Source organism: Pseudorca crassidens, chromosome 2 (genome assembly GCF_039906515.1).
Source record: "Pseudorca crassidens isolate mPseCra1 chromosome 2, mPseCra1.hap1, whole genome shotgun sequence".
NCBI classification, from domain to species: Eukaryota; Metazoa; Chordata; class Mammalia; order Artiodactyla; family Delphinidae; genus Pseudorca; species Pseudorca crassidens.
The window spans coordinates 111884521-112458810 of NC_090297.1; the positions used below are offsets into that span (position 1 = coordinate 111884521).

General features: G+C 43.2%; 19 protein-coding genes, 2 long non-coding RNA genes, 3 other non-coding genes and 2 pseudogenes across 84 annotated transcripts; 11 read left to right on the forward strand and 15 right to left on the reverse strand.

Annotated features, from left to right (window-relative positions):
* Window positions 1-346: 346 nt before the first annotated feature.
* THBS3 (thrombospondin 3) lies at window positions 347-11217 on the reverse strand. Of its 3 annotated transcripts, XM_067728058.1 has the most exons (23): window positions 10342-10502; window positions 9150-9356; window positions 8315-8571; window positions 8108-8210; window positions 7271-7297; window positions 6989-7071; window positions 6848-6899; window positions 6569-6717; window positions 6056-6196; window positions 5737-5814; window positions 5210-5362; window positions 4908-5018; window positions 4706-4813; window positions 4248-4407; window positions 3796-3914; window positions 3606-3658; window positions 3130-3323; window positions 2762-2940; window positions 2604-2652; window positions 2234-2430; window positions 1817-1989; window positions 741-880; window positions 347-654 (listed from the first exon to the last, which is right to left on the reverse strand). In XM_067728058.1, the coding sequence occupies exons 1-23, from the start codon at window positions 10418-10420 to the stop codon at window positions 596-598; spliced, it is 2871 nt and encodes a 956-aa protein (XP_067584159.1). In that variant the 5' UTR covers window positions 10421-10502; the 3' UTR covers window positions 347-595. The 3 variants fall into 3 exon arrangements, with proteins under 3 accessions (XP_067584159.1, XP_067584161.1, XP_067584160.1); XM_067728060.1 differs by lacking the exon at window positions 9150-9356 and having other exon boundaries at window positions 10342-11217; XM_067728059.1 differs by lacking the exon at window positions 741-880.
* Window positions 11218-11708: 491 nt separating this feature from the next.
* MTX1 (metaxin 1) lies at window positions 11709-16320 on the forward strand. The gene is made up of 8 exons (XM_067728067.1): window positions 11709-11865; window positions 12845-12914; window positions 13043-13122; window positions 14649-14741; window positions 14923-15105; window positions 15232-15308; window positions 15727-15881; window positions 15982-16320. The coding sequence occupies exons 1-8, from the start codon at window positions 11785-11787 to the stop codon at window positions 16194-16196; spliced, it is 954 nt and encodes a 317-aa protein (XP_067584168.1). The 5' UTR covers window positions 11709-11784; the 3' UTR covers window positions 16197-16320.
* GBA1 (glucosylceramidase beta 1) lies at window positions 13170-35018 on the reverse strand. 5 transcript variants are annotated; one of them, XM_067728064.1, is made up of 12 exons: window positions 21205-21399; window positions 20732-20819; window positions 20293-20484; window positions 20028-20174; window positions 19591-19724; window positions 19193-19365; window positions 18721-18958; window positions 18151-18375; window positions 17623-17786; window positions 17075-17191; window positions 16857-16982; window positions 13170-13351 (listed from the first exon to the last, which is right to left on the reverse strand). In XM_067728064.1, the coding sequence occupies exons 1-11, from the start codon at window positions 21229-21231 to the stop codon at window positions 16877-16879; spliced, it is 1611 nt and encodes a 536-aa protein (XP_067584165.1). In that variant the 5' UTR covers window positions 21232-21399; the 3' UTR covers window positions 13170-13351; window positions 16857-16876. The 5 variants fall into 5 exon arrangements, with proteins under 5 accessions (XP_067584165.1, XP_067584163.1, XP_067584164.1 ...); XM_067728062.1 differs by having other exon boundaries at window positions 13170-13354; XM_067728063.1 differs by having other exon boundaries at window positions 13170-13381.
* A 2227-nt stretch (window positions 35019-37245) lies between these two features.
* On the reverse strand, window positions 37246-43170 carry ENTREP3 (endosomal transmembrane epsin interactor 3). 3 transcript variants are annotated; one of them, XM_067728069.1, is made up of 12 exons: window positions 42360-43170; window positions 42106-42162; window positions 41797-41907; window positions 41570-41689; window positions 41298-41405; window positions 40573-40745; window positions 40343-40442; window positions 39938-40007; window positions 39128-39673; window positions 38462-38530; window positions 38098-38351; window positions 37246-38007 (listed from the first exon to the last, which is right to left on the reverse strand). In XM_067728069.1, the coding sequence occupies exons 1-12, from the start codon at window positions 42582-42584 to the stop codon at window positions 37834-37836; spliced, it is 2007 nt and encodes a 668-aa protein (XP_067584170.1). In that variant the 5' UTR covers window positions 42585-43170; the 3' UTR covers window positions 37246-37833. The 3 variants fall into 3 exon arrangements, with proteins under 3 accessions (XP_067584170.1, XP_067584169.1, XP_067584171.1); XM_067728068.1 differs by having other exon boundaries at window positions 40573-40748; XM_067728070.1 differs by lacking the exon at window positions 42106-42162 and having other exon boundaries at window positions 40573-40748.
* A 542-nt stretch (window positions 43171-43712) lies between these two features.
* On the reverse strand, window positions 43713-60528 carry SCAMP3 (secretory carrier membrane protein 3). The gene is made up of 10 exons (XM_067728077.1): window positions 60509-60528; window positions 47887-48042; window positions 47475-47552; window positions 46696-46818; window positions 46489-46609; window positions 45914-46042; window positions 45309-45468; window positions 45098-45199; window positions 44457-44574; window positions 43713-44178 (listed from the first exon to the last, which is right to left on the reverse strand). Exons 2-10 carry the CDS (start codon window positions 47950-47952, stop codon window positions 44032-44034), a joined length of 1044 nt encoding a protein of 347 aa, XP_067584178.1. The 5' UTR covers window positions 47953-48042; window positions 60509-60528; the 3' UTR covers window positions 43713-44031.
* CLK2 (CDC like kinase 2) lies at window positions 48608-57917 on the reverse strand. 4 transcript variants are annotated; one of them, XM_067728076.1, is made up of 13 exons: window positions 57664-57917; window positions 55886-56055; window positions 54926-55151; window positions 54149-54233; window positions 53729-53795; window positions 53437-53553; window positions 52462-52628; window positions 51145-51239; window positions 50373-50502; window positions 50186-50268; window positions 49949-50028; window positions 49676-49766; window positions 48608-49140 (listed from the first exon to the last, which is right to left on the reverse strand). In XM_067728076.1, exons 2-13 carry the CDS (start codon window positions 56053-56055, stop codon window positions 48955-48957), a joined length of 1497 nt encoding a protein of 498 aa, XP_067584177.1. In that variant the 5' UTR covers window positions 57664-57917; the 3' UTR covers window positions 48608-48954. The 4 variants fall into 4 exon arrangements, with proteins under 4 accessions (XP_067584177.1, XP_067584176.1, XP_067584175.1 ...); XM_067728075.1 differs by having other exon boundaries at window positions 54149-54236; XM_067728074.1 differs by having other exon boundaries at window positions 54926-55154; window positions 57664-57913.
* HCN3 (hyperpolarization activated cyclic nucleotide gated potassium channel 3) lies at window positions 60461-70514 on the forward strand. Of its 2 annotated transcripts, none has more exons than XM_067728071.1 (8): window positions 60461-61061; window positions 64078-64507; window positions 65455-65616; window positions 66032-66250; window positions 66635-66781; window positions 67203-67443; window positions 68326-68490; window positions 68975-70514. In XM_067728071.1, the coding sequence occupies exons 1-8, from the start codon at window positions 60505-60507 to the stop codon at window positions 69679-69681; spliced, it is 2628 nt and encodes an 875-aa protein (XP_067584172.1). In that variant the 5' UTR covers window positions 60461-60504; the 3' UTR covers window positions 69682-70514. The 2 variants fall into 2 exon arrangements, with proteins under 2 accessions (XP_067584172.1, XP_067584173.1); XM_067728072.1 differs by lacking the exon at window positions 60461-61061 and adding an exon at window positions 61082-61331.
* A 629-nt stretch (window positions 70515-71143) lies between these two features.
* On the reverse strand, window positions 71144-77968 carry PKLR (pyruvate kinase L/R). The gene is made up of 10 exons (XM_067728078.1): window positions 77791-77968; window positions 75523-75614; window positions 75294-75425; window positions 74958-75144; window positions 74339-74609; window positions 74066-74216; window positions 73607-73759; window positions 73346-73512; window positions 72478-72659; window positions 71144-71845 (listed from the first exon to the last, which is right to left on the reverse strand). The coding sequence occupies exons 1-10, from the start codon at window positions 77879-77881 to the stop codon at window positions 71739-71741; spliced, it is 1533 nt and encodes a 510-aa protein (XP_067584179.1). The 5' UTR covers window positions 77882-77968; the 3' UTR covers window positions 71144-71738.
* A 14577-nt stretch (window positions 77969-92545) lies between these two features.
* FDPS (farnesyl diphosphate synthase) lies at window positions 92546-102863 on the forward strand. 4 transcript variants are annotated; one of them, XM_067728119.1, is made up of 11 exons: window positions 92634-92686; window positions 93535-93751; window positions 93828-93990; window positions 95845-95985; window positions 100118-100198; window positions 100346-100468; window positions 100835-100923; window positions 101017-101089; window positions 101791-101868; window positions 101971-102175; window positions 102606-102863. In XM_067728119.1, exons 2-11 carry the CDS (start codon window positions 93570-93572, stop codon window positions 102731-102733), a joined length of 1263 nt encoding a protein of 420 aa, XP_067584220.1. In that variant the 5' UTR covers window positions 92634-92686; window positions 93535-93569; the 3' UTR covers window positions 102734-102863. The 4 variants fall into 4 exon arrangements, with proteins under 4 accessions (XP_067584221.1, XP_067584223.1, XP_067584220.1 ...); XM_067728118.1 differs by having other exon boundaries at window positions 92642-92686; window positions 101971-102105; XM_067728120.1 differs by lacking the exon at window positions 93535-93751 and having other exon boundaries at window positions 92546-92686; window positions 101971-102105.
* Window positions 94913-101650, reverse strand: LOC137219477 (uncharacterized). The gene is made up of 2 exons (XR_010941140.1): window positions 101575-101650; window positions 94913-96859 (listed from the first exon to the last, which is right to left on the reverse strand). It is a non-coding gene; the product is annotated as an uncharacterized lncRNA (long non-coding RNA).
* Window positions 102864-103015: 152 nt separating the features above from the next.
* Window positions 103016-112455, forward strand: RUSC1 (RUN and SH3 domain containing 1). 12 transcript variants are annotated; one of them, XM_067728101.1, is made up of 11 exons: window positions 103016-103214; window positions 103917-105365; window positions 105643-106053; window positions 107058-107156; window positions 107327-107409; window positions 107528-107702; window positions 107791-107896; window positions 108089-108135; window positions 108821-109370; window positions 110089-110217; window positions 111723-112455. In XM_067728101.1, the coding sequence occupies exons 2-11, from the start codon at window positions 104000-104002 to the stop codon at window positions 111889-111891; spliced, it is 3135 nt and encodes a 1044-aa protein (XP_067584202.1). In that variant the 5' UTR covers window positions 103016-103214; window positions 103917-103999; the 3' UTR covers window positions 111892-112455. The 12 variants fall into 12 exon arrangements, with proteins under 12 accessions (XP_067584202.1, XP_067584205.1, XP_067584203.1 ...); XM_067728104.1 differs by having other exon boundaries at window positions 109139-109370; XM_067728102.1 differs by having other exon boundaries at window positions 107327-107403.
* On the reverse strand, window positions 103028-104147 carry LOC137219476 (putative uncharacterized protein RUSC1-AS1; annotated as a pseudogene).
* A 2328-nt stretch (window positions 112456-114783) lies between the features above and the next one.
* Window positions 114784-320068, reverse strand: ASH1L (ASH1 like histone lysine methyltransferase). Of its 9 annotated transcripts, none has more exons than XM_067728081.1 (29): window positions 319728-319794; window positions 319126-319265; window positions 292761-293281; window positions 253795-258358; window positions 239378-239479; window positions 229643-230384; window positions 218057-218236; window positions 183002-183096; window positions 161394-161467; window positions 159842-159887; window positions 159620-159728; window positions 151882-152088; window positions 151610-151756; window positions 135879-135987; window positions 135285-135449; window positions 135028-135122; window positions 132663-132820; window positions 129049-129201; window positions 127003-127057; window positions 126788-126920; window positions 125488-125736; window positions 124209-124295; window positions 122548-122638; window positions 121927-122065; window positions 121635-121807; window positions 120401-120567; window positions 119144-119184; window positions 117871-118172; window positions 114784-117240 (listed from the first exon to the last, which is right to left on the reverse strand). In XM_067728081.1, the coding sequence occupies exons 3-29, from the start codon at window positions 293178-293180 to the stop codon at window positions 117149-117151; spliced, it is 8895 nt and encodes a 2964-aa protein (XP_067584182.1). In that variant the 5' UTR covers window positions 293181-293281; window positions 319126-319265; window positions 319728-319794; the 3' UTR covers window positions 114784-117148. The 9 variants fall into 9 exon arrangements, with proteins under 9 accessions (XP_067584182.1, XP_067584184.1, XP_067584183.1 ...); XM_067728083.1 differs by lacking the exon at window positions 319126-319265 and adding an exon at window positions 306291-306444 and having other exon boundaries at window positions 319728-319785; XM_067728082.1 differs by lacking the exon at window positions 319728-319794 and adding an exon at window positions 319644-319715.
* LOC137220399 (U5 spliceosomal RNA) lies at window positions 209517-209627 on the forward strand. The gene has a single exon (XR_010941688.1). It is a non-coding gene; the product is annotated as a U5 spliceosomal RNA (small nuclear RNA).
* Window positions 319884-349331, forward strand: DAP3 (death associated protein 3). Of its 4 annotated transcripts, none has more exons than XM_067728123.1 (13): window positions 319887-320338; window positions 331368-331419; window positions 336447-336569; window positions 338003-338104; window positions 340490-340598; window positions 341954-342046; window positions 342687-342817; window positions 343508-343588; window positions 343677-343835; window positions 344530-344589; window positions 345078-345167; window positions 347931-348048; window positions 348965-349331. In XM_067728123.1, exons 1-13 carry the CDS (start codon window positions 320334-320336, stop codon window positions 349048-349050), a joined length of 1209 nt encoding a protein of 402 aa, XP_067584224.1. In that variant the 5' UTR covers window positions 319887-320333; the 3' UTR covers window positions 349051-349331. The 4 variants fall into 4 exon arrangements, with proteins under 4 accessions (XP_067584227.1, XP_067584226.1, XP_067584224.1 ...); XM_067728124.1 differs by having other exon boundaries at window positions 319890-320269; XM_067728126.1 differs by lacking the exon at window positions 345078-345167 and having other exon boundaries at window positions 319884-320338.
* On the forward strand, window positions 320351-331361 carry LOC137219475 (small ribosomal subunit protein uS2 pseudogene; annotated as a pseudogene).
* Window positions 349332-354488: 5157 nt separating the features above from the next.
* Window positions 354489-358938, forward strand: MSTO1 (misato mitochondrial distribution and morphology regulator 1). Of its 4 annotated transcripts, none has more exons than XM_067728117.1 (14): window positions 354489-354648; window positions 354759-354894; window positions 355395-355464; window positions 355560-355635; window positions 355898-355952; window positions 356039-356177; window positions 356344-356461; window positions 356539-356673; window positions 356781-356933; window positions 357236-357367; window positions 357441-357625; window positions 358067-358171; window positions 358261-358373; window positions 358646-358938. In XM_067728117.1, the coding sequence occupies exons 1-14, from the start codon at window positions 354565-354567 to the stop codon at window positions 358810-358812; spliced, it is 1668 nt and encodes a 555-aa protein (XP_067584218.1). In that variant the 5' UTR covers window positions 354489-354564; the 3' UTR covers window positions 358813-358938. The 4 variants fall into 4 exon arrangements, with proteins under 4 accessions (XP_067584218.1, XP_067584215.1, XP_067584216.1 ...); XM_067728114.1 differs by having other exon boundaries at window positions 358671-358938; XM_067728115.1 differs by having other exon boundaries at window positions 358674-358938.
* GON4L (gon-4 like) lies at window positions 358537-445902 on the reverse strand. 10 transcript variants are annotated; one of them, XM_067728097.1, is made up of 33 exons: window positions 445825-445902; window positions 443484-444014; window positions 437998-438189; window positions 421652-421845; window positions 420866-420940; window positions 420638-420688; window positions 417414-417464; window positions 417004-417099; window positions 416012-416131; window positions 415262-415432; window positions 411626-411818; window positions 405159-405260; window positions 390533-390573; window positions 389830-389933; window positions 387342-387540; window positions 386732-386818; window positions 385428-385599; window positions 383806-383950; window positions 382540-382690; window positions 376609-376725; window positions 374665-374721; window positions 373018-374157; window positions 372157-372412; window positions 371368-371552; window positions 370278-370475; window positions 368907-369050; window positions 364026-364169; window positions 363804-363923; window positions 362515-362628; window positions 361744-361954; window positions 360065-360692; window positions 359790-359972; window positions 358537-359463 (listed from the first exon to the last, which is right to left on the reverse strand). In XM_067728097.1, the coding sequence occupies exons 2-33, from the start codon at window positions 443986-443988 to the stop codon at window positions 359298-359300; spliced, it is 6312 nt and encodes a 2103-aa protein (XP_067584198.1). In that variant the 5' UTR covers window positions 443989-444014; window positions 445825-445902; the 3' UTR covers window positions 358537-359297. The 10 variants fall into 10 exon arrangements, with proteins under 10 accessions (XP_067584198.1, XP_067584193.1, XP_067584190.1 ...); XM_067728092.1 differs by having other exon boundaries at window positions 359870-359972; window positions 373018-374721; XM_067728089.1 differs by having other exon boundaries at window positions 373018-374721.
* A 1614-nt stretch (window positions 445903-447516) lies between these two features.
* SYT11 (synaptotagmin 11) lies at window positions 447517-468121 on the forward strand. 3 transcript variants are annotated; one of them, XM_067728132.1, is made up of 4 exons: window positions 447517-447820; window positions 453958-454775; window positions 463272-463392; window positions 464913-468121. In XM_067728132.1, exons 1-4 carry the CDS (start codon window positions 447787-447789, stop codon window positions 465221-465223), a joined length of 1284 nt encoding a protein of 427 aa, XP_067584233.1. In that variant the 5' UTR covers window positions 447517-447786; the 3' UTR covers window positions 465224-468121. The 3 variants fall into 3 exon arrangements, with proteins under 3 accessions (XP_067584233.1, XP_067584232.1, XP_067584231.1); XM_067728131.1 differs by having other exon boundaries at window positions 463275-463395; XM_067728130.1 differs by having other exon boundaries at window positions 447519-447820; window positions 463272-463395.
* A 6566-nt stretch (window positions 468122-474687) lies between these two features.
* On the reverse strand, window positions 474688-483581 carry RIT1 (Ras like without CAAX 1). Of its 2 annotated transcripts, none has more exons than XM_067728133.1 (6): window positions 482594-483581; window positions 481934-482078; window positions 481706-481762; window positions 478939-479012; window positions 478525-478716; window positions 474688-477386 (listed from the first exon to the last, which is right to left on the reverse strand). In XM_067728133.1, the coding sequence occupies exons 1-6, from the start codon at window positions 482744-482746 to the stop codon at window positions 477156-477158; spliced, it is 852 nt and encodes a 283-aa protein (XP_067584234.1). In that variant the 5' UTR covers window positions 482747-483581; the 3' UTR covers window positions 474688-477155. The 2 variants fall into 2 exon arrangements, with proteins under 2 accessions (XP_067584234.1, XP_067584235.1); XM_067728134.1 differs by having other exon boundaries at window positions 482553-482701.
* Window positions 483582-483717: 136 nt separating this feature from the next.
* On the reverse strand, window positions 483718-500030 carry KHDC4 (KH domain containing 4, pre-mRNA splicing factor). Of its 3 annotated transcripts, none has more exons than XM_067728128.1 (14): window positions 499889-500029; window positions 499191-499407; window positions 496247-496375; window positions 495813-495892; window positions 494230-494282; window positions 493815-493978; window positions 492834-493045; window positions 492205-492265; window positions 490664-490721; window positions 490169-490422; window positions 488263-488424; window positions 487237-487349; window positions 485901-485992; window positions 483718-484973 (listed from the first exon to the last, which is right to left on the reverse strand). In XM_067728128.1, the coding sequence occupies exons 1-14, from the start codon at window positions 499924-499926 to the stop codon at window positions 484774-484776; spliced, it is 1833 nt and encodes a 610-aa protein (XP_067584229.1). In that variant the 5' UTR covers window positions 499927-500029; the 3' UTR covers window positions 483718-484773. The 3 variants fall into 3 exon arrangements, 2 of the variants coding, with proteins under 2 accessions (XP_067584229.1, XP_067584230.1); XR_010941141.1 differs by having other exon boundaries at window positions 484916-484973; window positions 487237-487321; window positions 499889-500030; XM_067728129.1 differs by having other exon boundaries at window positions 484831-485992; window positions 487237-487321; window positions 499889-500030.
* LOC137220348 (small nucleolar RNA SNORA42/SNORA80 family) lies at window positions 489304-489437 on the reverse strand. Its single transcript, XR_010941650.1, has one exon. It is a non-coding gene; the product is annotated as a small nucleolar RNA SNORA42/SNORA80 family (small nucleolar RNA).
* Window positions 493402-493531, reverse strand: LOC137220353 (small Cajal body-specific RNA 4). The gene has a single exon (XR_010941654.1). It is a non-coding gene; the product is annotated as a small Cajal body-specific RNA 4 (non-coding RNA).
* A 17492-nt stretch (window positions 500031-517522) lies between the features above and the next one.
* RXFP4 (relaxin family peptide/INSL5 receptor 4) lies at window positions 517523-518711 on the forward strand. Its single transcript, XM_067728143.1, is given in 2 exon segments — window positions 517523-517810; window positions 517813-518711. Coding segments are annotated over 2 exon segments (1104 nt in total). The 5' UTR covers window positions 517523-517605.
* A 2986-nt stretch (window positions 518712-521697) lies between these two features.
* ARHGEF2 (Rho/Rac guanine nucleotide exchange factor 2) lies at window positions 521698-563431 on the reverse strand. Of its 7 annotated transcripts, XM_067728135.1 has the most exons (26): window positions 563151-563431; window positions 561616-561733; window positions 553008-553125; window positions 552376-552415; window positions 551065-551158; window positions 537576-537720; window positions 535314-535381; window positions 534909-534972; window positions 533764-533893; window positions 533437-533546; window positions 533141-533287; window positions 532394-532644; window positions 532056-532181; window positions 531623-531740; window positions 531174-531422; window positions 529495-529571; window positions 528896-529065; window positions 527185-527252; window positions 526000-526200; window positions 525502-525621; window positions 525305-525372; window positions 525126-525161; window positions 524870-524920; window positions 524221-524664; window positions 523787-523970; window positions 521698-523171 (listed from the first exon to the last, which is right to left on the reverse strand). In XM_067728135.1, exons 1-26 carry the CDS (start codon window positions 563408-563410, stop codon window positions 523098-523100), a joined length of 3531 nt encoding a protein of 1176 aa, XP_067584236.1. In that variant the 5' UTR covers window positions 563411-563431; the 3' UTR covers window positions 521698-523097. The 7 variants fall into 7 exon arrangements, with proteins under 7 accessions (XP_067584236.1, XP_067584239.1, XP_067584240.1 ...); XM_067728138.1 differs by lacking the exons at window positions 552376-552415; window positions 553008-553125; window positions 561616-561733; window positions 563151-563431 and adding an exon at window positions 551453-551613; XM_067728139.1 differs by lacking the exons at window positions 552376-552415; window positions 553008-553125; window positions 561616-561733; window positions 563151-563431 and adding an exon at window positions 551349-551610.
* Window positions 549753-556871, forward strand: LOC137219485 (uncharacterized). The gene is made up of 3 exons (XR_010941142.1): window positions 549753-551229; window positions 552668-552736; window positions 554140-556871. It is a non-coding gene; the product is annotated as an uncharacterized lncRNA (long non-coding RNA).
* Window positions 563432-574290: the final 10859 nt, after the last annotated feature.

A 574290-nucleotide genomic window follows, 5' to 3' on the forward strand; every position in this document is an offset into this window, starting at 1 on the left:
CCTCCGGCCCCCTCGGCCCCCCGGCCTCCCCCTCACCCCGAGCGGGGCAGCCCCAGCCCTCCTGGCTCTCGAACCCGGCTGCTCTTAGACTGGAGTGTCGCCGCTGCCACCGTGAGTAAGTGGGGCTGGGAGGACTTTAGCCATCCTCCGACCACCACCCCATCCTTCACCTAACCTCCGTCCTTCACCTAACCCCCGTCCAGCACCTTCCTCACCGTGCCCCAAACTCAGACAAACCTCCTCTAGATCTCTAACTTCCATTCTACTAGTCCTCTCCCCGCCTCAGGTTTTTTCCTGCTCCCCACACTATCCCGGCAAAATCCCTAAAATAAGTAATTGCACTGGCTTAGAAAACAATTGGAACTTTATGGCAACGTGCTGTTGTCTTTCCTGGCGTTAATGCCTGAGAAATACCCCTCAAAAACTTCTCATGTCCTGAACAGTGGGGTCACCACACCTCTGGGGCTGAACTGATGGGTGCCAGAGGAGGTTCTGTGTTTGGCTGAGGGGCTGTAAATTAGACCCCAGGGTCTCCAGGATGGACCCCAAGGCCTGAGGATCTAAAATCAGGATTCTGAAGCCGGTGGCCACCTCTTCACACTCTTTCCTGGAGCAGCTGCCTCCGGAATGGCTCAAAGTCCTCGGGCACTGTGTCTGAGAAAGGAGATATGATTAAGGTCAGAAGAAGTGACTCCCATGAGGGCAGGAGAGGTCAGGCTGATCTCCGTCTGGAGCCTCACCATTGCATCGATACTGGAGATTGGACCAAATGATGTTTTCTTGGGAGAAGCAGAATACACCAAGACGCCCCCCTCGCATGGATGTGTCAATGATCACCCCAGAATCGGCCATTAGCTGGGAACCCTCATAAAGCTTCACCCTGTCCAGGATAGGGGTGTCCATTGGTGCTAGGGTGCCAGTGGACACTGTGCCACCATGACCTGGCCCTGTTCATCCCCAACCCCCCTTGGGCTCACCAGGCCTGAGAGAAGGGAGGTGGGGAAAAGGGAGGAAGGAAAGGGGAGGGAAGGGGGGTGCTTTTCTCAGGCCTGGGGCCCCTGGCTCTTTGTCCAGCCCCCTTTGCATCTCAAAGCACCAGCCGCATTCCAAGCGAGGATTGGGTTGCCATGACGATGAGTACAATGGGCTGGGGGGTGAAGTCACCAGCTTCCCAGGCTCTAGTCCACCCCCCCATCCCCTGTCCTGGTGCCCCGCAGCCCCAGGCACCTTAAAGGGGAACCAACCCAAGTCCCTGCACTCTGGGCTCTTGGCCATTGCCCCTCCCTTCCCTGCCATCCCCACCAAATAGGAAATGCAAAGTTGTGGACAGAGTGCTGAACTGAGAAGCCTCAGCCTCGCTGCTAAGAGGTGTGGAGTCTGGGTTTCCGTAAGCTCTTCTGTAAATGATGATCCCTTCCAGGTCAGAAACTTTGATGAGGCAGGTTCTGGGCTGTCCCAGTGATGGGGCTGGATGTGATGTGCCTCTCCACAGACTGGCCTGGGGTTTGGAGGCTCCCAGACGCACCCTCATTTTACAGAGGGGAAAATGGGGCACAGAAAAAGAAGGACTTGCCCAACATTGCTTATAGGTCCTCGGCAGCACCAGCACCAGAGCCCAAGCTGCCTGGTGTTAGGAAGAAAGCAGGGCCAGGACAGCAAGTCTGTGGTGAGAGGGGAGGTAGAGAGAAGCGGTCCCAGTCCAGGCCCAATGGCATCAAGGCACTGAGTAGAGGGGAGGTCACTGGGGAGTCCCAGCTAGAGGTGAAGGGAAGGCTGGGCCTGGGGTCCCTTGGGAGGGCTCAGCCCCTCCCCTCACCGAATGTAGCCAACTTGAGGCCGGTGCAGCAGCTGCCAGCGGTAGGAAGTCTTGTCACGCCAGCCTACATTTCGTGGGTCAGTCCACAGCAGCCGTACCTGATCAGGAGTGTGACCTGTATGCCACAGGGCATTCCTGAGGTGCTCACCTGGGCCAGACACTGATGTCACTGCCTAGGGGGCATCGGCAAACACAGTGGGTCAACCCCAGGACCCGACCGAGGGAAGACAGCAGGTTGGTAAGTGCAGGTGGAAAAGGGAGTCAGGAGAATATTCTGGAGCCCCAGGGAGCCAACCTCCAGGCCAGATGTCTGGGTAAGAGGGTTCCCCCTACTCAGGCAGTGGGGGAGGCCCCAGGGTTGGTGGGGGAGGCTTTGGGAAAGGGCCCTGGATTGGGGAATCTGGGCAGCTGCGGGACCTTGAGCTGTAGCCCGGGCTGGGCAACAGCCCGGAAAGGTGTGGCCTGCCAGTAGGTCTGCTCCGTTTGCTTCCACATGACCACGTAGAAGCGGCCGCTGTCCTGATAGCTGAAGAGAAAGCCTGCGTAGTCATCATCAGTCACTGTGTTCACATGGAAGGTGCCTTCAAAGTCCACACCATTGAAAGCTGTATATCCTGGGGGCAGGTGGGTGGATGGGATCAGAGTCAGGGGCAGCAAAGCTACTGATGCCCATTGTGGGGTGGGGATGGGAAGGGGCGCCTGCTAAATGTGTGGCTGCATCCTCTGCCTGTAGGACCCCTCCATGGGGAAGTCATTGAAATTGTTGAATTGGGTGTCCCTTACATACCAACTGCCAGGCCGGGGTCACTGTTCATGGTCTGAACGATTTCCATGCCCTGGTGGTATGCAGTAAAGACAAAAGCCCTGGTCCAGGTGTGCTGCCCTCCTTAGGCCCTGCTCGCTAGTCTGGCCTGACAGCACCCGCCCAGCCCACTGCCCTAGTACCTGGTTGAGCACGACCCAGTTTGGGTCAATCTGAGCATCACCCTCAGGATCCAGGACGACGGTCTGATAGGCCCGAAAATCCGTGAGGGTTACCTCTGCACTTTCAGGGCACACGTCCAGGGGGTCAACCACTGCATCATTGTCAAAATCATCCTCACACACATCACCAACGCCATTGCCTGGGCAGGATGAAGCCAGGTCCTCAGGAAGGCCCTGGCCACTGCCAGTAGCCAACACTTCCACCTCTCGGGCCTTGAGATGTTGACCTCTCTCCACCACCCTGCCTTCCCTCACTCCCCAGCAAGGCCTGCCACTTCTCCCTGAGCAAAGCCCATGCCAGCCCAATCCTCTGAGGACTCCAGCCTTACCATCTGAGTCCTTCTGATTGGGATTAGGTACCAGGCGACAGTTATCAGGACCAGGAGGCATGTAATCTGGGACACCATCATTGTCATCATCCCCATCACACTCATCTCCAAGTCCATCATTGTCTGAGTCCAGCTGGGAGCTGTTGGGCAGCTGTGGGCAATTGTCCTTAGTGTCCTGATGTCCATCGCCATCACTGTCCAGAAAAAGGCACCTAATAAAGGCTTTTAAAGGTACCACATCCTTCCCCACTCTTCTGCTTAGGAGTCTCTCTGGGGTTTACCCTGCATTCAGCCAGACCCCTTGCAGTCAGCCAAATGAGGTGAAGGTCCAGCAGTAAGAATGGAAGGTAGACTATGGGAATGACCTGCTACTCGATAGTAGTGGAGAGTTAAAGTTAGATCCTAGAGGGAATTGAGAACATACTAGAGGAAAGTAAAGTATCCCCTAACTTGCCATCTCTTGGCCAAAACCCTACCTGTCTTCATTGGTGTCACAGACATCCCCCACCAGGTCGCTGTCTGCATCTGTCTGAGAGAGAGGGACCCGTTCTCACCATCTCCTCTTGATAACTCTAAAGAGGGTGACCTGACCACTTCCCATCCAAAGGGCTGGGCTTCATCCACCAGTCACCCCACCCCTTCCCTGCCCTCTCCATTCCCCTGTACCTGGGTGGGATTGCTCATTTCAGGGCAGCTGTCGCAAGCATCTCCCACCCCGTCCTCATCCCTGTCTGTCTGCAGGGGGTTGGGGACTTTAGGGCAATTGTCCAATCCATTGGGGATGCCTAGAAGATATGCAGGTAACACAAGGTTATCACTAGAACGAATCACTCTGTCTTCTAGGTTGGTGAAAGCCCTGAGCTCTATCTCCCATCCAGAGGACAGCTGGTCAGGAAATCTGCCTGTAGCTTGTCTTATCCTCTTGCTCACTCCCTGCCTAACCCCACACCCTCCCTCACGTTCCCACTGACATCTGCCACAGGTAATCTCTCACCCAGGCTGACTTCCCCCAAGCATTGCCCTTCCTGAATTCTCAGCCTCCCCGCTTCACTCCCACCATCTCCAAATTCTTAGAGGTTTCCCAGCACGCGCCCCCCACCCCAGCCCCAGGCCTGCACCATCCCCATCCACGTCGTTGTCACAGGCATCCCCTTCCCCATTGCCATCTGTGTCTTTCTGGTCATTGTTGGGAACGTTGGGGCAGTTGTCACAGGCATCACCAAATGAATCTGTATCTGAGTTTTGCTGGTCCTTGTTGGGAAACAGCCGGCAGTTGTCCTGAGGTGGGAGGGAAAGAGTCAGGCCTCCCTTGAACCACTGGCCACCTCGCATCTTCCTCATCCCTGTACCCTTGTCTACAATCACCACTCCTGTGATGACCCACCTGCTTGGCTCCGTCCCACCCACCCAAATTCCCTGTAGTCCACCTCATCGTGGGCACCAGGTTTATGGCTCCCTAACGTGGAGTATTAGGGCCCCTCCTCAGGAGCTGCCAGTGGCCAATGGAGGACAGGGTTATGGGACAAGGCAACAGCGTCACAGAGAAGCTGGAAAGGTCAGGACATCTGGGAGCCACCTCAACATTCTTGATCCCGTCCCCGTCAGCATCATCATCACACTGGTCCCCCACACCATCGTTATCAGCATCTTCCTGCCCAGAGTTGGGTGTCAGAAGGCAGTTGTCCTAAAGGTCAAGGGGAGGAAATGGATGGATGAGTTCTGTCCTATCCCAGCCTGGGGTGCCCTATCCTGCTCACTTGCCCGCCTGCCCCCAGCACCTGCTTGCAGTGTTTGTTGTTGTCCATGCAGGGCAGCGCCTGGTCCGGGTAGCCATCAATGTCTGTGTCGGGTCCACACACATTCCCGTTCCCAGCCCAGCCCACGTTACACTGGGGCAACACAAAGGGTGGGAGTTAGTGGTCTGGGCTGGCTCCCCACACCCCCCCCTCTTCAGGCTCTATTTTCACCAACCAGTTTCTGGGCCTGGGCCCACCTCCCTTTCCCATGCAAGCCCCCATACCAGTCCCTAAACATGGTCACACACACACCCCTTTTCTTCCAAGCCCCAGGCCTAGCTCACCGAGCAGGACACTGCACCATTGCGTTCAAAGAGACAGTGCGCGTGGACATGGCAGGGGCTGTGGGTCGGGCTGTGGCAGGTCCGGGCTGGGAAGCAGCCCTGGCTCTGGTTGCCCAAGAAGCCCAAGCGACAGGGACCACACTTGAAAGAACCCTAAGAGTAGGGAGGCAGTGTCTCAGGAAGGAGGGTCAGCCCACCACAACCAGCAACATCCCCATCCCCTGAGGGGTGTAGGAGGGACCCTCACAGCTAATAGGACAGGTCCATTACTTATCTCCTTTAGGTTCTCCTCACAACTTTTTAAGGAGGGTAATAGCCCCATTTCTCAAGCGAGGATGCTGAGGCTCAGAAAAGGTAAATAACTTGCTAAAGGCCATGGCTAGTAAGAGGCAGAATCAGAATTCCAAACCGGGTCCGTGTTGAACACCTACCACATGTAATGTCCTAGGGAAGGAGGAGGGGAAGCAGGAAATCTGAAGAGGGGGTTGCACATTCCCACCACCCAGACACTCAGGTGTTCAGCTCACCACAGTATTGGTGCAGATGGAGTTTGGGTCGCAGCCACCATTGTTACCATCATTGCATTCATCAATATCGTTGCAGACCTGAAGGGGCAGACTTTGGGTAGAACCAGACCTACGGTGGGTCTCCTCAGATACAGGAGAGAGCACTGGTGTGGCTTTATCTTTGAACATAGACAAGAAGCCCAGACCGAAAACCAATGCGAAGCTGGCAGATGAGCCAGGAGCCTCATCCCATTTATCACAAGGGCTCCACATCCAACCCAGAAGCCCCCCGCCCCTGCAAAGCCAAGATCTTTTGTCCACGGACTCTACCCAACCTGACCTGTTTGCTAGCCCGGGCGTAGTCGATGCCCACACCAGACACCCGTGTGCCTTTGTAGCCTCGGGGACAGGCTTCACAGTGGAAGCCAGGCATGGTGTTGACGCAGCTGGAGCCCGGGAAACAAGGGTCCGCGTGAGCACACTGGGGACCAAACGAGAAGAGGTCAGGCCCCTGCCTGTGATCCCAGGACCACTGTTCCTGGTCTCCCTGTTTGCAGGCCTCCCCTCCCCAACCTCATCTATGCTCTGATCCCACTCCCAGCCTCCTGTGGGTTCCCTCCTAGCCAGCCCTCTCAAAATGCCCCTGCCACTCTCCCAGCTCCTTCCCTGCGTGGCCCTGCAGTCTTCATCCCAGACTTGTCTCCCTCCCTTCTCATATGTATTTTCTGGTCTCCAGCCTCTCCTAAACCCAGGGTTCCTCTGCTTCTGACCAACATTCACCCCACCTTCTTGGGCCTCTCCTAACTCCCTCACCCCAGCTTTCTGTGCCCTTCCAGAAAGGGTCCTCACCCACCTCATTGATGTCTGTGCAGTGGGTGCCGTTGCCCTGTAGGCCAGGGGGGCAGGGCCCACATCGGTAGCCGGGGTACTCATACACTTCCATGCAGTCCACGCCTCGGAAGCAGGGGTTGGGGCTGCAGTGGGAACGCTGTTCATGGAAGCCTGGGTGGGGGGTGGGCACAGTCAGAGTCACCTAGAAGTCACCATTTAATTCACCAGAAGTGGAGGCCAAAGCCCTGGGGTGGGGAGCACACTGATGCCACCTGGAGCCCTCCCCTACTCTCCTACTCACCGCACACCTGACACTCCATGATGGTGTTTCGGATCAGGGACATTTCTTTCACCTGGTAGACAGAAGGATGGGGCGGAGTCAGCTCTTGGCATCTGCCACCCCACCCCAGAATCAGCGCCACCCTTCACCGGCCCACTAAACCTGGTCTCGGATGTCATCCCGCAGCTCTACCAGGATCTGGTTGAAGAGGGTGAGTTGGGTGACCAGCGCCTTGGTCTGCTCCCCTGTCAGGGTCCAGGGTGCAGAGAGGCTCAGAACTGGGGCACCAGCCCCGGGCCCTCTCTGGGTAATAAGCCAGGTGCTGCCACTGCTGCCCACCCATCTTTAAACCCCACCCCATTCCCGGCGGAAAAGGACTTAGTTTCAGGCAGCTGCTCCTCCCCCGCATCCTCATGCCCCTTCACCTCAGCGAGGCCTACTCACCTAGGATGGAGTGCAGTGCGTTGGCCACTAGACAGGACAAGAAAACACAGAGGGTGGACATGTGAGGAGGGGCCTGGCTGGTAAGGAGGAGGGAGGGAACAGGAACAAAGGGCTGGAGTCTTGGAATAAAGATGTGGTGTCGAATGGTAGGAGGGCAGTGGTGATGCGCAAGCAGCACCTGCCCCCTCCACTGGATGAGGGTCCCTCTAAGGGAGCCGCCTCACAGATAGTCGAAACCCAAATCCTCCTGTTCCTAGGCATGGTAGTGGCAGAAGGGATCCAAGTGAGAGGTGACCCGAAGCAGGGCCAGGGCCCCAGTACATTCCATTTCCTCCCTCCCAAGCTTCCACCACAAGAGCTCTTTGAAATATCTGGGAGAAGTGGACATTTTATTTAGGTAAGAGCCTCTGAGCATCCCTGTTAGAGAGACCAGGCAGATGGGCAGTGCTTAGGGAAATGGCTGGTAGGTGACAGATGCCAGTGGGAGCTAAAAAAGACTCAAGACCCTTAGCTCAGTCAACCAAGAAAGACCAAGCAGCTAACTTCCTCACCCCCACGCAGAGTTCTTCAGAGTTATACTCTTTTTTTGGATCATTTTATTTTTCTGGCCACCCTGGTAGGTGGGATGACCTTAAAGGAGATTTTTTTGACCCACACCTCCTGCTGGGATGGTATTATTTGGAGATCATAGAGTCGGAGGTGAAGGAGATTTGGGGTCACAGAGTCAGAATCCCCAGGAATAGGTGAGCCGAAAGAACTGCTGTTAAGGGGGAGGGAGGTCAAGAGGATGGGAGGGACCCGGGGTCCAGGATGTCAGCTAACAGAAGTCTGTGTTACCTGCACTGTGGATAGACTCATCCCCCTGGAACGGACACTCACTCAGGGCTCCGACCCGGGCCATGGACCCGCCCAGAATCATTTTCATAGATTCCACGAAGCCCTGGGGGGACAGAAACAGAGTAGGGTGGGAGGACCTACCAATTCTTCCTCCCACCGGTGCAAACTGTTTCACAGACACTCAGGGGGTCCTCCTTTCCTGCTCACCTGCATCCTCAAATAAGCCTTCTGTCCCGTCCTAATCTCCAGCCCACTGACTTCCGCTGGAGGAATGGGGGCCAGGGCCGGAAGGCCAGCATGCTGGTCACCCAGTTTGCAGTCCACATAGAGATGCAGGGCAGGGCTGGGTCTGGACGGACCTCGGAGTCGCAGGAGAGCCGTGTGTGTGCGCCCGTCAGCCAGGCCTGCTTGCTGTAGGTTCACTGCATGGACTTTGCCATCTTCCCGCTGGTACCGCACCAGCACTGCCCAGAAGGGGAGGTCAGTATGCGCACCGTCCCCCATCCCATCTCCCAGCTGAGAGACGGGATGGATCAATTCTTCTGAATACCACATCTCTAGGACTATCATTCCTTATCCAGCTATGTATCTCTCAACACCTTGTACATAATAGGTACACGAAAAATGTTTTCCAAATTGATTCAAAGACTAGGACTTTCTTAGTCTTCAGTGTCATCAAATCACTCTCTCCCGTTAGGGTGGCAGCTGGTTCCGTACCCACTGAACCGTCCCAGTGATCTGAGACAGCTCAGATCCCTGGGACACAGTGATACCACTTCTGGGGCACAGAGACATGCCTCCCCTCCCCCCAGGCATTCCCACATACAACTCCCATTCCTACAGATGCCTCACCCTATTGTTTGGGTGCCTGGCCTCCTGAGGCACCTCCTAAGCACCAGGTGCCCCTGGTGCCTGGACACAGCCTGATGGGTCCACGGTCCCCACGGGAGCCCAAGGAGAATTAAGAGGGATCTGAGAGTGGGGATGAGGAAGAGTGCTCAAAGGGGTCACCACGGCAGGAAAGGAGATGCCCACCAGTCACCTTTGTTGATCTTGCCCACAACAGAGGCCTCCAGCCATCGTGTGTTGTCTTGGCGAGAGTAGAGGCCGAAGAGGACACCACCCTGCTTGGGGGGCAGGCGGAAGGTGGACAAGAGATAGATGTCCCCAGCAGTGAGCAGGGCTGTCCGTATCTTCTCCACCACAGCTACCATCTGCCGGGACTCGCCCACAGTCAGCAGGTCAATCACTGGTCACGCAGGGATGATCAAGGTCAGACCCCTGTCAAATGCTAAGGCCTGCTCTCTCCTCTGAGCCTTCGGGGGTGGGGCATCCTTCATCACCACCCGACAGTGTTAGTCACCTCCTGGAAATTCAGCCCTTGTCGCCATCAGAGGACAAGGCATTGTGCCTTCCTTACTGCCACTCTGGGAACCAGCAGGCCTGAGGCTCACTTGGAAATACAGAAACAGCACCCCGCAAACTTGAGATGCTCCCACCAGGTGGCGCAAAGGAGTCACTGTGCTGATCCCAGGCAGGAGTAGCACCTGGTGCCCACAGCGCAGAAATAGGAAGGCAGTTTCTCTTTACACGGCTGGGTTTGGCTCATTCCACACCCTAGTGCCCCTCCTCCCATCCTGGGGGTTCAGCATGCTCGCTCTGGATGAGAACAGCTGCTCACTGAAGGCTCCGACCCTCCTACTGTCTGGCTCTCTCCTACAGGAACGTACGACCCAGCTCCTCTGCCTCCTGCGTCCTGGCCAATCTGTGGTTTCCCTTCCAGCCAGCAAAGAATCTGTGCCTGTGTCATCTGCTCCAGCTACCTCTCCCACAGCCACAGGCCCATCCTACCACCAGACCTCCAGGAGGGCCCAGACCTCTCGGTCCCCACCCCCCCATCCCGTTCTTAGGTAGCCAGGAGCCCAGGGGTGAAAGAAGCCACCTTTGAGCTGCTCTCCCAAACCCTGGGGTGCCTGGGGTTGCTCAGACACCAACCCAGCCAGGCAGCCCTAGCTAGCATCCAGCTCCTGAGTCCTCTGCCCTGGCCAGCTCCCACTCATCCACCACCTTCTGGTGTCAACTCCTCCCCAAAGGGCCATAATTTCATCAACTCTTCTCTCTGATTCAGTGTCAGGACTCTCCCCTCTCCTTTTGCCCACATGCTCCCTGCTATTAGGCTGGGGGCAAAAGGGGAGGAGGCAGAGAGGGGGCTAAGAAGATTGGTACAGGCTTACCCTGCAGGTCCTGACTGGCAGATGTGAAAGTGCAAAGGAGGAGAAGAGCCAGGGCCCCCCGAAGTTCCTGCGTCTCCATGCCGCTCAGCCGGCTCACTACCCCTGGCAGGCAGGCGGCTGGGAGGGGAAAAGGCTAGGCGGAGAGCAGGAGCGGGGGGGCGGAGGGACTGGAAGGGGGAGTTGAAGGGGGGGCCGGCAGGCGGTGAGGGGGGGGGCTGAAACAAAGAGCTGCCAATCACCCTGGAGGCATACCCAGCTCCGGGAACCAGGGGCACTGGGGAAGAGTCCTGGAGGCCTCCTTGCCTCCTGCCTCTTCCTAATGGTGCTCTCCCCCAGGTGCCTCCCTCTCTCCCGGCATCTCGCTGTTGGGGGCTGCTACCGAATGCTACTGTTTTCTGGAAGCCACAGTTGGGGAAGGCAGGAACCCTTGGCGGGGCAGTGCCAGACAGTGGGCATTATTCCACAGCTGGCATGAGAGAATTCCAAGGGAGTGGCCGAAACTAGCTCCCTGTAGTGCCCAGGGGATGGCCGCATGGCATGAAGTTTGCTGCTCGGATAGAGCAAGTGCTCTTTATTGGGGGAGGGGGGGCATGACTTGTGCTTGCGCCTCCGTTTTTCCCTCATTCCTAGGAAAACTTCGAGTCTGGAAGCGTCCGCTGGGAACTGGAGGGAGAGTCTAAAACAGTGGTCAGTGAGGTTGAAGAAATCAGGAAAGAGGAAAGGGACACCAAGGACAGGAGTAGACCAAAGGACAGGCCAGGAGCCGGGGGCCAGACTGGGAACACTGGGGGTACCGGCGGACAGGCCGTGACCCGGATGAAGCAGAGGGGCGCCTCTGTTCCCGTTACCAAGGCAACAGCCCGCGAGCCCCACCTCCCCTTCCCCCACTCAGGCCCAGCCCGGCCTCGCTCCGGCCGCCGCCACCGCCCCTGTTTTGTTTCCATGGCAACAGGAGGCGCGGGGCCGGTTCCAAACATAACGCGCTGTGGAAAACATGCAGCTCGGGGGACCCCCCCCACCCCCGCAGCCCCCGCTCGGGGCCGAGCCCTGCGGGGCCCCCAGAGCAGCCCAGACCTCGTGCAGATTTGCGAGGGCCCCCAGAGCCCGTCCAAGAGCACAAAACCCCCCTCTCCTAGGCCCGCCGCGCCTTCGGGGGTTCAGGGCTCCCCTCGGCCGAGGTACCCTGACTCTCCAAGGCGCGCCGCGCTGAGAGCCCTTCCCCCCTTCGCGAGCCACCTCTGGATCAGGCGGCGTCCGCCCTCCCCCGAAGCCCTCGGCCCCGCCCCACGCCGTCAGGCAGCCTCTCTGGCCGGGATAAGCCGCGCCCTCCTGAGGGCCTCCCCCGGCTCTCCACTGCGATCCGCCTGAGGGGCTGGGGGCGGATCCGCACAGTGGAGGGCGGAAGCGCAGGGGGAGGTGCTTCCGGGACAGAGGGCGGGCAAGATGGCGGCGCCCATGGAGCTGTTCTGCTGGTCAGGGGGCTGGGGCCTGCCCTCAGTGGACCTGGACAGCCTGGCCGTGCTGGTGAGGAGCGGCGCCGGCGCCCTCTGCTGCGCCCTGGAGGACTGGGGAGGGGGCCCGGACTAGCCGGTCATCCGAATTTTGCCAGGGCGCCTCAGCACGCGTGCAATGGGGGAAACTGAGGCCATCAAAGAGCGTGACTGGCCGGTATAGACTCAGTGTCCTGTGTCGTAGCAGCCTAGGTTTTGTTTAGCGATGGAAAGAGGCCTGATCAGGGGTTCAGAAGATGAGTTTTAGTTCTTGAACATCCATTTACTGGCTCTGTGACCTTGGGACGATCCCTTCTTTCTGGGCGCTGTTTCTTCATCCAGAGGTTTACTAAGGCTGGACGATCTCAGGGTTCTCCGGCTCGGCATTGCTGCTTTCTCCTCAGCCTCCCTTTCCTCCTCCTCAATCAACAGCATTTACTGAGTTTATTCTGTATTTAACCAAAGGGCCCACAGCCAGGCTCTGTAGAAAATGCTTTGGAGCCAGGCAGACTAGTTCACTTCACACATTCACTCACTCATTTAATAAGCATGTATTAGGCCTCTTCCAAATACTAAACATTGGCATGCAAAGATGAATAGCATTTGGTCCCTCCCCTGAAGTTGTTCACAGAAAGATAGACGTGTCAGCAAATAAGTGTAATAAAATGTTCAGGTGCTAAGTTATAAGTAGGAACAGGCCATAGAGACTGCCCAGGAAGGAATGGTTAGTGCTTCCAAATGAGGCTAGGTGTTAACCAGGTAGATGGCAGGAGAGGAGAGAGAGGGAAGGATTTTCTTGGCTGACTTGTAATCATGGACATGTCCATAATCTCTGTGAGCCTTGTGTTGCCCATTGTAAAATGGGAACAGTAATGTCTACCTCTTTTTTTGTGAGGCAATTCCTAAGCATAGGGCATAGCACAAAAGGTATTCAATAAATGTTATTTCTTTTCTTGATTCCCCTGTGGGGGCCATGTCCCTGGCCTCTCTGCCTTCTGCTTCCTTCCCTGCAGACCTATGCCAGATTTACTGGTGCCCCACTCAAGGTGCACAAGATCACCAACCCCTGGCGGAGCCCTTCAGGTACCCAGTGTCCCTGGGGGGTGAGGAAGGGAGTGTACAAGGGGAAGAGCAGGAGACAGACAGGGATGTGGTGCAGTTATGTATGGATAGGCAGCTCTCTGGTGGACATACTTCTTTCTCAACGTCAGGAACTCTGCCTGCCCTTCAGACCAGTCATGGAGAGGTCATCTCAGTACCACACAAGATCATCACCCACCTTCGAAAAGAGGTAGGTGGCTTGGGTAGGGGGGCTGCCAGTGAGAGACGTTCAGTCAATTCAGTGCAACACACATTTATTGAGTACCAAATATATGCCAAACCAGACACAGGGGACCGAGCTTCAAGGAACATATAGTCTGGTTGAGGAGACACAGACATGTTGCTGTGATGTAGTAAGTAGTAGGGTAGAGATTCAGCTAGGCCACTGTCAAGGCATCTGGAGGCACAATGACTTCTGCCTGCTGGGTGAGGAGGGAGAGATGAACAGGCTGATGACACATGGAAGGGAAAGGAGAGTAGGAGAGAACAGTTGGCTCAGATGAGGTCCTCAAAGATGAGACCAGAAAAAAAAAGATGGCACCAGACAGGGATTGCTAAGGGTCATTGCCCTTTTTTCAGGGACCAGGTTGGGCTTTATAATATGGGGCTCAGGATGGACGAGGCTCAGAGCCAGGGTGGGGAAGTTGAGAGAGCATTACGAGAGGATTGGGGAGGCCTAGGCTGTGCTTTTCACTGTCATTGGCTGTGTGACCTTGAGCAAATTGCTTAACCTCTCAGAGCCGTAAGCTTCTTATTTGTAAAACTATGGGGCTTAGCCAGGATGCTTTCCAAGGGCTCTTCTAGTTTCATGGTCTAGTTCCAAAAGTGAACATATTGTCAGAAATGGGGCCCTTATTCATTTCTACTTTCCCAAAGGTGGAGGAACCAGGGAATTAATGGAGGCTTGAGAGGGGATCCAGGTAAAAGCCAGAGTTCCTGGCGGGACTGGGCTATTGTTGCCTTATGTATGAACACAGCTTTCCCAGTTTCCAAAGAGTTTTCTCCTCCTAAAGAAAGATTATTATCCCTATTCCATGAGGGAGAATGAGGCTCAGAGAGATTTAAGGATCACACTCAAGAGGTTATTTGGGGACAGCGTTTACTCAGGATATGGAGGAGGGTGCTGAGGAGCAGATACTGGAGCCTACAAGGTGTGGCAGGCTGAGACCTGGGGGTATGGTTGGAATGTGTGTGGTGGTGGCGCCTGGGCCATGGAATGACATAGAAGAAACACCCAAGAGCTGGGCACTGGGGCCCTAGACGTGGGTTCACTGGGTCTTGGGAGCATGCGGATGGCGTCCCTTAGTACCCGAGGCACTGACTGAGGCCCAACCTGCATCTGAGCTCCGCTCTGCTAGTTTTGTGGTGTCTGGATCGGAGAAGTTACTGTTAGAAAGTTGCCGTCAGCAGGCATCCTGCCAGCTTTCTGTGGAAACTCTGGGAGCTGCTCCTGGTTTGTGGCTGGGCCTTCCTTCCAACTCCCAATGGGCGCGGGACCTTGACGGCCAGCAGGCTCCAAGGTCCAGGCTTCCCGCCAACAGCAACAGGCTACTGACTGGGCCCAGGCAAGGGGGCCTCAGCGAGCAAAGCCCCACACTCTACCTCTGCTACACTCAGAGGTCAGTGTGGGTGGTGCCAGACAGGATGCCTCCCTCCTTGAGAAAGTGTCCCTGGAGTCCTCCAGCATCCACCTCACAGTGGATGTTTCCTCCACAGAAGTACAATGCTGATTATGATCTGTCAGCCCGGCAAGGAGCAGACACCTTGGCCTTTATGTCTCTGCTGGAGGAGAAGCTGCTCCCGGTGCTGGTGAGTGTGCCCAGACCTCCCAGCATGGGTGGTCAGTGGGGGAGGGGGTCGGGCATACACACAGACACCCCCACACACCCCCCCCACAGGCTTGGAGCAGCGTGGGGACCAGAAGCCCACCCTGGGTCAGGCAGGTGCACTGGCTCAGACCTGCTTCTTCCTTCCTATACACCCAATCCAGATACATACTTTCTGGGTAGACGCCAAGAACTATGTGGAAGTAACCCGGAAGTGGTACGCAGAGGCTATGCCCTTTCCCCTCAACTTCTTCCTGCCTGGCCGCATGCAGCGGCAGTACGTGGAGCGGCTGCAGCTGCTGTGTGGGGAGCACAGGCCAGAGGAGGAGGAAGAGCTGGAGAAGGAGGTACCTCTGGGACAGGGGGCTGTTGTATGAGAGGAGCCCCCAGGGCGATGGCCAGGAGTGGGAGTGCCTGGCAGGGGAGGTGGCACTGTTCCCGCAGCCGCAAGCTGACCTGGTGTCCCCCTATAGCTGTACCAGGAAGCTCGGGAATGCCTGACCCTTCTCTCTCAGCGCCTGGGCTCTCAGAAATTCTTCTTTGGAGATGCGTGAGTCTGACTCCCGGGGAATCATAGGTGGCTTGGAAGAAGGTACAGGTTCAGACAGCCACAGAGGCTAGGGTGGGCTCAGGCTCTGGAAAAGAGGTCCTCGGGACAGACATTGGATCTGGTGACAGTGGGGCTGTGTGTGGGCCCGGAGCCGCCTCAGTGGTACAGGAGGGTGGGAGGGCCGCCAGGCCCAGGAGGGGCCTGCTGGGCTGTGGGGCACTCAATGTGCCCTTTATGCAGCCCTGGGATAGAGTCCCATTCAAGGCAGGCTGGCGCCACCTGGGGCGCCTTCCCCACACCAGGACCAGAACTGTGTGTCCTCTCCTCCCCTGCTGCCCAGAGCCTACCTTTCCAGGGCCGACTCTTCCTCCGACTCCATCTCTCCCCTTCTCCATCTCACCCTTTCTCTCTGCTGCAGCCCCGCCTCCCTGGATGCCTTTGTCTTCAGCTACTTGGCCCTGCTGCAGCAGGCGAAGCTGCCCAGTGGGAAACTGCAGGCCCACCTGCGGGGGCTGCACAACCTCTGTGCCTACTGCACCCATATCCTCAGCCTGTACTTCCCCTGGGAGGGAGGTAAGAGGCAGATGGGTGGGGGGTGGGCGCTAGCTCTGAGGAGAGTGGGCAGGGATCCAGAAACCAGCCCCCCGACCCACCTTCCTTCCTTGCCCCTCAGCTGAGGTGCCACCTCCACGCCAGACACCAGCAAACCCAGAGACTGAGGAGGAGCCATATCGGCGCCGGAACCAGATCCTATCCGTGTTGGCGGGGCTGGCAGCCATGGCGGGTTATGCCTTGCTCAGTGGCATTGTCTCCATCCAGCGGGCACCACCTGCCCGGGCCCCACGCACACGGGCCCTGGGCATGGCTGAGGAGGTTGAAGAGGAATGATTTATCCTCATGCTCCCAGGACTGATTTTTCTACTGTCATGCATTCCAGAGGCTCCTGTGTTTCCCCATTGTTGGTATGGCTGGAAATGGGGTCCCACCCCCTGAATAAAACTGCTCACACTGACTGGGATCAGACATTCTCTCCTTTAAGAGGCTGCCATTTTTCCTCGCTGGACCAAGGGGGCTATCTGGGTGCTTGAGTCTACCCACTGGTGCTTTACTTCTTTCACTGCCTGTGCCCTGGTGCTGACATCTGCATGGACCTGGTTCTGCATCTCCAAGAAAGACAAGCACTTCCCAGTTTTGGGTTCAGCTTTCCTAGTCTCTTCCTTTCCTTCATCTCTCTTGCCATCCACCCCCCCCACCCCTGTGTTTGTACAGACAGTGAGCTCACCCTGGGCCTGGGCCCAGTTTCCACAGGCAACCAGCACACAGCACACGCTCACACAAGCATGGGGGTGGAGGACCACTGGGGCCTCCCGGTCCTTTCCCTAGGGGCCTCCAGCCCCTGGCACCAACTAGAGGGGAGAGTGAGTCACCCAAACCACTGCCTCTGGGCTTACGTCACGTAAGCTCCCCCCCAGTCCTGCTGTACCCTCTGTAGCCACAGACAGCATGTGAGCTGACTATCCCTTCAATGTCCATGCTGAGCCTAGGCACCTGCTTGGGTATCTGTTCCATCACTGGCGACGCCACAGGTAGGTGTGAATGGAGTAGCCAGGTGAGATAGCTTCCACGAAGCCCACGGCAGGATCCTTGATGGTAAGAGGCACATCCTTAGAGGAGCTGGGGCAGATGGGGAGGAGAAGCTGAGAGTGTGATCCTGCCAAGCCCACCGTCTTGTCCTCAGCCCAGTTCCCAGGCCCCACTGCTCTCACCGGTTTAGCACGACCACAACTGCAGAGCCATCGGGATGTATCAGTGCCACTGTGTCCAAGTCATTCTTCTCACTGGCAACCAGCCCCACTCTCTGAGATCCTTCAGGAATGAACTTGCTGAAGTGGGAACAGGCATCGTCAGGGACCCCAGCCCAGCTCCCCTGGCCCTGAGGGCAGCTCCCATCAGTCTCTCACTTAAGAAGTCATCTTCCCTACCACCTACCCCCTCCCCCTAGAACCCTTCCAAAGCTCTGCCCTAACTCTCCAGGCCTCAAGCTGTGCGGCTGGGCGTGCCCTGCCCTCCCGCCTCCCAGCCTCCCAGTCCCAGCATTGGGCATTCAGGGATTGTCTGTGTCTCGAATGCCAGCTAGTCACTGCCTGCCTAGATGGTGCAAGGGGAACATGCGTGCTGCTCCCAAAGTTCCCACCCTCAGCACCTTCCTGCCTCCTCACTGGGGCGGGGGGAGGGGGGAGGGGGGCGGGGATACAATCCCAGTGCAGGAGATGCCAGGACTGGTGTGGAGTGGGGGTGCCTGCCCTCCACTCACCTGAAGTGGCCAAGGTGGTAAAACATGGGCTGTTTGTAAAATGTGTCCTTGGCGATGTCCACAATGATGGGGCTGTCGACAAAGTTGCGCACCCAATTGGGTCCCCCCTCAGGGTTTAGGGCGAGGTTCCAGTCAGTCCAGCCGACCACATGGTAGAGGAGGTTCTAGGGTAGGAACAGGGCAGAGACAAAGGCCCCCAGTGAATACAGTTAAGTGTCACATGAGGGAGACGGGCTATGGTGCCTCAGCCTTTGTGAGGGGAGTAATATCTAAGGAGCAAGGGTTTGTGAGGACAGAGGCATCGCCAGAGAAGCTGAGGAATCTGAGGCAGATGTAACCGCTCAAGCATTTGGAACAAGGGTGATGGTGTGCAGATCTGTGAAGGGAAGGCAACAGAGGGGATCATGATATCCCAAAATTTGCTCCAAAGAGTAAGCCAGCTGGGGAAAAGCTGGAGAGGAGCCTTTGGTGAGACTAGCAAGGGGTCTGAGGTGGTCTGCTTTGCGGAAAGGGAGACAGGTGGTTCACCGTGATGATGCTGTGGCTGTACTGCATCCCTCGATCCCAGGAGCCCAGCCGCACGCTCTGCTCCCAGAACTTGGAGCCCACACAGGCCTCTGAGGCAAAGAGCATGGTGTCGGGGAACAGGCGATGTGTCTCCCCCAGGGTGGCTTTTGCTGGAGCCAGAAAGTCCAGGTACCAATGTACAGCGATGCCATGAACATACTTAGCTGCTTCTGGGTCTGCCAGCACCTGTACAGGGAAAGGGAAGGACTACTGGGGAAAGAGAGCCACTGAGCCTGGGTCCTGCACAAAGGGTTCTGGAAGAGGCACTAGGACCTGAGAAGTGGGCAGTGGGATGAACACAACTTAGAGGGGGTTAAAGTGACAACCGTGGAGATTCATGGGGCCCTGGAGATGCAGAGGGGGATCACCACCACCACCAGCACCCCAGGGGTGCCACCTGGGCACCTGGTCCCAGCCAGGGTGCTCTAGGAATCAAGAGTTGGGGCAGGGAAGGCACTCTGTTCGGGAGCCAGCCATTCGGATGCTGGGCTTGGGGGTCACTAGGGCACCCATGGAGCTCCTGGTCCTTACCACCTGGGCCCAGTGGGGCAGCAGCAGGCGTTGGTCATCTAGCATGAGCAGTCGGACGTTGCGGTGTGTACTGTTGGCCAGGGTGGGGCCCAGGTCACGGGCGATGAAGTCTCGCTGGTGTTCAGGGGTGAAGCCCAGGCACTGGAAGGGGTACCCGCTAAATAGCCCTGCAGAAGGCTCGTTCTCAGCTGTCACTGCCCAGAACTGTAACTTGTGCTCAGCATAGGCATCCAGGAACCTGGCGAGGGAAAGGGTGTGAGTGATCATGGCCAAGACAGGGAACCAAGACCCTGGGGAATAGGAGGCCTGACTGGGTGGGGGAAAACTGAGGGGCCTGAGTCTGAAAGACCCAGAAGGTAGAAAGGTGAGCTGAGGAGATCTGGAGGCGGAACCAGATCAAGGGCTGGGACATAGACCAGGGTGTCCAAGATGGGAGGCTGGTCCGGACCCCATGGCCCTGCTGTTCCCTTACTTGACAAAGTATCTGGCCCAGGTCTGGTGGTAGAGATCCCCTGGATGACCCTTGAGTGTCCCCTTCCCATTCACTGCCCCATTGGTCTTGAGCCAAGTGGGTGATGTCCAGGGACTGGCAAAGAGTGAGACAGGGCGCTGGGCCAACTCCAGGGCTTGGTGAATCAGGGGTATCTAGAAACAAAGGTGGTGAGGAGAGAGACATCCAGAGTTGGAACATAAACAGACTAGCCCACCCAGTGTATCAGGCCTAGCTATCAGCCTCCTCCCTCCCACCCCAGGACAGAACACAGAGAGCAGAGGGCACGTTCTATGTCTCTCTGCAGACTGCTCTAGCCCGAGGCCTCTCAACCACCAGGCATCAATGCCACCGGGGCCTGAGGCAGCCAGAGTGGCCACCTTGAGCTTGACATCTTCCTCTGGGAGGCTGAAGTTGAGCAACTGGAAGTCATCAGGGGTGTCAGCATAGGTGTAGGTGCGGATGGAGAAGTCACAGCTGGCCATGGGGACCCGCAAGATGTTGTATTCGATTCCTGCAGAAAAAGAAGACCAAGATATGTGTGTCTGAGTCAGTAGGAGAATGTGGGGCACTGTCTACCACTTGCCAGTCCTAAATTACGTCTGAGTTGAGGGCTAAGGGGAACTTGGGCTCTGGGTGAAGCGCAGACCTTCTGAGCCTGAGAGGCCCCAGGCACTCAGCAGAAGATGGGTAGGACAATCTTTTTTTTCACTGGGCATTAAGAGAGACCCATATGTCAGGGATGGGTGGATGTCAGGGTCAAAGGAAAGGTCAAAGTGTCAATTGCACTATGTCATCTTGTCCCCTTCCTCCTTACCTTCTTTAGAGAAGTATGATTTGAGTAGTAAATCCCGTGCAGGAGGTGACAGGGCAAGGATGTTGAGAGCAGCAGCATCTGTCACGGCCCCTCCAAAACCCTTCACTTTCTGGAACTTCTGATCTGGCTGCAGGGTCAACAGCAGCCCTGAGGACATCCGCAGGGAATAAAGGGTGTCAGTGCACAGGGGAGAAACTCCATGGTGATTGCTGGCATGATTTAGCTCCAGGAGGACCCCAGCCTGGGTGAGGGGTGTAGTGGTTACCTGTGCCTGTGCGGTTGGCCTGGATGGTCCCCAGACTCAGCTCCATTCGGCGCCCACTGCGTGTGCTCTCAAAGCGGCTGAAGGTGCCAGGGTCAGGCAGGGTCAGGGGGTCAAGAGAGTCACAGTACGTAGCATTGCAGACACAGACCACTGAGCTGTAGCCAAAGCTTTTAGGGCTGCAGGGGCGGGCACCTGGGAGGGAGAGAGCACAAGAGAGGCAAGGGCTGAAGGAGGAAGATGGGGAGAAGGGACACACTAGTTGGAAGGGAAGACTGAATACTGATTTCAAAGATTCTCTTGATGTACCCCACAGTTGATCTCAGTCACTCAAAAGGGTTTAGTGAGCATCTAATGAAGGCCACCACCGTATGTCAGAGACTACCAAAGGACCATAAGGCAGAAGGGGGCCTCGGGGCTCCCTCCCTCCTCCTTGACTCACCTGATGCCCACGACACGGCCTGAAGTAGAAGCAATCCCATGAGGCTGGGAGCCATGATGCTTACTCTGTCCTGGGGCTTGGGACACTCCTGAGAACAGAATGAGGAGAGGCTAGAGGGCAAGCCCCTCTCCACCTCTCATCTACTCTCCCAGGCAGGGCTCGGCTGCCTGTGGGCACCCAGCCTAGTCTCCCACCTTTAATAGAATGGCACAAAGCCCACAGACACCTGGGTCCAGACACCCTCCAAGCCCTCTGCTAATAATAGCTCTCTGCCCACCCCGACCAGGACCCTCCTCCACCCCTCGTCCTAACCATTTCTCCCTCAACCTCACCTTCCCTCCATCTGTCCCTCCATCAAAGGGCCGTGATGGCCTGGTTTTGAGGAGAGTGTGTCGTTCACTGAATTCCAGAGCCTGGAGCGCCAGGATTCCAGAAAGAGCGACAAGACCATTTGGGAGCCCTGGCCCACTCACCTCTCTGGAAGGACTTGAAAACACCATCACCAGATGAGAAGACTGCGGGGTTCCCAAACCTCGGAGGGATAGAGTATCAGCTAAATAAAAACAGGGGTGCAGGAGCCTGAGGTAGCTATACGTACCAGGTGAGCCCTGCGAGTTAATTCCGGCAAAATGGAGTGGATGTGTCACGTGATAATTATGGGAGCGTCACATGACACGAGAAGTGAGGCAATCGCAACCATGCTTGTAAAGGGCAACTGACTGTCTTCTTCTGGGCTGTTGGTGATTATACACCCTATGAAATTCTGGAAGGCATGTATGGATGACAACTTTAGGAAGAATCTAGATGAAAGATCTGAATGAAGGATTGGGTAGAGGCTCCCGAATCCCAAAGGATGGGAACCACAGCAGGCACATTGCTTTCTTGAGAAAAAATTTTAGTCATGCTAATAAAGGTGATACTAATAAAAGAGGTTCACTGTGCAAAATACTGAGGCCAAAATACTGAGAGATGATTAAGAAGTCTTTGCCCTATCGAGGTTCAGAAGGCTCATAAGAGTCAGACTCTTACACGGATGGTAACAGATAAAGACAAAATTGGTAACAGGTGTGCACAGAGAGGCCCTTCATGCTGGGGTTATCCTGGAAGGTTTCATGGAGGAGAAGAGGTGAGGTTTAGGGAATATTAACCAGAGAAGTGCAGGGACGATGGGCCCTGGGCAGAGGGACAGTGCTTCTCCAGTCCTCACTTGTTTCATCATCAGATGCAGATGAGAAGGAAATCACAGGACAGGGGGGTTGTGTAAAGTAGTTCAGAAACTGGAAAGTGTGGTACGAAGCTGCATCCTCAGTGGATGTGACAAGGGGGTTGTCCATGGTGTTGCCTCATGGGCCACATCATATTGATTCAGTGGGAATGACACAGAATTATGACCTGACTGACTACAGCTCTCTGAGCCTACTTCATCACCTGTAAAACGGAGGGAATACCACCACCTCACCAGGTCACTACTGAAATCAGGGAGATAAGCACAGTGCCTGGTACAGAGTAGACACTTGGGAACCACTTGTTTGCTGTGCCTTTTTGTTTTTTTAAATTATCTCAGTGAAGTCTTTCCAGACACACTCCAGGCAAAATTGACCATTTCTTCTTCTAGGTTCCTGTAGCCCTATAGGAGCTATAGTCTCACTGAGACTATACTGAATATAGACTATACTGAATACAGTCTCAGTGAGACGAGCTTGGTTTGAATCCTGGCTCTACCACTTACTGGCTGTTTGACCTTCAATAAATTACTTAATCACTCTAAGCCTCTGTTTCCCATCTATAAAAGGGGAGAGATAACTCCTATCTCACAAAATTGTTGTGAGGTGGAAGTATGATAATGTGTGTCTAGCACACTGCTTGGCACCAAATACTGCAACAAGTTAGGGCTGTGTTTATGGAAGGAGCTTGGAGCTCCCCAAAGGAATGGCTTACTCGTTCTAAGTAGAAGACCTGGCACAGGGTGGGTAGGTGCCAGCTTGTTGCATTGAATTGAACCATCATCACTATGTCAAATCGGCCCCATCTAGCTTCCTGTTTTTCCAGGAAATGCTGCACAGGGCTTGTTCTTGGGAAGAGGGCAGGTGATCTTACTTCCCTCTAGTTCACTCACTCCACAAATATTTATGGATATTAAGTACATACTACATTTGCCCCTACCTCCTCTGTTGGCTTTGTTTATTTTTTAACATCTTTATTGGAGTATAATTGCTTTACAATGGTGTGTTAGTTTCTGCTGTATAACAAAGAGTATCAGCTATACATATACACATATCCCCATATCCCCTCCCCCTTGCATCTCCCTCCCACCCTCCCTATCCCACCGCTCTAGGTGGTCACGAAGCACCGAGCTGATCTCCCTGTGCTATGTGCTCTGTTGGCCTTAGAGCCCCACTCCCCTCCCTGTTTCCCTCTGCAGGCACAGAGTTTGTGAGTGTCCTGTTTCTTCTCTCACAATGTGATTTGCCCTTGAGGCTTTTATATTTTATTTTCTAAATAAAGTTGGTTATAATAAGGGCTAATAATATTTATTGAGTACTTATTCTGTGCTACTTTATGCTCATAGTCTCATTTTATTCTCATGTGGCAGATACGATTATTTTCCCCATTTTAGAGATGAGGAACCTAAGACTCTGAAAGGTCATGAAGTTGCCCTAAGTCGCTTGACTACTCAGCTGTGGAACCTGGATTTGTAATGAGGCGGGGCGGGCACATGGCCCCTCAGCTCGCGGCTGTTAGCCCGAGACCCTGAGCGCCACGGTTAAAGGTCCTGCTCCACCAACAGTCAGCCTGGTAGTGGTCCTCTCAGCAGAGAGTGGGTTAGGCCGAGGCAGATCTCGGCCTTCTTGCCGGGACCCTCCAGGCCCTCCAGCCACGGGGCCAGCGGGTGAGCTGGGGTGCCCCGGGGACAAGATGAGGGCTGTGTCCCGCAGAGCTACAAGCCCTCACCACAGCCACCCACTGGCCAGGTCCAGGCCTCAAAGCAGCAGCAAACCTCTGCCCCATCCCCCCCTGTGCAGCCTAATGGCAGCGGCGGTCTCCATGGGTCCCAGGCCATGGAGGCCTCAGCAACTGCAGTATATGGACACTGCCATTAAGGTAACAGCTTCAGGGACTTCCCTGGTAGCATCATGGTTAAGAATCCGCCTGCCAATGCAGGGGACATGGGTTCGATCCCTGCTCTGGGAAGATCCCACATGCCACGGAGCAACTAAGCCCATGCACCACAACTACTGAGCCTACGCTCTAGAGCCCGCGAGCCACAACTACTGAGCCTGCGTGCTGCAACTACTGAAGCCCGCACGCCTAGAGCCCGTGCTCCACAACAAGAGAAGCCACTGCAATGAGAAGCCTGTGCACCGCAACGAAGAGCCCCGCTCTCCGCAGTTACAGAAAGCCTGCGTGCAGCAACGAACACCCAATGCGGCCAAAAATTTAAATTAATTAATTAATTAAAATAAATTTTTAAAAAAAGCTAACAGCTTCAACCAGCTTCAGTTTCTCCCTTCACATATCTAAGACTGGTACAGCTTAGATCAGTTGTCTCCCGCTAGGAGGTGGCCAGAGGTCAGGGTTAAGCTGCAAGGACACTGCACATCATTATTTGAGGTCCACCTCTGTGGCTGGGGCTATTCTCAAAGAAGGGCAATCGTTGTGAGCTGGGAATTCACCTGACTGGTATTTGCTACAACATGTATTCCTAACAATTCTATACAAATCATTCTCTCCAGTGTAAATGAAAAGCCTGAGGGCCGGCTGGGTCCCTAGGTGCCTGGCTCCCTCAGTGATGATGGCTGGGCAGGGTCTGGTGACCTGGCCCTGAGGGTGCCGCCAGCTGAGATCTGCCTCTTCAGCAGGGCCTGGGCACTGGCAGTAAGACCCATACTGGGTGCTGCACCAACGCTCCCGGCAGGGTAACTGGCCCTCACAAGGACCCCCTCCTTTAGCCAGGGCCTGGACCTCAGAGAGTAAAGGTTGAGCCTTTGGGACCTTGCCCTTTCTCGTCAGAATAGAGAATAACATTTGTTTCGGTGGAGGTTCACAGGAATGCTGTGACCTGACCGTGACCTGACCTCAAGAACAAAGGATCTGACACCAAAGAAGTCTGCAACAACTAACCACAGCCCTCCCTCACCTTTCCTATAAATGAGCTTTGCTGAAAGCTTTCTTTCCGGGAGTTCGGGTTTTTAAGGCATAAGCCACCCGTTTCCTTGCACGGCCCTGCAATAAATCTTTTTCTCTCCAAACTCCGACGTTGTGGTATTGTTTGGCCTCACTATGCGTTGGGCACACGGACTTGCGTCCGATAAGATTTGTATCCAGGGTCCTATGACACAAATGACACATTTGATGAGTGCCTCCAGTGTGCCAAATGCTACATTAGCTGCCGGTTATTTTCAAAAGCTGCTGTGCTGGTCTGCAGCGTCTGTTTTGTATTGTTTTAAAATCGTCCCATGTTTTCTACACGTGTTTTACCTGCTCAAAATGAAGCCCGGGCTTCCCTGGTGGCCCAGTGGTTGAGAGTCCGCCTGCCGATGCAGGGGACGCGGGTTCGTGACCCGGTCCGGGAGGATCCCAGATGCCGCGGAGCAGCTGGGCCCGTGAGCCATGACCGCTGAGCCTGCGCGTCCGGAGCCTGTGCTCCGCAATGGGAGAGGCCAAAACGGTGAGAGGCCCGCGTTCCGCAAAAAAAAAAAAAAAAAAAAAAAAAAATGAAGCCCAAGTTGGCTTCTGAAGTGCTGGCTACGTGGCAACATTTCTGGATCTGTGTTCTTCAAAGGCATTGGTCAGGGGATAACTTGTCAATAATGAAACAGAATCCAGGGCTCCTAGCTTGGGCAAGATGGATTGATTTTCAGCTGGGGAGAGGTAGGTCTGCCTCTCTTCCCAAGCTTCACTCTCCCTGTCCTGGGAGATCTCAGCCCAACAGCCTGAGCACCCCTTTTCATAAAAAGTATTTCCTCACATACTCTCTACTATCCTGAAATGAACCTATAGATAATATGACTTACCTACACACATAATTTAAGAGAATCAATATAGTTGCCTTAATTGGCATATAAAGGAAAGATAATGGGACTATTTTTTATAGCAAAATATGTTTTCAATAAGTAAATGCTTAGGCATGATTACCTACAAGACATTATAAAATAGTCAGATATGTACTAACCTAAATGGAATAAATTAGGATTTAACAGAAGCAAAAACAGCCCATGAATTAATAATTTCAATATGTAAGTTTCATCATATGTCATTTTTACAATACGTAATTATTATTGTGCTGCAAAAACATAAAGTATATGATAAATCAAAATGCTTAAAAGTCAATCTTTATGAATAAGATTCAGTGCATTCCACATGTCTTCACAAATTCACTATTTGATTGTAGGCCTTAGCAATTCAGTAAGGAAAAGGACAGTCTTTTCAACAAACGGCGCTGAGATGACTGGATATCATGCAAAAAGACAAACGTAGGGACTTTCCTGGTGGCGCAGTGGTTAAGAATTGCCTGCCAATGCAGGGGATACAGGTTCGAGCCCTGGTCCGGGAAGATCCCACATGCCGCGGAGCAACTAAGCCTGTGTGCCACAACTACTGAGCCTGCACTCTAGAGCCCACAAGCCACAACTACTGAGCCCACATGCCACAACTACTGAAGCCCGTGCGCCTAGAGCCTGTGCTCCGCAACAAGAGAAAACCCCACTCACCGCAACTAGAGAAGGCCTGTGCGCAGCAATGAAGACCCAAAGCAGCCAAAAATTTTAAAATATATATATAAATAAATAAATTTATTTTTTTTAAAAAGATAAACTTAGACCCTTACCTCACTCCATAATCAAAAATCAAAGCAAAATGGATCGTAGACTTAAATGTAAGAGCTAAAATGCTTAATTTTCTGGAAGAAGGAAGGCTAGGAGTAAATCTTTGTGACCTTGGATTAGCCAGTGGTTTCTTTATCTTTTGTTTTAGGCAACAACAAACACTTGTTATCTCACATAGTTTCTGTGGGTAAGGAATTCAGGAGTGGCTCATCTGGATGGTTCAGACTTGAGGCTTCTCAAAAGACTGTAGCCAAGATGTTGGTCAGGGCTGCTATCATCTGTAGTAGGCTTGACTGGGCTGAGGCTCTGCTTCCAAGTTAAGCCACTAACATAGGTGGTGAACTGGGGCTGGCTGTTGGCAGAAGGCCTCAGTTCCCTACCATGTGGAATAATTCATAGGGCTGCTTGAGTGTCCTCACAACATGGCAGCTGGATTCCTCTCCAGTGAGTGATCTAAGAGATTGTAAGGCGGACGCCACAAGGTCCTAGCCTCAGGAGTCACACATTATCATTTTCACAATACCCTGTTGGTTACACAGGTCTTCTATACAGATGTGTGGGGGGCAGAGGGGCTAAATAAAGGTGTAAACACCAGGAGGTGGGGATCATTTGGGGGCCATCTAGGAGGCAATCTGCCATAGTCCGTCCCCTGGCTTCCCATAAGTCATGTCCCTCGCACATGTAAATACTATTACTTCCTCCCAAGGTTCCCAGAAGTCTCATCTTCTTATAGCTTAAGTCCAGAATCTCTTTAGACAATGGTTTCTTATTTATGATTCCAAAACACAAATGACAGAAGAAAAAAAAGATAAATTGGACTTCATCAAAATGAAAAGTGTAAAAAAAAAAAAAAGTGTTCGTGTTTCAAAGGATGTCATCAAGAAAGTGAAAAGACATCCCACAAAATGGGATAAAATACTTTCAAATCATATCTCTGATAGAGGCCTAGTATCCAAAATATATAAAGGACTCTTATAACTCAGTAATTAGAAGATAACCCAATTAAAAAAATGGGCAAAGGACTTGAATAGATATTTCTCCAAAGATAATATAAAAATGGGCACCAAGTGCATGAAAAGATGCTTGACAACATTAGTCATTAAGGAAACGCAAATCAAAACCACTATGATGGGCTTCCCTGGTGGCGCAGTGGTTGTGAGTCCGCCTCCCGATGCAGGGGACGCGGGTTCGTGACCTGGTCTGGGAGGATCCCACATGCCGCGGAGCGGCTGGGCCCGTGAGCCATGGCCGCTGAGCCTGCGCGTCCGGAGCCTGTGCTCCGCAACGGGAGAGGCCACAGCAGTGAGAGGCCCGCGTACCGCAAAAAAACCCCAACACTATGAGATACCACCTCATAGGCACTAGGATGGCTATGATCAAAAAGACAGACAATAACAAGTGTTAGCAAGGATGTGCAGAAATTAGAACGCTCATATGTTACCGTGGGAATGTAAAGTGGTGCAGCCACTTTGGAAAACAGTTTGGCAGTTTCTCAAAATGTTAAACATAGAGTTACCATGTGACCCAGCAACTCCATTTCTAGGTATCTCCTTAAAAGAAATGAAAACATTTGTCCACCCGAAGACTCGCACATGAATATTTACAGCAGCGTTATTTATGGAAACAAACTAAATGTCCATCAGCTGGTGAATAAATACACAAATAGTGGTATTTCATTAAATGGAATACTATTCAGCAATAAAAAGGAACAAAATGCTGATACATGCTACGATACGAATGTACCTCAGAAACATCATGTTAAGTGAAAGAAGCCAGACAAAAAGACCACACATTGTGTGATTCTATTTATATGAAATTCCAGAGTAAGCAAATCTGTAGAGACAGAAAATAGATTAGTGCTTGTCTGGGGCTGGAGTGGGAATGGAGATTAACTGTTGCAAAACTCTGTAAATTTACTCAAAATCATTGAACTGTACACTTAAAAGGAGAAACTTTTATAGTATGTAAATTACACCTCAATGAAGCTAGTAAAAAACTTCACTTTTATTACATATTTGCAGTTGGTTCATTGCTTTTGCAGGTACGCTACTGCATTGAAACTCTTTTAAACGAAGTATATTGCATAGCTGGAAGTGCTCTAATACACTGAGTAGACAGATGCAATAATGTCAAGACAATGTATTTTATTTAAGCTTCCTTCTCCATAATGATCTCCTCCTAAATTATTGGGCTGTTCCAAAAAACAAAAAAACACCTTGTAAAACATTTCTGCATTATTATATAATGAAGTCCTGCTGATTTATATTTGATTTTATATTTGCATACATTGTTGTTGTTGTTTTAATAAATTTATTTATTTATTTGCCTGCATTGGGTCTTTGTTGCTGTGCATGGGCTGTCTCTAGTTGCGGTGAGTGGGGTTTTCTCTTGTTGCAGAGCACGGGCTCTAGGCGTGCGGGCTTCAGTAGTTGTGGCACGTGGGCTCAGTAGCTGTGGTTCGCAGGCTCTAGAGCGCAGGCTCAGTAGTTGTGGCACACGGGCTTAGTTGCTCTGTGGCATGTGGGATCTTCCCGGACCAGGGCACGAACCTGTGTCCCCTGCATTGGCAGGAGGATTCTTAACCACTGAGCCCCCAGGGAAGCCCTTTGCATATATTGTTGAGCAGAACATCCCAAAATCAAGTAGAATGAGAGACAATTCTTCTTTGTGCAGGACTGTCCTCCATGTTATAGATGGTCTACTTTTCCTGTCCTTCCACTAAATCCTCAAAGTGCCTCCTAATCCTGGTCTCCACTAAAGAGACGTTTCCAAAATGCCCGCTAGGGGGTGACTGAGAACCACTGCCCTTAGGGGAGTCACCTCAAACGCCCAGGTTGCAGTAGCCACTAGGGACGTACTAGGTGGCCACAAATGCGTTCCTCGGTCCCCTTTGCACAGCACTTTTATTTTATTTTGTATTTTTTTTGGCCGTGCCGCAAGGCATATTCCCCGACCAGGGATCGAACCTGTGTCCCTGCAGTGAAAGTGCGGAGCCTTAACCACTGCTCCGCCAGGGAAGTCCCTGCACAGCACTTTTTTTTTTTTTGCGGTACGCGGGCCTCTCACTGCTGTGGCCTCTCCCGTTGCGGAGCACAGGCTCCGGACGCGCAGGCTCAGCAGCCATGGCCCACGGGCGCAGCCGCTCCGCCGCATGTGGGATCCTCCCAGACGGGGGAACGAACCCGTGTCCCCTGCATCGGCAGGCAGACTCTCAACCACTGCGCCACCAGGGAAGCCCTTGCACAGCACTTTTAAAAGACTTAGCTAAACACCAAGGGAGGACAACTGGGAAATAAATATAAGCGAAAAGCAGAAATACAAAAATAGTTTGGCTGACCCAGCACAAGAGTTCTGATCCCACTTCAGCCAGCCCTGTGACAAGCTGTAGGCTTGGCTCAGATAGCAAACTCCAGCCCTGGAGCCTGGCAAGTACCATGTCACAGGCTCCTTGCTCTTTGGGTCTCAGATCAACTCCCCAAGGAGGGTGCCTCCTTCCCAGTCCCACTGTCACCTCCATGGTCAAGTCAAAGAGAGACACTCTTATGCCATGCATAGCAGAGTAGGTGCTCAAAAAATACTCAAGAGATGAATGAATGGATAAACCTTACCAGTCAACCTGGAACCTGTCCTTTCAGCTCTGGTTTCTGATCTGAAGATACACCATTCCTCCTGATTACTGACATCAAATGACTTGTTTCTCGGGCAATTGATTTATTGATTACGGCAATAAAGTTAGTTTGATTAACCAACTCTTTTAAAAAAATATTTATTTATTTGGCTGTGCTGGGTCTTAGTTGCAGCACGTGGGATCTTCGTTGCGGCATGCGGAAACTTAGTTGCAGGATATGGGATCTAGTTCCCTGACCAGGAATTGAACCTGGGCCCTCTGCATTGGGAGCACGGAGCCTTAGCCACTGGACCACCAGGGAAGTCTCTGATTAACCAACTCTTAAACAATAACCATAGCATACTTGTAAAGCCCAGTGCAAATGGAAAGTATTTGTACCTCACATGCTCCCATATAATTTTTCTCAAGATACCAACAGCCAATCTTTCATGAGTGCTTATTACATGCATTAGCCTGACAACCCCATGTTACAGACGAGAAAACTGACTTAGGTCAAGTGAGTGGCAGAGTCAAGCCTAAATTCAGGTCTGTCCTACCCTGAAGCCCAAGCAGCTCTTAGCCATCATGTCATACAGCCTCCCAGATATTTCAGTTGCATATTTTTAGTCTTCTGTAAGTTTATAAATGGTCACAGGGCAAATCTCATGGTTAATATTTCTCTGAAACTTTAAAACTCTTCACTTAGAGACAAGCACAGAATCGGGGCTCAAGTTTACTGAATGAATGAATGGGTTAAGGTACCAACCGCACCTTCTCGCTGTTTAAGGTCCTGCTTGTCAGTGTTTCAGAGACTGTCCTTGGTGTGGTTTGAAGCAAAGGAGTGGTGAACTTCAGGAAGAATGAAGTTAACTCTGAACAAGACTATTACAGTGAGAGTGAGACCTAACTAAGGCGATTTGGTGGAGGCAACAGGAAGTATGATTCAAATACTGAACAACTGTGAGCCTGCTCGCACATTCCTTATTGTTCTGAGCTTCCCATGCAGGGTTGTAATGAGGCTCATTGAAGATAACAGTATCTGAGAAGGGACTTCCCCGGTGGTGCAGTGGTTAAGAATCCACCTACCAATGCAGGGGACAGGGGTTCGAGCCCTGGTCCGGGAAGATCCCACATGCTGTGGAGTAACTAAGTCCATGAGCCACAACTACTGAGCCTGCGCGCTAGAGCCCGCGAGCCACAACTACTAAGCCCACACGCCTAGAGCCTGTGCTCTGTAACAAGAGAAGCCACTGCAATGACAAGGCCCTGTACCACAAGGAAGAGTAGCCCCCACTCACCACAACTAGAGAAAGCCTGCGCGCAGCAACAAAGACCCAACGCAGCCACACACACAAAAAAAATCTGAGATGTTCCTTGTGAACTGTAAAATTCCATATAGATGGCTGGAATTATTACTGTTATTGTTATCCAGGCTTCGTTTCTTCCCTCCAGGTACAGTAGAAGGAGTCTTCTGTGCGAGGCCTCTACCTCCACCCTTGCTCCCTCCAGCCGCCACCATTTCTCTCCTGTTCCCCTCAAGAAGAGGCAATAAGGAAGGGTGTTTCAGCATGAACACCCGAGTGATTATACAGGATTGAAATCCTTGCTTCATTTCTCACTAGAACTGAGATATTGGGAAGTTTCTTGACTTCTCAGAGCTTCAGTTTTCTCATCTCCAAAACTCTTGCCTCATGGGTTGTTATGATGATTTCATGCAACAATGCATGTAATATTACTCAGAGCCAAACCTCTGGAATGAGTTGCTACACCTCTCTCCACTTCCTACACTCCACGGGCTGATACTGGACCCTCCTGGCTCCAAAACTGCTCTTGCCAAGGTCACTAATGATCCCTCTGTTGCTAAGTCCAATGAATAGTGCTCAGCCTTTTTTTTTTTAATATAAATTTATTTATTTATTTATTTCGGTCTGCGTTGGGTCTTTGTTGCTGCGTGCAGTCTTCCTCTAGTTGCGTCGAGTGTGGGCTGCTCTTCATTGCGGTGCATGGGCTTTTCATTGCGGTGGCTTCTCTTATTGCGGAGCATAGGCTCTAGGCACAGGGGCTTCAGTAGTTGTGGCTCGCAGGCTCAGTAGTTGTGGCGCACAGGCTCAGTAGTTGTGGCACTCTGTGGCATGTGTGATCTTCCCGGACCAGGGCTCAAACCCGCATCCCCTGCATTGGCAGGTGGATTCCTAACCACTGCGCCACCAGGAAAGTCCCTGCTCAGCCCTTATTCGACTGGACTTTTTACCTCCTAGAAGCACTCTCTTTTGTTTTCATGACTCCACACTGTGCTGCTTTGGATGTCCTCCCACTTCTTTGGCTGTTCCTTCTCTTTTGCAGGCTTCGCGTCCTCTTTCTGTCTGTTCCTTAGGGTTTTGTCCTAGGCCTTCTCTTCTCATACGTCATGCTCTCTCCACAGAGATAATCCATGTCTTTGACTAACCTTCTAGTTGTTTTCTGGTTCCACAATCTCCACTTCCAATCCCAATCCTTCTCCTGGGATGGACTCTGTGATGTGACTCTGCCCTCCAGACCTTTCCTCTGGGTGTCTCACAGACACTTCAGCAGGACCATCATGAGAGCATCATCTCCTCCAGCCAAACCCACTCTTCCTCCTGTGTTTTTTTTCCCCATGAATAGAACCTCTTCCTCACAGAACCTGGGGCTCATCCTTGACTCTGTCCTTTCCCTGTACCCTTCTCCCTGTCTATTCTCTTCTAAGCTACTGAAACATCTCTTGCTTGGCCTCCTACACTCTACTTTTCTCCTCCAATCCATTCACCAAGAACTGCATGGTCTAACTAAAATACAAATTCTGAAGCTACCACTCTTCCTCCTAAAATCCTTCAACGGCTCCACACTGCCTTTTAAGAGGGCTACCGGGACCTGGCATCTTTGTTCCAGTCTCATTTCTCACCTCTCCACTTGGACCATATGCTCCAATCACATTTCGTCTAATAGGCCACATTCCATCTTGCCTCTCTGCTCTATTTTCTTCTCCTCTCTTGAAAAAAAATGAATAACTAAATATAAATAACTAAATAACTAAAAAAAAAAGAATAACTAAAATCATTAACTCCTCAGCCTTAATGTCCCTACCATCAGTACCATTTTCCTGACACCCCTGAATGAGCTGGGCACCCCTGCTATGTGCTCCCCAAGACACATATTTGACAAATCATAATTGGGCATCTACTATGTGCCAGGCACTATTCTAGACCCTGGTGATACAGTAATGAATAAGATTATAAAGTCCCTGGCCCTATGGAGCTTATGTTCTAGTGGTGGTAGAAGACAAAAAACGTAATTTCAGGTGGCCGTGAGAACTATGAAACAAAATAAAGGGGAAGGGGGACTTCCCCGGCGGTCCATTGGTTAAGACTTAGCCTTCCAGGGATTTCCCTGGTGGCTCAGTGGCTAAGAATCTGCCTGCCAATGCAGGGGACACGGGTTTGAGCCGTGGTCTGGGAAGATCCCACATGCTGTGGAGCAACTAAGCCCGTGTACCACAGCTACTGAGCCTGTGCTCTAGAGCCCGCAAGCCACAACTACTGAGCCCACATGCCACAACTACTAAGCCCACGTGCCTAGAGCCTGTGCTCTGCAACAAGAGAAGCCTGCGCACCGCAACAAAGACCCAACACAGCCAAAAATAAAAAAAAATTAAAAATAAAAAAAAAGACTTAGCCTTCCAATGAAGGGGGTGCCGGTTCAATCCCTGGTGCGGGAGCTAAGATTCCCACATGTCTTGAGGCCAAAAAAACAAAACATAAAACGGAAGCAACATTGTAACAAATCCAGTAAAGACTTTAAAAATGGTCCACATCAAAACAAAAAAATCTTAAAAAAAAAAGGGGAGTAAGGAAGCTGGACAGAAGGAGTGAGTGGGACAGTGATAAGCAGTGAGTTTGGAGTAAAAGGTTGGGGGTCAAGTTCTTCTGCAGGGCCTTGGTAGCCACAGTGAGGAGTCTGAATTTTGCTCCAAAATGGAAATTCACTGGACATTTTGGGGCAGGGAAGTGACAACATCAGATTTATATTTTTAAAAGATCACATTGGCTGCTGTGTAGGAATCAGACTGTAAGGGGCACGACGGAGACCAGCCTCTAATTACAGCCTGCCACAGACTGGCCCCCTTGTTCTACATCCTTTCTGCCTCAGAATCCTCCCAAAGGCTCTTTAGTATGCATCACTCTTCACCTCCATTTAGCCTAGGTAGTGCCTATTCATCTTTCTTTCAGAACTCAGCTCATATGTCATTTTCTCCAAGAAATTCTCTCCTTTCACACACACTCCTCCTGTGTGTGAGGAGCCCTTACATCACCTTTGTAGCTCTTATTACATTTGCAATTAACTGTACAAATGGTTTAATGTCAGTTATAGCACCCAGTGGCCTGCTAACTCCTTTGTCTGCTGATCTGTCCGTGAGAAAGCCCAGTAGGGCGGGGATCAGTCTGTATCCCCAGTACGTAGCACAGCACCCGGTGCTCGTCCCGTGCTCATTGAACATCTGTCGGATGATTGAAGAATGGATAAATTACATAGACTTTCTTTCCACTCCACCCCTCAAAAAAGCAAGTGGGTAGAAGAGGATTTGAAGATTTCCCCCTCTTCTTCATTAGTAAAATACAACCATCCCTACAATTAATAATAACAATGATGATAAAAAGGTGAAGTGCAGACGCAGGGAAAGGAGAGTTAAGATCCCCAAAGTGCGAAATCCATTACGCCTACCGTCGGCGAAGCGAAACAGCAGCCCCAAACGGAGGCGAAGGGAAATCCCAGAGCAGCCTGCAAAGCGGGGTGGGCGGGGCGGTAGAAGGGGGCTCAGCAGAGCTAGGCTGCACTGCACCACGCGCAGCCGCGAGCCCCGCAGGGCCGGCGGGGCGGGGCCGGGGCCTAGCTCAAGAAGGGAGACCCCCGAATCATCAGGAGGCGGGACGCAGGCCCTTTCCTCACGTCCTATTGGTTGTGCTGGGGACGGACTGTTTTCGCTGACCAGCCGTAGCCCTAATAGGGCGCAAGCGTATCTGGGGGTCTATTCGGAAAGAGGGCGCGGGAAGGGAGAAGCGCGCATGCGCCTCGTTTTACACTCGCCAGCACACTCTAAGGGTTGGGGGAGATTGAAGATGGATTCTTGAACTTCCTCCTTTGGGAGCCTCAGGATAGGGAACATTCAGTGCCCAGAAATTGCCCCGTTGGGAATCCCAATCTCCAATCCCTGCTACCTCATTTTGTCGTTCTGGCTGCGCCCTAACTCTCCCTCCCTGAAGCTGGGTTGTTATGATGGTGAATTATTCAAGAAGCCTTGCAGCCAGACGCCATCTATGGGCAGTGCCTCTCCCTACCCGCTTCCTCTCCTGTAGGGCCCCACGGCTATCCCCAAAGTCATAGGGTCTCCAAGCTGTTTACAAGGCCCCACTCTGCCTTTTAATAACTTAATGAGTTTATTGAGGACCTACTAAGTGTTAGATCCAGTGCAATGAGCAAGCCCCTGCTCTCAGGAGCTTGCATTCTGTGGGACGACACAGAAAACAAAAACAAGGTAATTTTGGTTAGTGACGGGTGTTCAAAACAAGGCGGTATGATAGAATGGGGAGTGCTCAACAAAAACGTGAGAATGGAACTAAGACCCGAATTAGGTGAAAGCAACAGATATAGGGCATCGAGTTTCGTGTTGGTGAAGAGCTAGCTCGTGCAAAGGCCCTTGTGCAACGCAGTTTGGCTGAAGCAGAGTGGACCAGGTTGTACCTGACCATAGTTTCATAAGGAGTTTGGAGATTATTCTAAATACAGTGGAAAGCCAGTACATTTAGGCAGAACTTAAATATGACACGATTTCTTATCACTTTGCTGAGTGGAGAATGGATTGTAGGAAGAATGGAAGTAGATCAAGAGGTTGGGAGAGAGGGTGATGACTAGGGCTAGGTAGCTGGTGAGACATGGATGAATTCAGGGTAGGATCAGATGTGTTAGATGAGGGGAAAGAAGAAATGAGGGTGATTCCCAAGCTTATGGAAGGTGCAGCTAGGTGAGTGATGGTGCCACTTATTGAGATGGGGGTGTTGGAAGAGGAACAGGTGCTGGGGTGGGAATCAAGAGTTCCATTGTGGCCATCTTGAGTCTGAGAGGCCCATTAAATATCCAAGCAAAGATGTCAAATTGGAGGTTGGAGCTCACGGAGAGGTAAAGGAGAGAGTTATCCATGAACACATAGATGGCCTTTAAAGCCATGGATCTTGACAGGGCCACTTACAGACTGGAGGTAGACAAAAGAAGAGGGCCAAGGGAAGCGCCCTGGAGCCCTCCAGTGTTAAGCGGTTGGGCAGAGGTGTGAACTCTGACAAGATACCAAGACAGTAAAGTAGGAGAAAAATTAGGAGAGTATGATGTTTTCAAAGACAAGAAAGGGAAAAATTCAAGAGGAAAGATGCTGATTATCTGGGTTAAATGCTTCTTAGAGTTCAAGTGAAATGCAGGCAGAGAATTGGCCAGTGGGTCTAACTTTTTTGCTAATGAAAAATTTGTCAAGAGCAGTGCCTGGGGGCTTTCCTGGTGGTGCAGTGGATAAGAATCTGCCTGCCAACGCAGGGGACACAGGTTCGATCCCTGGTCCAGGAAGATCCCACATGCTGCGAAGCAACTTAGCCCGTGCGCCACAATTACTGAGCCTGCGCTCTAGAGCCCGCGAGCCACAACTATTGAAGCCCGCGTGCCTAGAGCCCGTTCTCTGCAATAAGAGAAGTCACTGCAATGAGAAGCCTGGGCACCGCAACAAAGAGTAGCCCCCGCTCGCTGCAACTAGAGAAAGCCCACGTGCAGCAGCGAAGACCCAACACAGCCAAAAATAAATAATTAAAAAGAAAAAGAGCAGTGCCTGGGGAGAGGTAGGGGAAGGAGCCTGATGGGAATGGGCGAGGAGAGAATGCATGTTCAAGAGTGGAAGGAAGGAAGAGAAAAAACGTTTGGCTATGAAAAGGGGCAGAGATATTGTGTGGTAGCTGGAAATAGATATCAGCGTCTTGAGAGTTTTCATAACTATGAGAGATGCTAGAATAAATTTCAATGGTGACAAAGAATGAACCAGAAGAGAAGGGAAAATTGAAATTTATTGAAGCCTTACTTAGTGTGTTAAGAGCTTTACAAACTTTCGTCCTCACAATGTTTTATGGATCAGGCAATTGAGGTTAAATAACTTGCCCAAGATCATGCAGCTAAAGGTGGCAGAGCTGAGAGGCCACCCAGATTTTTCTGACCCTTCATGCCTCATCACCCCATTGCACAGGCATACAGCCCCTTGTGCTTGAACAATCGGGACATGCCTTTGCCCTGGCCACAGGGCCCATGGTGAATCAGAGAGAGTTACTCTCATGCTGGAGGAACAGGACTTTATTTTCCTCCTCCAACGCTCTAAGCAGGGGCATCTCTCAGCACAGCCTGAACACCCATGCAGCGCAGGACAGAAGGTCTCCCCAGGCTGGAGGGGCAGAGGCAAGCAGCAGGAGCCCCTAGAGGTAGGAGGGAAAGGGATACTTCTGGGGGTGTTCAGCAGGTTTCTTTTTGTGTCAGCCAGTGCAAGGGGGTGCTGGAGGCTGCTGGTCCCAACCAGCTGGTGCCTGTGGCCCCAGCATTCATCTGGATCTGTTCAGTGTGGGAAGATGCCCAGGTCAGAGCCCAGTCTCCTGGCTGCCTCCATTGAGGCTGAGGCTGTGGGGGCGGGTGCCGCGCTCCAGCCTGCGGCCAGACAGGAGGCGTCTCAGGGAGGACCCGGAGCTGAGGTCGCCGCAGCTGCGAAGGTGGAGGCTTTCTCGGCCTGGCCGGCCCCATGGGCTCCGGGGCACCTAGATGGGGCCACAGGAAAGAGCATCAGTGTGGTCCCACCTGAAACACCAGGCTTTCCTGGGTGTCTTCCCTGGATCCCCTCACTCTACCTGCTTATGTCCATGGGCTCCATTCCCACTGGGGTCTGGGGCCTTCCTAGACATCTGGAGGAAACGAGTGACCAAGCCGCGGCCTGGCCAGCTGCCCTTCAGGTCCCCCAGGGAGTGGGCAGGTGCAGGGCCTGAGGGCAGGGGGACCTTCTGGAAGGTGGGCACAGGGTGCCGTTTCTCAGCTGAGCGGGCACGTAGCAACTTGGGGGAAGGGCAACGGGCTAGACGGAAGAGGCAGGCTTCAGAGCAGAGCCCTGGAGAGACAGAGAGAGGGAGAGGGAGAGTGGGTGGAATGGGAGGTGCAGAAAAGGCCAGGCATTACTCCCCTACCCACTGCCCCCTGGGCACCAACCATATGCCTCACCTGTATCTGCAGAGGAAATGGAAGCAGCTTCTTCCTCAAGCACTTTGGTATAAAGGTCCCTGAATTCAGCTGAGAAGGAAGAGAGAGACAGGGACTGAGTGGGAGTGCTCAGTAGATGCGCCCTCCAATCTCACGGCCCTCCTGAGAACTCAAGCCCAGCTTCCACACCCCATTCCCAACCAAGGGGGCATCATCTCTGCTCAGGTCCACCAGCAACTAGATGGTACGATCCACCAAATCAGGGACTAAGGCACTATCGTGCCCTGCTGCAGCCTCTCCAGTACCTGGCACATAATGGTAATGACAAACACTTTCTGTGCCAGGGCTAAGCACTTGACCTGCATCTCGCCTCGGTAACTCCACAGTACCTATGGTGAGGTACTGTTATTATACCTGTGTTACAGGTGAAAAACTGAAGCTTGGAGAGGGTAGGTAACTAGCCCAAGCTGGGAACTGTGAGACTGCGTTCCAAATACCAAATCCTCTTCTTTTAGCCACTAAGCTATTGATGTATTTCTAGGAGGTGACATAAGAAGTGTCTACTGCAGGAGTGAATTCACCCATTTTTCCTCCCCAGGGACCTCAACAATGTCCCAAATCCTGGTGGGTATCACTGGCCCTCTAACTCCCAGTGCCTGCCCTTTCCTGAACCTTGTGGCGGCTCACCAGTGTCGCTGGAGGTGGTGATGCCCGGGTCACTGTGGGACCGTGGCAGCAGCAGCGGTGGTCGGGGAGCCGGCTGAGGACGCCGGTGCCCCGGTGGGGTGAGGGAACCTGAGCTATCGCTGAAGCGGCGAGCCGGGGCTCGGGGGGGAGGGGCTGCAGCTGGCCGGCTGCCTCCCCGGGGGACCCGCCGCCTCAGCTCGGGGAAGCAGGGTCCCACCCAAGGCGGCCAGCCCTCCAGCCGGTGGCAGCTTCGGGCAGCTGTGGGGGCACCCAGCGGGGGTGGGGCCTCGGGGGCAGAGCAGGAATAGGAGCGGGCAGCTCTCGGGGGCCGCCGGGGCAGGGGGCTGTCCTCAAAGGGGCCCCGCAGGCCGCAGTCCAGGCTGAGGCAGTAGCCGGCGCGGCTGCGCTGAATAGAGCGGAAGAGCACGTAGTCAACGGAGCGCACGGAGCCCTGCAGCTCCAGCAGGCACGAGTCCTCCGACGGGCTGGAGCCCCCGGGGAGGTCACCGATGGCTGACAGCACCAGAGACCCGCTGTCCATGGACACTGTGGGTGGTAGGGGCTGCCGGGTAGCACCAGCCTGGCCGGGCCCAGGCGGTTCCTCTTTTCTCAGGCCCAGCCTCTTGCGGGCCATCCTGCCTCCAGTTTTATCTCAGAGGAGACAACTAAGCCCAGGTTTGCAAGAAGCCCCAGCCCTCATTTGTCCCTCAACCACCAACTTGGTCTCATCTCTCCCCCTCTGCCCCCCACACCCAGCTCTGCTATCCCAGGCATCCCAGACCTTGTCCACCCTCCCCACTTTCTGCTCACCATCTACAATGGAGGCCGCTCGCTCACAGATGCAGGAGCCATCATGAAGCTGAGGATCAAACAGAGTGGCCTGCAGAAGACACAAGGGTCAAGGGTCGAGCCCTACACACTGATTAGGCCATCCCACAGGCTGGACAGAGCTCTGGAGACCTAGATTCCAGTCCAGCTTTGTCACTTTGTTCAAGTCACTTATGTGGGCCTCAGTTTCCACATCTGTAAAATGGAAATCATAGTTCTTACCCCACCCACCTCTCCAAGCTCTCAGGCAGATCAAAGATGACAGCGAATGTGCTAGTGCTATAAAGATCATGAGAACTAGTATTATCTTTATCCAGTGACAGCTGCTCACCCAGCTTTTCAGGCTCTATTTCTGACTCCCCAGCCCACACCAAACCCTGCTCTCACCTGGCTGTCTCCTCGTAGCCCCATGACGGCCTCATAAGAAGGGGGGCAATCAGTAGGATACAGGGGCACTGGGCTGTCCATGGAGCCATTGTAGGTGATGCTGGCAGGATGAGGGAGAGGGTCAAAGCCTGGGAAAGAACTCCTATTCCAAAAAGATCCCTCCCCACCAATCCCCGGCCTCAGCCCCAGTCGCCTTCCTTAGTTTCCCCACAGATTCCACCTGGCCTCACCTCTGTGCATCTGTTTCTGAGCTGCAGGTGTACTCTGGGGGATAGTAGGGCGGCGGGGGCACAGGCGGTACAAATTCCTCCAAGTCCAGCATGGTGTGTAGGAGAGGGGCTGGGGGCGAGGATGTACAGCCCAGAGGCCCCAGAGGGCCTGAGACTGAGTGCTCAGGGGCCAACTGCTGGGGAGCAAGCAAGTCAGCAAACTTGGTTTCTGGGAATACAGCTCCTTGGCTCCCAAACTCCTCTCTCATCTACATTTTCTGGCCCCACCCCCTCCAAGAAGCTCAGTTCTGGCCCCTTTGCCAAACCAGTTCCTCCTCTAACTCTGTCCCAGCCGAGGACCTTCAGCTCTTGCCCTGCCCATCTAGAAAGTTCTCCTCTACATGGACCTTTCTGCACCCAGAATCACTATCTGTTCTCTGTCCCCACCAGAACATCAACCCATTATCCCCACCCCCATCTAAGACCTTCCTGACTCCGCCCAACTTTTAGTCCCACTCTTCAATGCCCCCAGACTGGCATCACATACTTCTCTTACTCCCTGTCATTTCCCTCCTCACCCTCCTTTGGACCCCCTAAATATCCCTGCAACAGACATGCCTAACAGGTGACCCACAGCCCCTGCTGCTCAAAAGCCAGCACTGTAACCATCACCCCTCAAGCCCAATCCCAGCACACACCCTGCTCGCATCCTACCTTCTCAGTCTTGACCCCGGCTCCCCACTCACCGTGTGCACAAGGTCCAGGGAGAAGATTTGGATGCAGCAAACAATAGCAGAGAGAGTACAGATTATGGCGGCACAAACCGTGAGCCCACAGACGCTAAAGAGCAAGTTCTGGGGAAGGCAAGAGAGAGAGGGATGTGAGAGGAGCCTGGGGTGGAGTAAATCCCACATACTCGGGGCCTGTGAGGACTCCAGGAGGAGGCAGAAGGGTGAGAACCAGGAAGATGGCGGGAGAGGAAGGAATGGCGGAGGTGGGGGGGCGGGTGCCTGCTCACCTTGAGGGCCCCTCGGGCTTCATCACAGGTGGAGTTAGGGGCAACTTTCAGTTCCTGCCCTGACTCTGGACAGGGCCGCAGTAGAGGAACAGGAGGGCAGCACACACAGACCTTTCCGTCCTGAGTGGGAGTGGAGAGGGTGAGGCAGCCTGAATCAGGACAAGCCCAGGTTGTCCTGCGCACCTCCCCCAACCAGCACTCTCAGGCTCTCTTTCCTCAAATCTCACCAAGATGCATTCTTGGAAGTCTCGGGCCAGCTGAGCGTTTTTACAGGAGAGAACAGAGCCAGCCATGCTGAGCATGACACAGAGCACCGAAAGCAAGGAGAAGAAGGAAATCTGGGGGAAACAGGGCACAGACTCAGGGCTGGGACCCCAAAAGTACCCTCTACCGCAGATGGAGCCACCCTCCCTCACAGACATTTGTGCCTGGACAGCGTGAATGGGAGAGTCAGTTCCCTTTTCGAGGGCATAAATAGGCATCCCCTCAGGTGCTAGGCACCTGCCTCCCCGTGGGCATCAGACCCTGGCACCTACCACTAGAGTGAACGGCCGCTTCCAAGACACAATGCCAACCACCCCGGAAAACGCCAGCTGGGGATAGAGTGGGCACAGGCTCAGCCTGACAGGGGAGGCACCTGAGTGAGCCCCTCACCACAGGGTGCACCCAGCTCTGTAAGGAGGAGGAGGACCAGGAGAGGGAGGAGAGGCCAGGATTTGGACTGGCAGCTGGTGTGGAGGGGTGGGGCCCGAGGAGCCTCCCCCACCCAACAGCTGTGCACCCAACTCACCGAGAATCCAGCCCAAGACGGGCAGGATCTCTTGACGCTCTCGGTGGTGGTGACAGATGAGGCCACCATGCTGAAGGTGACCACCAGGATGCCCAGGAGCACCTGAGCCAGCCCCAGCGTGAGCAGAGCCTGCAGCCAGGGTCGGTGGAGGCGGAGGTGGGTAAGGCCCCGGGTGCTGGGCCGGCTAGTCAGCGAGCGGCTGGAATCACTAGGCGAGGGCATCATGCCTGCCGCCCGGTTGCCTGAGCCTCGCTCGGCACCCCCTGACGCTTGGGAGCATCTCAGAGGCGCCCGAGGCCCCGTCCTTCCTCCTCTCCACCCGCCTCGCTCTAGACCCCACCCCCTGGCTGGGTCCCCTGGGGCATGGCCCAGGGACTCCAGCTGAGGAGGGGGTCAAGGGAGGGGCGTCACGGAGGGGCCCCGGAGTGCTCCCTCCCCACCACGGGCACTGGACGGGCACCGTGCCCGGGACGGCGATGAGGACGCGGGGGCACCGGCTCATCGCATCTCCCTAGAGAAGAGAGGCGCCGAGAAGGGCCGGTCCGGGAGTGAAGAGAGGGCGGCGGTCCGGAACCCAGGGAAGGGTGGGAAGGGTGAAGGCGAGAAGGATGGGAAAGAAGTCTAGAGAAGAGGGGAGAGGCGGCGTGACTCTAGAGGCGCGGTCGGTGTGCCCTCAGTGTCCAGTGGGATCCGAGGCTGCCTGGTGGGGAGAGGCTGCGGCGGCCCCGCCGCCTCCTGGGTCGCCAGCCCCGCTCCCCTCCCCACCACACCCCTGCTCCCCCAGCTCAGCTGCAGCAGGTCCGGGACTGGAGGCGGGGGATGGGGATGGGGATGGGATGGTGCGGGAGGAGGGGCATGGTGCGAGGGCCAGCGCGGCGCACCCCGGGAGTTGTAGTCCCCACCAGAGACCCTGTGGGAGGGGGAGAGGGAAGGAGGGAGGGAGGGAGAGGGAGAAGGGGAGAGGGAGGGAGGGAGCAGGAGGCAGGGTTGCAGGGCGAGCTGGCCGCCAGAGCTAACAACGCTTTCGGCTCCCACTTGAGCTCCACCCAGCCTCTCAGGCCCCTCGGCCTCCTGTGTTCCCAGGAGAAGTTGCAGCTTCTTCCCTGTCATTAATGAAGAAGGGTAGGGAGCTAGGCTTCCTGGCAGCTCCGCGATTCCACCCCAACCGTGGACTTCCCTCCCTCTTCCTGTGCCTGCCATCGGGCGCTGCTGTCCCATCCCCGAGAGCTCTCCATCTACAGTAAGGCCAGGTCAGACCTTCCCTCTGGAGTCCACATTCTGCTTCCATTCTAGTCTCCTCCACTTTCTCTTCCATAAGGCCTAGTTCCCATTAAAATTCCGGAAACGGTGTGATTTGTGTTCCAGTTCCACTTTCTTTTTATTTAAATAACCGAAGCAACAGCCTTGGCACAGCAGAAGGAATCTGGGTTGGGGTGTGTAGAGGTGGCAGCAGTGTGGCCTGATTGGGGGAAGGGGAGTGGGAGGGAAGCAGTGACTGGGTCACACTGGGCTCCCCACACCCTTAAGTCAGGTTCAGCAGTCATGGCTGTGGGACTGGGGGCACTATAGTGAAGACATCAAGTAGTGACGTCTCATCAAGTCCCAGAGACCTCAGGGATGGGGGCTAGGTCACCTCCCCTAAGTGGCAGGGCCAGGGCATCCCAGTTAGGGGTCACGGTGCCCGGAAGGCATTTTCGGCAGCCCCAGCGGCTGCATTGGCGGCTGCGGTTCGCACCGCAGGGTTGGAGAAGACACCAGCTGCAAATTCTTGCTGGGCTTTCTGAAAGCTGGCACCTGTGCGGCGGTACAAGGAGTGGATCTGCAAGTAGAGGCACAGACTTTACAGCATGTTCTGGCCACTGTTACCCCACTCCAATCTAACGCCATCACCACCACTCACCAGCCTGCAGCTCTAGCTTTTCCCTCGTGGCTCCCTACCAACCCACACCCACACATAGCCCACAACACCCGCCTCCCAGGTCCATTAGCTGAGAACCCATCCATCAGCCTGGCCCTCCTCAGTTGCTCCTGAATGTTCCACCCATGCCCCTAGGGACACATGATCTCACTCTCCTGGCCCCATCTACAGCCCCTCACCCGCTTTAGCATCACAATTCCCAGCACGGCAATGCCAGTGAAGAACAGGGCAACCAGCAGCATGAGCACAGCTACAGCTGTGTTGGCCTTCAGCACCACCAGAGCAGAGATCCAGCCACTGTAAGGAGGGGAAAGTATGTGGAAGTGAAGAGGGGCTGCTCACAGCTGGGTCTCTGTCCCCCCAGCTTCTCTGCTGGTTATGTCTTCCCACCAGGGGCCGTTTTCCTGTCAGTCTGGCAGCTTGCCATGCACTGCAATCCCAAACTACACCTACTCTCTTCACAGTTTAATCCCAGCTTCTGAACGATCAGCTCCCAGCTCTCCAAGATCTTCCAGACATCCTCACTCCAAACAGACCTTTCTGTTGAGGATTCTTCCTCTTCTCCAACCATGGTTACACATGTCTCCTCCAGGAAGCCTCTTCAGATTGACCACAGCCATCTTTCCCTTAATCTATGTCTGTTGAGAGTTGTGTCTGGGCTCTCTATCATGGAGGACATCTTGTCTCTCTGGTTAAATTAGCACCTCCCAAGGATAAAAACCATTTCCTTTTTCTGAACAACTCCTATGCCAGTACCCAAGGCTGACTTGGTCTACAGGAGTGGGAGGAAGGGGTGAACGTAGATGGCAGCCTCACAGACCTGAACCCCCAACCTGGGATGCCAATGGCCTGGAGGACAAACAGAACATCCTGGACGAAGAAAATGAAGAAGAAAACGAAGAAATTGAATGAACTGTCACTCCTGCAAAGAGAAAGAAAGGGAAGTGTAGGCAAAGAATTAGGGTTGGAGAAGCAGAATGGGACCCATCCAAGTCCCCTCCCTTTCCACCATCCCCACTCCCCCTTCTTACCGGAAAGCCTTATACATGGGGCGGTACCAACAGACGAAGGAGCAGGGGGTGAAAAGGAGGATCCAGAGGATAGAGAGCCCAAAGCCTGAGCCATTGCTGGTCTCCACACAGAAGCTGGCCAGGCAGGCAAGAAAATTCAGGAGAAGAGCCAGAGTGCTGCCTAAGGGTTAGAGGAACAGGATGATGGGTCAGTGAAAGCTCCTTTCCCTAGAAGCCCACCCCACAGCCCTCACCAAATGTGGCAGACTAAGGAGAGGAAGGCGGCTTCTGCCTTCACTGGATCCTCAGTAGGGGAGACAGAACTAGCAAATCTCAATCATGTGTGATCCCCTTGGCAAAGACATTTAAAGGATTCAGAATACATTTATGCATAAGGACAGGGGGAAGGGGGAGAGGGCAAGAACATACGTTTGCTAGAAGGCTGGAGAATAACTTCTAAATACTATAAAAGGAGTAATCCAGGAAGATTCCTGGAGAAATGAGCCTTAAACTCAAATGCTGAGGATAGGTGAAGTGTCTAGTTCTGGGTGAGTGGGCTCCAGGAAAAGAAAGATGTACAAGTTACTACCTGTACTTTTCCTTCAAAAAGGCTTCTCACTACTCACACATCCAGAGGTAGTACATGGTGGATACTGTCTTCTGAAATTCTTGGGGGATCTCCATGGAGATATCCTGGAAAAAGCAGGGCTGAACTGGGCAAAAAGAAGGTAGAGGGGGCCAATTGTTCTGTCGAGCTGTAAGGCACAAAAAGAGCAGGAGGATCTCACAAGTGAGACAGAAACCAACAAATCACTCCCCCTTCCTTTCACCTCCGGGTCCTCTCTTCTGTTTCCAATTTGAGGGTTCAAAGAAACAAGGGCAAGTAGCAAAAGTTATATTAGTACTGAGTGTTTATTATGACTTACAACTTCTAAGCACTGTGCCCAGCATTTTGTATAGATGACTTTGTTTAACCCTCATAAAAATCCTGTCAAACAGGTACAAACATTATTCTCATTTTACAAGTGAGGAAACTGAGGCACTCAAGATTAAATAACTTGCCTAAGAGCTCACCCTTAACAAGACATAGCACCCAAATTCAAACTCAGCAGTCTGGCTGCAGTGCCCATGCTCTGAGGTCCTTTTTTGAGACTTCGAACCTGTCAGATGCCCTCCCCAACCCTATCAAGGATCCACTTACTAGCTGTGCCCCCGAGGGCAGCATGCTGGAGTTCTCGCTCCCTCCGGTCCAACTCCTCTGCCTTCCGGTTGAGCTCCTCCTGCTTCTTTAGCAGCTCAGCTGTGGCTGCTGCAGCTGAAGCCTGACCAGTATGAGCAGAGGGCAATGTGAGTCCTGAACCCCAGGGCTGGCCCCTTTCCTCAACCCCTACCCATACACTCCCTTTACCTGGGTGCTGTAGGAGCCATAGTTCTTGGGTTCTGTGGGGCTGAGCTTTCTTGAAGACTGCAAAGGGGGAGCTGAGGGTGGAGCTATCGGAACAGGGGCAGGAGGCTCATAGCTTGGTGGTGGCTGTTGAGTTTGGAAAAAACCTTAGGGATCATCTAGTCCTTCATAACACAGGAATCTAGAGTCTACCTGAATACCTTTAGACCTAGAACTCATTACCTAAGGTGGCAGCCCCTCCCCCTGTTGTTAGAAAGCTAGTTCTTGCGTTTGTATCAGAAAACTCTTTTACAACCTGCAGCAGCCCTCATAACCCCTCACATCGAGTTCCTTACCCAGGACTCAAAGCACTAATCTACCGTTATCAACCTCCTTACACTTTTAAAAACTCTTACCTTTTTCTATTGCAGTGAGACAAACAGGTCTAGTCTTCTTCAACCCTTGTTTTCTAACTGTATACCTAAACATAGTGTGTTTTCTCCGCAACTCCAACCGGCCCCATCCCTTTTCTTCTTCAAAAAAGGCTCCCCAGACAGGGCCTTCATCAGGCCCTGCCAGACTCTAGGTCCTCCCAAGACTGACATTTAGAGCTCAAACCGATGGATCCTTGGCCTTAGTGCCTTTAGAAGGATTAGGCATCCCATGGCAGACTGGCCTCTCTCAGGGAGCTAAGATCACGGTGTTTCTTCCTTCGCGTGCAAAAACGTCCCCTATACCCCAACAAAGTGGGCCTGTTAGCATACCCTACCCTTCCTCACCCAGCCGCGCTCCCGGAATCTCACCTCCCGAGTTTCAAAAGGGTTGTAGACGTCAAGCGTGGCATGGTGCGTGCTGGGTCGGTGCTGGATCACAGCTGGGTCCTGTGGGCAAAGATTTGGGGCTCAGCCGGCACCTGGTACCTCTGGGGTAACTCACAGGGGCCTCTTCTCAATTGCTGTGGCTCCAAGGACTGCAGCTTGGGGGCCACGCTGTTGTCCCCATATTTGCCCCCAATCCTTCACGCCACACTGCTAGTACCAGCTCCTTAAGGGGCAGGGCCCGCCCCCCCAGGATGCTCACTGGTTTGGAGTAGTCGTCACTCCCACGTGGCGGCCCTTCCTCGGATCAAATGTCACGAACGGGAATACAAGTTAGCCCGACCCTCTAGACTCGAGAAATCACCCCAGCTGCCCCAAAGAGGCCGGCGCAAGTCACCTGAAAGGGGTTGTCAAGCTCGCCGGGCTCGGCGAAGGGGTTTCCACCGTCTCTGCTTTGAGCCATGTTTGCAACTTCGGCTTGGGCCGCCCCCTGCCCTCCACGCCCCTGCCGCGGCAGTGGCGGCGGCAGTGGCTCTCAGAGCTCCCTCCGCTCCTCTGTGCACGGATTGGCTTTACACACCGGAAGGGTCACAAGGATCCCCGCAGCACCAGGAGGGCTGCGCCTGCGTCTCGGTCAAAGGCAAAGAAGGAAGTGCCCCACGTGACACCTCTAACTCAGTCTCGGTCGCCAAGTACCGCCCCTTCCCCACGTGACTTCCCTCTATTAACGAACTACACCTCCCAGCAGGCCTCGCGTCAGAATCCCGGTCCCTCCTAGTCTTCCGAGACATACGACCGGGGTCTTCCGACCGGTGGTGGTAGTCTCCCAGGAACCCAGTTGAGCAAATTTTTTTATCTGGATTTCTGGCTCTATCCTGGGGCCCAGCCTAAGAGCTACAGTAATCGAACCTCCTTCCCAAACCATATCATTCCAGATAACCCTTCTCACCGTCAAGAAATGTTACCCACCCATCATTCTCCTCCTGAGACAAACTGGACAGGTAAACTGGTAACCTGACTACAGTTAACTTTAGAGGATAAGATGGGGCTCCCTTCGTTGCCAATCTTCTCATCCCTCCACCCCAGCACCCCCAAACCTCAAATTCCAGGGATGGGGGTCAGATGAAGCACGTCATTTTATTTCACAAAGACTGTACAAAATTCCTTATAAAACATGGGATAGATGCCATCTGGTTACCTCATTCTGCCCCCATCCAACTCATCTGTGAAGGGGCAAGTGAGGGTGGGAAGAGTGTGAGATGGAATAGCATTATGTACAAGGCAGGGGTTGAAGCGATAGGTCCAAGTTCTTTCATATTTACACTATTTCACATATTCACAGGTACATAGGGAGCCAGTAGGAAGAAGTGGGCTCCGGCTCTGTTCTCTTGTATAAAAAAGCACCAGTGTCCTGGACTGGACACCCACTGCTGTTAGAGTGGCAGAGGGGCCCAGGGCCTGATCGTCACCGACTGATATCCCGACTGGAGTCCCACAACTTGGCGTTAGGTGGCTCAGCCCGAAGGCGGGCGAAGAAAGGGTGTTGAAGGGCTTCGCCCAAGGTCAGCCGCTTAGCAGGTTCATACTCTAGCATGCTTTCAATCAGATCGAAGAGCTGGTGGTGTTCCTCTGCCTCTGAGGTCAGATACCGCTGGTGGTGGAGGGCAGGAAAAAGGTGAGGCACGATGCCTTACAAACCCTGCGTTCTTCAAGGCCCTAGATTTCAATCCTGAAGGACCACAGCTCTGCTTGCTACCATTATGAATGACCACACCGTGACCATTTCTGATGTCACAGCTCACCCTACCTTCCCACTAGCACAATTATTCCTTCATACTCTTTGAAAGTTCTACTTGTATATCCTTGTCAACTTCATGAATCTTCTTTAGCTCGTCAATAAAACGTAACCTCTTCAAAGGTAGTTTATTCTTTTTTGCCTGACCTAAAGAATCCAGGACATTGCTTTCATCTCTGGTTGGCTCAAGAAAAACATGGCTGTCTAACCTCATTCCCTCCATAAAACCACTCCCTCTTATCTCTCTTCTATCAACAAAAGATGTCTTCTTTCAGTTTTCCTCCCCTTCTTTCCTAACCCTCTGCTTGTGAAATGCATTCCAGGGGCAAAACACCTTAAGAAGGAAGTGACCTCTGGGTGGTGGGCACAATTTATTCCCAGCCCGGCTCACCCGAAGTGGTTTGCAGTTTTCTCGAACGTAGCGCCCAGCTGATGTGTTCTCATCCCAATCCAGGCGACCCCGATAAAAATATTTCTGCTTCCTAGAGGGGAAGGGGGAAGTTGAGGAATCAGGAGGTTCCTCTTGTTGTGGGACGATTCCCTTATTCCCTCAAGAGTAGCTGAGGGGAGGGCAGGTGTCAAAGAAAAAAGAAAATGATGTGATAGAGACCAATTTTGTGGAGAGAAAAGGAAAAGGGTTAAGTTCCTCCCACTCGAGTTTCACCTTGTCTTTCGGATCATCCGGGAAGGGATAGGACCCAAGATCCTTTCCATCATGGCTAGATGTTCTCTGTTGTCATGGGTCTGGGAAACAAAGACAGAACTGAGCATGGGACCGAGAGGCGATGCTGAGGTCTAGCCGCCAAGAAGATAAGCAATGTGGAGTGAGCAGGCAGCTCCTCAGCAGACAAGGAAATTAGGTAGAATACCTAGTGGTCATATAAAACACCCCACCACTTACTTGGAAGAGGGTGAAGCCAACATAGTATTCGAAGATGATGCAGCCTATACTCCACACATCACAAGGCTGAGACCAGCCCAACTCTGGGTAGGAATGGGAAGGAAAAGGTACTATGAGGCTCAGGGGGCCCTATCCTCACCACCACACCCCCTCACATACTTGGACAACCTTGTCCTTCCCCCCTTACCGAGAATGACCTCCGGTGCTCGGTAATGGCGGGTGGAGACAATGGTACTATGGTGTTCATGGTCAAAGGTGGCACTGCCAAAGTCTACCACCCGCACAGCTGTGCTCTTCACACTGCGCTCATCTCGCTTCTAGGAGCAAAGCAGGAAGAACATGAACCTCTGCACCGAGACTGAGAATGAACAGACCGAGCTTCTACCACTATTCTCTAAAGTACTTCTGAGCCTTAAAAAAACAACTTTGACCTCCTGCCTGCTCCCACACATGCCTTCTGCTTTACAGCCGCCCCCACAGCCAGCAGACTACTTTAGGAGTGGGGGAGGAAGAAGATTTTGGAATAACTGGAATAGCATGCAAATCTCTATGCATCCGAAGAGTATACCCAAGTGACTAGTGTACAGTTATTTCTCAAAATATATAGCAGGTAGCAAAGTGAGGAATAGCATCCTTAGCTGAGATCTCCATGATCTCCAGTTAGTCAGTGGAGATGAGCTTTCCTTACAGAAAGAAAAGGAAGCCCAAACCAAGAACCTTGAAAGCATTTTCACTCTACTGGGAAGTTAACTGAGGTTCTTTCTCCAAATTCTCTTCCAGTTTAAGTCTTGTATCTCTCCCCTTCCATCTATTCTGGTACTACAGTTTTACTCAGTCAGAGCCAGAGCAGAAAATGTGGGAGAAAGAAGTAAAAGGGAGGACAGAAAGGGCTAAGAGAAAGGCAAAGTGGCATGGCCACCTGTGCCCACTCGCCAAGGGGTGGACCCTGTCCATCTTACCTTCTCTAGGTTGTAGGTGAGTTCGTAGTCTGAATTCACAAACAGAATATTTTCAGGCTTGAGGTCCGTATGTGTCAGCTTGTTATCATGGAGGACTGCAGGGGAGAAGGCCAGGTCAGGGTTGGTCCAGGTGGCCAGAGCTAACTGGTACCAGCTGACCCCAGGCTTGGTCACCTAGCTCAAAGCTGGTGAGAAGGCAGGTCCAGAAGCACTAAGCTGCTCTCTGCTCTACATCCAAATGAAATGCCTAGTCTAAGAAGCCCTGTACTTATTTAATTTTTGAATTTTATTTATTTTTTATACAGCAGGTTCTTATTAGTAATCTGTTTTATACACATTAGTGTATATATGTCAATCCTAATCTCCCAATTCATCCCACCACCACCACCCCTGCCACTTTCCCCCCTTGGTGTCCATACGTTTGTTCTCTATAACTGTGTCTCCATTTCTGCCCTGCAAACTGGTTCATCTGTACCATTTTCTAGATTCCACATATATGCATTAATATACAATATTTGTTTTTCTCCTTCTGACTTACTTCACTCTGTATGACAGTTTCTAGGTCCATCCACGTCAGAAGCCCTACACTTATTAACATCAGATATACATGTACTTCTCAACCAATGTATAAAGATGGCTTGCTACGGGTTGGTTTTTTTTTTTTTTTTGCCACACCAAGTGACATGCGGGATCTTAGTTCCCCAACCAGGGATCGAACCCGCACCCCCTGCAGTGGAAGAATGGAGTCTTAACCACTGGACTGCCACGGAAGTCCCTATGGGTTGCATTTTTGCACTGACTTTGACATGTGTCTATCTGACTCCTGTGAATTCAACTCTGTGAAACTGTACTGTTATGAAGACTCAAGACGAAGTATGTACTAGTCCCTACCTGGCCCCTTGGGTGCACTACTCCCTGCTCCCGCCTGGTTTGCTGGGAACAGAGAGCATTCTCAGCTCAGACAAATGTAAACCTCTAGCTCGAGGAATCTTTTTGTCTCTTTGAGCTTGCTGCCTGACTTCAACTTTCCCAAGGAAGGGGAATAAAGGAAAAAAGAGGTAATTAGGTGCTTTGACTTCAAACACTTTCTCTTCCAGCTCCTGCTAGGTTGAATGTGGAGTAAGAGTAATCAGTGATGGTAAGGACATCAGTGAAGGAGTTAAGTCAGAAGAGAAAGATGTCAACATGATAGTGAATAAAAGAACTGCAGATAATTGAGTTGACTGTTTAGGGGCTTCAGCAGTGCACAACTGAGACAGAAGAGGTCCAATGGAGGGAGGGGCTGCCCCAGAGTCCACCTCGGCCCGCCCCACTCACACTTGACGGCCTGGCACAGCTGGAAGGCCATGTGGCGCACTTGGTGGATGGGGTAGGGCAGGTAGTTGTTGTCTTTGAGGAAATCGAAGGTGCTAAGGCCCAGAAGCTCAAAGGAGATACACATGTGGCCATGGTAGTCAAACCAGTCAAACATCTGGACACAGAGGCTGGGAAGAGAGATGGGGGAAGGGGGATGTCTGATGAGCTCCCATCTGCCCACCACCCCTCCAACAAAGAGGGACTGCATAGCTGTTGATTCCACATACTTGTATAAAAACATGCCAGCTATTACCACCAAGAAAATTCAGTTCAGCTACGCAATGGCCTTTCTTGCAGACCCAAGGAGAGAAGTACTACCTGCGAAACTTCAAACCATTTTCCTGCAACGTTTTAAATAGTTAAAAAAAGTTCTACTTGCTGAGGAGCTGCCAAGCGCCAGGCTTCAGTGTGGACCGTAAATTGTCAAACTGCCACTTCTGCATTCTGACCCCAACTCCCGCTCCTGAAATTCACTCACCATCAGCCATCATTGGGCCCATGTTTATACCTACTTATGTCTTTGCTTAATACTCTTATTCTACATTTGGATTATGGAATGTGTGTGATCAGAAAAATTACACATAAATGTCTGTGGCTTCATTAGCATAGTTCTAGGTATTAAAAGCACAACTAATTTTTTGATGAAAATGTTCTCAGTCTCAGGGCCATTTCCAGGGCATATCCCTACTGAGGCCATCTTGGGTCGGAGCCAAACTTCAGAGCAATCTAACTGCCCTGAAAACAACGGGAAAGGATTAGAGAATGTCACAGACCCTCCCTTCCTGCCCTAATGTTCTACTACTCTAAGATGATGAACAAAAGATGGATGGATGAGAAGGTCTACAACTCCCCTGCCTGTCTAGTCCAGGTCGGGAAGGTTTTCCTGTGTAGGGGTGGAGACTCTCAGACTCCCCACATACTCCTTCACTCACTTACTTCTTGTTGTCAGGGTCCTTCTCATTGATTTTCTCCAGCACATTGATTTCAAGTCGAGCTGCTTCCTTGTACTTTTCCACATTTTTAATGATCTTCAGGGCAACTCGAGCTCCGCCCCTATAGGATGGCAGGAGAGGCTTTTGCTGGAATCTCAAGAACATCTCAGATTGAACAGGGCTGCCTGGGGATTAAGATATCCTACCTATGGTTCATTAGCAAAAAAGCCCCAGATAACCCTCGCTATCTCTTTATGGCTACCAGGTGTGGAGTACAGAGGGGGGCTGACAGTTACCTGCGATGGTCAACACATTGTACAACTCGGCCGAAGGTCCCCTCTCCCAAGGTGCTTACAATTTCATCTGAAATGAAAAAGAGCAGGGTCGGGGAGAGGGAGGGAGAGAAGGTGGGGAATGAGCTGAGTTCGAAGAAAAAAGGGTACAGCAACCTGGGGTGAGGAGATGAAGGAAGGGGGAACAGATACAGATGGTCACAGGGGAAGAAAACCCCTGCATGATTCCCACCACCTTTAACCCAGGGGCCATGAGAGCTGGGAGTGGACAGCAGAGGTCAATTCTCAACAGCAACTCAAACCACCCAGATAAACAACACCACTGAGAAAAGGCAAAAGAGGCTGTGACTTGGGTTGGCTTGGGACGTTAGGATGGCTATGGGACCATTACAGGCTATAGGATTGTTACGATTTGGCTTGTACATCGCTCTTGTAGCCAGTCCCCGACGTGGTAGATGAGGTGGCCCTCAGCGTCGTCCTCTACACTCTTGGCTCTCCGGCTGCTGTGCTGCTGTCGGGGGGCGGGGGGGGTCGGAGCAAGCCAGGTGTCGGAGCGGGGGCCGGAGGGAGGCGGGGTGGGTGGTGGAGGGGTCACCGGTCACAGGCGCCCAGCCAGGGGGGACAGACGATGATGGGGGACAGTGGAAGGGAACACGTCAGATGCAGTAAGGCGGATCGGGGTGAGAAGAGAGAGCGGCGCATAATCCCAAGTCCCCAAACCCATAATGGGAACGGGGAGAGGCACGGGCAGAGCAGAGAAGTGGTGTCGTTGCCAATGTCACCCACAACCCCATGCTCTACACGATGCCCTTCCAGGCGGACACAGGTCTCCCCTTGCCCCCACCCAAGCCCACCTGCTGACGGGGCCATGGAGTCCATGGGGGAGAAAGGCAGTTCACAAGCAAGGTCCCCATTAGAAAGTGGAGGCCTTGTGGGGTGGAGGAGCTGCTCCCAACACAATAAGCCCAGCATGCCAGGGAGGGCACTGGGGTTCACAAATGCTCTGTGCCCATCAATCTCCAAAGCAGATTCCAGGGCCCTCCAAGAGTCGGAGAGCTTCCAAGAGAGTAGACAGACTCAGCGCCCACCTTAGTGTTCATGCCCCAAATGCTCAGATGAGAACAAGGATACTTCTCACTTACCAGGGTCCCAGAGGGCTGAAGAAGAGTGGGGAGGGGAAGGGCCTGGGCTGACACTCACCGAAGATGAGCGGCTGAATGTCCGGCTGCGCCGCCTCCGCCGTCTGTGCTTCCTACGGCTGCTGCGCTGGCTGCGGTAACTGCTGTTCTCCCGATGATATTCGTAGGAATGCCGGTAGTCTGTGTCATAGTAGGCTTCTCCCCGATCCCGGCTGTAGTCGTTGCGCCTGTAGCTGCCACAGTATCGCCGGTCATACGCCCTCCGGTCGGATGAACGATCATCATAGCTGCTGTTGGACAACAAACACCCATTAAGTGCATCTGTTTAGGCCACATTCCTTGTCATACCATGTAACAAAGTCCTCCCTCACCGAGGACAAGGAGTATCGCTAGAAAAGTTGCTCTCACACACTCAAGTCTCTCTGTGAGGACCAAGGCCCAGGGCAGTGAAGTAACTAAGCACAGAGGAGGATGCCCACACCTGCAAATCACCAAAACCTCTGAAAACACCAGCAGAACAACTCCCTCTGAGGGCCTCCTCTTCCCCTCCAGTGATGTAATCAAGAGTCATTTCTTTTTTGAGCTATTCCTGACGGATATCCAGCTTTGCTCCAAACTATCCCTAACCCATCCCTCCCACTGAACATGCTGCTAAGTTATTAAAACCATGGAGACCTAACTTTGTCTTGTCTATTAGCTCATTAGTTACCTCTAGCCCCTAGTCCTTTGCACTTGCTTTCCCTTTGTCTGGGACACTTCTCTTGTCTTTCAGACAAGCTTAGATGTCACATTTCCTTGAACTACACATCCTGCCGACCAAACCTGTTGGATTCTTCCTCAGCCCCTTACTATATACTTCCTCTGTGATAAGACTCTTAACACCACAGTGTAAATAGGTTATTTTGTTATCCGTTTTGAGCATCACCTTCCACCAGCTACTTAGCTTGAAACCAATAAATCTTTGTTGAATAAACGAATAAGTGAGTGGGCCAAGTGTGAGTTTCTCTTCCTGAAGGCTCACCTCCGGGAACGGACATGGTAGCTGTCTTCTCGTCGGCGCCGCCGTGTCCGGTCACTGCTGCTTGACCAGGAGCGGCTTCTTCGTCTCTTATGCTTTCGGCTCCGATAGTGTTCGTGGTAACTCCCCCGGCTGCCTCTCTCTGAAGAGTGGTACCTTCGAGGATGAGGCATCTGGAAGGGAAGGAAAAGTAGCAATAGTGGGGCGAGCTCTGAGTTTTCAGAAGTCCCCTCTGAGGACTGGCTGCTCCTGAGATGCTAAGCTGCTTTCTGCTCTTCAATTTCTACTTTTTTTTTTAACCATTCACAACTTCCTCAGTCTTCCTCTGTGCTTACAATTCCTCCTTAATGGAGTATATATATTCACCTACTAACTCTAGCTAAAAACTTTAGGACTCTTCCCCCCCCCCTCAGCTCATTGTTCTCTTCTGATTTTCCTCAAACATGCCTTCATGAAGACATTCAGGTCTGGGCCACAGCTCATTACAGTTGAGACTGTAACTGAAGAAGACTGCAACAGTTCATCATTGGCCGGTATCTAGGATAGATCTGTGCCATGCTAAGTTCCTCATAACTCAACAAAATAATGCTGTACTACAGACTATTACCACAAATGTTTTACAATCATTAAAAGTGTATCTTATCTCCCCAAATAGGCCATCCATGTCCTGAAGGCAGGAATCCAGTTTCCCAGGTTTCTACATATAGTTGTATAAACCAAATATAAGCAAGTTACAGGGATCTGGGTCTGGCCCCTTGAACTATCTTAATCATTTCTCACATCACTGGCCAAATCCCCCTTGAGTGGTTTTAAATACATGTGGCTCCAAGCTGCAGTCAGCTTCCCATCCAGCCCCTCCCCTTTTGTGCTTACTAAGTACAGAATAACTGGTTTTTAATTAATATCAGCACCAGTTGGCTAAAAGCTGGCCACCTTCTCGTTATTGGAATTGGAATGGCATGGTGCACAATCCTTTTTTTCCTTCAAGGAAAGAATCAGAGGGTCATCACTGTCACAATCCAGGAAGATGAGAAGAGGAGGGCAGAAAGCAATTAAATAGGCCCGGGGACAGAAGTCTTGTTAGGTGGGGTAGGATTAGGTGTGGAAAAGGCATGACTCCAACATCTGGCTCCTATTCTGAGCTACTTCTCAAATTGAGGAGGGTGGCATTTGATTCATTCCTGGCCTAACAGGGCTTGTAGGAAACCAAGAAGATGCAAGCACAAGACTCTCCCAGGTAATCCAATCTTGCTTAGCACAGCCCCACAAATGTCATCTCACCATATACATACTGCCACCAAAGTCCCTCACTGGCTGTCCTTCTCCACATTCCCCCAAGGATCTCCAGCCTGCAACCTTTCTCAACTTGTGCATCTTTTTTTTTCTCTTTCTCACTCAGAAAATCCAGAAATAACTCCTAGGGTAAAACTCTTTCCATATCCTCCAAGTGACACGGTGGTGTCTTTCCCCTCTCCGGCTTTGGTCCAACTTTGATATTCTGCTCTTTCTCATCTCTGGAACCACTCCTCTCCGTACTTCATCACTCCTTCTCCTACTTTGATCCCTCCCAACTTCCCCACCTGTCTTCCAGAATACATCTAAGGCAGGTCGACCTTCCATCTCATCTTCCTACTCCTCACCTCTGCCACTTTCCAGTTCTCAGCCCTCCCCCTCTCCTAATTTCGCCCAGACCCCTTGCCCCCAATCCAATCTTCTTCCCGCCCGCCCTGCGGTCGCCATCTTTCCGCGCGGCCCCGCGGCCCGCCAGCCCGCGCGCTCACCGTTCTGGCGGCGAGGCCCGTGCGCTTGTCCCACAGGAAGTCCGTGATGGCGGCGGCACTGAGGCCGGAGTCCCGGCACCCCCGCGGCGACGAAGTGCGGCTCCACCCCCCTAACCCGAGACCCTGGGACCTCCCGCCTAGTTCCCGGCCTCCGCTCCAGTCCCGCCCGCCCCGGCTCCGTCCCCGCCCCCAGGATCCGCTTGGCGCCGCTCGCACCGCCCCCGCCCGGGGCCCGATCCCAGCTCGGTCTCCGGCTCTGGCCTCTCCGATCCGCCGCCGCCACCGCGAGCGAGCACGTACGCACGCACGCACGTCCTGCGTCGCTTCCCAGCTACCCCTGGGCTCCGCCCCCAGGACCGCGAACGCCAGCGCGTCCTCGCGTAGCTCGCGGCAGTCAGCCCGTGAGAGCGGAGGAGGTGCTAGGGCGGAAGTTCGTGGGGGCGGGGAGAGAGTTGTCGGGGATTACCAGGCCCGCGCCCCCCCCCCAGCCCCTCATGTCTTTCCGTATCCTTCCCCGATCTTTTACCTATTCAATGAGACTTCTGTGGTTTGTTTTGTTAGGTTTGGAGGTTGAAAAGAAGGGGTTGTTGTTTACGGAATGTCGCCGCTCCGCAAACCTTTTGAGACTTGGTGGTGAGGTGTGATTCTCAAGCATAGCCTGTGAAAGTTCATTTCTTAAAACAGTTCGGCAACCTAACCACAGCAAAGAATGGCTCCCACCTTTCCTCCTGAGCAAAAGCTACGCACGTTTCGGGGTGGGTGGGGGAGCGGGGTATGGCCTTGGAGGAAAGGTTTGAGAAATGGAGGGGTGGAGAATCAGGTGCCAAAGAAAGGGAAATTTTTTGAGAACTTTATGTTACGTACTTACACATGATGTATGAGAAGTGTAAATTTACTGAATTAAAAAAGAGGAAAGTGAAGGAGACCTTGAGACAAACTGGGCAGAGTTAGAGACGCTACAAAAGGAATTGAGAAATAATAAGGGAAATGAAAAAAATAACTTGAGGATAACTATATTCAAGTAAAATATTTGAGGGAAGCCAGGATGGTAGATAATCAGATGGAGCTTACATCAGTTGGCCAGAAATGGTTTAGGAAGTTTCCTAAAATAGTAGAGGAAGAATAATTAAGGGGTGAAGAGGGCAGTGTAGTTCACTTGCTCTTCCATGAACACTTCCCTTATTCATTCAACAAACATTTACTAAGTGTTCACTATGTGTCCAGCATTGTGGCAGGCGTAAGGCTTTTGTTCTTCACAGCTTCACAGTCTAACGCAGGGGTCCCCAACCCTCGGGGCCATGGACCTGTCCTGTCAGTGGCCTGTTAGAAACCAGGCCACACGGCAGGAGGTGAGCGGCAGGCGGGGAGCAAGCAAAGCTTCATCTGCCACTCCCCATCGCTCCCCGTCGCTCTACTGCCTAAACCATCCCCCCATCGCTCGCATTACCACCTGAACCATCCCCCACCCCACCCCCCATCCGTGGAAAAATTGTCTTCCAAGAAACCAGTTCCTGGTGCCATAAAGGTTGGGGACCGATGGTCTAATGGAAGAGAAAGACCTGTAAACAAATATTGGCAGCTGTGTGACAAGAGCTGTTATAAACAGCGGTGCCCTGGTCACTAAGCTGTAGACTAGACCCTAGCTTGGGAAAGTAGAGTTATAAATTTGTTTCTATTTATGTTTCCTAGAGGAGAAGACATCTGAACCAACTGTTGGAAAGTTAATTGGAGGAGAAGGATAGCAGGCAGAGAATATATTTGCAAAGGTCTGGAGACAAAGCAGAACAAAACATTTAAACAGAATTGGACTCCTGGCTTTCAAGAGAGGGACTATCACAATAAAGGTTGTTGAAACTAGGTCCAGATTTTGCAGGGCCTTGTATGTCATTCTAAGGAATTTAACTGTAATCCTATAGAAGGGGAAGTTTGAAGGATATTAAGCAAGTGATATAGCTACATTTGGATTTAGGAAGGTAACTCTGGCAGACTGTGGAAAAATAATTGGCCTGAGAGAGTTCAGAGACCCGTTTAGAGGCGTCTGAAATAATCTAGGTGAAAAAATTCTGAGGGCTTTAAATAAGGCAGTGACAATAAGAAGTGGAAAAGAGGGGAAGAATTTGAGATATTTAAGAACTTTCAGGGAATTCCCTGGTGATCCAGTGGTTAGGACTCTACACTTTCACTGCCGAGGGCCCAGGTTTCAATTCAATCCCTGGTCGGGGACCTAAAATCCCGCAAGCCGCGCAGCACAGCCAAAAAACCCCCAAAAATAGCCCTTTACATCACATAGCACTGTAATTTACCTGTCTCATCTGCGGGCATAGAGGAGCACTGGCTTTATGGATAGGACTTTGTGTTCATTCTTGTATCCTCAGCGTCCACTCAGTAACTGGCAGAATTGCTTTTGGTGAGGGCTGGCAGATGAGTTCGGAAATGAAATACGAGGGGGAGCAGTATGGAGGAGATCAGAAGAAAGGAGTATGCCTAGGAGAGTGCTGAGAGAAAAAAAGTGAAACGCAGGAAGTCCATAAACGAGAGTGGGTAAGAAAAATCTTAAAAGCTATTCCCCATCTCTTCCACTGGTTCCCAATTCTTCGCCCTCCCGAGCCTCACGAGCTACAACCAGCATCCGGTTTACCCGCCACTCGCAGGCGGCTCCGCCTCCCTGGCACTCAGGGGATAAAAGCCCTTCAACTCTAGACCATTCCCTCTCCGTGGCACTGGCTTCGTTTCCCCTCCTTCTCTTCCTATACTTGGAGGACCGCCCCCATTGGCTAAGCCACGCCCGCCTGGGGGGGTCCCTCGGGTTACAGGTTACATTGGTCCCGCCCCCTCCCCGGGATGGCTCTCGGTCCGCCCCGCCTCCGCCCGCCCGCCCTGCCCAGCCTTCGCTCGGCTTTCGCCAGGGGGCGCATCGCAACCCGCCCGCCGCCCGCGGGAGAGTCTGTCGCACACACCCCCTCCTCTCCGCGCGCCGGCGGTTCCCAGCCGACTACGCCTCCGCTCCGAGTCAGCCGGGCTGCGCCCGCTCCGACTCCGGGAGGGGTCGGGGGTCCCGAATGGCCGCGGCAGGGTCTAGGAGGCCAAACGTGTGAGCTAACGGGCGTCATGGAGGCGGAGCAGAGGCCGACGACTAGGGCCAGCGATGGGGCGACCCCTGGGCTGGAGAGGGCGCCTCCTTCTGCCCCGGCGTCTACAACCACGGCCTCGGATCCGATCCCTGGGTCCAGGCCCGGGACCGGGCCCGAGCCCAAGAGGAGGCAGCTCGGGACGCTGCTCCAGCCCACGGTCAACAAGTTCTCCCTTCGCGTGTTCGGCAGCCACAAAGCAGTGGAAATCGAGCAGGAGCGGGTCAAGTCAGCGGGGGCCTGGATCATCCACCCCTACAGCGACTTCCGGTACTGGGGGTCCGGCAGGGAGGGCGGGGGACACAGATCCCACCCTCACGGGCCGCGACAGGGGGGCCGGGCCTGCCCCACCCTCCACGGACACTTCATTTCCGGCCCAGGGGTCCCCTGTTGGGCCGACAGAGTCACTTCCCCCAACCTAGCCCGAAAATTCTTGGGTGAAGGATCACCAGCCGGAGGTCCTTGGTGACTTTTCATGCTGGGGGCGCCGGAAGGGACAAGCGGACAACAGAGACCTGGATTTCCCATTTCAGGAACCCGGTACCCGACCTGCACCACAGGGAATACTGGAATTAGGGACTGCTCTCTCCTCCTGTCCTGCTTGCTGGGGATCTGGGGAATTTTGTCATGTTCCGAGGCTCTGGGTCAGCCTGAGGGAGAAACCAAGCCCCGCTATTTCCCACTGTCCCCATTCCCACCCCCAGCACCCGCCTAGTTCAGCAGGGCAGGCGACCAGAAAAAATAGGGACGCTGCGGAAGGGGAGGAGGGAGTGTCCAGACAGTAGTTCTGATCGCTGTCCCTGGTGCTGAAGGCGGCATTCGGCAGGGTAGGGCCTGGACGCAGAGCGATTTGAGACAGCAACACAGGGGCAAGGCCACCCCCCATATGACCACCGCCCAGGTGACTACCAGACCGAAGGAACGAAGAGTGGGGGTGGGGCCATTCCATAGTCCCCATCAGGCTGTACCTCTACATCAAGGTCGCTAGGGGAGGAGAGCAACCCTGTCCTTGGGGGAAATGAAGGACAGCTTCTGGATGTGGCAAGGATGCATGCAAAGCACCTAACCTGGGGAGCTAAATGAGCAGAAAGGATGAGGTGTGAATCAGGGGCCTGGAAACACAATTGGAGACGTAGACATCATCTTAATCCACAGACATACACACTCCCTAAATGTTCCTCTTTCTCTCATTTTTCCTTTCATTCCCCTCCTTTTTACTGCCTCATTCTCACCCTACCAGTGCACCTTTTCTAGTCTCCTGTGGATCTCCCTCCCCTCCCCCATTTCACCCTCAGATGTATCCCCAGAAGCCATGTATCCCCCTTATTATTGTGCTTCTTTTCTGTCCTCTCTCCTGCATCACACGCCAGGCTTGTGACTGCCTGTGAGTCAGGCTGTGAAGATGCTCTATGGCTAGGCAAACCCTCTTTCCCTCTCCTCTCCCAGCTTACAGTACAGGATTTCTCCAGTGGCCAGGAAAGAGAAGAAGAGGGGATCCAGGATTTGTTGTTGATTGAAATCACACAGTCTGAAGGGCTTCCTGGAGGCCTGGACTTGGGGACCACCAAACTTCTTTCTGGGCCTGAAAGGGCTGATTTTTGCAGTCAGAGTCAGAAGGGACTGGGTCCTGGGTTGATACTGCATCTAGGTGTGTCCTGGAATTGAAACCACCATAGCTACTTGGGACCCTGAGATTGTCCAATGAACTTCTTTGAATGAAGGCTTCACCTCACTCCCTCCTGACCTCTTCTTTTCACAGCTTCCACCACAGCAGTATGGCTCTCCCCTGCCCATACCCTTGCCTGGGCTCAGCCAGAGTCCCATTGGGCACAGGGAGGTTAGGGGAGGAAAGGAGTGCAGAGCTTCAAGCCTTGCTGTCTCAGGATCTGCTATAGAGCTTCTCTGTATGTGCAGCAGCACTGTCTGAGGTGCTGTGGAGGAGGGAGGGGCATACCTGAAAAGGTATTTCAGTTGGGAGGCAGGACAGATCATCCCCACCCTGGGACACAGATGAGCAGATCCCAGCAGAGAAACAGAAACTATGGGCCCAACTGTGTTGGGGAGGAGAGATGGGGTGGGGAAAGCTGGGGAGGGCTAGGGAAGGCATGAAGTCCTAGACTAGGAATGGACAGAGAGCTAGAGATGGGAAAAGCAGCAACCTCTTCAGAAATCTGGGGATAAAGAGTGGGTGAGTCATAATCCAAATAGTGCTTGTACAGCACAGTCACATCCGTTGTCTCAGTGCATATTTTTTCAACAACGCTATGAGATCAGCACAGGGTATTTACCTTTTGTTAACTTAAAAAATATTTAATAATAAGAATATTTAATAATAGTGACATAGATCATATACATATAGTAAGGATATTACATATATATTACTATATAAAGAATATATATATGCACATTAGGGATATATTTAGTAGGGATATATATATAGTAGAGATATATATAGTGAATATATAAGGTAGATATATATAGTATAGTACATAGCAGGATATATGTATATACACATACACACACACACACACACACACACACACACACACATATGAAAGAATAATTGTAAAGCAAACTCACATGTAACAACTATCTAGGTCAAGAGAGACTACATTGCTGATACCCCAGAAGGCTCCCTGCTGCTCTCACATTCCTTTCCCAAACCCACTATTCTAACTTTTGGTACTCATTTTCTTACTTTTCTTCATAGTTTTACCACTTTTCTGTGAATCCCTAAATGACGCAGTTTAGTTTGGCCTATTTTTGAATTTTGTATGTGTGAAATCATACAGTGTGTATCCTTTCGTTTCTCAACATTTAATTTGTGAGATTCCTTCGTACTGCGGAATGTAACTGCAGTTGGGTGATTTCACAGTTGTATAATATTCCAGGGTAGGAGTGTATCATAGTGTATTTATCTATTTATCTATTGTGTTTATCTTATTTGTCTACATTTTTCTACTGATGGACATTTGGATTATTTCCAGATTTAATGCTGTTATCCCTGTATATATCTCCTGGAGCACATTTTTCCCTTGAATGTGTGTATACCTAGGAATAGAATTGCTGGGTTGCAGGGGATGCAAATGTTTAACTTTACTAGATAATTCCAAACTATTTTTCCAAATGGTGGTCCCAATGTACACTCCCACTAGCTGTGAATGGTCATTCTGTTGTTCTGTATCCTTGCCCACTTTTGTCTGAGAGACTATCTACTTAGTCTGGTGGCTGACCATCATTGTGAAATATCACTGTGGTCTTACTTCCCATCCCATCCCTACCTTAGGTTTTACTGGGACCTGATCATGCTCCTGCTGATGGTGGGGAACCTCATTGTGCTACCTGTGGGCATCACCTTCTTCAAGGAGGAGAACTCCCCACCTTGGATCGTCTTCAACGTCCTCTCTGACACTTTCTTCCTGGTGGATCTGGTGCTCAACTTCCGCACAGGCATCGTGGTAGAGGAGGGTGCTGAGATCCTGCTGGCACCGCGGGCCATCCGCACACGCTACCTGCGCACCTGGTTCCTGGTTGATCTTATCTCCTCTATTCCTGTGGATTACATTTTCCTGGTGGTGGAGCTGGAGCCCCGACTGGACACCGAGGTCTACAAAACAGCTCGGGCCCTGCGCATCGTGCGTTTCACCAAGATCCTCAGCCTGCTGCGGCTGCTCCGCCTTTCCCGCCTCATCCGCTACATACACCAGTGGGAGGAGGTGGGGTGGGGAGGTGGGCAGGGGGCTTGCAGACTACTCCAGACAGCGATATGGGTGGGGCTCCTGGCGACTTTATGGGGTGGGGCAGATGGGTGGGGCTTCCAAGGGAGGGCTGTCTCCAAAGTTGATAGAGGAGAAGCAGGGACAGAATGAGTGTTCAGGGGATGGGTCCTCAAGGTGAGAAGGTGGTGGTGCAGGAGGGTGGAGCACAACTGCTGGACAAAGACTTGAGGGTTAGTTGGACTCTGGGAGGAAGGTGTAGGAGAGGAGTTAAGAATTGCAGAGTGTGGGAGAGGCTTGAGTTTCAGCTTCAGGACAGCAGCAGATTTTAGTGGTTCAGAGTGTGGGCTCTGCAATCTCATTGCTTGTGGTCAGATCCCAGTTTTACTGTTTACTGTATGAGACTTGGTTTCCCCTTCTATAAAATGAAAATGTTAAATATACTTACATATGATAAGGTTGTAAGGATTAAAGAAGTTAATACCTGTAAAGCACCTAGAACAGTGCCTGGCACATAGTAAGTTCTCAGTAAATTACCTATTATTATTTTTGTTATTGGAGGGGAAGAGGACTTCTGGCATTAATCGTTATATATGCCCTGGGGACATTACACTGTGAAATGCCCTCTCTCCTCTTTCCCAGGCTACACTTGGGCAACTTGTGCAGCAGACCTTTTTGAGTCTCTGCTGTGACACTTGCTGTGTGACTTGGGGCACATGATTGGCATCGATTTTCCTTTTTCTAAGATGAGAGTAGTAATACAACCTCCTTTGTATTAGTTATATATGCTGTAAAGCTCTATACGAGTGAATAATAGCCACAGTTTTGACATTCATGAGGGCCGGGGCTAGAGAGAAATTCAAAGAGAGTATTTGCAAGGCCAGGAATGGAGAAGTACTGGCAGAGAGGGGTTCCTGTCCACAGCAGCCCCTCCTCGGACTCCTCAGATCTTTCACATGACCTATGACCTGGCCAGTGCTGTGGTTCGCATCTTCAACCTCATCGGAATGATGCTGCTGCTATGTCACTGGGATGGCTGTCTGCAGTTCCTGGTCCCCATGCTGCAGGACTTCCCTCCCGACTGCTGGGTCTCCATCAACCATATGGTGGTGAGAACTCCCCACAGTTCAGCCCCTCCTGGGCCTTCCAAGGGCTCTTCTCCCTGAGCAGGAGGGATGAACAAAGGGGGCAGGAGGTGGGAGATGATGGAGAGATGGCCAAAAGAGAAGACAGGAGAGAGGAGGTGGGGAGGTGAGAGGAGAGTGGAAAGAGGCCCGGAAGAAGTGTCTGTGTGTTGGAGGGAGCAGGCAGGGAAGGAAACCTAGGCAGCAACTGCAGCCCCCATGCTGTAAAAGAGGCCCCTTCTGTCTCAGGCCCCCCAGAACCAAACCTAAGTTCCTCCCCTGGCAGGCAGGTCTAAAGTAGAAGGGGGCAGACAGAAGAACTGAAAGAGAAGAGGGGGCAGGAGGAGAATGAGGCTCTGAGGGGTCTGTGCCCAGCTCTGCAATACGCTCTGCCCCCCAGAACTACTCGTGGGGCCGCCAGTATTCCCACGCCCTGTTCAAGGCCATGAGCCACATGCTCTGCATTGGCTACGGGCAGCAGGCACCTGTGGGCATGCCCGACGTCTGGCTCACCATGCTCAGCATGATCGTGGGTGCCACGTGCTACGCCATGTTCATCGGCCACGCCACTGCCCTCATCCAGTCCCTGGACTCTTCTCGGCGTCAGTACCAGGAGAAGGTCAGCAGGGGCAGGAGAAGGCAGGGGAGGGGTGCTGGAGGCTGGGTAGCTCAACTTGGAGCCCATTCTGACGCATGCCCTTGTTGGATCTCTGTGTCCTGCCTTGCCCCATGTCCATTTGTGCCATGTGTGTACTTTTTCCTTGTTTGGACCAATGCACCTGTCCTTGGACCCCCCCCCCCCATGTCTGACTTTTCTTGTGATTGTGCTCTGTGTCCTCCCTGTATCCACCATTATCTATATACCCTTCTGCCTCCATGTTTCAACCCTCTGGGTTTGGCCCACGTCTGTGACCTTCCTTCACACACCGCTCCCCACACACTGTTCTGGCTCCACATCTGTCTCTGTGTTTTCTTGCCTGCTGGCCATCGGCTGGCTCTCCAGTACAAGCAGGTGGAGCAGTATATGTCCTTCCACAAGCTGCCAGCTGACACACGGCAGCGCATCCATGAGTACTATGAGCACCGCTACCAGGGCAAGATGTTTGACGAGGAAAGCATCCTAGGAGAGCTGAGCGAACCACTTCGGGAGGTGGGACTGGGCGGGGCCCTGGAGGGAGGCTCTTCAAGGACCTGGGCTTCTGGGATGCCATCTGGGGTGGGGGCTATTGGTCAGCACGTGCACCTACAGGGAGTGGGGCCTACAGAGGGCCCCATGGGAGGTCAGGCCTTTGGAGGACTTTTAGGGGCTAGGGTCTTTCTTGAAGCTCTTATAGGGGTGAAATATACTGGGGAGGGCTGCAGGGGTCTCTCTTTGTGGGGGATGGTCCTGTGAAGGCTCATGGGAGAGCTCTGAAGGCAGGAGCTTAGAGATGGTCCCAGGCCCACTGAAGCATACCCGTCCTTTGGCAGATCATGGCCCCAGGGGTGGGGCTTCTGGAGACAGATGAGCTCGATGGGGGCACCTCGGGGCAGGGGGCACAGCCTGCCTGACAGGCCCCTCCCCTGCCCAGGAGATCATTAACTTCACCTGCCGGGGCCTCGTGGCCCACATGCCACTGTTCGCCCACGCCGACCCCAGCTTCGTCACGGCCGTGCTCACCAAGCTACGCTTTGAGGTCTTCCAGCCGGGGGACCTCGTGGTGCGTGAGGGCTCCGTGGGCAGGAAGATGTACTTCATCCAGCATGGGCTGCTCAGTGTGCTGGCACGTGGCGCCCGGGACACCCGCCTCACTGATGGATCATACTTTGGGGGTCAGCAGGCCTCAGGGAGGGTCGGGGGGTCTGGAGCAGAGGGCAACTGCTCCCCTGGATCAGGGTCTTCACCTGGCTATGCTGCAGGATCAGAGAGTTGCAGCTCCTCCCCAGGCCTATTCAATCAGAATCTCTGGGTCTGGGGTCTGGAGTTCTGTATTTTTAAAAGCTTCTTAAGAGATTCCAATGTATAGCCAGGTTGAAAATTACGGGGCCAGTGGGCCTTTTAGAACCCTTAAGCAGTGAAATCCAAGGATCTCATGAGATTTCCATGAGAGAAAGATAGGAATAAAGCAGTGCTTTCCCAGGGGCTTGACCTCTGTGGCTCCCTTGTGGAATGCCTTGGTGGTATGAATCAGGGACCCAGCCTGTGGCAGTGGGGGCAGTTCTGCCAGCTGCTACCCAAAGTGATTTGAGGCTCATATATTCTCGCAGTCCCCAAATCACCCACCACCTTCCAACCTCCCCATTGTGTTACCCTTTGCCCTTTGGCACTGCTTTTCTCCTTCTGGGTTGCCCTTGGTGTTCCTTCAAAGGGGTGGGAGGGGAGGGCACACAGAGGGCACTGCCCCAGGCCTACCCCTTGGGCTAAAGCAGTGGAGGTGGGTTGGGAATTTAAGTGGAGTGGAGTAACTAGGAGTCTGGGGGCCAGCAAGAGCTGCCTGGTCATCAGCTTTAATTTGGACAGAGTGAGAAGGACAGTAATTATGCAGGTCTGGAGAGCGACCATGCTTGGAGCATTTAGGGACCCTGGGTGGGTGGGTAATCGTCAGTTTCTCCCATCTGGGGAGGAGCCTGAGGAATATGGGTCAGCTGCTGCAGGCCCAGTGAGAGGGAGCTCTGTGGACAGTGATTTTGAAGGCCTCCTCCCAACTTCACCAGAAATCTGTCTGCTGACTCGGGGCCGACGCACAGCCAGTGTGCGTGCTGACACCTACTGCCGCCTCTACTCGCTCAGCGTGGACCATTTCAACGCCGTGCTCGAGGAGTTCCCCATGATGCGCCGGGCCTTCGAGACAGTGGCCATGGATCGGCTGCGCCGCATTGGTGAGGCCTTTCCACCCTGTCTGCTCTGGGTCCAGGCTGTGCCCTCACCCCGTGTCCATAGCAAGGAGTCCCCAGCGGTCCAGGGCCCAGGCTCCAGCGCCTCAGCATCACACCCCAGCCCAACCTAGTCCCAGCAAATGCCCCAATAGGGCTTTCAACACTGGCTCACTGTCCTTACCATTCAGCATCTCCTACCCTTGGAGATATCACCCCAAGTTCCCATGCCTTGAATCCTCCTTCCCTGAGTACCAGTCCCTGACCCTCACCATCTGTGATACATCCTCATCCCCTGACCCTCTTCCTCCAACCCCCATCTCCCAATCTCCATCCCCCAACTCCATCTCCATCCTCTTGACCCCTATCCCCTACCTTCACCCCACCACCATCCCTTGACTCCATCTTGTTACCCCCATACTTTTGATATCCAACCTTCATCTTGGATTCCTTTCCTATCCTTAACTCCTGCCCCCGGGACAATTTCTAGGCAAGAAGAATTCCATACTGCAGCGGAAGCGCTCTGAGCCAAGTCCAGGCAGCAGTGGGGGCATCATGGAGCAGCACTTGGTGCAACACGACAGGGATATGGCTCGGGGTGTTCGGGGCCTGGCCCCAGGCACAGGAGCTCGGCTCAGCGGAAAGCCGGTGCTGTGGGAGCCACTAGTGCACGCACCCCTGCAAGCAGCCGCCGTGACCTCCAATGTGGCCATTGCCCTGACGCACCAGCGGGGCCCTCTCCCCCTCTCCCCTGACTCTCCAGTCACCCTCCTTGCTCGCTCTGCTCGAAGATCAGCAGGAGCAGGCTCCCCAGCCTCCCCACTTGTCCCTGTCCGAGCCGGCCCTCTGCTGGCCCGGGGACCCTGGGCATCCACTTCCCGCCTGCCGGCCCCACCTGCCCGAACCCTCCATGCCAGCCTATCCCGGGCTGGGCGCTCCCAGGTGTCACTGCTGGGGCCTCCCCCAGGAGGAGGTGGACGGCGACTAGGACCTCGGGGCCGCCCACTCTCAGCCTCCCAGCCCTCTCTGCCTCAGCGGGCAGCAGGTGATGGCTCTCCTGGGTGTAAGGGCTCAGGAGGTGAACGCCTGCCCCCCTCAGGGCTCCTGGCTAAGCCTCCAGGGACAGCCCAGCCCCCCAGGCCATCAGTGCCTGAGCCAGCCACTCCCCGGGGCCCCCAACTCTCTTCCAACATGTGAAACCTTTGGGTAAGCTCTTGGGTGCCGTAGCATGTGCCAGAGGGCAGACGCCTCTTGGGGACACCAAGGGGACCTGAAACACTGCTCTATGGGAGTATCTCCCCTTAGTACCAAGAAGATGGTCTCTGTTCTCAGCTCAGGCGCCTTGCAACCTGACATCCTCCTAATCCATTCACCCATTCATCAAAGATACTTAGCGCCTACCATGTTCAAGGCACTGTACCAGACGCTGTATGTCTCCACTGCCAAGTAGAAGTGACTCCAAGCCCTCTGATGAGGGTATTCCCCTAGCCATGGTCCTGCCAGGTGCAGGCCTGGGCCCATGATCCCATCTTACTAAGCACAAGTACTTGCCACCACCATCACTGCCAAGTAACTAGATGTCTGTTTTCCTGCCCATGACCTTGCAGGTTCTGCCTGGCATGGTTATCTTCCTGTCCGCTAGCATAGCTGGGCACTGCCAATTACCTGTCCCCCCGCTGCTGTCAACAAATGTCTTGGGTCCCTGGTGTGGGCATCCAGCTTTACTGCCATGCGTGGACCCTCCCTGTCTATACCCCCTGAGTGGGAACACACATCTCCTGACAAGTTCCTTGCACTCTCTGTCTCTGTGATAGAACTGCCTTTTTGTAAACTGAGAGCCACCTCCTCCCTATGCCCCTGTCCCAGTGACAACCCCCTTGAAGCTAAGGGATTGTTGACACCCCCTTATTTAGTGTGCCAGCGTAGATTCCCCCCAGGTTGGGGGCAAGTGAATCCTTAGATGGAATTTTTTCTTTCCTTGCTCCCTTCCTTATTTATTCAATCATTTAATAATTGTATTTATTCACTCATTTGCTAATTTTATTTATTATCAATTCATTTTATTTATCCATTCATTTATCCATCTCTCCCATCCCCTCCTGGTAGGGAGACAGGAATGGGCAGAGCCCCTCCATGCCAGCTCTTGTGGTCCTTGCCCAACTCCCATCAGTGGCAATACTTGAGACCTCTCCCTAACTAGGTAGGAGCAGGAAGGCCACCTGAGAGGGAGAGGAGGACTGGTCTTATTTTTAGGCTTTTTTTCCCTTTCTACTGAGTTTGCTGCTGGTGCAGGAGTAAGGGGAGGGCCCGAGGTAACCAAGCCTGGGGAAGGGCAGGCTAGCCAGTACCTCTGCCTTCTCAGGGACAAGAGAAGCCCCCTATCCCACCCCTCTGTCCCCACACCTACTCTACAGCATCAAAGATTGAGGGGCCAGGACCCTAAATCTCCTTTTCTCCTGGGTGGGCAGTTCTGGGGTTCTGGGTGTGTGGGAGAGGTTTTATATTGCTTCCAAACAGCTGGGTTTAAAAAGAAAATAGAGACACTTGTTTTGGCTCCTGGCTTGTGTGTGGGAACAAAGTGGGCATTCTGGGGTACAGGAGGAGGTAGCAGGACACCTGACCCAGCAAGGCATGAGGTGGGTATGAGAGCAGCTAGGGAGCGGCCTGCAAGCCTAGAGGTGGTAGAGACAGTGACGGGATGAGCCTGCCTGGCTCTCGGGGCTCCCCGCCTTCCATCTACCCTAGCTTCCCCAAAAGGGTGGTGCTTTGATATCACTGACAGTGACAATGAAGAAAGAGGTGGCACTCTCCTCGGGGGACGCCCAGATTATCATGAGGGCCACATAAGAGAATGTAAAACTGCATGGATGTGAAATATTTTTTAAATAGAGATTTTGTGCAGACTGTGGACATGATTGTCCTGTTCCCCTCACCTCTGCCCCCAGGTACGGGAAGACTAGGGGAATAGAATTAATCAGTTAAACTGGATTAAAGGCTCAGAGTATTTTAGGGACCAGTTAAGAGTATCAGATGCAGGGAATGTACCATTGGTGCTGTTGGATGGCCAGGGCTTAATTGGATACAGACTTTCAAGGCCTGTGCGAAATGGAGAGGGGGAGGGGGCACCCTGGATGGCAGATGTGGCCTAGGGTAGGGAGGATTGGGAGTAGAGAAGACTTAGAGGTGGGGCAGTAGGAGGGAGCAGAAAGGAGGGACGGGTCCAGAGCTGGCTCGGTCAGAGGAGGAGGGGCACCTCAGGTTACACTCAGCACCCGCATAATGTTGGTATAGCCGGAGCCCGGTCGCCAGCCTGTCACCACAATCACCAGGTCCCCAAAACGGAGGAAGCCACGGAGCTTTCCTGGGAGGAGGAAGGGGAGAAGATGCTAATTAGCCATTGAGGAACCCAGGCCAGCCCTGTAATGAGAACGAGCTACCATCATTCGCCTCTTCAAGCCCACTAGGTAGGTAATGAGGGGCCTGAGGCAAACTGTACAGTGTGTCCCACAGGTGGCACCGCAGGAATGTGACCACTGTAGTATATCAGAGCTGCACATATGCCCGTGGGGTGGCATGTTGCTAAGTAGCAAGTCTGTCTACCTGTATTGCTATGCTGATAGGAAGAGGTGGGGTATGAGCATAGCCAATTGTCAATTAGATTTTAGTTGCAGCTGCAGGGGACTGGGTTCCCCTTTCTCTTTTCACCTCTTGCTCCTTGGGTCAGGCCTGGCTCTAGCCATCTGGTGCAGGCAGCAGCTGAGCCGACTTCTTAGGGATGGCCCTGACCCCTGACCTCTCTCCCTCTGCCCTCCTCCCTCAGCACGTTCCCCCCACCCCTGGAAGCCCAAATATCTCAGTCTTAGTGAATCTCACAGAGAAAATCTGGGACCAGAGGAGACAGGCGAGGCCCTTTTGGGTGGGTGTGGGGCGTGGGTTTGGAGGACTCATGATACAAATCCAGGGGTGGATGGGGAAGGAGTTTAGGTGGCTCACCACTTTCAATGCCAAATTGGACTCGGCGATCCACATCGTCTGCCCAGATGGCCTCTGGAGGTTCACGGTAGAGCACAGGGAAGACTCCTCGGCACAGGTGGGCCTGGCGGGCAGCCTGGGCAGAGCGGGTGACAGCAATGACTGCTGCCCGAGGTCGGTACCGAGACAGAAGCTGGGCTGAGCTGAAGGAGGCAGACAAGGTCAGCCCAGAAGAGTGAAAGAGTGTTGGGTTCTGGTTCCAGGTGCCAGCAATAAGCAGTGTGACCCTAGGTAAGTCATCATATTTTGCTGGGCCTTAGTTTTCTCACCTGTAAAGTGGGTATAAGAATACCCGCCTTTCTTACCACACAAGGAGGATATGAGATGATTTTAAAAAATATCAAATGAGATAAGGAGAAACTGCTTTGAAAAACAGAAAACCCTTCTGGGAATGCACCTTTATATAGTACTTAACTTACAAATGTCTCTTGTTAATCCTCACAACCCCATGAAAAAATGGAGGAGGCTCACAGAGCCTGGGTGACTTACCCAAGGTATCACAGGCAAAGACTTGAACTCAGACCTTCTGGGCCCTTCTGCAACACCCCAGCATTGTAAGGCTTTGTGGGCTGAATGCAGAGGACCTGCCTCTGAGCCCTAGGAGCCTAAATGGCCTGCAAGCCAACGCATCCAGTGATGCCACCTTACCCTTCCAAACCCCTGGGGTTCGCAGGTACAATTCCTGGTGTGCTTCAAGATCTGCCTCTCTAGGCCTCCAGCTCCCATAGCTGCCTCTCCTCTGATGATGAGACAAAACCCAAGCCTGGGGCCCATCCCAGCCTGCCCTTGGCCCAAAGCCCTGTCTTGGCGTTCCCAGTGTCCCCCTCACCGGCCAGTTGTGGTCAGCACGATGATGGCAGCAGCACAGCACTTGAAGGCAGCCTCCACAGCGCCAATAGCGGTGACCTCGGTGGGATCCCGGCTCAGTGGTGCCGCCCGGCGCAGCTCCTCAAAGAGCTGCCGGTGGTACACAGCAGCCTCTGCCTCCCGGGCAATCTGTGGGCACCAGGGGGTAAGGCTGGGCAAGGCTATTGGGACCTGGAAGGGATGTGGTTTTCCAGCCCGTTTGCCTTGCATTCTGAGCTCCTACCGCATGCTGCATCTTTACAGCCTCCACAGGAAAGTTGCCTTTGGCAGTCTCCCCCGACAGCATGATGCAGTCTGCCCCATCCAGCACGGCGTTGGCCACGTCACTCGTCTCTGCCCGGGTTGGCCGGGGCTTAGTGATCATGCTTTCCAGCATCTGGGGGACATCTGGATGTCAGAGCTGTACTTGTCATACTCTGACTGGGGACCCTGCCCTGAAGTACTTCTCGGACTCCCACACTCTCTGAGGGCCCCTAAAGCCAGTGTCACACTCACAGACTATGTGATCCTGGCTATTCTGTTTCCTCATCTGAAAATGGGGGTCCCAGTATCTCTTCCTAGCTTCGTTGTTTGAGGGTCAAACACTGGACAGCAAAACGTGCTAAAGAGCTAAGGTGTGGGTATTCACCTTCAGGTGTCCCCAGACCCACAGAGGGCCCTGCCCCCAGGGCTCATTCCAGACCTGTGTAGCACAGACAACGGGCTTTCCCGCCAAGTTGCAACGGCCAATCATCATCTTCTGAGCCAGGAAAACCTTCTCGGCTGGGATCTCAATGCCCAGGTCACCCCGTGCCACCATAATGCCGTCGCTCACCTCCAGGATTTCATCAAACCTGGGCGGTTGGGGGAGTCAGGGCTGGGGAAGAGCCAGGAGATGCCAGGGACAGGCAGGCAGGAGAAGGGGAGGGGCAATGGGGATGGGTAGGGCCTGATGGGAACAAAGACCAAGGCTCACTTCTTCACGCCTTCGTGGTTCTCGATTTTGCTAATGATCTTGATGCCCTGTCCTTCCGGCCCCAGAGCAGCCCGGACGGCAGCAACGTCGCTGGCTCTCCGCACAAAGGAGGCAAAGACGATGTCCACGCCATGCTCCACCCCGAAGCGCAGGTCCTGGACATCTTGCTCGGACAGTCCGGGCAGGTCCACCTGGACCCCCGGCAAGTTCACGCCCTTCCGGCTGCCCAGGACACCGCCGTTCTCCACGTGGGTCTCCAGCCCCTCTGGACCTACAGGCATGGAAAGAGTCAGCTAAGGTCAGGGGTGAGGCCGGGGGCTTAGTCAGGGCAGCGGGAACACGAGGATTGGACCCCCAAGAGAGCGGAACCATGTCGTATTCATCTCTTGGTCCTCGGCCTGGGCTCTGCACCGAATAGGCACAGGGCGGACTTCTGTGGAAGAAACTACTAACCCGCCAGTCCAGCCCCAACCCAGGGTGAGCCCAGGAGTCTGGATGCCGAGGGCTCGCAGGACGGGTGGCCAGGGGGAGGTGTAGTGGGTGTGAAGGGCGAATGCGGGAGCCAAAAGGAAGAGAGTGCGCGCATTGCGTAGGGCCAGGGCGGGAGGCGCGTCCGCACCGATTTTCGTGACCTCTAGGGAGATGAGCCCGTCGTCAATGTAGATGCGGCCCCCCACCGGCACGACCTGGACAATATTGGCGTAGTCCACCCACACGGTGTTCGCGTCGCCCCGCGTCCGGAACGCAGGGTCCACAGTCACTAGCACCTGGGAGCCCTTCACTAGCTCCACTTCCGACTCAGGGCCCTAGGGGCGAGGCCAGAGGAGGACTGAGTTCTGCCTGCCTCGGTGGGGGCCGGCCCCTCCCCATGCTCCGCCCTACGGGCAACTGCCTCCGCAGCGCACGGCCCCCTTCCCGGTCCCCAAGACAGGGCTGGTCGCAGGTCGCCTCTCACCCCCTGCAGGATCCCAGTGCGTATCTCCGGTCCCTTGGTGTCCAGAGCGATGGCCACGGGTCGGTAGCTGAGCGGGGAAGTCGCAATGCTCTCCACCGCCTCCCGGACGTTGGCGATGGATTCAGCATGGTACTGGGGATGGGAACAGAGGGAGGATTTCAGGGGAAGGTGGCCGGGACCCTGGGGCATCCTCTAGCCCCGCCCGCCTCCCCGCGGCCCCGCCCTGAACCTCATGGGAGCCGTGGGAGAAGTTGAGTCTCGCAATGTTCATCCCGGCCCTGATCATCTCCTTGAGGCGCTCCACGGAGCGAGATGCCGGCCCTGGAACCAGAGATTCCACTCAGACAACTTTCTCCCCAAACCTGAGAGACAGGTGAACCCATCACCACCCTCAGAGCTGCCCCAGGCCACAGAAGTACTGTTACCTGACCTTTGTTCCCTGACGCCGCCCCTGCTCGCAGGTCAGAAACTCCCTTCCCCTCTCCAGCTAACACAAGCCTCCTTGCACTGTGAGGCCCTAGAAAGGTGGGCTCAGCCAGGCCTGAGGTAACTGTGTTGGCAGTGATGTTAAGTGTTGCGGTGTGGGGGTAACCCCAGTGTAGGAGAAGGGGGTGGGTGCCAGGTGAGGGTATTTGGGGTACCAGGCTTTAGAGCTGAGAGGCCTCATATTGGACTGAGGAGAGTCGAGTTCTATCCCATCCCTGCTCTGCTGATAGGACGGCTGTGTAACTGAGACCCAGTTGACCAACCTCTCCAGTCCCTCCCTAAAGCCAGTTCTTCCACTTGTGCACTGGGTCTCCTTCTCACCTGCTCAAAAACGGATTCAGCCATTCCCCAATCCTCTGTGTCATCAGTTTCCCTTTTTTGTTAGGTCATTCCCATCAACATGTAAACTTGCTGTTATTTTTCATCCAAAAAAAAAAAAAAAAAACTCCTAACCCCCGTTCCCCCTCTAGCTACAGCCCTATTCCTTTGCTCACCTTCGCAGCAAAATTCACCGCAAGAGTTATCTCTGTACTTGCTGCCTCCAATTCCCCTCCCCCTGTTCTCCTTATGCCCACTGTCCACTACATCTCTTCTTGTTAAGGTCACCAAAAACCTCTGTGTTGCTACTAAATCTAATGGTCAGTTCTCAGTCCTCATCTTAGCTGGTCCATCAGCAGCATTTGACACACATCCTTGATGTCCCTTCTTCTCTTGGCCTCCAGGACACCACCCTCTCTTGGTTTACTCCTACCTCACTGGCTGCTCCTTCTCAGCCTCTCTTGCTCTTTACCCCCCTTAACATTAGATGCTCCTTTTACCTTCACTTCCTTGGTGGTCTCAACTAGTCTCATGGCTTTAAATACCATCAATATGCCGACAGCTCCCAAATTTATGTCTCCAGTTCAGACTCCTTTCCCAAACCCAGAGTTGTGTATCTGATTGCCTACTCTGTACCACACTTGCATGTCTAATATGCTTCTCAAACTGAACTGATCTCCTCCCCCCTAAACCTTTCCACCACAGCCTTTCCTGCTCAGTTGATAATGCAGTCTTCTAGTCCCTCACGTCAAAAACCTGGGAGTAATCTTTGACTCCTTTCTCACCCTCACCCCCACCCCATATCCAATCCATCATATTCTGTTGGCTCTACCTTCAAAATACATTCAGAATCTGATCACTTCTCACCAGCTCCTCTGCCACCACCTGTTCTAAACCAGAAATACTGTAGCAGCAGCTTCTGCCCTCGCCCCCACCCCCAATCTATTTTCAAATATTGCAGCCAGGGTGGTTCTGTTAAGACATAAGTAAGGGCATGTCATTCCCCTGCTCAAAACTCTGCAGTAGTTTCCCATCATACTTGGAGGAAAACTCAACTTAGATTCTGAAAATGGCCTGAAAAGCCCTACATGACCTTCCCTTTCCCCCAACCTCTTCATTTCTGTTACTCTTCCCCTTGACCGTTTCCAGCCTCCTTGACTTAGGGCCTTGGCGTTGACTCTTCCCTTTGCTTAGAAATCTCTTCCCCCAGACATCTGCATGGCTCATTTTCTCATCTCCCTCAAGTCTTTGCTCAGGTCTAATTTTCTCAACAATGGCTACCCTGACTCTCTATTAGGACTGCAACCTCCCTCCTGCCCTTGCATCCTGATGCCCCTTACCATCCTTGATTTTTCTTTTCTTTTTTTTTTTGTTTTCCATAGTACTTATCAGTTTCTAACATACTAAAGAATTCCCTTATTTTTAAAAATAATTTATTATGTTTATTAATTATTGTCCCACCCAGCTAGATTGTCAGCTCCGCAAGGGTAGGGATCTTTGTCTGTTTATTTCGTTTCACTGATCTACTCCCAGGACCCAGAAGCTTGTCTACCAAGCGCTCAACAAATATTTGTTGAATGAATGACCTCAGTCAAACAGGGAGAAGTCTCAGAGGACACAAAAGATGAGGAAGCACCTTGAGAAACACCCAAGAGGCCCTGGGATGCTGCAGGAGCAGATAGAGGGCGCTTACCAATGGTGGCAATGATGCTGGTACTACGAGCGGCCACAGGCTCGGAGTCGATGTCCAGCAAGCAGAGGTGTTCCAGGAAGGTGTCTGCCATGGCAGCTGGCAGCTGCTGCTGCTGGAAGAAGGAAGTGCCCAGCTCCTGGGTCAGCTGGGCCACGCTAGCCCGCCGCAGGTACCCCGCTGGTCCTGCAGTAGAAGGGGGGCTACGTGGGCACCTGCTTCTCCTCCCCATCCTTTCATCTCAGCACAGTCTCTATTCCTGCCCTCAGTTCTCCAGTTTTTGTTGAGTCTTCTTATGAGCTGGGCATTATGCATACATTATCTTGTTTAGTCTCAAGGGTGCTAGGAAGCAGGTACTGTTAAATGCTCTGTAATTATCCCCATTTTATAGGTAAGGAAACAGAGGCCGAGAAAGGTTAAATAAATTGCCCAAGGTCGTACAGTTCTAACTAACAGAGATGGGATTCGCATCCAGGTCTGACTAACTCCAGGCTCAAGTTCTTGATCACCCAGCTATTTGATCCCTCACAACCCCCAACTTCTTGCCCTTTAGCTGCTGACTTCTCTCAGCCTCAGCAACCCCTTGATATCTAGTTCACAGTGGCCCCTCATTTCCAGGCCGAGAATCACCCAGTTCCCTCTCCTAAGGTCCCTGCATTCTTCCTTACAACGCTGGGCAAGTGGCTGGCCTCCCACCCCCTCCTCTGAGTTTCCTCAGCCCCTTCAGTGCTACTCCAGGTCCTGAGGTCCCAGTAGCTTGACCCAGCCCAGCCCAGAGGAAGAGGAGCCCCACTGCCAGCCGCACCCTCCATGCCACTGCACGCCTGTCTATCTCTGGGGGTCTGATCCACGCTGTCAGGCTGTCAGAGGCTTGAGGCCCAGCTGGGCTGGGAATCAGTTCTGCATTCTGGTTAAAGTGTCACCAGTGTCTCCCTTGTCACTGGAAGCCCTGTGCACCAGGGGTCAGAGTCCAGGAACCACGAGAATACCCCGTGGCTCCCGTGCTGCGAGAAGCTGGGAGAAGAAGCCCAGACCAGGGTCCATAAATTAACACAGGGGAGACTCCGATGAACACAGATCCTCCCCAAATACCTTGTAGCCAGCAGCAGATATGGATCATTTGTACATCCCCACCCCACTCCTGATTTCTACCCCCGTTTTCCCCTTCTCTTCAATGGCATCTGCGGCCCCTTCTTACCTCCTGGAGCCCCAACCAGGATGGACTTTGCTAAATCCCTTTGGGACTTAGAGATCCATGACCAAAGCCACATGGGTCGCATGTTGTCCTGCACTGACATGCTTCCAAAGTGTGGAGGTGGGGCTGCCCGGACTGTGGAGAGAGAGGGGGAGAGGATAACAAAACTGCTGGTCTTATCAAAGGGCACCAGAGAAAAGAAAAGGGGCACACCCAATAGGCCACCCCTGTCCCCACACAGAGTCCCTCCCCCAGACCTGCTGGCTGTCTGCCCCCGTATTCTGGCATCCCCCTTCTCTCATCCATTTTTCCTGATAAATTTTCAATCCATTCACACTGTCCGGTCATCAACCTGAAGAGAGATTTTTTTTTTTTGCCAGGGATATGGTCCCTTTTTTTGTACTTTACTGAAGTCAGTCCGAGATGAATCTAGGAAGCAGGGGATCTAGGGTAGGGGCTGGAGGCTGAAGAAAGGGGATGGGGAGCATTTTGATCATGGAGTGGGATTCTCTGGAAGGGCTCTGATAGCATCACTGTCATTATCACGTTGGCTACCATTTGCTCATTGACCATCTGCAATATTTATTGAGCACCTACTCTGTGCCAGGTCCTGAAGCTACAGTGGTGAGCAAAACAGACAGAGCCTGTACCCTTCTATGGAATTTATAGTTTGGTGGGGAGACAGACTATAAACAAGTGTCAAACAAATAAATATATAACTACATGCTTTGTAAGTTCTATGAAGGAATGAATCAGGGTGCTGGGACAAAGAAGCCAATGAGGAGAAGGGGGGGGATGTATTTTTTTAAAACTATTTATTTATTTGCCTGCGCAGGGTCTTAGTTGGCGCACGCAGGATCTTTGTTGCAGGGTGAGGGACCTTTGTTGTGGCATGCGGGATCTAGTTCCCTGACCAGGGATCAAACCCGGGCCCCCTGCATTGGGAGCACAGAGTCTTAACCACTGGACCACCGGCGAAGTCCCGACAGGGGGATGTATTCTATTTTATTTATTTATTTTTGGCTGCATTGGGTCTTCGTTGCTGTGTGTGGGCTTTCTCTAGTTGCAGTGAGCGGGGGCTACTCTTTGTTGCGGTACGTGGGCTTCTCATTGCGGTGGCTTCTCTTTGTTGCAGAGCACAGGCTCTAGGCGCGCGGGCTTCAGTAGCTGTGGCTCGCGGGTCCTAGAGCGCAGGTTCAGTAGTTGTGATGCACGGGCTTAGTTGCTCCGCAGCATGTGGTATCTTCCTGGACCAGGGCTCGAACCCGTGTACCCTGCATTGGCAGGCGGATTCTTAACCACTGCGCCACCAGGGAAGTCCCGGGGGATGTATTTTAGATGAGGTGGTTGGGGAAGGCCTCTTTGAAGTGATCGTATTTAAGCTGAGATTTGAAGGAGGAGAAGGAACCAGTGGGGACAATTTGGAGCAAAGAGTTTTCTGAGGGGTTGGAAATAATATATGCCAAGGCTCCAAGGAAGGAAAAAGCCTGGTGCTAAAAAGAGGGCAAGCTGCAGTGAAGCCATGAGCCTGGGGTAGAGGGGTGTGGTCCCTGGTGAAACGGGGGACCGAAGCAGGGCCTTGGAGGGCAGTGAGCTCACCCAGGGAAGTGACACCCAAGTGATGCTTTAGAGCCCTTTAGCTGGGTGGGGGAGACCAGACAGTAGGTGTAGCGAGACCAGTGAGGGCTTTTAGTAGTAATCTAGGTGGGAGGACTAGCATCGTGGCAGTAGAAATGGAGAGAGGGAGACAGATTTGAGATGTATTTTGGAGAAAAGCAGACAGGATGGAATGATGGAGAGATGTGGAGAGAGGGAGCAGGAGGCTTTCATCCCTAAAGGATGGCACTGCGGTGTCTGGCTTGAGCAGTTGCGCAGATAGTCGTGCCACTCACTAAGACTAGGGAAGAAAGAGGTTGGCAGGGGAAAACATTCAAAGTTCCTGTTTTAGACAGGTTTAAGTTTGACATGTCAGTTCATCATTAGAATCAACACGCAGACAGTTGGATATGTTCACTGAGCACTCAGCATACGCTGGAACAGCATTCAAGGCCTCATACACATCCTCTCCTTTTATCATCGTGACGATCCAGAAGGAAGGTTGGACTCATAGCCTGTTTCTTTTATTTTTTTTAATTAAAAATTTTTTTTTGGCCACGCTGCGCAGCTTGTGGGATCTTAGTTCCCCGGCCAGGGCTTGAACCCCGGGCCCTCGGCAGTGAGAGCGCAGAGTCCTAACCACTGGACTGCCAGGGAAGTCCCCTGCATTGGGAGCACAGAGTCTTAACCACTGGACCACCAGCGAAGCCTGTTTTACAGATGAGGGAACAGAAGCTAGTAGGGTGCATTGAGCATCTTCTGTTGCCACTCCAGATCCTTTCTCTACCCTTTCCACTCTGCTCTGTGGCCAGGAGGCTGAAGGCCTTGCCCCATGGCTTCTGTAGGGCTTGGCTGTGGAGAGTGGCACGAATAGGAGATGAGATGGAGGAGAGTAAGGCTGGGCGTTTACCTGCCCCTCCCCTCTGTGAGGTTGCTGTAGGGCCTGCTGGGGGGCCCTCTCTCTCCGGATTCTAGGAAACATGCTCCCTCCAGCTCCTGGGCCCCTGAGGGTGGTAACTAAGCCACTGCTACTAGCTCTGGGGTAATGCACTGTCCCTTGTGTGGTTTACCAACACCCTGCCCATACCTTTGTATATAATCCTCTTATGAAACTATCAAATTATCTAATTTGAGAAAGACTTTGGTCTGATACACCTGTCTGGAGCTAAAGATCTTGGCAGTGGTGGAGCTGGGATTCAGGCCCAGACAGTGTGGTTCTAGAGTCTGAGTTGTAACCACTGAGCTCCATTCCTTCCCTCTCAGGACTGTTTCAGTGGAAGAAAAGGGGAGAAGCCTCAAACCCTGGTTGGAAAAGAAAGAAAATAGATAGTAGGAAGGACTTCCCGGGGGGGAAGGAGCTTGGGGTCCTAGGCTCTATGTATAGAAGACAGAACAAATAAAGATGGACAAAAGTTGTTACCAGAGTGAACATAATAGACTTCAGGGGCTGGAGACTCAGGCTTTGTGCTTGGGGGTTGGAGAGGGACATTTAAGGTTGGCCTGACAATTTAGAACTGACTCCAGGACCAGTTGAAAGAACAAAATTCCGAGAGATCCAAGTCCCAAGCAGCCAGTAGGAGGCGGGGCTGGTGCCCCAAAGCAGCCCCTGGCCTCTCCAGCCGAGGGACAGCGGCTTCAACCTAAAATCAGGCCGCAGAGGAAAAACAGTCTGGCTGACCCTGGGCCCACAAGTAACCACGTGAGAGATGGCCTGCACTCTGTCACAGGGTCAGGCAGCCCTGAGCAGGAGGTCTGTGGGTGAGAAATCTGGGAGAAGGACTCTAGGCCCCCAGGATCCAAACAGAATGGGCATACTCAGCTCTGTCAGATTCGACCCCTCCCCATCCCCGCAAACACACGCACCCTGACACCTTCAGACACAAGCATGTGACATCAGACACACACACAAGCATGGATGGCGCCCCTACCATGTGCCGTGACTGGGGAGGGGCAGGAATGCTAGCAGCAAGGTTTAATAAAGTGTGTCAGGCGGGGTGATGGGGTTGTACACAGAACACAGAGAGCACCAGGAGAGACTGAGCCATGCTGGTGAGGGAGGTCAGGGTGGCTTCACGGAGGTGATACCAGAGCTGTACAGGGTCAAGGACAGAGACTGACCAATGCCGGGACACATGCACATGCGCGTATGCGCACACATGTGCACACAAACACCCGCATTCCACCGATGCACACCCCACCCAACCCTAACACACACGGAGTCTACACTCACACCATCAGCACACACTCATACAACAGACTCACACAGTTAGACACAGACACACAGGAACCTCACACACTTTTCCTTACACACACTCACACACATCCACTTATGCCACTTGAGCTCTCACACACGCACACAAAATCCAGGCTTTGTCCCCAGCCTAAGGTGGCTTTATTCTGCAAACCAGAGAACACCCGCCCTCCTCATCCGGGAAAAGGCTGCCGGCAGGCCTGCGAGGGGCGCCCGAGAGCCGCCAGCTGGCACAAAGGCGAGGGCGGGGACGCTGGGCCGAGGAGGCCCCGGGCCCGCGCCCCCGCCCCCAACCGTGAGCCAGGGTGAGGCGGAGAGACGCTCTGAGCGTCGGTTTCGTCATCTGCAAACCGAGATAATAAACCTTCCGGAGCGCTCAGCGCGATAATGTACGTGGTACGTGGACGTGTTGTGAGCACGGCCCGAACAGAGAGCTCGGAATTATTGCTCTTGTTCTCCTGAAAATACGGTGACTCCTCTCCCACTGCAGTCATCAGAATATCGGGGGTGGGGCCCTGCCTTTGTATTTCCAAAAGTGCAATAGAATTTGTCCAAAATGTACTTACATTTATTTGAATAGATATTTGCACAATCTACAAAATTCAGAGGTACAAGGTATAGGTCAAGAGTTTCTTCCTTCCCAACTTCATTCCCCTGCCCAGCCACTCGGTTCCACCCTGCACGTTACCAGATTTATGAATTTTCTATGTATTCTCCAAGAAATAGATAATGCAGGTACAAACAATATATAATTGTTCCCTTTTTTATTCACGTGGCAGCATGGTACCATCCATACTATTCTGAACTTTTCTTTTTTTCCCGCTTAAAGGAGATCTTGAACGCCTTGCATCTGAAGAGAGGCCTCAATTTTGCTCACAACTTTTGTAATAAGCTTCCTGAAGTCCATCCATGGAACCCCTCGTTTGCATGGGAGGATACTAGCCAGAGAAGAGCTGGAGACAGAGGCCAGTCTAGGCCCATATCTCCTTTCTCTTTTGAAAAAAACTGTGGTAAAATATACATTAGATAAAATTTACCATTTTAGCCATTTTTAGGTGTACAATTCAGTGGCCTTAAGTACATTCACAATGGTGGGTAACCACTACTGTTTATTCCCAAAACTTTTTCATCCACTCAAACACACACTATACCAATTAAACAGTAACTCCCCATTCTACCCTCTCCCCAGTTCCTGGCAACATCTATTCTACTTTCTGTCTCTGTGAATTTGACTACTCTAGGTACCTCATGTAAGTGGAATCATACAGTATTTTTTCTTTTGTGCCTGACTTATTTTACTTAGCACAGTGCCTTCAAGGTTCATCCATGTGGTTTCATGTGTCAGAATTTCCTTCGTTTTCAAGGTTGAATAATATTCCATCATCTATATATGCCACACAGTGTTTATCCATTCCTCTGTTGATGGACACTTGGGTTGTTGCTGCCTTTTGACTCTTGTGAGTAATGCTTCTATGAATATGGGTGTATGGGCCCAGGTCTTTGCCTCCTCCTGGAGCTTTTTGTGAAGGCCTGTCCCATTTGGCCCAGCTCCCATGTTGCATGTGGGGCAGGGCAGAGGGCTCCACTCTGGGGAAAGGAGGGGTGAGTGGAAGAGCCATACACTGAGGTTTGGGGAGGAGGAGGTAGAGGGTGAGAACAGAACACACTGCTTAACACCCACCAATGTGCCCCATCACACTCGGAGTAAAAGCCAAAGTCGTTACAAGACCCTGCTACCTCTCAGTCCTCCTCCTCTTGTCCCTTTAATCAGGTCATACTGACCTCCTTGCTGTTTCTCAAACGAGGAAGGTCAACTCCTGCCTCAGAGAGGGCCGCTGCATTTGCAGGTCCCCCTCTATCTGAAAAGAACGCCCGTCCCCTAAGTAAGGAAGCAATACCTTGCCTATTCTTTCTGATTCCTTTTCCTGTATCACCTTACCAGTGAGGCCTTCTCTGATCACTCCGTTTAACATCGCAATCTTCCCTTCCCTGCGTTGCTCTCCTTCCCGGCTAGACTTTTATACATTTCACTTGTGAAAAGTGTTCCCACCTCACCTAGAGAGTCAGTTTCAGGAGGACAGGGACTTTGTCTGTTTTGTCCACTGCTACATTTCTAGTGCCACGTAGGTGCTCAATAACTGTGAGTGATGAATGAGGGGGCCCAGCTCTCAGTGGGACTCAACAGGGCCCAGCCCGCCCCAGCCTCTCTCCTGGGCTGCAGACCCTCATCTCCAACAGGCCCCCTCTCACCACTGTGGTGGGACCACATCCCACCGGTCAGCCCCCCTGCACCCCGCACCTTCTACTACAGCCAAGTCAACTTCTTTTCTATTCCTTACCCACACCCCATCCTGCACCGCTTCCTCAACTCTCTCTCTGCATCTTAGTGAAACTGGGAGACTCTCACCGGCCACATCTAACATCGGCCAACAAAACCCGTCAATTCCAAACATTTTCCAAATGCACCCTCTCTCCGTCCTCACTGCCAGGGACGGCGGGCTGCCTCCGCTCATCTAGTGCCCAGACTTTTCCTGCCTGGGGTCTCCATCGCTGGTAGGTCCCCACCAGTGCAGCCAGAGTTGTCTGTCTAAAAATCAGTCTGATCAGCCTGCTCTGTTCAAGGACATTACTGACTCATCAGGGCATGTAAAAACCCTTTACTGTCTGGACCCAGATCACTTCTAGCCACATCGCCTCCCTTTCTCCACGCCTCAGCCCACTCCAGAATCCTTACACTCTCTCTCTCTCTCAGCGTCTTGCCTTTGCACACACAGTTCCCTACACCTTGCCTATTTTCTCTGCTAAACAAAATTCCTATTCAACCACCTAGATTTCACCTCCTCTCTGTCATCGCTAGATGGACTTTCTTGTCTCCTTCTTCCATTCAGCTAAATTTCAAACGCACATCAAGAGCTCCTAAAACCATCAGGTTGGGCGCCACTAAAAGTGGGGTCACCAGGCCTGTGTGTCTCCTGAGAGAATGCAACAGGAGTGAGTACATGCCTCAGAAGAATTCTGATTCTAATGAAGCCTCCAACCTAACTACTAGTTTACAGGGAAGTAGAGGAGAGAGTTAAAACAAAGACTTGAGGATGCAATCAGCCAAATCCAGAATATAGGCAATTCTTCCAACAAATGACCCAGTTTCCTCAACAATTAAATAGCGTGAAAAAGGGGGGAAGGAAGAAGTGTTTATTGAAAAATGACGTAAGACACATACCAACCAAATGCAATGTGTAGGCCTGATTTGAATTCTGATTTGAACAAACCAATTGCAGAAGTTGTTTTTGAGACAATCCAGGAAATCTGAACATGGAACATGGACTGAACAGGAAATCTGAACATTGGGCCTTAGGTAACATTAAAGAATTACCATTAATTTTGTTTGTTGTGTTAAAAAATTCCTTATGTATTAGAGATACATCTTGAAGTGTTTATGGGCATAATAATATTGATTTTGGGGGTTCGATTTAAAATATTCCAGCAAAGAAAAGTGTAGTGGTTGGTACAGGAGAAGAAAAGGGAAGTAGTTGAATAAAATCAGATGGACAAAATGTTGGCAATTGTGAAATCTGGGTGACAATTGCATGGAGGCCTATTAGAATATTTCTCTACTTTTTGGTGTATGTTATAAAAAACATCAAAATTAATTCCATACAAATTTATTGTTGGGGCAGACCCTGTGCTATGCTCTGAGACACAACGACAAAGATGTGTCCCTGTCCTGGAGAAGTTCCAAGCAGTGGAGAAGACAGACAAGAATTCAGGTGCTGACTGTATTTAGTGATCAGAGTTATGGTTGGGGTAAGCTCTGGGGCCACGAAAAGACAGAGAGGGATACCTAACCCATTGAGGGAAAGTCTCCTGGAGGACTCAGGTTGGCTTTTGTAACAAGAGACCACAAACTAGGGGACTTCCCTGGTGGCGCAGTGGTTAAGACTCTGTGCTCCCAATGCAGGGGGCCCAGGTTCAATCCTTGTTCAGGGGACTGGATCCCACATGCATGCGGCAACTGAGTTTGAATGCCACAACTAAAGGAGCCCATGTGCCTCAACTAAGGAGCTGCCGAGCTGCAACCCGGTGAAACTAAGTAAATAAATAAAAACAAAACAAAACAGAGACCACAAACTACAATAGCTAAACTGGACACTGCCCTAATGGTCTGGGATGCAGCTGAAAGCTGGAGCATTTGCTCTCAACCACGTGAGGAAGAGGACCTGCCACAAACCTGTGAGATACATATTATCTCCATTTGAAGGAGGAGAAAAATGACATTCACAGAGGTTAGGTAATTAATTCCAAATCATACAACCAACAAGGACTGAAAGCAGGGTTTGAACCCAGGGCTGGTTGACTGCAAAGCTGTGTTCTTTCTGTTAGTACTTGAGGCTTCCTGGTGACTGGGGGAGGGGTGGCTCTGACACCTTCTCTCTTCCCAGCGTCCTAGTGTGTTTAGGAGACCTTGGTCTTTGCCCTGCTGAGTGTTTCCCAGTGGGGGTTAGGCTGGGACTAGGAGACCCCAGGGGCTTTTGTCCTAGCCACCTAGCCAGACTGAAATCGCACTGTCCCTGACTTCCCCTGAGTTCTGTTAGGAAGGTCACTTCTGGGAAGTCCCAGACTGGAACGGGGAAATGAGAGGCTTTAGTTCTGGGAGACATAGCCTCCCCCTCTATCAATCTTCTCTCCTTCAACCCCAGGTCTCATCCCCCATTTCCTGAACTTGGGGTTTGCAATGAGAGTGGATCAATAATTCCTTGGATTGGGACTTCCCTGGTGGCGCAGTGGTTAAGAATCCGCCTGCCAATGCAGGGAACACGGGTTCGAGCCCTGGTCCGGGAAGATCCCACATGCCGTGGAGCAACTAAGGCCGTGTGCCATAACTACTGAGCCTGCGCTCTAGATCCCGTGAGCCACAGCTACTGAGCCCACGTGCTGCAATTACTGAAGCCTGCACGCCTAGAGCTCGTGCTCTGCAACAAGAGAAGCCACCGCAATGAGAAGCCTGCGCACCACAACGAACAGTAGCCCCTGATCACCGCAACTAGAGAAAGCCCACGCGCAGCAACGAAGACCCAATGCAGCCAAAAAAAAAATTCCTTGGATTTGAACGGACTTGAATACTTATAAAGACCTTTTCCTTAGTTTCCACTCTTGCTTCTCAACTCTGCTCTGTGAGCTAATTAGATAGGGGGCACACATTTATCCTGTGATCCATTAAAAACACACAGGTCACCTAAATCACGCTGGTATGCTCAATTTGCAATTTGGAGCCCACTCAGAGAGGTCACGTGGCTTGTTGAAGTTCATCCAGCTGGTCATGGTGGAGTCAAGACTTGCACCCAGGCAGCACTTTGGCAGGCCCAGGGAGTTTCATGTTAGCTGGGCAACAACAAGGAAGGCTGGAGCCTGAATTGGCTTCCCTTCCTGGCCTGTTTCAATTGCTCTTCTCTCTCGGGGTGAGCTAGCTGGCAGCTGATACCTGACTCCCATCAGACCACAGAAGCAAACCAGGTGGGTATTAAATGGGCCTTTCTCCAGGAGCTCTCACTCCTCCTTTGGCCCATTGCCTAGCAGGTCGTGCCCCTTCTCGAAGTGTCTTTGCCCCAGCCTCCACAGGGCCCAGTGAGCCTCCTCCTTCTTCCTGGAAGCATCCCTTCCTTTCTGGATTGCTCTGGGCTTTCTGGTGCTCCTCTGCCTGTCTCTTATCTGTATACTTTGTTAATTGTCCTCCCTCCCCACCCCACAAGGCATGAGCTGAGCAGGAGAGCGGTGACCCAGGGCCTTGACGGGTAGGTGGTGAGGGAAGGAAGACATGGCTCTGGGAAGGATCCACAGGTGCCTCGGAGGCGTCTCTGTAGAGGTGTGCAGACTTAAAGGCAGACGAAACAGATTCTGGGTGTGGCTCTGCCACTCTTGAGCTGGAAAGCTTTGACCAAGGTCCTCACACCAAAGGGGAAATATTACAGGTGAGAATTCAATGAGATAAAATATATGTGAAAGTGCAGATTTCAAATGGCAGTGACTTACTAGCTATGCCATAAATAGGGTGTTTGTAGAAAGAATAAAAAAAAGGAAGAATGCTTTGCATGTCTCAAATAACCAGGCTGCCCACTGGGGGCTGTCTCACCCTGGGTCTCTACTTTGTGGGGTATTTTTTTAGGTTTTTGTTTGTTTTTGGTTTTTTGGCCACGCTGTGAGGCATGTGGGATCTTAGTCCCCAATCAGAGATTGAACCTGCGCCCCCTGCAGTGGAAGCGGGGAGTCTTAACCACTGGACTGCCGGGTAAGTCCCTGTTTTATTTTGTTTTGTTTTGGGTCTCCACTTAAAAAAAAAAAAATTTATTATTTATTTTTGGCTGTGTTGGGTCTTTATTGCTGTGCGCAGGCTTTCTTTAGTTGCATCAAGCGGGGACTACTCTTCGTTGTGGTGCATGGGCTTCTCACTGCGGTGGCTTCTCTTGTTGCAGAGCACAGGCTCAGTAGTTGTGGCGCACGGGCTTAGTTGCTCCGCGGCATGTGGGATCTTCCCGGAGCAGGGGTCCAACCCGTGTCCCCTGCACTGGCAGGCAGATTCTTTTTTTGTTGTTTGTTTTTGCGGTACGCGGGCCTCTCACTGTTGTGGCCTCTCCCGTTGCGGAGCACAGGCTCCGGACGCGCAGGCTCAGGGGCCATGGCTCACGGGCCCAGCCGCTCTGCGGCATGTGGGATCCTCCCAGACCAGGGCACGAACCCGCATCCCCTGCATCGGCAGGCGGACTCTCAACTACTGTGCCACCAGGGAGGTCCACATTCTTTTTTTTAAAACCCCACATTTGTTTGTTTATTTATTTTTTGGCTGTGTTGGGTCTTCGTTTCTGTGCGAGAGCTTTCTCTAGTTGCAGCAAGCGGGGGCCACTCTTCATCGCGGTGCGCGGGCCTCTCACTATTGCGGCCTCTCTTGTTGCGGAGCACAGGCTCCAGACGTGCAGGCTCAGTAGTTGTGACTCACGGGCCCAGTTGCTCCACGGCATGTGGGATCTTCCCACGCCAGGGCTCGAACCCGTGTCCCCTGCATTAGCAGGCAGATTCTCAACCACTGTGCCACCAGGGAAGCCCCAGTCCACATTCTTTTGAAAATATTCTTTTCCATTATGGTTCATCATAGGATACTGAATTTAGTTCTCTGTGCTATATTTAAGACCTTGTTGTTTATGCATTCTATATATAATTGTTTACATCTGCTAACCCCCACTCTTCTTCCCAACCCCCTCCCCCTTGGCATTGGTCTCCACTTTCTATCCATCCTTTCTGGGGGGGGGGGCGGGGGGGGCGGGTCCCTTCTAGGAGCTCCACCTGCTACAAAGTACAGCTCTGGGGAATTTTCCCTTAATGGCCTTATTTCACGGTGGAGTTGCAACAATCATATGGGTGTGCCTGGCCAGCTGCGTGGGGCTGAGAGGGGAAGGGTGGGATGATTTGGGGGTGGGGGGCATCATGGTATAGGTTGGGGAAACTGGAGTGAGACTTTCGTTTTTTTCAGGCTTGTGTCTTTCCTTGAGGAGTTTCCTAGCACCCAAGGTTCTATTGACCTGATCTCTAATTTCCTTTGAGGTTCCTATTTTTGCCTTATGAACTCCTGTCCAAAGGTGGAGGCGGACCATCCTAGCAACCCAGCCTTGCCAAATATTAACAATGTCACACCCTCCTCACCCGGGTTGTAATTTACCATGTAATGATGTTTTCCTGGACCTCTCTCTAGTTCTACTCTAGGTAGGTGTAATAATTTTTTTATTGTCGTAAAATATACTTAACATAAAAATGACCATTTTAGGGCTTCCCGGTGGCGCAGTGGTTGAGAGTCCGCCTGCTGATGCAGGGGACACGGGTTCGTGCCCCAGTCCGGGAAGATCCCACATGCCGTGGAGCGGCTGGGCCCGTGAGCCATGGCCGCTGAGCCTGCGCGTCCGGAGCCTGTGCTTCGCAACGGGAGAGGCCACAACACTGAGAGGCCCGCGTACCGCAAAAAAAAAAAAAAAAAAAAAGACTATTTAAACCATTTTTTTAGTGTACAGCTAAGTGGCGTTAAGTGTATTCACACTGTTGTGCAACCATCACCACTACCCATTTCTAGAACTTTTAAAATCTTCTCAGAATGAAACGCTATACCCGTTAAACAATAGTTTCCTATCCTTCCCTCTCCCCAGTTCCTGACAACCACTATTTTACTCTCTGTCTCTGCTCTAGGTACCTCATGTAAGTGGAATCATAGAGTATTTTTTCATTTGTATCTGGTGTATTTCACTTAACACAGTGCCTTTAAGATTCATCCATGTGGTATCATGTGTCAGAATTTCCTTCCTTTTTAAGGCTGAATCATATTTCATTTTATGTATATACCACATGTTGTTTATCCATTCATCTGTTGATGGACACTTGGGTTGTTTCCACCTTTTGGCTGTTGTGAATAATGCTGCAATGAACATTGCTGTACAAGTTTGTTTGCCTCTCTGTTTTCTCTTGGGTATATATCTAGGAGGGGAATTGCTGGGTCATATAATAATTCTATGTTTAACATTTTGAGGAACCGTCAAATTGCTTTCCCCAGCGACTGCACCATTTTACATTCTCACTAGCAATGTATGGGGATTCCAACTTCTCTGTATCCTCATCAGTGTTTGTTATTTTCAGGTTTTTTATTTTTTTGTTTTTACGATAGCCATATTACTAAATGTAAAGTGGTATCTCATTATGGTTTTGATTTGCATTTCCCTAATGACTAATGGTATTGAGAATCTTTTCATGTGCTTATTGGCCATTTGTGTATTTTTTTTGGAGAAGTGTCTACTCAAGTCCTTTGTCCATTTTCTAATTGGGTTGTTTGTATTTTTGTTGTGGAGTTCTTTATATATGCTGGATATTAAACTCTTATCAGATGTATGATTTGCAAATATTTTCTCCCATTCTGTAGGGTTTTTTTTCACTCCTATGATAGTGTTCTTTGATATACAAAAGATCTTAATTTTGATGAAGTCCAATTTATCTATTTGTTGTTGTTGCTTATGCTTTTGGTGTCACATCTAAGAATCTATTGCCAAATCCAAGGTATGAAGGCTTACCCTTATGTTTTCTTCTAAGCCTTTCATAGTTTTAGCTTTTATATTTACCCATGATGGGTGGGTAAGCAGTGTTTTGTGTGTGTGTGTGTGTGTGTGTGTGTGTGTGTAAGCGTAAAGTTTCTAGTTTCTGCTGAGTCTTATCTTGCTTGAGCACTTAAAACACTTTATATACTTTATATCACAGTGTTATCCTCATGTAACACGTGAGGGGAGATAGTCTCAAGGAAGTCAACTGAGGCTCAGATAAGTTAAATGATTTGCCTCAGTTAGACAACCTGTTAAGTGACCAAGCTGGTCCAGCTGGCTTTTTAGTAATGTGCCACTCAACTGCACAGGAAGATAATGAAAATTTAAGTGCGTAGTAAAGGTAACAGCTCGGAGCTAGGGTGCAGGGAATTCCCAAACTGTTACGCTTTCACCTCGGCTGCATCCATCCTCACCCCACCCTCCGCCCACTGCAGCTCCTCCTAGCTTCCGGCCCTGAGCGCAGCCCTTCCATTGGCTGTTGGTTACAGGGCCTCATGCTCATACGAGGGGAAGCAGCCAATCAGTGTGGCTCGTCTCCGCCCAGCCAGCCAGCACTAGATCGCGTGGTCCTTGTCCCTCCTATGGCATGTCGGGAACTGTAGTCTAATGAAGCATTTCTACCTAGAGTGAAAGGAGATCGAGAACTACTGGTCCCAGGGAGCTGAGCGCCGAGCGGTCCGGCTTTTAGGAGTACCCAGCCAACAATCTGGAGCAGCAACTGGCGTCCAGGAACAGGTGAGAGAGGTCGAGGGCTGGCAGGGGTTAGAAACTCGGCCTTACCTCTGTAGCGATACTTTAAGGCACAGGAGGTCCAGTCTGTTGTGTTAGAGTTCCCCCGTTTTGGGGGTTGGTGGACCGACTGACACTGTGGATGTGCAGAAACTCCTGAACTCTGCCATGTGCTTTCCTGAAACCCCACAGGATAACTGCACCCTGCTTTGCTCTTCTGCTGCGAACCCTCCCCACCCACCCAGTGTTGCTCCGAGGCTGTCTGCGCAGTCCCAGTTCTGTGAGGCTCAGGACGCCCAGTCCCAGAGCCCCAGGCTACATGTCCATAGCACCCAGGGGTTCCGCCTTCACTTCTCTTCTTGAGGCATCTCAGAGCCTGCGCTCCCCTCTCCCCGCCTACCAGGGGAGACCTGTGTTCTAGATTTGGCGCTGACACTCCCCAGGTATCTTCCTATCTCCTAGAGCCTCAGTTTGACCTCCATAAAATAGAGTGATTTAAGGGTCCTCCCAGCCCCCAGTCCTGAGGTCCTTTACTCTGGACTCTTTTATCATGTGCTCCAGAACTTGGGGGAAGAAGTCAAGAGTGTAGCAATTCCAGAGGCTCCCTGGAAGAGGCGTTGACGGTTTCTCAACCGGATAAAGTTAGGTGGCATTAAGTTCTAGCCGTCTTATTTTAAGTGTGATCAGTTGAGTCTTGGTCACGCAGCCATACTTTTTGTTCCCTGCGTTTCTTTCTGTAAACGCCCTCAAGCTCAGCCCAGAAGAGTGGGGCATTCTGGGTATGGAGGTGAAAGTTTGGAGGGTGACCCGGGGAGCTGACAACGTGCATCTGCCTTTGGTGCTTGCTCCTGCAGGGAGTTCTTGATGCCCCCTCCCTAGGCCACCCCCCATGCTGCCCCTGTCCCGCTGGCTGAGATCTGTGGGGTTCTTCTTGCTGCCAGCCCCCTGCTGGGTACCCCGGGAGAGGTGGCTGGGTTCCCTACGGCAGCCCTCCCTGGTGCATGGGTGCCCAGTCCTGGGGGCCTGGCACAGTGCCCGCTGCTGGTGCCAAGCATGGACAGAGGAGCCTCGGTGAGTTTGGCGGGGTGAGGGGCCTTGGGGAGGGGAGCAGCTGATTAGGTTTCTGACTTGTCCTCCCTCTTGTCAGAGCATTTTACTCCTCCCTCAGAATGAATGGAGACCAGAAATTGGATGTTTATGCCCAAGAAAGGCAGGATTTCATCCAGCACTTCTCCCAGATTGTCAAGGTGCTGACTGAGGAGGACATTGGACACCCAGAGACAGGAGATGCTATTGCCCGACTCAAGGAGGTGAGGGGTTTACAACTTGAGAGAGTGAACCTTTGCACTCTCTGTGCATGTGTGGGATCCAGCTCTGGCTTTTGACAGGTATGGGAGCAGGCTTTTATCTGAGTGACTCTGGGTCCACTCTGGAGGGGCTGGGGCCTGGGCAGATATATTTAGTCAGCCGATCAATCCTGCCTTGTGGTTCTGCTGAGCCAGCCAGACTGCTTTGTATGGGGGTGGAGGGCCTTGAACCTGGTAAGTCTTTAGTTTTGTTGAGAAAGGGAATTAGGTGTCCAGAAATCATTAAGGTGCTACCTTGTCAGGGACCTGGGAGGAAGCAGTCTGAAGTGGGCCTGAGTGAAGCTAGTGTATCATCAGAAACCCCTGCTCTAGAACAGGAGCTATTGCTGGGATACTTAAGTTGCCTAATTCTTTTTTTCTTTTGGAGTATCTAGTAATTCTTTTTGTAAATGCTGTCTCATTTGTCTGAGGGGAACTAAGGAAAAGGATGTCTGTCTACACTGGGATGGAGATTAAAAGGGAAGTCTTCCCAGTGAATTAGATCTGGTTGACAGCAGGGCAGCAGAAGGCACAATGAGAAGCCCCAGCAGGAGGGGATGCCATTGGAGGAGTGGGGGGTGGGTTCCCCAACCTCGGTCCCCTCCAAGTTGTCCTCTGGCCAACTCTGTGGGTAGGGGGCTTGCCTTTAATAAAGTGAAAGAGGCTTTTCATTTGCAGATAGGTTGAACTGTGGGTTGGAGGAGGTGGCTGAGAAAGGAGGAATGGGCTGTGAAGGGGAAGTTAGGAGAATTGGGGACGGGGTGAAGGAGAGACGTGAGCACGCCAGCCATTCCCATAGTGAAGCCACTAGGTGGTGTTTCTGGGGGCTCTGAGGAGCTCCAGTTCTTTATGTCTCAGCGCAGAAAGAATTCAGCAAGAGGCAAAGTGATAGAAAAGAAGTGATTTATTAGCATAGAATGCTTGTGAGGCTTACAAGCCGGTGGGTGAGAGGGTGCCACACCCCAAGAACTTTGTGGGCTACAGTTTTATAATCAAAGGAAAAGTGGGGAGGAGGACAAAACCACCTTCTTCCTCATTCTTGAGTAGATGTCATGCTTTCATCATCACCTCCTCCTCCGGGTTGGGCAGGGGAGTTTTCTTGTCCCTACATGTTTAAGCCAGGACTGTCGTGTCGCTATGGAACAATTATTTCAGGTCTTAGTACAATGAGGGTCTTTCACACTGAAATGTCGCCTTTCCATAAATTTTTTTGTGTGTGTGCAGAGAGCATGTTCTCGGGGTCATTAACTTACTGAACTCACTGGGCAGGATGTGAGTCTCATGCCACCATTATTTTATTGTTTTGGGGCATATCTTGTGCTCTGTTGCATGGTTTTGTTGCTAAGCAGGCCTGCTTGGTTTTGTGGTTAAGCGAACCTGCTTTCTTCAGTGATCATTAACTTACAGGGGTCTCCCATACTTTTTTTCTTTACTTACAGTCCCCTAGTGGGATTAACTATTTAATCACCTACGTTGTCCTTTTACTCTGTCCCTATCAGTAGCACGTACAGAGTTTTCGCCCAGTTCAAGCCCTGTCCTGGGGGTTTGGGAGCAGATTTTAATCTCCCGTATGGAGCCTTTAAGTGTACTGAAGAAGGCAATGCAGAGAGAGCCTGGGGACTGGAGAACTTCTAGCTGTGCTCCAGGATTTGGGAAGAAGCCAAGAGAATAGCAATTCCAGAGGCTGCCTGAAGGAGGGGTTGGGGTTGAGGAGGATAAAGTTAGGTCTCGTGGTTGGAAGTGGGAAAGGGCAAGGAGAACTCTCAGAATAGCTGCTCCGTAGACCCTGATGCCTTGTCGCTCTGCCCTTGCCCCTAGGTCCTGGAGTACAATGCCATCGGAGGCAAGTACCATCGGGGTTTGACAGTGCTGGTAGCGTTCCGGGAGCTGGTGGAGCCCAGGAAGCAGGATGCTGAAAGTCTCCGGCGGGCCCTGACCGTGGGCTGGTGTGTGGAACTGGTAAGAGGGACGGGGAGGGGCAGGAGAAGACGAGGTTTACTAGAGTGGGGGTACTCTGGGTAGGATGGGGTGGGGCAAGGAGGGATGGGCCTGAGACTTGGTTTCTTGGTTGTTTGTGTTTCTGTGCCTCTCGTGTGCTGCAGCCAGACTTAGTGAATTACTCCAAGGGTTAACAAATGTGGGGAAACTCTTTTGCCAGTGGGTACACATTTCACCTGTAGACCTGCTGTGGGCCAGGGCCTTGGAACTGGCCATAAAGTTGTCAACTCTTTCCTCTGAGCAGGGGACAGCCGCAGAAGTAAGGTAGTTCTTCTAGAACGTTGTTCTGTGGCAAAGATTGAAAACTGGAAGCCCATTGGTAGTTTTCGAAAATATTTTAAAATTAAGTTCCCTAAATCTAACAAAGAAGAGATTTCACATAAACACCAGATTTCTAGCATTACTTGGAAAATTGCTAGATCTGGGTCCAGAGTCCCATGTAGCAACAGTTGGCTGAAGTTGAATTGAGGCCACTTTCCCAAGACAGGACATGTGTGGGTCTGTCTTTATCTTGCTCCAATCCCCACATCTTCCTGTCTCCAAGCTCACTTGGCCCTTGAAGGTGTATGGTTTGCTGGCCTGGCCTAAAGTCTTCATTAGCGACAGGGGGACCAGGTTCTGGGGGCGGCGGTGCCAGGCCCTGAGGAGGGGGCCAGTGAGCCCAGGAGGGAAGACGCTCAGGGCTTGGCGAATGACGGGTGATTCTGGCCTGCGGAGAGGAGCAGCTGGCCCGAGGGAGGACGCGACGAGCTGAGTCGGCCACACCGCATTCTCTGTATGAGCAGGTCAAGTGGAGCTGTCTGTCCTGCAGGTGTTGGAAATTCCAATCTGGAGCCTGTAAGAGAGATGGGGCTGGAGAATAGGGATTTGCCTCCAAGGAGGTAGAAGGACGATGGCCTCACTGTGGACGGGGCCCCTGGTGAAGGGCCCCTGGTGCCCTTCTAGGGATCTGGAGGGGCCGAGGAGCCCATAAACACAGAGGGCGGGCAAGGAGGGAAGGGCAGGAGGAGAGGGGCAGAGCTGTGGGGCGGAGGGAGGCGAGAGTACGAAGGGCCAACAGCTCACCTGGTAGAATCGGTTGCTGTTAACCTCAGCTGCACTGGGTGCATCTGGGGGTGTTTTTTTCTTTTGGCCGTGCCACGCGGCTTGCGTGATCTTAGTTCCTGACCACGGATTGACCCCTGGGCCCTGGCAGTGAAAGCCCTGAGTCCTAACCACTGGATGACCAGGAAACTCCCATGTTTTCTTTTTTTAAAAAATTAATTAATGAATTAATTTTTGGCCGCTTTGGGTCTTCCTTGCTGCGCGCGGGCTTTCTCTAGTTGCAGCGAGCGGGGGCTGCTCTTCGTTGTGGTGCGGGGGCTTCTCATTGCGGTGGCTTCTCTTGTTGCAGAGCACGGGCTCTAGGCGCACGGGCTTCAGTAGTTGTGGCACGTGGGCTCATGGGCTCACGTAGTTGTGGCTCACAGGCTCTAGAGCACAGGCTCAGTAGTTGTGGCGCACGGGCTTAGTTCCTCCGCAGCATGTGGGATCTTCCTGGACCAGGGCTCGAACCTGCGTGCCCTGCATTGGCAGGCGGATTCTTAACCACTGCGCCACCAGGGAAGTCCCCCCCACCCCGCCCCATGTTTTCTTAAACGCAGCTGTACTTCTGTCACTTCCCCAAGATTCCATTTGAGCTGTCCACCATTGTTTTGGATGATTTTTGTTATAATTTCTGCTTCTATCTTCCTTTCACTTCTGCCTCATCTCCTTCAATCTCTTATTTTTCTATTTCAGCATTTACTTCCTAAAAATGAGGACATTTGCCTATGTAACCACAATACTGTTATCACATCTTTGTCTGGGCTGCTACAACAAAATATCACAGGCTGGGTAACTTATAAACAACAGAAGTTTATATCTCACAGCTCTGAAGGCTGGGAGGTCCAAGATCAAGGCACCAGCACGGTCGGCTGAGGGCTTTCTTCCTGGTTCATAGCCAGCATCTCCTTGCTATGTCCTCAGGTGGAAGGGGCAAGGGAGCTCTGTAGGGTCTCTTTCATAACGGCACTAATCCCTTTCACGAGGCTTCCATTCTCATAACCTAAGCACCTCTCAAAGGGTCCACCTTCTAGTACCATCATCTTTGAAGGTTAGGGTTTCAACATACGAATTTTGGTGGAGGGCACATCCAGATCATAGCAACATCCAAGATATTTAACATTGGTACTAAAATATTATCTAATGTATATTCCATATTTAAATACTTGTAAATCCCCCCCAATTGTCCACTATAGGTTTTTTTTTTTTTAAACATCCAGGATCCAAGCAGGAGTAATGTATCGCATTTGGTAGTTTTTCTCCAGTCTTTAGAATACTTCCTCTATCACAGTTGACTTTTTAAAGTCCAGGCCAGTTATTTGGTAGAGTATCTCACAATCCAGTCTGATTAATATCATGAGGAAATAATCAGGGTAAACATTTTGGTAAGGATGCTACATAGGTAATGTGGTATATTTCCCGTTACTTCCCACTATAGTACATACCTGGGAAGATGACTAAAAAAACGCAACCCAGTACTGTGGTACCATCCCTATAGATTTAAAGTTCTCCTAACAAATAGAAAGTGCAGTTGGGGGGCAGAGAAGATTGAGGGAGGCCACAGAATGAACGCCCTTTGGAGACAATCTTGGTTGAGTGGTGCTGGTTGAAACCAGATGGCCCTTGTAATCACTCAGGGGAGGCAGTGGACCTGTGGCTTCAGGGGAACAATGTCACTCCAAATAAACACATCATAAATAAAACGTGTGCCCCCGGTGTGGAAAACCCAGGTCCCACCCCAGGGCGAAGTCAGAGGTCAAGGTGCACAGGGACCTCGCCTGAAACAAGAGCAGCGATCGCCATAACCCTTTCTCTGCCCACACGTGAGCTGGTGGGTGGTGTTGGGCACTTCCTCTGAGCGATGCAGATCCACTAGAGCACATACAGGGATCAGGGTGGGGTGAAGATTTCAAAACTATATCTTCGGGGAATTCCTGGTGGTCCAGTGGTTAGGACTCGGCGCTTTCACTGCTGAGGGCCCAGGTTCAGTCCCTGGTCAGGGAACTAAGATCCCGCAAGCCGTGTGGTGCAGCCAAAAAAACCCAGAAAAAACAAAAACCATGTCTTCAAAAGCTGTTTGAAGGAGCCGGAATGTGTAGCCTGACTGCAAGAATTATCCTGGGGGACGTTACAGTGCTTCATTCTCTCATTTATTTCTTAGACAAACACTTATGACACACCCACTCTGGGACCATGCTGTGCTGGGCTCTGGGAGTGCCAGGGGGACAAACACATTGCCCTGCCTCCAAGGAGTTCACAGTCCTGTGGGGAACCAGCACGTTTGGGTACCTTCAAGTAGGCTGGCACTCAGAAGAGGAAGCCCTTTGATGATGTTTAAGACCCATGGGTGAAAGTTACCGGAAGTCAGACTTGAGTTCCATCCTATTAGACCTGCGCTCCCTAACGAGCTCCCTGAGGTGGGGTTTTGTTCCTGGTCACTGGAGTAGGTAAGCAGAGTGCCGGGGAGGACACAGGAACAGGCTTTTTTGTTCCACAAGTCATGTAAAGTCAAATTGCATGAAGAAATCTTACTTGAAGCATTCACTGAAGTTTTTCGCAAGAGAGTCCAGTATATGAAGATGTTTCATCATCTCCCTGATAACCAGGGATTGTCTAGGGCTGCTTGTCTGGAGATGTCAGAGATCTGTTGTGTCTCTTACTTTGAAAACAAGGGAGTTTTTGTCCCTTTTTATAGGTGGGAAGCCTGAGCCAGAGAAGTCATGTAACTTTCCAAAGTCCCACAGCACAGACGAAAAGTCCTTGGTGGACTTCCCTGGTGGTTCAGTGGTTAAGACTCCGCGCTCCCAGTGCAGGGGCACGGGTTCAGTCCCTGGTTGGCAAACTAAGATACCACATGCCACATAGTGTGGCAAAAAAAAAAAAAAGTCCTCGGCCTCCTCATCCTGACCTTCCTTACCAGCTCAGTGATTCTCAAAAGCAGCAGCTCTGTTGCTGGCAGAAGGAACAGTAATAAGGAGCCCTGGGGCTCTTATTCCACTTTTCGTTCTAGCTCCAAGCCTTCTTCGTGGTGTCAGACGACATCATGGATTCATCCCTCACCCGACGGGGCCAGATCTGCTGGTATCAGAAGGTAAAGTGGGCGGGAAGGTAGCGGTGGGCATGGGAACAGGCCACGGGGAGATGGTCACGTGGAGCCTGTGGAGGTGTTCAGAGTTACAGGTTCTTGGTATGAGTCTAGGCCAAAGACTGATTGCTTGTTTTTCTGTGTCTTTGACAGCCAGGCATAGGTTTGGATGCAATCAATGACGCTTTCCTTCTGGAAGCATGTGTCTACCGCCTGCTGAAGTTCTACTGCCGGGAGCAGCCCTATTATATGAACCTGATTGAGCTCTTCCTGCAGGTGTGCTGCAGACCAGGGCTCAGTGCCCAGAGGCTGCCCACAGTAGCCTTGGCCTCTGTAGGACATTCTCGTCTAGCTTGTTTCGGGACACAGGAGATACCTCGGTTTGCCTGGATGGGGAAGTAATTGAGGAAGGGAATTGGGGAGGGTGGTGGTGGCGAGAGGGGCTTCTGTGTCTCTGTGACTGAGGAGTCGTAAGGGATGGTGTGTGTGACTGGATGGGCCTTGAGTCTTGGGCCCCTCTCTCCCTCCTGCTGTCTTTCTGACTGCCCAGGTGTCAACTGGTATGGGATGTAGGGCCCAAGATTTCAGGGTTCTCCAGCCCTGGAGAAAGCCCAGGTCATGGGCCATTTTCCTCTTCCTTAGAGTTCTTATCAGACTGAGATCGGACAGACCCTGGACCTCATCACGGCCCCCCAGGGCAATGTAGATCTTGGCAGATTCACTGAAAAGAGGTGAGGGACAATGGGAACCATATCTGGACAGTGAGGGAGGGCTGGGGCGGGGGCATTATCCTTCTGAGGAGTTTATCTTCTCCCTGTGCTCAGGTACAAATCTATTGTCAAGTACAAGACAGCTTTCTACTCCTTTTACCTTCCTGTAGCTGCTGCTATGTATATGGTGAGTGAGCCTCCCCACCCTCGCTGCCTTGCCCATGTGGGCTTTTGGATAGGAGGCCACAGGGCAGACAACTTTGGACAGTCTGGTGCCCCCACTGAATGGCTGTGTGATCCTGAGCAAGTTACTTAATCTCTCTGAGTCTGTTTCCTCAGCTGTAAGATGAGGATAAAAATCCCCACCCATGGAACTATTGTGAAAATTAACTGAGTGGTTAATATGAATGTGGATGGCCCATCAAGGGGGAACAATAAATCCTCCATCTGAGTACGGATAGGAGTGGGGAGGATATAATTCAGGCTGAGAGGGAGGAGACTGGATTCGGAGGTGGTCAGTGGGATTAACTGTCTGTGCTGACCTTCTCCAAGTTTCCTTTTTATCCTGAAAGAATTTGGAAATGGCGAAAAGATTAGGAAGAAGGATCAGTGACTCAGGGACTGAGCCTTGTGAGAGAAGAGATAGTCTGAGGGCCTCCAGAATGGACTCACCTCTGCCATGACTCACAGGAAGACCCAGCTAAAATAAGTGGGATGGGGGCTGGGCCATCAGTCAGGATTTCCTAGATCAGGGAAGCCAGGGATGTCTGAAAGGAGAGGACAGAAGATTTGGGGGCTGCACTGGGGCAAGACCTCGTGGAATGAAGCGGCCACAGGAAGATGAAGGTATCTCTGGTGTATGGCTTGTTAATCCCCTTTTCACTGTAGGCGGGCATTGATGGGGAGAAGGAGCATGCCAATGCCAAGAAGATTCTGCTGGAGATGGGAGAGTTCTTTCAGATTCAGGTAGGAAGGCATGAGGCACTGGCAGAGAAAAGGCTCCAACTTTCCTCTTTCCCTGCCTTGGAGCCTCTTCATTCCTCCTTTTCTGCACCTGCCCCCACCCAGGATGATTACCTTGATCTCTTTGGGGATCCCAGTGTGACGGGCAAGATCGGCACTGACATCCAGGACAACAAGTGCAGCTGGCTGGTGGTTCAGTGTCTGCAACGGGCCTCTCCGGAACAGCGCCAGATCCTGCAGGTGCCTGAGAGAGGGCTGTGGATCCCTGAGCTGCTGAAAAAGGGGATAGAGCAGTGGTTCTTCAGTGAGGGTGATTTTGACCCCCCAGAGGACGTTTGGCAGTGTCAGGAGACATTTTTTTTTGTCATAACTTGGTGTGTGTGCATGTGTCACAGGTACTTCTAGTGGGTAGAGGCCAGAGATGCTGCCCAACATCTTACAATGCATACAGTAGCTTTCCACACAAAGTATTATCCAGCCCAAAATTTCAAATGTGCCAAGGGTTGGGAAACCCTGGACTAGAGGAAACTGAGGCCTGAGCCACTATCTGAGCATTTGGGATGGGGATGGGGAGGGGGAGGTTCAAGATCTTAGATACTAAGAGACACTTGAAACTGGAGGCAGGGATGGAGTGAATGGCATTGGAGATGTTCTGGAATATCTGGATGGGGGAAGGAGAGGGGACCTGGAGGTGCTGGGGGGAGATTAATAAGCCCATTTTCCTGCCTCCAATCCTTCAGGAGAACTATGGGCAGAAGGAGGCCGAGAAGGTGGCCCGGGTAAAGGCGCTATACGAGGAGATGAATCTTCGGGCTGTGTTCACGCAGTACGAGGAACACAGTTACAGCCACATTATGGGTCTCATTGAGCAGTATGCTGCGCCCCTGCCCCCAGCCATCTTCTTGGGGCTAGCAAACAAGATCTACAAGCGGAAAAAGTGACTTAGAGACTGTGAAGGTGGAGGGGGAGGCTCTCAATAAATTGTTGTCTAACCTGTGGTTCTTCTGTTCCTGCTTGTGCCAGCCAGGGGCGCAGCTCTGTCTAGAATGGGCAGGGTGGGGGGCAGTTGCATGGAAGCGAGGACCTCGGGCCTTGGCTTCAGGACCCTCTTGGGACTGAAAGCTTAGGCTGCATCAAAAGCCATTGAGCCGGGCCTGGTTGGGTGACACAGGCGAGACGTCAAGCGCTGGGGGCTGGGTCTGAGCCACGCCACGCCCATGCGTGAAGGGGCGCGGCTGCGCAGCGCTGGCGCCGGTTGTCCCAGCTCCCCTCCCCTCCAGTCTGTGCAGGCCGGGCGGGGACCCGAGCTGCGAAGGAGCAGACGCTGGAGCGGTTGCAGGAGGACCCTGGTGAGGATGGCTCGTCCTGTGGGTGTGGATGGACGGGTTGGGGCATGCGGGGTGGGGCAAGAGAGGTTAGCGGTAAAAAATGAATAGAGAAGGGGTGGGGTGGTAGCTGGATGATAGAGACAAATGGGGAGAGAATGGATAGATAGACGCGCTGGTTTTCGGAGCAGGGTGAACGTGCACCGTGGCTGGAGGCCGGAGCTCGGGGTCTGTGCCGGCTGGCCTAACTGCCAGGCGGAGTTGACATGATGACGGCTGCTCCGTCCTTTCCCCCACGCCCGCCCCTTTCCTGCATCAACCAGCCAAACGAGCCTCCCCACCACCCAATTTCAGAGCATCTGGGCGGGGCGTCCCTTGACCCCTTCCCCTGGGAGTGAGGGGCAGGCTGGGGAGCAGAGCCAGATTGCAGCAGAGAGGACCCGGAGTCCATTCTGGGCCCCATTCTTTTCCAAGCCCCTGCACCTCCAAGGAGATCGAGAGCGCAGCCGCATTCTCTGACCCTCCCCGCCCCATTCCTGGGGGGTTACATTCGACTCCACCTGCAAACACTGCAGCGGAAACTAATGGCCAGTCGATGTCTATTTGCATCTCATTTAAATATTGTCCAAGGCGCCTTTCCAGGCCTGCCCCAGCCGTCAGTCACCTCCGTGTCCTTCCCGCGGCCCGCTCCCTCACTGGCTGGGTTTCACCATCCCTGTCTTCTAGGGCTGCATCTGCGGTTGCCAGGTAGGTGGATGTGAGAGGCCTGCTCCTCATTCTCTAGAGGCCATCCCGTCGCCGCTGGCACCATGCTGTCCCCTCAGAGGGCTTTACTCTGCAACCTCAACCACATCCACCTCCAGCATGTCTCTCTGGGCCTGCACTTGTCCCGCCGTCCGGAGCTTCGGGAGGGGCCCTTGAGCACATCCCCTCCCCCAGGTGACACTGGGGGCAAGGAGAGCCGGGGCCCCTGCAGCGGGACCTTGGTGGACGCCAATTCCAACAGCCCAGCCGTTCCCTGCCGATGTTGCCAGGAGCATGGGCCAGGCCTAGAAAACCGGCAGGACCCAGCACAGGACGAAGAGGGGGCTGCCTCTCCCTCAGACCCGGGTTGCTCCTCCTCTCTCAGCTCCTGCTCAGATCTTAGCCCTGATGAGTCCCCCATCTCGGTCTACTCCAGGGACCTCCCTGGCAATGAGGATGTCCACCCTCAGCCCAGCATCATTCCTCTGGAGCAAGGCTCCTCACTGGCTTCTGCAGGTCCAGGCGCCTGCTCCCCAGACAGCTTTTGTTGCTCTCCTGATTCCTGCTCTGAAGCTTCCTCTCCACCTGGCTCTGGCCTGGACTCCAACTGCAATGCCCTGACCACCTGCCAGGACCTGCCTTCCCCAGGACTAGAGGAAGAGGATGAGGCTGAGGAGCAGGACCTCCCTACCTCTGACCTCCTAGAGGCTGATGATGGGAAAATCGATGCTGGGAAAACCGAACCCAGTTGGAAAATCAACCCCATTTGGAAAATTGACAAAGAGAAAACTGAAGCTGGCTGGAAAATCACTGAGAACAATAACTCTGATTGGAAAGTCAATGGGAATATTAACTCTAGCTGGAAAACTGAACCTGGAAAATTCGACTCCGGTTGGAAGACCAATACAGGAATAACTGATACGGGCTCCAAAACAGATGCAGGGAAAACTGATGGGGAATGGAGAAGTGACGTCAGCAAGGAGCCGGTGCCCCACCGGACAATCACGTCCTTCCACGAGCTGGCCCAGAAGCGCAAGCGGGGCCCAGGGCTGCCCCTCGTGCCGCAGGCCAAGAAAGACCGCAGTGACTGGCTCATCGTCTTCTCGCCAGACACCGAGCTGCCCCCCACGGGGTCGCTCGGTGGCTCCCCGGCGCCTCCCCGGGAAGTCACCACCTTCAAGGAACTCAGGTCCCGAAGCCGGGCCCCGCCCCCGCCAGTCCCGCCCCGAGACCCCCCAGCTGGCTGGTCCTTGGTCCCGCCCCGGCCCCCACCTCCACCCGTCCCTCCACGGAGGAAGAAGAACCGACCTGGGCTGCAGCCCATAGCAGAGGGGCAGCCCGAAGAGGGCAGGGCGGGGAGCCCAGCTGCTGGTGAGGAGGCCCCAGCCGCAAAGGAGCCGGAGGAACCAGGCCCGCAGGCCGGCGTTGAGGGTAAGAGGCCACAGGAGGTAGCGAGAGGAGGGCTGGGCTTTGGCCTCGCCCACACCTCCAAAGCTTCCAACCCGACCCCCTGTCTCCCCTCCATTCTGTGTCACCCATCCTTCCCGTCCCCTTCTACCAGGGAGCGCTCCGGGAAAGGGAAACGGGGTGGGTCCTTGGGTTACGGGACTAACTCTTTGCTCCCTCTTTCTCCCGCCCCTCCTTGCCTGGCTGCCCATCCCGCTGGCCTCCTTCCCCTCCGCACCTGCCCCGCCAATCCTGCCTGCAGCCAGTCCCCTCCCGCTCCCTCGGCCTCTGGTTTTCCGGTTCTCGGCTGACGGGCGCCCCCTGTTGGAGGGTGGGGGCGCGGCCGCAGCTGGGTCTCTGCTCCTGGCGCCTCTGGCCGGCTGGCCCGGCGCTGGGCTGCGGCTACTGGGGGCGCCGAGTCCCCCAGAGGAGCAGCTGCTGCCTGTCCGCCTGTCCCCGGTGGGGGCCTATTCGCCTCCGGCTAGGGGGGACCTGCCTTGCCTGGCCAGCCCTGAGCTGGCACTGCTGCTGTCCCCGCTCTTTCCCAGAAGTAGCACCTTCCCCGCCGCGGCTTCCCCACTCCGCCAGGTACCCGCCCCCCCGCTGCCACGGCCACCTCGTCCGCCGAAGGCCCCTCGCTGGACCAGGAGCCCACCGCCTCCTCCCAGGCTACGTAAGAAGGACCCGGGCCAGCCCCGCGGGCCACGCCTCAGGCGGGGCTGCCCCGCCCACTCCAAAGCCCCACCCATCCTCGCCCAGACCTATTCTGGGTCCTGCCCTTCAACCTGGGCAGATTCTAAGTTCATTGGTACTGGGGAGTCTGGCCCTGCTGGCTCCCTGTACTGGGCAAAGGTTGCTGCTTTTTCCGCTTCGTGGCCCGGCCACTCTCCCTCGAGGCCCGGGCATAGTGGATACGGGCTTAGCAGGCTTTCATGCGTTTAAGGGAGTCCCAGCAAGTCCATTGGTAAGGACCTTGGGTCACACCCTCTGTGGAATTCTCTGGCCAGTGCAGTTCGAGCCTGATCCCCACCTTGCTCGGGAAGGGTAAAGGGTGAAGTTCGCTGAGCTCATTGGCTGAGGGGGTTCTGGTCACTCCTTCTCCATGGGGCCAGCCCCACGTGGGCTGCAGCGGGCACCCTCCTCCGAGATGCTGGCGCAGGACCCCGGTTTCCCCTTTCCGGCGCCTTCCAGCCTCCCAATCCTTGGGTCTCCTCTCCCCCTGTCTCTCCTCCCTTTCCCGTCTGTCTGTCTTTCCATTGGTCCAGGCTCCCCACGTGCTCCTTGGGTCCCTGCAGACCTGACAAGGGCCCCAGGCGGCGGGCACAATGCTGCCCCTCCCTTCCCTCGCCCTGTCATCTCCCGCCTTACAGGCCTCTGCCTGGCAGGCGGGAGGTGAGCGCGGCTGCCCCACCTCGGGACTTCCGGGATCGAGGAGCTGGGCGGTGAGGAAGGGAAATAGGAACCGGGAAGTGGGGAGCAGGATGGCAGTGCTGAGATATGTGCAGGATTTCACTCTGGGAGCCCGGGTCGAGCTGCCGTATGCTCCACCCAGCTCTGTGCTCCCTTTCCCAAGACTTCAAGGGCAGGGATGCTGCAGACCCGCGGGAGATGACCCGTGTGGAAGCCTGGAGTCCTTGAGGTAACCCCTGGTGTCACTGCGTTCTTCCCTTACCCCAGTCCGTAGTTCCTGGTCGTTCACCGGCGTCCCCGGGGACCAGCGACTGTGGATGGCAGAAGCCCAGAGTGGGACTGGCCAGCTGCAGGAGCAGAAAAAAGGTAGGACACCCTGACTTCCGACCCTTGGTTTGGGAATCAACTTCCCCTCGCTTTAGGCCCTCCTCTCTCAGGGTCAAATTGTGTAAACCGGGCTCTCCAAGTCCCTTGGGGTTTGCCTAGGGAGAGACAGGGGGCTTTGACGCTTCTTCCCTTCCCTGGCCCCCACCCAGGTCTCCTGATAGCTGTCAGCGCTTCAGTGGATAAAATCATCTCGCACTTTGGGGCCGCCCGGAACTTAGTGCAGAAGGTGAAGGTGCCTGTGGGAAGGGCGTTGGGGTTGAGGAGGTGAATGTAGCTCTGAGGTGCAGGAGCAATCGGCGGGGAGAAGGCTGGAGGTATCTCTGGACCCATGCCCATTGCACTGCCTCCAGGCCCAGTTGGGGGATAGCCGTCTGAGCCCAGATGTGGGGCACCTTGTGCTGACCACCCTTTGTCCGGCCCTCCATGCCCTGGTGGCCGACGGGCTGAAGCCTTTCCGGAAAGACCTCATCACTGGGCAGCGCCGGAGCAGCCCCTGGAGCGTGGTGGAGGCGTCTGTGAAGCCAGGTGAAGGGGGAGGAGTGTGGGGCTGGGCGGGCGGGGGCAGGGACTGGGGCAGGGACTGGGCCTAGCTGACTGCGCCCTGTGTCCTCAGGCTCCAGCGCCCGTTCCCTCGGAACCCTGTATGGCCAGGTCAGCCGTCTGGCCCTGCTAAGAAGCAGCCGTAGCCGCTTCCATGCCTTCATCCTGGGCCTCCTCAAGTGAGTGGCCTTCTTTCTGGCATCCCTCCCATGGCCTGGAGATGGCAGGAGTGTCATGGGTGGGACACATGGTGGGTGCCCCATGTCCCCAGAGAAGGCCTTCCCTCTTCCAGTCTCATCTCCCATCCTCCACCCACAGGGGGCTGGAGTCCTCCACCTCCTTGAACTTCTGTTCCCTCCTCTCTCCCCCAGCACTAAGCAGTTGGAGCTGTGGTTTTCCAGTCTCCAGGAAGATGCAGGTCAGAGGCTCAGATGGGAGAGGATGGGGGTGCTAGGCTGGGGCCGGTGGGGGAAGGGATCTCTTCTGTTGGTTCCCCCTGGTGCCAGATCTTACTACTCTCTTGCTTAAAACTCTTTCAAGGAGTCTTATTGTCCATAGGAGGAACGACCCAAATCCTCACCGTAACCTCCAAAGTCTTGGTTATCTGGCCTCTGCCTTCTTCTGCTCGCTGCCTTCAGGTCTGGGGCTTTCCCTGGTCCTGTGACAGTCTTCCTTTCCTGTTCTTCCTGCCCCAGGGCCCTATTTTTACTATCCCTCCACCTAGAATAGGGCTTCCTGCCCCTCCTGCCTCCTCATTAACTTTCATTCATCCTTCGGGTCCTTCTTCAGCGAGGCTCTACCCCCAACCTCAAACTAGGCTAACTCGCCCCCATTCCACACCCCGCTCGCCCATTTTGCTCCCATGGCCCTCAAGTCCTCCTTTTCGTTATAGATTTGTCACCACACGTTCTACGTGTGTCTCCCTCTCTAGGCCGTGGTTCCACACAGGCGGGGATGTGGCAGCTCTGCACCCCTCCGTGTCCCCCTCTCTCTGCCCCAGTGCCCAGCATAGTAAGAGGCCTGGGAGGATGTTCGCCGATTGGTGGGCTGATGCTCTGGACTAGGCCCAGAGCAGGGGCTGATGTTAGCCTGCTCTTTCCCAGGCCTGCTGTCCCTTCTGTACCTGCCCACCGGCTTCTTCTCCCTGGCCCAGGGCGGCTGCCCCTCCTTGTCCACGGAGCTGCTGCTCCTGCTGCAGCCGTTGTCGGTGCTCACCTTCCACCTGGACCTGCTTTTTGAGCACCACCACCACCTGCCCCTGGGCCTGCCTCAGGCCCCTGACCCCCCAGGCTCGCCTCCAGCCCTGCAGCAGACTGTGCAAGCCATGCTGCACTGGGGGGGTCGGCTGGCCCAGAGCCTCCGGGGGGCTTCTGGGGAGACCCCTCCAGGCCCTTCGGCCCCCTCAAGCCCGCCTACCCCAGGCAGCTGGTGGGAGCAGCTGACCCAGGCTTCCCGGGTCTACGCCTCTGGCGGCACCGAGGGCTTCCCTCTTCCCCGATGGGGATCGAGGCATCACAGGACTGCAACTGAGGTCGCACAGGAGAGGTCCCTGCCCACAGAGGAAGCTGCACCAGGCAGAGGCGTATGGCTGGGGAGACTGTTTGGAGTGCCTGGGGGCCTCACAGAAACTGAGAGTGGAGCCCCAAAGTCCAGGTAATGGGGTTCCTGGTCCTCTCCATGACTTCTGATCTCCTCTCAGAGCCCTCAGTCACCCCAATTTGTTTTTTTTTTTTGGCCGTGCCACACAGGTTGTGGGATCTTAGTTCTTGGACCAGGGATTGAGAACCTGGGACCCAGCAGTGAAAGCGCCGAGTCCTAACCACTGGACCAGGGAATTCCCTCAGTCACCCCAATTTGAAACTCAGTAGGGATCCTTTAGGTCAGAGGTTAACAGTCTGGCTTTTCTACAGCCCTGAAGTAAAAATGGTTATATTCTTAAGTCGTTAAGTTTTAACAGTTATGTAAATACCTGCGTAATATTGTCCATTTTGCCTCTTGGCCCTCAAAGCCAAGAATACTTTCTGGCCCTTTAGAAAAAAAGAAAAAGTTCGCCAACTCCTGCTCTAGGTTTTGACCATTGGTAGCTCTTTAATGGCTTCAGGTACTCTCTAGTGACCCTCTGGATCTAAGCCTGCTGGTTCCATAGGTCCCTTTGTAGTTTTTGGTGTTGTAGACGTTCGTTGTCACCTCCCTAGTCACCCTAAAGGTAACTGTCCCACAACTGCCACTCTGCCGTCAGCAGTGACCAATCCTGACCTCTTTTGAACCACAGTTGCGTCCCTCAGCCTCTTCCTCCCTCCAAAGTCCTGGGTACTTGGGTTCTTTTTATGGAGGTGGGTTGACCTCTGTGACCCTGCATCCTTTCCTCCAGGAGACCATCCAGCTGGCTGCCCCCGACAGTGAGTGTGTTGGCTCTGGTGAAGCGGGGGGCACCTCCCGAGACTCCCTCTTCTCCTAAGGAACTTGAGGTCTCGGCACCCAGCACAGCGCAGACCCACAGGTAAGGAGGGTCGGGGAGAAAGTGGTGTGCGTGTTATACCTATGTGTTTTTCTGTCTTCACAGAGTGGATGGGAGGCGGTGTAAACGGCCTTGGGCTGTAAAGTCAGTGCTTGGTTTGCGTTGCATCTTTGCTATTTATTATTGGTGTGACACTAATTTCTCTGAACCTTAGTTTCTTTCTCTGTAAAAAGAGGATAATTTATACTTTTGTTATGGTTGTCATGAAGACTAAACGTGCTTTTATTCAATATAAAAGCATTTGGCACACAGAAGGTGCCCGGTTAGTGGTAACTTTTATTATGTTATGTGTATACGAATGCACACGTGTGTCCACTGGGGCACTGTTCTTCTCTTTAGAGGGGTCTTCTAATTTGGTATGAGGGGCTGCGTTGACTTTAGGGTCTGGCTTCGGTTCTCTCAATCCATTGAATTAGGCTTCTTGATTTTCCATTCGATTACTTTTCAGGTACTTACTATGTACTTAGCATTATGCTGGGGGAGGGAATGCAAAGGAAAACCTGTTGGAGTCCCTGCCCACAAGGAGCTTGTATTCCAGTGGGGATACCAGTGAATAAACGAGCATTTACAATTCTGTGTGGGAAAGACTCTAGGAAAGGAAGACTGAGTCCTTTGGAGCCATAGAGACAGGGCTTCTTCCCCAGGTCTGGGGACTCAGAGAAGGCCTAGTGATGGTGTGGGTGTGCATCTGAAGGAACAGGATGCAAAGGTGGAGAAGCCCAGGTGTGGTAAGTGAGGAACTATGAGTACATGATTAGTTGTGGCTGGAGTGGAGGATGCTGGCAGTGGTGTTAGGGAGGTTGATGGCTTCAGTAGGCCAGCTAAGAAATCTGGACATCACTCCAAGGCAGTGGGAGCCATTGAAGGGTCTGAAGTCTGGTGACAACAGGCTTGCTAGTTTTAAGTTTTAGACTTAAACAGCTCTGACTGCTGTTTGGAGAATGGAGCTGGACAGGGCTGTCAAGGTTCAGGCACACCAGTTAGATCATATACCAATGGTCCAGAGAAAGAGTAGAGAGGCCTAAATGAGGACAATGGCAGTGGGGTTGAAGAGAAAGATATATAAAGTGGTGGGAGATACAAACATCAAACAGGTTTTGGTGATCGACTGGATATAAAGACTGAGACAGCCTGGTTTTTGCCAGGAGCAACTGGGTGGAAGGTGATGCCATTTACCACTATAGGGGACACAAGGGGACTGGTTTGGAGGGTTAAGATGAGTCATTTTGTTTGCATATGTTGAATTTGAAGCACCAGAGAAGTGCAAATTGCATCAAATAAGCAGCTGAAGAGTGGGTTTGGAGCTCAGGAGAGGGCTGGGGGCCCAAATAGAATCAACATGTGGTCCCCATGTCTCTTCCAGAGCCCAACTGATGTTTACTGAGCTGAACCAACGGGGACATACCATACAGTGGGAAGGTGAGGCTAGGGACAGCTGGGCACCCCTGCCTCACTTCATCCCAGCATCTCCCTCTGGCTCCTTATAGGGCAGTCCGAGCTCTCTGTGACCACAATGCTGCAGGACCTGACCAGCTGAGCTTCCGGCATGGGGAAGTGCTGCATGTCATCGCGACTGTGGATGAGGACTGGCTCCACTGTGGGAAGGATGGAGTGGAGGGGCTGGTGCCTGTGGGGTACACCTCTCTTGTTCTCTAGGCCTAGGACCTTTTCCTTTCCTGCACCTCTCTCCCTCCTGTCACCTGGGAATGGAATGGCCTGTGAGCTCTCCCCCCATGTAAACTGATCATCCCCGAAGTACTTTCCCTGTCTACAAAATGACACTTTCCTCCCACATCCATTTCTGCTAACATGTAAAATAAACTTTCCTCCTTCCCTCCCATACCCATCTATAAGGTGAAATCTGCTCTTCTTCCAGATGTATAAAAAGGCATTTCCCTCCATGCAATCTCTTTCCTCTTTCCAACCCGCAGTAGGGAATAGCTCCCTATCTGCAAAATGCAAATCTCGCCCCCCTCTATCTTTTTCATCTGTAAGTAGACTGTGGCAGTGCAGTGTATGCCTCAGTTTCCAAGACTAGAAGGGCCTCTAGGCTTCTTCCTGTGTATGGAAACTTTACCCACTTCACCCATCCCATGTTGCCTGTATTTATGATATACTCATGCTGTACTAGGTGCTGAAGTCTGGACACCCCTGGCGGGTGGGCCTGTGGTGTCGGTCTGCCTTCTTCTTCCTTTGTCCCAATAAAGAGTGGGAGTTGAACGTGTCTGTCACTGTCGGTTTCAGGACATAGGCTAGGGGGGAGGGGAGGGAGGCCATATTATGGGGCGCCCAAGGGAGATGCTTCCTTCCTAGCCCAGGTCTAGTTCTTTCTGTTCCCTTAGGAATGATGAAGTAGTCCCCAATTGGTGCCTGACTTGCAGGAAGTGCCTCTCTAGCCTGAGACTTGATATCTTTGCTTGGTGAGACTGATATGGTAGGAGCCTGAGGAGATATGGGAGAGATGGGAAGACTTAGTCCATGAAATTGTACTTATCAGACTATCTGAGGTGATGGGAAGGATTAAAAGGTTTTAAGAAGGGACACATTTTTTTCTATTTAATATCACCATTCTGTGGTGCTATAATTTTAGGAAGCATAATAACTTAACATCTATTACTTTGTTAGGAGTTAATGAGTTTCAGGCCTTTGAAATGAGAATAGCTAAATGCTCTAGAGCTTGGAGGATGGGGCTGGAAATCACTATAAATGATTGCCTAGAGGAGAATCACTAAAAGGTTAGAAGAATAGAAAGCTATAATTATAACCAGGCAACAGGAAAGTTAGGGAGAAGCTGAGAACTATGAGGTGAAACAGGAAAGAAATTTTAAGTTTTCCTTCATCTTTGGGAACTTGGTTAAGAGCACAATGGGCTGGTGTTAGGAGAAAGGACTTGAGGAAATAAAAATCTTAGATCTGAAGCTTTGGAAATACTCAGGGGCAGGGTTGGTTAGAATCAGATGTCTCATACTTTTGCCATTTTCTAAGATTTAATGCTCCCCATTCCTGGCCAATTTATGTTATTCATCTGCTCCTTGCTTTAATTTTGCTTTTTGTGTTTGGCAGCCCTCTCAGTTTTGGACCTTAGTTTGCGTTTCAGGTGTTTTCTAGGGTGATGTTTTTCAAACTGGATTCTGAGAGCCTCTGGGAATTCATAGTTATATTCTTAAGAGCGGGAGTACTCAAGTTTATGATGCGTCTTCAATTGCAAATTACTCCTGCAAAAAGAAGTTCTGTTTTTATAAAGTTTTAATTTATAAAAGAGTAGATATAAAAGATGACTTTGGGACCAATATTTCTTAAAGTGAGATCTACAGAGTAATCTTTGTGGGGGGGCATGATTCTAAAGTTTTAGAAATCCTTTACTGATATAGAGCTTTAATTTCCTGTGATTCAACCTGCCCTCTCCTTTTCCTGACTCCTATCCCTATGTGCCTGGTTTTATAGTGGGTAATCCTCAAAAGTGGGAGGAGTCATAGAACAATACTGTCAGAGCATCAGTGAGATATGGTGATATTGGCAGTTGGAGCCTAATGGTTCTCAGGTAACAGAACAGGGGACCTCCTTGCAGGACATCTTGAGATAGGACAAACATTGATATGAAATTAGTTTTGTACTATTATCATTACATATTATCTAGAATAGAACAGCTGTAAGTAGGTATTAAAGGGATATTAAAGGTTAAAAAATTAAAGATTAAAAAAACTACTAATGTATTGTTTTTGCAGCCATGAATAGACTGTTGTGTGATAGTGGGACGAACCCCAAGTTCTTGTAGGAGTGGAGATTGAGCTCTTGCAGTCAACTGTCTTGATGCTTCCGAGCAACTATAGTCTAGCTGACTCAAACCCTAAATGTCTGACTCCTGTCTGGGGCAAGATTTTGTTAGGTCTTTCGGTTGTTGGCAGGAACGGATTTATCTTCCTTAGTAGGATCATGCTTTGGCTATTTCTGACACTTTCCTATTTGCAGATGAACATAAAGATTTTGGAGTTCTGGCTCCAACACTAGTTACTAGGTGATCTTTGGCAAGTTATACTTAACCTTCCAGAGCTTCAGTTTTTGCTTCTACAAAAATGGGTATAGTAACTACAGAGGGCTATTATGAGGATTAACTAGCTACAAGATCTTGGGTGAGTTACTTAACCTCTCTGTTGCTTCAGTTTCCTCATCTATAAAATTTGGTTTTGGTACCAACCAAAAAGGCTGTTGTGAAGACTAAATAAATGAATACGTGTAAATTGCTTACAGTGGAAATGGTCTAACATAGTGGCCTAGAAAATGTAGCATAAACTTATGATGTCTATGTGTTACAAGCGGTAGAGGTGTAGAAGATTATTATGTTGATTGGCTAGGCTGGTCCCAGACCAAAAAGATTGTAATATTGAGGAAATGGCTTTATCTGATAGTCAACAGCAGTTAGCGTGCCCACGTGGGGCCCAGGATGCTGATGATGTGGTTTTAAACAGATCTCTTTGGAAACACGATGGAGAAGATCCTGAAAGACAACTGGAGGATAGGAAGAGGAAAAAAATAGCAAGCTCATCACTCTGTAGTTAGGAAAAGTTTTTTCCATTTAATACTAGACTTTCAAGGATTGAGATGCAAGCTTTTTATGCAATTACATCCAATGTTAAAATTGGTAATACATAATTTACAAAGATTAACATCAAAACAATCATCTATTTAGATATGCTTTTGTAAAAAGGAAATATATTAGCAGCATTTATATTTTCCGCAATCACACAGCCTACAGACATGCAGACTAACTCTGTATCTATTTGCAGTGATGTAGTGCTTTGCCCCGCATTTCAAACACCAAAACCCGCCTGGCAGCTAGGGGGTTCTTTTTATTCGTTATTATAAAACAACCGAAAAATAAAAAAAGGCATTAATTTCTACACCAGTAAGAAAAAACAAGTTTTTGCACTTACCTAACATTTGATTGTCTAAAAAACATTTCAGTTTTTAGTCTTTCAACAAAAGAAAGATAAAATGACAGAGCGTAGTGTCTTTTGCTTCTGTTCTCGCATTTTACAAAGTTTTTTTTTCTTTTTTCGTCTTTTTTAAAATTTTAGTGTTTAACACTATTAAAGGAAATATTGAATTTTAATCTCTTTCTTGTCATTTTCCTGCTTTGACTAAAAGGAGACCCCCAAAGTGCCCCTATTCCCACCTCCCTCCCACCCGGCTCCCTGCAATGAAAACCAAAAGAAACCACTCAAACGGGCTTGGACATGCGATTTTCCCAGCTCCACACGTGAGTATCTTATACCCAGGTCTCTTAGTAATGTACAGTGCTTCTCTACAGTAAGAAAATACTCCAAACTATTTTCTTAATTCTCTTTTTTCTTTAATAAAATATTTATTCTGCTTTTTCTCTGCTCAAGGGGATCTTTGGCATCCCCTGTCTCTTTTGTTTTTTTTTGTTTTTTCCTCAAGATTGACACAGAAAGGAGAAAAAGAAAGATTCAATGGAATGGAAGGTGGTCAATGTTTCTACCTAAACAAGTCAGAGCGTCGTCATCATAAGAGGAAATGTACAATTAGGAGAGCATTGGTCCAATATTAGAAAAAAGTAATGGGAAAATGTTTAACTATTGTATTGCTTACTAATCACGCAGCAGATATATATATATATATATATACATACATATATATATACACACACAACTTGGCACATTTAAAAACCATCTTTTCTCTTATAAGAACACCTAAAACGTATATGCATATGTCTGTCTGAAAAGACAACAAAGCAAAGCTTTTTAAATTTTATTTTTAAAGAGACAGTATTATCTGGTAACTTCTGGTCAAGAGAATGGGAAGGAAGGTGACACCCTGGATATCCCTCCTGAAGATGAAGTCATCAGGAAGGTGGAGGAAAGATGGAACTAGGGGTGGGGAGAATACACTGTCTCTTTAAGAGATGGACATTGAAAACTGTACAAGTAAAACAAGAAGTAGTGTTTTCAATTGATAATCTACACTCACAACAAATACTCTGATAGGTGAATACTGCTCAACAGTTTATGTAGTGACTTTTGTTGGGGGGTGGTTAGAGTTCATTTTTATGTAGGTTTTAAAATGATTTTTCTTTGAAATGAATCTCCATTCGCACAGCACAGCAGACACACAAGAACCATAGCGCATAAACAGCACGTGTGCTGGCGGGGGCCTGGGCTTCTCATTAGAAAAAAATATGTTCGGCAGGTTATGAAGGTTAAAACAAAAATAGTTACAATAAGTACTGTGCCCTTCTGACCCCATGGGGGCCTTCCCTATTCCATGATTCCATTTGGGGGAGTAGAGGTAGGGAGGGGGCAGCAGTTACAAGTGCTTTGAGTTGTCAACTCACATTTTACTTTGACCTGGTTGGGCAAAAGAGGAGAGAGAAACTTTTCCTAGTCAGGGATTTGGAACAAGGCCCAGCTACTGTTTCTGTTTTACGTCTCGGGTAGCTCTCGGAGCCTATAGAGAACAGACAGGGTAGGGGTGGGGATCCTGGCCCTATCCCTTTGGAGTTTGAGTTATACCTGGGTATAGGAAGCAGCTTCTTAGCAATGCCTACAGGATCAGAGGATGACACAGAAAAACCCAAGCTGTGGGGAGGGTCAAGTGCTGTAAAGTACCAAAAGATTCTGGTCATCCCCAATGTGCTCTGCCCTCCACCCTACATTATTAACCCTCAGGGTGAAGCAATGGAGAGGAAAACAAGTTAAACTGAACTGTTTAGACAGATCCCCTTCCTCTTCCTCTCCACTAGCTCCAAGGTTTACTAAGTACCTAATGTCAATGACATGGCCCCATTCCCCTTGCTGGACGGACCCTTCCCACCCCTGTCTACACTCAGAGAACAGGAGGCAGGACTGTTAGCTCCACTGGATCCCAGATGCTTGAGGTTCTCATTCTTTGAGGTTCACTTCCGAAAGCCGTTTTCTGGGATAAACAAAGTACGCCTTCGAAGTTTCCTGCCTGATCCTTCCTCCAGCAAGTAGGTCACATCGATGGCTGAAAACAGAACCAAGGAGGCTCATCAAATACTACCCTCCCAACTCCTTATTCCAGATTTGAGCTCTCAGGAGATCACAGGAATTCAATGGTTCCATTTCTGACCTATAAGCAATTTAGGCCTTCTCCAGCCCCAAATGAAATAAGCTGTTCTCCAGGGAGGAGATCCTCTCACCTCCCAGTTTCATTCCCAAGATATAACTAAACACGGGTCCATGAAAGAACTGTATCATTTTTTTGGCCATGCTGTGCACCATGTGGGATTTTAGTTCCCCGACCAGGGATCGAACCCATGCCCCCTGCAGTGGAAGCGCTGAGCCCTAACCACTGGACTGCCAGGGAATTCCCAATAACTGTTCCTTTTTTTTAAAGTTTATTTATTTTGGCTGTGCCGGGTCTTAGTTGCGGCATCCACGTGGGATCTAGTTCCCTGACCAGGGACTGAACCGACGCCCCCTGTATTAGGAGCACGGAGGCTTACCCACTGGACCAACAGGGAAGTCCCAGAACTACCATTTTTAAAGAATATTTTCCAATCTAAGCAAGCAATTAGAAGTTGCTCTTTTTCATTCCCTCTCTGCTGATTTCCCATTTATCTTAAACCCTAGAGATGAGCCTGTTTCTCCTTACCATTTTTCCCAGGGATTTTTTCAAGGAGATTGAGCAAGATCTGGTTGAGTCGTTCCCGTTGACTATGCCGTCGTTCCTCAGGGGTACAAGCTACTTGGGGTTCTTGCCTACTTTCCTCTGTTTTTTTTTCACCCTCACTGACTTCAGCAGTGGCCCCCTCCCGTTCTGGCTCCTCCAGGCTGGGCATCTCATTGGCTGCTTGCTCCTGACTGGCCAGAACCTCTTCAATCAAGGGCAGAGCATCATCCTCTTGGCCCAGGTCTTTTAGGGGTGGCTTTGAGCGCTCAGACTTCCAGGATGATCTGCCAGAAAGATATGTGAATTTAGAGAGGAAGGCTAAGGAGGGCACTTGGGGATGGAAGGGGAATGATGGGAAAAGATCTCGAGATGGCTTGAGATCCTGCAGTCTAGCTGTTAGAGCCTTGGCTCAAGAGGTAAGAAACTTGGCTATGGTCTTCACTTTATTATTTTTTGAAAAAAACCACTACCTTTCTCTGAAATTTAATTTCTATTTACAAAATTCAATTTTTCTTCTTTCCTTCAGGAATCCACAAAATAGACCAGAGCTGGTAAAACGCATAGCTAGTTCTGATTGCTTCATGAGTACACAGAAGTATGGCATAACCTTGTGATACCAATAGTCCAGCTAAAATGAGCATTTAAATCGAGTTTTTACTTTTCCTAAATTTCTTCTCACACCTATTATTTGGTATTTTCTTTTTCTAATATTGAAATATAGTTGATTTCCTATGGTAAGCTATTGATGTAGGTAAAGTGATTGTTACGCTACCATTCAACAGAAAAGGAAATTGAAGAAAAGCCTTCGGTACTTTCTCTAAGAATACACCTCTGTGTACAAAATAGCACAAATAAAAACTACGAGCCCAAACTGCTCAGTTAAAACCATGCACTTCTAGCTACTTCTGTTCCTTGACAGAAGTCCTAAGAGCTGATACACCTTGGGGTAATAGGGAAAGCTTGCAGAAACCTAAAAAAGATTTGTCCAAATCTGTCTGGAGTTCTGTTCCAAATCCTTCCCCTTCTCTATCTCTAATCTTACAAATCTCCTTCCCTGCCCCAACTAAGGCTCCATAACGAGACCACACCTGCTGAAGTCTAGTTCTTCTATATTACTGTTGGCACTATATTGGGCTACTCTGTCAGAGACTCCCCAATCCCAGGTGTGGGGCTGAGTGGGTAGGTGGTCATTCTCTTGCTCCATTCAAGTTATTGGTTAATCCCTTAGGCTCCTTACATCCCCCATGGGACTCACCGCCCTCCGTTCCTCTTGTAGTTGTCTGGGACATAATGAGGCTGCAGAGAAGAAATGGAAGTGGTAAGTGTACTGCTGAAGCTGGCAAAGCTGACACAGATGATCTGGGGCAAACTCAGGATAAGGGAGGTGGGGAGGTGGGGAGGTGGGGAGGTGGGGAGGTAAGGAGATAAAGAAAGAAAATAACTGGGCTATTGGGCTAAAACCTTTATTAAGTTGGGTGACTGTGTTAAGGTCAGAAGTTTAGTCCTAATAATCTGTAGGCCACAGTGGTTTTTAGCATTTTGTAAGCCTAGAATGATAGTAGAAGGGATAGGCTCAAAATTCTTTTTGTCCCATCCCAGCTTTTAAGAAGTTAAGGTTGGGGTTTCAAAGCTGATCAGTGAGCTGCTGACTAAGCAAGCAAAGTCAAAGAATTTTAGATGAGAGGCAGTGCTTGTTGGTGGGCAGAAAGAATATAAAATAAATATGATTTAGGGAAATCCAAAAATAATACTAGGAAAAATAGGAACATAAAGGTTTGCTTTCTGGTTAGTCTATTTCTAAGCATTCCAGGATGACAGCTCTGAATTCCGACAGGTCCACTGAAAAAAGACTCATGGATGAGGAATTTAGTCCAGGGTTTCATTATAGCAAATACATGGATAACCAAAACCTTTATGAAATGATGACAAATGGCACAATATAACTGAAGGAATATGTTCACAATTTGAAAGAAAAAATAACACATAGGAAAAGGGCTGAAAATGAAAATGTTAACAGTAGTTATTTTCTGTGTAGTAAGATAATAAACAATTTTTTCTTCTTAATGCTTCTGTACTTTTCAAATTTTATATAATGATAATGTCTTATATTTTAAATCCAGATATAAAAAAGAAAAAGCACTGAATTATTTTCACCAAAGGTTTCTCAATGTTACTGATATTCTTTTTGTTTCTCAATATTATGGGTGTGAAAAACATAACGAAAAACTATGCTATGGGGCTCAAGGGCAAAGACTGTAAACAGGTGAGAGAGAAAAAAGAGGGAAACCTAACTGAAGTATAACAACAATTCCCTGAGGCACAGCCCATGCCAGGAAATGCAGAATAAATGCATTTTTGCTGCTCAAACATACCAAATAGAGAGGGAGTTTTCCAGTTTGGGATGGAAACAGGATGAAGAAGCAGAGAGCCACTTGAAAATGCTCACTCTGTGAATTCCATGCATGAACTAGATTGTCCTGACACGTACAGTGAAGAGAGGAAGGGGACTTACTGAAAAATCTCTTTTAGGAGTGAGCTTCTTGGGGAAGTGATCAAAGGCATAGGGTTTGGTGCAGACGGGATAGCGGTTCCGGTGGATCTTGTAAAACAGGTGTGCTGACTTGTCAAGCCGATAATCACAGATGTACACATCTTGCTCCTTCACTCCTTTGGGTCTCCCTATGAGTCCAAACACTGTTAAAGAACCCTCCCTACTTCCCCTTCCTACTTCCCCTTCCCTCACCCTGAGCTGCCCCTCACATACCATTGGGAGAGCAGTGAGACCCCTAAGAGGGAAACATGGTAGCTGTTTTGAGAGGGGGAACAACTAAGCATTTGGTGATTTCAGAAGAAAGGAGACATTAGTGTCAAAAAAAGGGGAAAGGGAATCTGAGAGTTGAAGGGCATTCTATAGGATGGAAAGAAACCAGAAATGTAGACTGAGTGCTGCAGGAATTTTTGAGAGAACATTTACAAGGAAAAACAGAGCACATTTTGGGGAAGTTATCAGAAAAGAATAACTGTATAAATGAGGGAAGCACATTTGGTAATGAACACTTTATAAAGTGTGGGACTGAGGAGTCATCATGGGGCTTCAAGCAGTTAGTTTTTGCATGGAATATATATTCTCCTGGACTATTTTGCTGTGATACTAAGAGAAAGAGCTAGGCAACTGAACTTACTTATAATGATATCTAACATATACTGAGTTTTACTGTGAGCCGTAAACTGCGCTTAGTGCTTTCGTAGATTATTTCATTTAATCCTTACAAAACTCTCTAAAACAGATACTAATCCCTATTTTCAGTAGGATAAGTAACTTTCCCAAGGGCACACGGGTAAAAAGTGGTAGAGCTGGAATTTGAAATTAGATTGTCTGATTCCATTGTTAACCACAAACCTTATGAAACTATTGTGTTTTTTTTGTTTGTTTGTTTAATGTAGAGTTGATGATGGCCGTAAGGATTTTGGAATGGGGGCGTGAAGTAACTTATCTTCCCACAAGTACTAATAGAGTGCTAATTACATACTATGAAAAAAAATGAATTAACAAAAAGAGAATTAACATTTATTAAGTAACAAGCACTAGGTAAAAGAAAGAAAGAATATTATATAGCTCTCTGAAGCGTCATAGCTAACCTTGGATAACCTTTTATCAGAGAGAGACTACACGAACAGAGTGGGCAATTGTAGATCAATGAATAGCAGATAAGAGGTCATTTTTTTAAGTAGTCCACATCACTTACCTTTACAATATGTATACAGATCCAATACACAGCAGGTCCCCACTACAGCCTCCAAGGGAATGATCTCATAAAGTGGCACCCGAAATAGTTCATTGTGATAGAACCGACGGGATGGAGAGTGGTGGGTTTCATGGGGACGAAAATAATGGTGACCAAAGGCAAACCGTTCCTCTCTAAAAAAAGAAAAAAAGAAATGGGAGAGGTTTAGTTAAGTAGCATGATCCTAGTGAATATTCAGCTCTGTGCTGGTAGGGTACAGCTGAAAGCATAGAGATAGGACCTCAAAACATACTTTTCATTCTTCCAAAGCTTCTCAATGCGGAATATGTCAAGTTTATCTCTGTTAATGTGAGACAATAGTCGATAGGACTGACGGACTGGGTGGCCATCAGGGGTGCGCCGACTATCCCTCATCAGATATACACAGTCACCTAGGAAGGCACAGGAGAAGGTTAAGACACAGAGGCACAGAACATAGGAGAAGGTTAAAATGATTCCTGCATAAATTCTGTTAGGTATCCCTTAGTCTGACCCAAGGTCTACACAGAAAGAACTTTAAAATCTAAAACAATAAAATCTTAAACAATAAATACATAACTACACCAGCAGTCTAATGGTGATGACAATCAATTCTAAACTATGAGAATGACATGAGGGAAGTCCTCCACCTCTTGTAATCCTATATGTCTTTCCCAGTCTTAAAATTAGCTTTATAACACCCTGGTCTCTCCAATTTAGTTTTATTGGGTGGAGGTAAATGTATGTAAGTCTAAGGACTTGAAGATATAAAAAAGGTATACTCTATTGCTGCTAAACGTCATATGGTGACAATCACTATTATGCAGACAGCAGATACCCCCTACTGTTCAGAATGGTCAGCTTTGGCAAGGAAGGTCAGCTTCTGTGTACACACCTTGGCGAAGCAGCAAGTCATCTCGGAGCAAACAGATGAAGTAGACACAGCCAGGCTGGGCATAGTGGGGCCGAGGGATCATGGGTACCTCCTGGTAAGAGCAGAAAGCCAATGGATAAGGGCTGGGACTATTGTATCCAGCCTCTCTATTCAAGAGAAAAAGAACTAAAACCGAGAATTCCCAACCAATTAAGACTTACTGTTTAGTCATTTCAATACAGCACAGATATTAAAAAAAGATGACAGCAACTAGAGTTGTTAAACTTGAAAAAGTGAATGTAGAGGACAAACCTGACAGGCTAAGTATCCCAAACTGTACTCTATGAAGCACTAATTGTGTGGTTGCTTTGTGCCATCTAAAGGGCATCTGAAAATGTGTGAAGGGGGACTTAGTCACAGTGACTGGAGGAGGCTACTAGCATTTAGTGCCCAAGGGCTAAGAAAGCAAACATTCTGCAATGTATCCCTCACAACACTGAAGAACTGTCCACTCAAAATGACAACAGCACCACTGTTAAGAAATACTGCTTGGGCTTCCCTGGTGGCGCAGTGGTTGAGAATCTGCCTGCTAATGCAGGGGACATGGGACATGGGTTTGAGCCCTGGTCTGGGAGGATCCCACATGCCACGGAGCAATTAGGCCCGTGAGCCACAACTACTGAGCCTGCGCATCTGGAGCCTGTGCTCTGCAACAAGAGAGGCCGCGATAGTGAGAGGCCTGCGCACTGCGATGAAGAGTGGCCCCCACTTGCCACAACTAGACAAAGCCCTCGCACAGAAACGAAGACCCAACACAGCAAAAATAAATAAATAAGTTAATAAACTCTTACCCCCAACATCTTCTTAAAAAAAAAGAATCTGCCTGCCAATGCAGGGGACACGGGTTCGAGCCTTGGTTCGGGAAGATCCCACATGCTGCGAAGCAACTAAGCCCGTGTGTCATAACTACTGAGCCTGCACTGTAGAACCTGCGAGCCCAACTACTGAAGCCCGTGCGCCTACAGCCCATGCTCCACAACAAGAGAAGCCACTGCAATGAGAAGCCCGTGCAACGCAAGGAATAGAAGCTCCCGCTCGCCGCAACTAGAGAAAGCCTGCGCGCAGCAACGAAGACCCAACGCAGCCAAAAATAAATAAATAAAATAATTAGGAAAAAAAAAAGAAATACTGCCTAAATACCTCCTTTTATAGAAGATCACACATATAAATATGGCAGAGCCAAGACAAAAACCCATTTAATAACTTGAGCAAGATACCCGACCTACCAGCTCTCCTAAAAAATGGGCCTAAGACTAACCTTTGTTGACTTCGAGTCCAGTGCTCTTTTCACTTAAACACTGCTTAACATAGGTGATATTTAGAGTACACAAGTTCTAAACTTTATAAGTTACTTCTGTCATGGATAGTAGTGTTTATAAAAACCATGGTTTTATATAGTACCATTCCTTCTGTAGATTTCTAAGTATTCTCCCATTGGTCTCAATCAAAAGGGAAAGGGAAGGGCAGAATTATTACCCTCAATGTAAAGTGGAAGAAACTGAGGCCTAGAGAGGCTGAATAACTTATCAAAGGAAATTCAGTGCATTAGGAGCAGGGCAGATAAAATACCATGTGCCACATCTCCTACTTTTAGATTAGAGTGTTATCAGAGGGCAACTTACTCTGTCCACAGGCCTCGGGTCACACTGCTCACAAAGGTAGTGCTCCACATCTGAGTTCACTCCCATGCAGTCACAGTGCTGCCACACCTGTAGAAAAAAAAAGCGTGTGTGTATGTAGGGGGTCAGATTTACTGAGAGAAGTCCTGGGGGCTAAGAATAAAAAAATGTGCGGGAGTTCCCTGGCGGTCCAGTGGTTAGGATTCGGCGCTTTCACTGCCGGGGCCTGGGTTCAATCCCTGGTCAGGGAACTAAGATCCCGCAAGCTGTGGCAAAAAAAAAAAAAAAAAAAAAAAGGGCGGTAGGACAGGGTAAAGTAAAACAGGAACTAAGGATGTTAAGGAAGTAAGTGAGAAATTAGAGATAATGGTAAAGTAGGGGGAAAAAAGAATGAGGACTAATCTGAACATAAGTATACAGATTGGTTCATAATACACAGATCTGGGCAAACAAAATAAGGAGATGGATAGGGAACAGGAGGATGAATGAATACAGTACCAAGCTATTACTTACAAAGTAATATGTTATCAACAATATGGCCACTGTGAAAGGATTTATAGTTATGTTTTGACTTATCCTTATCTAATTATATCCTCCCAACAATCCTATGTGTTACTCTTAACTCCACTTTCCATAAGGTAATGAGTGCAGATGAATCAAATGGGGATACTAGGGCTAAAATCCAGGCCTTGACTCCTTCATCAGCAGCTCCATATATTGCATTCCATCCGTATTAATGCTATATAGAGTGTAGTACCTCTAATGTTTTTCAGGTAAAGCACTATCCTAAATATTATCATTCTTCTTCTTTTTTTCTGGTACGCGGGCCTCTCACTGTTGTGGCCTCTCCCGTTGCGGAGCACAGGCTCCAGACGTGCAGGCTCAGCGGCCATGGCTCACGGGCCCAGCCGCTCCGAGGCACGTGGGATCTTCCCAGTCTGGGGCACGAACCCGTGTCCCCTGCATCGGCAGGCGGACTCTCAACCACTGCACCACCAGGGAAGCCCCTATTATTCTTCTTGATCCAGATTACATTAGGAGTGTGCAGTGGAAAATGGGCAGAAAGAACAGGAGGTAGAAAAAAGAAGGATAAAATGAAAGGGGGAGATATCAAAAAGGAGAAGGACAATACGGTGAACAGTAAGGGATAACAGAAACCAAGGCAAAGTTAAAGTTTATAAAAAGCCCATCAAGCCACGCCAAAAGGGGCAGGGGCTGCTGCTTTGAATATAGTCACGATGCTCATCAGGACTAGGCTTCTGCTTCACCTCCTGACCCTCACCATGCACTTGTCACACTGGATCATGAGGCCTTCGTCCTTGTAGAGGCCACAGATACAGCGGATAACATCATCATCCTTCTCATGACCGTTCTCCTTCTCAGAGACTGAGGTCTCACTGCTGTCTGCCTCACTTGCTGTCTCTCCCACAATCTCATCAATCTGGGCTGATGCCTCGTGCCGGGCATTGTAATAGGCCTTTCTTAGGCGGCAAACATCTCTTCCAACCGGCGATTTACGTCCATAATACTTCTGAAGAAAGCAGAAGAAAGAAATCATGTTTGTCTTCTCAATGTGGCTTAAAAATATACCTGAACAGGTAGCAGGATTTTCTTTACCCTCCCATTTGGTTAACATATTTTTAATACCAACAAATATAGGTCCCAGACAGTTGAAAACAACTTAAACTGAACTAAAATGAGTTAAAATTAGAATCTGCATGGTATTTTTTCCATTTGCTCTGTTGCTCTGTTATTCGACTCCTATCATAGACCTTATTATCCATTAGGATCAAAAACACAGTGGTCATGGAACATGATTAAGTACTGCAAGCATTAACGTGGAGAATCTCTCCATTTACCTTTGTCTTATAGATACTACGGACAAAGCTACAAGTTTAAATACATTTGAAGGCTGGGTTTCAGGAGAAAGCATGTTAAAATTCAAAATTGCTATAATTTTTCTTGCACTTGTCTGTTTTTCTCTCATTTCTTGTCTTCAGTCTCAATTCCTCCTTCATCTAGTAGTCTCTTGTCCTTCAAACACCTCTCTAAGGTATTTCAAAATCACTGAATGATATCTTCTCTTCTATACATCATACCCATCCTCTCCTTTAAATCAGTTCAAGACCACCTTCTCTCCAATGAGCTTCACCTATTCTGCAACCTATTAGTGTAATACCCCTCAATTCCATCCTTAAGATATATTTATTTGCCTATCCATATTTCTGTGTATTTCACATATACTTATTGTCTCTAGTAAAGAGACTACAGATATGACTTAAATGTAGTAAAATGTCTGTATTACATAAACAAAATTTCAGCACTAAATTAGGTTTTTACAGAAATTGTTTTGGGAGTATGATTTAACCTTCAATTCTTGTCATATCACTGCCTTCATTTATTATATTTCCAATATTTAGTAAACTATAACCGTTATCCTAAGGGTACTTGATAAAAATTGTTGTCTTTCTTAATCAGAAATATGTAGGTTGCTAGGAGAAGAGTGTAAGAATCTTTAACTTCTAGAATAGATCTCTTCAGAACAAACTTCTTAATCTGTGTTTGAAGTCAGTGAAAAGTACCTCAGCATTCCGAAACACCTTGAGCATGTCAGCATCAAAAGCCTCCACTGTTTTATAATAACCAATGAGGATCTGCTTCTCTATGGTGGAAAGATCTAGGGGATCAGAGATCTTCTCATAATAATCAGCATTCCTGGAACATAAAGCCAGGGTGTCAATCTGGTACACTTAGGACTTTTCTAAAACTCAAATGATTCCCACATATGTAAACTTACTTTTTCTTTGGGGGTAGGTTCAAAAGTGGTGCTGCCAGTGACTGTCGGGAAGAATCTGCAAGAGAATGCAAGGTTTAGTAGAAGGTCTGACTATAAGAAACAAGGGAGGCAAGTATTAACTCCTAACTCAAAAAGTAGAATCACTAAAATTTAAAGTTAGGAAAAAAAAAATCTAAGTTTTCTTTTTGAGGCCAGTGAAAAATGCAAGGACTTTTCAGAAATGTGGGCAAAGGCAGAGATCAGAAGATGCTTTCAGGATTACCTGGAATATGAAAGATACAGTGTATATACTTGAAATATAAAATAAAACAGTGTTAGTTGGGTAATGAAAACTTTCTAAGAAGAATGAGAGATGGGAACTTACTGAAGTAGCTAGGGTGCTTAGGGCAAATTCCTACTCAACAAAATTTATTACATCAAAGATCATCTCATCCAAAAAATGTTTTCTAGTTCTCATTAATTGCCCATAGTTAATATTACTCTGTTGGTTTGGATTCAATTAAATTTAAGATAATGAATAATTCAGTACTCTAAATATTTTCTGGAATCCATCTTCTTGTAACAGTTGCTCTGTATTATGAAAATAGAATTCATGGTGTGGGGCTGCTTCTCATTTGCTATCTTACTTTGTAACAACTCACTACACAGAGAGAAAAAAGCCTATTGTTTCATGCCCAGAATGCAGTGACATATAGATACATCTACTGCAGTTTCACAGTAGATCCGATGGGGCTGGTTGAGAATACAGAGTGTGATCTTTAGGGAATGTAAAGGGAGTAGGTGCCACAAAACTTTACATATTAGGACAGGCTGGTCTCCCCTTTCTTCTTTCCATGCTTAGGTTAACAAAATGGCAAAAAACCACTAAAACATGATGATAAATAGTAGAGAAAGAAAACCAAATTCCTCAGAATTTAGGGAAAGGAAGGAAGCAAAAGCTGACGGCTGATTATAACAACAACAAAAAAGACTCACAGATATGGAGAACAAATTAGTGGTTACCAGTAGGGAGAGGGAACTGGGGAGGGGCAAGATAGGGGTGGCAGATTAAGAGGTATAAACTATTATGTATAAAATAAGCAACAAGGATATACTACTGTACAACACAAGGATATAGTCAATATTCTGTAATAACTATAAAAATTGTGATGACAAAAATTTATAACTTAAAAATTGCGATGACAAAAATTTATAACTTAAAAATTGCGAATCACTATACTGTATACCTGTAAAATATAATATTGCAAATTAACTATACCTCAATTATAAAAAAAATAAAATAGACAAAAAAGCTGATGGCAAAAGCTGCAATTCTTTGTTAAAATCTCTCATTTTAAATATCTACAAATTTCCTGGTCACAAAAACTCACGTACATTACCAAACTACCCATCTAAAATTAAAAATTCTCTCCTTCTCCACCCTCACCCCCAATACAAATCCAAGAGATGTGTCTTAGAAGAGGAAAGGAGTGGGGTAAATATGTTTGCATGAAAATGCTTTGAAAGTAATTTTTTGCAACTTCATATCCTTTTCCTTAATGTAGAAGTTAGGGCCTGTGAACCTTCCAAAACATATGCAAAATTATGTACATAATATTTTTCTGGGGTAAGAGTCCACAACTTTATTCTCAAAGATATCTGTCAATCAAAAAAGGTTAAGAACCACTGATGTCATACATTCATAATACTTTTTCCTTAAATTGCTAATTCATTGCCTCATTCAGGAAAATTATATCCAAGACAAAGACCTACTTCTTTCTATCCTACACCTAAAAAATGTGATTTCTAAATATAGTACTTAACTATGATAAAATTCCAATAAATACAAAAGATTAACCTAAAGATCCAGGGATTTAGAGACAACAATCCCTGAAGACTGTAATCAGTCCTATAATTCTATACTCTGACAAAGGAAGAACTAAGTAAACCACCTAAATTCCTAGCCCTAAACTGTCATGCGTTCTTGGTCTTGGATATCTCAGGTGAGGTAAGTGATATAATTTTTTAAAAAGCTACGAAGAAGGAATTTGGGGTAAATATGGTCACCTTTATAAGAGATTATGCCATCACAGATCTCTTTGAAGATCTGGGCTAGGCGGGCTGCCCGAGCTACTTCAATGTTTTCCTCTGCTGCTGCCAACCGCCTTGTTCGAACAGATCGAGCAGTCTGCAGGGCGGAGAACTGGGTCATGAAGACGTCTGGAAGGATAAAGTGAAAATTAGTTTCAGGAAAAGAGCTCTTTCTCTTCTGTGATGGATTCCTGTGATTTTCGCAATTTTCCTTGAAGTGACTAAGTAGATTAGTGGTTATGGAGTTGTTTCTCTCCTCCTTAAAGAAAAATCAGAAAACACTGCAGTTTACCAGAGAAGACAAATCCTGCAATTTAAAGGGACTTACTAATGGCCAAATGCTATAGAGTAGTTGCAAGTCTGGGTTTCAAAATGAGTCTGTCTGTTTTTGAATTCTGGTCTCACTGCTTACTAGCTGTCTGATTTTGGGAAAGTTACTTAAACTTTGTGTCTCAGCTTCTCAACGGTAAAATGGGAAGAGTGGTAGTACAGGCATACCTTGGAGATATTGCAGGTTTGGTTCCAGAACACTGCAATACTGCGAATATTGCAAGAAAGGGAGTCACACGGAGCTCTTGGTTTCCCAGCACATGTGAAAGATATATTTACACTATACTGTAGTCTATTAAGTGTGCAATAACATATGTCTAAAAAAACAATGTACATACCTTAATTAAAAAATACTTTATTGCCAAAAAGTGCTAACCGTCATCTGAGTCTTCAGCGAGTTGTAATCTTTTTGCTGATAGAGGGCCTTGCCTCGACGTTGATGGCTGCTGACTGATCAGGGTGGTGGTTGCTGAAGGCTGGGGTGGGCTGAGGCAGTTTCTCAAGACAAGGCAGCAGTGCAGTTTGCTGCATCTTTGACTCTTCCTTTCATGAATGATTTCTCTGCAGCATGCAGTACTCTTTTTCTCTCATGCAATGCTCTTTGATAGCATTTTACCCACAGAACTTCTTTCAAAATTGGAGTCAATCCTCTCAAACTCTGTCACTGCCTTAGCAACTAAGTTTATGTAATATTCTAAATCTTTTGTTGCCATTTCAACAAAATCTTCACAGTGTCTTCACCAGGAGTAGATTCCATCTCAAGAAGCCACTTTCTTTGCTCATCCATACGAAGCAACTCCTCATCCGTGAAAATTTTACCACGAGAGTGCAGGAGTTCAGTCTCACCTTCAGGCTCCCATTTCTAGTTCTCTTGCTATTTCCACCACATCTGCAGTTACTTCCTACACTGAAGTCTTGAACCCCTCAAAGTCACCCATGTGGGCTGGAAACGACTTCCAAACTCCTGTTCATGTTGATATTTTGACCTCCTCCCGTGAACCACAAATGTTCTTAATGGCATCTAGAATCTTTTCCAGAAGGTTTTCAATTTCCTTTGCCCAGATCCATCAGAGGAATCATTATCTGTGGCAGCTGTAGCCTTATGAAATGTATTTCTTAAATAACAAGACTTGAATGTGGAAATTACTCCTTGATCCATGGGCTGCAGAGTGGATGTTATGCTAGCAGGCATGAAAACAACATTAATCTCGTTGTACATCTCCATCAGAGCTCTTGGATGACCAGGTGCATTGTCAATGAACAGTAATGTTTTGAAAGGAATCTTTTTTCCTGAGCAGTAGGTCTCAACAGTGGGCTTTGTCAACAGATGTGCTGTCGTCCAGGCTTTGTTGTTCCATTTGAAAGAGCAGAGGCAGAGTAGATTTAGCATAATTCGAAAGGACCCTAGGATTTTTGGAATGGTAAATGAGCACTGGCTTCAACTTAAAGTCACTGGCTGCATTAGCCTCTAACAAGAGAGAGTCAGCCTGTCCTTTGAACCTTTGAGCCAGGCACTGACTTCTCTCTACATATGAAGTCCTAGATAGCATCTACATTGAAAATCTGTTGTTTAGTGTAGCCACCTTCATTAATGATCTTAGCTAGATCTTCTGGATAACTTGCTGTAGCTTGTACATCAGCACTCGCTGCTTCGCCTTGTACTTCGATGTTAAACCTCATGAAGCAACCTCTGCTAGCTTCAAATTTTTCTTCTGCAACTTCTTCACATCTCTCAGCCTTCATAGAACTGAAGAGAGTTAGGGCCTTGCTCTGGATTAGACTTTGGCTTATGGGAATGTTGTGGCTGGTTTGACCTTCTATCCAGACCACTCAGACTTTCTCCATGTCAGCAATAGGGCTGTTTTACTTTCTTATCATTTGTGTGTTCACTGGAGTAGCACTCTTAATTTCCTTCAAGAACTTTTCCTTTTCATTCTCAGCTTGGCTAACTGTTTGGTGCAAGAGGTCTAACTTTCGGCCTGTCTTGGCTTAAGGCGTTGCCTTCCTCACTAAGCTTAATCATTTCTAGCTTTTGATTTAAAGTGAGAGATGTGCGACTCTTCCTTTCACTTCAACTCTTAGAGGCCACTGTAGGGTTATTAGTTGGCCTAATTTCAATATTGCTGTGTCTCAGGGGATAGGGTGGCCTGAGGAAAGGGAGAGAGATGGGGCGTTGGGTGGGGGGGTGGGAGACGGGGGGGGGCAGGAAATGGCTGGCTGGTAGAGCAGTCAGAGCACACACAACATTTATTAAGTTCACCGCCTTATATGGGCATGGTTTGAGGCTCCCCAAAACAATTACAAGAGTAACATCAACGATCACTGATCACAGATCACCATAACAAATATAATAATAAAGAAAAAGTTTGAAATATTGTGAGAATTACCAAAATGTGACACAGAGACAAGAAGTGAGAGGATGCCCTTGGAAAAATGGCGTGGCAGATTGCTCCAAGCAGGGATGCCACAAAACTTTCAATTTGTAGAAAACATAGTATCTGCAAAGTGCAATAAAGTGAACGCAATAAAATGAGGTATACCTGTACTTCCCTCAAGAGGTAATCTGTGTAGATCAAATGCAATAATGCTTTAATGTGTTTTAGCTCAGTGCCTGACCTATAAAAATTACTCAGGAAATAATTATTGCTATTATCAGAATATTTGAACCAATTGGAATATAAGATCAGAGAATTTATGCCAATCAAATCACTGAGAAGATATAAGATTCTGGGCAAATTTCTAAATGGATCTAGTCCTCACTCAGCATGTTGCCTCATACACCATGCAGAGTGCTTCTACTTTTTTTTTGCTGCACCCCTCGGCTTGCAGGATCTTAGTTCCCTGATTGGGGATCGAACTGGGGCCCTGGCAGTGAAAGTGCCGAGTCCTAACCACTGGACCGCCAGGGAATTCCCCTCATGTTCTTCTTTTATCCATTCCTACTTTCCCTCAAAAAGTAGAAGCCGGGAATTCCCTGGTGGAACACAGAGGACCCACTACCTATCTCATGTCTAGTAACTTTCAGGGTGTAGGTGATGTTTGGGAGGCTGGTGGAAGGGGGCTTCTTCCTGTTCCTTAGAGTCAAGGAAGTTGAAGAGCTGGGATGGATAGGTTATTGCTGACTGATACTTGTATGTTTGGATCTTAACTTTTTTGGTCCAGACTAAACAGAATCTTTGAATAGACCGTTTGAAAATAAGTAAAATAATCACTTTTGAGGCAACCTTATGGAATTAACAAGAATGCTTCTCAGTCCTTACCAGACTTAATGTTCCCGTCATCTCGGCAGATGCCATTCCAACGGGTATATAATGATGCTGAATGAATATTATCACTGGTGTGCTTTACTTCCTCCTGTTTCTGCCGAATCTTCTCCCAGTTTCGGACCAAGAACACATGATGCTTTAATACGAAGTTTCTGTAAGGAAGGAGCTCCTTTATTTATAAATTCAATAAACATTTATTAATGTTTACTCTATGTAAGCCACTGTTATGATGACATAAATGAACACTTATCAGTGAAATCAGCTATTATAAAGAGAATTACATATGGAGAAACATTATTCAGTTTTGAATCTTGATTTATTTCACATAACACAAAACATTTCTCTGTAATATTTATAAATATCTGACAAATACCACCTAAAAGCTGCAATAATTTTGGCAACTAAAGCGGGGTGACTTGAAGGCAGAGCTTTATGGAGTATTTTTACAAATTCTAAAGGAAGTTGCCAAGATGAAGTATAGGCTTAGGATCAGCTATAACAAGGAGAACTGGAGTGGCAGATAAAGGCATAGATATTTAAGATGGATATGCACTGGGCAAACCATGTTAGGTACAGTGCCACCACATAGATCTCTAAAGTTAAATGAGTTATATGTAACTTGATTAACCCTACACAATTTTGATGATTCCATAATTTGATTTTCACCCTAGCACACATATAAACAGATGTGACCTTGAATAAGTCTCAAACTATGTGCCTCAGTAAATGGAGATTAGACTAATTTTATAGTTCCTGTTTTTGGCTGCACATTGAGATCACTTGGGGAGCTTTATAAACTACTGATACCTGGGTTCCACCTCTGAAAATTCTGATGCGAGTGTTTTGGAGTGTGGCCTGGGCATCAGGAGTTTTTTGTTTGTTTGTTTTATTGCGGTACGCGGGCCTCTCACTGTTGTGGCCTCTCCCGTTGTGGAGCACAGGCTCCAGATGCGCAGGCTCAGCGGCCATGGCTCACGGGCCCAGCCGCTCCGCGGCATGTGGGATCTTCCCGGACCGGGGCACAAACCCGTGTCCCCTGCATCGGCAGGCAAACTCTCAACCACTGCGCCACCAGGGAAGCCCCATCAGGAGTTTTAAAAAGCTCCCTAAGCCACTATGGAGCCGAAGTAGAGAACCACTGGACTTCTCTGTTTTACTGAAGTTTAACATTTCTATGATTCAAAGTGAAATAGAATGAAAGGGGCTAAAATTTAGGAAAGTTGTAAATAAGGATGAACTTTCTAAGATATTGGAGTGTATAGTTAGGGAAGATGTAGGAAATGTCCCAACACAATTTGAAAAATAGGACATACATATTTACTTCTCTTCTGACATGGACAAATATTATCTCAATGTAGGGAAAAGCAAAGATGACCATTAAAGATCCTTTTTATTGCTCTGTTAATTTATCAACAAAAAAGGGATTCTTAACCTTTTCTGTGGCATTCATTCCTTTGGCAGTTTGGTGAAGCCCATGTAACCCTCCTCTGAACAATGTTAATTAAAAGTGTTTAAAATTTTAAGTAACTTCAGGGACTTCCCTGGTGGTGCAGTGGTTAAGAATCCGCCTGCCAATGCAGGGGACACGGGGTTGAGCCCTGGTCTGGGAAGATCCCACATGCTGTGGAGCAACTAAGCCTGTGTGCCACAACTACTGAGCCTGTGCTCTAGAGCCCGGGAGCCACAACTACTGAGCCTGTGTGCCACAACTACTGAAGCCCATGCGCCTAGAGCCCATGCACTGCAACAAAGAGTAGCCCCCACTCGCTGCAACCAGAGAAAGCCTGCATGCAGCAACAAAGACCCAACACAACCAAAAATAAATAAATAAATATATAAATAAATACACGAATGTTAAGTAACTTTTGTATACAGGATTAAAAGGAAACTGAATAAACTGAAATGCAGTTTTCAGAATATTAAACAAAAACCCTGAAATTGTGATATAGAGATGAATCTTAATTTTTAACACATGGAAAGATCTAGTGCTGGGTTTAACAACCATAGTAATTTTAAGATGGAAGTGAATGTAAATGATATTTTGAGATATCTGTAATACCTATAACATGATATGAAAATGTAAATATTGGTGACAAACTCATGGAAACTGCAACTACTATACACACACACACATATACACATCTTTTTCTTTTGCTTAGTCACATTTGAAGGAAATGCTAAATTTCAGTTAGAAATTAGGGAAAAAATACTTTTTCCCCCCACCCAAGTTCACCCCTGAATCCTTGTTTAAAGCCTTCCTGCGCAAAATGTCTCAACTATACAGATGTTTAATAATTTTTAAATTGTCAAGCAAGTCACATAACTTAAAAGAGTTTAGGTAAGCAAATCTCCTTTTTACCTCTCCCGATTGGACATTGGCTTCATTTGTAATTGGGGGGTCAATCTTGTTGGAGTGTTGATGTTTTCACTGGGTTCCTCAGAGAGGTGGCCTCTCTAAAAAACAGATGGACCAGATTGCAGGAAAAACAAGATAAATCATAAATCACCTCAAAGAATATTAAAACAACTCTAAAGATGGCACCCTTTGGTATTTCCCTTATTTCAATAATTGCCTCTAAGCAGCTACTTGGGGAAAACCATGAGATTATTATTCACCCTTTTCTTCAGCTTGTGCTTAGACTTCCTCTTCTCTTTTGACCGTCCAGACTTTTTATGTGTGGTCACTGGCTGGCTACTTTTGTTGCTGGTGAGTCCATTCATGCGTTGACTCTTGCCTCCAATGATTCCTCGACATTTTTCAAAGCCGCACTTACACAGTTGCTTTGAAGGGAAAGAGAATAATGCTTTTAGCCTGCAGTCTCATTTAAAAGTTCAAATAGAATGCCTGAGCATCTGGACACCCAACAATAAGTTTGAGTCAAGAAATTTTCATATAGAGGAACATAACTGGTTGAGAATAAAATAAATGGGTTTCTACTGTAGTAGAAAGGAAAGATTAAATTTTGGGAAAACTTCACCAGAAAAAATTAAGAACTGACTGGAGACAAAAGATGATTGAGCAGTCTCTTCCACACAGTTCTGAAAGAATAACTGTGACCTATGTATCCTAGATAAGTGGAGTAAAGAGTGAAAAACTGTCTTCTCCAATGTATTTCTCAGTGGCTACAAATCAGTAACATTCACTGAAGGCCCATGTTATACAGAGTACTGTGACAAAGGTCATAACTCCTTTGAATTTATCATTCTTACCTGTTTTTCAACATTGAAAGAATGAAAGTTGTAATCATAAGTGAGTTCAGTACCAGCTGGCATATCTTTAAGAGCATATAGTCCAATCCGGTATACTCCATTAACAGACCTGTAGAGAAAGGAATGAGTTAAAGGCAGAGATTCATGATACCATGCCCAAACCCCAGAAAAGTTGGTATACTGATTTCAAATTTGTCTTTGTTTCTGTGTCCAATTACTCGAGTCTCCTGGCCAATCACTCCATCTTTAATCTCTCTTTTCTTCTATCTAGCCTATACAATACTGACAGACTAACAGTCCTAAATCAGTTTTCTGGAAAACATGTTTTATGTTGTCAAAGGTCTTAACTTTTCCTGCTTGGTATTCAAAGTCCTTCTAACACATGGCTTTAGTCTACTTACTAAACAAATTAAAATTATTTTCTATGGGCTACCTATAAAAATCTTCTAGTTCCTACTAATCTCCATCTTTCTAACCTATACATGAGGGTCTCTTTTGTTCTATTTTACCTATGTTATTAATGAGCGTTCATGTACTGTTTGTTCTAGATGCTTTATATATAATAACATATCATATATATATATATTATATATATAATATATATTATATATATAATATATAATATATATTATATATTAATATAATATATAAATTATATATATAACATATAATATATATGTTATTATATATAATAACATATAATTACAGCTAACATTTATTGAGTGTTTTTAAATATTCTTTTCCATTATAGTTTATTACAGGATATTGAATATAGTCTCCTGTGCTACACAGTAGGACCTTGTTGTTTATCTATTTTATATATAGCAGTTTTTATCTGCTAATCCCCAAATCCTAATTTATCCCTCCCCCACCCCCTTTTCTCTTTGGAAACCATAAGTTTTTCTATCTCTGTGAGTCTGTTTCTGTTTTGTAAATAAGTTCATTTGTACATTTTAGATTCCACATATAAGTGATATCATATGGTATTTGTCTTTCTCTTTCTGACTTACTTCACTTAGTATGATAATCTCTAGGACCATCCATGTTGCTGCAAATGGCATTATTTCATTCTTTTTATGTCTGAGTAGTGTATATATATACACCACATATTCTTTATCCATTCATCTCTTGATGGACACTTAGGTGGCTTCCATGTCTTGGCTACTATAAATAATGCTGTTATGAACATTATGGTGCATGCATCTTTGAATTAGTGTTTTTTTCCAGATATACGCCCAGGAGTGGGATTGCCAGATCACACCTAGTTTTTTAAGGAACCTCCATACCGTTTTCCACAGTGGCTGCATCAATTTACATTCCTACCAACAGTGTAAGAGGGTTCCCCTTTCGCCACACCCTGTCCGGCATTTGTTATTGGTAGACTTTTTAATGATGGTCATTCTGACCGGTGTGAGGTGATACCTTGTTGTAGTTTTGATTTGCATTTCTCGAATAATTAGCAATATTGAGCATCTTTTCATATGCCTATTGGCCATCTGTATGTCTTCTTTGGAGAAATGTCTATTTAGGTCTTCTGCCCATTTTTTGATTGGGTTGTTTGTTTTTTTGTTACTGAGTTGTATGAGCTGTGTATATATTTTGGAAACGAAGCCCTTGTTGGTTGCATCATTTGCAAATATTTTCTCCCAACCTGTAGTTCGTCTTTTCATTTTGTTTATTGCTTCCTTTGTTGTGCAAAAGCTTATAAGTCTGATTAGGTCCCATTTGTTTATTTTTGCTTTTATTTCTATTGCCTTGAGAGACTGACCTAAGAAAACATTGCTGCAATTTATGCAGAGGATGTTTTGCCCACATTCTCTTTGAGGAGTTTTACAGTGTCATGTCTTATATTTGTCTTTCAGAGTGCTTGTTATATTAGTTATAACTTACTTAGTCCTCCTAACAACTGTATTTAAAAAGGTAGTGTTATAACCCCCATTTTCTAAATGAAGAAGCTGATGAACAGTGAATGTAAGAAATTTGCCCAAAGTCACACAGCTAACAACTGGGGGAATCAAGTTTCAAATTAAGGCAGGCTGGCTTCAAAGTCTTAACCACTGTGCCACAATCATAACAGGTTATCTCCTTAATTCTCAGAACAACCTTATGAGATAGGTATTATAATCCCTATTTATACATGAGGTATTTGTGTATTACAGAGTTTGTTCACAGTCACATAGCAATTAAGTTGCATTAAAAATCAGGGGATTAAGGACTTCCCTGGTGGCGCAGTGGTTGAGAATCTGCCTGCCAATTCGGGGACACGGGTTCAAGCCCTGGTCCAGGAAGACTTCACATGCTGCGGAGCAACTAAGCCTGTGCGCCACAACTACTGAGCCTCTGCTCTAGAGCCCGTGAGCCACAACTACTGAAGCCCACGCACCTAGAGCCTGTGCTCCGCCACAAGAGAAGCCACTGCAATGAGAAGCCTGCACACCTCAACGAAGAGTAGCCCCCACTCACCGCAACTAGAGAAAGCCTGCGCGCAGCAACAAAGACCCAACACAGCCAAAAAAAAAAAAAAAAGGAAAAGATATATATACCCCTATGTTCATAGCAGCACTATTAACAATGGCCAAGACATGGAAACAACCTAAATGTCCACTGACAAGATGAATGGATAAAGAAGATGTGGTATATATATTCAATGGAACACTACTCAGCCATAAAAAAGAATGAAATAATGCTATTTGCAGCAACGTGGATACAACTAGAGATTATCATACTAAGTGAAGTAAGTCAGAAAGACAAATACCATATGATATCACTTATACATGGAATTTAAAATATGACACAAATGAACCTATCTAAGAAACAGAGTCAGAGACACAGAGAATAGACTGATGGTTGCCAAGGGGTAAAGGAGTGGAAGAGGGCTGGATTGGGAGTTTGGGATTAGGAGATGCAAACTGGTATATATAGAATGGATAAACAATGAGGTCCTACTGTACAGCACAGGGAACTATATTCAATACCCTGTCATAAACCATAACAAAAGACTATGAAAAAGAATGTATATATATGTATAACTGAGTCACTTTGCTGTACAGCAGTGTACAGGTAATTCAACTATCCTTCAATAAAAAATCAATAAAAAAATATTCTTCCATTTTTCCATCTAGAAAGGTGATTGTTTCAATGGTGATATTCAGGTCTAAGATTCATCTTAGATTAATCTGTGTGTGTGGACTGATGTAGGAGCCTACTGACTCAGCACCACTTATTAAAAAACCATCCTTTCCTGATTAAAAAAAAAATTTATTTATTTATTTGGCTGTGTTGGGTCTTAGTTGCAGCAGGTGGGATCTTCGTTGTGGCATGTGGGAACTTTCATTGCAGCACGCGGGCTTCTCTCTAGTTGTGGCACATGGGCTCCAGAGTGTGCGGGCTCAGTAGTTGTGGCACACTGGCTCAGTAATTGCAGCATGTGGGCTCTCTAGTTGTGGCGCATAGGCTCCCGAGTGCACGGGCTCGGCAGCTGTGGTACGTGGGCTTAGGTGCCCTTGCAGCATGCGGGATCTTAGTTCCCCGACCAGGGATTGAACCCATGTCCCCTGCATTGGAAGGCAGGTTCTTAACACTGAACCACCAGGGAAGTCCCCATCCTTTGCTCATTGATCCACAGTGAAACCTTAGTCATAAAATCAGGTGACAGTACATTTATGGGTCTTTGCCCAGACTCTCTATTCTATTCCATTTGTCTATTAATCTAGCCCAAGCAAATACGTACTGTTTTAATTAGCGTATCTTTACAGTAAGTCTTGAAATTGGTAGTTTAAGACCTTAAATTTTGTTCTTCAGGATTATCTTACCTTTTTTAGGTCTTTTGCAATTACATATGTGTTTCAGAATCAGCCAGTCAATTTCCATAAAAATTGGATTTTGATTGGATTTGAATTTTTAGATCAAGTTGGTAAGATCTGACATCTCAAAAATATTGAGATTTCTAACCCATCAATATGGCATATTTCTCCATTAATTGTCCTTTTCCCCAATAATGTTTGGTGGTTTTCAGTATAGAGGTCTACAAACTTTCATTAAATCTATTCCTAGGTGACTAATGTTTCATGAAGTGAAACAGAGGTGGTGATAGTGGACACCGTTATAGAAAGTTGTTCATATTATTCTATTTTCTTTAACTATGTTAAAACACATGTAACAAAGTTTATAATCTTAACCATTTAAAACTGTACAGTTTAATGGTATTAAGAACATCCACATTGGACTTCCCCGGTGGGCCAGTGGTCAAGATTCCGCGCTTCCATTGCAGGGGGTGTGTGTTCAATGCCAGGTCGGGAAACTAAGATCCCACATGCCACGTGTGGTATGGACAAAAAAAAAAAAAAAAAAAAAAAAGAGAGAACATCTACATTGTTGTGTAGTTATCACCACCATACAATCCCATAACTCTTTTCATCTTGTAAAACTGAAACTCTATACCTATTAAACAATAACTCCCAACCCCTCTTCCCTTCAGCCCCGTACAACCACCATTCTACTGTCTCTATGATTTTGACTACTCCTAAGTATCTCATATAAGTGGAATCATACAGTAGTATGTTTCATTTTGTGCCTGGATTATTTCACTTAGCATAATGTCCTCAAGGTTCATCCATGTTGTAGCACACTGCAAAACTTCCTTTTAAAGGGTGAATAATAATTCCATTGTATGTAAAAACCACATTTTCCTTATTCCTTCATCTATTACGGACACCTGGGTTGCCTCCATATTTTAGCTACCATGAATAATGTTAATAAAATATGGGGGTGCAGAGACTACCCTGGTAGTCCAGTGGGTAAGACTCTGCACTCCCAATGCAGGGGGTGCAGGTTCAATCACTGGTCAGGGAACTAGATCCCACATGCATGCTGCAACTAAGATCCCGCATGCTGCAACTAAATATGCCACAACGAAGATCCCACATGCTGCAACTAAGACCCGGTGTAGCCTAAATAAATGAATGAATGAATAAATAAATAAATATTTCTTTTTAAAAAAGGAGTTCCCTGGTGGTCCAGTGGTTGAGAATCTGCCTTCCAATGCAGGGGATGCAGGTTTGATCCCTGGTCAGCAGCCTAAATAAACAAACAAACAAACAAATAAATAAATAAATATTTTTTTAAAAAAAGGAGTTCCCTGGTGGTCCGGTGGTTGAGAATCTGCCTTCCAATGCAGGGGACGCAGGTATGATCCCTGGTCAGGGAACTAAGATCCCCACATGTCACAGGGCAACTAAGCCCATGCGCCACAGTGAAGAGCCTGCGTGCTGCAACTACAGAGCCACACACTCTGGAGCCCGCGTGCCGCAACTAGAGAGAAGCTTGTGCGCCGCAATGAAGAGCCCGCGTGCCGCAACAAAAGATCCCATGTGCTGCAACTAAGACTGACGCAGCCAAAAATAAATAAAAATTAAAATATGGGGATGCAAATATCTCTTTGAGAACCTACGTTCAATTCTTTTGGGTATATACTCAGAAGCTGAATTGCTGGATCATAGGGTAATTTTATTTTTAACTTTTTGAGGAACCTCCTTACCCTTTTCCACTGTGGCTATACCATTTTTAGATTCTCAAGAGAGCACAAGGGTTCCTCTTTCTCCACATCTTCGTCAGCACTTATTGTTTTCTGTTATTTTCACAGTAGCCATTCTGAGGGTGTGAAGTGGTATCTCATAGTTTTGATTTGCATTTCCTTAATGATTAGTGATGTTGAGCATCTTTTTATTTGCTTATTGGCCATTTGTACAATCTTTGGAGAAATGTATATTCAAGCCCTTTGGCCATTCTGAATTGGGCTGTCTTTTTGTTGTTGAGTTTCAGGGTTCTCTATATATTCTGGATATTAATACCTTATAAGATAAATGACTTGCAAATATTTTCTCCCATTCTGTGGGTTGCCTTTTTACTCTGGGAATAGTGTCTTCTTTTTTTAAAAAATAAATTTATTTATTTATTTATTTATGGCTGTGTTGGGTCTTCGTTGTTGCGTGTGGGCTTTTCTCTAGTTGGGGTGAGTGGGAGCTACTCTTCATTGTGGTGCGTGGGCTTCTCATTGCGGTGGCTTCTCTTGTTGCAGAGCATGGGCTCTAGGCACACGGGCTTCAGTAGTTGTGGCACACGGCCTCAGTAGTTGTGGCTTGTGGGCACCAGAGCTCAGGCTCAGTAGTTGTGGCGCACGGGCTTAGCTGCTCTGTGGCATGTGGGATCTTCCCGGACCAGGGTTCGAACCTCTGTCTCCTGCACTGGCAGGCGGATTCTTAACCACTGCGCCGCCAGGGAAGCCCGGAATAGTGTCTTTTAAAATTTTTTATGAAGTACACTTTGTCTATTTTTTCTTTGGTTACCTGTGCCTTTGGTGTCATATCCAAGAAATTATTGCCAAGTCCACTGCTGTGAAACTTTTGTTCTATGTTTTCTTCTTCAACTTTTATTGGTTTAGGTCTTACATTTAGGTCCTTGACTGGTTTGAATTAATTTTTGTATACGGTGTTTGGTAAGGGACCAACTTCATACTTTTGCATGTGGATATTCAGTTTTCCTAGCACCATTTGCTGAAAAGACTATATCCCTTTTCCACTGAATGGTGTTGGCACAGTTGTAAAAAAAATCATTTGACCAAATATGTGAAGGTTTATTTCAAGGTTCTCTACTCTATTTCATGGGTCTATGTGCCTGTCTTTATGCCTATACCATACTGCTTTGATTACTATAACTTTGTAGTAAGTTTTGAAATAAAAAAGTGTGAGTCCTCCAGTTTTGTTCTTTTTTAGGATTGTTTTGGTTATTTGGGGGGGGTCCCTTGAGATTCTATATGAATTATAAGATGGGTTTTCTATTTCTGAAAAAAAAAGAGAAGTCTTTGGGATTTTGATAGGGATTGCATTGAATCTGTAGGTCACTTTGGGCAATACTGACATTTTAGCAATATTAAATCTTCTAATGAACATGGGATGTGTTACCATTCATTTATATCTTTAATTTCTTTTAGCAATGTTTTATAGCTTTCATTGTACAATTCTTTCACCTCATTGATTAAGTTAATTTCTAAGTACTTCATTCTTTTTCATGATACTGCAAATGGAAATGGTTTTGTAATTTCCTTTTCAGATTTCCCACTGTATATAGAAACGCAGCTGCAAGAGACCGTACAATATACAAATAGAGAAAATTTTATTCTTCTTTTCCAATTTGGATGCCTTTTATATTCTCTTTCTTGTCTAATTTTTCTGGCTAGAATTTCCAATATTACTTTGAATAGAAGTGAAGAAAGTGGGCATCCTTGTCTTGTCCCTGATCATAGAGGAAAAGCTTTCAGTCTTTCACCATTGAGTATCATGTTTGCTGTGGGTTTTCATATATGGCTTTTATTATGTTCACATAGTCCTTCTATTCCTATTTTGAGTACTTTAAAAAAAATTATTTATTTCATTTATATTTATTTTTGGCTGTGTTGGGTCTTTGTTGCTGTGCGTGGGCTTTCTCTAGTTGCAGTGAATGGGGGTTACTCTTCGTTGAGGCGTGTGGGCTTCTCATTGCGGTGGCTTCTCTTGGTGTGAAGCACGAGCTCTAGGCACGTGGGCTTCGGTAGTTGTGGCGCGTGGGCTCTAGAGCGCAGGCTCAGTAGTTGTGGCACACGCACTTAGTTGCTCTGTGGCATGTGCAATCTTCCTGGACCAGGGCTCGATCCTGTGTCCCCTGAACTGGCAGGTGGATTCTTAACCACTGTGCCACCAGGGAAGCCCTTGTTGAGTACATTTATCATAAAAGGGTGTTAAACTTTGTCAAATGCTTTTTCTGCATCAACTGAGATGATCATGTGATTTCTTTTCCCCTTCATTTTATTGATGTAGTGTATCACACTGATCAATTTTCATATGCTGAACCATCTTTGCCTTTCAGGATTAAATCCCACCTGGTCATTGTGCATAATCCTTTTAATATGCTGTTGAATTCTGTTTGCTAGTATTTTGTAGAGGACTTTTGCATGAATGTTCATAAGAGGTATTGGTATCTAGTTTTCTTGTAGGGTCTTCACCAAGCTTTGGTATCAGGGTTATGCTGGCTTCATACAGTGAGTAAGGAGGTGTTTCCTTCTCTTCAATTGTTTGGAAAAGTTTGAGATGGGTTGGTATTAATTTGGTAGAATTCACCAGTAAAACCATCAAGTCAAGGGCTTTTCTTTGTTGGGAGATTTCTGATTACTGATTCAATATCCTTACTAGTTACAGGTCTATTCAGATTTTTTATTTCTTCATGATTTAGTCTTAGTAGGTTTTGTGTGTCTAGAAATTTGTCCATTCCAACAAGATTATCCAATTTTTTGGTGTACATCTCTTCACAGTACTCTCATAATCTTTTTCATTTCTGCAGAATTGGTAGTAATGTCCCCACTTTCATTTCATTTGTCTTTTAAACATTTATTTATTTATTTGGCTGCTCTGTGTCTTAGTTGCAGCACGTGGGATCTTTCAGTTGCAGCATGCGGGATCCAGTTCCCTGACCAGGGATAGAACCCAGGCCCTCTGCACTGGGAGCACGGAGTCTTACCCATGGCACCACCAGGGAAGTCCCTCATCTCATTTCTGAGTTTAGTAATTTGGGTGCCTTTTTCTTTGTCCATCTAGTTTAAAAAAAAATTATTTTCTTTCTTATTTATTTTTTTTGTTGAGTTGGGTCTTAGTTGCAGCACACATGGTCTTCGTTGTGGCACATAGGAGCTTAGTTCCCCAACCTGCAACTTCTGGATTGGAAGGTGGATTCTTTTCTTTTTTAATTAATTTATTTTTTGCTGTGTTGGGTCTTCGTTGCTGTGCGTGGGCTTTCTCTAGTTGTGGCGAACGGCGGCTACTCTTCGTTGCAGTGCACGGGCTTCAGTAGTTGTGCCTTGCGGGCTCTCGAGCACAGGCTCAGTAGTTGTGGTGCATGGGCTTAGCTGCTCCATGGCATGTGGGATCTTCCCAGACCAGGGCTCAAACCCATGTCCCCTGCATTGGCAGGCGGATTCTTAACCACTGCACCACCAGGGAAGTCCCAAGATTTGTTGACTATGCTTATCTTTTTGAAGAACCAACTTTTGGTTTCATTGATTTTCTCTATTGTTTTTCTATTCTATTCTATTTCATTTATCTCTGCTCTATATTATTTCCTTCCTTTAGTTAACTTCAGGTGTAGTTTGTTCTTTTTCTAGGTCATTAAGTTGTAAAGTTAGGTTGCTGATTTGAGCTCTTTCCTGATTTTTAATGTAAGCATTTATACCTATAAACTTCCTACTTAGCACTGTTCCTGCTGCATTCTATAAGTTTTGGTATGTTGTGTTATCATTTTCATTCATATCTAAGTATTTTCTAATTTCCTTTGTGATTTCTTTTCTGACCAACTGGTTTTGTAAAATTTCCAATTTCCTTTATGTTACTGATTTCCAACTTCATCCATTGTGGACAGAAAAGATACTTTCTATGATATCTGGCTTTTAAAATCTATTGAGACTTAATTTGTGCCTAACATATAGTCTACCCTGGAAAATGTCCCACGTGCACTTGAGAAGAATATAAATGCTGTTGTTGTTGGGTGGAGTAGTCTGTAATATCTTTTAGATCTAGTTGGTTTATTGTGCTAAGTCCTCTGTTCCTTACTTATCATCTTTCTGTTTGTTGTATTCACTACTGAGTGGGGTATTGAAGTCTCCAATTGTTATCGCAGAATTGTTTATTTCTCCCTTCAATTCTGTCAGTTTTTGCTACATATATTTTGAGGTTCTGTCATTATGTGTGTAAATGCTTACAGTTTTTGTATCTTCTTGTGGAACCTTTCTAAAAAACACATGTCCTTGTCTCTTGTAACCTTTTTGGGTTTAAAGTCTATTTTAGCCATTCGTGCTCTCTTTTGGTTACTATTTACATGAAATATCTTTTCCCATACTTTCACTTTCAACCTGTTTGTGTCTTTGGATGTCAATTGAATCTCTTATACACAGTATATAGTTGGATCATGTGTTTTTACTCTATTCTGCCAATCTATTTTAAAAATTGAGGTGTAATTGAGATAAAATATTATAATAGTTTCAGGTACAACATAATGATTCATTATATGTATATATTGCAAAATGATCACCACAATGAGTCTAGTTAACATCTATCACCACACATGGTATCAAATTATTTTCTTGTGATGAGCTCTTTAAGATTCACTCTCTTGGGCTTCCCTGGTGGTGCAGTGGTTAAGAATCCACCTGCCAATGCAGGGGACACGGGTTCGAGCCCTGGTCTGGGAAGATCCCACATGCCGTGGAGCAACAAAGCCCATGTGCCACAACTACTGAGCCTGCGCTCTAGAGCCCGCGGGCCACAACTACTGAAGCCCACATGCCTGGAGCCCGTGCTCCACAACAAGAGAAGCCACTGCAATGAGAAGCCCACACACCACAACGAAGAGTAGCCCTTGCTCGCCGCAACCAGAGAAAAGACCGCGTGCAGCAACGAAGACCCAACGCAGCCAAAAATAAAATAAATAAAATAAAAATAAATAAAATAAAATAAATTTATATATATATATAAAAGATTCTCTCTCTTAGCAAGTTTCAACTATACAATGTATTAAGTATAGCCACCATGCTGCACATTACATCCTCATGTCTTATTTTATTTGGACCACCTTCACCCATTTTTCCAAGCCTCCAAACCCTTAACTCTGGCAACCACCAATTTGTATCTAACAGTTGTTGTTTGTTTTTTAAAGATTCTGCACATGAGTGAGGTCATGTGGTACTAGTCTTCCTGTCTGATTTCTCATTTAGCATAATGCCCTCAAGGCCCATTCATGTTGTTGCAAATGGCAGTATTTCCTTCATTTTTATGGCTGAATAATATTCCATTGTAGATATACACATTTTCTTTATCCATTCATCCACACTGATGGATACTTAGGTTGTTTCCATGTCTTAGCTACTGTAAATAATCATGCAATGAACATGGGAGTACAGATATCTTTTTGAGTTAGTGTTTTCACTTCCTTCAGATAAATACCCAGAAATGGAATCGCTGGACTGTATGGCAGTTCTATTTTTAAATTTCCGAGGAACCTCCAGTTTTTTATAGTGGTTGCACCAATTTACATTCCCACCAACAGTGCACAAGGGTTTCCTTTTTTTCACTTCCTAACACTTCCTACTTCTTGTCTGTTTGATAACAGCCATTCTATGAGGTGCATTTGACCTGCATTTTCCTGATGATTAGTGACATTAAGCACCTTTTTATGTACCTGTTAGCCACCTGCATGTCTTCTTTAAAAAGATATATATTCAGGAACCTTCTTGATGGCCCAGTGGCTAAGACTCCGCATTCCCAATGCAGGGGGCCAAAGTTCGATTCCTGGTCAGGGAACTAGATCCCACATGCTGCAAGTAAGAGTTTGCCTGCTGCAACTAAAGATCCCGCCTGCTGCAACTAAGACCTGGTGTACCCAAATAAATAAATATTGAATAAAAAAAGATGTATATTCAGATTCTCTGCCTATATTTAATTGGATTTTTTTTTGCAACTGACTTGTTTGATTTCCTTATATACTTTGAAGATTAACCCCTTATCAGATTTGCAAATATTTTCTCCCATTCTATAGGTTGTCTTTTCATTTTGTTTAGGGTTTTCAGTGCTGTATAGGAACATTTTAGTTTGACTAGTCTCACTTGTTCATTTCTGCTTTTAGTGCCTTCCTCCTGGTGTTAAAACCAAAAAAATATCATTGCCATGACTGATGTCAAGGAGCTTACCCTCTGTTTTCTTCTAGGAGTTTTATGGTTTTAGGTCTTACATTCAAGTCTTTAAGTTGATTTCTGTGTATGTTGAAAGATAGTGGTTTAGTTTCATTCTTTTGCATGTGGCTATCCAGTTTACCCACACCCTTTATTGAAGAGACTGCCCTTTCCCCGTTGTATATTCTTGGCTCCTCTATAATAAATTGGCCATACATGCATGGGTTTATTTCTGGGCTCTCTATTCTGTTCCATTCATCTATGAATCTGTTTTTCTGCCAATATCATACTGTTTAGATTACTACAGCTTTGTAATACAGTTTGAAATCAGGAAGTGTGATGCCTTCAACTTTGCTCTTCTTTCTCAAGACTGCTTTGACTATTCGAGGTCTTTTGTGGTTCCACAAAAAGTTTAGGATTATTTGTTCTATTTCTGTGAAAAATGCCATTGGAATTTAATTTTTATTGCACTTAATTTGTAGGATGCTTTGGGTAGTATGGACATTTAAACAATATTAACTCTTCAAATCCATGAGCACAGAATATCTTTTCATTTATTTGTGACTTCTCTAAGTTCTCTCATCAGTATCTTACAGTTGTCAGTGTACAAGTCTTTCACCTCCTTGGTTAAATTTATTCCTAGGTATTTTATTCTTTTTGATACTATTGCATACAGGATTTAAAAAAAATTTTGATAGTTATTAGCATATGGAAATGCAATTGATTTTTTTAAAAATAAGCATTTTATTAACTATTCATTTATTTATATTTTTATTTATTTAATTTGCCTGCACTGGGTCTTAGTTGAGGCATGCGGGATCTTTAGTTGCAGCATGCGGGATTGTTAGTCACAGCATGTGAACTCAGTTGCGGCATGTAGGGTCTAGTTCCCCGACCAGGGACTGAACCCAGGCCGCCTGCATTGGGAACATGGAGTCTTACCCACTGGACCACCAGGGGAGTCCCCGCAACTAATTTTTATGTTTGATTTTGTCTCCTGCAACTTTACTGAATTCATTTATCAGTTTCAAAAGTTTTTTGGTGGAGTCTTTAGCATTTTCTATATATAATATTATTTCATCCGCAAATAGAGACAGTTTTACTTCTTCTTTTTCAACTGGATGACTTTTATTTTTTCTTGCCTAACTGCTCTAGGTAGGACTTGCAGTATTATGTTGAATACAGGTGGTAGTAGTGGGCATCGTTGTTTTCTTCTTGATCTTAAAGGAAAAGCTTTCAAACTTCCACCTGTTGGCTCGTCACATATGGCCTTGATTATGTTGAGGTACATTCCTTTACCCACTTTGCTGAGAGCTTTTATTATAAATGATGTTGAATTCCATTCACTTCTGGAGAGTTTTATCTACTTGCCTATTGATAAGGAGGGAGTTACCTCTGTCATTGTGCAATTTGTTTTCAATATGCCCTATAGCTTTTTGTCCCTCACTGCCTGAATTCCTGTTTTCTATAGTATTTAATTTTTTGGAGTGAAATGTTTAAATTCCTTCTTAATTTCCTCTTGTACATGTCTGTAGCTACTGCATTTGTGGTTATCATGAGGATTACACTGAACATCCTGAAGTTATAACACTATAATTTTATTTATAGCAGCTTAACTTCAATTAACATATAAAAACTCTGCTCCTTTACAGCTCTTTCTACTCCTTTCAGTATCACAAAATTACACCTTTATAATTGTGTGCACAAAAAATAAACTAATAATTCCTTTAAATGCATTAGTCTCCTAAATTATGTAGAAAACAAAAAGTACAGTTACAAACCACTGTAACAAAATTCTAGCTTTTATAATTGCCCATGTATTTACCTTTATTAAGATTTTTTATTTATCCATATGGCATGAAGTACTGTCTAGGGTCCTTTCATTTCAACTTGCAGGAGACCCTTGAGCATTTTTGCAGGGTAGGTCTAGTACTCACAAATTCCCTCATCTTTTGTTTATTTGGGAATGTTTTGATTTCTTCCTCACTTTTGAAGGACAGTTTTGCCACACACAGGAATCATTTTAGCATGTTGCATACACTGGCCCACTGTCTTCTGGCCTCCAAAATTTCTGATAAGGAATCTGCAAATTTTCTTATTGAGGATCTACTGTATGTGATGATTTGCTTGTCTCGTGCTGCTTCCAAGATTTTCTCTGTCTTTTGAAAGTCTGATTATAACGTGTCTTGGTATGTGTCTCTTTGAGTTCATCTTACTTGGAGTTTGGGAAGCTTCCTGGATTTTATTTTTTTCCCCCTGGATATTTATATTCACATCTTTCATGAAATTTGGTAAATTTTCAACCATTATTTCTTTAAATATTCTCTCTGCCTCTTTGTATCTGTCTTCTCCGTCTGGAACATCCACAATGCATATGGTTGTTCTGCTTGATGGTGTCCCACGGGTCACTTAGGGCTCTCTTTTCTTCAATCTTTTTCTTATTCTTCAGGCTTGATAATTTACATTGTCCTCATCTTCAAGTTCACTGTTTCTTTCTTCTGCCTGCTCAAACCTGCCTTTGAATCCATCTAGTGAGTTTTTCATTTCAATTACTGTACTTTTCAGCTCCAGAATTCCTTTTTGGCTTCTTTTTAGGCTTTCTATCTCTTTACTGATATTTCCATTTTGTTCCAACATCATTTTCATGACTTTCTCATGAAAGAAAGTTTTTTTCATGACAATTTCCTTTAGCTCTTTGAGCATGATTAGGGCAGCTTTTTAAAAGTCTTTGTCTAATGTATCTGCCATTAAGTCCATTTTAGGTTCAGATTCTACTGAATTATTTTTTTGCTTTGAATGGACAATACTTTCTTGTGTCTTTGTATTCCTTGTGATTTTTTTTTTTGAACACTGGACATTTGAGTTGAATAATGTGGTAACTCTGGAAATTAAAGATTCTCCATCCAGTTTGCTGTTTTTTGTTATTTTGATTGCTGTAGGCTGTCTCTGTGCCAAGGATCAGCCTCAGGTGTAAACTTAGTGTCTTATGTCTTTTCCAATCCTTTCGTTGGATATGGGCAGTCACTGTCTATTTCCCCTCATACATGCAGTTGTTTTTGAACGTCTTAGTCTTTAATTTCTGTCCCAAAAGGGGAAAAGCAAAAAATGAAGGTGGCGAAAAGAGGGCACCCTTAAAATCTCCTGGGAGTCACTTTAGCTGGAGGGAGAGGGACTTGCAACAATGGTGGAGGTACACAGTGGCTGCCTGCTTCTTTGCACCTCTGTGATCAGAAGAAGCAATCAAAGCATAGGTACCTAATATTTGGAGAACAGGCCTAGCATTTGCAAGCTGTATGCAAGATATTTCAGGAACACTTGCACAGCTACCTGCCATGTAGCTATGGGTAGGGATGAGTAGCTGCTACTGTGCTAACACCTCAAATTGACTGAAATGATCCATAACTGACCATCTAACACTTCCCCTGGACGTTACAAGCCTTCAACAGACCCCAGAGTTCCAAAAGAGTTTTATCAAACATATTCTGCTACTGCAATTGTCTAAAGGGAGACAGATTCCTTGTGCTTCCTACTCTATCATCTTCTCAGAATCCTCTCCTATCATGTTATCTTTTCCGAACTATTTTTCAGATGCATTTTTTTCATTCTCAATTAGATTATAATCTATTACTTTTATTTCTCATTGTAACAAATCCAGTGAGGATGTGATAAATATGCTAAATGTATGGATGTGAGAAGAACCACATAACACAGTGCTTGGCGCATAGTAAGCGGTCAATAAATATTAGGTATTATCTCACACACACACACACACATAAATATTACATTCTTCTGGGAGTGAGTAGTTACGATGAAGTGTGGAGAAATAGTATGAGATTACTCTCTACCTGGAGGATCTGGTATAATAAGGAATTGCCTGAGCTGCTTTGTGTAAGCTGACTAAAATTGTGGAAAGATCAGTCTCTGGATGTCCTCAAAGCTTTCTGCTCTGTTGGAGTCTTGTCTTCACCTTCCCCTGCTTTCTTACCATTTCTGCATTTCACAATTTGGGTCACAGCTGTGGTTGATGAATCGGGCCTCATTTCCCATGCGATAACTGTCAATCACCATCCCACTATCCAGGTTCAGACAATAGTGGTCACTGTGATTATGATACTGCTCAATCATCCTATTCCTAAAGAGGAGAGAAATGATTGAAAGCCAATTAATGATTAAGTTGAAAGTAAATTTCAAATATTTCATTTTCCATACTAATCTGGTAACTTTGCCATTTTACTGGAGTATCATTTACCACCGTACCTGAACTCCTGTTCGCTGACAACCTCCCCTAGGTATTCAATGATGAACTGCCCAGCTTTTAGGGGTTCTTTGGTTCTGATTCCCCAACCTTTTTCCTCAGCTCGAAATCGTTCTAGACATTGCACCCACTCATGCCTCTGTATCCTCTGGTTACAGCACTGCTCACCACAGGGGCAAGTGTTGGGGGAACACTCAGCAAAGATCATTCTAGAAAGAAAAGGAATAATTGTATGTCAATTAACACTATACATAACCTTCATGAACCCATTTTTTACATAGGAATTTTAAAAATGCATAAGATTAATTTTTATTTTAGTAAGGTTAGATTGGTTAACAAAGTTAACAAGGTAATAATGTCTAAGTTCAAAAATAATACTGAAAATTTCCAAGTCAAAGTGCAAACACTGATGCTTCTTATAAATTAATGAGTTAATTGTCCACTCAGCATCCTGGGTAAACACTATCATATTTAGTTCTGAGCTAAGAATATATGAACTGTAACCCATAGAGGAATTAATAATTTGATGATTACATTGCACTATTGTTTTGAAGTAGCTCATAGCCATTTACAGATTTTTTAAAAAATTGTGGTAAAATACACATAAAATTTACTATAACATTTACCATCATAACCATTTTATTTTTTAATAAATTTATTTATTTATTTTTTGTTGCGTTGGGTCGTCGTTGCTGCGCTCAGGCTTTCTCTAGTTGTGGTGAGCAGGGGCTACTTTTCATTGCGGTGCGCAGGCTTCTCATTGCATTGGCTTCTCTTTGTTGTGGAGCATGGGCTCTAAGCACGCGGGCTTCAGCAGTTGTAGCATGTGGGCTCAGTAGTTGTGGGTCATGGCTCTAGGGCACAAGCTCAGTAGTTGTGGTGCATGTGGGATCTTCCTGGACCATGGCTTGAACCCGTGTCCCCTTCATTGGCAGGGGGATTTTTTTTTTTTCTAATTTAAAAAATATTTATTTATTTATTTACTTATTTATCTTTGGCTGCCTTGGGTCTTCGTTGCTGTGAGTGGGTTTTCTCTAGTTGCAGTGAGCAGGGGCTACTTTTCGTTGAGGTACGTGGGCTTCTCTTGTTGCGGAGCGTGGGCTCTAGGTGCGTGGGCTTCAGTAGTTGTGGCACACGGGCTCAGTAGTTGTGGCTCGCAGGCTTAGTTGTTCTGTGGCATGTGGGATCTTCCCAGACCAGGTCTCGAACCTGTGCATCCTGCATTGGCAGGCAGATTCTTAACCACTGTGCAACCAGGGAATCCCACAGTTTACAATTTAAAGTACTTACAGGAGCTTCCCTGGTGGCGCAGTAGTTCAGAATCTGCCTGCCAATGCAGGGGACACGGGTTCGAGCCCTGGTCTGGGAAGATCCCACATGCCGTGGAGCAACTGGGCCCGTGAGCCACAATTACTGAGCCTGTGCGTCTGGAGCCTGTGCTCCTCAACAACAGAGGCCACGACAGAAGCCCGCGCACCGCGATGAAGAGTGGCCCCCGCTTGCCACAACTAGAGAAAGCCCCCACACAGAAACGAAGACCCAACATAGCCATAAATAAATAAATAAAAATTTAAAGTACTTACAGGGTTGTTTGATTTATTCTTCAGAAAGATATTATCTTGGGCTTCCCTGGTGGCACAGTGGTTAAGAATCCACCTGCCAATGCAGGGGACACGGGTTCGAGCCCTGGTCCGGGGAGATCCCACATGCCACGGAGCAACTAAGCCCATGTGCCACAACTACTGAGCCTGCGCTCTAGAGCCTGTGAGCCACAACTACTGAAGCCCACGCACCTAGAGCCTGTGCTCCACAACAAGAGAAGCCACTGCAATGAAGAGCCTGCGCACCGCAATGAAGAATAGCCCCTGCTCATCGCAACTAGAGAAAGCCTGTGTGCAGCAACAAAGACCCAACGCAGCCAAAATAAATAAAAATAAAACAAATAAATTTATTAAAAAAATATTATCTTTATCTAAAGGGCAAACAGCCCACAGTGTCAAATCATATAAATGAGCAGTAAGCAGAGAAAATATCCACTGGACTATACTTCAATTTAAGACAATCAGGGAGTTCCCTAGTGGCTCAGTGGTTAAGAATCTGCCTGCCAATGCAGGGGACACGGGTTCAAGCCATGGTCCAGGAAGATCCCACATGCTGCGGAGCAGCTAAGCCTGTGTGCCACAACTACTGAGCCTGTGCTCTAGAGCCTGCGAGCCACAACGACTGAGCCGGCATGCCACAACTACTGAAGCCCGTGCACTTACAGCCCATGCTCCACAACAAGAGAAGCCACCACAATGATAAGCCCGTGCACAGCAATGAAGAGTAGCCCCACTCGCCACAACCAGAGAAAGCCCACGTGCGGCAATAAGGACCCAACACAGCCATAAATAAATAAACAAATAAAAGAAGAATAAAAATATATCAAAAAAAATTAAGACAATCAGCTTAACTTGTAAAGACACTGCCTTACTGTCAAATTCACCACAGTTATTCTTTGTTTTGCTGATTTCTTTGCTGCATGGATATTGACGAACACCCCTCCTAGAACTGTCCTACTATTTTCGGCTTTGTTGATCTTTTATGATAATGGACTTTCCACCTTTACAATAACAATTCCTGTCTTTTTTTTTTTTTTAAACAGGGATCCTTTTCTCCTCTCTACTTTCCATGGCATATTCATCGCTCCTCTTTTCTTCAGAAGGCTTATTCATTTTCATGGCTTTTAAAAGTAATTAATTTAGTTTTTGCTGCGTTGGGTCTTTGCTGCTGCTCTTTGTTGCGGTGCTCGGGCTTCTCATTGCAGTGGCTTCTCTTGTTGTGGAGCATGGGCTCTAGGTGCGTGAGCTTCAGTAATTGTGGCACATGGGCTCAGTATTGTGGCTCATGGGCTCTACAGCGTAGGCTCAGTAGTTGTGGTGCATGGTCTTAGTTACTCCACAGCATGTGGGATCTTCCTGGACCATGGCTCGAACCCGTGTCCCCTGCATTGGCAGGAGATTCTTAACCACTGCACCACCATGGAAGTCCTATTCTGTTTGTTTTGATAAATGACCAAGATAAGCCCTTTAACTGTATAAACATGTATATAAACATTCACTGTCTGGAAAACAAAACCATAAAGTTACCAAAATCTGGAAGTAGATGCTGCAAACTAACATGGGAAGACTTTGATTTAGCAATGTAAATTGCCATTACCTGTGGTCACAATGCCCTTGAAAAATTAGAGAATTTTCCCCCCTCTAAATATAGATCATCTGATTGCTCTTTCTCTTACACGGTAAGATTTAAGATTAAACAATCATTGAGAAATGTACTAATGTGATTGACTTCACTAGCTATGGAGGTCAGACCATTCCTGTAAATGGAAATGTGTTTTCACTTAAATGAAATGAATGTTCCTACTATGAATCATGCTAGGTCAGGAAGGAGTAAGCCTTGGAGGTGGGGGAGAGGATCATTCCATCCCAACTTTTTGGGACCAAGAATTTGAGGAACCAGGGTTCTAGAGCAAAAGGTGAATGCTCCTAGAGATTCTCATTGGTGGGCAAGTGGAAGTGAAGTGCTCTCAACAAAGTAGCATAGATAGACTCTAACAGGGAGTTAGACAGGGGCCCTGATGTTTAGTTTAGGGCCTGTGAACTCCGAAAGTAATCACCACTGGTGGCATAAGTCTCACCAGGTAATATACATTTATCTTCCCCTAAGTATTCAGTTTTGTTACACACCATGTCTGTCCTTTTGGAGAGCTGAAGGAGTGGGCTCTGTATGTGCTATGAGCAAATGGGTACAGCATTAAAAAATAGCTTGAGGGCTTCCCTGGTGGTGCAGTGGTCGAGAGTCCGCCTGCCGAAGCAGGGGACCCGGGTTCGTGCCCTGGTCTGGGAAGATCCCACATGCCGCGGAGCGGATAGGCCTGTGAGCCATGGCTGCTGAGCCTGCACGTCTGGAGCCTGTGCTCCGCAATGGGAGAGGCCACAACAGTGAGAGGCCCGTGTACTGCAAAAAAAGCTTGAAATGAATGACAAGACTCTGTTCCAGGGAAAGAGGAATGTTCTGGAGCAGCAATGGGCTTGATATGGATGGTGTACAGAAACAAATACCCACCAAGGAAGATCTGTAGTATTTATAAACAGTGTTGGTGATTCCTAGAAATTGTTTGGAAGAAAGGAGGACAAATGTTTAAAGTCTTTATTTGAAGTAACTGTAAAACCCCATTATTTGTTTTAAAAATAGTCCTGGGACTTCTCTAGTGGTGCAGTGGCTAAGACTCCGCCTGCCAATGCAAGGGACATGGGTTCGATTCCCTGGTCTGGGAAGATCCCACATGTCATGGAGCAACTAAGCCCGTGCGCCACGATTACTGAGCCTGCACTCTAGAGCCCTCGAGCCACAACTACTGAGCCCATGTGCCACAACTACTGAAGCCCACGCACCTAGAGCCCGTGCTTCGCAACAAGAGAAGCCACTGCAAGGAGAAGAACACGCACCGCAATGTAGTCCTGGCTCGACGCAACTAGAGAAAATCTGCGCTCAGCAATGAAGACCCAATGCAACCAAAAATAAATAAATAAATAAAAATTTAAAAAATATAGTCCTGAATCAAGTGTTCCCTGGGCTACTTACAAGTAAGTACAATTCTACATATGAGTCTTGCATGGATGCGAAAGTGGATCTTGCCAATCCTTTAACTCCCCCATCCCCTTAAATATTTACAGAACTCTGAATACAAAGATAGGTAAGACAAAGCCACCCTACATTTTACTTTTTTTTTTTTTTTTTTTGCTGTACGCGGGCCTCTCACTGTTGTGGCCTCTCCTGCTGTGGAGCACAGGCTCTGGACGCACAGATCCAGCGGCCATGGCTCACGGGCCCAGCCGCTCCGCGGCATGTGGGATCTTCCCGGACCGGGGCACGAACCCGTGTCCCCTGCATCGGCAGGTGGACTCTCAACCACTGCGCCACCAGGGAAGCCCGCCATCCTACATTTTAGATAGCTCCATTTAACTGAATCTTTATGAGGGTTACTTTTAAATATATAAGGAAGCACCCACCGAATAACATTTGAATTTTTCTTAGTTATTTATACATTAATCACATTCATTAGCTGCATGATGAAGTAGTGCTCATATTCTCATGACACAAAGTTGGCAGTATTGTGTCTGAGTGTTTGTTTATTTCTTTTTTTTTTGCCATACGTGGGCCTCTCACTGTTGTGGCGTCTCCCGTTGCGGAGCACAGGCTCCGGATGCGCAGGCTCAGCAGCCATGGCTCACGGGCCTAGCTGCTCCGCGGCATGTGGGATCTTCCCGGACCGGGGCACGAACCCGTGTCCCCTGCATCGGCAGGCAGACTCTCAGCCACTGTGCCACCAGGGGAGCCCTGTTTATTTCTTATTTAGGGGTAAGTTTTGGTTTTTTTTGGAACAATGACAACATAACGGGAAGGATAAATGTGACACCCATACTAAATGATATAAAGGTAACCAATGTTATTATGTAAAGGTAAATGTTCAAATTTCAATTTTTAAGAGATTAAAAGACTATCAATACGTATACAATAAGCAGTGTGGTACAGTGGAAAGAACATGACTTTTGAATCAAACACATGTGGGTTCAAATTCTGTCTCTGTCACTTGTTTTATGTAATTTGGAGCAATTTACCATCTAAAATCTAGGTTCCTTCATCTGTACAATGTAAAACTATCACCTACCTCCTTGGACTATTGTGAGAAAGAGAAAAAATAAGCAATGAGGCAGCTATATTATAGTAATTTCACAGACAATAAAATATCATACAAACAAGCACAGAAATGTTAGCATCTAAAGAGATGCACATTTAAACAACTTTAAGGACATATACTCTAAAATATTAAACCAACAGAATACTAAAGCACTAGAAATAAAGTTAGATGTTAATAACTAAAGGCGGTGGAACTATGGGGAAATAAATATATTTATATATTGGTGGTGATACCAAAAATTAACTCAATATTTCATGACAGCTATTGGATAGTATACAGTAAGAATTATATATATGTCCTTATAGTTTGTACAGGTATTTCTTCTTTTGAGAATACACTCTAAGGGTTAACAAAGAAGGGAATCTACACAAAGAGTTTCATAGTAGTGCCATTTTTAATAGCAAAACATTAAAAATAACTTGAATAACGAACAACAGAAGGACAAACTGTGACATACTAACCTAAAAAGGATGAGCTTTTGGATCACAGTGATACATAAAAGTGCATATATAAAATATCTGTGAGTGAAAAAAATCAGCTATCTATAACACCAAGCTATTACTACTATGTACAACTGTACGTATGTACGATGACAAGATGTGAATTTACAGTGATGTACATAAGGGGGAATTCCCCAACTGGCACGCTAAAGCAGAAACGCTGATTCCCTCAGCCCGCAGGACAGTTGACTAGAGATGGAGACTGGGAAAGCAGCTGTCTTTTTCTAGGAAAGCTATCTAGAACAAGGAGCATTGATGGGAAGTTCATTAATTCTTTTTTTGCTATAAATATGCTTATGTTACTAAAACCAACAAATTCTATCTCCTTTGTCTCAATTAGACATTTCCAATTTGAAATCTCAATGTCATTTAAAACTCAGTGGTCCCAAATCAAAATCATAATTTTTATGTCCAAACCAGTTAGATTCCACACTTTCTATCTCTGACAATAGCATAACCATCTCTCATTAGCATCACTGACTCAATCATCATGTGTATATCTGCTATATGCTAATGGTTTATCAACCTAGTTTCCCCTCCGCCCAAATATATCATGGCCTCTTTCTTCTCTATCACTGCCATCATCCTACTTTTACTCCCTCATTATGGCTACCATATCCTGAGATCTAGGAAGGTTTCTAGAACTGTGCTTAATGAATTGTAAACATTGTTTCACATAATCCTCACAAACCCCTCCATAAAGATGGTGTTATTTTTATTAGAGGGGTTAAAGAACTTTCCTCAGGTCTCTTAAGTAGTAAGAGGATTTAAACCTGAGGACATAAGACTCTAGATCACATTGTTTTCTGTTACTCTACTTAGCCCATGTTATGGGCTGAATGTGTCCCCTCAAAATTCATAGTTGAAGCCCTAGCCTCCAGGGCGACAGTATTTGGAAATAGGGTCTTTGGGAGTTAAACAGGTTTATATTAGGTCAGAAGGGTGAGAACCTCCTAATGGAATTGGTGCCCTTCTAAGAAGAGGAAGAGAGAGAGAAATTCTCTCTCTCTCTCTCTACCATGAGCATGCACTGAGGAAAGGCCATGTGAGCACACAGGGAGAAGGCAGCTGTCTATAAGCTAGGAAGTGGGTCCTCATCAGACACTGAATCTGCTGGCAATTTGCCCTTGGACTTCACAGCTTCCAGAACTGTGAGAAATAAATTTCTGTTGTTTAAGTCCATGATATTTTGTTATAGAAGCCCAAGCAGACTGAGACAGCTCAACAATTAGGTTTTATATACTATCTTTGTACAACTTCTTGAGGGGAAATCAAAGAGCCTATTTAACCTTTCCCTCTAAATGAAGTGACTTTTTTTTTTTTTTTTGGCCACGCCACACGGCTTGTGGGATCTTAGTCCCCCAACCAGGGATTGAACCTGGGCCCTCTGCAGTGAAAGCACAGAGTCCTAACCACTGGACTGCCAGGGAATTCCCCTAAATGAAGTATCTTACAGACCTTAAAGCCTGTGCTTACAGAATCAGTTTAGTACAGTACCTATTGAGGCAGTCATCCACACAGCCCTTTTTGGTGTCATCATCCGGTTTCTTACAGTTACAAGTGGTAGCCTCATAACCAGAAAGGGGTTTGACATCAACGTAGACATCTTGAGAGAAGACAGCAAAGAATAGTTTGTGAATATATAGGATAATTTTTTAAGTGCCAGGCTAAGAACACTGATTGTATGGAGGCAGAAAAAATAGCTCCCATGTTACTCACTTGAACGGATTTTTTTATATAGTGGGACATCTGGTTTCTTGTATAGCTAGAAGAAAAAACAGAAAAATCTTGATATAGCATTCAACTTCAAATGCCAGAAAACAGTATCAATCACTAAAAATAGAGGAAATTATCCACGTACTCTGCTCATATGGAAACATTTACAAGACTTTCTGGGTTGGATAATTTGAGGGAAACGGTGTGATCACTTTTTTACCTTGAAATAAAAGGTGACTTACTAGATCAGGGTTTAAGAGAACTAGATTCAACGGAAGCAATACTAAGTAGTTTAAAAAAAATGCATTTTTTGTTAGATGTTTCTTCAGCAAGTTATTAGATAGACTTAAATGAAAATCACACTGCAGATCAAAGCTTTTCATTTGGATAAATTAAGATTGTATTTGCCTCTATGAAAAGACTGGAAAACTTGCACAGGGCTTGTTTAGATGGCCTGCGTAGGTATATGAAATGAAAAAGATGAGAACCCTGGCTTTTTCAGGGTGAGTGTTGTAGGGAAACACATTTCACGTTTTAATTAAGTCAATTAATTTAGTGAACAAAGGGGAGATGGCAGGCAGAATAATGGCGCTCTCATACTGCAATAAAGAATGCATTAGGAAGAAAATGTATTAGGTCAGTCGGTCAGTGTTTTGCCATAGAAGACAGTACCCCCACCCAAAAAAGGCAACTTGGTTTAAGCTAGAGTGTACTAATCTATAAGAATAATCCCACCATCATTTTTCAGTCGGTATAGATTCAAAACACTATCTCCTTCATTGTTATGAACTCTCTGAGACAAATATCTAACATACTGATCCTCGTAGAATTCAAGAGAGGCCACCAGACAAGAGAATGTAGACGGGAATGTTCATTGCTTTTGGCTTTCCAAAGTCAAACTTTGGTGGAATTCTGGCAAAACTCAGGAGCCTATTTACCTCATTTGCATGACGATTTCCCAATGGTTGTTCTCAATATGGATTCTGGGGGCTTTAGCTTAATATAAAAATAACTGGGGGAAACTCTGCAATTAGGTAAGCAAGAGAGAAAAACAGCACCTTCCCATTTTTAGTTCCCAATATATTTAAATATCTTTTAAAAGTACAAGAGTGTTAAATATTTTCCCTGTTTCTTTTGGTAGAAGACTCTCGTTTATATGTGAAAAATAAATTCCAAACTGATGGGAAGGAGCCAACAAAAATAAAGCCTGAAATTTCTTAGCGCTGCTGGCAGTATATCTAAATTCCCTTGAGACCTGCATCAAACAGGATTCTTACAGAACAGAATCTTTGCCACCAAAATAAAAGTCCAGAATAATAACAGAAGGTTTCCTAAGGAAGCAGGAACTTAATGCTATTTTGAAATATGAATAAAGGCAAAGAGGTCACATTAAATATGGATGCAAATTCATTTTTCTTAGTCTCTAATGTTCACAGGGGCACTTCTCTATACTTCCTAAGATGAGAGCATAACAAGGAGGCAGAGAAAAAGACTTGCACCCCCCTTTCCCCCCGTTTACCACTTATGAATGAAACATGGTAAGATACGCTCATACCTGATTATGTTTCCACTGCCAAAGGATGTCATAGGGAAGCTGAAAATCAATTCGCTTTTGCCTTAGATATTTTCCTGAAACAAAAAAATACTATCAATTTCAATATCTAATTTATACAATGGGTCAAATAGCCACAAGATTTAATATGCACTGACTAAAAAAATAAAGATTTAATTTTTAATTTTATGAATTTTCCATCACTAATTTTTAAGTTCAGCTACTCTTTTCCACTGTGCACCATGTGGTATAAGCTAAAGATGTTTTAATAGTAGCTTATACAAAACAACTAGCATAGCAAATTTACTACCAAAAATAGGTCATTATGAAGCAAACTAAATACTAAGAATTGTTCAATCATTAAAATTATTAACCAGAGCATCTGTCGTCTATTCTCCTTCATTATGTACATAATCTAAGGTTGACTATAAAAAGAAGTATAAGAGTTTTCTAAAATAGGCAACCCTGAATTTAAATAACTCAAGAGTATTTACATGCAAATTTATGATCTGTTAACATTTTTTCCTACCTATTGAAATACTACTTTTTAAAGCCAATTTTAGAGCCCTTTTCTACCTTAAAGACGTCCTTTCAATTTCTTTACTCTGTATCTTTCTGTTCGTGAAGGACTATAATGCTCAACCTATTTCTTGCAGGACTTAGACTTTTCCTTGTTATCTGGATTTTTGCCCTATCATGGTCTCCAGACCAGCAGTTCTCAAAGATTGCTCTGCTTACCCCAAGGGATCCAAGAAGTCAAAACTATTTTAATAACACTCTAAGATATTATATGCATTTTTGTTGTGCTGACATTTGTACTAATGGAGTAAAAGAATGGTGGGTAAAACTGCAGTTTTAGTATGAATCAAGGCAAGTGGCACAAAACTGTACTAGAATGAAACTAGTAGAAATGAACTATGCCAGCATCATCTAAGAATGCTCTTGATAAAGTAGTAAAAATATTAAATCTTGGCCCACAAACCAAAATCTTTATTCTGCATGACACAATGGAAGTATGCATAAAGCATTTCTGCTGCACACTGAGGTATGATGGTTATCTTAAGGTAATGCACTTGTGCCAATATTTGAATGGTGAGCTGAACTAGTTGCTTTTTCATGGAACACCATTTTTACTTAAAGGTACTGACAGACAATGGTTATTCTGACCCAGGAACTGAAAGTAAGTCAAGTGAACTTGTTACTTCAAGAAACCCAATTGTGGACTTCCCTGGTGGCGCAGTGGTTGAGAGTCCGCCTGCCGATGCAGGGGACACGGGTTCGTGCCCCGGTCCGGGAAGATCCCACGTGCCACGGAGCGGCTGGGCTCATGAGCCATGGCTGCTGAGCCTGTGCGTCCGGAGCCTGTGCTCCGTAGCGGGAGAGGCCACAGCAGTGAGAGGCCCGCGTACCGCAAAAAAAAAAAACAAAAAAGAAACCCAATTGAAAATATGTTTCCGATGACAAAATTTAAGTTTGAGTGAACACTGTAATTTTGGAAAACTTGTGTCCATTAACTACCATGAGATTCTCAGTTTTTTAATACTTAAGTTTTTCTCATGAAATAAGTGGCAATTAACAAATGTGAATTGATTTGGATACATATAGGAAACGGAAAAGCAATGTAATACAGTGAATTAATATTTTTCAATGACCAATACAGGAAGTGATAAAATCATACATGGGTAAAAAATCCATTTAAATTGCAAGAAAGACCAATGGCCACTGATTTCATACTCCAACACTGCAGTGTTAAGGAACTATGACATTTATTAATTTTGCTGCAGTATCAAAGAATATCTACAGTTATCTGAATTTATTAAAATATCTTCCTCTCTTTTACAACTTTTTACCTATGTGAGGTCAGATTTCTTCATGTATTTAAGCCAGAATAACATCACAACAGATAGAAGGCAAAAATAGATGCAGCTGTCCTATATTTAAGCCAGACATTAAGGAGATTCACAAAAATGTAAAATAAAGTCACATTTCTCATTAAAAAAATTTTGGGGGAAAGTTATTACCACATCCAGACTAAAATGAAAGCATAATAAACTTGCCCTCAAAAAAAAAGGGTGTGTGTGTTATTTTTCATAAAAATGTGATTTGTTACGTGCAATGAGTTTATTCATTTGACAAATCTGATGATATAGCAGCATGGATTACAGGTATATCTAAGGGGAAATAACTTATGGAGGTAGGGTAACATAACAAGTTTCTGTCTGGGGTTACATCTGGTGGAAGACTGGAGTCACATCTGGTAGAAGACTGGAGTCCACCTGTTGATAGGGAACCAAAGCTGAATGTATAACTACAAAGTCTGTAATGAAAAAGTGTATAAACAACTTAAAAGTTTATCAACAAGGAAGTAAACTTTGGTACATTTAAATAATGAATATGCAGCTATTAAAATGAAATGAGGTATATACTTACTCATATGAAAACATATTCTCCAAGTTGCAGAATAATATTATAGCAAGGGCTGATTTTTAAAAATACTTAAAAAAAAACCCCATTAAATAGCTATATATGGTGGGGGCTGTCTAGGAAAGAGCATGAAGGAACTTTCTGGGGTGATGATAATGTTCTTGAGAAGGGTCTGGGTTACAGAGGTGTATGAAAATTTTAAAAAACTGAGTAAAAGTACATTTAAGATTTGTGCATTTTATTTTTTTTAAATTATATAACCTAACTAGCTATTGATGTTACCCTGAGAAGACTGATTGATTTACAATTTTTAAAATAAATTTATTTTATTTTAGGCTGCGTTGGGTCTTCGTTGCTGCACGCAGGCCCTTCTCTGGTTGCGGCGAGCGGGGGCTACTCTTCGTTGAGGTGCACAGGCTTCTCACTGTGGTGGCTTCTCTTGTTGCGGAGCACAGGCTCTAAGGCGTGCGGGCTTCAGCAGTTGTGGCTCACGGGCGCTAGAGTGCAGGTTCAATAGTTGTGGTGCACGGGCTTAGTAGCTCCGTGGCACGTGGGATCTTCCCGGACCAGAGCTCGACCCCGTGTTCCCTGCATTGGCAGGCGGATTCTTTTCTTTTTTTATTCATATACATTTTTTATTGTAGACTTCTTTTTATGCTTCTATGAAATCTTAGGAACAGAATTTCTCATCATTTAAAAAAACTTTTCTTACTAGAAGAATTATACATGTTTGCTACACAAAACAAGCAAATAACAGGACCAAAAAAAAGACTCAAGTCATAATATTGCACCTATATTTTGTAATTTACTTTTTCCATCTAAATATCATAACGCACTTTTCATTCTAACAGATGCTCTCTTATATATAATGGTTACATGAAATAGATGTACCCATAATTTACTTTTTGGTACAATGTTTGCAGAGTTCACTATTACAAACAGCACTTTGATAAACATCTTTGTTGCTAAATGTCTATGGGCCAGTTTTCATTACCTTGTTAGGATAAATTCCAGAATTGCTGTGTGGTAGGGCACACAGATTTTAAAGATTTTTTGATACATACTGCCTTCTTGCATAGTGTAGGGAATCTCGAATACAAGAAGATTCTTCTCAAACCACTGGAGAAGTTTTTCCTGGAAATGAATGAATTTTTCCTTTCTCGGCACTCTACTTTACTGCTGTGCAGAATGTGTTCAGAGCAGTGTCTCCAACATCCTTGAATATCTCATTCTTTCCATAACAGATGCTTTTCTTCTGGATTGGATTAAGAGTTCCTCAGTCACAGATACTAACGTCTCTCTTGATTTTTTTCCCCCATGCCTGATGGAAAGCAGGGGAAACTTTGGGAGAAGATCCAGTCACTGACTTTACTGAGGGATGAGTGTGATGCAGAAATAGAATGGCCAAAGATGGCTGCCAGTGAAGGGAACGTTCCACCTATGATCCCTGTAAATTCAGGAGATGGTCAGGGTGGTTTTCCATTGTGCAAACTCTTCACTTTTTAGTTGTTTCCTCATTTTGCCATGGTGCTGGTCTTGGAGAGGGCAGGCTGATTCTTAACAACTGAGCCACCAGAGAAGCCCTATTTTATTTTAAAAATTATATAACCTAACTAGCTATTGATGTCACTCTGAGAAGACTGATTGATTGACTGATGCATGCATGCATGCTGCATTGGGTCTTCGTTGCTGTGCCCAGGCTTTCTTTAGTTGTGGTAAGCGGGAGGCTACTCTTCGTTGCAGTGTGCGGGCTTCTCATTGCGGCGGCTTCTCTTGTTGTGGAGCATGGGCTCTAGGCGCATGGGCTTCTGTAGTTGTGGCGTGTGGGTCAGTAGTTGTGGCTCTCGTGCTCTAGAGCACAGGCTCAGTAGTTGTAGCGCACGGGCTTAGTTGCTCCGTGGCATGTGGGATCTTCCTGGAACAGGGCTCGAACCCGTGTCTCCTGCACTGGCACGTGGATTCTTAACCACTGCAACACCAGAGAAGCCCTGTGCATTTTACTGATGGTAAATTCACCTCAAAAGAAAAACCCTATAAGCAAATACTGAGATCTTGACTCTGATATGATGAAATATTTATGGGGGAAGTATATCAATTTACTTTGCAGCATGTCCAAAAATAGGATGGAATAAAAGATGGATAAATATATGATAAATCAGTCGAATATTAATGAAAAAGTCTAGGTGATGGGATATTTTGTGTTTAGTTTTTTCAAACTTCTGTATGCTGAAAAATTTCATAATAAAGTGTTGGAAAAAACCAGCTATATGTATATAGGAAAAAGTTTGAAAGGGTATATGCTAAACTATTATATTTCTGGGAAGGGGAACTTTATCTTTTAATTCACATCTTTCTACATTAAAAGGAATATTTATGAGTATGTACTGTTTCTAACAACAATAAAATAAAAATAATTTTTTTAAAAGTCAAAATTGCTTCTCAGAAGACAGGACAAATCCCTTAATGTAAAGGGTTAACTCCTTTCTTAATGTGTTGTCTGTAGAGAAGAGGGTGTAAAAGAATGAAGGAGTAGACAGTAAGTTCTGAATTTTTAAAAAGAACACTTTTCTTTCTCTTTCTAGGAAAGAAAGCATCCATTATCCACTTCAACTAACTTTAAAGACACAATTTTCCCCAGTGCCCAGCATCTTGAGTTCTCCTACCAACATCTCCACAGATGTTATGTTGCTTTTCCTGGCATTATTTGTATTTCTCCTCTCTAATCCATATATTAAGTGTTGAGGAAAAAAATGATGGGTCAGTCTTTCCTTTCCTCTAACATTTCTGAAACCAGACCTAGGTAATTCATTTTTAGTAAGTGAGACTCACTTAAAGAGATTTCCTTGTCAAATCCTGCTGGAGATGATACCTCAGAGGAACCTATTCAGGAGTTCCTCATTTGGAAAAATTATTCTTTGAGCTAATCCTCATTTTTACTTTTAAAAAAAATTTATTTATTTTTGGCTGTGTTGGGTCTTCGTTTCTGTGCAAGGGCTTTCTCTAGTTGCGGCAAGCGGGGGCCACTCTTCATCGCGGTGCACGGGCTTCTCACTATCGCGGCCTCTTGTTGCGGAGCACAGGCTCCAGACGCGCAGGCTCAGTAGTTGTGGCTCACGGGCCTAGTTGCTCCGCGGCATGTGGGATCCTCCCAGACCAGGGCTCGAACCCGTGTCCCCTGCATTGGCAGGCAGATTCTCAACCACCGCGCCACCAGGGAAGCCCTCCTTTTTTTTTTTTTTTGGCTGTACGCGGGTCTCTCACTGTTGTGGCCTCTCCCGTTGCAGAGCACAGGCTCCGGACGCGCAGGCTCAGCGGCCATGGCTCACGGGCCCAGCCGCTCCGCGGCATGTGGGATCTTCCCGGACCGGGGCATGAACCCGTGTCCCCTGCATCGGCAGGCGGACTCTCAACTACTGTGCCACCAGGGAAGCCCCCTCCTCATTTTTAAAATGGGAAAAAAAATCACTTTCTATCCATCTGAAAATTAGATGAAATCATATCTTTTGTAGGTTTTTTTTAACTGTGTGTTGGAGCCTTGAGATCTCAAATCCTGCCACTGGTCACTAGGAAAGGAGCAGAGAAATCCTTTACTTTTCCCTTTGAAATAAAACTGATTCTGTGGGCAAGAAAGTCATTTCAAGAGGCTACAGAAACTTGTGTTGACCTTGAAATCCGGAAGAGGAAGGTCCATGATGATTTTCTTTTACAGAATCAATCCTAATATGAAAAGGATATGAACAATAGGAGGAGGAACATCTCCACAAAAGCACTCCATTGTTAATCAGGTAGCTAGGCAAATGAGGAAACCAAAGGAGAGAGAGGTACTTAATAAAAAGGAGAAAGGTAATAATGGCTTTGCCTTTTTCCAAGATATCTTAAAATCTGACAAAAACGTGGCCTCTTTTGTTTTCTAAACAACAATAAGGTGACTGACCTTCAGAAAAAGTTCAGCTTTATATATAATCTAAGTACTGGGTTACAATATCACTCTACGTATAGGTAATAATTATTTATTATGATTCCCATTCCCCCTTTGTAAGAATGTCAGCTCCACAGAGGCATGGATCTCTACCTATTTGTTTACTGATGTATCCAAAGCATCTAGAAAATTGTATCCAAAGCATCTAGAAAATTGCCTGATCAAAGAGGTATTAAATATTTTCTGAATGAATGAAAATATATATTCCATGGCATACTTTTTTTTTCTTTTTAATTAACTTATTTGGCTGCTTGGGGCCTTAGTTGCAGCAGCAAGAGGGATCTCTGTTGTGGCATGTGGAATCTTTTGTTGTGGCACGTGGGCTCTTCGTAGCCATGTGTGGGCTTCTCTCTAGTTGTGGTGTGGGGGCTCCAGAGCACGTGGGCTCTGTAGTTGCAGCATGTAGTCTCTCTAGTTGTGGTGCTTGGGCTCTCTAGTTGTGGCTCGCGGGCTCAGTTGCCCCACGGCATGCGGGATCTTAGTTCCACGACCAGGGATGGAACCTGCATTGGATTCTTAACCACTGTACCACCAGGGAAGTCCCTACGGTATAAGTTTCGAGGTACTCCACTAGTTGTTCTCTTTTAACCCTACTAAGCAGTATCACCACCTTCCCCCAGTTTCTTGAATTCTGCTCTTCCTAAGCACAATTTCTCTCCTTTTTTTTTTTGGCTTGTTATGCTAATTCATTTTCCTCCAGTTTTACTGAGATATAATTGAGATATATCATTATATAAGTTTAAGGTGTACAGCATAATGGTTTGAGTTACATATACTGTGAAATGATTACAGCTATACATTTATTTAGCATCATCATCTCTTATAGATACAATCAAAAGAGAAAGCAAAAAAAAAAGAAAAAAATTTTTTTCTTGTGATGAGAACACTTAGAATTTACTTACTCTCTTAACAATTTCATATATATCATACAGCAGTGTTAACTATAGCTATGCTGTAGATTATATCCCTAGTATTTACTTATCTTGTAACTGGGAATTTGTACCTTTTGACCACTTACTCCCCTTCCCCTCATCCCTCTGGTAACCACACATAATCTGATCCCCTTTTCTATTACACACACACACATACACACACACGTGTGCAGAGATGTTTTTAGATTCCATATATAAGTGAGATCATACAATATTTCTCTTTCTCTTTCTGACTTATTTCTCTTAGCATAATGCCCTCAAGGTCCATCCATGTTGTTGCAAATTGCAGGATTTCCTCATTTGTTATTTTTTATGGCTGAATAATATTCCATCGAATGTACGTGTGTGTGTGTGTACTGTAGTATGATATACATACAACTACTTTATCCATTCATCCCTTGATGGACACTTAGGTTGTTTTCATGTCTTGGCTGTTATAAATAATGCTGCTATGAACATGGGTGTGCAGGTATCTTTTCGAGTTAATGTTTTCATTTCCTTTGGATATATTCCCAGAAGTGAAATTGCTGGATTATATGGTAGTTCTATTTTTTAAATAATTAATTAATTAATTAAGCTACACTGGCATTTATTTAGTTGTGGCACTCGGGATCTCCACTGCCAGCGTGGGATCTTTGTTGAGGCATGTGGGATCTTTTAGGTGTGACATGCAGGATCTTTAGTTGCAGCATGTGAACTCTTAGTTGCAGCATGTGGGATGTAGTTCCCTGACCAGGACCGAACCCGAGCCCCCTGCATTGGAAGCGTGGAGTCTTAAGCACTGAACCACCAGGAAGTCCCTGGTAGTTCTATTTTTAATTTTTTTTTTGCTGCATCACGCAGCATGCAGGATCTTAGTTCCCTGACCAGGGATTGAACCTGTGACCACTGGAGTGGAAGTGTGGATTATTTATTTATTTTTTGGGGCTGTGTTGGGTCTTAGGTGCAGCATGCGGGATCTTTCATTGCGGCGCGTGGGTTTCTCTCTAGTTGTGGCATGTGGGTTTTCTCTCTCTAGTTGTGGTGTGCAGGCTCCAGGGTGCATGGGCTCTGTAGTTTGCGGCATGAAGGCTCTCTTGTTGAGGCGCGCGGGCTCAGTAGTCATGGAGCGTGGGCTTAGTTGCCCTTCGGCATGTGGGATCTTAGTTCCCTGACCAGGGATTGAACCTGCGTCCCCTGCATTGGAAGGTGGATTCTTTACCACTGGACCACCAGGGAAGTCCTGGAAGTGTGGATTCTTAACCACTGGACTGCTGGGGAGGTCCCTATTTTTAATTTTTTGAGGATCCTCCATACCGTTTTCCAAAATGCCTGTACCAACACAATTTCTTAAACAGAACCAGCTCCCTCACACTTTTATATTCTCATGTATCATTCTTCTCACTTAAAATTAAATCCTCTCCACCAAACTCTGTCCTTTGCCTCATTCTTAACCTTACCTAAAAATCTGTAATTTTAACATAGCTATTGTAAACAACCACATTCAACCCAGATTGCTAGAGTTGCTATCTCCAATAAGGTAGTTAATGTAATTAAGATTATCCTTTGTTGTTTATATAGTTGGTGGTTTTCTCTATCCATGTAATAAAGATATTCTCCAATTTATCAAGTATGTAAGAAGGAATTAATATTCAGTATATATAAAGAACTAAGCCCAAGAACAAAAAAAAATTGACTCAATTCAAAAATGGACAAGGACTTGGGAATTCCCAGGCAGTCCAGTTGATAGGACTCGGCGCTTTCACTGCTGTGGGCCCGGGTTCAATCCTGATTGGTGAACTAAGATTTTAAGATCTTGCAAGCTGTGTGGTGCAGCCAAAAAAACAGGCAATCTACAGATTCAATTCAATCCCTATCAAATTACCAATGGCCTTTTTCACAGAACTAGATCAAAAAAATCTTAAAATTTGTATGGAGACACAAAAGACCTTGAATAGCCAAAGCAATCTTTTTTTTTTTTAATTTATTTATTTTTGGCTGCATTGGGTCTTGGTTGCTGCACTTGGGCTTTCTCTAATTGTGGCGAGCAGGGGTTACTCTTCATTGCGATGTGTGGGCTTCTCATTGCCATGGCTTCTCCTGTTGCAGAGCATGGGATCTAGGCACGTGGGCTTCAGTAGTTGTGGCACATGGGCTCCAGTAGTTGTGGCTCGCAGGCTCTAGAGCGCAGGCTCGGTAGTTGTGGCGCACGGGCTTAATTGCTCTGTGACATGAGGGATCTTCCCAAACCAGGGCTCGAACCTGTGTCCCCTACATTGGCAGGTGGATTCTTAACCACTGTGCCACCAAGGAAGCCCAGCCAAAGCAATCTTGAAAAAGAAAAATGGAGCTGGAGGAACCAGGTTCCATGACTTCAGACTATACTATAAAGCTACAGTCATCAAAACAGTACAGTACTGGCACAAAAACAGAAATATTGATCAATGGAATAGGATAGAAAGCCCAGAAATAACCCCACACATCTATGGTCAATCTATGACAAAGGAGGCAAATACAATGAAAAAAAGACAGTCTTTTCAATAAACGGTGCTAGGAAAACCAGACAGCTACATGTAAAAAAATGAAACTAGAACATTCTTGAACACCATACACAAAACTTAACTCAAAATGGATTAAAGACCTAAATGTAAGACCAGATACTATACAACTCTTAGAGGAAAACATAGGCAGAATACTCTTTGACATAAATCACAGCAATATGTTTTTCTCTTTTTTTAAATTAATTTTTATTGGAGTATGGTTGCTTGCAATATATTTTTCGATCCATCTCCCAGAGTAATGGAAATAAAAACAAAAATAAACAAATGGGACCTAATTAAACTTAAAAGCTTTTGCACAGCAAAGGAAACCACAAACAAAACAAAAAGACAACCCACAGAATGGGAGAAAATATTCACAAATGATGTGACCAACAAGGGATTAGTGTCCAAAATTTACAAAGAGCACATGTGGCTCAATATCCAAAAAACAAACAACCCAATCAAAAAATGGGCAGAAGACCTAAATAGACATTTCTCCAAAGAAGACATACAGATGGCCTAGAGGCACATGAAAAGATGCTCAACATCACTAATTATGAGAGAAATGCAAATCAAGACTACAGTGAGATATCACCTCACATGGTCAGAATGGCCATCATCAAAAACTCTACGAACAATAAATGCTGGAGAGGGCATGGAGAAAAGGGAACCCTCCCAAACTGTTGGTGGGAATGTAAATTGGTACAGCCACTATGAAGAACAGTGTGGAGGTTCCTTAAGAAAACTAAAAATAGAGCTACCATATGATCCAGCAATCCCACTCCTGAGCATATATCTGGTGAAAAACATGGTTTGAAAGGATACATGCACCCCAGTGTTCACTGCAGCACTGTTTACAATAGCTGACACATGAAAGCAACCTAAATGTCCATTGACAGATGAATGGATAAAGATGATGTGGTACATATATATAATGGAATATTAGTCATTAAAAAGAATGAAATAATGCCACTTGCAGCAACATGGATGGACCTGGAGATTATCATACTAAGTGAAGTGAGTCAGACAGAGAAAGAAAAATATCATATGATATCGCTTACATGCAGAATCTAAAAAAAAAAAAAAAATACAAATGAACTTATTTACGTAACAGAAACAGACTCAAAAACTCAGAGAATAAACTTATGGTTACCAGGGGAGAAGCGTGAGGGGGAGGGATAGATTGGGAGTTTGGGATTGACATGTACACACTGCTATATTTAAAACAGATAACCAAAAAGGACCTACTGTTAAAAAAAAAAAAGACAAGGACTTGAGTAGACATTTCAGTAAAGAAGATATACAAATGGCCAATAAGTACTTAAAGAGATGTTCAACATCACTAATCATTAGGAAACTGAAAATCAAAACCACAACGAGACACTGCTTCACACCTGTTAGGATGGCTATTACAGAAAAAAACAGAAAATGACAAGTATTACCAAGGATGTGGAGAAACTGAACTCTTAAGATTTGCTGGTGGGGTTGTAAAGTGGTATAGTCTGTAGATGTACCATATGATAAAGCAATTACACTTCTGGGTACACACATAAAAGGACTGAAACCAGGGGTCCTCAACAGAGAATTCTGTAAGCCAATGTTTATAGCAGTATTATTCGCAATTGCAAAAAAGTGAAAACATTAGAAAATGTCCATTGACAGATGAATGGATAAACAAAATGTGTGCGTATGTATACATACACACAAAGGAATACTATCCACCATTAAAAAGAAATGAAGTTCTCATATATGCTGCAAAATGGAAGAACTTACGTTAACATAAAGACATTATGTTAAGTGAAATCAGGAAGACACAAAAGGACAAATATTGTTGTTAAGATTTCGCCTATATGAGGTACCTATAATAGTCAAATCATAGAGCTAGAAAGAAGAACAGTGGTTATCAGAGGCTGGGGGAAGGGGAGTATAGGAAATTGTTATTTAATGGGTACAGAGTTTCAGTTTGGGATGATGAAAAAGTTCTAGAAATGCACAGGGGTGATGGTTGCACAACAGCGTGAATGTACTTAGTGCCACTGAACCTTATACTTAAAAATGGTCAAAATGCAAAATTTAAGTTATGTATATTTTACCTCAAGTTAAAATTAATAATGTAATATACCAAAACCACTGTGTGCTTTAAAATGGGTGAATTGTGCCTCAATAAGCTGTTAAAAAAAGTACAACCATGTTAAAATTTTTTGCTTCATCCATTAAACAATTACTTAGAAAGGCTCAGAAGGAGAAGGAAAGCCTATTGTAAATGCCCATATTTTTGCTTACTGTATTCTTTCTGCATTCCTGATGTTCCAAGGTTCCTTCTTTTATTTCTTTCTGTTTAGAGAACTTCCTTTACCCATAGGATAGATTTGCTGGCAACAAACCTAAGAATCCTTTGCTTCTTTCAATTCCTGAAAGAAGGATATTTTCATTGGGTATAGGATTCTGGTTTGACAGTTCTTCTTTCAGTACTTGAAAAATGTGCCACTTACATGAACTCAGACGTGAAATCCACTGTCATTTGATTTGTTTTACCCCTATGGATATGAAGTCATTTCTCTCTCATTGTTTTAAAATTGTTTTGTCTTTAGTATGCTGAAGTTTGATCATGTGTCTCAGCATGGATTTCTTTGACTATATATACCCTGTTCCGGGTTTGCTCATCTTCTTGAATCAGAAGGTTTATGTCTTCTGCCAAATTTGGGAAGTTTTCAAGACATTATTTACTCAAGTACTTTTTTTAATCTCTACCTTCTTTCTTTTCTCCTTCCAGGACACCAAGAACATAAATATTAGCTCTTTTGTCATGGTCCCATAGCCTCCAGTTTGTTTGTTTTTTTAAATGTCTATTTTCTCTTTTGTTCAGATTGGGTAATACTTGTAACACTCCATCACCTACTTCACTGATTCTTTCCTGTATATCTTTCATTCTGCTGTTGAGTCTATCCCCAAGCTTTTAATTTCAGCTACTGCATCTTTCAATTCTAAAAATTATATGTTTTTCCTATTTTTCATTTCTTTGCCAAGGCTTTCTATCTTTTTATGTTTTAAGCATGTTTATAACTGCTTGTTGAAGTGTTTTTTAAAAATCATAATTGTTGTAAAATCTGTCAGATAATTCTAATATCTTGGTGTTGGCATACATTGATGCCTTTTAAAATTCAGTTTGAGATCTCCCAGGTTCCTGGTATGACATATGATTTTCAATTCAAACCTAGACATTTTTGTATTATGTTATGAGATTTTGGGATTTTATATGTACCTCCTGCCCCTAAACATGCATAGCCTACCCTATTATCAACATCCTCCACCAGAGCGGTACATTTGTTAACAACTGAAGAACATATACTGACATATCATTATCACTCAAAGTCCATAGTTTACATCAGTATCTTAGTATTGCATATTCTATGACTTTGAACAAATGTATAATGATATGTATTCACCATTAAGGTATCACAACGAATAGTTTCATTGCCCTAAAAATCCTCTGTGCTCTGTAGATTCATCCTTCCTTCCCCTCAAACCACTGGCAATCACTGATCTTATTAATGTCTCCACAGTTTTGCCTTCCAGAATGTCATTTAGTTGGAATCATACAGTATGTAGCCTTTTCAGATTGGCTTCTTTCATTCAGTACTATGAATTTAAAATTTTTCACTGTCTTTTCATGGCTTGATAGCTATTTCTTTTCAGTGCTGAATAATATTCCACTGTCTGGATGTACCACAGTTTATCCATTCACTTACTGAAAGACATCTTGGTTGCTTTCAAGTTTTGGCAATTATGAATAAAGCTGCTTTAAACATCTGTGTGCAGGTTACTGCACAGGCTTAAGTTTTCAACTTCTTTGGGTAAATACCAAGGAGTTCAATTGTTGGATTGTATGGTAGGAGTGTGTTTAGTTTTTTAATACAATTGATTTTTATATACTGATTTTTTTCCCCCAGTAGTCTTGCTACCAGTTGTAGTAGCTTTTTAGTGCATCTCTTTGGATTTTCTACATACACAATCATGTTATTTGCAAACAGAAACAGTTTGACTTTTTCCTTCCTGATCTTTATGACTTTTATTCATCTTCTTGCCTTACTGCACTGGTAGAACATCCAGAATAATGCTGAAAATAAGTAAATAGAGTGAACATTTTTACTTTCTTTCCAATTTTAGAAGGAAGCATTCAATATCCTATCATTAAGTATGATCTGCTTTTTATTCAATGTAACACTAAGGAAATTCCTTTCTAGTTCTAAGAGTTTATAATCAACTTTGTTCTGTAGTTGTTTTTTTCAACTAAAGTCTTTGTCAGGTTTTCTATCAGGGTTACACTAAGCTTATGAAATGAGTTGGGAATTGTTTCTCCCCTACTTTCACAAAGTGTTTGTGTTAAGACTGGTGTTATTTGTTTCTCAAATATATATAAGAGTTCACAAGGGAAAACCGTTTAGTTCCGGAATTTTTTTTTTTTTTTTTTGGCTGCATTGGGTGTTTGTTGCTGTGCTCGGGCTTTCTCTAGTTTGGAGAGTGGGGGCTACTCTTCCTTGCAGTGCGTGGGCTTCTCACTGCAGTGGCTTCTCCTGTTGCACAGCACGGGCTTTAGGTACACGGGCTTCAGTAGTTGTGGCACACAGGCTCAGGAGTTGTGGCTCACGGGCTCTAGAGCGCAGGCTCAGTAGTTGTGGTGCGCAGACTTAGCTGTTCCGCAGCATGTGAGATCTTCCCGGACCAGGGCTCGAACCCGTGTACCCTGCATTGGCAGGTGGATTCTTAACCACTGCGCCACCAGGGAAGCCCCAGTTCTGGAATTTTTCATGTGAAAGATTTAGTAAGGAACTCAATTTCTTTAAACAATTATAGGATATTCAGATGTTTAATTTCATTTATAAGTTGTATTTTGTAAGGAATTTGCCCATTTCATATATTGTTAAACGTATTGGCATAAAGTTATTTATATTATTAGCCTCTTAATGACTGTAGGACCATTAGTATGGATACTGGTAAATTGTGTTACCTCTTCCTTTGTCTTGATCAGTGCAGCGAGAGGTTATTAATTTTGTTGCTATTTTCAAATCTTTGTTCCCTTATTGTCTGTTTAATATTTTACTGATTTCTGTTCGTTATCATCTACCAGCTTTCTAGAAATCAGTGGGATGGCTTTACTCTTCTCATTGACATTGAGTACAGTCAGTCCTCCATATCTGTGGGTTCTAGGCATCTATGGATTCAACCAAACTTGGATCAAAAATAAATTTTAAAAAATTCCAGAAAATTCCAAAAAGCAAAACTTGAATTTTCCCAGTGCTGGTAACTATATACACAGCATTATAAGTAATCTAGAGATGATTAAAAGTCTACAGGAGGATGTGTGTAGGTTATATGCAAATACTACACCATTTTATATAAGGGACTTGAACATCCTTGGATTTTAATATCTGAGGAGGCTCCTGGAACCAATACCCCACAGATACAGAGGGACAACTTCACTTGGTCATAGTAAACCAAGGGGAGGGGGTATCCACTCTGTGTTAATTATTTCAAAATAAGTATCATTTAATCCTCACAACTCAGGTTGGAAACAGTCTCAACATATAGGTGAAGATGCTGAGATGTAGAGTAGATAATTAACTTGTTCAAGATCACTTAGCTACAAGAGTGTGAAATGAAAAGAGGAGTCTCTTGTGTTTGATTCCAAGGTGTGTTGAGGGTCCCCAAGACCACCTTCAGGTCTGGTGACTCACAGGACTCAGCATATAATCAGACTCATGGCTATATTTTAGTATAGCAAAAAGACACAAAGCAAAATCCATAAAGAGAAAATATACATTGGGCAAAATCTGGAGGGAACCAGGCACAAGTTTACAAAAGTCCTCTCTCAGTAGAGTCATGCAAGATGCAATCTTTGGCAATGTACTGTGACGATACGTGTAAAATGTTGGCTAACAAGAGAGCTCATTAGAAACTCAGCACCCAAGGTTTTAATTCGTGGCTGGTCATTTAGGTACCCTCTACCTAGGATGTACCAAAATTCCATTCTCTTTGAATGAAACCAAGTGTTCAGCAGAAACCATACAGTTTATACATGGTAGGCACAGTAAGACTCTCTTACCATCTAGGGAAAGTTTTATAATAGAGGGAGCTATTTACTATTCAAGTTTCCAGATGCCAGCTAATGACCAACCTTGTAAGCAGGACTTTCTAAGAATAGAAGTCTTAGGTCTGCTATTTTAATTCTTTTCTGCACATAAGGCCTATGTTCTTTCCACTGTATCAGGAAAAGCAGTCAAGATTTGGCCTAAGTCTGAATGACTTATAGGGGCAAATGACAAAAGCTATGTTGAGAAGGATTCTGAATTCTTTTCTGAGCTCACCAGAAAAGGGTATCACGATATATTTCACAACAGCTGTCAGAGTAAAAAGAAGGGCCTACATACTAAGTAATGGATTCTTGTTGACTGATAAGTCTACTGCAAAAACAGCTTCAATTCAGTAATTACCAGTTATTGAATGATTACTCTGTTAGGTACTGTGCTAAGTATTTTACATGCATTATTTTATTTAATATTCATACTAATTTCTATTTTACACTAAAGAATTTGAGGCCTTAAAAAAAAAAAAAAAAGAATTTGAGGCCTTGAGATGTGTCAAGTTGCCCAGGATCACACAGCTAGTAATTGTTGGAGGTGGAATTTGACTCAAGGCCTAACTGATGCCAGAAGCCAAATGTGAAAGCCTATGTCTTCATTTTTCTTGCTCTCATACTCCCCAGAAGATTTTTGAAAAACTATGAATCCCCTTATGCATTTTCATTCTTTTTTTTTTTTTCCTTTGCAATACGCGGGCCTCTCCCGTTGCGGAGCACAGGCTCCGGACGCGCAGGCTCAGCGGCCATGGCTCACGGGCCCAGCCTCTCCGCGGCATGTGGGATCTTCCCGGACCGGGGCACGAACCCGTGTCCCCTGCATCGGCAGGCGGATTCTCAACCACTGCGTCACCAGGGAAGCCCTCCCTTATGCATTTTTAAATGTAAAGTTTAAACAGTTGCAAATGATGTAATATTTGGTTACAGCGTTTAAAAATGATGAAACTGCATACCATAGGGATTTAATACTTATCACTATTCATTAAAAAAGGAATACTCCCTTCTTTAACATTTAGAAAATTAAATCATTTCTTTTTATCCTTGAACATTATTTCTATTTCACTTATTCTGGGGAATTTTATCTTAATATTATATGTTTTTTTGCTTGAAATTCTTTTATTGAACAATCTATCCTCCTACTCTACAAAAAAGTGTTTAACACTAAAAGTAGCTGTGAACATAAAGCTCAAAGCATTAAAAATTTTCTTTTGCATTGTATAATCACTGTAATTTTTATAAATATATGCCTGACCAAACCAACATAAATATAATATACATTTTCAAAATTACAGCTTTATTGGGGCAAAATTCACATACCATAAAATTCAACTTTTTAAAATGTACTATTCAGTGGGTTTTAGTATATGGAGTGTGTAGCCATCACTACAGGATGGTTAATTTTATGTGTCAACTTGGCTGGATCACAGTACACAGATATTTGGTTAAACATGATTCTAGATGTGTCTGTCAAAGTATTTTTTGGATGAGATTAACATGCAAATCAAAAGATTCCAAGGAAAGCAGATTATTCTCCATAATGTGGGTAGAATTCATCCAATCAGATGAAGGACTCAAAAGAATAAAGACTGACTTCCACAGAGTGAATTCTGTCAGTAGACTGCCTTCAGACTCCTTGAGCTGCAAGATCAACTTTTTCCTGGGTCTCCATGCTGCCAGCCTACCTTGCAGATTTTGGACTTGCTAGCCTCCACAACTGCGTAAGCCAAGTCCTTAAAATAAACCTTTCTCCCTATATATCTTATTGGTTGTTTCCTTGGAGACCTCTGACTAATATAATCAACATTATTTGGGAACATTTTCGTCATCCCCAAAAGAAACCTTGTACCCATTAGCAGTCACTCCACATTCTCCCCTACTCCCAGTCCCTGGAAACCATTCATCTACTTTGTGTTTCTATGTATTTGCCTATTCTGGACATTTCATAAAAATGGAATCATAAAACACGTGGTGTTTTGTGACTGTCTTTTTTTTTTTTGTGACTGTCTTCTTTCACAAAGCATAATGTTTTCACGGTTCACCCATGTTGTCACATGTCTCAGTACTTAATTTCTTGTTATTGCCCAATAACATTCCTTTGTGCAGATATATCACATTTTGTTTATGCACAGCATGCGAGATTCCAGTTCCCTGACCAGGGATCATACACCCCTCCCCCCGCCCCAAGTGGAAGCACAGGATCCTAACCATTGGACCACTAGGGAAGTCCTTTGGATGTATGTTTTCAATTCTTTTGGGTATGTATCTAAGCAGCAGTATTGCTAGGTCTTATATTAAGTCTGTGATTAACTTGTTGGGAACTACTAAAATGTTTCCCAAAGAGGTTTACACCACTTCACATTCTTACCAGCAATGTATGAGGGTTCCAGTTTCTTCACACCCTCATTAATCCTTTAATTAAAGCCATCCCAGTGGGTGTGAAGTGATAATCTCATTATGGTTTTGATATCCATTTCCCTAATGACTAATGATGTTGAGCATCTTTTCATGTGCTTATTGACCATTTCTATATCTTTTTCTGGAGAAAGATCAATTCAAATCATTTACTCTTGAAAAGATTCTGTTGTTTGTCTTTTTATTGTTGAATTATAACAGTTCTTTATATATATGGGTTTCTGGATACAAGTCTCTTACTTGATATATGATTTGAAAATGCTTCTCCCTTTCTGTGGGTTGTTTCAGCTTCTTGATGGTGTTCTTTGAAGCACAAAAGTTTTAAATATTGATGAAGTTCAATTTGTCTCTTTTTTTTCTTTTGTTGTACATGATTTTGGTGTCAGACACCTAAGAAATTATTACCTAGTCCAAGGTCACAAAGATTTACTCTTATGCTTTCCTTCTAAGAGTTTTATAATTTTAGCTCTTATATTTAGGTTGATGATCCACTTTGAATTACTTTATCCTTTTGTATGTGCATATTCAGCTATCACAGTAACCATCTGTTGAAAAGACCATGCTTTCCTCATTGAACTGTTGTGGCACTGTTGTAAAAAATCAATTGACTAAGAATGTAAAGGTATAATATACAGTTTGATAAATGAGTATTTATCATAAAAAGTAAATTTTTTTGAAGTGCATTTCTCTAAAGAGATAAAGAAACCTGATTTCATTAAAAATTAAAAAATAAGTATTACCTTCCATTTACTGAATGACTCCATTGATAAGATGCATTATTATTTTATCTGTATAACTATTTTATTCACATAACTAATATCGCAAAGACAGAGATGAACCTAGGTCTGGCTGACTCAAAGTCAGGCTCTTTGTTTACATGATACTGGAAGTGACCTGTTTGAAACAGCTGACTGGCCTCCCTCCCTATCCTAATCATAAATTATTATCTGAACAACAAAACAGCACTGTCCAGAAAAAAAATTTTTATCCTGTAACAGCCTGATTTTATGTCTTGTTTCACAAGAAAAAAGCCCCACTAACTTGGATAGGTTTTTCCATTATTTACTTAATTTGCAGACTACTGAGTACAGATTAGTCTTAGTAAGAGACTAAAGTGGGGATTTAGAGAGAGAAAACCTTTATTTAAATTAAGGGATTTCCATTCTGGACCTCTTAACCACTATTCATGCCAGATATGTGACAGAAATATTGGCCTATCCATTATTCATCTCATCTCCCTTGGAATTAACTGACTCTATCACCCCCTTGAATAGTCAGAGCTTCTTTCCAAAATTTGAGTTATGAATTAGCCAATTTCCCATCCAGAACAAAACCAGTGAGACCAAAATGGTCATGTTTTCCTTTACACAGAATTTTTAAAATTACCTCTTATTTTCAAAGCCTTTTTATCATTAGCACGTTCTAGGAAATAGCTAAATCTGCTGAGAACCTTCTTCCACTGCTATGACCTCACTACTAAAAACAAAAGGCTCTTTCAAAAGAGCTTTGGCACTAAGCCCAGAGAATACGGAATTTACTCTTACCTTTTTTAAGTAAGCAATAGTACAGTTATCTAGCTGAGAATTAAACCTTGTAATGCTTGTTGTACTTAAACTATTCTCTAGCCACCCAATACAGAATAATTAAAGCAAACAAATCTCTATTGCAGAACTTGTCTACCCCTGTTGCTTTAAATACATTGCTGGTGCTGGGCCCTCTGGGGAGAAAAAAGGAACTAGATAATCATAACACACAGAAAAGCCCCATAGTCAAGAGAGTCAAGAGTCATAGTTGAAGAGAACACTAAAAGCACTGGATCAACATCTACTACACAAATAAGCTGTTCCTGGAAAAAAAAATTCTCATCCTATATTCAATTATGTATTCTAATTTCTCCTTTTCTTTCACTGTATAACCAATATTTGTTAAACTTCTATTATGTACGAAGCATGGGGAAATCAAAGGAGAATAAGAAAGACAAATGATCCTGTGCTCCTAGAGCTTATAATCTGGTGGAGGAGACATTACTAAATGAGTAAACAAATATAGTAATTATAGATTACAGAAAGAAGTAAACAGGGTGCTCTGATACAGACTTGATATAGAGGAAGGAACCCTCTTTTGTAGGATAATCAGCAAAAAAATTTTAAAGAAAATAATATTTAAGCTGGTACTGACATTTAGCTCATCCTCAAAGGATGAGAAGAAATCCACCATGAGAAGTTTGAAGAAGAGCTTTGCAGGCAATGGTAATAATAAGCATAATGATCTTTTGGTTGGAAAGAGTTTGGTATGGTCTAGAATCTGAAAGAAGGCCAGCATGACACACAATACAGTGATTATAAGGGAAATATGGGAAACAACAGAGGCAGAAAAATGAGGTAGTCAGGAACCAGATCATTCCCAAGAGTTGGGGTAAGGAGTTTATAGTTTAATGGTGAACAGTGGAAGGTTTTAAGTACGATTTAGTTTAAGTTATAAAATCATTTCCCTTTTTACTGTGTGGAGAGTAGATTGGAAGGGAGCAAGAATGGAAGTGGACAGATCTTTTAGAAAGCTATTGCAATGGCCTGAGCAAAAGATAATAGTGGCATGGACTTGAATACTGACAATGGAATTTGAAGAGAAGTAGGATATATTTCAAGGACGAAAATAACAGAACTTGTAGATGGATTGGATGAGGCCAATCCAGGAAATCCAGGATGCCTTCTAGGTACACTTTACTTATCTGATAAGCTCAACAGTATGATCCTGGAAGGTATTATTATTGAAATGCTAAACAAAGACTTGAATTTTCTCCAAAAATAAATAGAGAGATAAATCTTGATCAATTTTCAAGCATATAAACGATCAGAAAAAGCAGTGGGCCCTTTTCCTTTGATTATTACATATCCACAAATCATCTCCCTTTGAACACAGAAAACACTTGAAACTGAAGTAATGAATAGTTGGGTTTTCCTAGATGATTTACTTAGAGAATCAAATGTTACAGATATAGTGTTTATTGAAACTCCGGTGAATAAGATTTACGTCATTTTGACCCCTAGACAGCAAAAGGGTTTGCAAAATTCTTCAGAGTACCTATAATTAAATGGTAACGACTTGACCCCACTGGAGATGTAGAAATAATAAGAACACAAAGACATTTCACCCAAACTCAAGAAATACCATTTCCTCTCAGTAATATATTGTGTATACTGAGTACTCACCGACATGAATGGGGGCTGGGAATAATCCATATTCATGCTCTCCCGGAGTGTATTCCAGCTTCTCTTTCTTTAATTGGATCAATCGGCTCTTTGGGCTGTGATTAGAAAAGAATGGAAAACAGTGAGAGGCAATGAAATTTCCTCTTGTGGTAAAATAGAAAAAAAAAATCACTCTATCGAATATTTGTTTTAGTGGTGATCATTTTGTAATGTATAGAAATATTGAATCACTATGTTGTACCTCTGGAACTAACATAGTGTTGTAGGTCAATTATACTCAATTTAAGAGAATGCGATACTATTTTCAGTTAAAAATCACCTTTATAAATATAATAAGGAATGAACTTGGCTTCACAGTAATTTATGCAAAAATACTGGGGGGCTTTAATTAATTAAAAAATGTTTATGTAATCCAATTGAGCTATAGATAAGATTTCATAAAGTAAGCAAAATTCCAAATTCACAATTTAGAGTGATAATTATTTTAAAGTGTAGCTACAAAAGTATGTTATTTTTCTATAATTCTGATCCCAAACTAGTCATTTCATGTGACTCTTATAAAAAGGGACAAAGAAAATTAACAATAACAAATGGTTTATGTGCATGAACTATTTTGTGTGACTTCTCCTACATGTCAAAAATAGTTGACTTATATACATATCTGGTTTGTAAATAAAATTGTGAATAGGAGAAAAAAAGAGTATTTGTTTTAACAGTGGCTTAAACCTTAAACCCATGTTTTTGGGGGGGAGGGATATTATGTATTTTCGTATATTTTTAAAATCCGAATTTCTGAAATTGTCTTTTAGGAATTATACATAAGATGCATTCTCCAATGCATCTCCAATGCACTAGCATTCTCCAACAGTTTTGCAGAAGGAACCTAAATTTCAGATCTGATCATAATGACTGCCTTATATTTGGTTAGTGATTTATAGTTTATAAAGTACTTTCACACATTATTATTTATGTCAATCCCGTGAAGTAGGTAAGAAATGTTAACTCTAGTTTACAGATTTGAAAACTGATGCTCTACAAAGCTAACTGACTTGCTTTAATTTTTGTAGCTGGCAAGGAGATTCAAGATGAAAACCGTAGTTTCTTGCTAAACTCCTATTCATTTACTATTCTTTTTATTTTAATCCACCATGTCCCATCAGCTTTTACCTCTTCCACTCATCTTACTGGGTCTGCGTTCCTAATGTTTGTTATGAGATCAAAACCTGACGAGATTTCACAGATACATGAAAGGAAGGGAAAAAAATGGAGGAAAAAGGAAATGAGAAAGAGGAGAGCCTCATTCAGTCGACTCTGATTTTATTTTGGCTTAAAGTTCCAGTAAATAAAGCAAGGTGGATATATTTCTTTCATGAATTATGACATACTGCCTTTCAAAAAACAAGTCTAGTCTATTATATCTTGTAACAAGTAGGTATGTTAATACACACTTTGCAGATGAGAAAATTGAGACCCAAAGAAGTTATTTATAGAATCTTTAGTTCTTATTTGAAGACTGGTTCTTTCTAGTGGATCATTCATTTATTTATTCAACAATTACTGAGCACTCATTAAGTCCAGGCCCTGTTCCAAGTACTAAGAAACAGTGGGGAAAAAGATAGTTTACTTGGGTAGATATACAATAAGGAAATAAGAAAAACTAAGAAAATGAAAAAAAAAAACCAACCCAGAAAATAATAAATGCTAGGCAAATAATTAAAATGTGATGAATAACAAGTAATTTGGGAAGGCTTTTCTAAGGAAGTGACATTAAGCTAAAATGTAAATGTTACTGATACTCAGGAGAGGATCTGGGAAATGGAGGAAGATCAGGCAGAGGAAATAGCTGGTATAAGACGAAAGTTTAAATGAGATTGGAGAATTAGAAGAAATGAAAAGAGGCTGAAGCAGTCCAGGTAAAGTTAGAAACTAAGTCATGTAAAAGTTTAAAGGCAGTGGTAAGTAGTTTGGGGGACAGTTACAAAGAAGGAAAGGAAAGATGCTAGACTGTTCTACTTATATCTAAAGACCACTTTTCTCATTTTAAAAACGTGGCCCTCAAAAATGATTGTGAACACAAAGATGAATTTTTTAACCAACTAAAAACTATATTTCTTCATCATCAAAGTCAAATAGATCAAGAAAACAACTGTGTCTAGAACCAAGCACTCAGCATGAAAGAAAATTTGGTGTACACCTTGATTCAAGACATATCCAAACTACTTAAAGAAATAACATAAAAGTTTTCATTTAGCTAACAAAGGAATGGAAGCAAAACTGGTATTTTACCCTGGTGCCAACAGGGTAAGCAAGCATATAGGGGGCAGTAGTCGCGAAAGAAAATATCTGGCACCCTGAAGTGAACAGACATGCAAAATCACAAAAAAATTCAGGGTCACCTGCATAGTTTTACGCCCTCAAATAAATGAAACCTTGAATATATCCTATCAATTACCAACTGATTCCCTAAAAAACTCAAATTTATCCTTGATTTTGCAATGCTGATACCTAAGATGCATGACATCATTATGGATATGATAATCATGTGAGAAACTGTTTTCCTAGTTCTTAGCCAAGTCTGACTTTGGTTCTAATTTAGACATAACCATTTATTTCCCTGTTGGTTACAACAACATGGAAAGCTCTCTCATTGTTTTAAATACTCCATTCTGTGTGAGCTCTGAGGAGTGGTATATTAAGAGAGAGAATTTGGTTGTCTCTGTCAGTTTGTCTTGTAGATTCTGAACATTCCTGGCATTTTCTGTGGTATTCATTTGTGTGCCACTATCAGTTCAAATCACAGGAGAAAATTTTTATACTTGTAGGAATGAAGAGTAGTCATTTCAGATACAAAACTGCCGAAACTTACAGTAGGCTGGACAGCAAAAAAAAAAAAGTTGCTGTGACAGGTGTTTACTCTAGCCTATGGCTGAAGTTGCAAAAATGAGACTACTAGTGCTATATTTAAGTGTGTAAATGAAAAAAACTCTTTTGCCTTTATTGTCAAAAGAAGTTAGTTTGCCTTTCACAATGTTCTATTTATAAATGTAACCAATTCAGTATTTGTGGCCAACTTTCTCTCTCTTCGGTAGATTATGAGTTTTAATAATTTATCATTTGGATAAGAGGATATCTAATTAAAACAGGCAAATCCACAATCATATGGGAGAAAAATATATGATTATTTAAGGAAAAATACAAAAAGTTAGTGTTCCTAATAATCATTAATTGGTATTATGCAATTAATGCTATTATGTTTATCTTAAATATTGTCTACAGTCATTTCTTGGCTTTAGGTATTTATCACCTTATTTTCAAAACTTGTCAACTCTAATCTAGGCCCAAAACTCAAATTAATAAAACTATTAAGATGTCTTTTTTTTTTTTTAAACATCTTTATTGGAGTATAATTGCTTTACAATGGTATGTCAGTTTCAGCTTCACAACAAAATGAATCAGTTATATATATACATATGTTCCCATATCTCTTCCCGCGTGCGTCTCCCTCCCTCCCACCCTCCCTATCCCACCCCTCCAGGCGGTCACAAAACACCGAGCTGATCTCCCTGTGCTATGCGGCTGCTTCCCACTAGCTATCTACCTTACGTTTGGTAGTGTATACATGTCCATGCCTCTTTATCGCTTTGTCACCGTTTACCCTTCCCCCTCCCCATAGCCTCAAGTCCATTCTCTAGTAAGTCTGTGTCTTTATTCCTGTTTCACCCCTAGGTTTTTCATGACATTTTTTTTTTCTTAAATTCCATATATATGTGTTAGCATACGGTATTTGTCTCTCTCTTTCTGACTTACTTCACTCTGTATGACAGACTCTAGGTCTATCCACCTCATTACAAATAGCTCAATTTCATCTCTTTTTATGGCTGAGTAATATTCCATTGTATATATGTGCCACATCTTCTTTATCCATTCATCCGATGATGGACACTTAGGTTGTTTCCATCTCTGGGCTATTGTAAATAGAGCTGCAATGAACATTTTGGTACATGACTCTTTTTGAATTATGGTTTTCTCAGGGTATATGCCCAGTAGTGGGATTGCTGGGTCATATGGTAGTTCTATTTGTACCTTTTTAAGGAACCTCCATACTGTTCTCCACAGTGGCTGTATCAATTTACATTCCCACCAACAGTGTAAGAGGGTTCCCTTTTCTCCACACCCTCTCCAGCATTTATTGTTTCTAGATTTTTTGATGATGGCCATTCTGACTGGTGTGAGATGATATCTCATTGTAGTTTTGATTTGCATTTCTCTAATGATTAGTGATGTTGAGCATTCTTTCATGTGTTTGTTGGCACTCTGTATATCTTCTTTGGAGAAATGTCTATTTAGGTCTTCTGCCCATTTTTGGATTGGGTTGTTTGTTTTTTTGTTATTAAGCTGCATGAGCTGCTTATAAATTTTGGAGATTAATCCTTTGTCAGTTGCTTCATTTGCAAATATTTTCTCCCATTCTGAGGGTTGTCTTTTGGTCTTCTTTATGGTTTCCTTTGCTGTGCAAAAGCTTTGAAGTTTCATTAGGTCCCATTTGTTTACTTTTGTTTTTATTTCCATTTCTCTAGGAGGTGGGTCAAAAAGGACCTTGCTGTGATTTATGTCATGGAGTGTTCTGCCTATGTTTTCCTCTAAGAGTTTGATAGTTTCTGGCCTTACATTTAGGTCTTTAATCCATTTTGAGCTTATTTTTGTGTATGGTGTTAGGGAGTGATCTAATCTCATACTTTTACAGGTACCTGTCCAGTTTTCCCAGCACCACTTATTGAATAGGCTGTCCTTTCTCCACTGTACATTTCTGCCTCCTTTGTCAAAGATAAGGTGACCATATGTGTGTGGGTTTATCTCTGGGCTTTCTATCCTGTTCCATTGATTTATATTTCTGTTTTTGTGCCAGTACCATACTGTCTTGATTACTGTAGCTTTGTAGTATAGTCTGAAGTCAGGAAGCCTGATTCCTCCAGCTCCATTTTTCGTTCTCAAGATTGCTTTGGCTATTCGGGGTCTTTTGTGTTTCCATACAAATTGTGAAATTTTTTGTTCTAGTTCTGTGAAAAATGCCAGTGGTAGTTTCATAGGGATTGCATTGAATCTGTAGATTACTTTGGGTAGTAGAGTCATTTTCACAATGTTGATTCTTCCAATCCAAGAACATGGTATATCTCTCCATCTATTTGTAACATCTTTAATTTCTTTCATCAGTGTCTTATAATTTTCTGCATACAGGTCTTTTGTCTCCTTAGGTAGGTTTATTCCTAGGTATTTTATTCTTTTTGTTGCAATGGTAAATGGGAGTGTTTTCTTGATTTCACTTTCAGATTTTTCATCCTTAGTGTATAGGAATGCCAGAGATTTCTGTGCATTAATTTTGTATCCTGCTACTTTACCAAATTCATTGATTAGCTCTAGTAGTTTTCTGGTAGCATCTTTAGGATTCTCTATGTATAGTATCATGTCATCTGCAAACAGTGACAGCTTTACTTCTTCTTTTCCAATTTGGATTCCTTTTATTTCCTTTTCTTCTCTGATTGCTGTGGCTAAAACTTCCAAAACTATGTTGAATAAGAGTGGTGAGAGTGGGCAACCTTGTCTTGTTCCTGATCTTAGTGGAAATGCTTTCAGTTTTTCACCATTGAGGACGATGTTGGCTGTGGGTTTGTCATATATGGCCTTTATTATGTTGAGGAAAGTTCCCTCTATGCCTACTTTCTGCAGGGTTTTTATCATAAATGGGTGTTGAATTTTGTCAAAAGCTTTCTCTGCATCTATTGAGATGATCATATGGTTTTTCTCCTTCAATTTGTTAATATGGTGTATCACGTTGATTGATTTGCGTATATTGAAGAATCCTTGCATTCCTGGAATAAACCCCACTTGATCATGGTGTATGATCCTTTTAATGTGCTGTTGGATTCTGTTTGCTAGTATTTTGTTGAGGATCTTTGCATCTATGTTCATCAGTGATATTGGCCTGTAGTTTTCTTTCTTTGTGACATCCTTGTCTGGTTTTGGTATCAGGGTGATGGTGGCCTCGTAGAATGAGTTGGGGAGTGTTCCTCCCTCTGCTATATTTTGGAAGAGTCTGAGAAGGATAGGTGACAGCTCTTCTCTAAATGTTTGATAGAATTCGCCTGTGAAGCCATCTGGTCCTGGGCTTTTGCTTGTTGGAAGATTTTTAATCACAGTTTCAATTTCAGTGCTTGTGATTGGTCTGTTCATATTTTCTATTTCTTCCTGATTCAGTCTTGGCAGGTTGTGCCTTTCTAAGAATTTGTCCATTTCTTCCAGGTTGTCCATTTTATTGGCATAGAGTTGCTTGTAGTAATCTCTCATGATCTTTTGTATTAATGCAGTGTCAGTTGTTACTTCTCCTTTTTCATTTCTAATTCTATTGATTTGAGTCTTCTCCCTTTTTTTCTTGATGAGTCTGGCTAATGGTTTATCAATTTTGTTTATCCTTTCAAAGAACCAGCTTTTAGTTTTATTGATCTTTGCTATCGTTTCCTTCATTTCTTTTTCATTTATTTCTGATCTGATTTTTATGATTTCTTTCCTCCTGCTAACTTTGGGGTTTTTTTGTTCTTCTTTCTCTAATTGCTTTAGGTGCAAGGTTAGGTTGTTTATTCGAGATGTTTCCTGTTTCTTAAGGTAAGATTGTATTGCTATAAACTTCCCTCTTAGAACTGCTTTTGCTGCATCCCATAGATTTTGAGTCGTCGTGTCTCCATTGTCATTTGTTTCTAGGTATTTTTTGATTTCCTCTTTGATTTCTTCAGTGATCACTTCGTTATTAAGTAGTGTATTGTTTAGCCTCCACGTGTTTGTATTTTTTACAGATCTTCTCCTGTAATTGATATCAAGTCTCATAGCGTTGTGGTCGGAAAAGATACTTGATACAATTTCAATTTTCTTAAATTTACCAAGGCTTGATTTGTGACCCAAGATATGATCTATCCTGGAGAATGTTCCATGAGCACTTGAGAAAAATGTGTATTCTGTTGTTTTTGGATGGAATGTCCTATAAATATCAATTAAGTCCATCTTGTTTAATGTATCATTTAAAGCTTGTGTTTCCTTATTTATTTTCATTTTGGATGATCTGTCCATTGGTGTAAGTGAGGTGTTAAAGTCCTCCACTATTACTGTGTTACTCTTGATTTCCTCTTTTATAGCTCTTAGCCCGTGCCTTATGTATTGAGGTGCTCCTATGTTGGGTGCATATATATTTATAATTGTTGTATCTTCTTCTTGGATTGATCCCTTGATCATTATGTAGTGTCCTTCCTTGTCTCTTGTAACATTCTTTATTTTAAAGTCTATTTTATCTGATATGAGCATTGCTACTCCAGCTTTCTTTTGATTTCCATTTGCATGGAATATCTTTTTCCATCCCCTCACTTTCAGTCTGTATGTGTCCCTAGGTCTGAAGTGGGTCTCTTGTAGACAGCATATATATGGGTCTTGTTTTTGTATCCATTCAGCAAGCCTGTGTCTTTTGGTTGGAGCATTTAATCCATTCACGTTTAAGGTAATTATCGATATGTATGTTCCTATTCCCATTTTCTTAATTGTTTTGGGTTTGTTTTTGTAGGTCCTTTTCTTCTCTTGTGTTTCCCACTTAGAGAAGTTGCTTTGGCATTTGTTGTAGAGCTGGTTTGGTGGTGCTGAATTCTCTTAGCTTTTGCTTGTCTGTAAAGCTTTTGATTTCTCCGTCGAATCTGAATGAGATCCTTGCCGGGTAGAGTGATCTCGGTTGTAGGTTCTTCCCTTTCATCACTTTAAGAATATCATTCCACTCCCTTCTGGCTTATAGTTTCTGCTGAGAAACCAGCTGTTAACCTTATGGGAGTTCCCTTGTATGTTATTTGTCATTTTTCCCTTGCTTCTTTCTTTGTCTTTAATTTTCGCCAATTTGATTACTATGTGTCTCGGCGTGTTTCTCCTTGGGTTTATCCTATATGGGACTCGCTGTGCTTCCTGGACTTGGGTGGCTATTTCCTTTCCCATGTTAGGGAAGTTTTCGACTATAATCTCTTCAAATATTTTCTCAGGTCCTTTCTCTCTCTCTTCTCCTTCTGTGACCCCTATAATGCGAATGTTGTTGCGTTTAATATTGTCTCAGAGGTCTCGTAGGCTGTCCTCATTTCTTTTCATTCTTTTTTTCTTTATTTTATTCTGCTGCAGTAAATTCCACCATTTTGTCTTTCAGGTCGCTTATCCGTTCTTCTGCCTCAGTTATTCTGCTACTGATTCCTTCTAGTGGAGTTTTTGTTTCAGTTATTGTATTGTTCATCTCTGTTTGTTTGTTCTCTAATTCTTCTAGGTCTTTGTTAAACATTTCTTGCATCTTCTCCATTCTTTTTCCAAGGTCCTGGATCATCTTCACTATCATTATTCTGAATTCTTTTTCTGGAAGGTTGCCCATCTCCACTTCATTTAGTTGTTTTTCTGGGGTTTTATCTTGTTCCTTCATCTGGTACACAGCCCTCTGCCTTTTCATCTTGTCTGTCTTCTCGTGAATGTGGTTTTTGTTCCTCAGGCTGCAGGACTGTAGTTCTTCTTGCTTCTGCTGTCTGCCCTCTGGTGGATGAGGCTATCTAAGAGGCTTGAGTAAGTTTCCTGATGGGAGGGACTGGTGGTGGGTGGAGCTGACTGTTGCTCTGGTGGGCAGAGATCAGTAAAACTTTAATCTGCTTGACTGCTGATGGGTGGGGCTGGGCTCCCTCTCTGTTGGTTGTTTGGCCTGAGGCAACCCAACACTGGAGCCTACCTGGGCTCTTTGGTGGGGATAATGACAGACTCTGGGAGGGCTCAAGCCAAGAAGTACTTCCCAGAACTTCTGCTGCCAGTGCCCTTGTCCCCAAGGTGAGGCAGAGCCAACCCCTGCCTCTGCAGGAGACCCTCCAACACTAGCAGGTAAGTCTGGTTCAGTCTCCCCTGGGTCCCGATGCACACACTACTTTGTGTGTGCTCTTCAAGAGTGGAGTCTCTGTTGCCCCCAGTCCTGTCAAGTCCTGCAATCAAATCCCACTAGGCTTAAAAGTCTGATTCTTTAGGAATTCCTCCTCCCGTTGCCGGACCCCCAGGTTGGGAAGCCTGACGTGGGACTCAGAACCTTCACTCCAGTGGGTGGACTTCTGTGGTATAAGTGTTCTCCAGTCTGTGAGTCACCCACTCAGCAGCTATGGGATTTGATTTTACTGTAATTGCACCCCTACCGTCTCACTGTGGCTTCTCCTTTGTCTTTGTATGTGGGGTATCTTTTTTGGTGAGTTCCCGTGTCTTCCTGTTGATGATTGTCCAGCAGCTAGTTGTGATTCTGGTGTTCTCACAAGAGGGAGTGAGAGCACATCCTTCTACTCCGCCATCTTGGTTTCTCTTTGTCACATGTATTGTTTTGAATTATGGTTTTCACTGGATATGTGCCCAGGAGCGGGATTGCTGGATTATATGGCAGTTCTATTTTTACTTTTTAAAGGAAACTCCATAGTGTTCTCCATAGTGGCTGTACCAGTTTACATTCCCACCAACAGTGTAATCACTTGCTTTCTCTTGCATTCCTATACACTAACAACAAAAGATTAGAAAGAGAAATCAAGGGAACGATCCCATTTACCACTGCATCAAAAAGAATAAAATAGGGACTTTACTGGTGGCGCAGTGGTTAAGAATCTGCCTGCCAACGCAGGGGACACGGCTTCGAGCCCTGGTCCAAGAAGATCTCACATGCTGTGGAACAACTAAGCCCGTGTGCCGCAACTACTGAGAATGTGTTCTAGAGCCCGCATGCCGCAACTACTGAGCCTGCGAGCCACAACTATTGAAGCCCATGTGCCTAGAGGCTGTGCTCCATAGAACAAGAGAAGCCACTGTGATGAGAAGCCCACACACCGCAAGGAAGAGTAGCCCCCACTAGCTGCAACTAGAGAAAGCCGGTGTGCAGCAAAACGAAGACCTAATGCAGCCAGAAATAAATAAATAAATAAATAAATTTATTAAAAAAAAAAAAGAATGAAATACCTAGGAATAAACATACGTAAGGAGGCAAAAGACCTGTACTCAGAAAACTACAATATACTGATGAAAGAAATAAAAGATGACACAAACAGATACAGAGATAGACCATGTTCTTGGATTGGAAGGCTCAATATTGTGAAAATGACTACACTACCCAAAGCAATCTACAAGATTCAATGCAATCTCTATCAAATTACCAATGGCATTTTTCACAGAATTAGAAGAAAAAGTTTTACAATTTGTATGGAAACACAAAAGATCACAAATAGCCAAAGCAATCTTGAGAAAGAATAACAGAGCTAGAGAAATCAGGCTCCCTGACTTCAGACTATACTACAAAGCCACAGTCATCAAAAGAGTATGGTAATTGCACAAGAATACTTCTTTTAAAGCCTGGATTTGCTTGCAAAACTTTTAGTGGAATTATATAAATATATATATTTGTCTCTAGTCTTCCTTTAACAGAGATAAGCTTCATTAAGCTTAGTTTTGTCGTAGTTGTTCTGGGTTGATTATAGAGATGACTCACAGAACAAGTTCTAAATGCTAATGGATTAGGTAGATATTGTTTATAGTAAATGGCTGAGAAACAACTTGGGAACAAACTCACAGATTAGAACATGCACTTCAAGTTTTAAGTCACTTTAGTAACAAAGGGAGCTTCCAGTGTAGCTGGAATTCCAAAAGGAAATGAAAGCCCTTCCTAGCAACGTGCACTGTATTTTCAGTGAATAGACATCCACTAAAATTCTGAATATGATTCTACAATCTTTGTTACATTAGCTAAAGATAATATTACTAAAACATTAAAACACAAAACAAAGTCAAACTGAGTAGACTTTTCATTAAAGACAAAATGGACGAAGATTAAACGTGATAAATTTATTGCAAATTCCTAACTATAAACACTGGAGAGCTAAGAAATCAAAAGCTATGCTTGTCATAATACTATTCACAAATTTAGCTACCCATATTAATAGTCACTGACATATGAAAACTATGAACTAATCACTCATATATGAGAACTATGAACTAAAAGGCAATGAATGCTATGTTACAGAGTTGTTGGGAAGAAAAAAAGTAGCTGGACTTATGGTGATCTTTAAGAAAAAAATACTGTTCTTGTAAATTCTTTCACTTGGATTAAAGGAGGAAAAGAAACGTAGCATGGTATACGTCACAAAATCAGAATACATGTTAATTTGGCTATTTCTCATTTCAGTCAAACATTTTTTCCATACTAACTTGCAACAAAATTGGTATAAACATGATGTTTCAGGCTCATCTTGTGCATTCCCTGACCCACCCCTGAATCAGCCATTTCTCCAAGGAGCTTTAGTTCCTCTCAGTGGGAAACGGTATTTAAAAACCAAACTCTAGGGACTTCACTGGTGGCGCAGTGTTTTAAGAGTCCTCCTGCTAATGCAGGGGACACGGGTTTGAGCCCTGGTTCGGCAAGATCCCACACGTCGCGGAGCAACTAAGCTCATGCTCCACAACTGCTGAGCCTGCACTCTGGAGCCCACAAGCCACAACTACTGAGCCCGCAACTACTGAGGCCTGCACACCTAGAGTCCATGCTCTGCAACAGGAGAAGCCACCTCAGTGGGAAGCCCACGCACTGCAACAAAGACCAACTCAGCCAAAAAATTAAAAAATTAAAAAAATAAATAAATAAAAGTAACCAAACTCTATACACTAAGTGTGCTCACAACTGGTGGGACATCACTGTAGTCTCTTTCAGCTAACAGAGCTGGAGAAAAATGGGAATTTCAAAGGTTCAACAATAAACAAACAAACAAATAAACAAAGTATGTAGGCTTCTGGTTCAAGATGGAGATGAAGGAAGATCCTGAACTCACCTCCTCCCAGAGACACTGTGAACCCACAAGTTACATGCAGAACAATTTCCTCTGAAAGAACCCTAACAGTAGCTGAGTGACTCGTACACATTGGGCTAACAAGAAAAAAACCACATCGAAATGGTTAGGAGAGGCCGAGATCACAGTCTCACCGCAAACCTCATCCATGGAACAGCAATCCACAATCAGGAGGGCACTCACAACTCCAAGCTTCTCCCTGAGGAGCAAAGGCTTTGAACCCCACATCTGGTACTCCAACTTTTAAGACCTCCAGCTGAGATATGGGCCTCCAAAACATCTAGCTCTAAACCCCAATGGGGCTTGTGTCCACGAGACCCAAAAGACTATACAGAAAACTGAGAAACAGTTCTGAAAGGGCTTGCATGAATTCACTGTGGCTAACCTCCCAGCACACAGTGCATAAGGAGGTGGCTGAAACATACCCAGTCTTTCTGTGAAAGAGGCCATTTGATTATCTTAAATCTCTGACCTGAGGGGCAGGTATCTAACATAACACACATCTAGGGGGGCAGACTAAGATATTCTCCAGAGACTGCGGAGGCTGGTAGATGCCAGCTTCTGCACCTACCAGCCTCCAGGTCTTTGTATTATCCATCTGCCTCACTCCAGGTCAATAGTATTGCCTACAAAGGAGCTTGTGCACATGTCTGGAGCCCTGGTTTTTGCAGCTGCCAACCTGGGGACATCCCTTGATCACGTGGCTCCGGTGGGCAGCGGGGCTTAGGATCACAGGCCCCATAGCACTGTAACAAACATTGAAACAGTTCTTAACTAGCTACCTCCCACCCCCACCTCAGGGCACAGAGAAGAGGCAGCAGACAGAAATGCCCAGTCTTTCTATGAAAGAGGCTTATTAGCTTATTATCTTTGTAGCTGTGGCCTCAATGGGTAGGCTTCTAATTAAACACACTGAGGTGGACTTAACAGATATATACAAAATATTCCATCCCAAAGAAACAAAATACATATCATTCTCAAGTGCGCGTGGAACATTCTCCAGGACAGATCATATGTTAGGTCACAAAAAAAAAGCTTCATAAATTTAAGAAGACTGAAGTCTTATCAACCATTTTTTCCACCATAATAGTATAAAAGTACAAGTTAATTACAAGAAGGAAACTAGAAAATTCACAAATATGTGGAGATTAAACAACAATGCTACTCAACAACCAAAGGGTCAATGAAGAAAAAGAGATATAAAGCAAATCTTGAAACAAATGAAAATGCAACATAACAAAACTTATGGGATGCCACAAAAGCAGTTCTAAGAGGGAAGTTCATAGCGATAAATTAAGAAACCAAAAAAAATCTCAAATAAACAACCTAACTTTATAACTCGTGGAACCAGATAAGGAACATACTAAGGCCAAAGAAGGAAAGAAATAACAAAGATCAGAGTGGAAATAAATGAAATAGAGACTAAAAAGACAAAAGATCAATGAAACTAAGAACTGCTTTTTTGAAAAGATAAACAAAATAGACAAAGCTTTAGCTAGACTAACCCAGAAAAAGAGAAGACTCAAACAAAATGAAATGAAAGAGGAGACATTATAACTGATAACCTCAGAAACACAAAAGATCATAAGATACTACTGCAAACAATTATATGCCAATAAACTGGACAACCTAGAAGAAATGGATGAATTCCTAGAAACATACAACCTACCAAGACTGAATTGTGAAAAAAATAGAAAATCTGAGCAGCCAGATAACTAGTAAGGAGATTGAATCAGTAATCAAAACCTCCCAACAACAAAAATCCAGGAGCAGAGGGCTTCACTGGTGAATTCTACCAAACAATAAAGAAGAATTAATATAAATCCTTCTCAAACACTTCCAAAAAATAGAAGAGAAGAAAACACTTCTTGTCGCATTTTATGAGGTCAGCAGCACCCTGATACCAAAATAACATAAGGACACTACAAGAAAAAAAATTACAGGCTAATAACCTTGATGAAAACACATGCAACAATCCTCAACAAAACATTAGCAAACTAAATTCAACAATATATTAAAAGGACTGTACTTTATGATCAAGTGGAATTTATTCCAGGGATGCAAGGATGGTCTAACATCTGCAAAATCAATGCGATATACCAAAACAACATAAATGATAAAAATCATATGATTATCTCTTAATTTTTAAATTTTATTTTTAATTTTTAAAAATCAATCAATCAATTTATTTATTTATTTTTGGCTGTGTTGGGTCTTTGTTGCTGCACATGGGCTTTCTCTGGTTGCAGCGAGCGGGGGCTACTCTTTGTTGCAGTGCACGGGCTTCTCATTGCAGTGGCTTCTCTTGTTGTGGAGCACTAGGCACGTGGGTTTCAGTAACTGCAGCACATGGGTTCAGTAGTTGTGGCTTGTGGACTCTAGAGTGCAGGGTCAGTAGTTGTGGCACATGGGCTTAGTTGCTCCACAGCATGTGGGATCTTCCCAGACCAGGGATCGAACCCGTGTCCCCTGCACTGGCAGGCAGATTCTTAACCACTGAGCCACCAGGAAAATCCCATGATTATCTCTTTAAATGGAGAAAAACCATTTGACAAAATCCAACATCCATTTATGATAAAAATGCTCAACAAGGGGACTTCCCTGGTGGTACAGTGGTAAAGAATCCGCCTTCCAATGCAGGGGATATGGGTTCCATCCCTGGTCGGGGAACTGAGATCCCACATGCCACGGGGCAACTAAGCCTGCGTGCCACATATGCTGAGCTTGCGCACCTCAATGAGACAGACCACATGCTGCAAACTACAGAGCCCGGAGCCTGTGCGTCACAACTACAGAGAGAAAAACCCACATGCCACAACTAGACAGAAACCCGTGCGCCGCAATGAAAGATCCCGAGATCCTGTGTGCCACAGCTATGACCTGATGCAGCCAAAATAAAAAATAAATAAATAAATTAGAAAAAAAAAAAGCTCAACAAAGTGGGTAAAGGAATGTTCCTCAACATAATAAAGGCCACTTATGGCATGCCCACAACTAACATCATACACAATGATGAAAGAATGAAAGCTTTTACTCTAAGATCAGGAACAAGACAAGAATGCCCACACTCACCGTTTTTATTCAACATAGTACTGGAGGTTATAAGCAGAGCAATTAGTCAAGAAAAAGAAATAAAAGACAGAAAAAGAAATAAAAGGCATCCAATATAAAAGGAAGAAGTGAAACTGTCTCTATTTGCAGATGATATGATATGATACATAGAAAACCCCAAAGACTATACCAAAAAACTGTTAGAACTGATAAACAAATTTAGTAAAATCAAAATTCAAAAATCAGTTGTGTATCTATACATTAATAACTATCAGAAAAAGAAATTAGGGACTTCCTTGGTGGTGCAGTGGTTAAGACTCCATGGTCCCAATGCAGGGGGCCTGGGGTCGATCCCTGGCCATGTAACTAGATCCCACATGCATGCTGTAACTAAGAGTTCGTGTGCCACAACTAAGGAGCCTGTGTGCTGCAACTAAGAAGCCAGTGAGCCACAACTAAGGAGTCCACGAGCCGCAACTAAGAAGCCCACCTGCTGCAACTAAGACCCAGCGCAACCAAATAAATAAAGAGAAATTAAGAAAACCATTGCATTTGTAATAGCACTGAAAATAATAAAATACCTAGGAATAAATTTAAAGGTAAAAGACCTGTATGCTGAAAACTATAAGATGCTGCTGAAAGAAATAGAAAAAAATACAAATAAATGAGAAGATATTTCATGCTCATGGACTGGAAGAATTAATATTGTTAAAATACCCATAACTGCGCAAAGAAATCTACAGATTCAATGCAATAATAAAAAAAAATCCCAATGGCGTTTTTCACAGAAAAAGAACAAACAATCCTAAAATTTTTATGGAACCACAGAAGACCCCAAATAGCCAAAGCAATCTTGAGAAAGAAGAACAAAGCTGAAGGCATCACACTTCCTGATTTCAAACTGTATTACAAAGCTAAAGTAATCAGAACAGTATGGTATTGGCACAAAAAACAGACAAACAGATGAATGGAATATTACTTAGCCACTGAAAAGGAGGAAATCCTGTCATTGAGACAATACAGATGGACCTTGAGGGCATGATGCTAAATAAATAAGTCAGATAGAGAAAGACAAACACCTTATGATCTCACTTATATGTGGACTCTATTAAAAAAAAAAAAGACCAAAATAAAAACATCAAACTCATTGACACAGAGAATAGATTTGATGGTTGCCAGAAGTAGGGGGGTGGGGAGGGATGAAATGGTTAAGGTGGTCAAAAAGTACAAACTTCTAGTTATAAAATAAATAATTCCTGTAGATGTAACATACAGTATGGTGACTATAATTAATGACATTATATTGCATATTTGAACGCTGTTGTGGTTGACATCACAGTGACTGAATGATCACAGTTAATATCATCAATTACACATGATATCATGTGCTTCCTGATTTGATTCACTGAGAAGAAAACATTACTTTTGTGGTATTCCTGACAACCTTAATCTATTCATGAAGAAACATCAAACTCAAATTTTAGAACCTTCTATGAAACAACTCCTCTGTACTCATAAAGAAATGTCAATACGATGAAAGACAAAGGCTGGAGAAGTGTTCCAAATTAAAGGAGAATAAAGAGACATGGCAACTAAATGTAATGCATAATTATATATTGGATCCTGAATCAATGCAGAAAAAAAATGTTATAAAGGGCATAACTGACACAATTAGTGAAATTTGATTATTAACTGTGTATTAGATAATAGTATTGTAGTGATGTTAAGATCCTGAAGAAAATGTCCTGGTTCATAGGAAATACATGCTAAAATATTTGAGTCACTGGTTAAAATGTCTATAACTTTTTATCAAAAAACTGAGAAAAAAAATGTCTCTGTGTGTATAAGAGAAAGAGAGCAGGCAGAAAGGGAAGTAGAGAAAGAAATGTGGCAGAAATCAACATTTGATGAACCTGGGTGAAAGGTATATAATACTTCTGTAAAATCTTGCAATCTTCTTTAGGTTATCACCCACCATGCATAAAAATAAATAATAAATACATGATATGCTTTGGGAAAATATTAAACCAAGTTTTTGCAATAAATTAATTTACTTTGGTAGTAAAAACTTATTTAGAGGGCTTCCCTGGTGGCGCAGTGGTTGGGAGTCCGTCTGCCAATGCAGGGGACACGGGTTCGTGCCCCGGTCCGGGAGGATCCCACATGCTGCGGAGCGGCTGGGCCCGTGAGCCATGGCCGCTGAGCCTGCGCGTCCGGAGCCTGTGCTCCGCAACGGGAGAGGCCATGGCAGTGAGAGGCCCACGTACCGAAAAAAAAACCCACAAAAAAGCAAAAAACTTATTTAGATTAATGTTTAAATAAGAATAAATTTCTTTAGCACCAAATAACCACAGGGAAAATAGGACCAAAATCATACTGAAAGGTAAGAAAAACTGTATTGGAGGAGTTAAAACACTGTTCTACTGGAAAACATAGTAGAACATATTTGTAAAGACTGTTGTGATTTTAATCTCTAAGAGTTTAGGACTATCACTTAGATGTACTTAAATATAAATGACAAATAAAAACTATGTAAAAGATCTTGGTAAATGTCAAGGGAGTATACAAATTATAATGTAATAATAGTTGATCACAGAAACAATGTTTTTCATACACATCAAACTTTTAAAGAAAAAATTTGGCATTTACTACATTTTGGAATGTCTTTCTTGGGTGAAAATGAAAAGGATAGACACATAATAATTTCCTCACATATTTGTTACCAAATAAGAGGGCAGATGCTGCTTTTAGCATTTAAAATTTTTCTAAGGAAAATTTAAGTCATACATTTTTTAGAAATTCAGGCAGTTTGTTACTTCTTTTTCATAATATAGAAAATGGACTGATAGTTTCAAGGCACATGGGAGGAACAAAGAATACTCATGGCCAAAAGAAGCTTACAGTCTGGTGGAGGAACAAACATGTATGCATATATGCCTAGTTTAAAAATTAGAATGTGATAAAACTCTTAAGGTTCTACTAAGCTTTACAAAAGGGAAAGGAAAAGTAAAATTAATCTCAACTACAGGAGAATTAAGGCAACTTTTTATTTAATGAGGGAGTATTTCAAATCTTGAGTAAAGTCTGAAAGGATCAATGGCATTTGGCAAGTAAAAGGCTAGTGGGCAGGTCGTTTTTACCACTTAGAGCAAACACCTAGGACAAGCACCAAGAGTAAAGTGGAGGATGGAGAAACTGGGGGAAATTATCAGATGCTGTAGTTAAGGGAATGAATATTTCAGGAGTGTAACTGGAGATAAGACTAGAAAAACAGGTTATACTAGATCATGGTAGGTCTTAAATATTATTGAAGAATTTTGGATTCTATAATGTAGGAAATAAGTGCACAGTTGGCCCTCCCTATTTGCGGATGGAGAACCCGCAGATACACAGGGCAGACTGTACTATACCGTTTTACATAAGGGAACTGAGCCTCTGTGCATTTTGGTATCTGTGGGGTGGGGGTCTGGAAGCAATCCCGCACAGATACCATGAGACGACTATATCTCAAAGAAAATCTGAGTAGAGGAATAACAATCCTGAGGATATCATATTACTGTATTCAAGAGAAAGTAAGTCTTATAAGGGTTAATTTTATCCTAGGTCACAAATTTAGTGACAATGGAGTTAGACATTTAAAAAATTTATTGAATATTTATTTACTTCATACATGTCAAGCATTTAACCCACAAAACTCTATCAAGTAGGTACTTTTCATCACGCCATTTTTTTAGATGAGGACACTGAGGACATAGGTCAGTAATATGCCCCAATTCATGTAACTAGTAAGTGAAGGAGTAAGGATTTGAGTTCTATAACCACAACTTGATGCATTACCCTTGCTGGATTTAAGAATCACTTGAATCTAGCCTCTTTCTCGAAACTTAGACAATCTATTCTGTATTCCACTGGTAGTTAAACTTCTGAAAATACTATTTTCATAAACTACCTTGCTGAAGATGTTAACATTTCTCTCAACACACTTTACCAACCTACACTATTTTCTGTAACAGATTTATTTTACTAATTTTATTTAGATTAACACAAATTTACATGATCTTAGCACAACCAACTATCCATAGGGAGAAATGGCCCAGAATCATATTGAAAGGTAATTAAGATCATACCAGGGTTAAAATATTCTGAACACCATCTACAGACAACCGGAGCATAAACCCCTTCAATGTCCCTTCATGAACATCATGGCAGAACTTTTGTCCTGAGGATGTAAAATTTGTAGAGGGAGGATATAAAAGCATGTTTTTTTGTAATGCCACAATGTAATGTAATTTCCTTAACCCTCCAATTGAAACTAGTTTACCTCACAATTTAAAACCTTTGAGGAGCATGACATTTTTAGATAAAATAGAAGTTAAAATTATATTTCAAGATTACTAAACTTTATCAGCCCTAATGTCTTATCTCATAAAGTATGTAATGTAAAATATACACTCTTATCTAGAATGAACATTCCATCTAAAATAGAAATTAATGAAATTTTCCAGACAAGCCAATTTTTTTTTTTTTTAACAATCAAACAGTATTTAAGTTAGAGGCAAAGTGGCAACAGGTATAAGTGTTGCAGCCAATTATTGCCCACATACAAATATTAGCTATGTCACCTACTAGCTGTGTAACACTGGACAAATTACTTACTCTCTCTAAGGCTTAGCTTCTTCAATAACAGTATCTGGTCTTTCACAAGATTAAATGAGATAATATATGCAAAGTGCTTAACACAGCAACTGGCACATAGTGGGCACTCAGTAAGGACTAACTCTCTTCAGTTTAGCCAATGAGTACAGCCTAGCCTAATACTATATACCAGAAAAATTCCAAATAGATCTGGGAACTAGATGTAAAAATCAAAGTTAAACAATTACTAGAAGAAAATAAGGCTGGATTTCTTAGTTCCTTTAAAACCTGGGTGTGGGGAAGCTTTTCTAATAATAATCCAAAATCCAGAAGCACAATACAAACAAAAACAAAACAAAAATTTGACTACATGAAAATATGGACCTTTGTATGATAAAAATCATCATATGCAAAGTCCAGAGTCAAACTACAGAATCCATTAAAATACTATGAGGACTATTAATTGAGTTCAGCAAGGCTTGCAGGATATAAAATCGATATACAAAAATCAAGTGTATTTCTATATATTAGCAATAAACATATAAAATGGAATTTAAAAATTCCATTTACGATAACATCAAAAGAATAAAATGCTTAGGAGTACGTTTAACAAAAGTACTTACAAGACTTACATACTGAAAACTAAAAAATACTGTTAAAAGAAATTTTAAAAGAATTGAATAACTAGAAAGACATCCCACGTTCATGGATCAAAATACTTAATATCGGTAAGATATAAAACTCTCCAATTAATCTACATTTTTTTTTCAAAATCCCAGCTGGTTTTTTTTTTGCAGAAATCAACAAGTTGATCCTGAAATTCATATGGAAATAGCAAGGGACCCAGAATTAGCCAAACAAAGTTGGAAGAAGCCAGAAGAGCCAAAGTTAGAGGCATCATATTTCAGTATTCAACACAGTATGCTACTGGGATAACAAAAGACATATAGCGAATAAGGACAAAAGACAAATAACAAACTGACAAAAAATGTAGTGCAGTTTATATCACAAAGGGCAAATCTCCTTAATATATAAGGAACTCTTAAAAATCAAGGGAAAAAAAAAAGACTAAACAACCTGATAGAAAAATGGTGGGAAAAACACTGAAGGTTTAGGCTTTCCTTGAGCTTAGAGACTTAAAGAAGCAGACTCTCTTTCTTAGCAGCTTAGAAGAAGCCAAGATACCACTGAGTTCTACAACTCCAATAAAATGAATATGAGCATGGATAAGAACCTCAAGTCTCAGATGAGATTTGGCTGCTACCTTGATTCCAGCCTTGTGAGACACAGAGCAGAAATGTCTAGACTCCTAAAATTCCAGGGAATCTGTGAGATAATAAATGGGTAACGTTTTAAGCTGCTAAAATTGTGGTAATGTGTTACACAGTAATAGAAAATTAATACATGTATGTGTGTACATATATATACTTATTTATTTCCTCGTTCTGAAAGAGCCTAAAAGCATTGCCACACCTCAGGAACAATGACAACCTAGTAGCAAACAGTATATCAAGTACCCAGATTTTGATTTCTAAATAATTCCCATTAAAAGAAACCAGGGACTTCCCTGGTGGCACAGTAAGACTCCATGCTCCCAATGCAGGGGGCCTGGGTTCAATCCTTGGTCAGGGAACTACATCCCACGTGCACGCCGCAACTAAGAGTTCACATGCCACAACTAAGGAGCTGGTAGGCCACAACTAAAGAGCCCCCCTGCCGCAAGTAAGACCCAGCGTAACCAAATAAATATTAAAAAAAAAAAAAAAAAGAGAAAGAAACCAAAACTTCTTGAGTGAAATAACTGATTCCTGATCTGAGGCAAGGAAAGAACAAGGTAAATCTGATAAACAACAGCAAAGAAATAAAAGCAAATACCAAAACAAACAAAAGAACCAGGGTGAATGATACCTTTCTATGACAGAAAGCAGGGAAATGCTCAAAGATGAATGAGGTTATGCCTAAAAGAAACAGGGCCCAGCTTAAAGTGTCTTCTGTGATTAAAATTTGGGAAATTTGTGCATGTCTCCACAAAATGATGGTACTGGATTATGATATATTAAATTTTTTTTTGCGGTACGCGGGCCTCTCACTGCTGTGGCCTCTCCCACTGCAGAGCACAGGCTCCGGATGCGCAGGCTCAGCGGCCACGGCTCACGGGCCCAGCCGCTCCACGGCATGCGGGATCCTCGCAGACCGGGGCACAAACCCATGTCCCCTGCATTAGCAGGCGGACTCTCAACCACTGCGCCACCGGGGAAGCCCTAAAAATTTTTATGAGTCCATACAATCATCTTCCCAGAAAAATATCAGCTAATAAATGTTGAAGAAATGACAGAATTAGAAAATTACCAGTTTGCAACTAACAATGTACTCACCAGTTTAGTCAAAGATCATAATGGATGCTAAAATATTATATTAAAAAAAAAAAGACTGCTAGAGAAGAAGCCAGAGCCTCAACTATCACCCCATGATTTACTAATTTACAACAGTAAAAATGTATCTTTACATTGGAGAGATCTGGTGGATACCACACCTTAATCAAGTGATCAAACATGGCATAACCAACAGTCAAACAGTAAGTGGGATGCAATTAGAAGTACGAAATATCACATATGTAATACTCCTACCAAGATTTAACCTAAATCTAATCATGAAGAAATAATTTTAAAATTGTGGAATGTAGCACAACAAGCTTAAGTTCCTCAAAAAGGATCAATCTCATAAAAAACAAAAGATAGGGAATATTCTAGATTAAAATAATACACATAGCTAGCAATCAGGTGTAACACATGTTATCTGTTTGGATTCTACATTAAAAGAAAACAAATTGAAATAAAAGATAATTTTAGGACAATAGGGAAAATATAAGCATGGGCTGTATATTAATGATATTACTGATATACCGCTTTGTTTAAAAAAAATAAATAATTAATTAATTTTATTTTTGGCTGTGTTGGGTCTTCATTGTTCTGTGTGCGTGAGTTTTTTCTAGTTCTGGCGAGCAGGGGCTACTCTTCGTTGCGGTGCACGGGCTTTTCATTGCGGTGCCTTCTCTTGTGGTGGAGCACGGGCTCTAGGCGCACAGCCTTCAGTATTTGTGGCACGCAGGCTCAGTAGTTGTGGCTCGCGGGCTCTAGAGCACAGGCTCAGTAGTTGTGGCGCACAGGCTTAGTTGCCCCGCAGCATGTGGGATCTTCCCAAACCAGGGGTCGAACCTGTGTCCCCTAGCAGGCGGATTCCTAACCACTGCACACCAGGGAAGTCCTACTTATTTTCTTAGATATGATAATGGTATTAAGATTAGGTAGGAGAGTATCCTAGTTCTAAGGTGATAACTTCTGAAATGCATAGGGGTGAATGAATGTCTGCAACTTACTTTCAAAATTTTCACCGGACAAAAATGTTTTCCCCTGCAAAAATGTAAATGTGTGTATAGAGAGAATTAAAGCAAATGTGGCAAAATGTTGATAAATTTAGGTACGGTATATGAGTGTTAATTTTGCCAGAGATTTGAGTATTTTCAAACAAACAAACAAAACAAACAAAAACACTGTGAAAAAAATAAAACAGTTTAATCTGGGAAGGTAGTCCCCTTGTATGCCTATGCAAGATTTACTGATCTAGGGCTTAAGGGAGGTGAATTAGGTAATTTCTAAGGTATGTTCAGGTTGGAAAGTGCTAATACTGTGTTTTTACAGAGAAAACACGACTACATGTCTATTAAAAAGTATTTTAAAGAAGTATTATTTCACTTCCCAAATTTCTAGTTTACAATAATACCATCATTACTATAGCAATTATGATGTCATTTGTAATTTCTACACTTTAAGATATGTTAATTCCCAATTTTCATCACAAAACTGTATTTTCCTAATCTCTTCCTTGAACTCTGATAGTATTTACAGTTTGCGACACACATTTCCTAAGGGAAGGCTATATCATTTTCCACTCTCAGTAACAGAATAGAGGGATATCTCAGAACTTGAGATAACAGATCTCCTGCAAAGTTTTCCTGGTAAAATATATATAACATAAAATTTCCCATTTTAACCAATCTTGAGTGTGCAGCTCAGTGGTATTAAGTACATTCACACTGTTGTACAACCATCACTATCATCCATCTAGAGAACACTTCATCTTGTAATACTGAAACTCTGTATCCATTAAACAATAACTGCCACCAGCCCCTGGCAACCACCATTCTCCATTCTCTCTCCATGCATCTGACTACCCTAGGTACCTCTTATAAGTGGAATCAAACAGTATTTGTCTTTTTCTGACTGATTCATTTCACTTAGCATAATATTTTCAAGGTTCATCCATATTGTAGGAGGTGTCCAAATTCCTTCTTTTTTAAGGCTGAATAATATTCCATTGTATGAATGGGATATAATTTTTTGAAGTATCTTAAATCTTGTTATTTATTAAAATATATTAAATCTTGTTATTAAAAGTCCATCAGGCCTGTATTAAAGAACAGTCAAGTGAGAAATAGTAATTGCTAATGAAGCCACTTTATTATAACTAGAGGGAGCTAGAGCAACAGAGCTGCTGCCAGATACAAACACATTTTCCTTAGCCATAAGACTGGACATAACCAAGCTTCTATAAAAAATAGAACGGAATGTAAATGTGGTTATGGATTCCCTCCCAATGCTTCTCCATTTCTAAGTGGCAAACTGAACTTTCATAAATCATGATTTATAATTCCTGACAATATACAGTGATGGCCTGATATGTTCTACTCCACATTAGGAGCCAAATCACATGTGGAAAGTTTTTAATCATCTCTGTTAATGCAATCTTTATTTTTTATTATATTAAAAAATCACTTTTCGGACTTCCCTGGCGGTCCAGCGGTTAAGACCCTGCGCTTCCACCGCAGGGGCCACGGGTTCAATCCCTGGTTGGGGAATTAAAATCCCACATGCCTTGGGGCCAAAAAGACAAAACAAAACAAAAAGACTTTTATTTTTTTCTAGGAAAAAAAGAGGCAAGAGGCTCTTAGTTTAATCATGATGGGTGACTGCAGAGAAAAGAGTATAGAAAACAGGATTTAAAAGAGAAATGCAGTGACTTCCCTGGTGGCACAGTGGTTAAGAATCCACCTGCCATTGCAGGGGATACGGGTCCGATTCCTGGTCTGGGAAGATCCCACATGCTGTGGAGCAACTAAGCCCATGCGTCACAACTACTGAGCCTGCATGCCACAACTACTGAAGCCCATGTGCCTAGAGCCTGTGCTCTGCAACAAGAGAAGCCAGAGCAATGAGAAGCATGTGCACCACAACGAAGAAGAGCCCCCACTCGCCACAACTAGAGAAAGCCTGCGCACAGCGCTGAAGACCCAACGCAGCCAAAAATAAAAAAATTTTAAAAAGACAAATGCATAAAAAATAATTATAAATGTATGTTTTAGGGCACAAAATGAATAAAGATGTAATTTGTAATTTCAATAATATAAAAGGAAGGCATGGAGTTTTACAGGAATAGCATTTTTGTATGTGACTGAAGTTAAGTTGGTATCAATTCAAATTACAGAGTTATATCTTTAGGAAGTTATATGTAATCTCCATGGTAACCACAGATAAAACAGCTATAGAATATACACAAAAGGGAATGAGAAGGGAATCAAACAGGTAACTACAAGAAGATCAGCTAAGTACAAAAGAAGGCAGTAAGGAGGAAATGAGGGACAAAAAGCTATAACACATATGGAAAACTAAATGGCAAGCATAAATCCTTTCTTATTAGTAATTACTATAAATGTAAATTGAGGAGACTTTCCAGTCAAAAGGCAGAGAGGAGCAAAATGAATATAAAACATGATCTAACTACATACATGCTGTCTACAAGAGATTCACTTTAGATCCAAAGATGGGAACTGGATGCACATGAAAGGATGGAAAAAGATATTCCATGCAAATAGTAACCAAAAGAGATAAGGAGATTATACTAATATCAGAAAAAGAGACTTTAAGTAAATAAGTAAAAAACTGTAACAAGAGACAAACATTAAATATTGACAAGAGAGTCCATTCACCATAAAGCTATAACAATTATAAAAAAATATTCAGGGCTTCCCTGGTGGCGCAGTGGTTGGGAGTCCGCCTGCCGATGCAGGGGACACAGGTTCGTGCCCCGGTCAGGGAGGATCCCGCGTGCCGCGAAGCGGCTGGGCCCGTGAGCCATGGCCGCTGGGCCTGCGCGTCCGGAGCCTGTGCTCTGCAGCGGGACAGGCCACAACAGTGAGAGGTCCGTGTACAGCAAAAAAAAAAAAAAAACACCAAAATATTCACCAAACATCAGAGGACCCAAAATATATGAAGGAAACACTGACAGAATTTAAGAGAGAAACAGACAGTTGTACAATAACTGTTGGCAGAACAACAACACAGAAGATCAGTAAGTATGAGAACAACATTATAAACCAATCAGTTGTAACAGGAACAGAAATAACACTCTACCCAACAACAGCAGATTACATAGTCTTCTCAAGTGCACATGGAACATTCTTTAGGACAGACCATATGTTAGGCTACAAAATAAGTCAATAAATTAAAAAGGATTGAAACCATACAGAATATCTTTTCTGATCACAAAGGAATGAAACTAGACATGAAGGAAAACTGAAAAATTCACTTATGTGTGGAAATTAAACAACATACTCTACTCTTAAGCAACCAATGGGTCAAATAAAAAAATCAAAAGGGAAACTGGAAAATACTTTGAAATGAATGAAAACAAAAACAGAACAAAACTTACGTGATGCAGTAAAAGCAGTGCTAAGAGGAAAATTTTTATGTGAAAACACATAAATTAAAAGAGAAGAAAGATCCCAAATCAGTAACTAACTGTACAATGAACACTCAGTGGTACAGCCACTGTGGAAAAGTTTGGTGGTTCTTTTAAAAGCTGCATGTATACTCGTGCTTCTCTTCATAATCTAATGTATCTTTTGCCTTTTACTAAAGATTCATCTGGGGAGGGAAAAGCATGACTGCTGCTACAATTTTTTGAGGCCTTCTGGGGATAAACAAAAGAAATAAAAATTAAAAATAAAAATAAATTAAAGCTAAATGTAGAATTACCATATGGTCTAGCAATTTCACCCCTAAGTTTATACACAAAGGACTGAAAACAGGGACCTGAACAGATAAATGTATGCCAATGTTCACTGCAGCATTGTTCACAATACCCAAAGGCAGAAACAACCAAAGTGCCCATTAACAGAGAAACAAAATGTGCTATCTACATACAATGGAATATTACTCAGCCAGAAAAAGGAATGAAGTTCTGATACATGCTACAACATGAATGTTAAAGAGATGTTAAATAAAATAATCCATACCCAAAAACACAAATACTGTGTATGCTTCCATTTACATGGGGTACCCAGAAGAGGCAAATTATAGAGACTGAAAGTACATTAGACATTTATTATGTGCTGTGGAGAGTTTTAGAAGGAGTGGGTAGTTTTTGCTTAATTATTATAGTTTCTGTTTGAGGTAATGAAAAAATTTTGGAAATAGACAGTGGTAAATGTTGTACAACATTGTGAATATAATTAACGCCACTGAAGTGTAACCTTAAGAATAGCTAAAATGGCAAATTTTATAAGTATTTTACAATTTAAAAAATTAATAATGTAATATACCAAAAACTATTGACTTGTACACTTGAAATAGGTTAACTGTATGATATGTGAATTACATCTCAATAAAACTATCTATAAAAAAAAGAGGATAGGAAACATCTTTTAGGAGACAGGAAACAACTCTTTTAGAGAGTGAGACGCAGAAGAAACAACTAAGATTTACTTTGAGTGCCTATTGTATGCCAGTGGTTTTACATATATCATCACACTTGGGTAGCGTGGATGCGATATCAGAATTCATACTTTAGAAACAAAACAATTCAGTTTGAGATGACGAAAAAGTTCTGGAGGTGGACAGTGGTGATGTCTGCACAACAAGGTAATGTACTTAATGCTACCGAATGGTGCACTTAAAATGATTAAAATAGTAAATTTTATGCCATGTATATTTAACCACAATATAGTTAATTAAAAAATTTAAAACATGAAGCTACTCTTGTTTTAAAAAATGTTACTCTGGACACTGGTCCTGGCAATGATTTTTTTGGGTATGATACCAAAAGCAAAGGCATCAAAAGCAAAGATAAGCAAACTAAGAAGCTTCTGCACAGCACAGGAAATGATCAACAAAACAAAAACTACTAAACGGGAGAAAATATCTGCAAATTATATCTGACAAGGGGTTAATATCCAAAATTTATAAAGGACTCACTCATACAACTCAAGAGCCAAAAACCCAAACAATCTGATCAAAAAATAGGCAGATGGTCTAGACATTTTTCTAAAGAAGACATATAGAAGACCAACAGGTACATGAAAATATGTTCAATATCACTATCAGGCAAATGCGAATCAAAACCACAATGAGCTATCACCTCACACCTGTCAGAATGGCTATTATCAAAAAGACAAGAAATAACAAGTGTTGTTGAGGCTGCGGAGAAAAGGGAACCCTTGTGCACTGCTGGTGGGGATGTAAATTGGCACAGCCACTATGGAAAGCAGTATGGAGGTTCCCCAAAAATTAAAACTAGAACTACCATACGATCTAACAATTCCACTTCTGGGTATTTATCTGAAGAAAACAAAAACACTACCTTCAAAAGATATATGCACCTTCATGTTCACTGCAGCATTATTTACAATAGCCAAGATAGGGAAACAACCTAAGTGTCCACTGAGAGATGAATGGATAAAGAAAATGCTATATATGTAAGCATATACACATACACAAATACACAATGGACTATTATTCAGTCATACAAAGAATGAAATCTTGCGATTTGCGAGAATATAGACAGACCTTGAGGGCATTACGCTAAGTGAAGTAAGTCAGACAGAGAAAGACAAATACGGAATGATCTCGCCTGTATGTGGAACAAACAAATGAGGGAGTTCCCTGGTGGTCCAGGGGTTAAGAATCCGTCTTCCAATGCAGGGGATGTGGGTTCAATCCCTGGTGGGGGAACTAAGATCCCACATGCCACGGGGTAACTAAGCCCGCGGGCCACAGCTAAAGAGAAGCCTACAGCCGCGGTGAAGAGCCCAAATGTTGCAACGAAAGATCCTGCATGCCGCAACGAAGATGCGTCATGTTGCAACTAAGACCCAATGCAACCAAAATTAAATAAGTAAATATTAAACAAAAAGCAAAGGACAAACAAATGAACACCCCCCCCTACACACACACACACAACCGGCAACCAAGCTCACAGACACAGAGAACAGACTGGTGGTCGCCAGAAGCAAGAGGTACAAAATGGGTGAATGGAGTCAAAAGCTACAAACTTCCAGTTATGAAAGAAGTAAGTCATGGTAATGTAGTATACAGCATGGTAACTATAGTTAATAATACTGTATTGCATATATGAAAGTTGCTAAAAGAGTATGTTGCAAAAGTTATCATCATAAGAAAAAAAGTTTTTTAACTATGCATAGTGACAGTTTAACCAGACTTATTGTGGTGATTATTTTGCAATATTCACAAATACCTAATCATTATGTTATACATCTGAAGCCACTATAATTTTGTATGTTAATTATACTGCAATAAATAAATAAATAAATACTTCACTCAAGTTATTTTCATCATTTTCTTAGTGATTGAGATAAAAGCAGGTAAACTGAAATTTTCACCTTGTTTTGCTAAAAATGGTCTGTGTGACTTGAGCAAGTCATTTAACCTTTTAATAGCTTCAGTTTTCTCATCTGTCAAATAAAGGGTTAGGTCTAGTTGAAATGAGGGAGGCTGAGTGTGCATGGGAACAAGGGACATATGGGAATCCCTGAACTTTCTGTTCCAGGGATTTCTGCCTAAAACTGCTCTAAAAAATAGAGTTTATTAATTAACAAATAAAAATTCAAAACTACTTTATACAGGGAATGGTGTGAGGTTCAGCATTCATTCAGTCCACACTCCTATATTTAAATTGAACTTAGAACCTAGAATGTTCCTAAAGCATTTCAGGGGAAAATTAACCATATTCTGGTGTTTAATCCAACCTTAACCACTAGATTATCTATAACAAATAAATTTTAATCCACTACCCTTTGAGCCTCAGTTTCTGACAAGCAGCATGATTCAGTGGTAAAACAAGAATGGTGAGACCTCTAAGTGTTCAAAACCCCAGTAATGATTTCGATGATAAATTTTATAAACTTAGTAAGTTCCTTAACTTTTCTGTGTCAATTTCTTAAATAGTAGATAGTAACCCTTACTTTACCATTTCCCACAGATTTAATATGAAAGCATTCTGAAAATTTAAATAATATATCAAATGTAAGATGGCACCATGCTTTCATTTTATTTCCAAAGATACATACTATTTTGAGGAAATGACAGCTAAGTGTAAACATTATGTGTTATACATGTAATATAAATAATAATATAGTGTTATATAATATATAATAAATACATCTATATTTTACATATATAATTCCCATGCAAACAAGCAATATTCTGTAAGCTTGAAAATTACAGTTATCCCATTTCCTGTAATAGATTTAGTGCTCAAAAGTAGCCCATAAATCAAAGGAAGTATATGAGGAGAGTTTCTTATTTTAAAAAACTTAGAAGTCACAGTATCTGAGAGCCAGGATAACCTTAAGATATGAACTGTGTAGTTCAACAGCTTCACTTTATACATCAAGCTTCATTTTTACCACTCCCAGAGAAACTTAAGTATTCTGCCCAAAACATTACACGACAGTGGCAGTACTTTTAGGAGTACTAAAAGTAGAAACCTTACCCCACAAACGTAGAACTAAGGGCTCCCTTCAAAGTAGTGTTAATTTTTCGATATTTTGCTCTTCACCATAATGTATACTCTAAAGTCTGAAGTTCACTCTCCAATTCACCTGATTTATATCTGATATTTCATATTCTTAAAACTCCTATTAGATAAAATTTAAATTCCAAAAGTAATATAGCATTTTTATAACTTCACGCAATAAAGACACATAGAAAATAAGAAGTAAAAACCTCATTACCCCATTCCGAATCCTATAACCTAGAAGGGTATAGCAGGCACAATAATATGCAACCCCCTCCCCAAATCAAAATCCCCAGAAGCTGGGAATATGTAGAAGAAATTGAGGTTTCTAATCTGTTGATTTTGAGATAGGGAGATTATTCTGGATTATCTGGCTGGGCCCAACTTAATCACAAGTGTCCTTATAAATGGAAGAGGAACAAAAATGAGGCAGTCAGTGGGAAAAAAAAAAAGTGAAAACAGAACCAATGTTGAAGTGATTCAATGTGAGGATTCAACTTGTCACTGCTGGTTCTGAAGACAGAAGGGGCCCCAAGCCAAGGAATTCTGGAAAGGCAAGAAAAAGAATTCTACTCTAGAGCCTCCAGAAGGAACACACAGCTATGCTAACACCTTGATTTTAGCCTAGAGAGATCGATTTTGACTATAAAATAAATTTGACTTGCTTTAAGCAACTTAAATAATTTATTACAGCAGGCATAGAAAACTAATACACAGGTTAATAGTTTGATGACTATAATACTAAGACATTCTTTGGTGCCTATATACATGTACATAGTAATAGAGGTTTTCTTAAACCAAGGAGTACTGGCTGTACCACTTTTATCTGGTGTATTAATGACATCATCACACACCTAGGAATAAAAAAAACCCATCAGGATCATCACTAACTCTAGCCCAATCCTTTCATCCAATCAGTCTTTAATTCATTTCAATTTTAATGTAAAAAATGTTCAAGAATCCACCCTTTCCAACATCCAGCCACCTTAGCTATCACCTCAGCTCATGACATGACTTCTATCCTGGAGAACCACAAAGGTGTCCTGCTTCCTAACTCGTCTTCTAACTTCTAATATTTCCTCATCTAATTAATTTCCCATACTGATACTGGAGTCTAATCTTGATCCAATTTTAACTGAATCACACCCTCCCCTCACAGTTCTTTAAAATCTAAAATGATTTATATAAAAAAGAGTAAACTTGCAATGTCCTTGTACCATTCTGTGATCCAAAAAACAAATTTCCCTAACATGGAGGACTTTTAGGGCAATGAAACTATTCTGTGACACTACTGTGGTAGATACATGTCATTATACATTTACCAAAACCCATAGAAAGCACAGCACCAAGAGTGAACCCTAATGCCTACTATGAACTTTGGGTGATACTGTGTCAATACAGGTTCATTGATTGTAATAAAGGTACCACTGTGGTGCAGGATGTCCATAGTAGGGGATGTTGTGCATGCATAAGGACAGGGGGTATATGCAAAATCTCTATACTTTCCAACAATTCTGTTGTGAACCTAAAACTGCTCTGAATAATTGTTTATTAATTTAAAAAACAAAACAAACAATCCCCACCCCAATTGCTACCAACAAAAAACAGCCAGCCCACAAAAATATATTGGCTTCACAGTTTGTAAGAATGCACACGTGTACTATTTGATCTGTTTTAAAAGATATTCCAAAATACGGCTTCCCTGGTGGCGCAGTGGTTGAGAGTCCGCCTGCTGATGCAGGGGACGCAGGTTCGTGCCCTGGTCCGAGAGGATCCCACACGCCACGGAGCGGCTGGGCCCATGAGCCATGGCCGCTGAGCCTGCGTGTCCGGAGCTTGTGCTGCGCAGCTGGAGAGGCCACAACAGTGAGAGGCCCGCGTACCGAAAAAAAATAAAATAAAAAATATCCAAAATAAACCATTTTCTTCTCATTTATTTCTATGCGATGAAGAGCTAGTTCTAACATAAACAAGGTCCTTTTCAGAGTGAAAGACTTTTATCTGACTAGAGACATTTTAAAACACTAATGTAGTTGATGATACTGATCTTTTGAGGAACAGTCTGATTTTATTATTAATCTCTCATTTTTAGAAATTTAATCCAGAAGAAGTACATCAGTCAAAAAGTAGAAGTAAAACTTTAACTACAGTGAGTTCCCTGGTGGTCCGGTGGCTAAGACTCTACGCTCCCAATGCAGGGAGCACGGGTTTGATCGCTGGTCAGGGAACTAGATCCCACATGCCGCAACGAAGATCCCGCACTTAGCAACGAAGAACCCACATGCTGCAACTAAGACCCGGCATAACCAAATATTAAAAAAAAAAAAAAAACGCAAAACCAAAAACCAAAACTTGAAATATAGTTTTTAGCGGAGAACTTTATACCTGCTTTTCTATTCAGCAAAAACATTCCTTTAAAATCGTAACTGTATTAGATCTTCCCCAAATGCATTTTCATTTTCTCATTTGTAGTGACAATGCTATTTTTTTTTCAGGCATTGTCACCTGAAATAATGACCATTATTTCTCAGCCTTCCCTGTGGCTGAAGTATGGTTACACGACTATGTTTCAGTCAGTAACTGTAAATGAGGTTTTGAAGTTTCCTTTCTTAGTCAGATTAGCTGCTATAATGAATTACCATAGACTTGGTGGTCTAAGTAACAAAATTTTATTTCTCACTGTTCTGGAGGCTGGGAAGTTCAAGATCAGGGCTGGGTTCTAAGTGAGAGCCCTCTTCCTGGCTTGCAGATACTGCTTTCTTGTTGTATACTCACATAGTAGAGAGAGAAATCATCTCTCTCTGTGTCTCTCTTTATAAGGATGTTAATCTCATTCAGGAGGGCTCCACCCAAATAACCTATAATTATTCAATACTTCCCAAAGGCCCCATCTCTCAATATCATCACACTGGGGATTAGGGGTTCAATATATGAAATTTCAGGGGAACACATTCACTCCATAATGCTTCCTTACAAAGAAGGTACAATACTTGTTTTTTACTCCCTTTTCCTCTTTTATCCTCTCTGTAATGAAGACCTTATGGCAGTTATGTTGGAACAAAAGGTAACCATAGGAACGCAAGCTTAGTGTTGAAATGGAAGAACAGAAAAAAAGGAGTCTAGGTCCCTGAAGACACTGTGAAGATACCATGTTAACTCTGAACTGTGTACTTCACAACTTTTTTTAAATTAAAGGAAAATAAATGTTTATCTTTAAAAAGTCTTGGTTATTTGAGGGGGTTTCTTATCATTGGCAGCTGAAACTAAGCCTAACTAATAAAACGTTTTCATGACCCAAGCAGCAGAAATGGAGTACAAAGAGTTTATGTGATACCTACCTCAGTGGCAAATTAATGAAAGATCTTTTCAATGCAAAATAAAGTGTTGTGATTTATATGTTGATCACTTTAACCATACCAAGTCAGATGTATCTCTAAAATGTAACTGTTCCTCTTTCAATTTCATTCTTTTCTTGCCTAAATTCAAGAATTCCTCATGACCTTTTGATGGATACTGTGAATTTCTGCCATTAGTAACTCTCTCATTCAATTCATTTTCCACTCTGTTGCCAGAGTTATTTTTTATTTTATTTTTTTTTTGCAGTACATGGGCCTCTCACTGTTGTGGCCTCTCCCGCTGCGGAGCACAGGCTCCGGATGTGCAGGCTCAGCGGCCATGGCTCACAGGCCTAGCCGCTCCGCGGCATGTGGGATCTTCCCGGACCGGGGCACGAACCCATGTCCCCTGCATCGGCAGGCGAACGCTGAACCACGGCGCCACCAGGGAAGCCCAGCCAGAGTTATCTTAAAACACAAATTTGCACTTCCTTTTCTAAAAATAGTATTTTAAATTTCCTATAGCTTAGTGGGATAAATATCTTAAGAGTCAGTAAAGTCCACGGTCCCTATCACACAATGCTTATTTTCCACAACACCACATTTCAGAAAAAGTGAACTTCTGAGTTGTTCTAATACATGAAAAGTCTTCGCATCCTAGTATGTGCCTTGGTACATGCTATCCTAACTGGAATGCCCTTCTCCATCTTGCAAACTACTGCTGAATGTCCAAAACCTAACTCAAGTATACTCTGTGAACTACTTCTTAATGAATGATATAGTGAGTTGATAGCTCTCTGGGGTTTTAAAATGTTTCCATCAGAGGACTTATCAAGCTGAACTTTCCCAATGGAATATGAAGTTCTTAAAAATAAGAAGTATTTTACTCATCTGGCAAATAGTTTGGAACACAGCATTTAACAAATGAGGAATGAATGTAGAAAACCATCAAGATCATTTTAGATACAAGCAGAGTGTCCCTTTTCTTAATTTCAATTAACAAAACAGGCATCATTAGAATCCAAACTACAGAAATATAATCTAGAAAGGCAGAGAGAAGATAAAGATCAGGGAAAATAATTAGCCCCAAACAACATATCATGAGTACAGTGAACACTGAGGTGTTTGTGATGAGATTTGTATTTGTGTATATTACATTTGTATTGTTTCTTGTTTTTCTTGATAGTCAAAGTATTATTTAAAACATGGAAGAATGACAGGTCTTTAAAGGATGTCAGCTGATAGGTACCACTACTTACTCTGTAGTTTTGTAAACATCAGAATACAGCCCTGCTTTCTGATACTTCTTCTTTGGGGGACGTGGGGCCTTCTTTTCTCTTGGGATGAGAGAAAGCACAGGCTGCAAGGTACTTTCAGGTTCGGGAGGTTTGGCTGGGGTTTCAGGAGGACTGGGAATCTCAACTGCTGCTTCAGTAAAGCTAGAAAGAGAAGTTTAAAGATAATTTTATGGTGAAATTTTTTTCCTACAAATAATTATCTATTTAAAAAAACATCAGAGCAATTATAAAAAGAGACATGTGGACTTCCTCATCTGGTCATGCTGGAGTAACAGATACCAGATTTCTGTCCTCCTGACAGAAACTAATAGAAACACGGCAAAGTACAATAAACCTGAAGTAAGTTTATGAAACAATTATCAGACACTGGACAACAGTGACTATAGCACTGTGATCCCTGAGAAAATTGGAAATAAAATAGAAAGAGATGATTCCTATAACCACTTTGCCTTTACAAGGACTGAGGTAGAGGGAGTAGAGCCAAAGCAGAGAATGGCCAACTTAATGAGTTGAAAAGAGATCAGAATATGGAGAGGCTGAGGTAGTTAGAATTTGTGAGGCAGAGTACTGGAGTGGAGAAAGCTATGGAGAAAAATAACTCTAGAAATCGGTGTAAGGGTCTCCTTTAGTACATTGCTAAATACTAAGTTTGTGTATGTGCAAGGTGAAATTCCATAAGGCCGGACAAAGAACCACCAGAGTATTATAACCTAAACAATTTCCAGAGCTCCCACATGATGACAGATACTCAGATTCCACTAGGGAGAGTGAAAGACACTGCCCAACACTGTGGGCATTCAATAGAGATCCCAGAGGGTAACATTATCCATTTTTGTAGGGCTCAACTATCTCTGGAATAAAAGCCAGCTCTAATAAAGCTTAAAAACTAACTTCAAAAGAATCCAAACCAATCCACAAGTAACTTAACTGCCTACCAAAATAAAATCGAACATACAGAAAAGAACAAAAAACATACACACAATAATGTGACATTTACAATATTAAAAAATTCAAAATGAAAAAAAAGAGCAATGACCAAAATTTTTCTAAATTTGATAAAAAGTATAAACCCAAAGTTCCAAGAAGCTAAACAAAGCAGAAGCAATATAAACTAAAAAAAAAATCAAGTATGGCATATCATAATAAACTTCCTGAAAACTATTGATGAAGAAAATAAAAAGAGCCAGAGAAAAAATACACAGTCTATACAGGAGTACAAAAATAAGAATGAATGCAGATTTCATGTCTGAAATAATGCAAGCCAGAAGGCAATGAAAAGACATCTGGAAGTGCTAAAAGGAAGGGGAGGGGAGGAGCCTGTCAAAAGAGAATTCTAAATCAATCAAAAACATCTTTAAAAATTAAGGTGAATATAGTTCCAGGCAAAGATGGAACAGACACTTCTACCTATCCTCCCATTAAGTACAACTAAAAACCCTTGAAATTATATATAAAATAAACATAAGCACACAGATTGGCTAGGTACCTTGGGACCTAAGCAATGACATATCAGGGAATTTCCTAGATTTTCTTTTTGCCTCATACTTAATAGTGAAAGACTGAATACAGTTTCCCAAATATCAATGAAAAGACAAATGTCTGCTCTCATAACTTAAATTCAACATCAGTTAAAGGTCGAAGCCAGTGCAAAAGGACAATAAAAAGAAAAAAATATAGAAGTGTGAGTCCTCCAATTTTGTTCTTTTTCTTCAAGATTGTTTTGGCTATTTGGAATCCCTTGAGATTCCTCATGAATTTTAGGATGGATTTTTCTATTTCACAGAAAACATCACTGGGATTTTAATACGGATTGCACTGAATCTGTAGATCACTTTGGGTAGTACTGATATCTTAAGTCTTCCACCCCATAAACACAGGCTTTTCTTTTTCTTGCCTAACTGCTCTGGTTAGGAATTTCAATACAAAATTGTACTGAAGCGGCAAAAGTGGGCTTCCTTTCCTAGTTTCTGATAATAGTGGAAAACCTCTGTCTTTCACCACTGAAGTGGTCAGCTGTGGGTTTTTTACATATAGCTTTTATTAGGTTGAGGTAGTTTCTTTTTATTCCTAGATTGCTAGCTTTTTATCATGAACATGTGTTAGATTTTTGTCAAAAAATTTTCTGCATTTACTGATATGACCATGTGATATTTCTTCTTTAGCCTGTTAACGTGATTTTCAAATGTTGAACAAGTTTTGTATAACTGGGATAAATCTTACTTGGTTATGAGATGGATTGGCTTCATATTTTATTTTATTTTTTCCTATTCTCCTTATAGCCAAATTCATTTTTTCTGTGCCTTACCTTATGTTTCTTCCTCCTAAAATCAAAAATGTTTTCTGCTTTCCTGCTTATATGTGTCTGTATATATTCTACATATATAAACTCTTCAAGTGCCATGTTTCTCCAAGTTCTGTCTATAGACCATGTATATCAGAATCACCTTGGGGGTTTTAAAGGAAATGCAAATGCCTACTCATAGAATTTTAAAAATTCTTATTAAGGAGATCTGAGATGGACACTTCCTAACCTTGCTGGTCCCTAATACCCGGCACTGTGCACTCTCATTACAAGAGCATCCTTCTTATCCCACTCGGGCTCTGACACCGTAGGCTGGGTTAACATTCCCTTGCCCTCGCCCCATAACCCAACTCTTCACCTCAATTAGCCTCCCAGCTCAGGGTCACCATGGTTTCCACATCCCATACAGATACCTACCAAATGGCTTTACGACTGAATTCTTCAGGAAAGAAAAGAGAAAGAAGAAGAGGTAAGGTATTTTAAAATATGGCTTTATGGGAATTCCCTGGCAGTCCAGTGGTTAGGACTCAGTGCTTTCACTGCCATGGCCTGGGTTCAATCCCTGGTCAGGGAACTAAGATCTCACAAGCCACGTGGCACAGCCAAAAAATTTAAAAATAAATAAAATAAAATATGGCTTATGATATATTTATCTACATTAAGACAATACATGGTTTATTTTTGTGGCTTTTTTTTTGCTTTATAAAAACAAAATCAGTTAGTATATCATTTTTAGGGTCTTGTTTCTTTCATTTAATCTTGTCTAAGACTCATTCATTATCATTACATGTCAGTTATAATTCATTAATTTTTATTACCATATCATATTCCATTGTACAAAAAACTATAATATACTTATTCCTTTTCCTGTTAATCTGGGATATTTCCAGTTTCTATATATTATAATCAATCTTGCTACTACTTTTCCAAAAAATGCTTTCTGGTGATCATTGGGCAGGAGTTTTCCTAAACTGTGTAAAAGGTAATTGCTGGATCATACTGGGTTGTTTTGAAATACTTTCTTGGTTACATACTCTGGATACCAAAAATGTATAAATTATATCTTATTCTTTTTTTTTTTTTTTTTTTTTGCAGTACACGGGCCTCTCACTGTTGTGGCCTCTCCCGTTGTGGAGCACAGGCTCCAGACGCGCATGCTCAGCAGCCATGGCTCACGGGCCCAGCCACTCCGCGGCATGTGGGATCTTCACGGACCGGGGCACAAACCCGCGTCCCCTGCATCGGCAGGCGGACTCTCAACCACTGCGCCACCAGGGAAGCCCTATAAATTATATCTTATAAATTTCTTCTCCCAGTTTGTAGCAAATCTTCATACATTTATTCGGATGATGTTTGATAAACGGAAATTCTTAGTTTTAATAATAATGCAGTATATCAATCTTTACCTGTATGCTTACTGCTTTTGATATCTTGTTTATGAACTCCTTTCTGAGAAACAAGGTCATAAAGTTTTCCTCCTTCTGTATTAGCCTTTAAAAGTTTGAAGGTTTGCTTTTTACACTTATGTATTTATTTAACCACCTGGGAACTGACTTTTATACATGGATTAAGACAGAATCCAATTTCATTCCCATTCCTATGCAATATCAACTTCTGGGGCACCATTTATTGAATATAATTTTATTTCCTTATTGATATGTAGTGTCACCTCCATCATATAGCAAGCTTGCATGTATGGATCCGTTTCTCTTATCCAATTCTATATTCAGTTCCACGCTAGCTCAATATACCATAGCTTAAAATTAAGTCTTGGGGCAAATCCATTGTTTCATTCAGTGATTCCATTCCTAGGTATATACCCTAGAGGAATTAGTGTCCATATCCACCAGTGAACATTAGAGGAATGTTAAGAGCAGCATTTTTGGGTAATAGTGTCAAAATGAAAATAACCCAACAGTAAAACAGAAAAACTCTATATCTGCATCAACATGGATGGATCTAGAGATTATCATACTCATCGAAGTAAGTCAGAAAGAGAAAGACAAATACCATATGTTATCACTTACACGTGGAATCTAAAATACGACACAAATGAACCTATCTACAAAACAGAAACAGACTCACAGACATAGAGAACAGACTTGTGGTTGCCAAGGGGGAGGAGAGGTGGGGAAGGAAAGGATTGGGAGTTTGGGATTAGCAAGTGCAAACTAGTATATATAGTATGGATAAACAAGGTCCTACTGTATAGCACAGGCAACTATATTCAATATCCTGTGATAAACCATAAATAGAAAAGAATATGAAAAAAATATATATGTATAACTGAGTCACTTTGATGTACAGCAGAAATTAACACATTGTAAATCAACTATACTTCAAAAAAATTAAAAAAAAAGGAAGACTATTACATACAAACAATGGATAACTATAAAATAACAAAAAGGAGGTAACTACAGCAACATGCAACAACAGAGATGGTTTTACATTTATATGTTGAGCAAAAAAGGTGAGGCACAAAAGCATGTGTCCTGTATAATTCCATTTCAGTGAAGTCCAGGAAGGATAAACTAAACTATATTGTCTACATTGACACTTAAATGGTATGAAAAAAGGTAAAATTCAGGAGATTGATTATAGCTACTGGCAAGGAAGTGGTGTATGACTGGGAAAGAACATGGGATGCTACCAATGTTCTATATGTTCACCTGTTCTGTATCTACATAGGTGTTAACTTTATAAAAAAATTTTTTAGGGCTTCTGTGGTGGCACAGTGGTTAAGAATCTGCCTGCCAATACAGGGGACATGGGTTCAAGCCCTGGCCTGGGAAGATCCCACATGCTGCGGAGCAACTAAGCCTGTGCTCTGCAACAAGAGAAGCCACCGTAATGAGAAGCCCGCGCACCCACCACGAAAGAAAGGCTGCGCACAGCAACGAAGACCCAATGCTGCCAAAAACAAATAAATAAATTTATTAAAAATAATTTTTTAAACTGGTTACTTCTATTTATACACTTTCTGTATGTGTATTCCTCTTCAAACTCCCTTCATATTCTCTAAAGAGTTTTAATGAGACTGAAATGATCTTTTTAAAGAGAGATAGAACCCTCTTTTAAACCTGGTCCTGGTGCTTTCGTGTGGCAAGACGTCGCAGATTCAATTTACATTACAGAAGCACAAAGGGTATTTCTTTCTGAGTAGGTATTTTTCCTAGGAATACAGCACATACATTTCAACTGAGTTTTACAATTTGTTGGGCATAAAGTTCTTAGAGTACTCACATTTTAATCTCTCATATATAGCTTATTTCCTTTTTAGTTCCTAATTTTATTATTCCCTTTCTCTTCCTTTATTGATCAACCTTACCAGAAGTTTGTATATTTTATTCGTTATCATTAGTATTACAAACTTTGGTCTTCAGTGACTCTCTCTACTGTACCTTAGTTTTATTTTGTTAATTTAATGTATATGTTTTATCTCTGTCCTTTACATTTTGGGGCTTATTCTCATTTTTCTAATTTCTTTTCTTTTTTAAATAAATTTAAAAATTTTGGCTGCAATGGGTCTTCGTTGCTGCACACGGGCTTTCCCTAGTTGCGGTGAGGGGGGGGGTTACGCTTCGTTAGAGTGTGCAGGCTGCTCATTGCGGTGGCTTCTCTTGTTGTGGAGCACAGGCTCCAGGTGCACGGGCTTCAGTAGTTGTTGCTTGTGGGCTTAGTTGCTCCGCGGCACGTGGAATCTTCCCAGACCAAGGCTCAAACCCGTGTTCCTTTCATTAGCAGGCGGATTCTTAACCACTGTGCCACCAGGGAAGTCCCATTGTTTTTAGAATTTCTTAATTGGACTCTTTGTAACCAAGAAGGACCCTATGGGGTCTTCCCAGGACAGACCCCTCCCCTATATCCTCTGCTTATTTCCTCTCTGAAGTACCTAGATAATAGTATCTGATGCACATTTCCTGAAGTTGTTTTACAGATGCTAAAACCAAATGGGAGAAATTACTTACTTGATGATCATAAGCACCACAGACCTACTGGCACCTAAGGACTGATAATCTTAACCTCTGTGACACCACCCTGTTACCTCACCATCAACCAATTGCAGATTTGTGCATGAGCTGATCATATACCTGGGATGCCCCTCCCTCACCTTGCCTTTAAAGATGCTTTCCTAAGCCCAGAGATAAATCCATGCACTTATGGTCACCTAATCTATGACAAAGGAGGCAAGAATATACAATGGAGAAAAGACAGCCTCTTCAGTAAGTGGTGCTGGGAAAACTGGACAGCTACATGTAAAAGAATGAAATCAGAACACTCCCTAACACCATACACAAAAATAAACTCAAAATGGATTAAAGACCTGAATGCAAGGCAGACACTATAAAACTCTTAGAGGAAAACATAGGCAGAAAAGTCTTTGACATAAATTACAGTAAGATCTTTTTAGACCCACTTCCTAGAGTAATGAAAATAAAAACAAAAATAAACAAAAGGGACCTAATTAAACTTAAAAGCTTTTGCACAGCAAAGGAAGCCATAAACAAGACGAAAAGACAACCGTGAGAATGGGAGAAAATATTTGCAAATGAAGCAGGTGAGAAAAGATTAACCTCCAAATTATACAAACAGCTCATGCAGCTCACTATGAGAAAGACAAACAACCCAATCAAAAAATGGGCAGAAGACCTAAATAGACATTTCTCCAAAGAAGACATACAGATGGCCAACACACACATGAAAGAATGCTCAACATCACTAATTATTAGAGAAATGCAAATCAAAACTACAATGAGGTATCACCTCACACTGGTCAGAATGGCCATCATCAAAAAATCTACAAACAATAAATGCTGGAGAGGGTGTGGAGAAAAGGGAACCCTCTTGCACTGCTGGGAATGTAAATTGATACGGCCACCTATGGAGAACAGTATGGTGGGTTCCTTAAAAAACTATATATAGAACTACCATATGACCCAGCAACCATAACTGAAAAAAAGACACATGCACCCCAATGTTCACTGCAGCACTATTTACAATAGCCAGGATATGGAAGCAACCTAAATGTCCATCAACAGAAGAATGGATAAAGAAGATGTGGTACATCTATACAATGGAATATTACACAGCCATAAAAAGGAACAAAACTGGGTCATTTGTAGAGAAGTGGATGGACCTAGAGACTGTCATGAAGAGTGAAGTAACTCAGAAAGAGAAAAACAAATATTGTCTGTTAACGCATATATGTGGAGTCTAGAAAAATGGTACAGATGATCTTATTTGCAAAGCAGAAATAGAGACAAAGATGTAGAGAACAAACGAATGGATACCAAGAGCGAAAGGAGGGAGGTGGGATGAATTGGGAGATTGGGATTGACATATATACACTATCAATATCATGTATAAAATAGATAACTAATGAGAACCTACTGTATATAGCTCAGGGAACTCTACTCAATGCTCTGTGGTGACCTAAATGGGAAGGAAATCCAAAAAAGAGGGGATATATGTATATGTATAGCTGATTCACTTTGCTGTACAGCAGAAACTAACACAACATTGTAGAGAACTATACTCCACTAAAGATTAATTTTAAAAATTAAAGATAAAAATGTTTTCCTAAAACCCATCAGGGAATTCGGGCTTTTTAAGCACTACCTGTCCTGAACTCCTTGCTTGGCATCCTGTAATAAATGCTGCACTTTCCCTCATCACAACCTGGTATCATTAGTTTGGCTTTACTGTGTACCAGCGAGCAGACACAAGTTTTGTTTGGTAATATCCTCATTTGTAAATTTTCAGCATTCTTGAAAATAATATAAGCATTAATGGCTATGAATATCCCTCTAGTACCTCTTTAGATACATCCCACAAATTTCAATATGTAGCACAGTATTTACTCAGTTCTAAATATTTTTAATATTTTAATAATTTTATTTTTTTACATGAGTTTAAAAATTTTTTCTTTTTTCCTTTTAGATCCAGGATTTGAACGCAGGGTTTTCTGAATCTAGAACCCAGCTCATAATCATTACAATATTCTTTTGCATTCTGGTTTGTTATTAATCAATGAATAGTGATCAAACTCTTTAACATGGTGTACAAGGACCTCTGCAAGATCTGGTCCCTACCACCTTTTCTCTAGACCCATTTGACACCATACTACTCTAATTAACGTGTTTTGGCCGCAAAACGTTTCTTTCATTTCCCTGAACCTGTCATGCTTTTTCATACTTACCAGTCTAAAATGTATGCTCTGGTGTTGCTCCTCTAAATAACAAAGTCTGTTCTTCAGATTTTACCTTAGTCATTACTTCCACAAAAAAACTGAGTCAATTACCTCTAATATAAGCTCATAAACCTAAATAATTCTTCATAATAGTTAGAATGTAAGAACCATGAGGACAGGGAATATTTCTATATTTGCTTACAACTGTATTTACCCTCAGCACATGAAATAATTTTGCAATAAATAATTTAGAAATAAATTAAGAGGGACTTCCCTGGTGGTGCAGTGGTTAAGAATCTGCCTGGCAATGCAGGTGACATGGGTTCGAGCCCTGGTCCAGGAAGATCCCACATGCTGCGGAGCAACTAAGCCCGTGTGCCACAAATACTGCGCTGTGCTCTAGAGCCTGAGAGCCACAACTACTGAGCCCACGTGACACAACTAGTGAAGCCTGCACGCCTGGAGCTCATGCTCCGCAACAAGAGAAGCCACTGCAGTGAGAAGCCCGTACACTGCAACGAAGAGTAGCCCCTGCTTGCTGCAAGTAGAGAAAGAAGGTGTGCAGCACCGAAGACCCAACGCAGCCAAAAATAAATAAATATATTTAAAAAATAAAATAAAGAAACAAATGAACAAACTCCTGCTATATAACAAGTGCTACAGTAGGTTCCAGTTCGAGAAAGGTGAAAAACTGTTGCTATCTCTGGGAACTCACTGTGCCATGTCCTTACCTACACAATCTCTTCAGGGTGGAAACTGTATCTTTCTCTTTATAATCTCCTCAAATTCCAGAATATAATTTTGTGGAAAATAAGTGTTTAATGTTGCTGACTAATGCTACTAGAACTTGCTGGAACAGAAGGGCTTATCTGAAATAAAGCCTTTTCTCTGAGGCGCGTTTTTAACATGACCCTTCCTAAAGTGATTGGTTAAGATGTCTCAAATTGTCACTTTCTTACTATAGCGAAGGCAAAAGTCATTCTGTTTGTAGATATTTTAAAAGCCTCAGTAATGAAAACAGAAATAACAGATTGATAACAAAACAGACTGATGGGAAGAGAATATAAAAATATAAAAGAAGACCCTAAGACCCAAAGATATTTAAGAATTTATATGATAAAGGTATCATTTCAAACAAGTAGGGAAATGATGATCAATTAATAGTGCTAAGACCGCCATGTAAAAATACAAAAAATTGTGCTTCCCTGGTGGCGCAGTGGCTGAGAGTCTGCCTGCCGATGCAGGGGACACAGGTTCGTGTCCTGGTCCAGGAAGATCCCACATGCCGCGGAGCAGCTGGGCCCATGAGCCATGGCCGCTGAGCCTGCACATCCAGAGCCTGTGCTCCGCAACGGGAGAGGCCACAACGGTGTGAGGCCCGCGTACCACAAAAAAATCCAAAAAAACAAAAAAACAAAAAATTTAAATCTCTTAATTAAATTTTTTCCCCTTTCAAAGAAAAAAACCTTCACAAAAATCCAATGGGAATATAAATTATAGACACTACATATAAAACAAAAATGCTTACAAATCTGCAACCTTGATAAATAACTGGCAATAAACATAGCACTAACTCATACCTTATACAAGAGTAAATTTCAGCTGATTTAAGACCTATATGTAAAAAAGTAATATGTAACCCTTTGAAAGAGAATAATTAAATTATGATATATTCTTAACATGCAATAAGGTAATTCTATATGTACTAAATGACAAGATCGCCAAGATTATAAAGAGAAAAGTTGTTACAAAATTAAGTATAAAATGTATGTTACCACTTATATAAAATAACAGCTTTGCATATGCATGTATTTATAAATGCATAAGAAAAGTATCAAAGGATACACAATATATTAACAGTCTTATCCATGAAAATAGGATTTGAGAAGAAATGAGATCATGTGAAGAGACTTTAACTTGTGAATCAGTAAACTTCTAGTTTCACTGATTTATTTATGAGTGTGTAGTCTCAGGAACGAAATTTAAATCCCATATATTCTCTATAAAAAAAGTAGTTTTTCATAGATGTATGCATAGAGAGCTACGAAAAACTTCTGTAAACAGAGGTCGTCCAGTGGTTAAGACTGCGCGCTTCCACGGCAGGGAACACGGGTTCCATCCCTGGTCAGGGAACTAAGATCCCATATGCCACATGGAGAGGCCAAAAAATAAATAAATAAGTAAAATAAAAATCAAATATTCCTTCAGGGAAAGAAGTTGGTTGGATATATAACAAAAGGATTAAATGGTCTTCTCGGGGGTGGGGGTGGGGGGTGATTTTTGACTTCTGCCCTACACCTTTTGGGGAGAAGTAAAAATATAAAAAAGAAACTATTAAAAAACAATCTAGGGGCTTCCCCGGTAGTGCACTAATTAAGCATCTGCCTGCCAATGCAGGGGACATGGGTTAGAGCCCTGGTCCGGGAAGATCCCACATGCCGCGGAGCAACTACGCCCGTGCACCATAATTACTGAGTCTGCGCTCTAGAGCCCGCGAGCCACAACTACAGAAGCCCAAGCGCCTAGTGCCCATGCTCTGCAATGAGAAGCCACCACAATGAGAAGCCACGCACTGCAACAAAGAGTAGCTCCCTCTCGCTGCAACTAAAGAAAGCCCACGCGCAGCAACAAAGACCCAATGCAGCCATAAATTAATTATTTAATTAATTAAGAAAAAAATCTAACACACAGAAAGACTTAAAAAATGTATTTGACGATAGGGATGAAAAGTTTTAGAGCACCAAGGAGATAAAATAGTGTGATAGTAAAAATAATTCCACTCATATTTATACACTGGATAAAACACACACAATCTCTCTGGGTCTTGATTTCCTCATCTGTATAGTAAGGGCCTTGTGTTAGATTGTTACATTCCCCCTTGCTTCTTAATTATTTACAATTTTGGACAGCCATAAGAACAAACACTTATAACAAAAAAGAACAGGTCTTATATAGTAAAAGGTTGTTGGATTAAATGTACAATTCAGCTGCACAGATATGTTACATTTGTGCATAAGCTAGTTTTCTCTACTCAGAATGTTAAACAAGAAATTACCTTTTAGTATTTTCTTGTTCTTCTTCTTCTGGGAATGGCTTCTGCTTTTTCTTGGTCTGTTCTTCCAACAGCCAACTTTTCCTCTTCAATCCCTTTTTATGTTCTGAGTTCAGGTTTACACTCTGAACGACAGCTTCAATGACATCTGTAACTGTATCAGGGCCAAGGTGCAGTGCTGTTCCTTCTTCACCTTCATTTAATTCTGGGCTGACAAATTGGGCAGCTTGGAATGCTTGCATTGATACCACAGCCTGGAGGGGACATTTCCGAGGTCGACCTGGCCTGCGTTTCACAAAGTTATTCCCTGTCCTGGCCTGTCTTTGAAGTTTTTTGGCTTTTAAAATTTTATTGACGTGGTCTAGGTTTTTCTTGGTGGCCAAGATTTTGTCATAATTGCACATTTTCCGAGCTTGGCGCTGCATAGCTTCTACTACACTTCTCTTGATATGATGGGGGGAATGGCTGCTGGGCAACTTTTCAGAAAGGAGTGAGATGCTACTACTGCAAGAGTCACTGGGGACTGCAGGCACTAGAAGGCTGTCTGGTTTTCCCAGGGTTCGCTCCTTGCTGTGGCTATGGACTGGACTGGAGGAAGGTGGCACAGAGGCAGATGCGATCACAGCATCAATATTTTTCTCCAGGGGCTCTTGGTCCTCATGTTGTACCAACCGCTGCAGCAGACTATCCACAGAGTCATCCCCAGATGAAACCAATCTTGGACTTCGAGACGGAACTCCGTTCACTAAATAAGACAACAAATCACACATGATAAAAACTGAACACAACTGGTTATTTAAATAACTTTACAAAGAATAAAAGACAAGGAATACCACTCTATTTTTCATAGCAAGATTAAATATCATATTGGGTTGGCCAAAAAAGTGCCTTCGGTTTTTAAGTAAAAATAAAAGACACATTTTTCATTTTCACCAAGAACTTTATTGAACAATGTATTCACTCTTTTGTTCCACTACCTTCTGCCATTTTTCAGGCAACTTCATAATTCCATCTTCCCAAAACTTTTTATCTTTTTGAGCAAAGAACTGTTCCAGGTGCCTTTTACAGTCTTCCAGGGAATAGAAATTTTTTCCATTAAGAGAATTTTGTAAAGGCCTAAATAAATGAAAATCTGAAGGTGCAATGTCTGGTGAATCCGGAGGATGAATCAGAACTTCCCAGACAAGCTGTAAGAGTTTTTGCCTGGTCATCAAAGAAACATGTGGTCTTGTGTTATCCTGATGGAAGATTATGCGTTTTCTGCTGACTAATTCTGGATCATCAATTGCTGCTTTCAGTTGGTCTAACTGGGAGAAGCATTTGTTGGAATTACTCATTTTGTTTTCCAGAAGGAGTTCATAATAGAGGACTCCCTTCCAATCCCACCATATATATAACATCACCATCTTTGGATGAAGACCGGCCTTAGATGTGGTTGGTGGTGGTTTATTTCGCTTGCCCCATGATGTCTTCCATTCCACATTATTGTTCAGTATCCACTTTTCATCGCCCGTCACGATGTGTTTTGAAAATGGAACATTTTCGTTATGTTCAGTAGAGATTCGCATGTGGAAATACGGTCAAGAAGGGTTTTTTTTCGCTTAACTTATGTGGAATCCAAACATCGCAGCAATTCACATAACCAAGCTGATGCGAATGATTTTCAACACTTGATTTAGATATTTTGAGTATGGCGGCTATCTCCCACATGGTATAATGTTGACTGTTCTCAATTAATGTCTTGATTTGATCGCTATCAACTTCAAATGGTCTACCCGACCATGGAGCATCATCCAGTGAGAAATCTCCAGCACGAAACTTCACAAACCATTTCTGACACGTTCGATCACTCACAGCACCTTCTCCAACCACTGCACAAATCTTTTTTTGCATTTCAGTTGCGTTTTTACCTTTCTTGAAATAATGAAGCATAATATGCCGAAAATGTTGTTTTTTCCTTCCATCTTCAATATTAAAATGGCTACACAAAAATTCACCAATTTTGGTAAGTCTTTTTTTATTTTTTTAAGAATTTATTTATTTATTTTTGGCTGCGTTGGGTCTTCGTTACTACACGCAGTCTTTCTCTAGTTGCGGCGAGAGGGGGCTACTCTTTGTTGAGGTGCGTGGGTTTCTTATCACGGTGGCTTCTCTTGCTGCAGAGCACGGGCTTTAGGCACACAGGCTTCAGTAGTTGTGGTACACAGGCTCAGTAGTTGTGGCTCGCGGGCTCTAGAGCACAGGCTCAGTAGTTGTGGCACATGGGTTCAGTAGCTCCGTGGCATGTGGGATCTTCCCGGATCAGGGATAGAACCCATGTCCCCTGCATTGGCAGGCGGTTTCTTAACTACTGCGCCATAAGGGAAGTCCTGATAAGTCTTTTTTTAAATGTACGCTGATATGACAACTGTCACATACAATCTAACAAAATTGTTTTGAATGAAGTTAAAAACAACTAAGTGCTACTAGAGCCATCTTGCAGAAAAAACCGAACGAACCTTTTGGCCAGCCCAATACCATATGCATTTGTCTTTCACAGGCAAGCTGATAGTTTCCTGAATAGGGTACATTACAGTACCCACAATAAATTCAAAGTTGGCCCATGTTTCCCTAATAAAACGTGGTGGGTCAAAAAAACAATTCTCACTCTCTGAGACGAGGAGCAGAAAGAATAGAGCTTATTTCTTTAAAAATGAAGGTCCAGTTAAGAGACTCAACAGCTAAATATTGAATAAAGAACTAAACTTTAAATACATATATTTCTAGTCCAGTGCTTTTTCTGACAATGTTTTAAGTGCAAAGGAATATAAGTGAAATTTTCACCAGGGAAGCCCGGTTCAGTGGTTTTTTTGACAGATTTCTTAGGAATTTTTCTATAGATCATATCACCTGTAAACAGATATATTTTTTCTTCTTCCTATCTGTATGCCTTTTATTTCTAAAAATCAGGTTTTTAAAATAATTAAAAATGGATGTTAGATTTTGGCAAATGTTTTCTCTTTACCTAGATGATTATGATTTTCTGTTAATTTCGTAAAATACACTAATTGATTTTCTAATGTTAATCCAACCTTGCATTCCTGAAATAAACCCACGTGGTCCTGGTATGCTATACATTCAACATACTGGATTCAATCTGATAATATTTTGTACCGTTTGCATTCATGCTTAATAGTGTGTAGTTTTCTGGTAATGTGTTGCTTGGTTTCAGAATCAGGGTAATGCTGGCCTTCATAAAATGCACTGGGAAAATGCTCCTACTTTCTGGAATAGTTTTTATATACTTACTATTATTTTTTCCTTAAATAGTCATGATTGAAGCTATTTGGGCTTTGAGTTTACATTGTAGAATGGTTTTAAACTGCAAGTTGAATTTCTTAAATAGATGTAGGGCTCTTTAGGCTATTTATTCTTGAGTTTTAGTAGCTGGTGTTTTTCAAAGAATGTGCTCTTTTTTAATCAAATTTATTGGCATAAAACTGTTCATTATGCTCCCTTATTGTCCTGTTATGGTATGTAGCAATTGCACTGATATCCTCTCTTTCATTCCTGATACTGCTAATTCAATTTCTTTTTTCTTAATCCTTTCAGCTACAGTTCTCCTTTAAAAAAATTTTTTTTTGATAAACCAGTATAAGCTTTCATTGATTAATGTTTTCTGTTTATTTTTGCTCTTATATTTATCATTTTTCTTCCATCTAATTTGGGTTTAATTTGTTCTAATGTCTTTAGCTTCCTAAAGGTGAGAGTTTGGGCTTAGACCTTTTTTGTTTAATAACGTAACTTTGTAAAGCTAAAAACAGACTTAGCTATACTCCATAAAATGTATGTGTTTTCATTTTTATTTAATTTAAAAGATTTTCTAATTTTGTCTGTGATTTCCTCTTTGACTTATGGGCTATTTAGAAGTGTGTTGTTAACTTTTCACTTATTTGGGGAATGTCAAGATATCCTGTGTTACTGAATTCTAATTCAATTCCATTGTGTTCTTAAAATATATTCTGTATGATTTCAAACTTTTAAAGTTTATTAAGATGTTTTATGGTCCAGAATATGATGCTACCTTGATATAATTCCACATGAACTTCAAAAGAATATAAGAAAAGGGTGTTTTATATTTATTTACTGAAAATTTCTGGAACTCTTCATTCCTTTGGTAGAGCCATGTTTCCATCTACTATGATTTTTCTGTTTGAAGAACATTTCTACTACCGTAAACCTGCTGGCAACCAATTCTTTAAGCTTGTTTTTCTGATAATGTTTATTTTGCCTTCATTTCTGAAGGGTATTTCACTGGTTATAGAATATTAAATTGATAGTTTTTTTTTTCCCCTTCCAGCATTTTAAAGACATTACTTTTATTGTCTTCTGTCTTACAACATCTCTGACAATCCATCTGCTGTGATTCGTTCCAGTGTTCCTCTGTATACTATGTGTTTTCTTGTCTCTTTGCTTTTGCTGGTTAACTTTAAGATTTTCTCTTAACCACCAGTTTTAAGAAATTTGATAATGATGTCCCTTGATTTCTGTATGTTTGTGTATCCTGCTTGGGATTTGTGGGACTTCATGGATCTATGGGCTGATAACTTTCATTAAGTGTGAAAAAGTTCTGAGGATTATTTCTTCAAATATTTTTTATTCCTCCTTGTAAGACTCAGATCCTATGTATGTTGGCCCTGCTGATACTGTACCACAGGGTCACTGAAATTCTATTCATTTTATATCACTTTTTTCCCCCCACTTCTACATTTCATTTTACATAGATTTTATTAGTATTTCTGCAAGTTCAAAGATCTTTTCTTCTGTAGTGTCTAATCTGCTGTTATCCCATTCAGTGAAATTTTCATTTCAGATATTTATCACCTAAAGAAGTTAACATTAGATTTTAAAAATATCTTCCATTTTTACTATTCGCTATATTCATATTTTCCTTTAAATTCTCAAAGATAGCTGTTTTAATGTACTTGTCTGTTAATTCCATCACATGTTATTTCTGTGGCAGTTCCCACTGACTGATTTTTACTCCACTAAGTCATACTTTCTTGCTTCTTGGCATGTCTATTAATTTTTGATTGGATGCTGGACACTGTAATGATACACTGTTAAATGCTCAGATTTTGCTGTCATCCTTTTTTTAACATGTTAAGTTGGAGAAATTGAATATACATAGTTTCTGGTTGATTTATTTGCCTTTCAATTGCAAAATAAAGGCTGCCATTCCTGGGCTGCTGGAGTAAATGAGAATGCTAGGTCAACCAAGATGGAGGATACATTGATCAAGAAAAACTTAGCTTTATACTGAACGGAAATTAAGCTTGCCTTTGGCTCTGCAAGGCAACTGGGGGCACGACCAACCTACAACAAATTTTAATTAATTTTTTTCTTTGTCTCACAGGCAATATAAATCTGCATGAGAGACAGAAGGTGAGTATGAGCTTGTGTTCAGAAACTCGTTTTTCTGCTCCACCCAAAGCTAAAACTGAAACAAGGATCTAGCTTCTGTGATAGATTTGTTTCTATTTGCTCTTACACTGGTGTCACCATTAAGGAGTTACACATCTATGCAGGGAAATCTGATGTGAACTTCTGTCTGCTGGAGTTCTAGGCTTTGTCCTTTGTCTCTTATACCTGAATGTGTTCCAATAACCAGGCTCTATACCACCAGGACTCAAGCAGATGTTAAGTAGCTCTAATGCTCTTTATGTGTGTTGAATCAAGCTTTCTGAAAGTTTCTGGTTTTCTATTTATGCATTTCAAAGTTCAGCAAATATTTTAAGAAATGTTTTCCACATTTTATCTAGTATTTTTAGTTCTTGGTACCAAGAAGTTTGTTTGCTCTGCACATCTAATCTACCACACTACTGGAAATAAAGAGGTCTAATCTATTCCAATACTACCTAAATTCTAACAGTCCCCTTTCCTCATCTCAAGCCTCCAAACTGCTCTAACTTTACCTCTACCTGCAAACTGTTTTAAAAAATCTTTTCCCCAGGACTTCCCTGGTGGCGCAGTGGTTAAGAATCTGCCTGCCAATGCAGGGGACACGGGTTTGAGCCCTGGTCCGAGAAGATCCCACCTGCTGTGGAGCAACTAAGCCTGTGAGCCACAACTACTAAGCCTGCGCTCTAGAGCCCGCAAGCCACAACTACTGAAGCTCGCATGCCTAGAGCCCGTGCTCCGCAAGAATAGAAGCCACCGCAATGAGAAGCCCATGCTCCACAACAAAGAATAGCCCCTGCTTGCCACAACTAGAGAAAGCCCGTGTGCAGCAACAAGACTGAATGCAGCCAAAAAAACCAAAAACCACTTTCCCCCAATCATTTCACACTTTCTGTCCAAATCTTTCTTGACCTCTTTATTACGTCTGACATTAAGAGATTTCTATGACATGTACTCTTTACCTTTTTTATTAAAAAACTATTTAAGGGCTTCCCTGGTGGCGCAGTGGCTGAGAGTCCGCCTGCTGGTGCAGGGGACATGGGTTCGTGCCCCGGTCCGGGAAGATCCCACGTGCCGTGGAGCGGCTGGGCCCGTGAGCCATGGCCGCTGAGCCTGCGCGTCCGGAGCCTGTGCTCCGCAACGGGAGAGGCCACAACAGTGAGAGGCCTGCGTACCGCAAAAAAATGAACAAACAAACAAAAAAACTGTTTAAAAATTTTGTGTCATTCACTGACATCTTTTCATCCACTTCCCTCTCAAATCTAATGTATCTTAAATCTCCAACGCTGTCATCTTTTCAAATTACACTTTCTCCCTGGGCCTCATTCACTGCCAAATTCAAGTTTATCTACATACTGCTAGATGTGTATCTCTACCACAGGTGTCATAAACTATAAACCACACCGTCCAAATGGCTATCTAACATCTCTACCTCAATAGCCCAAAGACAGCTCAAATTTAATATATCCAAACCTGAAGCCATTATCTACTGTCTTCACACATTTCTCGTGCCACAGTCCATTCTCCATATTGTAATGTTTTACATTTTTCTAAAATGCCTATGTGGCAGACTATATTATCATTCATAAATATTTGCTGTTCCTCCCTTGATAGGATTATACTTCCCATACTTCCTTGACATAAGACTTAACCATGTGACTCGCTTTGGCACTGAAATGTGAGAAGTAACATATGTTACTTCTGGGCAGAAATTTTAAGAGCTAGTTAGTGCTTCGCTGTGGCCTTTTACTCTGTTTCATAAGACAAGCAACATTCCAGATAGATAGAGGCTGCTCCATCAGACAGGTTACTAGAGGGAAGACAATATGGAGCAGACCTGTCATGGTCATACAGCATGAATAAAAAATAAAGCCTTTGTTGTTTTCAGTCACTGAAATTTTGGGATTTTTTTTTAGCACTGCAAAATCTAGCCTATTCTCAATGATACAATATATGAAATAATTTTCATCTTCCCTGTTCAAAATCCTTCAATAGCTCCCAACTGCATCTACAATAAAGTTTCAATTCCCTCAAATAAAAAAGTACACCATATCTGATATAGTCCATTATTACTTTTACAACTTCATGTCCTTGTCCCACCTGTCTACTCAAATTATAGTAGTATATATGTCACATTTTCAGTATGTCAGTGGTTAGTGCTTGAGTTCCTCTGTGTGTCATAACATTTTGTATACTGGCCTGTTATAGAATTTAACATACTTTTTAAGTGGTGAATATATCCAAATCCTTGAGGACAGGAACTTATCTTATTCATATTTGTATCCCCAGTGCTCTGTATATACAGTTACCCTAAATAAATAGTTTACTAAAGTAAAACATTTTGGTGATTTTCTTCATAGATATGTCTCTTATTGAAATCTCATTCATTTTTTTCGGGGGTTGGCAAACTTCTTCTATAAGAAGAGAGATAGTAAATACTTTAGGCTTTTGAGGACACACACAATTTCTCGCGTATAATTTTTTCTTTTCCTTTAAAAAAACAGAAACAAAAACCAGCCCTTTAAAAATGTAAAATCAATTCTTAGCTTGAAGGCTGCACAAAAAAGAGGCCTTGGACAACATTTAGTCCACAGGCTATGGTTTGCTGAACCCTGGTCTAGGCTGACACCATCAAAATTAGTCAGTCATTGCATTAGTCAGTGTAAAGACAAAGTACTATGAGACACAAAACTACCATTGCTGTTTGAATTCCACTGTACCTTTGGCACAATGGTACTAATAAAAAGCTTCAAATATGGTGAAGATAATCATCAAATAAAAATCAAACAAATTTACCATATTGATACAATTTGACAGTGAGCCCTTGAGTACTGATGAAGAAATTAAATTTTCTGACCATAAGTCATAAGTGATCTCCTAATTAAAACCACATGGACAGAAAGCTAAGGAATGATATGTGACTTCCTTGCTAAAACTTTCAAAGGCTTCTAAGTGTTATCAATAAGGCTCTACATGACTGGTCCCTACCTGCCCTTCCAGCCTCATATTCAGTCACTGCCTTTACTCCAACCACACTGGCTCTTTTATTTAATTTCTTGAACTCTCTATTCTCCCCTTTACATATATTACTCCCACTACTGGGAATGAAACTACCACTCCCCATTTCTCCTGATAATACTGATAAATTAAAAATGATTTCCTACTCTCCAATCCCTGGTAAAGGCAGAAGATATATATCATTATTATTATTATTATTATTTTGGTAAACACACATACTATCAGTAAAAAGAAAACTGAGAGTACAACCTAAATCTAAGTATAAAGTGTACAGATATGTTATACTGTATGAAGAAGTTATATATATTTAAAATATGTAAACATTTAAAAAGTTGATTAGAAATAAATATTAATAGAGGTTCTTCTTACAACCTCAGATTGTTTTACATATCTCAAAGATTTGTAAATGCTACTGGAAACTATTACTTTACTAAATAATTTTATATATATCTAAGTCTTTATTAAGTAGCTCTAATCTACACTCCCCTATTACACTACACGCCCCATTACCTCAATTCAACTTTCAAAATCTGTATTTTTGTGTGCGCCTACCCTTCTACCTATTCATTTTGAATTATCCCTTCTGAACTATATTAAAATCACTATACCTCTACAAACCTTCAGTTACAGGATAAATTACGTACTAGGGATGTAAGTACAACATGATAAGTAAAATTAACACTGCTGTATATTATATATTAAAGTTGCTAAGAGAGTAAATCCTAAGAGTTCTCATCACAAGGAAAAAAATGTGTTTTTTTCTTTTACTTTATATCTATATGAGATGATGGATGTTCAGTAAACTTATTGTGGTAATCATTTCATGATATAAGTAAGTCAAATCATTATGCTGTACACCTTATACAGTGCTTTATGTCAATTATATCTCAATAAAACTGGAAGAAAAAACAAAATCAGTATACCTCATGGAGTATGCTTAACTGGACATGAAAGGGGTAAAAGGTGAACACTTTTATTGTTTCAATATACATTATTATTCTCACATCTCAGGACCACTTTTGTTTGTTTTTTCTAAATATTATACTGCAAGCTAATAAATTGTAATCTACAATGTAAAGCTATTATAAGGGAGTTCCCTGGTGGTCTAGAGGTTAGGATTTGGCGTTTTCACTGCCGTGGCCCAGGTTTAATCCCTAGTCGGGGAACTGAGATCTCACAAGCCATCCGGCACGGCCAAAGAAAAAAAATCTATTTTAAGTCTGTTCACAAGTAACAGTTGGGAAATTATCTTCAAAGTCTGTTAAAACAAATAGCACTTGCCTGTCGAAGAAGTACTCTCAGATGAAGACCTCTTTCGTGTAGGGCTACAGTTTGTGCTCTCTGATGGTCGCTGGGAAGACTTATCTGAAGTTGGCTGGGAACCTGGAGAGACAGGAAAAGACAGAAATCATAGGAAAATCCAAGTCTAAAAATAAAGTTAAACCATTCTGTGTTAGAACTGTAATATTTTAGCTGTTGCCACTGCCATTCTCTGTAATAATATGACTTTCAAGCTGACAATAAGAGGACATTAAGCGAAGGACAAATGACACTAGATGTTGCGGACAGAATTCCACAGGTCTCATACATAATTTCTCCTGTTACATTAATAGAGGAAAAACTAGTTTTAGTGGAAAAATGAAAAAAAAAATATGATTTAGTTTTTATGTATTATACTATGAAACATATTAAGATATTTATTGATAAAAATTACTAGAAATAATATAATAAACCTGCTCTTGATTATTGACTCAAATTCATCATATAAACTGACAAAACCTACAATGCAATTAATTAGGAACAACTGATTTGAGAAAAGCAGGTCCGACCTGCGCATTTTATTTAATAGAATCAAAGATGAAAATTAAAAGAGGTGAACCTTAAATCCATACATTCCATATAATCCAGAGAACACTCTGAAAGAATTTGTTATTACTTTATACATGGAATAGAATAAGCCTCCTTTAACGCTTACTTAAAGTTCCTTGGTTGTATACATAGAAGTTCATGAAGACAAAGAAACTCCATTTCCTTTAAAAAAAAAAAAAAGTCTCATACTCTTACCAAAACCCCAAATAAATGCAGCATAATTTAACACAACTCTTATTCAAGGGAAAAGTATGTCGTTCAGGAAAGACTATTTCCTGAATAAAATATACTTGGCTCTGATATTAGACTCCTTATACCCTAAAAAGCCAGCTGTTGAGAATACATAATGAATGTCAACTGGTTTGTCAAAAAACTAGTAGCACTCTGAAATGTTCACTCTTAACTTGAAAAACATTACAAATAAAAAGCCTTACATATAAACTGGAGGCCCAAAAGGTACCATAAATCAAATACTTGAAGATGAGATTTTTTAAAGTTCTGCCTCTAAATGAGAGTTAACTCCTTAATGAACGGACTGACTAAAGGACAACTTGGGGACAGAAGAACTCAATGGAGCTAAGTTTCTAATATTTCCCTTAATAGTAAACCATGAGCTTTCTTTTAATCACGCAGTATCTTAAATCACATCACTGTAAATACTCTTTTAGCAGGCTCTTTTAGCGCTGATTAGGTGAGATATAAGACTATGTGTTGCCATTCAAGAGTAACAAATTAGATTTTGGGGAAATTGATGTGATAGTACCTCCTACTTTGGAAACAAAGTACCTCCTACTTTGGAAACAAAGTCAATTGATGACTACAGTAAGATATAATTAAGAAGCAAGACTGTTTATTGTTGAATCTTAAAAACAGATACAAAAGGGATTTTAAAAACCAACAGTAAAATAAATCCCCCTAGAGTGTGGTTCAGATAAGATTTCCATTAAAGAGCTAAATACCACAATAAAATAGCTAAGAAGTAAAAGCCCAGGCATCAGTGAAGATATAACTTTAAGTATTAATACTGAAAAATTCATATACTGAACAAATAAATATTGCCTACTCAGACACACAGCCAAGACAGAAGACAACAGTGGCCAAGAAGCTTGAGACATCACTGAACTCCCTTTACCATTACTCTCCTGACTAATGGACAAACAATCTTATATTAAGAACTAGGGAAAGAAGGGGTTGGAGAGCACTTTATAAAGTCTTCTCTCTCAGCCATAAACTAACATTTATTGACTACAGTTTATATGTTTGGCACTATGCTAGACAATGTGGAGGTGGGGGGAGGGAGATACAAAAACAGTATAATAGTTTCTGCCCTCAAGGAGCTTATTTAGGGTCTTGTATGTTATCATGTATTACACTTCAGGTGGCGTTTGTGCCATCCATTCTTGAGCTCCGTCTTCAGTTTCTAGGCTATTTGGCAACGTTTCCCAAATTTCTTGCTCATCTTCAAGAAAGTCTTGATGAAGGCTTCAACTATACCTTTGATCATCAGGATATCCTGAGAATCACCCTGCCTGGCCTCACCCACCTCAGGGTAAAAGAGGGTACAGGCACTTTCTTCAAAGCTCCTTCTTTTGGTGGCATCTGGAGCTGCAGAGGAGGCAGTGGGAGGTGGAATGGGGGTCAGATCCCCGGAGATCGTTATTGGCAGCTTTGTACAGCAATTCCTGAGAAACTGAAACAATTGAGAGAGAGATGGCTTAGCTCACTTAGCTTCTGAGCCATTTTTCATTTCCTGAAAGTAATGGAGGCCAGCAGCCTATTCTTAGGATGTAATAGGAAACTGGAATAAAACTTCATTCAGGAGGGTTCTCCTTTTTCATTTCAAAAAGTCCGTTTGAATTCCCTGTTCATACAGAGCAGAGTTGTTCTTAACAATTTTCCATATTTAAGGGGGAATAAAGTTGTATCCCTAAGATACAGACCTCTAGGGTTTGATAATCAGCAGATCTAGACCTTTATTTCACTTAAAAACATTGCTTATAGGAACAGTAAGAGGATGAGGATACCTGAAAAAAAAAAAAAACATTAACTAATGATGTAAAGCAACCAAGTTTAAGACTGGAAAATGATGATATAAACTCATATGCAAGAGGTAATAATCTGTTAAAGATGTTCAAAAGCATGTTAAAACTGGCCTAATAGCAGAAATCATATGAAATCGGCAAACACTATCTCTAACACTACCAGAAACATACTGTTTTATAAGTGCCATTATGCAGCTGGGTGGATGGGGAAGAACAAGATATTGCCCAGAGAACTAGCATGTCCATTTCAAAAGAGACCAATATATTTATGCTTCAAAACCTAAAACAGAATGCAATGCAGAGTTGAGTGTAGTAATGTTAGGTACATGAACTATGGAGTAAGGTATCCTGAGTTTGATTCCTGGCTCTGCTATGAAACATATTCAAATGTATACAAGTAAACATATTTGAATGTTGGTTTAATAAAGGACTCTTAACTAACATGGTTGTTGTGAGTTCCAAAATGAGGTAAGATAAAAAATTCAAAAGGTTTTCATAAATGTTATACTATTATACATAAATTGGCTCCTTAGGTTTATCACAGAATTTTTAGACCCTAAATACTTAATCATGTCACTGACACGCATAGGCAACCATTCAATATTAAAACAAAAATTAAAAAAGGACAGGGACTGGAACTAATCTAGAATATCAAGCATTTATCTTAAACATAAAGAAGTACTAGTAAAATAAGTACCTCTAATTAAGAAGTACTATTAAGATAGGTACCTCCAAGGCTGGTAGGTAACTACAAAGGTTGGAAAAAACTCCTCTAAAGTGAATCTTCTAATTCACTGACTCTTCATCATAGCTTCTCCAGGGTTGGGATTATGCTCTGGATTATATCAATAAAATAAGATGTGCCCAAATGATGAGTCAGAACCAGAAAGTGTTTAGTTCTCTGTTCAGCTCTGTACCAGGGGAAAAAGTAGCTTTCTGCTTCCACTGTTTGGCTCTTTGGTTCTTCTAAATCATGGCTGATTCCTTAAGGGAGTTACTGCTTTGTTACTGTCTCCATCATGTGATGAATGTTTGTTCATGTGTAATCAGTGGTCATTTTATGATGAGACGAGATCGGGCGTGTTCAGGGTGGTATGGCCGCAGCATCAGTGGTCATTTTAGATCTGCCTGGAGGGATATGTGAAGACTCTCCACTCCTCATAAGACAGGAAGTTTGTATGTATTCCAATTCAAGAAAATCTGATACTTCCTCAAAGAACATACACAGAGAACACATACAATTCTAAGTATCAGAGAGTTCCCATTGAAATGAGTTCCCATTTCTCATTTCAATACAGTATTAAAGCTGAATAATTAAGTACTTCAGAATAAACAGAGAATATTAATGGGAATCCCTCCATTCAATATTTGGTAGAAATCCTACTGAATGTCTCATCACACAGATGACAGCTTCAGAAACATGTTTAGAAATTCTATACATATAAATGCAGGAAACAGAACTTAAAGATAAGTCACAAAAGAAGTACCTAAATAAAACTGGACTTTAACATAAATGTAAGGTGATTACCACAAGTAAATTCTTTTTCTTCAGTTGAGGCCTTCATGTAAAAATGAAGGCAGACTACTACTAAGGAGGGAAACTGAAAAAAGAGAATACCATTAATTGGGATAATAAAGAGGGAATTAAGAATAAAAAAAAAACTTGGAAATGTGAGGGACCCTTGGAAGTGGTTTTGATTGTAGGATCTCTGCGTTTTTATTTGGCCATTTATTGGATGAGCTTTTTAAAGAGAAAAACAGGTTTTAGGGAAACATTTGCGTCAAATTAGACAAAGAGGAGGAAAGATGGTACTTTTAGAGCAAAACCATAAGATGAAACCATGGATAAGAATGTCAGAAAGTTGAGAAAACAAAAAAGAACATAACTAGGTTTAAAAGGGATAAGAATCTGGAAATCTTTATATTATACACAAAAATGGGTGGAAACCAAAAAGCTCTTCTGAAGTTGATTTGTCACAAGAGATGTTGATTGATGTCTATAGAGGAGGAACAGAAACAAATCCAAGATAAAAAAGAAATAGTACATTTACAGATGCCTGGGTGTGAGGACAGTCATATGGGCAAAGATATCAGCGTAAATAGAGAAAATTCCCACTGATAACAGTGTGGGGGAGAGGTGGAAGACATCACAAAGAAAACACTGGAAAAGATTCAACCTAACTACTTCACTGAAGCCCTGAGTATCCTAGGCTAAAAAACGAGGAACTTCCAAATGTAAATTAGCAGAAGAACATAGTGAATGAAACCAACAACTGGTTGGATAAAACATGCATTTCTTTAGTCTAAATCCACTATTAAAACTTTAATAACAATAGTTATGAGTTTTGGTTACACCCTGTTGGGAGTTCAACACTGAAGACCCAAGGAACTAGGAAATGGTTTGAATGAGCAAATTGTCTGATGTTTCTAATGCTATAAATATCTTTGGGTAAGCTATGGAAAAACAGATTAAGTATGCTAGACTTGGAAAGACACTGTTAATCAGTTCATAGATGATATAAATTTATTTTAAAATAACACATTTAAAACTAATTTCTAACATTTAAATTGCTCCTTCCCACCCAAACTAAAGCATGTTACAAAATTTTAAGAAATTCCTCTTCTTTTATTATTTATAAGTCAAGACTACTGGCAATGTTTGTTAAAAAGTGACTGAATCAAAACTGGTTATAATTAAAATGGATACCATAGTAAAATAATGTGAATGTAAAACATCAACTATGTGGAAATCTTTGATCAAGTTTTTTTGTTTCCAGATCTAAGTTCTGAATCCTTTGCTATAGTTCACAGATCATAAGAGCTCTGGAAGCTTCTTCTGAATGAGCTGAATGCTGAGATAAAAACTGGGTCCTCGATAAAAACAGCTGTTTCCAATTGTGGGAAATATATTTACTGAAAGCAATACATTTCATCTGACTCACCAATTAAATGCAGTACAAGAATGATTCAGAGACTGTGCTGGTGATGTTGAAGCTAAAAAGCCTGTGTTTTTCTCCTTCCAATCAGGGTATTTCTCATACCGCCCAAATCAGATAATTCGCTGAAATGGAATTCCTCTGGAAATTCCCAGAACTGTACTAACCACCACAATAAATTTTCTGATTTCATGTCCACACGGTCACACTTCACTTACGGGTGTATCTTACACACCACCCTAGAGAAATTGTCAGAAATCAGAAAATTCTGATCAATGCTTACATTCTTCAGTTAAAAATAAAATAAGACTCAGTATACTGTGCTTCAACCATTATGCGTCTACTATAGTGAATAAACTTTTTCCAAACAAAAGGAAGATTTAGCCCTAATTTTTTCTTGGGGGACAAGATAACTGTTTATATAGATATATAACTTTTTTTATTCTATAATTTGTAAGCTATAAATGCAAAATACTCCATGTGACTGCTCTACCCTTTTTTCAAATCAGGTTGCAGGTTCTGGCACGTGCAGCTAGACATGAATTGAAAATGCTGAAAAGCAGGGATGGAGAATCTGACACTCCAGGTCAGAAACTCTTCCTCACCAGTCCTATTACATGTCTACTTAAGAAAGATACTTAAATAAATAGAATTAGTTATCAGAATTGGGTGAAACCAGAAAACCTGGCCTCATTTAAGAGTATAATTTTATTACAATTTTATTTGCACCAAGCTGATTTTAGACTGTTAGTATAACAGTATAGAAGAGAATATAAGTTAAAAAATAAGCTATCACTTATAAAATGATAAAATGCACAATTACTTATAAAATGACTAGACCAGTTTTCTTTTTAAAGCTTTATGAGATTTAATCCAAAACTGCTGGAGTGATTAAGTCAGTTTGATTTCCCCACATATGAAACAAGGAGAGAAAAGGTTAAATGCCTTGTTCCGGACAACATATCTATCATTTCTGCCTGTGCCCCTGATCTATCTTCCTCAAATTTCCATCAACATAATTTATCAAACATGCCTGTTTTATTCCAACTAACACTTATGATAAATCTACTCAATGCAAACAGTAAAGAATATTTTAAATTTTTTCCTTAATCAGTTATCAGTTTGAGATTGGTTTCACTTGACAATTAGTACTCTGCTTTTTAAAAAAAAACTAACCTGACTGTTTTGGAATAATTTTAAATTTACAGAAAAGTTGCAAAGACAGTACAGAGCAAAAATTCTCATATACCCTTTACCCAACCTTCCTTAATGTTAATGTCTTACTTAACTATGGTACATTTGACAAAACTATGAAGTTAACATCAGAATAATTTTTCTACTCATGTCCTTTTCCTGTTCCAGGTTACAATCTGGATATCACATTGTATTTAGTTGTCAAGTCTCCTTAATTTTCTCTGATCTGTGATGGTTTCTCAAGCTTTCCTTGTTTTTCCATGTCTTTGATACTCTTGAGGAGCATGAGGAGTATTAGCCAGGATTTTTATACAATGTTCTGTCCACATTGGCTAGGTATTTTATACAATGTTCTGTCCACTCCCCTTTTTTTGATGTTTTCTTATGATTACACTGGGGTTATGGGTTTTTGGAAAGAACACCACAGGAATGAAGTTCCCTTCTAATCACATTATATCAGAGGGTACATATTACCATCGTGATTCATCACTGGTGAAATTATACTTTCACTTGGTTTAAGGTGCTGTCTGCTAGGCCTCTTCACTGTGAAGTTAGTACTTTTCCCGTTCCATACTCTGTTCTTTGGAATTAGGTCACTAAGTTCAGCCCATATTCAGGAAAAGGGGAATTAAGTTCCACTTCCTTGAAGGGGATAGTCTACATACATTATTTGGAATTCTTCTGTAAGGATGATTTGTCCCTTTCCTCTTAAACTGTTCCAGCTTTGGCCACTGGCCAACTGTTTCAGGATAATAATGTCCCGAAGGTAACTGACAATTTTGGAGTACACGGTATACTAAATAGTTTTTTGGACATTTTAACAGGAAAGCAATTTATGTATAATGAATCTATCTCCAAGTTATGTATGGAAAAATTATCAACTGAAGACTGAGAAGGTCAATTTAAGATAACATGAAATTTAGTTATGCTTTTTATACTTTAAGAAGGAAAACTATGTGACACTGAAACAAGTACAGATCTAGAAGATGCAGTTATTTCCTTGACAGAATACAAAATTATAAGGAAAGAGCACATAATAAACCAGTCAGAAATGCTACAAAATTTAAAGCTGTAAGAACTTTAAAGCTGTAAGAATTTTAATCACCTGAATTTCCTTATTATTTCCCATTCATTCCTTAACCTCCAGAAATCTAACAATTACCACTGTGGGAATCGCTCTTAGATCACAAAAGATAATCTGCTAAAGCAAACTGTCTACTTTCAGTCCTTATCTAAATGATCTCTGTAGCACCTGACACTCTTGACTACAAACTCCCTTAGGAAACCCAGTGTGTTTACCCTACATATTACCATTCCTTCTCTTATTTCCTTCGCTTAAACAACCACTTATCTAAAACTTTTACCTTCATGTTTGATTTCTTTTGAGCTACAGATCCATATATCCACATATCCCACTAAACAGCATGAAACTCCATTTTCCATCTCCAGTCACGACCTTTCACTTAATCACATCACCATTCAACCAACTGCCCAAGAGAGGTATCTTGGAGACATGCTAAAATCTTCCTTCTTTTTTTTTTTTTGCCAAACGCGGGCCTCTTACTGTTGTGGCCTCTCCCATTGAGGTGCACAGGCGCTCCGGATGCGCAGGCTCAGTGGCCGTGGCTCACGGGCCCAGCCGCTCTGCAGCATGTGGGATCTTCCCAGACCGGGGCACAAACCCATGTCCCCTGCATTGGCAGGTGGACTCTCAACCACTGCGCCACCAGGGAAGCCCTTCCCTCTTTCTTCACCTCTTTGAAAAATCTATTTCTTTGGAATATTGTTTTCTCTATCACTATCTTAGTTCAGGCCCCCATAATATTTTGCTGAGACAATATCCAAACTGGTCCAACTGATCTTTCTCTAATCCATCTATCATAGTGCTATCCATATAATCTTAGCAAATCATTCTGCTTTAAAACCCTTAACTTTCCACTGCCTATAGGGTAAACTCCAAACTCCTTGGTATTCTATATAAAAAAGAGGCTTTATGATCTGTCCCCCGACTATCTTTCCAACCTCATCTCCTGGTCCCATATCAGGCTATTTACAGTTACCTAAGTATAGTATCATGTCTCCAAAACCCTAAAAAGCTTATTTCTCTATAAGAAATAGTCTTCACCCTTTATTCTTTGCACACTAAACTCAAAACATCTTCCTGGCTCCTTTTAAGTGAGTCCCTCTCTTCTCTGCTCCCCAAAACACAGTGTATCTCAATTTTAGGAGCTATCTATCAATAACTATTTGGATACATGTTTATGTACTCCACTTAACTATAAATTCCTTGAAGGCAGAAATTATATCTTATTCCTTTTGTTTGTATTCCTTGTACCCGGCAAACAACAGATACAAAATAACTAAAGGGACAGCGACCATCATAACAGTTAAGATTAAAAAATCAAGTTCATAAAGCTTTGCCTAAACAAAACAAATTCTGATCTTGAAAGTGACCAAATTAGAAGATATCCCATGATTTAGCACTATTTTCTTATTATTTTCCTTAACTAAAAATCTTTTTCTCAACTGGTTTTATGTGGATAGGTAAGCCAATTTTCATGTCTATCTGAAAAAAATTCCTATTAGAAAATCAAGACACATTTCTACCTACGTATCAAAAGAGTAATAACTGTGAAGAAGACAGAGAGATTCCAAGTTACAGATCAATTAACAAAACAAATTAGACTTGTGATATAATGAAGAATATACCTGATCTCTGATTCCTGGCACAGAACTTCAAAAACCTTGAAATTTCCTGATAGCAGTGTCTTTGTTATGCCAAAGAGGTGACTTAAGGTGAACCCTAAGATTCCCTCAGGATGGAGGCTGGTCACTAGAGACCAACCACATGATTAGAGAGCTGAAACTCTGGGTAAGCCCAATCTACAGAGGGTGGAGATGGACCTGAGATTGAATTCAATCACATGGCCAATGATTTAATCAATCACACCTATATAGTGAAGCCCCAATCAAAATTCTGGACACAGAGGCCTGGTGAAGCTTCTTGGTTGGTGAACACAATGATGTGCTGGGAGCATGACACACCCAGATTCCACAGAGAGGGTATGGAAGCTCTGTGTCCCCTTTCCCGCCCCAGCTATTGCCCTATGCATCTCTTCAATTCCTGATCTGTATCCTTTATAATATAACTGTAATTGTAATTATAGTGGTTTCAGTAAGTTCTATGAGCCGTTCTACCAAATTATCAAAACTGAGGGGTTGTGGTAGCCCCTAAACTTGTAGCAAGCTGGGCAGAAGTGTGGGTGGATTGGGGACACTGAAACTTGCCACTGGCATCTTAAATGGGGGCAGTCTTCAAAAAACTTTGCTCTTAACTTGTAGGGTCTTCTCTAACTCCAGGTAGTTAGTATCAGAATTGATCTAAATTGTAGGAAACTCAGTTGGTGACAAAGGATTGGTGTCAGAACAGTGACTTCGGAGAGGTCTTAATGTTTTTGTATGTTATATTTTTAAAGGAAGGGGAAAAAAAAGGTTCTTATTCATAAAGCAGGTATTTCTGCATACGCTAGCTTTCCCTGCTATCTCATTCTCCAAGGTCCCTGAAACCAGATTCAGATTCATCCCTTCCACCCTGACTCCTATAAATGGCCTCTTGGGTGACGTTAATGTCCATGTAGATGATACATTCAACAACCTAAGCTGTCATTTCACTTTACCTTCACCTCAATTCCCCCACTTCTTATAAGCTCCTTCTCACAACTCTTAAATTAGGGGCCTCAGACTCAATATTCCTTGGAGCCAGATAAATCTCTTAAATATTTGAACTGGGCCAGATATAACACACAACAGGACACTGTGAGGACTGAGGAAAACTGAAGAACGTATGTCCCAACTAAAGACTTGGGGAGGGGGGAGGGGCGGCCACTATTGAGACCCAACCTTGATGTCATCCAGGAAATACAGATTAACTGTTGTCAGATGTTCTGATTTCTTTTCAAAGAAAAGCAGAATTCTGCATGCTTGTGTGAAATCTCCAGATTTTTAAATTTTAGCAATTAAAAAAACAAACTGTAGAAATCATCACAAAGGGTCATATATAAACCAAAGGCTGATGGTTTTTAATCACTACTTTAAATACTGAAATTCCTCAAAGCTGTCCAAGGCTCTTTTCTTTTCTCACTTTATATTCTCTGTAGGGAAATATCATCTCTCTCACGACGACAGGTAGATAGATAAACAGAGGATTCATAGATGTATAGTCTATTTTGTTAGAATGTTTCTGTAGAGTGAAACAGCTCACATACAATTGATAAATAGAATACCAGAATGACATGGAGTTCATACGTGATTTTTCAGAGTACATTAATGTTTTGAAGCACCAAGTTAGCAGCTAAACAAAGAATACTCTAACACAAACTAAATGCAGTAAACCATTGAACAATGTAGTTCTGTTCAGAATGCCCATTCACCCTCTTGGCTACAAATGGTCACAGATTTTCCTACAAGTGCTTATTGTGTGGTTCCCCCAACCTTCATGAGAAAGAGACAAATAAGGACAATAAACCAGAACCAGCTATATCTGGCATCACTTCATATTTATGATATGCTTTGTGTCTACAACTGAGCAGCTTCAACCCTTCTTTATATCTGTTTCTATCAGGCTACCTTCATCTCCTAAAGAGTCCTATGTTTATTGTAGTATTTCTTTACTTATTAAACAATTTAACATGTATTTTTACCTGCTGCTGGTATTTTCTAGAATGACTATTTTTCTTGGTGCTCTGGTTACAAAGTTTCAGAGGTTTTGAGAGCCTGTTCCTAACTCTCTTTTCCAGACATCCTTTTATTTTTAGTGAATAATATCACCAAAGTTTTTCAAAACCTCATAGTGAAATGCCCGTATCTCTAGCCCAAACATCTCTCTTGAGCTCCAGAACTAGATACCCAAATGTCTGCTCAACATCACCACCTGAAGTTTCTAAAGGCATCTCAAGGTTTATATATATGAAAAAGCAAACTTGTACTCTCCCCAAATCTCTCCTCCTCTAGTCTTCTCTGTATCAGTACACTGCACCATGAACCTCTCAAATATTCATGAAGGAGTCCGCCAACACCCTTAAGTATCATCATTTTATCTAGACTACTGCAATTGTCTACTAATTGGTTTCCCTGTAGCTATTTTTGTCCTCTACAATTCAATGTTCACACGTGAGCTAGAACAATCTTTTAAAATGTAAATTTAAAATCAATACTTCTGTCTTTTTGCTTAGTATAAAATCCAAAATCTTTTAACATGTGGTCTGTCTTCTTTCTTTCACCACAATTCTCTCACCATTCTCTCTCTTGTATTCCCTCTCCTACCACAATGAACCTTCTGAGCGCTCCCCTGGTTTTCTAACATCTAAGCTCCTTTCCAGTTCAGGATCCTCAGAAGTGCTCTTCACCCAAACCTCAGCTTGGAAGCTTGGTGGTTTCACATCCTTAAATTGCAACTTTTTACCCTTGGACCATAACTAATAACTCTATCTAAATAGGCACCCCTCTCCCCTTAGTTATGTATCCTAACACTTATATTAATTAATTTGATAGCATTTTTATCAATTATGCCATTATTTATGTGCTTACCACTCTATAGTTTGTCTTCCTTCACCAAGCTGAAAGTTAATGAGGCCAGATATGTCTTTACTCTCTACTATATACCAGTGACTAGAAGAATGCTAGATGTTTTGGAATTCAATAAATAAATGAATGAGTGAATGAATGAGTAAATGAGTAAGTGGAATTCTGTTCACCTAGCTAACTACTGCTCATCCTTCATTCAAGTTAACTGTCTAGGGTCACTTTCTCAGGGAAGCCTTCCTGAGTTAGGCCCCCATTTCATACTCCCATAGAACCCTGGACTTTAAATATATATATATTTATATACCATTTGTCACAATTTTTATGACATTTAATGTGCAATTTTTTTTATTACTCATCTCCTCCAATATTAAGATCCATGAGAACAATGAACCTGTGTGCTTTGTTCCCTATTATATCACAAGGGCCCACAAAGTACAATGTCTGGCTGACAGCAGATATTCAATAACTGCTGTTGATTAAATGTTTGTCAAAAAATTTGTTGAATGAACCTAATTAGAGCTTACGATTTTTTCCTTCTTTATTACATTGTTAAAAACTAAAGAATGCTCAGCTCCACCAAGATAGCTTTTATTTTTCAAAAGTTCACAAATAATTAAAATCAGGAAAAAAACCCTCTTCTCTTTGAGGGGTTTATCATTTCCTCTAATGCACAAGTTTTTAATATTTGGGGGGAATAATATCAATTAACATTTGTATGCTTACTATGTGCAAATCATTTTAATAAACACTATAATCTCATTTACTGTTTATAATAACCCTACTAATCCCATTTTATAGGAAGGGATATTGAGGCTTACAGAGTTTACTTGGAGAATCTGAAAAAATGTATGCATTTTCTCCTAAAAATACACACAAGCATACACACACATAATTTTACTTACAACATCAGAGGTTTTATGGACTTTCTAGAGTTAATTTACAAACCCGTAGGGTTGAGATCTCTGATAAAGAACTTCTGACTTAGCGTTATCTTATACATGAATAGGCAATGCTTCCTTTTTCTTGTTTTCTATCTTCTTTTCAATTCTTTTTTTTTTTTTTTTTTTGCGGTACGTGGGCCTCTCCCTGTTATGGCCTCTCCCGTTGCGGAGCACAGGCTCTGGACGTGCAGGCTCAGCGGCCATGGCTCACGGGCCTAGCTGCTCCACGGCATGTGGGATCTTCCCGGACCGGGGCACGAACCCGTGTCCCCTGCATCGGCAGGCGGACTCTCAACCACTATGCCACCAGGGAAGCCCCATATCTTCTTTTCAATTCTTAAAAGACACTTTCTAGACATTACAAACGCATTACCTAAATTTGCTTTATGTCATTTTATTAAACATAAGCAGCTTTTATGAAGATACCTAAAGGTACTCTGAAAAATGAAGTCCCACTAAATATTGAGTTAAATTTTACAAAGTTGATAATTTTGTTTGTTTTTGGCTGCACCACATGGCTTGTGGGATCTTAGTTTCCCAACCAGGGATTGAACCCAGGCCTGCAGCAGTGAAGGCGTAGAGTCCTAACCATTGGACCGCCAGGGAATTCCCACAAGTTGATAGTTTTGACTGTTTAGATTTTTATTATGAGACACACAGAGTTAACAACATATTCTTCCTGTAACACAGAAACACTTATAAACTGGATCAGTATATATTAAAAATCCTGCATAGGTATTAACAGATATCCACAACACTAAATCAACTATACTTCAATAAAATTTTTAAAAAAACCCAGATATCTATGAGCCATTTCTCACTAAAGAAACTGTGTAATAGCCTTTTTGCATAAGAAAATCATTTTTCCTGATTTCCAAAAAGTTGAGTATTATTTTTTGTTTGTTTTGATAATGATATCTCTTCTCAAAATTCAAAATTAATGCAAAGACATGCCTTATCTTACTTCTCACATCTACTGAAAATAAAAACTTGGAAGATAACATTTCAAAATACATTTATAAAAACAAAAACACTTGAGCTATTAAAAGTTCATGTACACGTATCAGGCAACCGGTAGGCAAAATACACCATTTCTCTAACACAAACAACAGGCAACAAAATAACCCTCTTACCTGTCAAGGTCTGTACTGCCCTTTCGCTGGAAGGCAGCGGCTCCTTTCTGTGAGGCCGATTTAATGAAGTGTCCTGTGCAGAAAACAGTCCAGGGCTGTCAGTTAGTTTCTTTCGGCCACTGGAGTTAGGGTTTGAAACTCTGCAGCTCCCTATTGCACTTGTGAAAAGGTTTGTATGTTCATCACTGCTGGCCAGATCAGAGTTGGGAGTGAATCCCCCAAGGGATAAACTTGGAGAACTTTCTGAACAGTCAATCTGTAAAGGTGTCTGCAATCCCAAGGCCAATGGACTAGATTCTGAAGGCTCTCGGTGGACCCACTGCTCTTCTCTGTTTATTAAGCTTTTTGAAGGAGAGAGATGAGGGCAGGACATATGACACCGGTGCTTTTCCTTATGTTTATAGCGCTCTCCAACAGTATCCTTTCCAAATCGATAGCGCTTCAAAGATTCTAGGACAGATCTGGAAGAGCCAGTGTCCATGGAAACCTGTGGCTGCTCAGAAGAACGGTGTTCTCTGTGTTTGTGACGGTGCCTGTGTTTGTGCTCGACCATCCAACCATAGGCCATCTCGGGAGGGACGCTAGGGTAGGTACTCATAGAAAGAAGGGGAGTCCTGCTGGTTGTAAGAAAGGCTTCCTGTCGAAGTAGCTTATGCTTTTTCTTATGGTATTTGGTGGGATTGAGAAGTAAATGACCAGCATGCATATAGGAAGGAGGTGGAAGTGGAGTGGTGAAAGATGGAGATGGAGGAGGTGGATAAAGAGTTGGGGGATATCTTCCATAGTAACCTAATCCTATGGGAGCAGCTGTAAGGGGTGAGGGAGAGTAAGGCATGCCATAAGAAGGATAGAATCCAGTACTAGAAAGAGGAAAACTAAGGCTGTGCATAAAAGGCATTTCAGCCATTGCCTCCCTCATCTTAGGGGGTCTCCCTCTCTTCTTTTTTAAGTCAGGTTTTCGAATGTAGTGCAAAGGGTCTAAGGGGAAAGAAGGATGCGTATAGAAACTATTAAAGTTGATTCGAAAAATAGTTGGCAAAAGGTCTCGGGGGATAAAATGATGACTTCGATGAGTGATTCGAATTTCACTTAGGCGACTTATTAATTCCTCCAGATCTGCAATAAAGTCTGGATCCTGTCTATTTCGGAGTTGGGGATATTTCTTTTTCCGTTTTCGTTTTTGCCTTTTCATCTTGTCGTAGCTGAGGTAATCATGATTCCTGCGCTTACATTTATGTTTATGTTTTTCTTTAAGACTGCTTAGAACTGTAGAGGTTTCAGGGGGAATCAGAGAAACATGCTCAAAAGAATGCCTCCTCTTTTTTTGCCCACAAAATTTCTCTGCCCTGTCTGATGTGCTGTTATTATCTGTTCCTATTCCACTATCACTGGGAATGGTCTCATCACTATGAGACTCACTAATAGGAGAAGGAGTAGCTTCTTTCAGAGATGTCAGTTCACTCAAGTGAGAAGGAGAATTTGGCAACAAAGTAGGAGGAGATAACCGCCTCCTCCCCTTTGAGGCCTTCTTCATTGCAAGAGTCTGAATCATACTGCCCTGTCTGGAGTGTAAATGCAAATATGGCACTGAACTGGGTTCAACAAAGCCTGCATCACTACTTACAGGGCTCTGACCTCCACTAGTCCCAGAAGACTGAGAGCAAATAGGTGATGGAAGAATCTCAGAACTACTAGCAGATGAAGGCAGTAAAGGTGGAAGAATCTGTCCTAATGCTGACCCAGCTGCCTGCTGAGCTGTTTGTTCAAGAACAGCAAGGCTGGTAGGGCTACCAGAAAGAATGCCATTTAAGACAGTTTTTGGTTTTCGACCCCTCCTCTTTCCTATGTAAATGGTTCCTTTCTTGCTGACATTTATCTGTTGGCCCAATTTAGAGCCAAATGTGGCGGCAAGACTTGACACTGTATTATGGAGTTTGGATTGCACTTTCCCTTTATTACTTGATTCTACGGAGCTTGAAAGAATCTGATTCAACAGTTTCTTTCTCTTTAAAGTCTTCATTTTATTTATTTTGCGGATAATTGTTTTCATTAACTGTCCATTGTTTCTCTTCGTAATTTTTTTATCTGGTTCCATCTCAAGGTCACTCATACTACAGACAGTTGGCCTGTGACTGTCATCTAGATCATCTGGATCCTGAAGTTGATCCTCACTCTCAAAGAAATCACTGCTACTTCTATGGTTGTCACTTTCAGACTCAAGCTTGCTTGGACTTTCAGTGGCAACAAATGGAGCCACCGATAGTACAGGTGGCTTCATCTTGACTGGTGACCTCATTTGCCTCTTAGGTCTGCCTCTCTTTTTTGGAAAAGGAGACACAGACAGACTTTGTTTGAAGGAAGGAATTTCAATTTCTGGTTGTAAAATTGGGGGTTCTTGTTCTTCCTTAGACTGCAAAGAAAAAACTTTAGAGGCAGGAATTTTTAAAGTCCTTTTAGGTGGACCTTCCAGTTGAGGCATCTCCTTAGATTTAGGTCTTCCTCTTTTGGGTTTATAAATATCAGACAAAAGATCACTAGACACACACATACTGGAGGATAGTTTGTGAGTAGCAAAAGACTTATGAGATGGTTTTTCACTATCAGTTAAGAGAGCAAGAGATGGAGTTGTAGATTTGCTCAACTTTGGTAATCGGCGTTTAAGGAAGTCATGATCTACAAATGAAGATGGTCCAATGTTTTTCATAAACTTGGCTGGCTCGGAATTACTATTTGATAGTGAACTACAAGAAACATTTTTAAAAAGCTCTGATCTTTCTAATTCTAGCCCTTTTGGAGACCGGCATGTGCTTCTTGCCACCACTTTAGTCCACCGAGGTTTTCTTCCTTTCCTTTTTTTTAATGGTTTGGACTGCAAAGTAGTGCTTAGGCTTTCAGTAACTTGGCAGTGTTTGTCAGATGCAGTTACTGCACCAAGTTTTAGAAAGGGCTTGTTACTAAATAAACTAGTGAAGTTAACAACTGAAGGCGTAATTGTATGAATACTGGAATCAGAAGTCAAACTTGGCTTTTTTCCCAGAGAAGAGCTTATTCTTGGAATATCTATATGTGCAGTTTTGGAATCATTTACCTCTTTATCAATCCCTTTGCATTCAATATTCATGCTATGACCCACAGACCTATGACCAATGTTCAAGTGGGTACTTTCAGAAGTAAATTGGTTCTTTCCGACAGATTCAGAAATTTCTTCCATTAGTTCTGTGGTAGGACTTAAAAGTAACGGATTAGGAGCCATCTGTGAAGACGTTTCAGGGGGACTTCTGGTTAAAGGATTAACAGATACAGTAGGTGATGGGGAAGGGAGATTGCTTTCTCCTACTGCACTAAAAGGGGATTTTGCTGTAGATGCATCAGAAGCAACTCCCATTTGAAAGTCCGGAGAAGTGCAATATACGGGAGGTTGCTTTTCATGCTTTGAGGTTTCATAAGACCCCCTTTCACTGGATGAGAAACTGTCTTGCTGAATGCATGTTCCTTCATTAAACATTTCTTTCTCCAAATTAATGATTTCCTTTCGAACTGAGAACTTTTCCAATATGCTTTCTTTACTCTGCCGTATAACATTCTTCTCAAAAGTTTTGCTGGTGGCACTGTCTTTCAGGGATTCAGAAAGTTCCTGACTTTCATGACTATTGATGTTTGTACTACAAGAAGCCTTAAGTGGTTCCTGAGTGGGGAGCAGTGCTTCCGCTTTAAGGTTTATGGCATCTTTACTGACCAGTCCTGCCATAGGACAACTCACTAGTTTCTTTCCAATGTCCTTATTAACTAATCCCATTGTTGAATTTGCTACAATCTTCTTCGCACAGTCCTTGGCCACTAGGCCAACAGTAGAACCCAATTTCTTTCCCAAGTCTTTATTAACTAGTCCAACCACAGTGCCAAGTCCTAGCTTCTTTCCAGGTTCCTTATTCACTAAACCTGGAACAATACCAATTCCTAGCTTCTTTCCTGAATCTTTGCTTAGCAGTCCTACTGTAGTGATATTCCCTGGCTTTTTGCCTAAGTCTTTATTAATGAATACCGCTGTAGTGCCAGTTCCTAGTTTTTTCACAGAGTCCTTATTGACCAATCCTACTGTTGCATTAAACACTGGCTTTTTCCCAGGATCTTTAGTTACCAATCCAACCGCTGTGCTGATAGTTGGTTTTTTTATTAAGTCCTTATGTATTATTCCAGCTACAGAGCCAACGCCTGCTTTCCTGATCAAATCCTTGTTAACCAATCCCGCAGTAGTGCCAGTTCCTAACTTCTTAGGTTTTGTCTTGGAAGACTTGGAGGGAGGACAAGTTGCAATGAGCTGTGCCAACTTTTCCGTTACACTCGTTCCTCCATTAAGTAATGCCCTGTCCTTTAAATCAGGATCCTGGCTACCAACAAGAGTAGATGATGCTGCATTAATGTAATCTGTCATTTCTGAGTGTACTGGAGAAAGCTTCTTAGACAAAGGATTGTTTTCTCCCTGTGAATGAAGATGGATGCTCTCCTCAGACTGGCATTCAATGGCTGCAACATCACCTGATTTCTTGTACAACTTTGAAGGATCCTAAAATTTGAACAAGAAAAGGGTTTCAGAGAGAGTAAAGCTTATATACCATTTCAGTTTAGCATTACAATCAAACAAACTAAATGATGACAAATCAGATACAAGATAGGCAATAGTGCTTTTTTAAAAAAACTAACTAATGTTATACTGTCACGGTATGTTAGTTCCTCTACTGCTATATCAGACTATATAGATGTAATCTTTGTTGACTTTCAACCATATGAACACACATATTATTGAGTATTTAGAAATATCCCTATGGTATTTTTTGACATTGTTTTAAAAAGGCAAATAGTCTACTTTCTCCTTACATGGACTAAATATACATTAGCATATGAATGTACTGTTTTTGAAAAGATATTGTTAGTTACAATATCCCATGGTCCTCGTTTAAAATAATGGTTCTTTGCCTACCTCCTTATTTAATTTCAATGATTTCAAACCAATGCAGGACAATTCCTGACCAACTTTTACTCCTTTAACACATTCTTAATTATAATCTTGAATGAGCAGTCAAGTTCTCTCTTCATGTGAGAAGAATAGAAAAGACAATAAAATATGTTCATATTTTCTTTAGAATGTGTTTTTATATAAAATCTTAGAGTTGAAAGTAACTTTTAAGTCATAATATAAATTGCTATCTAATGTATGAATCCTCATTATATACTTTACAAATGAATTTATCATTTCCCACAACAGTCTGTTTTACTTTTAGATAACAAAGATTTTTTTCTTCTTCACGTTTCAGCAGTTTGTTTTTTTTTTTTAATTGAGGTATAACTGACATAAAGAGTCTTTCTTAACTATAAAATACAAATGAAAGACTTGAACAAATGTAAAGACATACTATGTTTGTGGATAGGAAGATATGGAGCTGACAATTTCCCCGAAGCAAATTTATAAATTTAATGTCATCCTAATAAAAATACCAACAAGATTCTCTCAGGAATAAGAAAAGTTATAACATTCATTGGGAAAAATATATAAGCAAGAATACCTAGCAAAATCTAAAAAGAAGGGGATAACTATCAAATATTAAATTAATTTTTAATGCCTCTATCACTAAAACAGTATAGCACATGAGAAGACAAAAGATCCAATGGGCCAGGATAGAAAACCCAAAACCAAATTCATGCATATACGGAAAAGTTTTGTGTGTAAAATGGTATAATCCCTACAAAATAGAAATTGGCAATAACTAAAAAAATACCACATGCATTTATTCCTTTGACCACTTTTAGGGGATCTACCCCAAGACACACTGGCAAAAAATCTAATGTTTGCAAAAAGCTAAAAATGTACCACCATTTTAATAGCAAAACCCTAAAACAGTCTAAATGATTATCTACAGGGGATTGGCTGAATAAATCAAAGTATATCTGTACAATGGACTGCCATAAAACTGGACAAAAAGAGAAGATATCAATATATTGCTATCGAATGCTCTTTAATATGTATTATTAAATGAAAAAAAGCAAGAATTTGGACAGTGGTTATAATATGCTATCTTCTGTATAAGAAGACAGGTATATGAATATATATACATATCTGGTTATATTAAAAATAGAAGAATAAACAGAAGATTAATGAAAATAGTAACCTATGAGGGAGGAAACACAATACAACCAATATTTGATTGACTCAAAATTAAGGGGACTATCTCTTCTTTTGGACTGGACCCTTACAATTTTGCCCAAGAGGAAACTGGCTTTTCTGACAGTCTCATATTCAACTGACATATATTAAGCTTGCGATTAAAGAAACACATTTTCTTCCCATCTTGTTAAAGAAACAATATTCCCATTTTGTATTTTTACAGTTACTTTTCAAAACTTAAAAATTAAAGGCTTTATTAAGTATTTTAAAATATATTTATACCTGAAAATTGTGACACTTCCATTTTAAAACGTACCTTTAAAAATCTATCTGAACAAACTATGACTATGTTCCATAGCACAGATAATGCTCACAAACAAGACTAAGTGAAAGGATACAGAATAATAGTGTGTACTATATAACTCCATTTATATTAAGTTCACAAAGAGGCATGACTAATTATGATATTTAAAGTCAGGAAAATGGTTACCCCTGGTGTGGGGCAATGATGAGAAAGGAGCACAAGATCTTGGTGGGTGCTGGTAATGTTCCATTTCTTAAACTGAATGCTGGCTACAAGGGGTGGTTGAGTTTGTGAAAACTCACCGAGTTGTTACATTTATATTTATGTTATACTTCAATAAAAGTTTATTTTTAAAATTCTGTCTGAAAGAAAAGTAGAAACATCCAGCTCCCTTAACCTGCTTAAAAGACTGTACTGAAATCTGGTTTTTCACCTTTGATGGAAATGAATATCTCAGGTTAATTAAAAGCATCCTAAAATAGTATCCCACAGTAAATGTCTATGATTAAAGAAGGAAAAAATAAAAATAAAACAAAAAAGCGCAGATAATTTGATTTTGGTTTCAAAGATTTTTTTTCGTCCAAATCCTGACACTGAATAAACTGAGTGAATGAGGTAATATTAATAAGATGTTGAAAGCTACAGTTGGTACTGGTAATATTATTCTCTTACCTTTCTAAGAACCTCTTAAAATGACAACCAGTAGTAAGAGGTATCATTTTTAAGAGTATATTATGTTAGTCAATGAAAAAGATATTGTATCAAAACATTATTTTAAGCATATAATTTTCTTCAACTTGAAAACAAAGATAAAAGTATGCTCATTAGAAAAGAGGGAAGGTATAAACACTACCATCCATAAATGAACAATTTTACATTTCATATGCTTCACCATATACTCAAATACATGTACATTCTTTCATAAAAATGGGGCCAAAAATGCTTGTGGTTTCATAGCCCACTTAAACAATACGAGGAAGACACCTTTTTACACAAATAAATTGAGTCAGACTTATCAATTCAATGTTTTTTTAACAGTTCAAAATTCATAAAACCAACCTCATACTGGTTGCTTTTTAAACAGCGCTGTGAGGCATGCAGGATCCTAGTTCTCTGACCAGGGATCGAACCTGTGACCCCTGCAGTGGAGGAAGCCTGGAGTCTTAATGACTGGCCAGCCAGGGAAGTCCCAGTTTTCGGTTATTTCTTCTTGTAAGGAATATAATGATGAACATCCAGTTATATAAATCTTTGTCTATTTGTCCAATTATTTCCTTCAGATCAACTTCTAAAAGTGGAATTGCTTGATCAAAGGGTATATACAATAGGGACTTCCCAGGTGGTCCAGTGGTAATAAGAATCTGCCTTCCAATGTGGGGGACGTCGGTTCGATCCCTGGTTGGGGAACTAAGATCCCACATGCCACGGCGCAACTAAGTCCATGCGCCACAAATACTGAGCCTGCGCGTGCACTGCAACTACTGAGCCTGCTTGCTCTGGAGTCCACATGCCACAACGAACAGCCTGCACACCACAACTAAGACCTGATGCAGCCAAATAAATAAATAAAGTTCTTTAAAAAAAGGGTATATATGATAAATAGTTACACGTGTAGGACAGCTCTGCATCAAGAAAAACTTTTTTTTTTAAAGCTCTGGTTTTCTTTTTTCTTTTGAAGATGTTGGGGGTAGGAGTTTATTAATTAATTTATTTAGTTTTGCTGTGTTGGGTCTTTGTTTCTGTGCGAGGGCTTTCTCTAGTTGTGGCAAGCGGGGGCCACTCTTCATCATGGTGCGCGGGCCTCTCACTATCGTGGCCTCTCTTGTTGCGGAGCACAGGCTCCAGACGCACAGGCTCAGTAGTTGTGGCTCATGGGCCTAGTTGCTCCGTGGCATGTAGGATCCTCCCAGACCAGGGCTCGAACCCATGTACCCTGCATTGGCAGGCAGATTCTCAACCACTGCGCCACCAGGGAAGCCCCAAGAAAGACTTTTTTAATGGAAAAAAGTTTATTATAAAAATTCAGAGTTTATAAACACTACATTTCTGTAACCCAAGATAATACCTTGTGACTTGTGATATTCTGCATTTTTAGGCAATGATATTGCCTAAAAACAGAAACAGTAACAACTGACAACCTTGCTTCTGACGATTTTGAAATTAAACATCAGACTAATAGTATTCAGGTCAATCTTAATGTTTCCAAACCTTGACAATTGGGTGATCTGGTTATAGTTATCGTCAGAAAATACGCTCTCTCATTTACTGTTCCAATAAACTCATTGTTTTCATTTCAAATGCCATTATTTCTAGGATTAATTACTATTTGGTTCATTTTCAAATTCACTTGTTATCGTCCTGTTTTTATCAAATGGTTATCTTTTTGCCCATTTTAACCATTTCAAAATCTTTCAGATGGTTTCAGTATTTCCAGCTCTTTGGTAGTGAAGTCTATGCTCATCTGTTGACTCTTTCCCTACTGTTGGTCTGTGTTCTTATACAGCTTGTAATGTTTTCTCATTATGCTATGTGAGTTTTCTTTTTGTGAATGTCAATGTTCTAAATGTGAAGAAAATATTTTTTATTCCCATTGTCAGTGTTTAAGATTTTACAACCTATAGATACACTTTTGGGGCATTTCTATTTACATTTCACTTACTGCCTGGTATTATGAACAAGACATCCTGTCACATGATTTTACAGGCCTTGTATATTTTTCAGCAGTGTAATAGCTGTTTGAGGTCCATGTCTTTTTTCTGAATTGTGGAGTTTATCATTTCTTATTTAGAAGAGCCCTTAATATTTTTGAAATAATATTTCTCTCATGTCGCACATTTGTCTCCCAATTTACTGGTTGTCCTTCTACTTCCTATTATTTTTCTTAAAAAGAAGTTAAATGTATTCAGAAACATATGAAAAACTGTACTAAGTACCACACATATTCTGTCATTTGATCCTCACAACAACCATATGATGTGGTTAATGTAATTATCCTCATTAAATTTATTTTTTTAAAAATAGGAATAGTTTAGATACTAGATTACCTGGTCAAGGTTACTTAACCATTAAGTGATTGAAAGTATGCTTTAAACATAGTCTGATTTCATAGCTAAAGCTCTTAACCATTATAGTAGATAAAATAATCTCTTGAGTTTTATAGTTGTTTTCATAGCATAATTGGAACGATCACATCCTCGTAAAGATGACAATCTTCACCACATTTTCAACTAATGTTTTTATGGTCTCATTCTTACTTTTACTTTAAATTATTTATCTATTTTGAATTTTTAAAACATAATCTGTGGGTAGAGAAGCAGCTTTTACCTGAAAAGGTTTTGTCCGTTGTTCTAAGAGTTTTTCCATTTCTCATTTCACATTCACTGATTTGAAATACATTTCTCACATATTTTTATTCATATTTGGGTCTAAGCTCTCCATTTTGCTTCACTTACATTTATATTTATTCCTGAGCCACTAATAATATGTGGACACTTTACAGTATGTTTTAATACTTAAAAAGGCTATTTTTTCCTTTTTGTAAGCCTATAGAAATTCCTTATTTTATTTATAACATTATTGAGATATAATTCACATACCATAAAATTTACCCTTTATGAGCACAAGTTCAATGGTTTTTAGTATATTCACAGAGTTGTGCAACCATAACCATTAACTTTAGAACATTTTCGTAAGGCTCCCTGGTTGTTTTTGCATATGTATACTTCTAGATGACCTTGAGGTTCATATAAAGTTTTGAAAAACTCCACATGGCATTAACTTTATATATTAAAACAGGAAAAAACGATATCTCAACATTAACTTCAGCTCCACAATAACAAAGCAAATGTTATCTGCTTAGTCAAGCTTTTTGGTGTTACTAGATATTTATAATTTTATCCATATAGATCCTAAACACTTGCTGTCAAGTTTATTTCTAAATATTTCATAAATACTATTACTTTTGTGAATAATTTTTTGGTTACATTTTCTAACTCTAAACTGACGGTATTCAAGAACACTACTGATTTAATTTACTTTATAATCTTGAATTCTTGCTTCGTCAGGAATTCATTTTTTCAACAAATAGTTTTAAGTACCATTGTTTAAGTGCTAGGAATAACAGTAATGGAAAAAAAAATCTCCTTCACTGCGGAGATTTTATTCTAATGCATGATAGGGGTAGAGGCAATAAAAAGATAGATGAAATATTCAGTATATCAGATGGTGAAATAGGCTATGGAGAAAATCAGAGAGCATAGAAGAAGAGGAAAGACTAGGATTGGAAAGGATTTGCAATATTAAAACATGTTGTCAGGGGCCTTCCCTGGTGGCGTAGTGGTTAAGAATCCATCGGCCAATGTAGGAGACATGGGTTAGAGCCCTGGTCCGGGAAGATCTCACATGCCGCGGAGCCCGTGCACCACAACCACTGAGCCTGCGCTCTAGAGCCCGCAAGCCAGAACTACTGAAGCCCGTGTGCCTAGAGCCCGTGTTCTGCAACAAGAGAAGCCACCGCAATGAGAAGCCCACGCACTGCAACAAAGAGTAGCCCCCGCTCACTGCAACTAGAGAAAGCCCACGCACAGCAACAAAGACCCAATGCAGCCAAAAAATAAATTAAAAAAATAAAAAAACGGGTTGTCAGGAGAGTCCTGATTGAGGTTACATTTGTGCAGAACCCCAAAGGAGGAGTCTATGTAGCTGCCTGAGAAAAGAACGATACTAAAAAGAGGAAACAGCAGGAGCAAAGGCCCTGAGGCAGGAACTTACCTCATATTGATAAATTCAAGGAATCCAAGTTTGCCAGAGTAATCAAGGGAAGAGTGGTCAGGCAGAAGGTAGGGGGACAGACTTTTTTTTTAATCCAAGAGAGGGGAAGCCATTGGAAGCTTTTATGTAGAGGAGGTATGTGACCTAATTCTTCATTCAACAAATATTTATTGGGTACCCACTCACTGTTGGAAATAAAACAAAGAACAATAAAGACAAAAATCTCTACTCTCACAAAGCTTACACTTTAGTGGGAAAGACAATAAAGAAAAACAATAAACTTTTAAAATATTACTTGTTGGAAGGTGTTAATTGCTATGGGAAAAAGAAAAGCCAATTGAGAGTGCTGTGAGAGAGTTTGCAAAATTGAGTTAGGTGACTGGACTAGGCCTCAATGATCAGGTAACAACTGAGCAAAGACATGAAGTGAGAAAGTTATCTACAGGAACATCAAGCATGCTAATGTGGCAGGACTTAAGCAACTGACTCAGGGAGAATAGAATATGTGATCAAAAAGAGCTATTATTATCATGGAGGGCCTTTAGGCCATTATAAAGGCTTGAGCTTTTACTCTGAATAAAATGGGAAAGCACTAAAAGATTTTGAACAGAAGAGTGATATTTCACTTACATCTTCAAATATTCCCTCCCTCTAGCTGCTCTCTTCATAAAGCTGTAAGGATTTAAGGGTAATAGCATGGAGTCTTGTTAGCAATCTATTACAGTTTTCTAGACAAGAGATGATAGTGACTTGGACTAGGGTAGAAACAGTGGAAGTGCTGAAAAGGTAACAAAGACTGTAGTTGGAGGAGAGTTGAAAATGACTATGAGGAGTTCAGTTTTGGACATGTTAAAACTGAAATGTGTTCTAAACATCCAAATAAAGAGGTCTGAACAGGAAGATTCAAATTTGAAAGACAACAGCTTATAGATATTTAAAACCTTGAGCCTGGTTCACATAACCAGGTGAGGGTTGATCAATGGAATATTTATAAATGGAATATTTCCTGCCATATCAATAAACAAAGGATGTCACAGTCACCAATGACTGCAGCCCTCCAACGTGAGCTGGTGAGCCCTGAGGAAACTCAGGGCTGAAAAGAATACCTGCCATCTAGCAGCCATCAGACTGCAGCCACTCCCTGTGGTGAGCCCTGAGGAAACTCAGGATGTGAAAATACAGGCCCCAGATAGCTCAGGTGCATATCAAAGGAATGATTTTAGTGAGCCCAGACTCTTGCATCTTCCCATATATAGAAAAGGGCTAAATTCCTTAACTTGAGATATCTGGTTTTAACAATAATCTTTTGATGTTCCCAATTACCTGCTCTTTGTTGCAAAACTCCTATATATCCCGGCTCCTCCCCTTACCTCCTCGGAGCAGCAGTTTCTCAGTTATCTGAAACGCTGCAGTCCTTGTTTTGCCCCAAATAAAACAACTCTCACGTTCTGTATATATATTTTTTAAGTCAACAGGGTGAATATAAACAGAAGAGTAGAGAATTAAAGACTAACATTGAGGCATTACAACATTAAAAGATCAAGAAGATGAAGAACTAGCAAAAGACTGAGGAGGCCAGAAGGCAGCAACAAGAGGGGGGGAAAAAGGCAGAGTGAGTGAACGTGTGGTACCTTGGAAATGAAGTAAAAAAAGTTATTTCCAAGAGTGATGACTGCCAACTGCTGCTGACAGATCAAACAAATGAGAACACGTATTTGTTTGTTGGATTTAGCATTGTGGCATGGGGATGGTCACTGGTAACCATGCAAAGGCAGTTTCTATAAAGTACAAGAGCAAAAACGTGGGAATTCCCTGGCGGTCCAGTGGTTAGGACTCCACACTTCCACTGCTGGGGACCTGGGTTCAATCCCTGGTCGGGGAACTAAGATCCCACAATAACATGATTGGAATGGGTTTAAAAGAGAATGGGCAGAGAGAAATCTAAAGAACAGCAAGGAAACAGAAATAAGGAGGCAGAGCTAGAAGATAAAGTAGAATCAAAGTAGTTTCTTTTTTTTTAATGTGGAAAATAATGGCATCTTTTTATTCTCAAATGAAATATAGCAGTGAAAAAGAAATGAAAAGCCATACAGCCTTTAAGTTTAATACATATGTGTGTATGTATATACATGAAATCATTTCATCATTCATCCTCTGATACAAAATACACTTCGCATGTACTAAATTCTCGTACATACTTGGTTCTATTGTTAGATACTCCATTCTGGGTCATTAATTTTCTCTCTATCCATGCACCAATACCACAATGTTCTAACCATTTTAACTTTAATTATCTGATAAGTCTTATTCCTATATGTTACTGTTCTTTTCAGAAGTGTCTTGACTACTCTTGCTTATTTTTCCATATAAATTTTCTAAGCAACGCACCTGGTGCCAAAAAGTATGTATTACTTTAATTTTGATTGTTAAATTTGCAAACACCCTGAAGAAGTGAAAGGAGGGACTTGAACAGATATTTGTACACTGATGCTCACAGCAGCATTACTCACAAACAGCCAAAAGGTGGAAGCAACTCCACTGACAGATGAATGATAACATGTGGTATATATATGTACAATGGATTATTATTCAACTTTAGAAAGGAAATTTTGACACATGCTACAACAAGGATGAACCTCAAGGACATTATGCTCAATGAAATAAGACAGTCACAAAAATTCAAATACTATATGATACCACTTGTATGAGACACCTAGAGTATTAAGTCAAATTCAGAGAGTCAGGAAGTAAAACGGCTGTTACCAGGGGCTATGGGATGGGGGGAATAGGGAGTCACTATTTAACAGGAATTAACAGAATTTCAGTTGGGAAAGACTGAAAAAGTTCTGGAGATGGATGGTGTGTGAATGTACTTAGTGCTCACAGAACTGTACATGTAAAAAAGGTAAATCTAACGTTATGTATATTTTACCACAATAAAAAAAGTGCAAGGAAATTTTGGGACAACGGACACCTTTATGATTTTTTTATTCAACAACATTTTAAGCTTTTCTATTTGTTCAAAATTCACTAGTGTTTTGAAGCTTTCTTCCTTTAAATATTAAACCCTGATAGTTAAGTTTATTCCTAGATATTTCATCTCTTTCCTAATGGAAACTCTTCTAACTTCTGTTTATTTGTATGAAGGCTACTGATTTCTCATTTATTTCTCTATTAGTCAATTACCTCACTGAATTCTCTTATTTTTTTTGACTGATTCTCTTGCGATTTCAAGGTATATAACATCACTTGCAAGTAACAGTAGTTTTACCTTTTCTATTTTTATCCTTCTAATTCCTATTTTCTAATTTTATTAACTAGTATCTCATTAACATTATTAAATACCAGTGATGAAAAAGGGTATTCTCTTCATCGACAGTCTAATGAGAATGCCCTGGTGTCCCCTCATTAAGCATTATACATATGTGTATACATATATATGTGTACATATATACATTTATATTTTTACATACATTATATATTTTTACATATTTCTATTTAACACATTAAGGAAATACCTATTTTATTTTTTAACTATTAGTATAATTAATTATAGTAACATATTTCCTAGTATTGTACTCCTTTGGATTCCTGGGGAAAAAACACAGTTCATAATGGTATATAGCTCTATTGTAGATTCACATGTAATTATATGAAACAGAGGTCCAGTATACCCTTTACCCAATTCCAAAAGGATTGCTTGTGTTGTCCCTTTATAATGCATAGCTCTTTTAATGTGCTGCTGAAATTGTATGCTGGTAGTTTACTTAGCATTTTGCATCATAATGCCTATGTATGAGGAAAAGAAAATTTTAAGCCCATATTCTTTAACTCAGGAAAGTATAACTGAAGTCAGAGATTGTCAGCCTTAGCTATCAGTTGTTAATGACACGGAATGCCTTAAGAAGACAAGCACAGAGATATCACAACGTTCAGTAAAGATAAGTGAATATTTATGAACTTGTTTCTATAAAGTGTAAAGCAAATCTATTCTGTATCTTCCCAAATTGAGATATGCTTAATTAAGCCTTTTTGGTAAGACAGGCAAAAGATTTTGCTCTGACATATAAAGATTTAAAGTTCCAAGGAATTATTTGTAACCTTGAGACTAAAATGAAGTCATTATAGAACTATACAGACTGTTTACTATAAAAGATAAGTTTTTATCACTAAAAATTATCGATGTATATTCTTAAGCAGTGATATAATTAAATAACAGAGTAATATACCTTCAACTAATTCAACAAATATAAAATGGACTGTGTGTCGTCCTCCTTGCATATGTATTTAAAAGTAAGCTAAAGTGAACCTTACCTGTATTCAGAAGAACCTGAATTTTTGCTTAAGCAAGATTATTTTGTAGTTTCCCTTTTTGTGCTATCTTTGTAAGTTTTTAGGATTAATTTTATACTCATTTTCCTTCCTTTCGTATGCTCTGAAACATTTAAATCATTTTGAAATTATCTTTCCCTGAAGTTTTACAGAATTAAACTAAAGCCATCTAAGACCAGCATTTTTTGACAACAGTAGTAGCTTTTTGAGGGACTTCTCCATTATATTTATGGTGATTGGTCAGTTAAAATTTTCTGATTTCTGAACTCAGATTTAGTAAATTATCTTTTTTAAAAAATCATTTTCACTTTTCACATTTATTTGCATATAATTAAAAGCAAACAAATCATAGTTTCCTTTTAACTTCCACTGTATCTTGAATTATTTGCCCTTTAGCACTCCTTATTTTATATATTGTTTTCCCTCATTTTTCTTTATTTCCAGGTTAGACTTGCTAAATATGTTTCATTTCCCCCCAAAGGAACCACTATTTGGAGAGTTACTGCCTTTGTTTTCTAGTTCGCTTCTGCCTTCATGTTTCTCAAACAGTCTTCTTTTCTTAGGATTATTTTGTTCTCTTGGTAACTACTGAGTTGAATGATTTATTCCATTTATTTTTATTATTTTCCTTTTAATTAATATAATTAATATTTAAAGGTATCTTCCCTTTAAATACAGCTTTCCATGAAAATCAAAAGTTATTTTGTTTATTTTCTACAAATTCTGAGATCTGATAATTTCCAGACCATAAAGTTTGTTTTTTTTTTTTAATTTTTTAAATTTATTTATGGCTGTGTTGGGTCTTCGTTTCTGTGCGAGGGCTTTCTCTAGTTGCGGCAAGTGGGGGCCACTCTTCATCGCGGCGCGCGGGCCTCTCACTATCGCGGCCTCTCTTGCTGCAGAGCACAGGCTCCAGACGCGCAGGCTCAGTAATTGTGGCTCACGGGCCTAGTTGCTCCGCGGCATGTGGGATCTTCCCGGACCAGGGCTCGAACCCGTGTCCCCTGCATTGGCAGGCAGATTTTAAACCTCTGCGCCACCAGGGAAGTCCACCATAAAGTTGTTGTGTGTTTTTTTTTTGTTTTTTTGCGGTACGCGGGCCTCTCACTGTTGTGGCCTCCTCGCGTTGCGGAGCAACAGGCTCCGGACGTGCAGGCTCGGCGGCCATGGCCCACGGGCACAGCCGCTCCGCGGCATGTGGGATCTTCCCAGACCGGGGCACGAACCCGTGTCCCCTGCATCGGCAGGCGGACTCTCAACCACTGTGCCACCAGGGAAGCCCCACCATAAAGTTTTTAATATCTGTTTTTTATTACTTTCTAGTTTTTCTGCATTGTGATCAGAAAATATTATTTTTACTTCTTGTGGTAGCTTACTGTATGTATGTTCAGTTTTTGTGAGTGTCCATCTGTTATGAACTGAACTGCATAACCTCAAATTCAAATGTAGAAGCCCTAATGCCCATGTGACTGTATTTGGAGAGAGGGCCTTTAAGGAGGCCTTTACTTAAGGTTAAATGAGGTCATAAAAGTGGGGCCCTACTCCAATAAAAACGGTGTCCTTATAAGAAGAGGGAGAGCACTCAGGTATCTCTTTTGTTACACTTGGCCATGGGAGGAAACAGTGAGAAAGTGGCTGTCGCTAAGCCAGGAAGAGAGCCCTCATCAGAAACCAATGCTGATGGCAAATCGATCTTGGACTCCCAGACTCCAGAACTGTGAGTTCTGTTTCCTGTTTTTAACTACCTGGTCTGTGATATTTTGTTAGGACAACCCTAGTAGACTAATAGTACACTATCGTATTTTGTTATTTAAAAAAATTTTTATTGCAGTATAGTTGATTTACAATGTTGTGTTAGTTTCTGCTATAGAGCAAAGTGAATCAGTTATACCATATTTTGTTACTCTGACCTTTCACAGCCTGAACATTTTTTTTTAACTAGGTGGAATGTGCTTGTTTTCTGGTTGCATTAAAAAATCTGGAACATGTATATTTCTGTTCTAGAGAAGTTCAAAAGACTAACATAATATACTTAGCCTTCAATATTTGCTGACTCTACTATTAGCAGTGATTAAATTACCATATTCTTCCTGTTGCTGCCTCACTATCCAATTAGACATATTCTTTTTACTGTATCAGTTTTTTACTGTGTCAGTTTTATCAACTTCAAATGACACTGACTCCTACTATAATAAAGAAATCAGTACATACTTAAATGACTTCATTTTCTCTCTCATTTCCACATTGTATATTAATTTACAAACCAACAGCAGTCCCTTTGTTTAGCCTTTCCATTCCTCTGTGGCTAATAAAAAGATTAAAGGTTGTTTTCTAGAGTTTCTTGAAGAATGAGAAAAACATTCCCTGATTTCAAGTGTTCAAAAATGTTTGTCACTATCATTTTGGTATAGATGAACTGTCCAATTTGAGGACATTATGGATTTTGCTCCACTGTTCTTTGGTTCTGGATTTTGATGTTTGAGAACATCTTGAATTTTATCCTTACGAAGTAATTTCATCCTTTGATCTGGCTCACAAAGAGATTCTTAGCTTTACTGATAAAGTCTAATAATAATTGTTTTCATGAATTTTCTGTTATTTGTGAAAAATGCCCTTACATTATGGCTTTAAGACTGATCTAAATCAATATTTCTGCCTTCTTCTTTAAAGATATCAATTATGCGTATGTTGTATTTTCTTTTTTTTCCCATATATATCACACTTCTCCCATCCTTTTGAACTTTGGTCATTTCCATTTTGTTCCTTCTTTCTCACTGTTTTCACATGTGCTGCTTTTACATGTGCTGCTTTTACTTTTATATAATTGATTTTTTTCCCTCTATTTGTCTCCTTGGGTGCCTTTAGAGGTCTCTCCTGTTTCCTAAGCTCTTGTATTGTTGTTTTACCCTTCGTCATTTTCATGAAGGTGACTTTATGTTTTTATAATTCCCAGCAAAATATCTGGAAACAGTATCTTACTAAATCTGCAATCTATCCTGCTAAAACATGTTGAGGAAGCTCTATTATGAATTGGCAGTTATTTCCTCTCAGTATTTGAAGATATAATTGATTTCCTACTTTCCTTTAATCAATGTTTAAAGGCCTAATATTGGCTTAACTGTCATTCCTTTATCTAATTCTCATTTTTTTTTGGATTTTTTGTCTTTGATACTCTACAGACTCACTAAGATGTGTCTCAGTGTACATATAGCTTTATTAATCCTTTTCAGAACTTGTCCTTCATAAATAATCAATTCTGGAAAATTACCTGGCAAATATTACATCTCCTCAATTATTCTTCAGGACTCCATTAGAACATACTGGACTTCCTATTACCATCCTTTATCTTCTCTTTATTCTTCGTATCATATTTGACATCTCTGGATCAGCTACATTCTAGGTAATTTTCTCAATGCTATTTTCTAGTTCACTATTCTCTCCACAGCTGTGTCTAAACTGGATGCTTAAACTAATTATTCACTGTTTTTAATGTCAACGAATGCATTTTTCATCAAGAAAATAGTTTTCACATCTAGAATACATATTTCATTGGCTTCTTTTTGAAAATCTGCCTGGACTTTTTTTTTTTTTTTTTGGCTGTGTTGGGTCTTTGTTGCTATGCGCAGCCTTCTCTCTGGTTGCAGGGAGTGGGGGCTACTCTTCGTTGCAGTTTGCAGGCTTTCCATTGCAGTGACTTCTCTTGCTGCGGAGCATGGGCTCGGCTCTAGGTGCGTGGGCTTCAGCAGTTGTGGTACGCAGGCTCAGTAGTTGTGGCTTGCAGGCTCTAGAGTGCAGGCTCAGTAGTTATGGCACACAGGCTTAGTTGCTCTGCAGCATGTGGGATCTTCCCAGACCAGGGCTCGAACCTGTGTCCCCTGCACTGGCAGGCAGATTCTTAACCACTGCACCATCAGGGAAGTCCCTCAATAACTTTGTTTTTTCATTTCGAATTGTGAGCTCTTCTTAAGAGGTGGCTCACTGAGGGTACAGACCCTGAAGAATCCTAGTCCCGACTGCCCACCTTGAATAGGCTTAGAATAATTTGGAGGTAAATTTTTAGTCCTTCTCTAGGTAGGGGTAATTTTTCCGGGAGAAAGGTAACAAGAAATATATAAAGGAAAAGACTGAGATGTATTTTTTTAAAAAGTAACAACAAAAAAACCCTCCAATATCTCAAAAAATAAATAAATAAAAGATATTATGAATTAATACTTGAAGGCAGATTTTTTACCAAGTTTGACTTCAGTCTCAGGAAAGCCAAACCACCAAATACTTATTCCTGGGAATTCGCTGGCGGTCCAGTGGTTAGAACTCCATGCTATCACTGCCAAGGGCCACGCTGCGTGGCCAGAAAACTAAAATAAGTAAATGCTTATTCCCATGTTATTTCTGGCATCACAAAACTTGTGAATAATCAACATGATAGAATAGATTACTACCAATTATAATTAGTTTAACATTGTTAGTAATAAAAACAAGGCATGCCACTCAGATTTATGGTATTATTTGAATTTTCACTTTCAAATACAGGTGAGCATTCTATTTGAAACATGGAGTGAAGAATTTCCTTATGGTTATCATGTGGTAACATTTAATAAAGAAGTTGAGGTATAGGTGTTACTGTAAAACTATAACTAGTACTGAAATACTTATGATTATAAAAGCTGTTAATTTCATGGTCTAAAATAAAAACTATCACATAGTTAAATAAACGAGGAAACTGACTGGCAATATAAATATTAAGAGTGTGTTATCTAGATGTGTATAAACATTATTTTAAGATTAAGTAAATAAATGCTGCCGTGGAGCAACTAAGCCCGTGTGCCACAACTACTAAGCCTGCGCTCTAGAGCCTGCAAACCACAACTACTGAAGCCCACGCACCTAGAGCCCGTACTCTGCAACAAGAGAAGCCACCACAGTGAGAAGCCCACTCACCACAATGAAGAGTAGTCTCCACTTGCCGCAATTGGAGAAAGCTCACATTCAGCAACGAATACCCAACGCAGACAAAAATAAATAAATACACTAAATAAGTAAATAAATGCTAATAAAATTTAAATAATCATATAAGACAGAATAATAAGAACTGCATTTATATCATAATTTTTTATGATTTATTTATTATTATTATTTTATCTGCGTCAGGTCTTAGTTGCAGCATGTGGGATCTTTTTATTGAGGCACGTGGGATCTTTCATTGAGGTGCATGAGCTCAGCAGTTGTGGTGCAAAGGCTTAGTTGCTCCATGGCATGTGCGATCTTAGTTCCCCGACCAGGGATCGAATCCGCGTCCCCTGCATTGGAAGGCAGAATCTTTACCCCTGGACCACCAGGGAAGTCCTCTATATCATAATTCTAGTCTTCCTAAAATTTTAGTACACTAAGCTAAATAACATTAAACGTATTAACCTTTAAGTGAAGTATTTTACTCTCAGCAATCCTTGAGCCTTTCAAGAAAATTACTATTTGGGAATTATTCACATTGTGGGAAAATTAAATAAAAGCAAAACGTCAATTTGGCTCAAAATTTCACAAGAGAAACTCCAAAATAAATCATCTTTATCCACTGTAATTCAACTTTAATCTAGACATAATAAGAAATAGTATAAAAAAGAAGAAAATGTTAAAGGAGAACAAAACATCTTAAACAAGGGTTATTCTCATTCCATACAAAAAAATTAAATGCCTTAAAATGTCTTTATGGAGACGATTCATGAGGTGTAAAATTTGAATAAGCTTTTTGAAGTGTTTCTACAAACCGCCAATCATTCTCTGTAGTTGATGACAAAAAAATTTTGAGATTTGCTCAAGTTGCAAAGTTCTTTTGAGAAAACATTTTATTGAAAAACTTGTTCCTAATATCTCACCCTGCTGTGAACAAAATGTTAATGATATAATTAAATATGTTACTTCTGTATCTCATAAATCAGACATGCATGCTTGACAGCAAGGGATGATAAAGTTAAAATTCTGTTTTGATTGTTTGCTGAAAGATATCTGCAACTCACATGCCATAACAACAGAATGAATCTGACTGAAAAAAAAATTTGTATAGAATAGGAAAATCAGTTAAAAAAAAGGAAAAATAATTTAAATTATTATTTGATACTGTTATCAGAACAATCACAGTGAAGTTTATGAGCTCCTAACTTATGATTTGGGAATTAAGAATAGGATGTTTTGCTCAGGTCCTCAAGTTGTGTGTTTAGAGAATTATAGCATAGAATTTCAGTTACAGAATTAGTCTGTAAACAGAAATATAGTAGGCTATTTTCATCATTCTTGCTATACTAAGAGATTCTGAAGTTAACTTGTCATGTACTTAAATTAATGAAACAGAAAGGCATAGCCTTATTACATGTTAAAAAAGAGCACCTGAACACAGAAAAGCTTTAAAGTTACACTCTATAGATAACAATATCAACACAGGAAAACTTATTCAAAGTAGTTTGTTTACTGGAACCCACTAAAACAGTGATGTGCCTTATATATTCATTTTTATTCATCATGATATGTGCTGGAAAGTTCCTCCTATCATTCTATTATTACGTGGAAGATTTTGAAACTAGTCTGCATACAATGAAAGCTGAGATGTAGATGGAAATTCACAATTTCATCCTCTTGTAAACCAATTATATACAATTCTATTTGCAATGTTTGTTGATTACAGGTTTATGGAGAAGCTTGGAGGTTACCATTCTGTCCTAACAACAAGTGAAAAGTTAAACAAACTTAAAAATCAACCATTTATATCCATAATAGAAGTGAGGTCACAGAGCAAACTACTGCCCCCAAAACGCAGTGACTGACAGAGAATCATCATTTACCAGAGCAGAAACCCATAAGCTGAGACCCTGGTGGAATGAGTGAGCGCTAGGGTAGGGAAACCTGAACTCTGACAAATTGCTCAATGTACACAAGTTTGAGAGTTGAAAACTCCAGGAGGACTCAGTTATTGTGATTCCCCCACAGTTTTATGAGTTTTATCTCCTGGATCTCTGAGAGGTTCGCAAGATGAGAAAAGTCCCCTCTTAATTCCCGCTGTGGGAGGGGAAAATGAACCACTTTGAAATATGCCACACCATTTGGTTCCTAACAAGGTCTGCCCTCAGGAGAAACTATTAACCAGAGCCTAACCTGCCGGGATTTAACAAAGCCTAACTGATCTGGGGGAGGAAATGATCCAACTCTAGCCCACTCTAGCTATCCTGTCCTACCTAAGAGGGGAGGGGGCACCGAAAAGTATCTGTGAAGTTTACAGTCTAGAGGTACAGGCTAACCAAAAGATTGAGACCTAATCATAGGACTAAAGACTGTCTTCTTAGCTACAAATGAGCAAAACTAAGAATTACATCCAACTTCTCCTCGGAAACCATGCAAGCAAGAAGAGTGGAGTGAAATATTTAAAGTGTTGGAAGGAAAAAAATAACCTAGAATTCTGTAACCTGTGAAATTATCCTTTACAAGTGAGGAAGAAACAAAGACTTTCTCTAACAAACAAAAATTGAGGGCATTTGTTGCCAGTAGACTTGTCTTGCAAGGTATTAAAAGAAGTTCTTTAGAGAGAAGGAAAATGACATAGGTCAGAAACTTGGATCTACATAAAGAAAAAAAGACCACTGGAGAAGAAGAAGTGAAGGTAAAATAAAAACTTTTCTTTTTCTTACTCTCTCTTTTTTTTTTGGCCGTACCGCGTGGCATGTGGGATCTTAGTTCCCCCACCGGGGACTGAACCCATGCCCCCTGCAGTAGAAGCACAGAGTCCTAACCACTAGACTAGACCACCAGGGAATTCCCTACTCTTCTTATTCTTAATTGATCTAACAGAAAACAGTGTATTTAAAATAATAGCAACAACATATTCAATAATGTATGATGTGTACGTATATCCTTGTGTATAACTGAAATGAATGACAGTAATGATACAAGAGACAAGGAATGAAAGGGAGGAATTTGTGTTATTTTATTATTATAAGGTATCTGTGAAGCAATACAGGGTTATTTTAAAGTGGACTTAGATTAGTTGTAAATGTATACTGCAAACTCTAGGACAAGCACTAAAAACTGTAAAGAAAAATGCTTATGGACAAATTTTTCCCAAGTGATTGTATGGAACATAAACTACTTGCAGAACTATGTTAAAAATTAGAGCTATAAGTAAGGCAAGAATCTTAACTCTACTTATGAAAATATTCAGAAAACATCTTCAAGAAATGTGCAAAGAAGGGCTTCCCTGGTGGTGCAGTGGTTGAGAGTCCGCCTGCTGATGCAGGGGGCACGGGTTTGTGCCCTGGTCCGGGAAGATCCCACATGCCACGGAGCGGCTAGGCCCGTGAGCCATGGCCGCTGAGCCTGCGCGTCTGGAGCCTGTGCTCCGCAACGGGAGAGGCCACAACAGTGAGAGGCCCGCGTACCGCAAAAAAAAAAGAAAAAAAAAGAAAGAAAAGAAATGTGCAAAGGTTAAGTTTGTGACATACAGTCAAAGAGAGAACCAAAACATCTGAGAATGGGGGTTGGGGGAGGAGTCCCAAAATAAATTATTAAAGAAAATTTAACATATAGATAATTAAGTCAAGTATTTTAATATAAAATCACAAAATTTTTCTTTTCAAAAGCAGACCACTATGGGCTTTTCTTAAATTACAAAACCATTAATTAGGTGCTGCACTTGAACTCTATATTCTGGACTGAAGCCCAAAATCAAGCTCATTCTTACTATATCGCCCCTATTACAATCAAGAGTCAACCAAAACCTATTACTACAGGAAGTTTAATTCCTTCAGAAAATATTATAGTAAAAGAATAGTAATAATAATATGGAGTAGCTCTTCTTGCTACTGAATATAATTTAAGGAACATTTAGATGCCAATCTGTCCCAGGTATCAACAGCAGAGGAAACAAAGTCTTTAGATTCTTCTGTACACCTAGTTTATTCCTAAAGTGTAAAATCACCACCATAGCACATATCTAAATTAATCTATACTCTTTCTCTCAGGATTTCTCCCCCCAAATCCCTATCTACTAATTGGGAAAGAGGGGCAATTTAGAACAATGTCTTCAGTGGTTTAGACTCACAAAGTGAGGTCAGGCAGGAAGAAACGTCTCTTTCATCATGTGTTCAACCTTTTGTCCCTACTCATGAAGTTTCATAAAAGTTTGTTATCTCATCATATAGGGACTTTAATTCTGATGTCTCCCCAAAACTCTTCATTCATTTCTCTGCAGCTGTATCTCAGAATTTATTAGCAATGTGCACGTATGGAGCAGTCTATATGTGAGCATCTCTGGAATGATTTACAGTCATTAAAATGAAATAAAGATATGAACAGACAACCATAAAAAGCAGCATGTGAATTAGTGAGTCAACGTGATGATACTTAAGCTTAATTCTCTGGTACTAAGGAAGTTATGCCTTCTATCAATTTGTTTCAATAATGACTTTTTCCATTAGCAAGATCAACAATGAAATGAGAAACATTCACATTTACCATACCTCATTATGTACACCATTAAAACAAACCATAATAGAGACTCAAGCACATATCCCTAACATGCTACACTTTAAAAGAAAGTGAACTGCTCAATCAGCCAGAAGCAGCACTGATTAGAGAAGTTTCTACTACAAAATGAAAGCAAGAATTGAGGCTGAACCTGATGAAACTAATTATGGTAGTTTTACTCTTCCTGGTACATTTATAACAGAAGCCATACAGTGCAATAGAAGGGATCTGCTCTTCCCCTCCATTTATGGAAGCGTATGCTTCTACAATTGATGGTATTTTGGGAAAAGAGTGGCACCTTCCTCGTTTTGTCTCCAAGGCTTAGGAGATCGTGGCTGCCCCATTAGCAGTCTGTTTTGTGTGTGTTAAAGGGAGAAAAGAAGGCTTTACTGAAATGTGAAGATCTGGGAGAATTTGCATAATAGCCTCTGCCCTGGAGAAGCTGGGCTCTATGCCAACCGTTCTCTTCTTCTCTACTACAAAATAATTCTAGCTCAAGCAGCTTCCAAAGCAAACAATCAGTATGAAGGTAAGACAACAGAATTCCAGTGGGATAATGCGGACTTGTACTCCGGACCTTTTCATAAGTTGGTATAAGACTACACTCACAGATGGCACTCAGCTCAAAAGTTACAGGTAAAAAGAATGTGACCATCTTCTATTTAGCAAGTCTCAAATTCACTGATAAGAGCTAAGGAGCCTAAACACAAAGAAAACTGGTTGAAAAAAAAAAAAGGCACTGGGTAAACATAAACCAGATAGCAGTAAGAATAAAACAGTTTCACGTGGGCTCATCTGGAGACAAAGTCTCCCTAAAACCAAGTTCATACTGAGTTTATGACTAATCTCTCTATCCAAAACTTTATTCCCTTTCTTGTCCCACCCCTGTTCCCCTCAGGACTGAGGACTGAGGAGTACCAAAGAAAAGGGGGTACTGAAACCAAGCAGGACCCTGTGGAGCCTTCCTGGGTACAAAAGCACCTCCGTGTCCCTGTTTCTTGTTTGTAGGGAAAAAAAAGTCTCCTAGGCTTCCAGGAGTTCCAAAGAGTAGGCTCAAGCAGTTAACGATTAGGGCAATAGGGTCACAGGGATTAGGGCAATAGGGTCACAGGATTCCTAGTTCCTCCTGAAGGGATACAGATAACAATCTGGTGTATATCTCTGAGTTGTTCTTTAAAAACTAAGATGCCCCACCCAGGTGGAAGATGGTGACTACATGCTGACCACAAGCATTACAGACCCCAGACTGGCTGGAAAAAGAAGGCTGGGATTTCTGAATATCACCCTGTTACCTTATCACCAACCCATCACCCTGTTACCTTATCACCAACCCAACCCGTGAGCTGCTCATTCTCCTTGCTTGAGGCCCTGCAAATAAGCGCTTACTTTGTTGCAAACACCTGCTGTCAGAGTTTGGCTTTCTGGTGGGCACAGGGCCCTTGCTTGGTAACAATCTGGTATCACCTTTAAGTGGATGAGTCACTAAGATGTGCTAAATGCATTCAAAAGGTATTTGACTACTAAAAATGTTTTCTTAAACTAAGAGCCTAATGTGGGGTTGTTTTTAAATGAAGATAACATAGGCAACTTAGTTCACCACTCTGTGTTGTGACAAAATACTTAAAGGAAAGTTTTTGTTTGACCTATTATAAGGGTAGTAACCAAAGTTGTGCCTTACCAGGAAATTCATGAAACAGCCACAAGTCATAGCATTACTACCAATAATACTTACTTCTTAAAATTAACTACCTATAGGTTGTTTTGAAAAGACCTAAAAGTTTTAACATAAACTTTCAGTAAATGAAAGAAGAGAAAATATTTATGAGTAGTTCAGTTATGAAAGTTATGTGTACAAGCACCATCTTCGGACTAGGCAAACATATTCTCTTATCCCCAAGCTATATTTTAAGGGCAGTATTTTTGGTGGTGGTGGTAGTATTTGTTTTATGCTTACAGATATAAACCCACAGTCCATAATCTTACTGAACTTTTTTTTGGCTGCGTTGGGTCTTTGTTGTGGCACGTGGACTTTCTCTAGTTGTGACAAGTGGGGGCTACTCTTCGTTGCGGTGCGCAGGCTTCTCATTGTGGTGGCTTCTCTTGTTGCAGAGCACAGGCTCTAGGCGTGCAGGCTTCAGTAGTTGCAGCATGTGGGCTCAGCAGTTGCGGCATGTGGGCCCTAGAGCGCACAGGCTCAGTAGTTGTGGTGCACGGGCTTAGTTGCTCTGCAGCATGTGGGATCTTCCCGGACCAGGGCTTGAACCCATGTCCCCTACATTGGCAGGCGGATTCTTAACCACTGCCCCACCAGGGAAGTCCCTTACTGAACCATTTTTAAAGCATGTTCCATGTTGATCATGAAATGCAAAAACTAAAAAGGTTACCTTGACACTTAAGGAGCATTCACTTGTCAAAGAAAGACAAATTAATAATTACAATATAATGTGATATGTGTTAAAAACAGAGAAATATATGCAGTGGAAGCACAGAGGTTAGAGTAACTAACTCTGCCTGCAAGGATTCAGGAAACATTCAAAGAATTGGGTGAGGGCTTCCCTGGTGGCGCAGTGGTTGAGAGTCCGCCTGCCAATGCAGGGGACACGGGTTCATGCCCCGGTCCGGGAGGATCCCACATGCCATGGAGTGGCTGGGCCCGTGAGCCATGGCTGCTGAGCCTGTGCGTCCGGAGCCTGTGCTCCCAACGGGAGAGGCCGCAACAGTGAGAGGCCCGCGTAGCGCAAAAAAAAAAAAGAATTGGGTGACATCTGAGCTAACTCTTTCCACTCCCTCATCCTACTTCCTCTCTCTACTGTATACTGAAACTTCTTTCTTTTTGCTTGTTATTTAGGAACTTAGTAACCTTAAATTTATTCTTCTAATTTCTCATCTTTATCTTCGAAGCTGAAAAAGAAGGAAAAAATGTCACCAAGTATGCCTAGGAAAATTTCTACTTGTTTGAGAATTCCTAACGGTCATAATTACCAAACAAGAGAAGTTACCAAGCTCCCCTGCCTTTGGCTTGTAATTTTCAGTATCTACCTGTGATTTCTTCAGCAGTCTTCTGTAACTCCCTACCCATGCAATCAAGGGCTAGACAAGGAACTACAAGATAATCACATTCAGCAATTTTGCCAAAAAATGAAAAGGTGGGGTTCAGAAGCAGGTTCCATCTTGTTTCACTGTTTTTACAGTGAAGATTACTACTGAATCCTGCAGTTATTAGGATCGTCTTTTTGCCTTCACATATATACTCAGATGTTAGTAATTCTATGTAGCTTGGCTAAAAACAGCTAAAATATTCTCGTATATATACTTACCATTTGTGAGTTTTTGTCAAAATGCTTTTGTGCACCTCCTAAACTCTGACTTCCTAATATAGTAGCAGAACTTTATTGCAAGCATGTATACTTGACTTTGAAATGTTTTCCAAAAATGAAGGTAACATATACATAGCAGATCAGGACTTGGCTGTTAAAAAATAAAGAGTAGAGGGCTTCCCTGGTGGCGCAGTGGTTGAGAGTCCACCTGCCGATGCAGGGGACATGGGTTCGTGCCCCGGTCTGGGAGGATCCCACATGCCACGGAGCGGCTGGGCCCGTGAGCCATGGCCTCGGAGCCTGTGCTCCACAATGGGAGGGGCCACAGCAGTGAGAGGCCCGCGTACCGCAAAAAAAATAAAAATAAAATAAAAAAATAAGAAGAGTAGAAAAAGACCAAATTTAACAGTTCAAAACCTATTTTGTTTAAAGAGTGAGTTCTCATCACTATTTCTCATTAACATTACTTATTTCTGACATCTTTGAGACATTACCTTCTTTTACTGATCGGTATTCTCTCAATTTAGCTAACAGATTTTGGAGAAACCAAAGCCTTTAGGAACACCATAAATCCAGCTTGGAGAAAAACTCATATTTATATTAAGGGGTTCCAAGGAAGCCACAGTTAATATGCAAACTATTGCCCCTTTCCCTGGTAGGTCTTTACCCAATCATATATACCTCTCTTAACATCTAACATTAGGCACTTGCTGGTGCAAAGTGATACTTATTTATAATGAAGAAGCAAAGGCTATATTAAATAGATCTTGTATGACACCTTCATATTTTTCCAGCTTTTAGCTGGGGGAGGGAAGAAGGAGTTATCTTGCATACAACAAAAATTTCCCTTTCTTCTTGGAAGAGAATTCTTAATTGCTAGATTTTGAAATAGTTGGTTTCAAAAAAAAAATAAACATATACCTTTAAACAGACCAACAACACCCAAGGGTCATTCTGAGCTTTGCCAGCTGTACCCTGAATCCTCAATGTACCTCACTTCCCTTCCCCCCTTAACAGTTAAATCCCTGCAACTCATCCTTAAACCTGATCTCTAATGCCATCTGCTGTTGCAGTTCTGTGTCCTCAAAAAGCTCTACCAATCTGCTCCAATATTATTCCAGCTTGACTTTCACCACTGTATGAAGACCAAGGTAGTTCACTATTAACAGATTTATAAAATAAAATTCAGGTACTATAACTTTGGTAATATTTAACATTACGGTTATAAATGATAGGGTTCCTACTTACTACAAGTAATCCTAAATTCTTCAAACAGAAAAACTTTCCCAAAAATCAATCATTTTAACTTTAAAATGTTTCCTCTTTCTAAGAGGAATACTAATATAAAACAGGATCACAAAACTTTAAAAACAAAGAAAAAATCCCACGAACAAATCGGTATGGTCATGCAATTTCTGCTTTAATATCTGATAGCATTGGGGTTCCCTGGGTGCAGTGGTTAAGAATCCACCTGCCAATGCAAGGGACACGGGTTCGAGCCCTGGTCCAGGAAGATCCCACATGCCGCAGAGCAACTAAGCCTGTGCGCTACAACTACTGAGCGTGCGCTCTAGAGTCCGTGAGCCACAACTGCCGGAGCCCGCACGCCTACAGCCCATGCTCCGAAACAAGAGAAGCCACCGCAATGAGAAGCCTGTGCACCACAAGGAAGAGTAGCCCCCACTCTCCGCAACTAGAGAAAGCCACAAAGACCCAACTCAGCCATAAATAAATAAATAGATAGATAGATAAATAAAATCTTATAGCATTAAAAACAACACTTTATGATTTTCAGGTTAAAACTTACTTTGTAAGTCAGATCAGAGAAAAAAACTTCAACCAAAAATCTGATACAAAGAAAAAGTAGACAAAAAGTGAAGTGGAGGTTCCCTAAATTTTTTGAGTGCAATACGAAGAGGTGATAAGTTCCCCAGCTGTCTTCCATTCTTTATTATTTTCTTAGTACTCACCTACACTAAAGGACTGTCAAATTCTTGTTTTACAGCACAACTGACAAACATCTAGGAGACATGTTAAAACCGCCTTTGCCCTTTACTATTTACTTTGCCCCCAAAGTCCTTCTCTTTCTAGCAATTTCTAACAAAGATGTCAACATCTAATTTTAAATGAGTTCCTCTGTAAAGCTTTCCATGCATATTCTCCTGCTCATTACCTTCTCCCAACAATACTGATTCCATAAACACTCCATATGTATTTCTATTATGGAAGTTATCATATTACATCATAATTACTCATTTACTGCACATGACAGGCACTCAAATATTTTATGGAGGAATAAATAAATAAAAGAATGTTATGAGTCTAGACAAGAGATTATGTTCAAAATTAAGTGATACAAAATGTGACCCTCCTTTGTGAAAAGTACAAAGTAAAATATTAGTCCTATGATTAGTTTTCTAAAGTGTAATAGACAAAATAAAAATACACACTTAAGGTAATGAAAATGTTCTGAAATTAGACAGTGGTGATCGTTGCACACCTCTGTATGTACCTAATATACTGAATATACTAAAAACCTCTCAACTGTACACTTTAAAAGAGTGAATTTTATGGTATTTGAATTGTATCTCAATTAAAATTATATACATTTTATCTATTTTATCTAAAATCAGGCTAATCTAATATAGGGCACAATTTAAAGGAACTACTACATGCAGAAAACCTGATAAATTACTGCTGTTTAACAGGTATGCCAAGGAAAGAAAAGCCAAAACCTAAGTAATATCAAACTCATTTTTTTCCTCAACATTTCATTTCAAAACAATTGGAATTTGTGTGAAACAATTTAAAGACTGCTAGGCAAATTAACCATACGGAGCAAGAACAGAGATAACTGTTATTATCTGTATATTTTCTTACTAAAGAACCTACATTAATCTATCAGTTCTATAATTTAATAAAATCTTAGGCCAACAGACCTTAATTAGACTACTTGGATTCACTGAGGGTTTTAATAATTCTCCATAAAAATCACTTTACTGAAACCCAAAATTACATCTCCAAAGGACTGTTTCTTAAATAATCTATTAAGTCAGCACACTCATTTTTTTTCTAAACAGAAAACTATCTTTTGGCAGGGAAATTATAATTACAGCTGTAAATTTTAACACTGCCTCTTCTCCTTTTAAGTTGGTGTGTGATAAATACAAGTAAATATAATGACTTCCCTACTTTCACTTTCTAAAATACTGCAGAAGAATGACTATACCATTCTGACAACTTATGAAATGACACAGACACAACATGAAGTTGGCAAGACAGCCAAATCCAAATTTTTACAGGAAATTTAAAAGAAAATATGCCTTTCCACCATAGACAAAACAAAAATGAGACAGGAAAATCTATTTTAAAATTAATAATGAACGTATTTCTTATAAAACAATCAGGTGATTTCTACTCTAGCCATAAGACAGGCTAAATAGCATAAAGGTCCGTCTACTACAATAAAATAACTCAATCCAGCATAAGATGCCAAGTTTGTTGCACTGTGGCCTCACAGGAAGTAAGAAAAATCTCCAAGGGTACCAAAAGAAAAGAAAAAAGAAGGGTGATCTAAGTAGGCGTAGTTGCCCAGAGGGTAAACGTACCAATCCATGGCCTAGGGGTAAAATGGGGCTCTCCCCCAGGAAAGGTGTTACTAACACACCCTAATTCCTGGCAAAGCAAATTCAGAGCTTCTGAAGGAGAACCAATTAGGTTCCAAGTTCAACCACAGATAAAGATGAACAAAATATGAACTTTATAATCAATTGGACAAGTTCTAGAAAAAAGTTCTATTTTTATTAAAAATCACATAAAGCTTATAAACTAATAGGCAATAATGCAAGGAACACTCTTAAATATGAGTAATGAGGAAGGATTAACCCTACCAGATATGAAACATAATAATTAAAACTATTATGCTGGCAAATAGAGACCAATGACACAAAGTGGGAAATCAGACCAGACTCAAGTACACATGGAAATTCAGTGTATGGTAAAGGTAGTGTCTCAAATCTGAGGACTAAAAAAAACTTAATAAAAGGGTTGAGACAACTTGCAGCTATTTGGAAAAAGATAAACTTGGATCCACAACTCATATTACACATCATTATAAACTCCAAATGGATCAAATATTTATATATTTAAAATGAAACATAAGGGAATTCCCTAGCAGTCCAGTGGTTACAACTTGAGCTTTCACTGCTGTGGACCTGGGTTCAATCCCTGGCCGGGGAACTAAGATCTGTGGCCAAAAATAATAATAATGAAAAAATGAAACATTAAAAAACTCCTATTACAAAATATAAGGAGATCTTTTATAAACTTAAGAGTGAAGGCCCTTCTAGTTATATGTCAAATTCTAGAAGCCATAAAAGGAAAGATTAATTAAATTCAGTAAAAAACTAAAGACTTCTGCATGGCAAAATAAAAAATAAGCAAGGTCTAAAAACAAATGACAAACTGGAAAAAAAAATATTCGTCACCCATATTCCAAAGGGCTAAAGAAGCTCTCTTAGTTTCATACAGGAAAATCCTCCACAATATGCTAACACACTATTTAAGTGGAAAAAACAATGACACAAAACCGTGTGTACAGTATAGTACCATTTATATTTTTAAATTTGGGGGGAAGGGATTACTTGCATTTGCTTGTATATATATATAATATATTTCTGGGAGATATCAAAAGCACTGATGTTGTAGTTTTGTTCCTGGAAGCTTCTTTGCACCAATTTTGGTTCCAAACAACTTGCTCTTATTTATTTTCCAAGTAAGACAATTTCAATACACAGAACAGTTTTTCTTCATTTTGGTTGAGAAATGGTTGTTCTGCTTAGCTAGTTATCATAGTTAGCATGGGGTTGTCACATGATTGCCTAAAAGGAGACTCCAAAATGGATTTGAGGGGAGAGAAGGGTAATGATGGTAACAATGTTTCATTGTTTCCTTTTTTATCTTTTAAATTCTGAATCATAGGAGTGTATTACCTAATCAAAATAATAGTTACTAGTCCAATATCCATACTCGTATACATTAAATTTTTTATATGAGTTTCCCATGTCTGAAGTATCTCTTGCTATCTTAATCAGTTTCTGAATTCAGAGAGCAAGTTCAGGGTGAGAGGGATACCTGAAACTCTCTCAAAGACCTAAATGTAAGAGCCAGGACTGTAAAACCCTTAGAAGACAACATAGGGGAAAATCTTCATGATGTTAGATTTGGCAGTGATATCTTTGCTATGACACCAAAGCACTGGCAATAGAAAAAAAAAAAACAGACAAATTGGGGCTTCTCTGGTGGTGCAGTGGTTGAGAGTCCGCCTGCCGATGCAGGGGACATGGGTTCGTGCCCCGGTCCAGGAAGATACCACATGCTGCGGAGTGGCTGGGCCGGTGAGCCATGGCTGCTGAGCCTGCGCGTCCGGAGCCTGTGCTCCACAACAGTGAGAGGCCCGCGTATCGCAAAAAAAAAAAAAAAAAACACACAAAAAAAATCAAAACAAAAACAGACAAATTGGAGTTCATTAACACTGAAAACGTCTATGTATCAGGACACTATCAAGAGAGAGGAAAAAGACAACCCACAGAATGGGAAAAAAATATTAGCAACTCATATATCTAGACTATATCTAGAACCCTGAAAACTCAGCAACAACAACAAAAAATCCAAAATTCAAAAGCAGTCAAAAGACTTAAACAGACATTTCTCCAAGGAAGATATACAAATAGTCAATAAGCTCAATACAAATAGTCAATAAGCTCAATAAGCCCCATTAGTCATCAGGGAAATGCAAAGTAAAACCACAGTGAGATACTACTTCATACCCCTTAGGATGGCTATTATTTAAAATACACATACATACACATATACACACACACACAGAAAATAAAAAGCAGTGATGAGGATTTGGAGTAACTGAAACCCCCATGCATTGCTGGTGGGAATATGAAATGGTATAGGTGCTATGGAAAATAGTTTGACAATTCCTCAAAAAGATACAGACTTATCATAGGATCCAGCAATACTACTCCTAAGTATATTACCCAAAGGAATAGAATGCAGGAATTCAAACAGATGTCTGTACACGAATGTTCACTGCAGCATATTTTCCAATAGCCAAAATGTGGAAGCAATCCAAGTGTCCACAGATGATGAATGGATAAACACAAAGTGGTATAAACGTACAATGGAACATTATTCAGACATAAAAAGTATTTCTGGTATATGCTACAACATGGATGAACTTGAAGACATTATGCTAAGTGAAATAAGCCAGACACAAGAGGACAAACATTGTATGATTCCACTTATATGAGGTACCTAGAATAGACAATTTCATAGAGACAGAAAGTAGATTATAGGTTACCAGAGGCTTAGTGGAGGGGCAATACAGAGTTATTGTTTAATGGTTACAGAATTTCTGTTTGGGGTGATAAGAAGGTTTTGGAATCAGATAGTGGGGATGGTTGCACAACACTGTGAATGGAATTAGTGATACTGAATTTACACTTAATGACCAAAATGGCAAATTCTATATTAATATATTTTACAACAATTTTTAAAAAGTTAATAATGTAATATATCAAAAACCACTGAATTGTACAGTTTAAATGGGTGGATGGTATGATATGTGAGTTATACATATCTCAATAAAGATATTTTAAAAAATACCCAGACATACTGAGTCAGAACCAATAAGAACGTATCAGGAATCTATACTTCTAATAAATATCTTACACAAATATCTTGGTATATACTTGCAAGTATTCTGTAAGATAGTTTCTTAGAAGTGACAGTGCGGAATCAAGGAATTGACCATTTTTAATTATGACAGATACAAGCAAACTACTCTCAAAAAGTACGGCATCTGGGACTTCCCTGGTGGCGCAGTGGTTAAGAATCCGCCTGCCAATGCAGGGGACATGAATTCGAGCCCTGATCCGGGAAGATCCCACATGCCACGGAGCAACTAAGCCCTAGAGCCCGCGAGCCACAACTATTGAGCCCGTGTGCCACAACTACTGAAGCCCACGTGCCTAGAGCCCATGCTCCACAGCAAAGACAAGCCACCGCAATGAGAAGCCCATGCACTGCAACAAAGAGTAGCCCCTGCTCACTGCAACTAGAGAAAGCTCGCGCACAGCAACGAAGACCCAACACAGCCAAAAATAAAAAAATTTAAAAAGTATGGTATCGGGACTTCCCTGGTAGTCCAATGGGTAAGACTCTGTGCTCCCAATGCAGGGGGTCTGGGTTCGATCCCTAGTCAGGGAACTAGATCCCACATGCATAGCGCTACTAAGAGTCTGCATGGCACAACTAAGAAGTCCACATGCCGCAACTAAAAAAGACCCAACGTGCTGCAACTAAGACCAGGCGTGGAATGAATGAATGAATGTTCTTTTTTTTAAAGTACAGTATCAATATACTCCCCAGCAACAGGGCATGAGAGTGGTTGTTTCCCCTATATTCTTGCCAACACTGAATGTTATGACATTTTTTAGTTTTGCCAAAATGTAATACAGAAAGATAAATCTCAAAAGTAATGAAAAATAAACCAAATACATCTTAAACTTAAACAGTGCTGTATGTCAATTATATCGCAATAAAACTAGGGGAAAATACATTAAAAGAACCAAAAATCGGACCCTTAAAATCTATAACTTATATGACATGAAGAGCATCTAATACTTTTCAAAAAAATAAAATGAACTTTAAACTTTAGTTATTAACATGCCAGTTACTAAACTGTGGATTGAAATTTTTAAAAACTAAATGACATATTTGAATCACTCTAAATAATAGAATCCGTAAGTAAACTACTATAAATTTAACAATATGTCACATAATTCAAGAAACGGAAAATTTCATTTCTGAACCTGAACTTGAGTTTTGTCATTAAAAATTACATCAACAGTTATCAATGAGTTAGTACTAACCAGGATAGCAAATTATTTTTTCAGAGGGTCTTGTTTTTGTCCTCTGAACGTTGTTGAAAGAAAAGTTTGATTAAGAAATAAAATCTATGATCTATATTTCTATGTTTTTACTAGAAATTTAAGGCTTAATATTTGCTTAAAAGCAGCACTGACGGACTTGCCTGGTGGTGCAGTGGTTAAGAATCCGCCTGCCAATGCAGGGGACATGGGTTCAAGCCCTGGTCTGGGAAGATCCCACAGGCCACGGAGCAACTGAGCCCGTGAACCACAAGTACTGAGCCCGCGAGCCACAACTACTGAAGCCTGTGTGCCTAGAGCCCGTGCTCTGCAACAAGAGAAGCCGCCGCAATGAGAAGCCCACGCACCACAAGAAGAGTAGCCCCTGCTCACCACAACTAGAGAAAGCCAGCGCACAGCAACAAAGACCCAACACAGCCATAAATAAATAAATAAATAAATAAATGAATGAATGCACGGACAAAAACCCAACTACTTTTTGAAGAATTGGGGGGAAATGTTTTGGTTGCTTTAAAATAAATAAAACAAAACTCCCAAGCTTTCTTAGACTACCAACATGCCTCATAACAGTGCATCTTTCTCTCCTTAGCCACTGATGCTTAATCTTTTTGGAGTCATGAACCCTTCAGAGAAGCTAGTAAGAACTATGTAAAAACGCATCCAAACAAACACAAAATTCTTCAGACCATCATATGCTGAGAGCAAGTACAGATAACCAAACCCTTCCAGAGATCCCTTGTAAAGCAACACCTTAGGCTGTAAAAAGAACATTCACAAGAATCCACCACATGCTAACTACTATATATAAATTTAATTCTTTTTTTAAATTGAAGTACAGTTGACCTACAATATTGTGTTCATTTCAGATATACAGCAAACTGACTCAGTTTTTTTTTTAGATTATATTCCATTACAGGTTATTACAAGATATTGAAATTCCCTGCTCTATATAGTAAATCCTTATTGCTTATCTGCTTCATGTATAGTGGTTTGTATCTGTTAATCCCATACTCCTAATTTGTCCCTCTGTCCCTCTGTCTACCCTTTGGTAACCATAAATTTGTTTTCTATGTCTATGAGTCTGTTTCTGTTATATATAAAGATTCATTTATATTATTTTTAGATTCCACATATAAGTCATACCAAATAATATTTGTCTCTGTCTGACTTACTTCACTAAGTAAAATATTCTCTAGGTCTATCCATGTTGCTGCAAATGGCAATATTTATTTCTTTTTTATGGCTGAGTAATATTCCCCTGTGTGTGTGTGTGTGTGTGTGTGTGTGTGTGTGTATATAAAAGCATATATGTATATATGCATATATACACACACACATCTACATACATACATACGTACACACTACATCTTCTTAAGCCAATCGTCTGTTGATTGGTACTTGGGTTGTATGTCTTGGCTACTGAAATTTAATTCTTTATATACCCATTTAATACAGGCATTAATAGCCCCATGTTATAAATGAGGAAACCACAGCTCAGTCAAGATAAACCAAATTGCCTGTGTATAGTTATTAAGCCAGGATTTGAATTTGGTTCTGACTCTGTAATTCATGCTCTTTCCATCGTTTATGAAGAACTAATTTAGAGGGCAGTAATATAGTCAACATCCTATGCTAAAGTAACTGTTGGAAAAATAAACACCTAACCCATTACCAACAGTGTTTTAAGTATACAGATAGCTTTCCTCAGGAACCACAAACTATATTCTGTTACAAATAATGTAAGTGGGATATAAACTACTTATATATTAAAAATATGTATTGTGGGTGAAATCCTTTCAGTACAAAACCTCATTATTAGCACTATTAAAAAAATACTATAGGGCTTCCCTGGTGGCGCAGTGGTTGAGAGTCCGCCTGCCGACGCAGGGGACGCAGGTTCGTGCCCCGGTCTGGGAGGATCCCACATGCCGCGGAGCGGCTGGGCCCGTGAGCCATGGCTGCTGAGCCTGCGCATCCGGAGCCTGTGCTCCGCAACGGGAGAGGCCACAGCAGTGAGAGGCCCGCGTACCACAAAAAAAAAAAAAAAAAAAAATACTATAGAAAGATTACTAAAGACAATCATCTCAAAGCCCTTTAAAAATTAGCTGTGCAAGACAAGTTCTAACATTGTCTCAAGTAAAAAGGTCTAGATAAAAATTTTTTAATCCACCTTCCGAAAATTCTTGAGGGCAGCAGGAATAGAACCATCCTGAAAGGTAGGTGGTTTTGTAATCATTTAATATCTTTAAGCCTCAGTTTCTTCTCTATTAATTTGTCTATAGTCACATTGTTAGTAAACAGGAGGGCAAGATTCAACTCTAGGTTTCCTAACTAAAAATCCAATCAATATTCTTTCCACTAGGCCATGTAGGAGCAGTAATCTGGATATACCCCATTTAAAATATTTGCCGTAATTTTACAAGTGCATACATGGTTATACCATCACTCATATCTGTGACAAGCCTCAAGGCCTGTTTTGGCTCACAAAACAGACTATTTGGAAATAACATAAAAAGATTAAAATCAAAATTCCTAAAATATGTACGTAGGTTCGATAAAAATTAATAGAGAAATCCAAAGATTGTTAATCATCACATATTGTTGGGAATTCTACTTACCCGCTTTGAAGGACAGTGCTCATTCTTTTCATCTGTCATCTTCCCACTTTTAAGTGCTTTCCTTGGGTGCTTGATAGTTGTTTTTATGGCAGGTCGACATACATAGTTCTCCAAGTTCTTTGGAGGTTTTTTAGTTCTCTTAGCCTGAAGGCCAATTTTCAATTTTAAATTTCCCTCTGAAAAGTTTGTTTCTTTCACTGAAAACTGTTGCTGTGCATCAGTCAAACCATCATCTTTCCCTGCTTCGATGGTTCTTTCCCGATTCCACTTGCGAAGGTCCTCTTCCTCCTTTGTGTTGTTCTCTAGCTCTACTTCTCTCTTGCTGACCAGTGTACCAGTACTGATGGCAGAGGGACTCTTTCTTGAAAATCCTTCGGAATCAGAACCCAATCCTAACATAGCAGTATTTCTAGGGTCCATCACAAGTGTATGTTATTGCCAAGGAATCTTATGAAAATTTTACAGAACTGTGTTCCATAAAAAACAGGGATCTCCAAAACTGGCAACCAGCATCTCTTTCTCTGCAGGATAGACCATAACAAAAAATTTATCAGAACAGAGGCAATTATTAACATGAGAAGTGGGTATAGGGGGAGGAGAAGAAGATCAGGAAGAACCGAAAATCAGTTAAAATGGATCAAAATGCCCTTCAAAATGGATTTAAATTCATTTAGTTATAAATAAATTTAAATTTCAGAATAAGTTTATTATTCTCCAGATATCATAAATAAGCTGTAGTGGTATGGTGCAAATCAATGTTTAAGATCCACTGTTCTAACTCAAGCAACAAGCTTCTGCAACTGACAGTAAAGCAAACACAGTCTAAGACAAAAATAATATCATATATTTTAACACTCCTCAGTTTCAAAGGAATGTGTTTCTTACATTTTAGTTAAATAAAATCAATTTCACCGAAGGCAAAGAACCATGTTTTGGGCTGGTTTCAGCACTCCAATATTTTTTATAAGAGATGGTAGACTTTTTAGGTTAGGACTCTTAGGCTGGAATTATCTCTATTGCTGGTTTACAATTCAACTCTGAATTCATTTACTCATTCATTCATTAAAAAGTATTTCTAAACACCTATCATGTGCCAGGCACTGTGCAACACCCTGGAAATACAGTATTCAACAAAACAGATTCAATTCCTAAATTTACAAGCCTTATACTCTAGTGAGAAAGACAAACATTAAATAATTATATAAATGATTTAGAACAATTGTTATAAAAACTCTAAACAGCAGAAATATATTTTCACACGTTTTCCCAATAGCAAATAGTCAGCGGTCATGCTTCAATCTCCCAAATCTATAAATTATTTTAAAACCAGAACGTAGATTTATTATTTTACAATAGTTTGTACACCTTAACAGAGAATCTGAATAATCCACACAGGGCAACCCCCTTCTCATAAATAAAGATCCTCAGGAAACCGTATAGGATTGGCATATAATCTAGTGACTAGAGAATATAAAACCAAAACAAAATAATTCACTATTCTTGAGGACTGACAGACTAGCCTTTATTTCAAGCATATATCCAAATCAAGATCCAGGACCAGTATCTGGAAAAAAAAAGAACATCCTATCCCTCAGAAAGTTCCATTTATGCAGTAGAATATTTTATAGTTTAAACTATGTGCCTTAAGACTTTTCTTTCAACAAGATTATAAGAGTTTCAAAGGCAAAGATCATATGATACAACTTTTACAACTCCTACAAGAAATGTAAGTAGAATGCATAGCCCCATGACTGGCACTCAGCAAGGCTCAATAGAAGGTGCCGACGATTTTATTAGCAGTGCTAGCAGCATTTTAAGTAGGTACTCAACAAATACTGGCCAACTGACTAAAGTGTATTCCTATTCTATTCATTCACACAAACAGCTGAAAGAGTAATTTTCAAATCAACTGCATATGACAATTATTCTTGTTGTCTACCACTTCATATATTAACACTTCACAATAGCATTCAAGGCTCTTCGTAATCTGGCTCTAACTTCTCAAACTAATCTTTCCTTACTTCCCAACACACATCCTCTATGATTTAGTCAATTCAGTTTTCTTCAACTTCCCTGGTGCTCCAGTGGCTAAGACTCCAAGCTCCCAATGCAGGGGCCCCGGGTTTGATCCCTCATCAGGGAGCTAGATCCCACATGCTGCAACTAAGAGTTCGCATACCTCAACAAAGATCCCGCGTGCCACAACTAAGACCCCACACAGCGAAATAAATAAATAAATAAATATTTTTTAAAAATTCTGTTTTCTTTACTGTCCCTAACAAATCATGTTCATTTCTGCTTCTGTGCCATGTGCTTTCTTTCCTTTAAAAGTACAAAGTCCTGTCTTCCCCACGATGTGTTCACATCCTGAAATTCAAAACTCTGAAAATCAAAAGTTTTCTCGTAACACCCTAGTGACAAAATGTGACCTGACCTGATCTGGATCCATTTTGGTCTTAATTACCACAATTTCTATGAACAGTCATACACTTCAGTGCAGAAGTACTAAAGTGTTTGATTAAGGAGTCTTCTTTGCCAGTTCTTCTTTTTCTCCCCTAACTCTATAAACACTGGAGTGCCCCCAGGGCGTGCTCTTTCCTTTTCTGTCTACACTAACTTCCTAAATGACCAGATCCAGTCTTTTGAATTTAAATGCCATCTAACACAGATGATTCAAAAATTTCTATGCCCAGACAGAGAACAGCTGAGACCCCTCCTGGAACTCCAGATTCATATATTTAAATGCCTACTTGACACGCTGACTAGATAGTTAATAATTAGGCACTTCAAGCTTAACATGTCCAAAGTCAATTCACCTTCGCCAAGCTCCCCAAATCTGTTCTTCCCACAGGCTTAGTCATCTCAATAAATGAAACTCCAACCAGAAATATTTAGACCAAAAATTTTGAATCATCTGTGATTCCTTTCTTTTTCTAATGCCCCATATGTCCACTCGGTCAGAAAAGTCTTCTTTACCCTCAAAATATATGTGGAACCTATTTCTCACTAATTTGACAGCTACCAATCAGATCCAACTGATAATATCTGCCCTGTACTATTTATTTCAATAACCTCCTGACTGGTTCCTTGTTTCAGCCTTTGTATCTCTTTATAGTCTTCTCAACAGCAGGATAATCTTTTTAAAGCCTGTATCATATCATGTCACTCCTCTGCTCAAAAACCCTTTCAATGGCTTCCCATTTTACTCAAAGTAAAAGCCAAAGTCTTTACAATGGTCTAAATTCCCTACAATCCCCTCTACTTCTCTTCCATCTCCTACCAGTCTCCCCACTTAGTTCCAAGAAGGGGGGGAGGGGCACAGGTACTCTTCTGTTTTTCAAATTCAACGAAAATACTATCTAAGGGCCTTTGCACTTACTATTCTACCTGACTAGAAAACCCTTTCCCCAGATCACTGCATGGTTTGCTCGGTCACTTCCATCATGTCTTTGCCTAAATATAACTTATAGAAGAGGCATTCCCTTTACAAAATAGAAAAACACCCATCCCACCTCTTCTCACACTCATCCTGTTTTATTTCTCCTGTGCTCTTTTCACCATCTGGTGTACAATATATTTATTTATTGTCTACACGCTTCCATTGGAATGTAAAGTCCACATGGAAGTAGATTTTTGTCAATTTGGTTCAATGTACTATTCTAGCATCAAGAACGGTACCTGGCACATAGGTGGTAGTCAATAAATATTTAAATTAACTCCATGCCTTATGTGGGTTACATGTTATTGGCTTCAATTTATTCCTTTTCTAGTTTTTTCCCTCCTCTTTCTTGTTTCTTAAATTCAAATGCCCATCCAGGGTTTCGTGTTACTAATGGTGAACTGATGGACCTGCCAAATATCTTATTGGTTAGTTATTAAAAGAAATCCTTTTTGGAATAAAAACAAATAATAATTTATACAAAAACAACTACTTTTACATACACTACTCACAAGTACACACATTTTAAAATTTCCCTATAATTTTTGATTTTCATAATGGAAGAATTACAGAAGTCTTAATGTATATTTATAAATATATAAAGTAGAATTTCTGTATTTCTTCCAAAGAACTCAAAGCATTTTTTACCAGCACTTACTCACTCTCAAAACATTCCAGAGAAGGGTTTGGAGAGCATGATTCTCTTCATTTTAAAAATGGAAAAAACTAAACCAAGTGACACAGATTATTAAATAATAGCAGAGTATCAATAAACTGAAAAGGAAATTAATTTGAAAATATTGATCACTACCCTAGAAATGTATGTAGGAATAGAGAACTATTACGTTTCCTTAACTTGATCAAGGAGAAAAAAGAATAGTATCCTTTGGGCATATTCTGTGAATCCACTTAGGCAGTAAGACTGGAAAATCATGATTGGCAAACTCCACATACCAAATTTAAGTGTTTCTAGTAAAGATAAATCCAAGTTCTGAAGATACTTCACAACAAAGAATGCTTTTATCTACTAAATGTAAACTGCCTGAAAAGCAGTCCCTACAGCAGCTGCCAGACGTTGTTTTTGAATTTTCAAAGCAATGTTCTTTGTGAATGATATTCTTTCAGCTTTTGGAAAGATGTATCTATACAATCTAGGTCTTCCATCCAGGGGCAAGGATGCTATGTTGTTACACAACTTATTCTGGTTCCTACTATAATACATTCAATTTAAAACACAGTTGCAAGGAGAAACACAGAACTAAGAATGCTAGAATCTCTTCATTCACGCTCAAAGAGGCAAATTCAACATTCATCTCACGTGCAACTTTGGGATTTACATTTTCAGACCATTGAAACAATCCAAAACAGTCTAGCCCAAATTCAAGGGAAACTAACATTAATCTACCACATGAAGCCCTTTTTCCCAGATCATTTTAGCTATGAACAAACTTTTTAGAAAATTGCTAATTACAGTTGACCCTTGAACAACAAGGGTTTGAACTGCACAGGTCCACTTAAATGAAGATTTCTTCAATAGTAAACACTACAGTACTACATGATTTGCAGTTGGTTGAATCCACAGACGTGGAGGAACCGCATATACAGAGGGCTGACTATGTGGATTTTCGACGGCTTGGAGGGTCAGCGCCCCTAACCCCCGTTCTGTTCAAGTGTCAACTGTATATATTTTCTAAGTACTACAAATATTGAGTCCTTACAGTGGATTTAGCATTAGCAATTTAAAAATAATAAAAATACCAAAGTTTTACTGAGCTCTTAATATGTGCAAAGCTCTATGCTAAAAATTTTATACAGATTATCTCATTTTAAGCCTCACAATCACCATGAGGTAGTTACTATTATTCTTCTCTTTTTAGAGATGAAAAGACAAGTTAACAGCCAATAAAAGGCAGAGTCTAGGTCTGCCTGGCTCCTCTTAAACACTATGTTATTCTGCCTCCCAAAGATCATTTTTAGTCCTCATCTTATTACTCCTCTCTGCTACATTTGGCATATTTGATATTTGAAACTCTCACCGGGCTGCTATGATCACACATTCTACTGGCTCTCCAACTACCTCTCTAACCAGTCCACCATTTCCTTTATGGATTCACCATTCTTAATCTATCCCTTCATCCATTCAATAAATATTTTCACAGTCTCTAAATATGTTTTGAGAATTGTGATACCCATTGTAGATATAGTCATAAGTAATACAAATATAGTCCTTGGTGTCATGAACTTCAAATTTAGCAGGGGATACAAATGAATGACTGATCATACAAATACATATAACTCCTAATAAATGTGAAGGTACTACTATGTGAGGTAGTATATCAAGGAAACGTGGAGGGGCAGGGAACATATCTTAGAAAAACATGTAACTATAAGCTGAGACCCAGTACGAGCAGGGAATAGTCAGGCAAAATGTGGAGGTGAAAATGATCCAAAAATAGGGAACAGTGGGTGTAAAAACTCCCTGAGACTGTAAAGGTTAACAGTAGGTAAACCAAATGGAGAACAGCACAATACGAAAATGGAATGTTAAACGAAAATAGCTTGCAGAAGGTCTTGTTGGCCTACATGAAAGATATGGAATTCAAAAAGAAGCTCTGAAAAGGAGAGTAATGATACAATTTACATTTTAAGAAAACTTCTCTGGTTGCTGTGGGAGAATGATTAGAAAAATAGTAAAAGTTGATTCTGGAATAACAGTCATAAGATTGACAGATTAGGGTAGTAGCACTGGAAAATTTTAAAGAATGGATGGATTAAGAGATATTTTAGAGGTATAATAGATATGATTTATCAGTAAGAAGTAGTAGGGGAGGGAAATAAAATACGAAGACTTGAGCAATCATAGAATTGTATGGTGGTACCATTTAGACACTCCTTAAACAAATATTTACTAAGTGCTCATTATGTAACAGAAACTTACAGAGCACTGCAAAAAAACACAAAAATCCTGCCCTCACGGGGCTAGCAGTCTATAAGTTGTTTGCCAGAATGACACAGAAGGGGAGATCAAGAGTTCAGTAATAAACGTGTTTAATTTTAGATGCCTGTGAAACATTTAAGTAGAAAGGTCAAGTAGACAGATGGAAATATAGGCACATGATATATACAGAGGGAGGCAGTATGACAATATATGAACATAAAATAAAAGGAGTTTTATAAGTTTTAGTTTTAACTTGGTAAGAAAGGTAATTTATCTTATTAACTTTCCCTAATACGTAAAAATAACATTTTTTTTGGATAAGTACATATCTAAAATTAACACAATGCAGACTAAACAATGTTTGCAGATTTTTAGCTTAAAATAAGTAAAATCTAGCTTGACTCATCTATGATCAATTTTCATTTTCCTTTGTGGTCTTTATTAAACATAGTTAGAGACTGTAATCATTGTTGTATTTCTCAACATTCAAAACCAGATATAAATTAACTATACAAAACTTTTAAAAATTCATAGCTCATTGTGCATTTTAATTTGTCCTGGGTTTCATGCTCTTTAAAATTCTTATAAATGACCATAATATTTCTTAGAATATATCATATTAGCTAAGTAGTCACAGAAATGTGGGGATCATCCTTGACTTCTCAACCTAACACCAAAACCTGTGAAAACCACGTAAATAATTTTTGATTACACATAGTTCCTATTCCACTGCCACTGAGTTGTCCAAAAAAACAATTCCTACCCAAAATATAGTAGTGGCCTTCTAACTCCTTTGTATATCCACCTTGCTCTCCTCCAGTCCCTTCCTCCAGCCAGAAGGATGATTTTAAAAATAATCTAATTATGTCATTTCTCCGCTTAAAACCTTTGGATGCTTTCATACTGACCTTTGGATATAAAACTCCCTTATCCTAATCATAATTTATAACTTAAATTTTCAGTATGGTACAGTAGTTAAAGACACAAACTCTGGATCCAGAATGCACAGGCTCAGATCCCAGTTCTGGTATATTAATTTTGGGCAAGGCACTCTATGCCTTGTTCTCTCATCCATGAATAGAAACTGTTGTTAGGGTTCAATGAACTAATACATGAGTAGTACTTACAAAAGTACTTCACACACACACCACTGTTTACGTTTACTTTTTTGTTATTATCAGCCCCTACCTAACTCTAGCCACACTCTTCCCACTCTTCTATAAGCACAGCAGGGGCAAATAAAAGCCCCAAAAGCAGTAACATATGTGTGACATACAAGTGTTCTAAGTACTTTTCAGTTCCCCAAATGTCTCTGTCTTCCTCCCTCTAGGAGAACATAGTTACTTCTCTCTGCCTAGTACTCTTTTCTACCTGCTTCTTTGATGACTTCTACTCATCCTTTCCATCTCAGCTTAAAGGTCACTTTATCAGGGAGACATTTCCTAACCCCCTAGACCAGGGGAGATCTCCCTGTTAGGGGGTCATATAGCATACTGTAAGTCCCTTAAAACTTATCATACCAGTAAGCTATATGCTTAATATCCATATTTTACACTAGACCATTTGTTTCATGAGAATAAGAATCCTATCTGCCTTATTACTGCTATATCCTTAGTAAAGTTCCTGGACCATAAAAGGCATTCAATAAGTATCTATTGACTGAATAAGCCAACATGCATATTACTATATTTTTAATCACGTATATAGAGAACAGATAAAATGAAAATTGAAATATTAAAGAACTGATATATATATACACATATATATATATGTGTATATATATATAATTTTTTGGCTGTATGCGGGCCTCTCACTGTTGTGGCCTCTCCCGTTGCGGAGCACAGGCTCCGGATGCACAGGCTCAGCGGCCATGGCTCACGGGCCCAGCTGCTCCGCGGCATGTGGGATCTTCCCGGACCGGGGCACGAACCTGTGTCCCCTGCATCGGCAGGTGGACTCTCAACCACTGCGCCACCAGGGAAGCACAGAACTGATATTTTAATTGTCTAAACACTATTTAATCTCATACTGCTTTTATAACTTAAAAAATAAGCTCTATGTATATCACCAGTAAAAGAGTAAGCAGTTTCCTAACTGGTTTAAGATGTTTTACATTAAACCACTGAACCACTGATGTTACATAAGTCACTGAAATCAGAAAAAGCTAAAATATCTTCATGAAGATACCAAAAAATTTTAAACTATGTCCCTAAATGACTTATACAACAAAAACTACACTTAAAAAGCTGGACAAATTAAGCTTTTTTACTCAGCTACAGAACCCTTTATTTAAAAGACAGGGACAATCACCAACAATTCCTAACTTTCAAAGTACTAATCACCAGTAAATCTAGCTATTTTTATATTTATGTATTGTATATATTTCTTAAATTCCAAGATGCCACTGATTCTAAGAGGCTTCATGAATCAATGACCGCATTTTCAGGAGGAAATTTTTTTATAAGCCACTACCACATTAAACGTAATTATCAGTTGTATTATTTCCTACTTTCAGAAACATTAAACTGGGAGGAAAGAATGTGTCTCATGACCAAAGAAATACTTATTATACCAACAAACTACTTCAGAAATTCAGAACAGGAAAGTGAAATAGCAGACATAAATTATAATTAGTAAGCCACAAGAGGAAAATATACACAGAAAGAATTCCCAAAGCTAATCCTTAGGAAAAAACTATACTCATCGACTGTCAGACAGATAATCTAATCAAAGCTTACTTAATTCTTCCTGACAAGCAAAGTTAATACAAATCGAATATATATAACTTCAACTGTTTTTTAAAAAAAGGAAGGATGGGGACTTCCCTGGTGGTCCAGTGGGTAAGAGTCCTCACTCCCAATGCAGGAGGCCCAGGTTCAATCCCCGGTCAGGGAACTAGATCCCGCATGCATGCCACAACTAAGACCCAGAGCAGACAAAATAAATAAACAAAAAAACAAACAAAATTTTTTTTAATAAATAAAATTAAATTAAAAAGGAGGGATGGGTCCATGGTTGCAAGGAACATGTAGGGACATTGAACTCTATCCCTAGGGAATTCTAAAATGGCAACAGGAGGGAAGCAGAAGTTAACGTCAGAAAGATTTTCTCATTAGTGAATTATTACACTCTGACCAGGATTAAGCGCTGTCAACTCAGGGCCAATCCACTTGGTTATACACTAAACAAAAGAGTCGTTTCCAAGAGGGTACCATTTACATTGTAAATACATTATATTTATTTTCCATAAAACTTTTCTGTGAAAAAATTGGAGTCGGAATGTAAAATGGTGCAGCTGCTTTGGAAAACAGTCTGGCAGTTACTCAAAAGGCTAAACAGAGTTACCACATAACCTTGCAATTTCACTCCTAGGCATATACCCAAGAGAAATGAAAACATTTATCTTGGACTTCTCTGGTGGCGCAGTGGTTAAGAATCCACCTGCCAATGCAGGGGACACGGGTTCGAGCCCTGGTCCGGGAAGATCCCACATGCCGCAGAGCAACTAAGCCCGTGCGCCACAACTACTGAGCCTGCGCTCTAGAGCCCGCAAGCCACAACTACTGAGCCCGCGTGCCACAGTATTGAAGTCCACCGTGCCTAGAGCCCATGTTCTGCAACAAGAGAAGCCACGACGAGAAGCCCGCAAACAGCAAGGAAGCATAGCACCCGCTCGCTGCAACTAGAGAAAGCCTGCGTGCAGCAACAAAGACCCAACGCAGCCAAAAATAAATAAATAAATAAATATTGTAAAAAATTTTATCTACACAAAAACTTGTACACAAATGTTCACAGGAACATTATCCATACAATGAAATGTTATTCATCAATGAAAAGGCATGAAGTAGAGTCATCCCTCAGTATCCGCGGATAACTGGTTCCAGAACCCCTACAAATACCAAAATCCGAAAATACTGAAGCCCCTTATATAAAATGGCATAGTATTTGTGTATAACCTACATGCATTTAAATCATCTCTAGATTGCTTCTAATTCCTAATACAATGTAAATGCTACATAAATAGTTGTAAATAAGATGTAAATGCTGTATAAACAGCTGTGTGCAGCAAATTCAAGTTTTGCTGCTTGGAACCTTCCAGAATTCTTTCCCCCAAACATTCTTTCTTTCTTTCTATCTGTCTGTCTGTCTATCTATCTATGGCTGTGCTGGGTCTTCGTTGCTGCACGCAGGCTTTCTCTAGTTGCGGCGAGTAGGGCTACTCTTCTTTGCGGTGCACAGGCTTCTCATTGCAGTGGCTTCCCCTGTTGTGAAGCATGGGCTCTAGGCGCACAGGTGTCAGTAGTTGTGGCATGTGGGCTCAGTAGTTGTGGCTCGTGGGCTCAGTAGTTGTGGCTCGTGGGCTCTAGAGCACTGGCTCAGTAGTTGTGACGCATGGGCTTGGCTGCTCCACGGCATGTGGGATCTTCCCGGACCAGGGCTCAAACCCATGTCCCCTGCATTGGCATGTGGATTCTCAACCACTGCGCCACCTGGGAAGCCCCCCCCAACAAACATTTTCAATCCATGGTTAGTTGAATGTGCGGATGTGAAACCCATGGATATGGAGGGCCAGATGTACTGATACATGCTACAACATAGATGAGCTTTGAAAACATTATGTTAAATGAAGGAAGCCAGTTCCAACAGACAACATTGTAAGATTCCATTTGTATGAAATGTCCAAACCCAGCAAACCCATACAGAAAGTAGATTAGTGGTTACCTAGGGCTAGGGTAAAAGGGGAATACCTGGGATGGGGAGTGACTATGGGTACCAAGATGCAATGTTCTAATATTAGATAGTGGAGATGGTTGCATTAACTATATGAATATGTTAAAAACCACTGAACTGTATGCTTCAAATTAGTGAATTGTATAGTACATGAATCATATCTCAATAAAGCTATTTAACATTTTTCTGGTGGATCAAAATAAAGTTTCTTGTGGAAGGGATTCCCTTCCTAGTTTACATAAAAACAGATTATGGACTAGTGGCAGTCCTGAAAAAACCTTTTTCAATTAACAGATTTCAATATGGCAAGAAGCTGAGTTATTTGATATATGTTTGTTGCATGTTGACCTAACTGGTTATCTACTTGGAGAAGACAAAGTTAGAACCATTCCTCATTAAACACAAGAGTAATTTCCTCATGGACTTCCCTGGTGGCACAGTGGTTAAGAATCCGCCTGCCAATGCAGGGGACACAGGTTCAAGCCCTGGTCCGGGAAGATCCCACATGCCGCGGAGCAACTAAGCCCGTGTGCCACAACTACTGAGCCCGTGTGCCACAACTACTGAGCCCGCATGCCACAACTACTGAAGCTGTGCACCTACAGCCCATGCTCCGCAACAAGAGAAGCCACCACAATGAGAAGCCTGTGCACTGCAGCGAAGAGTAGCCCCCACTCACTGCAACAAGAAAGCCCAGGCACAGCAACGAAGACCCAATGCAGCCTAATTAATTAAAAAAAGAATAATTTCCTCATGGATTTAAGAGCTACATGTACAAATAAAAGCACTTGAAGAGTATTGGTGCATATTTCTATAGCCTATGGTTGAGAAACCTTAAGCAAATCAGGAAACCATAAAGGAAAAAAAGTGACCAATTTGATTACATAAAAGCATTATATACCGTGATGTAAGATGTAAACAAAATCAAGGACAAACAACAGATTGGGAGAAAATATAATGAACATGAAAAAGGATTAATATCTCTACCATACAAAGTTATTCTATAAAGTAGTACGTAAGAAAAGACATACAGAGATATGCACAGGCAATTACAGAAGACACAGAAATAATTAGAAACATAAAAAGATGATCTACCTCACTGGTAGTCAGGGAGGTGTGAATTAAGATATTTTTCACTCATCACTTTGGTTGAAATTTAAGACTGATAACAACTAATACTGGCAAGGTGGGACAGAGGGCACTAGTGGCCACCATCATTTTGGAAAGTGATCTTTTCTATCATAGAAAAATAAAAGCACCAATAAAAGGATACTTATAGCAGTCCTTGATGTGCTACATACACAAAAACAGTTAAATATATATATACTCACACACAAATATACAGCCATGTATGCTATTTTTAAGTAAAAATGCAAGCATGAGCTCATATTTGTAAAGAGTAGAAAAAAATATGTATTTGTATGCACATAGAAATAAATATGAATGATTATACATCAACTGATAGCACTGGTTATTTTAGGGGAAAAGGTTTGGAAGTAAACGGGAAAAATCTTGTTTATAAATATTTTTTTCCTTGCCCTGTTACAGAATTTGTGTAAGTTTTATAATGAAACACAAATCCAATAAAAACATATTTTTAAAAGATTTGAAATATACATAAGTACCATAAGCACACACCTCTCAAGTCTTGTTCATATATACATGAAATTGAGAAAACTAACCCAATAGCTTTTGGATGTACTTTCTAACTCCATTATCTTAATACTGACTAGCTATTTCCTTAATGTATTCCTCTCCTTTTTGTTTCCATTCAATAGACTGCCACCTACTACACACCTCTTTATCTTTTTATTATTTTGTTTTATTGTGGTAAGAACAGTTAACATGAGATCTACCAAATTTTTAAGTGTACAATACACTATTGTTGACTATACATACAATGCTATACAATAAATCTCTAGAGCTTATTCATCTTGCTTGACAGAAACTTTATGCCTATTAATAAGTAATTCTCCATTTCCTCCTACCCACAACTACATGCCTCTTCAAACTAGATCAGGAAAAAAAAAGACAAATGGGACTTTATGAAAAATGAGAACTTCTGTTCATCAAAAGACACCACCTAGAGAGTGAAAAGGGAAGCCATACATTGGATGATGATATTTGCAACGCATATATCTGAGAAAGGAATTGCATTCAGAATATATATTAAGAGCAGGTACTTCACAAGAGGATGTCCAAACATCCAACGCACACATGAAAAGTTGCTTAAACTCACCAGTCATCAGTGAAATGCAAATCAATACCAATGAAATACTATTACCCACCAAAACGGCTAAAATTTAAAAGAATGGCAACACCAAAAGCTGGGGAAGATGTAGAGCCTGATAAAGTTATAAAGTCATAAAATCAACTTGGAAAACCGTTTGACAGTATTTGCTAAAGATAAAAATATGCTTACCCTGTGGCCCAGCAATTCCACTCCTAGGTATATGCCAAAGACAAATGAGTGCATACTGTTCACCAAAAGAGGGGAGGTGCCCAGGTAAGGCTTCACAGCATCAACTTGAACTTTGTCTCAGAAGTTGGGTGGGTGTTCTCTAAGCGGCCAGGCACTGGGAGGAACATGAAAGTCATGGAGATATAAACGAACCGTGTATGGGAATGATGACAGTTCCAAACAGCTGAAGCACAAGGGTAGGAAGCCCAGTGAGACACAAAGCTAAAGAGGTAAGCAGGATCTTGAAGAGTGCTAAAGAGTGTGTCCTGCCAAGGCACATGGTCAGGTTTGGATTCAGAAATCGCATGCATTTCAGAGATGTGTGTGGGATATAGCTAGGGAGGCTTGGTAACTGTATGCTGGAAGCCAATCAGGGTGGGTCACGATTATCACTTTGCTGCCATTTTACTGATTTTGGAGAATTACTTTTCTTATACCCAGTCTGCCATTCTAACACTGGTATGTTGCTTTAACTAATGATTCTCCATAAATTATTGCATTATCAAAATGGTGAAGAGAAAAAGAAGGTGGCCAGATAACAGACAGTACAGCAAAGATTTACTTAAACCACCATCTAACCACCACCATCCCATGTGAGTTTATGTCCATTTTTAAATGCAATTCCTGTTGAAGAACAAGTAAATAATGCAACTGTCATTCCATAACATTCATAATTAAGATGCTTATGAAACAAGAAACTTGGAGGTAGCCACTTTTAATCACCTAGTTCTAAGTCTCAGTCAATAGTTTCCAAATTTGTGTGGAACAGATTCATCTAGAAATATTTTTCGAGGCTTATCTGAATCCCAATCATACTACTTTCTTAAACATCTCAATTCTACTTAAGAAGATTGCCTCTAACTATCTGGAAATTTTTGTTAATGTTTTCTTAAGGACACCATTTACATGGAAGAGAACAGGCTCTCTAATATATACAAATGATAATTCTGACTTAGACTTAGGATCCATACATGATATGGATCCTTAATTCTCTGGTGATTTCTGTAAAACAGCAACAAGAGATCAGAAAAACTCCAGGGAATATGTTGTTACTAGAAAAGTTTCCCCTTAATGTTCTGGAATTAATTCCTTTTCCTGGACTGACGAAGTCCAAAACTACCAGCCTTTAGGCACAGTGCCAATTCAACAGATGGGCCCTACATTTTCCTAATGGTAGAGGTGGATCGGCAAGTGTGAAGTCATGTGCTCAAGCAAGAGGATATGTTTCATGCATTAGCTAAGAGGGTTCCTGATAGGTTTTTAACAACAAAAAACATAGGCACTTCCCTGGTGGCGCAGTGGTTAAGAATCCCCCTGCCAATGCAGGGGACATGGGTTCGAGCCCTGCTCTGGGAAGATCCCACATACTGTGGAGCAGCTAAGACCATGCACCACAACTACTGAGCCTGCGCTCTAGAGCCCGCAAGCCACAACTACTGAGCCTGCGTGCCCAGAGACCGTGCTCCGCAATGAGAAGCCACAGCAATGAGAAGCCTGGGCACCGCAACAAAGAGTAGCCCGTTCACTGCAACTAGACAGAGCTCACGCGCAGCAACGAAGACCCAATGCAGCCAAAAAAAAACCAAACCAAAACAAAAAACCTATACACTGTGATTGCTTTTGTTGTCTGTCATTTCTGTTCCTTCCAATTTCTGACACCTCAAATGTATTTACATAGATCTTTACCCACATCCAGAAAAACATGTCCTGCAAAATGCAGTAAGTCGACCTAAATGATATTAAGCCCCTAAGAGTTACAAGTATTAGTTACATCTTACAAATGTATTCTAGCAGGTTAGGTATGTTGACTAATTAAGTGCACAGATGAAAAACCAGCTTAATAAAAGGAAGGTATAACAATGCCCAATGATAGGCTACATAAGAAATTAGGAGACAGCTTGATCTCATTCTTACTCTGTAAATTTTCAAAGCTAGAAATGGTTGTTAATGAGTAAGCAGCTTCATCTCTTTTGACACCTCATTCATTACTTTATAAACTTGTATTTATTTGTTTTACCTTACGTTGCCCTCCACAACAGATATCTAGGAAGCTAATGACTATTCTGGCCATCTTTTCAGAGTAACCAAGTAGAAATAGGCACTCTGGTTCTTAATTTCACATAAAATGAGTGTTCTGAGCTCTGCGACACAAAGAGCTATTTAACAGATAAAAGAATAGCAACTTGTTCCTCAACCATTTTATTTTTGTCTCTATGTCTTGACTAGTTAGTACTTGCTAGGTTTTCTTAGTCAGCAAAGTATTATCCCTAAAATTATCAAAAGATTCTTTCAACCCTGGCATTTTTAGTAAGTGTCAAGAATACTCCACAACTCAGTCCAAGAACTTCATCTCTTCTCTACATTCACTATCCAGGTAATCTCATGAAGTCCCATGGCTCTAAACAGCATCTCTACACTGATCAACTCCCAAATTTACATTTGCCCCAACCTTGAGACTTAGATACCCAACTGCCCTACTCAATATCTCAACCAGAAACATTTAATAGAAAACTTGAAGTCAGTATATCCAAACCAAACTTAATATCTGCATTCCCGCAACCTGCTTCTCCCAGTGTTCGTCATCTCAGTAAATAGCATCCAAATGTTAAGGCCATCACTGGAATCATTCTTGACTTACTCTTTTACTCAGACCACACATCCAATCCAGGTTATCCTCCCTACTACCTTCAAAATATATCCCCAAATCCATCTCCCTGATAACACTTTAGGTTCAACTCATAATCATCTCTTGCCTCAAATATCACAACCTCCTACTGACTGATCACTCTGGTTGCATTACTGTTGCCTTCCAAAGTGTATATATTAGCCCAAGTCATTTCCCTGCTCAAAACCCCACAAGAGCTTCCTATCAAGTCCAGAATAAAACCTAGACACTTAGTCAAGTCTTAAAAGTCCCTACATTATCTAGGCCCTGGCTACCTCTTTTCCCTATTTTCTATTATTCTTCCCTACATTGTTTACTCTGTCCCAGCTCCTTCCCATTTCTGAAATACACCACACTACTGCCTCAGCACTTATGCTTATGCCCCAGATAGATTCATGGGGTCCTTCGTATCATTCAGATTTCTGCTCAAATACTACTGCCTCAAAGGACTTCCCTAACTACCTAATATCCCCTTACCTTGTTTACATTTCCTTTACAGCACTTATCACTGAAGGACGTCCCTGGTGGTCCAGTGGTTAAGACTCCGTGCTGCCAATGCAGAGGGCCTGGGTTGATCCTTGGTCAGGGAACTAGATCCCACATGCCACAACTAAAAGCCCACATGCCGCAACTAAAAGATCCTGCGTGCCACAACGAAGACCCTGCTTGCTGCAAGTAAGACCCGACACAGCCAAATAAATAAATAGTAAAAAAAAAAAACAGAACACTTATCACTGGAATGCTATGACATCATATCCATGTATACAATATCTATCTTACCACTCACTAGAAAGTGAGTACCATGATGGCAGTGATTCTTGCCTATCATTATTCACTGCTCTATCCCCCGGGCTTAGCACAGTACTTGGCATAAAGTACAGTTCTCCCTCGGTATCTGCAGGTAGTTGGTTCCAAGACCCCTTACACATACCAAAACCTAAGGGATGCTCAAGTCCCTTATACAAAATGGCATAGTATTTCCATATAACCTAAGCACATCCTCCTCTATCCTTTAAACCAAGTGTCCTCAACCCCCAGGCTGCAGACCCGTAGTGGTCCGCAGCCTGTTAGGAACCGGGCCACACAGCAGGAGGTGAGCAGCGGGTGAGTGAGCAAAGTTTAATCTGCCACTCCCCATCGCTCACATTACCACCTGAACCATCCCCAGCCCATCCATGGAAAAATCGTCTTCCACGAAACCGGCCCCTGGTGCCAAAAAGGTGGGAGACTGCTGCTTTAAACCATCTCTAGATTACTTATAATATCTAATGCAATGTGTATGCTACATAAATAGCTGTAAATACTACAGTGTAAATGCTATATAGTTGACGGAATGAGGCAAATTCATGTTTGCTTTTTGGAACTTTCTGGAATTTCTTTTCCCCCAAATATTTTTGATCTGTGGTTGGCTGAATCCACAGATGCAGAACGATATGGAGGGCCAACTGTATACAATCAATACTTGTTGAACGCCTTCTGTTGGAAGGCACAGGAGGCAGAATGATGGTTTTTATCTGACTCTGAACAGAGGACTTAACCCACTGATACCCCAAAGGCCTAACTGTCCAATGGACTGCCTTGATAAACCACAGGCATACGATAAAGATTCCTCAAGAGTTAGAGATTTTTTCCTAGAATTGGTTTGCTCTGGCATAAAATAATGTATCCCAAGAAATCTTTACTATACCTTAAGAACGAGTTTTGCTTGAACCACATGTAATATGATGGTAGCAATATGTTAAATCAATACTGAAAGATCTTGTCCTGGAGAAGGAAAAGGAAAATGCCCAAGGACCTTATTTTGTTCGTGACCGTATCCTAGTGCCTGGCACATAATAATCACTCAGTGAATACACGTTGGTCTTTTTTCTCAATCAAATGAGGTGGTTTAATAAAAGACATGGGTTCTGCTTTAGAAGACTATACTGGGCTCCTAAAAATCAAAGGAAATACTAATCAGCTTTTTAAAAAAATAATAAATTTATTTATTTATTTTTGGCTGAGTTGGGTCTTCGTTGCGGTGCGCGGGCTTATTGCTGTGGCTTCTCTTGTTGCAGAGCACAGGCTCTAGGCGTGTGGGTTTCAGTAGTTGTGGCACATGGGCTCAGTAGTTTTGGTTCACAGGCTCTAGAGCGCAGGCTCAGTAGTTGTGGCACATGGGCTCAGTTGCTCCACAGCATTTGGGATCTTCCCAGAGCAGGGCGAGAACCCGTAGCCCCTGCATTGGCAGGCGGATTCTTAACCACTGCGCCACCAGGGAAGTCCTGTGATCAGCTTTAAAAAGAGAACTGTCATAACTAAACCCAATTCTGTTCAAAGACTTAAGGTTCTCCACCCCAAAATATTCACACAGTGAGATATATTCCTGTTCACTTTGGAGACAAATCCTTGATTTGGTAAGAAGGTAAAATGAAGCCAAACACAAACACCTAACCTGGAGTTAAGTGGAAAAAAACAAAAGTAGAATTCACATGTGAGGAAAATAAGATAAACCAAGAATCAGGAAAAAACATGTATACATGTAAATAAGTTGTTTATACACACTTTCACAAATATATTTTACATATTCTTACCTCCTATAGGAAATATATATAAGGGAGGTCATTTGCTTTCCTTAAAAAATTTCTCTTTTCAGGAAATGAAATAACAGCAAATCTGTATTATGCACTTGCTACATGACACAAATTAAGCTAAGAACTTACACATATTACCTCATACAATCCTCCAACAATCCTTTGCTATAAGTATTACCATCATTTTACAGTCAAGGAAACCAAAGACCATAAGTATTTTATTATTTTGCTAAAGGTTACATAGTAAGTAGCAAAACTGGAATCTGAGCGTACTCAATTTGATTTCTTTTTGGTCCACACTGCGTGGCTTGCTGGATCTTAGTTCACCGACCAGGGATTGAACCCGTGCCCGCTGCAGTGGAAGCGCAGAGTCTTAACCACTGGACCACCAGGAAAATCCCTCAATCAGATTTTAGAGTCCACAGTCTTAACCACTATTTGAAATTTGCAACAAATTGAGGAGAAATATACCAATGTGGAGGCTGGGAGATTTTTCATTATTAAGAAAAGCAATTACACATTATTTTATTTGCCTGGGTAACTACTGTAGACAAGGTCCGATTAATTAAAATGCTGAAGGAGTGTATTCTAGTAAAAATTTTCTGAGTAACTAAAAGAGAACCAATTATTTTCTTCATTTGAATCTTTGTTAAAATTACCTTTAACTGTAAGAATATACTATTTTGTGTAAGTAGAGTGTACTGAACATAGTTCAATCTTTATTTTTTTGATGATCTCTAAGCACAAAAGTCAACCTTATATAGCACTGAAGACACAGGAAATCATAGGGGAATGGGTGGAAAGTTCTATAGTGATTCAAATTACAGTCCCCTGAACTCATTCTGCTATGATATATTCACTTTCATACCCTTGCAGATGATCTTCCTCTACCTAGAATGCTCTTGCTATACCTTATTGAATAACTCATATTTATCCTTTAAAACCTGTCTCTTCCCACTGGTCAGAAGCCATCCCTAACCTTTCCTTTCTCCCCACAGACTTAATAACTTTCTCCCCTCTCTACCTGGGAGAAATGTATTACATCATATATTAAGTTTGTTAACATGATGTTCCTCTTACTAGATTCACAACTCGCTTCAGGCAAAAAACAAACCAAAAAAAAAATCCTAATTTTTTTCCCAACACCTAAGCACAGAAATGCTAATGGAGTAAGTACTGAAAAAATGTTAGTTGGCTGAATGATGGATGAATCAATGAACAAACAGAAGAATTACTGTTCAGAAGAAATTAAACGCTGATTTGCTCTACACTTGAGGGGGTTTTATCCCCTTAAACACACACTCAGAATTATTTTTATAATTAACTTAAATCTCTAACTAATTGCAGTCTTAAGGTGATTGCTCTTTTTTCTTTGATACGCTTCTGCACCTAAACTTTAACTTTCCAACTTGTGTTACCATTTAGTTATCAATCATATACATGGAATCTCTACTTGTTTGAGATTCTTATTCTCCAATCTTTGTATCCTCATATACATATATTATATATATAAAATATTGTTCAACCCATAATGATTATACATGATTAATTCACTCCTCCATTTTCTCAAATGTCAGAATTAGTAGTTTTTCTTTCGAAGACAATCTTTTAAATTCTTTCCATTAAGCCCTGTTAAGCTTTAAATGTTACTATTTAAACTCTAGGGCTTTCATTTTCAGCAGTGCTGAATTTAAGAAACCTTATCATAAGGAATGTCTCTACCACATTCTCAATGTCATTTACACCAAGAAGCCATGATATAGCTCCTTTATAATCTGACACACTGTCCACCTGTGGTCTTAGGACAAATAAAACTGAATGAGGGGCTTCCCTGGTGGTGCAGTGGTTGAGAGTCCGCCCACCGATGCAGGAGACACGGGTTCGTGCCCTGGTCCGGGAAGATCCCACATGCTGTGGAGTGGCTGGGCCCGTGAGCCACGGCCACTGAGCCTGCGCGTCCAGAGCCTGTGCTCCACAACGGGAGAGGCCACAACAGTGAGAGGCCCGCGTACCGCAAAAAAAAAAAAAAAAAAAAAAAAACTGAATGAGAGGAGTGATTTGGTATCAAGTGTAGAAAAGATAGAACAAAATGTAAAACAAGAAGATTAAGTCAAAGATTCATGATTTATTTACTGTGGGACTATAACAAAAGAAGTAACAAAAGATAAGTTGACCAAATTTTCATTAGTGATGGAATTCACATTCATCTGTCAGCCTTTTCTGGAAGGAAAGGATATACATCTATATTCTACTTTACTGGCAACCACTTCAAATCTCTATACTCTGTTTCATCTTCATAACTCAATAGGAATATTTACTTTCTTTTTCTACAGTATTTCTACTCATCATAACCATGCTCTGTAACATGGTTCATATTTAGCAGTTTAAGCAATGAAATGTATTTTGTGGGTTTTTTTGATATGTATTTTCAAACATCCACAAACAGAATTTCAAAACTCAAAACAAGGTGTATTTCATTCTCTTTATAAAGCAAGTTGATTTTAGACCAATTTCAGCTCCTATTCAACATCACCAGTATCATCTGATTTCATTGTGGTAACTAGATCCAGTTAGAAAATCAAGAGGAACCAAGAGCAACCAGGAAATGTTTTCAGCATCTTGTCACTATGACTAAAAAAACAAAACAAACAAAAGAACTAAGAGACATTATTTCTCACTCGTGTGTTTGAAAAAAGCTGATAAACTTTTCTAGGAAACATAGCAACTAACTGCATTTTTCAATGCAAACATCTAAAGACAGTGAGGTAAATTTCTATTCAGCTCATTTCTTTTAGTTTGCAGAGGGAATTCCTATTGACAGGTAATACAGATTGCAAGTATTTGGTATGAGTAGTGAAGTTCCAACTATCATCAGATAGTTTATTTGAAAAGTTATATAAACCTAACTATGGGGAAATAATTCCCCACTTAAGAGTTAAAAGAATGTACACACTGAATTTATGGATGAAGTGATATAACATCTGGAAGATTCACTTCAAAATAAGCAAAGCGAGGGAGGAGGAAGAGAGGCTAGTAGATGGGATATAGTGTGATAACTGGGTGTGAATAACTGTTGAAGCTGGATGTTAAGTACATGAGAACTCTATACTACTCTTTTCATTTCTGTATATGTTAGAAATTTTCCACACTTAAAAAAAGGAACAAAATTAAATGAAAAAAAAAAAGTATACACTCCTGTCATCAACTTGCATATGTCTGAGAGCAAATGACTAAAAACTATGGAAAGCAAAAACTATTAATGCTAAAAACAAAATTTTATATACTCTTCAAACATAAAAAAGTTAGATGCTCAATGAAGGAAACAGAACTCTGAAATAGCAATAAGATTATTAGTTAAATTTCATCATTACTTGAAGCCATAATTTATCATGTTGTGTCAACATCACACTGCCGGGACTTCCTGATGGTCCAGTGGTTAAGACACTGAGCTTCCACTGCAGGGGGCACAGGTTCAATCCCTGGTTGGGGAATTAAGATCCCTCAAGCTGGGTGGTGTGGCCAAAAAATAGAAGGAAAAAAAAAAAACACACTGCCATCAACACCCCCAATGAGACAGTCACTAAGAAAGTGATTTCTTTTTTTTTAAGAAAGTGATTTCTAAACCATGAAACGACAATTATCATTAACTAAGACGACAAATCATTAAGTATGAAAATCTAACCTCTCCAAACGAAAGAATATAAACCAAATAAATTACAAGTAATTTAAAGAAGGATGATTTTTTTTAAAAAGACTAGCAATATAGCTCAAAACAAAAACTACTTTCGTTTCCCTCTCTTATGATAGCCAGGGTTAAGATATCTCATGCTTCTGGAAAGGCTGGCACAAAGCAGACCTCACAGTGGATTATAATATAAAGTAATATAAGGTGTTATGTTACCTTTAAAACACTCAGATCAACATGCATAACTCAAGAATATGAAATTATTTAATGGAGACGCACCACCTACACATATGGTAAAACTTTTCCACTGTGTGCAGGTAGATCATTTTAGGCAGGACTGAATGTGTCCAGATTCTTTATTTGTAAGGCATGGAAGACTTAGAATAAAGCCTCAAGTGGTACTGCTAATACTATAAAGACACAGTGCTTATTAGCAAGATATAGGGAAGTTATACTCCACATTTTAGAATACAACTCAAGAATAGGACATGGAAATCACTTTCTATTCTCGATCCTCAAAGATCCTGTGTATTTTTTGTAATTACTGCAAGCATTGTTTTTTTAAATTGTGAAGTATCTCATACATTATAGGAGACTATATACATATGTTATCCATATGCAGATATAGACACACTACACACACATATGACATGTTATTTAAAAAAAAAAAAACAACCCATGAACCAACTACCCAAATTAAAAATTACAGAAAGTATTAAACTTTTCACAAATTTACATGACATTCTTACACAGAGGACATGACAATAAAGAGACAATCAGACCATTTTTCTTAAGATATCTCCATTATCTTACTGAATCCTGTAATCTGTACTATTAAAACACCTTTCTGAATTTTTCTTTAAAAATTCAGTAATTACTTTTAATTTTCAGTACTAGATTCATGGGTAGTCTGTCAAATAGCTACTGGATTTCATCCCAGAAGTGTTGTCTATATACATGCATATCCAAAATGACATTAAGACCTTTTTACATAAACTCACTATAGAAATATATCCAAGACAAGATCAGGAATGCTACCAACATTTGCCTCCTTTTCAAAGAGTTTCTTCATCCCAAAATATCAAATGATATTAAAACACATTTTTTAAGCTACAAAGTTGCATACAGAATGTGAAGACTTTGTAACTTCCTAAGAATAATAGCAAAACCTCTCTGCAACTAAGTCATGAAATCTCAACTTCTAGGAACATGCTTCAATCCACCTTGCCCTTTAGAAAGCCCCCACTATCACGCAATTCATAGCTTCAACAGGATTAGAATAGCTTCAAGGACAGAAGCCATATATTATTCATCTTTGTGTCCCCTGCATAAAAATAACTCAATAACGTTTGTTATAACTAAGATAAATGCCAGGAGATGAGCTTCAAAACACCTCAGTCCCAATGCAAAACTGGAAAGAGATGAGTTTGAGAATACAAATTATTATAATGAAAAAGAATAAAGCTATAAACATTTGTGTTATATTCTCTTATCACCTAATTCAGAATCATGTATTAACACTGGAGAAATCAATCTGCAAAGAATAAAGAATAAAAAACAAAGAATAAAAAACAAAGATCTTAAAGTTCTCCTTATCGTCAGCATGCTCAAACACTGTCAAAGAACCTCTCACCTGAAACTCGTACCAACATCTCTACCCCCAAACAAAGCTATTTTTTTAAAAAAAAGCTTTTAAATGAGACCTGAATATAAATTGGTTCTATCAATACTTCACTATAATTTAAGTTTCTGAAATTTGTATGCCTAATTCGTGCGACTGTGCTCATGCTCATTTTCTACAGTGAGGGTTTTTTCAACAGATTCTCAGAAGAATAAGTGACCCCAAAAAACTTTTAAGAACTGCTAATCTAGCAAATCAAAAACATTCCATTTTCCAAGAAATAGTTAAGTTGGCTTAATTCAAGTATTCTTCCCTCATATTCATAGAGGGGATCCTTAGTACAAAATTAGCCTCTGGAAGAATTTCTTCAGCCAAGCCAAAAAGTTCCAATATCCACAGGCACAAACATCAACAATTCCAGATCCCAAAAACAGTTTACTTGGAAATGCCAAAAGAAAATGCAAAAGGTGGCACACTGTACCACAAACTGGGCACCCTGTTAGATGCTTAAATACACCTGTATCCTTCCATATTAAAATGTCTGGAAGATCTAAATTCCCTCCAAACTGAATAGGCTTTTTAGGAAGGTTTTCTAGTTTCAACTCCACACTGACCTGTGAGCCTCACTCGACTCAATACGTATCACTGTCTCAATATTTATCACTGTCAAAGACAAATCCCCTCATATGTACCCAGGCTGTTTCAACAGGGTCACCTTGATTATTCCCACCCCAAGGCAGGGAGCATTTATTGAAGAGTTATTCAACAAATATTTGTTGAATGAATGAAAGAAGATCCTTCCTCCCTTAAAGTTAAGCTGTCAGCCCCCATGCAGCTGCTATGGTACAAGTTAAACATGCCTCCCTCAAACATACAAGCTAAAGGGTCAGAAATGCTATGCTTCCTCCATAAGCAGAAAGTAACAGAGTCATGGAATACCCATTTCTCACAGGCTAACCTGGCAAGGACAACCTATGTTCTGTCTGACACAACTGATCTCTACCGAATACCATCCAACCAGTCAATATGCCCCTATCTTTCCAATAAACTCAGATCTGCCTGACAAAGACCTCCCGAGACGCCATGGTATGGTGAATATACTACTGAATTAGTAGTCAAAATATCTGTTATAGACCCAAGTTTGTCACCAATTTAACACATGACATTGGAAAAATTATCTCTTTATGCCTCAATTTGCTATTTTGTAAAATGGGAGGAAACACCCATCCCACCATTCTCACAGAGATTTATTTAGGATCACAAACAAACTGCAAGAGCATTCTGAACAATAAAAAAGCTTTATTCCATTATAAAGTGTTAATATAAACTCAGATCAACAAGAAGGCCATCCATTCTTTATACCCTCATAGTAATTGTTCAAGTAAAAATGTTCTGGGCCTTCACATCTACACAGTTCACCCTATTCTGAGGAACAGACTATTCTTAAGAGTAACTGGCTATGACAAGTTTCTCCCATCCCTGACCCCACATTTACATGCTGTATTTCTAAAATACTGCCATGACTTCTCTTTCCCAGCAAGTATTAAGGCACTCCCAAACCCTAAAATACACATACATATCAACCAGCAGGGAACACCCCAAGTTTTATTTTTAAAATAAACTAACTTATAAGTGGAACTCCATTACACTTATACAAATACAAGCAAACTCTTCCGGAACACTTTCCTTCCTCGCATACACACACAAACACAGCCGCTATACACCAACATACCATCTGTCTTCTAGACCAAAAACATGTCTTTCAATGCACAAATTAGCCAGTAACATTTATTAAACTTGTAACACTGAGATCATTCTATCCTTCCTACATACAGTTCAGCGTGTCAGGGACACCACAGATCTGACCGTACACGTAAACTACCCTCAGAAGATCTTTCCTCCTGCCGCTCTTATCCCTTAAACGAAACAAACAGGACTATGGGGGATGCCCCAATCCTACCTCCACAACAAACTAACCTGTCAGGGGCACAGCGACTCCGCCTCCACTCGCTTACTTTCCCGCCCCCTCCCCCAAGTCAGGAGTCCGCCTGTCAGGGACACCCCTTCACCCCCGCCAGGAGGGACTTCCCGGTAAGCTCAGGATCCCCTTCCCTACTCTCCCCTCCCCCATCCTTACCACCGCTCTCCCGGAGGTCCAGGTCCGGGAGATGACAGTAGCTCCCAGGAAGCCAAGGACTAAGTCGCTGAGGGAGTACCTAGGCCCAAAGGCCTCCCCAGGCGGTTCTACTCACCGTGTCAGAGGCCGAGGCCGAGAGAGATGAGAGTGCAGGGAAGTGGGGAAGAGGGGGCGGCCGCCACCAGGCTCCTCCGCTTCCCTTGGTTCACAGCGGATCCCTCCCGCTTGTCAGGAGGCGGCCAGCGGGTGAGCGGACTGGCGGAAATGCGAGAGAGGAGAGGGGAAAGGCGTGGGGCTAAGCGGGGGAAACTAAGGGGAGGCGGGTCCCGCAACCGAGACGAGGATCGTCTCCCCCTCCGCAAAGCGAACCCAAAATGGCGGCGGGAGCGGCGGCGGCAGAGCGGCGGCGGCGGCAGCTCCTTGGGAGGGAGGGAGCGAAGGGCGCCTCGTGCCCCCCCACCTCCCACTCCTCCCTCCTCGCGTTTTCCCCCTTCGTCCTCCCCCCTCACCCGACCCGGGCGGCGGAGCGCGCACGGCCGCCCGCACGCGCCAGAGTGTATCTGGGCTCGTCGCTCGCTGCTCCCACCAACCACCGCCTTCGGCCGCCTTGCGCGCCCGCCAGCCAGTACGCACTCGCTCTGGGGCGCCTCCTCGCACAGTCCCCCACTTCCCCTTGGCCCCTGTCAAGCCAGCTCTACCGCGGGCCCTCACGCGTACCTTCGGCAGCGAGAGCCCAAGCCTCCTCCTCCACCTCCTCTCCTCTCCTCCCCCCCTTCCCCGCCCCCACTGCCACCAACCGCCGCCACTGCCGCCGCCGCCTCCTCCTCCGCCGGCCCCCCCCCCCACAAACCCTCCACCCCTCGCGCGTGCGCCTCCCACAATCCCCCCGCGGGACTGTTCCATTCCTGTCGGCTGCAGAAGCGGGGGAGAAAACGACAGGCGAAGACGGCAGAGATTGCCGTTAGGACAGGAGTTACCCCGAGTGGCGGATAGACACTTATGACTACTTACCTCGCTGGCCGCGGCGCCGCGACGCCGCGGCTCCCTTCCCCTGCCTCGTCCTGGCCGCAGTGAGCTGGTTGGGGGCGGCCTAGCGCCCCTCCGCTGGCCGGTGGTTGGAGGCCGCGGCGGCTGCGCGTTGAGCAGCTTCCTGCCGTACGACCCGAGCTTGAGTCTCTGCTGCGGGACGATCGCCGAGCAGCCAGCGCTTGACAGTGTCTGCGGTTTACCGGGTCGGGAGAGCTGGTCCGCGACTCTCGGTGAGGAAGTGAACCGGCACGGGGGTTGTACCCATGAGGGAAAGGAGCGGGACTCCCAGCCTCCATGAGGTAGGGAGTGAGGACAGTAGGGCCGGCAACCCTCCTAGGGGGCTTCCCTCCGGGCTCTGTGTTGCGGACCTAGGACCCAAGAAGGAACCGGCTCAGTGGTCGGCTTTTTCTTTCTTCCTTTTTTTTTTAAACCCAGCTTAGATTTTCGAATTTCACACTACTGTCTGTATGCGATGATGTTTTTGTGCACTTTTACACAGACCTCGTGGATGGATGATGCATTTTCAACCTCATTAGGCAGCCTTATGTTAGAGGATAAGGACACCATATATTTCAAGTTCAGGTTTGGACTCGATCTCCCGTGTCTTGTGTGTCCTTCAGAAAGTTCTTCTTCTTAGTTCCTTATCAACAAGAAACGAAAAACTGAACATAAAAATTAGTTAACTCCAAATCTGCCTTCAGGGTTGGTGTGTAGTAAAATAATAAAATATGTGTAAAGTAGAATTAGCTCCTAGGCACAGGGAAAGTGCAGAGAGTTAATGTTATCGTTCACAGTACTCTTGATGTTGATAAAGTTTGTGGGTGTAATTGGTAGTTTGTGTTCTATTCTTCCAAATCGTTGGTAAAACAGTGCAAAACTAGGTCTGTCAGATTTCCGTGGTTACTGATACTTGTTTCACAAAACTCTGCATGAACATTTACTTTTTCTTGATGATTGAATTCAGGAGAACTATGGACTATTAAAATCCACAGATAATTCCAAAGCTTTCTTCTATTCTAGTAATCGTTAGTTTCACCCAGTGGGTAAACTGAATAAATTAGGTGAGGGATCCACTTGGGTTTCCCTTTTCCTTCACATCTGTGGACTTGTAGGGATTTGGGAATAGTTTGAAAATCACTGTACTAGCTTAATCTCAAAGGCCTATTCAAGCTCTAAAGTTCAAGTAGACACTCCTAAATTTCCCCCTTAACATATTATATTTCAAAATATGGATCAGGTTTTATTTGTTTGCTTTTTTTTTTTAAAGGGAAATCCGCCTTAATTACCTCACTATATATTTGCTTTTCCTAACCTTAAGTCCCAACTTTTTCATGGAGCCATTTAGGAGCCATTGATCTTTTTTTTTATTGTGTCATGTATGCAGGTGTGTTACCCTACCAAGAACACTTTTAATTTGAGGTCAGGGACTATGTAACGTTTCTTTTATATTCTTTTGTAGTCTAGTGCAAAGCAAGTCATGGAAATGTTGAAATGAATGTTAGATACTTAAAATATGAGAAGAGAAAGAGAATTAACATTTGTGGAATACCATGCCAAGAGAACTTGTGTTCCTGTTTAATCCTTATACAACACTTTGAAATAGATCATCTTACCCCCATTTTACAGATGAGAAGGCTGAGGCTCAAAGAAGTTGGGTAACTGTCTTTAGACTTCAATTTGCCTGTCTCTTAAAAACTTAACTTTTTTCACTATACCACATTGCCTTCATAGTAAATTTCTCATTAGCAACATAATTGCATATGCTAAAAAGAAAAAACACCTTTAATGGAATTCCACTACACTTGTATATAAAGAAAGTTACTTACAGCCTCTGTCTTTAACTAGCTTTGGGTAACTGCACTGATTCATGAATTGTCAGCTAACTATAGACAAGTAAGATCGTATTCAGTTCTTTTATGCTCCAGTGCCTACCAGAGACTAAAATATATTAAGTGCTCAATAAAATGACCTTATTGAATGAATGAACCCTGAATTATTTGAACCAAGGATGGTATGGAAAACAGAATAATGGTTCCTCTCCAAAGATGTCCGTGTCCTAATCCCTGGAACCAGTAAACACATTATGTTACATGGCAGAAGGAAATTAAGGTTACTAATCAGCTAACCTGAAAATAGGGAGATTATCCTGAATTATCTTGTAGACCCACTGTAATTACAAGAGTTCTTTAAAGGTGGAAGAGGGAGACCAGAGACTCTGTCAGAGTGAGGCAGTAGGACATAGACTTGACCAACTGTTGTAGGCTTTGAAGATGAAAGGGCAACCTCTAAAACCTAGAGAAGTCAAGAAAACAGATTCTCTCTTAAGAGAGCATCCAGAAAGAACACAGTCCTGCCGACACTTTGATTTTGGAATTCTAAACCACAGAACTCTAAGATGACAAATTTGTGTTGTTTTATGACACCAAGTTTGTGGTAATTTGTTACAGCAGCAGTGCATGTTGGATCTGTTTCTTTTACTTTAACCTTTGTTTTCCGCTGTTGTTGTTCACTAAAAGGATACTGTCTATACATAATGGCCTGCCTCGGGGAACCGGCCCCAAATGCCTGAATGTTAAACCAAAGGGAAACATTTGGTTTGTTCAGGGAAACATCCGGCCCCTGTCCACCTGTGGATGGCTACAAGAAAGAAGAAATTAACACCTCCCCTCCCCGAGGCTGGCCATTCCAGGTGATATTTGCAAAACTTATGGCCTTTTTACTTCCTCATCTCCTCCCCTTCTCTGTGCTGTGAAAGAAACTGGCATCCAAACCCGGATAAGATAGTTATTTTGAGACTTTAGTCTGCCATCTTGGTCTGCCGGCTTTCCGAATAAAGTCATATTCCTTGCCTCAACACCTTGTCTCCGACTTGTTGACCAGTCATGCAGCGAGCAGAGCGAGCTTGGACTCCATTGCTGGGTCATTTGGTAAATCCACATTTAAACTTTTGAGGAAATACCAAACAGTTTTCCAAAGTGGCTGCACCATTTTACAATTCCAGCAGCAATGTATGAGGATTCCAATTTTTCTACATCCTCCCCATTACTTGTTATTGTCTGTTCTTTTTGATATTAGCTATCCTTGTGAGTGTGAAGTGGTATCATATTGTGTTTTTGATTTGCATTTTCCTAATGACTAATGGTGTTGAGCATCTTTTCATGTGCTTATTGGCCATTGTGTATCTTCTTTGGAGAAACTTTAAGTTCTTTGCCCATTTTTGAGTTACATTTTCTTTTTATTGTTGAGTTGTAAAGAGTTCTTTGTATAATATATTATGGATATAAGTCCTTTATTAGATATATAACTTGCAAATCTTTTCTGCCATTCTGTGGGTTGTCCTTTACTTTCTTTTCTTTTTTTTTTTGGCTACGCTGAGAGGCTTGCTGGATCTTAGTTACTCCACCAGGGATTGAACCAAGCCCTGGCTATGAAAGCACTGAGTCCTGACCACTGGACTGCCAGAGGATTTCCTGTCTTTTACTTTCTTGATGGTATCCTTTGAAGCAGAAATTTTTAATTTCGATGAAGTTCAAGTATCTATTTTTTTTATTTTTGTTACTTCTGGCATCATTAAGAAACCATTGCCTAATCCAAGGTCGTGGAGATTTATTCCTATATGTGTTCAAAGAGTTTCATAGTTTTAGCACTTTGATTTAGGTCTGTGATGTATTTTGAGTCAATTTTTGTGTGTGATGTGAGGTAGGGGTCCAATTTCATTCTTTTACTTGTAGATATTCTACTGTCCCAGCAACATTTCTTGAAAAGAAATGTGCTTTCTCCCATTGAATTTTCTTGGCACCCATGTTAAAAATCAACTGACTGTGATATAAGAGTTTATTACTGAATTCTCAACTCTGTTCCATTGATCTGTAGACATATGGGTCAGACATATATGATCTATAGGCATATGCTAATACCACACTGTCTTGATTTCTGTAGCTTTGTAAGTTTTGAAATCAGGAATGTGAGCCCTCCAACCTTGTTCTTTATTTTTCAAGGTTTTATATACTATTCTGAGTCCATTGCATTTTCATATGAATTTTGAGATCAGCTTGACAATTTCCATTAAAAGGGCTGCTGCGATTTTGTTAGATAATAATATTTGTTTAAAAAAGAAAGAAAGAAAGAACTGATGATGTTAGTAAGCTGTGTTGTCAATGAAACAGTGGTGTTATAGAATAACAAAATAGTTACTCTTGAAAATATAAAATCTAAAAACGATAGGTGAGGGTTTCCCTGGTGGTGCAGTGGTTAAGAATCCGCCTGCCAACGCAGGGGACATGGGTTTGAGCCCTGGTCCGGGAAGATCCCACATGCCGTGGAGCAACTAAGCCCATGCGTCACAACTACTGAGCCTGCACTGTAGAGCCCGCGAGCCACAACTACTGAAGCCCGTGTGCCACAACTATTGAAGCCCGTGCGCCTAGAGCCCATGCTCCGCAACAAGAGAAGCCGCCGCAGTGAGAAGCCCGCACACCACAACAAAGAGTAGCCCCCACTCTCAGCAACTAGAGAAAACCCGTGTGCAGCAGTGAAGACCCAATGCAGCCAAAAATTAAATAAATAAATTTATTTTAAAAAAAGATAGATGATAGCTGAAGAGTATTGATGAGTAATATAAAGGACTTGTATGATGATTGCTTTGAGAAACTGAAGACATTTACCCTGGAAAAGAAAAAATAGGGGACATAACTACCTTCAGTTTATCACATGGAAGGTAGCTTGTAAAACCAAAGAGAAAGGCTGGGATAGTGAATGGAAGCTACAAGGAGACATTTCACCTCAGATTGTGAAAGAACTTTACATAAAAGCAGGACTGCTTTGTGAGTTCCCCATCAGTGGAAATGTTCAGGCACTTGATAATTGATAATACAATATACACAGTGACTAATGGCAAAGGCTGCAGAGTCAAACATAGGTTTGAATTCCAGAACTGTCACTTTTAGGCTATATACCCTCGGGCAAGTTAGTCTGTCCATCCCTATTTTCACATGGATGTAATATCTACTGCATAGGATTGTGTTGTGAGACAGTGCCTATAAATTGCTTAATATAGAGCCTGTTTCTGAAAAATACTATTATTATTATTCAGATCATTGTAGCATTAATTCAGTTCTTGAACTAGATCACCTTAACCTGAAGAATTTGATTCTCCTCACACAATCTGTACACAAATGTTTCATTGCAGCTTATTCGTAATACCCAAAACCTGGAAACAGCCCAGATGTCCTTCAATGGATGAATGGTTAAACAAACAGGCACATTCATACCGTGGAATAGTACTCAGGATTAAAAGAAAAACTATTGATGCATGTAACACACAACCTAGATGAATTTCCAGAAAATTATGATGAATGGGAAAAGCTGATATTAAAAGGTTGCATACCATATGATTTCATTTATATAACATGCTTGAAATGAAAAAATTACAGAAATAGAGAACAGATTAGTGGTTGTCATGGGTTAAGGAATGGGAGGGTTGTGGGAGGGAAGTGCTGGAGGCTGTAGAAGGGCCACATGAGGGATCCTTAAAGTGATGGAAATGTTCTGTATTTTGACTGTATCAAGGTCAATATCCTGGTTGTGATATTGTACTATAGTTTTGCAAGATGTTACCATTGGAGGAAACTGGGTAAAGGATACATGGAACATGTATTATTTCTTTCACTTGCCTGTGAATATATAAATATCTCAATAGTAAATGTTTAATTTAAAAAATAATCTATGATTTTTGTGACCACTGAAGTGTTAGCATATAGCCTTTGGGATACCTTTCTAAGTTTGGTACAGGCTTTTTCTGACTTCCTTTTCAGTGTACACTTGGCCTATGTGACAGTACTTTTTTTTTTTCTTTTTAAAGAAAGAGAGCTCTAACACTAGCCAGAAAGTTTTGTCAGAAGGGTGACAGAACTTTAAATACAATAGTGAGTAAATGTCCCTTACAAGTGTACCTGAAAACACTTCAAAGGGTTTAAAGACTAAGGAATTATTTGTCTCTGGGATTTGTTTTATCCACACTTTCTTTCTTTCTTTTTTAAGATTTATTTTTTATTTATTTATTTTTGGCTGCATTGGGTCTTAGTTGTGGCATGCGGGATCTTCGTTGCAGCGTGCGGGCTTCTCTCTAGTTGTGGCATGCAGGTTTTCTCTCTCTAGTTGTGGCGTGTGGGTTCCAGAGCGCATGGGCTCTGTAATTTGCGGCTCCAGACTCTAGTTGAGGCACGCGGCATTAGTTGCCCCGCAGCACGTGGGATCTTAGTTCCCTGACCAGGGATCGGACCCGCATCCCCTGCCTTATAAGGCGGATTCTTTACCACTGGACCACCAGGGAAGTCCCTATCCACCCTTTAAACAAAGAATGACTGGGATTGGAGGGAGGACTCTGCTTCCTTGAAATAGTAGAAATAGACAACAGGTAGAGTCTCAGAATGATGACAGTTGAACAATATTAGAGAAGTGGTTTTTTTTGTTTTTTTTCGGTACGCGGGCCTCTCACTGTTGTGGCCTCTCCCGTTGCGGAGCACAGGCTCCGGATGCACAGGCTCAGTGGCCATGGCTCACGGGCCCAGCTGCTCCGCGGCATGTGGGATCCTCCCGGACCAGGGCACGAACCCGTGTCCCCTGCATCGGCAGGCGGACTCCCAACCACTGCGCCACCAGGGAAGCCCCATCAGTCGGTTTTAATAGGAAACCTGTCCTTTATCTGCCTTCCAGTTACAATGTGGTTAACTTGTACTCTGCAAATCGACATTCAAAGGATATGAAAAAACCGAAAGGAGAAATCATTACTCAATTTTTTCATAGTATTAGTGGCTTTGAACCTTTTTCTTGCAGTGCCCTGATTTGTATATGTCTTGGAATGTAGAATGAGCAAATATTCCATTCTTCTGCTTTCATTTGGCCTGTCAATAGGATTTTTTTCTACTTACAGATATTTTAAAGAACATGGAAAATGTGGTTTAGTCTGGATTGTCTGCTTTGAGATCAGACTTTTGAGATTCACCCCCCCCTTTTTTCTTAAAGTATCTTCTGTTATTGTTATATAAGCCGTGTGTGTGTGTGTGTGTGTGTGTGTGTGTGTGTGTGTGTGTGTGTATGTATGTGTGTAATTTACCTTTAAAAGCAGTAGGAAAACATTGAAGGGTTTTAAGAGCCAGACTTCAGTGGAAAGGATGGATTGGAGAAGTTCAAGGATGGAGGCTAGTAGACCCAATGTTGTAATATGGATACAAGATGACAGGATACAAGATGGAAAGCTAGTCACATTTTCCTGACCAGCATTTCCCATAATCTCTAAAGCATAGCCAGAGTAATGGCCTCAATGACCACAGGCATACCTGGAGGAAGAAGTAGTGACCTCAGGACCATGTCACCCACTCTTTCTAGGACACTACCTCCCTCCAGAGCTGCAGCCCACAGCTGTCTCATAACAGTGATTGTACCAGGGCACATTGAGAAGATCTAGGGAGCAGGGTTGGGTAGGCCAGATCCTGTTGGAGTGGCATTGGGGTCTTGAGTAGTTCGGAAGTTGGGAAACTTGAGGTTAGGTAGAGGGCTTAGGGTTGGAAATCAGCTGATACAGAGGGTTAGAATTGGTATGAGAGTTAGCTGATCACGGATCGGGGAGGACAGTGTTGGAGGCAGGGAGTTGAAGTAATTGAAATAGGGGAGGATTGAGAAGAACTGGGGTTAAGAAAACTGAGCTGGTCAAAGATGGTGGTGTTGGGTACCAGGTGATGGTGGGTATAAGGTAGAGATCGATGCTGGGTAGTGTTGGGCACTGGGTGGTTGTGTCAGTCGTTGCCAAAACTACCTCCAGGTTCTGTGATTCCCTAGGAGGACTCAGAGGTCAGCACATAGTCCTACTTACAGCTATGATTTATTACAGCAAAAGGATACAGAGCAAAATCAGCACAGGGAAAAGGCACGTTGGGCAAAATCTGGAGGAAACCAGGTATAAGTTTCCAAGAGTCCTTTCCCAGTAGAATCACATTAGACACACTTGATTCCTTCAGCAAAAACTTGTGACAACACGTGAAATGTTGCCACCCAGGGAAACTATCAACAGAGTCTCAGTGCCCACGGTTTCTATTGGGGCTGGTCATATAGTCATTATCAGCCTCGCATGTAGTAAATTTCCAGACTCTCAGAAGGAAAGCAGGTGTTTAATGTAAACCGTGTTGTTTGTATAAATAGTTGAGGCACAGTGACCCACTCTTACCAGTTCTGGGAATGGTGGGAACTCTCCTGAAATCCAAGTTCTGAGACACCAGCTAAAGGGCAAACTTGCAACCAGGCCTTTCTAAGGACAGCAGTCTTAGACTTGCTCTGTTAGCTCTTCCCTGCACAGTTGGATTAGGCAGCAGGTGGTGGTGGTGGGCGTTGGACAGTGGTGGACAGCAGTAGAGGCAGTGTAAGGCAGAACAAAGGAGAACCGTTGAAGAACAGGGAACAGAGGGGACCTCAACCCTGCCTATGGCCTAGTAGAATTCATCCTCACGCCTGGGCACATGCTCACAGTCGCCACCTTACTGCACAGCAGCAGCCCTTCCACTAGCAGCCAGGAGAATGTTATTAATAGTATTTTGCAACAAGGGAAGTTCCAAGGGTTCCAAGGCCAAGTAAATTGGATTAAAATGAAGTCTCTTAACTATAGTTTTCCCCAAAGCCTTTAAATTTGTGAATATGTGCATATATTATAATTATTCAAGAAGTGAATAACTATATAGCATTTTCAAATTTCTTTGGCCAGAGAACATTGGTGCATTTTATGACTAGTTAGTATTCACCAAACTCATTTTGGGAACTGCTGCTCTAGAACTTTTGGTTTTCAAACACAGCAAAGGAGCCCTGCAATCCCACATGTAAATGTGAGGCAGGCCAGTAGAGACCATGCCAGTCTTGTTCACCACTGTGTAGTCTGTATAGTGTGGGCACGTATAAAAAAAAAACACATTTTTGAATGACTGAATTAAGGAATGCTTTGCATCTTTATTAAAAAGTAAACTTGCCTTTTCCGCGCTACCCAGACGGGGTCTGTACGGCATTGTTCTGGATTCCCTTGTAACTTAAAGGGAAACTTTCACAATGTCCAGAGCCCTTGATGTCCTGCAAATGAAGGAGAAGGATGTCCTCAAATTTCTTGTAGCTGGAACCCACTTAGGTGGCACCAACCTTGACTTCCAAATGGAACAGTACATCTACAAAAGGAACAGTGATGGCATCTACATCATAAATCTGAAGAGAACCTGAGAGAAGCTTCTCTTGGCAGCTGGTGCCATTGTTGCCATTGAAAACCCAGCTGATGTCAGTGTCATATCCTCCAGCAAGCTGTGCTGAAGTTTGCTGCTGTCACTGGAGCTACTCCTATTGCTGGCCGCTTCACTCCTGGAGGCTTCACTAACCAGATCCAGGCAGCCTTCCAGGAGCCGAGGCTTCTGGTTGGTTACTGATCCCAGGGCTGACCAGTCTCTCACAGAGGCCTTTTACATTAACCTGCCCACCATTACTCTGTGTAACACAGACTCTCCTCTGCGTTATGTGGACATTGCCATCCCATGCAACAACAAGGGAGCTCACTCAGTGAGTCTGATGTGAAGTTCTGCGCATGCGTGGCACCATCTCCCGTGAACACCCATGGGAGGTCATGCCTGATCTCTACTTCTACAGAGTTCCTGAAGAGATTGAAAAGGAAGAGCAGGTGGCAGCTGAGAAGACTGTGACCAAGGAGGAATTTCAGGGTGAATGGGCTGCTCCAGCTCCTGAGTTCACTGCTGCTCAACCTGAGGCGGCAGACTGGTCCGAAGGTGTGCAGGTGCTCCCTGTGCCTATTCAGCAGTTCCCTGCTGAAGACCGGAGTGCTCAGCCTGCCACTGAAGACTGGTTTGCAGCTCCCACTGCTCAGGCCACTGAATGAGTAGGAACAGCCACTGAGTGGTCTTAAGCTGTTCTTCCACAAACTCTTAAAATGGAAAGAGGTTGATGGGAAAATAAGCAGTTTCTAAAAGAAATAGTAAACTTGAAAACTAAAAGGAGATAGAATTCAGAGGAGTTTGTGTCATCTCTTAACCATACTATAAGCTCTGTTGGGTCAGGGACTGAACAGCTTTGTTCACCATCTTATTCACAGGCCCTGGCACATAATAGGTGCTCAGTAACTGTTGAATAAATGGGTGCGACTCTGTTGTTGTTGTTACTGTTGAATAAATGGGTGTAACACTGTTGTTGCTGCTGCTTTAAAGATTTTGGATGTAAGGTGAAAATTATTAGCCAAAATGAAGTAGGTGATTACCTGGAGATTTGATTTAGTTATGCTGTCTACTAGTGAATATTGAGAGTTGCATTTAAGTATTTTAAACATTTTTTAGCTCCCACATGATTAGGGTTTTTTAGTTAAATACTTCCAACATACAAATGAATAAATATAGCACACATGGTATAAAAATAATAAAGCAAATACTCATATCTATTATCCATCATTTGAAATAGATCATTACAATTCCTTTGTGTGACCTGCCCCAATCTTGTCCCTTTACCTCTTCCCTAAGGGTAAGCATTATTCTAAATGTGTGCTTATCATTCTCTTGCCTTTCTCTTTCAGTTTCATTACATATATGTGTATTCTCCAGATAATTAGGATTTAAGTTTTTGAGTTTCATATAAATTATATCATTCTGTATATTACAGTTTTCACTCAGCATTAGTTTTTGAGATCCATCTATGTCTTACATGTAACTGCAGTTTATTCTTTTTACTTTTGTATGGCATCTATTGCGTGACCATATCTCCGTTTATCCACTCTTCTATCAATGGACATTTGGGCTTTTTACAGTTTCTGATAATTCATATTCTACTACTATGAACATTGTGATACATATTTCCCAGTGTACATGTATATGTGTTTTTCTAAAATAAATATGAAGGAGTAGAATACCTGGGCCATAGACATGTACCTTTTCAACTTTACAGATAATGTCAAATTTGTTTTCCAAGACATTTGTATTTATAATTCCATTGACAGTATAGGAAACTTCCCAGTGCTTCACAGCCTCTTTAACATTTGCTGTTGTCTTTTTCATTTTTCTCAATATGATGGTTGTGGATGGTATCTCATTGTGGTTTTAATTTACATTTCCCTGATTTGTCATAAGGGTCGAACTCTTCCCATGGGTTTACTAGCCACTTGTGTTCCCTTTTCTGTGAAATATCTGTTCGTGTCTTCTGCTCATTTTTTAAATCAATTTAAAGGCATTATTTATTCTAGATACTAATCCGTTGTGCAAATATCTTTTCCCAGTTGTGGCTTACCTTTTCACTTTTTTTTAAAAGTGCAGGGATAATGCTGAAAGGAATGACAAGGCTTATCTCCAGCGTCCATAAGGTGAGTCCTGACTGACCTAAGTGCTTTGTGTAAACTGTCTTTAGGTGGATTTCTTTTCTGGATTGATTGTATCCAGAATAAAATGCTCTGGAGAACTTCAGCTGACTAGTTTTGCTCAAAAGAACAGTCACGGGCTTCCCCGGTGGCGCAGTGGTTGAGAGTCCGCCTGCCGATGCAGGGGACGCGGGTTCGTGCCCCAGTCTGGGAAGATCCCACGTGCCGCGGAGTGGCTGGGCCCATGAGCCATGGCCGCTGAGCCTGAACATCCGGAGCCTGTGCTCCGCAACGGGAGAGACCACAACAGTGAGAGGCCCACGTACCGCAAAAAAAAAAAAAAAAAAGAACAGTCACAATTCCATTTCTCTGCCCATACACTTCACTCCCAACTGCCCTTTAAAAATCCAATAACAGGTCTTAGTAGAATAGTTGCGCTTGGGAATTTACCCTATCATAGGAGAACTGACTTTTTTTAAAGGAGATAAATAAGCTTAAGTGCAGTTGGGTCAATGATTATCATTATTCTCCATTTGGGTCAATGATTATCATCCCTTCATGAAGTATTTAAAAAAAAATAAGTTGCCGATTTCTTTTTTCTTATTTTTTTTTTGGCGGTACGCGGGCCTCTCACTGTTGTGGCCTCTCCCATTGCGGAGCACAGGCTCTGGACGCACAGGCTCAGCGGCCATGGCTCACGGGCCCAGCTGCTCCGCGGCGTGTGGGATCTTCCTGGACCAGGGCACGAACCCATGTCCCCTGCATCGGCAGGCGGACTCTCAACCACTGCGCCACCAGGGAAGCCCTAAGTTGCTGATTTCTGATAGTTGATAGTTGATTAAAATAATAAAATCATATGTAAGAAAGACTGTTCTGTTGCTTTACTTCATTCTCTCATTTATTTAGCAAATAGTTTTTCAGCACCTTCCTTATGGCAGATACTCAGGATTCTAAGATGACTCATTTCACTAATAATGGTTACTATTTGGGTCTTTTTTGTTGTTGTTTTTTAAATTTATTTATTTATTTTTGGCTGCGTTGGGCCTTCGTTGCTGTGCACAGGCTTTCTCTAGTTGCGGCGAGCAGGCGCTACTCTTCCTTGGAGTGCGTGGGCATGTTGCAGAGCACGGGCTCTAGGCACATGGGCTCAGTACTTGTGGCTCACGGGCTCTAGAGCATGGGCTCAGTAGTTGTGGCGCACAGGTTTAGTTGCTCTGCAGCATGTGGGATCTTCCTGGAGCAGGGCTCGAACCCGTGGCGGATTCTTAACCACTGTGCCACCAGGGAAGTCCCAGTGGTTACTGTTTGTTGGGCATTCATTATGTGCCAGGCACTGTGCTAAGTGCTTTATTTCTCTTAGTCTTCATGATCAACCCCTGAGGTAGATAATATTTTTGTTTCACAGATGCAGAAATTTAGAATTAGAAAGGCTAAGTAACTTGCCTGAGGTAACACGCTGTGAAGTTGTCTAACCCAGACTAGATACCAGGTCTGTCTGACTTCATAGCCTGTGGCCTTAACCACTGTGCTGTATTGCATTTTATGGTCCATGTTTTCTTCAGGACCTGGAAGTCCAGTAGTGGGATCATGAATAAATGATTGTTATAGCATGGTGAAGCACCTAACCTGGATTAGTAGGGTCCAGAGGAAATCCTACCAGAGTTATGTCCTAAAGGATGAGAACTGAGCTGGAAGGGCTTAGTCACTTCCATCTGATCATTTAATTACAGATTAGATTTCCTTAAAAAGGAGCCCTTCCTCTTATAGGATTCACCTTTTTTCCAGGGATTCATGACAAACCTATGTACATAAAATAACCCTTTTTTTTTTTTTTTTTTTTTTTTTTGCGGTACGCAGGCCTCTCACTGTTGTGGCCTCTCCCGTTGCGGAGCACAGGCTCCGGACGCGCAGGCTCAGCGGCCATGGCTCACGGGCCCAGCCGCTCCGCGGCACGTGGGATCTTCCTGGACCGGGGCACGAACTCGTGTCCCCTGAATCGGCAGGCGGACCCTCAACCACAGCGCCACCAGGGAAGCCCAAAATAACCCATTTTTATAAAACAATATGAAAAAGCAAAGATCAACAAAGGGATGGATTCTGGCCCCAACTTATTATATTAAAAGGCTACAATTTCTTCTTCCTTTATAGCAAACAAGAAAGACCTGAGTCCAAAGTACAGAGGAATGTCAGTGAGAAGATTTTATGCTTTTTGTAGATTAGTTTAGAGTTACCTTCTTTATTGGCTCGTGAATGCCCTTCTATCAAGAACTGCATGATTTTCATTCTGGAACGGTGCAGAGGCAGTTGTACATATGGTTGTTTTCCCTGGAGACAAGAGACTAGCTGGGTGATGCCATATATGACACGAAGAAGTAAGGAATCCATTTTGCTAGCTTTTAATTTGCTGCAAAAAACATTTAACTAAAAAGTCAAAGGTTTCTTGTAGAAATAGCACCACCCTGTGGTCCTTGAATATCTTTAATTTTCCACTTGACTGCTACTTTATTTAGAGATATGATGCTTTCTCTCCAGTAGAATTGAGAACATTGTAGGGTGTATTGTTCAGATCCTATGGAGGTAACAGGCCTTGAATTCTTATTGGCTTAACTCAACACATGATATTGTTTGTGTTGTGTGTATATGTTTTGTTTTGCTCTTGATGTTGCTATATTTCCAAAATGGTTTACAGGGAGGGAATTCCTTTTCGGTCCAGTGATTAAGAATCTGCACTTCCACTGCAGGAGGCACGGGTTCGATCCCTGGTCGGGGAACTAAGATCTCACGTGCTGTGCAGTGCTGCCAAAAAAAATGGTTTACAGGCAAATATGGGAGGGGATAGACATAGGGATGCAGTTTTGTCATCTTGGGATGCCATCTCAGCATGTAGGTTTTAAGGTTGCCATGGCAGGAGAAAAAAGAGAATTTATACCCACTCTTAACTGGCTCTGACTAGAATTGACCCAAGTTATTTCTGTTGATAGCTCATTAGCCAGAACTAATCATGTGACCCCAATCTTTCTGCAAGGGAGGCTGGGAGGTATAGAGTACATGTGATAAACATTGCTGTCTCTGCATTCGCAGACAGTGTTGGAGCAACTGTATTACTTTACCCTATTACTTTACATTAAATATGCAAATTCTGGTTCAGAGGTTTATATGTGCAGCTCACTGAGTTGCAGTGTAGTGCAGTTTACTCTCACTTAGCTAGATGCTTTACAAACTCCCCCATATCATCATGTCTCTAAGAAAGATTTTTTTATTCCAGGGCACAAGTATGAAGTATTTGTGGTGCACTGGGTACTTGGAGAAGGAGATACAAAAATGAATAAAACCTGATCCCTTCTCTTTCCTTTCTCTTTCAAGTGTGTGTGGCCTAAAATGGGAGACAAACTTGTGTGTAAGATAACATGATGCAATAAAAAGGATAAAGATTTTGGAGTCCCACAAACTTGGATTTGAATTCTGATTTCATCACCTACCAACTCTGTGACTTTAGACAAAGTTATTTAACTTCCCTGAACTTTGATTTCCCTCATAATAAAACAGCGTAATATTCTACCTATCTTCTAGGATTCTTGGCTCAAAAATAATGTGTGTATAACACTCTGTTGCCTAGCATTTTATAGGTACTCAGTTAACAAAAGCCATGAATGTAGTTCAAGGCAGAGTAAAAATGCATGCAATACAGAGAAAGTGCTATCTATAGAGAGGGAAAGATAATTGCTTTTGCCTGGAGGTGTCTGGCAAATCCTCACAGAGGATATGACATTTGAGGTGAGTCTTAAATGATGAGTAAGATTTAAATAGGGAGAGAGGGAAGCTGAAATAGAATGAGCAGAAATATAAAGGCATGAAAGTGAATAACATGTTTTAGCATGGTTGGCTGGCTGGAGTATAGAGTTTATAAAGGAGTAGGACTAGAAAAGGAGGTTGAACTTATAGCAGTGGCCTTAATTATCATGCTAAGGACTTTGAGACTTATTTTGACATTAATAGGGAACCATCCAAACTTTCTGATTAGCTGAATGTTAAACCTATTTGGGAGGACAAATCTTCTGGACTGTGAAAGATGAAGAGTCAAAGATTTAAAGATACCAGTTAAAAAGTTGTCAGGAAGTCAAAGGTCTTGTTAAATGGTTATAAATGTTATGAGAGGTAGTACAAAAATAATATACATTTTCTGCACTCATGAAGCTGCTTGGTGAGACTAAATATAAATACAGGCAGCTTTCATACTATCTATTGACCTAGCGAGCAGCTCCCTTTCTACAGCCATCTCTCACAACCCTGTTTTCCTCATTCTACTGGATTCATGCTCTAATCTTTCTCTTGTAACTGGCATCTTTTCACTTATACACAAGGCCTGTTATCCTTAAACTCAGCTTGGGAGTTCTCCAGTTAGCATTTTCTCAGATTTATCTCCTGAAATCTCATCCTCTTCCCCAAACCTTTCCCAGTTCTGAGGTTTCCATGTGCAGTTCACTGAGTTGCCTGTAGAGCAGTTTATTTTCACTTAGCTGGATGCTTTACTCACTCCCTCGTTACATGTTCTTAATGAAAGATTCTTTATTTCAGGACACAGCTAGCAAGAAAATTGTTGCAAGGAGTGTAATTATACCTATCAAATAGGAACGTTGCACTAATCCCCTAATAACTGAGGTGACTAGGATTACTAGACAGCTGGGAATTGTACAATACTGGCCACCATTCATCACTGTAGGCAAGAGCATTAAATGAAGTTTCCTGAGTTAGGTTGTTAATGGCTGAGCTATGCTCCTGAACAATCTCTAACGGAATTGTTTCCATATGGGACAGAGCCCAGACATAGCAACACAAGCTGGAACAGATTCAGAGTATGAATAATGTGATTGGACTTAGAGAATTATAAATAATAACAAGGATCTGTTTTACATAAAACTAAAATGCATGATAGTGATATTTTTCCCTGTGGCAGATATGGCTTAAAACCTCTGTGTTGTAGCAAGCGTAAAAAGCCTATTAATTGTAAAACACTAAAATGGTTTCTTTTATAGTTGGACCCTGGACGTTTTTTGCACATAGGGACCCAGGCACCCCAATGCCTTGCTGCTCACCTGGATAACCAGGTTGCAATTGAGAGTCCCAGAGCTATTTCCCGCACCAGTGAGAATGATCCGGTGAGTTGCTAACGTGTATATGGGTTTTTTTCAGGGCTTATAATTTGTATTGCCATCATTTTACACATAAGAAAAACTGAAACTGAAAGAAGCTAAGCAGATTTTTACATATAGTCAGACAGTACCTGAGACAGCATTCTGGAACCCTGATCTTCCCCATCCCTATCTGATACTATGGTAACATAGCTCAGACAGGTCAGTCCATATCTGTTTTGGTTTAATTCCTACCATTGAACTCACTTTGTGCCAAGGGTTTTGTTGGGTATAGAGTAGGTACCTAGTAAATACTTAACTACTCAGTTCCTTATAAGTTAAATTTAGTAGTTATTATTGATCTTAGTGTATGATGGGTTGGCAAACTTTTCCTGTAGGAATCATATAGTAAATATTTTAGGCATATGAGCCAAAGTGATCTCTGTCACAACTACTTAGCTCTGCCATAAACAAATGGGCCTGGCTGTGTTCCAGTAAAACTTTATTTACAAAAATGGGTAGCCAGCCATAGTTTACCAACCCTGGTATGGAGAACCCTAACAAAATCAACTTACTTGCCTAGGACCACATAGTTTTCCTAATAACCAATCTGGTACTATCTTCCACCTTTCTAAGTGGATTTCCTAGTGTCTGGAGAGGGAACTAACTTGATTTGTTGAGAAGAGCAGTATTTAAAGTGAAGTTTATCGGTAGAAACCAGGATTCCAGCAGTATCCAGTGTTGCATTTTCTATTTCAGGTCCCATTAGGCTAAATGCTGATTTCTCCTTCCTCAGTATTATTGTTGCCTCTTATAAATGAAATCAGTTGTATGGTCTGTGCTTAAATGTGAAGGGAACCAATAGCTTTTCTCTCCCTTTTTGTCCCTACCCCTGCCCTCTGAGTTGCCCCAACTTAACATATGCTGTGCTTGTGGAAGGGAAAAAAATAACTCATTACCCAAAACACCATCTCAGCAGGGTGTGTTTTATTTATGTCTCTAGCGTTCATCTACTTTCACAAGCACAAAATGAAATAGAATAAGTGAATGAAGTCATTGAATTGCCTTTCAGCTTTTCCCTGTAATTGTAGTCCCTTTATCTGCCAGTTCCTCAGAGGTTTCTATGGCAACAGTGGCATGCAGATGATCTTGTCACGTGACTGGATCATCTCTATGCACAGCACAGAAGAATCCAGATGGCAAGATTTGTCTCTGCTCCTTCCACATCTAGGGTTTATGTTGCCGAGCAACTGGCTTCATCATTCAGGCCAACATCAGCTTTATATATACCCTGTGGACTTGGGGACAACAGCGAGCATTTTTTGTCTAAGAAATGAAAGAATATCTTTTCCAGCTCTGAGAGAGAAGTGTTTCCTCACTACAGTCTAGAAGGCCCTTGACACTTTTTCAAAGTCTTTGTCACTCTATCCATTATACCTGTTTGCATTTTTATTTCCTAGGCCAAGCATGGGGAGCAGCATGAGGGTCAGCACTACAACATATCCTTCCAAGATCTGAAGACTGTATTCTCCCATGGCCTGCCTCCTCGCTTTGTAATGCAGGTGCTCAAAACAGGGGAGGGAATTGGAGGGAGCTTATAACACAAGCTGTTGATAGCAGAGGGGTGGAATTAAGTGAGTAGAAAACTATAAAAGATTTAATTTGAATCTTAAAAACAAATCAGATAAATTGAGCTATTGATTATCTTTTGTGAATAGTGCTGTTGTTATAATTACTTTAAGCAAATGCTTATCTGCAGTTAACCTCTTTAAATCCTTTTTGGAGCCAGGCAAAATATTCTTAAGTAAATAAATAATATTCCACTCTTTTCCTTGTGTTACCCAACAGATTTCTAGAAACTTTAGACTTCAAATAATTGTTAAAAATGAATTTAATATTTGCCTTAGCAAAATATCATGAAAATAGTTTATATGTATAGAAAAGCAAAAACATAATATATTTTTGAGCCAAATAGAAATGATATTTGGATTAGATGCATCATTCATTGTTCTTCTTCAGTCTCATGGGTTTTCAGAAAATGTAGTTTTGTGGTCATAAATTCAACCCAAAGAATGTAATCTTGGATTGCTTTATAGCCATTGAAAGAATTCATAGTTAACTGCAAACAGAGTTTGTTGGCAAAATTTTTTTAACACTTTTAATAAACATTTATTTATTTATTTATTTGTTTATTTGACTGTGCCAGGTCTTAGTTGCGTCATGCGGACTCTTAGTTGTGGCATGCATGCAGGATCTAGTTCCCCGACCAGGGATCGAACCCAGGCCCCCTGCATTGGGAGCATGGAGTCTTACCCACTAGACCACCAGGGAAGTCCCTGGGAAAATTGGTTCTTTTGGATAATTCCTGCTCAATTAGTTTCAGCCTCAGAAATTATTCCTTCTTATTGAAATATCAAACTTGACTGTGCAGGTGATTTTTAGCTTAGAAACCAGAGGATGTCATTTCTTCAATGTGTTTTATTTCAAGAAGTTAGATGAGACACCAGTAAAGGGGCTAATTCTAGGCCATAGACAGCTTGTCATCAAAAATTTTGTTAAGTTTGGAAATAGGACACGGTCAGAAGAAATCATCTTTAAACTGTCCCAAGACATTCGTAGTACAATCTCTAACATAGTTCTGAGGGCCTAACTTTAACTATTGCAGGTTGCTTTCAGAATGGTTAACCACCAGTGCTTTGGAAGGAATTACTCATACATTCTTTCCATAACTTCCATTTATGTAAAGGCCAACTCCCTCACCATTGTTTGTGTATTTTAGTACTGTCATATTGCCTAATACGGCATTTCTGTTTTAATATCTGTATCATGTTTTTGAAGGTTTCACTTTCCATTAAGTTTGAACTTACCTGTCAAAGTCCTTCTCCAATTCAATTGTTTGGTTAGGATTTCTTTAAAAAATACCAACACTATCTTAATCCCTATCTGATATACTTGTGAATAGTATTTGTTAGGTACTTATTCTTATCAGTAGACATTATTAAATACTTTATTTGCAAATCATTTTCACACATATCACTGCTTCCCAAATTTTTCCACCAAATTATTCCTGATGGCATAAAGGGAATGAATTTTGTGTGCCAGTTCTCTGGTGTATCTGTATACTGGTGGTGTCAGGTATGGCCTCATAGCTGTGGGGCAGTTGGTCACACCTGCTCCTGATCTGGTATGTATATAAGTTCTAGAGAAAAGTCTAGGTGGCTACAGTTATAAGAATTAGCTAAAGGGACTTCCCTGGTGGTCCAGTGGTTAAGAACCTGCCTTCCAATGCAGGGAACGTGGGGAACTAAGATCTCACATGCCATGGGGCAACTAAGCCCACGCGTCACAACTACTGAGCCTCTGCCCCCCCAACTAGAGAGCCCACGTGCCGCAACTACAGAGCCCAAGCACTCTGGAGCCCACGAGCCACAACTAGAGAGAAGCCCGCGTGCCGCAACGAAAGATCCTGCATGCCGCAACTAAGACTCGATGCAACCAAAAATAAATTAATTAATTAAATTTAATTTAAAAGAAAAATTAGCTAAAAATAAATTCAAAAGAATTAACATTTATTTGATGCTTACCATGTGTCAGATGCTTTGTTAAGCATTTTACACGCTTTTAATATTTATATCAACCTTAAGTAGGTTACATAGTTATGTCTGGATTATTTGTAAATTTCAATTAACTGATGTAATATCTGTGCTTCATTTACAGAAATAATCAAAAGCTGAATGTTACACACTTGGTGCGGGATAATGTGTTTCAATTTTTAGCTAAATTACATGGCTAAATTTTCAAATTCAATACCAACCTCTCCTAACTGAATAAATGAAAAATAGGCAATTTGATGCTATGGTTGCTATGTTGGACTCAGTGTATATTACCAAGAACTGGCTAGAAGTTCCACACCCCACCCTCTCCTTCCTCTTTCCCTGTTTTGTTAGGTGAAGACATTCAATGAAGCTTGCCTGATGGTAAGGAGACCAGCCCTAGAGCTTCTGCATTACCTGAAAAACACCAATTTTGCTCATCCAGCTGTACGATACGTTTTCTGTATCCTTTCCTGCTTGCCTGGGCTATCTGAGCCAATGCTTTCCTTCCTCAAATGTGGGAAAAGAAGAAATGCTTTATTTGTTGACAGTTGAAGTGTCCCTTTCGGTGGTGTTTTCTTTCTTTCTTTTTTTTTTTTAATTAAGAAAATACCTTTATTTTTAGCCAGAAGGGGTTAAGTCAGAATTGACACTCCTGTAGTAAGAGTGCATGAAAATTCTAATATTTTGAAAATTGACTAAATTTATTTTCCTCAGGAACTTGTTTCTTTTACTCCTTCCTCTAATTGGAGATTTTTGCAGTCCTAAATTTAAAAGACATAAGTAATCTATTTTAGTGGTACTGTCAAAACAGCTTTTTTTAAAAGAATTAGGTATGAACATATTAAATAGCATATTAACATACTCCAACTTTTGGTGGCTCATCTCTAAAATGACCCAATTCTTCATCTCATGTTGTGTTTCTCCTGTTTTAGTTTATCACTTAAGATGCTTCATTTGCAGTTGAGTAAGAAGCAAGTCCAACTCACAATGGCTTAGGTAATAAATGATTTTTGCCTAAGGAACAGGAACATCAGGTTTAGGCTCAGGTTTGGTTATTTCAGCAGTTCATTGAGGTCATCAAGAACTCAGATTCCAGGACCTCCCTGGTGGTCCTGTGGGTAAGACTCCGCTCTCCCAGTGAGGGGGACCCGGGCTCGATCCCCGGTCGGGGAACCAGACCCCACAGGCATGCCAAAACTAAAGACCCTGCGCGCTGCAACCAGGACCGGGTGCAGACAAAACAAACAAATGAATATTCTTTTAAAAAAGAGAGAACTCAGATTCCTTTAATCTTTCTGCTGTCATCCTCACCATATTAGGTTTTGTCTCCAGGTTGATTTCTTCATGTTGACAAAATGGTTACAGCAGCTCCAAACATCTCATCTTCACAGAGCCATGTCCAAAGGCCAGAAAAGTAAACATTCCTTTCTTGCATTCTTTTTTTTTTAAAACAAAGAAAAATTTCCCAGAAGCTTCCATCAGACATCCCTCATTTCATATTGCCCAGAATTACGTCACACATCCATTCCTAAATCAATTCCTGGTGAGAAAAAAGAAACTACTATTCCTTTCTCTTTTTTTATAAATTTATTATTTTTAAAAATATTTATTTATTTGGCTGTGCCAGGTCCTAGCTGCAGCACACATGATCTTTGTTGCGGCATGCAAGATCTTCAGTTCTGGCATGCGGGATCTTTTAGTTGCGGCATGCAGGATCTAGTTCCCCAACCAGGGATGGAACCCGGGCCCCCACATTGGGAGCGTGGAGTCCCAACTACTGGAAGGTGGTGTTTTCTTTAACAGCAAGTGCTTTAGATGGCGAGAAGGGAACAGGAAAAACCCTCAGTCTTTGCCATAGTATTCATTTCTGTGCAAAACAGGATTGGCTGATACTGCATATTCCAGATGGTAAGAACTTCCCTCACTATGTTGGGGTTAGTTATTCTGTTACTGTGGTAACATTGTGGCTTCAATTTTCTGACAGGGCTCTGACAACTAAGGGAGAAGTCTTTGCTCCAGGTACAGGCTGGTCTGAGTTAGTTTTGGAACCTTTTGATAATTAGAATGAAGTATTTTTTGGTGCAGCAATCCTCACTTTGATAGCTAATGCCCAAGAGCATAAACTCCCCCCTTAGTGTTCACCACAAGCTTTATTGCCATCAGCCAACAACTTTGAGTACCCTTAGACCCTTTGACATGGTACTGTTTGTCAGCATTCTAGGTTGTCAGCATGGATCTTAAAAACTTAAACTCTCATACTTCTCATATATCCCTCCTTGTTTTGTTCAGTGTTGTTTGCATCCACATTTTCTGCCTTTAAAAACTGCCAGGAAGCTGAGGTGACCTTTAATCCATTTATTTGTGTATTGTGTGTAATGATAATATTTAAGATGGACCAGACCAAAAAGTAAACCTCTGAAGCAAGAAGGCTTTAAGAAATATATATGGGAAACTAAAGTCATCTCCCATAACTTAAAGAAGCATAGAGTATTTTGAGTTGAATACAGTCAGTTCCTGCCTAGTTTGTTTTCTTTTGCCTTTTGATTAGCTCATCTTTGGGTGAAAAACTGCCGGGATCTTCTGCAGTCCACCTACAACAAACAGCGCTTTGATCAACCTTTAGAGGCTTCAACCTGGCTGAAGAATTTCAAAACTGCAAATGAGCATTTCTTGAGTCAGGTGACTAGACTCCCAGAAGTTTGGTGCTGGACAATCTTTTAAGATTTTTATCTTCTTTGCGCCCTGAGTACCAGTAGACTATGGAGAACTAATATTGTAGTTGGGATAACTATACCATTTTGTATTTCTTTCATACATTTTATTCACAGCGAGTTCACACGCTGAAACTCATTTATCCACGTAAAATAAAGAGGCAGCAGTAAGCTGGTCGCATCTGGTGGGTAGCAAAGTGAAGTCCAGATTGCTTCATTGACTTTTCCAAGGTGACAGCCTAAAATCCTCTAACACACATTTCAACTACATAATTTTCTCCAGATTAGATCTCTTAGGTACCAGAAACATATTCGTAAAATTATTCTCTAGTGATGCTTGGATACAGTCTCTAGGCCAGGGATTTTCAACTCTGGATGTAAGTCAGAATCACCTAGGAGCTTGTTAAAAATGCACGTGCCAAGGCTTCATCCTGGGCCTTTTTAGTCAGAATCCCTTACTTTTGTGTGTGTGTTTTTTTAAGCTCCAGGCAGAAATGGGCTAGAAAGCATTCACTTCCCTGCTGAGCTCTCTTACAAGGCTTGAAAAATAGATGAAAATAGAATGCTAATAACCTTAGCCTCCTACCCTACCTTCTTAGCTAGGGATGGGTTCATCCTTAGGCTAAGTGGCCTTTTTTGGTCTTTGTTTTATTTTTAGATAAAAGTTCAAGAGAAGTATGTCTGGAATAAGCGAGAAAGCACTGAGAAAGGCAGTCCCCTGGGAGAAGTAGTTGAACAGGTATAAAAAAAGACACTGAACATGTACTATGTCTAACCAGAGACAGCCTCTTGTAGGACTGCAAGCCACTGTCTCCCTTTCCCTACAGGGCATAACGCGGGTGAGGAATGCCACAGATGCAGTTGGGATTGTGCTCAAAGAGCTAAAGAGGCAAAGTTCTTTGGGTATTTTTCGCCTCCTGGTGGCAGTGGATGGAGTCAATGCTCTCTGGGGAAGGACCACACTGAAAAGAGAAGATAAAAGCCCGGTAGGAAAACTGAGTTTCTCTATTTTGGTTTCTCTGATTTCAGAACCCATCATATACGTAGGCTGGGACATAGCCTTCTAGACCATGCAGTATATTTTCTTGCCTTGGAATATTTGAAATAAGATGTATAGTGAAAATAGTATCAGAAGGAGATGATGCCACATTCCATCATCCACTGAATACCAAGAGCATGACAACAAAAGCTGTGGTTTCTTTGTCAATTTTCTTCTTTCTATTCTCTTTTCAAAATGATGTTCTCTGGTCTAAGCAGAGACGATCAGAAGCATCAAGGAAGGGGGTGGGTTGGGGTAGTGGGTATTTTCTCCCTTGGTAACTCTTTTTAATCTCCAGAAGCATGGCAGTTTGAGGAGCAGTGGCCATGTAGCTTATTCCAGAGGTACCTTCAGGTACTATAGTTATGTAGTAGTTGAGGATTTTTTTTTCCTCTTTTTTTTTTTTGGCCTCACAGCACAGCTTGTGGGATCTTAGTTCCCTGACCAGGAATTGAACCCAGGCCCTCGACAGTGAGAGTGCAGAGTCCTCCAGAGATTTCCCAGCTGAGGATTTTCTAGTTGTTGTCAGTGCAGATATCTCAGGGGAGCATCCGGGCAGAGCAAGTAATGTTCTCTTCTCTCCCTCTTTTCTCCCTTTCTCCTCCCTCTCACCTCTGTCTCACACATTGACCGATGTGCAGATTGCCCCAGAAGAACTAGCATTTATTTACAACCTGAGGAAAATGGTGAAAAATGATTGGGTGAGTGCACATGATACCTAACAGATTTCAGAAAGAAATGTATTTTCGTTTTAAAGATGTTCAACTGCCTCATTGCTAATACCTACCGGTCTCTAATTTTATGGACAGAAAGTTCTTATATCTTATTTAATTCTCATAACTGTACCAAGTTTTAAATCTATATATTTGTTTTCTTATCTTTCCACTTGACTGGAGTACACTTATTCAAAACCATTTTTTTTGAAATATTGGCATAATTTCACTTTGCTGCAATTGTTCAAGGTGTTTTTATTTCTTATCAACTTTGGAAAGGATTTTGATAAATTTAAGATCATGTAGCAATTTATTGTCAGAGTCAAATTGAGAATTAATAATCAAATTAGTTGCCAGTTAACTGTGCTAGATCACACTGCCATACCACCATATGGCAAAAAAAAAAAAAAAACTGCAGATGATTAAAATGCATTTTTCTGTCTTTTTCAAATTCAGCTTTTTCTCCTTTCTTTCAGCAAGGAGGCGCCATTGTGTTGACTGTGAGCCAGACTGGGTCTCTCTTTAAGCCCCGGAAAGCCTATCTGCCCCAGGAGTTGCTGGGAAAGGTCAAATCACTGGAAAATTTGTTTACCCTTAGATAGTCATTCTGTCTAAATATACATACATATATATATATTTTTTTTTTTTGGACATAATTTCAGACTTGGAGAAAAATGGTATTCCTCTGTGACTTCAGCTAGATTTCTAAAATGTTAACACTTTACCATGTTTGCTTTACTCTTTCTCTCCATCTATTTTTTTTCCCTGAATAATGTGACAGTAACCTGAGATATGATGCCCTCTTTTATCTCTAAATAATGCATATTTCCTAAAATCAAAGATATTCTAGGGCTTCCCTAGTGGCGCAGTGGTTGAGAGTCCGCCTGCTGTTGCAGGGGACATGGGTTCATGCCCTGGTCCGGGAGGATCCCACATGGCGCGGAGCGGCTGGGCCTGTTAGCCATGGCCGCTGAGCCTGCACATCCGGAGCCTGTGCTCCGCAACGGGAGAGGCCACAGCAGTGAGAAGCCCGCGTACCGCAAAAAAAAAAAAAAAAAAAAAAAGATATTCTAATGTATAACCACAGCACAATTTTCAAAATCAGAAAGTTAACATTGACTGTTACCTAATTTATAGAATATATTCTGATTTTGCCAGTTATCCCAGTGTCCTTTACAGGAAAAGAAAGTCCTGGATAATGCACCGCACTCAACTGTCAGGTGTCTTTAGTCCCCTTTAATCTGAGACAGATCCTCAGTCTTTGTCTTTTATAACCTTAATATTTATATCTCTGTTTTTGAAGAGTACATGCTAGTTATCTTATGGGTTATTTTATGGGGTTGTCTGTTTTTTCCTGACTATACGTGATGTTAGAAGTTATAGTGTGTCTTCTCAGTGCATAATATCAGAAAGCACATGGAACTTATTTCTCCTGTTACTGGCAATATATACTTTGAACACTTAGTTAAGGTGCTCTCCACCTGATTTCTCCTCAGTAAAGTTACTCTTTTCCTTTTGTAATGAATAAGTATCTTGTGGAGATATACTTTGAGACTAGGTAAATATCCTTTTACTTCTCAAACTTCCCCTTACTAGTTTTAGTTTCCATCGGTGATTCTTCCCTAAATCAATTATCATGATAATTGCAAGATGGATATTTTCTAGCTCCACCATTACTTCTAAATGTATCAGTTGGCCCTCTCTTATATTTAAGAATTTTCCTTTCTCCCTTGTGTATTTGTTTCAATATAGACATGTGGATTCTTATTTAATGGGTTTAGAACCCATTAAATAATTACTATCATTATTTAGTTTGCTGCTTAAGATATCCCAGATTTGGCCAGTAGGAGCCCTTCAAGCTGGCTTCTCTGTCCTTTTAACATGTCCCCATCATTTTTCTCCCTACCTTTCCTCCTCTGTCCCCATCATTTCTAAGCACTTCTTTACTTTTGACACAAGAATATGTTCCAGGGCTTCCCTGGTGGCACAGTGGTTAAGAATCCGCCTGCCAATGCAGGGGACACGGGTTCGAGCCCTGCTCCGGGAAGATCCCACACGCCACAGAGCAACTAAGCCCATGCGCCACAACTACTGAGCCTGTGCTCTAGAGCCTGTGCTCCGCAACAAGAGAAGCCACCGCAGTGAGAAGCCCACACACCGCAACGAAGAACAGCCCCCGCTCACCACAACTAGAGAAAGCCCGCGCGCAGCAACGAAGACCCAACGCTGCCAAAAATAAATAAATAAATTTATTTAAAAAAAAAAAAAAAAAAGGAATATGTTCCAGACTCATCTTGTACTTTCCATGCCCTAGCCCTAAAATCAGCCATTTCTTCAAGGAGCTTTGGTTCGTTTTAGAGGAGAATAGTATTTAGAAACCAAGACCTGAGTGCTAGGTATACTTATTGCTACTGGGATGTGGGTGTCACTTCTTCTAGGCCCTCCAGCAGAGTTAGTAAGTAGATATATGCACTATTCATATATACAAACATACATGTATGTGTGCTATATGCATATATGTGTTTATATATACACATCCACACACATCTGTATCTGTCTCTCTATATTAAAAAACCATAAATCTGATACCTCTAGTTCCAGGCTAGCATCCCAGCATTCATTGTATCCTTCACCCTTTCCATATTTGTAACCCTCTTCTCCAACGATAATCTCTCATTCACAGTGTATTTACATATTAGCTCAATCTTAGATTATAGTAAAAGTAGTTTCAGAATTGCTAACCCTTGCCTCTATACAAATAAGCTGTGAACTAGAGGGCAAATTTTTTTTTTTTTTTTTTTTTTACTTCTGTCTTATTTAGGCTCAATATCTTTTAGAGCAGTTTTTATCTTTAGCCTAAGGGTCTTTTGTTCAAATATTCTGTTCAGAAGTTAGTTTGGGTTAGTTTCTCTCCTCCCTTCAGTGTTATGTTTGAACTTTGAAATACAATTTGATTCATTTGTTTTAGTTTATATAGGATCTTTTCCCCCATCCTTGTCATTTTAATTTTTTTGAGTATATGAACTATCAAAACTGTTGTTGATTGTTGAAGTTAGAACTGTAAAAAAAATTTAAACACGTATATGATTATGTGTGTATACTCTCAGATAAGTGGCATTCCCCCCACCGCCCCCCACCGCCCCTTGCCTCAAGCGTTATCTCTTTTTTAAGTATATTTGTGGCCATGTAGAGCAAGGGTAGCCAGCCCCAGAGAACGTGGAGTAGAGGAGAATAGAACAAAATCTCAAAGACCTTATCCTCAAAGTGTTTAAATAAACACTGATTTGTCACTTAACAAATACTGTATCTTTATCCTTTTTCTTCTCCAGGAAGGATTTGACGCCCTGGATCCCTTTATTCCCATCCTGGTTTCCAACTATAACCCAAAGGAATTTGAAAGTTGTATTCACTATTATTTGGAGAACAATTGGCTTCAGCATGAGAAAGGTCAGTTGCTTAGCTTTTTCCTCTCACAGAAGAATCCCACTGAGTCAGAGCCTTGATCTCTTCTTCCCTCAGCAGCAGCCTGTAATTTGTACTTCATCTTTTTTCCCTTTATCTTGACTTCTTTCTGGCTAATTAGATGGTACAGAAGGTGTGGGGTTGGTTAAAGTTCGATTTACAAGAGACATTATATCTCTCCCTAAAATTCTCACGTTAGTCTAGAATAAGATGCTCATGCTAACAGAGGAGGTGAGACCGAACCCAGGTGATTGGGTTGCTGCCACACTCTGTCACATTTATTCATCGTTCAGCACACTTGCATTGAGAGGCTCATATGCTAGGGCACCCCCAGAACAACTGATGCTGTGTGAGAGGCTACTCCAGCACCAAACCAAATCCTTGCTATACCTGTCCTAGTACTTGTAGATGAAAGTGTTCCAGCTGCTCATTTAACCCTTGCCCTCAGTTCTGGGTGGGTGTGGGTCTGTTGGGGGGCGGGGTGCAGAGGAAAAATAAAGGTGGTTCTGTTACTAGGTAATAGAGAATTAGCTGCAGTTGGAATAGGTTATTAAAGGAATAGGGGGAAGAGTATAAAGCAGCTGCAGCATGATGAGTTAGGAGGCACAATGGAGAGATTTCTAAAAGGGCCTTGAGAGATTTGACAGTCCTTAAAGTCCAGAGGATAGTCTTGAAACAGAGGGAGAGATAGATGCTGGTTGGAGGAATAGAGACAGAAAAGGAAATTATGCATAGAAAAAATAATACTGGCGGATGGAATAAAGGGCCTAGAAGTGAGGTTTTGGGAGTGCTAATTATATCAGAACATAGTCTGGATAACGTAGCCTTTGACTACAGAATTTGCTAAGTAACACAATGCTACAGGAGAAAACTGCCAGTTTTCTGTTTGGCTCCATTTTAGCTCATACAGAAGAAGGGAAAAAGGAGTTGCTGTTCCTAAGTAATAGGAATCCTGGGCAGCTGGAGCGGCTCTGTGCCTACCTCTAAGCCATGGTCACAAGGTACGTGGAAGACAATGGACCTTTCTTCTAATGGACCCAATCAGATGGGGGAGTCCTGCAGTACACAAGAAGAGCAGCCAGGCACGTGCACTTATGGGATTGGACAGGACTGCAGTCAGCTCCCAGCCTTCGTTGCAGTGGGTTCCTTGTGATGTGACTGTGGTGGCAATAAGATGTCCTGAAACTAACATCAGTTTATTAGTTGTGGTTTTCACATTTTAAATAATCATGTAGCTTTTCCTAAAAAATTAAATTATCTTTCTTAAAGTGTTGTGTTATATTTATAAGATGGAAAGAGCCTTCAGATTGGCCAAATTGAATTTCTTTGGCATTCTGCTTGTTGAGACTAAATTCTACAGAAATTTTCCAGACTTTATTCAATTTAGGAGATTGAGACTCAATCTCCTGAACTTCTCCCTCCCAGTCCATTCACTTCCTATTTACTCTTTTATCAATGGTCCCTGAGAACTTTCCTCAAACTCCAGCTGAGTCTGGCAACTTTGTATAGTACAGCCCCTTTCTACAGGTTCCTGAAAGAAGTTCTAAACCCCTACAGCATACATTGTATATAGTGAATTAACATCTTTAATCCATGTAGAATAGTACTGTCTGTGTACCATCTTTCTGAGATTTGAGAAAACACTGACTCATCAATTTCAGAAGAGTCTGATTCTCTCACCATACCCCAGGTTGTTGGTTCCAAAGAGTGAGAAGTTTGATTCCCAGATCTGCTGCTTATTAGCTAACTGTCTGAGCCTATTATTTCCTTCTCTAATTTTACCTTATCTCTGTTTCACCTTATGTAAAGGTAATAATAATGCCAAACTTTCAGGGATTTTGTGAGAATTAAATCACATAATAAATGTCAGGTGCCTCACACATAGTAGGCCCCCATAAATGATAGGTAGCTACTATTTATAACTTGGATTCTATTAATGCTTTATTTGAACAATTACTACGAGAAGAGAGTCTGAATGTATATCAGCATTTTTCACTAGAGAGCCAGCTGCCCCTACCCTATCCTCCTCAAGGATTCCCTGTCAAAAATAAAACCTCCATCCCTGACCGAGTCCCCAGACACTTTAGCTAGACTGATGTACTAGCATCAAACTCAAAGATAACAGCCTTATAGAGACTGCTTAACCAGTTGGAAAGTTTGAATCCATTTAACAGATCCCTTTTAATATAGTTCTGCTTCTCTGACTGAACCCTGACCGATACGCCTCCCAATACAGATAGTCAAGCCTTGAGATCTGTCTTTTCAGGAGCTCAGATGGAGCTCCTCTCCATCCTTACTACCACTGCCTTTCATAACCCCATCGCTTCTTGTTTGAGTTGCTATAATCATTTGCTAATTTGTTTCTCTGCCAACTACCCGTGGCTCCTCCCTCCAGTCTTTCACTGGGTTGCCTGAGTGAGCTCTCTAAACACAGCACATCATGCAATTCCCTTAATGTCATTCAGTGGCTTCACTATGCCTTTATTTTTGCCATGTATGGGTTACAAAGTTCAAACCATACAAAAACATTTCATAGAAAATCAGGCTCGTTTTCTCTCAGCTCCCTTTTCTAGAGGCAATCAAATTATAGAGACAAAATTCTAAAAAAATACACGTTTTTTTAAACACAATAGTGTACTTACTCTTCTATACCTTGGTGTTTCCAGGTATCTTGGAAATTGTACCTGCCAGGAGTTTTTCTTATAAATCGAGTGCCTGCTCTAAGGAATTTAAAAAGAAAAGGAAATAGCACACAGAACCTCCAAGAGGGACACTGTCACAAGCTCAGCAGCCACAGACAACATCCTAACCACAACAGGGGAGGGTCTGCTGTGATAAAGTCACCAGTGCTACTATGAACATTGACATTGCAGCCTATACTAATGATAATGGCAGCTAGCCCCCAGAAATTGCAGTGCTGCTGCCTCCCCAAAAAAGCAAGATGCCACTGCTCTTACCCTTACCAGATACTTACTGGACAGGACCTGAATCTGATTGACAAGCCTGATCCTTAACTGTAAATGAGGCTGGGAAATTGGCTTCCATCTTTGGAAGGCCAAGCTCATAATCAATATGCCTTCTTCTCTTTCATGAATGTGGAATAGTAAGCTGTATGACTATACTATCATTTATGTACAAAATCCTTACTGAAGAATTGCCTCATTACTTTTGCAATTTGCTAAATATGGATTCTTAATTTTTTCCCAAATAGTCTATCATAATCAACTCTATCCAGTCCCCTTTTTTTCTTAAGATCCTTCTACTGCAGACCTGATCCTCATGCCCCAATTTTTTCTGTCTCCATGCTAAGCCTGCTGCACAGCTGGTCTCTTGGGGCTTTTCTTCATCACTCAGGTGGACTGAATTCAGAATGAAAAGTAAGAAGCAAAACTCTCTTTTCAGATGACATATTCCTGTATATAGAAAACCTTAGGAAATCTCAAAATAATCTACTAGAACTCAAAACAAGTTCAACAAGGTCACAACAATACTACAAGATTAATATACAAAAACCAATTGTATTTCTCTATACTAGCAATGAAAAATCCAAAAATGAAATTAAGAAAGTAATTTTGGGGACTTCCCTGGTGGTGCAGTGGTTGAGAATCCACCTGCCAATGCAGGGGACACGGGTTCGATCCCTGGTCTGGGAAGATCCCACATGCCACGGAGCAACTAAGCCCGTGCGCCACAACTACTGAGCCTGCGCTCTAGAGCCTACAAGCCACAACTACTGAGCCCACGCACCTAGAGCCCGTGCTCCATAACAAGAGAAGCCACTGCAATGAGAAGCAGAAGCCCGTGCACCACAGTGAAGAGTAGCCCCCGCTCGCCACAACTAGAGAAAGCCCGTGCACAGCAATGAAGACCCAACGCAGCCAAAAATAAATTTATTTTTTTTTAAAATTAAAAACTTAAAAAAAGAAAAGACATATAAGTGGCTGACAGGATAATGAAAAGATGTTCAACATCACTACTGATTAGGAGCAAATCGAAACCACAGTAAGATACCACCTCACACCCACTAGAATGGCTATAAATCAAAAAGACAATAATAACAAGTGTTGGGGAGGATGTGGAGAAAAAGCAACCCTCCATGGGAATTCCCTGGCGGTCCAGTGGTTAGGACTCGGTGCTCTCACTGCCAAGGGCCTGGGTTCAATCCCTTTTCAGGGAACTAAGATCCCATAAGCTGCGGGGTGCAGGGAAAAAGAAAAGGAACCCTCAAACATTTCCAGTGGAAATATAAAATGGAAATAATTTTAGAAAACAGTTTGGCAGTTCCTAAAAATGTTAAGCACGAAGTTATCACATGACCCAGCAATTCCACCCCTAAGTATCTACCCTAAAGAAATGAAAATATGTCCACACAAAGACTTGTGTTCAGGCAGCATGAGACTATTCATAGTAACATTATTCATAATAGCTAAAAAGTAAAAATAATCCAAATATCCATCTACTTGTAAACGGATAACCAGAAATGAGCAAAATACTAATACATACTACAACATGGGAACTCAAAAACCTTACGCTAAGACTCCAAACACACAAAAATACATTTGTATGATTATATGAAACATCCAGAAATGGCAAATCTATAACGGCAAAAGTAGATCAGTGGTTGGCTGGTGTTAGAGGTAGGAACAGGGTTTACCTGTAATTCCCCAGGAAGAATCTTTTGGGGATGATGTAAATGCTTTAAAACTGAATTGTGATGACTGCACAACTCTTTATTTACAAGATCATACACTTAAGATGGATGTAAGTGACACCTCAATATCATTTACTGTATATAAATAATACCTCAATAAGGGTGTTAAAAAGAAAAAAAACTGCAGTCAGATTTCTTCCTTCCCTCTATTCTTCAACGGGTTCATACCTTCATCAAGGTCTGAGACTCTCCCAGCCTCTTCTGGTTTCCCGAGACATTCCCACACAGGCATTTCCCCAATAAAGCACATGCATGTATAATCCCACTTGGTGTTTGCTTCTGGCGTACAGTATATTGTCTTCAAGAGACAAATTAAAGTTGCGAGTCAAAAAAAGATACACTGTGCAAACACTAACCAAAAGAAAGCTGGTTCATCTATATTACTATCGAAGTAGATATTAAGGTAAAACAGCATTATTTGAGAAAAAGAGGGATAGCTTATAATGGTGGAAGTTTCAATCCATCAGGAAAATAAAACTGTAAAGTAGTATGCAGTAATAACATAGCCTAAGAAATTAAAAACTGACAAAATTACAAGGAGATAGACAATCATAGCAGGAGAGTTAATATACTTCAGTGGGAGAAGATATTTTCAACACAAGTAACTGACAAAGGGCTTGTATTCAGAATAAAGTACTTACTCCTACAAATGGTTGAGATGACCCAAAAGAAAAATGGGCAAGAGACTTGAACATGCACTTCACAAAAGTGGCTATTCTAATGGTGATGAACATAAAAAGGTGCTCTCAATCTCACTAATCAGGAAAACTAAAACCAATGATATGGACTAAAAATTTTTAATGGTGGCAAGGTTATGGAACATCACCTGCAAACACTCCTACACTGGTGGTGAAACTAAATTTAGAAAAGTTTGGTGTTATTTACCATAATCACACATTCCCATCCTTATGATCCAACAATTACACTCCTAGGTATATACACAACAGAAATGTGTGCATGTCCACATGCACAAGAATGTTAACTGTAGCACCTAATAGCCCCAAACTGGAAACAATTCCAAAGTCCATTATCAGCAGAGTAGATCATTTGAGGTATATTTCTACAATGGCATTCTGAAGCAATGAAAATGAACTATAAGTATATGCAAGAACAGGGAAGAAGTTAACAATATTGAGCAAAAGGCAGACGCAAAAGAATATGTACTCGGATTGACTTACATTATATACATAGATAGAGCGAGCCAGTCCACAGGGTTAGAAGTCAGGAAGGCTGTGAGTTTTGGACAGGAAGGAGAGGACACATGTGAGGCTTTAAGGTAGCGTCTAGTTTTCTGGCAAGGTTTTATTTTTTGCCTGAGTCGCTATTAGCCAGCAGAAGTATCCTATGAAAAAAAAAAGTATCCTATGAAAAAAAAAAAAGTAGCCAGCAGAAGTATCCTTGCACAACAGCTGCAAGAGCCGTCAGGAGTAGGTAGGAGAATCTTTAGTGAGCCGCACCAGGAACCCCACGGGGGATGCAGAGAACCCAGCACCAAGAACGCTCCAGCACGGCGCTTGAGCCCTAGTGCCCACAACTTCCGGCCTGCGCCACTGCGCCCCGCCCCTCGACAACAACGACTGATAAGCAAGACTGTTCCACGCCAGGAAGAGGCGGGGTATGAAGAGCGGGGTCATTAAAGCCCAACGAATCGTTTATCCTATGGGAAAGGATGTGTTTATGGGCCAATAGGACGCCGGGACTGAGGCCCCACCCACAAGCCTGCTGAGCCAATCGGCAAGGAGCAGCGAGTGGGCAGGCTGTGGCTGTGCTACCCAGCGGAGCCGCGCAGCATGGCGGGGGGTCCCCGGGAGGTGCTCACTTTGCAGTTGGGACATTTTGCGGGTTTCGTGGGAGCGCACTGGTGGAACCAGCAGGTAAGGTCTCTGGGCGGCTGCCTCAGCTGAACCTTTCCGGATCTCCAGTCCTTGCCTCCGGCCTGTTCCTCTCGCCACCCGAGTCCAGTCCTTCCTCTGTGCCTCCCCAGGATGCTGCGCTGTGCAGGCCGACCGATGCCAAAGAACCGCCGGGAGAGCTGTGCCCCGACGTCCTGTACCGGACCGGCCGGACGTTACACGGCCAAGAGACTTACACGCCGAGACTCATACTCATGGATCTGAAGGGTTAGGTGGTGGCTGGAGTCAGCCAATTCCCAGTGTTCTCCTTCGCGTGTGGAGTCTCTAGCATCCGTTCGCGTCAAGATCCTTGACCCCGACTATACTAGGCTGAAGGACCAGAGATGAGGAGCCCCAAGGAGGGCTAACCACAGTATGCCAACACCTGAGGGGACGCAAGAAAGCAAAATTTTATTCCGTTCAAGAGCTATCTCTGGAATGGGCTACTTGTCCCTAGACACAGTGAGATGAACTGTGGCGCTCCCGTAGAACCACTGGGTGTGGTCTTTGCCCAGGTCCCAAAGCTAAGGACTAAGCTGGGAAATGAAGGATGGAATCTACATTCTCCTAGGCAAGGGTTTTTTTCAACCCATGTCTAATCAAGAAAGCTTGGAAGGGCCAAGTGCTGGAGTGATGATGACAGCAGGTTGTCAGGTGATCAGAGGAAGGTTAGCTGAACGACTGGAGGGACAGGGCTTTACCTAACATTGTCTGTTATTTTTGTACAGGTAGTCTGAGCTCCCTAAAACAAGAAGGTGGACTCTACAAGGACAAGCAGCTAGATGCTGCAATAGCATGGTACTTGTGATGTTTGGAAAGGAGTTGGGAAGGAGCATAGCAAGCTGGAGAACTCAGGGAAACTGACACTATGATCAATCTCCAATTTCTTTCAGGCAAGGGAAGCTCACCACACACAAAGAGGAAATCTATCCCAAGAACCCTTATCTCCAGGACCTCCTGAGTGCAGAGGTGAGGGCCTCTGCCCTGAACTTTTAAGCCCAGTGCTACAACCAGAGTGCCTCCACTGGGGCAGAGAAAAAGAGAATTTTAGCCATCTTAAATGCCCTAGAATGGTATTTTGAGGAAAAGCACTTTTTTCTCCTACTAAAGGACTGTGAGTACGTGAACGGAAAGGAAGTTGTAGGGTGTGGCCAGCAAAATCAGGGAGGATAAATCAACTTTTGCGTCTAGACGGCCTGGACCTAAATGTAGATTTTCTCATCCCGCCCAGGGAGTGCTGAATAGTGATGGTATCTGGAGGGTCAAATCCATTCCCAATGGCAAAGGTGAGACTTCTCCAGATACTGCAAAATGGGGAGTGGGGCAGAGCAGGAACATGGAGAAAGGTACGTTTCCTCTGCTTTTTCTTCAGGTCCCCCACCATTCACCACCGCTACAACTCCAAAACCAGTTATCCCCACAGAGGGCAGCATCAGAGTCTGGTCAGACTTTCTCAGAGTCCATCTCCATCCCCGGAGCATCTGTATGATTCAGAAGTACAACCATGATGGGTATGGAGGGCCCCAGAGGCTGTGAGGGAAGAAACTGGGTCCCCACTAATGTTGGATGAGGCTCTTGAGGCCATCTTCCCTGCCCTCCTCCAATACAAGAGCTCTTGGGCGGAGGGATGGAAGTGGGGGAGTCCTGTAAATCCTGGACTGTGTTTATGCATGGCAGGGAAGCAGGTCGCCTGGAGGCTTTTGGCCAAGGGGAGAGTATCCTGAAGGAACCCAAGTACCTGGAAGAGCTGGAGGACAGGCTGCACTTCTACGTGGAGGAATGCGACTACCTGCAGGTAGCTGCGTGGCATCGCGGGCACTTGGGTAGAAACTCCCCTCATCCTGCTGACTTTCGCCATTCACCTCTCTCCAGGGCTTCCAGATCCTGTGTGACCTGCACAATGGCTTCTCTGGGGTAGGCGCCAAGGCCGCAGAGTTGCTACAAGACGAGTATTCAGGGCGGGGAATAATAACCTGGGGCCTGCTCCCTGGTCCGTACTGCCTCGGGGTGAGTAGTTCTTGTGGGGAGAAACGGTCACAGGGTAAGGAGGGAGTAATGAGGATAGCCCAGTGAGAAAGTTGGTTCAAACAAACTACTCTCATTTCTTTCACCAGGAGCCCCAGAAAAACATCTACCGTCTGCTAAACACAGCTTTCGGTCTGGTGCACCTGTCTGCTCACAGCTCTCTGGTCTGCCCCTTATCCTTGGGTGGGAGCCTGGGGCTGCAACCTGAGCCACCTGTCAACTTCCCTCACCTGCAATATGATGTAAGGCTCCATGCTCTTGTTCTGACTGCAGCTAGTGACAGGGCAACACACACATGCGCACGCGCACACGCTCGCCAAGTCAGCGTTTATCTGCTACTGGCTCTATTCTTGAAGCCTCAGCTTGAACTCGGCTCTGATGTGGCCTCTTAGATGACACTGTCCTATGCTTATCCAGCCCTGGGCCAAACACACCCCTGCTTTGTCCCAACGCATGCGGGCCTCTCTGCCATTACTATTCTGCCTCCACACTCTCTTTTCCACACCCAGAAGGCCAAGTGCTCTTCTCTGTATCCTCTTTACAGGCCGCTCTGCCCTTCCACTGTGGCGCCATCCTGGCTACAGCCCTGGACACAATCACTGTTCCTTATCGCCTATGCTCCTCACCAGTTTCCATGGTTCATCTGGCTGATATGCTGAACTTCTCTGGGAAAAAGGTATTAAGCTTTGTGAGGAGATGGGTCAGAGCTGAGAAAAAGCTCTATAACTTGATTTCTTCCTTACCTTTAGGTGGTCACAGCAGGAGCAACCATCCCCTTCCCCTTAGTTCCAAGCCAGTCCCTCCCTGATACGCTGATGCAGCTTGGAGAGGCCACCCCATGGACCCCACTGTCTGCATGTGGGGACCCTTCTGGAACGTGCTGCTTTGCCCAGTCCGTGGTGCTGAGGGGTCTAGACAGAGCATGCCACACCAGGTGAGGGCTGGTGGTCCTTAGGAGCCCTTGTCAGACTTTTGTTTCACATCCTTTTCTCATACCTCTGGGTGTTCTAATGGCACTGCCCTGCTCGCCTTCCCTCTGGGCCACTTAAAAGAAAACAGGGGCTTCCCTGGTGGCGCAGTGGTTGAGAGTCCGCCTGCCCATGCAGGGGACACGGGTTTATGCCCCGGTCCGGGAAGATCCCACATGCCGCGGAGCGGCTGGGCCCTTGAGCCATGGCCGCTGAGCCTGTGCGTCCGGAGCCTGTGCTCCGCAGTGGAAGAGGCCACAACAGTGAGAGGCCCACGTACAGCAAAAGAAAAAAAAAGAAAACAAAGGCTGTGAGCATCCCGATCAGCTGATGGCCTGAGAACCTAAGTCCTAGTTTCTCATTCATGCTGCCACAGATTAAAGGTTGTTTTGGCTTTGTTCTGGCAGTCAGCTCACCCCAGGGACACCCCTGCCCTCCCCCCTCCATGCGTGCACCACCGGGGAAGAAGTCTTGGCCCAGTACTTGCAGCAGCAGCAGCCTCGAGTCAGGAGGTCAGTATAATGCTTGCCCCCGCTCTCCTCCCAGACCTGCCACCTCCCCTGACTTCTTCTCACTCAGCTGCTGTCCTCTTGCCCCACAGCTCTTCTCATCTGCTGCTGACTCCCTGTAAGGTGGTTCCTCCTTACCCCTACCTCTTCTCCTCAAGCCTCAGCCAGCAGGGTTTGGTTCTGGATGGTCCCCCAACAGGGGCAGGTATGTAGGAGGTGAAGAAAACCAAGAGGTTTTCAAGCATGGGAGAGTTTTACTATACCCCTTCCTGGATAAGGTACTTGGGAAATCCCCAGTTTAACACTCCTTTATTCACCCTATGGCTCCTGAGAGAAGTGTTCTTCCTCTGGAGTGCTGGTATACAAAGGGGAGAGGACACAAAATTTATTGAGTTTACTATATAATCAAGTCTACCAGAGGCCCAGACTTCCCTGTGTGTGCAACAGACCGAGGGTAGAACAGTGGTCCATTCAGAGGGTTCCCGTTTCCCTCCCTCCGCAGCAGTGGAGAGCATCCCAGTGCTCGGGGCCCTCTGCTCCTCTTCATCCTTGAACCGGACCCTGGGAGATTTGGCCAAAGATCTCGCCAGACTCGACCTGCGGCGCTGGGCCAGCTTCATGGACGCTGGAGTAGAACAGGATGACCTAGAGGAGACGCTGCAGGAGCTACGCAGCCTGGCCCAGTGCTACCAGAGTGGCGACAGCCTCATGGACTAAAGCTCCAAGAAAAGGAAAGAGCTAGTTTACAATAAAAACTGCTGGATGCAGGAGCTCAGTGTCTTTGGACTGGCTACACCAGCATACGCATTTATCACATTCAGAAACACTGTGATCAGATCACACAACAATAAATATGTACCACCAGACAAAAGAGAAAAGAAAAAACACACAGAAAAGGAACTGGGCTGCACTCGCCCTCAATGTTCTTTACAACGTAGATTTCTAAGGTCTTCATAAAAGACACACAGGATGGCAGGGCCATCCAACCCCCAGCCTGCCATTGTCCTTGTCCCTGGCCCCCTGCTCCGCCAGCTCCTCACACTGAGCTCAAGGGTTTTACAAGCAAAGTACAGCCAGCCTTCCCCCGATCAGGGTGCCTGTTGGATTCGATCCTGTGCACATGACACCCTCACGCTCCCAGGGTCTCACTCATCCAGCTCTTCCTCAGACAGAAGGTCCCCGTGGTCAGACAGCTGGTCTGTATTGCTGGTACTGGTCGCATCGTCCTCATCCTCGGAGCTGGCCTCGCAGGCTGTGTGGAAAAGCTGCATGAGTTCTCGAAAACGATGGGAAACCTAGAAGGAGAAGAGGAGGCTTGCGTTCACCTTTCTGAAGTTAGTAACATTTTAACATTTACTAAGCACTATATACCAACTTGAACAGTCTTGTTTGTTCTACACAGTAAGGCGGTGAGGGCTGTGCCCTCCTTACAGATAAGGAAGCTCGGGTTAAAAGGCTAAACATTTTGCCCAAAGTCACATTCCTTCTAAAAACAAAACTAGAATGCAGTCCCTGGGGCTTCTACCTCAAAATTCAATGCCCTCTCTCTTCTAGAGCTACGACTAACCATGCTGACAAGCCAAGGTTTTCCTCAGGGCAGACCTTTATAATCACCAATCACCTCTGAGTTGGCCAACCTGTCCTCTTCCTTTCCTTGGTTCCTCTGGAGCTTGAAGCTCTAGCAGAGTTTCCCCTACTTACCTCAGTAGGGGTCTTATTTCCCAGCTGCTGGGAGATGATGCTAAAAGTCTGCGGCTGTGCTCCTTGCTCCTGGCACATGGTCAGAATCACACGGTCAGCTTCCCTGGAATCCACATAAGGCAATTAATCTAAACCAGTAACATGGGTGTGCTCCATGCACTTCCTAAACACGCTCACACATCCATCCCCACATACCTTGTCCACAGGACAACCTTTTCCCCCGTGGAGCTGACCTTGCTGTTGTTGGCACACACTGTAGCTTCTGTGGCCTTCGTCTGTGTCTCCCCCACTGGACCCTTTCCCTGTATTCCACTGTCTTTAGCCAAACCTCCTCTAGGGGCTTTGGGAGAAGTCTCTGAGGTGTCAGTACCTAATGAAGAAGATCCATGGACAGGAGACACCCCGTCCGCTGTCACCCCAGCTCTACTGGAAGGCAGCCAGCTCTCCTGAGTATCTGGTTTCCCAGACACCTGTCTTCCCCCTAAGTCTGCGGTCCTTGAGGAAACAGGACTCGGGAAGGAAGCAGGGGGTTCAACGGTTCCGGGCAATTTCTCAGTTTCTGAAGCATTCCAGACCAGCATGGAAGCCTGTGACTCATGCCCTGGCTTATGGCCCTCGCCCTCATCCTGAAGTCTGGGGGATGCCCTGGGGCAGGAGAGAACCTCAGGCCCAGCCTGGTTACTCCTAACAGCGCACAGCACAGTTCCAGTTTTGGAGGGAAGCTGAGGAGTCTCTGGTGAGCAGGGCGGTGGGCCATCGAGGAGGAGCTGGTCTGTAAAAGTCACTTCTTGAGGAGACAGCAAAGTGCTCCCTGCTGCCAATCCTGTTTAGGAGGAAAATAAGGATCTAAGGGTATGGACAGTGTAACAATGCATCTAAGGACACAAATTACCACGGGGTCACTCTGGCAAGCTACCGTGATAAAGTTCTAAGGTCCAAGAGTGAGGTGAGGGTGGGGGCTAGGGTCACTTATATAAAGATATGAAGTCCGACTGCCAAAGCTGAGAATGGCTGAGGCTTTAGGAATGCAGACCACAGAGGATATGGAGACAAGGGGAAGGGGTTCAGGAATGGGAACACAAGAAGAAAATGCTGGGACTTCCTGGTGGCGCAGTGGTTAAGAATCCGCCCGCCAATGCAGGGGAGACGGGTTCAAGCCCTGGCCCAGGAAGATCCCACATGCCGCAGAGCAACTAAGCCCGTGAGCCACAGCTACTGAGCCTGCGCTCTAGAGCCCACGAGCCACAACTACTGAAGCCCGTGTGCCTAGAGCCCGTGCTCCGCAACAAGAGAAGCCACCGCAATGAGAAGCCTGCGCACTGCAAGGAAGAGTAGCCCCACTCGCGTAACTAGAGAAAGCCCGTGCGCAGCAACAAAAACCCAACACAGCCAAAAATAAATAAATTTATATTAAAAAAAAAAAAGAAAATGCTGGATTGTGTCGATTTGTAGCACTCTTATTTCTGCAAGAGGATTGAGGCCACAGGAAAGAAAATTAAGGCTGGACAGTAAGGATTTCCTACTGGTTTATTAGTAAAAGAGGTGGTAGTCCATCCCTGAAAAGACTAATAGGGCTTCCCTCGTGGCACAGTGGTTGAGAGTCCGCCTGCTGATGCAGGGGACACGGGTTCGTGCCCCGGTCCGGGAAGATGCCACATGCTGTGAAGCGGCTGGGCCCGTGAGCCATGGCCGCTGAGCCTGCGTGTCCGGAGCAACGGGAGAGGCCCCAACAGTGAGAGGCCCGCGTACCGCAAAAAAAAAAAAAAAAAGAAAAGACTAATATTATCCAGGCTCAAAGACGTTCTTGCTTGAAGTATGTGAGAATGAGACAGAAATAAAGGGAGAAAGGCTGGGCTGGCAGCTGGCTCACTCACCTGGAACAGGCATCTCTCCCTTTCTGGTACTCCTGCCAGTCCTGCTCTGGGTTGCCTCCGTGCTTTCTCGCTCTTCTGGGGTTTCCTCCTCCATCACGTCCTTGCCCTGCCCAGCTTCCTTAGCACCAGGCACGGGACTGGCCTCTCCATGGGGGCTGCCGCCTACCAACTCATGGGGCTCCTTGCTCTTGTAGGATTTGCTGTCACAGACCTGCAGAGATGGCCTTCTGGGTCAAGGGTCTTCTGACCTCTTTTGTCTTAGGGGCCGACCAAAGGAAGAAACCTTGCCATGATGCTCAGCAAGTCAACCAACATGCATGCCTGCTCCAACAATTGTAAATGGCCCAAAAAAGAGTGCTGGATTCTACCAATCCTCTAACCAAGGACTGTATTTCTGCTGCCAACCAACCCTACTTTAGAGAACCAGCATTACCTTTAGGCTATTTTCCTCACACAGGTTTGTTTCATTAAAAAAAAAAATCTAAGAGGGAAATATATGAACTGGTTGATTCTTCCCTATTCCAAAAGCTTCACCTACAAGATTCTCTTTAAAAAGCAAAATCCATTATACATATATTTTTAAAGATTCTATTTATTTTGCATACACACACTAATGTGTATGCGTACGGCATATTACTTATCCCCATGTAATCTTTTTAGGAATTCAATAAGGTACACATCTGTGGTAGCAAACAATACCCCAAACAGCAAGGCAACCTGGGGGTTGCCCTAGGCAGCTCCGATACCCCTTGGTACCAGTTCCCTCCTCACCTTGCTGCTGCAGTGGCTACAACTTCTCCTCTTGCTCTTCTTCATCTTGGAGTCAGGACCTCCCTCATGGCAGCAGCAGGCACAGTCCTTGGCCCCATCTGGCCACTCAGCCTCCTAGGAGACACTTGGGCTTGGTTAACTGCCAAGCATTTTTGGTACCAATAGAGGGAGCTAAGTTGTGAGCCACCTGAACAAGCCTGCCCCCTGACCCCCTTCCCCGCTTCCTTTCTCTTTCATTATACACCATCTCTTCACGTTGCCTGGGGAAATCAATGCCCAAACTCAACTAAAGCCTACTATGAATCCCTGAAACAATCTGTAAATGACCCAAAGACTGACATATCCCAGCTGCCCAGATGTTTCAAGAAATATTTAAGTGCAATATAATCTGAGGCAAAGTCACTGGAGAGCTCCCTCATGAGGTATGATCTACTCACTCGTCTGTCTTTGTTTCTGTCTCCCTGTTCCCTGAGCTCTCCCCTCTCCTCCAATCCCCTTGAGAGGGCTTTGTACATATGGAAGGCTCACTCAATGATACTCTGTTCAACAAACCCAAGACATAAGTACCATTACTATCCCCACTGACAATGAAGAAACTGAAACAAAGAGAGATTAAATAAATCGCCCAAGGTCATTCAGCTACTAAGAAGCAGTTTTCCCGAAGAAAGAGTACAAGACATGTAGTAAAGGGAAATGGACTAAAAAGACTACTTCTTGAAGAGCAATAGACAGCAGTGAGTACAAGCAGACTCTGGAGCCAGACAACGCAGGCTCAGATCCTAGCACTGCCCCTGATTAAACATGAGACCCTGGCAATGGCCCCTCTCTGTAATTCCGTTTCCTCTTCTATAAAATGCAAACAAGAGCAATCTTTTCATAGGGTTATTGTGAGAGTTCAACAAGTGAATAGTCCGTGTAAAATATAAGAGACACGTGATACTTTGGAACACAGCTCAGTATTAGCTGTTGTCATTATTATTAAAATGATGAATCCTGGTTCTATTTTTTCACAAGAACAGAAAGGAAGAAGACCCAGCGACAAGAGAAATAGCTCTGAGCTAGAGAAACAGATCCTTCTAATGAGGCAATCATGGGTGGGACCTCTTCAGAAGCTGCACCGTTCTTCCCATGGGCTCTGCATGTCCACAGCAGCCTGACCTTTGGTTCCTGCTCCACGACTGCCTCAGATCACAGAGGCTTTTGCACCACCCTAAGCCAGAGAACCACTCAGACAGAAAACTCAAGGCTTGATTCATGAAAGATGGATAATCCCCAACAACCTGGTGTACCTTATCATGATTTTGGACCCCAATCTCTTTTCTTCTTTTGTTCTTTGAGGCTGTGGGTATCTTGGGAGGTTCCTCTTCCTCTTCCACATCAGGCAGTGCCACTTCTTCAAAGCCATCAAACTGGGGAGGAGTTGGTGCCACTCAACACAGACTCTGGGCAGATATCCCTCCTACACATGGCCTTCCCCCTTCACAACCCTACAGCAGCCTCACAGCCTGTACCTCATACTCTTTCTCCTCAGTCCAATTGATCTCTTCAAAGTCACCCATACGGCTAGCTGCTGGGCGCAAATGGTCAAAGAAGATGGAGAACTCATCCTGTAGGTGGTCATGGCCTTTGAGGAGCTGCCACATCTGTGTCTTGAGCTGGGGAGAGTTGCAGAAGGAAAGATAAAGTCTCCAGAGCCTCTCTAGGCCACCATTCCAAATCAATCCCACATACTTCTGGGTTCTACTTTCCTAGTTAACTGGGAGACACACAGAAGCCTCTCTTTGATAGCTAAGAACTCTTAAACTTCCTCTCCCTCCTTACTTGCCTACAAAGCAGGGGTACAGGCAAACCTCATTTTAGTGTCTTTCCTTTACTACACCTCATAGATACTGTGTTTTTTTACAAACTGAAGGTTCATGACAACGCTGTGTCGAGCAAATCTATCAGGACAGGGCTTCCCTGGTGGCGCAGTGGTTGAGAGTCCACCTGCCGATGCAGGGGACTTGGGTTCGTACCCCGGTCTGGGAAGATCCCACATGCCGCGGAGTGGCTGGGCCCGTGAGCCATGGCCGCTGAGCCTGCGCGTCCGGAGCCTGTGCTCCGCAACGGGAGAGGCCACGACAGTGAGAGGCCCGCGTACCGCAAAAAAAAAAAAAAAAATCTATCAGGACCATTCTTCCAACACCATTTGCTCATTTCATGTCTCAGTGTCACATCCTGGTAATTCTCACAGTATTTCAAAATTGTTCGTTATTATTATATTTATTATGGCGATCTGTGATCAGTGATCTTTGACATTACTACTGTAATTGTTTGGGGGCACCATGAACCACACCCATATGAGAAGTGAAGAACTTAAAAAATAAAACGCTGTATGTGTTCTGACTACTCCATTGACCAACTGTTCCCCCATCTGTCTCCCTCTCCTTGGGACCCCCTATGCCTGAGACAATTAGGCCAATTTCAGTTGAACACTTAGGCCCTACGAAGCCTCAAATTGTTCAAGTGAAAGGTACAGTCGCACATCTCTCACTATAAATCAAAAGCTAGAAATGGGGCTTCCCTGGTGGCGCAGTGGTGGAGAGTCCGCCTGCCGATGCAGGGGACACAAGTTCGTGCCCCGGTCCAGGAAGATCCCACATGCCGCGGAGCAGCTGGGCCCGTGAGCCATGGCCACTGAGCCTGCGCGTCCGGAGCCTGTCCTCCGCGGCGGGAAAGGCCACAACAGTGAGAGGCCCGCGTACCGCAAGAAAAAGCTAGAAATGATTAAGCTTACTGAGGAAGGCATGTCTAAAGTCAAGACAGGCCAAAAGCTAGGCCTCTTGTGCCAAACAGTTAGCCAAGCTTTGAAAGCAAAGGAAAAGTTTGTGAATGAAATTAAATAGTGCTACTCCAGTGAACACACAACTGATAAGAAACTAAAGCAACCTTATTGCTGATATGGAGAAAGTTTTTGTAGTCTAAGATCAAACCAGAATATCAAACCAGTGACAACATTCCCTTAAGTCAAAGCCTAATCCAGAGCAAGGCCCTCTCTTCAGTTCTATGAAGGCTGAGAGAGGTGAGGAAACTGCAGAATAAAATTCTGAAGCTAGAAGAGGTGGTTCATAAAGTTTAAGGAAAGAAGCCATCTCTACAACATAAAAGTGCAAGATGAAGAAGCAAGCGCTGATGTAGAAGCTACAAGTTATCCGGAAGATCTAAGATAATTAATGAAGGCAGCTACACTAAACAACAGATTTTCAGTGTACAAAAAAGCCTTTTATTGGAAGAAGATGCCATCTAGGACCTTCATAGCTAGAGAGGAGAAGTCAATGCCTTCCTTCAAAGCTTCAAAGAACAGGCTGACTCTCTCTTGTCAGGGGCTAATGCAGCCAGTGACTTTAAGTTGAAGCCAGTGCTCATTTACCATTCCAAAAATCCTAGGGTCCTTCCGCATTATGCTAAACCTACTCTGCCTCTGCTCTTTTAAATGGAACAACAGGGACATCCCTGGTGGCGCAGTGGTTAAGAATCCGCCTGCCAATGCAGGGGACACGGGTTTGATCCCTGGTCTGGGAAGATCCCACATGCCGTGGAGCCACTAAGCCCATGTGCCACAACTACTGAGCCTGCGCTTTAGAGCCCATGAGCCACAACTACTGAGCCCTCGTGCCACAACTACTGAAGCACACGTGCCTAGAGCCCGTACTCTGCAACAAGACACTGTGATGAGAAGCCCGCGCACCACAACGAATAGTAGCCCCCGCTCGCCGTAACTAGAGAACACCTGCACACAGCAATGAAGACCAAACGCAGCCAAAAAATTTTTTTTAATTATTAAATAAATAAATAAATGGAACAACAAAGCCTGGATGAAAGCACATCTGTTGACAACATGGTTTACTGAACATTTTAAGCTCACTGTTGAAACCTATTGCTCGGGAAAGAGTCCTTTCAAAATATTACTGCTCAGTGACAAGGCACCTGGTCACCCAAGAGCTCTGATGGAGATGTACAAAGAGATTAATGTTGTTTTCATGCCTGCTAGCATAACATCCATTCTGCAGCCCATGGATCAAGGAGTAATTTTGACTTTCAAGTCTTAGTACTTTAGAAATACATTTCATAAGGCTACAGCTGCCACAGATAGTGATTCCTCTGATGGATCTGGGCAAAGGAAATTGAAAAGCTTCTGGAAAAGATTCACCATTCCAGATGCCATTAAGAACATTCGTGGTTCATGGGAAGAGGTAAAAATAGTCAACATTAACAGGCGTTTGGAAGATGTTGGTTTCAACTCTCACAGATGACTTTGAGGGGTTCAAGACTTTAGTGGAGGAAGTAACTGCTGATGTGGTAGAAACAGCAAGAGAACTAGAAATAGAAGTAGAGCCTGAAGATGGGATTAAATTGCTGCAATCCCATGACAAAACCTGAACAGATAAGGAGTTACTTCTTGCAGATGAACAAAGAAAGTGGTTTCCTGAAATCTACTCCTGGTGAAGATGTTGTGAAGATTGTTGAAATGGCAACAAACGATTTAGAATATTATATAATACTACTACATAATATTACATAAACTTAGTTGATAAGGCAGTGGCAAGGTTTGAGAGGACTGACTCCAATTTTGAAAGAAGTTCTACTGTAAGTAAAATGCTATCAAACAGCATTGCAGGCTATAGAGAAATCATTCATGAAAGGAAGGGCCAATCGATGGAGCAAACTTCCTTGTTGTTTGAAACTGCCATATCCACTCCAGCCTTCAGCAACCACCACCTTGATCAGTCAGCACCATCAACACTGAGGCAAGACCCTCTGGCAGCAAGAAGATTACAACTTGCTAAAGACTCAGATGATGATTAGCATTTTAATTAATTAATTTATTTATTTTTGGCTGCGTTGGGTCTTGGTTGCTGTGTGCAGGCTTTCTCTAGTTGCAGCGAGTGGGGCCTACTCTTCGTTGCAGAGCACGGGCTTCTCATTGCAGTGGCTTCTCTTGTTGTGGAGCACGGGCTCTAGGTGTGCGGGCTTCAGTAGTTGTGGCACGCAGGCTCAGCAGTGGTGGCTCGCAGGCTTAGTTGCTCCGTGGCATGCGGGATCTTCCCAGACCAGGGCTCGAACCCATGTCCCCTGCATTGGCAGGCGGATTCCTAACCACTGCGCCACCAGGGAAGCCCAGCATTTTTTTTTAATTGAAGTACAGTTGATTTACAGATGGTGAGCATTTTTTACTTAACATGTGTAAATTTTTTAGAGCATAATGCTATTGCATACTTAATAGACTAAGGTATAGTGAGTCTATAGTGAGGTATAGAGTTAAACATAACTCTTACATGCACTGTGTAACCAAAACCTTCGTGTGACTCACTTTATTGCAATATTCTCTATAACAATATTCTCTATATAATAACTCTATTGTGGTGGTCTGGGACTGAACCTGCAATATCTCCAAGGTATGCCTGTATATTTTTTTATCGAAGTATAGATGATTTACAATGTTGTGTTAGTTTCAGGTGTATAGCACAGTGATTCAGTTTACACACACACACATTCTTTTTCAAATTCTTTTCTCTTAGAGGTTATTACAAAATATTGAGTATAGTTCCCTGGGCTATACAGGAGGTCCTTGTTGGTTATCTATTTTATACAGTGTGTATATGTTAATCCCAAACTCTTAATTTATCCCTCCCCCGCCCCCTTTTTCCCTTTAGTAACCATAAGTTTGTTTTCTATGTCTGTGGATCTATTTCTGTTTTGTAAATAAGTTCATTTGTACCTTTTTTTTTCTTTAAGATTCCACATATAAGCGGCATCACATGATATTTGTCTTCGTCTGTCTGGCTTACTTCACTTACTATGACAATCTCTAGGTCCATCCATGTTGCTGGAAATGGCATTATTTCATTCTTTCTTATGGCTGAGTAATATTCCATTGTATATATATACTACATCTTCTTTATCCATTCCTCTGTCCATGGACATTTAGGTTGCTTCCATGTCTTGGCTAGGTATGCCTGTATTATTAACAGGTTTGATTCCCAGTGACACCACTCTCTATCCCTGCCTTGCTGATGTCCAGCTCAGGCACTAACTCAAGGCAGAGCAAGGAAGCAGCCCAATCCTCCCAATACCCGCCACGCAGACCATCACTTCCTTCCTCGAACTTCCCTTCCAGGGCACTTACGGCACCCCTAAGCCTGTGAGGAGCAGTCAGGCTTTGGTTTCAGGTGACAACCACCCCACCCCAGTGCTTTATGCTTTAGGTAAGCCTAAAAATTCCTTGCCTTCTTCATCCCCTCCACGAAGTCCACCGCTCAGAAGCAAGAGGATATGGAATAGATTAGGGAAGGGAGAATGAAGGGCCTAAAGCCCAGGTGACAATGGAAAGGAAGTAGGACAGGAAAGAATACCTCAGTGATCTCCTGGGGCAAGCAGTCTGCACAGCTCTGGAGGACCTTGATAATCTTTTGGTGGTGTGAGGGGTTCTCTGCAAAGCAAATTTCCAGCTGCCGAAGAAACTTGCGACTCTTCTCGAAAGCCTGCTGCTCCTCAAACTACAAGAGTGGAAAGAGAGCAAAAGAGGAGTCATCTATACAGTGTGCGCAGGACTTGAGGGTTCTAAGCGTAAGAAGCAAGAAAAATATGCTAGGGGCATGGGGAATAACAAGGCTCTGGTTTACAACCGTGAGATCATTTCTGGCCGTGCTGCGCAACTTGTGGGATCTTAGTTCTCCAATGAGGGACTGAACCCGGGCCCTGGCGGTGAAAGTGCTGAATCCTAACCACTGGACCACCAGGGAATTCCCTGTGAGATCTTTTTTTTTTTTAAAGACTCTAGCATCTATCCACCTTGGGTCACTGGGGTCTACCAACCCAAGAAAACTAAGATGTAAATGAAAGATTCAAGAGTTATACATCTCAAGCTGCTTACTGTTTCATGGATTGTGAGATCAGACACATTTCACGGTTTACAAAGAACTTTCACATATATACTCATTTGATCCGCATAATAATACAGGAAGGGAAGATTATGTATAATCATACCATTACCATTTAACTGCTTTAAGACTCTCAAAATAATCTCATTATATCCTTTATTCCTGTGTTTATCCATCTTGACAGACACCCAGAACTAGTGGGATATTCCTCATGTTCAGACACTTATTCTCCAACATTTCAAATGTCACTTTACCATACAGGCCTTCCCAGACCACCGTGTATAAAACTGCAACATTCTCACTATAAAGCATTATATATATTTTACTGTTTATATATACACTATCATTTTTATTTTATATATATATATATATATATATATATATTTACAATATATATGTCTTACTGTTTATCACCTAACTTTCCCCATGAGAACATAAGTTCCATGAGAACATAAGCTCCATGAGGGCAAGGATTTTAGTCTTTTATAATTACTATATCCCTAGTACCTAGAACTTTGCCTGACAAATAGTAGGTACTCAATAAATATTTGTTGAATGAATGCCTGTTTCACAACAGTGAGAAGCAAAGGGCATATGATTTACCTAAGGTCTCCACTGGAAACAAAGGAAAACCCCCCTCATTTTACATGTAAAGAAAATGAGAGAACAGAAGTTGGGAAGATCATCCCTTGAAAAGAAGGAGGCTCTCATGACCTTGGGCTAGGGGAAGGCTATCTGACTGGAAGCAGTCAGGAGACTGGAACAGTGCTGATCAACACTATTCAATCCCAGTCTTGCTCTGACCCAAGAATCCTCGTGTGCTGTCTTTGCCCCTCTACTTACTAATCCACAGGCCAGGGCTTGCTCAGGCAATAGGAAAGCAGCAAAGTCCTTCAAGAGCTGAGGCCAGTCCTGGAGCAGGATTTGCAGGCTCTTGTAGAGATCCACAGCTGTCTGCCTCTGAGTATTTGACTCAAATTCATAGATGACCTGAAGGAAGTCCTCATATTTGCCAGGGATATGCTGCAGGGCTTCTCGGACCTATACAGGAGGACTTTCAATCATCAATACCCTTCCTTTGGGCCCCAACAAGAAACAATGGGACAGAGGGAGGAGGAGGAGTTACTGTTAGAGAGCTCTGGAATTATCCTTCAGAGGCTACTCCTCTGACAGGTCCTAAGATCTGTTAATGGAAGACACAGGGCCATGAGCTAGGCACAGCTCTTTTTCTGGCAGTGGGGGATGGAAAAACCTTCATTTTCTAGAGATCAGAGCCCTACCCACAATACCAGGTAAGCTTTTCTCTAGCTCACAACCCTAACCTCTCCTTCCTGGTTTCAGCTCGATACTGAGATATATAAGGAGTACTTGGTATGTATATTTCAGCACGGCACCATCTGAGGGTAAATAACACATAAATTAGGAATGTTAGTAAAATATTAGGAGACAAGAAAAACCATGACTATCACTGCTAGTACTCCACTTTGCTGGGGGTATAAAGGAACCAGGTGGTTACCAAAAGAATGAGATAGGGACCACTGCCACCAACAGGTTGGTTCATGACTCTAAAGATCACTGAGGCCCATTTTCTGGCCAGTGTACCAAATGTCTTTCTTTTCAAGACAAGGGCTCAGTAAAGGTCCTCATTAGCCTATCCCCTCACTGATGACGGTAGAAGTCACCTTTCCCCCATTTCTGGGCAAGAGACAGGTAATATGCTAAGGCAGTAATAATAAACCTGCTTAGGACTGAAGTCGGTGTCCTTGTAGTTCTCTCACACAGTTCTTTTGGTAATTCCAGGAAAACAAAGGCAGAGGCATAGAAGGCTGTTGTGCAGCCTGAAAAGCATACCTCATTTTAAAAACACCTCCCCTGAAATAGAAGCAGTCTCAATGAAAGCAACTGGCAGGAACAGGAAGCAGCGTTTGCCTACCCTGGTCAGATAAGCCTGAGCAAAGGCCAAATCCTTCTGCTCCCTGAGTGGATCTCGCTCGAGGATGTCCTCATCATACAGCAACAGCAGCTTGGAGGTGTCCTTGCTGGCCCGGGCCCGACTGCCCCGCTTGTTGCGAACTCGATGATTGCTCCGGCCCTTTCCAGCAGCTTTGATGTTCTCTCCTTAGAGTACATGTGAAAACAACTGTCTGTCCCTGCAACCTCTACTCTCCCCATCCCACCGCCCCACCCAAATCCTATATTATGTAGTAACTTGGGAGAAAAGCTGTTGGAAAAATGTTATGAGAGGCACGTCTGTCCCCGTCAAGTCAGGCCTATGCAGAGTCGGCAGCATAACTGCATTAACTAGCATGATAATGAGATACCCAGCTACTGCATACTGAAAATGGAAGTCTAAAAAGAGTGAGTATGGTCTGATGTTGGGCTCTCAAGAGACTGTCTTGGTGAGGAATAAGCAGTGCTTTCTGAAATGAACATAACTCTTGGCCTCATGCATGACAGATGAATTAAGAACCAGTATAAAAACTTGCATGAACTGAGTACAAATCTAGCAGCTGATGAAAGTCAAATTTAAATTTTCTGAGCGTCTCTTCTCTGCAATGGCACCAGGTTAAACATCTGTCTGGGGGAAGGGTGACTGGCAGGGGGGATCCAGAGGATTTCCTCTGGAAACTAGCACCTGTTTTATAAGCTAGCCATTCTGCACATGTCCCTGAGACAATGAGGCCACCTGAGACCCGCCCCCATTCAGGCCTGTCCAACTCACCTGGTGGGGACTTGCTGGTCTCTACTTCTGGAGCAGTCTTGGGGGAGGCAAAGGTGGTAGGAGGCTTCTCAGCAGGGTCTCCAATGGCTTCGTCTGTCATTTCATCCTCTTTCTGCAGGCTTTCCATTCCTTCTGCTTCTTCTTCCTCTTCTTCCTCAGGTTCAGAGTTCTCTTCCTGGGAGTTCTCTTCCTCAGACTCACCCTCCTGACTCATGCGCCTTTCAGATGCAAGCCAAGTCAGTTTCTCCATTGTTTCCTGCAAAACACCCCAAAGAGTGTTCAAGAGAGCTATCTACAGTGGCTGACCAAGTGCTGACTGTACAGACTTTTTCAGGAGAAAACTGAGGTTAATTAACTGATTGGGGGGTGGGAAGCAGATTTTTTTTTGGAGGGTGTTGGGGTTTTTTTTTTTTTTGCTTTTTTTTTCTGGCCACGCTGTGCAGCTTGCGGGATCTTAGTTCCCCAACCAGGGATCGAACCCAGGCCCCAGCAGTGAAAGTGCCAAATCCTAACCCCTGGACCACCAGGGAATTCCCAAGCAGTTGTGTTTTGAACGGTCGAGCCTGAAGATAATTTTCTTTTGCCAGGGTCCATACTTATGATTTTTTGGGGGGGTCATTTAAATTGTGCTCAAGTGATTCAATTTAATGTTTAAATGAGTTTAAGTCAGATGTAATAAGTAACATTTCACTCTTTCCCTCTCCTCTCACCTCAAGCCCCAAATTATGTCCCGTGATACCTTAAAAAGTCAAAAATGATTTTAGAACTATCTATAGTGCAAAAAGCAAGCAGGCAGCCTATCAGTAAATTAAACCTATTACAGAGTCCACAAAATATTGGAGAACAGTCCCCAACTCTCACCTGGAGTTCCGGGACAGAGAGCACAGATTCCTCAGAAGCTGATGACATCTCATCTTCCTCATCCTGGGTAAGGTCATCAAAGTCCTCTTCTTCCTCTTCCTCTGGCCCATCCTTCTCTCCTCCAGTTTCTGGCCCAGCTGGGGTCCCCACTGACTGACCATCAACACTGCATAAGTCTTCGGGCTTCCCTGAGGGGCTGCTAAGCACCATTTCAGGGTCAGTGGAGGTTGAAGCATTCCTTGGGGACCCCTTGCTCATATCTCCTGAGTTTCCTTCATCAGCAGGCTCTTGAGAAGCTGAAGGGGTTTTAGCTGGTTGACTCCTCTCCTCCTCCTGTTGTAGGACCGTCTGTTTCTTCACCTCTCTAGGCCCGCTTGACTCCTCACTTGTGAAGCCAGTGTCCAATTCCACAGCATGTTCTTCTTTGATTTCATCACAGCTGTCCTGCTCTGGGGATCCACCAGAGATGTCCTCCCCGGGGTCTTTAGGTTCCATCTTAATGATTTCCTCTAAATCCTCAGGGGAAGTGTTTAGAGATTCTTGGAAGCCCTGAGGCAGTGGTTCTGCAGCCTGCCTCCCCTCCTCTGTTTTCACAAGAGTCCAGCCATAGGCATTGCCCTCTGACAACTGTTCCTGGCACACCCGGTCTGCTGGTGGAGGCCCTGGGCTGTGCTCCTCTTTGGGGAAGACAGCAGCACAGAGAGGAGATAGTTCCTGAGGTTCTAATTTGGGTTCTAGGCCTTGAAAGGCATTTTTCCCCTCAGCCAAAGGACAACCTATGTCCACACTCACTTGGGCTTTATCTTCAGGGGCAGATGGTACAGAAAGATTCACAGAATTGCCAGAAACAATTAAGGGTGGGATGGAGGAGGCCACAAGGGGCTGGTTCAACGGACAGGGGAAGGAAGTAGGGTTAACCAAGAGGGTGGTGATGGGAATGGTCTGAGGACTCTGCGCCACAGTTGCACTGACAGGCTGGATCATGTTGCAGCCACTGCCAAGGCTCACAACCTTCACGGTGGTGGCAGGAACAGTAAAGATAACAGGCGCAGGGTGGATGAGGGGGGCAGGCTTCAGACAGAGAGAGGCCTTGGCCCCCCTTCTCTTTGAGGCTCTCCGTTTCACACATGGCTTTCGAAACTTAGAAGGAGAAAGTGAGGGCAGCATTACCTTGGGCACAGGGGCAGAGGAGAGCAGGGTCTGGGGCTCAGGCTGAGGGAAGCTGGTCCTGGCCTCAGGGGGCGTAGTAGGCAGCGCTGCTGGAGACTCAAAACTATCACCCCCAGGGACCCCCAGTGGAGGGCCACCTGGCACTGTCTGTAAGACAGTGGCCGGCTGGATCACGTGAGGAAGCGGGACCACCATTTTGCTCGGAGGGGCTTCTGACTGAGTTGACCTAGCTGCTGTTTTCCCAGAACTGGAGCTAGGCTGGAGAGAGGGGCTGGGTCTGATGAGGAGGGGCTTCAGGACTGATGACCGCTTCTGTCTCCAGGCCTTCCTAGAAAAACGGTTGGCAACTGGCTTCAGCTTCAGGACTACACCCTTAGGCAGTAGCAATGGGTACCGAGTTTCGCTCCCCAGTTCCGAGCTGCCTTTTCCTAGGCCTGGGTCTGAGGTGATCTCAGTGGTTCCGGTCACATTTCCTACCTCTCTGGCATCATCAGCTATGCGCTGCAGTTCCTCCTGGATGGACGGCAGACTGGCCTATTGGGAACAAGAACACTCGGATCTAGCACATCCCAGAATTTGGTAAAAATAATTGGGCTTTCTGGCCCAGAGATAAACCCACGTACATATGGTCACCTTATCTTTGACAAAGGAGGCAAGGATATACAATGGAGAAAAGACAGCCTCTTCAATACGTGGTGCTGGGAAAACTGGACAGCTACATGTAGAAGAATGAAATTAGAACACTCCCTAACACCACACACAAAAATAAACTCAAGATGGATCAAAGACCTAAATGTAAGGCCAGACACTATAAAACTCTTAGAGGAAAACATAGGCAGAACACTCTATGACATAAATCACAGCAAGATTCTTTTTGACCCACATCCTAGAAAAATGGAAATAAAAACAAAAATAAACAAATGGGACCTAATGAAACTTAAAGGCTTTTGCACAGCAAAGGAAACCATAAACAAGACGAAAAGACAACCCTCAGAATGGGAGAAAATATTGGCAAACGAAGCAACTGACAAAGGATTAATCTCCAAAATATACAAGCAGCTCATGCAGCTCAATATCAAAAAAACGAACAACGCAGTCCAAAAATGGGCAGAAGACCTAAACAGACATTTCTCCAAAGAAGACATACAGATGGCCAACAAACACATGAAAGGATGCTCAACATCACTAATTATTAGAGAAATGCAAATCAAAACTACAATGAGGTATCACCTCACACCGGGTCAGAACAGCCAGCATCAAAAAATCTACAAACAATAAATGCTGGAGAGGGTGTAGAGAAAAGGGAACCCTCCTGCACTGCTGGTGGGAATGTAAACTGATACAGCCACTACGGAGAACGGTATGGAGGTTCCTTAAAAAACTAAAAAGAGAACTACTATATGACCCAGCAATCCCATTCCTGGGCATATACCCTGAGAAAACCGTAATTCAAAAAGATACATGTACCACAGTGTTCACTGCAGCACTATTTACAATAGCCAGGACATGGAAGGAACCTAAGTGTCCATCAACAGACGAATGGATAAAGAAGATGTGGCACATGTATACACTGGATTATTACTCAGCCATAAAAAGGAACGAAACTGAGTTATTTGTAATGAGGTGGATGGACCTAGAGTCTGTCATACAGAGTAAAGTAAGTCAGAAAGAGAAAAACAAATACCGTATGCTAATGCACATATATGGAATCTAAAAAACGGTAATGATGAACCTAGTGGCAGGGCAGAAATAAAGACGCAGACATAGAGAACAGACTTGAGGACACAGGGCAGGAAGGGGAATCTGGGACAAAGTGAGAGAGTAGCGCTGACATATATACACTACCAAATGTAAAATTGATAGCTAGTGGGAAGCTGCTGCATAGCACAGGGAGATCAGCTCGATGCTTTGTGATGACCTAGAGGGGTGGGAGAGGGAAGGTGGGAGGGAGGCTCAAGAGGGAGGGGATATGGGGATATATGTATACATACAGCTGATTCACTTTGTTGTACAGCAGAAACTAACACACCATTGTAAAGCAATTACACTCCAATAAACATATTAAAAGATAATGATAATTGGGCTTTCTAGATATTAGGTACCTTTCCAGGACAGTCTCGAGACATCTTTTTAAGAAGGATTTTTCTGCATGATATCAGATATTTCTAAAAAGACTACGTTCCAATTATATAGTCTAGAAACTCTCCTCTGAATTTCCTTTAAGAAACTAGCATTTTAACCACTATTTTTAAAAGGTTACAGAATCAGGTGGAGAAGTGGGAGAGGAAGGGCAACTGAAGAAGATTTCTTAAGTCCTAGTTCTACAACTAAAGCATCAGAGGTGTAAAGTAGCCTTTGACATTTCTGCCGGGTTTCAAGTGACCTTCTACTTCTGACATACTTTGAGGAGGAGGGCTGTACCTTTAACCAGAATGGAAGCCGGTGTTCTTCCCTCTCTACAGGTGGCTTCCACTGATGTGGCTGGATCTCTTCACAGCACTTCATTAAGATGGGCAGCTGTCTGGTCTTCTTATAAAACTGAGCGTGAAGAAATTAAGCATGAGTCACATTCCTTCCAGAAGCACTGCCCTTTGTCAGGGTAGGGAGTATGGTGGGCAGCAGTTTGAGACAGACACACACATATCCATATACACGCAGCCATGAACAGCATATGCTGACTGCTTCTGCATTTCAAATTAAGCTAATCTCTAATTAATAAATACTTTATCATTACTCAATATCTTCTGATGTGCTCCATTCTGGTCACCAGGAAGGGAAAAGTTCAGGTCACAGAGAAAAGGAAGCACATGGTCAGTCATCTTATCTAAAATTTGCTCCTGCCCAGCAGCCGCAGTGAGAGTGCCTTATTAATCCTTATCCTGGCCCATGGAAGCTGCCTTTTAAGCAAATAATGGTGCGAAGGACATGAGAAGGGAAGGAAAGAAGAACAGCAAGACTGAGACTGTTCAGTTTTAAGAGTGAATGAAGAGGGGAATTGAACTTACACTGACAATAAGCGCCAGGTACTGTGCTACAAGCTGAGCAAACAAATAAGGAAGTAATCCCTGCTCTCAAGGAGCTTACAGACCAGTGGGAGAGACAGTCAAGTAGAAACCAATAATGACACTCTGTGTAAGAAAGTATAAAGATGTGCACAAAAAATGACACACAACTCAAACATGAAAATGAAAGATCTTTCTGGAGCAGGTGCAACTACAGAAAAATCTTAAAGAAACAGAGTTTGCTAAATGAAGCAGGGGAGGGCAGAATATAACTCATTTTCAAAATCATGAATGTGTTTAAGGAACCACAAAGAGATCGGTCTGGCTACAACTAAAGGAATGCAAAGAGACTTCAGAAGACAAGTCAGAGGTAGGCAGGAGAGGCCTTCTGTGCCATGCCAGGCAGTCTCAACTCTACGCTGAAGGATTAGATAGAGGTGGCTATGGCAGCAATCTGAAGAATGGAATAAATGGAGCCAGAATTAGAGACACCAGTTATAAAACTACTGCATTAATGCAGGTGTAACTTAATTCAGGTGCCTGAACCAAGGCAGTAGGCAACAGAGTAGGAAATGGAGTAAGAAAACTGAGGACTTGGTGACAGACATACAGACGGGAGTGATCAAGCAGAAGGAGTCGAGTATAACTCCTAGGTTTATGGACTGAAAAAATGGCTAGACAGTAATGTCATACACAAAGAACATACCCAAGCAGGGGTAAGTTGGACGGAGGGGAGTTAGCTGGTGGTGGTGGTGCCAGTGGCAACAACTGGAGGGTACAGAGGGAGACACAGTTCAGTCTGAGGCATCAGTGAGGCATCTTAGCTAAGAATTCCTTTAAACAGGTGACTTCATTGAGCCGGAGCTCAGGAGAGAAACCCGGACCAAAGACACAGATTTGAAAATTATGAAGAGACAGACAACACCATAACCATCAATCTGGATGAGACCACACACTGCAAATTTACTGTGGAACACTGACATTTAAGGGTAGAGCAGGGGAAGAAGAGTTCACGAAAGAGCAGCCTGAGGTAAAAGTCCTAGTATCACAGGAGATAAGAGTACAGGAGTCTGAAGAAGGAATGTGTGAACTCCATTATCAAAGTATCAATGTAAATGCAAAGTTAAACAGGATAAGAGCAGAAAAGTATCCACTGGATAGCCAATCGGGAAATAATTCAAGATCTTTGTGGAGATAATATCCACACTCTCATAGGTTAAAGAGTTAAAAGGTGGGGGGGGACTTCCTTGGTGGCGCAGTGGTTGAGAAGCCCGTGTGCCACAACTACTGAGCCTGAGCTCTGGAGCCCGTGAGCCACAACTACTGAGCCCGCGTGCCTAGAGCCCCTGCTCCACAACAAAGACAAGCCACCACAATGAGAAGCACGCACAACGCAAGGAAGAGAAGCACGCGCACCACAAGGAAGAGAAGCACACGCACCGCAAGAAAGAGTAGCCCCCGCTCGCTCGCCACAACGAACACCCAATGCAGCCATAAATAAATAAATAAATAAATAAATAAACTTATTAAAAAACAAAAAGAGTTAAGGGGTAACTTACTGTTAAGACAGGCAGATTAAACACATCTATTTGGGTTTGTTCCCTCTTGAATCCCCATGAAAACAACAGAAAGGAAATTTTTAAAGGTAAAAGCCTAAAAGGAGAGACAGAATGAGAGAAAAAGTAAAAGCAACAAAATTCTTGGGACTTCCCTGGTGGCGCAGTGGTTAGAAATCCGACTACCAGGCCTCTCTGGTGGCACAGTGATTAAGAATCCGCCTGCCAGTGCAGGGGACAGGGGTTCGAGCTCTGGTCCGGGAAGATCCCACATGCCGCAGAGTAACTAAGCCTGTGCACAACTACTGAGCCTGTGCTCTAGAGCCTGCGAGTCACAACTACTGAGCCCACACGCTTAGAGCCCGTGCTCCGCAACAAGAGAAGCCACCGCAATGAGAAGCCTGCGCACCACAACAAAGACCCAACTCAGCCAAAAATAAATAAATTAAATAAATAAATTTAAAAAAGAAAAGAAAGAAAGAAATCTGACCAGCAATGCAGGGGACACGGGTTCAAGCCCTGGTCCAGGAAGACCCCACATGCTGCAGAGCAACTAAGCCCGTGCGCCACAACTACTGAGCCTGCACTCTAGAGTCTGCCAGCCACAACTACTGAGCCTGCATGCCACAACTACTGAAGCCCACGCGCCTAGAGCCCATGCTCCGCAACAAGAGAAGCCACCGCAATGAGAAGCCTGTTCACCACAACAAAGAGCAGACCCCGCTCACTGCAACTAGAGAAAGCCCGCGTGCAGCAATGAAGACTCAGTGCAGCCAAAAATAAATAAATTTATTTAAAAAAATTTTTTTCTTCAAAGCTAAAAAGCAGATGGAGGAGTGGTAAGTCACATAGAAGAATGAAGAAAACCAAATCCCATGTGGAGAAAAGTTATGGGTCAACTAAATTTATGTCAAAGACTGGCAAAAGGGTAAGACACCAGATACCTCCAGAAGTGGAGGAATTAAAAACAGGTCGAGATGAGGACAGGTTTTAAATCTTCTGAAGAGGCGGTTAGACCCCAAATCCCCTCTCTTGTTTGATGTAGCCCAGTGACAGCTTCTCCCCCTACCCTGGCAGAATTAAGCCAGGGTTGTGGAAAGGATGCTCTCTGAACTGAGGCTGTCAGGCATATGTGAGGGCAGGAGTACTATGCTGATCAAGTATAGAAGAGAAAACTCCAGCCTCCTTCCTCTCCTGCTTTCCCACATTCCCTCTGCCATTTGCTATTAAAGAATATTCAATGAACAACAATAAAAATAGCTATTAGACATCTTAAATATGAGAGAAAAAATAAAGAACTCAACTCAGCAGAACAGTTAGAAGAAAAAGCTGAAGTAATATCTCAGAAAGTACAACAAAAAGACACAGTGATGGGAAAAAAGAAGAAAGACAAGATGAGAAGATGAGCCTGAGAGGACTAGCATCTGACCACTGAGCACCATAGGAGAGAACAGACCAAAAGAAGGGAAGGAAACCATCAATATGTACATTTCAAGTACATTTCCCCATACTGGAACCTATGAGTTTCCAAAGTAAAGTTTATCAAGCACCTTGCATAATTAATGAAACTAGACACATACTGAGGCATATTGTCATGAAATTTCAAAACACTGGAGAAAAAGAAAAAATCCTACATACTGCCGGAGGGAGAGGAAAAACAAGTGTTACATAAAGGTTCAAGAGTCAAAAGGGCATCAAATTTCTAAAGAGCCAGCACTAGAAACTAGAAGAAAATGGAGGCCTTAAAATGTTCTGATAAAAGTGATTTTCAACCTAGAATGTTAGACCCACTGAAGTGGGAGAATAGAGACATATTTCAAACTTTTGGTGTTGAATAATTATAGATTCATAGACAGGTCTCATGTACACTTGTTACATAGTAACAATAGTTACATATACAAACCAGGTATATAGTACAATAGCAAAACTAGGAAATTACATTGGTCATGTCATGTCATGACAGACAATGAATACAAGTAGTTTAAACCTAAAAATTTGTTTCTCGAGCACTCTTCCTCAGAATACTACTAGGATGTGCTACACTAAAACAAGGCAAAAATGATGTGGGGTTCAGAAATAAAAGGATCCAAAGCAAGTAAGAAGTGAAATGAATCCCCAGGATGATGGTGAAGAAAAAGCCAGAGAAGATGTTAGTGCAGCAAGCCAAGAGAGCAACATGGGTAGAGTGGAACAGCATCAGAGTGCTCTGGGAAGGATTTCTTCAGGGAGATGAAAATGATAGCAGGACACCTAAAATATTTGAACACACTGAAAAGAGATTTATAAAACTGAAGAAGACTTTAGTGTTGAACTGGTAATACATACATAATAAAACCAAGTCCCACTCATCCTCAAAAAAAGCAATTATTAACACCAAGAGAAACAAAATGTCCAGCAGGAAAAGCAAAGTAATCATGATACACTACATAGCCCAGCTGTGAGAAGCTTTTAGTCGTGCTTATAACATAAACTCTAAAAACAATCTAAGTGGGCTTCCCCGGTGGTGCATTGGTTAAGAATCTGCCTGCCAATGCAGGGGACACGGGTTTGAGCCCTGGTCCAGGAAGATCTCAGATGCCACGGAGCAACTAAGCCCGTGCACCACAACTACTGAGCCTGCGCTCCAGAGCCTATGCTTTGCAACAAGAGAAGCCTCCACGATGAGAAGCCACGCACCGCAATGAAGAGTAGTCCCCGCTCACTGCAACTAGAGACAGCCCATGCACTGCAACGAAGACCCAACACAGCCAAAAATAAATACATTTATAAAAAAATAAATAAATAAAAACAATCTAAGCAAAACTGTGATATAATTATAGTGAGTGGTGAGACTATAGGAGTGTGGAGAGAACTAAGTCTTCATCTTCCATGGTTTCAGTTTAACAGAGAAGGCCTAAATCCAAAAAATCAAGTGGAGACTTCCTGGTGGTCCAGTGGTTAAGAATCTGCCTTCCAACACAGGGATGTGGGTGCGATCCCTGATCGGGGAACTAAGATCCCACACGTCACAGGGCAACTAAGGCCACGCGCTCTAGAGCCTGTGAGCCACAACTAGAGAGCCTGCACGCTGCAACTACTAAGCCCGTGTGCCACAACTACTAAGCCCGTGCACTCTGAAGCCCGCACGCCACAACTAGAGAGAAGCCCACGTGCTGCAATGAAAGATCCCACGTGCCACAAATGAAGATCCCACATGCCACAAATGAAGATCCCACATGCCACAACTAAGAGCCAATGCAGCCAAATAAAGAAATATTAAAAAAAAAAATCAAGTGGTAGCAATTATAAGCATGCTACCTAGATATGGAGGTAAATGTACCATCACCCACAAAAACCTTGCTTAGCAGGAAATAGGGAGAAAAATTACTGTCTTTCATGACAAGTCTCACAGAACTATTTGATTCTTTAAAGTATACTTTATGACTTTGATATAAGTATCTAAATATAAAGAGTTAAGGAGAAGGATATAAGTGGACTGTGGCCTACCCTTTGAAGAAGGTTAGCGTGGGAAAAAAAGGGAGAAAATGAATAGCTAGAGGAAAACAGATTCGAGAAGTATTTTAAAATTTGAACAATTTTATTTTTAGGAGAAATATCTATAACAGAGGAAGAAGATGACACTCCAGAGGAAAATAATGAATCACTGTTCCTGGAAAGGAAAGAGGGCAATTAACCTAGTGTGCAGGTGGGAGGAACTAGCCTTAAATAAAAGGCTATTCATTGAGACTAAGCAAAAGAAAAGGAATGGCTGCACTCAGGCGAGGTCTCCAGTAGAGCATGCAGGGAGCACTTACTTTAATGATGTTGTCCGGAGCTCTGTTCATGTTGAGGTTCTTGATTCTCACTGTCAGCTGGTGGGCAGTCTTGCAAGTGAGAAGGTACTTGCTGATTAGAGGCTTAGGAAACTCGGTCCCTTCAAAGTGCTTCAGTCCTAAAGCTAACAAACTGAGAAAGGGGCAGTGACACTCAATCTCACCTGACAGTCCATCCCGCTGAAAAGCCTCCCAGATGAACTCCACATTCTATAACCCACTTTTTCCACGTCTAATTCTCGTACAACTTAATGGCAATTCAATAGAAAATTTCAGATATTTACTGAGTGCTAAGAAGTACTACGTGAATAAGACTCAATGAGGAGTTCCCAATCAAGTGAGAAGAGGAAAAACCAGGCATAAATCACTAATAAATGTCAGATCATGACGCACTTTATACTAATAACACAAATGAAATTTGAAGGAAGAAGAATGGCTCTAACAAAACTAATATAAAATGAATATTGGGCACCATGTTAGACATATTAAACAGCACCAACACTACCTCCCAACATAACATATTCAATTACAGTTACCTATGTACATATTTGCTGATGGCAGTGGGGAAATACAAATCAAGAGCCGTGAAAGTGTTCATAACCTTTATCGAATAATCTCACTCTTGAGAATTTACCCAAAGAGATAAACTGGAAAGATTTTCAAAAGCTCTATGCGCAAAGATCCTTGGTGAAGCCTCACTCAGAACAGCTAAACAAGGGGCGGGGGGGGGGGGGCGGGGGGGGCAGGAGTGGCAAATAAAAGGACTATCATAGGGCCATTAATATTGCCTTAAAAGACAATATACAGAAACAAAAATAAGACAATGTTACAGCATGGAATCTGACAGAAAAAACAATTTCAAGAAGATGTTAAGTTAAAAATAGCAAAACAAAATTACACTTATATTGCCAATAATTATATAAGAAATGCAAAAAGAAAAATCATTGTCTTGGGGTGGTTAGGATAATGGATAAAAAAATTGTTTTCCTTTGAAAATTTTCCTCTAACAGTATTACAAGGCAAGTTTTTACAATAAATAAAAGACAAAAAAACAACTTAAAATGTTTCAAAAATGTGTATGTCATTCCCTAAAAAAAGCAGTATTTGGCACTGCTGGAACAAGCACATACTACAGAACTGCGCCCATCTACACTGCTTTTCTTTTTGTCTTTTGTGTCCGTTCTTTATCATACAGGTCTTCTCCTTGGGATATTTTGTGCTCTTGTTCACCTCACAGTAAACCCTTACTTGTCCTCCGCCTTGGTGAAGAAAATCTTATCCTGGGGATTCTTTGCCTTCAGAGAACACACTGGAAGTAGCTCTGGATACATGAAAACCTTGCTAGTGGCTAGGATCCAAGCCACTTGCTTTGGCAAACAGGGAAATTCATAGGCTGTAAGAAAAAAATTCCTGATAAATGAAATTCTAGAACAAAAGCCGGCTTCACAAAAGCTTCTGAATGCATTTTTGCATTTAGATAGAGCCACCCCTACCTAACGTGATGCCCTTCCACCCACATACCCCCCTCCCAAAAGTTTCCACAATCTTTCTCAGCCTAACATATACCTAAAAGGAGTCCCATTCAATGCTATTAAAAGTTGATTCTCTTTTTCTTTCCTGTGTGGAATACTTAACACACTAAGTAACATAAGCACTTATAAAGTACCTAGTAATACCTGGCAGATAGTGTATGCTCAAAAAATTTTTACCTCCTTCCCCCTTTAAATCCTTGAAAGATAAGTGACCTTCAACAATGCTTTCTTTCTTCCAGGATAAGATTCCAACTTCTTTAATCTCCCTCACAAATCTGGTATTCCAAATTTTATTTTATTTGATTCTTACTTAACTTTCATTAAGTTCTCCCAGATTCCTCCTGAGGTTGGGAACAAAAAAACCATAAAGAGAATGAGACAATTCAGTCTCATTCATTTCTGTCTTGCTGTCTAAGCCTCTCAATTCCAGGCACTTCTGCCTTTCCAGAGATAAGCACCACTGTACAGCCATATTTCTCCTTCCATAAATGTTATTTTTATATCCCCAGAAGAAAAACACAGGACACTATATGTATAAGTTATAACTGTAGTCTGGTGTTAAATTAAGTTTTCATTACCAACATATAACTAATAAAGTAGTTTGAGATCAGTGTCTATGACATAATGCACTTAAATTCAACTATGTTCAATTTAACTATAAGAGTCAGGGATTTAAAATCAAATCCAAAGACAAACCCAAATCCACAGCAAAACACAACTAATTTGCTAAACTAGGAACAAATCAGAAGCAAATATTTAGTTTAAGGGAACAGCAAATATTTTCTCAAAAAATACTAAACCAATGCAAAGTAGAAACCAAACCTGCAAATTTCTTTAAAATATTGAACATGGTAAATGTACAACATCTCTAATTTTTTCCTAACTCCCATATCAATGTTTCACTCAAAATGGAGATATCACTAATAATCATTATGGGAAATAAAATGATCTTAATGAAGAAGTGAGTAGAAACCTAAACACAACCCAACTTTACCACTTGACTTCCAACTTTATCAGATACCAGTTTGTCTTGACCTGACTCCTAATACTTACCCTCATATCTACTTAAGTCCAATTATTAGCAGGAGTCCCACATCTCTACCCCCCACAACCCTGCCCTGTCCACTGCCTCCATCCCTTACTTAAGCCCAAGTATTATCACCTAATTCTAGAACTTAGATAATGAGCACAAAGGGAGGATAAAAGAGAGAAGGAAGAAATTACAAACACCCTGTCTCCTCCACCCCTAGGAAATTATCCCTAGGAAATTATCTATGGGATAAGACTCCCACCTCTCACTGCAAGTAAAAACTTAAAGCGGACACATCTGTCCCCTACCAGTCTTCTTGACAGTTTTACGAGGACTCCAGTCAACGCTGACACGTGTGTTGAAGTCTTCAATGAGCTGCACAGCTCCCATCAGGTTACAGGGTTGGAACAAGGTCTGAAACTTGGGGTTGAACTGATGATGAAGGGCGATGGAGCTTTGAGCAAAGGTTCCCAGCTCTTTCTGGGAAAACAGGACACAAAGGAGATCTAAGTTCCAGAAAATTAGTACCAGTAGCCCTTAGCCTCTAAGTGAAAAACTGTCCTTCCTACAATAGTATAAAAACAGGTAAAAATCATTATAAAGTCTTCCATAATTAACATTTTGCCATTAAGACTGTTCTTTTGCCGAGTCCTCAGATATTTGGGGATTTGTGATACACTAATTTGCTCTTGTTTTATTCTCAGTCTGAGTGTTCCTCAGCCTTTTGGATGCATGGTCTAGCTCCCCAGCTAGAATTAAAATTCTCAAGAGTGAGAGCCATTACTTAATAAAAAAATAAAAATTTTAAATGTCTTCATTGGTTTCTCTGAAGAACAAAGTATTTCTCATGATCCTCTGAACACAATAAGAGGGAAAATAACACTCTGCTGACTATCGAAGGAAGCTCAGACTACTAGCCAACTCAAACTCCAAAGAGACTTACCCAAGAGGCAAAGAATATCCTCATTACCTACCCCAAAGTTCAGGAGCAATTTTTATAGGATTTTAACACATTACTGACAGGTGGATTTTTGCAGAAACTAACGCCTGTGGCTATAATACGTCTCTGGTCAAAAATGTGTTAAAATTTGAATTTTTTTCTTTTTGGCCACGCCCTACAGCTTGCAGGATCTTAGTTCCCCGACCAGAAATTGAATCTGGGCCCCGGAAGTGAAAGTGCCGAGTCCTAACCGCTGGACCTCCAGGGAAATTCCCAAAATTTGAAATTAAAAGCCCTTCCTCCAAAATATTTCATAATGCCACGAGCAAAATTAATTTTATACATAAAACACTGATATTGAGCCTAATAAATAATGAATTCAATAAAAAGAAGAGAAGTACCAAAAGCCCAAGATGAGTGGATCTAAAGGTAAGAGAACCCAATAAAAAGGTAAGAGGAATAGTCTTAAGAAACTGAATACTCTCTCTGCCCTTTAATGGGAACCAGTAACTTATGTTTTATCAGCAAGCACGTGAAGCCATACGAACAGCTACCAAAACATGCAGGAGAGAAGAATAAATGTAGCTTATGATGAGTCAACATTTATGAGAAATGACTTCCAAACTAACTGCATACACAATTCTTTAGAGTTAGGGATATCTGAAACCTTACAAGAAATATCCTGGTGGTACTGGCCTCCGAACTGAGACTGGGGTTGGAGGTGGCGAGAAGGTGAATTTGCGTCAAGAGCTGCACATGCTGGGGAGGGAAAGAAAATAATATAGTGACATGTTATGATGTTGTCATTTCAGGAACCCAGAAGACTTTACCAAGATGTTAGTGACTTTAGCATATATGTTTGGCTTTCTAGAGAGACTATGAGAACAACATAGTATCTTGGTATGAATTTTTTTCTCAAATATGTTCCACTTGAGCAAAATGACAGAACCAGAGGAAGTTTAACCTCAAGCCAGAGGGACTAAGATTAGAAAGAAGAAAAAACTACTCTGGCAATAAGGCTGTTAAATTCAGAAGGGATTACTAAAGATTCTTTGAAATCTATCATGCTGAATACTATCAGGGTCCTTACATGCATTCTTACCTGAGACATGAACATGATGACATTTCAAGGTCCTAACTGATGTGAAGATCCTGCGGTCCTGTGGTTTCAGTGGTTATCAAGACACCTATTTCCGACTTTTCCAAAGCTGCTAATTTAATGTTTGGCTTCGAGCCAGGCCATGGGATGGTCCAATATTAACATTACCAAGAAGAGTCTTACCTGCTGCATCTGCTGCTGGAGTCTCCTCCTCTGTGCTGGGTCTAGAATCAGAGTCTGATGAACTTTCTCACTCTGGGGCTTAACCCTCTCTACCTCCTGCTGCTGTTTGGCTGAAGATTTCCTCATCTTCAGCTGTTCAAGTAGCTCCTTCACTGTGCGATGCTGCTCATTTAGCAAGTTGGCCAGTGGTTCCTCAAACCTATCCTCAACAGGGAGATGATTGGATTTGAATATTTCCCTGCGTCCACAACACACCCAGTTCCTTCTAATGGTGGGCTAAGCAAGTCTGAACAACTTCCATCTACTGCTAATCCCCAAATCTCACTTTAGCCGATAGGCAAACTCCTATCCTACCCAAATCTTCTCCCAAAGTTGTTAGCATAGATTCAAATAAGATGGTTCTGAATCGCCCCCCACCCATTCTTCTACATCAGTCTTCTAAGTAATATCGTAATGAAGGGGAAATTAAACAAAAATCTAAGAGTAGGGAAGTGTCTGGATAACAAAGCAGCCAAGGAGCTAATGGGAACCCATCATTTTTCATCACACTGACAGCCAAATTAATCTCAGACTTGTTCTTAATGGTGACACAGAATCTTCTCCAAGTTTTCTAACACTACCCTCCTACCCCTACCTCCTGAGAGAGAGAGACTGTGTCTGGGGCTGAAGTAAGAATCCAAATACCTAGCATGCTAGTTCTGAGGTAGAGGCAGAACAAGACACTCAAGTGATTAAGCAAGAGCTGATACTCTGTGCAATCAGGACAAGACCTGCTCAAGTAGCTATGACTAGCAGGTTATCATAATTCAAGAAATCCTCCAGAATTTAGCAATAGTTAAATGATAACAATCTTTATCCCCAGAGGCTGTTGAAAAAAGTTGTTTCCTTTTACAGTATTTACTGTGAGTATGGGCTGACACAGGGTGAAAACCTAAAGACACAGGCCTGTCCTCTGTACAATTTTACTGAGAATTGAAATCTCTTGATTATCTGCATTACTAGCAGAGGAACAGAAGAACAGAAACATGAAAAATGTAGATAATGCAAAAAAAAAAAAGCCTGCACCTGATTTTAATAAGTATTACCTGGATGGGTAGTTGATACGGGGAACACAGGTAACTCACTTTCCTTGTGATATTTTACTTAATCAAAGATTAAGCTAGGTTTGCATTTCTAGCTGAAAGAAAAGCAGCAGCAGCCCATGCAGATCAACTGAATACCGAAAGGTAACTGAATTGGAATAAGGATTTTTAAGTAGTTACATAATGACCAAATTTTAAAAATTCATACACAGAGTTGACTAGTGGAACTGAAATATGTTTACAGATCAAATCCCATGATAGTAAGTTCCCAGGTTCTACTCTGCTACACTAGAATTTTTTTCTATGAAATATGGTGTGAAATAAGTGGTTCGAATACAGACTCTAAGAAATTTTGAAATTTGTTCTCAAAAAAAAAAAGGTAAATATGTGAGGTGATAGAAGTGCTAATTAACTTGATGGGGGGAATCCTTTTACAAAGCATACGCTTATCAAATCATCAAGCTGTACACTTGCAGTATCTTACAACCTTATTTGTCAATTATACCTCAACGAAGCTGAAAAAAAAAAGGAACTCCTGAGATTTCTGTTGTGGTTATATTATGGTATTTATTGTAATGGAGTATGACTGATATTTCTGACTTTTACACAATGATTAGTATACCTTGTCTTTTTCACTAAATTTCCAAGTTCCCTGAAGGCCTAGCTTTCAGGTGGATCCAAAGCTCTCTAGTTAGGTAATGCTGTTAAGTTAAAACACAGGACTAATTAGAGACTATGTGTCTTTCAGTTTTGCTTTGTTCCATGCATGGCACAAACCATACCCTGACATCCAGCCAGTCACCTAACGACAGTATGCTGCTACTCAGAATGGACAGCAATAAAGTACGGATAAACTATGCAAACTCATCACAAAAGTGGGGGGAAAAATTTAAAGCCTCTACTCTCTGGGTGGGACAATGGAAGTGCTAATTTAAGTGAAGAGGGCAGTACACACATTTCAGACTCCAGGGCATTACTTCAGGTGCTTTATGGTTTGCTCAATTAATGCCTTGGTGACTAACAAAGGTTCATTAACATTTACTAGATGTTAACGACAAATAGAAAAACAAAAGGGACATACTGGATATTACAATTTGGGATAGTTTCTGTGGCTGGCCACATAGAGTCCTACACACCTCTCCAGCACCACTCACCTGGAGAAGCTGCTATGGATGCCAGCTACTGCTTTTTCTCCCTTCCCAAACAGGTACAGCTTGGTCTATAGCTGCACTGCCCCATAAGGAGACTTATTCACTTGACACCTAACACCCACAAGGGACTCTGCATCCTAATATCAGTAACAGCAGGTAGTCAGGGATGGGAAATTGTTAGCTAAAATTTCTCCAAACCTTTTCAGACGTACACTTTTCCTCCATTCTAAGTCTCAAGGTCTTTGGTTAGCCTACCGTAGGGCTTGAGGGGTGTTAAAGTTGGGCCGAGGCTCAGCCACACATTCCTCCTCCTCTGGGCCATCATCTTCCATGTTGGAGAACCCCATCTCATCTTGAAACTGAGGGCAAAGGAAAAGAAGGATTTTCCTGGGGAATGGGCACGCAAAGGTCACTCTAGCAGTGAGAAGGGAAAGCAAAGACTAGTTTACAGGACTTTAATAACGCTGGCGCACAGAAAGAGCTTGCATTAACAACCTTTCTCACTTCTGGGCTCGCACAATCCTGCACATGGGGTAGCTATTATGCCAGGAAAAAAGTTTCTCAATCAGGCAACTTGTAATGGTAAACACAGAGCATGGATAACTTGAAATGATCAGAATATCTTTAAAGAAATAAATTTATGAGAAAGGTAACTATTCGGGCTCAGAATAATCTAAAATTAGTTTGCAATCTTTGAGGATGCAACATGTGATAGTGAAGAGTCCATCCAAAAGCCTGCAAGGAAAACTTTATTAAGAATAACCTACATATGGATAATCAAAGTTTATTACTTAGCAAAAATCTCCTGTCACTATATTCTCTCCTGGGTGGACTGAAAGGGGAATGGGCTTGGTTCACACCACCCTTCTGGAGAGAGAGGCCCTGAAACCAAAGGACAGAGCTTGCTGGAGAATCCACTTTTACTATTCTGAGTTCTCATTCGAAGATCATTACTCACAGTTTCAAACAGCTCTTCCATCAGTTCATTCACTTCCTTTTCTGCAAAAAAGTCAAACGGTATGCTGTTGGCACTTGTTTGTTTCATTTTGCCACAGGGGGATTTCCAAGAAAATTCAATGAAAGTTGTTTTCAGCAAGGCTTTTAACAAAATCCTCATATCTATCCATCATTGACTCATTCATTTAAAAACATTTATTGAACACCAACTATATGCCTTAATCCCTAGTTCTAGATGCTTAGATACATGACAGGACTTTACTCTCATGAAGCTTAAATTCTAATGGGAAAACACACAAAAACGTAAGCTAGATGATTTTATAATGAGATAAATGCAGAGTTTGTTGGCCCATCCTACTGAATGGAGTCAAGAGAGAAGTCTCCAGCAGTGTGTCATAGGACCCTACCTTTGGACCTGAACTATTCAGCAATCCCATCAACAACCTAAAACACCCAGAAAACACACTTGCCAGACCTGTAAACGATATAAAGCTGAAAGGGATTGCCAGACCAACTGATGACAGATTCAAAATTCTAGGTTTTCTCAAATTAACTGGATGAAACATAATGGGGATAAATTTAAAGTCTTACATTTAGGATTTTCAAAAATCAGTTTCTTAAGTGCACAAAAAGGTAACATGGCTCAGAAACAATTAATCTGAAAAAGATCTCAATGTTTTGGTTGACCTTAAGTTCAATATGACACAGTAGCTCCAAAACAGTGCTCACAACCAAGAAGGCAAGCATATCACTGAATCAGAGCAGTCTCAGGCTCTATCTAGAGGACTGTGATCATTTCTGTAAAAGCCCTTCTTAAGAGGGCATTAAAAAGCTAAAATCCAAATGTTAGTGAGGATGTGGAGCAACTAGAACTGTAAAAAGAATGTAAAGTGGAAAGCCACTTTGGAAAAAGGTTTGGCAATTTCTCAGAAAACTAAGTATACAGCTACCTTATGACCACTGATTCTTCCCCTAAATAGCTGACCCAAGGGAAATGAAACATTTGTCCACAAAACCTTGCACAAGAAGGTTCAGAGCTATCTTTATTCAAGATAGCCAGAAATTAGAAAGAACCCAGGTGTCCATCAACACCTGCGGATTGATGAAAAATAAACAAATTGGTATATTTATACACTGGAATCCTACTCAGCAATAAAAGGGAAGAAATTAATGATACAAGCAATGTGCATGAATCTCAAAAACTTTATGCTAAGTGAAAGAAGCTGTATACAACAGAACATATACTATATGATTCCATTCACATGAAGTTTTAAAAGAGGCAAATCTAATCTGTGATAGAAGAAAAGGGAACAGTGGTCGCACCTGGGAGGATGGTGTGGGGACTGACTTGGAAGGGGCAAGTGGGTACTTTCTGGGGTGACAAATCTCTATCTTGCTAGGGGTTTGAGTTATACAAGAGGAGGCACATCGAACCTCACTGAATGGTACACTTAAGATTTCTGTACTACAATGTGTATAAATTTACCTAAAAAGAAAAACTGTAAACAAATACTGAGTTCTAATTCATGATATGCATGCTGAAATGTTTAGATATCTACAACTCACTATGAAATGCTTCAAAAAAAAATGGATTCATAGATGGATAGGTGCATGACTAAGCAAATATATGAAAAGTTAACTATAGAAGATAGGTAGTGGGTATACGGGTGTCCACTGTACAATTCTTTCAACTTTTCTATATGTTCAAAAAGTTTCATAATAAAATGTCATGGGGGAGAATTTTCTTAAAAATAAAGGCTAGAATCCAGAGGAGGGTAATTTGGGGGTTGAAATGTGGAAAGCCTGGCATTTAGAGAACTGAAAAAACTCGGTATGTTTAGCATAATAAAGAAAAAATGTAGAAAAAGAAACATACTATGCACACTTAGGAGTAAATTACATTTTATGGCAACAAAGGACAAACAGAGAAATATAAAAGATAGATTCAGGTTCAATAAGGAAAATGCTGGGGCTTCCCTGGTGGCGCAGTGGTTAAGAATCTGCCTACCAATGAATGCAGGGGACACAGGTTTGAGCCCTGGCCCGGGAAGATACCACGTGCCGGGGAGCAACTAAGCCCATGCGCCACAACTACTGAGCCTGTGCTCTAGAGCTTGCGTGCCACAGCTACTGAGCCCACGTGCCATAACCACTGAAGCCCGTGTGCCTAGAGCCCATGCTCCGCAACAAGAGAAGCCACTGCAATGAGAAGCCCGCGCACCACAACGAAGAGCAGCCCCCGCTCGCTGCAACCAGAGAAAAGCCTTCGCGCAGCAACAAAGACCCAACGCAGCCAAAAAATAAAAATAAATTTTAAAAAAAATTAATAAGGAAAATGTTAATTGAAGAGGTGTTCAAGAGTAGGACACACTATCTGCAGAGCTGATGAACTCCCTGTCACTGGAGGTATCCAAACAGACTGAAAGGCCACATGAGAGAAGCTGTTAACAAACGCTTAAGTGGGAGGAAAATATATGTGACCACAGGAGGCTTTCCAAACTCTGTGATTCTAAGCTGTTTTATTTTTAAATTTTTATCATCCATGTAAGAAAAGTCCTCTTAAAGGGATTATAATTAAGCATGATAACATAAGACGACAAGGGGTAGAAACAAAATTAAAATTCTATCCCAGTTTTTACTTATGACCATAGAACTCTATGACTAGAAAGGAAGACCCATCATTCAGGCAACCCAGAAAAGTTCACTAGTTGATTGGCAAACACTGTCAGCCCCATGAAAAACACCAGCTCTAAGGCAATAAACAACACAAAACCCATGAGAAGCTCACAGTTTAGGGAAGGAGACAGATATAAATAAGCAACTATGAGAGAGATGAGTATTAAAAAGGACATATAAAATAGTATGGATTGATATAATCAGGAGGAGTAACCAAGATGGCGGACTAGAAGGACGTGCTCTCACTCCCTCTTGTGAGAACACCAGAATCACAACTAGCTGCTGGACAATCATCGACAGGAAGACACTGGAACTCACCAAAAAAGATACCCCACATCCAAAGACAAAGGAGAAGCCACAATGAGACTGTAGGAGGGGTGCAATCACAGTAAAATCAAATCCCATAACTGCTGGGTGGGTGACTCACAGACTGGAGAACACTTATACCACAGAAGTCCACCCACTGGAGTGAAGGTTCTGAGCCCCACGTCAGGCTTCCCAACCTGGGGGCCCGGCAACGGGAAGAGGAATTCCTAGAGAATCAGACTTTGAAGCCTAGTGGGAATTGATTGCAGGACTTCGACAGGACTGGGGGAAACAGAGACTCCACTCTTGGAGGGCACACACAAAGTAGTGTGTGCATTGGGATCCAAGGGAAGGAGCAGTGACCCAATAGGAGACTGAACCAGACCTACCTGCTAGTGTTGGAGGGTCTCCTGCAGAGGCGGGGGGTGGGGGGAGGCTGTAACACACCATGGGGACAAGGACACTGACAGCAGAAGTTCTGGGAAGTACTCCTTGGCGTGAGCCCTCCCAGAGTCTGTCATTAGCCCCACCAAAGAGCCCAGGTAGGCTTCAGTCTTGGGTTGCCTCAGGCCAAACACCCAACAGGGAGGGAACCCAGCCCCACCCATCAATAGTCAAGTGGATTAAAGTTTTACTGAGCTCTGCCCACCAGAGCAACAGTCAGCTCTACCCACCACCAGTCCCTCCCATCAAGCCTCTTAGATAGCCTCATCCATCAGAGGGCAGACAGCAGAAGCAAGAACTACAATCCTGCAGCCTGTGGAACAAAAACAACATTCACAGAAAGACAGACAAGATGAAAAGGCAGAGGGCTATGTACCAGATGAAGGAACAAGATAAAACCGCAGAAAAATAACTAAATGAATTGGGAGATAGGCAACCTTCCAGAAAAAGAATTCAGAATAATGATAGTGAAGATGATCCAGGACCTCGGAAGAAGAACGGAGGCAAAGATGGAGAAGATGCAAGAAATGTTTAACAAAGACCTAGAAGAATTAAAGAACAAACAAACAGAGATGAACGATACAGTAACTGAAATGAAAAATACACTAGAAGGAATCAATAGCAGAATAACAGAGGCTGAAGAACAGATAAGTGACCTGGAAGACAGAATGGTGGAATTCACTGCTGCGGAACAGAATAAAGAGAAAAGAATGAAAAGAAATGAAGAGAGCCTAAGAGATCTCTGGGACAACATTAAATGCAACAACATTCGCATTATAGGGGTCCCAGAAGGAGAAGAGAGAGAGAAAGGACCCAAAAAAATATTTGAAGAGATTATAGTGGAAAACTTCCCTAACATGGGAAAGGAAATAGCCACCCAAGTCCAGGAAGTGCAGCGAGTCCCATACAGGATAAACCCAAGGAGAAACACACCGAGACACATAGTAATCAAATTGGCAAAAATTAAAGACAAAAAAAATTATTGAAAGCAGCAAGGGAAAAATGAAAAATAACATACAAGGGAACTCCCATAAGGTTAACAGCTGATTTCTCAGCAGAAACTCTACAAGCCAGAAGGGAGTGGCATGATATACTTAAAGTGATGAAAGGGAAGAACCTACAACCAAGATTACTCTACCCGGCAAGGATCTCATTCAGATTCGGCAAGGATCTCATTCAGATTCGACGGAGAAATCAAAAGCTTTACAGACAAGCAAAAGCTAAGAGAATTCAGCACCACCAAACCAGCTCTACAGCAAATGCTAAAGCAACTTCTCTAAGTGGGAAACACAAGAGAAGAAAAGGACCTACAAAAACAAACCCAAAACAATTAAGAAAATGGTCATAGGAACATACATATCGATAATTACCTTAAACGTGAATGGATTAAATGCTCCAACCAAAAGACACAGGCTTGCTGAATGGATACAAAAACAAGACCCATATATATTCTGTCTACAGGAGACCCACTTCAGACCTAGGGACACATACAGACTGAAAGTGAGGGGATGGAAAAAGATATTCCATGCAAATGGAAATCAAAAGCTGGAGTAGCTATACTCATAGCAAATAAAATAGACTTTAAAATAAAGAATGTTATAAGAGACAAGGAAGGCCACTACATAATGATCAAGGGATCAATCCAAGAAGAAGATATAACACTTACAAATATATATGCACCCAACATAGGAGCACCTCAATACATAAGGCAAGTGCTAACAGCTATAAAAGAGAAAATTGACAGTAACACAATAATAGTGGAGGACTTTAACACCTCACTTACACCAATGGACAGATCATCCAAAATGAAAATAAATAAGGAAACAGAAGCTTTAAATAACACAATAGACCACATAGATTTAACTGATATTTATAGGACATTCCATCCAAAACAGCAGATTACACTTTCTTCTCAAGTGCGCACGGAACATTCTCCAGGATAGATCACATCTTGGGTCACAAATCAAGCCTCAGTAAATTTAAGAAAATTGAAATCATATCAAGCATCTTTTCTGACCACAACGCTATGAGATTAGAAATGAATTACAGGGAAAAATTGTAAAAAACACAAACACATGGAGGCTAAACAATACGTTACTAAATAACCAAGAGATCACTGAAGAAATCAAAGAGGAAATGAAAAAATACCTACAGACAAATGACAATGAAAACACGATGATCCAAACCTATGGGATGCAGCAAGAGCAGTTCTAAGAGGGAAGTTTATAGTTATACAAGCCTACCTCAAGAAACAAGAAAAATCTCAAGTAAACAATCTAACCTTACACCTAAAGGAGCTAGAGAAAGAAGAACAAACAAAACCCAAAGTGAGCAGAAGGAAAGAAATCATAAAGATCAGAGCAGAAATAAATGAAACAGAAACAAAGAAAACAACAGCAAAGATCAATAAAACTAAAAGGTGGTTCTTTGAGAAGATAAAAATCGATAAACCATTAGCCAGACTCATCAAGAAAAAGAGGGAGAGGACTCAAATCAATAAAATTAGAAATTAAAAAGGAGAAGTTATAACAGACACTGCAGAAATACAAAGCATCCTAAGAGACTACTACAAGCAACTCTATGCCACTAAAATGGACAACCTGGAAGAAATGGACAAATTCTTAGAAAGGTATAACCTTCCAAGACAGAACCAGGAAGAAACAGAAAATATGAACAGACCAATCACAAGTAATGAAACAAACTGTGATTAAAAATCTTCTAACAGGGCTTCCCTGGTGGCGCAGTGGTTGAGAGTCCGCCTGCAGATGCAAGGGACACGGGTTCATGCCCTGGTCCGGGAAGATCCCACATGCTGCAGAGAGGCTGGGCCCGTGAGCCATGGCAGCTGAGCTTGCGCGTCCGGAGCCTGTGCTCCACAACGGGAGAGGCCACAACAGTGAGAGGCCTGCGTACCGCAAAAAAAAAAAAAAAAAAAAAAAATCTTCCAACAAACAAAAGTCCAGGACCAGATGGCTTCACAGGTGAATTCTATCAAACATTTAGAGAAGAGCTAACACCCATCCTTCTCAAACTCTTCCAAAAGATTGCGGAGGAAGGAACACTCCCAAACTCATTCTACGAGGCCACCATTGCCCTGATACCAAAACCAGAAAAAGATACTACAAAAAAATAAAATTACAGACCAATATCACTGATGAATATAGATGCAAAAATCCTCAACAAAATACTAGCAAACAGAATCCAACAACACATTAAAAGGATCATACACCATGATCAAGTGGGATTTATCCCAGGGATGCACGGATTCTTCAATATATGCAAATCAATCAATGTGATACACCATACTAACAAAGAATAAAAACCATATGATCATCTCAATAGATGCAGAAAAAGCTTTCAACAAAATTCAACACCAATTTATGAAAAAAACTCTCCAGAAAGTGGGCAGAGAGGGAACCTACCTCAACGTAATAAAGGCCACATAAGACAAACCCATAGCAAACATCATTCTCAATGGTGAAAAACTGAAAGCATTTCCTGTAAGATCAAGAATGAGACAAGCATGTCCACCCTCACCACTATTATTCAACATAGTTTTGGAAGTTCTAGCCACGGCAATCAGAGAACAAATAGAAATAAAAGGAATACAAATTGGAAAAGAAGAAGTAAAACTGTCACTGTTTGCAGATCACATGATACTATACATAGAGAATCCTAAACATGCCACCAGAAAACTATTAGAGCTAATCAATGAATCTGGTAAAGTTGCAGGATACAAAATTAATACACAGAAATCTCTTGCATTCCTATACACTAATGATGAAAAATCTGAAAGAGAAATTATGGAAGCACTCCCATTTACCACTGCAACAAAAAGAATAAAATACCTAGGAATAAACCTACCTAGGGAAACAAAAGACCTGTATGCAGAAAATTATAGGACATTGGTGAAAGAAATTAAAGATGATACCAACAGATGGAGAGATATACCATGTTCTGGGATTGGAAGGATCAATATTGTGAAAAAGACTATACTACCCAAAGCAATCTACAGATTCAGTGCAATCCCTATCAAATTACCAATGGCATTTTTTATGGAACTAGAACAAATCATCTTAAAATTTGTATGGAGACACAAAAGACCCCAAATAGCCAAAGCAGTCTTGAGGGAAAAAAACAGAGCTGGAGGAATCAGACTCCCTGACTTCAGACTATACTACAAAGCTACAGCAATCAAGACAATATGGTACTGGCACAAAAACAGAAACATAGATCAATGGAACAAGATAGAAAGCCCAGAGATAAACCCACGCACCTATGGTCAACTAATCTATGATAAAGGAGGCAAAGATAGACAATGGAGAAAAGACAGTCTCTTCAATAAGTGGTGCTGGGAAAACTGGACAGCTACATGTAAAAGAATGAAATTAGAACACTCCCTAACACCATACACAAAAATAAACTCAAAATGGATTCAAGACCTAAATGTAAGACCGGACACTATAAAACTCTTAGAGGAAAACACAGAAGAACATTCTTTGACATAAATCACCACAAGATCTTTTTTGATCCACCTCCTAGAGTAATGGAAATAAAAACAAAAATAAACAATTGGGACCTAATCAAACTTAAAAGCTTTTGCACGGCAAAGGAAATCATAAACAAGACGAAAAGACAACCTTCAGAATGAGAGAAAATATTCGCAAACGAATCAACGGACAAAGGATTAATCTCCAAAATATATTAACAACTCATGCAGCTCAGTATTAAAGAAACAGACAACCCAATCCAAAAATGGGCAGAAGACCTAAACAGACATTTCTCCAAAGAAGACATAAAGATGGCCAAGAAGCACATGAAAAGCTGCTCAACATCACTAATTATTAGAGAAATGCAAATCAAAACTACAATGAGGTATCACCTCATACCAGTTAGAATGGGCATCATCAGGAAATCTACAAACAACAAATGCTGGAGAGGGTGTGGAGAAAAGGGAACCTTCTTGCACTGTTGGTGGGAATGTAAACTGATACAGCCGCTATGGAGAACAGTATGGAGGTTCCTTAAAAAACTAAAAATAGAATTACCATATGATCCAGCAATCCCACTACTGGGCATACACCCAGAGAAAACCATAATTCAAAAAGACACATGCACCCCAATGTTCATTGCAGGGCTATTTACAATAGCCAGGTCATGGAAGCAACCTAAATGCCCATCGACAGACGAATGGATAAAGAAGTTGTGGTACATATATACAATGGCATATTACTCAGCCGTAAAAAGGAACGAAACTGAGTCATTTGTTGAGACGTGGATGGATCTAGAGACTGTCTATACAGAGTGAAGTAAGTCAGAAAGAGAAAAACAAATATCGTATATTAACATATGTATGTGAAACCTAGAAAAATGGTACAGATGAACCAGTTTGCAGGGCAGAAGTTGAGACACAGATGTAGAGAACAAACGTATGGACACCAAGTGGGGAAAACTGCAGTTGGGTGGGGATGGTGGTGTGCTGAATTGGGCAATTGGGATTGACATGTATACACTGATGTGTATAAAATTGATGACTAATAAGAACCTGCAGTATAAAAAAACAAACAAACAAACAAAAAACAACTAATACTAAACTTTCTTTGGGTTATTTGTATGGAAATACATTAATATAAATGTTTCAGACATTACATGAAATTTCTAAGAATCTTATATGTTCTGGTATAATGTTGTAAGTCATAACTCTAGTTATTACTTTAAAATGTATACCTCCGAAATAACTAAATTTCCTTGTCAACTGCATTATTATGAACTTTCATCAAATCTTTAACCGTGGTCATTTTTAAGTCTTTTGTCATTTACAGACAGTTCTGGGTGTACTCTGATGCTTTCACAAAAATATTCCTATAAAAGCGTTTCATCTTCAAAGAATTCATGGAAAAGACTGACAAGTACAGGTTTCTGGTAACTCACGATACTGCTGAACTGAATAAGCATTTTCAGAACTCTAATGGAAAACTGATGAATTCATAAAAGTGCTAACAAAAGATCAAGATAAAAAAAAACTGATTGCATGGGACTGAGTGAACTGATGAGGATGATTACAATTTTCGTGACTTTCTGTTTGAATAAAAAAAAAAAGATAAATCCCACAAGGACTCAGAGGCAAAAAATATACAAATCAATTTTCACTGCAAAGTAAAGGAGCTGTTACAGTGGAGGTTTGCTGGACTGAATGTCAATATTATGACATCGTATGAGTGTGTTTTGTGTTTGGTAATTGCCATCATTGTTGCTTTTGTTGCAGTCATCCATTTACAATGCTTGGTGTCAGTTTATCTCTTGTAAAAATAAAATACAGTGTGTGTGTGTGAGTTGTGAAAAAAAAATAGTATGGATAACGGAGCAAGAAGATCAATCCTGATTGAGGAGGATCTCCCTGAGAAATTACAGTTGACCATTGAACAACATGGAATTGAACTGTATGGGTCCACTTATATGCAGATTTTTTCAGTAAATATAGTGGAACAATTTGGGGGGGGATGTGCAACAATTTGAAAAAACCCGCAGACAAACCACAGAGCCTAGAAATACCAATAAATTTAAGGAAAAGTTAGGTATGTCATGAATGCATAAATTATATGTAGATACTAGTCTATTTTATCACTTACTACCATAAAATGTACACAAATCTACTCTAAAAAGTTAAAATTTATCAAAACTTACACACACACTTACAGACCATACATGGCACCATTCACAGTTGAGAGAAACCCAAACATAAAGATGCAGTATGAAATCATAACTGCATAAAATTAACTGTGGCATATACTGTACTTCTGTAATAATTTCATAGCCACCTCCTGTTGCTAGCTCAGGTGTTGCAAGTATCTGCTTAAAACATCTCCTGAGCAGTTTGTCTCTCCAGCAAATTGCGTACTGTAGGAAAAACTGATCTCTTGTGGTTCTTGAGTATTTTTCATCAAGTTTAGTACAATACCATAGGCCTTGAATAACACCATGGGACCCATGCGAAGTGCCACTAGTGGTGCTGGAAGTGCTCCCAAGAAGCAAAGTCATGACATTACAAGAAGACGCTGAATTGCTTGATATGTACCAGAGATTGCGGTCTGTAGCTGTGATTTCCCACCATTTCAAGATAAATGAATCCAGTGTAAGGACCATTGTAAAAAATGAAAAGGACATTCATGAAGCCATAGCTGTCGCTATGCTGGCAGGTGCAAAAACCTTGTGCTTTTTGTGAAATACCTTTTTATCTCATATTGAAAATGCAGTTTTTATGTGGGTGCAGGATTGCTATAAGAAAGGCATACCTATAGACTCTAATATGATTTGAGAAAAAGCAAAGTCATTATATGACAACTTAAACCAAAAGGAAGATGAAGGATCTAAGTCTGGAGAATTTAATGCCAGTAAAGGATGGTTTGATAATTTTAGAAAGAGGTTTGGCTTAAAAACTGTCAAGATAACAGGAGAAGCAGCCTCTGCTGATGCAGAGGCAGCAGACAAGTTCCCAGACTGAGGAGAAAGGATATCTGCCTGAACAGGTTTTTAGTGCAGATGAAAGTGCCCTATTCTGGAGGGGAAAAAATTTTTAAAAATAAAGCCTCAAAAGACATTAGTAAGGAAGAGAAGCAAGCACCAGGATTTAAGGCAGGAAGGGAGAGGCTAAGTCTACTGTTTTGTGAAAATGCAGTCGCATTTACCACCAGGACTGCCCTTATCTATAAAGCTGCTCACCTTGATGGGAAAAGATAAACACAAGCTGCCAGTCTTTGGATATCCAAAAAGAAGGGCCTTTCTATGGATTGGTTCCATCGATGCTTTGTCCCTGAAGTCAGGAAATACCTTGCCTTTTAAAGTTCTTTTGAAATTGGACAATGCCCCTGGGTACCCAGAACCCCATGAATTCAACACTGAAGGCGTCTAAGTGGTCTACTCCCCTCCAAACATGTCTCTAATTCAGCCTCTAGATCGGGGTTCGTAAGGACCTTTAAGGCTCATTACACACAATATTCTATGGAAAGGATTATCTACACTGAGAGACCCCAATGGAGAGAACATCACGTAAGTCTGGAGGAAGGATCACACCACTGAAGATGCCATCATTGTTAAAGAAAAAGCCATGAAAGCCATCAAACCTGAAACAATAAATTCCTGCTGGAGAAAAATGTGTTCAGATGTCCTGCATGACTTCACAAGATTTACGACAGAGCCAATCAAGGAAATCATGAAACAGACTGTGAATACGGCCAAAAAAAGATGGGGGTGAAGGGTTTCAAGTTCTGAATCTTGGAGAAATTCAAGAGCTAACAGACACTGCACCAGAGGAATTAACAAAAGATGACGTGATGAAGATGAGTGCTTCCAAAACAGTGCCAGACGATGAGGAAGAAGATGTAGAAGAAGCTGTGTCAGAAAACAAACTGACATTAGACAATCAGGCAGCAGGGTTCCGATTATTTAAGACTGCTTTTGACTTCTTTTACAAGGACACTTCTATGATATGGACTCTGAAACCAAAGCACATGGTGGGAGAGGGACTGGTACCATACAGAAACATTTTTAGAGAAATGAAAAAGCAAAAAAGTCACACAGAAATTACAATGTATTTCCATAAAGTTACTGTCTCTGCCTCCCCCTCCTCCTCCACCACCTCTCCTGCCTCTGCCACCCCGAGACAGCAAGACCAACCCCTCCTCCTCTTCTTCCTCCTCAGCCTACTCAATGTGAAGACAAGGAGGATGAAGGCCTTTATGATGACTCACTGCGACTTAATGAATAGTAAATAATCATCATGCCTACAGTTAATAAACTTATCTGTTGTGTATGTGTATATACCTTTGTGTAAAAATCTAATAACTGTATGGCAAGAATTGTATGAGATGTTTTTGTGTCATCATCATCATCATCGCTTAAGTATTCATCATGTAGAACATCATGTACAAGACTTGAAATGGATAGCCTATCCTTACATAGGCATAAAGTGACTGATATTTAATATAAAATTAATAATCAATAAAATTAATAATGTTAGTTTTATTAATGATTTATAACTGTGCTTTCAAAGAATTACATTACCAACTGTGTATCAGCCTATTATCACATTTTTAAAAAATGTAACAATGTTTCCAATCCTGTACATGAATATGACTGTAATACTGTATGCCATAAAAATTTTGTAACAATTTAGTAGTGTACTGCTGAATGGCTACAAAATTTTGTAACCATTCAGGCCAGCGTACTAAGAAGCGATCTGTGAAGCAATCATATCAATTACACTAGACTACCATCAAGCCATCATACTGCTGCTTCTTCATTATCAATGCATGAATCCTTATACCAGTAAATAAATGTTCCTTTTTCACTTTTCATTGTCTAGTGTTTGTAACATATATATCTACAGTGTTTTGTATCATATAAAACAATATTAATATAGATACTGACAGATGATTCAGCTTGTAAACAGATAACATAAACTTACAGTATAGATAAATACGGTACTGTAAATGTATTTTCTCTTCCTCATTATGACTTTCTTAATAATATTTTCTTTTCTCTAGCTTACTTTACTTTAAGAACACAGTATACAAAACACATTATATATAAAATACATGTTAATAACTATTTATTTTATTGGTAAGCCTTCAACAGTAGGCTACTAGTAGTTAAGTTTTCGGGGAGTCAAAACTTCTAGTCGGATTTTCAACTACACTGGGGTTGGGCACCCCTACCCTCTGAGTTGCTCAAGGTCAACTGTATCTATAAACTGAAGAAAGTAACAGACAAACAAGAAGGGAAGGCAAGTATATACCAGGATGAGAGCTGGATTGAAATGCAATCTCCTACTTTTCTGCTTCAAGCAGAAAATGTTTCATGACCAGCACATGACACTGTGGACCATTCGCTCCTTCTTGAAAGACTCTTCCCTTGGTTTCTGAGACACAAGGCTTTGTTGTTTTTTCTCATACCTTCCTAGACCCTCCTTCACAATTTTCTCAAAACCTAAATCCTCAAGCCTTTTCTTTCTACACTTTCTCTCTGATTCCTGGTGCTTTCCTTTCAATGCAACCTTAACTGTCATAACATACCAAAATAAATGGAAGATCTTCATAAAGGAAATGGCATTCTAATCTTAAGAACAACATGAAAGATGAAATAAAGCAACAAAACAGAACATAAGTCCTAAAGGATTGTGTTTACATAATTCTCTTTGCACAAAGATTTGCATTATTTAGGTACATAATAAACACTTTTGGATACTTATAAAACTTTCTTCATAACCTCGTCAAGAGCCAATGTCTTACCTTCACCATGTTGTGTATACTATTCCAGTACAGGGTCATGCACACCCTCAATAAAAATCAACAGTTCCTGAAATATGTTTTCCATCATTGGCAAACTAGCAATGAAATAATTTTAAACAAATGACTCAAGCCAAGTTATTTAATGGTTTTCCATGCCTCCAATCTTGCTCTCTTTACCCACCAAATCAATACATTAAACTGGCATTAAATCAAAGTGATATTTCTAAAATCCAAATCAGTTCCTATTTATTTCCTGCTTTGAGCTCTCTGAGCTCTCCTTTTTGACAGATCAAAAATCAGATCTAAGGTTCTCCATGAACTGAACACTGCTTAACTCTTCTATCACCACTCACTCGTACAACTTAACCAAACTACTTACTATTTTCCAAACACATGTATTGTTTCATAATTCCATGGTTTGCAGAATTCTTCTATTTGCAATATCCCTCTCTGCCCCCATTCACCAAAAATTTCTTATTGCTCCTTCAAAACTAAAATAAAACATCCCATTTTGTGAATCCTTCCCTAACCCATACCATACATTAGGACAGTATAACCCTCTTTTAGGCCACTAGTGTATACACAAACTATTATTATAGCACCTATCACTTGGTACTACACCTGTTTCTGTTTGTATCCCCCTACTAAGCTGACATCCTCCAGGCAGAAGCCATGTCTTATTCATTTTGGTACAATCGCTGCCAAATACTCAATACGTGACTGTGGGATGTATAAATGAGTAACTGACAGGCTTCCTGAATATATATGTAAATTTAAAGAATTATAGAAATAAATGGGAAGAGGAAGCTTAAATGTCTTGAGTGGGCTACAAACTTCAACCTCAGAAATCTGCAAAGTAAACAAAGGTAGATGTGGAGAAGTCAAGACCAGGACTCATAATAAACACAGACTCACTGGTGATTCTTACTGCCCGGTCAGTGCGGAAATCCTCTGTGTCTGGTTCATCCAGGTCTTCCAGGAAATTATATTCTGGATCGTCATCGTCATCTGCCTCATCTAGGAAAAAAAATGTTTTAGACACTTATTGCCAACTCTGAACTCATATCTCTAATGAAAATTTAAGATGTTCAGCACCATAAGAATCTACTCCAATAAAGCACATTTATTCTGAAGTTTTTATTTTATTTTTTACTTATTTTTTGGCTGTGCCACACGGCTTGCAGGATCTTAGTTCCCTAACCAGGAATTAAACCCAAGCCCTCAGCAGTGAAAGTGCAGAGTCCTAACCGCAAGTGAATTCCCTATTCTGAAGTTTTTAAACAACTTATTCTTTCTTTCCTCAGCGTCTGTGCACAGATCATTTCCCACGGCGGACTCATCTCACCTATTCTCCCCAATTAGCCAAGTTCCTTCCTTCCTTCCTTTAAACAAAACTTAAATTTCTCAAAATGCAGCAAAAGCCTGAAAACTGAACATATAATTTATCTCCGTAAACCCACTTAGAGTAGTGCATCTCATTAAAGTATTTTTGTAAAACTCTTTATACAAAGGCATTGATAGTGAAAAAGAAATGACCCTAATTCCCAATAATTAGGGAATGACTATAATTATGATGCCTTAGTATAAAATAGTATATACATATAGAATATAAACATTCTATACATGTTCAACAAATTCATGACAAAAGTATAACACAATACACACATAATACTCATAAGCATAAAAATATTATATCCCTATAACTCAGAAATAACTAAAAATATACAAAAATAACAAACATTTGTAATGGCAGAGCATAGAAGTATGGGTATTTTTCTCCCTCGCAATTTTCTCTAATGTTGATGCTATGATGTCTTTTAGATTCCTAACTAAAAATCCTGAAGGAATCAATCAATTATGGATTGTTTTATATACATTTTTTTAAAATAAATTTATTTATTTATTTTTGGCTGCACTGGTTCTTTGTTGCTCTGCGGGCTTTCTCTAGTTGCAGTGAGCGGGGGTTACTCTTAGTTGTGGTACGTGGTCTTCTCATTGTGGTGGCTTCTCTTTGTTGTGGAGCACGGGCTCTAGGTGCGTGGGTTTCAGTAGATGTGGCTCGTGGGCTCTAGAGCACAGGGTCAGTAGTTGTGGTGCACGGGCTTAGCTGCTCTGCGGCATGTGGGATCTTCCCGGACCAGGGCTCGAACCCGTGTACCCTATATTGGCAGGCAGATTCTTAACCACTGTGCCACCAGGGAAGCCCCTGGATTGTTATGTTATATTAAGGCAAAATTTTTCCTGGGACTTTAGATCAGCATCGTCTAACAGAATTTTCTGCAAGGTCGGAAATGTTCTACATATGCATTGTACGACAACGGTAGCCACTAGCCACATGAGGCAACTGAGAACTTGAAATGTGGCTAGTGCAACTGAGGAAGTGAATTAAAACAGAAAGCAAAAACAAAGTCTAGAAAATGAGAATAACTAATTCCTTACCACTATGTAGCCATTACACAGGAGAGGGAGATCTCTATGTATTACAATAGAAAGATGTCTAAATTTTATTAAGGGAACGAAGCAAGTTGCAGATGCAGGACAATATGTATAGTATGATTTCTTTCTTCGAAAAAAAAATAAATATGTGCTTGATTAAACACAGAAAATATCTAGAGAGAATTAACAAAGACTGAAGAATAGAACTTTCTTTTCTTAATTTTTCATAATAAATATTTTTTATTAAAAATAAAAATATATACACACACTTTTTTTAAAAATTTTTGAGTCTTCACTGCTGCATGCGGGCTTTCTCTAGTTGTGGCGGGCAGGTGCTACTCTTCATTGCAATGTGCGGGCTTCTCACAGCGGTAGCTTCTCTTGTTGTGGAGCACGGGCTCTAGGCACGCAGGCTTCAGTAGTTGTGGTGTGTGGGCTCAGTAGTTGTGGCTTGTGGGCTCTAGAGCGCAGGCTCAGTAGTTGTGGCGCATGGGCTTAGTTGCTCCGCGGCATGTGGGATCTTCCCGGACCAGGAATTGAACCCGTGTCCCCTACGTTGGCAGGCTGACTGTTAACCTCTGCACCACCAGGGAAGTCCCACACACACATTTCTGATTCATAATCACTGGAAAATCTGTACTGATAAACCCCAATCTAACCTGATATTCTTTACTCAACATTTATTGTTTATAATACATAAATCTGCATTGTATATATATAGCTATTTAAATGTGAAGCCTTTTTCACCCATCTATAGGTTTATCCCCCAATAAAAATGTTTTAAATCCTTAGAAATGGAATCCTGTCTTTGTAATCTCTATAGTACTTTCTATGTAAGTCTCTTTACAGCAGGTTCTTTACAAATGTTGCTGAATAATATAAGTTCTGGGGAAAGCCTATAACATATGGATACTGCACACACGTTTGGACCCCCATCTGTTTAGGTGCAAGAACTACAATAGACAGCTTCCGCCCATACCATACAAACGGGGGTCAGCCAATGTTCTCAGAGAACCCATTTGGCAAACATGTTGAAAAATCATTTAGGAAGGTTTCTTCTGAGTTCTGCTTAGCTTTTAGTACCCTGATTGTGGAACCTGCCCTCTGGGTCTAATTACTTTTTTGACTGATTGACAATGTCAGCATCTACCCAGCTGATCTCAATTTTGTGTACCACCACCCCCCCTCTAGTACAGCCTCTTATTTTTTGCAAATGAGACTCACTTTTAATAATATGCAGAGCAGATGGTACTAGGAACATGTGAAAATGGTTAGCCACGTAATACTACCAAAATAAACCAGCATATGGCTAAAGTTTGGTACTGTGATCTATATCTAGCATCATTTCCTATTTACCAGCACTCACAAAATTCAGCTGGTAGATCTGGGGATCCAAACCTATCCTAGTCATTGGCTCTATGTTCTCTTTTTTAAATCTATCCTAATAAGGAAACAAAAAAATACTGTTTTAAAGAAAGAGGATTTTCACCCTCCCCACTAACCATTATTCCATTTCCTCGATCAACCCTTATCATACTCTTATTTCTCCCAGACCAGTAGTGTCCAACCATCAGGATATATAAGAATTAGATACCTAGATGATAACCATTAGTGATTCTGATTCAGTAGGTATGGAGTGAGGTCCTGGAATCTGTATCTTTTTCTTTCTTTTTTTTTTTTTTAATTTATTTTGGCTGCGCTGGGTTCTTGTTGCGGTATGTGGGCTTCTCATTGCGGTGGCTTCTCTTGTTGCAGAGCACGGGCTCTAGGCATGTGGGCTTCAGTAGTTGTGGCACGCAGGCTCAGTAGTTGTGGCGCATGGGCTTAGTTGCTCCGCGGCATGTGGGATCTTCCTGGACCAGGGCTCAAACCCACATCCCCTGCCTTGGCAGGTGGATTCTTAACCCCTGCACCACCAGGGAAGTCCCTGGAATCTGTATCTTAACACCATCCAACAAATACATCCCTACACTCCCTGATTCTGATTCAAATTCTAGGGACAAATTATGAGAAACACCACCCAGAATCCCAAAATCCTGACAGCCAACTCTGTCTGGCCTTTCCTCCTCAACAGCCAGCATCTCAGCTCTTTCAACCAAGGTGATAACAATCAGGGCATCAAAGCTGCTGCCCTAATAAAGCCATGAAAACCTGACTTAATTACTATCAATATTTTGTCTTAGCTTAGGTCTAAGGACAAAATGCAGAGCTTGCTTATGAAGTGTCACATGCATTTACAAAATGCTTTAATGTCCCCTGAGACTTCTTTGATTGAGATATGTTCCTAGAATATTAAACTGGTTTCTAATCCTAGCAGTATAACAAATTGATTCTATAACACAGAGCAACACAATGAATTTCTCTGAAACTTTTACAAAATGGATAGAATTATCTTTGTCCCTGTTCACTCCTTTCTGCAGATATTTTTGAGCCTTGGTATCTTGGACCTTGAATGCGTTGATAGAAAAAGGAAGTGTCAATAAATGAACTTCAAGAGAATAATAAATCCCCCAAAAAAGTGACATAAAAAAACTTCATGTATGTAGATCTGTACATTTTTCTGGGAAGTGGCTGAACAGCTTTCATCAGATTCTCAAAGGGGTAAGGGATGGAAAAGCTAGCAGCTTAGACTCCTATCAGAAGACTAATGCGATAATACATCAGTTGTTGATTATTAAGGAAATGACTCTCCAGTTAATATGTCAATGACTCAGCTGCAAATTTCATCCTTTTCTCCTTCATGCAAGTTTGTGCATTGCATTGCTTATTACCACTTCTGCTATAGAAGGTGGGTGGAGAAGAACAAAAATGCTGAAATTCAAACCAATTTGCTTCTTGTTACCTGTCTTTTCTAAATGCTCAGGGAATTTAAATTTAGGACTAAAATTCTTCCTATTGCCACATTAACGTGGAAAACTAAAAGGTAACGTCATATTTGAAAACTCTCACGGGAGGCACATCGAACTATTATCAGTGATCCCTCTGCGGCATGAAACTGTCATCATGAGGAAAGGCTTTAAAGTTTTCTTTACACAATATTTGATTTCTTTACTCTAAGCACGTATTACCCTTATGGTTATAATACAAAATATAAGAGAAAACTCTGGGGAGCATATATTCTACAGAACCTAAATACATATTATCTCAATGTCACTTCCACCCATCTGATTCCTCTCTTGTCACTGTTGTCAAATATCTTTCAAAGGTCCATCTCAATTACCACCTTTTTCATGTTGCTATCTCTGGTCATGATAAACAATAATTCTCTCTCTTCTAAAACCTTAGAACAGAGTTTATGCCACTTTTATGGTGCATCTGAGTTCATTCAACTTCATTAATCTGAAATGTATCGTGCATTTAACAATGGACCAGGCACCATTCATACATGTTTACTCCCTAACAAAATGATCACTTTCCTCTATCTCTCATAGAACCTAACACACTGCCTTGTAAAAGAAAGTACTCAATACTGAATGCCAAATTATATGCAATATAGTTATTAATAGCTTTATAAGGTAAATATGAGAACTTACTTTCTTTCATTCACTTATCCTAATTTATTCCTGGCTTTACCTACCCAAATATTTACTCAGTCTATTTCCATACAAGCTATATGTTCTCTTATTTATCTTAAAGCATTATCCTTTCAACACAAAAATCTTACAGTAGTTGTTCTTAGAAGACAGGGTAAAGAATAAAGATATGCTCTGTAAGTTGTCTGTAATTAAGTCTGATAGGACATCATGGGATCCAGAAATAGGAGCAATGAATTTGGCTACGGATTAAAGTGAGATAGTGAATGACTCTGTTCACATAAAAATGCAAGTAAGACTTTGGTTCAGTTATACACATTTTTTAAAAAGTGTGAATGTTCCACAACACAACCAGTATGAATATCCTGGTCACTCTCCATTGAAGAGAGTTAAAAGGAAACAACAATAGTAAAAAAATTGCCCTGATTCCATCAAAAGAATCTGGAATCACTACAAACTAAATCAATCTCTCATTTCCTCTAAATTTACAGAAACACTGCACAAAATGATGAATGGTAACTGACTTTCATTATAGTATGCTTAAAAAAAAAAACCACCAAAGACAATTTTAACAATGTATTGTTTTAAAGTAAGAATTTTACTTATATTCTAAAACAAATAAGGGTTGCAGCAGGGATTCTTACACCATGTATGGCTGTAGTCAACATTGTTTCTGTCTGATCAATTCTCCTTCCCTACTTCTGGAAACACTGTCACTTCTTTTGGGTAACTGCTTACTCCAACCCCGTTGTTTACAAGGTGCTGCCAATCACAGGACTCCATGCTGAAACAGTCTCCCTATCAAAGCCATGCAATACCAAGACAGTGGGCATGTGATCAAACCCAACCAATCAGTTGTTCCTCTGGATTTTTCAAACTGGAGCCTGTAGCAGAGAGTTCTTCTGATGGGGGGACAAACCAAGAAGTGAATGATGTGCTTATGATCATAGTTCCAGCCTTGTAGAAAAAAACAGGTTTGAGAATGGAGTTGACTGACAAAAAGTAGAGATGACAGCTGTTGAGAGGGAAAGTGGGTCTCAATTCCACTGTAGGTTTTTCTGCTCTTCCCAAAGTCTGGTTTCATTCAGCAAGTTGAGAGTTAGGATTCTCAACTTCAGCAAGTTGAGAGTTAGGACGTTTCACCTGCATCAGGAAGAACCTTAACTAACATGACAGTCTTCGAGTGAGTCAATGCACTCTCGTGAAATCATATGTAAAATTATATGTACGTTTATGTTTCAGGAGAGGAATCTTAGCATTCTAAAGATTCCCCAAAAGACTCTTTAACAAAAACAAAAAGGAGGGGGAGTGGAATTTAACCAAAAACACCCCTTTCTTTAAGCTTTTAACTAATGAAAATTTTACCAGAGACCATGGACAGAGTAGATATTAAATGCAAACAAAACCACTTACCTTCATTCCCCACATCATCATTCATAAGTCCCCCCAGCCACATCTTCCAATCCTCATCATCTGCTGTGTTGGGGTCATACATATCTGGGGTGATGTCTGGAGCTCGGAGCTCTGCCTCTAGTTGCCCCAGGGGAACATCTTTCAGAGGCATCTTAGAGCGAGTTCTGAATGCAATGAGACTGTCATCCATGGGCTAGCCAATGGAGAAGGAAATAAAAACATATCACTGAATGCCTAATGCTTTCAATTTCTCCAAACTTCATCATATCCTGTGTGTTTCTCTTCTTAGCTTAAAACACAAGGTCTCTTCTCTAAACCATATGGATTTATTATTCTTTGTCTGAGAAACTTTAAGGATAATGATATCAAATTTTTTTTTGTAGGAGCCAATGTCTTTTTTTTTTAAAGGTTATACTCCATTTATAGTTCTTATAAAATATTGGCTATATTCCCCTTGTACAATATATCCTTGCACCTTATAATGATATCAGTTTTAAAACCAACATTTCAGGAACATTTATAAGAGCTTTATTAAGATATAATTTACACACCATAAAACTCACTCCTTTAAAGTGTATAACTGAGTGGATCTTACTATATTCACAGACTTGTGTGACCATCACCACTATCTAATTCCAAAACATTTTCATCACCCCAAAAAGAAAAGCCATTTCCCTTAGTGGTAGCTCCCCATTCTTCCATGATCCCAGTCTCTGATACCCACTAATCTTTCTGTCTCTATGGATTTGCTTATGCTGGACATTTTATATAAAAGGAATCATAGGGACTTCCCTGGTGGTCCACTGGGTAAGACTCCACGCTCCCAATGCAGGGGGCCTGGGTTTGATCGCTGGTTGGGGAACTAGATCCCACACGTGTGCTGCAACTAAGAGTTCACATACCGCAACTAAGAGTCCGCATGCCGCAACTAAGAAGTCTACATGCCACAATTAAAAAGATCCTACACGCCACAACGAAGACCCGGCACAGCCAAAATAAATAAATAAATAAATATTTTTTAAAATAAATAAAAGGAATCATACAATATGTGGCCTTTTGTCTCTGGCTTCTTTCACTTAGCATGTTTTCAAAGTTCATCCATTTTGTAGCATGTATCAGTACTCATTCCTTTTTTTTTGTAATAAAATTTATTTACTCTATTTTATTTTTGGCTGTGTTGGGTCTTCGTTGCTGCAAGCGGGCTTCTCACTGCTGTGGCTTCTCTCATTGCAGAGCCCAGGCTCTAGGTGTGCACGCTTCAGTTGTGGCTCACGGGCTCTAGAGCGCAGGCTCAGTAGTTGTAGCGCACAGGCTTAGTTGCTCCATGGCATGTGGGATCTTCTCAGACCAGGGCTCAAACCTGTGTCCCCTGCATTGGCAGATGGATTCTTAACCACTGCATCACCAGGGAAGCCCCTCATTCCTTTTTATTAAGAAAAAAAGAAATGAATAATGTCTACTCATACTCTTTGCCCATTTTTAAATTCGGTTGTCTTTTTATTGTTGACTTACAAGAGTTCATTATATATTACAGATACAAGACCCTTATCAGATATGTGATTTGCAATTACTTTCTCCCACTTTCTGGGTTGTCTCCACTTTTTTGATGTATCCTCTGAGGCACAAAAGTTTTTAATTGTGACGAGGTCCAATGTACCTATTCTTTTTGTCATTTGTGCTTTTGGTATTGTATTAAGAAACCACTGCCTAATCAAAGGTCACAAAGATTTACTCTATGCTTTGTTCTAAGAGTTCTATAATTTTAGCCCTTACATTTAAGTCAATAATCTATTTTGAGTTAACTTTTTGAGTGTGGTGTAAGGTAAGGGTCTAACTTTCTACTCTTGCATGTGGATTTCCAGTTGTCACAGCACCATTTGTTGAAAGACTATTCTCTTCCCATTAATTGGTCTTGGAACACTTGTCAAAGATTAATTGACCAATAAATTTAAGAGTTTATTTCTAGACTCTCAATTCTGTTCTACTGATCTGTATGTCTATTCCTTTCTTTTTCTAAAAAGATACTTTAAGAGAAGTATCTTTTTTTAATTTTTACTTTTTAAAATATTTATTTATTTATTTGGCTGCTTCGGGTCTTAGTTGTGGCACACAGGATCTTTTGTGTGGCATGAGGGCTTCTCTCTAGTTGTGGTGTGCAGGCTCTAGAGCGTGCGGCCAGTTGCGCGCGGCCAGGGGGAAGGATAAGCTGGGACGAAGTGAGAGAGTAGCATTAACATATATACACTACAAAATGTAAAATAGACAGCTGGTGGGAAGTAGCTACACAGCACAGGGAGATCAGCCCGGTGCTTTGTGCCCACCTAGAGGGGTGGGATAGGGAGGGTGGGAGGGAGAGGATATGGGGATATATGTACACATGTAGCTTGTTATATATGAGAAACTAACACAACATTGTAAAACAATTATACTCCAATAAAGATGTTAAAAAAAATAATAATAACTGGTTGGGACTTCCGTGGCAGTCCAGTGGTTAAGACTCCACGCTTCCAATCAGAGGGTGTGGGTTTGATCCCTGGTCAGGGAACTAGGATCCTACATGCCACGCAGCACAGCCAAAAGAAAAATAAATAAATAAAAATTTTTTTTTAAAAAAAAAGAAGAACTGTCTAATGATGGAATTTAGAAAGTCATCATTTGACAGTAACCATAGTAATGACTGTTTCAATCAAGAACAAGCAATGGATGTTAAAATTAGTGGGTGAAAAGATATTTTGCCTCAAAGATACACATTAATTTAAAAATGGAAAAATAATAATTTTACAGCGAGGAAAACAAGCAGACACCACCTTAACCACGTGATCAAATTTAACATGACGGAATTTACGTGCCTCCTGATATGATGCAATAAAAAGGACATATCACTTTTGTGATATTTGTGCCAAAAGTGCATAACCGGAATCTAATTATGAGGAAGTATAAGAAAAGTCAAAATTGAGGAACATTCTGTAAAATAATTGCTCTATAAGGTTCAAAAATGTCAAGGTTATGAAACTTTGAGAAACTGTTCCCAATAAAAAGAGTCTAAGAGAAAAGACGACTAAATACAACACGTAATCCTAGACTGGATCCCGGATCACAAAAAAAAAAATCATTTTTCTTTTGTTTTATATAAAAGATATTATTGGGACAATTGGCAAAATCCAAATAAGGATTTTAATAGACTATTAATATTACATATCCTTATTTTCATAATCAAACGTCCTCATCTGTAGGAAATATACACTAAGATATTTAGGGGTAAAAGCGCATCATGACTGCAACACACTCTACAGCAATTCAGGAAAAGATAAATGTGTACAGAGAGAGAGAAAGAAGGAGAAAATGATAAAGCAATTGTGGTAAAGGTTAATATTTGAGGAATCTGGCTGAAGTTGTTCCTATGTTCCACATTTTAAAATGCTCTCTGTCACATACCTTATTTCTTCCTTAGGAACTGCCATTCTCACTTAATTCTCACTTACAATAAAACAGTACAAACTAGAGTACCAAAGACCTATAATTTCATGACTGTTACTAACTGTATCAAAATTTAATATCTTCCCTTCTCCCTTCCCAATCTGAGCAATGACTAAATTATTCCGTTTGACTTTTTCAGCAATTTAGAGTTATGTTTACCTGGAAAGAATCCATGCAGACTGGACTGGAAGCCAGCTCCTCATCTACTGCATGCAACTTCTCCATGAAAGTACTATCCTTGGTCTGTTTGGGCTTTGGTGGGGGCGGAGGCCCCATGGGCACCACCTCAGCACTGATGTGCCTAATGGCAGGTGTGGTGACTTTCTCAGCCTGATTAAAAGGGGCAAGTATGTTAAAAATTAAAGGGAGGAAGGGAAGAGAAAAAAAAAAAAAAGCGGGAGGAGAGAAGCATGTTTTTCATATGCTAGCAATCTTTCTCTTCCCATCTAGATAGAGGTATATATAAAAACAAAGGCACTGTCAAGTACATTAATCTAATTAGGTTTCATCCTATTTCCAATGAAGCCAACAGGATGCTACTTAGGTTATCAAAAGCGGGGAAATACAATAAAAATGGCTTTAGAACAATATTAGAAAACACATACAAAAAAGAGAAGTGTAGAAGGAAAGAAACTCTGCCAGTCACTCACATTTGGCCCCTTAATAAGAACTCTCCCTGTCACTGAGTTCCAGTTTTGTCTCAACTGTTCACTGACTTAACGGAATTTGAAATTCAGTTATAACTAGTCACAAATACCAGGAAGAAAATGGCATGATTACTGATCTCGAATCATGTTTGGCAAAGGGTGACAGCTTAGAATCACCATGGATAAATGATCCATTTATACAGTTAAATAATCTACTTATAGAGCATCTCTAATTTATCTTGCTAGTATGATGTGGATTTACCTCTGATAATATGCCACTCTCCTCATCTGTTTCAGTCATCTCAGAAGACTGCCTCAATCTGGATTTCTTTGCCCCACGTGGAGACGAAGCAGTGCTTTCAACATCACTTTCCAATAAACTCTACAAAACAAATCCAGTTCACTTTCACATGTATGCCCCTACCTCATTCACTGAGTTTGAAGTACCTCAATAGAATGAATCACAAAATATCAATCACTGAATTAGAGTAAGAGAATAAAATTTAAATAAAAGCTTAATTTGCTGAATGTAGGAACAGGGATCAGATCTCTATCCTCATCAGCATTGTAAACTCTGTAAAACTGTAAGGCATTGATTTAAAATCCTTTAACAAACAAGTCAAAGAACAAATTAAGAAATAGAATATTACATTAACTACGAAAATGAACGAACTATAGCTACAAGCAACAGTATAAATGAATCTCAAATGACTTGTGTTGAACCAAAAAAAAAAAAAAAAAAAGCCACACAAAAGAACAGACTATTGTTCCATTTACCTAAGGTTCAGAAACAGTAAAAAATTGAACACAGTGTGTAGAGCTGCATATTTAGGTGATATAAGTAGAAAGATAAGCAAGGAAGTAATTACCAAAAAGTCAAGATAGTGGCTGTCTAAAGGGGAAGAAAAGTGACTGTGATAAGAGGTGTCTGGCAATGTTATACTTAATGACTTTAAGGAAGTTTCATAAGGATTAGCTTTATAGTTATTTAAGCTGTATATTTTTTTATCCTATGCACAGTTCTGCATGTTATATGTGTGTTATATTTCATAATACAAGACATGAAAAAATCAAGGGAGCATGAAGAGGAGTCACAGTCTTAGATTTATGCAAAGAAATGAGTAGAAAAAAGAACTGTGTTTCAACCCTCTGTATAGAAGAAGTGATATTACTAAGGAAGCAAAGTACACTCTGCCTTGTGGAGCCAACTTTTTTCTATATTACCAACTAACACTCACACAGGTAACCACTGACCTCTTCAGCAGTCTCATCTTCTTCTTCATCATCGGGCTGGTACTCTTCATCTGAGGAATCATCGTCTTCAAGGTGGATATCCACAAACTGAGGAGGCTACATAAGTACAATTATAGAAAAAAATAAAATAATAGAAAACACGAATCATATGTATTTGGGAAATAAAGGGAAGAAAGCAGAGCAGGAAAAAAAAAATCCTAAGAGCACAACAAGCAGCTACAGCAAGTAATAAGAGGCAGGAGTTAAAAAGATTTCTAGCATGAGAGTCAAACCTAAGACTAATGAAATGGAAAAAAACAAACCTGGAATTTAAATAAATACATAGGTCCAAAAAAGTTAACAAATAGAAGCATTTCGAAACTGATGAAGTCTTTCTGGAAAAGAATAAGAATTACCTCTTCCAACTTTACCTTAATTTCATTGGCCTTCTTAATTGGTGAAATATTCCATGTTGGAATTACCTACCAACAAAGAATATAAACAGTTAAGTTCCCTTAACCAAAATAGACTATTTTTCATTTTTACTTCTTTACCATCACAAGGAGCCATCAGACTAACACGTAGCTGCAGTGATGTAGGGGTACTGATCTACACTGTCAAATATTTGTCAGAGCTTGGCAGAAGAAAAGGAGAGATCAATCTATTTCCATCATTAGCATCTCTGCCTTAAACCTAGTAAGAATCTGTATTACCCATAAATGGACAAAGTGTCTATATTGTCTACTTTATATTACAGCTTGGGTTCACACAGAATAATAAATATGAAAACTATTTATAAACTACAATAGTACACAAACCTAGGATACTACAGGTGATAGCAGCCTTTTGCCATCAGTATGTCTTAATCAATTACATAAATCCACCATAAGTATGCCTCCAAAAAGCTAGCCATGAAAAGTTCTTAGGGAAGGATTTCGGGGTGAAGTGTCAAGTCGTACACAACTTCTTTTCAAGTAGTCCAGGAAAAAACAATAGACAGACACAGAGAGAGATAAAGCAAATATGGCAGAATTTAACATTGTTAGATCTAGATGGAATCTAGATTCACTGTAAAATTCTTTTCAACTTTTTCAGGATTTTAAAACAATAGAGGGGCTTCCCTGGTGGCGCAGTGGTTAAGAATCCGCCTGCCAATGCAGGGGACACGGGTTCAAGCCCTGCTCTGGGAAGATCCCACATGCCGCGGAGCAACAAAGCCTATGCACCACAACTACTGAGCATGCACTCTAGAACCCGCAAGCCACAACTACTGAGCCTGTGTGCCGCAACTCCTGAAGCCTGAGCGCCTAGAGCCCATGCCCCGCAATGAGAGAAGCCACCATAATGAGAAGCCCGCGCACCGCAAAGAAGAGTAGCCCCCACCACCACTGCAACTAGAGAAACCCTGTGCCCGTGTGCAGCAATGAAGACCCAATGCAGCCAAAAATAAATAAATAAAATAAATAAATTTTAAAAATAAAACAATAGAGTTGGTGGGGGGAAGTTTTTAAAGAATTCTTTAAAACCTCTTACATACTCCTGACACAATACCACTGGAGTGCATAATTTCTTGACCATCTAACTGTGACCCAAACGAAATCATCATGAACAAAATCCAATAGACCATTAGGTTCTGTCTCTATAAGGAGCCTTAGGCCCTCCACATCTCCTCAGCCCTGCCATGTTGTGGCTACTTATCTAGCTCTGTGGAGCCAGGCCCAATACAGGGTAAAGGGAATGATGTGATTCAGGTCCATACCTCTTCTCATGTTTGTTTCTAAACCAATCAATTTTCCTACTGCCAAATCCATCAGGAAGGAGTCAGTCTATTAAGATTAAGAAGCAAGAGAAATGGACTCTAATCTTTGCTCTCCCCACATAAACTATAGCCTTGGGTTGTCTACCTTCTCTGCAACTATATACGTGGTTGGTAGACATAATCCAGAGCCTGATTTGGATCTCCCTGGGTTTTTTTAATCAAATATGGAATTAATGTTAATTATATTCTATGTCAGGTAGACTTCATAGAACTTCTGTCACACTGATGGCTGCTTTCATCATAGCTACCACATGTTCATTTGTGATTACTTTCTGGAGAAACATGAAATTTCACTTTATGCAACCAGGGTTAGTCAATTAGACAAATATATACAAATATATATATACGATGTGGCTGTCAAAAAAAGCCAGTGCATAGGGGGGCAGAATTTGCCACCCTAAAATGTATGTCTTTGGCATATTAAAAAAAAAAAAAAGCCAATGCAACCTTAGGCTGCATTAAGGGAAATATGGAATCTGAACACTGAGGGAATAACCTAACTTTATTTTTTTATTTTTATTTTTTTTTCGGTACGCGGGCCTCACTGCTGTGGCCTCTCCCATTGCGGAGCACAGACTCCAGACGCGCAGACTCAGCGGCCATGGCTCACGGGCCCAGCCGCTGCGCGGCACGTGGGATCCTCCCAGACCGGGGCACAAACCCGTGTCCCCTGCATCGGCAGGCGGACTCTCAACCACCGCGCCACCAGGGAAGCCCTATTTTACTTTTTTTTTGGCTGCACCATGCGGCATGCAGGATCTTAGTTCCCTGACCAGAGACTGAACCTGTACCCCTGCAGTGGAAGCTCAGAGTCTTAACCACTGGAATGCCAGGGAAGTCCCAACCTAACTTTAATCTATACTAGTTAAACCCTATCTGAAGCACTAGATCCACTTAAGGCATACTTTTAAAAGGATATGGACAAACTCGGCACATACAGAAGAAAAGGATCAGATTGGTGAAGGTACTCAAAGCCTTGTCACATGAAGACCAATAAAAAATTAGGGGACGTTTAGCAAGAAAAGAATGTTATAAAAAGATATATTGGTTTTCTTCAACTAGAGGAAAGGTCACATGGAAGAGGAACAGACATTTCTTCTACAGGGCTGCAAGGAACAGAACCAGACAAACAGACAAAAACTACAGTATGCATTTTGGGTCCATATGGCAAATCTTTCTTACTATCAGAGATAGAATGGACTCCCTCAGGACTATCACCTGCCTTGTCGCAGAAGGTAAGCACAAACTGGACAAGTGCTTGTTAAGCAGATAGAACACAGTGCCCAGCATCAAAGAGCTTGCTGTATCAGAATGCTTCAAAAGTCTTCAAGAGGTTCTCATACTTTAGTGGGCAAAAGAATGTACTGTTGTGCTTTCAACAATGCATATTCCCAGGCCCTACCCATGGGTCCTGATTCCTAGGTCTGAGGTGAGCCCAAGAATGTGCATTTTTAATAAGCACTCTTGAGAAACCCCATACCAGGGTGATCTTGATGCAACTAGTCCCTGGAACACAATTTGAAATACACTACTTTAAACACTTCACCACATATCTCACAACATGAATAGAAAAACTGTCATCACTCATTGCTTTCAACCGCTCCAAATGATTATCTACCTAGCACTTCCAAAAAAGCAACTAAAATAAAAATAAACTATGATAATGATTTCATATATTGCATCTCCACATGTCTATTTGCCTTTTACAAATATTTCTTTAAGGAGTCAAACCCAGATCATAATAAATATTTCCTATATTTTTTCCCTACAAATAACCTGGAATTATATACTATTAACAAAGCTAAATAAACAATAAAGAAAAAACAGAACACCCACCACTCCTTTTTCCACCACTTCCTTCAGTTTAGAGCGTGTCATTTTGGGTTCCTAAGAAGGGAAAATGAGAAGAAAACAGTCAATAAAAATCATCGAGTGATTCTTGAGTTTGCCCCCAACTGCCAAATTATTTAAAAACTCCCAAGTGAGTTTGTAAACAACTCACTACACTTAGCCAGTTTACAGACAGTTCTGTTCCATGACACTGAAAGAACGATAACTACTCACAAACATTGGCATATCCTCCGTCTCACTGATGGCTGCTTTCATCATAGCGACTACATGTTCATTTGTGATTACTTCCTGGAGAAAGATGAAATTTCACTTTATGCAACAAAGATGTATCATCTAGATAATACTCATGTCTCTGTAACTCTGCTAGATATATGTAGAGGATAAACGAGCGCTAGATACACAAATGATTTCAGATTAGAGTAGAGCAAGGCAACTGAAAGCAAAGAAGGAAGTTTTGGAGAGAAGCGCACAGCTTCCAACAATGTAGCAAGCAAATGGACCAATCTCATTAGCTGATACTAACAGGAATGGCTCAAAAAAAAATTCTCAGGTTAACTATCTGCTTAAGAGAAACAGTAATAAACAGCAAAGGCTTTATAAATAGCTGTACTGCTACATAGCAAAGAAGAGTATTTGCATATGTGCAAAGGACTGTAAACTGGGCATCTTTTAAGACACACTGACCCACAAGAGTAAATCCACTGTGAACATTATCATCTTCCATTATCTTTGAATATGCTAAACAATAAACAATCAAATCAGTGGAAGGAAGCAGAGTAATAGTTTATCTTCCCAATTAAGTTCTTTCACATGTGTTCACATTTCAAACTTCTGCTGAGTGCAAAGAGAAGGCTACCCTGAAATGTAAAATATTTTGCCACAGGGAACTCACAAAATTAGTAATTCACACACCAAGACTCAAGAGTTTCCTGAGAACTTTTATTTGCTCCTGGTGAAAGAGTTCTATTCCCATTACACGGCTGCCCCCGTCTTACTCACATGAAGGATGTTTCGCACGTTGACTGCTGTTAGGTTGTGCTGCTTGGCGCCGTCCTCTAAGGTGCGGTCAAGCATGTCATCCAGCTTCAGGTCACAAGCCAAAGTCCCTTCTTCTTGACCCTTTCCATCTCTTTTCCTCTTGGTACCCTTTTTCTTTTTTCGCCTTTTCTCGTTTTCTTCACTGTCTTGCTCTTCTGCAAATAAACCAAGAACATCACAAGAATCACCAAAGCAACTGCTCCCGGAACTTAACCCAAAAAGCCGCCAGTAAAAGAAAAGGCCAGCTGTCTGGCCCTGGAAATCAAAGAAGACTAAGATATAACAGCGGTGGTAAAGGCAGATGTGGTAGTACTGTTGTAGTAATAACACCTAACATTCACTGAATATTCCTTTTATGTCAGGCATTCTTCTACACACTTTATACATATTAATTCACTTACTCCTCATAACAACCCTATGAGGTAGGGACTATTATTTTTCCCACTGTACAGAGGAAGAAACTGAGGCAGAAAGATTAAGAAACTTTCCTAAGAGCTAATAATGACAAAGCCATGTTTTAAAGCCAAGCACTCTAGCTCTAGAACTCTGTCTTAATTATTACTCCATACTACCCAGATAATACATCAGAAACCCAGGTTTATGTCCCAGATCTATAACTTAACTGGGTTGCCTTGGCAATAATCTTATTTTTTTCTTTTATAAAATACAGATATCTTCCCATCAGGGATGCCACGCATATTAAGTGAAATAATATATATCAAAGTGCTTTATAGCCAATGAAATATTATACAAATGTAATTTATCATTATTATTATTACACTGAGTCAAGAAAAGAAAAAAACAAGGAGCAAATCAATAAAAAAAAATCCACTCTGATTAAAAAAGGGGGGAGGGGATGAAGTACCTCTATTCTACAAGAAAGGAGCACATATATAACCAGATAAAAGGAAAAGCTTCTTGATTATTAGAATCTGTTAAGTCTTGAAGTAGATTATCACGCAACACCAAAATGAGGTTCTCATCTCTCTGATACTTTTTGGTCTGCTACCGTCTGAAAACAAGGGGTTAGAGAAGATTAACATCAAGACAAACTTTTTGGTTTAAAAAGATTTTATGGGGCTTCCCTGGTGGCGCAGTGGTTGAGAGTCCGCCTGCCGATGCAGGGGACACAGGTTCGTGCCCCGGTCTGGGAAGATCCCACATGCCGCAGAGCGGCTGGGCCCGTGAGCCATGGCCGCTGAGCCTGCGCGTCCAGAGCCTGTGCTCCGCAACAGGAGAGGCCACAACAGTGAGAGGCCCGTGTACCGCAAAAAAAAAGATTTTATGACCTTCAAGCTGCACCCTGGCAATGTTTACTCAGTGAAAAATTATTAGTAATTTCAAACAATTGCTTTTGCACTTGGGAATATATATCAAGAATTTGATAAATGTTCGTAACTTTCAATCCAATCTTCTTCTTAAGGAAATAATTACACATGTAAAGACTAATCAAGTTATTCATTTCAACATTAATTATTTTAGCAAAAACATGGAAAACACCTAAATGTCGACTGAAGAAAAACACACAACCTAAAAGTTGCAAGTTATGTTTTATTCAGGGACCTTACTGAGGACTACAGCCTGGGAGACAGCCTCTCAGATAGCTCTGAGGAACTGCTCCAAAGAGGTTAGGGAGAAGCCAGGATATACAGAAGTTTTCACTGGGAAAAAAAAAAAAAAATACATGTAATTGAACGTCAAAAGATTACTGCTAATCGCAAAAAAAGACATCTCAAGTTAATGATTTTAGTGCTTTTCTATGTAGAGGAATATGCAAGAGTCTTGGCTCATTGAAGTTATTCCTTAGCTATGCATCTTAACTATCTAGGGCCAGTATCCTGTTTTTCTCCAACCTGAATTCCCCTCAGGGTGCACCCTTTGGGGGTGGGGTGGGGGTATGGCTGCAGTGGCTGATGCCTTGACAGCAGGCAACATTCATTGTTTACTGAAAAGGTAGGCAACATTTTTTGTGTGCACAGCCAATATGAAAAAAATGATTAAGTGAACACTGGTACACCATGCACTGGACTGTAACTGACCCATTAAAAATAGCCTTTTTAAGCAATTGATGGGGGGGGACAAGTTAAAAATGTCTACAAAGAGATTTTAATGATATGGAAAAAATTTTGATAATGATTTTTTTTTTTAAAGAAGATGTTGGGGGTAGGAGTTTATTAATTAATTTATTTTTGCTGTGTTGGGTCTTCGTTTCTGTGCGAGGGCTTTCTCTAGTTGTGGCAAGCGGGGGCCACTCTTCATCGCGGGTGCGCGGGCCTTCTCAGTATCACGGCCTCTCTTGTTGCGGAGCACAGGCTCCAGACGCGCAGGCTCAGTAGTTGTGGCTCACGGGCCTAGTTGCTCCGCGGCATGTGGGATCCTCCTAGACCAGGGCTCAAACCCGTGTCCCCTGCATTAGCAAGCAGATTCTCAACCACTGCGCCACCAGAGAAGCCCGATAATGATTTTTAAGTAAAAAAAAAAAAAAAAAGTAGAATTCAAACATACACATCTTACATTTGTGTAACCTAAACAAAAAATGGGCTACCTTGAGGTACATCCCAACAAAGTGACAGATGCAAAAGAAATACAAAACTCTAGAATGCATCAGAAAAGTGACAAAGCTCTTTACTGATGGTCATTTGAGAAAGGAGCAAAAGGGGAATTACATAGCATAATACACAACAAAACTGTCTAAAAACCTTTGTACACATATCTTTTCCCGAAGTCTCTCTTCTCACCTCATTTACCCCTTTCCTCCATAAACTCCAAAACTCTTCTCTCTTCACCACACTTGAATCTCCTCTCTTTGCTCCTCCCTTCCCTCTTGCATCCTTTCTCATGTAGACCAATCTAGCCAGTTCTTGGTTTCTGCCATCCACCTTTCCCTTCTCATCTTACCAGTACTTAAACAATGACCTGGTAGTTGCAGAGCAAGAAAAGGATTTCTGACACCCAAAGAAGTTTTGATTCAGCTTCATATTCATATCCTATCATGTTGTTGGTAACACTGTCAATTGAAAAACTGACCCGGGGAAAAAAGTATGAAAGACACAAGTTAAAACTATTAATGTTATACCAGAAATAATAAAGTGCGTTATTAACGAAAAATTAACCTAAATAAATAAAATCTTCCTCACGAAATTTAGATCTACAAAATGTAACAAAAATTCATAGAAGTGAAGACCAAAAAAAGGAAATTTACAATGGAAGCAGCTAAAATTAATAAAATTTTATACAGATAGTTGATGAGGAATCAAATTGTCCTTTAAAACAGTGCTTCTCAAACTCTCTGTGGTGAAAAACTAGTCTTGTTTTTGACCAATCCACTGTAGACTCATACTTTTATAAAGTAAGAATATAGCCATAATGTCAAATGTTACAACATTTCTAAAGTTTTATTCTCAGTTTCCGTGATTTATTTTGTTTCAAACCAGTAACAAATAGTTCTCAAACTAGCACTGGTTTTCAGACCACACTTTGAGTAACACTGCTTTAAAATATACACTGAAAAACATTCAACCCCAATAAAAATACAATAAAGACAAACATAAAAAATAATTTTAAAGAACTGTGAAGAAAACTTATCACAAAATTAAAATGGAAATAACAAAATTCGCTGCAGAAAATACTTTTCAATGGAAAAAGCATTGGAGTTAGCATAATTCCCATTCAGAATGGCTATATTACAAACACAGAATCAAAGTAATCACTGTGGGGTTACACGATCTCATCTAATTACATCCCCCTAAATCACATCACACCTATTTCTCCTCTGATTTCTGATTTTAAGGCTGAGTTTAATAGGGAATGTGGGTCTATAAGGAAAATTGAACAAATTCTAATACATTGCACAGACAATCCAAGAAAGAACAGATAATTCAGTCATATCTTACTCTGTTTTAGAACTAATCTATTATCTTACTTTTAAAATATTGGGATACCACTGACCCTAAGAATTCTAAAGAACTGAAATTTAAAAATTAAAAAAAGGAAAACAAAAGCAACAACAAAAAAGGCACTTCCCTGGCGGTCCAGTGATTAAGATTCCGTGCTTCCACTGTAGGGGGCGCAGGTTCGATCCCTGGTCAGGGAACTAAGATCCCACATGCCGCAGTGGCCAGCCAAAAATAAATAAATAAATAAAATTTTAAAATTTAAAAAATTTTACAAAGGAAGCCACTCTATAAAAATCAGACTAGAATAAAGAAGAATATCTAATTTTTCCTTCTATGAGAAAGGTGGGATGTGGCTAAAAACAAGGTATTTGCTGAGAAGCACATTTAATGATGTAAGCAGTAAGTTGAAAGTAAATTTGCACTGTAAATGTACTGCAAAATGGATGATGTCAATAAAAACATGGGTGGGTTCTGTAATATCTAAATCACCAAAGTCGCTTTGTTGTATGAAAATAGCTGCTTAGGGCTTCCCTGGTGGCATAGTGGTTGAGAGTCCGCCTGCCAATGCAGGGGACACGGGTTCGTGCCCCGGTCTGGGAAGATCCCACATGCCGTGGAGTGGTTCGACCCGTGAGCCATGGCTGCTGAGCCTGTGCATCCGGAGCCTGTGCTCCACAACAGGAGAGGCCACAACAGTGAGAGGCCCGCGTACTGGAAAAAAAAAAAAAAAAAAAAAGAAACTATGATTGAATCACAGGGAATTCCCAGGCGGTCCAGTGCTTAGGACTCCGCACTTCCACCGCAGGGGGCATGGGTTCAATCCCTGGTCGGGGGACTAAGATTACACTACACAAGTGTTGGGAAGACAGAGGTTGTAGTTGAAGTCTTGCAAAGGAGAAAAAGTCTTCATAAACACTATAGCTTTTTTACAAGTGTTGAAACCCCAGAAGAGCTACCCACTAGGAATATAGGCCACAATCTATAAAGTTGAAACAAAGTAGACTTAATATAGCATAAAACCAACCCTTGGCAGAATTTAAGTGACCCTCCAAAATTATCTGCCTGTCTGAAGAAAACATAACCCTCTTTAGAGGAAGATAACAATACCAACGCCTCTAGAATTTTTCATCCACAATGTCCAGCATCCAATCAAAAATTATAGCAAGAACCAAGATGCCAAAACACTAGGGTATGGGGGAGGACAGTAAAAAAAAAAAAAAAAAAAGACCTATGGGTGAATCAGATATTAGAAAAAGGATTTTTAAATAATTATGATTAACACATTCAAGAAAATAAAGGAAAAGATGGAGAATTTCACATAGAATCTATAGTGCTAAACTGGCATGAAAAATTTAATAGATAAGACACGGCAAAACAGAGAATTAGTGAACTAGACTACAGAACAGCAGAAACTGATGCATGGAGGAAAAAAGAAAAGAATATAAAGAAAAAACAATACACATGGGACATGGTGAAAAGACCTAACATACATGTAACTGGAATACCAGAAGAAAAGAAGGAGACCACAACAGAAATGATATCTAAAAAAAATATTTACAAGGATTGTTTTTAACTGATAAAATATCAAATCTCATATTCAAGCAGCTCTACAAGCCCTAAGCAGATTAAAAACAGAAAACCCAAGTACACAAATAATAGTCAAAATGCTGAAAACCAGAACAGAGAAAATCTTAGAAGCAGAAGAAAAAAAGACAAATTATCAAAGTAACAACAAAACTGACAGCTGAATTTGCAACAGAAACAATGGAAACCAGAATATAACAGAATGCATCTTAAAGTTCTGCAGGGAAAAGAACAACCTAACATTCTATACACAGTGAAAATAATTTTTAAAAATGAAGGCAAAACTAAGATTTTTTTTCCAGACAAACAAAATCTGAGATAATTCATTGACAGGAGACCAGGTCTGCAAGAAATACTAAAGGAAATTCTTCAAGATGAAAAAAAATGACCCAAGATGAAGGCAAAATAAAGAACTTCAGGATGAATCAAGACATAAGAAAGGTTAACTATGTGATAAATATAAATCAATATTGACTGGTTAAGACAGTAACAATAATAATAATGTCTTGTAGGGTTTAAAACAAATGAAGAAGTAAAATACAATATCAATAACACAAAAGGCAGGAGTAGATATATAAAGTAAAACTGTTGTAAAGTTCTTACATGGTTTGGGAAGTGGTAAGAGTACGAATTTAAGGTAGATTATAGTAATTTCAAAGATTGCATATTAATCTATAGGGTAACATGTAAAAGAAAAATAAAAGAATACAAAACTAAAAAGCTAATAGAGAAGAAAAGTAAAAGCATTTTCATTAATCCAAAAGAAGGAAAGGAGAAATAAAGGAAAAAAAAAGAAATAAATAGAAAATTATATCAGAAATTACATTAAATATAAATGAAGTATACAATCTAATTAACAAATATGTTCAGACAAGGTTTTTTGTTTTTTTTAACTCTATGCTATTTATAAAAGATACACTTTAAATATAAAGACACAAAAAAGGGGACTTCCCTGGTGGTGCAGCGGTTAAGAATCTGCCTGCCAATGCAGGAGACACAGGTTTGATCCCTGGTCCAGCAAGGTCCCACATGTCGCGGAGCAACTAAGCCCATGCGCTACAACTACTGAAGCCCGCACGCCTAGAGTCTGTGCTTCACAACAAGAGAAGCCACCGCAATGAGAAGCCCGCACACTGCAACGAAGAGCAGCCCCCACTCTCCGCAACTAGAGAAAGCCCGCATGCAGCAACGAAGACCCAACACAGCCAAAAATAAATAAATTTACATTAAAAAAGACACAAAAAAGGTTGAAAGCAAAATAATGTAAACACTTATACCATGTACACATTAATATCAAATACAAAGCAGACTTTAAGGCAAGAAGATAAAGAGATAAAAAGGAACATTTCATGCTGAGTCAATTCAACAGAAAATTCTAAATTTCTGTGCACCTGATAATACAGCTTAAATATATAAAACAAAAGGTGAGGGCTTCCCTGGTGGCGCAGTGGTTAAGAATCCGTCTGCCAATGCAAGGGACACAGGTTCAAGCCCTGGTCTGGGAAGATCCCACGTGCCGCAGAGTAACTAAGCCCGTGTGCCACAACTACTGAGCCTGAGCTCTAGAGCCTGCAAGCCACAACTACTGAGCCCATGTGCCACAACTACTGAAGCCTGTGTGCCTAGAGCCCGTGCTCTGCAACAAGAGAAGCCACGACAATGAGAAGCCCACGTGCAGCAATGAAGACCCAATGCAGCCAAAAATAAATAAATAAATTTATAAAAAAGTTGAAAGGGGAAAAAAAGGAGAAAGCCACAATCACAGTTGGAGATTTTAACAAATGTCAATCAGTAACATATGACAGCAGACAAAAAAAAAATCAGTAAAGATATAAAAGATCTGAACAACATTAACAAAACTGACCTCACAGACATATACAGGACATCTTACTTGACTCAAACGACATGTATAAAACACCCACTAAATATGTATTCTTTTTAACAGCACATGAACAGACCATAAGCTAAATGACTCAAGAATTTTCAAAGGTCAGGAATCATATACAATATGCTTTTTGACCACAATGGAATTAAACTAGAAATCAATAAAGAAATTTAACTAGAAAGATCCTCAAACGTTTAGAAATTAAGCAACATATCTCTAAATAATTCATGGGTCAGGAAGAAGTCATAGGGCTTCCCTGGTGGCGCAGTGGTTGAGAGTCTGCCTGCCGATGCAGGGGACACGGTTCGTGCCCCGGTCTGGGAAGATCCCACATGCTGTGGAGCGGCTGGGCCCGTGAGCCATGGCTGCTGAGCCTGTGCGTCTGGAGCCTGTGCTCCGCAACGGTAGAGGCCACAACAGTGAGAGGCCCGCGTACCACAAAAAAAAAAACAAAAAAAACGAAGTCATAATGGATATTAAAAATATTTTAAGATGAATGAAAACAAAAGTATGACACATCAAAATTTTCAGAATGCAGCTACAGCAATGCTTAGAGGGCAAGTTTTAACTTTAAATGTATATATTAGAAAAAAAAGATTGAAAATCTTACTAGAAGCTAAAAAAGAACAAATCAAATCCAAGGTAGATTGTAGGAAGGAAATAATAAAGAACAGAAATCAATTAAATAGAAAAAAAAAGTCAAGAAAGCCAAAAGTTGGTTCTTTAAAAAGATTAACTGATAAACCTCTAGCCAAACTTATCAACAAAAAAAATAAGACACAAATAAAAAGAGGATCTCACTAAAATCAAAACTAAAAAGACAACCTCATTAAAAACTTAGACATACCAAAATAAACATTACAAGCAACTTTATATCAACAAATTTGACAATTCCTTGAAAAACACAACTTACACAAAACTGACACAAAAAGAAACAGGAAATCTAAATAATCCTATAATTATTAAAGAATTTAATCCAAAACTTAAAAGGCTTTTGACAAAGAAAACTCCAGGCCTAGACAGCACCCTTGGTGAATGCTTACAAAACATTTAAGAAAGAAATAACACCAGTCTTCAACAAACTCTTCCAGAGACCAGATAATGATGAAAAATTTCCCAATTCATTTTATAAGGTCAGTATAACACTAATACCAACACATGAAAAAGACTTTATAAGAAAGGAAAATTAAAGCCAGTTATCTCCCATAAACAAAAAAACAAAAACCTTAAACAATATATTAGAAAATCTAATACATCATGACCAAATAGGTTTACCCCAGAAATGCCAGTTTGCCTTAACATTCAAAACCCGCTCAATGTATGTTATTAGGCATATGTACCTGAAAACAGAGTTTTAAAATATGTAGAACTAGGGACTTCCCTGGCGGTCCAGTGGTTAAGGCTCCACACTTCCACTGCAGGGGGCACAGGTTTGATCCCTGTTTGGGAAACTAAGGTCCAGCATGCCAGGTAGCACCGCTAAAAAATTTTAAATAAATAAAAAATAAAAACAATAAAAATAAATAAATAAAATATGTAGAGCTAAAACTGACAAAACTGAAAAGAAATATAGACAAATCCACAATTAAAGTTGGAGACTTCAATATGCCTTTCTCAATAATTGACAGAATAGACCAAAAAAAAAAGAATCCATAAAAATAAATAAAACCTGAACAATGCTGTCAACCAACTTGACCTAATTGACATTTACAGAACAGTGTACCTTAAAAAACAACAGAATACATATGCTTTTCAAATACACATGGAAGAGCTACCAATAAAGATTATATTGGGGCCATAAAATAAACCTCAATAAATATAAAAGTACTGAAATCATACAAAGTATGATGTGAACTCAAGGGAATTAAATTAGAAATCAGCAACAAAATGATAGCTGGAAAGTCTCCAAATATTTGGAAGTGAAAAAACACACTTCTAAAAAGTTATAGTGGATTTTTGTTTTTGCTGTTATAACCCATATGGTACTCTATAACTATAAAAATTACATTTTAAAAAAACAGGTTCTGAAACTGAACATAGAATAGGACTCCAATCCTGTACAGAAAACCTGAATGTGTGTGTCTCCCCAAAATTAACTTGAACGTGTGTCCCCCCAAAATTCATATGTTGAAAGCCTTACCCCTGGTATGGCTGTATTTGGAGATGGGTCCTCTAAGCAAGTAATTAAGGTTAAATGAGTCCATAAGGGTGAATTCCTGATCCTATAGGATTAGTCTCCTTATAAGAAGAGATATCAGAAAGCTCACTCCCTCTCTCTCCACACACATGCACCAAGAAAAGGCCATGTAAGGTCACAGTGAGAAGGTGGGTGTCTACAAGTCAGGAGGAAAGCTCTCACAGAAACTGAATTTACCAGCATCTAATATTGGAATTCCCAGACTCCAGAACTGTGAGAAAATAAATTTCTGTTGTTTAGAAACACACACACACACACACACACACACACACACACCTCTTTTCTTTTTTTTTTTTCTTTTTTGGCCACACTGCACGGCAAGCAGAACTTCCCTGACCAGGGATTGAACCTGCACCCCCTGCAGTGGAAGCGTGGAGTCTTAACCACTGGACCACCTGGGAAGCCCCACACACACTTCTAAATAACCCATGGGTCAAAGAAGATATCCCAAGAGAAATTAGAAAATACTGTCAACTGAAGTTGATAAAATGCAATATATCAAAATTTGTGGGGCATAGCTAGCACAGTGTTTAAAGGGAAATTGATACATTCTATAGTATTATTAGAAAATAAAGTCTCAAATCCATGACCTAAGCTCCCACTTTAAGAAACCAGAAAAAGACCAAATTAAACCCAAAGCAAAGAGACAGAAGAAAATAAAGGACAACAGCAAAAACCAGTAAAATAGAAAACAGAAAAATAGAGAAATTAATGAAACCAAAAGCTTGTTCTTTGAAAAACCTCTAGCCAGAATGATTAAAAGAAAGACTAAATTACGAGTGTGAGCAATAAAAGAACAGACATCATTAGAGCCCACAGACATTAAAAAGATGACAAAGGAATATTATGAAAAACTTTATGTCAATAAATTCAACAACTTGGATAGAACAAATACCTGAAAAGATACCAACTGTCAAAGCACACTCAAGAACAAAGAGATAACTGAATAACCCTTTACCTGTTAAAGAAATTGAATTCATAGTTAAAAACATCCTACAAAGAAAACTCTAGGCCCAGATGGCTTCACTGGTGCGTTCAACAAAACATTTAAGGAAGAAATAAAACCAATTCACAAACTCTTCAAAAAAACAAAAAAACACAAAGAAGAGGAAGGAACACTTCCCAACTCATTGTATGAGGTCAGTATTACCCTAATACCAAAACCAAAGACATTACAAGAAAAGAAAACTACAGGGGCTTCCCTGGTGGCGCAGTGGTTAAGGATCTGCCTGCCAATGCATCGATCCCTGGTCCGGGAAGATCCCACATGCCACTAAGCCCATGCGCCACAACTACTGAGCCTGCGCTCTAGAGCCCATGAGCCACAACTACTCAAGCCCGCGAGCCGCAACTACTGAAGCCTGCGTGCCACAACTACTGAAGCCCGCGCGCCTAGAGCCCGTGCTCCACAACAAGAGAAGCCACTGCAATGAGAAGCCCACGCACCACAATGAAGAGTAGCCCCTGCTTGCCTCAACTAGAGAAACCCCGCGCGCAGCAACGAAGACCCAAGCAGCCAATAAATAAATAAATAAATATATTTTTTTTAAAAAAACTACAAGCACAGACACAAAAATCCTTAACAAAATATTAGCAAATCAAATCCAGCAATACAAAAAAATATATATATACCTATATCATGATCAAAAGGGTCGATTTATCACTGAAATGCAAAAATGCTTTGAAATTTGAAAATCAATCAATACGATTCACCATATCGACAGTTTAAAAGCAAAAACGAAAACAAAAGATAATCTCAATAGATGCAGAAAAAGCTTTTCACAAAATCCAACATCAGTTCATGATAAAAACTCTCCACAACCAGGAATAGTAGAGAACTTCCTCAATCTGATAAACAATAGCTATAAACCAACAAATTCTGCTTAGTGGTGAAAAACTGAGTGTATTTCCCCTAAGAGATCAGGAACAAAGGAAAAGATGCCTACTCTCACTGCTTTTCTTCAACACTGTACTGAATGTCCTAGCCAGTGCATAATAAGATGGGGGCTGATGGACGGAGAGGGAAAGAGAGAGGGAGAGGAAGGAAGAGAGAGGAAGGAATGGAAAGAAAGAAAGAAAAGACACACAAATTGGAAATGAAGGAAAAAAACTCCTTATTTGCAGATGACTTAATTATCTATGTGAGAAATCCCTCGGTACTTCCCTGGCGGTCCAGCGGTTAAGACTCTGTACTCCCAATGCAGGGGGCACAGGTTCGATCCCTGGTCAGGGAACTAAGATCCCACATGTCACACAGCATGGCCTAAAAAATGGGGGAAAAAAAAGAAATCCCTAAAGAATCTACAAAAAAGTACATAAAGCTAATAAGTGAATTTATAGCAAAGTCACAAGATATACCAATATACCAAAATCTATATTTCTATAAATTAGCAATGAACTGAAAATTGAAAAGAAAAATTGACATTAGCATAAAAAATAAATGCTTAGAACTTCCCTGGTGGTGCAGTGGTTAAGAATCCACCTGCCAATGCAGGGCACACGGGTTCAAGCCCTGGTCCAGGAAGATCCCACATGCCACAGAGCAACTAAGCCCATGTGCCACAACTACTGAGCCTGCACTCTAGAGCCCGGGAGCCACAACTACTGAGCCCGCACACAACTACTGAAGCCCTCACGCCTAGAGCCCGTGCTCCACAACAAGAGAAGCCACTGCTATGAGAAGTCCGCACACTGCAATGAAGAGTAGCCCCCGCTAGCTGCAACGAGAGAAAGCCCACACGCAACAAAGACCCAATGCAGCCAAAAATAAATAAAAAATAAATAAATTTAAAATAAATAAATACTTAATACATGAAAATTTTATATACTAAAAACTACAAAATATTTCTGAAATTTTTGAAAACCTAAATAAACAGAAATATATCTTATTCATGGATTAGTAGACTCAGTATTGTTAAGATGGCAACCTTCCCAGGACTTCCCTGGCACTCCAGTGGTTAAGACTCCATGCTCCCAATGCAGGGGGCAGGGGTTCGATCCCTGGTCAGGGAACTAAGATCCCACATGCCGCATGGTGCAGCCAAAACAAAAAAAAGACAGCGACTTTCCCAAATTGATCGACAGTTTCATTATCGATCAATATGCCAGCAAGTATTTTTTCTTTTTTTTGTTTTTTTTTTTTTCGGCAGTATGTGGGCCTCTCACTGTCGTGGCCTCTCCCGTTGCAGAGCACAGGCTCCGGACGTGCAGGCTCAGCAGCCATGGCTCACGGGCCGAACCACTCCGCAGCATGTGGGATCTTCCCAGACCGGGGCACGAACCCGTGTACCCTGCATCGGCAGGCGGACAGACTCTCAACCACTGTGCCACCAAGGAAGCCCACCAGCAAGTATTTTTGAAGAAAATGACAAGCCAATCCTAAAATTTACACGGAAATGCAAAGTACCTAGAATAGCCCAATGATCTTGTTTAAAAAAAAAAAAAGTTGGAAGACACAAACTACCTGATTTCAAGACTGCGACATTGGTGAAAGGTTAAATACATAGACCAATGGAAAAGAAGAGAGAGTCCATGAATGACCCACACAAATAGTGACTTTTTCACATAGATGCAAAGGTAATTTAATGGAGAAAGAAATCTTTTCAACAAATAGTGCTGAAACAACTGGACATCCATAGGTTAAAAAAAGAATCTCAAATATACCTCCCACATTATACAATAATTAACTCAGATGCCAGAACTCAAAAGATCCTGCATGCCGCAACAAAAATCCCTCCTGCCGCAACTAAGACCTGGCACAGAGAAATAAATAAATAAATATATTTTTTAAATTAACTCAAAATGGATCACATATACCTATATGTAATGTGTAAAACTACAACTTCTAGAAGAAAACAGGAAGAAAAAACTTTGTGGCCTTGGATTAGGCAAAGGTTCCTTGATACGACACGAAAGCATAATCTGTGAAAGTAAAACCTGGGACTTCCCTGGTGGTCCAGTGGTTAAGAGTCCGCCTCCGAATGCAAGGGACACGGGTTCAATCCCTGGTCGGGGAACTAAGATCCCACATGCTGAGAGGCAACTAAGCCTGCATGTTCTAGAGCCTGCGCACCACAACGAGAGAAGCCCTCATGCCACAAAAAAGATCCTGCATGTCACAACTAAGACTCGACGCAGCCAAATAAATAAATAAATAAAATTTCAAAAAACAAACCAAAAAAACCTTGAAGTAGTTCCTCGTGGCTAATGCTGAAACCATTCGGGCAAAATAAATAATGATAACATGGCACTATAACTCAAATAATAAAACAAACATCCATGAGTCCACACTCATATAAAAATTGAATAAATAAATGAGGGAGAAGAGACTGCTCTTCTTTACAGAAAAATGCCAATTAATAAATGTAAAAGGAACAACAGAAATAAAAAATCAGCATTATAATTGTTGCAGGGGATCTACCAAATATGAATATGAAGCTGAATCAAAAGTTGTTTGGGTGTCAGAAATCAACTGTGCACCACAACTACTGAAGCCCGCATGCCTACAGCCCATACTCCACAACAAGAGAAGCCACTGCAATGAGAAGCCCGCACGCAGCAACGAAGACCCAACGCAGACAAAAATAAATAAAATACAAAATAAATTTATTTTTTAAAAAAAGAATTATATGTGGGGACTTCCCTGGCGGTCCAGTGTCCACACTCCCAACGCAGGGGGCACTGGTTCAATCCATGGTCGGGGAACTAAAATCCCATATGCCACATGGGGTAGCCCAAAAAAAGAAAAAAAAAAAAAAAAGAACTACATGTGAAGGTTTGTAGCAGCTTTAGTCATAACAGGCAAAAACCAGAAAGAACCCAAACGTCCATCAGCTGGTGAACAGATAAACAAATTGTGGTATATCTATACAGTAGAATACTACTCAGCAATGAAGAACAAACATGAATTAATCTCAAAAGCATTACACGAAGTGAAAGATACAGGATGCACACAACACTGTAAATCAACTACACTTCAATAAAAATTTTAAAAGATACCAGATTCAAAAGGTTACATACATACTGTATAACACCTATATATAATATTGTAGAAAACGCCAAACTGTAAGAATAAAATTGAGATCACTGGTTCCCAAAGGCTGAAAATGAAGGACTGCAAAGGGGAATGAGGGAACTTTTAGAGAGAGATGTTCCATATATTGATTGTAGTGGCAGTTACACAACTATATCCATTTTTCAAAACTCACTGAAAAAATTTTATTGTACGAAAATTATCTCAATAAATCTGACATTAAAAAAGAATCAGTGTAACTCTCCATATTAACAGAATAAAGGAGAGAATTCCCTGGCAGTCCAGTGATTAGGACTCTGCACTTCAGCACTGCAGGGAGCACGAGGTCAATCCCTGGTCAGGGAAATAAGATCCCGCATGCCACACAACACGGCCAAAAAAACAAAAAAGAAAACAGAATAAAGAAAAAAACATACAATAATCTTAATAGAGATTTTTAAAAAGCATTTGACCAAATTCAATATGTGATAAAACTCTCAGAAAACTAGGAAAAAGTTTTCCATCATCTGATACAATATATCTATAAAAAGCCTACAATTATCATCACATATAATAAGGAATACTGAACACCTTCCCACAAGTTCAGAAATAAGATGTGGATGTCCACTATCACAATTTCTAACCTACATAGCAATGGAGGTCTATTATTTGCGATGAGAAAAAGAAATCACAAGTGTTCACTTTAAAACCATTTGTTAAGCTAAATAAAGAAGTCTTTATTCACTCGTCTGTATGTGTTATATTTCACAATAAAAATATAATGTTTCAGGCTTCCTTGGTGGCACAGTGGTTAAGAATCCACCTCCCAATTAAGGGGACACGGGTTCTACCCTGGTCCGGGAAGATCCCACATGCCGCGGAGCAACTAAGCCCGTGCGCCACAACTACTAAGCCTGCGCTCTACAGCCCGAGAGCCACAACTACTGAGCCCTCGTCCCACAACTACTGAAGCCTGCGTGCCTAGAGCCCGTGCTCTGCAACAAGAGAAGCCACCACAACGAGAAGCCCACACACCACAACGAAGAGCAGCCCCACTCAGTGCAACTAGAGAAAGCTCGCACACAGCATCGAAGACCCAACGCAGCCCAAAATAAATAATAATAAATAAAATAAATTTAAAAAAAAAATATATATATATATATAGTTTCCAAAAAACTTTAAGGAGGCCCAATCCTATGACCTAGCAATTCCACACAACAAAAATTAGGCATATATGTTCACCAAAAGATCTACAGTAGAATGTTCACAGCAGCACCATTCAGAGTAGCCTACAACTGGAAAGTATTCACTCATTAAGAATTGAATTAATAAAGAAAATATAGAATATTCTAACAACACAATGCTACATCATAATGAAAATGAACAATCTACAAGTACATGCAACAATGTGGACCAACTTCATAAACATAATGTTGAGTGGGAAAAGGCAATCAAAAAACAGATTTATATTTCACATAAAGTACAAAACAGGTGAACTAATCTGTGCTGCTAGAAGTCAAGATAATGGTTACCCATGGGTGGGTGTCAGTAATAAATGAAAGGAAGGACTTCTGGGTACTGGTAATATTATTTCTTGATCTGGCTGCTGGTTACATGGGTGTATTCAATCTTTGAAAATTCAGTGAACTTGGATACCTTGGAATATGTGCAGTTTTCTGCAAATTATACTTCAATAAAGAGGATTTTTTTTCAAAGAAAAGAAAGAAAGCCTACCCATTGGAATAAAGAGTCCACCATCCTCTATCTCTTCCTCAGCTTGGTGAGCTAGAGTCCTGAGTGGCTTTTCTTGAGGAGAGGCACAGACATCTGGCTGAGATGATTTCCTAGGCTGGGCTGCTGGTTTTGCAGAGTGACTGTCTGATGGTAATGAAGGCATCTCCCCTCCAGAATGCATTTGAGATTTTCCTGGAAGAATCACAAATATTGCTCCACACTTTGTCCATTCTCAATTATACTCTGTTGTAAAAATCAGCATCTTGTTATAAAGTCCTTTTTAGTTAGATAACTTCATTAATGATGCATTTACTATACAGGCATTCCTCTCTCTTAAAGACAGTATCCTAAGAAAAATATTGAAATCAAAGCGCAGGTCCAATTTACTCATCGGTAATGTCAGGGAATTGAACTAGGTAATCGCTAAGGTCTTTCTAGTTCTAACATGCATTTTTTTTCCCTATGAAAAAATCATATCCGTAATTGTAGGGTGGGGGGAGATATATTCCTGGTAACAAAGGGACATTTTATATAGATGACCATTAACACCACATTTAATCAACTATAAATGACATAGGACTTCCCTGGTGGCTCAGTGCTTAAGAATCCACCTGCCAATGCAGGGGACGTGGGTTCGAGCACTGGTCTGGGAAGATCCCACATGCCGCAGAGCAACTAGGCCCATGCGCCACAACTACTGAGCCTCCATTCTAGAGCCTACGAGCTACAACTACTGAGCCCGCATGCCACAATTACTGAAGCCCGTGCACCTAGAGCCCGTGCTCTGCAACAAGAGAAGCCACCACAATGAGAAGCCCGTGCCCCGCAGCAAAGAGTAGCCCCCGCTCTCCACAACTAGAAAAAAGCCCGCATGCAGCAACGAAGCCCCAATGCAGCCAAAAATAAATAAAATTTTTTAAAGATATACATTATAAAATGTCCTGAACTTTCTGACTCTGTAAGATCAATCTTACAAAGCATTAGAGTAAAAATCACCATAACATTATAAATACATGGTTATACAGTTCATTAGACAACTTTCTCCTTTCCTCACCTCAACTCTTTTGTTTGTTTGTTTTTTTGGCTGAGCCGCATGGGTTGTGGGATCTTAGTTCCCCAACCAAGGATGGAACTCAGGGCCCCGGCAGTGAGAGTGCTGGGTCCTAACCACTGGACCGCCAGGGAATTCTCTCCTCACCTCAACTCTTACAGAGTGTTACCTTTCTTTCCATTTTTCGTGAGGGGCATTAAAAAGACAAAGAGGGGCTTCCCTGGTGGCGCAGTGGTTGAGAGTCCGCCTGCCGATGCAGGGGACGTGGGTTCGTGCCCTGGTCCGGGAGGATCCCACATGCCGCGGAGCGGCTGGGCCCGTGAGCCATGGCCGCTGGGCCTGTGCGTCCGGAGCCTGTGCTCCGCGACGGGTGAGGCCACAGCGGTGGGAGGCCCGCGTACCGCAAAAAAAAAAAAAAAAGACAAAGAAACATTCATGCAATATCAAAAGCAAACATTAGAATCAAGCTGTCATAGGAACAAGAATACATACAGGCTTGTGTATACACAGAAGATCTATAGAATATACACAAGGCATTGTTAAATAGTGATTGCTTCTGAGAACTTGGAAAACGAGGACAAAGTGAAAGAGTGCCTAACTTTTCCCTGTGTACTTTCTGCATTTAGGAACTTTTTTTCCGTGTTTGTGTATTACATAGTTGAAAAAAATTGTTTTTCAAAAAGAGATCAAATTATTTGTTACTGAGCCCCATTCAAAACAGATAACACTTTTTAAGACTGTTATCCCATCAACATTAGCAGTTTCAACTGGTATACACAAGATTTTTAATTGGAGGACACCCTGTCAACAAAGAAAAAAAGCCTTTATTTTCAACTAAAGTATGAATGAATCCTTAATTCTATTTACTCTCAATCTTACTTCCTTTACTTCAGGAGCCCATGATTAATTCACAATGTCAAAAAGGCTAAAAGCTGTGGTTTTAATAGGGACTGTACAACGAGTTGAATTCTAAATCCAACAAATCAAAAGTTCCCCTAAGGGGGCTTCCCTGGTGGCACAGTGGTTGAGAGTCTGCCTGCCAATGCAGGGGACATGGGTTTGAGCCCTGGTCTGGGAGGATCCCACATGCCGCGTAGCAGCTGGGCCCGTGAGCCACAACTACTGAGCCTGCGCGTCTGGAGCCTGTGCTCCGCAATGAGAGGCTGCAACAGTGAGAGGCCCGCGCACTGCGATGAAAAGTGGCCCCCGCTCGCCGCAAGTGGAGAAAGCCCTCACACAGAAACGAATACCCAACACAGCCAAAAATAAATAAATAAATTTATTTAAAAAAAGAAGTTCCTCTCAGGCACATTTCTTATAAGAGGGAGGAACTTAATAGCACAGCAGAGCTTTCTCATTAATCAACAATTGTTAATAATTTTTAGAATTAATGTCTAACATTTAAAAACTGAACTGATGCAAATGATTTTTTTAAACAAACATACCAGAATCTTTACATCTAAGCAAAATACAGAAGTTCACTTTGGTAGGTAGAGCTTCCATTGATACTTTTTCCACCTCAAACAGTTGGAACTGCTCCAAAACTGTCCCTACAGTTTATCAGCTGCACCATACTCTACATAGAGAAGATATTCCTTTTCTCTGCAAACTTTTTTTTCCTGATCCCATCTCATTGCTTCCCAATTTAATTCCCCTCCTACAGAACCCCCTAGGATCCCACTCTTCTTCTCCTCTTATCAATCTGCTAGATGCCAAAGACCTTAGAAAGAGAAGTCAAGAAGGGTAAGAGAGGGACTTCCCACTCTTAACCTCTCAGTGGTTAAGAATCTGCCTTCCAATGCAGGGGGACGTGGGTTTGATCCCTGGTAGGGGAACTAAGATCCTACATGCCACAGGGCAACTAAGCCCGCACGCTCTGGAGCCCACGCATCGCAACGAAAGATCCCACATGCCTGCCGCAATGAAGATCCCACGTGCCGCAACTAAGACCCAATGCAGCCAAAGAAATAAAGAAATAAAGAAGGGTAAGAGAGAGAAGTAAAAGCCTTATTCAGAGCACAGCTGTAACTTGTTTACTGCCAGTCTAACAACTTCAAATTGATAACATGAAAATAATTAGCTGAAAACTGTAAAAACCAACTTAATTTTAAGCTGAAATCTGCCTAAATCATTTTTAGAAGGCAAAGAAAGGAAAAAACGGCTTAAGCTGAAATCAGGGTCCATAAATCAATTTTAAAAGAACAATTAAAATTCTATGAGAATAAACATCAATATAGAGAAAGGTTTAATCACTAGCAGCTGCAATCTAGAAACATGATTTAACAGTGTATATCAATTATAACACAATGCTGACACTTCAAAATAACCTAGATGTTTTTTCTGTTTTCTTCCCCCACATAATCATAATAAAAAAACCAAAATGTCACTTAAAAGAAAGCAAAACAACGAAAAGAATATGCACTAAATTATAACAGTAATTACTCTGAGCAGTAAGATTATGGGTGATTTTTATTCTCTTCTTTCAACTTTTCAATATTTTCCAAAACGCACATGTACGAATTTTCAATCTTCCTTCTTTCCTCCTTTCTGCTTTTTATGTGACATTTCTATTTGGCTGAAAAAAGTTACTTGGGGGGCAAAAAGGAGTCATAATGTACTTCTTTTAGTGGTATTACTTGTATATACAGCTAACTGAAGTACAAGGTGGGAGAATCAACGGGGTAGTAGTATTACAGATAATCCTAAAAAATAAATGTTTATTTATCTACACTTGGATATTTGCAAACTGACCACTGAAAATATCTCTAGATTCCACTCCTCAATAGGTGAGTGACTTTGAACCCCTACTTAATTTTACATTCCTTCTCTAGCACTTTAATCCTGCATCTTCCTCCATTTCCTCCTGTCTTCATATCACTAATACAACCTAGCCAAGGAAAAAGTTCCATAGTCTTGCCGCCCCCTCTAGCGATTTCCATTCTCCCATGGCACAAATTATTACTGGGGCTTTCATCCCTCCCTCTTTAATGCCATCATTTGATTTCCTTTTTCTAAAAGACTCTCCTAAATCTACTCTCAAAGATCATCAACCTTTAAATGTAATATTTTCTCAGGCATCACTGTATCTCCTTTGTCACTAAATTTTAAATGATGTATCTGTTCTTAACACTCTCCTCCCTCCTTGACTTCCACCATTACTTCTCCAGTTTTCCCTTCTCTGTCATCTTCTTCCATGCTCCTTTCCATGAAGAAGAACCACAATTAACACTTTTCTAGTCCTACCTCTTACCAACTGAGATTGAGAACACTCCAATCTCAATTTTCTATTTTTCCTTGATGGCACCTCACACTCCATATATCTAAAGCTGAACTCATTTCAACCCCCTCAAATACCTTCCTCGTGAAGGCATGCTTCACCATCCCCAAGTCCAGTTATCTTAAACGGTATCAGTCTCTGAGTAATATTAATTCTTTCTTTGTAATGTCTCTGAGATATACCCTTTCTTCTCTATCCTTACTGCCAACATCCTACACCAATAATTTATACAGTCTCAAGGGCATAGCAGCATGGCTCTGTATAGTAATCTGGATCTATCCTTTCTATCTGAAGCCCTGCTACCCTCCCACACAAACACAGCACTTCTACGTGTTTGTAGAAAATGCTATTCTGCCTCCACTCCTTCACCCCAATCCGTCCAATCCTATCAATCCAAGTTCTGATTTCAAAAATCCTAATTACTTGTACCACACTAGCACTTAATCACATAGTATCTTAAACTGCTCCAAATGAATTATCCATAATTCATTTGGAGCAGTGTCTTGTCTTCCCAACTAGACTGTAAGCTTTCTGAGGTCAGAACTATGCCTTCTGCTTCTTTTGTTTATTGGCTATAACCTTCAGGAAAAGTTGAAACACTTAAGTGTGAGAAACAAACCCCTTCACAATCTAAACACAATCTACCACTCTGAAGATATCTCTCACTACCTCTTCTGCCTCTGCCTCTCTGCCTCTGCCCAGACTGTTCTTGGCCTAAGATACTCCATGCCACCAGTCCATCAAACCACAACTCATCCTTCAAGTCCTAAGGGTTATGTCACCTCTGTAGATGCAGGCAGCAGTCTCTCCCTTTAAGCCACTGCCCCTCCTCAAGGCCCACTTCATAAATACTCACCAAATCACAAAAGGCCATACATAGTTTATCCCTCCAGAAATGATGAAAAGATAAGAGAAAGGAAAGAAAAGGATACAGAAGATGATCCAGGAAATGGCAGAGGAGAAGAAAGTTTCCACCCATTCATAACGTTCAACGCTGACCCTTACAAGCACCACAGCTCCAATTCCATAGCAAATCAGCATCCTCTTTCAGAAACGCTATTTTGTAAAGGCACTGCAGAGAGTGCGATGACAACAGCAAAGGCAATGGCAAGCTGGTACTGACAAGGAAAATGTAACCTAAGACCTTCCATATCTTACCTCCTTCTTCCTTGAATTCTTCACTAGGATCTCCTGAAAAAGGCTCCTTTGCGATAAGATGATCACCTCTGTCTTCTTGAGCAAGTGACCCAGGCCTGAGTGTAATTTTCTTCCCTCTCCTTGAACTAGTGGCCTGGAGTTTTCCTTTACCAATGTGTATATTTAGGGGCTGGGAAGACTCCAAGGAAGGTAGGGTGATTCCCTGAGAGATGGCCACATCGACAGCTTCTACAACTGGTGTATTTGTGTCCTGGGTGAGCATCCCAGAGCTCAAAGATGGGTCCTCCATACCAAGCTGACTTCCTGCATCCTGCACAGACTGCACTTCAAGGCCAGCTGCTCTGCCATAACTTGGACCCCAGGACACTGACACTGACCCCAGGTCTTTAACTTGGTCAGATTCTGGTTTAACAGCTGACTCTAGGTCTAAGTCATCTTCCTCCTGGTTGCCCTGATGCTGTGGGGACTCTGTCAATGTAGTTCTTCTCTTCTTACAGGGCAACATTTTGCAAGTCCCACTTCTGTTCCATCCTGAAAGGATAAAGGCAAGTTCTTATCACCTTCCTATTAATTAATGATAATAACATTTCCTCAAATCTTTTCACTTATTCATGTTCAATCATCAACACGGTACTTTACACCAAATGCACAATGTCCCATTAGGTGGAAGGTGAGAGACAGTGTTAGACTGCCTGAGTTCAAATCCTAACTCTATTACTGATTAGTGTGTTATCTTGGCTGAGTGACTTAACCTCTCCAAACTTTGGTTTCCTCAACTGTAAAAAAAAAATAATTGTTCTCACCTCATGCAGTTGTTATAAGAATTAAATAGTAAGTGATTAGTGTTAGTTGTTATTATTACAATCAGCGAGGCAAAATAACGTGATGCTGAAAGCAAACTGTGGAGTCAAGCTTCTCTCCAGCTTTGTGACCTTGCATAAGTTACTTAAACTGAATCTCAGTTTCTTCAGCTATAAAATGAAATAAAAATAGCACCTACATCATTAGATAGTAATTTCTTAGATCAATAAATGTTTGCTATTGTTGCTTTCATAAACAGGTATTTCCATTAACAGAAACAATCCAAAAGCAAAGTGTGGTTGTTTAAAAAGGTTAGACTATATTAACAGAAATTTTGTGTTGAAAACAAGAAAGAGATTCCTAACTGTTCTCTATGTTACTTCTGGACTCTTGGCTTCAATTCCAATTATCATACTTTAATGGCAACACTAACCTAAAGTGGACGGTATCTTCTCTTATGTTCGCATAGCAGCTATTTGCAAACCTCTTTTTTCATACTTACCACTTTTATGATTGCTTCTTGTCTCCTTCCCACCATCCTGCCCCAAAACAATGTGCTTTTTGAGGGAAAGGACTCTTTGCAGCTAGTATGCCTAGTACTCAGCAGTATCTGCCCTATTGTAGATACTCAATAAATGTTCCTCGAATGAATGAATGAAAGAGTGTGTGAACTTCCTATTCTGTGCTTATTCTATGCATCTTGGATCAAGAGCATTATATGGAAACTGACTGCATCTTTCTACCCCAAAAAAACTTTATTCTCAATACAACAGGTCCAAGAATAGAATAATCTCCCTCCTGTTACAGTGAGTTCTTCATCACTGACAATGTTGAAGCAAGGCCTGAACGCCCATCTACCAGGGGACTAGATGAAAGCGTGGACTAGAGGACTGCAAAATAAAGTTTTAAGAGTCTCAACTATAAGGTTAGTTTTAAACCTCCTTAATTCAGTTTCTCCAGGACACTAGGAGAGATTCCCCCACCCATGCCAAATCAACTAATGTCCTTATCTTGATAATTAAAGTTCAATAAACACCTGAAGATTTCGCTGATAAGGGAATGGAAAGAGAGAATGAAAGGGAGTGGGATTAGTACAGGCGAGTCTTATATTTCAGATAAATTACTGAGGTCCAAAAAAGGAGGAAAAAAGAAAAAAAAGAAAGGCAGCTACTATTCAAAGTCAGCAGCGTGCAGGGATCAGCTCCGGCACTTCAAAGGCAGCAGAGGCTCTAAAGAGCTCCCCCCGCTTTGGGAACTGCCGTCAGACCGACAGTAAATGAATGCAAATCCGGAGGCAGGCCCAGCGCGGACCCCTCCTGGGAAAAGATTTCACAAAGGGGTCCTAACTGCGCTTTTGACCTCGCCGCCGAGCGCTGGCCCAAGTCCCCACTCCCAGCTACACGCCTTCACTCCCCTACCTCTGTCACGCACCCCGCACCAGCCCTCAGACCCGACCGCCTTAGCCTGGACATCCTTCGCCCGGACGTCCAGCTCCCACCTGCCTCTTCCCGCCCCACGGTACACGACCCAGTACCCTCACCAGCCTGCCCGATCCCGCGGAAACTCAGCTTCGGTACCACCGGAAGTCAGCCAACGTCAGTGACTGACGTGCGCGCCCCCGAGTCGCGGTGCGCGGAGTCAGGGCATCAAGGAGCATGCGCCAACCACAGGTGCCATCTTATTTTAGGGCAGAAAGAAGCCAAAGGGCTAGTATGTCCGTTGTTGGCAAAAAAATTTAAAGGCAATACCTCGCTTTCTCTGTCCATGGAGCTATCCTACACAAAACAAAACTGGGGGTTAAGGTTCAGTGGTTTAAGTTGACAATTAATCCTTCTCGCCTCTAGACACCTGGAATACAGGACCAAGGAAATGGAGAATTCATAAAATTCCAGAAAGAGGAATCACTGGGTTACAAATAGTGCAGTTTCCTGAATAAAGCTAAGGCAGTCTTGGACTCAATCCATAGTAATTATTCATATCTGTATAATACTCTGCTTACAAAATGCTTTCACCTACGTTATCAAAGGTGATTTTTTTTTTAATCTTCACAATAAATCCTATGGGACAATGGTATTATTATACCTTCCAATTTACACAGGACAAATTTTTGGCTCAGCTGGGTAAGTGATTTCACAAAGATACACAGCTATCAGAAGGAATCAGGTATCCTGACTCTAGCTTCTAATGCATTAATCCAGTGTCCAGGAAGGTGCCTGGGGAATAGTCGATGTCCAATAAATTCAATACATGTGTTTTGAATGAATAACTTCTGGAACTGTTCTTTCCTCTTTTCTACAAGGACAGAGCGTCAAAGCTGAAAAAATACATTCAACTCTCTCACCTTACAGGTGAACCATCAACAAATATTTATGCATTTAAATAATTTATTTGACCTGATTCTGTCTGTAAACAGAATCCGACAGGATGAAAGTATCCACAGCCAAAAATGATGAACTTGATGTAATCATGGAGATAACCGCCAGTAGTCTGACTCTTAGGTGAATCATTCTAACTCTTCCAAATGTCAAGGAAATCTCTAGAAGCTTGGAGTTTCACTCGTGTCCTGCTTTTGAAACTACAGAATACACAGATCTGTTGGTTTGCTCGCTGGCGCGCTCTCTCTCTCTCTCTCTCTCTCTCTCTCTCTCTCTCACTCACTCACTTCCCTAAGCAGTTCTAAGCACTTGAAGCTTTTGGAAGAGAAATATCCAACACTGATTAACTTTAGCACTCTTTTTTACTCTTTTTTAAAAACAGCTTCAATTTACACATCACAGAATCCATCCGTTTTACTTATACAATTAAATTATTTTCAGTAAATTTTCAGAGTTGTGAAACCAACACCAGGTTTGGTCTTTAATCAGAGCTTCTGAAGTTTAAGAAAGTTTCCATAATAATCTTTAGTGGTCTCAGAAACGCATAACAATAAAGGCAACTACTACTGAAATGCAGGCAATATAGAATTTTATTTTTCCAAAATCCTGCCAGAACATTCTGCTGCTATATTAAGCCAAGGGAACCGGAATCACAAGATCTAGGGGATCTCATACGGTAAAGTACCTACACTTGTCCTTAGGCCTCGGGGTTTTAGCCTTACAGACCCACAGCCCATCAGTAGGCGGGGTCTCATTCTCGGGAAATCTTGGCGATGGGAGGGGTGCCCTCCCAGAGATCTTCCGGAAAAGGGCGGGGCTTGCCTTCCGGAACTTTTCGGACAGAGGCGGAGTCTTCTGCCGAGGGCCGTTCGGAGGAAGGCGGGGCCTACCTCGCATCAGGACCAGTCTGGCTGCACCTGCTTCCTTAGCTCAGAGCATCCCTGGAGCATCTTAAGAGGCGACCGCAGCTGGCAACCAGAGACCAGATCGTCGCAGGAGGCGTCCGCCAGATACCTTCCCCTTCTCCTGACCTAGCGCTCTGCAGCGGCGGCCTCCGTACTGACCGGAGGTCCCAGAGTTGTCTGACCATTGCAAAAGCATTTATAGCAATAGCCTCTGATTACGACATGGCTGAGATCACCAATATCCGACCTAGCTTTGGTAAGTAGAATCTGGCAAACTAAGCCTGGGGTAGGTGAAACCGTTGCAAAGCCAAGGGAGCCCAGCAGCTGGGCAGAGCGTGAAGCCCAGACCAGGGCCTTCAAGTGCCAGCCCCTCTAGAATCAGGCCTGTGGTGGTGGGTAGAATCGGGCCTACTGTGGTGGGTAGCAGGCAGTGTACGGCACCCGAACTTAAGCTATGGGCTGCACGGGCTGAGAAGGCCAGAGCCACACCGAGGGTGGGGAGGTCCAGGATGCTAAAACCTTGTATGGTGCGCTGTCAGCACTGCTGGAGGTGAGAAGCAGAGAGCTTGAGGAGGATGTGAACCCCACCTTCTGGGGGAGGAGAGGTGAGGTAGCCCGAGCCCTCCCCCTTGGGGCACGCAGGGCGGTGCCCCTTCCTCCCCCTCCCACTCCTCAGGCCTGCGGGGGAGGGAGGTGGCAAGGGAGATGGGGCATCAAGATGGCAGCTTGGGGACTGTGGGCTGTGTGGCTGGCAGCCAGGGGAGGCGGCGGCCTCTGGGGAAAGAGGGGTGCGGGGGTGGGGAGCAAAAAGGAAGCCACTCCTTAAGCCGGTCAGCTGGATGCTGGGGCTAGGAGGAAACGTGAACCCTGCAATTTCTATTCTGCATCGTAATGATGGGATCCGTCCGTAGCTACCAAATGGCGCTTGGCGCTGCTGGGCTGGGGGATGACGTGATGTCTATTTCTGGGCCTCCTGGCAGCGCCTAGGCTCTTCTTCCCAGGCCTTTGTTCCCTGTTTCCCTAGGCTGGCTTTTCAAAAAGGGGGACTCACCCGCGCTGGTGCTGGCGGGGGCCCGATCCAGGCCGGAGGGGGAGGGGCGAAAAAGGCAGAGCCCGGGGAGGCCGCTTTGTGTACCAGAGAAAGCATTACGTCATCTCAGAGCTGCTGGTCCCCGACCCAACCCCACGGGCTCCAAGATCAGTTACACTCCCTGGAGCAGAGTGGGGTAGAAAATAGGGAAGCAGATGGGAAAGAAAAGCTCTAGAAGCGAGTTTTTCCTCTGGGGGATTCCTCCAAAATGTGCTAGGGTAGCAAACTTCCTGTGCTATGCTTTGCTGGCTCCAAAATAAAAAAGAATTACCTTGTTTCTCCCTCAGTTCTATCCCAGTTTGTATGGGAGAAGCCAGTGAGAGTTGCTGTCAGCCTAGGGTTCCTCCTTTTCCCTTAAGAGATTCTATCCCTCAGACAATCCAGAAGGTTTGAGCATCCAGACTCCAGTGTTTAGGGTGGGGCCACAATCCACCTAGGAAATGGCTTTTCTCACTCCCAAGTAAAAGGTTTATGGAAATGAACAGAACCCAGTGTGCTCTATCCCCTCAATGCCAGGAAGAAGACATCAGATCAGAGAAAGTATACAGACGACAGATCACACCCATTTACTACTTGTTTGCACTGATTCTCTAAGGCTAAATCTTGATTATATTTCTTTCTTCCACTTCACCTTCTGCATTTTTATTCTTTGAGTCCTAAATTTCCAAAATAGATGTCCCTTTTGTCATCACATGAGCACCTCATGATTTTTCTTCTTGCTCTTTCTTTTTCTTCTTATGCCTTCTTTCCAACATATTCTTTTCTTTTAATTGCAGTTCCAGAGTCCTTGGAAAGTTAGATGCTGTAGAGGGAATGTTAGTGGAAAAAGAAATTATCAGGCCCTTACATACTACATTTTATTTAATCCTTACAAATATCCTCAAGTGTATTCATTATTATATATATTTGCTAGATGAGGAAACTGAGGCTAAGGGAGATAAAATAACTTGGCTAAAGTAAAACAAACTAGTTAGGGTAGTGCTAGGATTTAAACCAATTTCCAGTTGATGCCAAAGTTCATTCTCATTTTACTGTGTCACGCTGGCCTACTTGACAGGGAAAAGCTATTTTAGCAAAGGAAGTGTCAATAAGCAGGGCTGGTCAGAGACTGAGAGAATTGGACAACGCCCAGATGTGTCTTGCAGATCTTTAAATCCATACAGAGGATCTCCTCTACAGAGAACTGCCACTTCTGACTTTTTCACATCGCACAGAGCACTTCATTTCAAACTCCCTAGCCCTTGAGAGATTCACCAAGCCAACACTCAATTATCCATGACCTTGGAGGACAGAAGGAGCAAGCAGCATGGGTCACTGCAATTTACTACTACTTGAAAACACTCACTTCAGCTTTTAGTTCCAACTTCCTTTTCCCACCAAGCTTTTGACTAAAGCTAGACAATATCTCTGATTTTTCTAGTTCACTGTCTTGGGGGTGGGGGGAGAGAGGCAGGGGTTAACAAATACTAAAATGAAGAAGACAGTAGGACAAAAGTGGGAAACAAGGCGGAGGAGATCGCCTAGGTAATTCACAAGTGGATTCATCCATTTCTCTTTTTTTCCTTCTCTATCCTCCTGAAAGATGAAAATCCTTCTTCTTCTCTTTTACCTGCTCCACCTCTATTTTCTAGCAATAAAAGTTGAGGCACTGTAAGCAACAGTGGGGATCTCTCAAGATCACAGAGTAAATCTATGGTAGAGCCAAAAGGATCACTCAGATGTCTCCCATCCCAGGCCTTTAGATTCCCTTTCAAATCATTCTCAAAAATATACTTGTCTTGGTAGTTCCCTGCTTTTCTCTTCTCATAGAGACAATCAATATTCAGTTTTACTAATCGGTAGCAAGCAATTTTCAGGAAGTCCCTCATGGGTGAATGGAGAGCCACTTTTTCAAATTGTGCCTATTCTGATTGACAACTGAACCCAATCAATTGTTCAAGCAAATATTTACTGAGCTCCTGTTAGATGCAAGAGATTCAGGGATTCAAAAATGAACAGGGTGTTGTTTCTGCCCACTCTCAAGGTGCTTACAGCTAAGGCTGCTCCCAATTTGTGAAACCTCTCCCTAACAGCTTTTATTTCACTTGATACTCTGAAAATAAATGCTGTTATTATTCAGTATGGCCATGGACACAGCCACCTTGGTTTACTTTGTTAAATGCCTTTACTCCTAATCTATATTAATATTTCAAAATGTAACCACTTCTTTTCTTACCTGGTCCCAACTTCCATAGAACCATGGAATGTTTGAGGTAGAAAGAATTTCAGAGACGTTTATTCCAATCCTCATTAAAGAAATCTTTTTCAGAATATGCCTGGGCTTCCCTGGTGGCGCAGTGGTTGAGAGTCCGCCTGCCGATGCAGGGGACACGGGTTCGTGCCCCGGTCCGGGAAGATCCCACATGCCGCGGAGCGGCTGGGCCCGTGAGCCATGGCCGCTGAACCTGCGCGTCCAGAGCCTGTGCTCCGCAATGGGAGAGGCCACAACAGTGAGAGGCCTGTGTACCGCAAAAAAAATATATATATATATATGCCTGACTAAGGTGATCCAATCTCTGAAAGTTTTCAAATGGAGATTCACTGCCTCCTGAAGCCATCTGGGCCACTGAGAGGCAGTTCTAACAATAATTTGATTCTTTTCATTGAGTCAGAATCTGTCTTCCTGTAGCCTGTACATGCTCATGTTAGACCTGCCCTCCAAAGTAAAATCCCATCAGACCTTCTTCCAGCAAAACGCCTTAAGTAATTGAAGAACGTTATTATTCCCAGACCCCTCAGCTCCAGTTCCTTCAATCTCTCCTCACTTGATATGGTTTCCAGGCCCTCTACTATCCTGCTTATCCATAATGTAGAGACATTCTGGTGTCAGATAGACCAGGGTTTAAATCCCATCACTGCCATTTGCTACTATGTGGCCTAGTGTAGATCTGAGTCCCCAGCTTCCTCAATTGTAAAGTGGGGATATTAATGGTACCTATTCAATGAGTTATTTGTTTCGGAGAGAAAAGTCTCTAACATGATGCCTGGCAGGGATATCACAAAGGTACACAAAAAATAGCAATTTTTATTCTTGTCAGTACTAGATAGAATACTCCATATGTGTCGTGACCAGTGCAGATGAAATTATACTACCGCTCCTGTGATCTGGACATTGCACTGATAATATAAGTTAGAATCAGCCTAATTATACTCCAAGATTTTTGTCATCTAAACTACTAAGTTATTTTTACTCACACTCATCAAGTAAGGTCTCTCATTGCCTATCAATAGGTTTTGAAGGGCAAATAGAATTTTACATTTATCCCTGTTATGTGTAATAATATTGACCTCATCCTGTTTTTCCAATCTGTGGAAGCTGTTTTTTATTTTTTATTGAGGTATAGTTGATTTACAATATTGTGTTAGTTTCTGATGTACAGAATAGTGATTTGATTATATATTTTCTATATAAAAGAATGTTCTTTTTCATATTCTTTTCTATTATGGTTTCTTACAGGATATTGAATATAGTTTCCTGTGCTATATAGTAGAATCTTGTTGTTTATCTCTTTTACATATAGTAGTTTGTATCTGCTAATCCCAAACTCCTAAAGTGGAAGCTGTTTTGAATTGACTAATTCATTTGAACACTTACTATGTGCCACATGGTTCTAGGACCTGGGAATACAGCAGTGAACAAAACAGTCACTATTCTTGTTACACTTACCTAGTGAGGGAAGACAGACAACTATATGTCAGGGGTAATAAGTGCTATGAAGAAAAATAAAGCAGGGTAAACGGGATATCATCTTACTTGGAGCAGTCAGGAAATGCTTCTCTGATAAGATGAAGTTTGGAACAGAGGCCTTCAGTGAGTGAGACCATGAGCCAGGCATATACTTGGTGAAAGGATGTTCTAGGAAGAATCTGGAATATGCTAAAATCACATTTATTTCCTTATTTCCCCTGCCCTACCCAAGACTTACCCTAATGAGTAGTATGGATAACTATAGGCCTTATCTAGATCTTTAAGCCTAAACCCAGCTTGGCTTCAGTGAACTTAAGGGGGAGGAAATCCCCAAACCTAATTATCTAAGTCAGGGGCCCGATTTGTGCAGGAAAAGACAAGACTAGAGGAGGGGAAGGAAAAAAATCTGTTTCTGTTTAGTTATTTGTTTACTTAACAAATATATATTAAGTACCTGTTAGGTGTTTTTAGTGCTGAGGATACAGAAATGAGCTAAACAGACACAATTCTTGTCCTTATGAAACTTACATTCTAGTGAAGACAGACAATAAATAGTAAAATTATATGTGTGTGTGTATATATATTCTTATGTATATGTGTGTGCCTGTGTATGTTTGTGTGTGTGTGTGTGTATGTGTGTGAGAGAGAGAGAGAGAGAGAAGCATGACAAGACATGTAGAGAAAATTAAGCAGGGCCAGGAAGTGTGGGTCTCAGGGGTGGAAAAGTTTACACTTTTAAATAGGGTGGTCAGGGAAAACCTTACTAAGAAGGTGACAAGGTCTGACATTTTCCACAGTCCCTATTTCTCCCTATTTAAAATACTTGTATTTCATACTAAAAGATTTTATTATTTTATCTTAAAACACAAGTATTTTAATTATTTTATTTTATTATTTTATCTTAAAATACAAGTATTTTAAATACCTGGGAGCTGAAATTTGGAACATATTTCAAGTACTTAGACGCAGAGTTCTTCTACTTCTCACCACCCACCTACTTTTATCACCCTTGGGCACCCTACCAAAACCATCCAAAATCAACCCCACATCCTTCTACCCTACCTGTCAGTCAGTCCACACAAGCCCACTGTTGCAAACCCTGTGCTGGATGCTGTGGACTATCCTCCTGAAACCAGACACAGTTCATACCCTTGTGTAACAGTTGAGGTAAATGGGTTCTCCTGTAAAAAGGTGACCTATAACACCTTAGTCGACCTGTAGCCGACCTATAGGGCGGCTTTATGTGAAACACAAATCAATATGAGCAAACCATAAGTGCTGAGGGAAGGCCAAGAAAAGAACAGGCAGTCAGGTGGGGCACTTCAGGGGAGGCTTTCCAGAGAAGATAAGTATTTCATCCATGTTTGGTGGAAAGGAAGAGCCGTGGATTGGTTGGAGAGGATGGGTGAGGGAATCTCCAAGAGAGGGGAGAAGTTCATAAGCCCAGATGAGCAAGTTTTGCTTTGGAGACTAGGTTACAGATTAGCTTGGCTCCAGCCAGAAGCACTAAGCAGGGGTGCAATGGGCAGGGGTTGAGGTCCACCTGCCTTGACACGTCTCTGGTCTCCACCTTCAGATGTGTCGCCAGTGGTCGCTGGCCTCATCGGGGCCTCTGTGCTGGTGGTGTGTGTCTCGGTGACCGTCTTTGTCTGGACATGCTGCCACCAGCAGGCAGAGAAGAAGCACAAGAACCCACCATACAAGTTTATTCATATGCTCAAAGGCATCAGCATATACCCAGAGACCCTCAGCAACAAGAAGAAAATCATCAAAGTGCGGAGAGACAAAGATGGCCCTGCGAGAGAAGGTGGACGCGGGAACATGTTGGTGGACGCAGCAGAGGCTGGCCTGCTGGGCCAAGACAAGGGTCCTAGCTCTGGATCTTGTATAGACCAATTACCCATCAAAGTGGACTATGGGGAAGAACTGAGGAGCCCCATTGCGAGCCTGACCCCCGGGGAGAGCAAAACCACTTCTCCATCATCTCCAGAGGAGGATGTCATGCTAGGATCCCTCACCTTCTCAGTGGACTATAACTTCCCAAAAAAAGCCCTGGTGGTGACAATCCAGGAGGCTCATGGGCTGCCAGTGATGGATGACCAAACCCAGGGCTCTGACCCCTACATCAAAATGACCATCCTTCCCGACAAGCGGCATCGGGTGAAGACCAGAGTGCTGCGGAAGACCCTGGACCCTGTGTTTGACGAGACCTTCACCTTCTATGGCATCCCATACAGCCAGCTTCAGGACCTGGTACTGCACTTCCTCGTCCTCAGCTTTGACCGCTTCTCCCGGGATGACGTCATTGGGGAGGTCATGGTGCCGTTGGCTGGAGTAGACCCCAGCACAGGCAAGGTACAGCTGACCAGGGACATCATCAAAAGGAACATCCAGGTGAGGAGGAAGAGTGTGTTGGGGAGGGATGGTAGGTTGGGGGAGAGAAGGGGACAAGTGGGAGGGGAGGGATGAGATGGATGGCAAAGAGGGGCTGTAGAGAGGAAGCTCTTGGCTGTCAAGGATAAGCAGTGGTCAAAGTAAGACAGAGAACCTGGCAGGTTAGGTCTCCTCCAAGAAGCAACTTCATGAGGAGAGAAGGGCAGGTAGCTTCTGAAATTTCACTTAGCGGTTGGCATCCTGATGCTGCATCCAGCTTGCTTGGAGCGGGCTGGCTCACCAGTCACAGACCCATCACTTCAGGGATAAGGGGGCTAATTTCTAATCCAAAATGTGTTATCTTCCTCTAGTGAACTTATTTCTCACAGCTGAGAAACTGTGAAATCAGTAATTTTCCCTTCGGCTTCCCTTTCCCAACCCAAATATAGAGATGTAAGTAGTATCATCTGTATGACTTTTAACCATTTTATAAATGAAACTTAACTGCTTCACCCTTTGGGCCCCTTACCCAGGCCCAAACCTTTGCCACAGATACTTCTCTCCCCGTTCCTCCTCTCCTCCTTGTTTGCATTAGAAGGGGGATGAGAGCCCTCCATCCTGCCTCCTCTCCACTGGGCCAGCATTGGCTCTTGAGTTATTTCAGGGATGCAAGAACTGTAACCCCCAGCCCCACTAGTTCATTTCCTCCTCAATCTGGGAGGCGTGTAGCTCTGTGGTTCAGCACGAGGGCTCTGGATTCAGACTGCCTGGCTTCACCTTCCAGCTCACCACTCTGCAACTGTGTGCTGTGGATGAGTTACTTAACTCTTCTAAGCTTCTATTTCCCCATCTGTAAAATGGAGCTGATAATATTGCCTTCCTTATGGGTTATGAGGATCCAATAAGATAATGTACCTGGCATACCATTGCCCTTATGTAGCTTTCACTTCAGTGGAGGAGAAATACAAAAAAATCTTGGCAATTATCACATAGTGAGTATGGTAGGTGCTATGAAAGAAGTTGTTGAAATTTTACACTTAGAGTTTCATTCCTTTTTCAGGATTTACCATAAGGAGTTAATAGCAAGGACTTTGAAGTCAGACCTGAGTTTGAATCTAAATGCTACCCGTTAAGTGACCTTGAGCAAGCTGCTTAAATTCTCTAAGTCTCAGTTTCTTACAGGAATTAAGATGATGAATTTACATAATCCCTAGCCCATAGTAAACCTTCAATAAATGGGAACCATGATTATTATTACTATTATTATTTCTATTATTAATAAAGTTTGATCCCTGGGAGAGATATATGATTTGTAGGTATTTATATTTTGTTTTGACAAAGTGAAGGAGGAAGACAAGGGAGGCCTGGATCAGTGGAGAAGAGGGTAGAAGGTTCAGAAAGGATATCAGGGCCACTAAAATCAACTGCACTTTTCCCAGAAACAGCTCTGCCTGTAGATGCCTTACTGATCTCTTACTGCCTTCTTCAGCTGCCATCCCACGCCAGACTCAGTGGGGAGGCAGGAGGCTCAGGACTGGAAGGAGGCTTCCAGGCCAGCAGGGCTGAGTGTGCAGTGAGCTCCCAGAAACAAGGTTTGGCCACTGCTGAAGGGCACTGTGCAGTGCCAGGCTGGGGAGGGGAGGGGAGGCAGGAAGTGGCTCCCTCTGAACGTGTGTTCTTACCCCCTCTGCTGTGTAGGCGCCTGTCCCACTGCAGCCAGCCCAGCCATGCCATTGCCCAGAGAACCACTGTTGCCACGTGGTCCACTCAGCTCTACCTCACAGGGGCCGGGGGAGTCCAAACATTTCAAAGACCATTAGAGGCATTTGGTCAGGGCATAAACACTGGTCTGTTGCCAGGATACAATGAGACATCCCCGAGTCCAAGACAGCAAGAGTTCTTATATCCTCTGAGGTTGGAGTCAGAAGGCCTGGACAGAAGCTGCAGTAGTGACCTGTCTCATCTCCCTGCATCCCTTCCCCTCTCCTTGCATTTCTTTTCCTCCAGATTCTGCCAACCGCTCCCCTGATTCCTGACTCCCCTTTATAGCAGCTCCAGTGCTCTACTTCCTGCCTTCATCTAGCTCTCCTTGCAGGGTGGTTCTTTCCCAGCACAGCCTTCGCTGGAGCACCAGCCTGGTAAATCCACCAACTAGCTGGACTCCTTCAGACAGCTCATGCAGTCGCAGCCCACGGCTGACTGTGGAGGATGGCTCTGTACCAAGCTGCAGCTGGGAAGACACTGGCAAGGAAAGGGACTGATTGGGGCTGGGAACAAAACAGCCTCAAATCCAGGACACTGGGCAGGGAGCACAGACAATGGCATTTGCTAAACTGCCCGGGGCTCTTGGGGAGAGCCAAGCTTCTTTCCACTTTATTAACACCCTTCAGGAGGGATAAGCTGGGGCTGGGATCCTGAGCAACGCCCTGAGCCAATCCTGAGCCAATCCCCTGGAAGAGGCTCCAGACAGGACACCCAGAGCCCCTGCAACACCACCCCAGAGCCTTGCAGCCTCCCAGGTGTCCTAAGCCTGTTTTCCCCAACCAGTGCCAGTGGGTAGAGCTGTGTTCCATCCTGGGTCGTGGCTGTCATCTCTCTAGTCACTCGTCCCCCTGATTCCCTAGCAGTACAGCCTCAAAATGTCTACCCTAAACCCTCCCTACTGTAGCCAAGAACCTGCCCTTTCTGGATCTCCCCATATGGCTCATCAGTTAGAGCTGCTTTGGACTATTCCACACTGTCTGTAAAGAGCTCTTTCTGGTCTGGGTAAGGTACCCCCTTATAATAATGGAGCCAAATGTTCCCGGGCGGAGACTGGTGAGAACTGCATTTCTCTAGACAACCACCCACCCCTAACTGCATTTCCTGACCTTTAGCAGAAAATTCAGCTCTTGTCCTTTCCGTTATTACAGTCCACTGCAGTCCAGTTGAAGAAGCCCTGGACTGGTCATGATTTCTGATTCTGTCCATTTCACTGACTAATTCTGGGCAAGCAGTTACCTACTCGGCCTCAGTCTCCCTCTAGGCTGGATCACGAAGGCTAATGGATTGACTCTGTGAGAGTACTCAGCTCTTAGGAATATACAGAAAGATATAAGAAGCATTAAAAATTAACACTCAATTATTAATGAAAAAAGTTCACAGTATAAACTCTATAATGCCCAAAACTCTCTGAGTTGGACTTTAGAACTGGATTTTTTTTTAAGTGGCAGCTTTTTTTTTTTTCCTAGTATTTTATTCAGATAGAAATAAAAAAGTGAATTTACATTCCCATAATACATCCCCCACAAGGAGAAGGGGGGTGGTTCAGCGAGGGCTGGGGTTAAAGAAGAGACAGTGGGAAAGAAGTGATTTACAAGGTGGATAATAGAGAGTTGTTAGACTCCTAATTTCTTCAGGTCACTGTTTCCCAAACCATTTCCTGTCTTTCTACTACCAGATTGGTGTTCATGACCTGGGACAATGGTCATGGGAATGATAGGATTCTTAGAATCTCAGATTTACAAGAGACCTTGGAGTTCATCCAGTCTAGTCAAAAGGGACTGAAAAGAGAGAAAGAAAAAGGAATGTCAGTTATCCAGGAACAATAAAGAAAATTGCTATGTAAACTAAGTAAATAAATAAAACCACACACACAAAAAAGAAAGCTATATTTGTGTATTGGGGAGAAGACAAGGAGGGATGTGATTGAATGTTGAGGTTTTTGTTTCTTTTGTTTTCTCATGACTGTGATTTATGTGTAGCCCTGAGAACTTCTAGCCCCAATGAAGGTTTATTGAGGACGCATGAGTCCTCCTCTTTGCAAAGATACTGTGGCTAGAAAAATCACTGTGGGCGGGGCCCTGCTAATTATAAGAAATAGACTTATCCCTCGCCTAAGTATTTCCTTCAGCTGAACGTCTTCTTTAGGACCACTGCTCTTGTTCCTCTTTTCCACGGAGTGAGAAAGGATCCCGCTCTCTGAGAGCAAAGCCTCCCAGCTCTGTCAGGCATGGATAAAACCCTTTCTCCCCCTTGTCCTTCTGCTCGCCTGCCCCCCAACAGGGTCTTTACCTCACTAGGCCAAGGGGCTGGGAAACAGAGTTCGCTCCCAGCCCTTGACAAAGAGCCCTTGACAAAGAGTCATTGACAATGCCGCTTGGAATGGCAATTGGGTGGAAAGAGAAGGGGAGGGGGGAGGGGGAGACTTGAAACTCCAGGCCTTCAATGCAGAATGGAATGGCATTCAGGTGGTGTTGTGGCTGCAGACTTGGGCATCACAAAGGGGCAGCTGAATGGGGATGGGCGTTCTCCCCACGTAAAACGGCCAAAGATGAAGGGTGGGGGGGATCAGATGGAGAACAGTTGTCTGAGGAGTGATTTTAGGGGAGGAAATTATTGTGAAGGTAACCAGAAGTTGTCCACCTTCCCAACGAACTAAGGAAGGGGCACGGGATTTAAATTAGGATGATTTTGCTACAATGGATGATTTAGGAAACAGTTTTTTTTTTTTTTGAAACAGAGTTTTAAATAAATAACCAGAAAACCTAAGTATAATCTTGTACTCAATGTTATTTTTACAAATAAAACTCTTTTTTTTTTTAACATTCTTTTGTTTTTAATATTTATGTAGTTTAGCTGCACAGGGTCTTAGCTGGGGCACGCAGGATCTTTTAGGTGCAGCATGCAGGCTCTTAGTTGTGGCATGTATGTGGGGTGTAGTCCCCCTGCATTGGGAGCACAGGGTCCTACCCACTGGACCACCAGGGAAGTCCCCAAGATTGCATATTTAACATTTAGATACCAATATTCAAGGATGGTCCCAGAGATAGATATCAAAACTAGTTAACATTTCATTATTCATGGAAATGGAGGGGAGCAGTGGCCCAAATAATCCAGAAGTTCTTTCTAGATCAGCACTATCTACTGGATGCTATGATGGTGGAGATGTTCTATATCTGCACTGTCCAGTATGGTAGCCACCGGCCACATGTGGATACTGAGCACTTGAAATATGGCCAGCGTGATTGAGAAACTAAAATTTTAATTTTATTTCATTTTAATGAATTAAAATTTAAATAGACACATGTAGCTAGCGCCTACTGTATTGGGCAGGCCAGTTGTGAATGTTTTAGAAGGCATTTAATTTTCTTTTTCGTGAGGGATTACTTTCCTGATGCCATTTGGATGTGGCTGATAGTAAAAATGAGTTTACCTTCTCTGACTGCGTTCTGACTCGTCAAAAGGAAGCAGCCCAGAAGTATACTGGCTGGCAAGGGCAACCAGCCTGTGATTGTACACTGGCTGAGGGTACTTCCCATGGATATAGTCAAGAGCCGGCTATATGTTAGGGGTAAGGAAAAGATGTGGGGCTTCAATCTAGCAGAGAATACCATGGACATCTTTTTCAAAGTCTATTTTCTTTTGTACTTCAATTTCAAAAGCTAATGGCTAAGTTTAACATTCAGTCACATTCAGTACCCTACGAGAGACATTTCCATATGGTCCTGGTATGAAATATAGCCTCAAGAACTTTTTTAAGCCAAATGGAAATATTATCACAGGTCATTCCTCGAGGTGACTTAAGACTTATAATCAGAGCATCAACTATTAGGGTTTTTCACTGATGAGCTAATTAAATTATTTACTGCTGTTGTTCTTTACTGCACCAGACACACCTGAGCAGGCAGTGCACTAGCCCATGAGCTTCTGGAGGGTAGGGGTCTTCTTTGTGCATCATTTCAGCCCTAGCTGCTAGCAGAGTGCCCGGCACTTAGTGAGTGCACAGCAAGTCATTTTGGTGGGTATGTGGCGTATGTAAGGCTGGTGGTCAGTTTGGTCTATTTTTGTTCAATCTAAGAATTCTCAAGTAGGTGACATTCCTTTGGGGCTATGAAGAATACAAGGAATAGGAGTTGATAGTGGAGGAATGATTTGGTCTCGAAATTTTTTTTTTTTTGTCTCAAATTTAACTTATTATGTCCTAAAGTCCTCCTATCCCACCTCCTTTTGTTTTCTTTATCCCAGCCTCATCCCTGCTTCCTAAGCTAGAAACACAAGAAATAGCCCTCCATCTCTTCCCTCTCCCCTATATTTTCATCCAATTAGCTGCCCCAACCCAGAAAATCCTGACAATTCTTCCTGAGACATATCCTACCCCAGGTCCATCTCCTCTGCCACAGCCCTGGTTCCAGGCCTCATCATTTCTTCCCTAGCCTGTTGCAGCAGCCTCTTAACTGAGCTTTCTGACTTTGGTCTTTCTCTACTTTAGTTCCTTCTCTAGCTTTCACTCATATTATTATTAATATACTAACAACAACAATAACTGTCGCACCTATGCCTACAGACCTCCTCTTGCCTGGGTGCTGCGGCTGGCTCTGCTGTTTGGTTAGCTCATCCCCACTGCCCTTCACCTTCGCCTGACCCACCTCTCTGGGTTCCTGGCCCGTCCTTCCTGCCAGCACCCCAACATCAGGCACACTCTCTCCTCTCAGCATTCTCTGAACACAGCCTACCCTTTCAGCACCCAAAGACTTTGTACTGGCCATTCTGCCGCCCTGCCCCACGGGATCTTGTCTCTGCCCGTTGCCTGTGTCTCTTACTCACCCACCATCAACTCAGCCCAGACGTCAGCTGGCAAAGCCTCCACCTGAATCTCTCAACAGCACTGAGGAATTTTTTTTTTTTGGCTGCGCCACGTGACCTGTAGGATGTTAGTTCCATGACCAGGGATTGAACCCAGGCCCTCAGCAGTGAGAGTGCAGACCTAGCCACTGGACCGCCAGGGAATTTCCAGGCTTCTCACTTTTCTGACAAGTAAACATGTTTGTTTACATCTCTTGTCTCTTCTAGTGCGTGATAAGCTCCTTGGGAGCAAGAACTGAGTCCTATCAGTTCTGAATCCCCAGCACCTGGCATGTAATTAGTATCCAAATGTTTTTTTTTAATATATATATAAATTTATTTATTTGTTTTTGGCTGTGTTGGGTCTTCATTGCTGCGCGCGGGCTTTCTCTAGTTGCAGCGAGGGGGGGCTACTCTTCATTGCAGTGCGCAGGCTTCTCATTGCGGTGGCTTCTCTTGTGGCAGACCACGGGCTCTAGGCGCGTGAGCTTCAATAGTTGTGGCACGTGGGCTCAGTAGTTATGGCTCACGGGCTCTAGAGCACAGGCTCAGTAGTTGTGGCACACGGGCTTTATTGCTCCGTGGCATGTGGGATCTTCCCGGACCAGGGATCGAACCCGTATCCCCTGCATTGGCGGGCAGATTCTTAACCACTGTGCCACCAGGGAAGTCCTCCAAATATTATTTAAAATGTTCTTGGAGGACTGGAGGTTTTTTTTTTTTCTTTCAAGCTCAAAATAGAGCCTAGCATAAAATTTCAAAGTGGGGAAACAAAGTTATAGGTGGCTGGAGAAGACACTCTGAAGGTCATACACTGGGGCAGGCGGAGCAGGTGTGGATATTCACCTTGTGAAATGGAGGCACAGGCTTCAGAAAGTTCAGGGACTTGCCCAGGGCCAGCTGGTGAGTAATTGGCCAAGTTACTCAAACTTAAGTTTCCTGTCTCCCACTATACAGTCTTCAAAACTTTTTTTATGGCAAGAACTGAATGAGGGACTTCCATGGAGGTGCAGTGGTTAAGAATCCACCTGCCAATGCAGGGGACATGGGTTCCATCCCTGGTCCAGGAAGATCCATGCCGTGGAACAACTAATCCCGTGCACCACAACTACTGAGCCTGCGCTCTAGAGCCCACGTGCCACAACTACTGAGCCCGTGTGCCACAACTACTGAAGCCTACGCGCCTAGAGCCCGTGCTCCACAACAAGAGAAGCCACCGCAATAAGAAGCCCACGCACCGTTATGAAGAGTAGCCCCCGCTCGCTGCAACTAGAGAAAGCCCGTGCACAGCAGCGAGGACCCAACACAGCCAAAAATTAAAATAAATAAATAAATTTGTTAGGGGTAAGGAAAAGATGTGGGGTTTCAATCTATCAGAGAATACCATGAACATCTTTTTTAAAGTCTATTTTCTTTTGTACTTCAATTTCAAAAGCTAATGGCTAAGTTTAAAGTTCAGTCACATTCAGTACCCTACGAGAGACATTTCCATATGCTCCCGGTATGAAAAAAAAATTTTTTTTAAAAAGAACTGAATGAGAGAATAGGAGAGAATGCACATCTCTGGTACACACTGTGTGCCAGGCACTGTGGTGTTTTACAAATTCTAAATTATCGAATCCTCTTACTAATCCTGGGAAGTTGGGACTATTTTTATTGCCATTTTATAGATGAGGAAGTGGAAGTAGCTTGTCCCAGGTCAGACAGATGAGAAGTAGAGTCAGGATTTGAATCCAGGCCTGTCTGGCTTCAGAGTCTGCGCTCCTAAATACTAGGCTATGCTGTCTCTCCCTGCAAATGATTTTATTTAGTATCAGGATTATGATGAGAACATTTCCTTTTTCCTCCGCATGCTTTCTGTGCTGTGGCCTGCTCCCTCTGCCGGGATTCTCACCTGCTCTTTCTTCTCCCCAGAAGTGCATTAGCAGAGGGGAACTCCAGGTGTCTCTGTCATATCAGCCTGTGGCACAAAGAATGACAGTGGTGGTCCTCAAAGCCAGACACTTGCCGAAGATGGATATCACCGGTCTCTCAGGTAGCAGCTATTTACTTCAACCTATTTCTTTTTTCTCTTTTTTTTTTACATTTGTTTTAATTGGAGTATATTTGCTTTACAATGTTGTGTTAGTTTCTACTACACAGCAAAGTGAATCAGCTGTACGTATACATGTATCCCCTCTTTTTTTGGATTTCCTTCCCGTTTAGGTCACCACAGAGCACTGAGTAGAGTTCCCTGTGCTATACAGCAGGCCCCCATTAACTATCTACTTTATACATAGTATCAATAGTGTATATATGTCAATCCCACTCTCCCAATTCATCCCCCTCCCTTCCCCTCTTGGTGTCCATACATCTGTTCTCTATGTCTTTGTCTCTATTTCTTCTTTGCAAATAAGACCTAGATGAGTCTATACCAATTTTTTCAGATTCCACATATATGCGTTAATATACAATATTTGTTTTTCTCTTTCTGACCCACCCCACTCTGCATGACAGTCTCTAGGTCCATCCACGTCTCTACAGATGACCCAATTTCATTCCTTTTTATGGCTAACATTCCATCATATACACGTACCACATCCTCTTCATCCATTCCTCTGTTGATGGGCATTTAGGCTGTTTCCATGTCCTGGCTATTGTAAATAGTGCTGCAATGAACAGTGGGGTGCATGTGTCCCTTTGAATTATGGTTCTCTCAGGGTATATGCCCAGTAGTGGGACCGCTGGGTCACATGGTAGTTCTATTTTTAGTTTTCCAAGGAAGCTCCGTACCATTCTCCATAGTGGCTGCATCAATTCACATTCCTACCAACAGTGCAAGAGGGTTCGCTTTTCTCCACACCCTTCCCAGCGTTTATTGTTTGTAGATTTTGTGATGATGGCCATTCTGACCGGTGTGAGGTGATATCTCATTGTAGTTTTGATTTGCATTTCTCTGATAATTTGTGATGTTGAGCATGTTTTCATGTGTTTGTACTTCAACCTATTTCTATCTGTCCGTGCCCCACCCACCGCTGCCCCTTGCCTGTGACGCAGACACCCCCTCTCCACCTTTCAGGACCCCTGGCACCTCTCATTGTCCACCCATTCCTCCCTCTGTCTACATTCTCTTCCTGATGAATGTAGCTGGGAAGGTGCTTTGGTTAAGCAAATTGGGCTTCTACATTTGGCGAGGTATCCTCAGTGCTATGCATGCCTGCTGGGTGCTGTGCCCTCGTTCCAGGTGAGACTCCGCAACAAGCCTGCAGGCTTTGTTAGTCCCTGTGCCCTTTAAAATGCTTCTTGGTGTCGTGGGCTTTCTTTGGCCCTGACTCGAGGTGGCTGTTCTGTTCCATGCCTGCCTGGTTTCCTTGGCCCCTTGTCCAGGTGGGCAGACGTGTACCCAGTCAGTGTACACTTAGTGTGCAATCACTAAAGACCACACGGGGTGGGGGATGGGACACCAAGGAGATGAACAGCAGAAGCCCCTCCTCCCCAACCGGAAGCCACCATTGTATAGGAGAGGACTGTGTCATAGGCCTGTCTCCCTTTTTCTGATCTCTTTGGGGGCCCCAGATCCTTATGTCAAGGTGAACGTCTACTACGGCAGAAAGCGCATTGCCAAGAAGAAAACCCATGTGAAGAAGTGCACTTTGAACCCAGTCTTCAACGAGTCTTTCATCTACGACATCCCCACTGACCTCCTGCCCGACATCAGCATTGAGTTCCTTGTCATCGACTTCGATCGCACCACCAAGAACGAGGTGGTGGGGAGGCTGATCCTGGGGGCGCACAGTGTCACAGTCAGCGGTGCTGAACACTGGAGAGAGGTCTGCGAGAGCCCCCGCAAGCCCGTGGCCAAGTGGCACAGTCTGAGCGAGTACTAATCCTCTTCTCCTTGCCTCTAACCCCAGGGCCGGGCTGGGCAGGGACGTGGTGGGGAGAGAGATAAACAGAGAGAAGTGGACTCAAAACCTCATTTTAGCTGTAGAAGAAAATTTCTTACAAAACCAACCCCACAAAGAACACCCCACATGACCACAGCTGCAGATCAGTTCTTAGCGATGATGATTTTTCTCCTTTGCAAGGCACTAGGAAATCCCTTTTTTTTTCTTTTTTTATGGGGGAAAAAAAGAGAGGGAAAGACCTCTACAAGTCTATATATAAAAATGTAACCTTATACTTGCATGTCTAATACAAACTGAAGAAATTAGCCTAACTGCCAACATCAAGGTACAGATTTTAATCCATGAAAATTGTGTTTTGTGCCGAATTGTATTTGCTGACTACCTGAAATTGGTCTCTTTTTACTGGGCTTCTCTAGAGTTATTTTCACTCCCCACCTCTGTGGAAGAATCTTTTGCTCTTGTAAAACCTCATGTTTTTATCATCCCCATCTTTTCTCCCTGTTACCTCTTACATTTCTGCTCTTTGACTGAGCGCAAGGTCCAGAGGTCTGTAGTAGGCCAAGAAACAAAGGTGGAACGGATAAGGCAGGGTTTGCAGGAGAAAGAGTACTTGCGAAATGAGGTATGTTTGTTATTAGCTCTCCTGCTATGAATGGGTAAAAGGCAGTCCTTGATTAATTTGTGATCAAGTACACAAAGACATCAGACTTTTAGGTAGAATTTGGGTTTACAAAACTAGATGACTTGTCTAAAAAGAGCTTTGGTGACTTCAAATTCAGCTACAGGATAGTACCAATGAATACATCCAGCTGATCCCCAAATGTAGGTATGAAGACAAGGAAAGGAAAATGAGATGACTGCCATCTCCCTTTGTAACTGTGTCTGGAAGGACAGCCATTCGTTGGTTGATGGTTTAGAAATCATCAGAGTTTTGAAGGATTAAACTGGCCTTTGTTTTTCCAGAAATGCTGAAAACTGAGAAGCTTTAAAGTCTTCTTAAGTAGCTTAGATGAGGTTAGTTTTGCTTTATAAGGAAAAGGGACTTCAGAAATTATTCTTTCTCTTTAAATTTTTCAATCATGGCTCTTAAAAATAACTAAATGAGTACCTGTGACTAAATTAGTAATAAAGATAACTTGGACTTTTTCGGAACATCCTTTCCCTGAAAACAAAGTGCTTAGTTCTTAGGACTTCTGAATCTCAAGATAATATGAAGGTATGGGTAACCACAGAGTTCAATCCTCCTCTGCCAGTGGACAATAGAGGTTGAGAGAGATTCAGCCTCTTGCTGGGATTAGAATTCACATCTCCTTATTCCTAGACCAGCCATGTCTCTTAGAGTTGAGACTTTTCAGATGGCAGAGACTTCACTGACAATAAGTAAGCCTGGATAGGCAGCAGATATTTTTGCCAGCCTGAAAAGGAACTCAAATAAGCAGCAGCTTGAACCAAGGCCTGAAAGATTATCCAAGATTGAAATTCCACATTCATACAAGAACATCACTATCTGACTTGCTTCTGAGAAGGGAGTTGAAGAGCTGAGTCTCCGTGGAGAGTGGTGATGTTGCCTTTGACATTCCCTTAACTCTGTGGATTTAAAACCAATCTGTTCCCCGCCCACCCCCCATTCTTTTTTTTTTTTAACCTGGATTCTTGACAATGCAGAGCAGCAGTTCTGAGCAGGCACAAAGCCCACTCTCTGTTCTTGTCCCTGTCATCCCACATCCCCCATAATCTGACTCACAATCTCATCATCAGTTGGGTTCACACCACCAGTCTCTATCCAACACTCCATGGAATGTAAATACTGTATCATACGTAGAAGAAAATAATTTTTGTTTTCTAAAAATGCATTTTGAGATAGTTTCATGTAAATCTGACAGGAGCACTCTGAAGCCCCATTAGGAAAAATTTTAAATGGTTCCTCTTCATCGCCTTAATGTCTAAAGATCAGAAATCGCTGAGCAACCCGCTTTTGTTTCCTTCCCAGAAACAATGCAAAGCAACAGGTGGAGATAGTCTGGCCTTTGCCCTGCTGTGTGTGCCTCTGTAGCTCCTCCTGACATAAGTCTGGGAAAGCAGCCTCACCCAACTCCTCTCTTCCCCACCTCCTTGTAGCTTTATTCCTTGCATTCTTTGGGTCTACTGAGCAGTGGGTGGTGAGGTGGCAGGGAAGGAACCAGTAGTTCTGTAGCCTGGGAGCTGCCTCGGTGTCTTTCTCAGAAAAATGGCAAAGAGGCAGACAGTACAGGGTTCCTCCCTCCTACCTCAGGCCTGATCCATCGTGCCCTTGACTTTGCTGTCCCAAAGTTTCTTAGCTGGCTTTGGCTTTCACATGTGTTCCACCCAGAGCTAACGGATAAGGGTGGAGGAGGAATGCCTACTCCTAAGAGTCAGTTAAAAGACAAGAGAGTCACATTCTAGCTTTTGCACAAGGCACTCATGGTCAGGAATAGGTTAGGGAATGGTCACTTCTGATTTTCCAAGAGTCAGTCCTTCTCTGCTGATATCTTGATTCCTTTGGGAAGACAAGAGTTTTTCTTAATAACAGAAGTCCCTTTTATGAGTTAGTCCTTCCTTCAGTTCTTCTCAGTGGAGCACAGCCAAGATGTACATGTTCATGAGTGGTGCTCTGGATGTGCAAACAGATAGAACTGGCTCATGGGACAGGGGCGGCTTGCTCAGGAGAGGGAATAATGCAAGTCCTTTTTCTTGGAAGGCTTTTATTATGGCCACGATAGTGACATTGCCCTCACCATGCTCCTTCTCTGATGTGGTCGTCTTTCTTTACCTTGTGTCTTCTCTTGTAAAAATGAAACTCAAAAATAAAATAAACGTGTCAAATTAAAAAAAAAAAAAAACGAAAAAAACGAAAAAGCTAACATGAATTGTGTGAAACTGCATAATGCTGTAACGCTAACCTACAATATGTAATGCTATCTTGTATGTTGAATTTGTTAATGCACCACACAAGTGCAGAATAAAGACTGATTCACATTAAATAGGCCCGGTGACATCAGCATGATTTTCTTGGAAGCTGGATGACTATGAATGATGTGAACATTCAGACTCCAATAGGATATACTAGGGCATGTTCTCCAAAGCGTGGCCTCAGACCACCTGATTCAGAATCATCTGGGACACTGGTTAAAACATGCAGATTCCAGGCTCCAGACTGACAGTCCTTTTTCTAGTCCTTCTGTTTTCCTCTTAAAATGTAATATTTAAGATCATAACCACCAGAGAGAGAGAGGATGGCTTTTAGTGCTGAGAATTAGTCTGCCCCTTTCATTGGAAATATTTCCAAAAGCAATGCTGAGACTGGCTGATTCTGTTCTCTTTATTTATTCATTAGTCAGGAAATATTTTTTAATCGCGTCTCTATCATATGCCAGGTACTGGGGATACAAGACATTGATGAGCAAGAGTCCTACATTTGAGGAGCTTAGAAGAAGACAAGCATTAATCAATTAATCACACTAATAAGTATTTAATCACAAACTGAGAAATGCCCTGAAAGAAAAGGAACGCTGTGTGTACACGCAAGTAGTAGAGAGAAAGGAAGCAAGAGAAAAGGTTTAAAACTTTTTAAAGTTTCAGTTAAGGAACTATAAAACATTTTTGAATTGCAAAACTAACATCCTAAGCATATTATAAGAACACTAGAAAATAGAGAAGAGGGAAAAAAAAAAAATCAAGATTCCAAAACCTTAACAACCATTTTGTCTTCTAGTCTTAGTTCCTGTACATTTATTCCCCTGATAACATTACTCAGGATCATTGTAGAAAACACATAAAATAAAGTACAATTCATAGGAACTGGAAAAAATCCACCTACAGGCAAACAGTATTAATTTGGGCATATCTCCTTCCAATCTCTTTGAACTACTGTTTGATTCCAATCATAGTATGTATATAATTTTGCATATTACTTTTTTCTAACATGATAATATAATAACAATGATGGTATGAGTATCTTGGCACTCAAGATGTTTTTGGCTATAATTAACAGGAAACCCAATTCAAATTGGCTTAAACATTAAGAATATGGATCGGTTCACCTAACTGGAAGTCCAGAGGCAGGTTAGGCTTCAGAGTTGACTCAGCAAAAGGACACTAATACTATGAGGGGCCCAGGTTCTTTCTGTGGGCCATTCTGACATTCAACGCTAGCTTAATCATAAGGCTTTTATATTTATAGAAGCACCCCCCTGGGGCGGAGGGGAAAGGACCTCTCCTAGAAAGATAAGGTCAATCATTCCCAGAAGCCTCTAGCTATTCTTTCCTCTTATCTTGCTGGTCCAAAATGTGTCACATGGTCATTTCTGAGCCAATCACAGGCAAGGAGGATGGGATTATCTTTAGGCCATTTAGGACTGTCCTAGAACTGAGTATGGGAGATGGGTGGATTCTTGAGTAAAACATTTCCTTTGGAAGAAAGAATTGATGCGGGGTGGGCAATGAATGAAGAACATCACATAGTTGGTTTTTTTTTTTTGGCCGCCCCATGCAGCTTGTGGGATCTTAGATCCCCGACCAGGGATTGAACCTGGGCCCTCAGCAGTGAAAGTGTGGAGTCCTAACCACTGGACCACCAGGGAATTCCCACATAGTCTTCTACAGTACCTTTCACTCCAAGGTATTTTCTCCTGTGATCTGGTAACAAACTCTCTGAGAAGAGTTGCCAACCTACCAAGTGCCTCACCTACCAATTTCATCCATCCCCCATACCTTGCGGTTTGAAAAGACAAACAGCCTAGTGCTTGAAGTGTTCTTTAAATAATTCAAGAACAACATAAGTTTTAGCCATAAGGCATTCATTTTTCAGAAAACTGAGAACAATTTATTCTCATTCAGTATAACTTTTACAAGATAGTAAGCTGTAGAGTATCTCAATTGCCGAATACCATGTTAGGTCAAATACACCTTCTGAGCACCTCTAATAAATGCTCAAAACTCTGCTTGGCGTTCAAGAACAAACTCGTAGAGGAGGGCTTAAAGCTCAGCAGGCCCAGGAATAGGTGTGCTAACAGAAAAATCGATAAGAGCCTGGGAATTCATTAGCTGCTCTCGTGTTCAAGTCTGGGGAGCTGGTAATTCACCTCAAACATCATGGTAAACCTCAATCTAATTGAAAAGCTCTGACAAGCTGTAAGGAGGGACTCATTTTCTTTTTAATAGTAATAGCAAAAATAGCTAACACGATTGAATGCTTATCAATGCTGGGCACTATTTTAAGGACTTTATAAATTTAAAACTCAATCCCTCCAACAACCCTGCTGGATATGTGCTATTATTATCCCCATTTAACAGATGAGAAAACTGAAGTCCAAGGAGTGGGACTTCCCTGGTGGTGCAGTGGTTAAGAATCCACCTGCCAACACAGAGGACACGGGTTTGAGCCCTGGTCCGGGAAGATCCCACATGCCGTGGAGCAACTAAGGCCGTGCACCACAACTACTGAGCACCGTGTGCCACAGCTACTGAAGCCCGCGCTCCTACAGCCCGTGCTCCGCAACAAGAGAAGCCACTGCAATGAGAAGCCTGCGCGCTGCAACGAAGAATAGCCCCTGCTTGCCGCAACTAGAGAAGGCCCACGTGTAGCAACAAAGACCCAACGTGGCCAAAAATAAATAAATAAATAAATACATTAAAAAAAAAAAAAAAAGTCCAAGGAATTTAAACAACTTGTTCCAAGTTCCACCACTTATAAGCAGTGCAGCTCGGATTCACCCTGTGCACTCTGACTCCAGAACCTCTTTTTTCTACCATCACTACTGGTGGAGACTTCAAAGAAAGATGCAAACAGAGGCTACGGGAACTAATGCAAATTAGAATGTATTCATGCTCTTGATGCCAATGTCCTCAAGAATGTTTCAGAGGGTCATCTGCTATTGTATGAAACTGGACATTTTCATGATTTACATTCACTCACACCAAATCAGCCTCTTCTCAGGCATTTTTCCAAGTTAACATTTAAACATTATTGTTTACCAAGGAGTTGAAACTCCTGCTTGTCCTCCACCCCCTTTCACTCTCCCACCACCTGATTTGATCAAATCTCGCAGGAGATTTTGCACTTTAGAATTAGAGGCACCCAAAGGACAGAACTGAGACTCCAAGAGCTGTATGCTTGTTTTCATTCACTGTTGAATTCCCAACACCCAACACGAAGCCTTGGCATTCAGTAGGCACTTAGTAAAGGTTTGTCATAAAGGCAGACAGGCAGTGAACAAAATAGTGTCTAGGAAGCAGGCCTAAAGCAAACAGAAAAAGCCTTTGCCTCTTCTTCCTATTTACTCTGAGTCAGAGTTTCAAAAGAAGTTTGGTCTAGAGTTGTTTTTTTGGTGGTGGCGGTGAATGTATATTAGCTGCAACCAGACCCACATACTCTCTTGAGTCTAAGGATATGAAAGTAAGAATAGCCTCAGTGTTTTGGGTGGGACTGTGCAAGTTATTTCTGACTAAATTGTATGTGCATGCATGCCTTCCAGGCCAGCAGAGATTTTATGTCGATTGCACCGTATTTGAGTACATAGTTAGACTCACTTTCATATAAACCATAAGTTTCTCTGCCTCCACTCTCTCACCTACACACTCCTCTGCAAAGAAAATAAGAAAAGTATCTGGTGGGGGATATTTCTGGAGCTAAAGACTTTCCCCTGGCTCAGAGCAAACTGTAATAAACTCTAGTAATCACCAGCTCTGGGAAGGGCAGGAAATGACACATGTCCCCACCCCAGCAGCTTTTGTTCAAAAAACTGGGTGACTTCATGATATAATCATGTGTGCTGGGGAATGTACACACTGAACCAAAAGCTGCTCATCATGTTTTTTTCTTCTTTTTTAAAGCAAGGACTATCAGACAAAGCTAAAATATTTCAGTAATTTTGTCTCAAGGCCAACTCATATTTAAAAGTTGATTGGGGGACTTCCCTGGTGACGCAGTGGTTAAGAATCCACCTGCCAATGCAGGGGATGCGGGTTCGAGCCCTGGTCCGGGAAGATCCCACACGCCGCAGAGCAACTAAGCCCGTGCGCCACAACTACTGAGCCTGCGCTCTAGAGCCTGTGCTCGGCAACAAGAGAAGCCACCGCAATGAGAAGCCCGCGCACTGCAAGGAAGTGTAGCCCCCGCTCGCCGCAACTAGAGAAAGCCCGTGTGCAGCAACGAAGACCCAATGCAGCCAAAAATAATTAATTTTTAGAAAGTTGATATATATTTATATACATATATTTATATATTTTTTAATATATATATTTCAAAATATCCCAAACATTAAGACCTAACAGCACTTTGTGCTATCCAATAGCTTCCTTCATAACAAGGTATGAATTTATATTTCTTGCCTGTCCCTACAGCCAAAGCCCTTGTTTCCTTACTCATGAACTACTAGAGCAGACTTCTTGTTGCTTACTTCCAGTTGCTCCCCATCCCCACACCATACTACATAGAACCACAATTTTCCACATCTGTTAACTACAACTCATCACTGCTTTAAACAGTCATCCAATGATCTACCAAGACACTTTGACATCATCAAGCTCAGTGATTCCTAATCCAAGAATGGCTGCATGGCTGCAATCAGAATCACCTGGGAGGTTTTTGTTTTAATATAGATTCCCGGGTCCTATCAGAAATCTATGAAATCAAAATCTCCAGAGGTCAAAGTGAGAAAATGAGAAAAAACAAAACAGCTCCCTAGTTGTGATGCACGGGACCAGGGCTCGAACCCGTGTCCCCTGCACTGGCAGATGGATTCTTTTTTTTTTTTTCTGGCAGTAGGATTCTTAACCACTGCGCCACCAGGGAAGTCCCTAAGCCATCTTTTTTTTTTTTTTTGCGGTACGCGGGCCTCTGACTGTCGCGGCCTCTCCCGTTGCGGAGCACGGGCTCCGGACGCGCAGGCTCAGCGGCCATGGCTCACGGGCCCAGCCGCTCCGCGGCATGTGGGATCGTCCCAAACCGGGGCATAAACCTGTGTCCCCTGCATGGGCAGGCGGACTCTCAACCACTGTGCCACCAGGGAAGCCCCCTAAGCCATCTTTTAAAGCCAAGTGTTTGCCAAGTTAACAAGGACTTTTAAAAATAAGACTTCAAATTTGTCTCACCCCTCTCAAGACTGACTTTGGAAAAAGTGCAACACTGCCAATTATTTGTCAACAGTGTACTAAACTCATATAAGCAATTTTTTTTTTAAAGAAAATAAGCAATACATACGAGGAATGAGGAATTTCAGAAATTACATCTCTGATCTCATCTCTTCATTATTCTATTCAGGTCAAATTCAATCTCTCCTCAAATTTGCCTCCTCTCCCATTCACCCTTAAAGAGTCGGCTCCACTGATCTGCCCGAGCTTTGTTAATTCCTTCCTTCTTTGAATCCTTGTAACACTGACTTTGAAGTAAGTAATCTGTTGCTTTAAGATTGATCTCTAGTTGTTTTGTATATGCAAATTTAATCAAAGCTCCAGAGCAGAGATATTTTACAGCCCTCTGAATCCCTCACAGCTCTCCAAGCAAACAGTGCTTAGTGCACGTAAGTGTCCATAAATACTTTGACTGTAATTCCACTGTCTATCCTAACAGAGGTTACATTAGAACATGGAATGCTCCTCTTCCATTACCCATTTTAATAGTGGACACACTGACAGTTACTGACCTACTCAATAAATGTTAAATCATGAGGACACAAAAATATATTCCCTTAATGTCCAAACTAAGTCCTCTCTACCAACGCTGATGCCCATTTAGAGTAGTGGAGATAAAAGCAACGACCTTCACATAAAAAATTATTCCTCATTCTCTCACATTTAGTTTACATACTCGAAACAACTTTAGTTAACCCTTGATCAGGTGGGCAAATGCACTACCACTTACAACATGTTTTTCCCATCTGCCCACCAAAGAGGTAGGCTCTTTTTTAAAAATTTTGCCTTGTCCCTTCGCCTCTCCCCAGAGATGCTGGGGTATCAGTGGGGTCTCTCCGGCACCTGCCCTGGAAGCAGCAGTTCACACTCCGCAACCTAAGTCCTCCAATGGCATGGCCAAATACCAAGTGTCATCCATCTGCTGGCTCCAGGACAGTGGGCAGTGCTTTAGGGTCAGGAATCAGAGCCAGGTGATGCCTAGAGCCGGGACCCCAGCTCACTGTCACACAGGGGAGACTCTTCCACAGTTGGATGGCAGCACCTCCACCTCCCACCCACCCCTCGACCTAGGCAAGCAGTGAGGTAATCTCTGGACAAAGGAGCATTCCGTGGCACGCTCCCGAGCACCTGACACAGGTGTTCTGTATACGGTGGGCACTCAAATTTTTTTGAATCAATATTTTCCAGCATATAAAATCTCAAGTTATTAAGTTTTTCTTAAAATGACCCTTGTGTAACGATTCCAGACATTTCTACCCATACACAGGTAAGTAAAGGAAAGGCCCAGTAAGTTGTTTAAAAGTTTTGTATTGTGTCATACAAACTGTCATCATATACAAGTGCATAAGTGAAAAACTTTTCTCTCCCCTCTCCTCCCCATACATTACAGTAGACCAGGTCTTGCTAATATATCACGAAGTTAAAACATATATCTCTTTTGGAATTCTAAACAGTTAATTCTAGACACCAGCTTCCAAATTTTGTAACTTGCCAATCTGGTATGGACATGAACAGTTCCAGTGCTTTTCAACTTGTCCCTGAATTTTTCTCTCCTCAAAGTTCCAGGCAGTTAATTGATTTTAATGCCCTCAAATTAGATAAAGCTGACTATTTAGAGCTTATAAATTATTTACACTATACAATCACTAAGAATAGAGCTATGACTTACACATATTATACCCCTCAAACTATTTAGCACCATGAATAGAATTCTCAATACTACCTGATGGGCTAAGTAATCCAATGATCAAATATATGATAGTGATAGTCTTAAAAACACCCATTTGTTATTTTTCTTATATACATTACAAACTCCCTCCTGTCTTATAGATATAATTACATAGCTGTCAACATCTTGCTTGATGCTAATAACAATTCCCTAGGTTATTAGTAATGAGAAGCTAAGGCATTAAACCTAACAGGCTCTAAGCTAGTTTAAATGTGGTGAAATACTGTTAAAATAGAATTGCACTGTACTTCTTTTCTAACTTCACACTTCCAAAGTGCTACGGTTCCTGTAAGATTTTTGTCCTGCATAGATTCAAATTCTGCATCTTTCAGTTTTGGATGGCTTGAGTACCATAAACCATGATTTATTTGGTAGCAAAAACATTTCAGGAGTTTCAAAAGGGATCACTACTCAGCTAAAGAAGTTACAACCATCACTTTCCTTTAAACCTAGAACACATACCATTGATTGGAAGAAAAAATACAACAACCCTGTCCTGACTGTAATAAAAACGGAAAACAGTGAATTGAGCTGTGCACTTTTTAAGAGATGCTACACAGTCATGTTCTTAAAGTGGTCACAAACACTGCTTCAGTGACATTTAATGTTCAACATATGCTACATTACTCTTAGCACTTTTGATTGTGCTTAATCTCCACACATAACAAGTTCAGGTATCAAAATAATCCTGATTCTAAAAGAAAGACCTCACCACCAATATTTAAAGCTGATTCTTCCCAAGAAGACAGGATAGTTTCTCACCTATGCAGTTATCAAAGTGGTACTGTCTTAGGCTAAGCTTTGTCAAGGCTCAGGCAAAACCCTGAGGTGAACTTAGCAAGGTCCTTGTAAAGAAATCTTCAATGAGAAACTCAACATACGGGAATTTTAAAGCTTCAGACTGGCTCATTACACAGAAATGCCACAGGCTTTCTTAGAACACTGAGTCTAGTGATTGTCTATGTCAAGGAGGCACATATACAATTTTACTAACTCCTGATGTCTTTTCAGTATGGAAAATGCAGTCAGTCTGACGAAGGGCCTAAAAAACATTCTGCCAGGCCTAGCTCTTCTAGAGAGCACAGGGAAGCTAAGGGAAAGCACTAGGAAGCAATTAATGTAAATGTATTTGTGTGTGCATCTCTGGGGAAAAAATAAACCTGTACAAGGCAATGGCTGTCCCAACCAAGGATTTAGATTAAACAACAGTTTAGTAACCCAGTAATGGTTCCCAAAATGTTTACCTGTGAAGGTAAAGAAGGGCAAAACCCTGAAAGGAAGAGTAAAATAACCTTGTAGGAGAAAGCTTCATTACATCTTATATGTTTCTCTTTGCTCTCATCCATCCCAGTGCATTTGGGTCAAATGTGTACTTGTTAGAAAAGACAGGCTCCTCTGAGGAGCACTGTTCTGATCCTAACTTTTTCTAGCCAAGCTCTTGTTTTTGCAACATACAGCCTGATTTCCCCAATATCATCACTCCATAATCTGCAACAGGAGTCAGTTCCACAGCTATTTGCTGAACTTTAGCACCAATCTCTTTAGAACTGATTTCCCCATGATTTTTGTTCTGTCTCCAGGAAGCACAGCATGAACAGAAAAGACTGAAGTCCTTACCTGGGACAGTCCCAGGAAATTGCAGTTGAAAGAGAATGCAGAATAGTGCATGGCAAAAAATTCCTCTTGTGAGCTTGGGCAAACACGTATGGTATTCGTATTCCCCGGGGTATAAAAAATTTACATTAATTAATATCAGCAACAGAACCCAAAACATTGGTAAATCGAATTCTAATGTGACAATTTAAAAGTAGACAGTGCTCCACTGGGTTAATAAAATCAGAATTAGCTAAGAAACAATATTTTAAATACCACATCATTGAAAACTCCTAGTGGGCATGTCCCCTTCATCAGTTATTTTTAAAATAACAGTCATAACAGGAGAAAGAACAAGCACCATGCTCACTAATGCAGGTTACTGGACTGCTCTGATTAAGGACTGCAGTTCACAGATAAACATTTCACATCTTCCCTTCAAGTTACTGAATCTTTCTTCTTCCGGAACGGTGATTTTAGCCTCTTCCATACACTGTTTTTGGGTTTAGATTTTTTCTCCATGGCCAGCACTGCCTCCTTTTCTTTCCTACGTATCTCCCGTACAAGGGCATGGAATACATCATCAATGTAGTAGCGGTATGCGGCAGATGTCTCAAAAAAGGGGCAGCTGAATTCTCGGGCCAAAGCCAATCCTTCTTCCTTGGTGACCTTTAAAAATGTAAACATGAGAAAATTTATAGTGGTAACAGCAGAAAATAATCACAACTGCCCCAAAAAGTGAAGGGGTTACCTTAACAGGAAGAGAGTACCTCAACTCTGGAAAGGTCCAAGCAGAGCAAAGTGATATTTGTAATGCTGGGAGGCTGGATTACATGATTTCTAATTCCTTCTGCTTTCAAATTATGTGATTCTATTTCTAGTCTATTTTAAAGATAACTTTTTGGAACAGGGAATAGTTATAGATATCAAATATACAATCTTAATTTTCTTCATACTTTTCATTTCAAGAATGTAAATCACAAGGCAAAGAGAGGTATACTTAAACTACAATACTGAAAACCATAAGGAACCTGAAATCAATATATCCAATGACGGATATTCCATAATTTCTCCTACTTTTGGACATTTAGACTTATTCTAATTTTTTGCTACCATAAAAAGCATGGCAATGAACAATTCATATATAAATCCCTGAATAGATTAATTCAAACAGGAATTAACTGAGAAGCATTATGAATTTAACTACTGTCAAACTACTTCTAAAAATTTGTACCATTCGTTGCTTTCACTGGTAGTGATAAACGTGCCCCTTTCACCACTCCTTCAACTCTATAACAAACAGCAAAATTTGAAACATTGTTGCTAACTTGAAGGGTATCATTTATTCTAAAATCCTCTACAATTTCTCTTATTCTCCCTTTCCATGGCTCATAATTCTCACCATCAGGAAGTATACCTTGAAGCCTAAGTTTCTCTTTTTGCAACATAAAGAGATTTACTTCTGAGGTTTTAGAAAATGAAAATCCCATGATCCTTCACTTAATGTGTATTCTATTTGTCATCTGATTATTATCCTGTGGGATTTGTCCGTAAACTGATTCCTAAAATCCAGATTTTACCCAAAATAAGAGCACATTAGTAGATACAGGGAAGTTTTCCAGGCTAGGGAGAAGCTAACTTAAAATTTTCTTTTTAAGGCAAAGAAATTTATAAACAGAGAACACAAATGACTAATCCCACAAGACTACACATAGAATTTTCTACTCTATCCTCACCTGTCTTAGCTGCTTTAGGTCAGAGTTGTTTCCCACAAGACTACACATAGAATTTTCTACTCTATCCTCACCTGTCTTAGCTGCTTTAGGTCAGACTTGTTTCCCACAAGAACCACAGGGGTATCATCAGTACGTCGAACTCGATAAATAAGCTGTTTAAACTCCCGAACTTCATGGAAACTTCGACGATCGGTGATAGAGTAACAGATGATAAACCCTTCTCCTGCCCTCATATACTGATCCCGCATGGCTGTAAACTCTGCCTAGAGGGAAACAAGGATTATTAGTGTATTGATGCAACCTGGAACTATATACACTTTAGCTATTTATTTCAGATTAAAGAGAGATGTTGGTTACCTGCTATCCTGAGTCAGAGTGCATGAAAAATTAAAAGAGATGAACTAATGATCTTCTCTGCATAAGTCTTCCCCTCCCCTTTAGTAGCACAAAAAGGCCTTTACTCATAGCATTTTGGGATTTAATACCTGTCCAGCTGTATCCAAAATGTCCAGATTGGCAGGCTCATCATCAATACGGATCCGGATTTTATAAGCATCTTCTACAGAAGGGAAGAAAGGTGGTACTATTAACCCATAAATGCAGGAATATGTAACCTTATTTTGAAATTCATCTTATGGAGAAGTAGATTACACATTTAAGTGCCCAAATGTTCTCAGGAAGCTCCTAATTCCATTGAGACATGTAAATTGGGTCTTCAACTAATTTCTTTTTTCCCACATAAACCATGACATAAGTTTATTCATAGCTTAAGCTTATTAGACTTCACCTACAATTCTAAAAGAGTTGAGAGATTGTCTTTTGGAAAAATGTTAGGCCAGAAAAGTAACTTTACCATTTACTAAATAGTTATTAGACGCCAAGCATTATACTAAGTGATTTACATATGTTAGCTCATTCAACAGTGACAATAATTCAGTGAGGTAGGTATTATTACCTCCATTTTACAGGTAAAGAAAATTAAACTCTAAAACATTAAATGTATTCCCCATGTTACAAAGTTCATTAATGACATAGCCAGAACTGAATCCAAGGGCTGCTTGACTCAAAAGCTTTATGTACTTAACCATATGCTATAGTTCTCCTCATTTTTAACACTATAGGAAAAGCAAAAACCAGAGTTTACTATTTTCTAAAGAATCCATATTGTCATAATTTCTCCTTTATGAGAGCACATTTCTTTATGTATTCTTATGGTAACCTTGGAAAATACAGCAAAGTAAAAAAGAAGAGAAAAACCTCACTCAGTATTTCCACCATTCAAACAACTGCTGCTTACATCCTTATGTATTTCCTTCAAACATTTTTTCTTGAACCCCTGCTTCTGACTCTTCCTCAAAAATGAAGAGCCTACTAAATCAATGATTCTCAAACTACAGGTCACGCATGATCCGTTAGAATTTGCAAATTGTGGATGAATTTAATGGGTTGGGACCAGCATGAAAGTAAACAAGCAGAAATCTAAAATGAAAGAGGAAATACATGAGTGCACCAAACTTAGTGAGGTAAATATAGTTTCATGATATTTTAATTACATATACATGTGTGCAAACATATACTTATATGTGTACTGGTTACAATATAAAGTTGTTCTTAGAGTTAGCAGCCAAAGTCTGAAACAAAATTGCACTAAACTGTAAACTCAATGACAGCAGACCCCATATCTTTTTGCTTACTACTGTACCCCCAGGGCCTAACACAGTGCTTGGCACATAACAGGAACTCAAGAGATGAAAGTATTTGTTGTTGAAATCAGATAATATTGTCAGAAGAGCAGATGACTGGGGGAAAAAAAAAATCAACTGATTAAAAAAAGTAACTTTTCAGGGGACAAGGATATGGGTTTTACTTTATTATTTTTTTTAATTTTATTAAAAATTTTTTTTTTATTTTGGCCACCCCATGCAGCTTGTGGGATCTTAGTTTCCTGACCAGGGATTGAACCCAGGCCCCTGGCAGTGAGAGCACTGAGTCCTAACCACTGGACCACCAGGGAATTCCCAGGTTTTACTTTGAAGAAAGGAAAAGATATTTCTTTTTTTTTTTTTTTGGCCGCACTGCATGGCATGCGGGATCTTAGTTCCCTGACCAGAGATTGAACCCGTGCCCCCTGCAGTGGAAGCACAGAGTCTTAACCACTGGCCACCAAGGAAGTCCCAGGAAAAGATATTTCTGGAGTTCTAAGTAAATTATCCTAGGCCTTACATTAATTTTATTCCCAGAATTCCCACCATAGTGTGAATTCCTGAACAATGTTCTAAATTTAATATAGTACATGAAAAAATAAGAACTGTTTCTATTTTCCCCAAGCCACAGAAGCATCTACTATATAAAATGACCACATCCAAAGATGGGTTAGCACAGAACACTCATTGGCTCTGTGGAAAAAAGAGCAGCAGAGGACTGACCCAATGGAAATCCTTCCTAGAGACCCAAGATCACGACAAAGTGTCACATCCTGAAAATACAAGTAATATGGCAGGTATTCTGTCCCCTCCTCTATCCCCATCACCATTTTTCTTTTATCCTGGGATATAACTCCTAAAAAATCAAACCTGCCTCCTTATGGTTCAGGAATGATAGTAACGTTCTTGTTCTTGGTGTTTACATAGAACAGGAGTTAAAAAAAAAGGCAAAACAAAATTACTTTTTATTCTCTAACACTGTTTTACTAACAATAGAGCATTAAGGATTATAAAAGACACGAAGAAAGACCTTGCTATGTAATGAACTTGAGGTATAAGGAAGTAAATTAAAGGCTTCTAGTGGAACAAGTCCAGGCTCTGCATGTCTGGGTTGTAAGAGTTCAGCAGGCTGGCTCTACTTGTTTTTCTGCTTCCTTCTGTGGAAGTTCAAACCAGCTGACTCATAGTTACAGAGTCAGTCTCAAGTCAGACCCTTAGAAAAAATAATAGCAAAAGGCTTCGTTAAGTGGCTTTTAAATTTTTCCCTTAACCTGGCAATACAATATACCAACCATAAAAATATAACAAAGAAAGTGTCCCACTAATGCTCAATAAAAGACAGACTAAGATGGCTGATATACATATACAGTTAAGCTAGGGAAAAAAAATCCATTTGCTTACCAACTGCTATGATATCCTTATTAAATAAATCTGAATTAGACACCAAAAAAGGCTCAAAATATAAATGGTTGAAAATTGTTTGAAAAAATTGACACCAAGACACTTTTATGGGGTTTATTTGGAAAACCGAAGTGATAATCTGACTTACCAATGGTGGGATCATGATCTTCTGGAAACCGGTGGCTGATGAACTGCATGGTCATGGCTTTAAAACAAGAAAGGAAAGTTAAAATCCACACAAAGGTCACCCACAGAAAGAACTGTAAGTATCAATATTGCATGATAGTCCGTCTCCCAGTTGGTTTGGGTGGAGGGCATTTATTCTAAGAATTTTTCATTCTAATTTCTTTTAAAATGGAAGAAAAACATCACCTACCGCTTTTCCCTACACCGCCAGCACCCAGCATCACTAGTTTGTATTCCCGTGACAGCCCTGCAGGGCTGCTACAGCTACCAACTGGGCGAGTTCCAGAATCCATTGTCCTCTTGGAGAATCCTGGGCTGCCCCGAGGAAAAGACACCTGGAAATAAAGAAGAAAATATTTAAACGAGGATTCAGACACCATGACGACAGTCCTAGAGCCAGTGCCCTACCTTCCCATACTCTGACCTATTACTCCTGCTCCCTTTCTGGCTGCCCTAAGAAACCCTACATCCTCATCTTCCCTCCGGGACAGCTCACTCCTATGAAACATCACAGGTTTTCCGAATTATTACACTTTCCAGAAAGAATAAAGAGACAAAGAAATTTTGAATTTCTTTTCAAACTGGAGCACCGGCACAGCATGAAGGAGCCCAGTGAGAAAGATGAGGTTTGGGGACCAAAGGAACACCGCCCCTTAAGCCGCAGGGGTCCTCTCACACCAGCGGTACCCGGAGGTTCCGCCCCCTCCCCATTCCCCTCGACAGCTCCCCTCCCCCAGCTGCATCTCCGGCCCGCCATCAGGCCCCCCGCCCTTCCCTTTCACGAGCCAACCCACTCCTGCTGCTCGTACCCGTCGGGACTTGAAGACGTCGGCCGGATTTGGTCACTCACCTCGCCCTCCTCACTCGCGGCTAGGATCGGCACTGACCTGTGACCCCTCCCGCAGCCGGGAAAGATGGCGCCACCAGCGCCCGCGTCTGGGGGGGAGGGGCGGAGCTGCCCCGTGACGCCTGCAACTGGCCCCGCCCCCCCGGGGAGGGCCATCTCCCCGGCAGGTCCTCAAACCCCGTTCCGCGACTCACCGCCAAGGGCCTTGGGAGAGTAGCATATTCAGGACGTGCCCACAAAGGCGTTAAAACAATTATTAACACAAAAGTCAAATAAGTATGTGATAAGCGACACACAAGGGGCCTCTAGAATAACAACTTACCCAGTACCGCTGAAGATTAAAAAAAAAAAAATTTGGCCAAATGAATGTGGAAACAGGAAACGGGAACCCACCAAATCCTCCCCCAAAACAGGACCAAGATCAAGTTTAAGGCTTAACAGCAGAAAAACCAAATTTCCCCAAAGGGACAAGGACAATGACTTGGGCTCTTAAAAACAGAATCAGGTCTCAAAGATAAAGTTCTAGTTAGACTAATCAGATTTCTGCACATATTTTAAACAAATGTAAACGAAAGATATTTAAAAATTAGGGTGTTTTTGGTTTTGTTTTTAACAAATGTATTGATACTACCCTCCGGCAGGAAATGATAATTCAAGAGTTTTCAGGGGTCCTTAAATTAAATACAGCAATAAATGAAGGCACTATCAACTATATTCACCTCTAGGTAGCACACATAAATACCAGAAGGAACTTCACACAGGGAAGTTTTTCTGTTGCAACTTCTGCTCACCCTTCTTCCTTTTTAAGCATGTTTTCCCAAGAATAACTTGTATTTCCTTTAAAAATATTTCCTTCACTCAGTCCCTTTACAAACCATGTTCAATAAAGGGGGGGCTAGGATATCAAAGTGGAAAACATCCATCACAAAAATCCTTTACATTTTCATTTTGACTTTCAAGGGTTTACTTTGGAAAGTCATAAAACTCTTGGAACTACATGCAAACTTTTGGGTCCACGTATGTATTTTTCTGATGGGGTTATGATATCATTATGCTATGCGTAAAAAAGTTTATGAATTTTAGCATATGGATGGGTTGTAGAAGAAAGAACAGAGAAACCACAAGCAGAATATTTATACATTTATTTATAATGAAATTATGGTCTAAATATTTACAACATATAGGAAACCAGAGGATACGTTTATACAAAGCCAGCCTGCAAAGTATTCAAATGTGCAAAAATGACAGTTCGGTATCTCAAACTACTCCTGGTTCAGCAGACTAGCTCCTTCACTTTCACACATCAATATTTGATACAAAAAAGTTCTTTTGGCAAAACCTGTAATGCCAAGAAAAAGGACAAGTTGCAATTTCAGTCACTAAGTCCACCATTCTATTGCAAGCAGTCAAATCTCTCTATTTTAGCTGCAACCAGTTCTGAGAGAGACAGACCACTGGGTTTCATTTCTGTGATGAGTTCTGACCAGCTTTTGATCAAGTAGTTGCCTCTGACCCAGCTGAAGACAATGAGCTTAGACGGGCAATAAAAACAGCAACGGCTATCTGAGACAAGAATGCCTGAAGGTGCCAGCTTTGGATCATCCCAAAGGAAAAAAAAACCTTCACTATCCCAGGATCCAGCTATATCCAACAGTTTTAAATTAGTAAAACCACATTTTCCAAAACAAAGAATCCAAAAATGAAACAGGGATGAGGAGGTTCTTAGATTTAAGTACTGAAAGGATGGATGGTCTTAAAATCATTTCCCCACTAATAAATAGTAAGGCTTTGTATGTAACCAGTTATTATCAAAATTCACAAAACAGTAGTAAAATACAAATAAAACTTGCTTTACGTCAGAATAGGGGCTATTCATTTGGAAAAGGCTGGACCAGGTAAAGGGTATACTGGAATGACCCTGTTGAACAAGCACATTTCACCAACTGTTAAAAAGCTTCTGAGACAAATTTGTGATTCTAAGTAAATTTTAACAGATGCTATGCCACGGCAGAAATAAGGATGTTTTAAAAAGAATGCAACCCCTTTAAGAAAGGGGACATTCATCTCTGACTTCTGCAAAGGTCCAAGATGGTTCCCAGTACAGGCCCCAGAGTCTTGTTAAATCAAATGCATGCATTATTGCTAAAGAGTCACCAAGGCTCAAAACTCTGCTCCACTGTTGCCTATGGAGCCATCCAGAATGGCATCTGTTGTTTAGCTCGTGGTTGTGATGAAGGGTACTGATATCCCAAACTCCAGCCCTGTGGAAAACTACTTGCATTTTTATGACCTCCGTGTTCCTCCTCTTCGTCAGATGAATCTGCAGCATAAGCCACCAAGCCAAATCCCTTCTCTGTAGTTTTCATCTTCTTGACTGGATAATCTAGAAGAGAGAAAAACAACCCCAACCCCATTCCCCGCCAAGAAAAAAAAAAAAAAAAGATAATACCATAAATTCGTTAATTAAAAAAAAGATGTTAATTGTAAGTGGTTAATTGGACACCATTTTGAGGTCACAGGGTCAACGGTCACCCAAAAACGTTGAAGATCACACGAAAAACAGCACCAGCATCAGCAAATGTGAATCCACCAGAACCATGTAAGAAAGCAGAGAAAGAAAAAAGAAACACACACACACACACACAAAAAAAAAAAAAAAAAAAAGAAAAAAGAAAAAAAAAGGAAAGTTAGCAAGTGAGTCTCTGGAGGCTGATATTTCACCTTTTAAAGAGTTAAAAGAAAAGAAGAAAAGAAAAAAAATGTATTTTCTTCTGTTCATTTTTATTATGACTACAGGCAAAGAACAAAAATAATCCCATTTATGGACCTCTCCAGGATTTAGAGTTCTGGGATACTAAGAAGCAACATTTTTAAAAACAGCCACTGGCTGACCATTCCCAACCAATAAATAGAGTTATAAGGGGAGATGTGGCTCAGCTCCCAACACAAAGAAAAATCTTTAAGTCTGTATCAGATTATCTCCAGGTATTCAAAACAACAAAGGCAACAAAATTTTGAAATGACCTACCAATCATTACTTTTTCCTAGGGTTTTAATGTCACTGATGCTATGTATAAAATATAAGTCGACTGACTCTTTTCTAGACACACGTCGGTTGAAAATAAAAGGCTGTGTAACTATATGCTGTCCTTATAAATAAAAAAAAAAAGTATTCTCATTAGCCAGTAGATTACAGAGGTTGGATTAAACATCTGAATGAGTCACACCTGAATGAACATCAGGTTAGAAAACCAATAGTTTAAGACCAGTCTTAGCCATTCCCTTGCTCCCCCAGCTACACCTTACTCACCATGACTCCCTGTTAAAGTCCCAGACCCATTCCTTTCATCAGATTCTGTTTTTATTCCAGTCACTGGAAAGGCTGGTGGAGGCATCAACTGCCTGTTAAAAGAAAAAGTTAAATAATTTTTCAGACAAATTCAAACAATTTCAACATCTCCAGTAGATAAGAAGTAGAATAACAATATAGTCTGCAGGTAATCTTTCAAGTTCAGTTTAACTATTAACTTCAACCCTTTCCACCTGACTCCCCTACTCTTCAAGCTGTTATCAAGTTGTAAGATTAGGAAATTCCCTGGCAGTCCAGTGGTTAGGACTCCACACTTCCACTGCCAGGGGCCCGGGTTCCATCCCTAGTCAGGGAACTAAGATCCCGCAAGCCGAGCAGTGCGGCCAAAAAAAAAAAAAGTAAGATTGTAAGGATATAATAGAATGAATTATATGAATGAAATAGATACAACAGAGAACTATATTTAATATTATGTAATAACCTATAAGGAAAAAGAATCTGAAAAAAAAAATAGGTATGTAGGTATACACAACTGAATCACTTTGCTGTACACCTGAAAATTAACACAACATTGTAAATCAACTACACTTCAAAAAAAACAAAAAAGTCAAAATAAAGAAGAAAAAAAAAAAGAGATCTTTCCAATGCAAATTATCTCTGTCATGACCTGAAAGTAATTGTGTTAACTGTTTGATTTGTATGGATATGCCTTTGTATACTTTCAATTACATGTAAAACATGGTCTGTCCATTAAGGGAATTTGCCGGTCACGTTACATATTTCTAGGCAGTTTATAAAATGATGCACCAAGAATTAAAGTATGATATTCTCACTTAAGAAATGAAAAAAAATAGATATAACAGAATGAATGAATAAGACAGAATGAACTGTTGTGATAAGTCAGCTCCATCTTATGAAGGCTAACATAATATAGGAAAGGAGAATTCAAGCACTGGATGGCAGGCTGGACTCCCATCCAAGCACCTGCATCAGTGATATTCTATGATTCTAAGTAGCAAAAACGGTGTAACACTTCTTTTACTGTCTGTCCTTAGGAAAGTGTCTAAGACTCAGACAATAAAAGTAAAGGAAGATAGGTGAATAATCAAATACTGAATTATTCAAGGCTGAGTATAACTGCTTCTAAGACTGTGTAAGGGATATCATATTTTCCATTACTGCATCAATTACAACAAACAGGAGCCTGTTTGATCCAAATGATTTCATTCCAGTTTCAGAACATGGAAGCTCATAGCAACAATCATTATGCACATTAATAGTACAAAAAAATGACATCTGAACGTATTCATATATAATTATGTTACAACCAACCTACCTGTCCCTCTCTCGCTCTTTGCCTGAGGAACTTGCCGGCTTCGATCCTGCACCTTCAATCTCATTCTGACCGGAGAAGCCTGTACCTAAATTAGTCATATGAATGGGTCCATGCTATGAGCAGAAAAATACAGTGGCATTAGCAAATCTACAACTGCTGTATTGACTTTAGCTCCTTAATGTAACTGTCAAGTGCTTCATCTTTCTGATAAATTGCAGTAAGCTGCACTACATAGTTCTTTGGCATTTGGAGTGTAACTATAGTTTGAGTAGAGACTGTTATTTTTCTCTGTAGGACTTGGTTAGGGATGTTGTGACTCACTATGCTATGTCTGTGTTTTCAACTACCTATGACTTAACTGGTTTGTATAAATCTAGTTATAAACTACAAAAATGCTCCAAAGTTTGTTTCAAAGAATGCTTCAAGGATTCTGGCAAAAAGGTGCTTCTCCTGATAAAACAAAATTGCACCGAAATTATATATTTTAATAATCTTAAAAAAACTCATTAGTGAATGACTACGTACATGCACAGAATCACTGCATTTCTGGCTATCTTTTTTTAGGGGTGTAGGAATTGGAGAAAGACATCATCCTCTTTTTTAGGAGGGAAAAAGAGAACACTAAGTTGAAAGCCAAGGTTTTAAATACAAACCATATACTGGTAGAATAACAGTTCTTCCCTACACATTTCACTACAAGCTATCAGAGGCTTTCAAGAGTCTGCTGTATAAAGAGGAAGTGCAGAATTCTACAGAACTTCCAGATGCTAGTCATAGGAGACTTCTCTCTAGGCGGAGAGCTTTGTACTCTCTTATCACACTGACCCCAAAGACAAAACCCACCCAAAGGGAATCACTCTTGCTTTAAATTAATCCCCAAGGATAAATACCTAATCTAAATGGATTCCAGAAAGCAGAAATCCCAGTACTGGGAGGACAGTGGATACAGATGTGAATTTATCTTTCTTTAAAGGGAGAATACAGTAAGATAAGATGAGGAAAGTAAGACAGGATATTTTATTTAACCTGGTATCCAAGAAGTCCAGATTCTCGTTCATCTGGTAGCTCCTCTGTGAATCGCCTCTTCTGTGCCTGAGGTTGACTTGGGAGTGGGGGCGGGGGCGGGGGGCCAGCAGGCAAGGCAGTTTTGACAGGAGCAGCAGGAATAAAAGGCCCACTCATCGGACTCTGGGACCAAAACAAACCAAGGAGGAAAAAAGTGTGAGAATGTCCAACTAACAAGTAACTAAAGGATGATTAAAATATACTTTAATGATCAGTATGTTTCATATGAATCCTTCATCTTCTGGTCCTAAGTTTCCTTCATGTATAATGTGGTAACAGTATCACCTAGTCTTCCTACCTTCATGGTAGGAAAACGTGAAATTGACAAACTCAATAGCGCTTTGAACTCTCAGGAAAAACCTGATGCACATTTTGGCCATTAGGAGCAAACATGATCATTAACAAACAATAGATACTCCAGCCACTTACTTAGTTCAGAAGTTCTCAAACAAGAACATTCTCTTATTTAAAGCCCTTTAATCAATGTGATTAGCTCTTTCTGGATCATAAATGCTGCTAATGCTTGTGGCAAAGGCAACTTCATCTATCACTTCCATGGGTAAGCTGTTATGTCAAGATCAAGTCTAATGTTTTAAGAGGTTGTTCCCAAAAGGAAAAAATAGATATATTAGAGAAAATAAGCACTTCTAAAATGAAAACTCTCATCAGTAACAGCTAATATTTATCGACTGCTTACTTAACCCTTGCAACTCTTTGAGATATGATCATTATGTCCATTTTGCATATAAGGAAAACCAAAGCCTGGATAGACTAAGTTCTATCCCAAGATCACATAGCTCAAAAATGGGGAAGCATCACGGACCCTGCAAGTCTATCTCTAAACCCCAACTCTCACCCACTTTGTCATACTGCTTCCTAATTACAAAAGGATGTGGCTCAAAGCTGCAGAACTATAGCTATGCCTAAATATAAAAGTCATAAAATAATTATGACTAGGGGACCACAAACAGAAGTGAGTTCAGAAGCCCATTTTTGGTTTCACACTGTACAACCCCCTTCAGTGCTCACAGCCCACTGGTAAGGAGGCTGGGCAATGGTTCGAGGCTGCAATTTACTCTGGCATGGGTACACTATGAGAGGCCCACAGAGGACCCGCCATAAATCCATTACCATGCTTCCATTAGTCTCTCCCCTGCCTTTAAGAAGGACTGTACATAATTTAGATGAGCTGGCTACTGACTTTTTTCCTAAAATTCTAGTTTCTTACCTAGCTTCAGAAATATATACCAGCATTTATAATCCTTGAGTTTGGAAAGTACATTATCTCTTGGCCTAGGAATACTTGTATATGGTATAATATTTCTTCTAAGATTAGTAAATCAGTTCCAATCATTTAGATGAGTGCAGTACGCCAGCCTTTCTCCATGAGAACTTTCCTAACACTGCAAGGCCAGGGACAGGCAAACTATGGTTCTGGCCTACCTATTTTTGTAAATCAAGTTTTACTGGAACCCAGCCATGCTCATTCATTTGGTATTGTCTGCGGCAGCTTTTGCACTACAGCAACAAGAGTGCAGTAGTTATGACAGAGACTGTATGGCCCACAAAGCCTAAAATATTTACCATCCAGCCCTTCATAGAAAGCTTGGCATCTCTTGCTCTAAAGTTGTATTTGGTGGCAAGAGTTATGAAACTGACTGCAAACTTTAGGATGAATACACACATGTACACACTACTCCAAAGTATTCAGGTAGTTTGGTGGTAGGAACACAGGAAAAAGACAATAGGTAAAAAAAATACGTCACATTCCATATTACTTCTAAATAATACCACCAGCTTTTCACCCGTTCCCTGCCCCAATTTTTCCTAATTCAATGGTCTAATGTATCATATCCTGGCATCCTACCTGTCCAGTGCTAGCTGGAGGCTGCACTTGTGTTATCGGGTATTGTGTTGGCACAGGTGGAACTCCAGTAGGTAATGCTGGCAAGACTCCAGGTGCCAAAGAAACAGCTGGTGGCACTATGCTTGGTACTCCGTAGGGAGGTTGAACTGGCTGCTGAGGAGGGGGAACAACAGGGTAACCAGACTGATAGCCATTGGATGGATAATATGGTGGCTGAGGAGGGACACTACTTATAGCAGAGGGTTGTGTATAGCCTGAGGGGGAAGAAAAAAAGTGTTTAATCAGCTGCAGCAGAATGAGACATTTTCGCTGAATATTAAACTTAATCTCTAGGGAAGAAAACTACTGAGGCACAAATGGCTTTCCAAATTACCCTAAGTTAAAGGGAACATTATTAGTGCCCTGGCACAGTTAATCTAGCCTCAAGTATCATATTTTATACATCAATATCACTAGCAAAATATTTTTTAGTTGAACACTTCAAGACATACACACCTGGTAAAGGTACAGCAGTATTAATCTGATTCACAAATCTAGAGTATTCAGCATGAACCTGAAAGTGAAGGGAAAACAAATCAATACGGAACAGACCCAATTCACTGAGTATGTATAAGGATATATAATTCTAAGATCAAAGCAATTAGGAATTAAAACATTTCCACTGTTTCAATCAAATTTAGACTTGTTTAATCTAAATTTTAATAAGGCACACCTATAAATTATTAGGCCAGGTTTTGGGAACCAGGGGCATGGACATCAGGAGCATCCTGACTCCCCCCCTCCCACAAACTGACCCAATTCTGGGGTACAAAATCATTCAGAGAGCCACAGAAATTAAGCAGTCAGGAAATTTCTAAGTTGTCTGTATAACTGTAGAGAAGTCGTTCATTCTTTTATTTACTGGGTAATTTGCCCTCAAGGAGCTCATGGTTTAATGAAGGTTTAGTACTTCCCCTGTCCAGTTCTTTATTATAAGCATCTAAGTCCAACTTCAAGTGGCAACAAAGAAAAAGAAGGGGAATGGTCAAGGAAGTTATATGGTACAAGGGTGGTAAATCAGGTTACCCCACAAAAGCAAAGAAAACAATAGCTTCTTCCCAAAAAGCTTAACACCAAATAACACAAGGTTGAACATATTCAGCCACCAAACCTGATTTCCTTTAGGTGCTATAAAAACAGCCCTGTGGTTTAACTTCTGGTTATTTGATTATAGAATAAAAAGAATGGATAATTAAACCAATTATCCCAAAGGCATTGCTAATTGGTTTTAAATTATTATAGCTCCACCCTTAATTTAGCTAAAGCTACTATTAAATTTGGAATGTGCATCATAAACAACTTGACCGGGATTAATAGTAGTATTTAAATAACTGACAACAATGAGATTTTATGACTCTATATACTAGAAATTTCATACTGAAATAGCTCCTGAAGAAGAAATGCAAGCCAACTGTGACCCTGGCTAGGGGAGTTTGACTTCTTTATAGAGAATATTAGTTGCCAGAATAATGTAGACGTTTGGATAGTGTTGTTCCCAACCACCACCAAATTCTTGTCTGCCCAGAACCTTGGAATATGACCTCAATTGGAAACAAGGTTTTGCAGATGGAGATCATTAAGATGCAGTCACACTGGATTAGGGTGGGCCCTAAAACCAATGACGGTTATCCTTACAAGAAGAGATAGACACAGAGATACAGGGAAGAAGGCCAGGTGAAGATGGAGGCAGAGTTATGCTGACACAAGGCTAAGAATGCCAAGGACTGCAGGTAATCATAAGAGGCTAGCAGAGAGGAATGGGATGGATTCTCCCTCAGAGCATTCGGAAGGAACCATCCTGCCCACACCTTGATTTTGGACTTCTGGCTTCCTGAACCACGAGAGAATAAACGTCTGTTGTTTTAAGTCACCCAGTTTGTGGTAATTTGATATGGCAGGCCTAAGAAACTAATACAGGTAGAAAAATAGCTAAGACACACAGTCCAAAATGGCAGTAGATCTCCTAGATGAGTTTCAGACAGATAAATACAACTCACTGTTTGCAAGAGATTCTCACAGAGCTTCTTGGCAGCAGCCAGGCCTTCTGGTTTGGGATGACTGCAAAGACATAAGAACCAAGAAATTTGAAGGGGAGAAAAAGAAAAGATACAGAATTCTGCTTCTACTTTGTATGCTCTTTTATAAATGTAATATATTCAATATAGCACAAATCTAAGTTTCTGAAAATCACGAAATAGGAACACAAAAATTAAGTCATTTAAGCCCTTCAAGATATACCTAATATCGTTACCCAAATGTTATTGGTCTCCTTCTCTGAGTTATGGTACTTCTTGATACAAAGAAAAGATATTTGAAGGTCATTAAAATTACTATAAGATGTATTAATACTCTCATAGGTTTAAATGAAAGTTATTTTAGGCTTATCACAGCTCATTTTATGATCACAGACCCTTATAAAACCCAAGGATTTGAATATTAAAAAAACCAATTCCACCTCTTAATTCAGTTTTTATTAACTAATTACAAAGTGATTACTGCTATATTTACTTAAGTTTCTTATGTTATTACTTATTAAGCCCATTTTCTCTTGCTCCTTTTGAATCATTCCTGCCTGTACTGATCAGCTGACAAGTATCCAAATATCTTCAGCCCCATCCATCCATACCTGATGTAAATGTACATAGGTTCAAAAGCTTCTCGGCCAGATGCTGGCTCAATGCAGCCTGAACCTTTCCCTCGCAGGAAGACTTTGGCACCCGTTTCAATCTGAATGTGCTGCAAATAGGAGCAGCCTGGACCTTCCACTTTCTCCTTGACGTTAAAAGTGGGCACAGCATGTTCTAGACCCACGAATAATTTATCTTGAACATAATGCATCTGTAGAAGAATAGAATACCTCAAATTAAACAGAGAATACATAATTAAAACCTAATCTTGAAAATTATTATGCAAAATACTTTAATCCTCCAGATACTTTCAATCACTTCCAGGATAAACACCCCCCTATAATTTCTACCATGAGCCTAAAAAATAAACCCTATCAAGTAGCTTAATTTAAATGCAAACTACATATTCCACGGATATTCCTACAACATTAACACCTTACTCTGTTCAGTGAAATCTATTTAAGAGATGAAAACGCAAGATTCAATACTGAGTAAGCATACCGATTTACCCCAACTGATGTAAGTTAACAAGAAACAGCAAAGACAGTCTACTGTAAAACTGGACTAAAATGTTGGGTAGTACAGTCAGCCCTGGGATGTTCTCCAATAAGGGCTGCTCTCTCCAACCCTTTTTTTCTAGGAGGATTGTATCAGCAGAGTCTTGCTTCATCAGACTCAGCCTTCTTAGTCCTCCAGTTGCCATCAAGTTTACAAATTTAAATCAAACCACTAACTTCAAAATGTACAGCGTGTGTACTCTTTGATCTATCAATCCCTTTTCTAGAATGTGTCAGTATAAAGAGATGTGTGTTCAGAAGTTCACTACCCCTCAGAAACCTAAATGGTCCATTAATAGGATATCAACGGTGGTAACTTTCAGATTGGAATTTCAGGTTTTTCTTCATACTTTCTGTAGTATTTGGCATGTATCATTTTTACAGAAATGATAACGCTGTTAATGATCTCTCCACAAAACATACCCCTGACTGGAAGGGAGGCTTCTGGCTAACAGCTGGAGACAGCTGTGCAATGGGCGCTGGCTGGTGATAGACAGTGACTGTTGCACCGTTAAAAGTTGGACTTGTCCCTGTTGCAGCTTTGACCACCCCATTGGTAATAATTTCTTTGATTCGGTTTACAGCTCCTAGGGAAAAACACAGATAGTAAGATACTATACTAAAGAAATGAACGAACTGACTAGTATCCAATGGTAAACCCAGGCCAATGCTCAACTACACATGTTTTAATCCGTTTTATAGATTCCCCAAGCACATTCATGACTAGTTCATAAAGAAGAGTTAGAACAGCCATCAGGAACAAATAGTTTGCCAACTTATTACATATAATACTTTGCCCTTAACAAAAAACAGTAGGTGAGCCAAAAACATTACTTACTGTCCACTAATTCCCGTGTCTGGCCCTGAACATGAAGATATAATGGACGATCCCTATAAAGAGAAATATAAAATGATGATCCCAAACTGGTCACAAACAAAGGAGCCAAATGGGTCACCAAATCTAATTTGTAATGTTTCACAAAGTTTCCAAGTAAGTAAAAGAGACTATATACACGAAAATGGCTGTTGCTAGTTAATTTCTAAGAACATGGTTTTACAGCTGGGGAATGAATAAACTTTGTTGGTTGCTTAAAGTTAATGGGCCCACACAGGGATCAAATATGCTCTTATGGGCTCATGAACATTAGCCTCCAGTCAACTGGATAACCCAATGTTTGAGAAGACAATTCTTTTTTGTTGGCTGTCTAATAAGTTACAGACAAACGCGCTCTTGGCTATCCAAACTAATGAGACAAGAGTGATGGTGGCATATAGATACATTTCTTTAAAAGCTCGCACCCGGGACTTCCCTGATGGCACAGTGGTTAAGAATATGCCTGCCAATGCAGGGGACATAGGTTCGAGCCCTGGTCCAGGAAGATCTCACATGCCACAGAGCAACTAAGCCCATGCACCACTGAGCCTGTGTTCTAGAGCCCGCGAGCCACAACTACTGAGCCCGCGTGCCACAACTACTGAGGCCTGTGCGCCTAGAGCCCGTGCTCCGCAACAAAAGAAGCCACCACAATGAGAAGCCCATGCACCACAATGAAGAGTAGCCCCCCGCTCACCGCAACTAGAGAAAGCCCATGCGCAGCAACAAAGACCCAACACAGCCAATCAATCAATCAATTTATAAAATAAATAAATAAAATTAAAATAAAGGCCCACACCCAACTGAGAAGACTCTTTAGATTCTAAACATAAAGTGGCTTAGATTCAGATTGTGATTATAATAACGAAGAAAGTGATCACTAACCATAGAGTTAATAAAAAGCAGTAGGTAAAATATAACCGTGTTTAAAGACAAAAAAGTTCAAAACAGCAACCCTCCATATGCAAAGTTAAAATATAGTCTTGTTTGGGGTGGGGAGCAAATTTTGCCTCCTAATTATATTTAGTTTAAACCAATGTGAAAAATGTTGCACTGCCTGAATACCTGCCCTCAAAAACTGAATAATGGAAGTAACGAAACTAAACTGAGATGAAACCTTTACATGGATAACCTACAACGTATAGTCATCATAGAGGCAATAAGGAATTTGATAAAAGGATTTTTCTAAAAGGGAGATTATGGCAAAGTAGGAACCCATTTGTTGGGGGAAATATTTCCATAGGGAAAAAGTTTAGAAACGTATACATTAAACGTTAACAATTATTATCTTCTTTTACACTTTACTGTAACTTATTTCCTCCAATAAAACCATTAATTGTGAAGTAAAAAACCAAAGAGCAAGAGGAAAGAAAATAGCTGCTAACACTTAACATCTGTTTGAGATGTCCCAAATTTTGCTATAAAGCATGTGTGTGTGTACAGCTACTAACCAAACATATACACATATTCCCTACGAATGAAAAATATGAAGCTAATGTGAGTCCTATGTCCAACCTTTCCCCAAAGTACAGGATATGCATACACACCCTGGTCCTACTTTGGCCTTCTCCTCAGTTGTCATGAACCTCCCTCGAGTTGACACTGCAGCCCCACTAAGTCGGCTGATCTAAAAAGGAAACATTCTATTAAAAAGATGATGTGGCAACTGAGTTCAATGACAGGTAGCAGGATAGATTTTCCCCATTAATTCACTCCACCAATAGGCAGGAATAAGTTCTCTCCTATTATCTGAAACTTTGATTCCATTGTTTTGTACTCAAACTAACTCAAGGAATTCACCCATATCTGTTTCCTTAACTTCACTAAGAAGTTCTTCCACAGTTAAACCCAATCCTGACTTCGCAGACGACGACCCAAATCCACTAATAAAAATCTGACTCCTGTTTGTGTTTAAAGGCCTTGTTTTCCCGAAACTACATCCACCCACCACCTTCCCCAAAGAGGCCCGACATCTCCACACCTCATCTTGAGTCTGTCCTCGGGTCAGCAAGTTCCTACACGTGAGAGGCACATCATTGATCTCCACTTCAGCCACCACCAGGTCATCCTTGCTTTTATTACTAGTTAGGCCTTTGCCAGGGGCTTGAAGCTACAAAAAGAGAAATTAGATTAAAAAGTTTATATGATGAAATAAATATCTCTTTGTTGTCCAATTTGAAACTACCCTTGCCCAAGTGCCATCACCTCCTTACTGTTCCCTTGCCTGCCTGCAAACACATCTGGAAATACTCCTTGGTCATTCTTCATAAATGAAATAAAAAGCAAACAAAACCTCACAAAAATAACATCAAGTACAGTCAATTTACTTGAAGGCCATCATCAGATTTCTCTGTAACCTTGGCCGTGTGTGCATTTTTATGACCATGTAATTACAGAAACGTTATGGAATAGAAGCTGCAATCTCCAAAAGGAAAATTAAAGGGCCAAGTTATGATGCTTTATTGCTCAGTTAGATAGCTACACGTGTAGTAAAATATAGGGTAGGGTAGAGTCCATGCACAACATGAGTCCAACAACTCATACACCTCATTTGTATAATGGGAAGTTGCCTTTGTGCCAACGGTAGAGTCACAACACAACAAATTCAACTAATTCCATCCTTACAGTGACCTCAAATTGTATCTAATTCACATCCCTTTACTCTCTATTAAGGAAGAACAGAAGAGAATGAATGAAAAGCCGAGTAAGATCCTAAAACCTGATCTGTTTTCTCTCACTTTAAACTACAGACAAATCCACAATATTGTAAGTCAACTATGCTTCAATAAAAAATAATAAAATGGAAAAAAAAATGCTGTACAGCAGAAATTAGCACAACATTGTAAATCAACTATACTTCAATTAAAAAAAAAAGAAAAAGAAACTACAGGGAATCCCCTGGTGGTCCAGTGATTAGGACTCCGTGCTCTCACTGGTGAGGGCCCGGGTTCAATCCCTGGTTGGGGAACTAAGATCCCACAAGCTGTGCAGCACAGCCAAAAAAATAATAATAAAATAAACTATAGGCAACTCCAGATAGCTGGATCTGAGTGTTATCTGAAAAAATTTTAACCTCAAGATGGCCCTCCCCAACCTTTAGTTACCCTGGACAGCACAAGGAAGGTAAAATACAGATTATTTATTTGTTCATTAGGTACATTTTCTAAATGTGGAGGCAAACTAAACAAACTCAACAATATCTCTTTTCATTTGTTTAGCCCCTTTCAGAATGCATTTACACATCTTATCTCACTGAATCCTTATGGCCACCTTTAAAGGTACATATCAGTGTTGTCCAACAGAACTTTCTGTTTTCTACTTGCCAGTCTGATATGGGCGCCACTACCCACATGTCTATCGAGCACTTGAAATGTGGCTAACGTGACCAAGGAACTAAATCTTAAAATTTACAACCAGTAACTGGGGATTCTGGGTTTCAAACCTAGGAATTCTGATTCTAAATCCAATATTTATGCACCATGCTACCTCCTGTTGAGTTCAATTACCATTTTAGAGATTACTTTTTAGAGAAAAAGTGAGTATAAATGATTAACATCTGTATTAAGAATTTTAACATTCAAGTATCCATTCTGTCAGTGTGCTTTTAGTATTTCCTTCTAGACCTTAGAAAGAGAAAACTGACTCACACGATCTTTTCAAACCATAAAAATACAATGAATAACAAACTTCCAATTCACTAAAAGTTTTCACCAAATCCGCAGAACTTGAACATTAAAGCATCCAGACAGGTGCCTACTGATAAACGATGTTGATGTTATCTACTGATAAACTGGAAGGCCGACGAATTGCATTTTCTTTCTTTTTTTCCCCCAGCTTTACTGAGGTACAACTGACAAAAATATACGTTTAAAGTGTACAACTTTATGTCTTGATATATGTATACAATGTGAAATAATCACCACAAACATACTAATTAACATATCCATCACTTCACATGAATTGCATTTTCAAACACAGAACTCATCTCTTCCCAGGTACCATGGAAGGCAATTTTAATTTAAGCCAAAATAATTTTTTTCAAAGTATAACTACAGTGGAATGGGCTGTCTTGGAACACACTTAATTCTCCAACTCCAGAGGCTTTCAAACAAAAGCTAAACACCCAACTGTCCAAGGTGACTCTGAAGTCAGACATCTGTGCCTACCATTTACAGATCTAGGACAGTTACTTTCTATTCATGAGCCTAATTTTCCTTATCTATAAAGTGGTGACGATACTGCATTCCATAAAATTGTTGTAAGGATTTTTTAAGCGCAAAGCATGCATTCTAGCAATACAAATGGAACTGTACTATTTATCCTGCAGGAAGATTCTTGCATTCTATGGCAAGGTAAATTAAAGGCTTCAAAGTTCAGATCCATTCTAGTTGTAAGATTCTAATAATAACAGGGATTTTATAAAATGACCAAATAATTTCCTCAATTTGTACGAAAACAGCAAAACAACCCGTATATAAATTACTCGTTTTTAGTTTATGTTTAACGGCGCTTTAGTTAGGCAGTTAGGCAGTCATTAGAAATTTGAATCTACAGCTTCTAATTAGACGTGACATTTTAAAGCTCACATGATTTACCTGAATTTCTCTTTTGACTTCAGGGAAAATGTGCATGTTATCAAAAAACATATCACATCATTGCTTTAGATGAATATACAGAACTTAAGCTGAACTACGTGAACATAGACAAAACAAGCTTTTTGGTCCATAAATGTAATCAGCCCAATCAAAACTGTCTCCTAAAAACAAATAACAAGATATCATCAAATATGTTCCAAAACTAAGTACTCTTTAAATTACTGTATCGCTGTTTTCCCCTTCCATAAATGCAAATTATTGAGAATTACAAGATTACAAAATAACCCCCATTAAAATTGCAATTAGCAGAATCCCCTCAACTTCAAATACCTTCTCAGCAGCATTCTGAGTTGGTTTCAGCTTTCCTTTGGCCATAAGCATGGCATTGATCTTGGCAGCCACAGCAGCAGCAGCATCCAAGGCTCCAGAGGGAGCAGCGGTGGAGCCCCCAGGGCTTCCCCCACCGCTGGTAACCTCCCCACCTGGGGTCGCTGGTGGCAGAAAGAGAAGGGGGGCTGGAGCTGGTTGGTCCCATTTGCTGCGGCGCCTACGGAAGTAAAAGGAAAATACTGGGCTCCACCAAAGCTTTCATTTATATTTTTCTCCCCTTACTACGCCTTAGCATCCCATTTTCCCCCTATCATGTTCCCTCTGCAACTTCGAATCTCCTGTAGGAGCTGAAATTACCATCTCTCCTTAAATAGAAAACTATTACAACATTTTCCCAGGGTCTCCTTCCTTTCTATTCCGTCGCCTCCATGAGAAGATTCCACTCTGTCCTATACGCCCTCGTTTTCGCCTTCCCCTTGTCTAGTCCTTTCCGAAGTCCGTGCTTTCCTCCTCTCTCTGATCCCCGCTGGCCTTTTTCAGGGGCTCCGGGCCTGCTCACCACCCTTCTCAAGAGTCCGGCCCTCCAATATGTACACTTCCCAACTAAGCGCCCCTCCACCCATACGCTGCTTCCCATGATCCCTCCGCCTCTCCTACGCCCCATGCTCGCTGCGATGCCCTCTCCCGCGGAGCTTTACCCGCCGGCTCCAGGATGTGTCGCGCTCCCCGCGGACATGGCGACCGGCTCTGATCAACCACCCGCCAACTACTCCGCTACCACCTTCCCGTCACTTCCGCCCCAACGCCCTTACGCAAAACCTCTTCCGGTCGTGAGGAAAAGCGGTTCCGGTGTAAACGTCTATTCCGATTGGACTCTCGTTGATTTCGAGGCGCCTGGCGTTCTGTGAGACAGGGTGTGACCTTCCGGCTTGCGCCTTGCCCTTGCAAAAGATGGCTGCTAAATCTGGTATTTAGGAGGAACTGGGACAAGGAGAATCCATCTTTGTTGTGGGCAAGTTGGTAGCCTAGAAGACAATACGCATGAGTCAGAGAATTAAACAGGTTTTCCTGTTTAATTTTCAGTCATGTTCGTGTGGAGTCCCAGCCTCTTGCTTGGGAGAACGCTTTCCCACGAGTTTTTCGAACTTCACGTTTCAGTTAGCTGTTTAGGAAAAAGGAAACGATTCGTCCCAAAGGTCATTCGAAGAATTTCTTTTTTTTTTTTCATTTCTATGCGCCTAGCGCTGTTTTAAGAGCAGGGCACATAAAGACGAGCAAGCCGCGGTCTTGCCTTTCTGGCAGTTACAATGTGGCGGGGTAGCCCTGCGGGTAAATACATGGAATAGGGTTGTAAAATAAGCAGAGGCGGAGAAGATATAGTGCTCAACTTGGAGCTTATACGCAGGTATTTGAAAGAAACGGAAGTTAAACGTGCGGGTGAGGGCTGGAGAAATGATCCAGCGTAGGTTATGAAACACCGTTTTCCGGCTTTCTCCCTACTTAACGGTTGAACTGTCCGAGATTGGGGCGGGATCCGGAATGCCCTTGGATGCAATCTGAGTTGATTCTGAAAGCCAGAAATTTCCAACATGCAGGGTATCTTGGAGCAGCAAGGAGTCTCTACTGAGTAAATAAAATACAATGCTATTTTTCAAATAAGTACATTCTGATAGGATTAACAGAATACAAATTCATTTAAAAGCCAAGTTTATAGTGTTTTCCCTTCAGCATTTTATAAATAAATGTCCCTTCCATACAAACGCCACCTTTATCTTATATGAAATTATATATATAATATTTCTGAATTCTTTTCTATTGCATGAGTCTACTTTTTCCTTTGCTGTAATGCTTTTTTTTTTTTTTTTTTTTTTTTTTTTTTGCGGTACGCGGGCCTCTCACTGTTGTGGCCTCTCCCGTTGCGCAGCACAGGCTCCGGACGCGCAGGCTCAGCGGCCACGGCTCACGGGCCCAGCCGCTCCGCGGCATGTGGGATCTTCTCGGACCGGGGCACGAACCCGCGTCCCCTGCATCGGCAGGCGGACTCTCAACCACTGCGCCACCAGGGAAGCCCGCTGTAATGCTTTTATAACAATAATTTTACACCTACTTTAATATCTGTTAGGGCAAGTGGATACACCTACATTTCTTTGCTTATTCTGACAGGTGTATTTTTCCAAATGAATTTAAGATTAAAAAACGTTGTTTTCCCTTTGTGTTGTCTCCCCAAACTACAGTGTTGTTGGGATTATGACAAAAATTACATTGTGTTTACTTTTTTCCTTTTTTAAAAAAATTGAGCTATAATGCACATACCGTAAAAATTTACTCTTTTTAAAAGGGTATCTTACAGGTACAGTTCATTGGTTTTTAGTGTATTTACAAAGTTGTACAAGTATCACCATGATCTACTTCCAGGTCATTTCCATCACCCCAAAAGCAACTCTGCTCTCGTTAGCAGTCACTTCCCATTTTCCCCTCCCGCCGGCCACCAGGAACCACTAACCTACTTTCTGTTTCTGTGGATTTGCCTATTCTGGACAGTTCATGTAAATGGAATCACAGAATATGTGACCTTTTGTGTCTGGCTTCTTTCACTTAACATAATGTTCTCAAGGTTCATTCATGTTGTAGCAAGTATCAGTACTTCATTCCTTTTTATGGTCGAATAATAATCTATTGTATGGATATACCACAATTTGTTTATCCACTCACCTGTTTATAGATACTCGCCATTTCTTTATCTCCTTTGGAGAAATGCCTACTCAAATCCTTTGCCCATTTAAAAATTGGGTTATTTATCTTTTTATTGTTAAATTGTAAGAGTTTGGGCTTCCCTGTTGGTGCAGTGGTTCAATGCAGGGGACAATGCAGGGGACACGGCTTCAATGCAGGGGACAATGCAGGGGACACGGGTTCGGGCCCTGGTCCGGGAGGGTCCCACATGCCGCGGAGCAAGTAGGCCCGTGCGCCACAACTGCTGAGCCTGCGCTCTAGAGCCCGCGAGCCACAACTGCTGAAGCCCGCGCGCCTAGGGCTTGTGGTCCACAACGGGAGAGGCCACCGCAATGAGAAGCCCGCGCACCGCAATGAAGAGTGGCCTCCACTAGCCGCAACCAGGGAAAAGCCTGTGCACAGCAGCAAAGACCCAATGCAGCCAGAAACAATAAATAAATTAAATAAAATAATAAATAAAATTTTAAATTGTAAGAGTTCGTTATTTATTATGAATCCAAGTCCCTTCAGATAAATGACTTGCAAACAAACATTTTCTCCCATTCTGTGGATTGTCTTTTCACTTTTTTTTTTTTAAATTTTGTTTTTTGGCCGCACGGCACGTGGGATCTTAGTTCCCTGACCAGAGATCGAACCCTCACCCCCTGTATTGGCAGCATGGAGTCTTAACCACTGGACCTCCAGGGAAGCCCCCCTTTTCACTTTCTTGATGGTGTCCTTTGAAACATAAACATTTTTAAATTTTGATGAAGCATTATAGGTTAATACAAGATATTGAATATAGTCCCCTGTGCTATACAGTAAATCCTTGTTGTTTATGCATTTTCTTTATTTTTAAACTTCGGAAGTATTGACAAGTTCACAAGATTCTTCCCACCCAGGAATGTGGTATGATTTTCCATTTTTTGGAGTCTTCTGTTATGCCCTTCAGTAAGTCTTACAGTGTTTTTCTTCTGGATTTTGGTTCCTTTCTTTTTGAATATATTCATAGGTATTTAAAATTTTTGACTGCTATTTTGAAAGACGTTTGAATTGTCTTTTTAAACAATTTATTGTTGATATAAAAGAAATTATTGATTTTTATATTACCCCGCTGCATTGCTAAACTCCGAATAGTTCTAATAATTTTATAGCCAAATCTCTTGGATTGATAAGATAGTATAATGGACAAGAGCACATGCCGCCTATGTTTATTTCCCAAAATTGCCATTGAATTAGCTGTGACCTACTTCACTTCTGAGCCTCAGCTTCCTTACCTTTATTTTATTTATTTACTTTTAAATTTTTATTTATTTTTGGCTGCGTTGGGTCTTTGTTGCTGCCTGCGGTCTTTGTCTAGTTGTGGTGAGCAGGGGATACTCTTCATTGTGCTGCGCGGGCTTCTCACTGCGGTGGTTCTCTTGTTGCAGAGCATGGGCTCTAGGCATGCAGGCTTCAGTAGCTGTGGCACACGGGCTTAGTTGCTCTGCTGCATGTGATATCTTCCCGGACCAGGGATCAAATCCATGTCCCCTGCATTGGCAGGTGGATTCTTAACCACTGTGCTATGAGGGAAGTCCCTTCCTTACCTTTAAAAGGGAGATAATGAGGAAATTCCTTGGCGGTCCAGTGGTTAGGACTCCTCACTTTCTCTGCTGAGGACCCTGGTCAATCCCTGGTTGGGGAACTAAGATCCTGCAAGCCGCGTGGTGCAGCCAAAAAAGAAAATAAATAAATAAAATAAAAGGGAGATCTAATAATAATAGTGCTTATCTCACAGAGTTGTTGTGAGGGCTATGTGAGTTAATAATAAAAGTAGTTAGAATACTAAAGGTATGTGTTTCCAATTATTTTCTAGGTATAAGATACAATTTATAAAGAATGTATCAATAAAGTTAATCTTTACTTAATTTCTAATGTTTGTACCACTTATTTTGGGGGTTCCTCTTTTTTATTATTATTAAAGTAAATAGTGAAAACTAGTGGTGATTGAACGTTCTTGTTTCTGACATTAATTTCACTTCCTTTTCACTGCAGATTGTCTTTATTTTTATTAAAAGGCATACTGTTGATTACTTTAACAAATACTGTTTAGGTCCCCTAACTATTTCCTCTAGTCCTGTTGTCCTCCCCATCACCTGTACCAGAGGCAGCAGTATCATGAATTTGTTCTTTGTTCTCCCTGTCCATGTTTCTATATTGTTAGAACATTGTACAGATACATAAACAATATGCAGTATAGTGTTGTTTGTGTATGTTTTTTTAATTGAGGTGAAATTCACATAACATACAATTAACCATTTTAAAGTGTACAACTGAGTGGCATTTAGTGCATTCACAATGTTGCACAACCACCACCTCTGTCTAGTTTCAAAACATTTTTCATCACCCCAGAAGAATACCCCATACTCAGTAAGCAATCACTTCTCATTCTTCCCTGTCTCCCATCCTCTGGTAACCATCAGTTGGCTTTCTATCTCTATGTATTTACCTAGTTTGGATATTTCATGTAATCATACAGTATAGGTGTTTTGTGTCTGTCTTCTATCACTTAGCATGTTTTCAAGGTTCATCCTAATTGTAGCGTGTATCAATACTTCATTCCTCTTTGTGGCTGAATAATATTCTATCAGATGTATATACCACAATTTGCTTATTCAGCTGTTGATGAGCACTTGGGGTTTCCACCTCTTGGCTATTGTGAATGGTGCTGCTGTGAACATTCATTAACAAATATTTAAGTATCTGTTTTTAACTCTTTAGATTTTATATCTAGGAGTAGAGTTGCTGGGTCATATAGTAATTCTAGATTTAACTTTTGTGGAGTCACCAAAACAAAGGGCTACAACATTTTACATTCCTACCAGAAATGTATAAGCATTCCTATTCCTCCACATCCTCTCCAACACTTATTATTTTCTGTTTTTGTTGGTTTGTTTTTATATATATCACCATCCCAATGAATGCAAAGTGGTATCTCATTGCGGTTTTCATTTGCATTTCCTTAAGGACAAATGATCTTTTCATATACTTGCTGTCCTTTCGTATATCTTCTTTGAAGAAATGCACTTTCCCTTTTGAATATAATATTTCCTTCTGATAAGTATTATTTGTAAATGTTTGGGAAATTTTCTTCTATTTTAATTTTATTAAGCACTTTCATCAATAATGAGTGTTAAGGACTTACCTGGCGGCACAGTGGATAAAGAATCTGCCTGCTAATGCAGGGGACACAGGTTCGATCCCTGGTCCAGGAAGATCCCACATGCCACAACTACTGAAGCCCGCATGCTTAGAGCCTGTGCTCCACAACAAGAGAAGCCACCACAACGAGCCCGCGCACCACAACGAACAGTAGCCCTAGCTCGCCACAACTAGAGAAAGCCCGCGCGCAGCAACAAAGACCCAACGAAAAAAAAGAAGAATGAGTGTTAAGATTTAGCAAATCTGTTTTTGGTAGGTTAGTTTTTTCTTTAATGCATATTGTAAACAGCTATGATGCTAGATTTCCTAAGATTGAACTCTCCCTCCATTTTGGAATAAACCCTTCTTGACCTGCTGAATTTCATTTGCTGATGTAGGGGAGGAAGAGTAATTTTTTCCTCCTGCCCTTTTTGGTTCTTGGCTAAGTCTCTGTAACAAAACACAGATTAACAAGAGAAGAGAATACAAATTTATTTAACACAGTATAAGTTTTATGTAACACTGGAAGCTTCATTAGGAGATGAAGATCCAAAGAAACGGTTAAACCTGAGAGTTTTGTTTTGTTTTGTTTTAATTTAGTTATTTTTGGCTGCGTTGGGTCTTCATTGCTGTGAGTGGGCTTTCTCTAGTTGTGGCGAGCGGGGGCTACTCTTTGTTGCGGTGCACGGGCTTCTCACTGCCGTGGCTTCTCTTGTTGCGGAGCACGGGCTATAAGCGTGCGGGCTTCAGTAGTTGTGGCTTGTGGGTTCTAGAAGGCAGGCTCAGTAGTTGTGGCTCACAGGCTTAGTTGCTCCGTGGCATGTGTGATCTTCCCGGACCAGGGATTGAACCCGTGTGCCCTGCATTGGCAGGAGGATTCTTAACCACTGTACCACCAGGGAAGTCCAACCTGAGAGTTTTTATGCTAGGTTTAATTTAGAGTGGAAAGTCATGGAAAGAATATGAAAGGACAAAAAGGGATGTGAGCTAACAATGGTAGTTTGGGGGAAACTTAGAAAGGCCTGTTTGTTCAGATTCTTGTCAGTGTCCTTCCATTTTGGAAATAAGGATGCTTCTTTCCTCTGGATATAGGGAAGGCCCCTCTCACATGAGGGTCTGATGACCTGCTTCAGGGGAAGTTCAGAAAGCCCTGCCTACACCTGTTGTTTCTCAAAGTCCTTCAACTGAAAATATTCAGTGCGCCAAGTTGCCAAATTTTGTGGTAGTGTGTTCCGAACCCGTAACAGCTATTCTGTTTATGAGTTTTGCATCTGTGTTCATAGGTGACATCCTGGTACTTTCAAAAATCAAGTTGTAGATTTATTCCAGCTTTGAAAAACTAGTTGGCAGCCCTTTCATTTTTTTTCCTATGCTCTAAAATACTTTGAATAACTTAGATTTTTTTTTTTTGAACATGGAACTGAACTTGCTTATAAAATCATCTGGATCTGGAAGCTTTTTAATGATAGATATTTGAAAATCTTTTTAATTTCTTATGTAGTTATTCATCTGTTCAGAATTCTTACTTTTCTTGAGTTATTTTATTATTTTTTTAAAATTTATTTATTTAATTTATTTATTTTTGGCTGCGTTGGGTCTTTGTTGCTGTGCACGGGCTTTCTCTAGTTGTGGTGAACCGGGGCTACTCTTTGTTGCAGTGAGTGGGCTTCTCATCGCGGTGGCTTCTCTTTGTTGTGGAGCACGGGCTCTAGGCGTGCGGGCTCAGTCGTTGTGGCGCAGGGGCTTAGTTGCTCCGCAGCATGTGGGATCTTCCCGGACCAGGGCTCGAACCCGTGTCCCCGGCACTGGCAGGTGGATTCTTAACCACTGTGCCACTAGGGAAGCCCTTGAGTTAATTTTAGTCATTTAAAAGTCATCCATTTTACTTAGAGTTTAAAATGTTTTGCATGAAATTTGATTAAAGGTCTCTTATTCTTTTAATTTCATTTGTATGGCTGTTTCTTTCTCTTCTCTCTTTTTTCTTTTATCTTTGTTTTCCTTAGCCTTGCCAGGGTCTTGTCTATTTGTTCACCTTTTTTTAATTTTTATTTTTATTTATTTATTTATTTGTTTTTGGCTGTGTTGGGTCTTTGTTTCTGCGCGCAGGCTTTCTCCAGTTGCAGCGAGCGGGGGCCACTCTTCATCGCGGTGCTCGGGCCTCTCACTGTCGCGGGAAGTCCGAGTTCATTTATTTTCAAGTTCTCTCAGAATTTCCCCAACAAAATTTCTCTAAGGGTACAACCAAGTCTGATTTTCTAAACTCCATTCAATAGCACTTCCTTATATTGCTAATTGAAAAAAGTCTCTCTAAAGTATGAGAGGTTAGGCTGAGGTCATTTTTTCTTCCTGTTTGGTGCATGGCCAAAAAAAATTGACATATGAATCCCAGTGACTGTGCATTTCCTGGTGCTCATTTAGGTAGTATTAGGCCATCTACCAACTCCAAGGCAGTGACAACTTGGAGTTCAAATAAAACCCACATGGACTTCCCTGGTGGTGCAGTGGTTAAGAATCTGCCTGTCAATGCAGGGGACACGGGTTTGAGCCCTGGTCCGGGAAGATCCCACATGCCGCGGAGCAACTAAGCCCGTGTGCCACAACTGTACTGAGCCTGCACTCTGGAGACCACGTGCCACAACTACTGAGCCTGTGCTCTGGAGCCCACACACCTAGAGCCTGTGCTCCACAATGAGAGAAGCCACCGCAATGAGAAGCCCACACACCGAAATGAACAGTAGCCCCCACTTGCTGCAACTAGAGAAAGCCCACGTGTAGCAACGAAGACCCAACACAGACATAAATAAATAAATAAAATTAAAAAACAAAACAAAACAAAAAAACATAAAAAAAAGCAAATGTGAAAAAAATGTTAACATTTGGGGAATCTGAGTAAAGGGGATACAGAAATTCTTTGTACTATTCTTGTAGCTTTCTCTAAATCTGTAATTATGCCAAAAGAAAAAAATACCAAAAGTAAAAAAGGAAGAAAAAGAAGGTTATCACAACAGTAAAACAATAGGAACAACAACATGGCACCCTTAGAAGCAAAAAGGAGAGGCAACCCACTAAAGTTCTGTAAGAACTGAATTGCCAGAAAAACACTAAGCCTGAACTGTTGGGTCCTGTGTTTGACTCAGATCAACATGGCAAGGCATCTCAACCTCTCCAGAGATTCTTAATCCCAAGTACAAAGGATAATGGCAGAAAAGAAATATTTTAGGAGCTCTACTCCTTGGGGGGAAATTTTTTTATCAGTGACTATCTCAGGGATGATCTAAAGATCAGAGGTGAAAGGAAAACTTCCCAATAAGCAAAAATGATGTAATCAAATGTTTTGACTAAGGAACTCCCTCCACATCTAAGGATATGAGTCAGCAAACTGGTGCTGGGAATTCACTGATGTCCTCAAACACACTGTCACCCACCCGTGGGTACCCCTACAGTATCAATGGAATGCTTGCCCTACAACGCTGGTGTGCTGAGCTGAGGGATGTAAAATAACTCTGAGGATTTGACCAATATATGGTGCTGATATGCTGGGGGATACATTGTATTTTCTCCCTTTTAATTAAGAAATTTTTTGTAATTGTGTTTTCCTCGAGTAATGTACATCAGATGTCTGGCTCCTTATTTTCTAAAAGGTGTAAGATGGAGCTAGTCTGCAAAGAGAAGCAGGAGACTGGAGCAGGTGTGCTGAGAGAAGCAGAAAGAGGAACCAATGAAAAGCAAAAGGAGTAAAACTTGCTTCCTGAGGGCTGTACTGTATTGTCTTCCCAGTATCTCACCTGAATCCACTCAGATCTACTGAAAGTCTAAACATGCATTCTTGGTTCTACTCGTTCATGCCAATATGCCCACCTGTTGCAGTGAAGATAAGAAAGAGAAGGCAGGGATAGGTAGGCAAAACGGTGAGGATGTTTGAAGGACTCTGGTATAATAAACATAACCTGTCCTTAAATACAGGTTTCAGCACTAGAAGTAACTCAAGGGGGTTTCTGTTCCGTGCAATAAAAGAGGAACTCTAGAAAACCCAAGAGGAAGAGAATGACTGATGGAGCAGGATCTGGAAAGAGAGGGATTTAAGAACACAGATATAGAGATTGCTCTTGGACAGGAAGAGGAATACTTCTTCCTGGGAATTAAAAAAATTCCCACAAGCTCAAAGAAAAACTGATTTGATTATTCTGTAGCCATCAGAACCTATTTTAAATCTGTTGAATCAATGAACAACTCAACTTAGTGAACACCGTCCAGTGTCAGGCCCTCATTTCCCAAAGTCAGACAATCTTCAATCAACAGCAGTCTCATAAGAGTAATCATCTGCTATGGATGATATCTATCTAGTTATACCTCTGAAAATCCACCAGTTCCTGAACTCCAGCTTCCCCAAATCTTGTAGCTAGAAGATTTACAGTCTGCTCTGCCCATAGAGATAATGTCTGACTAACATGTCTCTCTCTTACTGTAGTAAGCAATAAATTTAGTGAACATTTCTGGTTCCTTCTGCCATAAAAAATACTATTTACTGATCTATCTTGCATTCCCTTCTGCTTGAACCAGGGTGCTTCTCATAACAAATAACAGAAAACCTAACTCAAAATGTCTTGAACAATAATAAATGTATTCTGTCTCACAGCTACAAGTCCATAGATGGTGTACGCTCAGCTTCTCTGCTCTGCCTGCCTCCATGGGAAGGCTTTGTCCTTAGACTGGCTTCCTTCATGCTGACAAGATGATGGCCAACACCAACTGGGGCACATATTTCTATGTTTAGGTCCAGCAAGAGAAAGAAACCCTCTCTGGCACTTCTAGAATAAAAAGCCTTCCCCCGGGGATTCCCTGGTGGCACAGTGGTTGAGAGTCCACCGGCCGATGCAGGGGACACGGGTTCGTGCCCTGGTCTGGGAAGATTCCACATATCGCGGAGCGGCTGGGCCCGTGAGCCATGGCCGCTGAGCCTGCGCGTCCAGAGCCTGTGCTCCACAAAGGGAGAGGCCACAACAGTGAGAGGCCTGCGTACCGCAAAAAAAAAAAAAAAAAAAAAAAAAAAAAAAAAAAAAACCTTCCCCCAGTCCAGTCTGATTGGACCAACCTGTGGACTAATAACACTTACCAGGATAATGTCACGTGTTGATTGGCTTAATCCTTGACTCTTGAACCAATTACTGTCAAGAGGATGGTTACATTGTGATGGGCTTAAACTAATCAGGATCCACTCCTAGAGCTGGAGATGGAGTTAGCTTTCTCCAAGTCATCTGGGCTCTTGAGGAATGGATACTGGAACAGAATTAGGGGTACTGGAACAGAATTAGGTTCTTTAGAAAGGAAGAGGGGGACATGGATGCTATGAAAGCAACCAACATGGTCACAAAGCTACTGGACCTTTCCTTCTATGAGCTTACCCATAACAACTTTCCACTGAAACCTTTGAAGTCTAGATCTTCAAGACCAGGTCTCTTTCCAGACCATGTAGTCAAATGCATATTGGATCACTATACCCAAATGTTCACAAATTTTTCAACCTCCTTTTCCTCCTGTATTTTCTAAAGCCAATGCTATACATCTGCTATACATCGATCCAGCCATCCATTCACGTACTCTCCATGTACTTAATTCCCCAAGCTTATACACTGGTGGTCATTCTTTTTTGTTTTTTTTGTTTTGTTTTGTTTGTTTTTTGTTGTTTTTTGCGGTACGCGGGCCTCTCACTGTTGTGGCCTCTCCCGTTGCGGAGCACAGGCTCCGGACGCATAGGCTCAGCGGCCATGGCTCACGGGCCCAGCCGCTCTGCGGCATGTGGGATCTTCCCGGACCGGGGCACGAACCCGCGTCCCCTGCATCGGCAGGCGGACCCTCAACCACTGCGCCACCAGGGAAGCCCGGTGGTCATTCTTAATTCCTCCCTGCTCTTTACATCCCCAGTCACTTGATTCTATTTCCTAAACATAATCCATATTTCTTCCCTCTTCTACTTCCTAACTATCCCAGCCCCTGTTTACAAAAGCCTCCTAATTGATATTTCTTCTCCTGCCATTCTCAACCTCTTTGAATGGTCTTTCACATTGTCAATAGATAGATAATTTAAAAAAATAAATCTGATTCTGTCACTGTTTAGATTAAAAGCTTTTAGTGGCTTCTTATTCTACTTAGATAAAATCTAAGCTTCTCTGCCTGGCCTAAGGTCCTCCATAACCTCATTATTGCCTCCCCCACCCATCTTTCCTGGTCTTTTCCTTGTTTCACACACTATTGTGCCAACTATGCTGAAACATTTGCATTTCCCCAGATTCTGCATGCAGTTGCATGCCCCCAAGTCTTTGATCATACTGTTCCCATCCCCTGAAATGCCCTTTCCCTGGACAAGCATCTACTGATATTTCAAGGCTTAGTACAAAACTCATCTCTGTGACTATCCCAGGTAAAGCTAAACACCTCTTCCTTTGTAGTACCTTGGAACTCTCTATTAAATCTTTAGTATAGTACCTTTCATGCTGTATTTACAAGTATTGTTTATGCTGCCTTTACTAAGAGTGAGCTCTTTGAGGGCAGGAGCTATGTCTTAATCACTTTTGTGTATCCCAGGGCTGCATGGTGCCTGTCACTTACCAGATGCCCAGGAAATGCATTTTGGATGAATGTATGAAAGATCAAGCTGATCGGGGACATGTAAAAAGATTTTCATGCATTGCCAAAGCCTCATTCTGAGGCTGGACACTGTAAGTTGTAGTCAGATACCAATGTTAGTATAGAGTATAGCAGGGTATCCCACCAAGAAATTGACTAGCAGTGTCCATTACTGAAGACTTAAACTCTGTTTGGTTTTAGAACAGTGGCCCTGGAAAGAGCCTCTGCTCATCCATGTGCATGGGCAGGCATCTGTCCCATTCCTTTCTCAGGAAGGTGAATACCTGACATCTGAAATGGAAACCTCCCTTTCATGTAGGGGGCCTTAGAAGACAGAAAGGCTAGCATGCTCAGAGCCACAGCCTGGGATGCCCAGTGTGGGACACTCTAGAGTGAACCTGGCCCAGAGCAAATGGAGTCAGAAATGAGGCTGTCCTGTTTCAGAGGAGCACACTGCTAGGATTGGAGGCTGGGACAGGCAGGACTTGGCTGCATTGTAGATGGACCTGGAATGTTGAACAGATGGAGGAGGAACAGATGCTTCAGTGAGGCAAACGGGAAGGGACAACCATGGCCTGGCAGCCATCGGGGCTCTTTCCTCCATGCTTGCTGTTGCACATAGCAGTAATCCATTCCTTTTAATTGTTGAGTACCATTCCATTGCATGAATATACCACAATTGATTCCTCCATTCACTTGTTGATAGAAAATTAGGTTATCCATTTGAGTTGTTTCCCATTTTAAGCTACTTCAAATAAAGCTGCTGTGAACACTGGTGTACAAGTCTTTATGCGAATGTGTACTTTCATTTCTCTTGTGTAAATGCCTAGGAGTAGAAAGACTAGGACATATGGAGTTATGTTTAACTTTTTAAGAAAATGTCAAATTGTTTTACAAAGTGATCATATAATTTTATATTCCCATCAGCAATGTATGAAAGTTTTGGTACCCTACTTCCTCACCAACTCTTGGTATGGTCAGGGTTTTTTTTTAGACATTCTAATAGGAATGTAGTATTATCTCACTGTGGTTGTACTTTGCATTTCCCTAGAGGCTAATGACGTTGAGCATCTTCTCACGTGCTTATTTGCTATCCGTATGTCTTCTTTGATGAACTATCTGTTCAAATCTTTTACCCCTTTTAAAAAATAAGGTTGTTTTCTTATTATTGAATTGTGAGAATTCCTTAGATATTCTAGATGCAGGTTTTTTTGTTGTTGTTCTTTGTTTGTTTTGGCTACACCAAGCAGCATGTGGGATCTTCCCCGAGGAGGATCGAACCCATGCCTCCTGCATTGGAAGCACGGAGTGTTAACCACCGGACCGCCAGGGAAGTCCAGATACAAGTTCTTTATAAGATGGAAAAGAGTATGAAAAAGAATACATACATATGTGTATATATGCGTATATACCCTGTGTGTGTGTGTGTGTGTGTGTGTGTGTGTGTGTGTGTGTGTGTGTATGGTTGGCCAAAAAGTTCAGGGTTTTCCATTAAGATGTTATATATATCTGAATCACTTTGCTGTACACCAGAAACTAACACAACATTGTAAACCAACTATACTTCAATAAAAAATAAGCTAAAAAAAAGTTCTTAATTTCAATGAAGCCCAATTATCAATTTCTTGCTGTTACAGATTGTGCTTTTGATGTTGTATCTAAGAAATTTTTGCCTAACCTAAGGTCATAAAAAATTTCTCCTTTGTTTTCCTTTATAAGTTTTGGAGTTTTAGGTTTTACATTTAGATCTATGATCCATTTTGAGTTAATTTTTGTGCATGGTGCGAGGCAGGGACTGAAGTTCTCTCATGCACGCTGTTTTTTTTTTAATGTGGGTGTTCAGTTGTTACAAAATCATTTGTTGAAAAGACTATGTGTTCTTTAGTAAATTGCCTTTGCACCTTTGTGGAAAATCAGTTGACTGTAAATATGTGGGCCTATTTCAAGACTCTCAATTCCACTGATTTATATGTCTATCCTTGTGCTATTATCACACTGTCTTGACTACCGTAGCTTTAAAGGCTTGGAATTGGATACATGAGTACTCCAACTTTATAGTCTTTTTACTGAATTGTTCTGGCTATTTTACAAAATCTTTTGGCTATTTGCACTTCCACATGGATTTTAGAATCAGCTTGTCAATTTCTTTTAAAAAGGCTGCTAGAATTTTGACTAGGATTGCATTGAATCTACAGACCCATTATGAGGGCAACTGACATCTTATTATTGAGTCTTCAAACTCATGAATACAGTATACCTCTGCATTTATTAAGATCTTCTAAATTTCTCTCAGCAGTGATTTGTAGTTTCCAGTGTACAAGTATTGGTACATCTCTTGTCAGATTTATCTCGAAGATTTTTTATTTTTGATGCTCTGGCAGCTTCATCTTCTTTTTTTTTTTTTTGCGGTACGCGGGTCTCTCACTGTTGTGGCCTCTCCCGTTGTGGAGCACAGGCTCCGGACGCGCAGGCTCAGCGGCCATGGCTCACGGGCCCAGCCGCTCCGCGGCATGTGGGATCTTCCCGGACCGGGGCATGAACCCATGTCCCCTGCGTCGGCAGGCGGGCTCTCAACCACTGCGCCACCAGGGAAGCCCTGGCAGCTTCATCTTAATGTGGAAAATGGAAGAGGTGGATCACTCTCACTGCCTTTGCAATTTTTCTGTAAATATAAAGCTCTTCCAAAATATAAAGTTGAGAGAGAGAGAGATTGATTCAGAAGTTGCCCTTTAGCGCTGAAGCTGCCCATGTCCCTTACCAAGACTGGAGCATTTTCTCCAGTAGCCTTTGACAGACACATGAAGTAGTAGAGGTGGTGGCTGATTGGGTTGATGTGAGGTTAGAGACCTGGATTAGGTCCCCTCCTCCTGGTCCCCTCCTCCTGCCACTTGTAGTCCTCCAAGCAGCTAGTCTCAGTCTCCACTGTCATAAGTACAAATGCCAAGATCCCCTCTCTTTATGCTCTGTGGAGGGATAACTCAGTCTCTTTGCCACCTCCCCCAATTCCTCTTTGCCTAGGCTTTGGAGTGCAGGACAGGGATGTGGGGCTGAAAAGACATGTGGACGAGGGAGGGGAGGATATTCAGGTGACTGAGGGGAAGGCCCAGATGTTGGAAGTCCCTTTTACGAAAGGGAGACACTGTAATCTACCACTACAGGTACTTGGATTCTGAGATAGAAAATGGGGCTGGAAAAGTACGGCTCTAGAGGGTAATATGAACGTGAGAGATGGCAAAAGCGTTTCTGTTGGGTCCAGTCCCTCCTCTTCCTCCAGCAGTTGTGGGGGAAGAGCATCGAAAGCAGAGTTGTCGCTATCCTTCTGTCCATATCCTGCCGCTCTTTCCTTTGGCGCTCCCCAAGGGAAGGGTCTGTCACTTCTGGCACTCCGGAAGGGCAACAGGTTAGAGGTGGAAAGAAATGCCCAAAGGGTTTTGTGATGTACTGGAAAGAGCTAGATTCTAGGAGTCAGAAAACTTTTATCTCAAATCCTCACTCTGCCACTACTTCCCCTGTGGCCTTGGACAAGTCACTTTCACACCCTACAAAATGAGAAACTGAACTAGAGGATCTGAAAAGCCCACCCATCTCAAAAAGCTTATTATATTTTATGAGGATAGGGACCATATTATGTTTTCGTCTCCCCAGCATCTAGCACAGTGCCTGGCACATAGTAAGTGTTCAAGAAATGCTGTGATTAGTGAATGAATGGATGAATCAAGGAACAAACTAACGAAATACTAAAATGAAGGGGCCCAAAGTGAAGTTCTTAAACTTGGTCAGTTGGCGGCACCACCTCTCTACATAACCACAAAGGAGTGTTGATAGTCTCAGACCAAGGGAAAGGATTTAGATTAGAAAAGAATAAAGGTAAAAAAAAAAATGATCAGAGGACCGGATATTTCAAATGGAAAGCAGAACCCTGAAATTCTGACCCAGCTTCTGTTTTCCAAGCCAAGAGACAATAGGTCCAGTGCATTAAAAGACATCGTGGCTGCCAGATGGACAAGGTGATGCAGGATGGGTGGAAGAGTAAACATGGCCCTGAGAGAGGGAGTGATTGGCACAAGTCACACAGGAGCAGTCCCTGAGGCCGGGAGGTAGCCACTGGGGCTCACCTGAACTTGGGCTGGGCACTCCCCTTCGGCCACCCCCTTCACACCCATCCCTTGCTGAAGGACCCAAACATCCTGGCACCCAGTCTGAATCTCTTTCACCCCTGGGTCTCTCCTATAAGGTTCATCAAACCCATTGTTGATTATCCTGAAAGGGCCCCTCTCCTCCCCTAGCACTCAAGGGAACTGAACGTCAAACATCTTAGTTAGCTAGCAGAGGACAGGAAGGTGCTGAATATTTTGAAAAAGCCTCATTCTTTTATCTACACCCTGCCCCTCGCCCCACGTCTTCTATTTTCCCCCATCACTGCAAATTCTGCAAAGGATAGGGATACGGGCACAAAAGGGGAGAACCCAATGATGCACTTTTTCCATTTAGGGCTGAGATCGTGGGGAGGCAGGATGAGGTGTGGTGAGGGTATATCTCAGAAACCACACCTCTGAAAGGGGGTTTGGGGGTTGCAGGAGAGAGTAGGGGGTACCACTGACTTCTGTCTCCACAGATTAGAGAAGGAAAGGGTGAAATGGCAGTGGGAGTGGTAGAGGTTACAGGACTTCTTAGCAAGAAGAGAACTGAGGGCATGCCCCAGGCCTGCTCAGGTCCTCGTAGGCTGTGTTCCCCAGTAGGGAGGGAACAGGAAGCTGTGACTTCCTCTCCCCTTTTCCTCCCTGCCCTTAGCCTCAAAGTCACTTGACGCTGCAATGAATTCCAACCTGTGTTTTAGTTGGCACTGTTCCCTGGGCATGGTGATAATAGCTGCTCGGTACCTTGCTCCCTTGTGCCACAAACACCCCCAACTTTTCCTTTGAAATAATAATCACTCGGGCTTCCCTGGTGGCACAGTGGTTGAGAGTCCGCCTGCCGATGCAGGGGACATGGGTTCGTGCCCCGGTCCGGGAAGATCCCACGTGCCGCGGAGCGGCTGGGCCCGTGAGCCATGGCCGCTGAGCCTGCGCACCCGGAGCCTGCGCATCCGGAGCCTGTGCTCCGCAACGGGAGAGGCCACAGCAGTGAGAGGCCTGCGTACCGCAAAAAAAAAAAATAAATAAAATAATAATAATAATCACTCATGCAAATAGCAATGTATAAAGTGCTTTTTCATGTGTTATCTCATTTTACCACACCAATCCCGTAAAGCAGAGAGTTTTACCTGAAAAATTTAAGCTAGGAAACTGAGGCTCAGGCGAGTAAAGTAATTCACTCATAGTCACACAGCGAGTGAGGAGCAGATCTGGGACCCCAGAACTTCTGCTCTTTCTCTCTCAAATACCTATTCTGATTCCCTGCCTCCATGCTCCCTCCCAGGCCCCTTCCCCTTGGCTCCAAGGGAGCATTTTCTGCAGAGAAGGGGGCCCCTGAACACTGTTAGGATTAGAGGGGGCTCCAGTTTGGTTCCTGTCATCCCTGAGATGGGGTATCTGTGTCCCTCTCCCTGGATTGGAGGCTTGGGGCTGCCCTGCATAGTGGGATCATTCTCCCTCCCCCCATCCTCTTCTGCATAGAGCTCTACACAAACACAAACACATTTATCCCAACGTTCAGGTTCTCTCTCACCCTGCCCCACCCACCACCAAGACCAACAGAGAAGAGGCAGGTTGTCCCTCCACCACCCGCCCCCTGAGGTGTGGGCGTGGGCTGGGTCTCCAGGCAGCCAGAGGCCCCGAGAGAAGCAGAGAAGCGCTCAGATATACACCGTCCTGCTGAGTGCCTTAGGTGGCCCCTGCCAGTCTGGCAGGCACCCCTGGCCCCTCTGCCCAGCACCACCGACGTCTGATGCCCTGCGATGCCCACGCCCAACACCTCTGTGCCCCCGCCTGCTTTCTGGGTCAACACCTCTGGAGGCAGTGTGCTGAGTGCTGATGAAGATATGATGCCTGTTGGATTCCTAGCCCTGAGGGTTGCCCTGGCCTATGGGCTCGTGGGGGACATCGGCTTGCTGGGAAATTTGGCCGGACTCTGGGTTCTGGGTAACTGCGCTCGGCGAGCCCCCTGCCCACCGACACTTTTGTCTTTAAACTAGCTTTGGCAGACCTGGGGCTGGCACTTACTCTCCCCTTCTAGGCAGCCGAGGCGGCACTGGACTTCCACTGGCCCTTCGGAGGTGCCCTCTGCAAAATGGTCCTGACAGCCACCGTCCTCAACATCTACACCAGCATCTTCTTCATCACGGCGCTGAGTGTTGCCCAATACTGGGTGGTGGCCATGGCTGCAGGACCCGGCACCCACCTCTCGCTCTTCTGGGCCCGTGTGGCCACCCTGGCCGTGTGGGTGGCAGCTGCCCTGGTGACGGTGCCCACGGCTGTCTTTGGGGCCAAGGGCGAGGTGACTGGCATGCATCTGTGTCTGCTGCGCTTCCCCAGCAGGTATCGGCTAGGGGCCTACCAGCTGCAGAGGGTGGTCCTGGCCTTTATGGTGCCACTGGGCATCACCACCACCAGCTACCTGCTGTTCCTGGCCTTCCTGCGGCTGCGGCAACGGCAGGACAGCAGAGTCGTGGCCCGCTCCGTCCACATCCTTCTGGCCTCCTTCTTCCTCTGCTAGTTCCCCAACCACGTGGTCCCTCTTTGGGGTGTCCTGGTGAAGTCTGACCTGGTGCCCTGGGACAGCACTTTCTACACCATCCATACCTATGTCTTCCGCATCACTACCTGCCTGGCACACAGCAACAGCTGTCTCAACCCCATGTTGTACTGCTTCCTAAGGCGGGAGCCCCGGTAGGCCCTGGCAGACACCTTCAGGGATCTGTGAGCAAGGCTGTGGCCCCAGGGGCGGGGCTGGGTAGAACAGGTGGCCCTAAAGGAGGTGGGCAGGCGGTGGATGGAGAGCACCCCTTGGGAGGGTGGCCCTTCTACCAGGCTTACCAACCTGGACAAAGGGACACCTGGGTGAAGGGGGCAAGGTAAACCCCCTCCTCTTCGCGGGGATCCACGCATCCTAGGGAGAGAGAGGTTGGCCTCTCTGCCACGATGCAAGGCCCTCAGGGAAAGTCTGATCTTTGATCCCCAGCTCTGGCTATGGGGGAACAGGGAGGCTGGGACCCAGGTCAGGGCTGGGTATGACCAAGTGGAAGTCTCCACATGGAGATGGGAATGATGAGTACCTGAGAATAACCCTCTGGAGCATACACAGTGTCCGCACCTTTCATCTCAGTTCCGCCTCCAGGTCAAGGTGGCCAAAAGGATTCTTTGCCCCATTTCTGCCTTCTGTGAGAATTCCCAGGAAAATTGCCCTAAGGGTTCTAGACTAATTGGGTCATAGGTCAATGCCTATCCCCCTCTATCCCCTCCACCCTCCCTCCCTCACCTCAAATGGGGTGTACCCTTGTCCTTCTCCGGTGCTGGGGCCAAATATGCCCTTCTCCTCTGGCCACCTCTACCTTCTTACCATCTCATTAGTGTCTACAGAAACTTGCTGCCCACAGACACCTCAGCAACAAAAGCTGTGGTTCTCCCTGCTGTGTGTGGGGTCTTGCTGGATCCCTAGCTCCAGCCAAGCCCGGGGTGCAAACCCGTTTCTGGCTGGGAGGACCCGTGTGTCTCTCCTTAAATCAGGATTTGGAGGGAGAAGTGAGGACAAGGACAAGCCAAGGATGTGTGTGGGGCACAGGGAGGCAAGAGATGCGGGAGGGGGTTGGGAGAAGAGGCGGCTGAATGTGCAGCCAGAGGAGTGCGAACCACAGAATATGGTGCTACTCTTCCTCCTCCCCCGAGGGCTTAGCTCAGAGCATCACCTCAGGTGTCAGAACACCTGGATTCACATCCTAGGTCTGACACTAACCAGCTGAGGGACCTCGGCAAGTTACTTTACTTCTCTGTACCTGTTTTCTCAATTTAAAATGGGCTGTTAAGGATGTAACAGTGCCTGAAATAGAGTTTTACGTATTATTCTTACACCCCATGTAAAATGGAGACAGAAGAAAAAAGGAAGAAATAAGGGGGCAACTGGGAGACAGGGACAAGGAGCCATAAAGGTCTTGTCTGGAATTTTTACATGCTCTGGAGTGAAAGTTTTACATAAGGAACTGAATGAGGGGTTGGCCCCTCAGGCCCCTCTTGAAGCTGTGCACTCCAGGGCAGCGGGGTTCCCCTTTGCTTTCTGTATCCATAGATACCCAGCAATGATAAATGCTAGCCATCAGAAGGGACTTTCCAGGGGGGAGCCCCTGGGAAGGAGGGAGGTGGCAGAGGGAAAATGGGGTGGAGCTCCCACTGCCATTGCCCCAGCCCAAGGTCTGACTTGTCTTGAACCCAGCTGGGCACGGTGCCTCCTGAGTGGGTGGAGCCCCCTCTGGAGGGGGCACCGCCTGCACCAGCTCCATCCAGTTGCTGAACAGGAGAGGCTCGAAAGAGCCGCCTAATTCACACCATATTAAGCAATGCTAAAGAGATTTAATTAGCCTCTTGATGTTTAATTTCCTTTCTTTGATAATGTTTAAACGGTTCCAAAATCCACATCTATTCCCAGCCAATTCAGGATGGAAAATCCTCCACCACTCAAGTGCCCCTCTTCCCACCCCCTGCAGCTCCTCTGATGGCCCTGCTGGGGCTCGGGATATTGGCTCCTCTGGGAGCATCGCTGCTTTATGGGACCCGGAGGTAAATATTGACAAAGTTTAAACAGATCCAAGTCAGAGGTGAATGAATGCATGCAGACCCACCCTTTGGGATGGGAGAGGGAGGGGAGGGTGCAATGGAAAGGAGGCATTGCTGTGGCAAGAAGCTGGGCCCTGGCTCCCTGGAGCTCAAGCCACAGAGCTGTGAAACTGCCAACAGGGTAGACAGAGAGTAAGACTGAGTTTCCAAAAATGGGAATAGAGAGGGGACAACGGACAGAATGGGAAAGACGTGAGAGAGGGACTAATCTCAGAGGAACTACCATGTCAGAGACATGTGTGTCTTGTTTTGGGATCAAGGATGAGGAGGAGGTTTCAGTCCAGGGGCGGCAGGAGGGACAGAGCAGCTCTCCTGTGAGCTGTGGGCTTCTCGGAACCCACGCTCTGGGCTCTGCGTCCCCAGGTTTCCGTTACCCTCTTGACCTGCATCCTTCACTGGATCTGTAAGAACGCTGGAGGCACCTGCATTCCCTTTCCTGGTGGTCTTTGGATGCTAACATCCCCCTGCTCTGCCTTTACAGCTTTGGGTCCCAGCTGCTTCCCGCTGACGTGGCAGACAGCTGCTGAGCCATGGGCCATCGTGTTGGAAACTTTGGAGCTCTGGTGTTTTTCAGCAGAGTAGCCGAGGAGGGGAAGTGGAGGACTGCAGCTAGGCGGGCTGGCCCTTTCCTGGCTCCTCTGCACCCAGGTTTCCCTGTCTATGAAATGAAAACAATTCCTACCTCACAGATTCCATTATGGATGAGAAGGCACCTTGTCAAGGCCAGATGCTGATGGATGAGAATGACAGGAGTGGAGGGTGCTGGCTGCTCCCCCAAGCCTGCCCCCCACCCCAGGTGATTTCAGTTCCTCTTTCTAGCTGAGGTCATGAGCCCCATCCTTCCCATCTTACCCCATGGGCTCCAACAGAGGTCTGTGCACTGTGCCAGCATTTATACAACTCTAGACTCTCTCACCCCTCCCCCTACAGCCCCAGAGCAGGGTATTAACCAGAAACAGGAAGCAAAAAATTAACCAAAAACAAGAACTGAAACCTACTTAATCTCTCACTGCCTCTCAAAATGGCAAAGAGCAAATGAGCAGCTCTTATGAGGGAAACCTTCTTAAAAAGGTTAAACCAGGGCTCTGGCACTGTGAAGAACAAGGGCAGAGTGAGGGCTGAACCTGAACATGAATGACTCTGGGGAGAGGCTAACAGGAGCTGTGATGAAAGGGAGGGAAGGGGGCAAGAGGCTGATGCAATTCCTGAGCATGGCATGCAAATGAGATGAAAACAAGTTTTTTAATGTTGGAAACTCCAACAGCCACTGGAACCTAAGTGTCCCTTCATTATTATCCTTGTATTTGTGAGCGTCAAAGATGACAGCAAAAAAAAGGTTGGCAGCAGTTTCTTTTGTTAGCGCCCCCTGTCTTCAGGGAGGCAGTCACCCTTCCTGGGAGAGGAAGAGGCTCCTTTTGGAGGAACACACGTCATTGCCTGGCTCTCCCCCTCACCAGCACCCTCAGAACTGGCAGACATTAACAGACAGTACTTCCTGGGGTTCCAGGACTTTAATTTTCCCTGTTTTATCTTTTTTTTCCCTTTCTTTTTTTTTTTTTTCCTTTCCTTTTTTTTTTTTTTTTTAACAATCAAATTTGCAGAAAACTGGCTGGGGCTGGCAGGCACTGGGCGGGGGGAGGTCCATTGAAAAATCCCCCAAATTCACGCAGAGGTTTCAGGTCATGGTTGCTGAGGTGGGGGATGAGGTCAGGGTTTGTAGAGACTTCCCAACTCACCCAAGAACTGTTTGGCCAAATGGCTGGGGAAGAGGTCAAAATGGGTCCCCCAGTACTATAGATGAGTGGAGAAGTCATTGTTCCCCCCATCCCTCAAGTTCTTCCGAGATGTAGAGATAGAAGGCTGCGATTTCTAATTGCCTACAATCTTCTCTTAAAAATATAAAACACGTGCAGTTGGCTTTGGTACAAAAAAGAAAACAACAACAACAAAGAAACATTCTGGTCCCTGTGAGTTTTTCCCCTCACCCCCCAACCCCCCTTTACGGCCACCTCAACCTGTATTCCATCAACTCTAGGAAGCCAGGTTATCTCCCTGGGGTTTCCATAGAAGACAGATAGAAGGGAGAACAGCAGTAAGAGGTTGAGGGGAAGGGGAGAGGGACATGGCCCTGACCACAGCCCTTCCTGAAGGGGCAGTAGGGTCTTATGGCTGCAGCCTCTCCTCAAAGATGGGTGTTGCTCAGGAGGGGTGCTAGAAACCAGCAGCTGCATGGTTGAGCCTGAATAAACCCCAGTAGTGTTAAAGGACAAGGCCCCCTGATCCCTATGGCTTGGTTCCCATGTCCCTGGTCCTCTAAATCTCCCCTCTCCCTCCATAACTAATAAACAATAAATAAATAAATTTTCCTAAAGTAGAGGGAAAAAGGCATGAAAAATTGGCATCTGCAGTGTAGCTTCTGGATGCCACCAGGGGCCACTGTGGCCTAATACCCCCAGCTTCCTAAATGGCGCCCCCCGCCCCCGTGTCCAAGGATCCCAAGAGCTGGCAAGGACAATCAGCAGTTCTTTCAAATGTTCCCTCGTCATTGGCAGATTGGAGTCCCCAGGTTTGCCTCCCTCAGTAATGTTCTTCAGGGGGACATGGGGTGGGGGGAGGGGCCCCCTTAGCTCTCTGAAGCTACAGGCTCCCCGTCACGGCTCTCAGTCTCTTCCGGGATGTCCTGCATTCGGGTGAAGTCTGAAGGAGGACGGGGCAAAGTTAGTGAGTGAACAGATGCTCCCGTGATCTACTGAACCGCTACACTGACGCCTCCCCGTCTGTGGGCTGAGGAGCTCGGAGAGCTGTGAGGGAGGGCAGAGGTCTGTAATCCTTGGGTGAGGGGAAAACCTCTGTCAACAAAGTAAGGTATCCACACCTAGGTACTTGTTAAGTATATGGAGACACAATTTGATTAATAAAATACAAAATATGTCAAGATTAGTATTACATGAAGTCACAGTAGCTTTGGGTTATTTTGTATTTCCTGAACCAACTATAAGAACTTGGAGGTCTTTGAAATTTTTTTACTTTGGAAATCTATTTCTGCTTGAAAAGGTTGGGAATCATGGACTTACTGGAGCAGAGACCCCTACATTCTTTGCTTCCTAGAGTCCAACTTCCTGTCTACCAGGAGGCAAAACAGGAAGCGCTCTGTGCCCCTCCCAAGAGTTACTGTAGACCTCAGTGGTTGGTTAGGGACCATCCTAAATGTTCCCATGCTTTAGGATGCAGGCTCCTTTTGGAAACCACAGCCCAAGGGTCTGTACCCAGGTTACATCCCATTTCCATTCCATGTCTCCACCAGGATCTCACCTCGTGGACTATGGGGCGGAGACAGACGGCTGCTACCTTCCTCTTCGCTGCCGGTGTCGGGGTCACTGCTATCTTGCAGCCGCTCGTCGGGGCTGCCCAGCTCCTGCCTCTCTCGATCCTCAAAGGGTCGATGGACGGAGCGAATAGTCACAGGCAAATCTAGGCGGTCGTGGCCTCGGCTGGGCTGTGGACGGCAGGCCAGAAAAGCAGGAGGCCACGGAATGAGCAGTGTGAAGACTCAACTCTCAGCACCTCTACCACTGACTGATTTCTTTCCGCACCCATTGCAACTGTTCAGTCCTCCCATCAGTATCCTATATCCTTCAAGTCTGATGCCTGATGTCATTTGGCCTCAAATCTCCAATTCCTTTCTGGTTCTCTCATGGACCCTGACGTCCACCCTGATGTCAGTTCACTACTTCAAGCTTCCTTACCTGTGGGGGGGTGAAACTCAAGTACAGGGCATCGCCTGCAGGGAGGCTACGCCGCCTCGGATCCAGAGGCCGCCGGGCCCAGGGGGCCTCAGCCGGGAGTGGCTCTGTGTGGCCCAAGGCGGCCAGCTGCCTGCGAGCCTCTTCGGCCTCCCGCTCCAGCAGGGCGCGGGCCTGCTCGCTCTCTCGGAGCCGGGCTTCCAGGCTGCCAGCCTCCGTCGCCCGCTCTTCGCCGAGGCGTCGGCAGCGCCGTAGCTCCTCTTGCAGCAGCGTGTGTTGCCGCTGCAGCAATGCCAGTTCCGTAGCCTGCTTTTCAGGAGCCACAGGGGCAGCCCCGGCTCTGCCAGCCTCCCCATCCCGGGAGTTGGCTCGGGTCAGCTTCTCCCGCCGCTCGGGGCCCTCAGGGAACCGGGCTTCCATCAAAGTGTCCTGCTGGGCCACAGCCGCCTGCGGGTGGAATGGAGACAGAGGGGTGTATCAGGACCCTGTTTCTTCTACCCCTCACCCTCACTCCCCAGGGCCCAGGTCATGATTCCTGGAGAGCTCGAACCGGGAAGGCTTAGGAAGGCCTGTTAGGATGATTCTGTCCCACCTAAATGGGTAGCTCGGGTCTGGCTCCTCCCCTTCCCACCCTAGCCCTTGCCCCACTGACCTGTAGGCCATGTAGAAGTCCATAGAGATTGACCAATCGCTGCAACGCTTCCTGAGGACAGAGGAGAGGGTAGGAATAGAGTCCAAGCTTCAGGATGGGAGAACTGCCCAGAAGTTGAATAAGTGTGGGCGTGGGACAATAAGACTGCAGGTACTTTGAGGTGTACACGCCCCCTCCCAACTCCAAACTGGGCTCTAAATTCTCAGATGAGAGTACCCCTCCTTCAGTCTCCTATATCATCACATTCCCATCTCACCTCCTGGGGAGATCTCAGCTGATTTCCATTTCGATCCTGCAGAAACGGGCAAGGATGGGGAATCAGCAGACACACAAGTCCCTGGTGCCTGTCCCTGATAGCTCTCTGAGTCAAGGATCTATAGGGCAGCTGTCCCTTTCCCTCCCTCTAGCCAAGTCCTGACACCTCCTGAAACCCACCTTCTGGCTGGAGTCTGAGTCAGCTCTGCAGAGCTCAATGGAGCCATTGAAGGTTCTGGCCTCACCATCTGTTGAGAAGGGGAAAAGGATGGGCCGAACCACTTCGCCAGCACCCCGATACTACTTGGTCCCTGGTACCACCCCATTCTCTTTAACCCCTCCCACGTGCTACCTTGGTCCCCTGCCCTGGCACTCACTGGCAGTGACTCCTGGACTCGTGTTACCACCGCTGTCCGGTTCCATGGACAGGGTTGGTTCCCGGGGTGTCAAGAGCAGCTCCACTCCAGGCCCCACCAGCAGGTCTTTCAGGCCCTCCACTGCGGGGAAAGAAGAGGTGAGGACAGGAGCAACAGAGAATCCTGCGGGGGATGGGAGGGGATGCCATTCACTCAGTACACGGAACATGCGGGCATCTAGAGGAATGCCCCCTGCACATGTAGTGGGGTCTCACTGCCACCACCACATACAAGGCAAAGGTCATTAAAGGTCCCAAGGGGCAGCACAAGTACGTGCAGGATGAGAGGTGTCAAACAGCTGCAAGGACCATCTTCCCCCACAAACAACAGGCACTCAGGGGAGTTATGGCCTATGGGGCTGACATCCCCCTTGTCTGTGTGTGTCCAGGTCTAGCCACGGGTCCATATTTTGTGATGGTGAGTGGATGAGTCTGGACTCTTCCCTAGGAGCCCCCTCACCCTCACGGATGGCATCCTGCAGCAGCCGCTCGCCACGAGGGGACTCGAGGGACTCAGAGCGGAAAAGCCCCCTGGGCAGGGTGGGCAGCGGCATCCCGCTGCCGCCATCCTCTTCCACCTGGAAGTGGGTCATCTCAGCAAACAGCCCAACCTTCTCCTGCAGCAGCTCCACCAGTGCCCGGTCTTTCTGCTGCAGCTCCACTGTGGATGAGAAACAGGTGAGCACCCGGAAGAGCCAGTAGTGTAGGGGCAGCTCCAGGGGTCAGGGGCCAGGCCTGGGCAGAGTGGCAGGACTTAATTTTGGTTTTTTGGCATATATGAAAAAGAAAATAACTTTTTTTGGGGAAAAGTAACACATGTACTTTCGTTTTAAAAACAAAAGTAAAACAATGTGTGGCAGGGACTGCAGGCTGTCCACCAGTTCCCATTCTCCCCACCTTCCTTTAATAAGAGAAGGTGTGCAAGTTTCATCTGGGCACACGGCTGCCCAGTTACACTCGACTTCCCAGCCTGGCTTGCAGCTAGGCATTGCCACGTGACTAAATTCTGGCCAACAGATGTGACAGTCTTCCAGATCTGCCCTTAAAAAAAATCGGTATAAACTCTCCTTGTTCTTTACCCCCTCCTTGCTAGCTGGGATGCAGATGTGATAGCAGGAGCTGGAGTAGTGATGGAGACACAGACATAGAGGACCTAGAGATGGGGAATCTTCACGTTGAAGAGGGCAGAACTGCACAACTACCCTGCACTTCCCACTTCTGGACTGTTATGTGGAGAGAAATAACCTACCTCGTGTAACCGACTGATTTTTGTTAATCTTTTTGTATAGCAGTTAGATCATACCCCAACTAATATAAGGCCTTATAGTAAAAAAGTAAGTTACAATCTTAACTCTGTTATTCCTACTTTCCCTGCCCAGAGGAAGCCACAGTAATAGTATCTTATCTTCCTAGAGATATTGCACACACATATACAAAATACGTATGACCTGTATCTATCCCCAATATTTTCACGCCAGTGGTAGCATATACTTTACAGTGTTTTCAACCTTGCTCTTTTCGCTTAACAATATATTTTGGTTATGGATCTACATCAGCCCTCATAGAGCCATCTCACTTTTTAGACAGTATTCCACTGTGTGGATACGTCATAAATTATTTAAACAAACCCTGTGGGTGGACTTACTCTTGATACGCCGCAGGTAAGCCTCATCCTCTGTCTCAATCAGGGGGAAGTCCTCCCTGGATGGGCATCTGGAGAGATAACAGGTTGGGTGGGGTTTGGGGAAGGAAGTCAGGTTACACACCAGGAATCTGCCTACCCTCCTTCCCAAATGTGCTCTATTTCTCCCTGGTAAGCCTCATCAGCTCCACGCCCTGGCTTCATCCACTCTTGACCCTCTCCTTTTCCTGGCACTGATCATCTGCATCTACTGGTCTGTACCTCTCCAAAGGTCACCTGGAGAGGTAGCATAGTGCAGAGGGACAGCTACAGTTTTTGGCATCAAGCACCCTGGGCTCAAATCCTGGCTCCACAATTTACCAGGTGGTAACCTCTTTATTTCCTCATGTGAGAAATGGGGATAATATCTTCCTCACAGGTTTTCCGTGAGGATTAAAGGAAATAATGTACCACTGCTTTGAACACGGCAGAAGCTCAATAAATCAATTATAATGAATAATATTATTTTTGCAACTACAAATACTAATATTATTAATAAAAAGGGCACTATAGATCTATGGCCAATGGGACAGGTACTTTGCCTTGTTTTCCTAGAATTGGTAATTTCATACTTTGCACACATTTCTGAAAAATTTGTTCAAAGTCTTAACTGCAGAAGTAAAAAAAAAAAAAAAGGTTTACATAATATAAAGTAGAGAAGAATCCATTCTCTAAAAGCTAAAAAAAAACTCATAGGACTTCCCTAGTGGCACAGTGGTTAAGAATTCGCCTGCCAATGCAGGGGACATGGGTTTGAGGCCTGGTCCGGGAAGATCCCACATGCCGCAGAGCAACTAAATCCGTGCGTCACAACTACTGAGCCTGCGCTCTAGAGCCCGCGAGCCACAACTACTGAGCCCGTGCACTGCAACTACTGAAGCCCGCGTGCCTAGAGCCTGAGCTCCACAACAAGAGAAGCCACTGCGATGAGAAGCCTGTGCACCGCAACGAAGAGCAGCCCCTGCTCGCTGCAACTAGAGAAAGCCTGCACGCAGCAACAAAGACCCAAACCAGCCAAAAATAAATAAATAAATAAAATATTAAATTACTAAAAAAAAAATCATAAACATCTTAACTGAATTTATTCTTCAGGCATAATCTTTGAGAATCCATTTTCAACATTTAATATGCACTTTACTTTTTTCATCGCAACAGACACACAGTTGACTGCCTCAAATCTAATGTGTGTCCAACAGAAGCCAAAGATCTGCTGCTTTAGCACATGAAATGATTTCCTTCTTGCCTCTGTTGTATGGAGTTTGAATTTTGCTCCTCTTACCACTAGTATCAATGCTTTCATTACCCTCTTTTTCATTTATTTCTAGAAAATAAAGGTAAAAGACAGTACAATCCAAATAATGGCCCACTGCCTACAGACTAAGATGTTAATGGAGGTGAAATTGTACTGCTGGCTGGCAGGTATGCCAGAATGTGACAGCTTAAAGTATTCCTTTGGCTTGTCAGCTCTTGCTGCATTTGGAAGGTGGTTGCGGTCGTCATCATATAAAGTGCGACTTTACAGGACAGTAGAACATAGATGACATTTCCTGCCTTGGCCCATCTTGTCTCTCCCCTGGCCTCTGCCTCTACCTCTGAACCCTGGGTTCCATTCCCTGTGAGTGCTGTGGCCTGGGGCCTGAAACTGCAGGTACTGTGAGGCCATACACACACTCACACTCGCACGCTCTGCTGAATGACGCGGATCCAGGTGCTCCGGTCATCCCGGGATGCCGTGTGGACCTCATACATCTCAGGGGGTGCCGCGCTGATCAGAAACATCCCTTTCTCCTGGTTGGCGATGTCCCGCACGATTAGATTCTGCAGTGACACCACCGAGGGCTTGTCCTGCCAGTCAGGGGAAAGGAAGGATTAAAGCTGGGAATCCTGACCCCTGGATATTTGAGTCTTCAGTCCTTCTGGAATACCCAAAGGACTGAAGAGTCAGCTGAGAATACAAGTTAAGAACCCAGGCTGCCAGCCAGACAGGACTTAGAAACGCCTGTGACCCTTGACAATTTAATTAACTTTAAGCTTTACTTTCCTCATCTACAAAAATAGGATAATAAAGGGCCTTCCTGACAGGTGTAAAAGTGCCTGCATACAGTAACAATTTGTCTTGGCTGTTCTTATTTCTCCTTATTATATTATAGTAATGGCTACAATAACAGCTGTTTGACCCTGGAGGATTCCAGGGTTCCTCCAGGCTGGGGTAAGAAAGCAAGAAGGGCCTCAACACTTGTCTGTGCTGAGGAAGAAGAAGGTAGAAGGTCTCACCAGGGCAGGAAAGATGTACTTCTGGTCCTTCTCCTGGAGAAATACCAGCACATCTGTCATCAGCAGCATGAGCACATCTGGCAGGAGGATAAAGGCAGGACAGTCAGCATTATAGAGTGTCTGAGCAGCTGTTTCTCTTTCTCAAGGACCAGGTCTACCCCATTAGGTTAGAGCTCCTGTTTCCCCTCTTCCTGACCTCTCTCCCTCTGGTTGCTTTCTCCACTTTTGCAGACCTCCCACCTCTCCCATTCTTATAGCTCAGAAATGGGGGGTAAATGCATGTGCCATCAGATAAATCAGCTTCTTGGGCTAGAGGTGCCCATAAGCGATCACCCAATGCCTTTGGAGAAAACCCTCTTTATCCGATGAATGCGGGTTTCTTAACCTAGGGTCTACAGACCCCCTAGGATGTCTACTGTTGGGCTTCAGAGGCTCTGCAAATCCTCTGAAGTTGCATAAGCAACTTTACATATTAATATATCACATGTGTATTCTTCTGTGTGAAAGGGTCCAGAATTTTTGTGAGGGTAAAAGGATTCCCAGAGCCTTTCAGTTCCATGTTGAAAAACTAACATAAGACCTTTTTGGATATTTGGTCTAAGCTGCCCCCCACCCCAGCATATTGCCACTTCTCATTTTGTGCTCCACAGGGAGGAGAACAGTTGGGTTCCTTAGCCATCTCTCCCACCACTGAACAATCCCAATCTCCTTCAACCCCAGCAGGCCCTGCTTTCATTTTCCTTCTCTGCCCCACCTTCCAGGCTCTCAGATCCTAAGAGGTCCTATGCTTTAAGACTTAAGGGGAAATAAAGGTCAAGCCCAAGAAAGTTGGATGTCACAGTCGAGAAGACACACACTTACCCTTTGCCCTTGGAGATCTTTCTAAGTTGTGGGCACAGAGAAGGGGAGGGCTTTCAGAAATAAAGCTCTCCACCCTTGCTATTTTTAACCCCCCCATGCTTTATATTCTTAGCTTCAGCGTGGGAGGGATGGGAAGGAGAGAAAGGGATGAAGGAAAGTGGCTGGTGAAGCCTGCAATACTCAAGCTTATGAAGTGGGGATTTCATGACACAGGACAGAAGTGCAGGCAGGCTCTGGCCTCAGGTAGCACAGTATACTCCTGCCCCTCATTCCTCACCCCCATAGCGAACGTCTGCAACTCTCTTGTCTTGATTTAGGTAGGAAAGCATTGGCCAGTGCAGTCTGGGAAGAGAGCCTGGGAAAGAGTGCCCCAGCCCAACATGCCCCACCCCCTTTTCTCTTCTCCACTCAGCCCGCCCTTCGCTGGGCTCCACCCCCTCCCGTGGGCCTTCCCTAGCTGTGTTCCCAAAGCTCCTGCCCATTCCCCAGCCCTGGTGGCTGGGATTCCAGCTGGAAGAACCAACTACCCTGATCTTGTCCTCTGATCCTGGAATTGCTCTGTTTTCTTCATCAAAACCAGTAGCTTTCTGGGCATGTGAGAACCAAAGAAATGAATAAATACTGACAAGGAAGTCCTTGTATCGCCCCTGAAATCCAGAATTCAGACTTTTGTCGCAACAGAGACCACATATTTTCCTCCCACTGGGTCTCACCCTGGGTAGAGGGCTGCATTAAAAGAGGTCCTAAGGGCTGGGATGCTTCTCCTGCTTTATATCTGACCGCGGACTCTTGCCTGGCCTGCCAAGCTGACCACTGACCTTTGAAGCGCCCAGTAGCTGTCTTCCAGAGCAGGCAGCCATCGTGGATGAGCTTGCGCCGCAGAAGCTCCTCTCGGCCAAAAGGGCCCTTGCCAGGCACCGGGGCCTGGGCCCGAGGGTCCATACGGTTGTAGATCTCCTGCAGGCGGGCCCCTTTCTCCAGCTCGTGCACATCCTGGTCTACGTTGGACAGCAGCTCCTTCACCAGCCCCAGTGCCGTCGTCAGGTCCTGGCGCTCCTCCTCGATCCCTGACCGGGGGTCAGCATGAGGGAGGGATGGCTCAGCCAATCTTCAAACCAGCCCCAATTCCCACCAATCTCGATTCCCACCTTCAGAGGCTGCCCAGCATTGCACATCTGACCCTATCCCTCCCCTTGGTTATCCCGAGCCATTTCTCACCCCAGACAGCCCTCTCCCACCTTCCTCCCTCCCAGGCTCTTCCTCTCACCGTGGGAATGCTGCAGGATCCGGTTGATGAGCACCGGGTACTTGGTGATACGCTGAGTCACCAGGAGGATGCACTCCTGTACACCATGCCGCTTCAGCACGGCCGAGCGGGTCACCTTCTACAAGAGCAGAGGAGGGCTCAGGGCCAGAGTGGGGCCCGAGGGGAGGGCAACAGAAAGAACGCTGGAGCGTTCTTGGAGCCTAAGCCCTGGTGCCAGCCCTAACTTGGCCATTTACCTCACACCGGTCGGCATAGGTGACCCAGTCTGGAAAATGGGGACGAGAAGGTCACAGGTTTATTGTGAGGACCAAAGTAGCAAAAGCACTTGCTCTACTGCTATGAGGGGCTGCTGATGGGATCCACAAGCGGATGTGTCCACAAGGGTTGGGCCACTAGAGGAGGCTGAGTGTGGGTCCTGGAGAGGTCTGCTCACCCGGATGAACTGCTGGAAGCGTTTGTCTCGGGCATATAGCTCCTTATAGAGCTTTAAGGCCTTGGTGTGGCGGCTACAGAACTCCGAGTAGGTCTTCCGCATCTGCTCTGCGCTGGGACCTGAGAACTAGAAGTTGGGGGAGCAGGGCTGGGTCAGCATTTCCCTCAAAGCCACATCTCATCCCCAACACCCTCGGGCCTCCCACCAAATAGGCGGGCTTCCTGCCTCTCCAGCCCTCTCTGGCTCCACCCCCTAGAGTTTGATGAAATGATGAGAAATGTCCACTCTAGTCACACCTCCTCCCATGACTGCTGCCCATGGGTCCTGCCTTTTCTCACCTGGTTGATGAGCAGGTCACCCAAGCGATGGATGACGAAGTTCCGGGGGCTGCCAGGGCACAGGGCCTGGCGTCGGCGTTCTAACAGCTGGCTGAGGAAGCGGGTATGGATGTCACTGAGTTCGTCCACGCAGGGGAACAGGCCCTGGACCACTCCTGGCTCCAGCTGTAGCTCTTCCAGCATCCCCGTGCGGAAGAGGCGGGTCATGATCTTCAGGGTCCGCACATGGTGTAGCTCTGTCTGGATCAGCTCTGTGGGGACAATGGGACACCTGGCCTCTACCCTGGCTTGGCCACAATTGGTGGGGCCTAGGCTGGGGACCTCAGGGCTCATTTGAGGTTTTCAAGATCCCTTCCAGGTTAACATTCTGCATTAGTACGATCTTAGATCATTTTCTAATCATTTTTTAATCTTTATGCCGTGCCATCTTAAGCTATGAGCTGTTTTAAGGTCAAGAACCATGTGCCCCCTACATGTCTAGGTTTCCCACAGTTCCCAGTACAGTGTTGGAACAGGCAGAGAGGAAAGACTAAGAATTGACTGGAAGGAAGGGATAAAGAAGGGCCTTGGAGGTCAACAGCCCAACAGGTGGGGGCCTAGTGGTTACTTGTGGGGATACCAGGCAGGGTCTTGAAGGCCAATAGGGTAAGAGGGAAGGGTCTTGAGAGGTAGGGGCTGGCAGAGGAAGGACACAAAAAAACAGGACTGGTGACAAAAGAGAAGTCTGGGGTGGTCTTCTTGGCTCACCATAAATGACATCCTGCTGCTTCATCACCTCCTTTTTATGCTGCTGCAAAAAGTTGCTATCCACAGCAAGGCTCCAGGAATCAGCTGCAAAGTCCTTCTCATCCATCTCAAAGTCACTCATCAGCTCATTGTAGATCACCTCTGCACCTGGAAGTGAGTGGGGGAAACAACTCGGACCCCAATTCTCTTCCCTGGGTCCTGGGCCCTTCTCTAGATCCCTTCCCGCCTTGCCGTTCCCAGGACTGCTCCCACCTGCCCCTCATGCCCTGGTCTCCCTGAGGTCCAGGCACAGTCACCTTCGTCGATGAGGGATTCCACTGACAGGGTCCGGTTCCGCATGTTGAGGGAGTCTGTGGACTGGGAGAGGATCCGGCGCAGCCCCAGGGGAGACTCATCATTGAAGTGTCTGAGGGGAGTGGAGCCTGGCTGCATCACCCAACTCCGGCAAGAGTTCCCTTCCCGGGTGGGGACCCAAGGTGGGATCCCAGAGACAGTCACCCCAAGTTCTCCTTACCTGTCTGTCTATAATTCTGAACTCAGGGATGGGAAAGACCTCTCATCCCCCCGTCTCCATTGCCATACTCTGCCTGCCTTGGCTCTCCCTTCCCCAAGCAGAGGCTCACCCAGCAATGTTGGTGGTGGAAACACTTTTGGCTAAAGACAAGGAGGAGCGGCCACGGCGGGAGCCAAGCAGGGACTGTCGGAAGCTGTCGGAGGGGTAGATGGCAGAGCTGGGACGCTCCCGAGTGGTGGCTGTCAGAGGGGGGGATACCAAGTAGGCAAGCGTCAAACCTAGTGCCTTCCCAGGATTCAAGCCTCCCAGGCTCCTCCACTAGAAGCGAGGCCTCCTCTCCAGCCCCACCTTTAGCCCTGTTCTTTTTTTTTTTTTTTTTAACCCTGTTCTAGTCAAAGAAAGATGATAACAGTAATTCTACCCGTATGTTTGTGCAGTACTTTTTTTTTTTTTTTGCGGTACACGGGCCTCTCACTGTTGTGGCCTCTCCCGTTGCGGAGCACAGGCTCCGGATGCGCGGGCTCAGCGGCCATGACTCACGGGCCCAGCCGCTCCGCGGCATGTGGGATCTTCCCGGACTGGGGCATGAACCCGTGTCCCCTGCATCAGCAAGTGGACTTTCAACCACCGTGCCAACAGGGAAGCCCTGTGCAATACTTTTAATGTTTATAAAGAGCTTTTCTTGCCTTATCTCTTTCCCGCCACAAGACTATGAGCAATCTGCAGCTCAGGATGGTTAAGAGACTTGTCTGGGGTGACTCAGCTAATGGCTGAGCAGAGATTCGGACTCTGTTTTTTTTTTTTTTTTAACATCTTTATTGGAGTATAATTGCTTTAGAATGTTGTGTTAGTTTCTGCCGTATAACAGAGTGAATCAGCTATATGTATACATATACAGACTCTGGTCTTTTTAGTAAGCACCACGCTCTTTCTGTTACACCAGATCTGTCTGAATTGGCCCTTGACAACTTCTGCCAACATTCCCAAGTGCGGTGTAAATAACTAATAATAATAATATAAGGTGTGACCAGGCTCAGATGACCAGCCATCCCAAGCCTTCGTCCCCATTTGAATTCTCCTGTCCCGCCCCTAAGCCCAAGAGTCCGGATCTCCCTTAGGATCCCACCATCAGCATCCAATTGAAAAGAGGAAGGCGCTGTGCCAGGGAACGACCTCAGGGGGGCAGCACAGCTCATGGGCTGAGAGGCCTGGGGTCCAGGGTCCTATGGGGGCTCCAGCATCCTCACTACTCACTCTTACTGCGAAGTGAAACAGACTGCAAGGCAGTGTTGTTCTTCAGCAGGGCAGCTTTCTGTTGCTGTGAGACAGAGAGCAAGAGAGAGACACCAAGAACAGCTGTCACCCTAGGGTCACCCCCATAGGCCCAGGGCAGGAGCTGGGTGGCTGGCCCCCTAGGGAGAAAGCTGGCATGATGGCTAAGGGCATCAGGGTGGCTGAGCCCAGTGCTGAGGGGATGTGTCTACAGCAACAGGCTGACCCCCTCTTGCAGGGCCTGCGGCCTGGGGTGGAGGGTCTGGGCTGCCCCTTGGTGAGGAGAGGGGCTGAGTAACACAGGGTGAGGAATGAACGGAAAAGGCATGAGGGTACCGCACACTCACTACCCTCTCCCCCAGCCCTCTGCCCTCCCTGCCATCTCACCTTCTGCTTGACCTTGGTACAGTTGGCGAGGGTGTCTTTACAGCGGTTGTGGATAGTCACATTGCAGGCTGGGAGGGTGGGGTAGAGAGGGTGATGGGAGGGCCGGGTGGTACGGGGGGGACACACCCACATGCAGACACCCATCTCCCCATGGCCACACAGCCTGAGACTCTCCCCCTTCCCAGACTCCTCGGCCATCGCCGCACCCCAGTCCCTCTCCTCCCACCTCCCCCCTTCCTTCAAGCAGGAGATGAAGTGAGGGGGTATAGGTGTGGACCACAATTAAGCCATCAGGAGGGGTAGGCAGTCCTGACTCAGAGATGACCTGCGAGGTGGACTAGAGGGAAGAAGGGGTTACTGGCTGCCAGAGATGAGCTCAAGAAGCACAAAGGTGGTTGAGAATGACAGATGGCAGAGAGGACGCCCACGGAACAGAAGGTGGCACAGGAGCAGCTGGGGTGGGGGCTAGGGGCAGAGAGGGGGAAATGAACATCCCCTGAGCTTAATCCTAACCACCCCTTGAGGTAGAATCAATGATCCTCATTTCATAGATGAGGATCCTGTCTCCTGGAGAGGTTAAAACCATCTGCCAGAGGTCATACAGCTAGTGGTAGAGCTGGGGTTTAACTCAGGAGTGTCTGTGTACTTCCTGTTGAGCCATACATAGGCCCACAAACTCTGGCTAGGCCTAAGCAGTGCTAAGGCTGATGGATCCAGCGGCAGAGCGGGGGACAGGCCATGCCCTGCCCCTGCCCGCCACGCCTGCCTGCCTTCTGCACTGCTCAGCTATGCTTGCTATGACTCTAGCCTCCCTTCCGGACCGGGGGAGTCTTTTTCCCCAAGTAAGGTAAACCCACAGCTCCCACACTCCATCTGCTTCTCCCTCATCACCCACCCCACCCTGCCATGGGGTAGAAGAGAAGAGGAGAGGAAAGGAAGAGTAGCTAAGCCTAGGCACTGGGACTACTGGCCGTCCCTTTCCCCAACATGCCCTCACAGCCCTTGGCCGTCTCCAGCTTCCCCTCCCCCCTCGTCCAACAACACCGGAAACTCTGCTAACTCCTTCAGACAATACCCAGCACCGTGCTTACTTCCACAAATACAAGGCGAGCAGGGTGCGGCAGAGGGGCAGACAGAAGTGGGGGCTGGAGCTGCGTCCACCCCCCCTGGAGCTCCCTTCTCCTACCCGCAGCACCCAGTGTCTCTGGATCGAACCTCCGCTATCCACCTGCTCTCAAAATAGCGCTTGCTGCCCGCCTCCCCGGTTCCCCTGGCAACAAGCTTCCAGATTGGGAATTCTGTCAGGTCTCTAGAGGGATCTAGATTGGGGTTCCCTCCTCATCCTCAAAACTCTAAGTTGAACAGTGAGGAAGTAGAGAAGCCTCGCTGGTTCTTTCTGGGGTTCCATAGAGATTTAGAAGCTAAAGCTTTTGTCCCTCTGTTCCGCTGCAGGCCACAACACCTCCGGTCCTGCGTTAATCAGAAGCAGCTCTTTGCCATAAATCTGGGTGTTGGTGGGGAGGGTAGACAGGGCAGGAGCCCTCCATGTAGGCATCTTGGGGAAGGAAGAATTCGTTGCTTGTACTTACTAAATACAGGGCTACCCTTAGATGTGGGTGAAGGTCAGGAGTTCTATCTAATCCTTATTCCCCCAACATACACATTGCTGCCATATTCTCTTTCTCACTGTGTATCAGTCAGACTAGAAATCTGAGACAGGGGGGTCCTAATCCCTAATCCTCTGCTTCAAACTGTAGAGATTTAGAGATTTCAGACTCCCCCCAGTCAATAGAAAGGGAAGGGGCAAGGGGACCCTGAAGTCCTGAACACCCAGTTCTGCCCAGGAAGACCGGCAGAACAGCTGCAAGGCCAGCAGCTTCCCACCCAGCTCCCCTATTTCTGCCCCCCCTACCCCGCATACACACAACATTCCTGCTTCTCTTCCAATCAGTTCTCCTGACCCTCAGCAGCTGTTCAGGGAGCTGGGGGATGCCCAGCGGACGACAGCTGCAAGGGGAGCCACTCCAGCCTCCCCTCCCCCATACCCCCAGCTAGTCCTGCTTAGGCCATATTCTGACTGCCACTACCCCTAGACATGAGGACACGGAGAAAGGGATCAAGCATCTGGCCCTGGCATTTGGGCCCTGTGGGGGTTCACAGAGGAGAGTGATCCTTATGGATCCAAGGTAAAAAGAAAGGAGAGAAAGATTAGGGTCAGTGGGCGCTGACTCAAGAGTGACATTCAGGGTCCAAACAACTTACTTGGGCAGATGAGGGCCTCCTTGGCTGTGATGCTCTTGTTACAGGCATAGCACATGGTCATGCCCGAAACGGAGATGGTGGTGAAGAGGTGCCCGTTGGTATAGCGGGCGTCCTTGGCTTCCTTCATTTTCTCTTTTTCCCGGGTCTGTAGAAGGGGCGAGAGAGACAGGAAGTGAGGCTGGAGGATGCCAGGGTGCCTGAGGAGTCCAGAGACACGGGCCGAGGGCAGAGGCAAGGGAGCAATGCCTGCCTGAAACACACCATTTCCTGAAGCAGAGTTTGCCGCGCTGTGTCAGAGGCAGCTGTCCAGGAGTGACCAGGCCAGCCCCGAGGGCCGAGCCCACCCCTGACCTACCTGGCCCCTGCGGCTGGGCTGCCTCCTGTTGCCGCTCATCTCCCCGGCTCTAGACCTCCGCGTCCTCACTCCACCTCCCAGCCCTAGCTCTGCTCGCCCCCGAGCTGCTGTACTCTCTTCTCTGTGCCGGGGGAAGATGCGCAGAGAGGAGGGGAGAGCAGGCGAAGCAGAAGGTGCCAGCTCACCAGCGCTTTCAAATCTATGGGAGTTAGCTCCTCTTATAACCATGACAACCAGTGTTGGAGCCGCTATCTCCGTGGCAGTGGCAGTCACAGTGGGGGGCAGGAGATCCCCTTATTAGATTGGCTGAAGGGGGCAGAATGCCTCCACTGCCACCCCCAACCAGAGGTCAGGACCCCAAACTTCTGACTCTTCCACATCTGCTCAGCCAAGGTACACGGGGCCTCTCTGTGGGAGGCAGCATGTCCCCTGCTAACCTCGAGGCAGGAGAAGCCTGGTTTCAGTCTCGGATCACTTGTCCTCTCTGGGATCTTTAAGAAAGGAAACTGGGCCACCAAGGTCTCATTCCCGGCAGGAAGTCTCTTCTGCAGTCTAACTTTTATCCCTCTCATGCTACCCTCCAAAACCTAGGATATCTCCTTTATTCCTCCTCACCCAATTAGTCTAGGAAGTCCTTTCTAGCATCTACCCTCCATCCTCCAGCGGCAATGTCACTTCCTCCTGCTCTGGTCTCCGTCGAGATGGGGCACACTCTCCGGGCGCTTCCACAGAACCTCAGAGGCTGGCATTTCCCATCAGCTTTCTCTTCTCCTGCTTCCCCCTGACCTCTGCAGGTGAAGTGATTCTCCCTGACCTCTTTCTGTCCTTTCTCAAGCTCCTGAGCTTTCCCTGAAACTGAGGAGATAAGAAGATGGGACACCATGCTTTCCACCTATTCCAGGACCCTCCTCAGTGGTCACCTCAGATCCCTGATTTTCCCTCCACTCTTAGAGGACTGACAGCAGGAAGAGGACCTGGAAGACCACTCCCTCCAAGGATTCCCTGCCTCTCAGAAAGCGAAGAGCGAGATCCTGATGGCTGAGGCTGAGGGTAATGAGCCCCAAGTCAGAGGACACTGTCTGGGGCCCCGGGGCAGTGAAACAAAACTCAGAGGAGAATCCTCAGCCTGGACCTTGGAGGCCTAGTCCTGACTCTCAGCTGAAGCCACACTAGCAGTTAAGAGGTGGGGGAGGGGGGGCTTCCCTGGTGGCGCAGTGGTTGAGAGTCCGTCTGCCTGCCGATGCAGGGGACACGGGTTCGTGCCCCGGTCCAGGAGGATACCACACGCCGCGGAGCGGCTGGGCCCGTGAGCCATGGCCGCTGAGCCTGCGCGTCTGGAGCCTGTGCTCCGCAACAGGAGAGGCCACGGCAGTGAGAGGCCCGCGTACCACCAAAAAAAAAAAAAAAAAAAAAGAGGTGGGGGAGGGGAAGAGACTCACTGGCCTGGTGCAAGGGTAGAAAAGGGAAGTGTGAACGGGCTGAGTCAACAGTACAGGGGCCAAAGGGCACTGGACTATGACGCCCTAGGGTCTCAGGGCTTCCTGGTAGCCCCAAGATCCTTCTCTCTCCTGCCTACCCTCAGAAGCTCCAGGTTCATCTGATGATGAGCAGAGCCTTAGGTCTTCAGGTCATTTCCCACCCAATCACCCATTTTTCTTTTCTCCTCCTCTCCCATTCCTCCTCCTCTTCCTATATCATAGTCTCCTTCCCATCCCCTGGCCTCCCTCCTCTCCCCCATGGCCTCCCACCTTGGCTGCCCCTTTTTCACCCTTGCTTCTCTTCTACTGCCCTTGGCCTCTCCCTGCCCTCCTCCTCCTAGACCTTGTCAAGAAAGCTGACCAACTTTTAACTCTAACCTCCCTTTTTCTATTCTGGTACCTACCTATCTGGACCACTAGAAAATTCTCCCTTTAGTCTAACCTCCATCTGCCCTGCTCCAAATTATAGTTCTTTAGGAGATCAAATCCTCCTCTGAATAACAGCCTTTATAGGACCTCAAAGTCCAAGTCCAAATAGCTCTTCTTACTGCCCTACACTCTGCCTTCTCTTCTCCTCTCCTGCTCTCCCAACCTTCTCTATGACACAAATAAAAAAGTTTGAGGACTCATTATGTTTGAATTACAAGTATGCAAGCAAAAAAACATGAAAATCACATTAAAACAGCAACACGGGGAGGGGCAAATTAGGGGTATGGGATTAAGAGACACAAACTACCATGTATAAAATAGATAATCAGGGAATTCCCTGGTGGTCCAGTGGTTAGGACTGCGCGCTTTCATTGCTGAGGGTGCGGGTTCAATCTCTCGTTGGGGAACTAAGATCCCGCAAGCCACACAGCATGACCAAAGATAAAAACAAAACAAAACAATAACAGATAAGCAGCAAGGATGTACTATATAGCATGGGGATTTATAACCGTTACCTTGTAATAACTTTAATGGAGTATATATAATCTGTAAAAATACTGAAACTAATATAATATCGTAAATCAACTATACTTCAAAAAATAAAATAAAAAGAGCAACATGTCTGAATCAGGGTCAACTCCCAAATGGGCAGTCCTGCAGATTTGCCCTAGGGCTGCTACAACTCCCCCTCCCCTCCCCTGACCTCTTCCCTCTGCCCTCAGGCCTCCAGGAGCTCTCACCTGGGAAAGAGGCGGGGAAAAGGACGGAGAGAACTAGGGGTAGCCAGAGAACAGGGTCTCTTGTGGCCCTTCACCTCTCTGGCATCAACATCCCACAGACGACCCAGCTACTCTGGGCCCAGGCTCCCCCACCTCCCAACACTCACCCTCTCTCCAAGTGACCCTCTCTCTAGGTGGGCCAGCAGTGGGCAGCAGCCACAGCAGCAGCACATCCCAACACGGACACTGCCCAGCAGCAGGCGGCCCTGGCACTGCCTAGCGCTATTGTCCTGGAGGCAGTCTGCACCCGCCCCAGGGCTCAGGCTGGTGAGGCTAGAAGGACACAGGGCCTGCTCACCAGGGGTGCCTGCTCCAGAGATGGAGTGAATGGGCTTGTTTGGTTCTCTGTCCTACTCTTTCCAGATCTTCTTAAGATCATCCCAGTTACCCGCCCACCCGCCAGCGGGACAGCTCTTCACCTTCATGGCCCCATCTGTCCACCAAGAAAAGGGGCCATTACTCTGCAATCCACAACACCCACCCCAACACTCAGAGGCCCTTCCTGCTTGGTTCAGTCCTCTACTGTCCAGTGTCCATAGTCTTGCTTTCTCACAAACCCTCACAGAAAGTCTTTCTTGCTATTGCTACACAATAAACGAATAAAGCACGGGAAAGCACCTAGCACAATGGCTGGTATACAACAGCCACTTAACACATGTTTAGAAAGAAAGGAAGAAAAGAAGGATGGGTGGATGGATAGACACCAAGACAAGGGGTCCCAGCAGCACCCTTGCCTCTACTCTAGGGATCCCTTCATTCCTTATCAGAGCTTCAGAGCTTTCAGTCTCCTCCTCTCTCTCTTCCCCCCCCCACCCCGGCTGCACCTCACACTTGCGGGATCTTAGTTTCCTGACCAGGGATCCAACCCGTGCCCCCTGCAGTGGAAGTACAGAGTCCTAACCACTGGACCACCAGGGAATTCTGGTCTCCTCCTCTCTTGTTTATTCTTTTCTCCCTCCTCCCAGACCTTTTCTCCTAATTCCTTTGAACTTAGGACCGGATGGTATCCTCTGAAGGTCAGAAGAAGACCAACCCAAACTTTCCTTCCACTGTCATCCCAGATCTTGGTCATTTTGGGGAAAGAAAGACTAGGCGAATGGCAGAGGACATTGAGGCTGGTGGCTCAAAGTCTCATAGAACAGAAGCAGTCTCCCCTTTCTCCGTATTTTGTCTCCCAGGCCGAGAGATGAGGAAAACAGTGACATACGTGAAGCCCAAGGAATGCCAAAGCCTGGACTTCGGCTTCCCGTTCCCCGGCGGGCAGCAGAGGATGGCGGAGCTGACCCAGAAGAGTAAGAGCCTCTCCAAGCAAAGTCTAAGCTCTCAGCTGTCCTTGTTCCTCCATTGGGTATGTCCAAACCAAGACCTCTGGAGAAGTCACGTGGTGCTTAGAATGACCTCTGCTCCAGCTGCAAGTGGCAGCAGCCCCTTCCCCAAGGTGGCGCAGTCTCTGTCCAGGCCCTTTGTTTAGGGACCAGAAGGCCCCCGGAGGGTTCCACTGGGTTTCCAGTCATCTGTAACTTAGGCCCTGAACAGCAGAGGTTCAGAGTCATAGGCTGCAAGGGGCACTGAGTCATGAGGGATGGGCTCTAAGGCTGGGAAAAGAGGAGAAAGAGGGTTCCTGGCCATGGGACTGAGAAGAGGGCTTGGGATGGTCTCAGCCAGGCTCTGCTTCCTTTATGAGCTTCCACAGACGAGATAAAGGCAGGAGGCTAAGGAGAAGGCGGCCAAACGGAAACGCTAACGCCAAAGCCAGAAACATAACACAAAAAGACATCGCTGAACACACAAAGGCACTTAACGCTTGCCTGATGAATGAAGATGAGACACCGGACAATGGGGGTGGGCACACTGGTGAAGCAGAAGAGGGGTGCTAAGGACCACAGGGAATAAAGTCGGGCTACCCTGAGACCCAGGGATCCTGGATCCCATCCTACCCCCACCCCCCACCCGACCACACCTGTCGGGTCAGGAGAGAAAGACAAGCAGAGACGGAGGGGGGAGTGATGCAAACAGACGGGCATTTGTGCAAGCGAACAATAGCTGTGCCAGGACTCCCTGCCCTCCTGGCACAGGGCAGGCCGGCTGAGTTGGGAGGGGGGCAGCTGCTGCCTGCAGCCCCTCCCCCACCCTCCCCCAAGGAGACATAAACAAACCCAGAAGGGTCCAGCCAGTTCCTCTCAGCCATTTCTCTGACCAGCTCCAGGAACCATGACCAATCTGCTCCCTCAAGCTCCTAGATGATACTTCAAAGCACAGACTGAAGCTAAGAATGGAACTACCTCCCCGCATCCAGAGTGCAGTGAGCCCCCTACTTTGGTGGCCATAATTCAAAACAGTGACACAGAGCATCTGGGGACAGGCAGACAGACACAGACACACACGCACACCAACACACAGGTCATGTGCACGCATGGGATTCATTTCTTCAGATCTGTCCCCTCCCCGACTCCAAGCTCAGGGTTCCGGGGAAGCCAGAGGGACTGAGATGGGACCCCTCTTTAAATCCCTCGGGCAGCCCTGGCAGGTCCTTCTCTAGGCAGCATCCAACCTCCTGCAGTCACTCAGTGACTTCCTTAAGCTTTTGTCTCCCTTCCCCCATCCTTGCTTCTCCCCCTCCCCTCAGCTCTTTCCCTAACCTCCAAGAAAGGCCCCTAGAATCTTTTCCTATTCCCCCAAAAGTCTCAGCCTCCCGGGAGACCCCCAATTCCTCAACTTCCCCCGCAACCTGCCAGCACTCTCAGCTCCCTCCAGGGCTCCCCCAGCCCTCTTCTCCGGCTCCAGTTCTAGTCCTGCACACAAAGCCAGCCATCTCTCCAACACTCAGAACAAAGAAACAGTCTCTCTCCTCTCTCCCCACCACACTCCAAATCTGGGGTCCTTGAGATTCCAGGGACACCCCCCTAGCCTCCAGGGCCATCCCTGATCCTCTGGCCCCTGCCCGCTCCTAGGCAGGAAAGGACCCTTTGTTCTGAGAGAGGAGACACTTAGGGTTTGGGGGGAGGAGGGAGGGAGGAACAGGGGATGAAAGAGAGAAAGGGACCTCTGGGGTTTGGGGCCTATGGAGGTAGGAAGTAGAGCAGAGAGAATGAGGGGGTGGAGGACTGGAGATAGCCTGAAAGAATAGAAATGGAGTGAAAAGAGAGGAGGCATGAGGAGGGGGAGCTGCACAGAAAGATTCTAGGAGGGTGGGAAGGAGAAAGGGACAGGTTCGACTTAAATTCCTCCTACTTCAAGGAGGTCCCGGGGAGGAAGGCAAGGAATGGGGGGGGGGGTGGTCAGGACATAGCTCTGAACCATCCCCCCAGATAGGTAGCAGGGGAGACCATCTTCCTCAAATTATCTCGTTTCCAGCGGCCCCCCTCTACTTCCCACCGCAGTATAAAAAGAAAGGAGACAGCTGGTGTGCTTGGGGGAGGGGGAAGAGGGGATCCAGGGTTTGTTGGCTAAGAATCAACTCCCCCCTTCTGTAACCACAGCTTTCCGGAGGTGGCCCTCCCCTTCCGACCAGACCAAACTGACAACCAACCTCCTCCAGTGGCCCCTCTGCCCTCTCAGATCTACCCACTCAGCCCCTCACATCCCCACCCCCAGTCAGATCCCAACCCCCGCAAAACCAAGGCCGCCCCAGGATAGAAAAAGCCAAGCTTTTAGATTCCCAGTCCCCCCCAACTACCAAAAAAAAAAAAAAAGGCATGAGGACCCAGGTATCTGGCTCCCCAACTCCTCCCAATAACAGAAAAGGGACCCGAGTATCTACCTTCCCAGAACCCCTGTCTATAGCCCCTCTCCAGGTCTGCCCCTCGCCGGTGCCCCCATGGCTTTCCCTTTTAGGGTGGAACCAAATTTCCGTGGTTTCAAAAAACCTCTCCACCCCCCTTGGCCCTGCTCCAGGGTCTCAGCTCAAACGGTTGAAAAATAAACAGACTTTCATAGCTGGGGCCTGGCCTGGCGCAGGGTTGAGAAGAGCCTGTCTGCCACCCCACTGTTCCACTGCACTTCAGCCATCTCTCCTCTGGCCCTCTGTTTGTCTTAAGCCCTACCCAAATCCCCAGTTGCTTTCCTGTTAGCAGAATCTCATCCCAACCCCCCAAGGAAAAGTTCCAGGATGGAACCTCTCCCAACTTAGCCTCTAGATGGGTAGTCAGGCTAGGAGCTAGGAGGGAAGTGTGGGAAGGGGTTTCCACCATCTCTGAGGACTCCAAAAGGGTACTGCTCCCATGCCGGTAGACTGTGATGGTGATCAGCATAGGCTGGTGATCAGCATAGGCTGCGTGCCAGGGCAGGACACTGGGATTGGAGAGAGGCCAGAGATTAAACCAGCTATGGACTTGGTCTTGGCCTTTCCTATAATGGGTACAGTGTGGGTGCCTTGAGCAGCTGGGAGGTGCTGTCTGCATGCACCACCTTCCTCCCAGCTCTCATTTATTCACCTACAAGTCAGCTTCATCATTTCCTGGGGGCTGAGGTGTGGAGAGATCATGGCCTTTGGGAGTGCGCCTGGGTACAAAGGCAGAAATAAGGGATACTTGGAAAGGAGTGGCCAAGAGCTCAAGATGGGGGTGGGGGCCAGGGTAATTATACATCCGGACTCTTGAAATGGTAGGTGAACAGTCCCAAGATAAAGAGTTAAGAGAGCTGGGGTGGGGAGGAGGGATGAGGGCACAGTGCCAAGTGGGTCAGTCTAAAGGTTTCAGTTTGTTTCAGGCTGCAAGGACAAGGAGCTTGGAAGCTGGTGGGGCAAAAAGGGATGGGGGGACCCTCTGTGTTTCAGGAACAGGGGTGCTCTGGGCCCCAAGGATGGAAGAAAGGATCCTAGCTACACAAAGACCTCTGCTCCCTTCACCTGAGGGTGATGGCTTGGGGGAAAGTAAGCCGTCCCTAAGCTGTCCTGACCCGTCACCCGCCCACCAGAGAGAAGAACTGAATCACAGCTGGAAAGTCCATCTGCGAGGAGAGGAGGAGCTGACTGCTGTCTCGGAGGGGTGGTGATGGTGGTGGTGATGGTGGGAGGAAGCCGGGAAACCACCCCCTCCCACCCCTCCGCCGGATGGCGGGGACAAAGAGGGAACGACCAAGCCAGCGACTGCAGAGTGGGGGGATACCGAGAGCAAGCCGGTGGAACCCTGGCGGAGGGGGTTCTGGAGAGCTTTCGCCGCCCCCACCCCGCCTCGACACACACACCTCCCTCTTCCCGCTCTGTCCCTTACCGGAGCAACTTTCTTTCACGCGGCCCAAAACACCCGGTCCCGCCAGATCGGAAGCCCCTAAACCCCAGGTCCGCTGGCTCCCGGGATCCCGGCAGAGAATCTGCTCGGAGCTGGAGGCGCGGGTCGCGTCTACTGCTCCCCCAGCCCCCTCCCCACTCACTCACAGTCCCCACCCACCCCGTCCCGCCGCGTTCCCGGCCGACGCTCCGCCCGATTTTGGCGCCCAGAAAGCAGGCGGGCAGACCCGGGGGCGCTGCGGGTGCCGGGGATCGAAGGGCGCCCTGAGGACAGCGGGCGAGAGGGACAGGGGTTTCAGAGCCCACCTTGCTGGCCAGCTCTTTGCTCCGGTCGATCCGCGCCCGTGTGAGGGATTCGATCCGAGACATAATCCGATGGGGGCGGGGGGAGCCCAGGAGGACGCGGCGCGGACCCTGGCGTCCGGCTTTTTCGGGGGGAGGGCGGGGGAGGGGTCCGACCCGCACGCGTCGGTCTTGGGGACAGGAAGTCTGACTCCCCTCGCCCGGCACCCAGCGCCAGTTCCTCAAACCCGAGTCTCCACCCCCGCCCGAGCTCAGGAAGGGGGGAGGCGGGGCGGAGGGAGGGCGGGTGCCGAGCGCCGGACGGGACACTTCGGTCCGTGGAGGGGCGGCTCGCACAAGTACAAGGGGCCGTGGACTAGCTCGCAGGGCCCCTCTGCCCGTTGCCCTCCAGCGCCGGGCGCCTCTAACCCCAGACGCCCGCCTCCTGGCTTCGGTTTTCCTAAAACCCACCCTGGCCCGCCTCGCAGCCCTCACCCCACCCCTGGTCTTCCCTTTCCCCTCCTCCTCCTCCTCCTCCGCAGTCCATCAGTCTAGAAAGACTCGCGGGCCGGAGGATTCCAGCCGCCCCCAGCTCTCCAGGGAACCCGGGGCCAGTTCCTTCCTGGCCTTCTGGGCCCATCAAAGCAGGCCAGAGCCACCGACCCCTTTTACGACTGGGGGCAGGCGTGGGGAGAGGGCGGAGAAATCAAAGGGGAACTAAAGGGTGGATCTCGAGAGGGCCTGAAAGGGAAGATTCACTCCTGGAGGTTGAAGAATCTGAGAGGAGAGCATTCTTCCACAAGCCCCCAACTCTCTGGGGCCTTACAAGACCGCCCTCGGCCCATCCTCTTCCCTCCTACCTCAGCCTCCACTGACTACTGGGGTGGTAGAGGGGAGGAATTCGCCACTGTTACAGAAGACTAAGAAGCTGAGGAAGTCCTTCCTTGTGTCTAACCCCAGTTCCCTCTGTTGCAAGTTAGGCTAGAACCAAAAGACCAGCAACCAGCCTTCCCCAGTCAGGGACAGTTGGAGTATGGCCAGTCTCTCCACAAGAAGGAGGGGTGCAGTAGGACATTCTTTCTGGACACTCTGCCCCAGTCTGAGGCAACTTCCACCTTTTGGGGAAAATTCCTCCTCCACTCTAATTATAATCACTCACATTGAAGTTCATTTCTGCCTCTCAGGGTCTCCCATGTCTCTGGGAGAAACAGAAGTACAGAGAGTCCTGGGACAGAGCATCTTATGTTTGCAGGGTCCCGCCTGATTTCTGGTCCCCAAAGGTGTGGAGGAAGGAGGGAGGGAGAGGAGGCCCAACCTAGACCCAGCGGCTCCCTGCCCGGGTTCAGCAGCAGGGCCTGGCTGCAGGTTTCAAGCCCAGCTCAGCACTCTTGTAGGTGCCAATTTTAGCCTCTGCCACTATTTTGGGCTCCACTGCCTGACCACTGGGCTGAGCTAGTTGGGCTCCTCACCACCACACTGCTCCTCTGGCTTCCCCTCCTGCCTAGCAACTCCTTCACCTCCTTCTTCACCCATTCCCCTATTTAGGATCCTTATATAGCAAAGACCAGAAAAAAAGGAGAGAAAATAACCATGCCCAGTTCTAGGCTGGATGGAAATTAGAAAGCAGAGAGGACTTTCCCTGGGCCATGAGGGAGGCTGACTCCTCCAGGCTTGTACCTGCAGGGGAGACCTACAGGAAGGCCCTAGGAACTCCCCCAAACCAGCAGTCTTGAGGCTCCTGGGCCCAGAACCCCAGACTTACCTCCCCACAGTGGGCAGCCAGGGCTGAGGAATGTACTAAATTTAAAAACAGACTGCCAGAAGCCAGAATCCTGGCCTCACGGCTCCACCCACTAGGGGCCCTGAGACAAGGGGTAGGCTGAGACCTCGGCTTTTCTCCCAGGCCTGGGGTGGGAGGGTGTTTCAAGCTAAGGATGGAATCTTAAAGGGCCAAACTCCAGTCTGGATACCCAATAAACCCAGGGCCTGAATCCCAGAGTTATGTGAAGGATCTCAATCCCCAAACTCAGCGTAGATGGTCTCTATGAAAGGAGAGGACTTAATCTTCCAACCCTCTTCTGTCTCCTACCCCAATCTTCAATATACTTTTCACCCATCTGCTCTTTGTTACCCTGCCTCTCACCCTATGCCCTCTCCTTCCTCTTAAGAGATGAGTAGTAAGGAAGGGGACTTGCAGGGTGGGTAAAGGAAACCGGTCTACCTTTAAGAACACATGTGCTTTTAGTGAGCTAGGCCTGCAGCTTGACTTAATTTCCATTTTCTGTATCCTCTGGAACAGTGAACCCTTTTCCTTTCTCCTTGGCATCCCCTGCCCCTTCTTCCAAACCGTTTTTATCCCAATCCCTGCTCCTCCTATCCAGTGATGCTGCCCAGATTTTCAGAAATTATTTTTTTAGATACACAAAAACAAAAGCCAACCCTGATTTCTGCCAGAATCTAAAAGTAGCCACCACTTTCTTTAGCTCATTTAACTTAACAGATATGTCCCCCACATTTCACGGGTAGGGAGGCCATCCCAGGGAAGAACCTGGTTGTCAGGGTCTTGGCCAGTAGGTGAGCAGAGAAAGCCACAGGGATACCTGGGCCCAAGTCCTACAGTTCCCAGGAGGAGGTTTACTTTTCTTCTTATTACTTTGGACCTTGTGTATTCTGGGAGGGGATGATTAAGGCATTATTGACTCCAATGGCCATCCATCAGAAATGGTGGAAGAAGCGAAGAGAGGGGATAAACTATTACGTAGGTTTACTGACAGAAGCAGAGACAACAGCGTATAGTCAAAGCTCTAGGTTTGTAATACAGCTCCACCTTTTGCTAACTGTGGGATCTTGGGAGAGTAACCTAGGCTCTAAGTTATCTTGTCTATGAAACAGAGATTAAGGGGCTTCCCTGGTGGTGCAGTGGTTAAGATCTGCCTGCCAATGCAGGGGACACGGGTTCGAGCCCTGGTCCGGGAAGATCCCACATACCGCGGAACAACTAAGCCCGTGCGCTACAACTACTGAGCCTGTGCTCTGAAGCCTGCGAGCCACAGCTACTGAAGCCCGCACACCTAGAGGCCATGCTCTGCAACAAGAGAAGCCACTGCAATGAGAAGCCTGCACACCTCAACGAAGAGTAGCCCCCGCTCGCCACGACTAGAGAAAGCCGCGCACGGCCAAGAAGACCCAACGCAGCCAAAAATAAATAAATAAGTTAATTAATTTTAAAAATAATAACAAATGTAAGTAAGAGCTTTAAAAACAAAACAAAACACAGAGATTAAAATATTTATCTTTGCCAGAGTGTTATAAGAATTAAATGAGATGACCTCTGGAAAAGTGTTTTGTCAACTCTACAATGCTAGTCAAATAGGAAGGAATAAGCTACTTCCTTCTCTCACTGCTTGACTGAGCTTCGCTTCACCCCCACCCCTGGTGTTTACCTGTTTATGGCCCCTATCCTGAGCTGGGAGGAGGGGGAAGAAGAGATTTAGTGATGCAAGCACACACATTCATGAGGGTGGAAGCAAGATGGACCAGGAGATGACAGAGAGGGAAACAGGAAGACAGAACGAGAGTCCTAGCAAGGAAAGGCAGTCGACTGGGACAATGTCCTGACGATGCTTAGCTCTTTCCTGCTGGCTGTCTGGGCTTCAGTCTCTGCCCACTTTCTCCTTCATCCCCTCACCAAACTGCCAGGCCAAGGGCGGGCAAATGCAGACCAACTGGGATCTGGATGGCCCCTAGACAGCACCGACTTCCTCTACCATTCCCACTGCAGGAAAAGAGGGTGATTCTGCTGTCAGACTCTCCTACCCTGAACAGAGAGGCTGTGGGGAGAGGGACTCAGACCCAAGGTCTGGGTGTTGGCTTTGTTCTCTTTGTAGAGAGCTCTGCTCCCCCCCACGGCAGAAAAGAAGCCTCACTGTGCCCACCTCGCCCTGCTCTCAGACTGCCTGATCTCACGCTTCAGCTCCCTGCCTGCGGCCTGCAATGAGAAGGAGCTGAGAACCTGGTTTTGTTTCTGCCCTCCCTGCCCACCCAGAGGAAGGAGAATCCTGGCTGAAAGGCTGGCAGAGAAGAGAGCGCTGGCATTGCCGGCGGGGCCAGGAGGAGCCCAGGCAACCTTACTGGGTGAGGATCCCGTGGTGCTTCGAGGTGAATCTGATGATGTCTTGTCTGGGGTTTCTCTCAATGTTCAGGAGCCGCCCCGGTGGGAAAGTACATGCATACTTGGGGAAGCCAGGAGAGGAAAAGGGGGGAGTGGCTCATTCTGCCAGTAAATGAAGAGAGTGGAAATGAATTCAAGCAGCAGGCAGAGCTCCTAGTTTCACCAGAGCCGGGGTGTTGGTAATAAGGAAGAGAGCAACGTGCCTTCACCTTCCTGGGGTCGGAACTGCACGTGGCCCCACTGGTACGGTGTGTATGCGCTTCCACAATCATACGCTTTCCTGGCTTCCACTCTGCCTACGGTCTCATTTCAACTCCTTCAGCTGCCGTATCCACCCATAAAATTATGAGTGTAAAAGCACTTTGCAAACCCGAATACTCTCTGAAGAAGTAAAAAGTACTGCTGTAATTATTATGATTATTATGCCCGATGGTTAAGATTTCGGCTGCCCACCTCTCAGCTATGTGGGGCCTCCAGAGAGGGAGGGCTAGGCCACTCCCCAGCTTCTGAGGCTCCTGGCCCATCTCCCCTTCCAGCTGTCCACAGCTGGCTGCTAAGCTGGAGACATAGGGAAAGCAGAGGAAAGGTGATTTACTGGGACAGAAGGAGGGAGACTGGGAGATATACCATGTTCCCTTAAAACCTGAACCATTGCCCTGAGTCTCTGCCTACCAGCGGAAGCTGGGGAGGGGAGCAGATGGTGAGGGGGAGGGGAAGGGAACTGGGGAGGGCAGTGGGTCCCGGGCCTCCTGCTTCCCCAACTCCTACCTTGGCCTTTCCGGTCATGCCCAAGATGAAGCTGAGGGTCCGTCTCAGGGAGGAGCCTGCCCAGGTGCCTGAGCCCCCTTCCAGTTGGCTACAGCTGCAGAGAGAAAAAGAAGAGGTGAAGAGATGGAGCTGGAGCTGGAAAAGAACAACAAGATACTCCCAGAGGTACGGTGGATGAAGTGCCATGACCAGGGGAGAGAGAATGGGGAGATACGGGGGAAAGACAGAGAAGGGTGAGGAAGAGAGAGGAAGGACTCAGGAGAAAGAGGCCCCCACTCCCCTACCTCCTCGGATTTCCTAGATATGGTCACTACAGTTTCCCAGGCCCTTCTATTTATGAGGAAAACTCCAGGCTCCTCCCAGATAAATACAGACTCCCCCTTCCTACCTAATCCAGGCCCAATCTCCTCTTTCATGCTGCTTCCCAACGGAAATGATACGGGGAGGGGGGCTCTCCAAGGGCACATTTTCCCCTCACAAAACAAGAGTCCTGTGTACGACCCTCCCTGCTGTTTGGAAAGGGCCTCTGGGCCTAACGCCAATAAGGACTGAATTTCCTGGGATTTCATCAGCCCCATCCCATGAGCTAATCCCAAACCCAGAGCCAGGAGGATGTGTCAGCTAGAGATTTTCAGGACCACAAATCAGAGCTTGATATCTTAAAGGGCCCATTACTCGCTCACACACCCACACTGTCTTAGAGGGCTAACCCACTCTAATCAGGCTTCAGCTGTAGGAGCCAAATAAACAGGTGCTGATTTTGCATGCTTATTTACATAGATACTATGTAAATCTCCCAGCCTCCACCTCGATTCCTGAACAATATGCCTTCAGCCCCTGCCCTCTCCCCTTGGGGCGCTACAGCCCGTGCCCAGCTCTCCTTAGGGCCACTCCCCATTGGTCGATTATCTCAGCTATCCAAAGCTGGTCCATGGTCCTTGGTCACCGTCTGTCCCTAAGATTGTGCAGCAGCGAATCTGCCTGCTCACTTTTCTGACACTGACAACAGCAGTCAACCTCCACTCTCTTATTTAACAGACACTCTGGGGTCTATATACTCCTTTTCTTTCCCTGATTTCTTCTTCATCCCATGGAGCTACCGGGAAACTTCTTAGTCTTCCCCAGCCAATGAGAAGAAGGGGAATTCTATGCAGCGCAGGTAGAAGGATATTTGGAGGTCTTTCATAAGAAACGTTAAGGGGAACAATGTTTCAGGAAACAGAGACCCTTGGGGCTACAAAACCCATGGCCTAGTCCCATTGTCCCTCCCCCATCTAGGGCTTTGAAGGGCTCTGTGTCCCCCAAACTCACCTTTTGCTGAGGTCAGCAGCAGAGGACTGGGACAAATTCCCTGCCAACACAAAAGGAGACGTGAGGTGTCCAGCTAAAGTCAGACAAAGGCGCCCAGGGCTGCCTCCCCCACCCCCTCCACCTGGATCAGGTTCCCAAGCTGCAGGTGCTTGTGACGCCATTCCTGAGGGCGGGCACTGGGGAGTAGGGAAGGAGGGAGGTGTCTGAGCAGAGCAGAGCTGAAGAACTTAGGAGCCAGGGTAACAGAGCACCGGCGTTGTGTGGATAGGGGGCTGAGAGGCCAATGTCTCAGTTCCTTTTCAGTGAATGGCGAGGGCAGAGGATTCACTCTGAGCTCCCAATGCCTCTTGTTGATGACAAGGTACGTTGTGGATAACTGTCCTCCATCTCTGGTGACAGGGGAAGCTAGAGAGCCTCTCTGTCCTATGTCCTCCTTCATTGGAAGGAGAGCCTCAGAATACCAAAGTCCTGAATTCAGATCTCTCACTTGAATAAAGGCATTTTGGGGTTTCCAAGGGTGTGTGGTTAAACATAATGCAGGACATCTGGACCCTAAACAGCTGGCTCTGAGGAGTGGGGTGAGACAGGCAGAGGAAGGGGCCACCACTGCTTTGCTCCCCACTTTTACTCACCAGCTGGATCTGAGCAGCCCAAGAAGTAATTGATGCCACTCATGGATACAGACTTGGAAAGCATGCCAGTGGGCGAGTGGTCCAAAAGGCCAGCAGATGGGTGACAGGAACGCTGACCCTAGAATCGTGTTAAGAATCCTCATGCAAAGGTCAGGCTTCATCCATCTTCCCCCCCCCCAAGGCTCTTCACTTTCCCACAGCAAAGCCCTTCTTCAAGGCCTTCAGGCCTTCTACCCCTCCCCACTACCCATATCTGGAACATTCCACTTGAAATAGTTGAGAAGTTATTCCTGCTATTTAGCAGGCATCACTCTGTTGCAACTCAAACCCTGGCTGCCTTCATATAGAAAATACCTTAGAAAAGATTTACCCTGAATCATTTCCAGAGATGAAAAACTCAATATATAGAGGTCAGGCAGGTAATGAAAAAACAAACACACACACACGAAAACTGGGGCAGTCTGGGTTTAAAACAATAGGGATTAGAAATATTCATAAACCCCACACCCAATCTTTCGAAAATCACCTTTTTGTTCTCAAGCCTACATGGAGCATTACAATAACTGGCTACATATCAGTCCATAAGGCAAAATGTAACATGTTTCAGGTAACCTCCATCAGAGAGATCATAGGAAACAACCCGGAAATCCCTTTTCAGTAGCTTGGATAAAGAACCTGTGGTATATTTATAAATAGAAGCATTATTCAACATTAAAAATGAACAAACTACAGTTCAGCCAACAATATGGATGAATCTCATGTAAGAACGAAGACACAAAAGATTTACATACTTTGTGGTTACATTCATATAAAGTTTAAAACAGGCAAAACTAATTGATATTGTTTAGACATACACATAAAGGTGGTAAATCTATAGGGAAAATCGATCTCAAAAGTCAAGAAAGTGGTCCTCCCTGCCAGGAGGGAGAGGGTTATGAATGGGGAGGGACACGGGGGGGCTTCTGGGTTTCGGTGGTACTCTATTTTTTTTTAACCTGGAGTAGTTACATGGTTGTTTGCTTCCTAATTGTGCATTACGTTGTACATATAAGTTTTATATACTTCTCTGTATCTATGTTATATTTCAATTTTTTTTAAAGTTTTAAACAAATCTCCATTTTTTTTTTTGCAGTACGCGGGCCTCACCGCTGTGGCCTCTCGCGTTGTAGAGCACAGGCTCCGGACGCGCAGGCTCAGCGGCCATGGCTCACGGGCCCAGCCACTCCGCGGCACGTGGGATCTTCCCTGACCGGAGCACGAACCCGTGTCCCCTACATCGGCAGGCGGACTCAACCACTGCACCACCAGGGAAGCCCCAGATTTAGAAATTTTAAAACACCCTTCTAAATAAACTTACTGGTCAGAGAAGAAATCATTATGGGGATTTAAAGGTATTTTATAACAACAATAATGAAAATACTACTCAAAAAAACTTGTGGGAGATGGCCAAAATGTATCACAAGGATAATTTGTCGATTTAAAATGCTTAACTGAAAATTTTTTAAACTGAAAATTCATGAGCTATGCCGGCTTAAAAGGTTAGAAAAAGAACAACAAAACAAACCCAAAGTAAATAGAAGAAAGGATATGATAAAAGCAGAAATCAATGAAGTAGTAACAAATGAAATAGGATCAATAAAGCCAAGAGTTGATTTTAGGAACAGGCAAATAAAATAGACAAACCTTTGATAAGGGTGATGCACAAATAAAAGTAGAATGAAAGAGTGGACCTAACTACAGAAACAGTAGTGACTAGAAAGATAATGCTATCTACAACTGAATGCCAGTAATTTTGAAAATGCAAACAAAATAGACAAATTCTTTAAAAAAACAAACAAAATATCTATAACTTACCAAAACTGAATCTAGAAGAAATAGAAAGTCTGAATGGTCCTATTAAAGAAATGGAATCAGTAGTTAATCTTTCTATAAACAAAACAAACCACACCAGGCCAAAACAGTTTTATAGTCAAGGAGCAGAGCTTTCAAGGAATAGCTCACTGAAATCTTATACAAAATCTTCCAAAGAATAGAAAACAAAAACAAAAGCTTTCCAACTCTTTCTATAAGGCAAGTATAACCTTGATTCTTAAACTACACACAGACCATATGACAAAGGAAAATTATGGCCCAATCTCTCTTATGAAAAGTACAAAAATTCCAAACAAAATATTAGCAAACTGTAATAGATTTTAAATAGCCACAAATTATTTGCAGCTCCTACCATCAAGAAGGAGTCTATTTCTTCACTCAGTCACAGGCTGGCCTGTGACTTACTACGATGAATAGAATGTGGCAGAAGTAGCATGATGTGATTTTTGAGCCTACACCTCAGGAAAACTTAAAGCTTCCACTCATGCCCACTTGGAATGCTATTGCCATGTGAACAAGCCCAAGCCTAAGCCTTCTGGAGAAGCCATGTGGATAAGAACCAAAGTATCACAACGGGCAACCTGCCAACCCACAGGCATGAATACGGCTGTCCTTGACCATCAGCCCTATTCAGCCACCAGACAACTACAGCCACATAAGTGAGTCCAGGTGGAGCCAGCAGAAGAATACCCAGCTGAGCTCAGTCCAAATTAACCACCCATAGAACTGTGAGGGGGAAAAAAAGGTTGTTGTTTTAAGCCACTAAGTTTGGGGTTGATCTTTTACGCAGCAATAGATAATTGATGCCACAAATAAATCCAGCAGTGCGTAAAAAAGATAATCAATCCATCATGAAAAAGTCAGACTTATCCTAAAAATATAAGGGTGGTTTAAGATGAGGAAAATCTTTAAATGTAATTTACCTCAATGACATATTAAAGGAGAAAAAACATAACCAACTCAGTAAAAGTAAAAAAACCATAGGATAAAATCCAACACTCACTCATTGTAAAACCAAAGACCTGGCAGTTACAAATGGAAAGAATCTTCCTTAACTGGATAGAGTATCTTTTAAAACCTTACAGCCAAAAATCGATTTCAACGGTGAAACATAAGATACACTCCCTCTAAAATCAGAAACAAGACAAGGATAGCCATTATCACCATTTCTGTTCAGCACTGCAATAGAGCCCCAGCCAAGCACACACAGTAGGGCAAGAAAAAGAAATGAAAGAAATAAATATTGAAAAAGAAGAAAGCAAAATTCATTTAAAGATGACATATGGGCTTCCCTGGTGGCGTGGTGGTTAAGAATCCGCCTGCCAATGCAGGGTGACACGGGAAGATCCCACATGCCGTGGAGCCACTAAGCTTGTGCACCACAGTGACTAAGCCTGTGCTCTAGAGCCCATGAGCCACAACTACTGACCCCACGTGCCACAACTACTGAAGCCCGTGTGCCTAGAGCCTGTGCTTCACAAGAGAAGCCACCACAATGAGAAGCCTGCGCACCACAAGGAAGAGTAGCCCCCACTCGCCGCAACTCGAGAAAGCCCGCGCGCAGCTACGAAGACCCAACGCAGCCAAAAATAAAAATAAATAAATAAAATTAAAAAAAAAATAAAGATGACATAATTGTCTACTTAGAAAAGCCAAAAAAATCCACAGATAAATTGTTATAACTGAAAAAAAGAGTTTAACAAGGTAAATAACTATAATTAATTAAATTGCATTTCTATAAACCAAAAATAATTATAAAATGTAATTAATGTAATTTAAATATAAGAAAGCATTTATAATAGCAACAAAATATATAAGGCACATAGAAATAAATCTAATAAAGATTGACAAGACCTGTATGAAGGAAACAAATACTTTGTTAAAAGACATATTTTTTTAGAAAGCCTAACAAGATAGAGATATTATTTTTCATGGATAAGAAGACTCAATATCAGAAAGAAGTCAATTTTTCCTAAATTAATCTTTTTTTTATTCATCCACCAAATATTTTCATTTTTTATTTGTTTTTTCTTAACATCTTTATTGGAGTATAATTGCTTTACAATGGTGTGTTAGTTTCTGCTTTATAACAAAGTGAATCAGTTATACATATACATATGTTCCCATTTCTCTTCCCTCCTAAATTAATCTTTGAATTCAGTACAACCTCAGTCAAAATTCAGCAGAATTTTTCATTTTTAGAAATTGATAAGCTGATTCTAAAATTCACATAGAAGTGCAGAGACTTCCCTGGTGGCCCAGTGGTTAAGAATCTGCCTTCCAATGCAGGGGACGCAGGTTTGATCCCTGGTTGGGGAACTAAGATCCCACATGCTGCAGGGCAACTAAGCCTGCGCACCGCAACTACTGAGCCCGTGCACTCTGGAGCCCGTGCACCACAACTGGAGAACCCTGCACGCTGCGATGAAGATCCCATGTGCTGCAACTAAGACCTGATGCGGCCAAATAAATAAATATTTTTATTATTTAAAATAAAATAAAATTCACATAGAAGTGCAAAGAACCTAGAATAGCCAAGATAACCTTAAAGAAAAATAATAAAGTAGGAGGACTTACACTATTACATTTTTAAGACTTACAATAAAGCCACATTAATTAAGATAATGTGATACTGGCATAAGAATAGACAAATAGGGCTTCCCTGGTGGCGCAGTGGTTGGGAGTCCGCCTGCCAATGCAGGGGACGTGGGTTCGTGCCCCGGTCCGGGAAGATCCCACATGCTGCGGAGCGGCTAGGCCCGTGAGCCATGGCCTCTGAGCCTGTGAGTCCGGAGCCTGTGCTCCGCAACGGGAGAGGCCACAACAGTGAGAGGCCCGCGTACCGCAAAAAAAAAAGAATAGACAAATAGATCAATGGAACAGAGAACAGTCCCCAGCAATAGACTCACACAAATATAGTCACTTGATTTTCAACAAAGTCACCACAGCAATTCAATGGGGAAAGTAAGTTTTTTAATGAAGCAACTGGATATTTACATAGGGAAAAAACCAAAACCTTGATTTCTCCCGTACACAAGAACCTAGATAAATCACAGACCTAAATATGAAAGCTAAAACTATAAAGCTTCTAGAAGAAAATATCGAAGAAAAATCTTCACGTTCTTGGGGTAGGCAAGATTTCTTAAACATCACCAAAAGCACTAACCATTAAAATAATCGATAAACTGGACTTCATCTAAATTAAAAACTCATGCTTATTAAAATACACTATTAAAGTAAAAATGCAAGTCAAAGACTGAAGAAGATACTCACAATACATATATCTGACAGAGGACTCAGATCCAGAATATATAGAGAACTCTTACAAATCAATAAGAACAAGACAAGCTGTTTTAAAAATTGAGCAAAAGACTTGAACAGACATTTCACCAAAGAAGATATTCAGATGGTCAATGAGAATATGAAAAGGTGCTCAATAAAATTTTTCAACAGGGACATGAAAATTAAAACCAAAATGAGACAATTCTAAAACATCCACCAGAATGACTAAAATTAAAATCTTGACAGTAATAACTTATAATAGAAAAGAATCTGAAAAAGAATACATATCTATCTATCTATACATACATATAACTGAATCTCTTTGCTGTACACCTGAAACATTGTAAATCAACTATACTTCAATAAAAATTTTAAAAATTTTAATTTAAAATCTTGACAAAAAAGTATAATATACCTAAGAATACATCTAATATATATCTACAAACTCTGTATGGAAAAAAATTGATAAAACTTTATTAAAAGACATTAAATGAAGAAGTATACTATTTTCATGGATGGGTAGGAAGAAGCAATACTGTAAAGATGTCCACTTTCCCTAAATTAATCTTTAGAGTCAATGCAACTCCAACTAAAATCTCAAAAGTTTTTTTAAATACATGTTTTGCATGTATGTTATATTTCAATAAATATGCTCTTTTTAAATTAAGAAACTCTGTTTCTTTAAAGGCACCATAGGAGAAGGAAAAGACAAACCACTTTTCTCAGTCTTTGAGAAAAGATCATTGCAACACATATAACCACAAAGGATTAGTATTCAGAATATGTAAAGAACACGTTCAAAACAATAAAGTAAAAACCCTCAAAGAATCCAATAGAAAAGTGGGCAAAAGACATGAAGAGGAATTTCACAGAAGAGGAAACACAAATGACCAAGACACATATAAAAATTGCTCAATTCCATTTGTAATAAGGATAATTCAAATTAAAACCACAATGAGATTTATAACCACTAGATTGGCAAAATTAAGAAATCTGATGACTCCAAGTGTTGGAAAGCATGTGGATCAATGAGAACTCTTATATACTGCTGATGTGGGTGGAAACAGTTTGCCATTAACTTATAAAAATGAACATCTGTGTACACTATGACCTAACAGTTCTACTCCAAGGTATATACCCCAGAGAAATTCTTGCAAATGAGCACTGGAAGATGGATAAAAGGATGTTCATAATGACACTCTTCATAATAGTAAAGAATGGAAATTATCCAAATGTCCATCAACAGAAGATTGGAATGAAAATAATTACCTATAACTATTTGTAACACATGGATAAAAATTAGAAACAGAATGCTGAGTGAAAATGCAAGTTATAGAAAATTTTGTACAATATAACATCATTGTTTTTAAAGTCAGAAACAAACAAAAAAGAAATAATACATCATTAGGTAATGCTTTGTGTTAAAACTATTTAAAAAAAAGTAAATGAGTGACTAAGAAAATTCAAGATAGTGGTTACCTCTGGTGGGAAGGCAAGGGAATAATAGAAGAGAGGAAGACATAAATAAAGATAAATGTACTGGTGATATTCTAGTTCTGGAGATGGATGGGTGATTGATTAGGCATTCATTTTAAAATACTATATTTATGACAAATGGAAAAATACAATAGAGAGTACTAGCAACTCTGGCAAACTGGAGGGTACAGCTCCCATCTAAGGACATCTGAATTTTGGAAAGTGTAAACACCATGCTGGCCAAACAAAATAAATTTTGAGCTAGACTTGGCTTGGCTTTCAAACTAGTCTGAAAGCCCCAGTCTAGTTTAATGAATCTCAGACTTTTGGTCTGTGGACTTTGCTGAAGACTTATACCTATTTGCTGCTGCAGGAAGATACAAAAAAACCCCAAACATACAGACAAGGAGAAATTTAAGGGAAGTGCTTAAAGATTAGGTGAAGAGAGAAGAGGAATCAGAACAGGAAGACATAAAAAGAGAAGAAACAAAAAACCACTAGAGAAGGGGGGAAAGAAGAAGACATATAATACCAAGAAGGGGGAAGCAGGGAGAAGAGAGAGGTGGAAGAGAGAGAGAGAAGTACAAAGGAATGGAGGGGAGAAGAGAAAAAAGAAACCGTTATCTCCTGTGTGCTAGCCTCTGTACTGGGCACTTTAACACTTTTTTTTTTTCATCTAATAATCACAACTTTAAAAGACAGTTTTTAGTATCCTGATTTTCAGAAAGCTGAAATAAATTGTTCAACTAGGAGCAGTGTGACTCCCAAATCCTGTTCTTTCTACCGTACCACATTGAATCAGATGTGAGGGAAGACCTACAGAGATGCTAATGGAGAAAAGTGGGAGCTGGGAGAAGATGGGTTTTGCTGCTTCCCTGACAGGCTGTAACAGCCCCCTCTTCTCAACCTCTCTCCCAAACCACAGGCACTTGAACAATGAGGCCGGGTGGGTACCCCTGGCCAGTTAGAGGATGTGCTGGAGGGGAGGTAACCTTAAGTCACGGGCTGGAGACAGTTCCACGTACAGCTGTCCCTCATTATCCACGGGGGATTGATTCCAGGATCCTGTGGATACCAAAAGCTGAGGATGCTCAAGTCCCTCACATAAAATGGCATAATACTGAAATTTGCATATAACCTGTGTGCGTCCTCCCATATACTTTAAACCATCTCTAGATTAATTGTAATACCTAATGTAATATAAATGCCATGTAAATAGTTGTAAATGCTATATAAATATTTGCCAGCATGAGGCAAATTCAAGTTTTGCTTTTTGAAAATTTCTGGAATTTTTTTTCAAATGTTTTTGGTCCATGGTTGGTTGAATCCATGGACGCAGAACCTATGCATACAGAGGGCTGACTGTACTCAGGGACTCCTAGCTGGCAAACCCAGTGATGTCTCTAAAAGCTTCGTGTATCCTCAGTGGTCTCTGGGTCCTGGCTTGAGATCTTCCCTGTGATGTTCCCTTCAGCCAGAAGTCTGAGCAATCTCTATATCCTTTCTCACTTGATAATCCTATGATTATCTTGTTAGAGAACTACTGTTTCAGGGTACCAGATGCCTAGTTTCATCCTACAAATAATAAGTTCATCTCCAAATCTGAGAAATGTGGGGTCTACACAAAGAAGTAGTTATAACACCAAGGGGAGCAGGGGCCTTTTAATGAGAGAGGAATAGAGATACCCACATCAACACAGAGACACAGACACAGAAAGGAAGGCACAGAGAGTCTCAGAGAAAGAGACAGAGGCAGGATACCAAGAGTGGGGGACAGAGCATACAGACCCAGGAAAGCAGACAGAGGAGTAGAGACACCAGATTCAGATTCCATCAGATGGAGTCAAAGTGATGCCCGGACACAGGGAGACCCAGCAGCTTGCAGAACAGAAGAGGCACAGAGTGGTGGCTGGACAGGCAAAGGGGCAGGAGAGGGGGAGGAAGGTGGTAGCTTCCATGGGGATTTGTCTATCCATACCACGCAGGAGGGTTGGCCACCTTGGTGCTGCAGTTCCAGAAAGGGGTCCAGTTCCTCTTGGCTCTGCAGCAAGCGGGGCTCCTGGGAGCCCACACATCCCGATGCCTGCAGTTTGTTCCTGAAACACACATTGCCACCACTGCCCTCCAGTCCCAGTGGCCTGTGACAGGCACCAGGGAGGAACACCGCCTCATCCCAGTCCTGTTGCTTGCCCCCAGCCCAGCCCTTCCGGTTAGCCTAGGCGCAGGCCAGACCCAAACTGGCTTCCCTTTGGGGCTGTGCTTTGGCAAAACTGTGGAGCTGGCTTCAGGCAAGGGTGACCCCTGCTGGTCAAAGGACAGTACTGCCCTCCAGAAAACAGCCAGCGTTCAGCAGGGAGGGAAAGGAAGGGTAAGCTGCATTCTCGCTCTTTGCCTGGTGTCTGATGCCAACCTTAGCTCCTACTAAGATAAATGGTGTGCCCAGGGCTCCCTTTCTTCTCTACCCAAGGGTCAAAATTAGTGCCTGGTAGTGAAAGGTGACACCTGGAAGACCGTGAGATACAGTCGGCACCACGTAAAGCGTACTCAGAGCATCTCTGCCTTAAATTAGCCGCTCTTAGCAAGGTGCCATGAGTCCTGCGGACAAGGCTTCTCACCCAAGTTCCCTCCCAAGCCAGTTCAGGGACAAGGTCCTCTCCCCTCACACAGCCCAGCCAGCCCCGCCTAGGAGCTAGAGAAGCTTGGTCTACTCACCAGAGCTAAGAGAACTTGTCCAAGGGGACCATTGTCAAAGCAGAGAGACAGGGCCCTTCCACGGCTAGCAGGCCCTCACAGTGACCACTCACACTGAACTCTTCATGCTGACCCCTGGACCTTCTCTTTCTGGCTTCCTCTGTCTTTGGGGATATGGTCAGTGATTTTCCAGGAGAGGGGAAGAGCTGGGTCCCGCTCTTCTAGTCTGCCAAGCTTATGTAGGCCCCTGAGCCAGAGTAGTTCCTCCCCAATTGTAGGGCTGGACTATGATACCTAAATATCTTGGGCCTGCCTCAGCCTGGATCCAGCAGGCAGGGAGCAATTTGGGAAAGGGGGCAGGTTCCATGCCCCAACCCTGGGAGCACTTCTCTCAAGAAACCTCCCAAAGTTCTCTGGGCCTCAGTTTCCTCATCTGTAAAATGAGGTGATGGGGCCATATGATCCCTGAGTCCCTTCCAGCTCTGACACTGTTGTATGGTCCTAAGAAACCCAAGTGGGAGGTGGAGGCAATAAGACCTGAGTGTCCTGCTACTCACCTCACCTCCATACCTTTCCCTCACCATCCTCACCCACCTGCCCTTGAGACCAGGTAGAAAGAAGGAGCTAGGACTATTAGGTAGAGCCACATTTTGAAAGGCAGGGTCCACCCTCCCCAAAGGCCCGCAACAGGCCTGGGTTCGGATTCTCCAGGGAAGAGACTAGGGGCCCAGGTCTCTTCAACTCCTGTCATTCCTTTCCAACCACTTCTCCGAGGTATAGGACTTGACAGAAGGAGAGACAGGAGGTCCCCTGGTGTTTTACCCGCTCAGTGGATCCTGGAGCTCCTTGCCCGGCCCCCAGCTATGTCTTTTGAAGGGGTCGTAGTTGTGACTGTAGGCACGGAAAGCCCTCGACCTTCGGAGGGGTACAGCGTGGAAGCCGTCTCCCTCCTTCTTTTCTCCCTCTTCCTCATTCTCCTCCAGCTGTTCTCTGGACTCGACCACAGACAGGCAGCGTCGAGTGTGGCCTTGGGGCACCAGGTCTCCACCTGTGAGGAGCACCTCTGGGACGTCCTTGTTCATGGGAGGTACACACAGGCCAGTCTGAATCAAGAAGACAGAGAATGGTGAGTTCTAGAATTCTGGAATTTGGAACTAGAAAGGGGTCCCAGTCAGCCAGGCCTAGAGCATCCTGTCACGCCTCCTTTTACCAAGGCACAGAATTGGAGGATGGCTGGCTCAAGATCATACGAGGAATTAGTTGCAGAGTCAAGCAGAGAACTTGGGTTTTCTGACCCCCAGTCTAGTGTTCTTTCCAGTACATAATGACATCCTCATTCACTCATTATTATTCCATTTAATGAGTACCTATATGGCAGAGGACCAAGCCAAGCAAAGAGAAATAGATATTGTTCTTACCCTCAAGGAATTCGTTCTAGTGAGTGTGTGTGTGCATGTGTGCATGTGTGTACATAGACAAAAGCACAAATCACAAACAACTGGCCAGAGTTTGCCAAATGCCACAAGAGAAGTTTCAAAAAAAAGTCTTTGTGATGTCAAAGGAATGAGTGCATACAGCCAGTTGGAGGACTCAAAAAAGGGAAACGGAAGTAAACAGCCTTTGAGATGGGCCTGGAAGGGTGGAGTGGTTAGGATTTGGCCACGTTGGAAAGGGAGGAGTCTAGGCAAATAAAACAGCAGGGAGAAAAGGTGCATGAGTGAGAAAGTAGTATGATTTCTTCTTTCTAAGATTCTGGTCGTTTGGGGAGTAAGAGAGCCATTCTGACCTTTTCCCAAGAAGCAAAGAGAAGGGGTCCAAAACCAGCCACATTGAAATTCCTTCTCTCTCTCCCAAGTGGGCATTGTTCTCGCTGCCCAGTACTCCTGGCTGCCATCAGGGCTTGCCTCAGTGTGTCTCAGATTTAAGAACCCTCAGGAGCTCTTAAAGTTGAAAATGATAAGCTCCACTCCAGAAACAAGTACCAAATACCCGAGTACTAAGGTGATGGAGGGGCGGGAAGGCAACTCACATCTACTGCATCTACCTCTGTACACCCCCTCTGGGCCCTATCTCTGTAGAACTTCTGCTAGAATGAGTTTCCCAGGCTCCTCTTCTCCCAGGGGTGAAGCAACTGAGATGTTCAGAGGACCCTGGAGGGCCAGGAAGCAGTGAGCCAGAATTCCCGCTCCTCCCAGGCTTCCTGTGAGGGTGTCAAGCCTTCCGCAAGTTATTTTACTCCCCGCCCCCGACACCCCCCCACCCCAAAGTCCAGGTTGCTGGACAGTCGTTCCTTCCAGCAACTCTTCCCTCTTTCACTGCAACCTGCCCCCACTCCACCCAGGACCACTGAGATGGCACCTGTGCCTGTGTCAGCTGCACACCTGCCTACCACAGGGAAGGAGACAAGTACTCAGGCCTCTGCAGATGGCATTCTGCTGCCCTGCTGGGTGGGTCTGAAGATAGAAAAAGAGAGGCCTAGGAAACCAGCCCAGGCCCTGTGCCTGTCCGTGCTCAGCACAGCTGGAAGCCACATAGAGGGGACCTCTCAGCCTGCTGCTGGGAGACATCCTCTCTCTGTGTCCACAAACTTGGGCCTCGTGCCATCTGATGTGCTATCTATAAACAGGATGGGATGGGACTTCCCTGGCGGTCCAGTGGTAAAGAATCCGCCTTCCAATGCAGGGGACGCAGGTTTGATCCCTGGGCAGGGAAATAAGATCCCACATGCCACGGGGCAACTAAGCCCACACACCACAACTACTGAGCTCGCGCGCCTCAACGAGAGAGCCTGCATGCTGCAAACTACAGAGGCCACGCGCACTGGAGTCTGCGCGCCACAACTAGAGAAGAGAAAACCCGCACGCCACAACTAGAGAGAAGCCTGCGCACCACAAGGAAGAGCCCGCGCACCACAACGAAAGATCCCGCATGCCTCAACGAAGATCCTGCGTGCTGCAGCTAAGACCTGACACAGCCAAAGATAAATTAAATTAATAAATAAATAATAAATCTTTTTTTTTAAAAAAAAGACTCCGCGCTCCCAATGCAGGGGGCCCCGGGTTCTATCCCTGGTCAGGAAACTAGATCCCACGTGCCGCAACTAAGAGTTCACACGCCGCAACGAAGATCCCGTGTGCCGCAACTAAGACCCGGTGCAGCCAAATAAATAAACATTTTCTTAAAAACATATTTAGAAAATAAATAAATAAACAGGATGGGTAGATCTGCAGGGAGCAGGACAGAGCCTGAGGGCCACAGCACGGTCCCTGCAAACCAGTGGTCTCCAAAGCTGAGATTTGGGGGCAGGGGGAGAGGGGTACTGACAAAAAGTATCGTGAGAAGCTGGGATGGAGGAAAGAGTAGGAACCAGGTATGTTCCCTAGAAAAAGAGGAGCAGGGGCTGGGAACAGGACAGAAATGGAGGGACACTGAGGGGGCACTACAAGGAACTTGGATCTGGCATTCAGTGACCTCACAAAAGAGAAAACACCATTTGACCTACACGCCCTGAACCCAGCTTCTATCTACTCTTCCCGCCCTGATTCTGCCCACAGGGCTGGATTTGATGAGATGAATGAAAAGCAGTGAATGGAAGCCCTTTCCTTTCCCTCCATCCCTGGAGATGCCGCCTGTTGGAGGTGGTACCCTGCTGCCTTGGCCTGGTGGACAGACATTTCGAATCCTGAGATCTTTATGTCTTGAAATTTCACCCTTCTTCCTCCAGCTGAGACCACCTGGAGTCTGACCTCTTCTCAAAGAATTACCCTCTTTCTGGCCTCTCTGTCATGTCATTCATGGTCTCTGCCCTCTGTGAAAATGGAATCCGCTGGGCTCCTTCTCCCTTAAATCTTCATTCCATTCCTCAGAAAGTTTTTCTTCTAAATTCCACCCCTTCATGCTGTCAGGTCAATAATTTTCATTCTATCCTTCAAAGAGATGAGGTTTAGCAAGGTTTCCTCAACCCCCTCCCAGAGATAGTCCCTCCGCCTCTTTCTGAAATTCAAGCTGGAGCCCCTGTGGTTGTGTTCCTTTCCTTGCCCCTCCTTCCATCAGTTCTCTCCCAGCCCCCTCCCATCTTTCACTAGGCTCCTGAGCTCAGGAAATGGTGCAAGGGAGCAACCAGGGCTGGGTCTCACACAATGGCTTTATTTAGCCCCAGAATGAGATCACATCGTGTCACATCACTGCTTCCGCTGAGCACAGATAGGAGATTCTGAAATAGGTCTGAGATCAGATGCTTGAGATGGGGGCAGGGGAGGAAAGCAAGAAGGGGCTCTAAGTCACTTTACTTTTCTTCCTGCCTCTGGATCAGATGGTTTTCCCATCGACACAGACCATCAGCGTCTCGTGATTCCTCCTCTGAGCGTGTGACCTCCACCAATGGCCCTAGCCATCAGTGATTCGTTAGACACTCTACCGTGTGCTGAGATGGGAGCACACAATATTTTAACAGAGAGAAATCTCTCTCTCTCTCTCTTTTTTGGGTTGCACCACACGGCATGCGGGATCTTAGTTCCCCAACCAGGGATTGAACCCGTGCCCACTGCAGTGGAAGCTCGGAGTCTTAACTGCTGGACCGCCAGGGAAGTACTGAGAGAAATCTCTCTCATTCAAAACTCTGAGACCATAATTTCTTCAGGGTGCTTTGAAGTTCATCAGATTTGCTAGCTCTGCCACCTTCATAAGCCACATGACCTTGGGAACTTGCTTATTTAATGTTTTTGAGCTTCAGGATCATCTGTAAAATGGGAATGGTAATACTACCTTGTAAGGATATTGAAAGACTTGATAATGTATGTAATACAACTAACATTGTGCTTGGCACATATTGGGTACTTAGCAAATGCTACTATTATTTTTGTTGTTACTATTATTATTTAGAAGCAAAGAGAAGGCAGTGCATAGAGAAATGGAGAGCTGGAGAGAGGAATGCCCAAGACAGAAGCAGAAATAGGCATTATATGACGGTTAAAGAAGAGAGAGAGAGAATAGATAACCCACAGGCTGACACTAAAACAACTGTGATGGGGACTCATTAACATAAACAACTTCTGATAGAAAAGAGCACATAACAACCAGAGCAAGGAGGAGCCTGATGAACCCTGATGAACCTGCACTCTTCAAAGAGAAGGGATGGGGCTTCCCTGGTGGCGCAGTGGTTGAGAGTCCGCCTGCCGATGTAGGTGACAGGGGTTCGTGCCCCGGTCCGGGAAGATCCCACATGCCACGGAGCAGCTAGGCCCGTGAGCCATGGCCGCTGAGCCTGCGCTTCTGGAGCCTGTGCTCCGCAATGGGAGAGGCCACAACAGTGAGAGGCCCACGTACCGCAAAAAAAAAAATAAATAAAAGAGAAGGGATGGACAATGGCCTCTGGTAGTTTAGAGCAGAGGTTGGCAAACTATAGCCTGTGGGCCAAATCTGTCCTATTTTCTTTTTTAAATGGTTGGAAAAAAATCAAAAGAAGAATACTACTTTGTGACACATAAAAATTATATGAAATTCAATTTTCAGTGCTCATAAATAAAGGGTTTTTTCTGGGGAACACAGCCATGCTCATTCATTTACATATGGTCTATGGCTGTTTTTGCATTATGACAGCAAAGTTGGTAGTTGCGACAGAGACCATATGGCCCATAAAGCCTAAAATATTTATTATCTGGGTCTCTACAGAAGAAGTTTGCAGACTTGATTTAGAGAAGCTGGGTCTCAAAATCTCAGGAAGGAGGAAAAAGAGATCAAAGAGAGACATTAAGGCTCACTGCCCACCAGCCAGGTGTCTGCAACCAGCTTGGGGGAGGAGGGACATTGAAGACCCCAGCACACCCATTTCCTAAATAGCACCTGAGCCTACAGGGGGAAGAGGCTTAACCCATGAGTGCCTACAGCACCCTGTGGGATCCTCACAACCATTTCTTGAAACAGATATTATCCCTATATTACATAGGAAGAAACAGGCAGCACAGAGAGGGAAAGTAACTTGCTCAAGGTCACAGGGCTGTAGGAGGTGGAGCTGAGTTTTCAAAGCAGATGCATCCCAGTGTACAGCCTGAGTTCTCTGAAACAAGAAGGCAACCAATGAGAGCAAGTGGCTAGCTTTGAAAGAAAGCTGGCAATATTGTTATTCACTTCCTCATTCCTGCCCCCTCCACCCCAGCCAAAGAAAGGAAGCAGTTTCCAGAAGAAATTAGATGGGGATTCCAAAAAATTAAATTTGTCCTTTCTACTCCCTCTGCATCTTAGAAATCTGAATGAGGTGGTGGGGGGGGGCAGGCAGGGCCCTGCTTCTGTTTGCTGCCAGCGAACACTGGGGGTAGGAACTGCTGATAGCAACCACACAGCTAGGCACAGGGGACAGTGGGCAAGGCTAGTGGGCCCCTTCGCAGCCTGGGGGGCTCCCTGGGCCTGGCTCTGGGGTCCTAAATTTCCCAAAGGGGGCAATAATGTGGAAGACCCGAAAGAACCAGATAATAAAGAACAGGGCGGAAGGGAGAGGCCAGATGGCATGGTCTGCTGGCTTCTCTCCAGGTCTCCTAGCCCTGGGGGAACAGGGTCGTAGAAAACCCTTTGATGGTTCAAAATTTAACCTACCTGCTTCCTCTCCCATAGAAAGTAAACCATTAATCCAACAGTGTCCTGCAAAGAAGACTAAAGCAGGGCTTCAGATGAAGAAGGCCCTGGTAACCACAGTTCCTTCCCACTCCTCCCTGCTCACGAACACACCATTCTACAGCAAGTCATATAGCACCCAAGTCTCTAATTCCTCACCTCACCCTGACCTGGCTACGTCATCGCTCTATTTCTCAGTGTGAGACATATGAGATTTTGCTGTGCATTCAACACTGTATCCTGGAACTCACCCTCCTTCCCTGGCTTTCCTGTCAACTGCCAGAGAGTGGTATCACAATTCCAAAAATCAAAGAAAAGGTAAAGGGTACATAGAGAGGATTCCTCCATTCAGCAAATATTTCTTTAGCACCTACCAGGTGTCAGGCACCAAGACGAGGACCCAGAAGGGTCTATGCACAAACACAGTGGTGAGGCAAGTGTACCACCCCTCTGTGGGACAGGGGCTAGTTCAGGCAAAAGCCATCTGCCACATCAGCTTTTGGGTTGACTCCTGCTTCCACCTGCTTCCAGGGCCCATAGGGCAGAGTTGTCGATTTTATTGTTAGTACTTAATTCTGGAAGTTCAAAGCTAGAGAGCCAGGCATCCTCAGTCCTCTCATCTAACCACGTCTCCTTAGTTTTAGTTTTTAAATTTTTACTTATTTATTTTTTTGGCCACACCACACAGCATGTGGGATCTTAGTTCCCCGACCAGGGATCGAACCCATGCCCCCTGCAGTGGAAGTGTAGACTCCAAACCACTGGGCCGCCAGGGAAGTCCCATCATATCTCCTTAAAAGTCAGCCATCGGGAGGGAGACGCAAGAGGGAAGAGATATGGGGATATATGTATATGTATAGCTGATTCACTTTGTTATAGAGCAGAAACTAACACACCATTGTAAAGCAATTATACTCCAATAAAGATGTAAAAAAAAAAAGTCAGCCATCAAGCATCTCAAACACTCACCCTAAATCACCCCCCCCTCTTTGATATATTAGGCTCACAAATCAGTCAGGATTTTTGCTGCTTTGGGCTTCCAAGTGTGATCATCTTTTCTCTTTTTTTAAAAAAATTTGTTTGCAAACTGAACCTAGGGATCCTATCTTCTCTTTATGCTGGGCCTGTGTGCTTATTCTACCAGAGGCTTGTTGGGACCCAGACTAGCCCATGATGTGTCGGGGCTAGAGAATAAAAGGGGGAAGACCAATCAGTCCACTTCTGCCTCCTGTCAGTTTCTTGGCATGCGTTCTGGGTGCCATGCCAGCAGGGTGGGGCAAGAGAGGGGCTGAGGTTCAGAGGGACACACCTGAGAAGACTTTGGCCACTGAGTCCCAAGGAGTTAACCCATCAGATCCCAGGGAACAGCTAAAGGCAGTGGGTGAACTAAGGAGCCCCTAATCTGAATGGATGGGGTAATCTGGAATCTGGAAGCCCCTGGCTCTCAGGTATGAGTTTGTGGCCCTTTAAATCTCACAATTAACCACCAGGGATAAAGGGAATAATGTCAGGGCCTAGAGGAAGGGGACCCAGGGTGAATTAGGATTTAAAGTTTTAAAATTCTAGCCATCCTGTTTGTCCATACCTCCTGTCTTAATGGTGCCAGATAAACTTGAGTCTGAATCCCAGTCCTATAATCTACCTCTTAATTGATGAGTGTTAGTTATTTAATTCCTCTAAACCTCAACTTTAATATGGGGATTATGATATGCTAACCCCATAGGACTGTGAGGATTAAGAATGTATATAAAGGGGGCCTCCCTGGTGGCTCAGTAGTTAAGAATCTGCCTGCCAATGCAGGGGACATGGGCTCGAGCCCTGCTCCGGGAAGATCCCACATGCTACGGAGCAACTAAGCCTGTGCACCACAACTACTGAGCCTGTGCTCTAGAGCCCACGTGCCACAACTACCGAGCCCGCGCACCTAGAGCCCGTGCTCCGCAACAAGAGAAGCCGCCACAATGAGAAGTCTGCACACGAAGAGTAGCCCCCGCTTGACACCACAAAAGAAAGCCCTTGCGCAGCAACAAAGACCCAATGCAGCCAAAAAAAAAAAAAAAAGGAATGTATATAAGGGAATTCCCTGGCGGTTCAGTGGTTAGGACTCCGTGCTTTCACTGCTGAGGGCCCGGGCTCAATCCCTGGTCAGGGAACTAGTGACACGGCAAAAAAAAGAAAAAAAAGTATATATAAAATCTTTGGCGTCACTTGTCCCACAAGTAGTGTTAATTAACTGTTGGCCATTATGGTGATTTCCTATTTGCACACTTGTGCACACACACACAGAGACACACACACTCTCAATGCACCCTAGTTAAAAATGGGAGCTGAGGGCTTCCTTGGTGGCTCAGTGGTTGAGAATCCGCCTGCCAATGAAGGGGACATGGGTTCAAGCCTTGGTCTGGGAAGATCCCACATGTCACAGAGCCACTAAGCCCGTGCGCCACAACTACTGAGCCTGCGCTCTAGAGCCTGCGAACCAAAACTACTGAGCCCATGTGCCACAACTACTGAAGCCCAAGCACCTAGAACCTGTGCTTCGCAACAAGAGAAGCCACTGCAATGAGAAGCCTGCTCACCGTAATGAAGAGTCGCCCCCACTCGCTGCAACTAGAGAAAGCCCACGCGCATCAACGAAGACCCAATGCAGCCAAAAATTAATTAATTAATTATTTTTTTTAAAAAGGCAGCTGAATGCAGGAGACTGGTGGAGAATTGTTCTGTCACTTCCTGGGGGTGCTGAGGGGTTCCTGAAGATCGCTGTTTCTGGGAAATGCCCATTGATGCGGTAAGGACTCAGGGAAAGGGAAGAGGGAAACTCACCAGACTTGGGAGATATCCCAAAGATGGGAGACCTGTTCTTGCCTTCGGTTGGTGACTGCAGTATAGGAAGAAGTCCCACTTCAGACAGCCCCTCTAAGAATCCAGTCCAGGACCTTAATGGGGGGGCCTCTTTCTTGGTCCTTTTAAGGGAATTGCTCATGGTCCAGAAGTTTGCATAGGAGACAGGGGGGACTCATTCCAGTCCAGATCAGCTGCCTCTCCAACTACTCTAGCCCTTCCCTTCCCCGCCCTACTTCAAACACCCTAGACAGTGCTGTGCCCAGACCTTTAACCCCTTGGGTGCCGTTGCTGGTCCCGAGGATTCCTGGGTTCCCCATCTTCAGCATCCCCCAAAGGGCAGCCCCTGGATTCAGGCACACGTAGGAACAGATACAGGAAACCAAGCTGGGGTCACTCTGAGGGGAGAATATGTGGGAACCTGACATCCCAGGGAACCTTCACCCGCCCTCCGGCAGAGACAGGGTGGAACTGAGGGGAAAAAGAAGACAACTCAGGGAAAGGCCCACAGCTGGAACCCTACTTAACAGCAAGGTCCTACTAGGGTCAGGGAGGTCCTTTGCTCTCTCTCAAATTTGGTTTCAAAATGCTCGTCGTTCCCTTTAAGAGGCAGGTTACAGTAGGGGGAGGAGGACAGACTGTATTTTCTGTGATGAAAGTACAGGGAGGAGCGATGACAAGGGCAGCTACATCAGAGGAGGACCCTCCTTCAGCCAACAGGAACAGGGTGAGCAGGCGGCTTGGCACACACCCGGCTCCCAACTCCCGGCGTGTTGTGGATACCAGGCACAGGATATCTGACTGGCTCTCCACCCCCTTCCCTGATAAAAGCTTCTAGGGGCACTGACTCACCCTCACCGCTTCCCTGGGGCAGAGGATGGAGTGGGCAGATGTTGGACTTCCTGTGGTACCGGGGAGCCTCCTCCCTGATGGACCTCGTGGTCCAGGGGAAAGGACATGTTGGAATCGGAAGAGCTTGGCTGCCTCTGCCAACTCACAAGTTAAGGGGCCTTGGAGAAGTTCCCTAGTAGCCTCATTTCCTCCTCTGTAAAATGGGGATAGTAAATGAAATATGTACAAATAGTGGAACATAAATGCTGGGCCCATAAATGTTACTCAATAGATATGCTAGCTGCCACTTGCTGTGTCCTTGGATAAACCACTCCACTCTGCCTTTCCTGATCTATTAAATGAGATTAAATTAGGTGATCTACGGTCTATCCTTGCTCTAAAACTCTCCCTCTGCGTGAGAGGAAGAGGGCAGTTGTTGCCAGATGTGGAAACTGTGTGCCCTTTCCTACCTAGCTGGGCTCCAAACCACATGAGTGACAGTGGTTGTTTCTCACTTCACAAGAATACAGGGGAAACAGCTGCCTGTTTTACTGGTGTAGGGTCCTCAGAAATTCTCTAATTTAACAATCCTGGGATTGTCCAAATGAGGACACAGGCTCCGAGCGGGGGTGGGTGTGTGTGATTTACCTGAGGTCTGCCAGCCAGGGAGTGGCAGAACTGGGGCTGGGATCCAGCACTGCTGCCTCTGTGGTCAGTGCTGCTTCCGCCACCCTGAGCCGCTCTCTCGAGGGATCCAGCCCAGATAACTTCCCATCCTGTCACCAAGCCGCTGCATTATCCACAGCTTCTTGGGAATCCTTATACCCGTTTCCAATTAACTTTTGTCAGGTGAAGTCCCAAAGCCTAGTATGTGAAAGGGGTGGTAATCTGGGCCCTGGATCCTCCTGGTACCAGGGCTGGGTGTGGGTGAGCGGGTGCCAGCTAAAAGTTTGGACGACGTGGGAGGGATAGAGGGCTAGTTTCCAGCGGGAGGAGGGGATCTGGAACACGCTGAGAGCTGGGTTGCTATCTGTTTTGCCTTTTAGGGAGGAAGCCCTCAGTTTGGGTACTCAATCTCCAGGAAGGATGTAGGGCCAGTGCTTGCTTTCCCTCTCCCTTGCAGACCTGCATGAAATCTGGAGATCAGGGGTCTCATGTCCCTAGGGTAGTTTCCATTAGAGTGAAGTACCGTCTGCTGCTCATCCTCCATTAAGTTACCTCAAGAAGAGGGCTCAATCCTAAAGCAACTACTCCAGCTGAGTCTTGCCATCCATAGATTTGAGAGGCTTATATTCTTCAATGCTACTACTTAAGGGAGGCTCAAATTCCATCCTGACTCCAAGGAATTTGATCTCTCGAGAGATGCAAGTATCTAGTTTTGGCCTTTTTTCAAGGTGCCGGTGACACTGCCTTCACAATGCTTCTCTTGTCATCTGGGTCAGACCTGGGTTCCCCCCTAGTCTCCTCTGTAACAAGGGCCAGGACACAAAGTGCTGAGTTCTGCAAGGAAAGGTAAAGACTGCCCCAGCTTTCAGAAAAGGAGTATCTCCCAGAGCTCAGACTGAGGGAGCAATCTCTTATGTTACCTTCCCAAGTTATGAAGTTTATCCTACCCTTTAAACCAGAACCCCCACTCCTATAGGTTAACTCCTCACTGTGTTTTCAGTGGACACTACACAGATGG

Bases quoted from the DNA above. Each gene is read 5' to 3' on its own strand.
- THBS3 (XM_067728058.1), bottom strand. From the start codon at position 10,420: ATGGAGACGCAGGAACTTCGGGGGGCCCTGGCTCTTCTCCTCCTTTGC. The intron at 4,408-4,705 runs GTGGCTCCCAGA...CTCCCACCTCAG, and splicing joins ACGGGATCAAGAATGTTGAG to GACAACTGCCGGCTGTTTCC. The intron at 2,941-3,129 runs GTAAGGCTGGAG...CATCCTGCCCAG, and splicing joins CAATCAGAAGGACTCAGATG to GCAATGGCGTTGGTGATGTG.
- MTX1 (XM_067728067.1), top strand. From the start codon at position 11,785: ATGGCGGCGCCCATGGAGCTGTTCTGCTGGTCAGGGGGCTGGGGCCTG. The intron at 13,123-14,648 runs GTAGGTGGCTTG...TTTCCTCCACAG, and splicing joins TCACCCACCTTCGAAAAGAG to AAGTACAATGCTGATTATGA. The intron at 14,742-14,922 runs GTGAGTGTGCCC...CACCCAATCCAG, and splicing joins AGAAGCTGCTCCCGGTGCTG to ATACATACTTTCTGGGTAGA.
- GBA1 (XM_067728064.1), bottom strand. From the start codon at position 21,231: ATGGTGTTTTCAAGTCCTTCCAGAGAG. The intron at 20,175-20,292 runs GTAACCACTACA...GGATGTCCTCAG, and splicing joins GGCCAACCGCACAGGCACAG to GGCTGCTGTTGACCCTGCAG. The intron at 16,983-17,074 runs GTGAGAGCAGTG...CATCTGCCCCAG, and splicing joins GTTGTGGTCGTGCTAAACCG to CTCCTCTAAGGATGTGCCTC.
- ENTREP3 (XM_067728068.1), bottom strand. From the start codon at position 42,584: ATGATGCCCTCGCCTAGTGATTCCAGCCGCTCGCTGACTAGCCGGCCC. The intron at 42,163-42,359 runs GTGAGTTGGGTG...CTCTATCCCCAG, and splicing joins CGTCTTGGGCTGGATTCTCG to CTGGCGTTTTCCGGGGTGGT. The intron at 40,443-40,572 runs GTGAGGCCAGGT...TCATCCTGCCAG, and splicing joins TCAGAAACAGATGCACAGAG to CATCACCTACAATGGCTCCA.
- SCAMP3 (XM_067728077.1), bottom strand. From the start codon at position 47,952: ATGGCTCAAAGCAGAGACGGTGGAAACCCCTTCGCCGAGCCCGGCGAG. The intron at 46,819-47,474 runs GTGAGATTCCGG...CAAACTCAACAG, and splicing joins ACCCTTTTGAAACTCGGGAG to CCACCACCAAGCTATGAGCC. The intron at 45,200-45,308 runs GTAAGAAGGGGG...TTCTCTTTGCAG, and splicing joins CCCATGTATAAGGCTTTCCG to GAGTGACAGTTCATTCAATT.
- CLK2 (XM_067728073.1), bottom strand. From the start codon at position 56,055: ATGCCTCATCCTCGAAGGTACCACTCTTCAGAGAGAGGCAGCCGGGGG. The intron at 55,155-55,885 runs GTGAGCCTTCAG...GTTGTCCAACAG, and splicing joins TACCATGTCCGTTCCCGGAG to CAGCTATGATGATCGTTCAT. The intron at 50,029-50,185 runs GTAAGTGGTGGG...TTTGTTTCCCAG, and splicing joins TTGGCTTCACCCTCTTCCAA to ACCCATGACAACAGAGAACA.
- HCN3 (XM_067728071.1), top strand. From the start codon at position 60,505: ATGGCTCTCGGTCCGCCCCGCCTCCGCCCGCCCGCCCTGCCCAGCCTT. The intron at 66,251-66,634 runs GTCAGCAGGGGC...CTGGCTCTCCAG, and splicing joins GGCGTCAGTACCAGGAGAAG to TACAAGCAGGTGGAGCAGTA. The intron at 67,444-68,325 runs GTCAGCAGGCCT...CAACTTCACCAG, and splicing joins TGATGGATCATACTTTGGGG to AAATCTGTCTGCTGACTCGG.
- PKLR (XM_067728078.1), bottom strand. From the start codon at position 77,881: ATGGCAGACACCTTCCTGGAACACCTCTGCTTGCTGGACATCGACTCC. The intron at 75,426-75,522 runs GTTCAGGGCGGG...TCCCATCCCCAG, and splicing joins TCTCCCACGGCTCCCATGAG to TACCATGCTGAATCCATCGC. The intron at 75,145-75,293 runs GTGAGAGGCGAC...CCTCGCCCCTAG, and splicing joins GCACTGGGATCCTGCAGGGG to GGCCCTGAGTCGGAAGTGGA.
- FDPS (XM_067728118.1), top strand. From the start codon at position 93,570: ATGCTGCCCCTGTCCCGCTGGCTGAGATCTGTGGGGTTCTTCTTGCTG. The intron at 95,986-100,117 runs GTAAGAGGGACG...TTTTCGTTCTAG, and splicing joins TGGGCTGGTGTGTGGAACTG to CTCCAAGCCTTCTTCGTGGT. The intron at 101,869-101,970 runs GTAGGAAGGCAT...GCCCCCACCCAG, and splicing joins GAGAGTTCTTTCAGATTCAG to GATGATTACCTTGATCTCTT.
- RUSC1 (XM_067728101.1), top strand. From the start codon at position 104,000: ATGCTGTCCCCTCAGAGGGCTTTACTCTGCAACCTCAACCACATCCAC. The intron at 106,054-107,057 runs GTAAGAAGGACC...CCCTTACCCCAG, and splicing joins ACCGCCTCCTCCCAGGCTAC to TCCGTAGTTCCTGGTCGTTC. The intron at 107,410-107,527 runs GTGCCTGTGGGA...CACTGCCTCCAG, and splicing joins ACTTAGTGCAGAAGGTGAAG to GCCCAGTTGGGGGATAGCCG.
- ASH1L (XM_067728086.1), bottom strand. From the start codon at position 293,180: ATGGACCCTAGAAATACTGCTATGTTAGGATTGGGTTCTGATTCCGAA. The intron at 239,480-253,794 runs GTAAGAGGGTTA...CTGTCTCTCCAG, and splicing joins GGCAGTACAGACCTTGACAG to GTTCCCAGCCAACTTCAGAT. The intron at 117,241-117,870 runs GTAAGGAGAAAC...TTCTGTTTTCAG, and splicing joins AAAAATCCCTGGGAAAAATG to CCATCGATGTGACCTACTTG.
- DAP3 (XM_067728123.1), top strand. The intron at 336,570-338,002 runs GTGAGTTGCTAA...TTTATTTCCTAG, and splicing joins GCACCAGTGAGAATGATCCG to GCCAAGCATGGGGAGCAGCA. The intron at 345,168-347,930 runs GTCAAATCACTG...TTTCTTCTCCAG, and splicing joins CCCAGGAGTTGCTGGGAAAG to GAAGGATTTGACGCCCTGGA.
- MSTO1 (XM_067728114.1), top strand. From the start codon at position 354,565: ATGGCGGGGGGTCCCCGGGAGGTGCTCACTTTGCAGTTGGGACATTTT. The intron at 356,934-357,235 runs GTAAGGCTCCAT...TCCTCTTTACAG, and splicing joins TCCCTCACCTGCAATATGAT to GCCGCTCTGCCCTTCCACTG. The intron at 357,626-358,066 runs GTGAGGGCTGGT...TTGTTCTGGCAG, and splicing joins GACAGAGCATGCCACACCAG to TCAGCTCACCCCAGGGACAC.
- GON4L (XM_067728089.1), bottom strand. From the start codon at position 443,988: ATGTTGCCCTGTAAGAAGAGAAGAACTACATTGACAGAGTCCCCACAG. The intron at 411,819-415,261 runs GTAAACATAACT...TCCATTGGCTAG, and splicing joins TCTGCATGGATTCTTTCCAG to CCCATGGATGACAGTCTCAT. The intron at 376,726-382,539 runs GTAAGTGCTCCC...CTTCACGCTCAG, and splicing joins CTCCGGACAACATCATTAAA to TTTTATAAGAAGACCAGACA.
- SYT11 (XM_067728130.1), top strand. From the start codon at position 447,787: ATGGCTGAGATCACCAATATCCGACCTAGCTTTG. The intron at 454,776-463,271 runs GTGAGGAGGAAG...TCTTCTCCCCAG, and splicing joins TCATCAAAAGGAACATCCAG to AAGTGCATTAGCAGAGGGGA. The intron at 463,396-464,912 runs GCAGCTATTTAC...TGGGGGCCCCAG, and splicing joins TATCACCGGTCTCTCAGGTA to ATCCTTATGTCAAGGTGAAC.
- RIT1 (XM_067728133.1), bottom strand. From the start codon at position 482,746: ATGGCCCTCCCCGGGGGGGCGGGGCCAGTTGCAGGCGTCACGGGGCAG. The intron at 482,079-482,593 runs GTGAGTGACCAA...CTTTATTTCCAG, and splicing joins CCGCGAGTGAGGAGGGCGAG to GTGTCTTTTCCTCGGGGCAG. The intron at 481,763-481,933 runs GTAGGTGATGTT...CTTGTTTTAAAG, and splicing joins TGGCGGTGTAGGGAAAAGCG to CCATGACCATGCAGTTCATC.
- KHDC4 (XM_067728128.1), bottom strand. From the start codon at position 499,926: ATGTCCGCGGGGAGCGCGACACATCCTGGAGCCGGCGG. The intron at 494,283-495,812 runs GTGTGTATGCAT...TTCTCTTTATAG, and splicing joins AAGGCCAAAGTAGGACCAGG to GGATCGTCCATTATATCTTC. The intron at 487,350-488,262 runs GTTAAATAAAAT...TTCTGCTCATAG, and splicing joins CTGGACTTCTTGGATACCAG to CATGGACCCATTCATATGAC.
- ARHGEF2 (XM_067728135.1), bottom strand. From the start codon at position 563,410: ATGAACAAGGACGTCCCAGAGGTGCTCCTCACAGGTGGAGACCTGGTG. The intron at 537,721-551,064 runs GTAGGAGTTGGG...CCCCTTCTACAG, and splicing joins GCATGACCGGAAAGGCCAAG to ACCCGGGAAAAAGAGAAAAT. The intron at 525,162-525,304 runs GTGGGTTTCAGG...CCGTTTCTGCAG, and splicing joins ACTCAGACTCCAGCCAGAAG to GATCGAAATGGAAATCAGCT.